This window comes from Tachysurus vachellii, chromosome 1, assembly GCF_030014155.1.
Source record: "Tachysurus vachellii isolate PV-2020 chromosome 1, HZAU_Pvac_v1, whole genome shotgun sequence".
In the NCBI taxonomy this organism is placed as follows: Eukaryota; Metazoa; Chordata; class Actinopteri; order Siluriformes; family Bagridae; genus Tachysurus; species Tachysurus vachellii.
Genome location: NC_083460.1, coordinates 14477802 through 15054517, shown reverse-complemented (window position 1 = coordinate 15054517; position 576716 = coordinate 14477802). Strand labels below are relative to the sequence as shown.

Below are 576716 nucleotides of genomic sequence, written 5' to 3'. Positions count from 1 at the left end.
AGCATCTGCTTTATAGGGACAAGGTTTGCACACACACACTCACACACACACACACTTTGAGGGAAGAGTGTAGAAGTGTATATTTTTTTAAACACTTGATTTAAATGATGGTAATAATGTTTCCATTTATAAAAACAGAAATGTTTAGCTTGTAAGATAAGAAACACAGGTATCTTCTGCTAGCTGCTGCTAGCACCAAACAGCAGCTTCATACCTTAATACCTAATTCACCTCAAATTAAACTAAACGTCCATGTTAGCTAGCTAATCTATTCTGCTAATTTACATATTCTAATGACAGAAAAAATTAATTAGTGAGCTAGTGTATATAAGTATCTTTTGCTAGCTTTTGCTATAGAACCTAACAGGAGCTTCATAATTTAACACCTTATTTGCGTAATATTAAACTCCCAAGTAAGCTAGCTCTTCGGATATATAAGTAGTGGATATCTTCTGCTCTCTACTGATAGCACCTAATAGCAGCTTAATACCTTAACACCTCAGTACCTTATAGGTTTAATGCTAAAATAAATACCAAGTTAGCTAGCTATTTAACTGCAGTGTAACACTTTCTAGCTATATTTAATATCTTGCTTTAATGATGGCTTAACTCTCTTATTTATATATTTAGCTAGCTATTTAGCTATTTATTTTAGGATTTATTTAATAAATACCTATTTTTCAAGGTTGAAAGCACATATCTGGCTAGCTACATAGCTGTGACAGAATTTAATATTTTAATTTATGTCACTTTTAGCTTGCTAAAATGTCTGTCTTATTGTTTTTAATAAGTAGGTTGACAGATTGTCATGTTAGCTAGTAATTTAGCTAGATATATTTATTTAAACTAATAACAGCCCCAAACTGCAACACTGGCTAGCTGCTTGATTATCTTATGTTATGGCAACATTAGCTCTTGCTAGATAATTATATTTTTAACTTTGTTATGTTTAATTTCTAGACAACTCCCACGCTATCTAGCTTATTAGCTATAAACTGGTGTGTTTGTGTGTGTTTGTTTGTAGGTATGTGAGTGTGTGTTTGTGTCTGTGTACAAATGTGTGCGTTTGTGTTGTGTGTGTGTGCTTGTATGTGTGTGTGCATAATAAAATAAATCTCAGTGTGAGCAGGATCTCTGATTTCTTCCTCTTTCCTGACAGAAAGTGTGTTCCTCCTGTAGATATGAACCATGACAAAGTGGCGAGAGATGACGCCCAAGCTGTGTGTGTGTAATTCAGTCTGCAGCCTAACACTGTTCTTTCAGCATCCTGTGTCACGGTGCGATAAATCCGCATGACAGTCAGCGTTACGCTCCTGTAACCAGCGACACAGCCTGATTTTCCGGCCTTGACAAGCCCGTCTATTGAGTATGATAACACTTACTTTGTCTTCATCCAGAGAGGGAGTATAATATCAATCCGTTTGATGATCCAGCAAAGCGAGGCAAGCACTTCTGTATCAATCTTCATACGGCCGCTGCCCGTTGTCTAAGAAAAAGGCCCAGGAATGGGATTGTTCAATCACGCCTCACTGGCCCTCTCACTCAACTCAAGTGGTTTGAGCTCTCTCTCTCTCTCTCTCTCTCTCTCTCTCTCTCTCTCTCTCTCTCTCTCATTCTTTTTCCTTCAGATGCCTCATACTGTCAGTGTGCAGAGGTTATATACCCATGCTTTTAAAAAACACCCTGTTATTAATATTTAATAAAATACTTCAGAGCGCCAGGCGATCGGACCAAATGTTTTTCACCATTTTCTATATGAATTCAGACAAACGTCTGAAAACAGCCGAAACAATCAGCAGCGAACACGGAAGAGGTGAACACAGTGTGACAGGAAACCAATGACATGACAGGGATTAAGATTAAGCCAAAATTAAAACAAAGAACAAAGCACAATCCTAAACGTGTATCAGATTACATATATACATAATAGCCCATGTAAAAACACACACACACACACACACACACATTGTTATTAAAATTGAATAAAATAACCCACAGTGGAGGTGATCAGACCAAGTATATATAACACTTCACATTTAAGAGATAATAATAATAATAATAATAATAATAATAATAATAATAATAATAATAATAATAATAATAATAAGGCTCACACCTCCAGGGTCGGGGTTCGATACCCGCCTCCGCCTTGTGTGTGTGGAGTTTGCATGTTCTCCCTGTGCCTCAGGGGTTTCCTCCGGGTACTCCGGTTTCCTCCCCCGGTCCAAAGACATGCATGGTAGGTTAATTGGCATCTCTGGAAAATTGTCCCTAGTGTGTGATTGCTTGAGTGAATGAGAGTGTGTGTGTGTGCCCTGTGATGGGTTGGCACTCCGTCCAGGGTGTATCCTGCCTTGATGAACGATGACGCCTGAGATAGGCACAGGCTCCCCGTGACCCGAGGTAGTTCGGATAAGTGGTAGAAGATGAATGAATGAATGAATGAATGAATAATAATAATAAACAGGTTAACTGATTGTGTTATTAATTAACAAAGAAAGTTAAAGTTTCATTTCAATTACTAATATTTCTGGAATGATCTCCATTTTTACATTTTGCTTTATATATTTAGATCTTTCTTGCTTGAAACAGTAAGCGATAACAGGAAGTCATTTGTGCTCGAACACATTAAATCTGATTATTAAAAAAGCATAACACTAGCAAATGTTTTATATTATTCAAACCGTTATATTCATATACATTTGAAGCATTTTGTGAACAAACCTTGTCTCTAAACAACAGAGTTAGTGTTGGAAGGCTGTATTTTAAAACCGTTGTCATGTCAATTGTTCAGAAATTGCGTTTGAAAGAAACTCCACAGAAGAAGACACGCAGTCGCTGATACGGGTGCGAGGCCGGAGATGAGGCTAGCTGTCCGGGTGAAATACGGCTCAATCAACAGGCGCTCAGCAATCAACTTTAACTTGTCAGATTTGATCTATCCGATCATTGCTGTAGGATGTTTGCAATTGTCTAATGTTCTGTGAAGATGGGCCTTTCATATTCTTTATTGTTTTTTTTCTTTTCACCCCCTCGTCCTCTCCTTGTCCTCCATCAAAACCAGGAGATGTTTGCTGAAAGTAAAAAAGCACGTTGAGGGGAATGAGGGGGAATAAAAAACGCCGATGAAGTTTAACCCTTTCGGACGTCATCATTGCAGAGCTGCGGGCTAAGAGAGCTCACACTTCTGAGCTGGTAATTGGTTCCTCTAAATCTGCTGAGTGCAGAGAAAGACGAGCGCCTCTTTTTCATCAGAGCTAAGAAAATAAAAAAGAAGAAAAGCTGTAATAGAGTGACCATCTATATCTCTCTCTCTGTATCTCTCTTTTCCTCTCTGTCCCACGCTCATGATGGATGCTTGGCTTGCCACCTCATCGCCTGCTAAGTGTTGCCTGCTGCTGATAACTTTTATTTTAGTTCGATTATTTCCGGGAAATATATTTACAGAACAATCGAGTGTCTGTTTCTTAACAGTTTTAGCAATTTCTTTCAATATAAAAAGTCGCTAAACAAAAAAGAGCTGAATAGCTAACTTGCTTGCTATTTAGCCCTGCGATTTTTAGCTATTTTTTCAGATATTTAATTTATCTAGCTTGTTTGATACCGAGGGAGTTGTCTTTAAAGTAGTAAAACACAAATAAGGCTAGAAATTGCTAACTAGCTTGTTTTTTTAGAAATATATTTTAGCATTTTTTTCTTGCTCTTTAAAATTTAGCTAGCAATTTTTACACTGACGGAGTTGTCTTTAAAGTAGGTAAACACAAAAATAGTTAAATACTGTAGCTAGCTTGGTATTCAGGAAATAATGTCAAATATAGCAAGGAATTGTTACAACAAGGGATCGACTTTAACATCGCTAAATGCAAAAGGAGCTAAACTAATTAGATTTTAGCTAATTGTTTTATAGCTAGTGTACAGCTATAGTGTTGCAGTGAGTGGGTTGTCTTTAAAGTAGCTAAACATAAAAATAGCTAAACAGCAAACTAGATTGATATTAAACTCTGCAGTTAATTAAAATTTTTTTTTGCTATTTTTTTGCTAGCATTACAGTCTGCTAGCATTAATCAAGCAACAGACTACTTGATTAAATCTTAGAGTTTAATGTAGCTAACAGGCTAATTTGGGAAATGAAATGCTTGAGATTTTACATATAAAGATAATTGTAGCAACATTTCTGTCACATTTTCAGTGAAAAAAGGATTTAAATCTTAGGCATTTTGTCACATACAACATTAGCAACACTTGTTTTTAATACAAGTGTGTCTTCATGCCCCGGTGCAGTATCACATTATAAATGACAACAGACTACGTAAAAGTTCCAACTTCTGACCTGGAAATGAGATGTTTACTAGCTGCGCTTGGGAAAAAACCTAACAAAACAATAGAAGCTATGACTGCTGGCTCGCTAGAACAGCGCCAATGTCTGAGAATCACTTTGACCAATTTGTCCGCACCGCTTGCTGAATATAAACAGTTGATCTACAGGGGAATTTTATATTCAGTTGTTTCATTATACAGCTCTGTTTTTTGGGGTTTTTTTCCAGGGTGGATTTGGAGGGTGGGTGTGTGTTAGCGGTGCTGGTGCTGGTGCATTTGGCTTTGAAACTCTCTGATTTAACTCTGTGGTATTGCCTCATTTTTCATATCCATTGTAGCCTTGTCAGGGTGTCATAGCTGCTCCACGGAGCCGTTAGATCAGTCCAAACGGATAAATCATCCTGCATCTGACACACTCACTTAATTTGCGTGGCTCCGCTGCTTATTAATTGAAAAATCTCTGCGCCCGTTTGCTGCGCGAGCGCATTTCAACTAGTTTTATTTTAGCTTTATTAATGTGGATATTCACTATGATTTCCCTCAGTAGCGCATCGACTAGCTCGTTGGCCACTTTGTCATTTATCATCATATGCCATATTTGTCAATCGGCTCACTTTTCCTTTTGAGCTCACGTTTTAAAAAAGTCCTCGGAAAAACTGCTTTGCATATAAAGCAAGTCTCTGGGAATTTGTGGGTATTTCGATAAAGGCTCGCGCCGGGGCCCCAACGTTATTGTTTTCCATCTGTGAAATAGAGTAACAGGTACTTAATGTACCAAAAACAATTTGTCTGGCTGTTATTTTCCCATTGAAGGCGTGCACGGCTGGCTGCGGCCTTCCTTTATCTCAGCGAGCCTAATACATTCTCACACTGTGCTCCGGTGCCTTCATTTTACAGCCGAGGAGCTCAGCGGCCCTCACGCTGCGCTCAAAATGGGACCCCAGTCACCGGGGCCCCGCCGAGTGGCCGTAGGTAAGTGTGCAGAACAAATGCTGAAAAAAGACTTTTAAAAAGTTTCTCGAGCCAACACTGATTTGTGTGTGTGTGTGTGTGTGTGTAGGGATTTGGACCTGAATGTCCCCATAAGAATAGGAATATCTGACGGTTTTGACCTTTTGGGGACATTTGTCTGCTTTTATTTATGGTTATTTATTTATTTTTCATTAGAGAAATTTAAGATCTTAAATTAAGTGAGACATAATGTTAACTTTGTGTTATTGACCTTAATGGTATAATTATTAATTAAATTCCTTCTGTGTGTGTGTGTGTGTGTATGTATTTGTTCGTCACCAGCCTTTGTGGAAGATAGTAATAATGATATGTGTTTGTCTGCATGCACAATCTGAACCTCTATAAATGTTTTGTGTTTGTGTGTTTGTGTGTGTGTGTGTGTGTGTGTGTGCATGTGTGTGTGTGTTGAGTGGTGGTCAGTAGGGGGTTATAGATTGGGGGATGGTTGTGAGGCCGGTACTGGGTGATTTCCTTTCCTCTTGGCTTCTGAAAAATCCAATTTGAGCCCCTCCCTCTTGGGAAGCATGACTACGATCAAAACAGAGCCAGAGACAAGCGTCAAAAAGCAGGAAGAAAGTGTGGAAAGTCCATTTTTCAACACAGAAAGGGCACAGACTGGATTTTCGGACCGTTTGGGTTGTTGAACATGAGATATGTGGCAGAGATAAAGATCAGTTACTTACCTCTATAAGCTCCATCAAGGCTATAATGTACATAATATAGACATATTATGTTTATATCTCATATAGGGTGCTGTTTTTTTCGCAGGCTTCCTAGAACCAGATACAGTACAGTATATGACTCATGTTGTGTGCATTAAGGAGATCTTAGTCCATAAATATGAGGAAATGCAAGCACTGAAACTGGAGACTCCTTCCAAGAATGCTAGCAGCACTGTACAACACTTTACTCTATGTGTGTTGGTTTTCCAAAAGCCTTGTTTCCCAACACACCTTTATGCATCGTTCATCATGTACATCTCTATTAAACTCCCTTGTTTTAGCGCTCATAAGAAACCCTGCACTATTCCTGACCCGCTGTTGGTGAAGCTCTGCTAACAAACGAGTTCCTCCAACACGGTGAATTTCCCTCAACCCAGGATCACTCTGCTACCGAGCCAGACAAGGTAACATGCATATCTGAAGAGCCATGGAGAATTCCCTTTATAGCTCTGGTTTAATTAGGCATACTGAGCACCGCTTTATGCTTCGTTTATTAAATTAAGCCTGTATAAGTGCCATCATTTAATTCTTGGTTGGAATTAATAGGGAGGGAAAAAAATTAGCTCGGATCACCTGCGGCAAATCAGAGGGTCGTCTACGAGCTCTAGGTAGATGTAAGCATGAACGTAATAAAGACTTCAGTGCCAGAACCTGTGTTTTGTCAGAATTTGCTACGTTTACCTGCAAATATGTGCAGATTAATTCATTAGCACGTGATCAATTACTGTAGCATTAATGTTACTGTAACTTCCTAATGCTAGTTCCTAAAAATGTGTAAAGATCCACTTTCATATGTTTAGGAAGGTTGAACGACTAACTTGACTAACATGACGGTGACATCATTTCATTTTTCATCAGTAACGATTAGTAGGAATTAAACATTAGCATAAATACTCACCGGTTTTGACTAGTGCCCTCGATTCTGAACAGATCACATACATCGCTTTTGAACTTAAAGCCACAAATAATCATATGTGTTTTTTAAAAAATGCATGTTTTGTTTTTTTTGTTATTACCATAAAAAAAAATGTATTTTTTTGGTTTAGTTTATAAGTTCTCTCTTCCGATTGCTTTGGCCTTGTTAATGTTTTTATGCCGTACACAGACACAAAGAATAAGGTGGTCAGTTTTAAAAAAGAAATAAATAAAAAATACCCGCCATGTTCTCCTGTGTCTCCGTGGAGATTTGATCTCTGCAGACGGGAGTTTCTGAGATCGGCAAGGTCTCGCCACTCTATTTTGCCCTCCTGTTAACTCGCTCCTGAATGGGTGATTTAGTTTGGAATGGAGCTCCCTTCGCCCATCATGTCAAGTCATTTATGGCATCTGTGTCCTTCCTCAGTGAAGTGGAGTGGTTTGTTAGCAGCTGTGTTTTCCACCGCGCCGGCCTGAAAGCCCCATCAGCCCCCTGCCGCGGAGCCACAGCAGCACCACAACACACACACACATGCACACACACTGGCCCTGGCTCTTAATCTCTAAATCTCTATCTCAACCTCACGCCTCACACATGCACTCACAGATGTACATATTCAATAAGCCAGCTTTCTGGAAATCCCAAATGCTGAGCATAACTACCACGTAAGGCTTAGTTCATCCCTGAAAATGTAATTAGCCGTGTTGAAGACACACCGTGTGTAAGAAGAACCGTCTCACACCGAACTGATCGCTTACCTGTACTGGTTTAAGCGCAGATGGTGATGTTAAAGAGTTTAACCAAACTATCCAGGTGTCTGGTTAAACTTATTGGATTATCTTTGATTTTTTTCATGCTCTAAATAAATAGGTTGAAAAGCTCTCTCTCTCTCTTTCTCTCTCTCTCTCTCTCTCTCTCTCTCTCTCTCTCTTTCTCTCACGCACACACATACACACAAACGCACACACACATTTACTCTGGTTTAATGCAGTTGACTGCAGGGGTGCTAAGAGGGTCATGTGCAGTTCAGACTGGGGTTAGAACAGAAATTCTTCTTTTCCCATCCTCCATATTCACTTCTTCTCCTTCTCCATTGTCGTCTTCTTCTTCTTCTCTGCTGAGAACATTGACAACCACACAGTTCTTTCTCACAAGCGTCACAAGCGTCACGTGTATGGAATAGAAATTTTTAATTAAAAAAAAGGACATCAGTAAAAACGTCTCTAGGTTACGACCATAACCCTAGTTCCCAGAGGAACGAGACGCTGCATCAAAACACTATGGGAACGCCCCTGCGTGACCGTGCTCTGAACCACGTGTGTAATCTGACCAATAGGCGTTGGGACGTGACGTCATCGGCGGGTGACGTCGCGTAAACAGGAAGCTACAAATGGCTGCGAGATGGACAAGACGCTAGCTCCTGAGAGAGAAGGTAAGCGCTGCAGGGATGCAGGGAGTGTGGCACGGAGACGCAGCGTCTCGTTCCTTGGGGACCTAGAGACGTTCCCCAAGGAACTCAAGCTGCGTCGAAACGCTATGGGAACGAGTGTCCAATCACGCCACACTGACCAGACCCTGCTTAGAGAGTGAGGGCCTCGGCACCTGCACGTAGGACAGAGGAGCCCGGGGTGGCTCTGAGGTCAAGGTCATAGAACCTGACGAAGGTCAGCGGGGTGGACCAACCCGCAGCATCACAGATGTCTTGGAGTGCCACTCCAGCGGACCAGGCCGTAGAGGCTGCCACACCCCGGGTGGAGTGAGCTCGGACCCCGAGCGGTGCGGGGAGGCCGGAGAACTCGTGAGCCGACAAAATCGCATCCACTACCCATCTGCTCAACGTCTGCTTAAACCTTTCCTGTTAGGGCTGTAGCAGCTGCTCCGACTTTCTCCACGGACTTGTCCTGCGGAGGTAAGTGACCAGTGCTCACACTGGACACAGTCAGTTCTGTCGCTCCTGTTCGGGGGCTGTAAATGGAGGAGGGCAGAATGCCTGCAACATGACAGGTCGTGAGGGGGCCGAAGGCACCTTGGGTACGTACCCAGGTTTCGGATAGAGAAACACTCTGGCCATGCCAGGGGCAAACTCCAGGCGAGACGGGGCCACGGACAGGGCCTGCAGTTCCCCGATCCTCTTCAGGGAGGAAATGGCCAAGAGGAAGGTGGTCTTAATAGACAGAAACCTAAGGGCCACTTCGGCCAATGGCTCGAAGGGGGGCTCTGATAGAGCCGCCAGCACAACTGCCAGATCTCAGACAGGAACTCTGGGTCGCGTCCCGGGCCTCAGTCTCTGGGCGCTGTGGAGGAAACGTGTCACCAGTGGGTGCCTACCCAGCGACTGCCCTGCCGGCGGGGTGCTATATGCCGCGATGGCGGACACGTACACCTTCAGGGTCAAGGGGGTTAACCCAGTGGCAAACTGTTCCTGTAAGAACTCCATAACTGAGCCGATCGGGCAGTTAACTGGTTCCAGGCCATGGTGCTCGTACCACGACGTGAACAGTCGCCATTGTGCGGCATACGACTTCCTCGTGAAGGAAGCTCTGGAGTGGAGAAGGGTCTCTACTACCTTGGTAGAGAGACCAGCCGCTATGAACTGTGCGTGCCCCCTTAGGGGCCACAGCCACAGCCTCCACAGCTCTGGGCGTTCCGCCCACCTGTGAGAGGAGATCCCTCCTGGGGGGAATTTCCCACGGAGGGCCCTCGAGTAGGGACATCAGATCCGCAAACAATGGCTCCATCCTGGCGAACTCTCTCCAGAACTCCAGGGAGCAGTGCGATTGGGGGAAAGGCGTACAGGCGTAGCCTCGGCCACGACTGTACCATGGCATCCAGACCTAACGGGGCTGGGTGAGAGAGAGAGAACCAGAGGGGACAGTGCGAGGTCTCCTGGGTCGCAAAAAGATCCACCTGGGCTCTGTAGAACCTCCGCCATATGAACTCCACCACCTCGGGGTGGAGACACCATTCTGTGCAGACAGAGAGTCTGTCCCGAGACCACAAGAGGACGGCTCGTGCTAGCTTGTACAAAGGGCGAGATCGGAGACCCCCTTGGTGGTTGATGTAGGAGACCACCGCAGTATTGTCCGTGCGGACCAATACATGGTGATCTCGTAGGTCCGGGGTGTTTTAACCCCAAAAACACTGCCATCATCTCCAGGCAATTTATGTGCCACGAGAGACGCGGGCGCTCCACAGACCCTGGGCGGAGTGGCCACTCATGACCGCTCCCCACCCCTTGAGGGAAGCGTCCGTCGTTAGCATCACATGACGACATGGAGTCCCCAACACGGGGCCTCAGGACAGAAACGTTCGGTCTTTCCAAACATCCAAGGCTCGAAGGGCATGCCGTGAGACTTTGATGGTACGATATGGGTTTCCCCTGAGAGACTCTGCCCCGGAGCCACCACTGGAGAGGCCTCATGTGCAGGAGGCCAAGCGGGATTATGCTGTTCGCCGCTGCCATGAGACCCAGCAGCCTCTGGAACTGCTTCACAGTGAGTCCCTGACCTTCCCACACTCTCCTGACAGAGGTGAGGATGACTTCGACCCGAGCAGGTCGACAACCGTGCCTGCATCCCGGCCAAGTCCCATACCATGCCCAAAAAGGTGGTTCTCTGCGCTGGAGAGAGCACGCTTTTGCTGGCGTTTAGTCGAAACCCAAGCACCTTCATGCAGGCGAGGACGACATCTCGATGACAAATTGCCTGGCGCTCCGACTGAGCCAGAATCAACCAATCGTCAAGGTAGTTTAAAATGCGGATGCCCTGGAGCCGCAGCGGGGTCAGTGCTGCGTCGACGCATTTCGTGAAGGTGCGGGGCGAGAGTGCTAGGCCGAACGGGAGGACCCCCAAAAACAAACCTCAGGAACCTCCTGTGTGCAGGGAGGATGGAAACGTGAAAGTACACGTCTTCCAGATCTATTGTGACGAACCAGTCCCCAGACCTGATCTGAGTCACGACCTACATTTACATTTACATTTACAGCATTTGGCAGACGCCCTTATCCAGAGCGACGTACATAAGTGCTTAAATCTCTAACATTGAATACATTAATGCTGGCTCACTAAGTTACATACTTAAGATACCATGAGTTTAAAACATTTGTTCAAAGTTACAATGAAAAAGTGTCAAAGGTGTGTTTTTTTTTTTTTTTTTGTTTGTTTTTGTTTTTTTTAAATGCAAAAGATAAGGAAAGAAGTGCTAGTTGAAGTGTTTCCTGAATAAGTAGGTCTTCAACCGCCGCTTGAAAATATCCAGTGACTCAGCTGTCCGGACCTCTAGGGGAAGTTCATTCCACCACCTTGGTGCCAGTACAGAGAAGAGTCTTGTAGTATACTTGCTTCTTACCCTAAGAGATGGTGGAACCAGTCGAGCAGTGCTGGTAGATCGGAGGGTGCGGGGTGCAGTGCGAGGAGTGATGAGGGCTTTGAGGTAAGAGGGAGCTGGTCCATTTTTAGCTTTGTAGGCCAGCATCAGTGTTTTGAATCTGATGCGTGCAGCTACCAGAAGCCAGTGGAGGGATCGCAGCAGCGGGGTGGTATGCGAGAACTTTGGCAGGTTGAAAACAAGCCGGGCAGCTGCATTTTGGATCATTTGCAGAGGACGGATTGCGTTCATAGGTAGACCTGCCAGCAGTGCATTGCAGCAATCCAGTCTAGAAATGTCAAGAGACTGAACAAGTACCTGAGCAGCCTGTGTGGACAGAAATGGCCGAATCCTTCTAATGTTGTAGAGAAGAAACCGACATGAGCGAGTCACATTAGCAACATGAGAGGAAAAGGACAGTTGATTGTCCATGGTTACCCCAAGGTTGCGAGGTGTGGCTGAAGGGGAGATCAGATCGTTGTGCAAGGATATAGCAAGATCATGACCTGGGGATGAATCACCTGGGATGAAGAGCAGCTCAGTTTTGCTAGGATTAAGCTTTAACTGATGAGCAGTCATCCATGATGAAATTTCTGCCAGACATGCAGAGATCCGGTCAGAAGCTGTGGCATCTGTGGGTGGGAAAGAGAAGATAAGTTGTGTATCATCAGCATAGCAGTGGTAAGAGAACCCATGTGAGGAAATAACTTCACCAAGAGAGTGAGTATACAGGGAGAAAAGAAGAGGACCAAGTACTGAGCCTTGTGGGACGCCAGTGGAGAGTCTGCGTGGAGCAGATGTCACTCCCCTCCATGTTACCTGATATGAGCGTCCTTCCAGGTAGGAAGCGAACCATTCCCAAGCTGATCCGCAAATCCCAAGACTCCTGAGGGTGGCTAAGAGAGTCTTATGGTTGACCGTATCAAACGCTGCTGAAAGGTCAAGGAGGATAAGGACTGATGAGAGATTGGCTGATCTAGCAGCATGTAGTTTCTCAGAGACATCTAAAAGGGCTGTCTCTGTGGAATGAGCTGCTTTAAAGCCAGACTGGTTGGGGTCTTGGAGGTTGTTCTGTGAGAGATAGACAGACAGTTGATTAAAGACAATGCGTTCAAGAATTTTTGAAAGAAACGAGAGAAGTGATACCGGTCTGTAGTTACTGATGTCTGATGGATCCAGAGCAGGTTTCTTCAGGATGGGAATAACCCTTGCTCTCTTGAAGGTAGTTGGTACCTGACCAGATGCTATGGATCTATTGGCGATAGTGGTAATGAAGGGGAAAAGGTCTTGCGAGATGGTCTGGAGCAAAGTGGAAGGGAGTGGATCCAATGGGCAGGTGGTAGGATTGCAAAACTGGATGAGTTTTAGAATCTCTTCTGCTGTTACAGTTGAGAAATGCGACAACAAAGGTGTCCATACTCTGAGATGTAAGTGCAGCCGGGGCTGAAGTGAAGGTCCGGCAGATTTCCTCAATCTTCTCCTGGTAGAAAGAAGCAAAGTCTTCTGCAGTCAGGGAGGATGAAGAAGGTGGAGCCGGGGGGTTGAGCAGAGAAGAGATGATGTTGTGGAATTTCCGAGGGTCATGTGAGGAAGCTTCAAGCTTTTCCTTGTAGAAGGAAGTCTTGGCAGAAGTCACATCTGAGGAGAACTTGGCCATGAGTGTTCAGTAAGAATCAAGATCTGCATCAAGTTGTGATTTCTTCCACTTTCTCTCTGATGATCTTAGCTCTCTTCGATTGTTGCGCAGCACATCTGAAAGCCAAGGAGCAGAACAAGAAGTTTTCTTGGGTTTAGTGGACATAGGGCAGAGGAAGTCCATAGTTGAGGAAAGAGATGAGAGGAAAGTATCTGTGGCCGAGTCCAAGGGCAGTGAGGAAAAAGACTCAGGATCAGGAAGGGAAGAAAGAGTGCCAGAAGCTACAGAAGAAGGGGAGACAGAGTAAAGGTTGCGGCGGGTAAGAGCGAGGGGGTGAGAGGTAGTTTTAGGTAGGGTAGGGAGAGTGATGGTGAAGGATACCAGGTGATGATCAGAGACGTGTAGTGGGGTAGCAGTTACGTCTGTAGCTGGAGAAGGACGGGTGAAAACCAGGTCCAGCACATTGCCTCCTTTGTGTGTGGGGATGTAGCTGTTGAGTGTGTGTCACCTTGACGGTGAGCATCCTGAACCTGAGCCTCCTGAGAGAGCGGTTCAAGAAGCGTAGATCTACAATGGGACACAACCCGCCGTCCTTCTTCGGAATGACGAACCGAGGGGGGAACCACCTCAATGGCTCCTTTCCTCAGGCGTGTGCGCACTTCTCGTTCCAGGACCAGAGCCTGCTCGGGTCCCACCAGGGTGGGACACATCCCATTGAAACGGGGAGGAGAGGATGCGAACTGAACCGTGTAGCCATCCTCTATGGTCCGCAGGACCCACCGGGAGACTCCTGGCGGCTCCTCCCAAGCTGTCAGAAAGTTCCTCAGGGGAACCAGCCCCTCGGGGCTGGCCTCTGACCCACTCAGAGCAGCTGGGGCCATGCCCTGCAACTGATGACGCCTCGCGAGAGGCAGCAGACCCTCTCCTCCCACAACAAACCTTCGGGTGGAAAGGTGGGGAGTGAACCGCTGGAGGGAAGCTGCGCCCTGAGGCACACCTTGTGGCAGGGCTGGCAGACCGGCCTCCATGACCCGAACGGCCGGAGCAACGTACTGTGGCCGTTGACACCTCCTGAGAGGCGGCGGGTCTCCCCCATCCGTACCGAGGCTTTGGACGGAAGTGGAGGGAGGTGCCCGCTGGAGGGGGGCCATGGTCTGGCGCACATCTTGTGGCAGAGCCGACGGCCTGGCACCCTGGTGGTGCAGGGGAGGGATGGTCACCGTAACATGAGGTGTGCCCCATCCCCCCAACCATAGACTGTCAGGGTCTACGCACCACTGCCCGTTTGTCAGAGGCGAGGGTGACCCTCAGGTCATCCTGCTCCTTCTTGGGCCTAGAGCGTCGCCTTGGGACCTTAGGCCCTGCCTGCGGAGATCGGGTGGCCACACTCTGTTTCTGGGCTTTGCGGTGCCCGGAAGGACCAGGCTGGGGCTGCTGCCAAACAGCCCCACGAGATCGCCGAGGGAGGTACTGCTGAAACGCAGCCGACTGCTCCTTAGACTCCTGGAACTTGTTCACGACCGCCGTCACAGCGTCGCCAAACAGTCCAGGAGGAGCCATCGGTGCGTTCAACAGCACAGCTCAATCCTTGTCCGGGAGGTCGGACAAGGTGAGCCCCAGATGCCTTTCTGTGGCCACCAGGGCCACCATGGACCGACCAACGGCCCGCGCCGTGTGTTTCGTGGCCCGAAGAGTCAAGTCGGCAGTGCGACACAACTCCTTAATATCAGCGGTCCCAGAGCTAAGTCCCTCATCCAAATCTCCTAGCAGGTCAGCCTGGTATGCCTGCAACACACCCATGGTGTGGAGGCAGCCCGCGGCCTGACCTGCTGCCACGTAAGCCTTCCCTACTAAGGCCGACGTAGCACGTAGCGGCTTAGTAGGGAACACCGGAGCCTTTAGCGATGATGCTACACTAGGGGAGAGATAGCTAGCCAGCGCTTACCTGAACGAGCAGAAGCTAGCATCTTGTCCATCTCGCAGCCATTTGTAGCTTCCTGTTTACGCAACGTCACCTGCCGATGACGTCACATCCCAACGCCTATTGGTCAGATTACACACGTGGTTCAGAGCGCAGTCACGCAGGGGCGTTCCCATAGCATTTCGACGCAGCTCGAGTTCCGAAGGGGAACTGCCACCTGAGTGTTCTCCAGACCAGTAGGTGGCGATAGTAGATGATCTGTTACGTCAAACACCTCAAGAATAACTAGCATATTGAGTGTTAGGTAGGACATCCAAAAGAAACAGTTATCCATTCCAGTTTAGTTCCATTCCATAGACTGAACATATGTGCAAACGAAGCTGAATACAGTTTGTATTGTTAGCAAGAAAACTCATGTCTATGAGCGTGAACTTTTACATATGGGAAACTTGGTGCCTGGAATTTCTACGCAGTGTTCAGAATAATTTCATGATTTTGTTAATTGTTTTTCAGAGAAACCATTTGTTGTTTTTTTAGTGAGAATTTTGGGTTTTCCAGATCCACGTGAAATTTCTCCAAGACTAAACACGTTTTTTGTGAAACCGATTCATATTTCTCGACAAGATAAATGAACGTACTCATGATTTTATATAACGGAGTCTCTTGAAGCGTTTACATCCCATCTGCACTCTTTTACACACCGTTCGAAGACGATTACAGGTTGTAATGAATGGCGCAGGCTCACTGGGGCCTCAGTGAGCGGCTCTAATCAAGTAATTGCGCTTTTCATAAACGTGATTTATGAACATCAGCATGAGTCGAGAGCCAGCGTAGATGAGCCGGTGCAGTGAGTAGGAGTTTGACCTGTGAAGACGTTCGGCGGAAGACGCCGGCGGGGGTTTATGAGCCGCTCGTGAGGATCTCTTAATGACAGATGGGACATGAGTCTCTCACAGGCAGATTAGTGTCATATTATATAAATCAGGCGCACAAATGGACATCACAGGTCTATTCATTTCTCTGTGAGGACGAGCGTTGGCTCTCTGACTCTCCGCGCTCGTTATATTCCATGCGGTTTTGTTTTGCAGTGATTTGATTAAATTGCACTGCTACTCAGACCTTCTCTGAGGAAAATCTTTTGATGCCTGAGCATCGATTAGCACTACACAACAAAAAAACACCAGGGCTCCCTGCTAGGAAAAGTGTGTCTAATGTCTTCATGTCTCCTTTTTTGTCACGAGTGGAAAGTTCCTTGATATCAGAGCAGGCTGCTACGGTCCTGAGACGCGTGACGAAAACAAGATCTGCACAAATTTAGAGTCTACAGTAGATTCAGCTAAAAATATCAGCTGAGAGGAAAAAGAAAAAACACACATACAAAATCTATATTCTTGCTCGGGGAAGTCATCAGTTATCTGTCGAGAACATCTGAGCAGGTGATGCTTTCTACAAAAATGTCATCAATGAAACTAGCCTTCTTTAATTCTTTTTTTTCCCCTCCTCTCTATCAAGCACAAATGCTGCTTGGCTTCCATAATGGAAAACTATCACCGGACCTTTTCTTCTGTCGGACCAGGTCAAAAGGTCACAGCTGATGTCACTCTTAAAGTAACCGCTGGCAAATAGGTCCTGACATGTGCTCGCTAATAGCAGAATGAGAGTAGAAGGATTGCCAGATTTCCCCGCTGATAAAGCTCGGGCTGAGAAGAGAGAACAAAAATACAAACAGAAGACATGTTTACTACTAGATTTAAGCTGCGAGGTTATTGTGTATTGTTATTGTTTGGGTCTTATTGTTTGGCCTAGAAACTGTGTCATATATCATGCGGATCATCACGTAGTCATGTTGTTACAGCATGTTATAACACGATCTGTATGATGCAAAGACAGGAAAAAAGATATTGCAGTTCCTAGAGGTTTTTTTAGATGTTATTATAAGCAGGAGATTAAGTACATTTGCAGTACAAAATGCAGTTCATGTCTCCCTGGTTGCCAGGTATTCATCACTAAATATTTATTTTGTCCATGTCGATCATTGAATGTCTTTGTCATGTCACATTCCACAGTGGTGTTAATATGAAGGTATAAGTAGAGACTCAGGACTTTGAGAATCTGTAGTGTTGCTACACTCAGGGAGATATTTTTATAGAAAAGTTTAAATAAAACAAAAAAAGACTATTATTTTTTCCACACAAATCTTTGTACTTTCAAAGTACATGTTGATATCAAACACATTTCTGCTCTCTGAGATTCCCCAAGTGTTTGTTCATCTAAAAATCAGCTGAAATATATCTTCGAACAGAGGGAAAAACGTGTCTCACACTGAAAGCCAACAGAATCCTGACTCATTTTAGATCAGACTCATATGAATCACCTGAAATGGCTTTTGTAGCTTTGTGTGTATTTATATTTGTGACTTTTAGAGGAAAATATAATATACCGTGGTCACAACAAAAGGGGGCCGAAACCCCACCCCTTTTTTGATTTTTCATTCAAAATCCAAAAATCTGAAAAAATTTCAGGTTTAACCCGTTGTTCTAATCTCATATAATGCACCAAAGTAAAGGCAATAATTTCCAAAAGTCATTCCGTTCTCAGTTCTTCTTCTCCTCCTCCTCATCCCTCTCTCGATTTCCTTTCTTACTACCATGAGCTGGGTGAAGAGCGACTTGTCCTGATAGAGTCCCGAGCTCCAAATCGAGTCAATCAAGAGTGGGCTGAAAAATTCATTTTCTGACAGGACTGTCAGCAAGATCAGCCAGGCCTGATGACAACAAATCTATAGCGGCATCTGAAAAAGAGCACAGGGAAAAAGAGGCAAGAAAAAAAGAGAGATGAAAGTGAACACACAGAGAGAGAGAGAGAGAGAGAGAGAGAGAGAGAGAGAGAGAGAGAGAGTCAGAAGTGCTTAGTGATCATTGCCTGGCCTTTCAGACAGTTATAACCCAGTTTCCTAGCTATGATCTGGCACAGTGAGATCTGAGCAGTTTGAGTCAGAAAAAATGACTCGCCAACACTGAGGCTGACTCGCATGTGAATCACATCTGACTCACATCTGAGTCTGAGTTCACTGAACATCCTCTGATTGTGTGTATTTTATATGTAGGATACGTGTGTATTTTCCCCTTATTTATGTCAATTGTAGATCTTGTAATTCTGTTCTTGCTCTATTTTTATTCTATTTGATTCTATTTTTATGACAGTAGAAAAAACAGCATTTCCCTACAATTGTGTATGTGAGCAGTAAACATTTTTTAACTGAAATGTGGTTTGAATCAAAAATTTTAAATGTTAAATTTACATTTATGGGATCGGCAGATGAGATTATACAACTGAGGATTCAGGGCCTTACTCCGGGGCCCAGCAGTGGCAGGTTGGTAAATCATTAGTCCATCACTTTTATCATTAGTCTACTACATTCATGTTTAGTGAAACAGAATTTTCTGGAATTTTATCTGAATTTGAATTTGAAATGTAAAATAAAAAAAAAGTTGGAATTTCATTTTCAAAATGTGAAATTTGATTTTGAAATCAAATTTGAGACTGTTGAGTGTGATTCATGATATATAATGATATATGATAAGTTTTCTGTAAGAAGTCGGTTTTACCATTTATGGAAGGAGTCTCCAGTGTCAGTGTTTGGTTTTGGTTCATGTCTTCTCTCCGCACCTGTGTTGTTACAATTGCGTCACTTGTTTTCGGTTTCCTTCCTGATGTGTGTCACTATTTAAACCCTTATGTGTCTTGTGTACGTACGCTGCGGAGTTTACGCTCAGTCTTACACTTTGTTCCTGACATAAAAAACCCTTTTGGATCGTGTTTGATTGCCTGGTTTCATCTTCTTTTTTACTTTGCTTTTCGCCTCACAGCTTGAAGCGGCTCACGATTTTATTCTTGTCTTTCTTTCACTTGCATCAGTACAACATTACTAAGAAAAAATTTGTAAGTGTCGTACAAATAAGAGGAACAAAACATTTCAGGATGTGCGATTGAAAAAAATATTCAGCTTTGGTGAAACACCATGTTTTTTCTTATATAATCTACCTTTTTTCTGTTTATTGGAACCATCACAGTGATGCACAGTAAAAGACGTGTAAACAACACAGTAGTTTATACATTTAAATATTAAAACATTCCTATACAGTATTCATGTGTTGCTGATTTCGAATAAACCCGAATACGCTACATGAAAAGAGATTAAGGGAAGCAAGCTCTTTTTTTTTTAATCATTCGTTCACACATTCATAAATTCAATAGTCGGTGTTTCCCAGTGTGTCAGTTACATCAAGCCTCATTAACTTCCTTTTTTTCCCTTTATTTCTGCTAATTAGCTCAGAGGTGGCCACAAATTAATTAACATCTCACGTCGCCTTTGTGCAATTTCATTCTGTTTATTTAGTTTCTCCTATTAACTTTTAATCTTTCCTCAAACACTAAAAAAAAGCAATTAGCATTTTTGATAAACAAACGACACCAGGACGCGGATAATCAACATCTCGGCATGGTGTCGCGATAGCATCGTTCCGCTAGCTCGGGTGACCTCTTGACCTGAGTCTACAGTGGTGGATACGATGCGATGCCCTGAAAACGTCCCTCCTGAGGACGGGGCGTCCAGGGCTTCTGGGTGTCCGAGAGGTAAATGGGGTAAATCACTCAGCTCTGCAGATGAGGGCAGTTCTGTTCTGTTAGAAGAGAAAGAAGAGAAAGAGAAAATAAAATTCATAAAGAATTGTGAATGTTCTAAATGCTCTGAGTTTGGAGTCCTGTTGTAATACATTTTGAATGGAGTTTTATCTCATGACATGATGAAATTATACAAAGAATAAAACAGTATACAAACATAAACATGTATAAGAATGAAAATAAAAGCAAAATCACAGGGAAAATTCATTTTATAACAATTCATCAAACACAATCTTTACCAAATTTTGATAAAATAAAGAGTGATATCGGGTAAATATTCAACTCACCAGAATTCTATTGGCATTTAATCTAATTTATTCTGAGTTTAATGACATTTCCAGGACCTTCTTCTGTCCTGTCTGTCTGCTTTCACTTATGTTAAACAGTTGCTCCTTCACCGGACATCCTTTTATTCTCTCTGTAAGATGAAAAAAGGGAAGAAAGAAGAAATTTCAAACTCTTGAAAATGTTTCGAAAAGCATAACATTATAGCCATGAAGCTCTAACGCTGACGATATAAATATGATATTCTCTTTTCTCACAGCTGCTGTTAGAAAAAGTTATTCCACACCTTCTGACCAATCAGAATAGAGAATGTAACGGTGCTGCGACGTAGCTGCGTTAACAAAAATGAGAGCGAGTGGGTCAGTAGAGGAAATCAGGAAGTGGCTCCTGCATATTTATTCCACTGTGCCTATATTTCAGTCCGGTGCAGCAGCCAAGGCTTCATTAGAGCATTGATCTGTTAATGCAGCTAACCTTTTTTAGCGTGTGTGTGTGTATGTATGTGTGTGTGTGTGTGTGTGTGTGTGTGTGTGTGTGTGTGTGTGTGTGTGTGTGTGATAGTAGTGCTCTGGTGCCTGTTAAAGTGCTGGAGGCCTCTCTGCTCTGATGAAGGAGCCCATTTATACAGTGTCTGGCACGAGAGGTCATCCCTCTCCATATTCCTCCTATTGACCCAGGTTGTTCCTTTTATTACGAGCAGCTTTTTTATTGAAGGATGATTACACTGAATGATGTCAAGCAAGGGGAGAAAAAAATCGACCAGAATAATGACATTCCACAAAGAGAGAGAGAGAGAGAGAGAGAGAGAGAGAGGCATCGACCCCTCCTTTCCTTTTTCCCTCTCTCCCTCTTTCTCTGCTCTGTGCTCACAAATTGAGTCACATCTTCCTCTCATCCATTATTTAGAGTTGATTGGCCTTTCTTGGCATCTATGGATTTGATAATCATTCCGATGTCCATATTAAATATGTGACATAAATTTCACCGCAGGGGCTTGTCAATACCAGACCACAAGAGAGTAACTAAACCAGCAACAGAGGAAGTAATGTATGGGGATGACAAGAGTGAGAGGAAAAACGTACGCCTCTGTATATATGTGCGCTGCATCTGTAAATGTTTTATGGAATATCTTAGTATGTGTGTTTGTGGATATGGATGTATAAGGAAAACAAAACCCTGTTCATGCATGAACGTTCATCCGATTCTAGTTGATGCAAAGTGTAGGTGTTTACAGGTGCGAAGGTGGCGCCTCTCCATGGAAATAAAAAAAAAATCAAGAGACGGATAATAAAGCGCTGCATCTGCTAGACAGACGGGTGGTGTGTGTGTGGGTGTGTGTGTTCTCGCAGTGCTGGACTCTTCCTCCTCAGTGATTTTCTGCAGCTGGCTGCCATGAATGCTGGCCTATGCACCCCAAGATTAGAGCAAAACAGCTGTTTCTCTGCAGGCTAACCAATATATCAACCCCCTGATAAGTAATGACAAATGTTCCTCTGCATTGTGTCAGACATGCAGGGCTCGGAGAGGGAGGAAGGAAAAATGTGTGTGTGTGTGTGTGTGTGTGTGTGTGTGTGTGTGTGTGTGTGTGTGTTTGCTGGCTTGGTTTGCTGGCTTAAATAATTTCATGAACGGTGTTGATTTGAAAATGCATTGAACATGCAGGATGCATAAGCTAGTTAGCAGTTAGTTAATATTCTTATATTTTATTTGTATGAAATAAAATAACTGTTGATCATGCCAGAATTGGATGATTTATGAGTTGGAGGCCACGCCTCCTTCTGAGAGATTGACAAATGAAGATGAGACAACTCCATCATAGGCAACGCCTCATTTTAAGAGACAGACAAGCACAAAGGCCACACCTCCTTCTGTGGGACTGATTGTAAAGGCCACACCTCCTTCTGTGGGACAGATTGTAAAGGTCACACCTCCTTCTGTGGGACAGATTGTAAAGGGAACAGCTCCTTCTGTGGGACAGATTGTAAAGGTCACACCTCCTTCTGTGGGACAGATTGTAAAGGCCACACCTCCTTCTGGGACTGATTGTAAAGACCACACCTCCTTCTATGGGATGGAGAAATGCAAAGGCCACAGCTCTTTCTGTGGGACTGATTGTAAAGGCCACAGCTCTTTCTGTGGGACTGATTGTAAAGGCCACACTTCCTTCTGTGGGACTGATTGTAAAGGCCACACCTCCTTCTGTGGGACAGATTGTAAAGGCCACACCTCCTTCTGTGGGACAGAGAAATGCAAAGGCCATGCCTCCTTCTGTGAGAGAGTTAAGGTTACGCCTCTTTTGGTAGGACTGACAAGGACAGATGACACACCTCCTTCACAGGACACATCTCTTTTAGCAGGATTGACTAGCACAGAGGCCACACCTCCTTCACAGACCACACCTTCTATTGTAAGGACTGACATTTACAAAGACCACACCTCCTCTTGTAAGACTGACAAGCACAGCGGCACACCTCTATTTGTGAGAGTGACAGGTGCAAATCCCATGCCTACAAAGGCTGATTCATTCATAAGCCATGTCTGCTTTTGTAGGACAACAACCACGTAGGTGATGCCTTCATCCATACAGCTAAGAAACCTCTGGCCACACCTCCTGGAGCTAGAACTTTATAGCGAATAGGCCACGCCTCCCTCTGTGAGATTGATAAGAATCCACACCTACTCTTTTGACTAATGAAAATTTTGCTAATGAGACATGAATACTGTGTTTATTCAAATTGCTGAACCCCTATTATGCGGTATGCATTTGGGACATGTCCTGACACACACATGACAAACACACATGTACTGTGTCCTTTATCGGGTATGCATATATAAGAACAAAAAGAGGAAGCGAACTGTCCAGAAGCTTACAGGGAATGCAGTCCTCGTATGAGCAGAGAACTGAATTACTGAGAAATGAGGAACAGAAGTATAGCCTGTGACCTTGAAATAATTAGATCATAGCCTATTATTTCCACCTTGTTCCTGAAGTGTATGAAGGAGGCTTTCATGAAGTTCACAATTGCTATAGGGCAATTTGTAGTTACAACAGGCACGTTGCAGCCCTGATTTACTAAAGCTTTGCATCTGTAAAAAACGTGTAATCTCAACGACACCCGCAAGAAACATAAAAGCTTATGTTCTAACTGGTTTACGAGTAATCATGAGTGTTGACTAATCATATTTAACATGTGGCAGCATTCACATAACATGATAATTATCTCAGCTAATACTGGGTTTTATGGATGTACAGTGCAGCAAAAAATACAACTTCTTAATGTTTCTTGTTTAAGTGTTTAATCAAATTACTTTTATCTTCTTTAACTGTTTTAAAAAGCGTAGCATTTCGCGCTATGAAAAGATTCACAAAACCAAATCTATTCACTTCCAGTTGGACTTGGCTTACTTCCCAAAATCACTCTCAACTAAAATAATCCCATAAAGCAAGTCCTCAGCTTTTATACACGTGGAGTGTGTGTGCATGTGTGTGTAGTCAACACGACATTTTTTGCAGGAGTGATGATATGAGCAGCAGGAATCTGCATCCTCAAGAATTTCCCTAAGGAACTCATGTGGTAGTAATTCAGCTTTCTGCCATTCCTGTTATTTGTAATAGCCATGTTACAAAAAGCCAAAACGGAGAGGTGTCACAGTTCCTTAGTCCTAGCATGTATTTATAATCAGGACTGAGTTTCATGTCTAATCTGACTGATTGTTGTCAGTTGGTCAATTAGGAAAGTTTTCAAAATACGGTGTTCCTCAAGGTTCAGTAGCGTGACTGTTTTTGTTTCAACTTCTACATTGAATACTAAATAAACAGACAGACGATATGAAATAAAAGTGATCCAGATGCATTTTACAATTCATGACACCAAACAAAGCAAACCTATGCTCAGAAAATATCAAAAGAACTCCAGCATCTTTATACAATAGAAGTAAGCTACTTAAACCACTTATAGTGTTAAAATAAACATGATCTTTTGGTGTGGACCAGTTTTAGCGAGTGTGGCCATTAAAAATGATCATATGATTTCATGAATTGCACATGAAAAGATATTTGCGAGTGTGAAGAACCTAAAATGGTGCTTTTTACTGCGAGCAGTTCAGTTCAGCGAGCACTAAGCACTGAGATTCTGTTAAAGCTACTGTTTAAAGGAAATAACATCTAGCAAAAAGCAACATCCAATCTAAACGCAGCTAAATAAAATGTGCCTTGATATTATCAGCTTCTGATTAGTTAATAATAACGGGTAATGACGCATGCCAAGACAATGTCCTCCTAATCGGGCTGAAAAAAATGTAAGCAATGCAGCTCTAATAAAAACATTAACAATGCTCCTCTATGCTGTTTATATTTAGACTGATTTCTTTTATATAAAGCTTCATTTTCACGGATGCTTCTGATTCATCCGGCGCAGGACTCGGCTATTTCAGCATCTATTCGAGCGCGATCCTCATAAGACTGGATGAAATTGGTCACACAGTGTCCAAACACCCTGAGGTTTTACCCAGGGAGCAGTCATTAATATCGGTTTATGGAAGTGATGCACAGCGTGTGAGATTGCAGAAAGTGGAGCATATAATTGAAACTCATGTTTAAATGGGAATACCCACTGTCAAGGCTTCCTTCCCAGCACCAGCAGAGCACTTAAACCAAATTCAACATTAATTAAAATGGGTCATCCGCTCGCCTGACACACCTCATCAAATCTGGATGGCACATCTCTTAAAGCTTTGATTTCACCCCATGTGACCTTCTTCCCCGAAGGGAAATGAGGGTTTTTCAGCTACTTGTAGGCCCAAAGATACCGTTTATATTTGTGTTTAATAAATGAAAATGTTTTTTTTTTGTATATTATATGGATTAGGAATATAACCAAGTACATACATCATGGTATGGTTGATAGATGTTTTCAAAATTAAAAAAAAAACTGTTTTAGGCCACACCCACTTCAGGCTTAAATCTGAATACAAATACAGATTTGAATATTTGAAGCTCTACACAGATACAGGTAATGTCATGCAAAGCAAAATTTGTAAATAGCTTTCCTTGTATCTGAGTTTGTAGGATAAAGGTTACAACTGTAGTATCTTTAATATCTGTAACTTAATCTGAAATTAAAACAATTATTTAAGATGCACAAACAGATTTATTGTAAATTTAAAAGGTGTTTCATTCTACTGTATATGCTCCTTTATATATAAAATCTTGGTACCGTACTATGAAATGTACTATGTAGGAATTCCGTATAAGGTCACGTGTCTCAAATGGTTTGTACATTTTCAGCTAAACCAACAAATTCAGCCACTGCATAAATCATAGTTTGTTTCCATGTTCCACAGGAGATATTTTTGTTCGTTTACAGCCAGGGTCAGGGCATCTGGTGCTGCTGTCAGGCAGACGTAAAGGTAATATCAGGTCTTCCTCCTTCGCTAGCAGGGCCAATCAGCCTCAGCCGCCCGCCTTGATTGGCCTGACATACTCCATCAAAGCCACAGTTGAGCGACTTTCAGATGGCCCACAACGTCCCAAATGCACACACACACAAACACACACACACAACACACTCATTCACCGGGGGCTCCTGCAGCTCTAACAGCTGAAATTCAACTGGAAATCTGATTCGTTTTTTTGCTTTTGATCCCTTTACTGGGAATTTGGAACTCAGATCTAGCACTTCAGGGTAACAGAGGTGAAGAAGGCAAGAGGGAAACTTTTAACTAGAAAACTGTAGCTGTAACATTCAAGCACAGGGGGCACTTGGTTTTTATAGTTTGTGCAAGAAACTGTTTCATGGTGCTCTCTTGTGGAGATCTGAATTGTCTCCAAAATAAGAGAGAGAGAGAGAGAGAGAGAGAGAGAGAGAGAGAGAGAGAGAGAGAGAGAGAGAGAAATTAGAAACAACAGGAAAAAAAAATGGATGATATCAGGACCATGGACAGATGCTTTTATACCTACATACAGATAGATAGATAGATAGATAGATAGATAGATAGATAGATAGATAGATAGATAGATAGATAGATAGATAGATAGAATCACACAAACTCACACACCCATTCACACACAAGGGACAATTTAGAGATGCCACTCAGCCTACAAGTCTGCATGTCTTTGGACCGAGGAAGGAAAACAGAGAACCCAAAGGAAACCCCTGAAGCACTAAGAGAACTCCACGCACACAGGACAAAGGCAGGAATCAAACCCCCAACTCTGGAGGTGTGAGGCAAACATACTTACCACTACATATGTGACGAACAGTAATTCTTTTACCTTAGAACTCCAGTACATTCGTACAATACAAGAAACCTGATCAGATCATGATGTTTTCACACTGAATACAAAGATAGCCATCGTGATTGAACTGAACACAAGTTGGCGTAAATTGTACACAGACATCGGTATTTGCGAGCGCTTCACTTCACTTCTGCTAGCACTGAGCACCTGGAGACCTGCACATCCTTTCCCTGTTTTCTCTAATATTTTAATATTAATGCTTCGTTGTTAACAACAGCAAGCAGCAACAAACATAAAGATTGAGAATCTGTTCTGTGATGCTCCCAATTGCTTCGTGGGTAATTTGGATTCAGGTTCACTGTCGGGTACAAAAAAAACATGTACTCTGTGTGAAAAAGTCGATATTGATGCATCCTTAGTAAATATCCTTAGTAAGCATGTGTGTTTGTGTGTCTCACTTATTCCTCTGGGCTGTTATGAAGTGTGGGTGGTGTTGCATGCGGGCGTGTGTGTGTTTTATACGCATCATATACCGTGTGCTATGTCCCACTAAAGGCCTCCCATACAGTAAATAAAACCATAAACAACGTGTACCTGTTTTAGAATGGAAACAATGATATAGTATGCAAAAAGCCCATTGTTTGTTGTGGCTTCTCTCCGGTTTTGTGTGAAAGCATAAAACATTCCAAACAGCTGGTGTTCGCAGCTATTCCACACGTTTCAAATTAAGAATGTTGCCGGTCTTAGGTAATTAAGTATTTGGTATAATTAGGGAAGCTTTAATCGTCTGTAATCGCCCAAATATAATCTAAAATTAAAACGTTTATGAGAACATGAGATTTCTGTGGGCATGATCATAACCCAGAAACCTTTGGACAAACATGTTCAACCTTTTAATTAGCTCTAACGCGGAGAAAAGGACCCACTGTGTGGGTGTCCGCATTCTCTGCCTTTTAACATCGCCAGAGCGTCAAGGCTAGAAGCAAGGAACCATCCTGTAACTGTCTCGTAGTTAAATTAAATAGCAAATTTTAAAAATGGTGCACAAATGGTAGCAATTAAAGCGGTTTCAATACAATTATGTTACTTTACCGAGTTGCTAGGACACGTTGTATTTCAAGATACGGCTGTGTTGACATTTTTGTAGTTCTGTTTATTTATTTATTTTGTGTATACGTGGTATCTACTTAAAAAAAGGAAAGAAAAGGGAGGGGGGAAAGCTTTTAGCACTTTTCTCCATATGTAATTGAAAATAATGGCCTGCCCTCAATCCAGTCTTTTGTGGTGACTGATATTGGCTTCATCACTCCATTCTCTCACCAAATCTGGAAGGCAAGTGCCAATCAAAACCTCTTTGTTTACAGAAAGAAAGAGAATAAAATGTGAAAGTGGCACTTAAGCGACAGCTACCTCTTGATTGTGCTGACGGCACGAGGCAATTTGCTTCCGAAGGGAGGGACAATCGGTCATAACTTTTTGACTGTAACAGCCGAAACAAATGTTTGACTCATTTGTTGGAAGAAGCTCTCCATTTCTCCCAGCAAGCGCTAATCACACTCCGCGGGGGGCGATGAGACGAGTCACAGCACAGTCAACCCTGCATGAGCTTCAAATTACCCATAATCCTCAGAGAGGCTACAGAGAGCCGAGGTAAAGTGGATTGTGTGAACATGCCAAACAAATCCGGCTCGGATCTAGGAATTAATAATCATAGCTAAGTTTTCCCCCGTTACTTTAGAAGTCATTATACCACAACGCTGTTGTGTCTGATTCGTCTAAAGGTGTTGATTCCTTTTATAGGTTTTAAAGTTTATATTAATGCATTTGTGGCCTTGTATGGATGAATGATTTCAGAACATGTTTAAACATAGATATGGTGAAGGTTACTTAGTTCGCTTAGCATTTTTGGAAGGAGTCTCCAGTGTCAATTTCATTAAATTCTAATTTATGGCATTTTTAAAAAAGCAGCTGTATTGAAATCTATACATTCAGTACATCCTTTTTTAAAAATTATTAATAATGAGCAAGTCAGAGGTGACAGAGGTGAGAAAAGAGTTTCATCAGTATTTTTGTTTTTCCCTAAACTAATATGGGCAAAATATTCATAGAAAAGTTCTAAAAAAAAACAAAAAATGGTTATGTTTTTTTCCACACAAATGTTTGTATCTTCAGGGAAATGTTGATATCAAACCCATTTCTGCTCTCTGAGACACCCCAAGTGTTTTTTCATCTAAAAAGCAGCTCAAATTTTATCTTCAACCACTACAGTTGTGTGTAAGGTTATCAACAGAGGGAAAAACACGTCTTACTCTGAAAGCCAGCAGAATCCTGACTCATTTAAAAAAAAATCACATTCCTTTGTTTCTACTGATTGAAAATGTCCAGTGAGTCTCCAGTGACTTGGTTGAAAAGTCACAAGTTATTTGATATAAAATGGTTAATTAATAACTAATACTGTAGCTATCATGTGAGAGAAAAAAAATCTCCATCAGACCACACTGTAGTTGATTAGTTTGCTATAACAGCACAACCCCAATATTTGACTCTATTCAACCCTGTGGGTCAGCGACTCCTCCTGGTCCTCACACGTCTCACAACAATGATTCGCATCACAAACGCCACTCCGAGCTCATATGAGTAATAGCACACACATTTATTTCACATCAGACCGGGGCCCGGAAGTGCCGACTGTCTTATTCATTATCGTTTGAATCCAGCTTTCGTGCAACATCAGCCGCAGCTGTTTTGCCAAAGCGGTCCGTTTGAGGCCTAAAGAAACGCTATCGACATTTTCATTGTCCAAATTTCAGCATATGGCAACCGATTCGCCGTGAGACTCCTCCGGTCTTCTCTGCATATCAGGGTAATAAAGTATAGAGTAAATGGAGTCCAGGTATTTAAAGAAACCGTAGCTAAGACATGTAGCGGAAGAAGAAAAGCAGGAATGGGTTTATGCTGACGGCTTTCCGGACATGCGACGCCGATCAGAGGCCTCATTCGCTTCTTTATTATATGGCAGAAAGGTAGGAGTTATAAAGACTTCAATTAGCGAGGAGTCATAAAGCAAAGACAATGTATACGCAATTTCATTTCATTGAGCCGCCATCTGTTTACTGCTGTTCCGCGCACTGTAATATTTAGCTGTTTCCTTTTATTGGTTTGTTTTTCCTCACTTCTGACAACAATGAGCTCACTCGATCTGCTCTCTCTCTCTCTCTCTCTCTCTTTCTCTCTCTCTCTTGCTTTCTTATGTTTTGCTGTGTTGTAACATTCTTAGGGTCTTGTGCGAGCACACGCTTCCCGTAAATGTGCCATATACATTTACAATCTCATCATATTTCCGCCACATTAACGCAATTGCAAAAACAACAGCAGGCCAAAAAAAAAAAAAAAAAAAAACGACTGCACATTCACTTCACAGAAGTACGAAGCTTAATTTTCCGTTAAAGTCAACGCAGCAGGTCTGGAAACTTCTAAAAAGACAGGACACGACAGCCAGAGACATTAGACAATCAGGACTCCCTTCTGTAATTGATTATAAAAATCAATTTATGTCCCCGATCCTTGCGAATAGTTCCCTGGTAAGTGCTCACGCAACAGCCTGGTGCGGTCAAACACTTTTAAAAAAGAAGTGGGCCATGGGGAGAGGAACAGAGGGGGAACACACACCCCTTACACACTCATCCGTCGCTCTCAAGGGTATCATCTCCGCGGTTTCCTGCCTCCGAGTTGCCATATGGGAACTTCAGCCGTCCTTTTTTTATCACTTCTATCCACACTTATTGTCATTGTTATAGTTGCTTAGGTTTTTTTTTTTTCTTTTTTTTCTTGAAGAATAATCAAATGTTGATGGCTCACTTCAAATGGACCATTAAATATAGAAGAGTGTTGGACTGGGACAGATTTGCGTGGAGCATTTCGTAGGCACAAGCGCGCCAGTCTGCTGCTCTCCTCGCGGCCCAGCCTCGCACCGCCGCCGCTAATTTGATTATAATATAGTCATCTCCGAAGATTACAGCTATTCAATTAAATATTCTAATTAACCCAAAGTATTAGGCAAATGACGCTAATTACAAATATTCTCTGGAGAGCGGCCGTGATGAAAGCCCGAGTCGGGAGAATGATGCTTCAACTCAGTCTCTCGGATCATGATGTCCTATATCATAGGCTCGGCTAATATCAAATTCCCGCTTAATTTGCCTAAACCTCATTTGTTTAATGGCATTAGCATTTTGTTTGAAATCGTAATAAACGCGCCAGCCTGATTTTCAGTGCACACTTGGGGTGGCTTAGTGCTTCTGTTTACTGAGCCTGTGATCTCACACACACACACACACACACACACACACACACACTCACACACACACACACACACACACACATTAAAAATGCTTTCCTCTATCCATTTAAAAGCCTACTCTGTCTCACTCTCTCTCTCACACACACACACACACACACAAACACACACACGTGCACACACTCAGATGAAGCTCTCAAACTATGAAGCTCGCAAATGGGACTGATGCTGGTTTAATTTTTTATTTAATGACCTAAAATAAAATTGTCTTTATTTCTTCATTATATTTGTGGTGATAACTGGCATGATGATATACTGACAATAATCTGAAGTCTTTATAAATATAGTTACAATATATATATATATATATATATATATATATATATATATATATATATATATATATATATATATATGAAATGTTTTAAATTAATGTAAGTGTGTATGTGTGTGTGTAAATGTAATTGCAATTATTTTAAATTAAATGCTGGTAAAAAAAAAAAACAACGTACATTTCTTTCTTCTGAAAGTTTCAGGCGTCACAGAGAGAAGTTATTCAGTTGTGTTTGTATGGTCTAGCTTTAAACAAAATACCGTTTGCAATTTCTAGCTTGCTGTGTTTTCCCCACAAACATTCACCAGCTGTGTTAGCTTTTTACATCAAATGTGAGCGAGTAATGACACTGATTCATGTTGAAAAATTTAAGTGTATAAGAAAAGGTGTATAAGAAAAGAGAGGTGAGATTCATGATAGTGAGTTTTTCTAATATTTTTAAATAAGTTTAAAAAATTAATTAGATTGTGATGCAAACAGTTTCTGTAGAAAATGTAAAATACTATTTATCTATCACAGTCTGTCTGTCTATCTATCTATCTATCACTTAGTCTGTCTGTCTGCCCGATTGTCTGTCTATCTATCAGTCTGTCTGTCTGTCTGTATATCTATCTATCTATCTATCTATCTATCTATCTATCTATCTATCTATCTATCTATCTATCTATCTATCTATCTATCTGTCTGTCTGTCTACCTGTCTGTCTCTTTGTCTATCTTTCTGTCTCTTTATCTTTCTGTCTGTCTATCTGTTTCTGTGTCTGTCTATCTGTCTTTCTGTGTGTCTGTCTGTCTATCTATCTGTCTGTCTGTCTCACACTAATGTTGACTTCTTAATTCTGGTCCAAAGGTGTTTAATCTAATCACAATCACATTTAAAAACATATTTATTCAGTGAAGACAACATATAATTGATTAAATAAAGTAAAAAGTAAAAACTGTTTATTACAGTCTTTCTCAGCTGCTTTCAGTCATGTCCCAGATCAGAATAAAAGTTTGCAGATCTCCAAGTGCATTTCTCAAAACAACACGTACAAACTGCACAACATAGTGGATAAAGGGAAAATACACGTCACCTGCTCAAAATGCTTTGTCTATCGTGCAAAAGCGTGTTTTTTTCATCAATCATTGTGTCGGAGGCAGCAGAATCCCATGTACTTTTTTCAACAATGTGAACGTGACAGGCAAAATTATTAGTCATGTTGTCAGTAGTACATCATACTCAGTTTTAGTTATTTAAATTATACTCAAGTCAGGTTTTGATAACTAGAAACCACTAAATTACCGTACTGGTGTGTGTCATAATTTACAGTGTCCCTCCAGTAAAAAAAGAAGTTACTCTTGCAAACCATTGTGCATCAACCAGGTATTACAGTAATTTGCATGGTATGAATAGATAATTGTTCTGATTGATTCCATCTAACCTCATCTAACCAATCAACATTGACCCACGTACAGTAACAGTATATAAAAGAGTCGAAACAAAAGATCATACTGTATTCACATTTTTACTGTACTGTCAATAGTGGGGGGGGCACGGTGGCTTAGTGGTTAGCACGTTCGCCTCACACCTCCAGGGTCGGGGTTCGATTCCCGCCTCCGCCTTGTGTGTGTGGAGTTTGCATGTTCTCCCTGTGCCTCGGGGGTTTCCTCCCCTGGTTCAAAGACATGCATGGTAGGTTGATTGGCATCTCTGGAAAATTGTCCATAGTGTGTGACTGCATGAGTGAATGAGAGTGTGTGTGTGCCCTGCGATGGGTTGGCACTCCGTCCAGGGTGTATCCTGCCTTGATGCCCGATGACACCTGAGATAGGCACAGGCTCCCCGTGACCCGAGGTAGTTCGGATAAGCGGTAGAAGATGAATGAATGAATGAATGAATGTCAATAGTGGTACTTACATACAGAAAACAAAGGAAACTACACATAGGCTATTTACCGACAAATGGAAACTTGAAAAAAACAAAGTGGGAAAAACTATACATGTACAAGTTGAAGGTAAAGGTGATATTACATGGCAGTTTTCTTATGCGTCATGTCGGTCCTGTGTGTTGGGCCACAGATTCTCATCCACATCACAACATATATTTTCCCTTGCTATGCAGGGTGGAAAGAATCTTCTTGAGTGCCTAATCCAGCCTCTACATGCATCTGCTAAGATGTCCTCACATGCTGCATCCATGGCAGCCAGCAGATGATCATAAACCTTCCACCTCCAAGCCAAGAAAAAATATTCAATTGGGATCAGGAACGGGGAGTAGGGTGGAAAGAATTCAATCAGCATCCTGCGGTGGTGGACAAACCACTGCCTGATGTTGTCAGAGTGATGGAAACTGACATTGTCACAAATTACTACATACTTTGGTAGATCATCTCGATTGAGGTCCCTCTCATCTTCAGGAATGACATTTCTATAGAGATTGTCTAAGAATGTAAGGAGATGCTGTGTGTTGTACGGTCCCATAATAGGAATATGAGCTAGCACACCTTGGTCTGAAATAGCAGCACACATAGTGATGTTTCCTCCACATTGGCCTGGGACATCAACAGTAGCTCTCTGGCCGATTAGATTTCTACCACACCTTCTGCCTTTGGCAAGGTTGAAGCCAGCCACATCCAAGTATATGAAGTTGTGAGGTGGTTCTCTTGATTCCATTTCCATTATGGGCGATATACCAGAAAGTGTGCATAAAATGTATCAAATGTGTAGAAATTACTCTTACAGTATAGTGGGTATACAACATACCTGTACAAACTGGAGTTGTAGCTCTTTCACTCTGTCAGCATTTCTTTCAAAGGGTACATTGTACAGCTGCTTCATGGTGATTACATGTCTTTTCAAGACCCTGTCTATATTTGAAATGCTCACAGATTGTATATTTTCAAAGATACAGTCGTCTTCAACAATAGCACTTTGTATCTCCCTTCGTCTTATGGCATTGTTAGACATAACCATGTTGCAAATAGCTTCCTCCTGCTGAGGTGTGAAAAGGGGCCCTCTGCCACCCCTGCGAGGTTGTCTTGCAGTCCTACATGAGAAAATATATTGTAAATTATAGTAGAATGAGGATCACAGGATTTTGATTCATACAGTAAATAACTAAGAATACTGTATGCATGGATAACCTAAGGTGTGTTACAGTATATGTAACAGTAAGTCTACAGTATTACTGTACTATACAGTACATTACATACCTGTTCTCTCTACGAAATGATTGAATTATTGATGACACAGTTGTTCTTCCAAAATTTGGCTGCAGAAATCTGTACAGACATACAATTCTGAGAACATGTTCACTCATTTTGATAGTACAGACTTCCAACCTGAGAAAAAGACTAATTGGTTTGGTGGTTGTGACATTTCAGCTGAGAACCAGGACAAGTTATTTTGCACAGCAGGACAAAAGCAACAAGAATTGTCAAAAGCAGCTGACAGATGTACAGAACCATTTGCATGTTGTCCAAAAGCAATTGCAATCTGATGAAAACAACAAGACATTGATGAAATGATGTGAAAAACTGACAACAGGATCTGACCGGTGGAACGAGTAGTTTTGAGAAATGCAGTTCTGTTGTGAGAAATGACTGAAAGCAGTTGAGAAAAACTGTAAGCATCTATGGAAAGAGTCTCCAGTTCCAGGTCTCCAGTTTTTGTGTTTTATTTGCACTGCAGGAGATGATGAAGGAAACGAGTGTTTATAGCTGCTATAAGCTTCCACGATTTAATATGTTAAATATAAATGGATATAAATACAACAAATTTCTGTGGTTTAATTGGAAACAAATGCTGTGGGATGTGTTGGCATATAACTATAATAAAAAACAGTTGATTTATTTATTTATTTTATGATGAACATTACACTCCCTAGTGAATTTCATTCAGTATTTCATAGCATCATATTTAATATTTGTTGCAGTTGATAAATCCAAGCTGCCTTTTTAAATACAAAACCGAACTAAACACATTTCACACATAACCCCGTCTTTCCTCAAAGGAAAAGTTTCCAACTCTGGAAAAATCAGAAAGCATCATATCTGAATTCCGAATGCCGCTGAGTCGATCCCACTCAGGGAACAGTGTGTGTGTGTGTGTATGTGTGTGTATGTGTGTGTTCCCTTCCTGATTACTTTATATTCATAGTTTTCTCACTGCCAGGTCCTGAATATGTCATGTGCATAATGCTGGCTCTGAACGTGGCATTGTAGTCAGTCGGGCAACGTGTTTCAATAAGGCAATTTTCTCACTGCCGAGGAACATCAGTGGGGCGCCACTCTGAACAAAGACAGAGTATGACATCTTATCCAAGCATGCATGTGCAGGACAAAACTATACTTTATTAAAGGAAAATAGGATTTCACAAATGTTTTGACAAGCAGCCGGAGACGGGGTGTGTGTGGTTTTGTCCTCTGACTGGCCGGACATCTGAGGAGGGACTGTGACATTGAGAGAGAGAGAGAGAGAGAGAGAGAGAGAGAGAGAGAGAGAGAGAGAGAGAGAAAGACAGAGGGAGAGAGAGAGAGAGAGAGAGCGTCAGACAGACCAGGAGAGAAAGGGAGACAGACAAATACAGATAGAGAGACAGTGAGAGAGAGACAAATGGAGCAAGGGAGAGACAGACAGACAGAAATTAAGAGAAAAAGACAGACAGGCAGAGAGACAGCATGAGAGAGAGACAGAGAGAGGGAGACACAGAGTGAGAGACAGACAGACAAAGAGACTGCATGCAAGACAGAGACAAATGGAGTAAGAGAGAGAGACAGACAGACAAAGAGACTGCATGCAAGACAGAGATAGTGAGTGAGAGACAGATGGACAGAGCAAAAAAGAGATAGGGACAGACAGAAAGAAAGAGAGGAAGAGAAAGATTTCAGAATGAAAAGCCTACATGTAAAAGAATTGTTAAATTGTTTAGTTCTCCTCAAAAAATAAAAGAGGAACATTATATTCACTAGTAAAAATAATAATGAGTAGAAATTGTTAAATAAAACAATTTAAATAAAATAAAATAATAAATAAAATAAAACAAAAAAGTTAGGGGTGGAGCTAACATTTGTACATATTTTGCATGAAATCAAGTAAAAGTAAACTTCATTTAAATATCAACATATTTTTCAGTAGGTTAGGTTTAGAGTCTTCAAAATGTTTAGACCTGAGACGTCGGTGATGGCTGGTGTAAAAAGTAACTCCAGTGTTAGCTCTTCTTTGCGTAAAGTTTACTCCAGAGCGACGGTATGTATATAAACGTCTGAGAACGAGAAGAAGCTGAGGAGGATGAAGGACGGGGGAGGAAGAGTCAGCAGCACACCCCTTGTGTCATTGTGCGCACAGAGCTCTGGATCATTACGAATTATCAATGTCATAGACGGCCAGAATAAAGTCTGATTTGGCTGGGGCGAGAAATCAAAGCCAATCACAAAGTCCTCTAGCTGCTTATCGACTCTTTTTTGTAAACATCAAGATGAGCAGATTGATTATCGAGGAAAAGCTAAAGCAACGCTGACTGCTTCCATTCTCGCCCTGCTGTCATGTTCGAACTGGTGTCCAGCGTCATGCGGCGCTCCTCCTCACGGACCTCACGGCCTTCTCGTAGGGAAGGTGACAAATAACATGCGTGAGGATTTACATATCGGGAAATAATGTTCTAACGCTGAGGACATCGAAACATTTACCTTAATCTCTCATGTAGTAGTTCCATACATTCATAAACCTCAAATTATGTGACTATAAAGAGCTTAAAAAATCTCAAAATGTTGGTAAATTGTTGAAAAAGAATAGCACACTTTGGATCATGCAGATAGTGAAAAATAATCATTTTCACCTCAGCATTTCTTTTACTTTAACAGATTTAATGTCTAATATTAATCTTGAGCATTTGTATACTTATCTTTTTATATTATATTTTTTATGTTCTGTAAAGTTGCTTTGAGACAATGTCAGTTGTTAAAAGTGCTACACAAATAAAATTGAATTGAACCGAATTGAATTGAATCAAATTTACTATCTGTTCATTTTCATGCTTTGTATTTCTGACACACAGTACAGTATTTCTGGATTTCAGGATATTACTAATTCATATAGAAATATGACCTTGGTGTGTGTGTGTATGTGTGTGTGTAGTGTTGTGTGGAGATGATCTTTAATGAATGTGTGTATGAAAGAGAGAAAAGGACTTATGTTGAAAGCTGATGTTTGGTGGAAGTGTGATACAAATGTCAAGTGGCACTCGAGATCTAATGAAAACGACCACGAAGGATCTGGGATTAACTAAACTGCAGCATGTCGGAGAATTCTCCTCACTCAATGTGTGTGTGTGTGTGTGTGTGTGTGTGTGTGTGAGAGAGAGAGAGAGAGAGAGAGAGAGAGAGAGAGAGAGAGAGAGAGAGAGAGAGAGAAAGAGAGCTTCCTTACTTTCATGATGTGACATTTGACCGTCATCTATTTTCTTATTCAGTCTATATTTTCTATCCCAGATTTTTTTCAAGATGAAAGCCTAGAATTTAAAGTCAGTGGTGTCCAAACTTTTCCAGGTGCAAGTGCAGGCTTTCATTCTAACCAATCGGAAACCACACCCGAGTCTTGAAAATTAAGATGTACTAATTGAATCAGGTGGGATCTGGTGGAATCTGGTGTCCTGCTACGTACACTGGAAGGTAACCTGCAGCCACGCCAGGTCTTAGATTAGACACCCACACAAGATTAGACACCTCTGGTCTAGACTCTATTGACTAACTCTGTTCTGAGGTGAAACTCTGTCCAACTTGGAGGTTTAAAATCATCATCTTTAGAAATGATTTTAGAAGAAGAAACAGAAAGCACAAGAACATTCACTTAATCAGCTGCACTCTGATTATGACTCTAGAAGACTAATGATGTCTAATTGCACTAGCAGGTGTTTAAGTAAAGGATTGTTTCATTAGAATTTCTATGATTATTCTATACAATAAATCCAAATTGAAATGAATTCTACTCTAGCTCCTTTTGTCACTTTGACAAACAGATCTGTTTTTGTGTATAACATGAAGAAAAAAATCTTCTAAAGTGCTTCGTTTGATTGGGTTTCAATGTTTAAAGCGCGCTCTGGGTGCAATCACGCCTGCATTTTGATGTCCCTGTTCTGTCCGAAAAAACATCCTGATACTTGAGATGCATGAAACATTCAGGTGTAGAGGTGTTGTAATAAAAAAAAAAAAAAAAAAAAAAAAAAGGTTTAAATTAGCTCACACACAACACAAAAAAAAGAGTTCATTTCGCAAACTGCCTAAATGCTAACATGACATTGTGCAATTGGCTTCTCCAATTTCTCCAATTTCTTTCAAGAAAGTCACCTTTTCCTTCGTCACTTAACCGAGCGGGAATTGGACAGGTGACTCATATGCGGCTCTTAACTCAGCCTCGGTTTACTGCTATTCACTGCAACTTAAGCGCTGAATTGTCTGTCATTAGTGTAACCCCAAGAGGTCAAATGAGAAGGTTTTGAGGAGGGAAAAAAACATTGATCCAAGCTTTAGCTATGGCATTCTCCAAACACGGCGATATAGAGGTCACAGGATTGCGCCATGTTTTCCTCTTTATTTCCTTCTTCCTTCTTTATCTCCTCCTCCTCCTCCCCCTACCTCAGACCCTACAACAACCCCCCACTCCCACCCCCTACACACACACACCACCTCAAAACAACCCCTGCTGTTGCAAATCTCCTCTGAAATGTAAAAAATTTAATTTGTCAACATGCTTCCATCATATCCTCAATCACTGTCCGGGCCGGTGGCAGGGGCCAGGGGCCGGAGCGGAGGGGGGGTCTGAGCAGACGGGAGGCTCTGATTAGAGCTTCACACTGGCTGGAATTGTCTCAGACAGCCTAGAAATCAGATTATTAACTCTGATAGCAGACACCAGGGCCTCCTCAGCGGGATTAGCATGAAAATTTTGATATGGATCGATAAGCAATCTCTCGCCCTTCTGCCGGATCTTAAGGGCCTTCATTAATCCGCGGCTTATGTTTACGTCAAGGAATTAAGACGTCTCGCTTTTCTCCGGGCCTCGACGTAGAAAATTACATTCTGGAGAGAAAGAGAGGGGAGAGAGAGAGCAAGAGAGCAAGAGAGAGAGAGAGAGAGAGAGAGAATGTAGATTGTAGCTGTATATCGTACAGATTACGGAACGACGTAGCCTGTGAGAACACTCCAAGACACTAGAAGGTTGTGAATTCGAATCCCACACTCTGAGTAGACGTATGAGATTGTTGTATAGAGTGTATACCTTTTGTAATTGTTTTATTAATGTTGTGAAATTGCAGTCTTTTTGGCTATATGATAGGTTTGCAATCCCATATTTGACCTCTGACACCCGAGACACGATACGATTCAACTTTATAGCCTCTGACAGCCTCATGTCACAATATGGAAAATACTTAATATATATATTTTTTGTAAACAATGATGAGGTCATTAGAATTACTTTATGTATCAGAATTAAACAGAAATGACCCAGGGGGATGTGGTAGCCTAGTTTTTAAGGGGTTGGGTGACCGATCTGAAGGTTGCAAGTTCGCATTCTGGATTCACAAAGCTGCCTCTGGTCCCTTAAGCAAGGTCCTTAACCCTCAATTGCTCAGCTGTATAAAGTAAGATAAAATGTAAGCCGCTGTAAATGTATGAATGTGATCTTACTCATGTTTTTAATTAATTACCCAACAGATTAAAAATCTTCTTTACACTCAAAATCTGTCTTTTTTTAAAATAACAATTGATTCATTAAGCGCATCGTAGTGCATAAAAGTATCTCTTTAACGGTTCTTTTGCATCATTTACTCCATTGGACACGGATCCCGTGAGGTGTGGTTCTTCGGGCAGGTGAGAAAACAACAGTCGCACTCGTCTCCGGCTGAAATACAACGAGTCCGAGAGCTTCTGATTCACTGAGTCAGATGAAATTGGTTCATGGTTGTGTTTGAGTTCACACTGCACATCATTTTAATTATGTAACAAACAAACAAAAAAGGATGTCTAAGGAGGCTGTAGAACTGGAAACACACTCATAATACTCGGAAACTTAAACACTCATCTCACTCGTTGGTTGGAAAAGGTAAACAAAGCTTTCACAAAAATTACCCGAGCATGAAGAACACAGAGCTGGAACGGAATAAATGACTAAATAATTAGATAAAGTACTTGATTCAAACATGTTGTGGAGTGCGTTCATTGTTTTCCTCAACATAATATCTGATAAAGGTATTTTTAAAATATAATAATAAAATGAAATTGTGAACCTGACAATTGTGAATTGTCATTTTTATTTGGAACTTTTTTACATCTCTGTCTCTGTTTCGTGACAATGTCTGATTTTAAAACAAATAAACTTGAATTGCGTTAATAAAACGTTCCTATGTCATAGACAAACTCCTCTCCTTACGTTCAATGATTTGAGTCTGAGATCTGAATATCGATCAGTCACTCTGCTACACCTGGATCCTTTAATAAAAATTTTGAGTTTTTGAGTCTGGTTCCTCTCAAGGCTCTTCAGGGAGTTTCCCTCTCAACACTGTCTTCACCATCTCTGTCTCCATCTCCACCATCTCCTATATGTCCTCCATTTTCTCTATCTCCTCCCTCTCTACCATCTCCTTTGTCTCCTCCGTCTCCATCATATAATCTGTGTCTTCATCTCCACCACCTCCTCCATCTTCTCTAGCTCCATCATCATCATCCTCTGTCTCCACAATCTCCTACACCATTGGCATCTCGTCAATATACTCCGTCTCTACTGTCTTCCTGTTGTAGGGTTTCACACATGCTTCAAACGACCCGAACGGCTCTGGATATCTCACTAGACTTCAATTCATGAGGTGTGTGTCCTGATTTCCCCAAAAGGAAATGAAAGGAAATATGTACATAAATGCATCCCAGATGAAACGTGCTGCTATCGATTCAGGAGCTGAGTGGAACAGGACGGAGATCGTATGTATAATTATGACTCGGGCGTGAGTATAATTAATCTAGCCCGTCATTATGGGAACTCGAGTCTAGGCACATCATTAGAACCCTTTTAGTCCATTTCCCCCACCCTCCCCCTCTTGCCCCATCCTCCCCCCACCCTTTCCTCTGATGATTGTCCTCTGGATGCCCTGGTGACTCTGACCTGGTTTCACTGAGACCAGAAGTCTCCAGAAGTACGCTAAGCAGTGAAGTGCTGCAACGCCAAAGATCAGCGCTTCATCATAAGAGTATAATCTGACAGTGATGGAATATTTCCTCCAAAGCCATTTCACGACTTGTTGAACTGTGCCGCTAACCTTCTAGCATACACTTTGAATTGAGGAGGGAAAAAAAGAGTAGGATTTCGTATATTTTAATACTGACACTTCTGCATTATTATTTCGTTTAAATAAAGGAGACAAGAAGTGATTATAAAATATATATATTTTTAATGAATTTTAATATTAAAAATGTGCTAAAGCATGTCATTTCCTATAAAGTTGCACTGCTGTGGTTAATTAGCATACTAATGCTAAAGCTATGAAGATATTCTTTACAAACACTTTCTGTAATTAATAATTTATTTTAAATGATAATTTGTGTAACAAATTATTGAGTGTTGTTTTATTTAGCTAGGTACCCAAGCTAATATTTAGTTAGAATTCAACCCAGCATATTATTTATCATATGTTTAGCTATATACAACTGACTATTTAGCTACCTAGCTACCATGACTGATATTTAATTAGAAAGCTACCATGACTGCCATAGTTAGTAAGCTCCACCAGCATGTTATTCACCCACCTAGCTATGCAGCCTGCTATTTAGTTGGCCTGTTATTTTATTAGTTATTTACTTAGTATGATTTTGCTATTTAGTTATCTAGCTATCATGTCTAGATACCATGCCTGAATTTTTGTTAGCTAGCTATCCAGTCAGTTATTCACTTTGCTAGCTACTATGCCTGAATTCTTGTTAGCTAACTATCCAGTCAGGTGTTTAGATAGCTAGCTACCATGCCTGAATATTTGTTAGCTATCTATCTGGTCAGGTAGTTAGTTAGTTAGTTAGGTACCTAGTCTGCTATTTAGTTAGGTTTTTACTCAGTCACTTATTTAGTTAGCTTTTTTTCACAGCCTGCTAATATTTAGCTAACTAAAAAGACAGCAATTATTAACTTAATAATAATATAATTAAAAATCCCCAAATAGATTGAACATTTATTGAACATTTATACATCAGACTGACTGTTGTGATAATAAATTAATTAATAAATTTCATTAAGGTATGGTCATCATTTCATCCCTTGAGCTCTCTCTCTCTCTCTCTCTCTCTCTCTCTCTCTCTCTCACTCCTGATGCTCACAGTGTCAGTATTAGAGATGTTAGCATCACTGAATCATCCTATAAGATGACATGAAGAAATTGCGGTACCTGTGCACTATCCTGAAACTTGAACCTTGCCAGCTTTCTTTCCCCAACGTAGACGGACCTGCGTATTTTTAGCCTGTGGTCCAGGCGATAGCGGCCGCAGCACTAGCCTTGTCAATCAGGCTGTAAACAGAGCCGGTGTCTCCAGCGCCTGTGGTTTGGAGGAGAGTGCCTTTATGTCTGTCTGTGTGCAAGTATTGGATTTTGGGTCAGGTTCAAATTAATTAAGGGCCATAATTGAAAGTGCTCACTAATGACTGCAATCTTAGCTACCCAATATTTAATATTTCATCATTAAACAGTAAAATGACCCAATATGATCCGTAATACAGTCCCAATTATGCAGCATTGATCAAAGTGACCTTTGCGTGGCAGAGAATGAGTAAAATCAATCAAACACCTCCTCCCTTTTTTTTTCAAGAGCTTGACGCATTGTTTGTTTTTCCTCTCTTTTTCAGCGTCTCGCTCTCCTCCATCTGAGAGACTGTCACCAGGCTGAAAGCGGCATATAATCTGTGACAATCAAAACATTACTCTCTTAGGTAAAATCACAACTGACCCCAGAGGCAAGCAATCTCCCAGCCTAGAGTAACGCTTTTGTTCTCTCGCTCTCTCTCTCTCTCTCTCTCTCTCTCTCTCTCTCTCTCTCTCTCTCTCTCTTCCTCAGTTGTTGTGTTGTTGTTATTGTGTGACTTTTTCCTCCAGTTTGCTTTCATCCTGAAGCCGTCCTGTTTGTTTATCCACGAAGGCCCCTGACAGAAGACGAGTGACAGTCCGACGTGTCCCTGTATCATTGCCGTGGCCTTTTTTTGCTTCTCGGGGAGGAGTGTACCATGTGAGGAGAAACAAAGTAACACACTTTAACACATTTACAAAGACTCTCGTATTTCAGCCTCAGAAAAGTGTTTTTCTCTTCAAACAAGGCTTTTCATTTCAAAGGCCTGAAAGTTCTGGGGAAAAAAATCATGCGGAACAAACATTTGTGTCACAAACCTAGTGAAAAAGGCTAAAACACATGGCTCAAAAGATTTAAATAAAAATCCCCAAAGCTATAAACAACCTTTGTCAGGAAGCGAAGAACGAACTTTCTTACTCAGCACATGGCTTGGTGTCAAGGGGTGTCCTAAAGGCAGAGTATTAAAACTGTCTAAATTTTTACAAACATTTCATGATTTTTAATGTAATTTCTGAAGCAAACAATGATGATTATATAATCAAAGTTTACAAAGGTAAAAAAAAGGGACGAGAAAAGCACTCGAATTCAAACAACACACACACGCGCACACACAACCACACACATACATACACAGAGAACAGCTTTAGAGTCACTATCATTTTCCACTTTTTAATCATACTGTATGTTTCCTTCTGCTCTACTTGTGCTTTAAAAATAAAATTACGGACACACCCACACACACACACCCTCTTCCTCCTGCCATGACTTAGCTATTAGTCCTCGAACCCCCCGTCCTAATCAAAGCGACACACATGAAAAGGTTTTATTAATAAAAGTTGCCCTTCAGCAGTATTGAGAAGTGATTATGGAAATGTTCCCACTTTCTCACAGACTCCGCCCCAAACACACCGGGCATCTGGGTGGGCGGAGTCACAGAACAAGCCAAGCGCATCTGGAAGCTGTTCCATCACGGGCGATTAGAAGACTACACACCAGCACACATGTTATTCATAGTATACTGTATTGTGTGTGTTTGTGTGTGTGCACCTTATCAGTAGTTTTCCTATAAGCTTTAGTGAAAAAAGTTTAGAAAGTCATTTTCGATGTATACTACAAAATGGCTTGGTACTAAAAACATTTCTGCGTTTGATTGTCACAATAAATTGTGTAGATTTTTTCCTAACAGAAGATAAACAGTCAAGTTTTCACACAAGACGCTGGACTTCTTAAAAGTTTAGTGTTGATATGAAAATACTTTGTTCACTTGGTGCAATGACAACAATAGATGTTTATGATTGGCTTAATTATAGCTAATGCGTATTGACTGCTTATATATTGTAAGTACTGTATTAGCTACATGGACATGGCAGGCTCATTAGCAAACCACCGACAGGTTTGAAATAAATAAAAAATATAAAACTACACAAATTAAATTTTTGGAATCCATATTAACACGATGAAATATATCTATATGTTACTTCTTTTTTTTTCCAACACAATGTCACATTAGTCATGATTAGAGGTATGAGCGCCACAGTCCGTGCCCTCAGGCTTGAGTAATTACATTTTTTCCCCCTCCTTCTTTTTTAATCAAACTCACAAACAATAAGCATGAGGTGCTGACAGGAAGTCAATGCTCTATGGACAGGCGTGTGGTCAAATACGACACGCTTGCTCTGTCACATCCGGCGCACATGACATCACACGAGGCCCGAGAAAAAGCCAGAAACAACGCGAGCCTGGAAGTAATCTCAGTCTCAGCCGGAAAGACAGAGGGAAGCCATGCCCGCTTCAGACAACAGCGCCACAATTACTGCCCTCTTCTAAAAGACTGATGTTATCAAAGAAAACCCCCTCTCCTTCCGTACAATCCTCTCTCTCTCTCTCTCACACACACACACACACACACACACACACACACACACATATATATATATATATACATATATATATATATATATATATATATATATATATACATATATACAGTACAGTAGATCACACAGCTTATATGGTCTGCTAAATATGCTGTTTTTGGAAGCTGTCATTGGAAGAAGGTCATGGTTTCCTCCATTTTTAGCAACACTATGACAGAATAAAACATATCCTCGCTAATGTACGATTACACAAGCCTGTAATCCAAACGCTTTCAAGCGCACTTTATCGTCGCACGAAAGAAGGCTACGAACCGCTCGAACTTTCTCTGATAACGTCTTCCTCTGAAATGTTGGCGATCCGGCAGCTTTTGACCGTTTCCGTAACTTTTTCGCAGCTGCGTAATGCAAGTGGACATTCCAGTTTCTCATGCTAAGGAGAATCATTTAAAAGCACATTAAAAGCAATTATAATGGAAATTGTGCAGAAACTGGGGGCATCAAGGAAGTCAGCGTAATTGGATGTAAGATAGTGCGAGTCCAAATGCTAACATATGCGCGTGTCACCGGCCGCATTGTGATGTTTGCTAATTTCACCCTCCCATTTTTTTTAAAATTCCATTTTATTTGTGCTTATCGATTTTTCCGGGTTGGGCAGGACGAGAGCAGGCGGCCATGGGAGGCCCATGAATAGAATGCCAGCGCCGACCTGTGCATAGATAATTTGCCATGAAAGGCGATCAATAAATAACAAACACTCCCTAATCAGCCTCGAACCTGACAGCATGACATTCCATTATCCCTGTCTCATCTGGTGAAGTCAGAACAACCAAACCTCAAAGGGCATGATTTCCAAATCGCGCACGCTAACATGCACGCACACACTTCTTTCAGCATGGAGAGACGTCCCGGTGGCACTATCAGCCGATACGACGCCTACAAGATCTTATAGTCATTATTGGTTCAGATTTTAATTACAACAGCTTTTTACACAATATTACAACGTCACGCCGTACAAGATGATCTCAGTAACAACAGACCCGTTGTGTCCATCTTCAGTATTGAGTGTCTTCGTCATGTCTCACTCCACAGTGGTGTTAATAAAAATTTTTCGTGTTAACAAACCTATTTCTGCTCTCTGAGACACTTCAAGTGCTTGTTCATCTAAAAAAGCAGCTCAAATCTGATCTTCAACTAATAAATTCAGTGTAAGGTTCGTAGTAGAGGGAAAAACACACATCTCACACTGAAAGCCATTTTAGATCAGACTCACGACTTGAGATAAAGTAATTTATTTGTTTACACTGACTGAAAACATGCCATACATTAACAGCATTTGGCAGATGCCCTTATACAGAGTAGCTTACATTTATCTCATTTATAGGGCCTTCATTAGGGGCCCAGCAGTGGCAGCTTGGCGGACATGAGATATGAGCTCATGACCTTCTGATGAGTAGTCCAACACTTTAACCACTGAGCTACCACATCCCACCGTAAACATCATTAAAGTGAAGTGAAGATAAAGTGAGGATATTTTTTCATGTTTGTTAACCAACACTATTTATTTATTCATTTATTTTTGTCTGTTTACGCATCATAATGTGCCCATACATTTGCTTACACACACACACACACACAAACACACACAAGCATTTGTCTTAATATCCTTGAAAGCCCCTTTCATTAGCATAATGATTAACACAACTAATTAAGTTTAATATCCAAAATGAACTTTTTGCTTTTTAGTTGTTTTTATTTGTTTGTTTGATTGTTTGTTTGTTTGTTTTGTTTCCTTAAAGGGACCAGCCAAATGTCTCCACAACGTCAAAAATGTGACATATTTCCCTCCTTCTGTCCCGACCAAGATATAAAAGCATGCCAACACAGATACGTACACACACACACACACACACACACACACACACACACACAGCACTTTAACTAGTTGACACTTGAATGGGTATAGAAGGAGGGTCTCGGTGCTTCCTCCCCCGTTCCAGAGTGGAATTACCCTGCATCTGTCTTACACTTCCCTCAATCGATATGTGCAGGACTCGGCTCTGGAATCAAAATTCATAAATCAAAAGCAGGTGCCATGAAATAAGCTATGTGATAAATTCATCATATCCAGTCAGAGAGCTGGCTATATGCCTGCTTATCTGCTGTCTGTCTATCTCTCTCTCGTTCTCTCTCTCTGTCTCTCTTTCACTCTCTCTCTGTCTCTCTCTCATTCTCTCTCTCTCACACACACACACTGAGCTGTATTCATCCTATGGTCCCGAGTCACACGGTTGACGGAGCACAACATTCTCGTGTAAAAAGTGACAAAAAGCTTTGCAGAAGCTGAAGTTACACACTGATGCTGTCTGTCGCAAAGACATTTATTGCTTATGTATTTGTGTTGGAGGTGTAAAAAAGCTGTGTAACTGCTTTAAAGTACATTGTCTCAAGCTTCAGTCTTAGACTTGTCTCCTTCTTTGCGGAGTTTGTATTATAGAGGACATCTACCTACCTGCATATATACAGACATACAGAGGGGTAACAACTAAAGTTGTTATACCATAGGGGGGTATTTATTTTTGCTTGGGCTGTCAAATAGGCTGTCTCTACCTCCTTCTATCACTGCAAGTTCCTCGCTGTTATTCTAGGATAAAATTTCCAAAGAAAATTCAAAATGTTTTGAAACAAAATATCCCGAAAGGGCGTGGCATTTTCCAGGGAGACTCCGCCCTATCTACAGAGGGTCAGTGATTGGTGAATGAAAATCATAGACTTCCTTCTCAAAAGCCTTATAAACAAAGGTGTAGATGGCGACTCTTGTTTCAACACAGTCTGCATCAAACCTTTACAAAAACCAGAGGATTCATAAAGTGCTAATATTTAACCTCCGTGATAGATAGAGGGTGAAAATGAGGCCCGTATTGACTGCGCACCATTAGAAGGGCGCCTCCTCTATTTAAAGTTGGAGACGGAAATGGGTGGCTATGACTCATGCACGGTTCGCGTGCTGCGTTGTAGGAATTAAACATCAGTAATTAATGTAATGGAACTAATGTAGCAGCACTTCCTGTAAGAGCGGCCGACAGCGAGCGTGTAACCGGAGAAAGGTTGAAAACACGAGTAGCAGTGAGGGGCGAATCCAGACACACTGCTGGGCATGGAAGTACTCAGTGAGGATGTGTGTGTGTGATGAGATCATGCCCTGGCTGTGAGGGGGGTTAAATGCAAGCAGAGGAATCTGATAGTATAGTCATCCAATGAAGACTAATCCACTATGCTAATTGCTTCAGCGCACTCTGAAAATAAACAACCATGCACCTGGAGACAAACTAGATGATTTTCAAGAGAAACGTTGTGTTGGGGAAAAATGCGGCTTAAATATTTAAGGACTCAGTTCCGATGTCATGAGGTCAGACAGGCCTCTGGAATGACGTCTGAGAAAGAAAGGAAAGAAGAAAGAGAAAAAGAAAGTGTGTGTGTGTTTGTGACAATGAGATCAGCTGTAGCACATCACCATATCCACAGACACCGTTGTACCAAGGCAACATGACAGAGATGTAAGCCGCAAAAGCAGTCGAGCGGAAAACTTATCAAATGTTCCATGTTGTGGCCCCGTGAAATCGACATCAGGCCCCCTGCTGCTCTCTACGGTTAAAAAAGAGACACTTAAAAAAAGAAAGGGGGAGGACACAAAGAGCAGGAGGCCAAGCAATGGGCACTCGTTGACTTAACCTCTGTCATCCTCCCCCTGCGCCTTCATGTCAGCGACGAATCAAATCAAGATGAATGAGCTTTACCGTGGCCCAGGGTCTGGCTTTTTGGGTCCGGTTCCATCAGACTGACTAACTGTTCATATAGCGAGATTAATAGTGCGGAGGGCAGGACGGCATACAAATAGCTTCCAGGCAGCAGCGGAGGGGACGGATTGTTGTGACACCGTCTATGGAATAAACGTATCACTCCTTTTGAAGATAATGAAGATACGTTAATCGATCCAAAGAGAAAAATTCATGCATCTGGTTCAAGTGGAGAAAACGTCCATCCTTTCCTTCCTACAGAGGATCACAAGGAATCTGGAGTCTATCCATAAGAACATAGGGCACACGTAAGGGGAAACTCTGGACAGGGTATACAGTATATCTATCATAAGGCACAATCAAAATCAGATAAGTTAGCAATCTTTAATCTTTAACAGATTTCCTTGGACTGTGAGAGGAAACCAGGGAACCCATAGAAAACCCGACACACAGAAGGAACATGCAAACTAGACAGAAAGCGGAGATAGGAACCGAACCCCAAACCCTTTGAGGTGCAAGGCAGACATGCTAATCAATAAGCCATCACGCTAACCAGCCAGGGAACATAATTAAATATTATGTACACTTTTACATCATATACCATATATCATCGTTTCATCTCCTACAGATTTGAACAAGGTAGTTCCTGTTATTACTGATGATATAATGAATAAAACAGTCATTACATTACCATCATTACCATTGCTATAGTTTTAAAGGTAATGAGAAGAAATGCAACTTGTCCTGATGAACCCTAGGGATACATTTCAAATACCTAATTTATCTAATACCTCATTTATTAAAGCTTCTTTGCAACCATTTTTGTTGTTAAAAGTGATAAAATAAAATAAAAATTTAATTATACAAATTGTATTGAAGTTCTGGAAAACCTTTGACTGTAACAAAAAAATAAATGCTGGAGTCTCTTTTTAAAAACATTTAAAGAAACACTCAAGTGCCCCTTCAAGCATCAAGCATTACAAAATTTATTCATCCTTTTAGAAATAATAACATTATAGAGTGCACATTAATATAATTCTACGATTTAAATTCAAGCTGGAACGACTGTCTGAGTCGCTGTTCTGGAAGATTAATCAGCAGCTTTGGACCAATCAAAATATAATATTCACACCACCATGCTAATCATTATAAATATCGTAAATTGCAGTTGTGATTGATATCGTAATTGTTGGAATATACTGTAGCAGCATGGAACAGTGAAGTACCATCAGATGCTGGATGCTGCTGTAAAAACAGAAGGTAGGAGAGTAAATACTAAGGCTTGTGCATATCCTCTGCTGCTACAGCGTGGCCCCTTGAGGGGGTTTAACATATTAAAGTGCTTCATCTTGGCCTCCTTCATGTCAATAAGAGCATCTGTAGCTACCCAGAGAACATGATGTCTTCGCATCTTCACCACAAAGTGAATCAAAGTTCATAGAATTACACGATATGGATGATCAGAGCTGGATAATTTAGAATTTCAAGAAAGATCTCATTGGGAAAAAAGTTTTTTCATTTGCACCAAACCTAGTTTCTACAATTTGAACGTAAAAAAAAAGGTAACACTGAGGTTTCATGTTTATATCATGATTCATGTTTGTTTCATCACTTTTCTTGTACAGTCTCCTCCCCCACGTCCTTCATTTGGCTCGTTACCTGACTGTGTTCACCTGTACTGTGCTAATCGCTTGTCTCTTTCTACCATGAATGTTTCAAGGTCTTATTACAAAGAGTTCAAATTGGTGTGGCGTCCAAGAGGATTGTTGAACATGGATTGTTTTTGGTCTTCTTCCACTACTGCTACCTTTGTCTTAATGTACCCTTATCACATGAGTAAGTCTGTGTAGAAGGGAGCAGTGGTGGGTAAAATGGTTAAGGCTTTGGGTTGTTGATTGAAAGATTAGGGTTGACGCCCAGCACTAGCACGGCCAAGCTGCCACTGTTGGGCCCTTGAGCAAGGCCCTTAACCCTCCTTGCTCCAGGGGCATTGTATCATGGCTGACCCTGCATTCTGACTCCAACCTCCAATGTTTGGATATGTAAAGAAGGAATTTCACTGTTCTATAACATATCGTCGCTGTCGGGCGGAATCCTCGTTTCTCCAAAACTGTTATTTTTCAGGAAATTAAAAAAACACCGTACCTTATCTGCAGTGCACAGGGTTTAGTCCACGTTGCAGTGGATTGTCTTGTGCTAAATTCCTGTCCTCAGACGAGCACCAGAACTAGCGGGGGTCAAGATTTTTTTTTCTTTGAGCCCTGTGTTTTGAAGACATTTACCTCAGAAGACGTGTTGATTTGTTGCGACTCTTCTTGAGGAGAAATATGCCGCGAATCTCTCCCGTGGAGTGAAGAAGAGGTGTACAGTTGAAGTGTCCAATGGAGTTATGAGATTTGCGCTCAAGCTATTTTCAAGACTTTAGACTGGTTAATAACTTGTAAAAATAACAGACCCACGTGGGGACTGACCAATAGCATCGATATGTGAAAAAATATGAAATTGACCAAATTTGGACATACAAGGTTTCTGCCCGGCAGCAACGATATATATGATATATGGAGATACATAAAGTCTATCTCAAGGGACTCTGGGCACAAGGCAGGCAGGGGAACACCCCAGATGAGGTTCCAACTCATCACAGGGCACAATCACACACACTAACACATGGGGAGAAATTGTCAATCAGCTGCATGACTTTGGACTTGGGAAGGAAACCGGAGAACACAGAAGAAACCCCTGACATGAAGCACAGGGAGAGCATTCAAACTACACACACACAGGACAGAGGCAGGAATTGAACCACCAACCCCGAGGTGTGAGGCAAACAGTAGTAATATCAGTAGTTAGTAACATTACCCTTGTAGGTGGAGTGTAATTTTGCTCCTCTAAAGGAAGTGTCACATTTACACTTCCTGTACAGGTTTCACAGTTCTTTTTACTATCTCACTTAAGAGTTATGAGAAAAGGTTCGAATCCAGAACTAAAGAACTAAACATTACTCGTAAGTCAGATCAAAATGAGCAAAGGGAAGAACAGTTGTGAAATCTGGTAACACGGAGCAGGAAACAATTTAGTACATTAGAGCTCCACAGAGACCGCTCTGGGTTTCCATCATGTCTTCAGCGTGTCTGTGATCTCCGACGCTGGTCTTGGTGATCTCACAACCCTGTGGAAAAACATACAGCAGCGTTCACATGCCTTCACATGCATCTACTCACTAGTGCCACCGTATGGGTGAATAGTGAACAGAACGTCAATCAAGATCAACTCCCTCTGCATTTCAAAACTCAGTTAATCACAATAAAATTATACCCTAGGGTCCAAAGGTCCAAGAGTACTCTAACAAGAACTACCTTTATTTTAACGTTTCTATCAAAATATTACAAAATTCTAAACTTATACATTAGTGTAAACGGGTTCTAAAAGTGATTAAATTTGGCTATGCGTTTAGATGGAAAAATAACAATAATAATAATTTGTAAATAGATTAATAAGATGCTTTTTTGTGAACAAAATCTACACTTACATCTTTGAATTATTATTATTATTATTGTTGTTGTTGTTGTTATTGTTGTTGTTGTTGTGATTATTATTATTATGATTATTTGAAGTTGTTGTTAATAATAATAATAAAAATAATGTGAAATGTTTATGATTTCTGTTATTATTATTGTTGATAATGTCATTTTTTGATATTTTTTCATTTGCTGTTGTTGATAATAAGATGAAGAAGATTGTGAGATGTTTGTAGTTTTGTTTATTATTATGATTATACTTATTACGTATGATTACTACAAACACTTTTCTTTTAATTCAATGCGATTTTATTTGTATATCCCTTTTAACAATATTTTATTTTTTTTAAATATAGCAAGCAGCTAAATATTAAAAATACACACACACAAACACAAACACACACACACACACACACACATATATATATATATGCGGTTTTTGTCCCGGTCGTGGAACACTGGACCATCTCTATACCCTCGCCAGGTTGGTGGAGGGTTCATGGTAGTTTGCCCAACCAGTCCACATGTGCTTTGTGGATCTGGAGAAGGAATTCGACTGTGTCCCTCATGGTGACCTGTGGGGGGGTGCTCTGGGAGTATGGGGTCCGGGGCCCTCTGCTAAGGGCTGTCCGGTCCCTATATGACCGGAGCAGGAGTTTGGTTCGCATTGCCGGCAGTAAGTCAGACTTGTTCTCGGTGCATGTTGGACTCCGGAAAGGCTGCCCTTTGCCACTGGTCCTGTTCATTATTTATACAGTATGGACAGGATTTCTAGGCGCAGTTGGGGCCCGGAGGGAGTCCGGTTTGGGGACCACAGGATTTCGTCTCTGCTTTTTGCAGATGATGTTGTCCTGTTGGCTTCATCAAATCAGGACCTTCAGCGTGCACTGGGACGGTTTGCAGCCAAGTGTGAAGCGGCGAGGATGAGAATCAGCACCTCCAAGTCTGAGGCCATGGCTCTCAGCCAGAAAAGGGTAGCTTGTCCCCTTCAGGTTGGTGGAGAGCTCCTGACTCAAGTGGAGGAGTTTAAGTATCTTGGGGTCTTTTTCACGAGTGAGGGAAGGATGGAGCGTGAGATCGACAGGCGGATCGGTGTATCCTCTGCAGTGATGCGGTCGATATACCGGTCCGTTGTGGTGAAGAAAGAGCTGAGCTGCAAGGCGAAGCTCTCTATTTACCAGTCGATCTACGTTCCTACCCTCACCTATGGTCATGAGCTTTGGGTCATGACCAAAATGACAAGATCCCGGATACAGGCGCCCGAAATGAGTTTTCTCCATAGGGTGGCTGGGCGCTCCCTTAGGAGCTCGGTCACTCAGAGTAGAGCCGCTGCTCCTCCACATCAAGAGGAGTCAGCTAAGGTGGCTCGGGCATCTATTCCGGATGCCTCCTGGACGCATCCCTGGGGAGGTGTTCCGGGCATGTCCGACCGGGAGGAGGCCTATGTCTCTCGGCTGGCATGGGAACGCCTCGGTATTCCCCCGGAAGCGCTGAAGGAAGTGTCAGGGGAGAGGGAAGACTGGGCGTCCCTGCTTAGACTGCTGCCCCCGCGACCCGGAACGGGTAAGCAGTAGAAGATGGATGGATGGATATATATATATGTATCCATGTAAATGTAAAATAGAAAAGCAGCTTTTATGAAAATTTAGAATAGAATTAAGCTTTTCATTACTCTCTCTCTCTCTCTCTCTCTCTCTCTCTCACACACACACACACACACACACACACACCCATTTCATTATTTTCTCTGTTCATGTGACTGGTTTCACATTTATTACTATAAGAATAACAGACAAGACTATTTATTTTTTCTGACAATGTCATGAAATATCATTTGAATGAATTCTTCATAGCTATGTGTGTGTGTGTGTGTGTGTGTGTGTGTGTGTGTGTGTGTGTGTGTGTGCACGTGTGTGTGTGTGTGTGTGTGAGAGAGAGAGAGAGAGATCTAAGCACTCTAACACCCCCTCCCCTTCCACTCCTGACGTCCCAAGGCCCTGCGCATTAATGAACCCAATAAATAAAGCAGCACGTCTGCTGCATTTACTGAGCGCGCTCATTTCAGAACGGAGCATTAATCAATTCAAATTTATGTACTAATGCAGGAGGGGGCAATCAATTTAAACTTCTTATGACAATTAACACAGCTTTAAGCACAAGTCCAAAATGCGCTGACCCATCAATTACTGTTTCCATCAAACTGGCACTAATGGAACCGCTGTTTAACTCTCTCTCTCTCTCTCTCTCTCTCTCTCTCTCTCTCTCTCTCTCTCTCTCTCTTTCCTGGCCCATCTGATGCTCAACAGCTTCATCGTACACCAATCGTCTCTGCTTCATTACCGTCTATGAAGCCGCAGTTGTTTTACTTCTCATGTCCATTATGGACATAACGGCTCCTCAGCCCTGATTCTTTCTCTCTCTCTCTCTCTCTCTCTCTCTCTCTCTCTCTCTCTCTCTCTCTCTCTCTCTCTCTCTCTGACATTTGACCTCACTCTCAGGTCAGTGTGATGTCCGTCTCCTTGCATATAATCGGCTCCCGAGCTTAATTCCGGCATGTCACGAATGCAGTGAGAGTTGACATGATGTCAGTAATTAAACCTGAAAAAGGGGCAGAAGAGGAAGATATAAAGCATGAGAAGAGAAAAGTACAAAGAAATAATGATGAAGATAAAAAAAGGGACTCAATATAAGGGTTTTGTAGAATATTTAATTTAAAAAAAATGACTGTAAGTTCATTTGAAGTGAATTATTAATAATAGAAAAGCTTCTCCCATTATTTAATAATAATTGGATAATAAATTGTTTTTTTTTGTTGTTGTTTTTGCAGAATAAATGCTCTCAAGGAGGAGGGAGATGGACAGGACATGAGGGAGCTAAGGAGCAGCAGGTGGAGGAGAATCAGTTAAAAGGTGAAGTATGAGACAAGCTTAGAATCAATAAAATATTTGAAATGTTAATAGAATAATTATTCATTGAATGTTAATAATATATTAAGAATAATATTAGAATAATTATTAATTGAATAATAATTGAATGTTTCATTTCAGACTATGGTCAGAAAGAAAACCCGTAAGAGTAAAGATGTAATAAATCATTTATTAGCATTTATAACAATGTAACTATCATCATAATATATCATTTATTATTTCATTAGGCTATATTATTTTTACAGAAGAAATTCTAAAATCTAAATTTGCTAATTTTGCTATAAATTTGCTTCTGTTAATTTACAAGTGTTTTAAAAAATGAACAAAATTAAAAAAATGAAATAAAAAAATTGTAGAAATTTAAAATAATAATAATTAAATAAAACAACACTTCAAATTACTGTGTCATTACTGTTGGTATTTAAATTATTTTTATCCATTTTTTTTATAAATCATTTGGAGGAACCGTAAACATTCTCTACAGAATAATAAAGTGTTCTGAACTGGATTTGTTGAATTTTGTTCACGTGATTAAACTTCACGTTTTCACATATTACAGGTATGCGCGTTTTCACATGATTTCTGACACCTTTCATTCATTTTCGCATCAAAATAAAGTGAACAGGCGACTGGTGAACGTTATCACACGATTTATTTACAGTATGTTCATTTGTCCGTTTTTTGAATGTAGTTCACGTGTTTTCTTTCATGTTATGTGATTTTTATTTGCCACAAGATTATTTTGATTTCATTTTTCCATGACTTTGTTCAAGTGTAATTTTTTCAGTCATATGTTTAATTTATTTTACATTTTGTTTTTTGAATGTAGTCATTTTACTTTTGTGCGCAATTTCAGGTCGCGTCATGTTCAAAAGCTCTTTTCCATTTATTAATATAAAAATGTATAAATATATTTCACCTAAACCATGTGGATAATAGTAACATTTATTCACAAAGTCACACGAGGGAAACGCACGATCATGTCAGATTTGCTTTGAAATATTTGAAATATTTGAATTTTGTTCCATGGTGTGAAGATAAGCAGCAGAACCTGGGCTACTTCTCTCTAGAGTTGTGGTGTGGAAGGAAGATCGGTGTGAGCCACGACTCAGCTCCATTAAAGTGCCGCCGCAAATGAGCTTGGGATCGTTGGAACGATGTAAACACTTTAGTGTGAGTCGGCGACTGCTTCTTTACACCATTACCTGTGTTTATTTACATGGCTGCAGTCCGGCGCTACACAATCACGTGTCCTAAATAGAATTTAGCTGTGTGATGGAGGGAAACTGCAGAGAATTATACTGCTGATAAGAGACTCCACATTTACATACACGCTTCCTGGGTGTCCTGTCACTACGTCTTAACCTCCGTGTCCCGTCGCCAGCAGGAAATGAACCTGTCTGAGGTCATTTTCCCTCCGCCTCCTTTTCTTCTCTTCTACTCTCCTGTCTCTCTCCCATATTCCTGCAACTCTGATGCAATTATGCCTCCTCGATTGGCCGGCTGAGGGAAAGAGTGAGAAAAAATAAAAACACCAGCTTTGTGTACGGTGAAAATAAAGAGTTGAAAATTGCCTCTCTCTCTCTCTCTCTCTCTCTCTCTCTCTCTTTTCTCTCGTTCTCTCTCTATATTTAATCCTCTTGGCCTGTCTGGCTCTCTCTTTCTTTCTCTCAATGTTTCTGTTTGTCTGTGTGTCTCTCTGTGTGTCTCTCTCTTTATTTTTGTCTGTTTTTGTGTCTCAATCTGTCTTGTTCTATTTCTCTCCCTCTTTCTGTCTCTCTACATGTATGTCTTTTTCTGGGTCTCTCTCATTCTTTCTCTCTCTCTCTCTCTCTCTCTCTCTCTCTCTCTCTCTCTCTCTCTCTCTCTTTTGATCTGTCTTTCTTTATCTCAGTTTTTTTCCATCTCTCACTCCCTTACTTGCTCTTTCTTTCTATCCCTCTCTCTCTATGCCTTTCTCTCTCTCTCTCTCTCTCTCTCTCTCTCTCTCTCTCTCTCTCTCTCTCTCTCTCTATCTCTATGCCTTTCTTGATCTCTCTCTCTCTCTCTCTCTCTCTCTCTCTCTCTCTCTCTCTCTCTATGACTTTCTTTATCTCTCTCTCTCGCCGCACACACACAGACTCTCATGTCAGACACACAGACAGCTTCTCTCTTTCCCGTGAGAGGACAGGATGAGACTCGACACTTTCTATTAACAATAACAAGACAAAACACGCCACTTCTTTATCTCTTAAAATGTAAATGTATAACCACATGCTCTCCTCCTGTGCTGTAAATATCAGAAGAAGGGCTCTTAAGAGCACACAACCAACCGATTGATTTTTTTTCTTCCTCTCGCAATGCCGACCAGCTTAAAAAAAGAAAAAAGAAAAAAGCTTGCATCCTGACATTACATCAATGGCAAAATTAAAAATCCTCTATTCCCGGCAAACCATGTGGGAGATGGACGATGTCCGGGCTGTGTGCTCTTTAAATTATATGATTGATTTCCTTTAAAGTTATTTGTTTATTTTAATGTTCATATGAGCTCCATTGGAGTCATTTTTCTCGTTTGTTCAATTGATCCCCCCCTCACACGCATTCTCTCTCTCTCTCTCTCTCTCTCTCTCTCTCTCTTTCTATTCTTCTCTCTCTATGTCTTTATCTCTCTCTCTCTCTGTCTCTCTCTCTATCTCTCTTCCTATTCTTCTCTCTCTATGTCTCTCTCTCTCTCTCTCTCTCTCTCTCTCACTCTCTCTCTCTCTCTCTCTCTCACCCTCCTTTAGCATACTGCAGAGAACTATTGGTGCTCGTTTACATTAATAAGCCCAAAGCCACTGAAACTGTATTGATTTCCCAGCATGCACTTTGGTGCCTGGTTCCTGGTTGCTGATGACTATCCTCACTCTTCTAGCGTATTAGTCTTGGAGGAGCAGATCTCGTTCGATTTGCGTTCACCGGGGACGCGAACACTTCAGAATATACACCGTGTTTATTCAGGTGGCGAGCAGCATCTCTAAATCTACAGGAATTTCAGTGGGGTTTTTTTATACTATATAATTTTACTAACACTTTAATTTCCTTAATTCTATAAATTAGCCCGGGAAGATCCCAAAGCCCGATCCCGAATGTTTAAAAGAGTTCAAACTCACCATGAAGACTGGATTTATTTGACCTAATAACATGGATTAACATTTAACATCTGAAACGATCTGAAAGGAAGTAGAACATTCTCAAAAGTTTGGATTCATTTGGATCGATAGCTTTAAAATATGGACTGAAGTGAACACATTTCATAAGAAACCATAAAGAACATATAAATTAGATAAATAATTGAAAGAAAGAAAGAAAGAAAGAAAGAAAGAAAGAAAGAAAGAAAGAAAGAAAGAACTCTTGACTGGCATCCTTGCCTGGACGCCTCATCAGACTGGCCCTGATAAAGACATCAAAATGCCCTGAAACTTTTGCCACACACACACACACACAAACACACACACCAACATATTAGCATGCCAAGACACACTCCCCTCTTGCTCGATAGCGACAGACCAAATTTACACTGTAACACAAAAATGGCCACACAATATCATGTACAATTTCTACATATAACCACTGACCCAAGAAAGGGTCCGATCAAAGCTCTCCACTTTATGCCCTAGTGTCTCGTTTTCTGTTTTTTTTTTCCTCTTTGATCCCAATGCAGCTTTTAGATAATGCTAATAGATCACCGGCCAACACGACGGGACAGGATAATGGAGCTTTCATTGCAGGCTGATTAACTTGGCTGTAGGGTTCCACCTCGCCCCTTTCGGCATGATGGCCCTAATTAATAACGATTGCTCCCCAAAATGTGCAAATGGAACGATAAACGAAAGGGCCGACTAATTAACTGCGACCATTTCTGCTAATCATTAGTTAACATCCCGTTTTGTCATCATTACACCGATGTGCACGCAAGGGCAGATAAAACCAGGTCAGGCTTTTTTTTCCTTGTGTCCCCACAACCCATAAAGGCTGACAGCCATATTTTCTTTCCAAGTTCAAAAAAAAAAAGAAGAAGACAAACAAGTAATTAAAGTGAGAGCTGAAGTAAGGAGCACTGCAAAGTTTCCATCACTTCGGTATTACGCCCGAGCCGTTTTTCAAAAGAACTTGCTGAATTCGTCCAGGCTGAAATGATTTGTTTCCTTCCTCAACGAGGTGAGGTGAGGAGATGAAGTAAAAGTCTATCGATGGAGGTAAAAAAAAAAAAGAGCATGCTCGCGCGTGAGAGGATTCAGAGCAACGCTGTCAGCATCACCCCTTTGCGCTGTGGACGTTCCAACTCATTTATTCACAGACCGCCTTTTTTTTCTCTTCTTTTTTTTTTTTGCCAGAGACAGAAAATCAGCATTGACTGTTTATCTTTATGGGGCTGCAGCGTGAGCTTAAGAGCGTGCTCGGAAGCTGCTGAACACTCTTGTTCATATCCACACCAGTATTTATGTGCAGCTTAGCGCAGCGAGGAATTGACAGCGGCCGCTGAAGGACAGACGATGTCAGCTGAAACGCCAGTCAAAAAGTTAATAGTCTGTCAGGAGAACGACGCTCTGGGCTCTGACTTAAAATCCTGCCCAAGCATTCAGGCGCTGATTTCTTCCTGAAAGAGAGCAGCTGGAATCTATATGGAGGACTGATGGATATTTAGATGTGTTAATCATCATTTCTTGTTTTTTTTATCTTCAGTAACTACAAACATAAAACCTATGATGATCTTCACAATGTTAAAAAACGAATTGTATAAAACTAATCGCTTCAGTTTTTCTACCCATGTAATTAACTAAGGGATAAAACACTCTGTGATGTGCTGTTATGTGAAACTAATCAAAAAACGGATAATGTGATTCAGAGCTGATTATTTCATAGCATCGATTGTTTTATTCTTCTTATACACTACCAAAGCAATCTGTCTGCACTAAAAGTAGTTTATTTAGTGAAAAATGTCACTTTGTACTTTTTATCCATTCACAGTTACATTAAGCCTGGTGGTTAAGGTGTTGGGCTACAAATCAGAAGGTTATGAGTTTGAACCCCAGGTCCATCAGGCTGCCACTGCTGGGTCCTTAAGCAAGGCCCTTAATCCTCAATTGCTCAGGTATATAAAAATGAGCTAAAATGTCAGTCTCTGGACAGTGGTGTCTGCCAAATACTGTAAATGGTAGTGATGGCCAGTTCGTGAACGAATCGTTCTTTTGAACGATTCGTGAACGAATCGTTCTTTTGAACAGGTTCTTTTTAGTGAACTGTATGAACCAGTTCACCAAATCGGACTGATTCGTTCTAAACAGTTTGCGTCTTGAGTCAGCACTGATCTACAAGTTACTAAAGTTACTCACTTTCAGTCATGCCTGACAGCCCCTTCGATTCTAAATAAACTAATATCCTGGAGTATATGTAACTCCTGTACACTGAACAGAGACATGCTGTGCTGAGAGAACTGTGAGCTCGAGCTGTTGATACTGCGCATGAATCACTGAACCGATACAGCGAATCATGGGTACAGAACTGAGAACTGTTTCTTTCGGACGCGTCCGAGAACCGATGAGCTGTTGATACTGCACGTGCTTGAATCACTGAACTGATACAGCGAATCATCAGTACACTGAACTAACTGTTTCTTTCGGACACGTCCGAGAACCGATGATAAAATTCTTTATTATTTGTCTTATATGCCTTATAAGATGTCGTCTCTGTGAATGAAGTGTTACTATGGAAACGATGGTGAACTTTTGGCCAATCAGAATAAAGAACTCAACAGTGTTTAAGTGTTTATGTTCCCTCTATCAGGCATTAGCTGAATTATTATTATTGCGCCATAGAAACTCTTATTGACTTGATGGTCACAAGGTTAACAGTCTGTCCTTAGAGTACAGCACAACAATCGTCACGCCTTAGACATAAAACCTTGGTTAAGTCTCAGATGCTTTTTTTCAAAACAAGGTGGTGGTAAAAATGCACATGATTAGAGGTCTATTGGATATTTAAGTGTATCAATCACAGACACTCATAATACTACAACATAAAGGAAAGCGAACGGTCGGTATTCCTTGTTAACCGGTGCAATGTGTGCAATGAAAGTGAGTCGAAATCCATCCCAAAAGACCAGATAAGCAGTCACTCGTAACAGGCCCTGTGAGCAGCAGATGTATTGCATGATTAAAACTTCCAAATGTTCCAAATGACCTATTATTTACAGCAAGGCCAAGGAGGCTCTTATTGCTGATAATCCAAACACTTTGCACAACACTAGGTATGGTAATGAAAACTCTGTCGATAGGGTCCTATTGAATGGCCTGATTTACTAAAACTTTTATGAAGACCGTAAATTCCACGTCTCATTTTCTGCATGCTGTAAAGGAGGAAGCAGAGAAATCAATAGCTCTTTGAGACCTGCCTGGATTTCATCAAACTCATCTAAGCATAAGGAAAGTCAGACATCTGACTTCTCCGGATTCCCAAATACCTAAAATATATATCATTTTGACTATATCTTGTTTTGTTTTTCTGTCAGAAGATAATATATTTTATCCAGCAGCTGCAAAATCACAGGATTTTAATATTAATGCGTTATTGTAACCATAGCAAAAAATTGCGTTCAGCGTACGCTCCATAATTAAAGTCTAGTAATATACAGATTTGAAATAATTTTGCTGTTTAAAAATTGTTGACATGGTAATGTTTTAACTGGGGAAAGGCTTTGGATTGAGGATTTTACGTTGTTTTTTTTTTTTGTCAAAGCTGCATGGATTGTATTTATCTTTGAACCTTTAAGAGCAAGAACATAAGAGAGAACAGAGAAGGAATAGTTTATAAATGCCAGAAAATCAAGAACATTCCATTTTAAATAGATATTAATGTTGTAGACAGTGCTCCGGTGCTGCAGGTGGAGCTGTTAAAATATCATGACAATTTCAATGACTCAGAAGGACGTACTCAGAACAGTATAAAATATCAATTTGTTGGAAGTACATAAATAAATAACAAAGGCTTGCATTGAATTGGGTGTCACTCATAACTCACACCAAAGGAATACAAGCAAACATTCTAAAAGTTTTGCCTCAAATGACATTTGTGAGGAAAATGTTGTTCGTTTTTTTTTTCTTTCGGTTGGTTTTAAATACATTTTCTGAAATGTGCTCTGTTCTCATTGCGAGATGATTTATTGTCAGCGAGTCAGTTCGCTGACCTTTTGCTATTGTACTGAAGTGAATGATTAGCATTTACCCGGCCCCGCACTATACATCTGCAAGACTCTATCATTCATAATTGGCAGCAGTGTGATTGCTCTGTATGCCGGCGAGTGGAAGGAATATGAGCAGCAAGCTACTTGTAAAACAATGAGAATTGGTTGTTTTTAAATTCATGAACATGTAACGTGTGTTAAAGATCGATGTCTACAGTTTTGTATACAGTGCATAGAAATCTTCAACGTGTGTGTGTGTGTGTGTGTGTGTGTGTGTGCATGTTTTATCAGTGGCCTCAATGGTCGTTCTTTGTGATAACAAAAAGAGCAGTACAGAAAAGAAAGAAAGTCCATAACCCTCTATTCAGCCCTATTGATATTTCAGCAGCTGCGTCATAAAGCTCAATAATCCCCTTTGACTGTGGGTTAAGTGATGGAATTCGTTCGAACGGCCCGGAGCTAATCATGCACAAAAACCTACATTATTTCTTCTTTATGAATTTCAAAAGCAACTCCTGATGACTGAAATGCAATTAAATCTGATCAATATGTAATTTAGCCTGTACGAAAAGGTGCTTGCCTTTTTTTTCTACACATATTCTTCACCGCTTCGATGCATAATTACTCCGAATACCATAGCCTTGCACTTTTACAGTTTTGTTAGCGCAGGTCAACTTTAATACTTTAATGATGAGCTCGGTGTGACATTTGACCCCTGGCTTTGGAGCGCATGACATAGTTAAGCAATTTGCTCATTTGTGTTTATCCTGTGTGGGAAAAGAATGATTCTGAGGGAGAAAATTTATCTCAGGGGTCATGACCGGTCAAAATGCGTTTTTTTTTTTTGTTTTTTTTAGCATAAAGTCAATATTTGTCAATATTAACACAATTTTGACTGCTAATGCTGCTTGACATATGCAAACCTGCTTTGGTTACATTACACACATTTTATTATGTTCCCAGATGACGCTAGCTATCTATGTAATATAAGCTAACCTGACAGGTTTGTGAGAGGATTTTTAAATTATTTAAGATGTAAGAAAGATGTAATATATTTTCAGGATATATACTGCTAATGCTGATTGACAAATCACAACTAACCTGACAGGAATTTTGAGAGGATTTAAAGTCATAGATATGTATACTCACGATATTTACTGCTAATGCTATATAGCTAGCTGCTTGACAGGATTTCTGAGATGATTTAAAGTCACACTTTTAAACATTAACCATGTTCGCAGATAATGCTAGTCAGCTAAGTGATTTAAACTAAGCTGTCAGGATTTCTAAGAGGTTTTAAAGTCAAATTGATAAAGGGAATTTTTAGAAGATTTGTAAGATACTTCAATAAATATTCACAATATGATATGTTTTTTGACATAATTTGAGAGAATTTCTGAGAATCTGCAATTCTGAACTCATTGGCCTAAGTGTTCACAGATAATGATTAGCTAACAAGCTAAATGATTTTAACTCGCCTGACAAGATTTCTCAGAATGTTTAAAGTCGTAGTCATAAACATTTACAGATATAGACTGATCTAAGATTACATGATAGATTTCTGAGAGGATTTTTAATTCTTATTAAAAAAAATTAATATTTGATAATGTTGCTTGACTTGTTTACTCGACAAAATGTCTGTGAATATCATTTCTGAAAACACCTCCACCTGTCAGGAGGTTAGCATAGAATAATGGTTTTCTGAGAGGATTTTAAAGTCATCTTTATGAATTTTGTCCATTGTTCACTTTAAATGTTAGCCGTGCAGGATAAAGTAACTAACTTAGCAGGTGTTATGACAGGATTTTATGTCAGAAACATAAAAGTTCAAAATATTACTTCTAAGGCTACACAGCTGCATATCATATGCTAAATTGTCAGGATTTCTGAGAGAATTTTTAACTTTTTATTAAACATTCCCAAACTTTATAGCTAAGACTTGAGTGTTAGCTGATATAAGCTAAGTTGACAGCTATATCTAAGCAAATCTCCTGTTCTCGCAGACAAAGAGGAAATGGAAAAGGATTATGGAAATATGAGAAGTGAATTGTTGAATGAAATGACACGACTGGAACACAGCCTTCCCGTTTATCATCATTTTACAGACACCCAAATGAAATTACACACTGCATGAATTTTTCCGTGGGGAACTCTTCGGATAGTGGCACGACCACAAAATCCGATCAAGCTGGAATTACTGTTCTCTCTCTCTCTCTCTCTCTCTCTCTCTCTCTCTCTCTCTCTCTCTCTCTCGCTCTCTGCATGTTTGCAAACAGTAGATTCGTTCGTAATGGATAGGTTAAGGGGATTATCCACTCTCTGTAGAGTAGCTGAATGAGAGGATGCAGCCCAGCACCTTGTGTGTGTGTGTGTGTGAGAGCAAAAGAGAGAGAGAGAGAGAGAGAGAGAGAGAGAGAGAGAGAGAGAGAGAGAGATTTGAAGTGTTCCAGCTTCCTCCCATAGGGTTTAGGTGACAGCGCCTGGCTTTAGCGTGTCACATTTGTCACAGCGGTTATAACGATGCCAGGTTAGCCTCCACCACGGCCACTCAAACAGAAATGACAAACTGCTCCAGCTGTCACTTCCTCAATATAATGCTCGATAACTGCAAGGAAATGGATGATGGAACTGATGTGTGAACTTTACAACATACAAAAACGGAAGAAAATAACAAAGCGTGAATTAGCTCGTCATTTTCATTATTTCTGGCTCAGGATCGTTTAAAACATCAAACAGAGGTTAAAGCGAGGGTATGAATCATATTCAACACATATTCAAGCATCTGAACTTATACACTGATAACCTTTTTTAAAGAGTTATAGAGTTAAGGATATAGACAGAATTCAATGGCAAGGCTTTTAATAGAACATGGCGGTGAATCCACAATGATCTCTGATCTGTGACACTGATGAGAATTGACACTGGCACAAGCTCACAATGGGGGTGTAATAGGGGAATTAGAAATGAATGATCCCTCCGGTATGTAAATGGCAATTAAAGGACGACCGGCACCCCAGGCTGTCTTCCTTTAACTCTTCTTTTTTGTTTAGATAGCGCTTCAGTTCGCTGACCTCTCTCTCTCTCTCTCTCTCTCTCTGTGCAGAGAAAAAAAATCCACAGTCCCATGGACCAGATCAAATCAATTCCACATAATGGCTGAGGTGATCATTATGCGCTGCTTTTGTTTGCGAGGATGAAGAGTGATTTTGACTGGGTATCGATGTTTAAATGGGAGGCATCATCAGGTCCACATATGAAGGTTTTACATGTATTTCTACGATCCACATCAAATAGATTTATAAATAGTGTTTTATTCCTTTCCACTGCTAACATTTTTAGCTACCGGATTTAGCATAGGAATGTAAACTCAATGTGCTAACAAAGTACTAACCAAATACCAACCACATTACCTTTATATTATACCTTTATAGCTTATGTTTGTAACTAGTGTAGCAAATCTAGCCACTAAATTAGCTCTACAGCCTATCTAGCTAAACAGACTACAGTTTCATAGCTAACTAAGAATGTTTTAGCTAGCTAATCCTGTTAGCAAGCTAATATGTTAGCAAGATAATGTTAGTTAGTATAACTGGATAGTTTCTGAATTTACTTTTTATATTTTCATTTGTATGTGTTAACATTTACGGTACCTTTTATCTGTTGAGTTGTTGAACATCATGTAAGTTATCATGTCAAAGCTGTAGTAGCTAGCTGAAAACTTTAGCGGTTGAGCTAGTTACCTATCTAACTCCTGAATTTTTTTTTACCTTTTTATTTTATGTCTGTTATTTATTTGCGCCAATCTTTATGTCACATTATATTTTTTATTAATTTAGAGTTATATTTAACGTCAGTGCTGTGGAACATCATCGACTTTCTAGATGCTATAAACAGGTGTTCCTCAACTAGCCTTTTTTGTCGATAACAGGAGAGAAAGAAATTCAGCTTGTGTTAAACTAAAACTAATATAAATATATTGCTATATAAAATGTGATTTAAACATCAGCATCTTCACATAGAAAAACAAGGGCATTAAAATAAACATGTGATTTGCCTTACAGCCAAATTGACCAATCAGTATTGAGAATTCAGCAGTGCTGTGGTACAAATTAATGTAAACAAATAAAATCAAATTCCAGGTGAAAGGCTTCAAAGCCCAGTGTTATGGCCTCCACGCTTGATTCATGATCCGTCTGATGTTTAGCTGACAGCTGTGAATTGCGTGTTAAACCACTGCACTGTGCATTACTTCGGTTCCTCATGCTTGGGCTTTGACATCTCTAGTTTAAGAACTAGATCACTACGGATTGAATTTGGACACATCAATCACACACACTGTGCTAGCTCCTGTACCGTTCAGCACTTCAGTGTGAGCCATCAGCCTCAGCCTTCATCGACGGGAACTCTGTGCTGTGCCGGAGCATGATTTCCTGTCATCTGATGAAGGATGGCGCAATCAGCATTTGATTTACATCACGTCCTGCGGTGTCCCACTAGGGTGTGTTTTCAGACCAAAAATGTTGACGTGTGGCAAGGGAGCAACAGTAATATTTCCTAAGAAATAGTAGGATTCTAGATAATTATTCAAAAAAGGGTCACATTCAGGTAAATACATTCTGACAGACCTACACTCTGTTTATTGCAGGCTAATAACCAAGATGGGGATTCAATTTACACCAAAACACACACAAAGAAAGAAGAAGTAGCAGCAGCATGGAACTAAATCATACGTGCCAGAGATTAGACCTACATCCTATAGGCTACGCTCGATATAATGAAGACAAACTGTGGAAATAAACTTGCTCAAGAAAAATGACTGGGTTGATAAACAAAGAAGTGGCGCTAATCATGTTTCAGCGAGGTAGAACAAAAGCAATAGGGGAAAAGAAACGTAATGCAAACACCGTCATCTAGGCTATGCTCTAATTTCCAGCTTCAAATAAGCTTGAGCACAACATCAACAATGACATCAAAGCCGATCAATTGTCAGCAAGTTAATTAGCATGTTAATTAGCATGAATCATCAATTGCTGCAGTATTAATACACCATCAGTAACAACAGGCAAATAACTAATATTTGTATTAATTGTTTTTAATTGTAAACCAAATAAACACCTGCATTAACCAAAGAATTACTTCAACAATAAACCATGCACATCATTTTGCAATAATGAACTACAATAAGAGTATAGTTTCTGGTTGTTCGGAGGGATGTGGGAGGTAACCTCTGCAAAAATCAAAACTAGAGATTACACCCTCAAATATTTATTCCATGATCAACTGATACATATGTAGAAGTAATTTATTTTGTAACATTATTAATGTTTTAAAATCAGTTGTGAGTATATCAGATAAAAAAATAATAAAATCCTAAAATACTAAAAATACTAAAAGCTTTATAGATGAAGAAAAACATTAGTCAGAGAGGAGAGAAAATATTTTTTTAAAGTGATACGACTCAGAAAAAGGTAGGACATTCCACATATATTGTAGTTAGCTAGCTAATTCACTGCAATTTAGCCATAACTATCAATATAGTGAGTCAAAATTAGTTTTACTGCCTAGCTAGCTAAACAAACTTCAAGGCTAAAGTAGCTAACGGACAATGTTTTCACAGTTGTCTAAAAGTTTTATATGTTAGTTAGTCAGTGATGTTGTTATTGTGGAACATCATCTATCTTATAGATATAATTTCAAAACTACAGTAGCAAGATATAAATCTTAGCTAAAACTGTCTTATGTTAGTGGCTGAGCTAGATAACTTACTGAATGTATTTGTTATTCTTTTTATATTTGTTGACCGTTATATTTGAACATTACTTGTGCCTATTCCCGAGGATCGGATTAGAAAGTCTCACAGTTCTTTGGCTCAATCAGAAGTAAAAAGCTAGTTCATTTTGTGATTATTTTGTTTGTATTGACGACATGCCTAGAGACTGTCGGTCCATTCGAAGGACTCTCCAAAACCACAGCAACAAGCACTGTGACTGTAGTCTGAGGCTACGTGCTAATGAAGACACGCTAAGCTGTTCCACAAGGCTAGCAGTGCTTAGCAACAGCTCTCCTTTTTTAATTAGACCCTCAGAATATTTCAAAATAGCAGAAAGTATCTCAGTTCTACACACATCAGTGCTTCTTCTGAGATTTTATCCTGTTTTCTAATCCACAAACATTGTAAATAATTATTTTTTTTATTCAAAGACTGAAACAGGATGCTGCTTGATTAAGTGGGGAATAAAACACTTTGGGGCATGTGGGTATTGGAAAATATTTCTGTTCATCATGGTGTGAGTTAAATTCTTCAACAGAAATGGATTCTTGTCCTTCAACAGCACACACTACAGTGTTTTTATTTTATATTTATATTAAGTTTTCAATATTATAAAAGAAAACCAGAAACTGACTGATGCGCTGATACTGGAGACTCCTTCCATAAATCTGAATAAAAACATTGTCACTGAAAATTTCTGGTATATTTCCAAATTTGATGTAATTCTACATAATTTGCTGTCATGGTTATGAATTTGCTGTGTTGTTTCCAAATTTGCTGTCATGTTTCTGAATTTAATTTCATGTTTCCGAATTTGCTGTGTTATTTCCAAATTTGCTCTCATTCATTCATTCATCTTCTACCGCTTATCCGAACTACCTCGGGTCACGGGGAGCCTGTGCCTATCTCAGGCGTCATCGGGCATCAAGGCAGGATACACCCTGGACGGAGTGCCAACCCATCGCAGGGCACACACACACCCATTCACTCACACAATCACACACTAGGGACAATTTTCCAGAGATGCCAATCAACCTATCATGCATGTCTTTGGACCGGGGGAGGAAACCGGAGTACCCGGAGGAAACCCCCAAGGCACGGGGAGAACATGCAAACTCCACACACACAAGGCGGAGGCGGGAATCGAACCCCGACCCTGGAGGTGTGAGGCGAACGTGCTAACCACTAAGCCACCGTGCCCCCCCAAATTTGCTCTCATGTTACCAAATTTTCTGTCATGTTTCCGAATTTGCTGTGTTTCCAGATTTGCTCTTATGTTTACTTTTTTTTGTAATTTCTCAAAATTCCCTATCATGTTTCTGGATTCTGTTTGTTTTCTATTTGTATAATTTTCTATTTGTTTTTAAGTTTGTCCCAGGGAATGAATTGTTAACATTACAATGTAATACTAATTCCAAATTACAGCCATGACAACTGTCAGGGCTGCTGTTCTAGACAACTAATCAAAGCTGCAATAATATCTGATATCTCCGAGAGCGACATGAAGCCGGATATTAATCACAGCACCCGGATGTTCTGTGTCACTTTAAACATGCTACTCAACGACATCATTCATTTACACGTTCTAGAATAGCCTGCATGTTAATGAATTCATCTCGGGCTTTAATTGAAGAGATATATGACACTCGTTTATTCTTTCGTCCGATCTGTATCCTATTAGTGAAATGTAACTAGCGCTAATTAGGACTTGAATGCTAACACTTTGGAAATGATTGACTGTAATTAAACTGTCAGAGGGATAAAAAATGAACAGCTTTGGCAGTTATGATGGATGACGGGGGTCAGGATCATTATCATGCCCCAGACAGATGGGATTGTGTGTGTCTGTGTGTGTGTGTGTGTGTGTGTGTGTGTGTGTGTGAGAGAGAGAGAGAGAGAGAGAGAGAGAGAGAGAGAGAGATGAAAAGTACACATGGTATACAGCCTTCTGTCTGTAGAGCATTTTGCTTTTTATTAGCATTTACAAACACATTTTTATGCCACTTTGCATTTTTTATGAATGAAAAATTCACGTTCATTCTGCACCTGCCATTCCTAGTGTATGTTTAACCCTGATGCAGATCTTTCAGCCATCCCTGTCTCAACCTCCTATCAGATCTTGTCTTGCCAGGTTGCCAAGGTAACCATGTCAAGTGATTGAGGTCAAGGGTCAAACTGACCAATAGCGAGTAAATTACATTTTGTCAAGTGATTCCCCCGAGCTGCTATAGAAATGGAGCGCCGGCTGCAGGCGGATGGGTCCTGTCATGAAAGATGAAAAGTACAAACAGGTACGTTAAAGAAAAGAAAGAAAGAAAGAAAGAAAGAAAGAAAGAAAGAAAGAAAGAAAGAAATATGTTTTAAACGTGTGCATTTTTCCAAAATAAATAAAATAATAATCATTTATAATGATGTTAAACCACAATATGCACTCTTCTATGTACTTTAGTAAGAACATCATGTTTAATCCAGAATGTGGCCTGTAAGACAGCAGGAATTAAAAAAAAAAAATTTTTAAATAAAAACTTCTGAATGAACATCCTGTGCTTGTTGTAGATCGGACACAACATATAGATATCACAAGGGAAAAATTACGCACTTATCTAGTGGGCTTGATTGAAATAAGTTACTGTGAAGATTACTTCTGAATTCACTGCTCTCTAAATGTGTTATTTCCAAATTTGTTTTCATGTTTCTGAAATTGGGATCGCATTTCCATTTTTTTCTGCTGTGTTATTAGTGTTGATTCCTAATTTGCAGTTCTGTGTCCGAACTTTCTGCTTTCTTTCCAAATGTGCTGTCCTGTTTTTTTTTTTTTTATGTTTGCTGTTGTGTTGATTTCTGTATGTGCTGTTCCTCCTTTTCTGGATTTTTTTTTCTGAATTTCTTTCTGATTTTTTGGGGGGTTTTGTTCATGTCTTTTGCATCTACAGGCCACCATATTCAACCCCCTGAAATCTGTCCTTTTTCTGCCCCTGTGTTCACCTCCATCTAAACCCGTGCTTGTTTGTCCTGCAATCACACACACCCACACAAAAAGATTGTGATTTATTGATGATTGTGTTCAAGAGACTCGGCGCAAACGGGAAAAAAGACAGCGAGAAATCCATTGCAAATTGAATTGCCTTTGTTTGAATCACCCGGCTCCAAAAATACAAATACTATCATAGAGCCCATAAATGACATTGGCGCAATAATCTACAGCGACCTGTCCCGCTTGCTGATAAGCCATCACTAAGAGGGAAACGGATCGATACTAACTATTCATTTCTGAAATTATCTCCACATTGATCCGAGGACAAGTGCCAGCGAGGCAGGGGCACATCGGCTTTAATACAATAATTATATAAAGGGTTACAAGCTCATCCTCCCGACCAATAAAGCCTGTCAGCGAGATCGGGCCATGCCGCAATCCCATAATCCATCAGCACACTGCACTTTGACCCCCGTGGGCTTGCGGGCTTTTCACAAGGCCTCCATAAAAGTCGCTTAGGAAAAAAGGACACAATGGCTGAGATACACTTGAGAAGAAATAAGCAGGAAAAACAGATCTAGGATTTTGTTACCTTACAGAAAATAAGGCTGAAGAGTGTGGAGCTAAAGCTGATGCCTGAAATCGCAGGAAAATAAATCAATCTTACTGAGTTTAACTTTTCTTCAGCAAGGTAAGAGCCAGTGCCATTAAAAGTCCTGTGAAAGATATTTAAACATATAACAATACATAAAGTAGATTATATTCTTAAATATGGAATAATCTAATATTCATCAAAGAAGTATATAAAAAAGTATAGACAAGAAATAAAAAAATGATAATAAATAATAAATATGTGCTAATTTGTTTTTAAAAATATATAAAAAATAACCCTTTTGTTCACTTTTATTTCATTTACATTTATTTATTTTGGGAAAAACAGATTTGTGATAGACAGCTAGAAAATGAACTACAAGTTTATTCGTTTATTATTACTTAAAGGTATTTGAATGATTTTATCATTTTTAGAATTAGATAAAAAAAATCCATAATAGTTACGAAATTGTACAGTTTTTGAGGAAATATTCTTGATTCGTTTTATTTAAAAATCGAAAGAAAACAACCTAATCGCCACCAAAGTAGCACTAATGTTTATTTCATCTGCATTATTGATAATATTGAAACTAATCAGGATGATTTATAACATTTATTACTGGATACTAAGCGCAGGCTAGAGGAGGTAATTATCTGATACTAAATAAGAGTGATAACGTTGCCATGGATACAAAGTGTGGCCGACTTGTATGTCATGTTTGCTATCTGCAGTCAGCATTTTTTTTTAAATTAGTACATCTTACAACACTTCCTGTAGTTCTGTCATGTGGTACAGCCTCAATAATCAGAACACAGTCACATCAATGAAAATAAGGCACTTAATGTTTGGTACATGAGTAATAATCCACTGAGGGAAGAACACCGTATCCTATAGGATCCACATCACCCAAGTCCTGTTAAGAAAGGTCATGTGGCTTGTGACGTACAGTACCCCAACACACACACCAGGAACACACACACGGCATACAGTTACAGTCATGCATGGTGGAGTAAAAGCAGGTAATGACCCAGGCCTTTTTAAATTTATGCCAAAGAACCTTGTCCCTGGTTATCTTAATAGACTAATTGATCTGCTATTGAGGAGGCACTTTTCTCTCTGCATCAGCGAGACAGACAGGCTCCAATCGCACAGCTGAGTGTTATCAAACAGGGAAGTCAATTAGAAGAGAGAGAGACAGAAAGAGAGAGTGAAGAGAGATGAGAGATGAGAGATGAAGGCTCCATGTTGCCTCCAGACCAGGACGGTCCCGAAGAGATCATCCAGACAGACTGGAGTCTCTGACAGGAGGAACTTCATCTCTCTCATCCTGCTTTACCCTTCATCCGAGGGTCAGCATGTCCCATAGGAATGCACATCTTTAACATAAAACTTTATGGAAACAATTTTTTTTTAATGCAGATTAAAAAGTCTTCTAGCAAAAAAATATGTTTTTAAGTATATCTGTTTTTTCACATTTTTATTTCACTACACCGTAAAGAACATAATGATGTACTGTAATCCTGCTCACACTCTTTTCCACTCTCTCTTCTCTTCTCTGTTTGCAGACCGAATACACCAAATGCTCTTTCGCCTTCTTAGTGAAAAATTTATTCCAGGCTGTTGACTAGACTATAAAGAAGCCCGCTCTCTTCAGATATCTGTTATCTCCTCTCCTCTTTTTTCTTTTTTTTTGTAAGGACCGAAGATTGCCACTAATGCGTATTCTAAATGCGGCTGTAATTGCATTAGAGATCATTTCGAATATTGCGGCTAAATGGCTCTTTGCGCAAGAGGACGTAATAAATATTGAAAGGACGCGGCGCAGGCCCCGATCGCGCACTATTTTACTTAATTGCTTGCGACTCGGTAACAATAGCGAGCCGCTGGACTGTGTCGGACAAGAATCCGAGTGCCAGAGAAACATGGGATGTATCTATTATCTGAGCGGCGCCGAGGTCGACGACCTATGACAGGCGTGGGAGGTGGGAACATTAGAAATCATGTGCAATTTAATCTTTACACAAATAAACGGGTGGGGGATGGGCTGGGGAGGGGGCAGCATTCGGCGGCATCTCGGACACGTCCGTCCCTGAAGGAAGTGTTTTTTTTTTGTTTTTTTCCTTTTTCGCTTGAGCCAGTCAAAGGCGTCGGTCGCTGTGGCCTTTTTCCACTCAAAGCACTGACACTTGTATTAATGGCATTTCAGCCCCAGGACTGTAGATGCCGAAAAGTGATTGTGGAGTGCAGCTGGGTCTCTCTTCTCTCTTACACACACACTTCTCTCCCTTTTTCACACCCTCGTGGTGTCTCTTTGTGTTTCGCTCTCTCTCTATCTCACTCGCTATGTGTTCCCTCGCTTTTATTCCATTCCCCTCTCCTCTCGTCTAGTCACTCCTGGTCAGTGTCAGCGACTGAAAACTATTGTGCTCACACAGACGGTGTCATCGCTGGCGGAATGAAGCGTTCACGGGTAGCTTGATTGCAAACACGGCACACACACACACACACACACACACACTCACACGGTCCGAGCTTCTGCTTTCATCCGCGCTGTAAGACATCACCGCCGTCCTCTGAAGATCGGACTAAACTGTGACATTTCATTACATAAGCAAAGAAATAAAATAAAATAAAACAGAGGAATAGAAGCCTTTGGAAGTTGGGGTCAGAGCACAGGGTCATACATGATACAGCACCACTGGAGGGTTAAGGGCCTTGCTCAAGGGCCCAACAGTGGCAGCTCAACAGTGCTGGGGCTTGATGTGGCTTTATGCTGCACTGTAGAGCTTCAAATTACAACAAACCCCATAGCATTGATTCAGTGTGTCGATTTTCTGTGTCTTTTGTTTTCAACTTTTGAGATCCTCTGAGTTAACCAGCAAGCAAACAGAAATAAAAACACAGTAATTCATCCATTTCTTTGTTCATCTCCAATAAGTAATTCATCCTGGATCAAAACTGATCATCCTTTTTCTTGTTTCATGCCCAGTATTCCAGGGATATTGGACAAACGAGGAAATCTATAGAGGAGAATCAAGGAAAATATGACAGGTTTAAAACCAGGAGGCATGGAACAGAACAACAAGCAACAGGTGATCACTAAAGGTAACAGATCAATAAAATAATTGGGGCGGAGTCAAGACTAAAGCCGTGGAAAACAAAATAAAGCTACAGGTTAACGACATGAACTTTTCCTTTTTAGTTACAAATTGCTTGAATATTTGAATTTTAACAATCGCAAAATACAATCGGGTACAAATTAACGACAAATTGTCATATATAGGTATCATATCAAATATAGATAAATATTAGGTTTCAGATTTGGATGCCCAGCCGTCCCAACTGCACCTTTAAACAGGTTAAACATAAACAGGTTGCCGTAGCGACCAGTCCGTGTGACCTCGTGTATCATTTTCGTTGTGTACTACTTACTCCTGTGAGATTATGCATGTAATTCCTTAGAGAGATGAAAAATAAATCATACGCAGTGGGATTAAATCTTGCATTTAATAACAGCTTTAAGACTCTGGGTAATCTGTAAGAGTCCTTCAAATATCCCACGTAATTCAGTTTTTCTCTGTTTTTCATCAGATTACACATTTATGCCATGAGATTTTTTTTTTAAAAAAAGTCTTAGAGGTCAAAGGGAGATGTTTAAGAAGCAATTACGACAGCATTGGATTTTAATTCAATTTGATCCCCTTTAATACAGAAAACGTCTGTACGGCCGAGTCCGGGCCTGATAAGAAAAAAAATCAAGCAGAATTACGAGGTCCCCCCGAGTTAATGTATCATCATCTGCAGGGGTTAGTGCTGGAGTTATTAGAGTATTTCACTTCATTGCATGACCTCCTGTTCCTCGGTAGATCATGAATCCTATTCATTACCCGCTCCTTCTGCGCCCAGCGCCTTTATAATATTACTCAATTTATATTCTGAAAACGGGCTCCTGGGAGGGAGATCAGTGCGGCGAAACAGCAGCCCCCCTCCATAACCCAATCACAATATTTAAAGGCCAGCAAAGAGCTTTTTAATGCACGTCGTAGATAACCATTTAAAGTGGATTGCTTTGGTTTAATATGACCTTAACAGACTTGCAGTCACATGTGAAGAATGAATAAGCTAATCTGAGAGAGGAGCGACGAGCACGGAGAGAAATAATGAAATAAAAGTCAAGGAAGGGTGCGAATATGAGCGAGGGAGCCGCAAGAGTGCGGTGGCGAGATGACAGGTAGCGAGAGAATTGCCACGTGAATCAGGCACCGCGGAATGAAAGAGGACAGCTGATGAATAAAGATACAAGTTGTATTTCTTTTCACGTTCTTTTTTTTCTTTCTTCTTCTTCTTTTTCTTCTTTTCTCATGGCTTACTCCTTTCACTCTATATAAAACCGATATCATGAAACAAGACAAGGGTGATACGAATGAAATATCTGCATAACGTAACACCAAGGGAGACGTATCACCGATCCGAGCCAGAGGAAGAAAAATGTTTTCCTTTCCAGGTGAGAATGATGGATGTCAGATGGCGCGCAGCAGCTGGTATCAGGAAGAAACATCTTGTTGGATTAGACTCATTCACAAATCTCACTGGGGAATCATATCGATAAGTGACACTGCTCATAAATAAAGTCAGCATCCGCAATCAGCATTCGCAGTTTATCCAAAGTGACTTGAGAGGGAAACTTTAAAAATGCTGTATGTAATTTCGGAAGTGTTTTTAGACCTGGGCTGATAATAAAAAACCTTAGAGGAGAAAAATGTAATACAGAATATTGTTATGATGTTTCTTTTATCTTTTTTTTTTTTTTAAGCCTTTTACTGAATTCTTTTCTGGCCCAGAAATGAGCTCTGCCCACCAATGGAACTGCTGGTCCTACTAAAGCTCTCTTGCTAAATCACTTAGAAAAACTTAGAAAGCACTTGTCCTATTCAGAAAGTTGATTCATAAGCGTTTATTTCTCGCTAGTATATTTAACGTAGCATTCGGCAATGCCGCAAGTGACATAAGCGCGTCATAAACGTATTGTTTAGCTTGAACGACTTCCAGAGGTGTCTCAATCAAAACAGTGGTTCACTGATCAAATCCTACAAACATCTCATCGGACTGAGAGGCCTGCATCACTATTCCGCTGAACATGAATCATATTTTATCCTCGCAGCATCTTCAGCAGCATTCTAAACTCAGCACGTCGCTATATTTAGATGAACCTCAGCGTCCTTGGGATCATATGCGTAAAAATGGAATCCATAACCAAATGCATCATTTAATTTCGGACCTGGCCGGGGAAGAGCCGTTGGATGAAATAGTGGAGCCCATGCAAGGTTCATTATAATAAAACGTGTTACGCATATACTCTTGTGAATTGACGCACCTCAAGACTGAAATACTCTGGCAAATTAACCCTGCATGTAATTTATAGAGAGTACAAATATAAAGTTTACGCTTTATTTTATCGACACCGTGTCCCGTTTTGTCCAGAGTCTTTCGACCAATCTGAATGATTGAATAGTTTTTATTTAGAGGAAAATTAAATCCATCATAAAAGAAATAAAATATGTAAAAAAAAAATAAAAATCCTAGGGGCCCGGACACGGTGCTTACGTGGCCTTCACTGCTCTCGGGCATCAGGTTGGCCATGACGGAGGTCAGACAGAAATCAGCATTAAATATTTAGAGCTTTGTCGATGCTGTCCTTTTTGAGATTTTAATTAGTAAATGAACCGCTGTTACGGATTAATGATCAATGTAACGATAATTCTCCGTGTCTGAGCATGAGAGAGTGAGGCGAAGAGACGGAGAGGCGGAGAGGTAAAGGGGTGGGGTGCGGAGGCTGTATGCTTCATGTTCACATGTAAAACATAAAGACATAAAACATGTTGACAACATGACCGGAGATTTCATTAATGCCCCTGAAAAAATAAATACATAAATAATCAGAAGGACCTGCCATGTAACCCACAAAGCCATTACGTTATTACTTCTGATTATTAAACAGATCCATTAAAGATCGCGTGCTTGTTATTAAGCTAATTAATAAGTGTCTTGGACGAAAGGGTCTCAAACGAGGTTTAGCTCATGCACTAAAGTGATTTCGATGTCAATCAAGGAAACAAATACTGGAATCCAAGCAGTCGTATATCATACAAGGACGTACTCAATAGTTTATTCAACAGTGCCGCTGCATTCTGGAATCTGATTGGTCGAGAGGCGCTGATTGTTGTCTGCTACACTACTGTAGCCTTTCAATAGTAAATGTGTATTTACATGTGGAAAATCTTCATGAAGACAACATTTACTTTATTTTCTTTGTTTTTCTGTAACAGGACATGCCGCCATGTTGTCATATTAACTGGAGAGAAAAAAAGAAATGACAAACTGTCTTGTTACACAGAAGTTCCTCAACATTATAGATGTATTCCTGACCTGTAATCATGCTCTGTATTAGCAAGACAGAGTCCTGATCCATTGTGACCCTGAGCAGGATAAAGCACTTCATTTATCCTGAATGAAAGATGAACGAAGGAATGACGTGCGAGACAAAATGCCAAAGTGTCTCTTATTTATGTCTCTGCTGTACTGAGATGTCTAGTTACGGAGCAATGTTTCTGGGTTCCTTAAGGAATTTCTGCAATGTTTTCTACTTAGAACCTTGAAATGTCAATTTTCTATTGCAGATTTCTACATAGTACTTTAAGTACTGTAGAACCCTTCAGGCTCGAATGATTCAGGCTCGAATGATTTCAGGATTTTTTTATGTCTGAAGTGAAGGTTAGTCTTAAATATAGATTATTTCAGACTTTTGGAAAAGTTTCAGAGTTTTAAAGGAACCTTAAAAACGGCAGTTTTGTCTGTATCTGTATCATCATCCCAAGAGAAGTCGAAAAGCAAAAGGAGCTGTAAGATCCTCCCTGGTTTGGGGACACTGCACGTGTGCCGTGGCTTAGCCTGGCTCCTGATTGGACGTTGGGCCAGTGAGCCGGCTATTATTGGGATTGATGTCCTCAAGCACTGCACAGACTCTCGGTATAAATCATCAGCTGGGAGCGTGAAGTTGATGTGCAAACTCCCTGATAGAAGTTGAATGGACTAAATGCTGAAAACAATTATTTGGCCATTTAACACGAGCGTCTGTGTGCAAATGAGACGGGGAAGCAGGAATGGTGACAAATAACGCTGATCGCTGCCAAAATGCTACCGTTCACACATTCCTGAGATTAGTGCCATTTGTATCAGTTTAGGCACCAGAGGGCCAAAGTGTGTGATGAAAGAGATCAGAATGTGCGGTGCTGTGGCCTGAGGAGAAGAGACGACGTGGCAGAGGAGGTGGAGTTTTCTCGGCGTGTTGAGAGCGTCAGGGGCCAAAGGTGACCCCAAAGCAACAGAATACCAGTGGCGTGATGCTCAACCTCTCACCAGCCCTTAAATAATGTCCGAAGGCCCAAGTTATTAACCTCTTAAAGCATAGGGAGGCAAGAAGAAGAGCGCTCAACAACCTCGGTCACGGTCTGAGGATAGATAGAGGGGCGGTAATAGAGGTGTACACGGGAGTGCTGCGCCTTTCCCCTACCCTGGGATGAGAGGAGGATGAAGGGAACAAATAAAGGAAGAAAAATAGCAAGTAATCAATGGCGTGATGAAGAGAGAGACAGAGTGAGAAAAGAGAGAGCAGCGATAGAGGGTGGAGGAGAGGAAAGAAGAGGATAGGAGAGGCGAGGAGGGGGGACGTGTGTGTTTCTCTCTCAGTTTTCCGATCGAGATCACCGTGATGTGTTTTTCAGAGGGAGCGATGGAGGATGCTGGTTCACGTAGGGTTCAGCCATTAGCCAGGCCCCGGAGCCAGCTGGGGGCCCTAAGCGGCCTGATCAGAGCGAACCGCGGCCCGCGCAGGCCCCAACGATTTTCACATCAAGGCGCCTGATGTACAGCCGCGCGAGCCACCAATCGCTCTGCAGCATCGATTTGCCCTTAAATGAGCTTTCCCTCGCTTTGTAGCATGAGCAATAATTAAAAAAGCAGCGCATTGATTCGTGCTAATATTATGAAAGATCAGGATGGGCACATGCTTACCAAACACACTGAGTTTTATACTGCATGCATATGGACAAGACAGAAACCGGGATGCAGTCATGGATGGATGGATGGATGGATGGATGGATGGATGGATGGATGGATGGATCGATCGATATAAACATGTGTGCTTCATCTTTTCCATCTGTTATATAAAATCCACCAAGGTTTCTATCATTTCTGTTAAAACAGCATAGTCAATACTGGAACTCAGGGTCCTTTATGTTCTGCATGGCAATTATAACATAAAGACAATAGAAAAGGTTCCTCAGGGATGGAGGGGTGGGAGAAGGGTATGTGGGAAGGGCATTTATTTATTTGTACATTTGTATTTGCCCAAATGAACTGCATTCTTAGACCAGAGGAGCGTTGGTGCTTCCTGTTACAAATGGCAGAAATCCTCATCATCCTCATGAAATCTTCTTATTCTTATTATTATTCTTGCAATTAAGTTAATTACATATTCATTTTTGTTGTTTCACATTTATGTGTCAGTGCATCGTAACCAAGTTTCGAGGGCCTCTGTATCAATTTTTAGAAACTTTATAGTCTTTTTAAAGTGTTTCATAGACGTTCATCAACATAACTTAGTCATTACATGATTTAAACTAGTTGGTAAGTTGCTACGATAGAAGAGGATAAAACACCTCAGGAGATATTTGACAGTGATCATCTTGGTGGTGTGAAGCGGAACTCGATGCACGACCTCACCTGTGGTTGAATGTTTTCCTGTAGCAGCATGATAAAGAGTATGTTTTAATTCTAACCTACAGCACAAATCAGGTTTTAGATGAAAACATTTTTAAGTGATGTAATGTTTACATCTCAGCGCAGCTGCATCCCTGAAGCCGAACTGGGCATCAATTGGAAAAATGAGGAGTGTGCAGCGAATTATGGCGAGTTTCAAATCCTGACATGTGCACAACACCGAACGGTTTAAAAACAGATTTGTTTAGGTTTATTTTTCACTTAAAACCATTAATATCCTTTGATCCGTTGATGGAACCAAGCAGCCTCGCTCAGACGGTTAATAACAGAGACGGCTTTTTTCTTGATCAAGCGCCGGCGTTAAATAGAAGGAGACAGACTCGGAATAGTTTGAGTTTTCAGACTAATGTCAGCGCTCACCATCACGATAACGGCTAACATAGACGTAACATTTATCCGCAAACTATGCAGAACAAAACCGGTTCGATTAACTTTTAACTTTTTTTTTTTTTTTTTAACCAAGCCCATATGCGGCTGTCCGTTTTAGTGCACTTCATCCTCCTGGTGCCTTTTGGAGTGAAAGATGTCCTCGATGTGTCATTCACTAAGAGCTGTTGCACAGATAAATTCTCATCTCTCCTCAGGCGTGAGAGCATCCCGCCGTTTGATGAATCCCTGGGCGTTCATTAGAAACGAAACTTCGGAACTAGTGTGGAGCTTGCACTCAGGAGTACCGTATCAGATCTCGTTAAAAGTGGGGGATTTGATGTTAGAGGGGGTCTTAACTCCCGGTTAACACAGCTCCAGTGGCCACTGTGTGACTGCATAAGCCCAAGTTCCACGTCGAGTCCTTCAGATCTGACCCACGAGCGCTTTACACCCCCGGTAACGCCCGGCATATGGACTATGAGTGTCGACAGGCATGAAATTACATCAAGGGCGTTTTTGATAACCGTCGTCTCTCTCTGAAAGACGCTTTGCCTTATTGACACCTCACTCTGAGGCTTTGTGTGTGTGTCTGTGTGTGTTAAGCAGCGAAGTGACAGTTGTCTGGGGAGCCGAGGTGCCTCTGCCTCAGCCTGTGCGAACAGGATGGATATTGATATCAGTAAATTGATATTGATATGGATTTGAATTGGTATGGATCAGAGGCGTAATAAAGAACTCCTCAAATGGGACTCACTTCATCAGGAAAGTTTGTGGTCATGTTGTGTGTGTGTGTGTGTGTGTGTGTGTGTGTGTGTGTGTGTGTGTGTGTGTGTGTGTGTGTGTGTGTGTGTGTGATACATTTCTCCTCACTCTGATGTCTTAATATCAGCAGACACCAAGTGCAATAAGTGTCATCGAGTAGAAAGTTTGAAATCTATCCTAATTTCATCCTATAGAGTTTATTAGACGTATTTTAAATGTTATTTTAATGTTAGAAGATAAATGCTTGACATTGCTATATTTCTCTCTCTGCACTTAACAGACTTCATTGTAGAATCTGATTTTTGTTGTGTTTTTTTTAACAGCTTAAAGATTAAAAAAAAAAAACAGAAATATTGAAAAATCTGTGCTTAAAGAAGAGCTTGAGGAAAAGAACGAACATTTCAGGAGCATTAGGTGTCACGTGTCGTCTGAGTTTTACCCAAAATTATTATTCCTATTTTGTATTGACGTAATATTTTAATGGACACTGTGGTGTAACAGGGTTAATAATAATGTAATGTGCTGTATGTAATAATAATAATAATAATAATAATAATAATAATAATAATAATAATAATAATAATAATATACTAATGTATCTATTAATATATGTGTTTCTTTTGGAGTAAATCCAGCTCACATTCTGAATTGAAGGACAAAGTGATCTGAAAGAGCGGGATGTGTGTGTGTGTGTGTGTGTGTGTGAGTGTGACTGTGTGTGTATGTATGTATGTGTGTGACAGAATCTGACCTGCACTGAATCTGGAGTAATGTAGTGCCATCTAGTGACTACAGGAAAGTCTTGTTCACTTCGGAAAGTTTCTCTGACATCCATCTGTGGAGGGTCAGATCTCCTTTACCTCATGCTTTCCTTTTCTTCTTTTTTCCTCTTTTTTATACAGTGATAACATTAATAATAATAATAATAATAATAATAATAATAATAATAATAATAATAATAATAATAATGCAACCACTGTGGGGTTAATAATAAAATATTAATAAGAAAGCCTTTAAAGATGTTGCATGTGCCTTATAATATGTTTAAAAAAAAAAGATGAAATCATATGTATTAACTATATTTTCTGCATTTAAACAAAAGGATCAATAAAATGCAATATTTAATGCATAAATAAAGGTTCGAGATATTTTCAGTAGCTACAATATTGTGCTGCATTGTTATCTTGATCACACAAACAGATTCAATAAATAAATGCTATATATAATAAGTGAGATAATAAATAATAAGCTCATTAATTTCTAGTTATTATTATTGTTGTTGTTGTTGTTGTTATGTTGAAAAAAAATCAGCTCTTCTTTATCTAATGCTGATCCTACTTTATGTCTTTTTTTGCCTCTGCAGTTGAACTGGAGCTCATTCGCCAGAAGATGACTCTTCGGTAATTAGGTGAGAGGGCGGTCCGGCGATGAAGAACTGACGAGACTAAGCCCGGCCACATCTCAGGTCAAATATAATCAGATTAATGGTCATAAAAATTAAGAAGGGAGTCTCAATTAAAGCTTTCAGAGAAATGCACGACGTGAATTTGGAGCCTCTTCGATTGGGCCGTAAAAGGGTTCGAACGGAAATGCAATCTTAATGTTCTTCAGCCATGAGACATCAGCGTGTCGTTGACTGAGCCATGAACTCCTGATGAAGAGAAATACTTTTATTGATCCGCTGATGACGGCAGACAAAAAGCCATATCTGGGCTTTAGAGAACGTCTTCAGAAAGTACATTACAGACAGAAAAACAAGCGCTTTTATCATCAGCCTTACTTTCACTTTGATGTTTTTGGATTGAAAATAATTTAGTAGCTCATTTACAGTAAAAGTATTCATTCAGTGCCTGATTTTAAAGCTACGTATTTTAAAGCTTTTAAATTCGATAACTATATAATGGAATAAAACTAATCAACAAACATCAGTTACAGTTACAGCAGAAGTTACATTTCTCAGACACAACTGGATTTTTTTATCCATTCATATAGATTTAATCACTGGGAACATCTGACAAAAATGTATTAATTACATCATTGTATCTATAAAGAGTCGATCCTCCATCCCGTCATTTTATTTTCCACTACTGAAGATATAAGGATTTAAAGGGTTTTTCAAAGGATCTTCATGTGTTCTTCATGGGTTCCGAGCTCTCCTATTGATTGAGGAACTCTTTATGGTACTGTAGGGTTGAACACAAAAACTTTTTGGGGGTTTATCCGGACAGGAACTAATTGAGAAACACTTCATGTTGCTAGATAGAACCTTTTTTTTTCTATAGTCGTGTGTTGCACTCGTCTCTTTTAAAAAAAAAAAGGTGGAAGAAAGAACCAGACAGAACCAAAATGGAATTTTCAACATTGATGCCATAGAAGAACCATTTAGGTTCCCCAAAGAACCTTTCAATAAATGGTTCTTTTATTGTCTTAAAAGAATATTTTATAGGTTCTTCCAGGTTCCTTTGGATAATTAAGGGTTCTTAACTTCTCAGTGAAGTTCTTCACACTTCCTACTGTATCTGAGGGAGTCCTTAAAGGTTCTGTCTGGAATATTACAACAGAAGTTTCACTAAGATATTTCTAGAAAGATCCGTTACAGCTTTCTAAAAGGATTTGACTTGTTTTAGGCTTCCGCAAAAAGACAAACTGAAGAACATGAATGGTCATAGATATTTTAGGGTTCTTTGAGGGTTCTGGGGATGTTTAACACTTCTTAGCTTCCGAAACAGGTTAAGCTTGGTTTTTTTTATGATAGGTCAAGGTCTCATGTTCCACATGCAACCTTTACAGATCTAAGGTTTCCCTTTATGATGGGATAGAAAAAACGTAAAGGAATGAGTTCTTCCGAGAGTTAGACGTTCTTAGGTGCCAAAAAGTCTTGTACTCAGAACTCTCCTGGGGTTCAGCGATTTGTCAAGGCAAACATTTCTCCTCTTTACTCAGCAAACAGCGAGTAATTGCATCTTAATTCAGACGTCACTCTGTATTTCTGCATGATTTTATTTCACATGTTTGATTGGAGAGTCTCTGAGGACGTGACTCTGTCAGCCAGCTCACGTGAACAGTGTACATCTTGGCAAAGTGAACAACATGGGGTTCCTGCCAAATGCCTAGTTCCTGCAGGATAGTGTGTGAGTGTGTGTGTGTGTGTGTGTGTGTGTGTGTGTGTGTGTGTGTGTGTGTGTGTGTGTGTGTGTACATGTGTGTTCGATTAAAAACTGGATTGTAGTTGAGTTTTTTTTTTGCTTCATTTCCTGCCTCCATTTCCTTATCAACAAATATTAACCTGCTTTCCTGGATCACGTCATATTTGCTCAAACCCAACAACCGTTTAACGAAATCAAAGCACAAAGACGTTTGTTTGTCTTCCACACCACACACACACACACCCACACACACACAGTCCAGAGGTGTGGACAATGCCGAGCCTCCACAGAATCACCATCCACCCCTCCATCCCTCAATTATACCCCCAGACGTTCAGCTCGTTCGCCGTTGCTATGAGCTGACGTCACTCTGAAGGGGATCATTACAAGCAAATCGCTCTTTCCTGTGTCACCATACTGAAGCGTTTTAACCCAGAGATCAACAGCATGAGAACATAAATAAGTTATGCGTATATGGGTTCTTCCTGTCACGTTCTTTCTCATGTAATCACAGCGACATAAAATGTCCAGGTTTGATTTGTATTTCTGTTTCCCTATTTGATCTGAATTTAAGGGAACTAGTACAAAAAATAATTTGAAAATATTTAAGGAATTATAATCTCTGAAAATGTTTTGGATCATTTTTAGGTACTTAATGTCCTAAAAAAGGTTCTCCTAGGAAGAAGTTTGTTGTTTACTCTCTTCTGCAGAGAAACAACCAAGATCTTGGTTCAGCTCCAAAAAGTATGTGTTTTGATTTTATACATCACCTACACTCTTAAAGAAAGGGTTCCACAAGGGTTCTTTGGACAGTTAAAGGTCCTCTCTTAAAACTTGTAACCCTCTTAGATACAAGAGTGTTGTACTGTGTCATCTATTTGGGTTGAAATGACAAATAAAAGCTTCTTGACTTGACTTGAGGACCTTCTGCACTGAACTTTTAATGGTTCATCCAGGCAGAAACCTGATGCTATAATGATCTAGACACTTGTCTGTACTAAAATGTTTCTACATTCATGTTTTACACTTCTAGAACTCTAGAGGTTCTTCAAGTGTTCTTAGTTTCCTAAAAGACTTGGGTGAAGAAACACAATATATTGATCAGGGCTTTCTGCTTGGAACCCTTTAAAGGTTTCAGAGAGAAACACATAAAGAACTCTTAAGGTTTCTATAATTAACCTGGTTTCTATAAATTTTTTTTTTTCAAAAGAATATATTCAAAGGGTTAAGGGTTCTAAGCTGTAAAAAGAGATTTTGTTTCCAATCTGTTCTGTTGTTGTCCCCAGAACGGACAAACTGAAGAACCTTCACCATGCTCGATATAACCATCTTGTTTTACTTTGTAAGTCACGTGTTATCAAAGGCATAATCGTTTTCTACCACATGTTCCTACAGCATTGTGTGTGTGTGTGTGTGTGTGTGTGTGTGTGTGTGTGTGTGTGTGTGTGTGTGTGTGTGCTTGCGTGTGTGTGAGAGAGTTCTTTCATGAGCTTTCTTGTGTCAGTTTTTTCCTCAGACTCAAAATCTGCTGAATAAACACACATTTATTAAACTCTTGAGAGGCGACATTACTTGAACTCTGGTGAAAAGTTTTCAATAGCTGCACACACAACACACACATACACAACACACTCACACAGTCTCAGTCTCCCTCTCTCACACACACATCCGTTTGTTCACAAACACATGCATACATTTGCTCCCCACCCCTACACACAAACAAACACATAAATGTTTGGCCACACACACACACACACACACACACACACACACACGTACACACACACAAAAACACACACACACAAAAACACACACACACACACGTTTATCTTGTTAGCATCTTCCACTGCCATAATAATTAATACAGATCATTCATGCTATGCTGCACCTAAAGCAGGTTCCAGGTTTCCTGAACACATTTGGTGTTCAGCAAGATACAAAAACATGTCCAAATACACACACACAGGCTGTACTTTCCAGATATCAGCCGTTATCCACATCTCGCATCGGTCCCCAGGCGCTATGCTAACAGCCTCCTCTACAAGCCAATTTACAAGGATCTGGTCATGTTTACATTAGCCCTCTCGCCGTGCATGAAAAGAGCAGGGCCGCACCGCTGCATAGAAATGAGCGAATATGAATAATTCAGCCTTCTTCTTTCCCCCGCGTCCTCCTCCTGATGGCCATTAACACGTTTGCCTTGAATAAAGTGATAATAGGTTATCATCTGTGAAATGGAAATTGCATAACAGAGACACTGAGAGAGAGAGAGAGAGAGAGAGAGAGAGAGAGAGAGGGTTAGAGAGAGAGAGAGTCTCCGGTTACACCAGAGGAAATTAATTTCACAGCACATCTGCTCGGCGAAAGCCCCGACTCCCGCATGCTAAGTATGAGAAAATGTAGTCGTTCAGCTCCGCTAGGTTTCTAATTAGATTAGCATGCCTGGGATCCTTTAGTCTAGTCAAAAGAATTAGTGTTCCCTATTACGAACACCTAATATTTATAATAATGAAATGACTGATCCAATTAGAGGGGAAGTTAAAAATGCATCGTCGCATTATTATATTAATCAGACACCAGTGCTGAACTCAGCACATTAGCGCAGGGCGCTAACTCCTGGCCTCCAGACACACGTCTCTCCCTTTTGCTGTTTTTTTTTTACCTGAGAAAGTAGTAAATAAAATGCATTGAAAAAAAACTTGGTGATAAAATAAAATCCGAGAGTTTCGTTAACTAAATCCCTGCAGGTTACAGAGTTATGATGGAGAGAATGCTGAGGTAAATAAGCGCAGCTAAGCGCTCTCCTCTCAATCATCCTCTCTTTTGTGTTACTTTTTGTTTAGTTGTTTACAGCCGGACAGCTGTAAATGATAAGCGGTGATGAGGCCATATCTGAAATAGGGATCAGTGCTCCCTGGGTGCACGGCCATGAGAGTACAGAGGAATTCTGGGAAGGCTAGATCGGTCACTGAATAACTCAGATTTCTCCGAATTTAACAGAACAGATTACAAAACATTGTGACTTTGTAAGTAGTGGCGATATGTGTAACGTATCGAGTAAAGGGGGAAAAACACTTTGGATGTGGGGTGTTCTGTTAAAGGAAAATAATCAACGATGATGTCTACGGCTGATTTTCCTGCAGTCTCCAGATGGCGTCCGAAATATTTTTTAGATTTTTATCCATTTATGGTTACATTTAGAGTCATCACTTACATTATAGCAGCTATAAACAGTAGTTCTTTCACTATCCGATTGTTCTCTCTCTTTTCTCTCTCTCTCTCGTTCTCTAAGACTCCTCTGTGACCCTTTCATGGTGCGTTATGTTCCCAGACATGCCTCATGTTCCGTTCCTGGTACACAGTGTGCTTCTGTTTATGTTTTGCCATGTGCCTTTGTTTTTTCGGCCCTGTCACCGCCCCGTCACGTGATTGGTCTGTTCTTCATAGTGTTCACCTGTTTTCTATTAGCCCTTGATTTTGTGATTTTGTCTATTTATAACCTTTCTTTGTTCCGTGCGAAGTCTCGTGTTTCTGTGTTTCTGATTCCTTCCTGACGCGGCCTTGCTGATCGTTGACCTACGGCAAGGGTCCCAAACTTCTGACACGTTGAACTCTGCGCTTTATTAGCGACTCGAAACGATTTAAACCAAAACTTGCTGTTTTCAGAGGGGGAAAGCTCAGAAGTCGTAATGCTTGTTCCACGCTGATACTAAAGCACTCCTTGCTGATTTAAAATCGATTCATATGTCGGTATTTACTCGAGGATTTATGCTGACAGCTAAATATTTGTGCAGGTTAAGCAGACAGACGTCGCAATGTCAGACAGAGCTTTGAGATTCACGCCCTGTTCTTCAGAGGAGCTCGGTGCTTGTTTGCTCCGGAGATTTTGGAGACATGTGCAGATACGTAATAATCACATACAATGATCGTACACACCTGATCAGACGTACAATTTTAACACATTTGACACATTTATCCATACCATCTGCTTGGCTATAAAATTAATTCCTACTTGCTTGGGTTCAAATTTTCAGCAAAATGTTGTCGTTGTAGTTTTATATATATGTATGTATGTATGTATATACATATATATATATATATATATATATATATATATATATATATATATATATATATCGTCGCTGTCAGGCGGAATCCTCGTATCTCCAAAACCGTTATTTTTCAGGAAATGAAAAAAACGCCGTACCTTATCTGCAGTGCACAGGATTTAGTCCGCGTTGCAGTGGATTGTCTTGCGCTAAATTCCTGTCCTCAGAGGAGCACCAGAACTAGCGGGGGTCAAGATTTTTTTCTTTGAGCCCTGTGTTTTGAAGACATTTACCTCAGAAGACGTGTTGATTCGTTGCGACTCTTCTTGAGGAGAAATATGCCGCGAAGCTCTCCCGTGGAGTGAGGAAGAGGTGGACAGTTGAAGTGTCCAATGGAGTTATGAGATTTGCGCTCAAGCTATTTTCAAGACTTTAGATTGGTTAATAACTTGTAAAAATAACAGACCCACGTGGGGACTGACCAATAGCATCGATATGAGAAAAAATATGAAATTGACAAAATTTGGACATACGAGGTTTCCGCCCGACAGCGACGATATGTACGTATATATAAAGAAAGCCCTCAGTCAGCGAACCTCACCAGGATATGATTTCCTTCCTCCTTCTTGGGGGTTTTTGTATCAGCAGGAGACATTAATGCTGTAGAGTAATAAATCATAACTTCTCTGTTCCTACAGGTTTATAGATAGAGGAGTTAGTGATCAAATCCATTTCGCTTTCTGTACACAAGTCCATCCCCCTGAGCACACAGCATACACGCTAACGTGAAGGCACCGTCGACCGACTCACACATGGCGAGATCAGACTGTGAGGAATTCTTTTTGTATTTGTCATGTCTTTGGACAGGAAGAACACAACGCAATCATTCACATGAAAATTCATTTTTAAACAGAGAGACAAAAAATAAGATAAAAAAGAAGGCCACAGCTTTAAGGTAAATGTAGTTATTGTTAACTTTTTATGGAACATTTTTTCTTAGATAGAACGTCAAGTTGAATCTAGAACCCTTCAAGTTACTTCAACCCATGATGGAGTATCTGCTTATTGGAAAGTGATCCGGTCTATAAAAATTCTTAAATGGTTCTTCAGCTGTTCCACTGTGCGACATTTTAAACGTTCTATGTACTACTCTCTTAAAAATAAAGGTGCCAGTAAGAAGCAAAAAAGGCACTGATGCCATAGAAGAACCATTTTTGGTTCCCCAAAAGAACCTTTCAGTAAATGGTGCCATCAAGAATCTTTTTATAGTCTCGAGAATCTATATTCAATTACAGAGAACATTTTGCTCATTGAAAACTTTTAATGGATGTAAAGGTTGATCCTAGACCTGGACCCATACATCTGACAAGGAACCGTTTAAGATCCTTTCTGTATTAGAACCTCTCCGTGTATAGACATGAATATAAGTGTATAGATGATTAAATATTTTTTTTTGAAAAAGCTAAGAACTTTTAACTTTTAAAAGTTTTTAACTTTTTAACGTTTAACTCTAAACCATTAGAGTGTATATATATAGAGTGGATATAGAGTGGATATACATACACACAAACACACACATACACAAAGAGCTGAGTGTTTTATGTTCTATTCCTTATTTATTTGTTTCCGTTCTTCAGTCTCTGGGTGGCAGAAAAATTACTTTATCCAAACTTCTGGTGGATCCTGCATGTGTTTCTGTGTTTGTGTGTGTGTGCACTCCAGGTCGACAGCCTATTCATCATCATGCTTTAAGTGTCAGCATTAAATTATCCCAGCTATTATGACAGGCGCATTATTCATCGGGATAAGACCGGCCAAACAGGCATCTCCGACGTCTTATCGATCCTTTGTTCCCTCCATTACCAAAAAAAGGGGATCTGCATGACACCCAACACACTGTGCATGTTGATCATGCTCCTGTCTGTCTGAGAGAGAGAGAGAGAGAGAGAGAGAGAGAGAGAGAGAGAGAGAGAGAGAGAGAGAGTAGGAGAAAGAGGGAGGGAGAAAGAAAGAGTGAGTGAGAGAGAAAGCGAGAGAGTGAGAGAGTGAGTAGAAGAGAGAGCGTGCGAGAGATTGGGAGAGAGAGAGAGAGTGGAGGAGAGAGAGAGAGAGAGTGTGGCAGATTGTACTGCCTTTCACTTGATCAAGTATCATAGTATTCAGGGCCTATCTTTTTTTTTTTTTTTTTAGTTTTATCTGATGCCTCTACACCTCGAAAAGCAGCCGACAAGGTCTGAGGGTTCCGCCGTTTCATTAAGTTGTTATTTCAGTGAATCTCCAGATAGTTGGAATAAACACTTTGTATTATAATCTAAAACAACTTGTTTTCATTGCAACCTTTTTGTTTTTGTTTTTTTAAACCGAAGGACGAGAGACGAGATAAACCCATGTGAACGGAAAAGCCGAAATCCTTCTCGTTTCACATTCCGGGTCTCATCCATGCGTCAAACGTGCCAGAAGACATTACTCGAACGGCACCTGAAGATGCCACACCACCGTTAGTGTCCCTCTCTCTTTTTCATTTGAAACGCATCAAATCCTCTCTAATTCCACAACTCGAGGCTTTAAATTGCCCTGCGCTCTGAAACGGAACCAAAGCCTAGAACTTATTCTTCTCTCTTTTATTCAATTTTAATTTAAACTTTGGACTGTTTCACTATTTGCCACAAAAAAAAAATGTCCACTGAAATCCCTCACCCTTCTGGCAAAGACGAACATCAGCACTGCTTAATGAGACAGTGCAGTTCACACACCCTATATCTAGAAGAACTTTATCTAGTACTTCATGAGTGTTTAACTCTTATTAGAAAGTGTTCCAAGTTTGAAGAACCCTTTAAAAGTAGAACTCTAATAAAGTGTTTTTCACAATCACAAACAGGACCACTTCAGAACACCAAGAACCAAGAAATCAAGCTAGATCATGCTTCGTGTTTTCATTCAAGACAAATCTAGAACCTTTAACATTTAAAATACACCATGTGTAGAATAAAAGCCTTTATTTTGTCAAATATACATTACGACACAATGAAAATCTTTCTTCACATTCCCAACTTTGGATGTTGGGGTCAGAGCTCAGGGTCAGACATGATACAGCACCACTGGAACAGTAAGGGTTAAGGGCCCAGCTCAAGGGCCCAACAGTGGCATCTTGGTAGTGCTGGGGCTTGAATCAACATCCCAGAGCCTTAAGCACTTGAGCAACACCTTTAATGACTATACACCTTTAAAATGTGTTGAATCTGCAGGACCATTTAAAGTTCTTTAAATGTAGAACTCGATAACTGAGTGTTAGAGCTGATTTCCCTGATAGAAAGAGAACAGAGATCCATTTTTGCAAACCTTTAACTACACAAAGAACCTATAAAGAACCATTGGAGCATTTTTTCCAATATGTTTGTGATTGTTTATCTAAAACCCTTTAAGGAAGCTAAGAACCTTCAACTATACCAGGACCTCAATACAGAAGCAGTTCTCTATAAGTTTAGGCTTGATTATAGCTAGTTAAATTATTTATTTTAAATAGCAAATTTCTCCTGAGAACCCTTATGTAGCACTATTAAGGGGTTTTAGTGCTTTTTTCTCCGTGGAACAGACTATTTCACCTTTTAGGAACCTTTTAAGGAGGGTAACTCTCAACTATTCGAAGATCTCATGAAGAACACAAAAAATCTATGAGTCTGTGCAAAATTATATTTTTCTATCTGGCACTATTAAGGGTTTTATTAATATCTTTGAGAACACTATATTCCAGCGTAGAAAAGAGATATCCTAGAGAATTACACCGAGATTGCATTTTGTCTCAAGCAAACCTCAGAAGTGAAAAAAAAGCGAGATTAGAGAAGCGGCTGGAAATCACCTGGAGCTGGAGTCTATCTTGCTGGAGGACACAGCAGCCAATGGAGCGAGGGCTAATATCAGTGTCATCTACGTGTTCAGCACACAGGCTGTGTGTAACAGTACACCGGGTCGATGTATGGATCCGGGAGCGTGAGGCCGTGTGAGAGTGTGATCCCTCATGAGACTCTACCAAAGCTTAGGCTTCTTCTGTGAGTTCTCAGCGCCCCACCAGAGAGACTCTGCAATCAAACACAATGCAGAGCAAGTGTTCCGGTGAGCACAGCACCGCGCTGCGTTCTGAAAAAAATGCAAACGCTGACGGGGCTCCAGAATGCTCCAGAAGGAAAGAAAGGTTTACCTTTCTGAAAATTTAATCTAGATCAGTTCATTAACAACATGGATGTGTGATCTGTATAGTCTGTCTGATGCATCTAATCTAATCTACTCTAAAAACTGCATAGTCCCTGGAATGATCTGGAAATTATCACAGATTATTAATTTAATTTTTCCTTTTCTGGCTTATGATTCAGCAGCAATAAAACACTCGTTTGTTCACTCAACAAACTCATTTGAAGTTTCCTCTGTTACAGCATTTAATATTCCAGGTGTTACACTGACACTTGAGACTCCTTTCAAACATCTCGTAGCAGAAAACTTCACCACATCCAGTCATATATAATGTAGTAGAAAAGTTTTCGCTGTTGAATTTCACCTGATGGGACAGCTAGCAATTTAGCAATAAACACTCTCTAAATTTTAGTAATCAAATAGATTAACTTATTACTAACTGTAGAAACATTGCACTGCTAGTGAGTAAAAACTATGATGCACCAAGTTATCTTAAGTTAACTTAAGTTTGAAAAATAGTAGATTTTCTGCTAAATTAAAGTGACCAAGTTTATTAGCAAGCTACTGTAGATAGCCAGTTCATTCATTACTACTTAGTTAGGAAGCTGGCTAAATGGTTAGTCTTAGTGTTGTGTAAAGTAATGTATTTTATTTCTTACTAGATATTGAAGATACTATTTACACATTAGTTTGAGGGTTAGCTTAAAATGATTGTATTTGTAACTAACATACTTAAAAAGAAAAAGAAAGCCGAATAGAGTTAGCTTTTGAATCATATACGTGGTTGACGTATTTGCATCAGCAAACGTTGTAGCAGAAGCTTAATGTTGTACATGATCTCAGTTGCATGCACTAAGTTTTGCCAAAATACAGCCACAGCAAAAGAAATATATCCTGTAGTATTATCACAAGTATTGTAGCAATTTGTTACTTTCCACCTCTGGAAACAGGGCTAACAATTTCTAAGATGTCTCACTTACTTTTTCTGTCCCACAGCAACAAAAACGAATAAACAAATGACCTGAATCCTGTGGCAAGTTTATCTTGTGTGTCTTTATACCGTCTCTCTTCTTATCGCAGCCATACAAATCTCCCCGGCGCGGCCACCATCATTTTTCACCCGCGTAGCTATCAAGTGCCTTTGCCCCCTGCATATTGAAGTACCTTCTGGATCAATACAGTGGCTATGCGTATAGAAGGCAAAATAAACTATAACTCAGTAAACAGGCCCAAACCTGCCATCTTCTGTTATACGGCATGACATTCTAACAATAACACGCATACTCTCCACATATCATTTTGAAATGTTCTTTAGGCTTCAGTAGGAATTCATTCCACACCAGAGGAACATTAGTTCACCGTCTCTGGGCCATACGCCCTTCTCCGTTTTTTAAACATAAAGCCGAACAGCTTTAAGTCAAACATTTCACTTTTCTTCATGTCAGGTCTCCTAATAGATTTCGCTCAGCTCAAGGTGCCTTTAAAGTACACAGCGAGCACTCTAAGCTGCTTCACTAAGTTTCAAACAACGTGATCCGACACCTCAGAAAGGTGGGGGAAAAAAATCAATTTCAACCAATCAGCAGGAAAAGATGAATTATATTCCCCCCATAAGAAGCAAGGGACGAAATAATAGAATCCCCCCCTTCCTTCCATTCCCTTCCCATACGCACACACACAAGTCCCACAATCAAAAGGTTGAGGAAAGGATAACAAACAAGTGGTCAAGATTTGCTGCCTTTCACCATCCCTCTTAAGTGGTAATAGGATAACCCCGGACACGTCGTAGGCCCTATCAGGCCGGCCCTCACACTCGACCCCTGGGTGAGACAGGAAAGGGCCGCTTTGTTTGCCTCAATCGGGCTTGGCGTGCCTCTCCGTAATGAAGTGACCCGGAGTAATGGAAAGCTCTCGGCCCCCGCTCAGATGATTTTCACCCGGATAAGAGCAGTGGATCCTGATTCGGAGTCACAGTTCATTTCATTTTTCGTCTCTGATGAGATCTTGTGCGCCATCTGATAAAATTGAACAGCCATTACCGGCGCAGGCTCTTGGCTCCTAACCGAAATCCTATACGCTCCACTTCGTCAGCAGTTTTTGAATTCCTCGTCACTAGGGGTCGAGCAGGATGATAGGAATAATCTGCCGCGACCGAGATTGACAGTCCATTTCAGAAATCAATATTTACAATTTACTCCTTTCAAAGTTCATTCTGGGAAGAAGATTCCATATTATCCCTCCCCAAATAAGCTGATCATATCGGGCCCCGGCTGCCGGAATGAGTTTTCCCAAAACGTGAATTTTTTGGTAAAAAAATCAATGTCGGCATTGTGCGCTTTAATCTGGCTCCTCTGATGACAGTAAATCTTTATCTTTTTATGGGCTAACAGCAGAGGGGGCCGCTGACACCATTTCCTCCCAGAACAAAAGCCCTCGGCCCGCTTTTTCGGACGTGGCGAGATACATGGAGGCCTAATGCAGCTGGACACGACTCCGACGGGTCATTAATCAGATACGGTGACAGCCACCTCTTTCCTCGGGGGTCCTCAGATGCAGAGAGAGAGAGAGAGAGAGAGAGAGAGAGAGAGAGAGAGAGAGAAAGAAAGAGAGAGGGAGGAATGCAGTGAAGGAAGAGAGGATGAGGAGGATGGCTGCTGAAGGTGTGTGAAGCCAAGCACATTTTGAAACGGAGGCTTGCTCGGGACTCCACCTCTCCTGACGCGCCATTAAAAGGCCCTCTCATTTTGTTTTAATTTTGGCTGATTGGCAACATCTAAAACTCATCTGTACAAATTGGCCCCGCTGGTTAAGTGGTACCCGGTTCTCTAGAGAGCGGTATCGTTTGTGTCCTTTCTGATTCCACTCTGTCATTCATGTTCGTTTGGACATAACACGAGCTGATTGTACTCTAATTTAAATCGCTCTTGTTTAGCGATAGTACCTCACTCCCTGCTAAAGGGAAGCGTGCGATCCTGATTAATGCCAATTTAAAGCCATTACAGGAGAAGTGTTTCCAGTGTTCCCATTTCCACCAATCAGCACATTAAATCATGCAAAGGCCACTCGATTTAGCTTAGCCCGCCTTCACACTTCTGGAGTCTATTTTGAGTTTCTCCATCTTCCATCTCATCTTTAGGCTTGATCTCTTCGTTACATATCTATCATCTTGTAAACATCCTCTTCAAAACAAAAAGCTACATATTTGCTAACAAATACTGTAGCAATTTCTTTAGTATCTTTGTATATTTCACACATCATAAAGTACATTTAACATTTCTTTATATCAGATGTCCTTATATCATACAGTATTATATCATAAATCTTCTGTCATCTAAATATAAATCTATATCTTTATTGCTAAACGTTACAAAGCCCTGACAAATGACACACCTTTTATTAATAAACATTTCATTACCAAACATTTCACCATAGCTTGTCTTTGCTAAATAAGGTCTTCTACAAGTCTTTGTGAATTAGATAATGATAAAATACATTAACAAAACAAATGTTGCTGTAAACCTTACAGCCAGAACTACAGTCAGAGCTGCATAATGTGGTCTAGATTCATTATCTAGATCTAATGTAATCTAGATAATGAATCAACATCCTTAGATTAAAGAATTCAACTATTCAGTTATACACTATAGAAGTGTTATGGATCTGACTAGCTTTTATTTGCAAGTAGGTCTATATTTACATATTCACAGCTCAGAATGTACTTCGCAGACAGCAAGTGACATACCGCTCCTTTAAAATTTTTATCTTTAACACAAATACAGAATGGGGAGCATGGTGGATTAGTGGTTAGCACGTTCGCCTCACACCTCCAGGGTTGGGGGTTCGATTCCCACCTCCGCCTTGTGTGTGTGGAGTTTGCATGTTCTCCCTGTGCCTCGGGGGTTTCCTCCGGGTACTCTGGTTTCCTCCTCCGGTCCAAAGACATGCATGGTAGGTTGATTGGCATCTCTGGAAAATTGTCCGTAGTGTGTGATTGCGTGAGTGAATGAGAGTGTGTGTGTGTGTGTGTGTGTGCCCTGCGATGGGTTGGCACTCCGTCCAGGGTGTATCCTGCCTTGATGCCCGATGACGCCTGAGATAGGCAAAGGCTCCCCGTGACCCGAGGTAGTTCAGATAAGCGGTAGAAAATAAGTGAGAGAGAGACAACTACAGAATGCTATCTATAGAATCTGCCAAACCTCAGCGGAAAGAAGGATGTGGTATGATTTTGGTGGGAAAGAGTGGAAGTCATATTAGCTAGCTTTTTTCTGATTTTTTTTTACAGATAACAATAACAAGCCAAATCCTTCACCTGTCCTTCTTTCTTATCTCTGTGAGGTGAAGTTTATACTAACTGTACGTAGTGTTGGAAGTGTGAGACAAAAACAACAAAACAGACTTCAAACATAAAGCTAGACATTTATGGGTTTTAATTTCCTTCAGACAAAACACGTTATTTGCATGTTATCTGTTGAGCTAAACTGATGAACACTACATGTATAATGAGTACTGTATGTTTCAGCAAATGGGACCTAGGGTTAGGGTTAGGGTTAGGGTTAGAAATGTATTCAAAATTTGTTGAAAATTTCAATGTTTCTATTTAAGATCTGCATTATATCTGACTGAATGGTCCGAACATAGATTAGTGCAGATCACAGGACCAAAGCCCCTCAAGACCCAGTCTGATGTCATTAGATAAGAAATAAGAAATTTGAGCCACTGCTCGAACATAAGCTTTAACCTGATTTTTAAGACATGTCTCTGGTTGGTGGGAGGAAACAAACGTTATCCAATTTCCAGTGTTCCCTGGAATTGAGGTGATGTTCCAAATCACCTTATAGGAACCAATAATTCAGTTTCGATTGATCGGCGTTTGAGGAAGAGCCTCACAGACCAAGGTCTGTCACATGCCTGAGGTTCAGTATGTAATGGTACAATAAGCGACGAGGTGATGAAGAAGAGCTGGGAAAGAAGTTAATCCATATGAATGCGGAAATTAAAGTGGTTTAAGGGTTTTTATTTCGAAGTTCTTCCATTGTCGCGGGGGGTATCAGAGTCTTCTTTGTGGTTCCTCCAAGGGCCCCGGCAGAGAAAATAAAATACTGCACTTCTCCTTATTGACTGGGCAAAATGAAATAATCTATGATGCATGAACAAGGCCTAAATGAAATAATAATATCCTAAGCAGTGAAAAACGGATTGCTAGTACAGTAATTGAGCAGATTTATTTTACCTCCACTGAACGAGAGAGAGAGAGAGAGAGAGAGAGAGAGCAGCCTGCTGAAAACAGCCCCAGCTATTTTATTTAATCTCATATTGGTGGAATTATTGGCTGGTAATCCATTGTTAAACATCATTTAGAGTGATGGATGGGAAGCGTCAGGCTTTTCCCCACATAATCAATTCATATCTCATTAGCTCGTATTATTTATGATTCTCATAATGGTCCCTGCAGGGCTCAACGAGGGCGAGGAGGGAGGGAGGAGAGTGAGCGGAGGTCTCAGCTGCCGCTGAAATGAAATGAGACATACTGTAGCTTATGAGTTCATAACTGCCTATATAAAACCGCTTTCCCCAGCACTATTGATTTGTTTCAGCCCATTTCAGAGATGAATAGAGAGGCACAAGCCGTAATTGGACGAGCCGGTCTTCGCTCACACACGGAAGGGTAATGACCGTGTGTGTACGAGGGGAGCTGTATGGAGGAGGTGGAGGAGGTGGGGAGGCGAAATACGATAAAGCAATATGGAGGAAAAAACATTCAATTACTCTGCAGAACAAGGGATCTGAGAATATGTAAAACTACAGGTGGAGAAGATAAGGCTGGGCTTTAACATGCTAGCGTGATGAAAAGTGGATGCATGGATTCGTCTAAGAAAGTTGCCTGATAGAGATCTGTGGTGTTATTATCATTTATAATGTTGGCTTATTAGTGATGTATTAGTGCTTTGGTTAGGATTTTTTTTTTAATAAATAAATTTAAGATTTTTAACTAAAAATATTTTTTAAATCCTAAAATGGAATTTCAAATATTTTTATTTCAATATTTTTATTTATGTCATTTTGGAAACATGATCGATTACTAATGGTCTTAGAGGCCACAAAAAAAAGCCTGCTTTTATACGTGTTCAGAATAAAACTCATTGTAAACCTAAATCTGAATCTAAATCAATCCAAATCAAATTACAATTGAACATATTTCATACACCACCATGATGCGAATGCTGTATAAACATGATATTTACAGAATTTCAATTCTGTATGAATATTTCACAAAACAATTTGAAAATATTGGGAAATTTGTATTATAGAGCATATAATATATGCTAAAATTCCCAGTAATTGTTCAGTAGTTATTAAAGTGAAGCAGGTAACAAATCTAATGAATCTAAGGTACATCCTAGATAATTTTTATTTTCTGTCTGTGGATCGTTTCTGTGTTTGTTTATTAAAAACAGGGCAGCTTGATGAGCTGCTTACTGAAGTTTGTTGTACTTTTACAACAGCTATTAATTACACCAAAGGAACTAGAGAGGAACATTCTGTCTGAGAGAGCGATAGAGAGAGAGAGACAGAGAGAGAGAAAGAGAGAGAGAGAACACACAGTTTTAACTTGGTGAAAAATGCCACCTGCTGGACACGTGGTACACTAAAACTCACCTTTCATTCCATACTATTGAGTTAGAAGGTATGTCTGTGATGCTTCTCTTACAGTGCATTGCTAAAATCTCTCTTGACTTCTGCTTTACATTCAGTTCTTCTGATTAGAGTCAACTACAGAGCACAGGAAGGGAAGACGATGCGGTTCTTTTTAAAAACAACGATCTCGCAGGAGAAAAAGTGATTATACAAGTATAAGATGGAGTGAATTTTCTCAGTTGGTCTGTTATAAAGCAAAGTGACCTAAGGATTGTTATATTTTCACTTAAATGTTTCTACAATCTAAGGATCCAGGCGCAATCTAATCACATCTCATGATTTTGATCAGGATCACGTCTAAAATCGTAACGAATTATGTTTGTTTCTTTTAAGAAATGTACTCTGACATAACGCATAAACAAATAATTAACACACATTAGCTAGCTAAAATGAAATTAGCTAACTTTCAAAAGGATCTAAATCATTAACCAAGATAGGTAGCTAGCTAATATTACTCTATTAGCTTCTCAGACTGGTCTAACAGATCTATCTTATGATGCTTTAAAACCTGGCTTTCTATTCTTTTATTATTTAAATGCAAATGCAAATGGTTTTAAATATTAGTGCAGGTATAACCTCAGACCTCTTAGATCTGACTTCACTTTAATCTGATTCACAATTAAACACTTATATAAGAATATTATATACTTATATAATATATTATATAAAAATAATATAAAATATAAGAATATAAACACTTATATAAGAATACGTTTTTTATTTTTATTTTTTTATTAGTCATGTACACCGTTATATACAGCACACAAAGTGCAGTGAGATGAAAGCCAGGGCTGTTCCTCCATCGTAGGCCATGCATATAAATAATTTTAATGAGATTTTATGAAGTTTAAAAAAGTATGGGTAGTAATAATAAGAAAAAAGAAAAAGTAATCGAAAGTGATGTGCAATCATGCTGCATGTGAACGTTTCAAAGTGTGCAGCATTGTGTGAATGATGTGTGTGAGGATCTCAGGATTTTTTACACTTTTAATTCACTATCATTTAGATGTCAAATGAATAAATTAATGCTGAGTTGACAGATCACTAGATACTATTAATATGAATATTAATACTTATTATTATTATTATTACTATTATTATTATTACTCTACATACTACAACCTTGCTGATTAAGCTAATAAAAGCCTCTCAGCTTTCTTTTTAATTTATTTAACACATGAGAGAGAATCCTTAAGAAGAATTAATCTTGCTCAAGCACAACCTCTTTCTGTACTGGTGAAACTCTGCATTAAGAGAAGAGCTTGGTGTTTCAGACATGCTTCCGTCAGGCTAATGAGGCTAATGCGAGTGCTTTGGTGGTGAAAGGTGATCGCTGTGAGACACGGTGAGAGAGAATCACGAACATATTCAAGAGAAACGATTGTTCAGTGGTAACGGCCGAGCGAGGCGTTCCTTTAATTGCACTTCCTGTCTGTCTCGTCTGGACAGGAAGCTGACAGCGTGAATCAATTATTTTGATTGATTGATTTGATGCAATGTTCAATCTGGTAGTTTTACTCTGTTCTTCTCTGTTTCATTTTTAATAAAAGACACCTGCCTGTGATCTAGTGTTAATTTCGTCAGACGAGACGAGACGAAATAAGTCCAACAAGCTTTTTTTCATGACTAAGACGAGACGATGACAAGACTGCACCACTGTCCAAAAATGCTGACTAAGACTAAATTAACATGCATTATTGTTGACGAAAAAAGACGAGACGAAAATGTTTTGTATAAAATAAAAACTAAGATAAAATCTCTCTTCATTTTCGTCTACAATTGTCTCTGCTTTTTCATCAGCTGTTACGCCTTTAAAATATTCATAACGAGTTTGCGGCTTCACGCTGTTTAGTGTGTGCGTAGAAACAATTCGTCCACACGCCGCTCAAAAAAAAAAAAAAGTCCTGAGCGCAAGTCCACCGTCTAGGCAGGCTTTTTGTGTTCAATTATATTTCCTGTCGCTGCGCAGCCTCTTTTATTGTACATGACAGCTTATGTCCCGATGACCGGTCTTTGCATTACGATTAAAAGCAGTATGAATAAAGTAAAAAATGTGATGTGCAGTCAAGTTCAAGTGTATGCACTGTTTAAACGAGTGTTCTCAACTTCTCACTGATACTTTTGTGATTCACGGAATGTAAATAGGTTGTATTTTAGGCCCACAGTAAAGTGGCCTATTCTTTTCAGTTTTTCTGAGTATATTTATTTTATTTCTGATTTGAACAGAAACATGAGACACAAGTCAACGAAAACAGTTTTAAAAACCTTTGTAACTTAAGTTGTCAGTCGGAGTCTGTTGGGCCCCAGCTTTTGAATTGTGTTGGTTAAAATAAAATACTTTTCAGAACAGGTTAATCATTTGTGAATGTGTCTCCTAAATCAGAAATTGAAAACCAGACACGTTTAAAATATGCATTCAACAAAAATCATTCAAGTGTATTTTGTCAGGTAATTATGACATTTAACCAATGTTTGAGATATGTGAAACACTTTTTTTACTGAAATGTTTATCAGTAATAATCTCAGTAATAATGTTATTTAAAAAAAGACTTTTTGACTAAAACTAGACTAAAATGACGAGACTTTTAGTCGACTAAAACTTGACTAACAAAAAAGATATGTGAATGACTAAATATGACTAAAACTAACAAGGACATTTGGCACAAGACTAAGACTAAGACAAATTAAAAATAGGTGATGAAATTAACACTACCGTGATCCAACTTTGAGTCAGACCTGTCAAAGATTAATAAATAAATAAACAAAACAAATAAAACAATAAAGAATTAATAACATATGGTTTAAAAACATGGCTGTTCTCAGACACAAGGCTAGCTCAGCGTTATATTGTGTAAATGACACAATAACAAGTGTTGCTAATGTGATAGCTAACATTAGGATAGCTATCTGTTATACTGTATACATCACAAGCCCTGCACTGTTAGCCAGATAGAACACCTAAGGCTAGCTGTTACATTGTGTAATTCAGTAGACAAGACTGCTTACTAGCATGAGGCTAACTAACTGTTATAGTGTGTACATAAGACAAATTTGCTATATTATACTAGCTAACTTTGCACAAACCAATAGGCAAGCCTGTGAGAAAGCTAACTAGCATGAGACTAGCTAACGGTTATATTGTGTATATTACTAGACACGTTTATTATACTACACTAGCTAACTGTTATATTGTGTAAATTAGTAAATGGGTCTGTTAGTAAACTAGCTAGCTAACATTAGACTACCTAGCTGTTATTGTAATGACACGGGACAGAAGCGGACCCAAATGCAGGATAGCTAAAACAAAAGGGATTTATTAACACGAACACAAAACAGGAACACGGACTCGAGACAGGACTAAACAAAACCAAGACCGCAGTAGATGCCGCGCTGCACGAGGCAACGCAGCACAATTAAATACAAAAGACAATGATGACACAATAAGGATCAGGTGTGACGACAGGGAGGAGCAGACGAAGGCGGGGCAGACACGTGACGAGAAACGTAAACAAATGCACGTGGCCAGAGTCCGGGCAGAGTCCTGACAGTTATATTGTATAAATCACAATCCTAGTCTTGTTAGTCAGCTAGCTAACATACGGTTTTGATAACTAATATATTGTGTAAATCAGTAGACAAATCTGTTATTAAGCTAGGTAGCATAAGGCTAACTAACTGTTATGTTGCGTAAATCACTAGAAGTAGGTGTTATTAAGCCAGCTAACATGAGGCTACTGAACTGTTATATTATGTAAATCTGTAGACAAGCATGAGGCTTGCTAACGGATATATAGTACATTACTAGACAAGTCTGTTATATTTTACAAGCTCTGTTACATTGTGTACATTACTAACCGAGGTTGCTAGCTAGATAATATTTTAGGCTATTAGCCTCTCAGACTGGTGTAACCAATCTTTCTCATGATATTGTAGCATGTGTCTATCGATTTTCATCCAATTGCAAAGAATTTTTAAATATCAACGCAGGCTACCACTTAGTTCAAGACTCAAAAAGAATTAAGCAGCTTTTATTTGCTAGCAAGAGTAAATTATTGTTTAAGTTTTAGCCCCTCGCTAAAATGCACGGTAGGGGAAGCAGCAGATAAAGGAAATGAAGCGAATGTGATTAAGATGAAGTCATCAGCTATAATCTGCCCCTGTGAAAGCTGGAGTGTAGAGGAGAAGAGACCGGGCGAGGAGAAACAGCCCGACTGTGATATTGGTGTGCGACAGCGCGTGACATCGGCGAGCCTTTGGGGACGAGCTCGGACGAGAGCGACAGCTCAGATGATGTCATCAAAACGAATGCTTGATGAAAAAAGAACAAAAAAAAGATGGTAAGCCGAAGGGACGGGTGATAAGAGGGGCATCTGAGCGTGGCCGCTGGTCTCGGGGCAAATAGTCGAATAATAAACAGCTTCATCTACGAGTGCAGGAAAAAGTCAAGGAACATCAACACGCTAAAAGAGATTTATTTCCAATGGGTCACTTTTGTCACTTTTGTCTCCTCTTTGTCTGATTTAAAACTTTACAGCTTTGTAATCAGATGCTACAGAAATGAAATAATTCAAGGTACTGAAGATATTTAAAAAATCATCTGGAGATAAATATGAGAAAGGCTCCAGGAAATGAAAGGGTCGGATCTTGTACTGTATCTCGTTTCAACTTCTATTATCTGTGTGTGTGTGTGTGTGTGTGTGTGTGTGTGTGTGTGTGTGTGTGTGTGTGTGTGTGTGTGTTTAAGACATTTATTTCTAAAACCAAACAAAAATCATCACCCAAATAGACAATTTCATCATTAAAATAAAAAATACCTGATTCTGTATGTAAAAAAAATTCAACAGCAAGTGTTTATATTTTGTGCATTACAGTAATTTGCACATAATTCTAACCATTTTTTAAGTTAAATATATAAACGACGGACTTTTTACCCATTTATAGAGTTTCTGTCTCCTGTTCTTTCCTCACACTTCCTCGTATTTTTCTCACTGCAATCATTAATGATAATGATCCATTATAATTTCATATGGATATTGACACCAGGCTCATATTCATTAGAAATCAAATAGAAAATCTATTTTAGATACATATTAAAAGGAATTGTAGTGACAGGAGCACATTAAAAAACTTAGTGTTACCTGGAAATGTTATCATTTTGGATATTGTTCTGATTAGTAAATAATTATGAATAACCTTTTGGACATTCCCTTTATTGCTTATTAACTAAGAAGCATAATTGTTGTGATTTAAGTGAGAGACAGATATGAGAGTAAGATTAACAGGTTTTTGGGCATTATCTGTTTTATAACTCTAGGAACATAAACTCCCATAAGAAGAAAGAAAGAGTTTCCTGATTTTCTGGTCTCTGTCCCCACCTGGTGGCCAAACCGATTATTACTCATCAACCTACAAACTTTATGAAACATTTCCATGGCATTCTCATGGATATCTCAAGAGATTCATTTGTCTTTCTGAGTTTCCTGCCACAAAACAAAACAAAACCAATTATGAGACTAATTATGTGTTTATTAAAAATTTGATCTCAAAAGCTGGAATTTAAATATGTACCAGCTCCTGTACGTCATTGAGGACGAAAACTTCCTAATCAGTACACAATTGTGGGAGTTTATCTGACTGTAGAAAGGACATATTCATAATAACACTCTCTGGTTTTTATAACAGCCCAATTTTTGAAAAAGTCCTTCAAGTAAAATGGATTTGAAAGCAAGTAGTAAAAGTCATTATTAATCATTCATTTCTTCATTTCAACTCTGATACTGAATACTGAGGAAATATTTATGTCTATATAGAGTAGCTTGGGTATGTTGATGAGGTTTAATTTACCCTATTGCAAAAAGTTTGGACACCCCGATATAAAGAAAGATTAAATTCATCTGTCATGAGAAATGTAGACGTTGTGTAACCAACAGATGGCAGCAAATGGTATTGAGGTTTGATGTTTTTACTATAAGACGTGCTTGATCAGATCACATTGATCTTTTAAATGTGTAAACCGTCCTATTATGATAGTTACATTAAAAGGTGTCTGAAAGAGAGAGAGAGAGAGAGAGAGAGAGAGAGAGAGAGGGAGAGAGAGCGAGAGAGAGAGAGAGAGAGATGCAGATGTTGCTAAGAATGCTGATGCTGATTATAATAACATTGATGATGATGATGATGATGATGATGATGATGATGATGATGATGATGAACGATGATGGCATATCCGGATGACATCATTCCCAGATCAGTGCGTTCCACTTGTCCGAAGGGAAATCTGGGAATCCCATGAGTGCTGCTCATGGCCTACTTCAACAGATGAGGTCTTAATATCACAATCACAACCATCAGATGCAAAACTATCACTACATACAGCAGAATCTTGCCTGGGACACACTTAAGGAAATAATCTGCAATATTTTGAGATAAATTCATCTGACATTGTTGTTTTTTCCCTTTATAGTCATAGTTAATTCTGGGAATGAGAATGTTCAGACCAGAGCGGGCATTTGTTCGAGATTTGTGCAAGATGACAGGCTCTGAGAGTTAAAATATTTGGCTGTGAGTTTTGATTGTGGAAATGAATCTAAAAGGAAATGGATTGGTGGTTCATTAATCTGAAGGGTAAAAACAGTGACATTGGTTGTATTAAAGAGAAACTGTACAATATAATTGAAAAACTGTAAAATATAACACAGATCTTCTAAAATCCATAGATCCAGTCTCTCAGGTTTAAGTCATATGAATAAAAACTTGAGGGTTTTTTTTGTAATGTTTGTGTAACTCTGTGTGTGTTGTTTATCATGGAGGACAAACAACAAAGGACGAAAGATAAAAATTTCCAGTCATACAGTCTCTCATCCTCCTGTGTAAACCTGCATAAACCTCCATCTATAGTATATCTCCCATCTGTTACAGCTTTCAAAGAAATATCACAAAGACTGCTGCTCATGTCAAAGCCACGATACATCTTGAACTGTTCTTAAGCGAGCAGTCGTGTCTAAATTTCATTCTGCAGCACAGACAGGCCAAGGCTGAGTGTGAACTCTGTAAAGCAGATACAGACTGATGAAAATGTCTGAGGTTTTATTCTTCTGTAAAACTCGCTTTCCACCACACAGTCCTTGAACCCGATCGTCATATAGAAACAAATACAAAGAAGTCTGGTTCACTGTGAATTTTCATTTGAAGCAGCTTTAAAGTTCTTACCTGGTTCCTTTATATTCGTTCTGTTTTTACAGAGAGTTCGAGAACATTTGTGTGACATTCCATTTGAAGATCTCAACTCCATGTGGTCTTTGGGGACAACAGCCTCCTAATCAATACACAATTTGTCTACAGACTGTATCTGACTGTAGAAAGGACATTATTCATAATAACACTCTATGGTGTTTATAACAGTTTATAATCACATCCTCCAGTGTCATCCAAATGAGGATGAGGTTCACTTATAAGAATATAAGAAAATAATCAGTAATACTCTGGAGCGATTAACCAGAATTATTGTTTCCACCCCCATATTTTTTCACCCTTTATTATTTTCCATTAACAGAATAATTTATCATTTTTTTCATTAAAGAATGACACGTTGTACTTTTTATCTGTTTTTTAAACGCATTTAATGGAAAGCAAAGCAAACTTGCTAACATTACTTCATCTATAAACCTCTTTTTTCCCCTTTGTGATTGTTAGAAAGTAAAAATAATGCGGTTTGTCACCAAGTAACCAGAAAGAGAATTTCTGGTGCATTAACACTGGAGACTCCTTCAAAAAAACTCCAACACCAAACATTATACGCTTTTCTATTACATTTTTTAATCTTACATGAAGTGTTCGCTTTACAAGACCTGGTATAAGTTGTTGCTATAGAAAAGATAGCATATTCGAATGGGATATTTATTTATCTTATAGAAAATGAGTCAAAACATCAAACCAATCAGATTGAAGAATTCAGCGCTTAAGTATAAGCCATTTAAAATTTCTATAAAAATTCTTCCTGAGATTTTTACATTAATGTGTAGCCCTTATCCTAATTCATAATCCAAATTATTACCCAAAAAAAAAACCGAAACACATCAAATAAGCATCTTTTTGTTTATGAAATGTCACCAAAGTTCTCTGTAATTACATAAGATTTTTAAATAAAAACAATGCCTTTGCTTCATTAAATGCTTTAGAAATATTGAAGTATATGGCTTTAAGTGGTCAGGTTTAACAGTGCTAAAGAATGATATCCGGTATATTACGATCCGGTTTTCATTTAGTTTCTAATCATGAAATGAATCTTATTCTAATTTCATTCCCAAATCATCCACATAACCAGTTTGGAGACAGTCACAGCACAGACTACAAGTTCCAGTGCAAAACCGAGTCCTGCTGCTCCGTTATCTTTCGAGCACAGTTGAAACAGACTTCCCCTGTAGTTCAGATTCCCAGATGGCACTTTGAGCTTTTCCCAAAGCTCCACTGCGTCGTCCTGGCATTCTGCTACCGCAGAAGAGGTGCATGACAGGAAATCACTCCAGTATCTGTGTAATAAAAAATGCAATACGATCAGTTCTTCCAACAAATCATTTACAATTAATATAAACGTGAGTTGTTTTAGAATTAGACTCCAGTGGAACATTGAGTCAGGTTCTATTTCTGCAGATTTGTCTATCACATGCCATATGTTATCTTAGAAAAGTATTCAAACCTCATTATTTTTTATAACTGAAATGTCATGAACCTACACATGACATCGGAGTGAGAGCTCAGATGAGAGACATTGTCATCTTTTGGTACAGAATCCCTACTCCTTGATGCTACCACCACCGTGATTCACTGGCATGTTGTTTGGAGGCTACTGGGAAACTATGGGTTTACACCAAAGGTAGCACATTGTACCAATTTTTTTAATAATGGCTTATGATAAAGACTCCCATATTGGAAACATGCCTGAAAGGGTTCTCTCCATTTCCAAGTGCTTCATTTGGTAGAAACCCAACCTTACTCATCACCCTAAGAACACCATCCCTGCTGTGAAACATGGTAGTGATAGCATCATGTTATTAGAGATTGTGGGATACAGCTAGAGCTGAAAAACTGTTCAGGGTTGAGGAACAGATAGATGCCACCAAAATACATGGCATTCTGAGGGGAATGCTTGTTATCGCATACAAACCTGAGATTTTGAGATTCACCTTTAAACAGGTCAAGTCTAATAAAAAAAAAAATTGTAAGTTTATTAAAAAAGAGTTTATTCTTCCATCCATCCATCTTCTACCGCTTATCCGGGGCCGGGTCGCGGGGGCAGCAGTCTAAGCAAGGACACCTAGACTTCCCTCTCCCCAGACACTTCCTCCAGCTCCTCCGGGGGAATACAGAGGCGTTCCCAGGCCAGCCGAGAGACATAGTCCCTCCAGCGTGTCCTAGGTCTTCCCCGGGGCCTCCTCCCGGTTGGCGTCCAGGAGGCATCCGGAACAGATGCCCGAGCCACCTCAGCTGACTCCTCTCAATGTGGAGGAGCAGCGGCTCTACTCTGAGCTCCTCCCGAGTGACCGAGCTCCTCACCCTATCTCTAAGGGAGCGCCCAGCCACCCTGCGGAGGAAACTAATTTCGGCCGCCTGTATCCGGGATCTTGTCCTTTCCGTTATGACCCAAAGCTCATGACCATAGGTGAGGGTAGGAACGTAGATCGACTGGTAAATAGAGAGCTTCGCCTTGCGGCTCAGCTCTTTCTTCACCACAACAGACCGGTATATCGACCGCATCACTGCAGAAGATACACTGATCCACCTGTCGATCTCCTGCTCCATCCTTCCCTCACTCGTGAACAAGACCCCAAGATACTTAAACTCCTCCACTTGAGGCAGGAGCTTTCCACCAACCTGAAGGGGACAAGCCACCCTTTTCCGACTGAGAACCATGGCCTCAGACTTGGAGGTGCTGATTCTCATCCCCGCCGCTTCACACTCGGCTGCAAACCATCCCAGTGCACGCTGGAGGTCCTGATTTGAAGAAGCCAACAGGACAACATCATCTGCAAAAAGCAGAGACGAAATCCCGTGGTCCCCAAACCGGACACCCTCCAGCCCCCAACTGCGCCTAGAAATCCTGTCCATATAAATAATGAACAGGACCGGTGACAAAGGGCAGCCCTGCCAGAGTCCAACATGCACCGGGAACAAGTCTGACTTACTGTCGGCAATGCAAACCAAACTCCTGCTCCGGTCATATAGGGACCGGACAGCCCTTAGCAGAGGGCCCAGGACCCCATACTCCCAGAGCACCCCCCACAGATCACCACGAGGGACACAGTTCTCCAGATCCACAGAGCACATGTGGACTGGTTGGGCAAACTCCCATGAACCCTCCAGCAACCTGGTGAGGGTGTAGAGATGGTCCAGTGTTCCACGACCGGGACGAAACCCGCATTGTTCCTCCTGAATCCGAGGTTCGACTATCGGCCGAATTCTCCTCTCCAGTACCCTGGCATAGACTTTTCCGGGGAGGCTGAGGAGTGTGATCCCCCTGTAGTTGGAACACACCCTCCGGTCCCCCTTCTTAAACAGAGGGACCACCATCCCAGTCTGCCAGTCCAGAGGCACTGTCCCCAGCCGCCACGCGATGTTGCAGAGGCGTGTCAACCAAGACAGCCCCACAACATCCAGAGACTTGAGGTACTCAGGGCGGATCTCACCCCCTTGCCACTGAGTAGCTTCTCAACCACCTCAGTGACCTCAGCTTGGGGGATCGATGAGTCCTCAACTGAGCCCTCTGCCTCTGCTTCCTCAGTGGAAGACATGTCGGTGGGGTTGAGGAGATCCTCGAAGTACTCCTTCCACCATCCGAGAATGTCCCCAGTCGAAGTCAGCAGATTCCCAATCCCACTGTAAACAGTGTGAGCAGGGCACTGCTTCCCCCTCCTGAGGCGCCGGACGGTTTGCCAGAATTTCTTCGAGGCCAACCGATAGTCCTTCTCCATGGCCTCACTGAACTCCTCCCAGACCCGAGTTTTTGCCTCTGCAACCACCCAGGCTGAAGCTCGCTTGGCCCTCCGGTACCTATCAGCTGCCTCCGGAGTCCCCCGAGCCAACCAGGCTCGATAGGACTCCTTCTTCAGCTTGACGGCATCCCTTACTTCCGGTGTCCACCACCGGGTTCGGGGATTGCCGCCACGACAGGCACCGGAGACCTTACGGCCACAGCTCCGCGCGGCCGCGTCGACAATGGAGGTGGAGAACATGGTCCACTCAGACTCAATGTCTCCAACCTCACTCGGGATCTGGTTGAAGCTCTGCCGGAGGTGGGAGTTGAAGATCTCTCTGACCGGAGACTCTGCCAAACGTTCCCAGCGGACCCTCACAGTACGTTTGGGTCTGCCAAGTCTGTCCAACTTCCTCCCCGGCCATCGGATCCAACCGCCCCTCTCTTTACCCGAGTGTCCAAGACATACACTCAGGTCAGATGAAACACCCACAAAGTCGATCATCGACCTCCGACCTAGGGTTTCCTGATGCCATGTGTACTGATGGACACCCTTATGCTTGAACATGGTGTTTGTTATGGACAAACTATGACTAGCACAGAAGTCCAATAACAGAACACCACTCGGGTTCAGGTCGGGGGGGCCGTTCCTCCCAATCACGCCCCTCCAGGTGTCACTGTCGCTGCCCACGTGAGCGTTGAAGTCCCCCAGTAGAACGACGGAGTCCCCGGTCGGAGCACTTTCCAGCACCCCTCCCAGAGACGCCAAGGTCGGGTACTCTACACTGCCATTTGGCCCGTAAGCACAAATAACAGTGAGAGACCTCTCCCCTCTCATTCAACGGGGTGAACTCCAACACATGGCTGCTGAGCTGGGGGGCTATGAGCAAGCCCACACCAGCCCGCTGCCTCTCACCGCGGGCAACTCCAGAGTAGTAGAGAGCCCAGCCTCTCTCGAGGAGTTGGGTTCCAGAGCCCAAGCCGTGCGTGGAGGCGAGCCCAACTATATCTAGTCGGTATCTCTCAACCTCCCGCACCAGCTCAGGCTCCTTCCCCCCCAGCGAGGTGACATTCCATGTCCCTAGAGCCAGATTCCATGTCCGGGGATTGGGTCGCCGAGGCTCCCGCCTTTGACTGCCACCCAATCCACATTGCACCAGCCCCTTACGGTTTCTCCTGCAGGTGGTGGGCCCACAGGAGATCGGCCCCACGTCGCTCCTTCGGGCTTACCCCATGGGGTAAGACCCGGCCACCAGGCGCTCGCATGCGAGCCCCAACCCCGGGCCTGGCTCCAGGGTGGGGCCCCGGTTGCGCCATACCTGGCGACGTCACGGACCTTGCTATATTTCTCTTCATAAAAGGGTTTTGAACCGCTCTTTGTCTGGCCCGTCACCCAGGACCTGTTCGCCTTGGGAGACCCTACCAGGGGCAAAAAGCCCCAGACAACATAGCTCCTAGGATCATTCAGGCACACAAACCCCTCCACCACAATAAGGTGGCGGTTCAAGGAGGGGAGTTTATTCTTCACTATAGAAAAATAAATTCTTTCAAATACAATTAATGTGACTGTAACTAAAATCTCATAAGTATTAAAATACTTTCTAGTGTAGTAATATAATGTAAGGCTAACTTGCGCTTACGAGCAGACAGTGTGCAGATTTTCCAAGTCATCCAGATCATGAGGATAGTTCACCATGTTTTCTCCAAGGCTGAGCAAGCAGGCAGAGAAACCCTTAAACACGCTCTCGCATGCCCCTGTAGAGCTCACTGCTCGAAGTAAAGATGCTGAAATAAAATACAGATACAGATTATTTCTAATGATACTTTAATCAGAAACCGAATGAATCCTATGAGAATGAATTGCATAATACGTTGAAAAAATTTCTATGTATTGACCATACTACATTCTTTAAAACATTATATTTTAGTTATAAACTGAATTTGTTTAGTCAGAAAATACATTCTTAGCATCCGTAGACATGAAAATTTCAAAAATGTCTGAATTATATATTTGTCATGAATGCTGACATAGAATTGTGTTTGAAAAGGAATTAAATCAATACACTGATAACTCACAGTATGTAAACTCTTCACACTGGCAAACAATTTAACTATAAAGTCATCTGTTATCATTTTGGATCAGATGAAATATCTTCATTCTTACCTAACTGCAGAAAACAGAGGATCCAGCTGTGTCTGTCAGTTAAAACAAACCCCATCCTAAGCTGTGTGAAAACATCAGAATAAAGAGAATCATCCACTCAGAGCTCCTACACAAGCTGAAAGAATCACTGTGATCAGAAGCTCCCTTTTTTCCATGTACTGTACAGAAGGGTGGTTGCCAGATTGGAGATAGTTCCTTTTACTGACATAGTAACTAAACAACTAAACAAATAAGTAAATAACTTGAGACTCCTTACATACATGTAATCATGAAAACATGACCATATCAGTTGTTTTACTATTTTAATTATATTATTAGACTTGTGTACCATATCATATTCAAATCCATGTGTAAGCTATTGCTATGGAAACAATATCATATTAAGTAAGCTACGTTCACACATACTGCAAATTTATGAAGTTGTTAGTAGGTGTTTCTACTACTTGTTGCCATAGTAACCATAGGTTTACCAATGAGTGGCTGAGCTAGAATTTCTAATCACTTTTTATGTCACTAAAATAAATAATTCTGGAAGGAGTTTGGGAGTTTGTGTATCAAGTTCAGCAGCGTATATCTGCATCATACAATATCATATGAGCTGAAGGAGAAGAAATGTGTGATCTTTGTCACGGATCGCGTGCGTTCTACTGTCTTTACTCCCATTAGTCGTTGCTGCATAGAGTGGCTCCATATTTGCATAAAATTTACATTTTTTACAACTGTGTTGCATCACTGATGTGGACACGCCTACATCTAATCCCCAAAAGTCAACTGGTGCTGTCAGAGTTTGGCAGATCTCACAGAGTTTCGGCTCAATAATACATACAATATCGTTTCTATAGGAACTTTAAAGGATTTGATTGTGGACATGCTACATAATCTGAGACTAATAATAAAATTTAAATAATTGATGGTCATCTTTTTTGTCAGGAAAATGTTTATTGTTTCTCATTTTGTCTCACTACCTTCCAGAGAGAGAACAAAAGATAAGCTGATGACAAAACGACTGTTTATAGCTGCTATAACATAAGTGAGATCAGAAACTAACATGTTTCATGAAATCCCACAACATTCAATGTAATTATTAAAGGATAAAAAATGTGTGATTTGGAATTTATTTGCAAATTGCTGTGTGTAGTTTTAACAGGAATTAAGACTTCAAGTCTACTTCTACTTTCGGCTTTTCCCGTTAGTGGTCACCACAGCGAATCATTTGTTTACACCTAACTCTATCCTCTGCATCCTCTACTCTTGCACCAAATACCTTCATGTCCTCTTTCTACACATCCATGTATCTCCTCTTTGGCCTTCGTCTTGACCTCTTACCTGGCAGCTCCATCTCCAACATCCTTCTACCAATATATCCATATCCCTCCTCTGTACATGTCCAAACCATCTCAATCTAACTTCTCTGACCTTGTCCTCAAAACAGCCAACCTGAGCGGTCCCTCTAATGTCCTCGTTTCTAATCCTGTCCATCCCCATCACTCCTAAAGAGAACCTCAAGATCCTCGTCTCTGCTACCTCCATTTCTGCTTCATATCTTTTCCTCACTGTTATAGTCTCTAACCCCCACAGCATCACTGGTCTCACTACTGACTTCTACACCTTTCCTTTGATAGAAATTACCACCTCAGTATAGGTTGTTATTGGGAAATACTGAACTTCATGGTGGTAACAGTAGCTAAGCTTCATCATTTTACTCTGTGGTTGATTATTTTCCCTTAACAGCACGCCATGGAGTATTTTATTCCTTACACCCTGGACTGGAAACAAAGGAAAGAACCTACATGCTGCAGTTTAACCAGCAGATGGCGCTGTAATGCAACAATTTAACCTCCACACTGCTGAATCATTGTCTCACTGCACACCGTGGACTTATACATATTTTAAATAAAGGGTATCACCATGCTTCGGTTCAGCTTGAATTTCGTCTAGAGAACATTTCAGTATGGTTATCAGCATCCACCACGTGGTCGTTTATTAGTATTCATCCATGTAGCTAGGATTTTGTGAAGAGTTTTTTTAAGCACTGAGTGTTTGATGATTTGGAGGTTTGGAGGCTGGATGAAAAACATTTTGTAGGCCAGAGGCAGTTATTCGGGTCACTGTAGGTCAGAGCCATTACTTAGTGTACAAATACAAGGTCGTGGTTATGTAAGGCAGCTGGTAGAGAGAGAGAGAGAGAGAGATAGTGCGCACTCTAGTGGACACATCACGCATACACCATTCACACATCATGGGGCCTGCTATAGGCTCATTGTTTCCATTAATTATTTATTTACTCTTCATTCACTATTCACTATGAGGAATGCCTGTAGATTTGTACATTTTTGTTAGTCAGTGTAAGTTTGTGTGAAATTGTGTGAAAGCAGAAAAATGTTGGGCCGTGTAAGTCTTGTGATCATTTTTATATTCCATCACTGCAACATAAATCATCTAGAGAACTGAGAAGTTCATCATAGTGTGTGAAAATGAAATGCCCCTGACTGAGAAGTTTGAGGCTACAAAGCTAATGTAGCTAACAATTAATGAAAGTTTGGAGCTTTACTGTAGCTATGTTCCATGTCTAAAACATCACATCCTTACCTCACACACACCCACACACACACACACATACACACACACACACATATTAGCTTAGTAGCATATGACCTGGTATCTAAAATTGCAGATTTATCTTAAATGCAATTTTTTTTATGAATACACATATCGAAGATTAACTATATCATCATCTGAACCACGTCTCCATTTTAAACTCTGACCTAATTTCTAAAGACAGAAATTCAGATTCAAATTGGATTCAAATCTGACTCTGTGACATCCTTGTAGTCTATTTTTACACATAACAGTGTATCATACAACATCAGAAACCACATCAACAAGTCTGTGTGAAAGCTTCATGTGGATGAAGGTGTGTGTGACGATTTAGTCAGGTAGTTTATACAATACAACTTCCTTAGCTGTTAGCAATGTTTACCATCCGGTAAACTATTTCCAGCTTTGCAATTACCTGACTAGATCAAGCAATGAATAAAAATCACTGATTTTACACATTGTAGTAGCATTAGTAAAAAAAAGTTTTAGCAAAAGATTAGCAAAGATAGGTAGCCTACCAGTTTGATCAGCCAGCCTGTCTTTTGGTAAACAAGAAGCTGGTTAGAGTAAGCTGGATTGTTTTGCAGGTAAGTAAAAGCCATTAGTTTCTTTTGTTTTGGCCGAAATGTTTCTTTAAAGGACCAGGTGCAGATAAATGGCTTAATTTTAATCTCATCAGATCGCATTAACAAATAATGGCAACATAAATAATTATGCAAAGATCCCTTGGAAACAGTCGTACTATCGCTGTGGTACATTTGGTTTAGATTTAGGAACTTAAAAGAGGCAGCAAAAACAAAATATTACTCTTGCTTCATGACAACTTGAGTAATCTACACTCTACTACAATTCTACAAGTCATACATTTCTTGGGTCACTTACTGTCCCTGGATTTTTGGAGCCTATCTTGAAAGCATGGGTATAAAGCAGGACAAATGGAAAGGGGTGGGATGGGGTGTGACAGGGTGTCAGTCCACTGCAAAGCATCACAGACTCCGAGTCACACCTAGGGGCAATTTAGAGCAGCAGTGCAATTTAGTGTTATATCATCAGGAAGTAAGGGGAGTCCCCACAGACATGGTGACAGACATTGGTGAATTTGCAAAGAAATGCTTCCTTCATTTTTGAACTCATAAGTTTTCAATGTTGTTGTACTTTCTGTGCTATCACCAGTCTGACCATTTTATAGTGTCTGACATTGTAGGAGATGGTGGTAATTATATTGTCAGTAAATCCTGTAACTGTGGACTGTGATGTATCTGTTATGTTCACCAGTGCTGCTAGTGAGATTATACAAACATGACTCGCTTGATAATCCCATGATGCAATAATATTATGGGTTTCTGGTATTGTAATTTGGGTTTAGAGATGATATGGTGTCACTGGAGTGAAGAAGGTTAAAGGTCTTGCTCATAGGCCTTATTTATTCATTTATTTATTTATTTTAGACAAGCAGCTAAACACATCATTTCTCGACATTGTTGGTTTTTTTTAAGGTTTATTGATTTTTTTTTTTATAGCCATTTTGGGAGTAGCAGCCTTTACTTTGAATCTTTTGCATTTTTGCTAAATGCTCAATAAAAGTGCATGTATTGTTGATGTTCTGTATGTTGTGTGCCTTTGTGCTGATTATCTTTCTATTCTGTACATTGGTGATTAAAAATTCAGCACAGTGTGACATGGCGGTACCACTGTTTTACAGCTCCAAGGTCCAAAGTGCGATCGGGTTACTGTTTGTACTGAATTGCACGTTCTCTCTCCGTGTCGGTGTGGGTTTCCTCCGGTTTCTGCTCACATCTGAGAAAACATGGCAGTAGGTGGATTGGCTACGCTTCAGTGTCCCCTCGGTGTGTATAACTCCTGAATGGAGTGTCCCCTGGGTGTGTATGACTCCTGGGATAGACTCAGAAGCCACCTGACCATGATAAAGTGGTTGTTAAAGATGAACAGCATACAGATGCAAGACGACTGTTAAATGAACAAATCTTGTCAAGTAACCTGAAATAAACTAGGAGGAGATTTGTTTATAGGGCACTCAGCGTTTACTGAAAATGAATGAATGAACGAATGAATATTAGTCAAATGAAAATGATGCAGTGTAAAAAAGTAAACAAGTAAACAACATAGGATACAGCCTTGGGGCTCACCAGTAACAGATTGGGGGTGGGGGCTTAACTTCCTCCTAAACATTCATTCATTCATTCATTCATCTTCTACCGCTTATCCGAACTACCTCGGGTCATGGGGAGCCTGTGCCTATCTCAGGCGTCATTGGGCATCAAGGCAGGATACACCCTGGACGGAGTGCCAACCCATCGCAGGGCTCCTCCTAAACAAAAAGCCTTTAATATCAGTTTTAATTCGAAAATGATTATGAACCAGGCAGAATGACAGGTTTGTTGATAAAGTCTTTGGGTTTGAACTTTACACCGTGCTGCTGTATGATTGAGGACTTGTTGCATTTTCAGGAAACAAAACTTCCTCTGTGTGAAAGCAAAGCAAAGTTGGCAAAGTAAAAAAATAAATAAATAAAAAATAATATAAATAAATACATAAATAATATTGTAAGGCGTGGTGATAGAATGGGTTTAACTTTTGCACCCCCCTCCCGTAGAGATGCTCGCAGCCTCCCCAGCACCGTCCCCTTGGAGACTGCACGAGCAACACGTGATGCAGCCGCTTATCAGCTTTAGGGAGCAGCGCTGCTTCGGAACGCGTGTGGAAGACGGACCCAAAAAAAAGAACAAAAAAAAAAACAGCTACAAAGTGACTTTTCTACTCGATCTTCGTCAGGAACGTCGACGGATTTCTGTCTTTTGAGCGTTTAAGGAGGAAAGCAATGCACCAGGGTTAATCGACGAACTTTGCACATCCTCTAAAAACGCCATTTTGGGCGCTGCTCTCCGGAACGAGTTTGCAGTGGGAGGTTTTTTTTCTCCCCCCTTTCGTTCTCTCCAAAGTCCATCATCTGCTTTTCACCATCATCACGGAGCGCAACAGGCTGGCCGGCCCGGAGCTACTCCGCCGTGAGTCTTTACCAACTTTACCAAACTTTTTTTTTCTTTTTCTCTCTCTCTCTCTTTCTTTCTCTCTTTCATTCTTTGCTTGGCATCTCGACGCCTCGTGCTTGCGTGTGCGCTTTGCTCGATGTGAACCACGTACTTTTATCCTGCGTAAAGTACAGTGTTTTTAAAGACCCTGTGTTTGTCGGTGGTGGAGTTAGAGAGAGAGAGAGAGAGAGAGAGAGAAAGAGGGACTGAGAGATCGCCAGGATGATGTTCGGAGTGTGTGAGGGTTTTTTTTTCCTCTCTTCCTGCTTTCACTCTCTCCTCCGAACGCGTGCAGGAATGCGACCGGGCGTTTAGAGCAACTTTACCTGCGTGGAAACTCGCCTACCTGAGCGACTAGACAGGAAAATACACCCCATACGTGGTTCTGGGAGCGACTTTCTTTTTTGCTCTTGGTTTATTTGATGTTAAAAGTTAATGATCCGTCGAGCATCTGAGTTACATCTCCGGACTTTGGTCGGAGCGGCCGCAGTAGGGGGGGGATCTACACGTTTCCCTACACGGTTTGACCTTGCCAGGACGTTTGCTTGCGCGTATTAGTGCGTTTTTGGACGTGTTTATTTAGTTATTTCCGCTTTTAGATTTCTCGCCTGGATATTTGAATACATCATGAGTTATATTTGTAAACACCCTCTTCTCTCCTCTACACACCACACCACACCACTGCACTCCTCTACACTCCTCTACACTCCACACCACACCACACCACTACACTCCTCTCCTCTACACTCCACTCCTAGGCTGATGTTGCTAGTTTATAGACTGGAAACGTGTTGAGCTTGAAAGAGGAAGTTGCTCTTTCTGTTAAGAGAAGAAGTTTAGAAACATCAACAACAACAACAAAAAAAACTAAGTTGTTGGTAAATACTTTCAGGTCCAAGTTTTTTTTTCCGGTTGTTTTGTCACAGTCTCTCTGTCTCCTTGATGTTTCCTTGATGGGTGCCCTGTGCGCCCTCCTCCTCCTCCTCCTCCTCCTCCTCCTCCACCACCTCTTCGTCATTCGCCTATCATGGTTCCTCTTTGGAGAGGCAGAGAAGTGCACATCCGCATGAGCTGCCTTTCGCACGTTCACACGTTCACATTCCGTCACGAAATTCTACACTAGAGGCCTGCAGATGCGAAGCCATCCACCACCACAGATTCACAGCCTTATCTGTTCATCTTACTTTACCGTCACCACCACCGCACACAGGTAACATACCAGCGACTTAACCCATCAATCTAATCTCTCTAGATGAGCGTTTAATGAATTCTCCATCCTTAAACACATAAAACATTTACATATATTAATGTGCTGTGTTGTGTATTTTGCTGGGTTGCTTTTGAATTGTCAGTCCTGAAGTAGACATTGTCCTGCAGTGATGTCACAGTGATGTCAATCGATTTCCAGCTGGAAATATATGGAGGGTTTAATGTCAATACTGACATTGATGCAAACATTGGACTCAACCTTGGTCCCAGAATGCAATGCAGCTCTATGACAAGTTACAGTAGAGACTTAACTTTGCTAGTCAGCCGAATCATGAGTCAACAAGTCCGTAGACTTTTTCAGAGGTGATAACACGATGCTCTGGTCTACAGATGAAGATGTGAGAGACTAAAGTGCCGCCGCATCACTTTTTTTAATTAAAAATAAAGCGAAGGCGAAGTCACACTGCCTGACTATCAACAGTATTGTAAGAACCTGTAAAGTAAAACATAATATAAATCATTTGCATGATTGATCAGATCTGCAATTTAAATTTTGATCTTTAAGTGGATTCATGGAATTTTTTTTTTCTTTAATACAGGATTTAATTTTGATCAATCACTTTGATTTGGCTTTGTGTCTTTTTTTTCCTGGTCTGTAATCGTTTCCATGACTCGTATATGACCACAGCAGTTGTTTCCATGCTTGAAAAGACACTCATTTCCGACTTTCATATTAAAAAGTTTGTTCTGTTGGTTTTACATATGCTAATGAGTTCTAATTTGAAACTTCTGTGTCCTAATATTAGTTTCAACATTCTATCTGCACTATGAAAGCTTTGTGATGCCATTAACACCCTGCTATTCTTTTAATTAAAAAGCCTATGCTTTGCAGCTTTAATAATTTGGTTTCCAAATGTATTTAACTCGTTTAAGGTCACCTTGTGAAATAAACCTCTACTTGTTCTCATTCCCTATGAATGACATGCTGCGTTATGCGTATTTTGTCCTTGAGTTTATTGTTCAGACCTGTTTGCATTGTTGGATTTCTTGCTTTTAGACAAAACCTGCAGGATGCAGTGTATAGGATGTAGTTTTGGAAAAGCTCCCAGGCCTACAAGCTTTTTAATCCCTGATGGAGGAGGTCAAATGGATAAAGAATCGTGTTTTGCATAATTACAAGTCTGACAGGCAAAACCAATGGATGGGGCGTCTTGAGAATCTCGTTTACGGCGCGGTTGAGCGGATAGCTACAGATGGAGTGCACATGAAGCACTTGTTTTAATGATTTCATGTATTTAGATTTGTTAGAGAGAGAAAAATTAGGTTGTTTGAGGGAACAGCCATTTTATAGAGGTTTTAACAAAAGCAGTAACAGGAATGAACTTGTTTCATAGACGATCCACAACATATGTGGATAAAAGTATGCCGTGTTGTTCTTTAATAATTAATTGTTTTGAAATTGGTGAGGCGTACGAGAAATAAGACATGTCCTGTATTAAAACCAGTAACTCTGCTTCACATCACCCAGTTGTTGATTCATTTCCTGTAACAGAAGTTCATCAGATGCTGAATTCAGACTTCTTTCAGTATTCTTGTGAATGTGGAATAGTTAATTGTATTTTGAATGCTAGATCTACATACATAGATGATGTAACACATTTCTAGAAGTTAATATTAGGGCTTCATCTAATGTGTAAGACTAAAATTATGCTGTATTACAGTAAAAAAAAAACATGATAAAAAGATTTATTTTCCCCAATGTAGCTCCACCCCTAATTGAGGAACTTCCCAGTTGTTGCTCCATTTGTTCAGAATGTTTCATTAAATAAGTCTCAAGGTGCAAAAGAGGAATCTTGGCAGTTTAAAGCACCGCATTTCACGCTGCACGGCCTGCCTCAGTGTCTCAAAGCTAGTGCTAAAAATTTCTAGTGTATTCTGAGGTTTGTTTAGCCTCAATTTTGTGTCATTGTCCAGAACAGTTCCCACTTCCTTCAGCGCTGGTGGGTAGACTGTAGTCATCATTTCGAAGCCTGTATAATTACTCTTCCACCAGAGCGCCTGGCTATGCAGAAGCATAACAAGGATCATTTGTACCTCATCCCTGCTCTTTTCCCACTCAGTTAATGTTTGTTCAGGATGAAGAGGAATCAGAACCAATTACTTTCCAGCTGTCATTATAATTCGGTGTTTACCAAAAAAAAAGCTGCAGTCAGGTGAATGATGGCAGAATTGCAGAATTGGCAGAGATGGGTGGCATTGGTCTCTCTCTCTCTCTCTCTCTCTCTCTCTCTCTCTCTCTTTCTGTCTCTTTACCCTTAGAGTGATACAAGCCAATCAGTGGTGGTCTCATTTCCTGCAGGTGTGACAAAGTATGAGCAGCGGTCTGAAAAGATTCAGTGGCATAGTATTATATAGTGGGGAGGATCTACAAGACATGAGAGCTAAAAAGCTATCGGTTGGGAATTCAAGTGAATTTTGAAAAAAAGATTGGATAGAAAAGTGTCTATGTGAATTTCAGTCACTTTGTCTGTATAGAAATACCAACATACTCCAAAAAGGTGTCCTTTAATTCTTATAATGTAGTAAACCATAGTAATGCAGAACTGTCATTAAAAAAGTAGTTATATTTTCTAAACAAATGGAAAAAGTGCAGTAATAAGAGACCCATGAGGGTGATTTATTGGTAGAGGGTGTGAATATTTTTTCAACACAAGTATGCAGCCTCATCAGCTGTCCTCTTCAATATAAACCTGCTTTTGTTTTCAATTTATTTATCACTCCTTATTTATTCTAGATTATTTCACCCACACATACAGTCTTTCTTTATGTTTAGGAATGCAATTATTCATATTCATCCGAACAAAATAGCAACACTTTATTACTTTAGTTAAAAACTCACTCCATGTGATCTGGTTTAAAAAAGTGGCCATATATTTTATTTAGTTCTTTATTTAATTTTTTTTTTTTTTAAAAAAGACCAGAACAATTTGTGCTTTTTTGGCATGTTAAGGATGTGGACCATCCAAAAATCCAGTAACAGTCAAATTCCAGCTTGCAATAAAATATTTAGAGCTTTTTGAATTAAAAAAAAAAGAAAGAAAAAAGGAATATTTTCATTACACACTGGTTGAGGAGAGTGTATCGGTAAGATGTTATCAATGTTATCACTTTAACCTTCACTAAAGCTACTATCATAAGAACAAGTATAAGCAGGTAACCACTACGATTACAAACATCTGCTCAAAGTAGTTCCTGGTAGACAAAGTTAGGACACAGGACTGGATGGAGAGGTGGAGATCGGTTCGGTTGGGCTGGTTATGTCCGTGCCTTCCCTGCTAGTGATGTTTGATTACTGGTTCAGAGGAGAGGTGGGCATCCTGTTTCACTCCTGTGCTATATTTAACCCATCTATTTTAGATAAGATTATGTTCCCTTGGCCTCGTTTAGCATTGGAGAGCTGGGTAGGTGCTGGGGTGTAGATTGATTTACTGTACCTGTGTGTGTAGGAGGTGAAGAGTGTTGCGTCCTCGGTGTAATATGGAATACTTACTTCAACTGTTCAAGTGCATTGAAGACAAAAATCAAACTGAGACTGAATTCTGAGATTGTGTGGGGGAAAAAAAATGTAGGAAAGCAGAATGAGTTGAGTCAGACTCCGTAAGATGGAAGAAGGATAACAGGAAATGAAGCAGCATGTTTAAATAAAGGAAGTAGAAAAGACAGTGGTTACAGTGTGCCATTGCCCATCTGTGAGCATTGAGGCAACATTGCTAGCTGTAATTCCCAACCTACAACCGATAAACCACTGAAAACACCCTTCAAACTGCCCTTTTAACTTGGGTTAGTCTTCTCAAATACCGTGTTTACAGAGCGATGACAAATCAACATGGCTGCTCACACTGTGAAAGTCTCCCTCTGTGAAAGTCTACTTTTTAAATGAGTACAGAGCAGTATTAACTTTTAGCTTTATCAGTTATTCAGCTAATACACGGGCACAGTACTTGCTTAAATCTATAACAGGGATCATACTAATCACTGTTTCGAGAAGTTTATCATTGACAATATTGTTGCTAACATTAGTGGTTTATTTGTTGCTATGTTTCTAACATTGTCTGCAGTTTACTTTAGTAGAATAGAACCAGTAAACAATGAGTCCTGAACCTGTAAAAGTGTGGTTAAAGTAGGTTTCTATGAGCTTTACTCTTTTTGCAGTGTCCATGTTTTTTCTTTTTCAGCTATGATGAATTTCATAGGTTTATGTTAATGCTCTAGATTGTTTCCATAATAGGATCTCTTCATAAATGTTGCTCTGGTCACGTTCTTTGTAATATTTGTTATTATTTATAAGAAGACTTTATTAAGTGTTGGTCTTTGTAACATTCAGATGTAAGACTATTCATTTCTGCAATTCATTGGAAGAATGACAAGTCTGCAGATATAGCTGCTATAACGTAAGTGTTAAGAGAAACTGTTTTTTTTATTTTAATGTAAGTATAAATGGATATGGTGTCTTGTAAACTATATAATTCATAATCGTGGACACTATGCTGACAAAGTCTGACAGTTTCTTATTTCATTTGAACCAAAGAAATGTCGAGGTAGTTAAAAAAAAGTGTTCTTTCAACTAAAGCCATTTATAATGTTGCCAGATTAGGCACAAATCTCCAGTTCATTGAACCAATATTATTGTTTTGGATGATGGGCCTCATTAATTAAAATATTTTAGTAGCATATACATTTTTCAAGGCCAAATTGTCCTGAAAATGATTCCATTCAGAGTTGGTAAGGTTTCGGTAACACTATTTTTTTTCATATGACAAAATGACCACTAAGCAGTAAAAGAGCACCTCCTGAAGGTGACGTGAAATTCTCATTATTACCAAATCCAATAAGGCAGCTCAGCCATTGCAGCTAAGCATCAGCTACCAAAGATATCCAATGACCCATCCTCAGTTTGTGGGGTGCTATTACTTCTGTTTAAATTTTATGTCTAGATATACTTGCCTTAATCCATGGATTTGTTTTGGCTGAATTTGTTTCAAGTCATTAAGTTTTCATTGTGTGAAAAACAATGACTTGAAAGATTGATGAACTAAAAGATTTTTGCATTAATTTGCAAAGATCCTGATATGCTGAAAAAAGTTCTTCTTTGCTGGTATTGTGTTTGGAGCTTGTCATAACAAGAAGGGCGGGAGGGTCTATTTGGGATGATTACGGTTGCTCCAGCATGAATAAAATGGCTCTTCAGGACCATTTTCAGGAAGTTCCTAAAAACAGTTGTTTTCCTGTGAGCTTTTGCAGGGCCTCCCTTGTGCTCTCTCTCTCTCTCTCTCTCTCTCTCTCTCTCTCTCTATCTTTCTCACTCTCCTCCTCCTCCCTCTCTCTCCTGAGCTCAGCTGCTGACTAAACGGTTTTGTCAGCTGGCAGCGACTCTCCATATGTGGATCTGTGATGGTTTTTAGGTCTCGGGCACAGACGAAGATGCTGCATCCTCGTGGTAGTTTATTAAATAGTTAATCAGTAGTGGGATTTCCATCAGACTGGATTTTCTGATGTGATCTTGTTGTTTGAACTTTTCTACTGGAAACGGATCATCATTTTCTGTTGCCTTTGCTCACTTTTTACGACGCTTAACTTAACAAGCAAGTAATTAAAAAAAAAATCAAGACATGAATTCAAGGGCTGTATGATAATTTGTTGAATTGTTAGAAAAAATAGATTTTATGATTTAGAACAGTAATTTTGAGTGGAAACAGTTTCAAATATCATACTGATACTAAACGTTCCTAACAGAATTTTATTCCTAATAATTAATTTATTTGATAATGAAGCTTAAAATAAAGTAGAGTATCATCACCAAAGACAGAATACCAAAAACATCATGTATTTATCAGGCTTCTTTCATCAATATAAAACAGCTAAATCATTGATTTGGACTAGCTTTTATTATTTGCTTTATTTTTTACAGTTAGATCAATATTTGCATATTTCTATCTTCTCTTTGTGTCTTACTTTTATCCATTGAAGCTGCTGAGTCCTTAAATGAACGTTTATTTTGTTGTGAGTATTGTGTGAGTGTACCTGTGAGCTCACAAGTGCTAGCCCTGACCTGATAAATCACGGGTGTTTTCCACCTGAAAGTACGTGGTTGGGTTAATAAAAATTAGTCATCAGCCCTGCATTTTGTCAATTGTTTAAGCCTGCTTCTAGGATTAGTGAGGAGCAGAGTGAGTGGAAGAGAAAAATGGAAGAGACTGAGGGGGAGGATAGCAGGCCTGAGGCAACACCGTGAAACCTGTTCCTCCTGAAGCGGCAGTCTGCGCAATTGAGCCATCTAACTAGTTCGCTTGAGGAAAAAATTTGGTATGAAAAGACGTTCTTTATCAGGTCACCCACTGGTCAGTGTTGTGCTCTTGTCAGTCTTGAGGTGGAGGAAACTAAAAATAGAAGTTGATGACCCAAGTTAGCATAAACCTCATCACAAGGCTCGCAATTGCAGGATGAGACAGTGATGTTCGTTTTGTCGATGGGTGTGGAGGAGGTGTTTTTAGTATAGAGTCATGCATGTTGAAATAGAAATTCCGTATTGCAGGGTTAAGCAGAGTTTCCCCTCTAGATGTTTAGATGTCCACAAGTTTGTGTCATTGTATCATCCATATTGGTCAGTGATTGGTCAGAGTGCATGTTTCTTTCTTTTCTTTTTTTTTTTTGGTGACGAGAAATAAGAGATAATAAGAGAGAAGAAAAGCTTGGCCATATCCTCCTCTGAGTCTCTGAGATGGGCAATGGGAAACAGATGTTTCTCTGTTTTGGCTCTCAGCTTCTAGCTAAGAGTCTGCCATCCTCCATTTCAATTACAAAAGCTTCAGACTTAATAATAAGACTGTCATAATTCTTACAGATTTCATTCAAAAGGTCACCACACTTAAAGGCTTATATTTAGCCTCTATTGCTTGTTTGCTAATGTAAAGTTAAGAATATATGTTTAACACTGGACCTTATCCCATGAAAATCTGTTGTTTGAAAATTATACATGAATCCATTAATTAAGTACATCTATTGTTGAAATGGTGGATAATGTCCTTTTATTTGGACACCTTTTCTGTAATAGGTGATGTTTAAAAGTAGCTGGAATCAAAAACATAATTTGGACAAAAATCAAAATCAAAAACATAATTTCTGTTTATTTTCATGTAGTTTGGTCTAATTTGTTACTATACAATGTGGAAAATGTACCTTTGTTTCTTTCAAAGTGTTAATTTCTTCAGTAGTTTTGGAGAAAAACCTAATTAGCTTAAAAATATTTCTGGAAAATGTGATTATACCATATGTGCTAAACTATTATTATTCAAAATATTACCTTGATGTAGTGTTTATGAATATCACAAAGGACATGATCTCTGGAAATACCTAAGCAAAGAACCTGCATCCTTAGCTAGCTAGCTAATGTTGGTGAACACAAATGTGATACTATGTTTGTTAAAGGAACAGCGATTACCTCAGTGAATCTGAGGAAGCAATTAGCTTGAAAATGTTTGGCTAGCTAATTTAGCCAGTGTTAGCAAAGAACACAAATGTTATTACACTTTATGTTTGAAAGTGTGATTAGTGTGACATCAATTCCTGAAAACATGATGAGGCAAATCAAAACTCACAGTGAAATTTGACCAACAGGAAATGTGAGCCAGTTTACTAGAGTTTAGCTAGTCAGATGGTAAATTTAGCTGATGTAAGGGGAAAACACCACCATTGTGGCTATTGTGCAGGATTTGTGCAAAACTGCTGTGGAAATCAATGTCTTTGAATATTCATTTGATCAAAACAAGACCCTGCCATCCAGGAAGTGACACAAAACAAGCTAGTATTCCTAGCATCGATCTGGCCTGCAAGCTAACACAGCTAATTTCAGTAACAATTTTAGAGTTGGTTTGAATCATAAAGGAAGTAACAAGACTTTGATGCTCCAGTGTCCAATAGTGACTAGGCTAATTTTCTAGAAGCTAAGGTTACATTAGACAAATATATTGTGGTATTGTGGCATCATTTTTGTTGCAGCCCTGGTTTCTTGTCCCGGTTTGTTCCCTTAGGCATCATAGATTTTTTTAAAATAGTTGTATAGGTCAAATTCAGGGCTTTTACAAAAGGTTTAGAGCAGGCGTTAATTTCAGTAATTTATTATTTACTTATTGTTATTCATCCCAAAGCATTGCTCTACCTGTCTACTCATATTCTTTTCACTTACATAGCTATTTGTGTGATTATATGGAAGGTATGCTGTTCCACCTGTATTTAGGTATTTGTTGATGTGTCCACTTCACAGAAGGCCTGTTTGCACTACACTACCTGCCTTTTCTCAAAGTCGTGACGCTACTGAATGTAGTGAAAATAGCGTATTCCTTTAACTGTGTACCTTCTTTTTAAAGAGGTCAATATAATTAGAGATGATGAACAAGCATGCTAGCTAAAGAATGCTAATACACATCCCAGGGGTTCATCTGACCTCAGCATCTCTTTTCGCAGGCTTTTTTTTTTTTTTTTTTAAATGCCTCGTGGCAACGAAGACAATAGACCAAAAACAGCGAGGTGAAAAGCAGATCGCTTCTGTCTCTCGCAACACGATACAGGAGAGTCAGTGTGCAGCTGCTGAACGGGGACGTGTACATCCTTTCCTGGTTGTCATCTTTTCTTGGCTGTATCACTATCTAAAGCTAAAGATAGGAAAAGTTTTGTTTTGGCTTTATTTTATTTTTTTAACCTGAGAAGTGGATATGTAAATGAAATGGATGATGAGAAACGCAAAGGTTTGAGCTGTTCAGACACACAGTGACCACATAGAGCAACACATTGTGCCATTTTGTTGTCCTACATTTCTGTTTACCTTCGCAGCATCTGAGCAGAAAGGATGACACTCGATCTAATAATTAGAGTGGCTCTGATGACACCTACGCCCACATGCGATTTAGCAGTTCTTCTGCACTTGTTCATCTTCTGTGCTTTAAGTACAACTTATCTGATCTTTGTTTCAGTCTTTTATTTTTTTGCTTGTTGTTTTTTAAATTAAATGTCTTGTAAAAAAAAAACAACAACAAAAGAAGCGAACGATCATGATGGAGGAGGAAAACATAAACGAGGCAAAGTTCACTGCTGCCTTCTCTCTGGCCTAGTTCAGCTCAGGGTTGCAGTAAATATTAACTCTCTTATCACAGGGCATAGGACATGCTCAGCTAGTCTGCATGGAAAGAGCAACCTTCTCAGTTTTCTCCTTTGTATTTTGGCAAATTTATCCCTGATTCAGTGTCATTCTGCGATCTAAAACATACTTTTACATCTTTAAGATAGTAAAAGTAACACTTATTGCTCTTTGTTGCATCTATTAAACCCGTTCATTCCGTAGCATTGTGGAATGTGGGTTAATGACAATGTTTAGTTTTATATGTGTTGATTTAAGTGTTGAGTCGTGATGTTACTTTATCTCATTTATAGTGTACTTTAATTTTCACAATTTTTCAAAAGGTTTGAAATTATCAGGCTAAATGCCACTGAAAAGGTATCTAAAATGTCTGTTATGCTCTCATTATTTAACCACAGACTAAATAAGTATTTCTGACTGAATTTATTCATGAACACTTGTGTGGTTGGTAGGTGCAAAAAGTAGCATCGGTTTCTGTTACTGCAAATATCTGCTTCACCCTTTGACCTGTCGTTGCCTGGCATAGCCGAGTAAACCATGCAGTGGAGGTCTTCTACACACACATACACACACTAAAAACACGAAACTATGAGAGAGAGATGTTCTTCTGATATTTAGAGGAGTTTAACAAGTCAAACAACTCATGCACCTTGATATAAATACAATTTAAACTGAGCTATAATGACATTTTCTATTAGGATGAAGAAAGTTTCATATTTGGTTTTCTTTTGTAGAGCTGTTAGGCTAGCAATGACTACTCCTAGTGCATCGTCAAAGTAATCACGATCACATTCCAGCACTGTGTGATGTGGCTGAAGCTGTGTGTCAAATAAATTGCTCTAAATCTCATCAGCATGTCGGACAGGACAAAGTGCACAAGATTAGGAAGGTCTGAAATTTTAAAGATTTCCTCCGGACTCTGGTCTCACAGAGCGGCTGTGGAAAGCTGCTGCCATCTATCAGTGCTTTGACCTGCTGAGATATGAGCATCTGCAAAAGCTGGCTTTTATTTCACATATTAGAATGTAAGAGTATGATGGGAATGAATTAAGCCATTCTTATTACAAGCCAGAGAAGCTAGAGACTGATGTTTACACTAAAGAACAGCACACACTTTATTAGAAAGCTAACAGTGTCTGGATGGAAGCTGTGGGTTTTTATACAGCGTGTGTGAGGGGGCTACAGATCTCTCACTCATTCCAGGCATTAGCTGTACACACACTCCTATAGGCCAGGAAGAGTCACCTGATCATTCAGGTTAAGTTCTACACACGGCATCTCCCATACTGACTGGTGGGCGGAGCTTCTTTTGATTCATTGAATTAAACTGTTTGGTCCCGTGTTAGTTTCTGATCAGCAACGTGGCGTGTACTTTGACCGAAAGCCGCCTCTGCTGCAGAGCTGAGCCGAGATGAAAAAGTCTGTTCTTTTCTCATACTGTATTACATGCTTGAGGCTGATGTGAAAGTTTCCCTCTTTCGGTGGGGGAAAAAGTCTTGCAAAAAAGTGAATGTTAACATTAAAGTTACTTGTGTATGTTAATATTAACGTTTATATTGTCAAGAAACTAAAATGTCTGGGAAAATCTTTATCAAAAAACATCTTTATCAAGAATCTATGTCTATGCATGATGTATGAATAAGCATCCCAAGCGCAGTAGCTATTCATGTAAAGCTATTCAAGTAGCTTAACTGTTCATGCACAAGCGTACATATCTAAAGATACATTTTTTAGCTCTGATTATATTTAGCCTTGATTTAAATATGTCTATATATTTTGTTTATCGTTGACTTGGTTAGCTAGCCTGATAGTTAACTGCTAGCAAACTAGCTAGCATCTGTTTTTTTTCCCCAAGAAGACATAAAAGGGGTTTCAGTTTCCTGGTTTTTATTTGTATTTTTGTTTTCTGAGAAGAATTTCTCTTAACTGTGATTTTTTTTTTTTTTTTTTAGCCAGTTAAGTTAGCTTGCAAGCTTAGCACCTAATGTCTTTGGCTAAATGTTACATTTTTAAAAACATTTTATTCTCTAATGATTTGCACATTGTTGAGATCATTTCAAGGGCACGGAAACAATCAATCATTAACTCACTTTTAGTGAGATCCTGGTAAATGTTATAGTGGATCTATCACAGGAACACTGTGAGGTGGCAATTCACCCCTCAAGAGACACCACTGATCCATCACACATACCCGTACACACATTTTCACACACTCATTCACACATGGGGACAATTTGGAGTCACCAATTCTCCTGCAAACAAAAACCTGGAGGAAATCGACACAGACAAATATATAGTATTTAGTTAAAGTTATTTCAGGATTCTCCAAACAACCGTTCCTGAGTTTACTAGTATGTTAAAGTCTCTCCCTCTCAATGTAGACACTCTACATGATGTACTGCAGATGCCCTTATTTAGTTTTTAATTATCTACATTTGGTGGTTCGTTTGATTTACAGGACAGTTTAACAAGTTCCTATCACCCTTTAAAATGCATTTGTTTCCCCTCTCAAGCAAATACTTTCAGTAATGATGCAATTGTCTGTCTGTCTGTCTGTCTGTCTGTTCAATTTAATTTGTATACAAGAGAGTCAGAAATGTATCGATGCTGTGTGTGTGTGTGAGAGAGAGAGAGACAGCAGCTAAATGGGACTGACAGAAGGTTTACCTCAGGAGATAAAGATAAAACAGTGAGATGGAGGGGCGGGGGAGGGAGCAAGAAGTGAAATAAGATCAACTGACAGAAAGGTGTGTGAGTGTGTGTGAGTAAGAGACTATGTTTCTGCTGAGTCTCTACTGTAGATCTCACACACTCAACTGTCAGAAGCACTTTCTGTCCTACTTCAGCTCTCTGCTTTCCTGAAGAACCTGAGGCAGTAGCTGGCTGTGATGCAAGCAGCAAATCGCTCCTCTCTATGGCCTTGTAGCGAGTCAAACTCTTGTCACTTGTGCACGCGTGGCCTTACTTTTTTTGACTAACAGAATTATAAAGAACAGTATGTTGAGCCTACAGTTTTTTCTACAATTTATCGAATGCCATTCTTTGTTTGATTTATCAGTTATATACTAAGCTTCGTTCTAACTAGCATGCTAGTTAGTTTGCTAGTTTTCAGTTAAATGAAGAGAGCTAACAGTACATGCTGTGTACACTCACCACATACACCAATGAGCTCTGCTACTTCCTGTCAAGCTTAATTTCTTTCCCACCATGTCTTTAAACGCGTTTAATCAGAGGTGACGTATGAAACCGTGGCTGTAAGTTGATTTTTGTGCTTCCAACTGGAAACGAGCTAATTATACTTGTGAGGAAGAAACATCAGCTCATGTGTGATTGCCACAGGATTGGGCAGAGGAAACGTTTGTATTTGTCACGTTAACGTGTCGTACAGCTGAGAATATTTCTGTTCAGATGTCGCTCGTCGGTTTGCAACTTCGGTTGCCTCTGTCGGTGAAATCGTGGGAATGGACAGTCACCTGTCACTTTTTGTCGCTTCCTGGCAGAGGGTCAAAATGTCTGTAATTCGATCTGAGTTTATGAAGAGAGAGATCCAGGGGTAATAACGATAAAATAATGATCAGGAGTGTATGCTGGGGAAAGCGTGTACCGGGCTTGTGTTTTAAATAGCCTGGAATGCGCAGTGCTGGAAATGGGTAGGAGTTCAGCAGGGGTTATGGTGCAACGTGAGGTTCTGTTCCGGACGGCAGCTGTGTGAAAGCAGTCAATTCAGCGTCTGTGTTAGTGTGTAGTGTTTACGTGTGTATGAGTGTGAGATTCAGGTGTATGCTTCTCAGTCGGTTTGCGGTTGTCTCTGCTTTGCGAGACGATTTAAGCCGATTAAAAGACACTTATCCTTCTGCTAGGCCACTTCTCAAAAGATGAAGGATGCTGACTGTCATTCATTCATCCATCTATCTATCCATCCTTCCACCCCTTCCCTTTAACCTGGAGCTTGCGGCAGTACTGCCTGAACCAACATGTATGCCGTATGCAAAAGAAAGCAAAGGTCGCGTCAAGGCCACCTGTTAGAAATGACAGCTGAGTGCTGCTTCTCTTTGCTACGCTCCCCCTCCTGTCTCTCTCTCTTCTTTCTCTCTCTTTCTCACACACACTCACTCACACACACACACACACATACTCCTCCTCCTCCTCTCCACCTCTGTTCTCTGTTAACCCCTTAGGGATGGTCCACCCAGTATGCAAACACACTTGCTCGTATTCACTCGCTCTCTTGCTTCTCGCTTCTCTATTTGGGTTTGTTTCCTTCTCTCTTTTTTTTTCTCCTTCTCTTTCTCCTTACCCTTGCATTTCTGTCCATTTAGTTCTAAATGAGTTCGGTGTATTTCTGTGAACTGTGGGTTTTATGTACATACACACTCTGATTAATGCAATAGAGCAGTCGACCCACGGCGTGTTTGTGTAGTCGAGGGGTTCAGAACACTGACTCACACATTTTACTCAATGAGGGGTTCAGTGCCGCTCGGGCAGGAAGCCGGGAGGCTGCAAAGTGCAGGAAATGAAAGGAAGACCACTTCAAGTGGTAAAGCACAAGATATAAGAGAAGGATGAAGCAGAACGGAGAACCAGGGATGTGTGACTTTCTTTAAAAAATATTGAGCCCTGGTTTTTTGATTTGGTGCTTATTAAAGGTGCAGTTTGTATTTTTCTTGAGGAATAAATTGACAAGCTTTCTTGTAACCCCAGCAATGTTTTGAAAGCTTTTCATGCCTTGTGTGTTACTTTCCAGAAAAAGGGGGCAGATTGCAACATGGGTGTGTGTGTAGCTATGTTTTTGGTTGGGGTAGAATCTATTTCAGGGCCAGAAATATAAACAAAAGGCTAAGACAAAGAAACTGTTGCACATAGTTCTCCAAAAAGTGATTGTTTTATGGTGTTTTAAAATTATGTTTATTAAACTAGAGGGATGATCATACACTCTGTGAATAGCTGTAGTAGGCTAGCATCTACAGTTTTCCTTATGAATGAAGCAACAGTTTTTATGTTATGTTTCTACAGAATAAATGCATTCTATCACTTAACGAGAAAGTACCAAAAGCAGGCGGAGGAGGGGAGATGGTATTAAATGGTAGGAGAGATAAGGTGAGGAGATTAGATGTAGGAGCTGTCAAACCAGTTCAGCCTGAATCCCCTTCCAAGGTTGTTCTTTCGGTGAATCCTTCCCTGCATGTGGTGCAGCAGCCCCCACCTTTAGCAAACCTCCACCTCTCACACTCACCACCCCTCCTTCCTCAACCGCACTGCACTGAAACTGATCCAGGAGCCGCATGGCCTGTGGAGCCAGCAGAACGTGATAGCCAGTCGTGCCAACACTTGCCCGTGCCACTCACTCTTGGATGCAGGAGCAGGTGATCCTGAGGCTTCTTGCAAGAGCCTGGTTTCAGCCAGAAGTGTATAAACAAGTTGTGAAATCGTGCAGGGTTTTTTCTTTCCCCTCCTTAAAAGTGCTTGGCCCCTTTTTTAATTGCCATCCGTTTGTTAACCAGAAGGGAAACATTTATTCTTCTGGCAGGTATGAAGTCAGGATTGACATCTTTTGCTCATTCCTAATCCTCTAATCCTTGTCCATCTGCTTTAGTGCACAGCTCTTTTCCCATCCGTCCATCCTTTCTTTATCCCTTTATCCCTCTGTATCACTTTGCTCATGTATATGGTGTTTATGACCGGTATGATTCTGTCGAACGCTATGTCATGGCGGTCCATCTGTGTATCCTTGTTGGTACTGGTGCTGGCTGGAAACCCACCTGGCCTTGATCGCTTGTGTTGTGGCAGGAAGTGTCAGTTTACCAGCTTAGCAAGCAGAATAAGAGCACACTCGTTCTCCTGTTACCACCAAACAAAACCCTGGTGCTCTGAGATGATGTCACTCTCTGTCTTGTAGCCTTGTCAGACGACCCTTCAGCCTCGTCTTCACTAGAGAGGACAAGATAGTAAACCTTTCCTTGTCACTGGAATGGTAAAATCAAGAGCCATCTTTTACCTGGGAAAGTGTGGTGTATCTGTATTTCGGAGTTTTCATATTATTACGTTCTTAAGGTCTTTATTATCGAACTGAAATTATTTTAAAGCTATTTATGTTTCCATTTGAAAAGATAAACACTAAAGGTACTGTCTAGCTGTTACCTGGTTACTGTGTCAATAAACCATTATTAACTTCAGTCACAGTCAAATAATTGGTGGATGATTTTAATAGTTATCAGTGATAACTTGTTCCAGTAGAGTGCTTCAGTGATGACGTGCATATTTTTGTAGGCCAACCCCGAAGTTAACATCAACCAGCTTCCCTCGACAAAAAGCTCCTAGGATTTTTTTGATTATAGCAGAAAATATTAAAAGCTCTGGGACCAACAAAAGTTTATGAATTTTACTCAGTTTTTATATATTTGTATGGAATTGTTCACCAAGACGATCTCCAGAAATGATCAGAACGCTATTTCTGAGTTTTTGAAGCCTTCAAAGTCACCACCACTAATCTTTCGACAAACTCTTTCCATAGTTCTGTCTTTAATTTTTTGTGCTCATATTGTGGATGAATCCAAATGAACGAAAAGCTGGAGCTGGAAGATTGCAAGAGCACAGAGGCTGCAGTAGATGTGGCCGTTCAACATCCCGGACCTCCGTAGTCCTGTTTAGCCACTTGTTCCCAACACGCCTTTTTCTAGACACATAAAACCTTAAAAATCCCCAGTGGGGTATTACTGATGTATTTTGATATACTGATGTGAAAATATCTTTAGCTTGTGCCAACCATAGACCTGATTTTCAAATTTCAGGCATTTTAACCAAAAACCCATTCAAAAAAGTTCTGACTTCAGCAAAAACTGAAGCAAACTGATGCGTTTTGCCACATCGCTTTCTACTCTGGTCCAGTATCATCCAGAAATGCTGATGATGATCGGATGAGCCATATTCTCATATCCAGTCTACTTCTATATTTTATGCTGATCATGTAAGTTTTCCATCAGTGCTGTGGGATGGATGACCAGGGCTGTACTTTTAGTGTAAAAATCAATCCAGGGATCATTATTTCAATTTGAGCTCATGATTAGCGCCATCCTCACACATATCTTCCAAAAGGTTTCCGCGCATATACAATGGAAAAGATCAAAAATGGTCATTGATTGGCAACTATCAGATTTTAGCAAATAGGCCTGGTTTTGTTATTGTATCAAAAATGGGAGCATTATTGGAATCTGTGCTTCTTCACACCCTCTAAAATCATACTGATTGATAGGCAGATTAGCTACTCCAAATTGTCCCTCTGTAACAGACTGTTGTCCAGGGTGTATTCCTATCTTGCACACAGTGTAACCCAGGATGGGCTCCAGATCCACTAGGCTGCTTACTAGGATAATGATGAAGAAAGAAAGATAAACGAGTTACTTTTCATCTATGACCTCTTCTCGTTGTTATTATTAGTAGTGTTGGTTGAGCTCGTGACTGCATTTCATTTCATTTCATAGGCGATGTTGCATGGCTGGTTTGAGAGTGTTTTCATTATTAATACAATGATGAGGATAATGAGTGTGTGTGTGTGTGTGTGTGTGTGTGTGGTTCTGAGGAGTCTGTCCCTGAGCTCAGAATAGGAGCGTGCCAAAAACATCTGACACTACAGCCTGAAGTGAGCTCGCTGACTTGGGTTTAAATAAAATATATCGCATGCACTGCTTTGGATCTCCTATCATCAAAAATTGCAATGGTACAGGGAATGATGTTGAAGAGGTGTTGCTCAATTTCTTGGTGATCTGTGTGTGTGTGTGTGTGTGTGTGTGTACACATACTTTGGCAGCTATGCATTCCAGACCACTCCCAGCTCTCAGCACTGCAAGCAAAGCTTCAGGCCTTTTGAATGGCATTCAGTTCTTCTGATGAAGGATGAAACACACAAGTAGCACGATCAGATGAGTCTGTGCGAGTTCACAACGCTCAACCATCATCCGTTCCTGTTGCCTTAAAGAAAGGCTGTCTGGTGTAAACGGTGTGGCGTGTGAGATAGAGGACGACCGGCAGGCCGAGATCACAACAGCGGTGATTGAGGGGGGTTTAGAGGAAAGGAAGGAGGAGAATGGCTCAGGCATTCCGCAGGCCTTCCCAGCCACCACACCAAACAGGAAATGCATGAGTTCCATACTCTACCGGGAAAGGGAAAGCAAGAGAGAGAGAGAAAGAGAGCTTTCCATTCCTTTGTGTTGCTGAAAAACATTTAGTTGTAAATGAAAGAGGCTTGGGAGGAACCATACAGGTATTGTGTGTGATATGCAGAGGTTTTTTTTTTTTTTTTTTTCTCGAGCTTCAAGGGAAGTTTCAAGAATTCTTTCCCCACCATCTTGCTGACTCACAGATGTGGGTGTGTATGTGTAGCAGCGTCCATTTACAACACTACAAGCCATCCTTTCCGAAACATGTAGCGTATCCTTCCGAACCTTTATCCGCCCTCTTTTTTCATCTTTTCATCATAAAACAAAAAAGAAGCCCAGTTCCTGTCTCGTATTCTCCATTATCTCTCCAGTGCATCCTGGGTAAACAGATTTGCTCTGCCGTACTTCCCTGTGTCTCTTGCTCTTGGTTGGGTTTACTAATTAATCTTTTTTTTTCTTTTCACTGCCAGAGCTAATAATGTTGCACTTTGATGGCTAATTCCATACATTCCATTCTTTTTGTGCAAAAACTCCTGAGATATAGGCTATATTTTTATTTGTAAGGCGCTCCATCTCCTCCTCTGACCATAGCAACACTTTCAACACCATCACCGTACTCGAAACAGGAAGTAGCATAACAAATCGAACCTATGACCTTACTCGGTAAACATACCCAAGAGTGCATAGTTTGTCATAAGTGAGTGTAAAAGGCTCGATAACAGTTTTCACACATCACTGAATGTCCGAAACATTCAAGACAGGTGGTTTGAGGGACAAACAAAGTATGAAAAAGATGCATGTATCCTTGTGAGTTTACTATTGGTTTACAATCCAGTTTTTTTGGGAAATGTTTTAATGATCGATTTATTAGTTCGGTTGTAGAGTCACTGCCTTGTGTGGCAACGTGTGTTTTTGTGTGTTTATGTGGAGTAATGGATACGGGTGGGGCAGCAGCAGCACATGTTAAAAAATAGCCATGTAGTGGCTTTGACTGTTTCTTTTCTTTTCTTTTAAATCGAGGATGATTGTCGGTGGGGAGGGGACTCGGAGATAATCATAGACTTCTGTAGCATGTGCACACAGGAGCAGAGAGAGAGAAGCAGCAGTCTTCCCTCAAACTGCTTTCTAAGCCACTTCCTGCTTTTGACTCTCAGCCCAACCCCCCAACTGTTCCTCTCTCCAGCCTGTGAGCCGATTTCACTCAGCGAGGCGCAGACGGCCCGGCCTCTCCATGTATTTGTGTCTCCTACGCCTCCTTTCCTGTCTATCCTCCAGTCTTCTCTGACGTAACCATTTCTGCGTTTTTCTCTCTCTCTCTCTTGCTCTCTGTCTCTCGCTCATTGTCACTCTATTTCTCAGGCTCTTTTTTCTCTCTCGGTCTCTTTAACTCTGTCTCTTTCCTCTGCTTCCCTCTTAGGAGTGCTTCATCTCACTAACGTCTCTCTCTCTCTCATTGGCGCCACCCTCCTCTCTCTGGGATGGGCCCCCATCTTTCTCTCGGTCTGGCTGTTCATATCAGTCTCCTGCAGCTGCTGCAGTCCTTTGCCTTTACTGTTATTCATTCTAGGCAACACGAAGCAGGCTGTCGATGGCTCTCCTCGAGATGCATCTACGCAACACGTTTTCTTTCTTTTTTTTTCCCCTTAGCAGAGCGTTTTCTCAAGCAGACTTCCTCAAATCTCAGAAAAGAAACCACCAAGCTCGAGATGAAGGGCAGCAAAGAAGCAGATCTGACAAAATAAATTTGAAAGAAGTTAGCTTATTGTTTCATTTATAATGATCAATCCACAGTGCTTAAGACCTTAGACTTTTTTTTTTTTTCCATTTTTAATTTTTTTTTTTTTCATTTAAACTTCACAGCCAGTTAGTGTGCACAGATCCTCGTACTGAATTAGTTCCTGTACTGTGATCAATCAAAAAAAAAAGTTTTTAAGACCTAAGAGACTAATCTCATCTCCATAGAAACATAATCTTAGGGAAATTGTACACATATATAAACGTTAGTCTTAAACCCGTCTTAGTTCGTCAAAATGCTTCAGCTGTGCAGTTTGGAGATTGTGCAAGATAATTAAAAGTAACGTCACATCTTTTGTAACAATTTCACAATTGAATCTGTTTAAAGAAAAGTTGTTGTTGATCATTCAGGTGAATAAGATCAGGCATTCTCTCACAATTACGTTAGAGCATTGAGCACATAGTGAAAGAAATGCTGAAGTTGTTTACTACAAAAAGACACGATCCAACTTTTTGTTTTAACCGATTTCTTCGACGGTTTGTACTTTTTTTATCATGCAGGAATTTGAATAATTTTTAAATTCACATAAAGCCATAAATCATATGACTTATGTGTATCCATGCAGTGCTAGTTAAGCAAGGTTTTTTTTTCTCCTCAAAACAAATACATTGTAAGTCGAGAAGCAGGTTCTACGTCTCAATGAAATTCACGCTGTCCTCCTTCGCTCTGTGTTGTGGATGTGCGGTCTGCTAGCGCCGATGCTATTTGGCAGCATGAACACTAACGCACGCACACACACACACACACACACATACATACTTTCATGGCGTGTGCTATAAGAGGAAGTTGAGAGATAAAAATGCTTTCCTGAGGTGCTCGGCTGCTGAGTTGGGCAAGTGCCTGTTAGGGGATCTCCTGATGCTTCTGTCTTTCAGACCATCACCTGCAGTATGCGTACATGCAAATGATTAACAAAACAGCCCATTTATATACTAGTCATAAATCTTGCCAAGATCAACACGGCTCTAACGGTCAGAAGGACGAATTCTGATGTTCCAGACTAAAAGATTTTCTTGTATCTTTACGCCGCTCTGTAGCTTCCATTCATACTCGCTTTCATCACACTCTACCTGTCGAGGACGGAAAAGCTCAGGCACTTTTGAAGCTCAGGATTTCTCCAAAATTGCATTCTGGCTGTTTATGGCTGTTTTTTTTTATTATTCATATAAAGCAAATGTAATTTAAACCATTTGAAATGAACAGCTGTTTCGTAGGCTATGTTCAGTAGTGATTTAAATGTAAATTCAATAAAACAATATTTAAAACTAGATTTAAATTCACATGGGTTTATTTATATATTTATTTAGTTATTTTTGTACCATCATAATGTACGTTAAAAAGTTGTTTAATAAATTACTACAAATTACTTGTCTTTTTTTTCATTTTTATAAACTCTGTTTTTTCCTCGCATACATGATCAACTCTGTATTAAAATTAGCAAAATATTATTTTACAAAATTGCAAATAATTAAAATAAACGAACATAAGCCCAAGTAATTCTTAAAAGAATAAATGAATAAACAGACAATTGTAAAGCCTTTTGTAAACAGAGGGGAAAAAAAGTATTTTCTCGTTAACACACCCAGAAGACGAAACCTGTAACCTGTGGAGCCGATTTCCAAATTTGGATAAAATTTTTCCCAGTTAGAAGGAACAGAAAAACTCTTATGAGAATATGTAATAAAAATTTTAAATGAAACTTTGGAAATTTCCAAGTGAATGATTTTGAAGTTTCTGCAACACACACTTACATGTAATAGAAGGGGAAGTATATTCTAAACTTTTTTGTATGTGCAGAAATGTCATTGGACCATGCCCTTTAGGCAGAAAGGTCAGAGGTCAAATTAAAATGGCATTGCAGACAAAAATGTGTCCTAGGTCATGAAGGATGTATCATCTGCTGTTGAAATAATGGGCACCATTACATTACCCAACCTATCTTTCTTTCTGTTTCTTTTTAACTGATGATAGATGTCTGTAGATGATAAGATGTATCATATTTTTGTCGTTTGTTCCTCTCAGCCATGGAGAGTGCCTTACCCACGAAGAGGTGTGTTGAAGATGGGAAAGCCTCTGAGGAGCAAGAGGAGCTTTCCACACCGATGGAAGGTACGACGTCATGGTGAAATCTCACTCGCCCTGTTTCATCAGTTAATACGACAAAGTGCTTTAAGACAATTCGATTCTGACGCTTAACATTCACAATTCACAGAGAAGCCGCAGGGTGACTCGGACAGTCCTGTAGCTGCGGGAAAAGAGAACGGAACTGAGGAAGAGCAAGAGAAGAATGGAGCCGAGCAGAAGGACGAAGATGATGGAGAGGAAGACAGAGAGTCCAGTGCCAACTCTACGACACATACTGAAACAAACACCGGCCAAATGAACGGCGACGCAGACGACGCTGCCTCGAATGCATCCTCTAAAACCCCTAGCAAATCTCCCTCTGCTAACCGCACCGGCAGGAGGAACCAGGTACGTCTGAGGTTTGATATATATTTATACTTACACTGTTCGAGTAATCCGTGCGTAAATCTGCCATGTCTTCAAAATCATCTACTGCACTTAACACTCACAAACAACAATGCATCAAGTAACCGGCAGCTCAGAACTGAAGGGAGAACTTGCTGCTGTCGCGTCTTTTTCTGGGTTTAATTACAAATTAAAAGAAAAAAAAAACGTTTTGTTTTATTTAAACCCTTTTCGTTGGTGGATTTTATTCATTTGTTTATTGTCTTCATTTCAGACACTTTCACACTTTTGTTTGCGTTTCATTTGTCGGTTTATTGTCTTATCTCAAACACTTTTGCTTGCTGATTTTTATTTGTTTGTATATTTCAATCTAAAATCTCTCTCTGTAGGTAAAAGCGATGTATTTATCAGCCAACATGTAACTATAGCCCAAATTATATTTTTTAAAGTTGTATGCAATAGTTTAGGCACCCTGAGTAAAAACGCATCTTTAAGTTGATCTTTGAAGTGAAAAAGGAAACCCAGGCTAAAAATCAACAAAATATGTTATGTGGTGTTACGTCCTCACCTAAACAAAAGACAAGTAATATCTGTGTAAATCAAACATTCAGTGAGAGATGATAAGACATAGTAAGAAACATGTATAGTGGCCCATATGGTTTCTTGGCATTAAGGCACCCCAGAGGTGCTGCTCAGGGCAGGAGTTTGCATGGCCGAAACGAAAGGCAGCAAATGGTGCCCTCTCAATTCCCCCTTTGTCAGCGGCATTGCGCGTCTTGTGCCTCCAATTAAAACACTGAAACACTCCTCTGTGGAGAAAAAAACAGGTGTTTCAACCCCCTCCAGGCTTCATTCAGCAGCGCTGAGTGGGTTTCCATGCCTTTAGCTGCCTGTCCCACATGTTCTTGATGCTCGCTGCCAGCTGGAGCTGCTGCCTTCCTCAGGACACATGCAGAGGCCACTTGTGGTGCACAAAGTGCTTCTATAAAACACAGCGGCTTTATCAGGACTGTCCTTTTTGCCTCATGTTGCTCGTCTGCCCGGCTGACTGTGTTTCACCTCTCACATTTCACACCAGGAGCTGAGCTGTGCTGAGTTCAGCTTTTACTCAACAATTTGCTTTAAGAGGAATGTTGTTGAAGATTTATTCTGAACTTCTGTGAAAACTGAAAGTCATTTAAGGCCCAATGTTTAGACGATTTTGCCATTCATCATCATCAGACATGGCTAGTAAGACAACAATGTTATCCAAATGTGTCTAGCATATCATCCACACCACTACAGCACCAAGAACATCCATTATCATTTATATTATAGTAGCTATAAACGGGCATTCTCTCTCTATAAAAGACAAATAAACACACACAAAGCTTGTCTCGTTGCCTGGATACCTTGTCTTTCTGTCCGGAAGACTTTCGCATGATTTAAGACGTTTTCAAGAATTCTGCAGTGCTGTGACGGACATTTAATAATGATTGCGTCAATATTGTTTCTTTTTTTAATACATAATTAAAGCACAGTTGTATTCATAGCCTTTTAAATCTGGCACTTTATATGAAAAGGAAACTGTAAAAAAAAAAGTATTGTGACGTTTTCTCTGTATATTGTGTTAGTTGTCTAAGCAGAGAAATATCAAGCAGTTACGGAACACGTAAAAATTCTGATTAAAAATACTTTTGAATTTCATGTAATGTATTTAAATATTATATTGCTCAGTTCTACATGAATATATAGACCGACGTGTAGTGCGCTGCTTTTTCACACATCAATCAGGTGTCATTTTAGCTCTGAAGGGTGTAACACAGAGACCTTTTGCTGTATCTCCCATCTTCTTCTCCCATCTCTGCTTCAAAGGCTTCTGACAGCCCGACGCTTCTGCTTACGTAAGAGCAGGTCAACTGATTGTTGTAATATCTGAGTCCTGTGTCTATAAGTCTTTCCTCTGTCTTCCAGGAAGTGAAAGATCGATCTTCCTTCATCTGCCCACTGTGTGATAAGAACTGCCAGACGCAGCACCACCTCACTATGCATATACGACAGGTACAGAACTAAAGTCTGATCAGTGTTTTTATTGATGACGTATCTCAGATCAGACAAACACGGAGCAGATATCAGGAGATTTTTACGATTTAGTGGATTGTAAACATATCACTGCATTCCAGTATAACTGTGGATGAGTCGTTTGACTTAAATTCTCTTGGTTTTCTCACTCTAAACTGTTCCATAAGAGTTCCTCCATTCATTTTCATCAGCATTACTGAGAATATTAAATCTCTACATAGCAAGCTAGGCTAGTTCAACTCTACATAGAAAGCTAGGCTAGTTCATTCGCATAGAACGTTGTTAGGATTATCACATTGGTGTTTTGTTTTTTATTAGCATGAACCATGACCGCTCTAGATTTTTCAAAAATTAAATCTGGAAAATTTGTAAAATAACTCCTGGCTCACCCTTTAGCATAACACAGAGATCGGAGGGAGCGACCACTCGTGTAGCATCTGCGGAAAGGCACTGAGCTCGGCCAGCTCTCTGGATCGCCACATGCTGGTCCACAGTGGAGAGAGACCCTACAAATGTTCAGTGTGTGGTCAGACCTTCACCACCAATGGAAACATGCACAGGTACAGACTTCAGGATGTTCAGAGCCAGAACAAATCCTAGATTTCTATAAAGAAAGGTTTATGTGGTGTTCTGTTTATTGCGGCAAAACACATTGGAGATTGTGATCAGAACGAGAGAATTTTTCGTGCTCAGCTCTGTGGTAGAAATAGATGTATTTAGATTCAAATCACATGCCAGTTTAATCACACAAAAAGGATTCATTTTAGCTAATTAGGCTGTAAAATGACTCCATATTTATCTATTCTGTAATGGACTCAGTGTGAAAGAAAGCGGTTACGCTGTAACATTACATAGAATACTGTATATAGAAATAGAAAGATTCTCAATAATATTTTACCTCAGTGTTTTCTAGACATTATTCCTTGTCATACAAGCACTAGCAGGGTAAAAATCTGCGCTGTTGTCTACATGCTAGCCTCTGAAAAGAAGCAAACAAGCTTCCAAACTGTCGAAAATATAATCATTTGGTAGTAAATTTGTCAGAAAAGAAATACAAAGCTAAAATCATAATGTAATTGCACTTGATTGCAAAACTAAGCATCTGTGACTTCTGTTATTTTGCCTGACAGCAGGAAAAACAAACAAAGAGTTGTAGAAGTTTCTAGAACTGTAACTTTCTTTTACCTTCCTGGTTTATATTTGTTATAACGTTAAACCATTGCTTGTTTATCTGTATCATTGACCAAAATGGATAGCTAATGTTATCTAATGCTAATACCAACTAGCTACCATGTGACAAATGGAACCTGTAAGATTTCTGGCTTCAGAAATATCTCTTTTCTCCAAATTGACAGCTTAATGTTACCTATGAGACTCTTGAGCACTGGTTTTGGTGTTATGGAAATGCATTTGCCAAAATCAGTGCGACAAAATGGCAAATATTTCGAAGTGCAACATTTTTTAGTATCCTCAACACGATATTGTGTAATATTTATTAGAGAATATTTCTGAAATGTCTGGGAAGTGTTTAATCTTACATTTGTTGTTAATATTAGAAACAAATCTAGCTAACTAGTTAGCTATAAGAAAAGAAAAGGATCAGGCCTTCCTTTAAATTCAGATCTGCTCATGAATTATGTCATAAAGGAATATATTGCTAAAACTACAGATAAAAACATTCTCTACAGATACTCTTAGCGTTAGCTCTTTTTATCTTTGCTCCTAATTTAGCTCTTTGCTCTTCTTTGCACAGCTCTTTGGTGTTTTGAGAAACAAAAATTTTAAAGATGTGATGCACAGCAAATGACATCATTAGAAATGTCAGAGAATAAGCTGGTAAATATAGCAGATAAGCAAAAAAAAAATCTTCACCGAGATGAAATCAAGCTTACAGTTCTAAAGTATCATGAGCATGGGTCTGGAAATCTCTCACTTCTATACTGAGCGAGAGACGGATGAGCAAAAGGTCTCTGTGAAGTCTGTGCTGATGTGCGAACTCCATTTAGCTGCTGCATCAGGGCCTTAAGATAGCGATGTATGCACAAGCTTCTGTGTGTGTGAGATAATTCTGTTTGTGTGCAGCACAAGTGTGTGTGTGTGTGTGTGCCCGTTTTCGTTTGTGGTGGCGCGGCTATGGGATGAGCATAGAGGCCCTCCTTGTGCAGTTGAGACATGCAGGCATTCCAGATGGGGGTGGGAGAAGAAAAGGAGTCTGAGAGAGTCAGAGAGAGAGACAGTGTGTGTGTGCGTGTGTGTGTGTGTGTGTGTGTGTGTGTTTGTGTGTGTGAACAGGCGAGAACGAGAATGAGAAGGAGGGGGGGCAGTAAAGAGGTGTACTGAGTTTTGCTTGGATGCTTAAGGCCAGGTTAAAGATGTTTACTTCCCAGATGTGAGAAGTTAGTGCCATGAAAGAGAGCATGTCTTTGCCTTTTGTGATCAATGACCTCATTGGTCAAATCAACTCCGGATAATCTGTTGTCATTGCAAAAAACATGGCTACACAAAGCCAAACCTTTGTTGTGCTCCACAGCACCCTCTGGCTGTAGAGTCCTGTTGTTGCAGGAGGAAAGTCATCAAGTCATCTGAAACCCATGAACACTTTTAACTCCACGCTCTTTTGGCGTACGTTCATTGTTTGCTCAGTGCATTTGCTGGCTTTCTTTGGTGATGAGTTTGTGAGTGAGGCCAGAGAGCTGAGATGTGAAATGGAACAGGATTCATGCTGCTGGGGTTGGGTCCACATATGGACGGCCTCTTGCTCCATCTACTCTGCTATTAATATCCATCCCTGGCTGCAGAATGTAAAACAAGCTTGTGAGCACTGCGCCTGCTGACATTTATCCTCTCTCTCCTGGTCAGGCATGTGTGCTCTCACAGAGGTAGACATGCATTAGGCCTGTCAGATGTCACCCAAAATGCCATTCGAATTTCCACTCCATAAAATGTGGGTCCATGCATTCCGTTTGTTATCCTGCATAGAAAGAGCTACATGTGCAAACAGTTTTTGTTGCATGCATTTTGTCAGCTTGGTTTTGAAGTGAAGTGATGATGTATGGAAATTCTTCAGTTAGACTAAGCATTAGCCTTTCAGGATGATGGAGTGGCCTTTATAGTTGAAATCAGTTATTTAGTCTAATTAACCATGTTTATTAACCTCTTTTTCTACTGATTTTCTTTTTTTCAATATTAGTAGTGAAAATGTGTCAGAATTCAGAGAACCGGAATTTTAATTTAATTTTAATTCAATTTAATGTCATTAAATGTATAAAAGTGTTGAATAAAAACCTCACAATTCAGTGGAATTCTTATTGAATTTATCTCAATAGTTCAGGAATGATGCAGAGATCTGGACTTTGCTAGCATATAACCTCATTTGCGTTCCGGAACCCCGCAGTCCAACATACACCCAAGTCAGGTTCCTTAGTAACTCAATGTTTAAATAAAAGCTTCAGCTCATGAAGCATCATGAGGCACATATCTGGTGGAACCTGTAAGGTGGGTTTGTTCCTGCCTCAAACTGCTGCAGGGAGGGGGCAGCACATGTAGCAGCACGTTGTAATGCGACTTTCCCTTGACTCACTTAGGTCTGACCCCTCTGAGAGAAAGCCCTCTGCTGTCAGCATTGAGATTGTACGTTTCCTCAAGCAGTCCTTATAACTTGACACTCACCAGTTCTTCAGTTATAAATCCCTCAAAGCCTTGAAGTAAATTTGCATTTAATATTTGATAATTGCGTAAGATCGAACACAAAGCTGCAAAAACGGCTCTACTTCTAATAAAACACTTGAATATTTCTCCAAAGCAGCAGTATGTCAGTTAGTAATAAGTCTAAATGGTTTCTTACAGCATTGCTCGCACACAAAGTATGTACCTATAATGAATATAACTATATTGACTGGTTAAAGTTTATTTATTTCATTCTTGAGAAGAGTGATCTTCTACCAGTCACCAAATAATCTAAATTTGATTGCTCATTACATTATATTACATTACATGATTACGTTACATGATTGCTCATCGTTATCATTGGATTGTTTTTCCAATGTTTCTGTCAAATCATGTAACCTGAAAAGAACACAAGTACAGTGTTTGTGGATACCAGTCATCTGAATTCAATAATTAATTTCATAGCTTTCGATTTCTATAGGCACATGAAAATTCATGACAAGGGCCCAAATGGTGTCCCAGCCTCGCGTCCTGTTTCCCCAAGCAAGCGCCGCAAACCCCCCAAGAGAAAACTAAGTATAGAGGATGATGGAGAGAAAACCAATGAACCACCCAATAAAAAGGTACGATGCCACAAATGGGCTTGTAGTCTATTTCCGGTGGCTTGGATATTACGTTTTAATCCAAAAGAAACCCTCAATCTTTTATGTTAGGTATTTGTAGTACACGAATCTGCGGAGCAAAGCCCTGCCAAGCGTGAAGAAGACCTGTTGCACTGTCCAATCTGCTTCAAGACATTCATCTGTAAATATGGTTTGGAGTCACATATGGAGACACATCCTGACACTGCACTCAAGTAAGTCCACAATAATCATTCACATACAGGCATGTATATACATAGAACAATGTTAACAATGTCCTCTTTTCTGTGCTAGGTGTAATCTGTGTTGTATCACTTTCCGTACGCATCGAGGACTCCTTCGTCATAATTCCGTTATTCATAAGCAGCTGCCCACAGATCCCAACGGACGGCCATTTATCCAGAGCAACCCTTCCATACCTCTGGGGTTCAGTGATCTGTCCTTCATTGACTTTTCTTGCAGCAAGTTCCCCCAAATCGCACAGGTATAGATTTGTGCAAAACATACACTGATTGAAATGATGACATATGGGTTTGGTTTTTGAAAAGTAATTTTAAATTTCTTTTGTGCAGGTCTGGTGTGAGACAAATTTGCGACGTTGCTCTAGCAAATTTCATAGGTTTATTTGCGAAGTATGCAACAAGGCCTTTCCTCTCCAAGTGTCTCTAGATCTCCACATAATCTCTCACAAAGATAATGTTGCCGAAGCCCAGAAACAGGAAAATGACACTATTTCAGATACATCCAAAGATTCTGGAGATTCCAAAGAGATAGGTGAATCAGTACCACAGGAGGTCAGCGTAACATTAAATGGGAAGAATGATTTCATGGAGTGCCTTGGTCTTCAGCATTCTTCACTTGCTAAGCCTAAACAAACTGAGGTGGAGAAACAGCAAGAAATTTTAGACAGCATTCGTTTTATTCGTGTTGAGCCCTCTGCAACAAATCTACCTCAGGAGACCAATAGTAGTCTTGGCCTCTGTCTTCTAGATCCTGTCTCTCTTCAAGGCTTGAATAAGGTCAATGGTCTCAGCCTCCTTTCACTTCAGGGTGGTTTGGTTGTCCAGCCTGTCAGTCAGACAGGAGTGGAACTTGCTGACATCCAGCAGATCCTGAAGATGGCTGCTGCTATGCCATCTCAGATGACTTTGCCACTGCTTCCAAAAGGTGCAGAAGGTCTTCTTCAGGCAGCACCCAAACAAGTTACTCCTCTCAAACCCAAACCACTGGTGACTCCACGATCTAGCATGGGAACTTCCACGCCACCTCCGCCAGTCATGAGTGCCCAGCAAGCCTCCTCGGGTTGTATCAGCCCCAGCTTGCCACCCCATGCAGTCCAAATTCTTACTTCCAAAGAGTCATCAAATACCCCATCTTCCTCAACGTCTTCCTCGCCTATAAATTGGGAGAATACACATCTAGTGGGAGATGGCACAGGACCAACAATAATAACTACTATGGAAATTAAGCAAGAAGATGTCCAAGGTAAAGAGAAAGATGTAAGAACCTCAGGTGGCAAAAAGATCCCAAAGACAGAATATCCGTGTCGATTCTGTACGCAAGTGTTCTCCTTCCCAGGAGGCCTCCAGGCTCATATGCGAGCTCATCATTATGGATCTTCTCCATACAAGTGTAGCATCTGCACCTATACTGCTCCAGACAATGCCACATTAATGCGGCATTTACGAACACACAGCGGAGAACGACCCTATGTCTGCCGCCTCTGTCACTACCCTTTTACAGTCAAGGCCAACTGTGAACGTCATTTGCGCAAGAAGCACATGAAAAACACTCGCAAGGAGATTGAGAAAAACATTGAGTACATTACCTCATCCTCAAGTTCAAGCAGTTTAGTTGGTGGTACCACACAGGACCTTGTGGATTCAAGTAATGTTGGTAACACGTCCTGTCGTTACTGTGGAGAAGATCTTAAGACCTACAGGGCTCTACAGATTCATCTCAGAACTCTCAATGGCTGTCAGAGGAAACCATTTGAATGTCGCCAGTGTGGCGCAGCCTTCCTTGCCAAAAGGAATTGTATTCATCACTTACTTAAGCAACACTCAGAAGTCCAAGAGAGGGAAATTGAAGATCATATAAATACTCTTGTTCCTGTCACAGCTCCTTCTTCTGCCCAGACCAACTCTGCTGCTCAGTCTCAGTCAGGAAATCAGAATATAACTACTTTCTCTGAAGCTGCAGTTCAAGACCAGCCCTTGGATTTTTCCAGCAAAACCTTGAAAACTATTCATTCTGATAAAAAACCAGAGGCAGCTTCTCCCTCTCTGACAAATGACTGCCCCATGGAGCCTATTGATCTGTCTATTCGCAAGTATCCAGAAGGAAAGAAAATAAAGACAGAACAAGTTGATACAACCTCCTTGTATCGCCAGGAGGTCAAGAAAGAGCTTCCTTCCCCAAGTACAGGCAAGTTATTAGGAAAGGTATCGGGTGTCCATGCATCCCTTCCAGCATCTATGTCTAGCCTTGCCTCTACACTGACAATTGACATGACCAAGCCACCCATACGCCTTAAGCCACTGCTGCCGAAACCAGTTGCTGCCCCCAACACTTCAGAAATGCCACCTCTTGCCTCCATTGCCCAAATCATCTCCTCCGTGTCAGCTACCCCAGTGCTTCTAAAAACAGGAATAAGCTCTGAGAAAAGTGATGGAGTGGTTGGTGGTGAAACACTAAATGATAAAAAGTGTTCCAATGGCACAACTAGTCCTGGCTCTTCTTTCAGTTGTCCGTCTATTGATGCATCAAAGAGGAGAGTCAAGAAGAGGCCATTCAAGGATGAGAGATGCGATTCTACTCTTGCATCAATTAGTGGGTTTGACTTGGAGTCTAGTGGAGAGTTACCAAGCGTGGAGAAAATGCTGGCCACTACTGATGCCAATAAATTTAGCTCTTACTTACAGCTGCGGCAAATGGAGCCAGAAAAAGAGAAACAGCCTGCAAGTGAAGAAGAGAAAGAAGGAAAGGAATACAAAGAGAAGGTTCGACCACGAAGCAAAGGGAAGAAGAATGCATACTCAAACTCTGTGCAGAAGATGAAATGTCCATACTGTCCTCGGGTGTTCCCTTGGACCAGTTCTTTACAGAGGCACATGCTAACACATACAGGTCAGTTGTGATTTGGTGTGACTCCTTGCTATAATAAACATTTTTTTGACCATATAGACCATTAAAAGCAGTAACAACAGATTGTAATGTTGGAACTGTGTTTTTCTTAGGCCAAAAGCCATTCCCTTGTCCACAGTGTGACGCATTGTTCTCCACCAAGTCCAACTGTGAGCGCCATCTTCTTCGTAAGCATGGCTTATCCAGTCGCAGCACACTGCAGAACCCTGGGTCACACTCAAAAACCAAGGCCGATGAGGGGTCACAGGAAAGTACAGGTATGACTGCCACAAACTTTAATAGATAAATAAAAACATATAAACTTTGTACTAACTAATTCTTAAGCTTTCATTTAACATTTTAATTTCTTTTGTAGACGGTGTTTCTGATGCTGAGCCTGCTGTCATGGTAGATGATGTTGATCCCAAAACAGAGGACAAAACCATAACTGATGACATGGACTTGACAGAGCAGGATAAAGACACAGACACCACAGAATCACCAGAGTTGAAGAAAGATCTAAAAAGGTCACAATCTGTTGAGAGCATTCACATAAACAACAATGAGAACAATGATGACTCTCAGAGCAACAAGAGCCTTGATATGAATGTTGCAGAAAACAAAATGTCAGAAACTGAGCAGGAGCAAACAGAGACTGCAGAACCTGCAGTGGAACCAGAGAGTCCACCATCAGAGGATTTTCCACACACATGCAGTACCTGTAAAAAGACCTTCCGGCATGCGGCTACCCTCAGCCGTCATCAGAAGATTCATTTGCAGGACAACCACAATGAAGATGGAGAACGGAAAGGAAGAAATCAACCTGCGGTATCCAGTCAGTCTACTGACACCAGCACTTTGCCAATAAAGGAAGGTGAGCAGGACATGAGTGAGGCTGAGAGGGAGGAGAGCAGCAGCGTTGTGGAAAGTGGTGCTGAGGAAGAGGAGAAGGAGGGACAGAAAGAGGAGAAAAACGATGAGGAAGACGGTGGCTCTTCCGAGCTTGAATCACCAGGAAGTAGACCTGACAAGAGGAAGAAGATCTGCAATGTGTGCAGCAAACGTTTTTGGAGCCTGCAAGACTTGACCAGACATATGCGTTCACATACTGGTAAGAAGAAGTAAGACTGAAAATATAATGTAGATTTTTATCGAGTGAGTTAGGGAATTTGACTTCATTTTATTTATTTATTTATTTATTTTAACTTTTTTTAAATGTTCAGGAGAAAGACCTTATCAGTGCCAAACATGTGACCGGACCTTCACTTTGAAACACAGCTTGGTGAGGCACCAGCGCATTCATCAGAAAACCCCAGATGACCGAGGAAAAGATGAGGCTGATGGAGCAAGAGACGATAGTGCTGCGGATGGGGAAGATCTACGGTGTTCTTCTGGAAGTGAGAGCGAGACTGCACCTGCTGAGTACAAGACATCCAAGACAAAGACCAGCAAACAAGCAGAGGAAGACATAGACAAGGTGGACGATAGTGAGGTTAAAGAAGAGGATGTTTCCGCAGCAGAGTCTTCCAAAAAACTTCAAAGAAAGGAGCTTGTTGAATCGGATAGTAAGGCCCCAGAACCAGAAGATGCAGCAGATCCCAGTCTTAAGGATAACCAGGGAGCTCTAGACAAGCCAGTTGTCTAAGACATGTTGATTCTGTTCATTCTGTGCCATACTTCCATGATTACAAACACTAAAAGACGATGAGTCTGACGTCTTTATGCAGACGTTATATAATGCGTGCAAAATGCAAAACTGGAAACTTTCTCTCAATGCCTTAATGATTCTTTTCTTCCCCCAGAGATTTGGATCCACTGCACAGTATCATTTTTAATCAAATGCATATGATTGTGTTGTGTGTGTGTTTTTTTCTTTTTGTTGTTTTTTCTTTTGTTGTTTTTGTTTTGTTTTTCAAATAATTCTATAATCTTTATATCAAAATAAGTTAGTGTTTTGTATGATAAGTCAATGATTTATATTAACACCGTCATATGTATTATTCTTAAGTCAATTCCACTTTGTTTTTAATCTTCTGGATGAGTTTTGCTCAAGTGCCTAAGAGCAAATCTCTCTGAACCTTTGTTCTGAATAGGATTCTTTAGGTTTTGGAGGTGTCCTCGGTTCACTCAGCGGCCTAGAATACTTTTGGTTATCAGTTTGGGTGATCATTAGTCAATGTTTCTTGGCAATATTTGCCAGTTTTTGTACATTTTCTTCTCTATCGAAGCTCATTGATAAATGATGCTCTTCGGCCTTGTGGTGTGTTTAACATAGAACGTAATTCGTGGTTGAGACAGCGCCCCCTGGTGGTTTGGGGTGTAAAGCCTGACATTCAGACACTGCCTTTAGGCAAAAGCTCGTATTAAGGACACTTGATTTAAGAATTTAAGAAAATGGATCCTCACGATCTGCTTCGATGCACTTGAAAGATCCATTGGACATTTTGGTCCGTTCTCTTTCAGACTTGAGCACAAATTGAAATCAAGCCAAGGTTTTACACACAATGCATCAGACAGCAGTGTGCTTTGCAGTACATATTGCATTTAATCCCAATATGAATCAGAGTCTATTATATGTTTTAGCGCAGTGATGTTTGTTCTGTGGGTTTTATACTTGAAATCGCCCTGCTGTTTGCCTCAACTTATACAACTGTGCTGTTCACACTGCCTCCTACTCTTAATATCCGTCTCTTTAGTACCTCTGCAGTTAGCCAATCTAACCTCATAAACCTCTAATTAGCTGAATGAAGTTTATCTTTAAGATCAACAATGGAATGCTGCATTTCAGAGCCAAAAACTATGCAACAAATGGATAATCGGTTACACAACGTATCGCAATATTGGTATGTGGGTAATTCCCTATGCTGCCTCAGAAAAAATTAGGCAGAGAATTTTTGCAGCAAATGTGCCTCTGTTTATAAAGGGCCATTTTATTTTTAACATAACTTATCATTACATGCCTTCTAAATGAACAACAACACAGTTCCAGAGTAATGTTCAATTTCTTTACATCTTAAACCCTTTGCAGGCCAAACTGTTCGGTTCCTTTGAAAAACGTTTCACAAACTGTGCTTCAACGAACAGGTTTGGTGAACTTGCGGAAAAACAAATCATTTTTTCTACTATGGTGTGTTTGAGAAATGTGTGCGCTTGCTTGTAGTGTATAGTGTGTATGCGCAGGTCTATCAAAGATAAGGAGAACACACTGAATATTTTATGTATTTATTGATACGAGTGCTCGGAGCTAACATGGACTCCCATATGAACGCCGAGGTGAATCAGAAACAATGACTGTAGCGCTGAACAATCTTGAAGTTCTTTATATTATCACTTATTTTATGGTTATGATTATGATGCCTTGAGCTATTTGCCATAGATTATTTTATTAATGTCTTTTTTGTTTGTTTGTTTGTTTGCATTAAATCAGTCAAATCAATCCCCACCAATACACACATGCATTAACTAAATATATTATTATTATTCAAGCCCGAGCTTGAATAGCAGTAGAGTAGTGATTTTTGCATGTCTGATTAAAATGGGTGGTTACCAATTCTTCTCTTTCTCAGGGTCTCTTCAAATTATGCATACTTAAATCAGCTGTTTTGTTGTAAAAAAAAATTCTCATTTCTGCAGCATGCTATAGCGATCACTACAGTTACATCATATGGATATGAATGTGAATTCACCTAAATGTTCACCATCATCATCCTCGTGCTCTGTAATTCTGCTTGTATTGCCGATTTGTTTTGATCACTGTAAAAACAAATGCATTTGTTAAAGGGATTGCTTACATTTGTCTCTCCTGTCCAGTTTTAGAAAAGTTCTTGTTGATTTTTGTTTTGTTTCTGTACACGAGTACTCAACCCTATTTGAATTCATTCAAGCAATAAATATACACTAAGAAAGAGTGAGAAATTAATCAGAGCTCTGTTTATTCATTCTTTAGGCTTAGTTTAGCTTGTAATAAGGATGTGTATTTTCGTCTATATGCACCAGAGTATGACCTTTATTTTTTTCTCTTTTTTTTTGCATTAAATGGAGTCATGATAATAAAGTGCTACAGAAAAGAACAGGAATTTGGTCTGGATGATAATTTTATGGAGAGAATGAATGGCAAAATCCACATATGCTAGATAAGCAAACATACCATTATTAAGGGTTTATTACAGTATAAAGTGTCTTATTGGTAACCTGTGACTTGTAAGTATTTGATGGCTGGATGGTATTTAAATGTGCCCCACAAGAGTCAAATGCCAGTTATTGTAGTAATAATCTGTGTTTTAAGTAAGGAAGAAAACACGAGGTCATGCTTTTATAGGAAAATATTCATTGATGTGGTTGTATGATGCAACCTGACATGAAAAGAAGTCCCTTTTACCACCAAAGAATTAATTATTTTCCCCTTTAACCTATTTATACCTGCATTTAATGTTGTGGAACATCCACAAAACAAGTCTGTTCATGTTATTACTTAAATTACCATCTCTATACAGTGCTGTTCACAAACCAGACACATTTTTTCTCTCTTGAAGTTAATAAAACTGAAGCTTCTCGTGTTCGAGAAAGTCTGATCGACTCTGACCTGAAGACTTGTGTTTATCTGTTTATAACATAAATGAACCTCGTTACCTCGAGTATAAAGCACAGACACTCCAGACCACTTCAGTACTGTACAATCTGTACACTACAGTACTGTATGTACACAATCTGTCCCACGTATCTAACTAGTCTCCTAACACGTTACAATCCTTCACGCTCTCTGAGACCACAAAACTCAGGACTTCTGGTAGTTTAAACTGTGGAATAGTCTTTCCTGAGTGTTCGGGGCTCAGACACACTTTCCCAGTTCAAAAGCAGATTAAAAACTCATCTCTTTAGTCATGCGTACACATAATACATCCCATAATCTTGTGCACTATTACATTTGACTTGCACATTTTTATGAACAGCAGATATGTTAATCCCTCTTCACTGCTTCTCTCTTTCTACCCATCCCGAGGCATCCAGACATTGTACCGGCTCCGATCGTCTTCCGTGCGATGGAGATCTCGGACCTCCACTGAGATGAGGCCGACTCTGTGAGAATCCTGAGACATCTACAGATCTACCAGCTCCAGTTGGACTCTGTGATACTAAGAGGAGATCTGAACTCCATGTGATCCTTACACCAATACAGCATTTGTTTGACTGTATATTTGTAATCACACCCTCTACTGTCACCCATGTGAGGATGGGATCCCCTTTGAGTCTGGTTTCTTTCAAGGTTTCTTCCTTACCAATTTAAGGGAGTTTTTCCTTGCCACTGCTGCCTGAGACACCTCAGACTTGCTCATTGGGGATAAATACATATACATATGTACATACATACATACATACTGTGAACTATATATATCTAGAATTTTTATTATATTAATTCTTTATACTTTTCCTTATGTTTACCTTCTGCTCTATGTTTATGTTCTGTAAAGCTGCATTGAGACAATGTCCATTGTAAAAAGTGCTATACAAATAAACTTGAATTGATAAACTATGTGCCCTGATGTTACAAAATCAACAATTCTAGACATTTTTTAAACAATTTGTCAGCTCTCTCTCTCTCTCTCTCTCTCTCTCTCTCTCTCTCTCTCTCTCTCTCTCTCTCTCTCTCTGAGTGTGTGTGTATATATATACACACACAAGACTTTGTGTAGGATAGTACAGTAACTGTGTCACTATGTAAACAAGGGTATGTCAGTGGTGTTGTACTAGTGATCAGAAGGGCATGGGTTCGAATCCCAGGTCCACTAAGCTGCCACTGCGGTGCCCCTGAGCAAGGCCTCTGTCGCTCAGTTGTATAAAATAAAAATATTAGTCACTCTGGATAAAGGGTGTCTGCTAAATCCCCCCCCCATGTAAAAGCAGGAACATTAATATCAGCTGTACATGCAATTTAATGGACTTTGTTTCAAGCTTTATAAAACTATGGATTATAATTACTACTGTAGATGACTGATATGAGATACTATTACGCAAACTGAGACGCATCATTTCAACTGAATGTTTGGAATAAACCCAACAAAGTGATGCCGAGAAGTTCTGAGCCATTTTCAGTTTGTGTTTTGTCTTTTGCTCTCTATGGACTATGAGCCTGCTCGGCTTCCGTAGTCACGTTTGCGGAAGTGCGTGTGTGTGGGGTTGAGGGTCCAGCGTGTGTTTTTGCTACCTGTTTTTGTGATCACTATAATTATTTTTGTGAAACTAAGGAGAAGACATCGCCATGTCGCAGATTGTCCTGGGACAGTTTGACGACGCAGAGGAATCGGGCAGGTGAGAAATAAACGCCTGATGGTTAGTTCACTTTTAATAAAAGGGACTGTGACAAATATCCTGAAATGGTGGTGTTTATTTTCTGCTGTAGTATAAAAGTGTGTATAAGACGAAACTGTAAAATCTGTCAGGAATATGGCGAAACTAACAACTGAGAAACATCAGATAAAACTTTGTGGAGAACACAGGTATGACGTCATGCTGTTAACATTTAGGCGTGACGTCATGTTGTTAACATTTAGGCGTGACGTCATGTTGTTAACATTTAGGCGTGACGTCATGTTGTTAACCTTGAGGTATGACGTCATGTTGTTAACGTTGCGGTATGACGTCATGTTAACATTGCGGTATGACGTCATGTTGTTAACATTGCGGTATGGCGTCATGTTGTTAACATTGAGGTATGACGTCATGTTGTTAACATTGAGGTGTGACGTCATGTTAACACCGAGGTATGACGTTATGCTGTTAACATTGAGGCGTAAGGTCATGTTGTTAACATTGAGGTATGACGTCATGTTAACATTTCGGTATGACGACATGTTGTTAACATTGAGGCGTAACGTCATGTTGTTAACATTGAGGTATGACGTCATGTTGTTAACATTGAGGTATATCGTCATGCTGTTAACGTTGAGGTGTGACATCATGCTGTTAACATTGAGGTGTGACATCATGCTGTTAACATTGAGGTATGACATCATGCTTTTAACATTGAGGTGTGACGTATGACGTCATGCTGTTAACATTGAGGTATGACATCATGTTAGCATTGAGGCGTGACGTCATGCTGTTAACATTGAGGTATGACGTCATGTTGTTAACATTGAGGTATAACGTCATGCTGTTAACGTTGAGGTGTGACATCATGCTGTTAACATTGAGGTGTGACATCATGCTGTTAACATTGAGGCGTGACGTCATGCTGTTAACATTGAGGCGTGACGTCATGCTGTTAACATTGAGGCGTGACGTCATGCTGTTAACATTGAGGCGTGACGTCATGCTGTTAACATTGAGGTATGACGTCATGCTGTTAACATTGAGGCGTGATGTCATGCTGTTAACATTGAGGCGTGACGTCATGTTGTTAACGTTGAGGTATGACATCACTCTGTTAACATTGAGGTATGACATCACTCTGTTAACATTGAGGTATGACATCATGCTGTTAACATTGAGGTGTGACGGTATGACGTCATGCTGTTAACATTGAGGTATGACATCATGTTAGCATTGAGGTGTGACGTCATGCTGTTAACATTGAGGTGTGATGTCATGCTGTTAACATTGAGGCGTGACGTCATGCTGTTAACATTGAGGTGTGACGTCATGCTGTTAACATTGAGGTGTGACGTCATGCTGTTAACATTGAGGTATGATGTCATGCTGTTAAAATTGAGGTGTGACGTCATGTTGTTAACATTGAGGTATGACATCATGTTGTTAACATTGAGGTATGACATCATGCTGTTAAAATTGAAGTGTGACGTCATGCTGTTAACTGTAACTATGTTAATTATTCAAAATTCTGTTCAAAAATTCAATTTTTTGACTCTTACTTAAAAGTGAAGAATAATAAGTACAGAAATAATTTCATTTTATTTAATTTTCTATCAGAATTTCATAAATTCATAGAATCTTGACAAGTCATATTCCAAGTGTCTTTCTCCTTGAGCCAACTTTATTTGAAGAATTTGCAGTTTGGTTTAATGAATATTCAAATACATTAATAACTAATTCCCTAATAATAAATCCTAAAACGATGTGTGTATTTTGTCCTGTCTGTTAAACTCCTCTGACTGACCCTCACATTCTCCAGTGACACAGAGTTCAGCTGCATTAAAGAGAAAGCGCAATCACTAGAGAACATTCTCAGTGGAGTGACATTGCAGGCAAATGATGAGAACAAGGATGATTATGAAGAGGATGACGATGATGATGATGATGATGATGATTGGGACTGGAAAAATTCACCCGCAGGAAACTTTACTAAACGCTACACTGCGATGCGGACGGGAAACAATCAGCAGGTATTTTCCAGAAATCTTTCGGAAGAGAGAATTTTTTTTTACTTATATGTTATCATTTGTAAAGTAATAACTTGTATGATAGTTGAAGTTTTTTTAAAAAATGATGTGTGTGTTTTGTTTATTTCATTTCCAGGCAAACCGACAAAACACCCAAAAGTCAGAAAAGCTCTTGACACCTTCAGACAAGGTGCTAATGAAGTTTGAACACAAGATAAACCTGGGTAAGATCTCTGTTGGGTGTGATGGAAGGTTCTAGAAAGATGCTGAACTTAAGTATGAAACATGTTTTCTTCATTTTCGATTTCCTTCAGATAAACTAAACTACGCAGATTCGGTCATCAACAAAGTCACCGCAATACAACGACAGAGAGAGGCCGACATGTACGTCACGTTTTTATATTTTCCCTATACACACGCTAGAACTTCATTGCTTCGAGTACTGAACTGTTTTAGGTCTGACATGTCAATCGTCTGTTTATGTGGCAGGTATCGAGTTAAAGACAAGTCTGATAGAGCGACGGTGGAACAGGTAAGTGTGTTAGGAACAATTCAAGCAAAAATCCATTTGCATAATTACACTCGGATTCAAAAGTAGTGGATCAAGTTTTTGTGTTGTTTCTGACATTAGTCTTGTACTAGAGCTCAGAGGCTAATGTAGATAAAAACACAAAAAAAAAGAGATCGAAGTGTTTTTTAGTGTTTATGCTCCCAAACAGGAGGTGGAACTAAATCTCAGAAGGATCTACATTTGGAAATTAAAAAATAAACATAAGTAAAAACAGCTTTCTTTTTTTCAGCTTATTCTTTCTAGTCTATTTTTATATTTGTTGAATCTTTTGACATTTTATTTGTTTATTTCAGTTATCATATATATATATAAACTGAAATAAACAAATAAAATGTCAAAAGATTATTTTCTAAACAAACATTACATTCAAATTTTTTATTGTTAAGAATGAAAAAAAAACAACAAAGTTGATTTTTGAAAGTTTATGCATGTCCAGTGTCGTCGCTCAGCGGAGTAACAGAAACACTTGAGTGGTAAAGTTATCTTTTTACAAAAGTCTAAGTTGCCAACAAAACAAGCTGTGTAGTTTTTTTTTGTTTGTTTGTTTTCTTTCTGTTTTTTATTTTGTTTTTCACCAGAGGCTGCTGAGAATGAAAGTATGGGGCATCTGCCTTTAATGAATCACTGTTAGAATGATTGGCTTATTGCTGTGTTATAAGAAGAATAAAACACTTTGACGTTTACATCTTGATATTGGAAGATTACCAACTTGAAGCTAGGCCATGTTACACCGACGTTGTTGAGTATTATGTAGTGAATTTTACTAATGATATTTTCAAAACTTGTAGGTTTTGGACCCCAGGACTCGAATGATTCTCTTCAAAATGCTAAGCAGAGGCGTCATTTCAGGGATTAACGGCTGCATCAGTACAGGAAAAGAGGTTCGAGCCAAACCCTCTTCATGTTTTCTATAGTTTTTTTTTTCCAGGTTGCTTGTATAGGTAATTCTATTTGTATTGTAGCTGTATTTGATGTATTTGATGTAGCTTTATTTGATGTTTTTTCTATGCTTTATGGCATACCGTTGTCCCGTTGTCTAATTTCAGGCCAATGTCTACCATGCGAGCACAGCTAAAGGAGAAAGCCGCGCTATTAAGATCTACAAGACCTCCATTCTGCTGTTTAAGGACAGGGATAAATACGTCAGTGGAGAGTTCAGGTGAGACACATTGACCCCTTTTGTGAATTTTTTGATGCCTTCACCACTGATTCTTATCAGTCTGATCTCTCAGGAACAATTGGCTGAATGTTTCCGTGTCCGTCATCCAGCCTTGTGTCTGTCTGAGATTTGAGATGATCTTCAATAAGATATCTCCGGATCTCTCATAATGATATTATTAGATTTTTTTAGATTATGCAGAATGGTCAAGGTTAAATGTTAGATAAGAACACCAGGATATTTGGTAGCGGAGGCATCAATGTTGAATTTAACTTGTGTGTTTGACTTATGTGTCCTTGCTGGCTGATTTTCCTGATGTATTGCTCGTCAGGTTTCGGCACGGTTACTGTAAAGGCAACCCGAGGAAGATGGTACGGACGTGGGCCGAGAAGGAGATGAGGAACCTGATCAGGTTTGTTTTCCATCTGCTTTGTTTAATAATTAAACACAATGGAATGATGAATGTAGCAATACAATATTGCTATTATTATTATCATCATCAGTAATAGGCAATGCATTGGGTGCATCCCAAATCACATACTTGTACACTATACTGTGCCATTGTCTAGTATAAATAGTGTGAGTTCTATTTTCCAATAAGAAAGGAATATGAAGAAGTGCACTTCAAGTTCTTTATTCAACCGCTAAAAAAACATGTGGAATCTTGGACATTGTATGTAAACAACGCTCCAAACCCTTGCTTATGTAATGGAAAAATGGTTGGGATTGGCTGTTGGGATTATATCGTTCACTCCTTGTTAACAAAAATCATTTTGTTTGTCAATTAATTAGTGTCTTCTTGTTTTTAGACTACAGACAGCAGGGATTCCCTGTCCTGAGCCCATCATGCTTCGGAGCCATGTCTTGGTCATGGGCTTTATTGGAAAAGATGGCATGTATGTAAACAGTCACATATGAAAGCTTTGTTGCCATTTTTTTGAAAATGCAACTTGAAGTGTGTTTCTGTCCTAGGCCTGCACCTTTACTGAAGAACGCTGCACTGTCTGAATCCAAAGCGTGTGAGCTTTACCTGCAGGTCATCCAGAACATGAGGCTGATGTATCAGGAGGCTCGGCTCGTGCACGCAGATCTCAGCGAGTTTAACATTCTGTGAGTCTTAGAGTCGTCTTCATTTATACTGAGGAATTCTAACTTGGGTTTTTCGTCCTCAGTTAAACACTGTTATGTGCTCTGGATGGCAGGTACCACGACGGAGATGCGTACATTATCGATGTCTCTCAATCGGTGGAGCACGATCATCCTCATGCTCTGGAGTTTCTCCGCAAAGACTGCAGCAATGTGAACGGTGAGTGTGATGAGAACATAGCCTGGCTTTTAGCATGTAAAAGCAAAACAACATTATTTTATTCTCTTTCATTTGCTTGCTTTATTTTGCTAGAAAATAATTAGCGCTGAATCATAGTAAAAGGTGATTCAGTATTAAATAAAAAGCTTAGTTTAATTCAAAAGAAATTGTTAGCTTTGAAAAGTGAGAAGCCACACCCCTCTTCCAATGGGACTGAGGTACAGAAACCATGCCTTTATTTAATGGGATTGACAAGGTGCAATGGCAACGCCTCCTTCACTGAGACTTACAGACACACAAGCCACGCCTCCTTCATTGTGACTTACAAACAAGCCACGCCTCCTTCATAGTGACTTACAGGCACACAAGCCGCACCTCCTTCACTGATACAGGCAGAAAGACTTAAATATGTTTAATTTGCTTGTTAAAATCTTAATCTCTTCCGTTAGACTTTTTCCAAAAACACAGTGTAGCTGTGATGACGGTTCGGGAGCTGTTTGAGTTTGTCACAGACCCGTCCATCACCACCACCAACATCAACCAGTACCTGGAGAAGGTCTGTCATGCCATCTTACCACTAATTTAAAACACACACTCATTCTTTCACACATTTCTTTCTGCTTTGGTTTCTAAATTTATTGTGTTTTTGTTTTTTACTTGTTGACATGTTATTATTTCAATTGATTCTTACATTACACAAATATGAAATCCAAAATACAAGCTCATAATAAGCGTCATGCCTTCATCTGTAACAAAACATACAAATATACATACATACATATATATGTATGTATGTATATTTGTATATTGAATATATATGTATATATATATCAGTTTTACCAGGGATGAACTACAGACTATTCGGCAGAACACACCACAAAATCTACCGGTTTTCAATTATTCGGACGTTCTGCTAAACATTGTAGTTGGCGGAGCAGCGACGCTGATCAAACATTTCAAGACACGCAGGCTGGGGAAGAGAGCCGGTACGCTTGTGAAGCTTAGACTGTGCGGATTTCGAATGACGCTGCCTAGCATCACCCTGGCAAACCGCCTCTCTCTACCCAAAAAAACGGACTAAAATAAGGATTTTTCACAATCCGCTGCACTGTGTTTCAAGGAAACCTGGTTGAACGACGCCACACCAGACAGCGCGTTACATCTGCCAAACTTTCAGCTGTTTACACAGAATCAACGGGAAAAATCGCTTCTACATCAATGAAAGGTGGTGTGCAGATATAACAGTGTTAAAGAAGATGAGCGCTCTTCATTAACTGCAAGCTGCGGGAGTTTCACTCTTGTGAGTGTTTGCATTACACCGCAAGCGTATGTGAGCCTGGCTTTACAAAAACGTGCTGATCAGATTACTCTGGTGGGATGGTAATATACTGGACCATTGTTACACCACAATAAAGAATGCATATCACACTTATCAGTGCCTGTTTCATCTTATCCCAACCTACATGCAAAAACTGTAGTAACTGGCTCAGCATCAAAAACAGACATCAGAAGACTACAGAGAACGGTTCAGACTTCTGACAGGATTATTGGTGTTCCCCTGCCCACCCTGATTTCTGTATATATCCAGAGTGAACTAAAGCGCTCAGAAAATCACTTTGGGTCCCTCACATCCACTTTTTGAACTTTTACCATCTGCCTGGTGGCACAGAGCCCCAAATACCAGCACAACCAGGCACAAGAACAGTTTCTTCCCCCAGGCAACCTACATCATGAACAGTTCCCCCATTACGCAAAAACCTGTTCTATGTGCAATGTGTTCTATTCTATAATATATTCTATAATCTATTCTATTCTATTCCATTCTACCACCTATAGCACAACTGTTCATGCAATTTATTTATTTTTCAGTTTAGTACTATTTTTTACATGTATATTTTTTTTTTGTATTCTCAACTTGTCTCTGTTTACTGGAAGCATACCACACTAAAACAAATTCCTTGTACGACCAAACATATTTGGCAATATAGCGCTTTCAGATTCTGATTCTGATTCTGATATCACCTGCATGTACCTAGATATTATTTTAGGCATTATATTGAATCTTCTACAGAACATTCAAATTCTTTTGAAAAAAATCCCAGATTCCCAGGGGATCTGCTGTAGTTACTTTTTTTAAAGCATATAGTTTCTAATAACAGCGGCTTGTATATATAACCTGCTTGTTGTGAGATTATTATCTGTAACATATTTGTGGTGTGGACCTGCAGGCGATGGAGATCGCATCAGACAGAACCGCAGAGGAGAGATCCAACCAAGACAGCGTGAACGATGAAGTAAAAACATCTTAAAGCATAAATAAAATATAATGCACATTTCTGTAGAGTGGGGTTTAATATACAGTGTCAATACGTCTGTAAGAAAACCTGAAATTAAATTCATTCATTCATTCATTCATTCATCTTGGCATCAAGGCAGGATACACCCTGGACGGAGTGCCAACCCATCGCAGGGCATGAAATTAAATTGTTTAGGATAATAATTAATTGCTTAATTGCCATTATTATTATTATTATTATTATTATTATTATTATTATTATTATTTGTAGTAGTAGTAGTAGTAAGTATTTCTAATAATAAATAATAAAAATATACAAATATTATTATTATTATAATTATTATTATAAAATTTTTATATTGTTTAATAATAATATAATTATTATATATATATATATATATATATATATATATATATATATATATATATATATATATATAATAATTATATTATTATTAAACAATATAAAAATTTTATTTCTAATAATAATAATAATATTTTTATATTTTTTAATTTTATATATATATATTTCTTTCTTTCTTTTTTTTAAGCACGTCCTACTTTTTATCCATTTATTGTTACATTTAGAGTGGGGACTTTCCAGACCAAAAAATTGGCATGTTACAGTGATACTTTGATCTGATGAAGAATTGCAGCTGCTGTTATGCAAAGCAGACGTTAAAGAAAACTAATCAGTGATGTAATACAGAATAATCTCCTGTTGTGAACACCGGCTTAAATAATTGTCTTGAAATTTTTCGAATTGTTTGATAGGAAACATCGAGTGACACGTTTTCTTTCCTTGTATGTGTCAGGTGTTTAAGAAGGCCTATATTCCTCGAACCCTGAATGAAGTGAGTCATTATGAACGAGACGTGGATGCCATGACTAAGGAGCAGGAGAACAAACAGAATGATAACGTGAGCACCAGGATTAAACCAGTAAATGACATGATTTCTACTGTACATGTGTGATAAGTTTGTACTTATGACCAGTTTCTGTTTTGTAATATTAGGTCCTGTACCAGACAGTGACGGGCATGAAAAAGGATCTTTCAGGCGTGCAGATGGTGAGACGCTTCAGATTGATCATTCTTGCGTAGTCCTTACTCCTTATTACTGCCTCGAGGGTTGAATGAAATCCTTAAATCATAATCCAGATACTTGTTAAGAGTTTCTTTTTGAAGTACGTAGAAAAATCATCCACTGTTATGTCACCAGTTTGCAATAAACTATGCAAATGATTAAGATTTCCATTTGACTAACCGTCATATATTATAGATATATTACGTGTGGAATATGGATGTGGGATGTGGTATGTGGGATGTGGTAGCTCAGTGGTTAAGGTGTTTGGCTACTGATCGGAAGGTCATGGGTTCGAACCCCAGATCCACCAAGCTGCCACTGCTGGGCCCCTGAGCAAGGCCCTTAACCCTCAGTTGCTCAGTTGTAAGTCACTCTGGATAAGGGTGTCTGCTAAATGCTGTAAATGTAAATGTAAATGAATATAAATGGTACATCAAAGGCACTCTTTTAAAGCAGATAAGCAAGGAAGAATGTTTAAAAAAAAAATGCAAGGAAGTCTCAGAATTGAGGAGAGGAGTTGGACAGAAAATATAGAAATATGTGAATTTTGAATATAATAATTAACAAATGTTTTTAATATGGTTAATTTTTTTCTTGCAATATTTTTTCTTAAAAATGCATCTGAAAATTGTATGACCTTGCAGTTTTGTACAGAATGTTATTTGTTTTTTATTTGTCATTTAATTTATTTTTCGAAATGTCAAAAATTTAAGTGACAGATAAATCACAAATGTTGTAGCTTTCCACAAAAAAAGCACAAAAAACTGCAAGTTGTGTTATTTGGAAATATTCTCCAACAGTATGATCTATTTTTTGTGATAACATCCACTCAGAATATATATTATATTATATTGTTTCCAGTTCTTATTGAACCGACCAGTCTGAAGAATTCTGCTAGCTGATATTAGCTAAAATCGCATCTAATTTCAAACGATCAAATGTTAAGCAGATCCATTAGTCGTAGTTAAACTGGACGTCAGTTTCATAATTTCCTCTGTGCATCTAAATGTTAAAACAATTCAGTGACGTGAACTTTCACAATGCTGAAGTTTTATGATAAGGTGTCTTTAATGAGGAAGTGTCTTCTCAAAAGCTTGAGTGAATAGCGCCCCCTAGCTACTGATCAGTTCTGTCTTGTTTAAAAAAAAGAGAGAGAGATCTAAGGGAAGATAAATTTTCAGCTTCATCTTATATCTCTGGAGAAGAAACTCTGGTACAACGTTAATGCTGACGCTCATGACGACCTGATCCTCGAGCCTTCAAACTTTAAAACATCGACCAGGATATTAAACAGAATTTAACGCAGGAAATTCATTGAACTTTTAAAACTCCCCGCTGCAGCATGACCTTTGACTTTTCTCCTACAATACAGGTTCCTTCCTTACTCGAGGGCTGTGCAGAAGACAGGAGCTCCAGCAGCGATGAAGATGAAGAGTTGGACGATGAAGATGAGCACGAATCTGAAGAAGACGACACACAAGAACACAGCGACCAGAACCAAGCGCAACCGCTGGATAAAAAAGTACCTTAATTTTTTTTCTCCCCACATCAGTGATCTAATGAGCCAGGAGTGAAAAACGGCTTTATATTATTATTTTCTTTTATTCCTCAGGAAAGAAAAAAGTTGGTAAAAGAAGCTCAGAGGGAAAAACGTAAAAATAAAGTACCAAAACATGTGAAGAAGCGCAAGGAGAAAGTGGCCAAGATGAAGAAAGGAAGATAGGAAGAGAATCGTTGTACTTGCGGTCCATGACCGATGGACAGAAGTCTTTATATAGTTACAATAAACCCAGATAAGTTTGCAGCCTCCTTTGGATCATTTGTTCTTTTTATTGTAAAACATGAAGGAAGGTGTGTGTGTGTGTATGTGGTGGCCTACTGGTTAAGGTGTTGGACTACATACCGGAAGGTCAAGAGTTCGAATCCCAGGTTCACAGAGCTGCCACTGCTGGGCCCCTGAGCGAGGCCCTTAACCCTCAATTGCTCAGTTGTATGAATTGAAATAAATTGTTACTCACTCTGTAAATGTGTGTGTGAGTGTGTGTGCGTAAAACAAAGTCTAAGCATAATAAGTTTGCAAAGAAGGGCTTAAACCTTAGGCTTTAAGGTTTATACGTACAGTTAAAGGAGAAATCCACCATGAAACAAATTAAATCGTTTTTTTATTATTTATTTAAATATTTTTAACGATTGCGGTCATAAATGGTTGGTTGAGGAGCTATTTCTGTTTGTTATTGCTAGCAAAGTTACAGTGTCATTTGATAGAAGAAAATAAATCACCGATCTCAAACATAAGGAACAACAGTCAGTTGTCTCTGTTATTCTGCGTTCATGAGTGGAAATGAGGAAAAAAAAATTTAAAGTACATTTGTAATTCCCAGTTTCCTGGTTGTCGTTTATTCAATACTTCTTTAAAACAAAAGAGCAAGAGCTTTTTTTCCCTTCACATAATATTTCCAGCGACGTTCAACATCAGGTTAATGTGAAAGTCGGAAAGAAATGGTGAAGACAGTAAACCCTGAACTCCACGTTTACATCCTGCGTCAGGATTTTTGTACGTTCAGCTAAAATTGTTATCTGCTAAATTCTTTTTTACATAAAGTCTGGAACGTTTGCAACGTTCAAGATAAAACTTCAGGAACTGACTTTCTATCACTCGCTTTCTTATCAGATCTTTTGAGTTTAGCCCTTTGTGAGGAAACCAAAATGTCCTCATAAAGGATAGGCTGGAAATCATAGTAATAATCCGTAATTTCCATAAAATGAAGCAATAATAATTCATATTATTATTATTTTATATGTATTTTTTTAAATAAAAACGTTTTTGTTTGGTTGCTCTGATTAAGGTTATAGTATTAATTAGAATCCAATGACATCAGTGGAGGTCCTCATAAATACAAAACCTGTGTGTGTTTGTATTTTTCTTATTTAAATCAAATTTGTGTAAAAAATAAATGTTTTTATGATATTTTTATAAAAGCATGAAATATTGCCTCTATCATGATTACCGAAAGCTACGGTTTCTTTTAACCGCAGCACAGTTGGAGCAAGGGAAAGTTTACACAACAATAAATTTCTTTTTAAGAGCATTAAGTCCTCTTTTTTTCTGGTTTAATAACATTTTAATGCCATGTGTGCATCAACATTTCCAAATTATTTATATTCAAACATTCAAGAGGTTACAAATACGGTACATGCTTTTAAAAGACTTTTTTTGTACTGCATCATTTTGGACAAAAAGTTTATTACAAAAATGTTTTTTCTTTTTTGACAATTCATTGCACAAAATGAAACAAAAATAGGAATGAAGAGATTATAGAAGTTGCCTCTGCAGGGCCCCTGAGCAAGGCCCTTAACCCTCAATAGCTCAGGTGTATAAACTGAAATATAAATGTAAGTCACTCTGGATAAGAGTGTCTGATAAATGCTGTAAATGTTATATAAAATAGGGATGTGTTTATATTAAATATGCCTGTTGCACTATTCTCTCTGGATGGGATTTTGTTGTTGTGTTTTTTTTTTTTTTTGTTATTCTTGATATTGATTGTTGAAAATGTTCTCAAAATTTGAGAACTTGCAAAGCACATGATTATCCTTTTAAATCCCTATCAATAAATACATGTGTAATTAGATTCTGATAGTCTATAGTACTCCTGTTCGAATGTGAATGGAAAAAGGCTTTTATTATGTTGTTTACTTGGTTTTGTGTTAATTTCTTCAATGTCGAAATCCTGGAGGGACTGAAATGCCTGAAGGGACATTTTTTAACCTCTTTTATTCGAAATGATTTATTTGCAGATCAGTGGGTGTGTCTTTAAGCCCATATATGGACTCTGAGACACACCCATGAGTTTTCTTATTGCTTTAATGCTTCAACTATTTCTTCAACTAAGTTGAAACCTTGTGTTTTCAGTCTACGTACAAAACCATGCATTCGTTCACTATCTAATATTAGACAGAGTAAGAAAATGAAACCTTACTATTAAAAACGTTAATCATTTACTGTACTACTAAAATAGAGGCCTACTTCTGTCTATGTACAGGTACTTGGTCCCAACAAATTCTGCAGTGAATAGATTTAATCTAAACCTCTGTAAGCTATCGCAGGTTAGCGGATGCCTTCCACGTAGTTAGCAGGCAACATGCCCGAGCGGCCTGTCCTCTGCACCGTACCAAACATCCAACCATCATCAATGGGGTGCACGTTGTGGATCAGATCGCCGTCCCGGAACGACACCTCGTCACAATCCTGAGCCGTGTAGTCGTACAAAGCCCTGTACACACTCTTAACATACAGAACAGAGAAAACCGTGAGTATGGCAGGACAAATATATCAAAATCCTAATATTTATTTTAGAATTAGCTTATGATACTTGAACGAGTGTGTAAATGAAATATGAATATGATCCAGTTACTGTTTTAATTAGCCAATCGTGGTTGCAGATAGCACAAATATGCAAATAAGATTAGCCCAGGGTTTAGGAATGTAGTGTGAAACATCAGATTATGAAGAGCTAGGATTATTTGTTAACCCCGGGTAAAAATGAAGCAGTGTGAAACCTCAAACATAACCCAGGATTCTGTTTACCCGGAGTTTACGATCACACAAGCGGGTGAAAAACCTTAATGAGTATTTTAAAAAAAAAATGCTTGCATCTCATTTCTTTCAGCATAACAATTTTAGCTACACTAAAATTGGGTTTAAAAAAAATTTGTAGCTAATGTAAGCAGATGACTAATTCTTAATGCTTTGTTTATAGCATCGACAAAACATTTGTACAGAAGTTCCTTGATAATTTACATTTACAGCATGCCCTTATCCAGAGCAACTTACATTATCTCATTTTTGTACATCCGAGCAATTGAGGGTTAAGGGCCTTGCTCAGGGGCCCAACAGTGGCAGCTTGGTGGACCTGGGATCGAACTCACAACCGTCTGATTGGTAGCCCAACACCTTAACCACTAGGCTACCACATGATAATCTTACATAACTAAAAGTAACACAGGCTTTACACAGTAAAATAAGATCTCACCATGGCTGCTGGATGCGACTGCAGCTGCATGGACCGGAGGGAGTGCATGCTGGTCTGATGCATGTAGCTGTGACCCTGATTATATCCGCTAGGGTAATAAGCTCCGGGAAGCACAGGCGCTGAAGGTGGCAGTGAAATAAATCAGAATAGGATTTATGTATCACTGAAAAGCAGCTGATGAAGTCCTTCGGGTGAGTTAAATGTTTTCGTCTGGTCAGTTTGCCTTACGATGACTTACTGCACATTTCTAATGACTTTAAACATCAACATCTAGAGCAAAACATCATACTGAAAGGGTGAAAAAGAGCGTGTTACTAAAAAGTCTAATTCATGTATTGGTTTTCTTTACATTGTCATTTTTACAGCACTCCAGAGCCAATCCGTTTTATTTTAATCAAGATGTTTGGTTTTCTTCAATCAATTCTTCATTCGTCGATCATGCAATATGCCAAAGGTTAGATATATAAAGTAAGATGAGATGTTATGGTTGAACTGAATATCAAGCTTCCAAATCATCTTTTTAAATTGCACATTTATAAGAATAGTTATTAGTATTTTATTTAGCATTGTCAAGCATTTAATGTCACCGTAGTCTGATTCAAACGTGTACCTTCTTGATGAAAAGCCTATATTCTGTTCATTTAAAACTGTTCACTCTAGATAGTTTTTTTTCAGTTGAAACTGAAAAGCTCATGCTATCCTTTTTTTTAAAAACTATGTTTATGCTTTTCACTTCTAAAGGTGCTTTAATAGACGTCCTCTTGTGAACTCACCCACAATGACTCCTGGCCTCCTATCCATTTCCATGGTGTACTGATTCACACCTCTGTGTGTGGCGTAGCTCCCCTGCAGTGTCTGATGCTCGGGTCTCGTCTGCGCTCGTACCAGATAAGTTCCTCTGATGCCCTGAGTGACAGCGTGTGACCCTGGCATGTCAAAATCCTTATGATATTTAACCTAAAGGAATGAAGGGAGTTTAAGTTCTTAACAGACAGTGTGGTATAAGTTATTGATATTGTGTATGTTTTTGTTTTTTTTTTTTTACATAAGACTGTACATATGTATAATCTTAGAATTTCTCACACGGGTCTTACGTTACTAATCTGCTCCTGGGCTGTCTTCAGTCTCTGCACTTCAGGTGTGTCTACAAGAAATCGGAGCCCACGGCCCTTGCTCTCTTCAAAATCCTTCCTGTACTTCACCTGCAGATCACAAGAAAGACGAGAAATCCATTTTTGCACAAAACAGAAAACTCAAGGAACACAAAAACCATTTAATACCAAAAAAGGAGGATTGTACACATTTTGTAGACATAAAAGCACTATAAACTTTACACATGAAGTCATACTGATTCAGCTAATCTTAGCCATAAACACACTAACCTCTTTTGTAGGGTGCCATTACTTTTGAAGTTGATACCTAGTCTTATTTGTCCTAATATAAGCAATTGGTTTGGAAGTTTTACAAAATGAAATAAACAACTTGTACATACTTGACTTTTAATCCTTATATAAAATCGTTTCAAATAGTTTTGATGGTGATCAAAATATATGCTTATGTTATTCAGGTAGTGAGTCTTAATATACGTAATCTTTGGAGTTCCATGGAATAGAAAGGAGTTAGTTAATTTGTTTCCTAAACTAACTATATGTTTCCGAATGCCTCGTTTCTTTCTATTCTTTCTATTTATGGATATGTTCCTTTGTATCTAGGCTGAACATCGAGGCCCATTGCTGGTATTTGGCTTGAATATTAAGTACATGTCTGAGAGCCAGGACAGCAGGGTCCTGGCAGCGAGTCCCTGGTTGCCAGGTGGTGACTCGTAGGGGACGTGCGAACCCACCACCGAGTGGACAGCTGCCCTGCTTTCCTCCATGCTGACCTGAGAGCACCACACCCAGGCACAGTCAGGCAAAACCGAGTGATGCCTTTCTTCTTTCTCTCTCTCTCTCTCTATCTGCAGGTATTGAACGAGCAATCCAGGCTGTAACCAAAGATAGTGTGTGTACCTGACTCTGCAGCTCAGACTGCTGCCTCAGCCTCAGGTTCTCCGGTGTATCTGTTACGATCGTGAACGTCTGCTTTGGGTAGTGCCTTCAGAGCAGAGATGGAGAAAGATTTTTGAAGTTAACAATTGATTTCCCCCCACACACACACATCTTCAGGAATGGGAAAAGTAGCACAATAAAGCATGCTGTTAAGTGATTTGTTCACCAAAGATGCACATACGAATTGCAGTAAGGTTTCTTCTCATATCCTTTGTAGTTGTTCATGTTCAGGGTCATTTTGCACACCTCACAGTGGAAGCATCCTTTGTGCCAGTACTAAACAAACAAACAAGCAAACAAACAAATAACAACACGTGCAGTGTTTATAACGAATTATTATTATATACTGAGCGATAGAGATGTCAGAACCCAGCTGGAGTGCAGGACAGAAAAGGACACGTTACCTTGTCCAGACAGTTCACTTTCTCAGTGGCGTAGACAATTTTCCCGCAGCGCGCGCAATGAGGATTCATGGTGAAAGCGTTCGGTTACATTGTTTATTAATCCAATTAGCGCAAAAACACGAAAAGTCAAGCGCGCAGTTTACACAAAATCATCCGTGGCGCAGTGGATTTACAACTGCGCAGACTGTCGTGCTGATTATTGGAGGTCAGCTTGGGAACGAGGAAATATGCCAGGGAGAGAGAGAGAGAGAGAGAGAGAGAGAGAGACTCTGAGAGAGAGAGAGAGAGAGAGAGAGAGAGAGAGAGAGAGAGAGAGAGAGAGAGAGACTCTGAGAGAGAGAGAGAGAGAGAGAGAGAGAGAGAGAGAGAGACTCTGAGAGAGAGAGAGAGACTCTGAGAGAGAGAGAGAGAGAGAGAGAGAGAGAGAGACTCTGAGAGAGAGAGAGAGAGAGAGAGAGAGAGAGAGAGAGAGAGAGAAACACAGAGAGAGAGAGAGATGGAATGAAATGAAAGAAAACATGGAATAAAATATGTAACATTTATTAGTATTTATTTTACATATTTTGCATTAGAATTTAAGTGATTACATTAAATTATTAAAAATGACACATTTACTATCTACAAATGTTACAAATGGAACAGCTTTTATTTTAGTAAGCATTATAATCTTATAAACATGGAAGGCAGTAAAAGTAAAGCCCTTGGCACTTATTCAAACGTCTGGACGTGTTAGAAGGACATGTTAGAGGATTAGAAGAGACGCAGAACTATTAATCAGCTTAAAGCTCATGTCACTCAGCTAAATCGATCACATCTCATGGAACCGACTCCGAAAAGGTTTTGAAGTCGACTCCTTAATGCACAAAGTCGTGTTTCGAAGAATCGACTCTTCTATGGCAGCCCTACCGCGTGCATCAGTAAGCCAATAGCGGTCCGTGAACTACAAGACTAACCGGAAGGCAAAGAGGGTTGCGGGACTGATGCTCTGCGCCTTCATCCAGCTGCAGCGTCCCAAAGCGCAGGGCATTAGCGATGGCGGAGATGCAGTTACACCGCTTCACGACACCGGTCTGCTTCGGTTTATCCATCGGAACAATTCTAACGCCGTGTACGCACGAGCGCGACCGTTAATATTCAAATCTGGGAACAGCTAGCACGCTAATAACGGTTTCTGACTAACCTCTGCGTTATTCTGAGGAAGGGTTAAACGTGTGGGTGTTTTGTCCCAATTTAGGATTTTCCTCGTGTTCTTGAATTTGGAAAAATAAAAAACAAACAAAAAACGACCCTTTTTTGGAATTCTTTACGCGTACGAGGAAAACCCGATAGCATTTTAGCTTCCAGGGGATTTTGGTAGTAAAGAAGCGCTCGTGCTCGTATCGCTCGTGCTCCTATTCAGCCTTGTAGTAACGCTATATAACCTTCAGGTTCTCGTCAATGACAGCTAATACAGCTAGCTCGGTGTGTTAGGCGATATTTACAACTGTTATTGATTGAATTAGTCTCATTTAACGGAGGGATGAGAGAGGAAATAAAGGAGGAAAGGACGAATTACAGGTACTTCTTAACATCCGGTGGGACGCGTTTGACTCTCATCAGTAGCTTCAGGTGTCGAGGTTTTGACAGTCGGTCGTTTTAGTACAGAGCTACTTATTCATTTATTTCTCCATTAAGCCAGGTTTTTAATCTTTCGGTTAGTAAATAAAATCATAAACATGGCCTCTGGAGCTGCCAGCATCGCCGCCGCCATCGCCAGCAAAACCAAAACGAAGAAAAAACACTTCATGCCGCAGAAGAAGAAGCTTTTCCGCTCCAGCGACCCTCTTCTCAGCGTGCTGATGTGGGGGGTCAACCACTCGGTAAGTCTGAACAAAGCTCAAATCTGTGTACTGGAAACAAATTCGTACCTAAAACACGTCTCAGTACATCACCGACTGCTTATTGACCTGCCCTTAGTGGTGATCCCTGCGCCTAGCAGTCATGTCAACATGATGGTGTGCAATGACAGGAGATTTACAGACATACTGTGTATATCTGACATGTGATGCTTCACAATTGTGATTGATTATGGACAGTGGTGTTGTAGGAAAATAACCCTCAACAGTGTGGTGTATTACAGTCACACACTGGTTCAGTTTTACAGTGACAATATTACCAAATTCTGAAGACTGCTCTTTTAATTACATTTTTATTTATTAATTTATTTTACAAGGGGGGCACGGTGGCTTAGTGGTTAGCACATTCGCCTCACACCTCCAGGGTTGGGGGTTCGATTCCCACCTCCTCCTTGTGTGTGAGGAGTTTGCAGTAGTGTGTGAATGAGAGTGTGTGTGTGCCCTGCGATGGGTGGGCACTCCGTCCAGGGTGCATCCTGCCTTGATGCCCGATGATGCCTGAGATAGGCACAGGCTCCCCGTGACCCGAGGTAGTTCGGATAAGCGGTAGAAAATAAGTGGGAATTTATTTTACATTAATATTATTTAATATAGATCATTGAAGTGCTTGAATTTTACTTTTTCAGCATTTGGCAGACTCCCTTATACAGAGCAGTTTATGGCAACTTGATGGTCCTGCAACTCAACCTCACAACCTTCCGATTGGTTGTTCAACTCCTTAACCTCTGAGCTACCTCACACATTGGATAAAGAAATTTAAAGTCTGGAATATCAGGGAAAATTGTGATTTTCTTTTTATTCAAAAAGTGCTTGAAATAAAAAAAAATAAATAAATAAAAGAAAGAGAGAAATAGAAGACGAGTATGAATTTTACAAGCCCTGTAAATAATATTAAGCACTCGGCAAACTTCAGCGTCAACACAATATGCAATATTTGTATCCGTTCTGATAACAACATTTATGAGCTAGCTATGTAATTACAGTCCATAACAATATCATCACTGTCAACCTGAGAGTCTGGCTACTTGTTTCTAATTTGTTGTTATATTAGAAATGTAACAACAAAGTATATATATATATATATTCAATAAACAGTAACGGTATATATATATATATATATATATATATATATATATATATATATATATATAATATATATATATATATATATATATATTATTTTATTTTTTCACACACATCGTTTATGTTTATTGTATAATGAAGAAACGTGAAATGTGCCTACTTTTCATATAACAGCACGGCTCAGACAGTAGTCCATCTGTAAACGGTTTATATTAATGCGCTTGTTGTAATATGTTATTGTTTTTACAGTACCAGCACATATACAGGGATTCATACCTACAACCTAAGACTTATGATGAATGGAAAAAGGTGTTTCAGTTAGTGATTAAAAGTAAACAGTAAAATCCTTGATGTGGTGACAATTTGTTAGATGATATTTATTTAGCATCTCTGGAGAGAGTTGGACCTTAGCTTTAAGAGATAGAGAGAGAGAATGTGTATTGTGGTTTAGAGGTTGTACTGCCTTAAACCGGCCCCTTTTCTCACCTCCACGTCTTGGGTCTATTTGTGATTGAGATCTGATCATGTAAGAAATGATCATTTTATATTTACAGAGAAATTTTCTGATTTCTGTCATCATATAGTCATGTTTTGTCTGCTTTTTAATTGAGGAGAACATTTCCCAGGTGTCCTGCAAACCGATAATTGGGCCCCTGGGACTCTGTCTGAGAGCTTCGTGCTAATTCTGAGATGAGATGCTTTTCAGGATGCTTGGTAGCCAGCCAGAATTATGGGGTCTGTGCAGATGTGTGTAGAAGCTGCATGTGTTGCGTTCTGTTTCTTTTACTCGAGCTGTGAAGCTTTTCACAAAAATTCTGAGGTGTTATGGAGGGAGCCACCGCTGACAATTGTTTGTGGGATTTTACATAAAGTGCAGATCAAGCTCTCAGTGAATGAAACAACTCCCAGATAGTTCAGAAGTGTTCTTAAAAATTACAGAATGGGTTTTTTTCTATTCAAATGAAAATATCGACAGGTGAGAACAGAAGTTTTGTTAGTTAATTAACATGTGATAATGTTAAGCAATTTATGAGCTAAAGGGTTCTTCAACTTTAAAATTCTATCCACTGCACATTAAAATGGTTATAGCTGTAGACCCAGAGTGCAGAAGAGTTCAATCACGTTTATGATATGAGAAATAACATTAGCTATATAAATGCATTCACAATACACAGTTCTTACTAGTCCAGCGTTTAGTGCTCTGAAACATGTAAACGTGTAAACAGCACTGTTGCATTCTCAAATCTGATAGGTCAGAAGGTGTTGATCTCTGCACTGGGTTTAGAATTCCTTGAGGTTTTATTTGTTAATAAACTGAAATTGGAATCCGTGACTCCAAGTGTCTTATACTTTAGATTGTTGCATGAATCACAGTATATGCTAATAATGAGTAAGTTTGAGCTGAAGTCCACCCATTTTTATTGGTGTTTAGAGCTCATCAAGATGTTAAATGCTATTTAAATCAGAAAACGCATTCAGGTGGGTTAGGGCTAGGGCCAGGGTTAGGCAACACTAATTTCTACTTGAAACACTGATCGTACCTTTAACGGGTCACGTCTCATTATGGTCCTGAGTACTTAATAGCAAAAAACATTTGTTTAATCTCCAGTAGGAGTAAACATAGATTTATTAAATGCTTGTGTTTTTTTTATTTTAATTAAATTACAGTAATTACAGTTTGATCAATAATCAATCTAATGGAAAAATAATTTTATCAAGCGTCCAATTTAGCCACCTTATCAAATAAAAGGTTTTATTTGAGGTTACTAACTAATGATCTAACAGCCACCCATATGAGTTGTTGTGTTATGCTGTCATGGTTTCATGGTTATTCATAGTTCCTTACCAAATAAAAAACAATTTAAAAAACATTGTGTGCTATATTTCCTGTCTGTGGCGTAGTTCCTGTCAGTTTCGATGTATTCACTGAGATTTCAAAGCACTATTGTATGTCCCGCTGGTCTGCCAAATGGCATAAATGTAAAAGCAAAACCCTGATAAAAAAATGTAAAAAAAAAAAAAAAAGTGTACAAACCTCACAGTTGACTTTTATGAAATACAAATTGCTAGCTTGGGTTATTTGTTGTACATGATGTCTATCAAGTGCCCAATATAACACAGCATTGTTGAGGAAACTAAATCAAATGATATTCTATTTTTGACTTGGCGCATTAAATTCTTCCCACCTGCTCTCTTTTTCAGCTTGTAACAGCAGTGTGATGAAAACTGACAGTAAATGAGATACTTTTTAAGTATCAAGGGTATTTTGAGCATTTTATATTTTAGAGCATTATTATTAGAACTTATAGATTACAGATGAATACATATTGGAAGATTGGCCAAGCTAGATTGCTGTGATCTATTCCTCTAACCACATAACGCACATCACAAATGAAATTTAACACCACATCCCACTTGTATGACCCAGCTAAAAGATGAACCATAGGGGCCATTAAGCATGGTTTTCCCATATTATCCATTTACAAACACAATGGCCCCAAGTGACATGTTCTACAGTAATGTTCCTTCCTGTCTGGTATCCATAACAAATGCATCGACATGGCCGCAGCATGAAAATTCTGCCCGAGTAAGAATAAGAAATTCATCGACTGTGCAGATATTAGTCCAAAGTCAATCGTAGATGCTAAAGTGCTGCTGTTTATTCATCTGAATGAAACACTAGATGAGATGACACAAGTGTGGGCATATGCAGACAACTTGTTTGTGTATGCACTTCACAAGGCTTTCAAACCCACGTCCTCATCTGGGGGAAGCTGTAGTTTTTGCTTAGATTCTCAGTTGGAGTGCCAGCTTTGGCCTTCCTGAGTCTGGTTTTTTCTCTCTCTCTCTCTCTCTCTCTCTCTCTCTCTCTCTCTCGCTCTCGCTCTCGCTCTCTCTCTCTCTCTCTCTCTCTCTCTCTCTCTCTCTCTCTCTCTCTCTAAAAAAATAACCTGGCATATGCAGAGCAACTGAAAGAGAGATGGCCAGGAGAAATGGCTGACTAATTCTCTCTCCAACCCTGGAGACTAAAGCCATAACTACCGCTTACGCTCCACTTCTGCCTTTCAGTGTAGAGAAAATAAATCTTTCCTTTACTCTTCAGCAGGCAGTCTGTTTTGGATGCTTTTCTAATTATGCTCCGGACACAAAGGCAATCTAATGGGAGATAGGAGTGAGACTGATGACCGAGTTCTGTCCCGATGAGAGGCAGTGGTTTTATAACCTGCTGTTGAGGCTTTGTTGTAATTACTGTCTTTTCTGCACAGCTTGATCAGTGCCATGTTTTGGTCTGATTAATGCTTTGCTCCTTTGCCCCTAGTGTGGGTATTAATTACGCCATTAGAACAGCACCCACTTATTACTCGTTCCTCCTCCTTGATCAGCACCCACTTATTGCTGTTTTTACTTTGTTTTACCATTTACTTTGGCTCCTTATTTCATGCCTTTTCACCTCTTCGTCAATCATTTGCTTCTGGCACATAACCCAATTCTCTTTTTTTTATTATTATTATTATTCCTCCCTCTAAAGCCAGTGAAGCTTTCATAGTCTCATTCCTAGTTTGACGCAGAGGAGTGTTTTTATTGCTGTGATTGCATGAGGGAGTATAAAGTGGAATCTGACTAGATAAAAAGGAGGAGCTCATATCCCAGATTTGATCCAGCAACTAGAATTCTATTGGAATTAGAATTATATTGGTTAATTCCCAAGAGGTAATTCGTGTCACATTTTGTCAAATGTCTTTCAGCAGTGTGAAAACAGTAAGCCTGTAATAAAAAAAAATGAATAATAATCATTAGAGATGACAAAATGTTCTATATTATATAAGAATGGTTTCACAACAATGTTGTATCCCATCGCTTGCTGCCCAAAATGAGCCACATTATATCTGATTATATCACAAAATTGGAATATTGGCAATGCATCATAAGCTTTCAATATTCACTATGACAAGACTCATTTTCTCCTCCATATTTGCTTTCCACATTTGACCCCAAATTGATTGGTCAGGAGAATAAAAATATCTTCACATCACTCAGTGTGAAACTATACATAATTATAGAAGCTCTGCTGTGATACTCAAAACCAATTCAAATAAGATTACATGTAAAATGTGAGCAAGCTGTTTAAAAAAAAAAACAACACATCTGAAATCATTGTAAGCCTAAGCCTGTATAACCATCAGGACGATTAGAGCCACTACACACTATAATGATTCACTTTAAAAAAATAAATTACACAGACCCGCTTCCTATTTCACACCAAGTATTCAAGTGTTTTTGTCACAGTGTTTTGTATTTTATTACGTGCAGGAGTTTTGATAGTAGGCAGCTTATCACCCACTGAGATAATTCCCCACACATGACAGCAGTGCTTCACGATTCAACCTTCATGCATATTAGATCTTTTTATATCACATGTATGTAAGAGGTATAAGCATTGCTTTTGTTTTGTTTTCATGACATTGACCTATTTTCTAAGTAAATATTCTTGTGCGAATACCTGGACGCAGAAGTGCGGCATATGAGCTGTAGGGCGTTCTGTAGGACAGTGAGAGGCACTGGACTGAATGTTAATGTTCATGACACATCACACACACACACTTAAAGCCTTTGAGCTCAACCGGCGTAGTTCTACCCCTTAGTGCTGAAGAGCTGAATGAAGAACAAAAACCATTCGGAACTCCATAGTTCCTAAGGAGATACTAATTTTGAAGGCAGTACATCAAAATGTTACTAATTTGTGAATTAGAGCACACCCTAGTGTTGAATCTCTTTCGGACATGATCTTTTACTCAAGTTTGGTATGAATAGAGCATGCCTCCACTTCCTGCATGCTATGAACAAACTGTGCCACATATCAAAACTCGTGTTTGTCTCACAATGCTGTTGTACAAACTTGGTGATTGGATAAAAAATGTTAGACAGAAGGAATTGAGGAATTTTTCATCTCTGCTAATTAGTGATATAAGGAAAGATTTAACAGATTTAGGTTGCTTGTTATCTAGCATGCCAAATTTACTTACCTACATATCTAATCATACATAGCTAGGTCACATTCTTGCCTGCAACGCAGACATTTTCTAACTTTGTTCAACTATTTTTACAATGCTGCAATCGTGCGACTTTAAACGTGCCCATAAACAGCAAAGTTGTAGCAGGGTTTCAGGGTTTCAGCCAACTAGCACTTCCTGTCTTTTAGTGTTAAAACACGATAATAAGCGGTTAATGTCAATCAGAATTGTAAATAAGGTCCTTGATAGATTCTCTAGTCAAATTATAACCAATTAGCATCAGTTGTAGCTAATGTAAGTAGTTTGTCATATTTAGTGCTTGGCCCCCTAATAAAAAGAATTCTATATTCTGAGAAGAGACATTAGTTAAAAATGTTTAAACACAGAAGTACACGATAACTTGGGATGGATATATTTTTGAGTGACTTATTGCAGTTACCAAGCGCTTAAGTTGTTTTCATTGTAGACAAAGCTCACTTTGGGCTAAAATATTTCTGGGAAACTGGAGCAGATATTTTTAGGAAATTATTGTGTCTTGTTCATAAGTGGGTATAGTTGCTAACTGGCTTGACATACTGGCATATTTATTTTGGTTTTTTTTTTTTTTTTGGAAAACATGTACAGTGTGCCCTTCTAAGATGAAGTGGAATGAACTTGTTGGCCTGTGCTGGCTAAGAGAAATCTCTCTCTCTCTCTCTCTCTCTCTAAGATAAGACACATCAAGAGTGTCAAAGGGGAAAGCAGGAAAACAGTTTACAGATTACTTGTGTTCTAATTCCAGCACAATATAAACACAGGATTTTAAGTACCCAAATTAAGTACCCGCTATACAGATTGATGACGGAGTTTGCTAACAGATAGAAGGCAAAACCCCCAATGCAGTCAGGACAGATGGAGAAACAGGGGAAGGTGCACCGATATAGCCTTCTGCGTCATACTGGTGTGTGTGTGTGTGTGTGTGTGTGTGTGTGTGTGTGTGTGTGTGTGTGTGTGTGTGTGTGTGTGTGTGTGTGTGTGTGTGTGTGTGTGTGTGTGTGTGTGTGTGTGTGTGTGTGTGTGTGTGTGTGTGTGTGTGTTTAGATGATGTAGGGAGTGTCATAAAAAGCAGGTAGGATTCCAGAGTAAAGGGCAGACAAAATATGCCCCCTGACAGGATACTAAAATAGAAATAGTGCATCTGCAGTCGACTGTGTACAGAAATCATCCCGTACAGAAATCATCCCGAATAGCAGGAAAGTAAAGAAAATGGATGCAGGTGAATATTAGTGAGTAAGTGTTGAGGAGGAAGGTGGCGTTTGGCCGTGAGCCACCGGTGCACCATTGTACTCAGTGAATTAGAGGTCAGTCCGATCGGATCTTTCGGAGCCGTTCCAGAAAGCTGCCTTGATGACAAGAGTTCAATAAAATGCACTGTGTTTGCTGTGTGAAAATGATGACTCTGTGTCTGAGCTCTCCTCTTCCTTCTGTTTGTGTGTCTCCAGATAAATAACCTCAGTCACATTCAGATCCCTGTAATGCTGATGCCTGATGATTTCAAAGCCAACTCCAAAATCAAAGTGGACAATCACCTCTTCAACAAGTACGAGTGGAAATACACAGCTTGAGAAGTCACAGCATTTTTTATGTCATTCTTTTGATTCTGTTGCTCTCAAATGATATATATATATATACGTATATACGTATATATATATATATATATCATTTGAGAGCAACAGAATCAAAAGAATGACATAAAAAATGCTATATATATATATATATATATATATATATATATATATATATATATATCCTATCTCTTCTCTTCTGTTCTATTCTATTCTGTTCTGTTCTCTTGTCTTTTTTTTTTTTCTTTTTTATTCCTCTTTGCTTTTCCTTCCTTCCTCCCTGTTTCTCTCTGTCTCTATTTTTTCTCTGCTGGTCTCTCTCTTTCATTTTTCTCTCTGCCTTTTCTCCCTCTCTCCTTATTTTATTTATTTTTTTTCTTCTTTTCTTGCTCTCCTTCCTGTCCTTTTCTCTCTTTTACCTTTTTCAATTTTTCTCTCATTATCCCTGCCTCCCCCCCCTCTCTCTCTCTCTCTGAACAGAGAGAATATGCCAAGCCATTTCAAGTTTAAAGAGTACTGCCCGCTTGTCTTCCGAAATCTGAGGGAAAGGTTTGCCATCGATGATCAGGAGTATCAGGTGCCGGAAATAATTTATTAATCTCATTAATTCATGACTGAATACAACAAATACATTTAATGTCCTCCCACATTAGATTACATTACACTCATTGAAGACACATGAAAATGTTCCCATTAAAGGTACATACCAGTAAAGTGAAAGAATATCAACAAACACTGTTAAGCTGTGTTGAGCGTACTATTCATGATAACACTACAATATGAAGCATTCGGGTTTGTGAGAAGCCACAACAGCCAACTGTGCAGACAGGTGATGTCATCAGCAGTCAAAATGTCAGTCTTTATCCTGGAAGAAAGATAAAGGTTGTTTACAAATGCAACAGAAATATAGAATTTGCCTCATTTTAATAAAATAAATGGTCCCAGTTTATTAAGATTGTCTAAATATTACACAAAATCACCAGTTAAGACTGTGCAGTTGCTACTGATTTATTGGGAAATTGTAAAAAAACAAAAAACTGTGGTGTGGTCAGGTTTTTATTTTTTGTTTAATTTAATGTCCATCACAGCACTTTTTTCCCTGAGCTGATTTTTTTCCAACAGTTTACACGGCAGTGTAAAGAGTATCGCATATTACTGTGCACTCGTCTTTCAAATCAATAGTTACAGCTTGTGTGATACGAATATGAATGTTGATCAGCAGTAACGTGTAACAGAAACAGAAAAAGAGTAATACACAAAGAATTGCATGCTATTAAATCAGAACGAGGTGTTTTTTTAATCTGAGTCGATTGTATGGATGTCAGTGCGATCTGTAACACACTCGTCCTCTCGCAGAACTCTCTGATACGAAGTGCGCCGATCCCAAGCGACGCTCAGGGCCGTAGCGGCGCACGGTTTCACACCTCTTACAACAAGAAGTACGTCATCAAGATTATCACCAGTGAAGATGTGGCTGAGATGCACAACATCCTGAAGAAATATCATCAGGTAAAATGACATCCTTCTTAGGCACTTTATAAACATTGCCTTATTATTATTATGGTAAATGGTGTAGCTTATCGTTAATTTCAAAATATTTTCATTCTCACAACATTCATTTGGTTAGATGTTTTGGCGTGGTCCCTCTGGTCCAATTACTTATCAATTACTTGCATTATTTTAAACGGTTTCCAGATAAAATATATACAAAAGAATAAAAAATCCCTCAGCCTATCATGTTGAGACTTGATTCCTTTTCTTCTGTGGCCAACGTGCTCTAGAAATCCAAGAAAACCAAACTGACCATACTGTCAATCACAGCTCATACATAAAACTTCACCAATAGGATGTTAGGTAAGGATGCCATGTGGTAAATACCCTGTTAGATAAGCAACACATCACAGGATTTTTTCTTCATGAAATGCTGTGTAGATTCAGGACTTGTTTAAGTGTTTAACGGAATTAATGGTAAAACATAAAGCACATATTGCAGTAAAACAGAACATGGCCATTAAACATCGTCAGAAATGGACCTGAACATTAAATGTTGCCATTTCCAATATTCTAAAAGCCTGCAGCCAAGCGTGTAAGAGAAGTGTGTAGGAGCTATGATTGGAACAAAGCTGTCATTGTGAAGCAGCTGAGTCACCCTCACGGTGAACTCTGGTGAGCTAGAGCCTCATTTGTATGTATTTTTTTTTTCCTGTTTGCAGTATATAGTGGAGTGTCATGGCAACACACTTCTGCCGCAGTTCTTGGGCATGTATCGCCTCACGGTGGATGGAGACGAGACATACATGATCGTCACGCGAAACGTGTTCAGTCCCCGTCTACCTGTGCACAAAAAATATGACCTGAAAGTAAGTTTGTTGTCTTAGTTTTTAATTGATTAGACCACGTAGTTAAACATTATAACAGCCATGTATATGGTACTTGCTAAATAAAATAAATGATAAACATTGTTTTTAATTGTTTTTAATACATTTCACAGGGGTCCACAGTGTCCAGAGAGGCTAGCGACAAAGAAAAGGTAAAAAATTCCATCACAATCGCTACGATTTTTAAAAAAAATATCTGAAATAATCCTGACGCTTACTGCACACATCAAACGTGTGAATTTACTCATGTGACTGCTGTTAAATAAGCATGCACTTGCACGCTCGGTACATTGCATGTATGTTTGTTACCGGTGTGAGAAATCTGAGATGGTCATGTTTGGAATGTTTCATTGGCTTCGCGTTTCTTTGTTAATCGTGTATCATGTATAAAATCTCCCCAAATAAATGCTGTAAACAATGTCTGAAGGAGAAAAGAAACGTTTGCCTTCCTCTTCAATGGCACTGAATTTTTGTTCCAGCTCGGTTGAGTGTCTTAATGATTTCTTTTGTTTTATCCCTCCTCTTTTCCTGACTGTGGAAATGTGAACTCTATGGTGCATAGTAGCATGCCGTACTCTCCGAAAAGCATGAAGCTGTGCTCTTAAAACAAGAAAAATTGAGTGTTTACTTCTCTTATTGAAATGACATCCTGTGATCACGAGTTATTATTACTATTATTATTATAAACCATTTCATTACTGTCACTTACTGTATAAACTCCACATATATTTAGTCCATAATCTTTTTATTTTGGTCGTATATGTGCTCAAGTACATGAACATGGTTGTTAATACGTAACTTTTTGTGCCTAGTTTGGGCTAAAACAGAAATGTACACATGCCCAAAATCCTTTGTCCAGCTTGATATTTATGCCTAAATAATGTTTTTGCCAGATTGTAAGCTCATATCACAGTAAATGCATTGAATCTAAAATATTATGAGTTTGGTTCAATCTGGTGAAGTAGGGATTCAGTAAGGGGCCGCTGGCTGCTTTGTGACGTCTCATGCATAATGTATAAATGAAGGCATGTGAATAATTTGCATGTGTATCTTTGTTCTCTGCCTCGTGGTGCATGTACTCCCTGTCGGCATGTACTTCCAGACAGATCTGGTGCTCTTTTAAGAATAAGGATATGAAATATTTCTGTAAATGATTGTAAATGTGTCATTATTATTTAAGCAGTAAAGTTGTCCATGACTTGTACAGTATAGTGAACAATGGCATTTGATTTCTTCCCTATTAATGCATGTACTCTGTGTAAAATTTGTACTAATCTTTACAAGCTGTAATACTAGCTGTAAAACCCGTCACTTCCTTGAAATGTATTCAGTGACGTGATTTTATTTTAAAGCTCGGCAGAATGACGTGTATTAAATGCGATCATGAGTGAAGCCTGCCCCTGTCACCTTCTTCTCCAACAGCTACGCCCACCTGAAGATGGAGCTCCAGCCAAATCTCGCATGAGCCAAAAGCTCCAAACTATTCGGATCGCCACACGCTTTTACTGCGCCATCAGACACGTAAGGACACACCCGCAAAGACGTCACACACATACGCTCTGTCCTGATTGGGTCCCCCGAAGGAGCGCAGGCTCAAAATCATGTCCAGAACTCATGTCGTGTTTTCTTCCACAGTGACTGCAGGGACATCCAAGAGAACATCAGACCAACTGTAGTGTGTTTATGGGGATATAATTACAACCTCCCTCAAGCAGAGGCAATGAATCATCAAGCTAGAGCCAGTTATTAAAAGTATAATTGAAGGGGCACTTTAGTGTAGCTCTTTTAAAACAAAGAAATCAAGGCTACTTGGAACTATGACATTTCAAATGTTTGCATGTTTCAGACAGTTTTTGTCCACAAATCAAGTCCTGATCGATTAAAAGGTGTTGATTCCTATTTCTATAATTAAGCTTTGATATTAATGCAGCTGAAGCACAAGGTATATAAAATAAAGTGCATTCTAATACAGTATGTGAGCATTTCTATAGTAACTGTAGCTTCACAGGGATTCTAAATGCAGCCACCATTTAAAAATGTTATTTATTATCCAAAAATATTATCTGTAAAGAAATGTTTTGTTTTTTTAACTTTTATGGTAAATAGACTTCAGGCCAGAGGCATATGCACTGCACTTTTTTTATTTATGCAACAAACTTCATTTTGTGTCTTTAAGAGAGAAAAAAGAAAAAGAAGAGAAGGATTAGATAGGGGATGATGGGTAAAGTGGTAATGTGGATAAAAGATGATGCACTTGTTCTTAAAAATTTTAATTTTTGCAAACTGCAATGGTTTAAAAGGAATAAAACACTACAGGATGTGCTGTTATGGGAAAATAATCAACTATGAGGTGGTAAGCGTAACTCTACTGTACTTCATCATCATCATCATCATCATGTTGATTGTTTTTTTATAATTGCACATCCACAAGTGTTTTATTTCTTGCTTAATTCATAGCTTGTTTGTTCTACAATTTATTATTTAAATTGATAGAATTTATTATTCTTGACAGTCACCTATTACCCGGACTTTTCTGGATTCTACTGTGTGTATATATACTGTATGTGTGTGTGAGAGAGAGAGAGAAATCGTTCAGGTTTAGCATCAGTTATTGTACAGAATCTGCGACTGATGTTTCATATCATGAAGCGTTTATGTCACGTCTATAAACTCACTCCCGTCACCTGTCCCATGTTGAACACTGTGTTTTGTGCTGTTCATAAACTCTAGCTCTTGTTTAATGGATCCACTGTAAAAACAAAGCGATTACAAATGTTTCCTTTTCTCTTTACAGTCTGTGCAAAAGTGTTGAATTTGTATTTCTATCTATTCGAAATGTTTTCATATATTGGGGATAAAACAAAAGAGACATTATGAATGACACTTAACTGGTGTATCAGACAGTAACGTGTGTGATGGCAAGTGCAATATCGGTGCTCAGACGCACCCACCTGAAGCTTAATCGTGCCTGAATTTAATAAAGCTCAGTGGCTGCCGTTTTAGGGCTCGTTTCATTTTCATTGTGTAGACAGGCACAGCATGAAAGTTGTCACTGAATTCTTCTAAAAAAAAAAACAGGAGCTGAGCATTTTGCTGAGAACGTTAGTATTATTATAGAAAGACATGACAGGCAAATGCTATTGCATCATTAAATATTCAAGCCCATGATCCACCAGTATGCAAATTGAGTGGATTTCTAATATGCATATTCATTGAGTCTGGATTTCTAGGCCCTTCTGAGCTGTTTTCCTGTTGTTTTTGTGCTCTTAAAAACCAGATTCAGGGTGACTTTATGCAAAATATGTTCACTGACAATGTAGAAGTGGAATATATCTACGGCAAACACTCACTTACTCTAAAGTCGCTTGTGACCTGAAGTTTTTCTTCTTAAGATTAATACCTTTTCCCCTACAATGTGAACTTCAGACTAAGGAGCTCCCAACATACAAAGACAATGACTTCATCAACGATGGACAGAAGATCTATATAGATGAGGAGAACAAGAAGATGTTCCTGGAGAAGCTAAAGAACGACGTGGAGGTTTGTGAGTCATTTAATTAAACATTAGTATCGGAGCATAACTTTGATTTGCGCTTCTTCATACGCTGCATTATTCTCCTTCTTGGTCACTCAGTGCTGAACTAAGCTGAGTGTTTGTGTTTGTGTTTGTGTGTGTGTGTGTGTGTGTGTGTGTGTGTGTGTGTGTGTGTGTGTGTGTGTGTGTGTGCTCACACAGTTTCTAGCCCAGCTGAAGCTAATGGACTATAGCCTGCTTGTTGGACTCCACGATGTGGAGCGTGGAGAACAGGAACAGCCAGAGGAGGAGATCGAGGAGAACGAAGGAGGAGAGGAGGAGGGAGCCGAGAGCGATGGAGGAGTGACCGGGTCTCCACCTGAGAGTCCCAGCAACACACTTGACAGCAACAAGCCACTGGGGCCTGGAGAGTTTGATCCCAGCGTGGATGTCTATGCCATACGCAGTCACGAGAGTGAGTGTATTAATACAGTCGGGTGTAGCAGTATGCATATAGACCATTTTTTAATCATGTGATGTTTAGTATCCCTGAGAGAAGTATATTTACGCTTCCTCTCAGATGCCCCTAAAAAAGAAGTGTACTTCATGGCAGTAATCGACATCCTCACACCATACGACGCTAAGAAAAAAGCAGCACATGCAGCCAAGACAGTGAAGCATGGGGTAAGACCTAATTCCTGTAACAGATTTTATTATCAGGCTTAGAGGTGTTAAATTTGTGAATGCTGATACGTTCAATAAAATAAATCAGCATTACAGTGAACAGTAATGCTGTTTTTCTGAGAAAATGTCGGTTGGAAAAAAGTGAGTATTTCAATTTTTCTGTTTCTGATATTTTCCCTCTTGGCTCTAGGCTGGAGCCGAAATCTCGACGGTTAATCCAGAGCAATATTCCAAAAGGTTGTACGACTTCGTCACCACCATTCTGTCCTAACCGTTGCCTGAGATCAGCATCAGGAGTTTAGGCCTCCAGCCTAACGTGAGGCTTTTAACTCGATCCTTGGACATTAACTAGAGCTGTCTGTTTACAGTTGTTTTTCTTTTCCTTTTTTTTATTTAATTGATACATGAATTAATAAATAGGTTTATGGCTGTGGATGGACAAACATATAGCTGTGCGTTATACTGTGCTGTACATCTGTATTAGATATCGTTGCCTGGGATGTTGAGTGATGTTTTTGTGTGTATATGTGGAAACCTCAAAGCTGCTTTTTACTTCTTAATTCTGTCTTTGTTTACTGCAGGAAGACATTAGACACGGCCACCTTTCTGCTTTTACACTTTAGCCACCCTGTAACCATAACAATGCTCCTAGCTTGTATCCTCTGGCTTGCTCGCTAGATTATTCTTTGATGACAAGGTTGTTCGACTTCAAGATATTTTGAGCTGTGACACATAATGTACTGGTGAACATCCGAAAAATAGACACAGTTATTTTTATTTGACAAAGAAGCATTTGCTAGTCAGCATGTCGTAATTCTCTTTATATATTCGCTCCGTGACCGCGTCCCGTAGGCTTACATATGAAATGTTGCACTGGTAATTTTACGACAAGTGTGAAAGCAGCCTGAAGAGGTTTTTTCAGTCAGGGATCTCACGCTGACAGCACAAATCATTACCTGTAACTGCAACTACTGCTTTTTGGTATCTAGAGATTGGTATAACCGCATTCAAAATTATAAATCCATTGTGGATTGTTTTTAATCTTCCCCTAAGCACTTGTGCCCTTTAGATAAAGAAATAATGAGATTTTGTAGTCTATTTAGATTCACCACTGGCGGCAGAGTTTATTCTAGAGAAGCTGAGTAGAAAACCTATAAAAGTCATTTGCACATGATCTACAGCAGCAGTTCTCATAAATTTGAAACCTCTTCGTTAGTTAGATCAGGAAGAGGAGAGCGTTCAGGGCTGGATTCGAGACCCGCTGATCTACTGCACCAAAATATTTATGCAAATCATGCCACTTTTACCAGTGACTCGAGAGTTATGCAATAGTACTGAGACTGTGGTGAGATCTTAGAGGGAAACTCCACCCTGAAGCACATCCTAAATATGTATAGAAGTAATTATTTGTCAGGTGTTTCGAGATCCTGGTGCTATTTGGTTAGCTGATGCCTTCTGAGATCTTGTTAAATACAAAGTTGCCAAAACAGATACTTTATTCTTTCAGTGTCATATTAATGTGGAGTCCAACAAAGAGGTAGCAAAGACTTTACAGTAAAAAAAAAATCAAAAATGCATTACGCATTACAGAAACCCAGCTCAGCTAATTAACGATCTGCGAGATGGCGAGATGACAAGGCGACGGCATGGACGGCAATTCTGACATGAAAGCTTATTTTAGAAACTGACCTGTTTGATGAGGAGGTGAGAGATCCGGACAGACTAAAGGATTAAAGTGTCACCACATTGCTCTCTGTAGAAAGAGGGCTAAGTCCCACTGGACACCTATTAGCATAGCATTGTGGGTAATATAGGAAACTATTCAACGACACCAACATAGAACAATGTGTCGATGGAAGAAATGTACAATTTAATTTATACACATTAATATGCAAAATATTCAGGGTGGATTTTTCTTTTAAGCTCTGTTTCACTGAATTAGACCATAGAAGGAATAGAGATTTTATTATTATTATTATTATTATTATTATTATTATTATTATTATTATTATATTTGCACATTAGCATTTTTTATTGTTTTGTGTTACTAATTGACAATTTATTTATGTTTTTTTTTTGCAGCAATGCATTTGTGCAGGTTTAAAATTTAACATGGACCGTTCTTTCAGTAGGAATGTTGTTATAATTGTTGTTTGGACATTTTTATGCTTAACTTTTAATCTGCACTGAAAAAAAGAAGAAGAAGAAGAAGAATTTTCTTACAGCTTTCCGTCTTGCCCTCTGCGTCCCTCAAAAGCCTGTAACTCAGTTAAACCTTAGTATTATATAAAAACGTAGATCTCGTTGTGTTTTCTTTCTTCCAGAATATCGTTATGACACTAAGACCATCTGCCCATATATCTCATCAATTTACACTGTGCAAGAGTGTGCCTTTTTTATCTCGGGATCTTTTCATTTTGTATTTAAATCTCCGGTTGTTTGCAGATGTTCTTTTCTATAACGGGACAATTAATTAGGGCGAATCCTGAGGCGCTTTTGCTCTTCCTGTGACGTGTAAATATATTAGTATAAAATATCTAATGACCGAAGGTCGTCGCGGACGACTTCAGAGTTAATCCAGCAGTTGTGTCTCAGTGTTTGATATTAAAGTGCGATGTTTCTTGTGCAGCTTTTGAAAGAGATATTTTGAAGGTATTCAATGTACAGTGCTGGTCTTTTTCCGTGTATATTACTGTCAGTGGATCTGATTTCTTTGCTACAGAACGAAAGACTATAAGCCATGCTGTACGATTTTTAAGGCAGAACTTTTTATCCATGAAAGTTACAGACCTCCGTGTGGACTTTGAACCGCTGCCTGATGTCTGTTTCTAACATTCAAACCACACTCACTCTACTGTACAAAGATATATTTTACCCCCCATGTGTTTTCCGATGCAAAAACCTCTCCTGAAAATGATCAGTTACACTTTGTCTCAGTCTCTGATCGTAATAAGTGTCAAAGGACAGATATATGGAAATGCTTCCAGTGTGAATGAAGAAAGGATAAAAGGACAAAACCCTTTAAGAGAACGCTGTGAAAGACACACGGTATGACACGACCAGCCGTCTGCCTGCTTGTCATCGCTGTTGTTAATCCTGTCATGACTGTGTGCAGTTTTTTCCATGTATGTGTACAGTGTTTTGAGACACTCGAACATCAGCATCGCTTAATAAAATGATGCTTTACTCAACTCGATTGTCTGGTTCAATCCTACATATTAAACTGCACGTATCTAATCTCAGAAAATAATCAATGTAATGTTACATCCTTGAAAAACGTTATTTACTCTTATCGCTTACGTTATAGCACCTATAACAGTCATTCACTCACTAGCCTTAGTCTCCTGTCTCAAAATGTAAATGCAGATTGTCATGGTACAGAGAAACGGAAAAGTTAGAAAACTTAGTGCTGACACTGGAGACTCCATCCAAAAAATGTGAAATAAAGACATCATAGAAAACTTCACCATATTACAGGTAAGTTGAACTAAATAAATAAAACCTCAATACATCCAAACAACATTCTGAGCTAATAAAACCAATTTTCTTTCTAATCTCTTTTTTCAAAGCTGTTTGTTTATTGCGATGAAGAAGAAAAACGTTTGAATGCGCTGTTTCTTATTTACGTGACATGAACGTGAACTTTTCTATTTCAGTCGCAAGACTTTTTCAGGTCTCATACAGTTTGCTACGGATTTTTTTTTTTTACCTTCATTTTCATCTTTGCCAACTTTTCCTCCCTGTTCGATGATCATCAAATCATTAAACGCTCTTTATCTTTTTTTTATCCGGCTCTGAGAAGTCGGCGTCAAGAGTTAACAAACTAAACACCTATTCACTCATTTGAGACATTATTAAGAGATTTATTTAAACATTTTAACTTGGGAAAAAAAGCATAACAGGTGGCTTGGAGTCAGGTGCTGCCATTATAATTGTGCCTGTAGAAACACTATAAACCAGATACTGTATTGTTGTGTTGTTAGATGACCAGCAGGGGGCGCAAAGAGGCACGCGTAAGGCCTTAAGTGTCTTTTTCCCTCAACAGCGTTAACGCGTAAACGCTGTTTGTTTTAATTGCACGAATATAATAGTTTATATAATATGTTTATTGTCTAATCATTCTGATATCCGGTGTGTAGAATTTACCCACTGGGTTTAATAAAGAGTTGTTTTTTGTGTGTGTTAATGTTAATGCGACCAAATGCGAAAGCAAATTACACTTTACTTACTTCTGGGTTTTTTATTTGTTTGTTTGTTTGTTTGTTTGCTTCTTTGTTTGAAAAGGACAAGTTAAGGCAAACTAATGCACGTGTTTTAAATAAGATTTCCTTTACATTTTAGGGTTCAGGTTTTGATTCATTATTGGGAAAGAATTTTTAGAAATACATGATTGTGGGTTTTTTTTAAGACCTAGATAAAAAGCCTTCTGTAAAAACTCCGTAGTGTCTCTAGGTCAAAACTTACAGCTCTAAACCCTTTCATTGGCTAAAGTACAGGAGGCTAAATGATCCACGTCCCCTACTTTACTCCTAAATATTCACCTGAAACAATCACCACTGTTTAAAGCACATGCCCAGGAGGCATGAGACTAGTCTCATACATGCATTTAATCTATTAAAGGCCTGTAAAAATAATTATATAAATAAATTAAAGAAAACTTTATTATCTGGCTTTGTTTACACCATTCTCTTAGTTTTTATTTGTTTGTTTGTTTGTTTGTTTTTATTGTTATTATTATTTTTGTTGTTAATATTATTATTAATAATATTAATATTGTTATTGTTATTATTATTATGCTTATTATTATTCTTTTTTAAACTCCTAGGTTTTAGCAGAGTTCCTGAAGCATTATAAAGAAAGAGTAAGACCTTCTATAATCATGAAGCTTTTGGAAAGATTTTACATCTGAACACATAATCAGCATTTATTTGTTTGTTTGTTTGTTTGTTTGTTTATGTGTTTGCTTATTTATTTATTTATTCAATCACACAACGCCGAATTATATCATTCTATACAATTAAAAGGGACATTATAGATGAATTCGTTCAAAATCAAATCAAATGTATTTTGCATTTTTTTCATCCTTTGCTAAAGTCATTTTCAATATATACTATATATATATATATATATATATATATATATATATATATATATATATATATATATATATATAATGTATGTGTGTATGTGTGTGTGTATGTATGTGTGTATGTGTGTGTATTTATATATATATATAAAATATTGCCTTTTAAAGCAGATAGCGTTAAATAATTTTATTATTTTTTTTAATTGTTTTTTTTAATTGATTTTTGTTTATAACCTATTATTTGGTTCATATTCGCAGATTCAACACTTTGTCTGCTCGTCTTTATAAAGAGACGTTAACCCGAAATAAGGACATAATTATAGGAGGTTAAATAAACGTCGTGGCTTTCAAACTTTGTGATTTTTTTATTATTATTATTTTTCTTCAGGAATGAGACGCTGGTTGTTTATTAAAATGTCGCTTAAGGATTTTTTTTTTTTATTATTTCTTTATTTTTTTACGGGTCGATTCGGACGCAACCAAATTAATAAACAGGGGATGAAGTGGAAACTTCCAAAAAGTCTAAAAAAAAAAAAAAAAAAAAAAAAAGGTGGGGGGGGGGCGGGTTTTGTTTGTTTTCTACGGAAGCCTCGCTGCTACTAAAATGACGGAAAGCACCGACTGGACTGTTAATACACCACACTCTTCTGATAATAATGTGGAACAAAGGGGAAGTACGTGTTTGTTCACGCTATAAAACTTCCGACAATATTTCCCCGAAAATTTTCTCGAATGTAATGTCGTTTTTTCCCCTTCAATAACAAGCTGTACACATGATGCAGTCCCTCAGTGACAATAGCTTAGTAGTCTGATGAAACCTGACAAACTACACATTGTTGTGTTTCTCTTCACTGATGAGGCTCAGAACAAAACCTGACATCTGTGTAATATAAACGTAAAATGTTTATTCAGATACAGGTTTATATTGTACAGCAGAAAAAAAAAAAGATACACAGGACTGAAAATGTCAGGAAAAAATAACTAAGGAAATTTAGACAGTCGTGGAGCACAAAAGACATCAACTGATATGTCCTGTTAGGCCAAAAATAATAATAATAATAATATAAACGCACAGACGTACGAAATAAGTCATGGGAAATCAATCGAATCTGGTCATTTCTAATGTCTGTTGATGTGAGAGGACAGATAGTGATTGTTCAAAGTTACTGAATGTTACTGAATGTTTTCTAGTAGGTTTTCTTTCAATGCTCTCACCAGCAGAACCATTCGAGCTTTTGGAAGCATGAACGGTTCCAAATGAACTGGGATTTTTTTAGAATTTCACCAAGAACATCCGAAAGTTTCTTATTGTTCATTCCCTGCTCACATATACGCATATATACGTTATACGTATATACTATACGTATGTGTATACACATTATGTACCTACATATACATAATCTAGAGCTTAATGTTTAAGTAAAATATGAGGAGATTCGAATAGTCGTTAAAAAGATTTCTATTAATCAATTCAGTGCACGATTCATTTTTAATCATCATTTAACACTGCTTCCTGTTTAAAGAAAAGAAAATCATTTTCTACACATCAAGGCCCTAACCTACGTGAATGATTTGGAGTTTATACAATAGTAGAATCCTGGCGTTCATCCTGGGCTCTTCATGCACAAAATATACTTCATGATCGTTATTCAAACAATGAAAGTTTAGTACTTAACAAAAACATAAGAAGTCATACTCAACATACGTACTTAAACATACATAATACAAAAGGAAAATGTGGTTCGGTAATGAAACTGCCTTCCGAAAACAGCTCCCGATTGCAAAAAGTCGTAAAAAGTTGCATGTGCTAACTCATAAGGGATAGAGTTTGCAGTCGTAGCTTTTCTTACGAAATCCAACGTAATCGCTTTCGCTCACTAAAGTTCCTACAAACTTCGCGTCCAAGTTTGCAGATCTCCGTTGACGACTTTTCGTGTCCATTAGTCCTTTTGTCACCCCAGAGAGTTGGAGCCATTGACTGAACCCTTGCTGGCTTTGTTGCTGAATGAGACTTGGCCATTGGGGCCAGATTTATTGGACACTCCGTTAACAGGTGAGAGGTGAGAGAAGCTTGAGTGTGAAGATTTGACTGGAGCACTTTGACTCTGATTGAGAGAGGAGGATGTGGATGGTGTAGGAGCGTGAAGAACTGGGCTACTGAGCTTTTCACTTCCTGAGTCGCTCTCAGTTTCAGGTTTTCGACTTGCAGTCTCACAGCTCGGACCACTGCTCAGCTTCAGCTTCTTACAGCCGGGACGAACCCTGTACTTCAGAGGCAGCGGACCATTCTGTAGAAAAAGAAAAGCAGATTGGTCGGATTTTTAAAACCGTTTTTAATAGCTTTTGCTCATTTGAAGCATCTGGATGGTAAAATAATGGCCCAGATTTACTATATTAGCCTCAAAATTGAAGTGATTCATGACTAATCTAATTCAAGCACAGATCTAGTCACTTGTTCAAAGAATTAAATATTGAAACTTCCCTCCATTGTTTCAAACTGTTCTCATTTTGTGTTTAGGGTGTTTTTTTTTTCTAAAAGTGAGTGAGCATAGAGCAGAGAAAGAAAGTAAAGAATTTCACTTACCCGCCTCCAGGTGTAGATATAGGCAATATCCATTAATGTGTAATAATCCTTCAGAGGCTCGTCTTCATACATGACCACGATCTGAAAGAGCAAAAAAGTCTGTCATGTTTAAAATGACTTTCATATTGTTCGAAGGCATCATATGTAATTTTAAGTAATTCTGGGTACAGTATCGTTAGCATTGCATTAAAGTGAGGCCTCAGGAAATCATTACAATAGCAAGAAGGTATAAAGTATATAAATAACAGTTTGCAAAGTACTTACCTGTAAATTACACGGAATATCCATTTTACTTCTGAGAAATTTTCTAAGATGCATCACTGTCATAGCAGCCGGGCATTGTAAATATCGCTTTACATTCGTCTGAGGAAATGAGATCATTTTGAATGGAATAACTCACAGGAGTGTGTATATTTTTTTAGTTGAATGTTCACATTGTTCCCTTATGTCATTTATAAAAGACTGAATAGAAAAAAATAGTAAATTAGTAAAAAGTAAAATAAACTGTTCAGTTATTTTTGTATGTTGGAAAGCAAATTTAAGAACTTGTTACCTCTTTTATGGGCTCTTTATGTTCCCCATCTCCACTTTCAAATCTGATAACAGTTAAGGAAATTACACATCATATGTGAAATTAGTGAATTGAAATAATGTTTTGCATGATTAATCTAAAACCTCACAGAAATGCTCTAAACATGTCACTGGCAGATCTGACACTTCTTCTTCTTCTTTTGGCTTTTCGATTCATGGGTTGCCAAGCGAATCATCTCTCTCTACCTATCCCTATCTTCTGCATCCTCAACACTTGCACCCACTAGCTTCACTGCTAAAGATAGTAAGAAGCCACAATGATGTTGATCTGGAGTTACCTGTTCTGATCAAAGAACTCGATTGACAGACTAATGAGCTCATCATCAGCAATGATTCTCTTGTCCTCATCAGATACTTCTCCCCGATCCTCATTCGATCCTTTTGTGGCTGTGAAAAAAACGATACATCTGTCACACTTTCCACTGACTCAAAAGGGGATTTTATTCTAATTTTATAGGATTTCTTTGTAAACTTTTTTTTACCATCAACAGATGGATGTGCTGCATAAAAATCTCTTCTTCGTTTCATTTCATCTGAGAGACAAACGTTAGATGAGTACATCAGAATAACAACACAGAAAAAATATACGAGCTCGGTGGTGGAACATGATAATAATAAATAATTATATGAAGTAATTCTTTAAATTGGTGCCATTTCCTACTGCACAGGTTCATAAACCTGATCCTGGTGAGCAGTGTGTCCTGCTCTCACACACCCATTTTAACTCAGGAAGGAAGGGCTGATTAGTTGAATCATGTGTTTGAAAGCAGTTAATGCACTAAACTGTGCTAGACAGCAGAGCCTCCAGGGACAGGGTTAGGAACCTGCGGCTTCATGCATATAATAACACTGCTGAGAAAACATACACTAACTAGAATGTATCTGCTAGGATATTACTCTTTAGCTTTAGCTTTTTTTATTATTATTATTATTATTAACATTAAACACTTACTTTTAAACAGACCAGGCACCAGCTTGTAAACAATGTCCTGAAGGGTCTTATCCGACCTGGAATTCACAGGCAAGGTCAATTACATGTAAATGTTTATTTAATATCCTTGTTGTAACATTAAGAGTATGTAACTTATTTATTTTTAAAGACACATAATTTAACATTACTATACTAGGATATAACAGGGTTTTTAGACTCTGACTGATGTTACTCCAAATCAATGACAGTGAATTAGCATGAGGAAAAGTTTTTGATAGCGAAGTCAACACACTTCTGCAAAGTTAATTACATTTATTCATGAAATTGTATGGATGGAATAATGTTTCTAAACTATGAGATCTATTTTGTCTCTGTACTGTATGTAGGCCAAGACTGCAGCCTCTGAGCATGCATAAAACACTCAGTATAAAGTCAAATATAAATACTACATATAAAATGGTCTATGATCAAATAAATTAAAGGTGGTACCTGATATTGAGCAGTGGTTTGGTTTTGTGCACTTGTACGTCACATATGGGACAGTATTTACTGGTCTCTAAATACCGCACAATGCACATTTTACAGACTGTGAAGAAAAATTAAGAAAAGGTGATCAGTGTACACGTGTGTGTGTGCGTGTGTGTATGTGTGTGTGTGTGAACTGTGAAGAAAAAGAGATCAGTATACACGTGTGTGTGTGTGTGCGTGTGCGTGTGTGAACTGAGAAGAAGAACTAAGAAAAAGCGATCAGTGTACGTGTGTGTGTGTGTGTGTTTGGTACTGTAGTAAATGTACATACACGAATGAAGACATTCAACGATGGTGGTCGCGTCGATAAAGTAGCCGCCGCATAACACGCACATCAGATGCGGGTTCAGCTCCGTGATCTTTATCCGCGTGGTTCGGTGCATCGTCATGAGGCTCGCGCACCTGTCCGACCAACACAAAAGACACGTGAAATAAAGTGTCACGTTTAAATAAATAAACGTATGGAATTTCGCGTTTATTTTTATTATTCTTTTGAGATTTTATTTTAACCCCCGCCAAAAAAACAGAACTTAACATAACATATCCTGGGTGTCTTTACTGTAATGGACTTCCCAAACATCCTAAAATGTTTATTAGTTTTATTCCCAAACCTATTCCTAGACTAAGCATGTTCTTAATCTGTATTTTTAAAATGAATAATCTACTCCAAAATTAGGCTTTACTTTAGAACCTCTCTGTCTTTGACCCTGACCCAAGATGGATGAGAGGCCCAGGAAGGCCTTATTTAACTATGTCTTTTATTTCATATGCAGAAGGTGTCAAACTATTAGACAGGAAAAACTGTGATTGTGGATGGTGCACTGGTTCAAGAGCAAATCAAAAAGAAAAAGAGTAAAGATAAAGTGAAAGACTACTGAGCATTAAGTATATACACACCACGTATGGTGACACTATCAGGGTTTTATTCCTAAACCAAATATATTTTTTATAATATATCTTCCTTCACAAATGCATGATTTCGTCTAAAAGCTGTATAGTTGAAACTGAAATAATCATTCATCAGTTATCTATTACAGATATATAGTTTTATTTTCATTTTATTTCTGCCCAAGTACCTAATCTCTGCACTGGAAATAAATAAATTTTGCGCATATTTTTAGGGCATTAAAAATAAACCTCGTTTGGAGACGTATGGCTAATTAAGATGCAGTAAAATTAGTTTTATACAGCATGTTGTGGAGGATTCTTTTGTTATCTGGCTCTAATATCCTATTCGTTTGGAAGAATTATCTTTATATAAGGTGTTTTGTGGTTGAACTGGTGGACCAGGCCATGTGGCCAAACGATGAGAGATAAATATATTTGATCCTGGGGTTTTTTAGAGTGTCCAAGTGTGAATTTATTGTCTAATGTTAATATAAAATCATGTAAATGTGATTTACCAAAAAAAATAAATAAATAACATGAACGACAGATTACTGACTATTTGGCCAGTGTGTGAATCTGGGATCTTATATAATTAAATAAATAAATCAAGTCTGTAGGATGAACACGTTTCTGCAAAACAATGTAGGTCAAGAATGAACTTGAGATGCTGAAAAAAATAACAGCTTGCAAATATCCTGTACCAGGTTCATTCTAAGACCTTTTTGCTGTGACCTGTCTTCTGTCTCTTTAGGACTGCACTTTACTTCACAGGATCTTCACAAGTCCTACGTCTATATATATATATATATATATATATATATATATATATATATATATATATATATATATATATTTATATATCAGATTTTTTTACATAAATGTATGGTCAGAAAAAGTTTACTGTTAAAAGCTCTATACAGTTAGTGTTATATAATTCGATTCTGATTATTCAGAGGCAGTAGATTCATTTGCAGTGCAGTTCTGGCTTCATATCATAGCCTTCATTTACGCTTTAGACAAACAAAGTTTTGTGTCATAAACTTCACAAGCAACAAAAAGAAAGGGTAGTAAAGAAACGACTGTTTATTACTGCTATAATGATATGGAGCGATAAATGCATGGATAAAATGGACAAATGGATAAAAAATCACGTTATTAAAAAAAAATAACTAAAAGAAATGTGTAATCGTTGGCAAATGACTGTGTATGATCTAAAGGAATAAAACACCACGTCTCAGGGTACCACACCACACCACCCTATTGTTGATTGTTTTCCCATAACAGCATGACCCTGCATGTTTTGTTTATTTTGTATATATCTTCCAGACATAAGGAAGATAAGTGGTCTGTTTGCTTGTTAGCATGGAGAACACCCTAAAGGACAGCTCGAACTGTACTGTGGTGAAAAGTCGGTATCAGGGATCAGGCATGTGTGTCACTAGGTCGACTAACCGCGCAAATCATTTGTTGGAATTAAATTTGGATGGTTTGGATGTGACACCGGCTTGGGGGCCGCGTCATTAACCACAAATTCGACACAGCTATAATATGGTCCGACATTAAGACCAGCTAAAGGCTGTAGGTCAGGGGAGAAACGGAGCTTCGTGATTTCTCCATGGATGAGGAAGACTACTGTACGTGGTTACCGAGACTCACTGTTGCTATGACAACCGCATAGCCGATAGTTGAGTTGGCACCTTGCCAGTGGGTAGAAAGCCGCGCGGACTCCTCGGTCCATCAGCTTATGGTGCATGACCATTAATAAGGCGCGGTGAACTACACCATGCTTCACTGCTCTCCTCTGATGCAGCATATGTTTCAGACTGGAAGGCGCTTCCTCGGCTGCCATTTTGCCACACGGTCTCGGCACGAGCGCCATTGTTTAGCTTCTATATTCCGATATAAACGCGTGTCGGTCTTTTTCCGCCCTTCATCCGCGTCTCTCCATACACCAGAGACACACTGGAATAGTTGTAGCAAGGGTTTAAAAAGGCAGCGCGCGTAAATAAGCACCCCGCCTTCCTTATCGTTTCCTAGTCAAAAGGAGGAAGCCCGAGAGCTTGCACCGCGATCACGCCGTCTTACACACACATATATATACATATACACACACATACACACCAGGGTCTGCACGCGCCAGAAATAATACCACATCCCGGATCTGTACATTCTATTCATTATGTGTGTAAAAAAAAAATTAAAAATCATGTGCCGTTAATTTAACCTGAACCTCGAGTCCCGTTAGACTCTTCATCAGGAAAGACAAAGCCGATAATGGTTTTAAGATATAAACAAATACAATTCAAATACTTAATATTCATTACAAATAATAATGACAACTTGTCAGGACTATAAGCTTTAAAAAGACATTTTGTCACCACTGTCTTTTATTGTGTTATATATATATATAAAAAAAAAAATAAAATAAAAATGATCCAAGTCCTAACATGAGAATGTCTTGTACTTTATACCCACTTTACAGCCTCAAATCTATTAACTGAAATCACAGACTAATCCCCATCTAACCCAATGACTTTCTCTGACCTCATGGCCTTATTATGCTCATCTTCACATCTGATGCTAATTGCTTGTCATTCATTCTGTCAGCTGGTACCATGAATTTATAACCAAACCCAAAGTGAAAAACCTTTTGGAAGCAAGAAGACAGAGATGAGGATTGTGACAGATTCCATATTGCATCCACCATATTACAGGTTACAGATCCATGTTTATCATTGTACTTGTCATGTTTTTAAGGGAAGTGAAGGATAATAAAGGGTATATAGCAACACCTGAGATTTGATACTGTGGCATTGAGATTGAGATTATGTATTAAGTAGATCTAATAATTAATCAACTGATGACTTCACTTTCACCTGACAAGGTCCCCAATTATGGACAGCTCTCAGAAAGAGGAGTTATTACTAGACTAATTCTACTTGATTAGAATTTATTTATTTATTTATTTTTGTTTGTTTTTGTATCCATTGTGTGTTGAATAACTTGTTTACAATCAAGTTTGATTCTGTTCCATTTTGTTGATATCTCTAAATGAACTTGTGAGTATCTGAACAATGCTTTTCTAAGGTTGTTGTTCCAAGCAGATCTGAACCATTTAGGAACTAAATCAAATACAATAATTTTGTATTACACCTACAATAAGTCGCAGGCCGCATCTTGTGTTCATCCTAAGAAGAAAACCAGTGAGAAGAAGAAGAAGAAGAAGAAGAAGTGGTGTAGAATAGAAGGACCACCTCGTGCGTTTAAGTTGATAACATGGGATTGTTATAACAGAACGTGGTGATGTCGATTTTCTGAAAATCTACACAGTCTAAACCACACGACTGTATAATAAGCTCAAACAAGAGTTGTTTCATATTTTTGCCAGGAACAAATGATAGAAATGATAGTTGCGGCTGCGTGACTCATGGTTCTTGTATCTTGTTTTTAACTTACAAAGTCGATGCAAGGCGCACAAAGCGCGTGAACAGCAACAAATATTATAGAAACACTCACTTCAGTTTGAAGCAAAAATCACCTACGACTGTTTTTTTTTTTTGTGCACGGAGGCTATGAGAGATCTAAGGACAGGACGCAACATTGTGACGGTGTGCAACAGAAAGCATACACAGCTTTAGAACGCGGTATAAAGTCCGTATTCACGCGCGATCACCCGCACAACACGTACCTTATGTGCTTGGCGAGAGTCGCTCGCTCACCAGGTTTTTTTTTTTAAATCACACGATGAAACTTGAGAGCGGATCAGCAAAAAAGCAGCGTTAAGCACCAAGCGGCCATCTTGGAGTGAAGTGCACACACTGCCTGTCAGTTGCAGCGGTTCTAACGTAGCAGAGCCGCCGCGCTCATCGCAGTCTGGGCGAGAGAACGCCTTTTCACACGCAGACAAAAAAAATGACACCGCAAACCAACGCGCAAATATCCGATCCGATCCACGAGCCGTGAAAAATCCAGAGATCTGAGAACAATAAGAATAACAAAAAAGGGTTGATGGTAAAATCCCGGTAAAGATCGCTATTCTGTTCCCGTTCCGCGCTGGTTAAGGAAGGTGCTGCTTCGGAAACTGACACCACCGTCCCCAAAATGGCTTTAGTTCGACCGCCCCGCACGCCGTCACGTGGTCTCATTCCTTACGGGCGGTCTGGGAATTAGAAAGGGGTGGGGGGTATTATCAATAGACCCCCATTTATCCACCCAGCGGTATACACTCTTTGTGTCAGACTGCCGACTATATACTGTAATATATAAATACACACACACACACACACACACACACACACACACACACACACACATATATACATGGATCAAAAACAACAGCTTTATAATTTTACAAAAAAAAAAAACCCACACCATTTCCGATAAGGATACTGAAGCCACTTGGTGTACAAAAAAAAAGGTTATTAATTTGTAGCTCTCCTTGTCACTCGTGTGGTACCATGCATCAAGGATATGCAAATATTTTTTCTTTTCTATCTTTATTACCTTTACTGTGTCTCTTTTACATGGTAATATAAATGCAATCTGGATCTAATATGATTTTTTTAAAAGAAAAAAATTATTGGATCATTTTTGTACCCTGAAGTAGCCTTTAGATTAGACAAATGTATTTAAAAAAAAATTCGACAGCTGTATATAAGATAAACACCAAAATGTGGCCCCTAAAAATGGTCCAGGGGACAAGTACAGTTACCTGAAAAGAAAGAAACCTGACAATTCACAATCTAGGGATCTGGTTGAAAGAAGGTTTGCAATGAAGGTTTAAAGTTCTCAAATAAGCTACATACCTAGAAAGACTATAAAAAGGGGGAAAAACACTGCTGGAAGCTTTTTGCAGAACTCTAAAAACTCTGGTGCCTACTGATTTTTTTAGTGAGATCTTCTAAAAGGCCTTAAAGGATCAATTAGATTTGAGTGTTGAAGTCGCAGCCAATGGACTTGAAATAAATATGCACCAAACTAATCATAGTAAAAATGACTAAAATCAAATAACTTTTAAAGAACTGTTTAAATATGTTTTGTTCTGAATATTTTTTTTTATCTATCTATCTATCTATCTATCTATCTATCTATCTATCTATCTATCTATTTATTTATTTATTTATTTATTTATTCATTCATTCATTCAGTCATTATTTTAGCCTCAAAGGTTCTCCAGAACCTCCAGAAACTTGCTTTGCAGTTTTTACGCATTAAGTTTCAGGAACACAACAGAAGTCTCTGGGTATCTTTTCCGAAAAGTGCACATACTAAAACAAGAACATATCAACATCTTGACTACCTGAAGTCTTTTTCAGTCTTCTTTTTTTTTTGACCCCGCAAATATTATGTACAATATTTAATCATTATCTCGGTTGTCGGTAACTTTCCCCGACATGACAGATCGCTTTCAGAACGCATGACCTTGTGTGTAGGGATAATTGTATTTTTTATTTAGGGGTAAATGGACCGACGTGCCCTTCACTACAGTATGTGTCACTCGGTTTCGTCCTCAATCACAGAGAAAGTGTGTGGGAATAGTACACTAGAACAATATGTCACCATGACCGCGCAAATAGAAGTACAAGTCGGAAGAGGCGTAGTTTAGGGGACACAGGCTTTTTTATGCGTTTTTGTATAAAGCTGCCAGACACAGAAAATAAAAAGTACATTTGTGGGATTGTTAATAATAATTAATTGAATGAAATACTTAAATACACCATATGTAGCATGCACGAGGAAACTGAAGAGACAGAGTTCAAGTGAAAGATCTTAAATTGCACAGAATAAAGCTACAAGTTTACTGCGTCTTTAATCCCAGCATCACAGTATTACAGTATTACGTTGTTTGTATCCACTGAACCAAAAAAACCTTGCATAATAATGTCCATGCTTATAGCATGATGCCTTAAAAAAACTACATTTTAATAATATAGTCGCTTTGGATACCATTTATTTAGACTTTAATTCACTTTTGGGAAAATTCAGTATCTCTCTTTCATACAAAGTATAAATAGAAGATACATTTATAATGATAGATAGATAGATAGATAGATAGATAGATAGATAGATAGATAGATAGATAGAATGTTGTCGTCTTTATATTCTAGAGAGAGAGAGAGAGAGAGAGAGAGAGAGAGAGAGAGAGAGAGAGAGAGAGAGCGTTTCAGAGAGAGAGTTTCAGAGAGAGTTTCAGAGCCACAGCTTACGATTCGGACTGAAGTTTTGTCTGTTAATTTATAATAATAATAATAATTAAAATTCAGTAGGAATAAGGAATATTTAGGAAATTAGTTTGGTACTAAATCAATGTCTCTAGTAATGAATTAAGAATAAACAGACCTGATCAGACTTATTTCTTAACATAAAAGGAAGGAAGAGTCTCGGATCATTCTGTTTCAGTGCAAGTTGGAGGTTTTCAACTGAAAGTACAATCGGATTCGGGGTCCCTACGACATGGCAGAGACTGCAGTGTGCACGCCAGAGAACACGGCAGCAACTCATGAACCACTCTGACGTCGCACGTGTTGCCAGATATCTCCTGTTTCCACGCCGACTGCTTTTCATTGCCTCGTGATTAACATATAAATAAATAAGTGCGTAATAAAAAAAATACAGCGATCCAAAATAACATTGCATAAACATTATTGTCTATTTTCCTGATTGCATTAAGTATGTCATATTCATTTCAAATTATAGGCTATAATATTATATGTATATAATTTATTTAGCTTTTTTTTATTTTATCATTTTGTTTTTTCCTCACTTGGTCAGTGTGCAGATAAATTAACGAAACTTTTATGAGTGTTTTAAGCGTTTGGGGGAAAAATGCTTAAGATATTAAATGTAAGGTAGTTAATCAATCTGGCAACACCGAACCTTAAGACGCTAGAGGTGCGAACAAAGAAAGAAGGCACACTAAAGGAAAGTACGTACTTGTGTCGCCGTTGTTAATTTTTCCGTATTTACTTGATCATGAGCTGTCGTGATGATGTGAATAATCTAACCAGTGTGGTAATTTCCCTTTACATTTCTCAGTTGTCTATGATCAAATCACCCAAAGACAGAAACCAAAAGACTTTCCCTACATTCACATTCACAGATGCAACTCACCGATTGCACCAAAAACTACAGCTTTATATAAAAACAAAGATTATATCATAATACCGCGAATATTCTTATAACCAGTATGGATAAACACTCTGCATTTGTGCCTACATTCTGTTCTATAAGCTACTGAATTAAATATACAGCCTAAAAATTCAGGAGACGCAAAAAAAAAAAAAAAAGCTTTTATTGGCGTTTCGATAAGGTCTTAATTAAGGGGGGAAATAATTCGTCTTAATTTGAGTGACTAAATAGCAAATAAATTCACAACAGTGTGAAAACAGAGCTTTTAAGATCGAAATGGTCCTAGATAAAAAAAAGAAATCAATTAAAAATCAATTAAAAAGCTTATTTTCTATATTTCAAGTCATTTTTCCCCCAATAATAAACATCGCGGTATTCTGCAGGGATACAATCTAGAAATATTGTTGAAATAACACGCGTGAGCAATTATTGAAATAAAATGACAATCATTCTAATCAAGTCTAATTCAAGTACATGCACATTTTAATCCGTTAGTTTGGTGTCTTTTAGGCTCTTTGTTTATCTTTTTTTTTTTGCTATTGATTGACTGGTTGATCTATTGATCAATTGATTTGTGCCTGAAGTGATAGATGGAGGTCACGAGTTGTGCAGCTGATTTTGTATATCTCATGACCATCACTCACATATCTGAGACAATATAATGTAGAATATAGAAACAAGTTTATGCTCCTTATCGGTAACTAAATATGATTTTTTCACCAGCGGCTGTAAATTCTACAGTTGTCCTTGTTGTTACTGAGTCCTAGGACTTCCACACGCTTAGACAGTGGCATTTAACAAGAGATCTGGTCTTCTTTCTAATAAAAAAAAAAAAGAAAAGAAATCATAACGTAGACATAGACACATACATAAATATTTTAACCTTTTCTAACAATTATGTAACTTATTTGCTTCCTTGCAACAACAACAACAACAACAATAATAATAATGATAACAATAACAACAATAATAGTAATAACAATAATAACAACAACATTATTATTATTATTATTGTTATTATTATTATTACTGTTATTATTATTATTATTATTATTATTATTATTATTATTATTATTATTATAAGTGGTGGTGGTAATGTTCTTCTTTTACAGTGTATTTTGCCCTTGTATTCTCAATATTATTAATTTATTTAAAATGCACAAACTTCCTTTCTCGTGAATAAGAGTTTAATAATAAAGTGATAACTATTATTATTATAACTATTACTTTCATGATGTAGGTGCATGTCATTTTATCTCAAAATCTAACATTTCTTTTACGAATTCATTTCAAACTGGCGATTTACTTTAAGTCTTATATTCTAACAGGAGTTTAGTAAAATAAGCAATCATAGAGAAAGAAAGAAAGAAAGAAAGAAAGAAAGAAAGAAAGAAAGAAAGAAAGAAAGAAAGGAAGAAAGGAAGGAAAGAAGTCGGTTTTCTAAACTAACTTGTGAATGTAGTGGAGCACAAAAGTTTCCTATAGGTAATATTTGATATTCATTAGAATTAATATCGATCTGTAAAATACATTTATGTTTAAGAAAAGAGAATGACGGCACATTGGAAAAGCAAGATTTTTAAAAAAAAAAAAAGCTTAAAAAGATAAGCACAATGTGTTTTAGGATACTGATGGACTCATCTGGTGTAATGCCATTTGTTCATGATTAACGTATTCAATATATAAACACATGGGAAAACTGATTGTTTTAAGTTTCCATGACAACTGTGTCCTTTTAAAGACCTGTATTTTTTTTCCACAAGAAAAATTGCTGTCAGAAATCTTATACTTATTTCGTAAATACATATTTTTCCATAATTTAAGAGATCCCCATGTAAAGATCCGACTTAATAATATTTGCTTTCTGCGTTCAGTATAATGAAAGCATCAGTTCTTTTTTCTGTGAAAGGAGAAAACACCACTATGCTGAAAACATCACTCCGTGACTATACACACACACACACACACAAACGCGAATGAATGAATGAACAAATGCATGCATGAATGAATGAATAACTGAATGAATGAATGAATGAATGAATGAATGAATGAATGAAGGAAGGAATTAATGAATAACTGAATGAATGCATCAATGAATGAATGGATGAATAAATGCATGAATAAATGGATGAATAAATGAATTCACGAATAAATGCATGAATGCATGAATTAGTCATGGTTAGAATGGCTAAGAACTTTGGGACAAGATCCATGGAATTCTTGGGCTTATCTCAAATCCCGTCGTAATGCATCAGCAGTCAAGTCTATTGTGTATATCGTTTCCCTTCAGATGTAGGACACATATATAGGGGGGGAGACAGATATTTAGCATGCGGCCTTTTTTCCTCCCGAAAAATTTGAACGTTCTCTCAGTCAGCGACGTGTCCGAGCAACTCAACCCTGATTGGTCGCTCTTGTGGCGGCTGCGTGTGAAACTTACTGCCGAGGAGCTTTTCCACGTCGCCGAAGTGGCCACGTTTTATTCTGCTATAAGGGCAGCCATGCCAAGCTGTGAATAGATACCGACTGTCAGGAATGGACCACCGAAATTAACGTTAACACGTTTTTAGAGCGTTCACAATGGCTTTTCCGGATGTCCTGAGATATGTGTTGTTGATCACCGGCTTTTTATTCATCCACACCGAGCCAAGTGCCGCCTGGGACGCGGATTTAGAGCTGTTCGACCTGGTAGAAGAAATCCCACAAACATTTTACGAGTTCTTGTCCGTGAACCAGGTAAAGCGCCTTTCTTATTTAGCTAAATAATCATCATAGTGTTTAATTGTAGCTTGTAAATGAAGCCTTTAGCATCCGGTGTGCTTCTGTTTTCAGTATTACTGCTTATTTCGCTTGTAAATCAAGACTCCGACATATAAAACAGGTCAACCTGGATTAACACATATACTTACCTAAAATAAACATTCACATAACCTTTACTTAAGTCTCGTGTTTGTTTGTTTGTTTTTTCAGCTCAGATTGTTTAGTTCTTAAGAATAACGCATCAGCGGTGTTTAAGGTTTCCTTGCCCGATACAGCGCATGTGTAGCGGCAGAAGTCTGCAGGAAACGCCGAGGCTTTAGGCCTAGCAGCGCAAACCAAAACAAGTCTGATCTATGATATAATTTATTAATTTGCATTTATTTTAAAGCTTCCAGCGTCCAAATAACCACAGCATAGTACAGTTTCGGCTGCTTTAAATATAACTTTGAATGTGTTTGGAAATGGGATGAGTCATGCAAACATAAAGCTAATTATTCTCTTTATTTCAGTGAGACACTCATTTTTATGCTAAAGATGCTATTATGCTAATTTTCCTAATGTTGTCATTTCAATAACATTATATTATGTGTTAGAAACCTGAACGTTTAAGTTTGTTGTATTATGTATATACAGAATATTGTGACATTAAACAGGCCTCAATGAAATAATGATCATGGGAATATCAGGGAACTGCACTTGAGTCAAGATACTAAAGAGTGTTGTCAGAAAAGTTACTGATTTTATATGACTCCTGTTGTGCAGTTGTTCTGTATTTAGTAAATCGATGTTCCTTAACAGGATGCGCCGTCGTCCGAGATCAAAAAGGCATACAGGAGGCTTTCCCTTGTCCTTCATCCTGATAAAAACAAAGATGAGAACGCTGAAACCCAGTTCCGGCAGGTAAGACGAGCGCACAATGAAATCCGTCTGGGATTTCTCGGTTATGGTTTTGGCATCTGTTAGAGAATTTGTGTCTTCTTCCAGCTTGTGGCCATCTATGAAGTTCTTAAGGATGAGGAAAGGAGAAAAAGGTAGGAGGATATTTGATTATTTTTATAAACGTAACTCGTACGTAACATGCTTTCAGTGATGTTTGTGAAGAGCAGCGGTTACGTGTCAGATTCTAATTCAATTAACATGGTTTTATGGCATAAGCCGGCAGTTAATGTTAGGATATGAGCTGAGGTTTGCGGTCAGGGCTTTCTTTTATTTATTTAATATTTTTTATATATACATCTATATTGTTAAACACTTCACAGTGAACGCTTCCATCATCATCTGTCACGCAGGTATGATGACATCCTGGTTAATGGGCTTCCTGACTGGAGACAGCCCGTGTTCTACTACCGTCGTGTCAGGAAGATGAGCAACGGAGAGCTGGGTTTCCTTCTCTTTCTCATCCTCACTGTGGGCCATTATGCAGTGATCTGGTCCATTTATTTGGAGAAACAGTTGGTGAATATTGCATTATGTTAATAGGTGGCACCATTTTCAACTTTGAGAAAAGTGTAGCGTCAGGAAGGTCGGACTGGTCACTGATAACACGTGACACGATACGTCTGTCTGTTTTACTCAGGACGATCTCCTTAGCAAGAAGAAAAGAGAGAAGAAGAAAAAGCAGAGCAGCAAGTTAGCCGAGGAGCCGAAGACCACAGGGCAAGAGAAAAATGAGAAGTGAGCTACTTTGGTGGATTGGTACATCAAAGGAAATGTTCTCATACATCAGTAATTGTTATTTGAGAAGCCTAACTGTAGTACAGCCCCCACGGCTGGTTTTTAAAAAGCGGTTCCTAATCTTGGTGACACTTCTCCTCCTCTTTTTCTAAATTGATCTTACATAATCCTTTAATTCGACTTGCTTTGAACACGTTCCAACATTGTTCTTTAATTTTATTTCCTCGTTAGATCAGAAAAACCTCACTGGCATGATATTCTGCCACTTAAGCTGAGCATCTGGCTTTACTACTCTCTGAAGTCTCTTCCTCATGTCATACAGGTTGGTGCCTACCACAAGGCATGGGTGCCATTACTTACTAAATTACTAATCGTGTACCACGGCCCATGTTTGACGATGTTGCAATGATCTTTTTGGTCTCAGGACGTGAAGCAGTACTACAAAGACTACAAAGAAATGAAACAGAAAGAAAAAGAGCAAGCGGAAGCACAAGCTGAGCAAGAAATGCAGCAAAGTAAAACCATTACAGCACAATTGTGTAGATATATTTATGGATAAGCATAAAGAACAGGTGGTGAACTGCCTCAATTCACACAGCGTGAACAAATGCTTACGATTTGGACACGTTTGGGTCATTTGTGCAGTGGAAATATAGCAGAACTTACTTTGTAGTGTATATAAAGTGTCACCTTTGTTGACCTGCAGGAGAGAAGCGGCCGAAGGTGAAGAAACCCAAAATGGAGTTTCCGGTTTATAAGCCCATTGAGACGGCGTACATGCCTACATACGACCAGGGAGCCTCCATCGAAGACATTGAGGATCAAATGGACGACTGGCTGGAAGATCGAAAAACACAAAAAAAGAAAGTTAGTTCTTAACTTGTCAAATTTGAATGGATGGCTAGCAATCTCTAGATGGCTTTTCTTGGTGGCACTAAAGTTTTTAAACGAAGTCATGTGATGATTTCAGAGTCCAGGTTGGGCAGATGAGGATCTCAGTCTGCTGACTCGCTGCATGGCGAAGTTTCCTGGAGGAACACCGGGGCGGTGGGAGAAGATCGCTCATGAGCTGGGCAGATCGGTCACTGATGTGGGTGTTGGAGCAGTGTGTGACTTTATGATGATGTACATTTAATACGTTTTTGCACTTTTTAAAAAATGGTTTATTTTGTTTTAGGTGACTACAAAAGTAAAACAAGTCAAAGACAGTGTCACCAACACATCCGGTCAGTATTTAATGTTTTGCTCTTAAAATCTATTACTTAAAGGACCTCATAAAAATAGCTCTACTCCCCCCCCCCCCCCCCCCCAACCTCAGGTTTGGTGAAGCTCTCTGAGCTAAAATGTAGTGCCGTGGTAGGAAAAAGTGCAGTTCCAGATAGCCTCATGACCCAGCGAGAGGAGATCAGGCTTTCCGAAGAGCCACTGGAGCCTGACGCACCAGAGGAAACGGACAGCAAAACCCTGAGGAGACGAGGCAAAAAATCCACAACAGGGACAGGGGATGCTGGGGAGGAAAAGGATAAAGCGAAAGGGCGCAGACAGAGGGACTTTGACCCGACGGCCATGGATGAGGACAGTGAAGAGGAGAAAAAGCAACCGAAAGAAAAGTCAAGCACTGCTGATGAGGTCTGGACCCAAAACCAGCAGAGACTGTTGGAACTGGCGCTGCAGCAATACCCACGAGGCACCACAGAGCGATGGGATAGGATCGCCAAAGTGGTGCCTGGAAAAAGCAAGGTGAGCTGTTACACTGGAATGCGTATTCCAGTGTATTTGGAAGGAGATAATTATTGCAATTTTGTACAAGAAATCTTCAGTTTCAGTGCCATGTTACATGTGACTTATTTATTTAGTGGTCATTATTTTGCTATAGCAGCACTCCACAAACTGACTGTGTGTGAGAGACTAAACTAATTGCGATCTCTGTGTTCCTCCACAGGAGGAGTGTATGATCCGGTACAAGCTGCTCGCTGAACTGGTGCAGAAAAAGAAACAGGCGAAAAGCTGACAAATCGATCCTCTTCTCTTCTGCCTGTTCCTACGTCTCGCTCCTTGTCACGTGCCTTAGATTTGCCAAAAATCATGCTGTATATCAGCTCGGTCACTTCTTCTACAGCTGTGTGGTTGATGCTTCTGCACGAACTGACCGACTCTTATGCAGTTCTCCAAAAGGACGAGCTTATTTACCGTTCACCATTTTCGTGCTCGTATTTTGTGGAGAAAATCTCAAACGGTTCCCAACCTGAATCACTTGTATACACAATTATGTTGAATTTATTTAGAAAGCAGTGATCCTCAGTGTTATCTCCTCATCTCCAACATCATCCTACTGCTGCTCCTCTTTTTTTTTTTCTTTTTTTTTTTTTAAATAGTTTTTCCTTTTCTTTTTCTCTAAAGGACAGGTTCACATCCATGCGTGAGCATTTTACACGTGATCAAAAATCCACCAATACAGAAGTATAAATCAATCCTCCAGTATTGGACAAACCCATCTTTGATCTGTATTATGTACAGCTACAAACGTGCATAAATCAGTTTTATTATTTATTAAAACTTTCTTTGCTGCCTCGGCCTTCATTTCTTTGTCATTTAATACACGAGGAACAGAACTAAGCTAAGCTTCTTATGATGTCTGTTGACTTTCTGAACATATCGCATCCAACTCAGATTTCAAAGAGGTGAAATGGCATTTTTTTTATCTGTTAAAGAAACGATTTATAAATGTTTTATGCTGGCTTATTGTGTCTCGGTGTACATTTGCTAACAATGGAGCCTGTTGAATAGGTTTAGTTGACACCATAAGAAAACAAAACCATACGAGTTTATTGGATAGATAGTAATTCTGGCTTTTGGCTCTTGATGTTACCTTTTCACTAATGGTGTATACAGCAGCCTTTACCCTTTAATATATTATATATTACACCTTTATTATACAATTGCTCATTCATGGAGGATGTGGTAGCTTACCGTTTATGGTGCTGGACAACTGATCAGAAAATTGTGGGTTTGTATCCCAGGTCTACCAACCTGCCACTGCTGGGCTCCTGAACAAGGCCCTTAACTCTCAATTGCTCAGTTGTATAAATGCCCTTATTGCTCTTGGTAAAAGTGTCTACCAAATGCTGTAAATATATTTCATGCAATTATCTAAGCAGTCAGTCAAGTGTCAGCAGTACACTACAGGATAAAATCATATACGTGATCATAGTGTGACAGGTTGTTACACCGGACAGGTCTGAGCCAGAAAAACAGAAACCCAGTTAACCACACATTACACTTGTAGTGAGCAGAGAAGCATCTGCAACCATGTGGTGATCTGCTTTAGAACATCTGCCTCATCAGATTCCACTCTTTCAGCCAGGAACCGAAATCTGAGGTTACACGGGTGACTGATTCACCCAAACAGGACCGTCTCAGATTTCTTTTCCAACTCTCAAGTATGTTCGGAGAAGAATCCGGTTCATTCAGCAGTTTATGTGTTGAGTATTCCATGTGATTTATCCTACTGAGACTTTTAACCATAAAATATCAAGAAAGGATAAGTGACAACCTTTAAACTGATTTGCAATTCTGTTTATTCTATAGTCACAGTTCAGGATTCACATCTCAAATAATTTGATATGTTTTTATTATAAGAATCATTCAAATATACAGGTATCATAAGGTAAGTTTATTACTTTTTTTACTTTGCATGTAATGTGTATTTACAGTAACTATATTTACGTATATCTATATCTGTACACATTAACTACATGGCTTATAACACTTTCTTATTTTGTGCTATTTGGACTAAATAAAAGTTGAACAGAAAGCACAGAAAGCTGACAAAAAAGCTGTACTATAAATATAATATATAAATTCTATAAATATTTCTTTGTTACTAAAATTTTTTTATAGAATTTCTATATTATATTTATAGAAATATATTTATGTATCTTTCCAGTTTTTTCAGAAAGATAATGTATTTATTTTTCCTAAATATGCAGTTGAAACTGCAGTCTAACTGACGTTAGAGAAACGATATAATATGGAGTGTATTTTAATACACTCCATAAATTCCTTTAGTATTGTTATTAAAAAGTACATTTTAAATGATAAGTATAAATGTATACATTCTAAATTATATTTGAATTAGTTTTTATATTTCAATAATAATTGATTTTTACTTTTCCTTTCTTTTATTAATTCTTTCTTTTTATACATTCATGAATCATAAATACAAATTATTTGATCAAATTCTTATTTTAAAGAAGACGTCGTAAATCTTTATAAATAAATAAAAAAAATTTCTTCCTTTCATTTTTTTTAAATCAATTTATTTATTGATTTATTTATTTTTTTCCTTTCTTTCATCTTTTTTGCTTGTGAGTTATTTCATCTCTCAGAATCCCAGTATTTTTTGTCAGCTTTTGCACCTTCAAAAAACCTCTTAATGTTTTTCCTGTGTTTTTTAATCCCTTTGAATACCAGTATTTTTTATATAAGTTTTGTTCATTATACTCTCCAGCCAGTAGGTGGCAGCATAACACCCTGACTCACTCAGTCCTGCTCTATAAATAGCATACGAAGTGGAGAAGTTATGAAACTTCCACATGTCCAGAGCAGCTGAAAGTAAACAGTGTTGCGTTGGAGGATGTTAAAGTTAATGTAGCTCAATTTACACTAAATAAAAGAGATCATTTATATCAGCTGATGTTTATATACAGCGTGTTAATAGCAGACTAAATACACTTTAATAGGAATTTGGAGGAAAATCAGTCAGGTTTTAAAAGAAGACACGTTTTTATCTGGAGCTCAGACATGGAGGAACATAACATGGGACGGATCTTGGTTCTTCTTCTATCTTTGTTGGTTTATATCACTGCTTTGACCATCAACGCCTTGGCTGGATCAGGAAAAGGTGGGTAAAAGCTGCAGGGAGTTTTTTTTCCCTACCTGCTTTCTGGGAAACCCCGCCCACTCTGATCACGTGAGATGTGGTAGCCTAGTGGTTAAGGTGTTGGGCTACCAATTGGAAAGTTGTGAGTTCGATTCCTACATCCACCAAAACTGCCACTGCTGGGCCCCTGAGCAAGGCCCTTAACCATTAATTGCTCAGTTGTATAAAATATGAGATAAAAAATGTAAGTCGCTCTGGATAAGGGCGTCTGCTAAATGCTGTAAATGTAAATGTAAAAATGTCTTTGGCATGTAGCTGTAAGCTTAAGTCCGTACGTTGATTGAATGAAATCTTTTAATCATCCAACTTTGTGTGTGTGTTTGTATGTGTGTGTTTTTGTGTTTGTGTGTTTGTGTTTGTGTGTTTCTTTACTTTAAAACCAGCTTGGAAATCTATACTTAACTACTCACCTTTTTCTCTACCTTGCTCCGATATTTACTTCATTTTGATATATTTTTTTTACTTTTTTTTTACATTTTGACCTTCAAAATGCTCATTACAAGTCTAAAAGCCATGAGAAATTTCTTTTTGCATCCTTGTTGATTTATTAATCTTTTTTTTAATACATCCATGAAATTCATATCACTGTCAGTTCAACTGCTCACTGCTTTAGTGATATGTTCTTATTGATGGTCTTATTAGGATGGATACAGGATGATTTTATTTTCCTCCCACGTAAAAACATTTAAAAGGTTTTCCATGTAGTTTAAAGAAGCAGGCAGCAGAGGTAGAGATAGCGTAAAATCCATCCATCCATCCATCCATCCATCCATCCAATGATTTTCCATCCATCCATCCATCCATCCATCCAATGTTTTTTCATCCCTCCAATGATTTTCCATCCATCCATCCATCCATCCAATGTTTTTCCATCCATCCATCCATCCATCCATCCATCCATCCATCCATCCATCCAATGTTTTTCCATCCATCCATCCATCCATCCATCCAATGTTTTTCCATCCATCCATCCATCCATCCATCTATCCATACATCCAATGTTTTTCCATCCATCCATCCATCCATCTATCCAATGTTTTTCCATCCATCCATCCATCCATCCATCCATCCAATGTTTTTCCATACAGTTACAATGAATCTGTGAAAGTGTCAGATGCATACTGTAGCTGGGAATTAAACGTGTTACATGCATTGTGTGTTTGTGTTTCAGGACCGTTTTTACACAAGACAGGAAACGTGTCCGCTTTGTATGAGACAGAAATCACTCCAGCTGGCTGGACTTTCTCCATATGGGGGATTATTTACTCCTGGCTTCTGTTGATGAACGTGTATTTTTTGAGCTGCATCTGCAGACGGTATTCACAAACACACAACTGATCAATTCATACACTACAATCTTTCCTCTAAACTGACGCACTGCAGTGATACGAAAGGAACAGTCTACTGTAAATTTTCTAATTTTACGCTGTAATCCGAACACGAGTACTGATACCATCTGAGACGTGTTCGGTGACTGACGTTTTTTTTTGGTTTGTGCTGAAGCTCTGTGGTTATTGTTACTTACTTGTCTCACTCACTCAAAAGTCATCTCTAACCACATTCAGATCTCCACAGATATTAAACACTCTTGCTGATGTATAATAGTGTTGGGCCTTTATTTTCAACAAAATCGTTATTTCAGACTGAACTGTTTAAGATGTATTGCTTTTATAGGAAAATAATCAACCAGCAGGCGTAATTAGTCCGTATTATTCAGCTAATATTCCAATGAAGACTTTTATCACAGCAATTTGATGAAGATAATTCCTTATTTCCTTAAGAATGACGTCTTGTTTTTAAATCTAACGTTATAGCTTAGAAAATGACAAGAGTTCCTGGTTTAAACTTCTGTTTGTTTCGCATGAAGGACTACCAATGGATGGATGTATTCTAGTCCTGCTGTCCTTCCTTACGGCTTTTTCCTGTCCTGGATCATTAACATGCTCCTGAACATAACCTGGCTCCTGTTATGGGACAGAGAGTAAGTACAAGGCCGTGTTGTGAACCTCAGAACCGTTAATACACTCAGCGGGACATGTTCTTAAGGTCTGCACAGCAGTTTAAAATGGAGATGCTGTTATTTGTTAGCTCTGTTAGCATTGTTGCTAAAGTGTTGCGTTGGACAGGAGCCAGGATGTATGTCCAGCTTTGACTTGCATCTTAGATAGATTTTTTTTGTGTTATGGTGTATTGTTGAAATATAACGTAAATATCTGATTTTTTGAGAATTTTTTTACCTTAGCACCAACAACAAAGCAGCCAGATAAAAAAGATACAAGTAAGATATAAGGTGTATTGTGGGCAATAGATTGTACAAATATATTAAAGGTGTGTACAATTAACAATGTATTAACAATAGGACCGTGCTTGTAGTGTGTCTGTGAATAGGTTTACGCATTCTCAAGTATTTATGTCAACATCTCTAATCAAACGAGGCACTTAAAGAACTCTGAGAAAGAGCGGTTTAGTAAGCAATATGGTTTTATATTACGTTGTAGATAACAGTACAGTAATGTAAATAGCTGCAGATGTTCTGTCTGAAGTGTGATCTGATATGTGTGTGTGTGTGTGTGTGTGTGTGTCATTTCCTTTTCTGCAGGTTGATGATTCCAGCACTAATATGTTTAGCGCTGATTGCGTTCACTAGTTACCTCCTGATCTTCTTCTCCTGTGTTGGTTTGCGAGCTCACGGAGCCTGGCTCAAACAGAACCATCCCACAGATCTCTGCTGCATCTATGTGCTGGTGTGTGTGTACGTGCGTGTGTACGTGCACGTGTGTGTACGTGCACGTGTGTGTACGTGCACGTGTGTGTACGTGCACGTGTGTGTACGTGCACGTGTGTGTGTGTGCACGTGTAGCATTGCACGTCTATAAATAACCTTAGTACTAGCGGTGGAGTGATTAGAAAAAATTAATGGTACAATAACACTGCAGCTACTGATAATGGATACTTTCAGTTTTGGGCTAAAAAAAATGAAAATGTAAATCAAAATGATTCTGATTTCTAAAATATATATGTAAATATCATACAGTATGGAAATAGAGTCTGACAGACGAACAAACACATTGTACATTAATATTAATATTTAATTATTAATATGCATTATGAGCTCAGTGTTGTAGAGTAAAATATCTTTTTTTTAAATTATTGTGCAGTTAAATTAGGCATTAATAGAGTAATACATTAGAAATCTATTAAGGACAAAAAGTGAAATAGGGATAATAATAAAAGTAATAATAATAATAATAATAATAATAATAATAATAATAATAATAATAATAATTTATTTCTTGCTTGTAATTTTTCATTATTTTCCAATATGTTTTTTGTTTCCATTTCAGCCAAAGCTGTTCATTTTACTATATTATAGAGACTTCACATTTTCACAAAAGAAAATGATTTTATTCAGTGCCCTTATTATATATTACACTTTAGTCGTTTTTTTTAGTAATGTATCGTTATCATTAATATACACTCCTGTCAACAAGCATTGTAGCAACGGATTCACATACCTGTGGAAATAATATTTTCTATAATAATTATATAAACTGTGGGGCACGGGTTGGCACTCCGTCCAGGGTGTATCCTGCCTTGATGCCCGATGACGCCTGAGATAGGCACAGGCTCCCCGTGACCCGAGGTAGTTCGGATAAGCGGTAGAAAATGAACGAATGAATGAATTATATAACCTAATTCTAACTGAATATGTGTGTATTTTAGGTTCAGAATGGTATCGCCACTTACGCAACATGGACGACTATAGCTACGCTCCTCAACTTAACTGTGGTGCTGGATATCAAATCCGTCTGCCCCACGAACGCGGCCACTGTTTCTCTGTGCCTTCTGCTTTTAGAAGTTATCATATGGTTGGTCCTCAAACACTACCAAAAAATATATCTAAACTGTCAGAACATTAGATATCGTTTCCATTTTGCTTTTGACACTAAGATTTTTGCATGTGCAGGTTTGCTGTTGAGAACTTTGTCATCGAGAAGCACGTTCGCTACGTTCTGACCATCTACCCCGTCATCATGTTCGCTCTGAGTGGAAGCCTGAGCAAACACTATGATGCAGAAGATCCAGGCAGAAATGCTGTGTTTTCAGGTGAGTATGTGACAGGCCAACGCTTCCTTCTCTAGGACTGACAGGAACAGGGCCACACCTCCTTCTGTAAAAATGACAAACAAGCCACACCTCTACACTGAAGCTAATATGTAGATGCCACACCTTGTGTAATAGGACTGACAGACACACAAGCCACGCCTACTTCACTATTTATGAAAAGTCTTACTCATTGGAATCAACAGAAACAGAAGCCACACCCCATTTCATTAAGCCTGACAGGCATACAAGCCACGCCTACTTAATTGAGACTGATAGGCCAAGAGGTCATTTCCCTGTCACTTTTTTTTTTTTTTAATATACATGGATTTCACAAAGCTTTGTAGTTTTAAGAATTAGGGTGCAAGTCACATGGAAGCAGTTTTATGGGCTCTCAAAATTGTAGCCGGTTTAATTTAAGTTGATAAAAGTCTTAAAATAAGTCTTATAATAATAATTGATTAATCACACAACCCTGGTTTTTTTCATCTCTTTTTTCCCCCCTTTGTTTTACTTTCTGTAAAAGGCTTAAATTCTTTAGCTGTGTTGATCTGAGGAGATGTAGAGACATGTTCAGTGAGATGTTCAGAGCGTGTCAACCGTTTCTCGGTTTCATTTTTAGATGTTCTGAATGCTCTTCTTTGTTTACTTTCTTACCGCAGCTGTTCTCTTGGCGTTGGCCTGCGTTTTCTTTGTGATCCGACTTTTTCTGGTGGTTTGGAGGAACCGTACTCGTCCTCTCTTCCAAGATGGGAGCGCTGAAGGGCTAATGACTCCTGAACACACTATAGAGAAGTAGCAATATGGCTTTAAATTAAATCCACCAAAGCCTTTAAACTGTTTCCGTTCCACTGTAAAGAAACACAGCCTTTAACACTAATACATGATTCACCATGATGATGATGATGATGATGATGATTATGATGATATGCGTGACTTATTCATGTGCACTAACCATATAAACCTGAATCCGCTTTGATACACGGCCAAAACATACATTCATACACTGGCATGAGAAAATATTTGCTCAGACTTTTTTTTTTTTAGACATTTTTTACTCACTTTCCCACACCGAATATGCCCGGATCATTTGGCTCGTGATGGTGAGAAGAAGAGTAATGAAAAGGCCGTATTTATAGCGTTGGATAAGTCGATGTGAAATCTAGTAGACAAAACTAGCAATTCTATTCGTTTGAATAGTATCATTAGTCGAACTGATTAATTGTAAATCTTATCGAGCGCTGAAAGGTTTCTATTTTTTTCTCTTGGCAGGACATGCATGTGTCCAGTCCAAAACAATAATCTAAGCACAAAGCGTAACGGGCTTTAATTAAGAGTCCAACCACTGCTCTTTGGCAATGAGTGGCTTCTTAATAAGTGTGGAAACAGTGAACATTCATCACGATTGTTTTCCCTAAAGAGATTGTTTTCCTTACTGATATCTAAAGGAGTGTCACAATGGTTTATGAAGCATCCACTGAATGGAAAGAATAATTCATTCTCATGAAAGAAAAAAAAAAAATGTATGTACACACATTGTGCATGGTGGCTTTGTGTTTAGAATGTTTGAATTCACACCATGATTTATACCTTCCTCTTGCTATGTGGTTTTCCTCTGGGTTCTTCAGTTTCCTCTCCAGTCTCATGGCACGTGTTGATTGTGCCTTGTGATGGTTTGGCACCCCGTAGTACATATTAACGGAAAATCTAAGCATTGCGATTCCTTACATTAATTCCATCTTTTAATTTAACATCTATTATACATCTACATCTTATTTTTACTTACATTATTTTTCATTTTCATGTTAAATGGGATCCTCACTTCACTAATACCAGCTGATCATGTTAACTCAAATCGGTTCACTATTAAACTATATTTGTTTATAGAAACTTAAGTATGAAAAATGATAGTTACACTTTGTTACAAAGCGCCTGACATTGGAGGCACATTGCATTAAATGTCTTGTTACAGAAAGCATTATATTATTAACAGTTACACATTTAGAAAAGCTGCATCAACCTGTTTTTACTAGAGAATCTACTATATATGTTATGAGAACATGCATATTAATGTAAACCTCAGACTTGACTTGAAGCCAGAACTTAATATTATACATTTTTTTGTAGTAACATTACTAAACTCATTAATGTTTGGATGTTTTCCTTTAATACATATTCGTGATACTGTCTGAATAATATGTTGAATAATAAATGAATGGACTAAGTTTCATGGATACTTGTTAGTGAGTTTTATGGATAAATCTGATATTCATGTTAACTAGTGAACTAACATAAATCACACTGATATCAAAAGAGATATATTTAGAAGCATTGGCACATTTTTTCACTTGGCAGAAACTGAAACAGGTTTACATTAGAGACATAATTTAAGCTTGAAATTATTTAAATATAGGGCAGCTGTCAAGTTCCTTAGAGCTGATGGCGCCTCGGTGACCCATCGGTTAAAAAAACACTTACTTTGCTCTCTGAAGGAAAAGTAAAGCTCTGTATTCACTATCAGCATAAAGAGTAAAGAGGTAAGTGCTCTCCTTCATGCATGTTTAGCTTAACTTTAATATTACCTGAGCAGCAGCATGCATCTCAGATAAAGAACATGTAAAGTTATAACACCATCTACAGCAAACGCATATCTTTCATATCTTGATCACCTCACCGTACTTAAATCGGAGCTGACATATGCATGGAGTTCAGCTCAAAGTCTCTGAAGTTTCGTGTTTGGAATCACTTACGAGTGCTCCAGTACTGCAAGTTGTGAGATTAAAAAATAAAGAACAGAAGAAAAAAAAAAACAAGAACAGGAAGGAGTTTCAGACATTGCATTCACTTAAATGTTAGCTGCATGTTGTCTTCACATAAAGAATGCTTTGGTCTTCATCAGGACACTATTTTGAATAGCGTTACTCGATCTGCTTTCCAGAATAATATATAATCGCTGGATTCTGGATTCAATTTTCATAGTAATACATATGGGATACTTGGTCAATACAATATAGAATAGAATAGAATGTGCAATATACAATATACTTAAACAGCATCTTCCTGTGTGTAAATGTATAGCTCGTGGGTATGTGATTGACTAAAGCCAAGAAATAGCCATTTCTATCCTCGGATGTTCTGCCCACAAACTGTATATTATATTCTTAAATGCCTAACTATCAGAGTTTTGCCAATTCCACTCTTAATATTTATGTTTGTGCGTTCATCCTTTTTCTTGCACTTGATTTGGAAAAAAAAGGTGGTTGGTGGTTAGTCATTTGCATTGCAAGTAAAGGAAAACTAATCCAGCTTGCTATGCTAGTGTCACTTCTCCAAAGTATTGGTAGATGGTAGGTGGTATGATGGCTTAGTATTTAGTGCTTTGCCTTGTACCTCCAGAAGTGGGGGCTTGATTCCTGCCTCCTCCCTGTGTGTGTAGTAGAGATGAGCCGGATACTCGGCTGAAACGAGTATCCGGTACGGATAAAGCACTTCTGCCGAGTACGAGTATTATACGAGCAATACGAGTCAATATCTGTGCTCGGATTGAATGAAAATCATCATTGGGTAGCTGATTGTGTCAGCGTTCTGTGATAGGCTAGTCAGCGCCCCTCCCCTACAGTGATAGGCTAGTCAGCACCCCTCCCCTACAGTGATAGGCTAGTCACAGCGCCCCTCCCCTACACACATACAGATGTATTGTGTTGCTGTGTCTCGCTCTGCTCACTCACAGTCACACACAGAACAGCTCTCTGTCTCTCCCTCAGTCACTCGGGTTCGCGGGTCTTTTCCGTTAACGTTTAGGGTTTCTTCAGCTTTTTACTTCGGGTTGTAACGTTAATAATACGTACTTACTAACCAGTAGAGTTCTGGTAAACGTGGGTTCGTTCAGACGCGGTGCTTGCTTGGTAGAATGCGACTCGCATTGCGTCTCTGCCTGTCGGAGATTTTTTTTCTTTTTTAAACCTTCAGCTGTCTCTAACCAGTAACCAGACACTGAGTGTCTGACACGTTTTTGCTGTATTTCATAAAAACATAAAGGTAGTAAGCTTGTGTTATAAATATTACAAATTAATTATTAAGCTACACACACACACACCTGGTGTGGAAATAAAAAAATAAAAAAGAACCAAAAAAAGAAAAAAAAATCACACTGTATGATCAGTGTGATTTTTTTTTTCTTTCTTTTTTTGGTTCTTTTTTATTTTTTTATATAAAAAATTTTTTCTGTAAAAAAAATTAAAAGTTAAAAAGAAAGTTATGTTGTTCATTACATTTTACTTCATAATTGCACTGCATTGTTTTGTTTTCATTGTTGCAAAACTTGTTCTGTAATATAGTTCGTTTGCTATCGTGATCAAAACCATTGATCTGAAGCTCAATCCTGATGCTGTCCTGTAAATATTTTTCTAATCAGCAATAAATATAACAATTTCTGATCAACCTATATCAATTGCATGCTTAAAATAACATACCGGTTAAAGCCCCGCCCATTTCAAGACAAGCCCCTACTTCCGGGTTAGGCCCCACCCACTCCGAGTACAGATACAGATACAGATAATTCATATGGTTAACAGATACAGATAATGCTGTACTCGCTCATCCCTAGTGTGTAGTGTTTCCAAGTTCTCTCTGTGCTTTTAGAGGTTACCTCCAGGGACTAAGGTTTCAACCCCAATTCTAAAGACACGTGCTGTAGTTTGATTGGCATCTCTAAATTAAAAAATACATAGTATGTGAATGGGTGTGTGGTGGGTTGGTACTCCATTTAGGGTTTCCCCTGTCTTGTGCCCTGTAGACTCCATGGTCCCAGCAACCCCATGTAGGATTAATGCTACAGAAAATAGATGAATGTTAGGTGGTTAATTTGTTCAAACACAGTCTCGCACAAAAGGAAGCACTTTACTAGATTCCTAAATAAATTTACTTTGATCAAAGATGACCCTGAATAATGTCCTTTACTCAAATATGTATGTGATGCTTACATAAAATCTCTGTTTTCATTAATTCTGTGCTTTTATTCTTAAGCGAGGCGTCTCGTCAAGCCTCGGGAATGTTATTGTGCCCACAGTGGACACGTCGCTGCCTCTGCTCGGTGCGTTTAGCTGTTTTCTCATTTGTTAACAGAAAACAGGTCTAATCTCCTGACGTCTGATGTCTTTGCTGAAGAATGTGAACACATTTGTTGTCCTGACATGATTTATTATAATGACTCCTGCTTAAGGTCTGTACTTCTCAAAGATAAGAGGCATGTGGCTGTTTTCACCGATGAGATGAAAAAAAGTGTTTCCCGATCCGGATGACAGAAAATTGTAAAAAGCCAAAAGCACATGACTAATATTAACCTGTATGATGGATTTTTGTTTTGTTTTGTAAGGCAATTCAGGATTTTCCGTTAAAGCTTCATTTTCCAGATGTGACAAGAGAAGCAGGAACCACTCAGGAACACATATGGTGATCTTTGGCTGGACAAGAGCCTACAATCTGATCTCGCTTTTGCGTTCACTGTTGAGTGCAAAACTTTGTACACCCTTAGGATGAACATCATAAACTTTTAAATGTAGTTTTTTTTTTGTTTTTTTTTTAAATGTGTTAATTGTCAAATTGCCACATCAACTATCTGACTGTCTGCTCAGATGATGATCTAAGACAAAATGAAACCTCAGTAGCAGTCATCACAGTATAAAATGCAACCCTGTGAAGTCTAATTTAGTGACTAATGGATGTCAGTGTGTTGATTTGGCCTTGGCATTAACCACAGGATGCGATCTGGGCCTGGAGAAATCAACACCTGTTTCAAAGTAAATAGTGTGATTGTGTATTTTGGAGCCCTGTTATCGACAGGCTCTATGAGGTGTGTGTGTGTGTGTGCATGCTTTGTTAGCCAACTTTCGTTAGAGCCTTACTCATTTGCTCACTACAGAACATTTCCTGTAAAGTGGTTTCCTTTCCTCAGTGGTTAATGTGTTAGACTACTGATCAGAAGGTTGTCAGTTTGAATCTCAAGTCCACCAAGCTGCCACTGCTGGGCCGCTGAGCAAGGCCCTTAACCCTCAATTGCTCAGTTGTATAATAACGAGATAAATGTAAGTTGCTCTGAATAAGGACGTCTGCCAAAATGCTGTAAATGTAAATTTCCTGAAGGATCTCCTGAAAATTTCCTGAGCATTGTACATATATACTGTATAAACTCTAAAGACTTTACCTTATTCACAGTGATTTTATTTTTTAGTAATTCTGTACAGGTTCAGCTTTATTAAGGTTCCAGTGCAGCAGCAGACAAAATAAGGGAAAATACAATAATGTATTCAATAGACAGAAAAAAATAATCAAACTAAGTATTCAAACAAAAAGAGATTCAAAGGAACAAGAATTTCATTACATGTCATATCATTGTGGTGAAGTTTCTAGGTTGTTTAATGCCTATGGATTCTCCCAAATGATGTTTGTATCCGCGGCATTTTGAGAGAGATAGAAATTTCTGATTCTCCACTTCAGCTTCATTTCCAGGTATGTTACAATCCAAATCATTGCAATCAGAAAAGTCCAGATGGAGAACAAGAAGTAACGAAACCAGTCAGTATAAAAAGCTATATATCAGAAAAGAAAGAGGGGAAAAAAGATTTATTCGCATAAATCCCAGATCACCCCAGCTAACCTATCAAACTGTACACGAGTGATAAAAAGAATCTGGTAAATGAACTGGGAAATTTAAGCAATGTCATGTCTTCATGTGTAAACCTATTTTTATTACTGATCTACAGCTGTTATTAGCAATGATCTTCTGCCTCATTCAGTAATCAGTAAAACATCAGTCAGTAATTTAGCTGGTCAGATGCATGACTAGCACTAGATTGCTTGCTAATTTATTAATAAATTCACAAGTTAAATATCCTGTAAATAACCCATCTTAACTAAAATGTCACTTGCTACCTAGCCTACGTTAGCAACAAGAGTTGATGCTAGTCTAATCTGGCACTGGCAAATAAAACAGGCTATCTTGGTCATATAGGACTGCTTAGTGTTAGCAAATTAGCAAAATGCTTTTTCAACAACTTTCAACACTGCAGTCTGGTGGATTGTTTATTTTCCATCAAACAGATATGGATAGCTCTACTGCTAAATATTGTGTAGCATGAGAATGTCATTGCAGATGACAAATTAGCATTATGTTTAATGTGTTGTGTGCTGGATAAGTGAAGTATAAATAAACCAAAAATACAAAAATATTGTAACAAAGAACAATTACTCGTGTATTTTCCACCTCTGGCCGGGACTGTAGGTCAGGTAAAGCAAATATTTAGGCGAATACACTTTAGACAAAATAGCCTTCAGAGCTGTATTTAAAAAGGCAAATACTCCAGCAGGCAATTTAATGTCCGAAGCTTTTTTTTGTATTTTCTTTATAATTTATAATCTTAAAAGAAATATGTGACTCACTTACTAGTATCATACTTATTGTTCATTTCTTTGCAGTTCTACAAAAAAAAAAAGAAAATCGATCAAAGCCATTTAATAAAGTTCATCTTTTGTTTATTAACATTTGATGAACTTCAATTTTCTGTAGGTACATTTTAGCCTTTTGGTGCAATCAAATAATTTATTACTGATGAGGATCATTGAGGTCTTACCCTTAACTCACTCTCAAAATTCTGGAATGTGAGACCTGCTGTGTGCTGAAACGTAAAAGGATGTTATGATCACATCTCAGACCTTTAGGATTACAATATGGATTCAATCAATCAAATATATCCACACAGTATAGCACGTTGAAAAGCATCATTTAGAAGCAAAGTTGACAGAGCAATAATATGTATGAAGTAATAAAAGCACAATTATTAACTATTACCGATGTGGTCAAATTACTGTGACCCACTAAATAAATGTTTTACTTTCTAAATAAACTCCTTATGCTATTTTGCTATTAAACACTGTGACTTTACTATAAATTATTTTACTTGAATTGATTATATTCACCATCATCCAACACATTAATGTTCAGTAACATTTTTAAAAAGATCTTATAGAGGTTTTATTAAACTTACTGTTTGCTTGATTCAGTGTGGCGTTTTCTGCTGCTGATATTTCCTGTGGCTTCATATATTAAAACCGGTGAAGTCACAAGATGGAAGTGACATAGTTGTCGTTTGTTATTTGTGTGTTGTGCAGTGGCTGTCACAGTTGTGTTATTCACATGAAAATATCGTCTAGACAACAACAAAAAAAACTTGTTTTATCTGTCCTAAATAAACAAGGTAATCAGACAAAATAATCGCTTTTTTCAGGAGAAAAAACCCACAATTGATTAAGTTTGCTTTGACCTGATGCACTTCCTTCCTTGTTTATAAGGTGCTGATATTTTGCATGTTTTCATGACAGCCCTCCCGTTACTGTCAAAAATGTGATTGTTAAGCAGTAAATATACAGTAGAATACTATTAAAATTTCTTAAGAACGAGGTTAGTGTTCTGATGGACAGGAACCTTTAAATCAATTGGGTTTAAGTCCATTGTTACTCCTGGTATCCAATAGTATCAACTCTATGCTATCTTTATATTTATGCTCTTTAATATCTTGTTGCATCAGGTGTTTTATCAGGTTTGTCCCCAAAATCTCTCTATTCTTGTCCCCAGGCCCTGAAGATCTCTGTAACAGTATGCTTCCACCACCATGCTTCACAGTTGTCAGTGTTTGTAACAGTGGTGGTGTTTTTAGCTTTAGCTTTAGTTTTCATACAAAGTTCTAATTTGTTAAACTATTTTTTATTTTTATAGGGGGAACATGGATGCTCCACACACACAGGGTGGAGGCAAGAGTCGAGTGTTTGTTAAATTTGTTTAATTAGTTTGCTGTTTTGTTGGATCCCTTAGAGGAACCATTCTGAGAAGTTCCTTTCCTCTTGCCAACCTACCATACAGACTACATATGTAACCTGTTTTTGATATAGTAAAGTGCATGTGCATGTTTATGTTCTGTTCCCCATAATGTCCTGTATCGCTTTCTTTAAGGTCTTTTCAAGGTCGTTTCATTCAGGGTTGCCTCTCTGACCAAATGTCTTCTTTCCCAGTGATCTAGTTTATCAGATGTCCACATTTTGTGTGACTTAATTTCTTTTCTAGTTCTAATTTCTTTTTTAATTCTAGTAAACCCTACATTACAGCAATTATACGTGCATCATTATGAATTAGAGGTGTTATTTTTGGGTATTTTTATTATTATCGTGTTGGCTTACATGCTTATTATGCATTATATATAGTTCTTCACAAACAGCTCATTCATTTCCTCATTATCTGTCCTTGTCATAACTCTTAAGTAAGATGTTTTTAGTGAGGTCCTGCTTTAGTAGAGCTGTTTGTGAAGGTAAGTGCCTGGGAAAATGGCCTGCTGTGACGCCTCATCTCTCAGCATTGCTCTTCACTAAATCACCCCCAGCTGCCAGCCGGAGGATGGAGCTGTATTTCTCTCCGTGATGCAGCTATAAATATCTTTATACTTTAAATGAAAACCTCCAAAGTTGGGTTATGTGAAGAAAGAAATTCACTGTGCTGTAACATATGTTATTTTAACACATAAAATAAAGTTTGGACACATAGTTCTTTCAATGCATATCAGTTCTCTTCTCATACAGTACATGCATTTTGTCCTCTTGGTCTTTGCAGAGAAAGGAAATTTGATTGCTTCTACAGCTTGTACGAGTTGTGGTTAATTTTATGATCTTTCATCTAGATCTGCTTTTCCGTTCACAGTCGTGTCACTCTGTCTCAGGGTATGCTTTTGACACTCTCGAACACCATAAATGTTGTACCATTTTGAACAATTTTAAACAGTCGTATGCAAAAGTTTAGGAACCCCTGACAATTTCCATGATTTTCATTTATAAATATTTGGGTGTTTGGATCATTTTGATCCATCAAATAACTGAAGGACACAGTAATATTTCAGTAGTGAAATGATGTTTATTGGATTAACAGAAAATGTGCAATATGCATCAAAACAAAATTAGACAGGTGCATAAATTTAGGCACCCCATCAGAAAAATCACATCAATATTTAGTAGAGCCTTTAGTAGAGCCATTCCTCCTTACAAAACATCTCCAGTTCAGTTAGGTTTGATGGTTGCCGAGCATGGACCCCATGAAAATAAGATCCAAAATGAAGCTGGCCTGTCCAAATATGCGTTTGCATCTCTCAAGCCACTCCGTTTGTGGTGAGTGTGCAGAAAAGTCTTCTTTCGCATCACTCTCTCGTACAGCTTCACCTTGTGCAAAGTGCAGTGATGTTGCTGGTCTTTGGAGGACGTCTGTGGGCTGTTTTTGACCGTTCTCACCATCCTTCCCCTTTGCCTCTCCTATATTTTACGCGGCCTGCCACCTCTGGCCTTGACAAGAACTGTACATGTGGTCTTACATTTCCTCACCATGTTCCTCCCAGTGGACACTGACAGCTTATATCTCTGCGATAACTTTTTGTAGCATTCCCCTAAACCATAATGCTAAACAATCTTCGTTTTCAGGTCATATGAGAGTTGTTTTGTGGCCTCCATGTTGCCACTCTTCAGAGGAGAGTCAAAGAGAACAACAACTTGCGATTGGCCACCTTAAATACCTTTTCTCATGATTGGATGCACCTATCTATGAAGTTCAAGGCTTAATGAGCCACCAAAACAATTGTGTTCCAGTTAATCAGTGCTAAGTAGTTACAGGTATTCAAATCAACAAAATGGCAAGGGTGCCCAATTTTATGCACCTGTCTAATTTAGTTTTGTTGCACATTGCACATTAATCCAATAAACTTCATTTCACTACTGAAATATTACTGTGTCCTTCAGTTATTTGATAGATCAAAATTAAATTGCTGATCCAAACACCCAAATATTTATAAATGAAAATTATGGAAATTGTCAGGGGTTCCTAAACTTTTGCATATGACTAAAATCTACACCGATGGCCACCATCCCCAAGACAGTTTAGTGTGTATATATTTGATTTCAAAGCATTTAGATATCAATATATTTTCTTATATAACTATTATTTTATTTGATATATAGTTTACCTGCAGCTGAGAGGATATAATATATAATGGTTTAATGAATCACATTAATACTAGACTGACTGATTATAAAAACTCATAATTCAAGCTAATGAGTAACTAAATATTTTTTGTAAACCAGACAAAAGTTTATTTGAAATTTGACTAATCACATATTCCCTCGCTCCTTTGATTCCTACCTCTGCTATGTGTGTGGAGTTTACATGTTCTTGTGCTTTGGGGCTTTCCTCCGAGTTCTCAGGTTTCCTCCCATCAGTCTAAAGACATGTGGCTGATTGTCATCTTTAAATTGTCCCTAGTGTGTGAATGGGTGTGTGACAGTGTCCTGTGATGGGTTGTCCCCATGTCCAGGGTGTCCTCTGAGTCCCCTGAGAGTCCAAACACCGTGCAATGCAGTGTAGGATAATGTGGTTGTTGTTAATAATAATAATAATAATAATAATAATGGGGGTGGGGGCATGGTGGCTTAGTGGTTAGCACGTTTGGCTCACACCTCCAGGGTTGGGGGTTCGATTCCCGTCTCCGCCTTGTGTGTGTGGAGTTTGCATGTTCTCCCTGTATCTCGGGGGTTTCCTCCGGGTACTCCGGTTTCCTCCCCCGGTCCAAAGACATGCATGGTAGGTTAATTGGCATCTCTGGAAAATTGTCCGTAGTGTGTGATTGTGATTGATAGTGTGTGCCCTGTGATGGGTTGGCACTCCGTCCAGGGTTTATCCTGCCTTGATGCCCGATGACGCCTGAGATAGGCACAGGCTCCCCGTGACCCGAAGGTAGTTTGGATAAGCGGTAGAAAATGAATGAATGAATGAATAATAATAATAATTCACATGTAAAATTCTGTGCTGTTACTTATGAAAGAGTTTTGGGAAATGCTCCTTAATTAAAAACTAGACACACAATTAATCTGTGTGTGTCTAGCTTCCACCAGAAAAAAATGTACTATAAAAACATTTATGATGCAACACTTTCCGGCCAATAAGAAAAGAGAAATAAATGGTGGTTTAAGTGAGTTTTAATGGTGTTCTCTGGAGGTGACTTGTGTGATATACACATAAAAACTGTTATATTGTGTTATCGCACTGTGAGATTTCAAATTTGGAATCTGTCCTGAACAGTAATTTCAGTTTCCTGCTCAGATGTAAAGTCAACAATTTGTACCAGGATGTGTGTGTGAGTGTGTGTGTGTGTTTCTGACCCTTTCCCTTTCTTAAACAGGGTCAGATTATAAAGCTCTGCTCCTTTTCCGAGCAAGAGAAAAAGATTTGTTTACTTATTAGCCTTACCTAGAACACTCTGTAACTCTACGCCAGGACTTTTGTCCCCAACCTTCCCTTCAGTTTTGCTGGAATTGAGATTTAACCAGATGTAATGTTTGCTTCAGTGTGTTCAGAAAGGTGAGTGAGGTAAGCTATTTGGTCACTGAGGTGGCTTAGCGACCCTGCAGCATCGAATAAGCAGAGCTTTAGTGCTTCAATAGAATTTCTCAGCGCTCAATTACGTCACCTCACCATTCAATTATCCTCCTCCACAAAAGCATCTTTAATGATGCATTCTTTCTTGCAGAGCACAGTTCTGGTGGCTGCTTGGGAACAATTTGTTCGTCTTGAAGAGATTTATTCCTAAAATGTATCATTCATTACACTGTTGAATATCGCAGCGCTTCAGAATTAGACATTTAGAAAATAAGGTGTTTATTCATTTTCAATAGCAGAAAATAATTGCGCTCGTTCTAATGCATCATCGTTTCTATAGTAACCGCTAAACCGGAGTCAGATGGACCACATACACTGATCGTTGAAGCGATAGTAAGTTTTCTGTAAGGAGAGATTTATCATTTATGGAAGGAGTCTCTAGTGTCAGCTTTTTGTAAGTTAGAAGTAAAGCAGTAACTTAAAGTTTTCACTCTCACTCACTCACTCATTTTCTACCGCTTATCCGAATTACCTTGGGTCACGGGGAGCCTGTGCCTATCTCAGGCTTCATCGGGCATCAAGGCAGGATACACCCTGGACGGAGTGCCAACCCATCGCAGGGCACACACACTCTCATTCACTCACGCAATCACACACTACGGACAATTTTCCAGAGATGCCAATCAACCTACCATGCATGTCTTTGGACCAGGGGAGGAAACCGGAGTACCCGGAGGAAACCCCCGAGGCACGTGGAGAACATGCAAACTCCACACATACAAGGTGGAGGCGGGAATCGAACCCCCAACCCTGGAGGTGTGAGGCGAACGTGCTAACCACTAAGCCACCGTGCCCCCCTTAAAGTTTTCAGACAGGAGGAATTTTTTTGTGAAAATAGGAACTACAAATTTAAACAACTAATTTCATGGAGATTCCACTGCGTCATTACTAAATTTACATTTTACATACTGCATAAATATAAACGGAATGCTGTGCTCCTGTACTTGGTGACCTGCTTCAGCAGCAGTGAATTTAACACAGCTGTGTATTTCTCTTTTGCTTTGAATCTGTGTAGTGACTTTATGACTGTCCATAGATGCACAACAACCACGACGATAAGTTTTATTTGTCGCTTGATAAATCTGATGCTAAATCTACCTTAAACTGGTTTGTTTAGACAACAGCATATCTTTGTGCTGAGGAAGCTTCCTCAATAGACTGGATGTGTGTATGGAATATGGAAGATAGATATGTCTCACTGTTACTTGACCAATCAGGAGCTGAGGTTGGGTTTTTGTAATTATTTAAAGTTCATGCTCAGATCCTCACACTTTCTGAAACGCCACTGATATAACTAACACCAGAAGTGATTTTTGAGATCAAGTGACATCATCCAGGGTAATAATCAGTGGTGAAAGGAGTACTGATCATTTCCACTGAGGGCTGTGATGAGAAGGGAACATGTTTGTGTCTGAGGTAAATTTTGAGGACTTGTATTCTGAAGAGACAGATCTCTTATTGTAGATACTTATAGAGACTGACAATACTGACAGATTAGACATGCAGATATGTTTGATATTTAGATTTCCGACTGCATGGGGAAACTTGGCCTGGAGTCCAAGGTAAGGATTCAGAGACAGAGTTTAAACTAAGGAACTGGGAGGAATCTGATCCCAAATGAAAGAGTTTGTACTTTGCTGTGATATTTACTAACAATATTGTGTTAAATTTCCTAAAATATCTCTCAGGAAACAGCACCTGCTCCTCAGATTAGTATTTATTTCTGTTTTGAACACTTGGTTTAGAATATAATATGTTTCTTGGGTTACATCCCTAATTAAGGATCACGGATAGATGTCTCTTTAACCCTTTAAAATCATTATTCAGTTGCTCATTTTATTCATTATTAAACTGCTAGGAATTATTTAGTGACTAAAAATGGAAAAGTATCCAGGTAACACTGGTGCATGAACTTACTAATAAACACATAGCGTTTTAAATTCTTTTACAGTTTTTTTTATATTTACAATTAGAACATTTACTTTTTTCTGGATGATTATGTGGACCTGTCTGGTAGACATTCCATGTAATTTAAATAAATAAATAAATGGGCTGTTATTTAAAAAAAAACAAAACATTAAAAAACCAACAACAATATAATCATCGATGTGTCACGTAGCTGTAGTTTTCCATCATGGGAAAGTATTCAGAATGTTGTGTTTCTCAGTTGCAAGGTGCATTGTGGGCTCTTAAAGGCACTGCTGTTATTATACTTGTTCTGTACTGTATAACTTGTGGTATAAGAGGAATAAAGCACTTCGGAATAACAAGTCTGCTTCATTACATCGCCATGGTTCATGACCTCTGTGTTCCTTTGAAGGAACATTTTAGTTCTTTCAAAATAGTGATTCTTGGTGTTTTTATTAATCAGGAGCTTATTTGTATAATCACAAAGTAATAACTTAAGAATTTAAGAAAAAGACAAAGGACATGCCATAAAGATCAAATTGAGTTTAATGGTTAAATTACAGAGAAAATGTGCTGTGGAAAATAGCCTTTAGATTGAAATGATGAAAAAACATATCTGAAGTTTGTCTGAAGTTTATTTCAAGCCTTTTGTTCACACAGGAAGGAAAATGTCTTGCATGGTTATCATGCGAAAGGCATGGCTTTAAAGCTTTTGTAGCTTGTTTCTTAAAACCTAGCAACATTTATCAGTAGGATATGGTTCGAACAGCTCGTTAGCTCCATATCAAATATATAGCGGTGAAATGAGGAAGAGGATTTTTTGCGCAATGAGACAGAGCGTCATCATTTGGATAATAACAATAAATTTGACAGTGGAGTCTATAACCTTCGTACGTCACAGCTGTTGTCATTGCTAATTGATGAAATATTCTTGAACAAAGCATTTTAATAACTCAGAACCAGGATTTGTGTCAGGGTGTTTTTTAACTATTAGAAGCAGAAAATAACTGAGTGAAAAGTACGTTCTGTCTCAAATTATAAGAAGAGGAAGTGCTCATTGTATAGTATCTTGTATCCTGATGATTTATTATAACTGCCTCCAAGCCCTGACGCAACCACTGACATGTTGGTAATAAAAAACAGGTATTATGCAGACACATTTAAGTCTTTTCATACAAATAATTTTATTCTGCTACTAATGACGCCAGCCCTGGATGTGCTTGTAAAATGAAACGAATAAGCATCACACACACACACACACACACACACACACACACACACACACACACAGGGCTAAATGGGTTAGAGAAAAAACCTCAGTAAGAATTTAGCAGGCTTTAAAATAAAAAGCTCATATTTCAGCTGCTAAACAAAATGATTCTGGGATCTTCAAGGATTCTTTAGGGATCTTTAGTGTTATTGTGTTAAACTTATAATGGGTAAACACACACACACACACATCTCAAGGTTTTCATACAAGAAAAAGGTCCAGTAAAAGGTAATATGCATGTCCACATGTCCTTGATGTACGCACACTTGTATAAATCATCACAAACTGATTTTAAATCAAAACACGTTCCATTTTTTCATTAAAACTTCAACAAATACCGGAATGTAAACTTCATAATCCACCAATCATTAAAATTGACCTGCACACGAATTCATATAAAGAACTATATGGATTTATTTTCCTACATAGTAATGTTGATTCTAAAGCAATGGAAACCTCAACATTAGGAACCACCAAAAATTTTGATTTTATTCCTAAATGCATGTTGGATTAGCAGATTCGGTATGCTAGCACTTTTACTTCTCTATAGCTCAACAACCAGAGAATGTAAATAAATGTATTAGGTTTGTATATTTAAACAAAATGTGATGCTACTCATTCTGAATCTCTTCATTAAATCGAATAAATCGATTCAGAATAAGAAACGACTGCTGTTTGTGGAAACTGTGTGCAAAGCGTGCAAAATAAAGTGCGTTCTGTTTAAAATAGGGAAATGTGGGAAAATCCCATATGAAGAGAAGAGCTGGCAGTAAGGAAGGTTTCAGGAGTGTTTCGTGATGAAGTGTTTGCTTTGGCGTGTTGGTTCACGTACAGTACTACTTTGCGTTTTGTATGATATCTTTCAGAGCATGTTATTTTTAATCACGATAACCGGACAGTCAAATTGCAAAATTAGGCTTGCTTTGTCCAAAATAGATCACAAAAGTGAGCGTAGTTTGGCCAAAGGTGGAATTGGATCCCGTAAGAGGACGAATTGATTTATACAGGGAGAAGTCGGAGTTTTGTTTTTATGACATTACATGACATGACTTTCTGACCTTTAGCTGGAGCTCTCCACGGATAATGACATCCCAGGGCAACATGGCTGTTGTTAGCACTGTTCCAATAACATTAAGCAAATTTTTCAGGCATTTGTTTAAAGTGATATATACTTCAATATGTTAATGAGGAACACTTGACTCAAAGTGTCAGAATCATACAAGCATGAAAGTGTCACAAGCATTATAACCAGCATGACATTGTGGGTAACGGAGGAAACTGTTAAAGTGAAAATATAACAACATGCTGATGGAAGTAGTTTAAACTAAAAACTCTGAATTTAATAATGAATTAAATGTTTTATATTGAACTGAAGATCACATAGATATTGTAACTACTGATATTGAGTCATTCAGGCTGGATTTTTCCTTTATCCTAATCACAGGGATGATATTTTTGGGTGCAGTAATTAAATTTTCTACATAGCAGACATACTGGCTTCATGCCACATTTTTAAAAGTAAAAGTCCAGTACATATCTCATGAAATCTTTTAATTTGACTTCCCAGAGGACTTTTTTTAGTAGTTTCCTCAACGCTTATGTTGCACATGTTTTGTCCCTGGTCCACTTACCTTAATGCTTGTTTTTGTGACAGACCAATGCATTCAGACTCTCACTGCGAAACGTTTTTAAGCTTTATAGAAAGTCTACAACTGAAAGGGTTGCACTTTGTGCTTAATTGTACATTGACTTGTGAGAAACTCTCTCTCTCTCTCTGTCTGTGTGCGTGTGTGAGAGATAACCGAGATGTTGCTCTGCTGTGGATGTATTTTAATAAACAGGATCTGTAAGTTTGTCCAAATGCAACAGTAATGGTTTGAGTTCAGTCAAAATGCTGGATAATGGAAGATGATGAAAGGACGTCTTGTAGGCGTTATTTCAAGAAAATAAATGTAAACACTGCCTCGGTGTCAGTAAATCCCACTGCAACCTAATTTCTGTCTTATAGGACTTCAGAAGTATAGTCTTCTTGCATTTTTTTTTTACTTTGGATGTTTGTCTGTCTGTATGGTGAAAATATACTGAATATAATCAACTGTATCTTTGTTTCCTTTGAGTTTTGCAATTAAAATGATCTATCTATCTATCTATCTATCTATCTATCTATCTATCTATCTATCTATCTATCTATCTATCTATCTATCTATCTATCTATCTATCTATCTATCTATCTATCTATCTATCTATCTATCTATCTATCTCAATAACACTGGTACCCTGTTTATATAAATTCCTGGAGAAACTGAATAGAGAAGCCACATGAGTTACATTGTAAACAGGACACTGTTTGACCCTGTGGTCAGATTTCGAAAAGCCCTGACTCAACTGGAACAGACTCCAGCATGTAGATTGCCAGCCATTTCCTTGTAGGTCCAGGTGTTGATTCACCCTAGAAACACAAATTATTAACCTCGTCTGGAGCCGTAACTAGAACTGGAGGCATCTCAAGGGCTGGAACACTCTCCTCTGATGGTGTTGTCTCTAAGGCTGGGACAGTTTCCTCTGATAGAATGTTCTCAACATTTGGGACACTGTCCACAGCTGGATGTTGCTCAACAAATGCTACTGGAGCAGTTTCTATAGAGAAGGTGTGATGGTCCCAAACTAAGAGAAGTCTGCGTGCAGACAGTCATCATCAACATTGCATTCGAGGTTCTTGATGTAGAGTTTCAGACCCTGGAGCAGAGAAAGCAGAGTCAGCATCCTTTGTGTGTGTTCTGTTCTTACTTTTGAGTCCTTGTCCAGCTTCACTTTGTCTACTGATGGCACAGTCGTGTCGGGGAAGTCTTGTGAAGCTGGAACTTCTGCTGAAGCCATAACTACAGCTGGAAGTGTCTCGAGGGCTGGAACACTCTCCTCTGATGGTGTTGTCTCATGGGCTGCGACATCCACTGCTGGATGTTGTGCCACAGATTCTACAGGAGCATTGTCTACAGATTTGTGTGTATGTTTGTGTTTACTGGCTTAGTTTTCTTTCTGAGCTTAGTCTGTCTCTTTACATTAGCCTGTGCTTGTCCTTGTGCTGTTCCTTCTCCTTCTTACACACCTCTGCCTCACACTGTTCATGAGTCTCAAAGTGGTCAGTGGTGCTGTAACACAATAGAGACACTGCTCTTAGATTCTTGTCTTGCCAGCAAAATTACACCCTGATATTGATTGAAAGACCCTCACAGACGCAATCACAACCTCTGTTTCCACAATATAAGAAGTTAAATAAACTTCAAATACAGTTAGTTAAAGAAAAATGTTAAAAAAAGAATAAGACCTAACATTTAAACCCTAGCTGGTTAAAACATACAAAAATCCACTCAGCTGAGGAAAGGAAAATAAGCGATCATTCATTTTAATAAAAAATACAGTATATCAACTCAGAATTACTCAGAATTATTGGCACCCTTTCTAAAAATTAGTAGAAAGGCTATGAAAAAATATAGAGGCTTTTATTTATTCTCAGACAATAAACAACTTTTATAAAAAACATCTGTCTACTTTTTAAAGGCCCAGAACTTTACCACATCTATGAAATAAAGTAGTAAAATACTAGATAAAGGACACATGTAGGCTTATGTGAGCTATAAAGTGGGTTCAAACAAAACGCTGCTAAAATCGCTGATATCGCTGTACAATGTTGCTAGCTATCAAAGTTCTGAAGCGATTTCTCTATTTTCTAAGTAAACATTCATTAAATATGAATCAAGCTCAGCTTTAAATCATGCTTGGAAGAATATTCTGATTAATTTTACTGAGTTGATATACGTAGCCAGCTGATAGCATGTAATTATAAGCTTAAGTACAAGATGCCTCTTTCAGGGCTATGTTTTTGTCATACAGTATAAAGCAAATTGAAATTATTGTGGGTATCTTTTGTAAATCATGAATATAGAAAAACAATTTCATTTTTGTTTGGAAAAACTTTGAAAAAAGTTGCATCACACTTCAATTTTTTTTTAAAGATTGTGAAGCTTTTTTATCTGGTACCATGTTGATGTAGCATCTTAACAGCATGGATTTTACTTTGCACTTGTATAAGAGTTTTACTAACAATAACAAGACATTAGCATTACATATGATCCAAGAATATTTTTGCACCACCAGGAAAATAGCTTTTGCTGAAAAGGTTAAAATTATCTTTGGTAATTCTTATTTTTGCACTGTTACAAATTTAAAGGCAGGGTCTCCGATTTTTGAAAGCCAGTGTTGACATTAAATCACCAAAACAAACACGCCCCTAACCCAAATTGGTCCCACCCCTGTATTGATAGCTCCGCCCACACATACATACGTAACCCAGGCAACTACTGGAAATAAATGTGTCTTTATCATAACTGAAGGGAAGAACAATACGATTGCAGATAAACAAACAAGCAAAAATGACACACAAGCATAATCATGCAAAGGACGGCATATATTAGTTCTGTGAAACAAAGCAAAACCAACATTACTCACCTATCGAGAAGGAAAAAACTTTACTTTTAAGTAAAGTTGGCCGCGGGGGGCACGGTGGCTTAGTGGTTAGCACGTTCGCCTCACACTTCCAGGATTGGGGGTTCGATTCCCACCTGCACCTTGTGTGTGTGGAGTTTGCATGTTCTCCCCGTGCCTCGGGGGTTTCCTCCAGGTACACCGGTTTCCTCCCCCGGTCCAAAGACATGCATGGTAGGTTGATTGGCGTCTCTGGAAAATTGTCCGTAGTGTGTGAGTGCGTGAGTGAATGAGAGTGTGTGTGTGCCCTGCGATGGGTTGGCACTCCGTCCAGGGTGTATCCTGCCTTGATGCCCGATGACGCCTGAGATAGGCACAGGTTCCCCGTGACCCAAGGTAGTTCGGATAAGTGGTAGAAAATGAGTGAGAGAGTGAGAGTAAAGTTGGCCGCATATTCACAGATTGGAGTTTCCCGAGTCAATAACTCCTGAGCTAAACGCTGTTACTAGCAAAATGCAGTTGTAGCTGCCTCTCTACATTACTACAATAGAAAAGAGGTGTTATTTGTGTAGTAACAGCGTTTAGCTCAGGAGTTATTGACTCGGGAAACTCCAATCTGTGAATATGCGGCCAACTTCCTGCTCCTTCAGTTCTCTCCAGCACTGGAAAGCTGATCCTATATTAACACGGGTCCTACGTCTTGCCATATCGTAAGCCTTTCTTTGCTTTCTTTCTTTGTTTTTATTCTCCATGTTAATGTTAAAACCGCTTTCTGCTAATGTCACACATGCGCACTGAACACTCTCTCCGCCCATATTGACAAGACCCGCCCCTTTCTGCTCATTGGCTACAAGTTTGTTTTATAACCTACCTATAAGTGTCACAGCACGAACTAGTAACAGAGCAGCACTTTGAGCAGTTTGGATTTTTAAATGGTACACACACACAAACACTTGAATGTATTTTGATATTGTTTTTCTTTTTTCTTAGTATTAGTCCACATTGAAGGCCAATGATACTGCAATTATTTTGGAGGGTGTCATAGCCATGTTCCACATGCCATATTCCACATGCCATGTGTTTAGTTTTGTGTTTGTGGTGGCAGGAACAAGACCATGTTACTGTATGTCTGTTGCATTTTGTGCGTTTTAATCAGTCACCTGTCAACAAGTAAACACAACATGCAGTTTTCAAATGAAGGTTTTTATTATTAAGGGGAAACAAAATCCAAATCTACATGGCCCTATGTGAAAAAGTGTTTGCCCCCTAAACCTTAGCAGCAAGCGCTGCAATCAAGCATTTGCAATAAATTGCAATGAGTCTGTTACAGCATTGTGGAGGAATTTTGGAATTTTTCGAGGAATTTTCCACTCATCTTTGCAGAATTGTTGTAATTCAGCCACATTGTCTTTTTATGGACATGCTGGTGTGTTTTGGATCAAGTTTGCGTTTCATTAATCACAGTCTTTTGTGACATCTTAGATGAGTCGTCACTGTGCTCTTGGGGTAAATTTGGTCGGACGGCCACTCCTGGGAAGGTTCACCACTGTTCCATGTTTTTACCATTTGTGGATAATGGCTCTCACTGTGGTTTGCTGGCTCTCACTGTGGTTTCACTTATATTTTAAGAGAATTATTTATTTGCACTACACATTTTGATTTGTTTGGGACAACTGTGTGAACACAAAGCCACAGAAAGTGTGCTATGTTGTTAATATTTGTCAGGACATCAGGGATGTCATGGTTCTGCTGATAGCGGTTTTCTGTAGTGTTCCCATCATCCTTAAAGAAACTACTTGTTAGTTTAGTTTACTTTAAAATGTAACGCAATCAATTTCCTAATATTTATTAGTAAAGTAGAAGTTATGATATAGTTACACAGAGATATGAGTCGGTTCATCAGTGTATGTGTATCAGGTTAGTCTGAATTTCTGCTGATTTGTCTCTCTCTCTCTCTCTCTCTCTCTCCCTTTATTTCTCTCTCTATCTTAGTCTCTCTCTCTCTCCCTTTATTTCTCTCTCTTTCCCTTTATTTCTCTCTCTCTCTCTCTCTCTCTCTCTCTCTCTCTCTCTCTCTCTCTCTCTCTCTCTCTCTCATTATAGAATATAAAGCCAACATTCTATCTATCTATCTATCTAATCTCGAGGTCTGATTGGCTGTTGCCTGAACACATGACCGAACGTTGTCGTCGTTGTGAAACGGAGGCGTTTAAATAGCTCGCGCTCTCCCGCAGCGGCACCGAGTGTGAAGGCTGCGCGCGTGCGGACGATTCGGTTTGTTTATACTGTGGGCCTCCGGTGCGGGACTGCAGTTTATATTTTAACACAGAAAACGGAAAAGCTAAATCTGAACGAGACAATGGAGGTGTTGAGGAGAATGATCGTTCTGAGTTTAACCTGCTCACTCGGACCGGTGAGTTTCACAAACACACAATAGTTACAGTGTTAAACATCTCCTGCACACACACAGGATTTAATGTGCACTGAATAAAGTGGGTAAAATGTGAGCAAATATAGTAACAACAAGAAGAAAAAGAGTTTGAGATGAAATTCTAACTTTTGCAAATGTCTTGTGATCTTATAATAAAATGATTATTAAATTATATTGTAGAACTGTATATCATTTGTTCATCTTCAGATGATCAGGATCATGATGAAACCATAGTTTATCCCAGGAACACTCTATCACACACACACACTCACACTCACACACACACACACACACACACACACACACACACACACACACACACACACACACACACACGGTCTGAATACACTCTAGAAAGGAATAAAATCCTACACAGAGTTGTAAAGACCACGTTAAACCCCAAGCGCTCAGGATCGAACCCTGGAGCTGTGAGGATGCACCATGGAAAATGCCATACACTTAAACACAGCATTACAATCTAAATACATGACCTCAGCATTTATTGCACACCACCGTAAGAAGCATAAGAAACACCTTGTAGAAAGAGTTCAGGTTTTTTCCATGCACAGTCCATGTTAATCGTTAACGTTCATCAGTCAGTTTATTCTAAGATCACAGCTGAGAGAATTTTTTTAGGTGGTCTTTTTTTCAGCTTATTTTCACTTCATTTCACACCATGGATCTAATGACCAGTGATCTAAAGACTTTAAATGAACTCTGACAGTGTTGTGTTCACTAAAGTGTTTGTCTGCATCCAGCTGGTTTTACACTCCAAGTGCTTCTTAAAATCTGTGAATTTATCTATATTCTGTCTACTGGATAAATGTTTTGTGTAGAAACAAGAAAGTTTTTAGTTTGTAAGTCTTTTAAACATTTCTGGGTACAAATGAACACGGTAGGCATTTAATTCCTATTCGTTTTGCTTTAGATGGGGAATAATATGTGGCTTCGTCTTGTCCTGAATAGGTAGATAAAGAGTTCTCAAACCTTTTGCATTCATGGAACAGTTATGATTTAATGATTTTATGAGCTTTAATTTGTGAATAAATATAAGGGTGTCAAATGAAAATCTTAATTTTCTTAACATTTGCTTAGTTTCTTGCAAGTAGGTATCAGGAATATATTCAATTCTAATTTATAAAGCACTTTTAAGTTTTATTTGACTTAAAAATAAAAAAATTATAATTTATTTACAAATTCTTAGTTTGATTAGTGCAGCTTTTTCACATCTTTTGCACATAACGAACCCTTTCACTACATATAAAAAAATCTATAAACAAACAGACAAATTAATTAATTAATTAATTAATTAATTTACTGGTTAATTAATAAAGTAAAACAATAACAAAAAACAGTCAGACAAGTACAGATTTTTATTATTTAGATTTTTAATTTGACCTTAGTTACATTTGATTTACTTCAAGGTTTCAATTCAAACCATTTAATCCAATGTGATTTCTACTACTGTGATAAAATAAAATAAAATAAAATAAATGAATAAACAATTAGGAAGCCCTGGCTATGCTTTAATGAACACACATTATGAGAGCTTTTTATTCCTGAATTTTCTGCTCAGAGATCGCAAACCAGTTACACGGTCTTAAAATATTTCTTGTAGTACTTTTTTTTTCGATTGAGCATTTCTCAGTTTGATATTAATTACGCTATTTGTTTTATTTACTGTAGCATTTTTGACCCTGGCCATCAAGCTGTGCTTTACTTTGCTTTACCTTCTGATTGTCAGTGGCATTTTATAAGTATTATGTTACTGTAGAGGAATTTCCAGTCACATCCACGATATATGGTGAGCGTTTGATCTTTAGGGGAATGCTTAATTCGGAATAGCAATGCCTTAGTTTTCTTTGCGAGATAAAACACCATGGCAACCACTTTCATTATTGATTGGTTATGTGCAAAGTTGGCAACGACGACCTTGATTTAAAAAAAATAAAAGCTGTGTTGTGTTCCTTGCCTTGAATGAATGGCACCTTTAATCGATGCTACATTAATTGAGCCAGCTGTCCACATCTGTATACGTTGCTGCCAATATTTGACCAGGTCTATTAGAACCAAAATATTCCCTTACCAAAGGTGTTGACACATGGAGAGAAGCTGTATGCATGTATGTAACCGAGACTAGATGAAGTAAGCCTGTAAGCCAGTGAGTCATCATTTGTCTTGTGGGCTCTATGTAGTCCAGCTGTGTAGCTCCTATCAAAGGTTTGGACTCGGAGGAGTAGACACATGATTCTCCTTTGAGGCTAACAATAGCTGGAAAAACGATTTATGTCAATATGGAGAGCCTCCAAGTATCCATGCTAAATCTCATCAACCTTGGGTGTGTCGTGAAGAAATCCAACGATATGGAGAGAACCTTTAATCAGATTAAACACGATATGTGCGGTCACGTGGTTTCCTGAACCCTGTGTTGCTACACTTGAAATCGCAATTATCATCCTGAACTAAAAAAAATGAGGGTTTCATAATATTACCAGCTGTTTTAGTCATGAGCTGCTTGCTGGCAGTGGCAAGTGTGAAAACCTCAGCTGGATGGTGGAGGTAATTAGACGATTCTGCAGCAACGTACCATAAAAAACTGTACGCCAGTGCGTTTCCTATACAATCACATTACAAATGATGTCCTCACATTCTCACTCTTCTGTTCTTAGTATCTTCAAACACGAATGCAACGTCCACTTCTAATTATCAGCATTAACAATATATGTAGAGAGATAGATTTGTTAATCCGTCAAGTTGAAGGTCGTTTTCTTTTACCATTTTCAGCAGCATCCCTAATGAATCTAATGTTTACTTGTGTAATGTTTGCTAACTTGAACGATCGAAAGATTTTAGTTCACATTAACAAACCTAAATGAAATAGTGACTCAAAGCAAGAGCACCGAGGGAGTCGAGAGCGTGTTGGATGGAGATGCTGGGAATTTTAGAAGTGTTAGCTTAATGCAGGAGAGTTATTTCACTTTTACTGAGGAGAAACTTGTGTATTTTTGAGAGATAACCCAAGACAGTGTTAAAATGCAAACCTCCTACACAAAATAGGCAAAGATCGTCAGGTCTGGTATATAATGTAATTGAAATAGATGTCAGTGAATATCATATATGTGTAAATTCATACAGGGACAATAATATCGTTATATCTAGTCCCGGGAGTAATTAATGTGAACAAGGTGGGTTATTTACTCTATTATACTTTTTCCCATAATGCTTTGGGAAGAGAAGAGAAACTAAAAATCGACAGACTAATCACAAATTGTACAAAAGGGAAAGAGAGGAGGATGGGCAGCATGAAGACACCTTTATGATAAATGTGAATAAATAATTTTGGAAAACTGTGTGTGTAATAGTTTCTTTGTCAAGCTGTTGATAGGTTCTGGAATAAACGACTAATAATACTTATTATTTTTCTTGGTGTTATTCAGTAAAGAGAAAGCAGCGGCGGTGCTAGAACTTTCTAGAAGCGCCCCCTAGTCCTGCAGGGAATTAATGCTGTACGTCGCCCAAAATGATGTCATCAGTAACCTTTTCTGCGAATGTCAATGAAAATGCAAAACTCTGAAATACGTGCAAAATACCGCAACCTTCATTCCTTATCTGTTTGACCAGATGTTATCAGTGGAGATGTGTGACATCAGGATAGACCTGGAGATGGAGAGAGATGAGTGCTTGGCCAAGCTGCAAAATGTCACATCAGGTTGGTTATCTCTTTCACATTATAATAGCGTTCGTGTTTGGGAATATTTATTAGCTGTTTGCATGGGGTTATTTGTAATACACAATATTTAATATAGTTAAATATATATTCAATTATTCTGTGTGCGTAAAAGGAATTCTTATTTTTATGTGTTATTCTGGGTTTTCTCTGGTTTCTCCGGTTTCCTCTTCCTGTCCTCCTCCTCCTCCTCCTTACATAACTGCTATAACATAAGAAATAACAAGCCGTAACCTGACATTCCACAACAGGAAATGGAACCATAAATAGATAAAAAGTGCATGTTATTCTTTTAAGAACTGAATGTTGTACTTGTACAATAACAAGAAAGGAATTGGAATGGTAAATAACCGTTTCAAACAGCATACTTTTTGGAAATGAATCAACATTGCCATGGTAACAGTATCTCCATACTTAGTATTTATTGTTATCGTGACATAAATAAGAGAATGTTATGGCGCTTTTTAGTTCACGTTTCCAGTGTACAACCAGTCTGTCATTCTCTTCTTTCTGAATAGATTTCCCTTCTTTCGTTTGTAGAAAGTATTCTGCCCAATATCTACACTGAGACTGTCCAGAAGTTCTTTAAATATCTCTCATCCTTTGACACAACCCCAAATATTACTGCACCACATACCGCTCTTTTACCCAGGCTTGTTGTTTGTAAATGCGAAGTAGACATGAGGATCGGAAGCAGCAGTGAGTTATATGCACATCTGGGTTTGTTGACTATTTAATAGAAGATGTCCTGTCGGTCTCTTGGCTGCAGTTAATCAGACTGAAGTGGAGTTCATTCTCCTGGCCAGACGTAACTAATCTACTGATTACATTTTTAATAGCTGAAGCAATGACAAGTGGAGGCAGACGAAAGTTTAGCGTTTATTAAGTGGAATGCTACTTTAATCTAAAAAAGCCCAGAATTCCCCCAGGGCAACGTGCAAGAAATCGTTCTGGCGTCCCTTCAGGTACAGGGTATGTGAGTAAGCTTTGATATAATTGCTTTGGGTTTGGCATGAGCTCCAGATACTGTTCTTAAAACAAGAGTGGCGTGTAAGTAAGGAAGAGAACAAAGTGAGATGTCGTGTTCTAGGAACACAACATAAAGTTGCTTATTTTCCAATAAATACATGTTGCGAGGTGTTTTATTCCACTTATGCCACATTTAACTCAAAAGTCCATTCTTTTTAGCGCGTAGCTAAAGTACTGTGGGTACTGTAGTACTGGGACAAACTGACACGGTATGTAACTGAAGACAACGCTGTTGCCCAGTTACCCACACTGTCATTAATAAACTCATCCTTGCATTTCAGCTTTTCTTCATTCATTATTCCGTATATAAGTTATACTATAGAATTGATCATTGAGTTCTTTTTTAACATTTCATTCACACCTCTCCAAAATGTGCCACACATGTGGGTAATATAATATAATATAATATAATATAATATAATATAATATAATATAAGCTGAAAAAGATCCACACTACAAAATCTCATCCCATTTTGTTTATTTAAGAATAAACAAAAGGAATAAACAAAAACCTCTTTGAGGTTAAAAAAAGGTTTAGTTGCTTATAAACTTACTGATATTGGAGACTCCTTTTATAAATTTTAAAGAAATATCTCCTTAAAAAAATGGTATTAGCTTTTTTTCTTTTATTATTATTATTATTATTATTATTATTATTATTATTATTATTATTATTATTATTATTCATTTATAATTATTACCAAACTTTTATCATTTATTTTTTGATTATTGGTAACATTCCACCTTACAAATTACCTTGTGAATGAGAGCATTAAAATGAATATTAATGTAAACAAAATATATATTGTAGAAAACTTCTGACAAATCAGAATGGAGAATGAACCGTTGTTATGGATCAACATTGTGGGCTGATCTAATTTTCTACACCTTTTCCCCCTTTCCTATCTGTACAGTTACCTTTTATTTTTATTGTGATTATATTCTTATTCTATTTGATCCTAGTTTTATGAAACAAACAGTTCTTTGAGTTATGTGTGAATATAGTATCAAATACATGATACATTTTTAATTGAGTCACATTTTTTATTTGTATTTATTTGTATTTATTTATTTATTTATTTATTTATTTACTTTATTTACTCAGGCTGCAGTGGCGAGTGGGATTTTGCGTGTTGGCCGTCAGCGTCTGTTGGACAACTGGTCACCATCCCCTGCCCCAAATACTTTACTCATGTCAGTGACCGGGAAGGTAACATCATTACTGTAATAGATTAAAAAAAAAGATTCCAAAAAAGAAAAAAAAAGAATTGAAGAATCACAATTGCTTGTGTGAATATTTTGGAAACTGTAGTAGAGAATTAAGCAGAAGCACATTAGTAAGATTGTAGTATTTAAAAAAAGGCAAAAAGCTCAAGGAAAGATGAGCAGACAGTTTGAATGAATTGAAAGTGAATCAAATTGAATCGAAAACATCCGTATAAACTTTTCAGAAATCTCAGGACATAATCTGCGATTTTGGATGCACCATTGATTTCCTTAAATGAATAGGTTACTTTTAGCCTATAATTTGGGTCCTAGTATTTTGACCTTGAAAAAACAACGAGAGAATGTTGCTTTCTTCTTCATGTTATCTTCAGAAATGATACAATTTCCTGCTAAATATCAGCCTTGTTTGGAATGTTCCAAATATTCGATGGGGTGAACGTGTTAAGAGACTTGATTGAACGAACTAAACCGTAGTTTCATAACCTGTACCGGACGATTTGTGGAAATAAAAACAGATCATGAGACGTCTAAGTGCTGCCGATTTTAGACCAATGTTTAATGATTTAAGAAATCACACATAACACCAACAATTTGTTGAAGCAGCTATCCATCGCTCCAAAATTATTTAGGTGCTGATTTTTATCTAGAAATCGCTATTACATGTCATTGTCCTTACTCAGCTTTATACAGAATAAGGAAGCTGTAGGGTTTATAATAAACGTATGTTTGATCAGATTCTGTTCAGTATTCACATGGAAGCCCTGTACTCTGGTGCACTCGTATCACTCCCAAGAAAGCATCGTTACGTGGTACGGGTTAATAAATCGTATATACAAGTCTGACCTCGGACCTCCCAGTGGAAAGGTCGTTTTTCCAAAGGGGTAAGATTTATGACACAACGCAGTTGCAGCTGCTTACTTTAAATTCACCTCAAGTTCTTCTGCTTTTGGAAGTAAAATGTCAGGATTTCTTTCGCAGGAATCTGCACAGATGCTCAGTTGTTTATCTGTAGAGATTAACCCAAAAGCAAGCCAACGGCAAGATATTTCGAGGAGCTTATCATGTTTCAGATTTTCAGCAGATATAAACCGAGACGCATCACGTGAAGTCATCACAACACACATAAAGTGCTCTATCATTCACATGTGTGGAACATGGGTGCAGCTAACATACAAAGTCTTTACATATGTGTCTTGCATGGAGAAGAATCCTTTGTTTCTTCTTTCAGCAGTTCAGGTAGTTTTCTACAAAAGGAAATCATGCAAAATCAAGAATTTCTTGTCTAGAACAAACAGAAAAAACCCTACAAACTCCAGGAGGTACTGGGACACATCCTTGTGCAAGTTGTTACTATGGAAACACGCCCCTGTGTAACTACTTAGTATGGAAACATGTCCCTGTGTAAGATGTTACTATGGAAACACACTCCTGTGTAAGTTGTTACTATGGAAACACATCCCTGTGTAACTTCTTTTTATGGTAACGCATCTCTGAGTAAGTTGTTACTCTGGAAACACGTCCCTGTGTAAGTTGTTATTACGGAAACACGTCCCTGTGCAAGTTGTTACTATGGAAACATGACCCTATGTGAGTTATTACTATGGAAATATTTTTCTGTGTAAGTTGTTACTTGGAAACACATCCCTGTGTAACTTCTTTTTATGGTAACGCATCTCTGAGTAAGTTGTTACTATGAAAATACTTTCCTGTGTAATTTGTTACTATGGAAACACGTCACATGTAAGTTGTTATTATGATAATAACGCATTTGAATGAGCGCATTAGTATATAAATCTGCGATTTCTTTTCATTACTAGCATGACACTTTTGTACACATTGTCCCTGTCCGATTCTAGCTTTAACCTTTCTCTACAAACCCAGTCCAGAGACAGTTAATGCCTAGCAGGTCACGGCTTCTTCTCGATGAAAGTGACAAGCTTTGCCTGTAAACCGGGCCTCAGAGAGAGTTCTTTTCAAAGCTTATTTCAAACAGGGTTTGAGGGATTTAGGTGCTTCAAGGCGAAAGTGGAAAGGATTTATGGCCATAATGTCGAAAGCCTCTGGAGATCGGCGATACTGTGCAGATGTGATGGGGAGAAGCTTGTTGCAGACATGGGAGCAGGATGAGCTGACAATACAACCAGCCCCCCTTCAGGGTAACTATAGAAGGAGCAGATGAAGAATCGATGGAATGTCATGCTGCACTCTACAGAGGATGAAGCCGTATATATTATTGAGCGATTGACGCTCTTTGTGTCGTCAACAAAAAGGAACAAAGCGAATCTGTGCAGGAAAATTTATAACAAACAGACTGAGAGATTAATATTTGGCTTTACTTTGCTTTTGACCTTTCACAAATGTCTTTTTGAAAATCCAGCTTCACAGTCAGCGCATAAAACATTAAACATCACAATACTTTTTTTTGACATGGAAGCTTTTAGGAATTTACAACATCTGCTGATAAGAAGCTCAGGTAAGAGCCTAAAGCGTACATGGAAATATTTCTGTTTGGCTTCATTTTGAATAATTGTGAGGTGCTCTCTAACCAGCTCTATTATTCCTTTCTCTAACCAGCTTTATTATTCCTTTCTCTAACCAGCTCTATTATTCCGTTCTCTAACCAGCTCAATCATATGTTTTCAATTTTCTAGTTACATTAAAATTATAACGAGTCCGCAAAATGGGTAAAACGATCGCCCAAGACAAGAGAGCACAAAACTCAGTAATCTGAGTAAATTTAATAAATTGAGCTCATGTATGCAGAATCTGGCAGATAGCACTTTCCTTAGCCCAAGGCTGGTGTTAAGTATCTTTAAGGAAGCACATGCTAGTGTTAGTTAGCTAGCTAATGGGTGAAAATTGAAAAAAAAAATCTTTGCCTAATTGAAAATCAGATGGAAATCAGATGATGAAAGAGCTAGTGAAATGTGTAGCTACATGTAGGTATAAGTTTAGCACTATCTAATAAAGAAAAAGTCTTTGAAAGAGTCAATCTGAACTTTTTTAGTGATCAAAGCTAGTTAAGTGGCTTAGCTGTTCTTGCTAACTCTCTGCTTTTGCTGAGTAAGTAAAATAGAAAGAAAGTCCAGATCAAATAAAATTAAACCTAATCTGATAACTCTGAGCTTTGATAAATGAATAAATGAAAATGTAATTTCCACTGAAACATCAGTCCGTGTTTTAAATGTCATTGTTTTCAACCACCGTAATTAGCATTGTGACTATTCAGAATACGTCAGACTATCTACTTGCTTTATTGAAAATGATGTGAAATACAGGGCAAATGTTTACTCACTTCACTATTTTTTGCAGTGTTTTTTTACATCAGTATGTACATGTTGTGTTTCAGCTGACATTATCTAGCAAGCTACTTTGGTTTGTTAGTAAGCTAGTCTGTAGTGCATTTTTTTGTTTGTCTGATCAGTTTTATTTGAGTTGAGTCTGCAAAAGCTAAATTACCATCTGCAGTGTTAATTTAATACCTTGTCTAATAAATTAATTGTTTAGTGCCCAACACCTTTGATGTTGAATCGCCTTTAACAGTGTTCAGTCACCTCAAGCTGAAGGCAAATAAAGTCAGAACAGAGCAGTAAAACAAATGAACTGGAAAATACGTGTTACGAAATCTTTAGCCACTTGAATCCAGGAACATGTCATAAATTCATGGAGGCCGAGCCCTCACGTGTACTGACACATCTGAACTTTTTCCCAGAAGCTTTACAGTAGACGGCAGTTTATTTTATGAACAAAGTGCTTTCTTCGGTCATAACTTAGCTTTGGGAAAACAGTGGGCTTTCTCACACTACTGCCACGCTGGCAGCGTTAGCATGAAGGATCCGTCAGAGTAGATCAGTAAAGATGGCTGTTTAGGGGATTAATAACTATTTTTATTTTGACAAGCTATTTCTGCCTGTCATTTTCATAAACGTATATATTTATTTCATCCTTATATCTATTTGTAAGATTAGGTTTCCTTCTAGTTCATGGAAACATGGGAATTTGTGTCTTCGGCCATTGTAATTAACCACTTGTATTAGCAATTTGATGGAGTTACTCTTCAGGAATTACTCTTATAAATTTCAGATGCTACATAAACCCTCTAAAGGGCAAATATAAAGGCCTGAAATATAAAGGTTCTTTTTAAAAAATGTTTCTTTCATTACACAGTGAAAAAAGAATCATTTTCCACTACAAGGGACCATTCAGGTAGCATAAGAAGTGTTTCTTTAGTTCTTTATAGCACCAGCAAACATGATTTAAGAACCATTAAAATGTTACATAAACAAGCTTTTTTGTTTTGTGCTGCAAAATGCAGTAAATAAGCATCATACTCCAAAGCACAGAGCCATGAATGTAGGAAACAGGTGAGGGTCAAAATCAGGAAATGACAAAAAATTTATAAAAATAGTCTGAGGCTCAGACATAGAACATAACAGAATGGCTAGCTGGTTGATTGATGACACAAATAATCACACTGTACAGCTGTGGTCAGCAGAAAAGCATATCAGGACACAAGATATTTCACATTTGGACATATCATGGTCTACAGCGGCAGAAGATCGCTTAGCTTTCCAGTCCTGTCCTGAGAATCTGAAGCGACACTTGGCATGGGATCAGCTTAACTAGACAGTTTAAGAAAAGTTAGTATTGTTGAGCAGATTTCTGTTCTTGGTGACATAAAAGTTACTCGATGTAGTCTAACTCACTGCACATCAGGGTTTACTATGATCTGTGAACAGACAGCGTTCTCATGTGTACTTCCAGATCTTTGTTCTTCTCGTAGATTCCCATTCTGTCATCACTTTCAGGCAACTCCTAAACACTCAGATCTTCCAAGAAACACTTTCAGGACTCAGCTTGAGTGTGTATGAAGTGATTGATGACTCTGCTTACGATATGATTTTGGAATTCTATTAGCGTCCTTGCACTTTTGAGCTTGTAGAACCTTCAAGCATGTGCACAATTCTGTGTTTATCTAAGGCTCTTAACTACAACAACATAACACGCCCAACTTCTTATTCCTGCTCCTCAGACTGATGAAATCCTTCCTCTGGCCAGGCCTTAATTCAGAATTCCTGTCAACAGCATGAACCATGAGAGCGACAGATTCTCCGTGTAGCTCATCTGTCTGGTCCCACATGTTGTAAATTGGATTTTAGTTTACATTTCTGTAAGTCTGGGCTATATGATCATATAATATTGATAGTGTGGACTAGTTGTTTAATTTTAGTTTCTTTGTTTTTCCTAAATCTTCTATAGGTATTCAACAAATCTCTGTCCCTTAGAAAATGACATAAATTTATATAATACTGATATCATGTGATTTTTTTTTTTGCCCATATCACTATACTCCATACATTAAGGTAAGACACTCTTATTAAACAAATTCGAAATGATCTCTCCATGACCCGAATACTTTTAGAGCCTGTAACACTTTTCTCGCTATTCAAACGTGAGTTGAAATTCCAGACAACACGATACCATCATCAATTACACCCGTTCCTCTGGGAGAACGATTCAGCTGCTCAACTGACGAATTCCAGCGATATCTATTCCAGCATCAGACTTTTCCAAGCACTTGCAGCACATTCCCTACAGAGCTATTAACCAGCTTCCTTATTCATAAGGAAAATTGGCTGCCTTGAACAGATGACCATTAATCATTTATTCAGTGGCTTTAATATTCATGCAGCTTTAGTTGATAGGTGATGATTTGCTTTAAATATGGGCAACCTTAATACACTGAGCAGCTATCAGTGCATCTCCAAAACAGCAGGTCTTGTTGGGTGTTTTTAGGATGCAGTGGTTAGAACCTACCAGACGTGGTCTGTAGTAGGACAGTATCATGGGCTCCAGTGGAGGAGACTAAGAGAAATAGAGGAGGCAGTGTGATGCTCTGAAAAACGGTTCTGATGGAAAACTTTGGATTCTGGCGTTCATGTGGATGTTACTTTGACACGTACCACCTACATAAACATTCCTACAAACCAAGTACACTCCTCCATGGCAACAGTATACCTGAATGGTAATGTCCTCTTTCGGCAGGATAATGATAATGTACCCTGACACACTGCAAAGCTTGTTCAGAACGGTTTGAGGAACATAACAAGTCTACAAAGTGTTGACTCGGACTACAAATTTCCCAGATCCCAATCCAATCAAGCCTCTGTGTGGAAGTGCCTTTGGTGGTCTTGTGGAGTCTGTGACTTAAGTTGTTTTATTTGCACAAGGAGGACCAATGGTTATAATGTAACCATAATGTAACATAACAATAATGTTAAACGGGAGGTTATAATGTTTTGGCTGATAGGTTTATATCTCATTTCGCAGTCCATAATGTGGTATTATGATTATTATTGAAGTCTCTGTAATTATTATATATAAGGAATAAAAACACAGGTTATGCTGTTATAAGAAAACAATCCAGAGAAACAGACTTCCGTCAGAAGTCAGAAAAAGCTACTTCGGTCTTAGACATCCCTGTCATGGATAGTGTCTGACACTGGGGACTCCTTCTAACTAGTACAAGGAGGTAACTCCTTCATACTAGTACTTGGAGGTGTGATGTGTAACTTCCTTCCAGCTTTAGTTTTTAGTGTTTCCGGATCATGATGCTACCTTGTTTCTCCATTAAGGATGCGCTCAACTGACATATAGCCTGCATTTCTTTTAAACTTTTGAAGCTTCTCTTGAAGACATAACTTCATCTTGGTCACAATATATACATACAATACACAGGGTGTTGTAGTTTAATGAATAATTGTAAATGTCTCCAAATTGTTGTAGTGCAAGCAGAATAAATGCTTTGTGAAATAGAGGAAAAATATGTGAATGTGTGAAATCAACATTCGATAAACCACATTACACCATGACAATAAACAGCATGTTTTTATGTCAAGTGTCTCATATAAAAGTGCCTGTAAATGTTTTTACAGAGTAGAACAAGCAAACTTCTGTTTAGAGCTGCTGTTGTAGAAAAGAAATATAGAAAAAGGCGCTGCAGTTATTTGCATGCTGTTCTGAATAATTTCCAAATATATAATAGCAGAATGTCAAAATTTGAATAAATACAAATCATCACGAGAGTTTCGTTCATGAGTTCTGCTTTGTTTTTATATGGTTTGTGTTTTCTGTTTTTGTTTCCTTCTTGCTTAGTAAGTAATGATTAATGATTAATGATTCTCACCTGATGCTCATTATCCCTGATTACACCGATTTTTTTGTTCCACACTAATAATAATGTAGCTGCTTTTTAAGCCAGATTTAGTAGAAGGGTGATGCTGATAAGATTAGCATGAATTCTCTGAAGTCGATGTTAGATATCTAAGAATTATGGGGTCAAAACACAGCTCAACAGAGCTAATCTTCAAGAAGATATATTGTAAATGGGGAAGTGGTTAAAACCAGAATGGTTTAGAAAACCATATATAACGCAATATGCAAATGGGGAATACGGTGGAGTAATAGCAAAACCGCCTTGTCAGGTTATCAAGTTATCATGTCATTATATCACCCAGGCTTCCAAATAATTAGTGCGAGTACTACTAGGAAAAAAGAAAATGAGATAGTTACACAGTAGGTATGTATACGAAGGAAATATGAAAAATAACTAGACTAATCACCAGGTAAAGATGTTAGATTCAGAGTGTTGGCATCTCGTGAAATTTACCTAAAGCTCTAGGCCTTGATTCTTGTCTTCCTTATGAGTAAATAGAGCTCTAATTAGAGGAAAATTTTCTAGAAAATGAGATGATGTTTTATTCATCTTATTTCATTTATGTCTCTGATTGCGGTGAATAATATTGCACTTCACATGCAAAGTAACAAATTAACTCAACTTTAATTAGAAAAGCTTTCACTGAACGGGAAAAATTACATTTCATCTTGCCGGTTTTTCGAGGTGACTTTTTAAAAATTCGTCGCAAATCCAATTAAGCCATCGAAAAAAAGTTCTCAAGATAAATTGCATTAGTCATGAAGTTATAAAGTTAGTGCTCCGGTCAAAAGTGAGAAAAATGAGGCAGAAGTGTCCAGAACTCACTCTCAGCACCTGGGTCTCTCTGTCACTTTCCTGCAGGTGGAAATGAAACTTTTTTCTGGTCTTTCTTTACCTACAGATGAACATCTTACTCTGGAGATCTTACTCTTGGAATTTTCTCATCTTCTTATAGTCTGCAGAACATCAGACCTCGTTCGAAAGAGCGAAAGTTGTCATCAGCCCCCAAAAATGAAACCTCAGAGAAACTCTAGAAGGATTGCAAAGGATTATCAGAATTTATCTACAGGCTGTTTTCAGCTTCTATTCTGCAGACTGTGGTTCCTTCTGCTGCTAGAGATATTAATCCATTGATTCATCTTTTTCCTTGCTAATTCATATCTTCTTTTGTAGGTAACATATCAAGGTTATGTACAGAGGAGGGATGGATGAGCATCGACTCTACCGTGAGCGCTCAGAACTGCGGCTACAGCCTCAACGTCACCGAGGTGGAGGTGATCAAGAATTAATTTAATGTGGATAAATAATTATCTGTCAAGTTCAAGATTTTAATTACTTTCATAGTGGCTTGAAAAATCCTCGCTATACTGTACGCACGCCTAAAACTCAATCACAACAATCTGTATTAATGCAGCAGTATTTTAACCAAGAAACCCATTAATCATAAGCCATCTTCCATTAAATTACTCATATTTTGTGTATTTTGTACATTGTGTGGCAGAATATTATTTGTGACTATTATTAATATGAAATATTTATAGTATACTGGATGTCACTGTTTTTGTCGCCACCCCAAAAAAACAAAGAAAGCTCATGTTTTGAATTACACAAATTACACCACGAATGTCAAAACACGAATCTTTTCATATACAGTGCCTTGCAAAAGTACTTAACCCCATTAAAAGTCATAACATTCTTCTGGATCAGAAAGGATTTCCTTCCAATAACACAGATTAATTCTAATATTCCAGATTAAGTAAAGTCAAAAACTGTGTGCATAAGTATTCATCCAATTCATACTAGTACTTGGAGGTCTGATGTGTAGTTTACTGCTAGCTTTAGTTTTTGGTATTTTTTTTCCTCCAGACTAAAAAGTGTCTCCGGATCATGATGCTACCACCACCATGTTTCCCTATAGTATATTTTTTAATTTGTGGAAAAAAATGTAATGTTATATAAAATTTTGTTATTTATCACTGCATACCTATTTGTAAATGAAACCTGTATCTGGTTATACGAACGTGTTGTCTGTGCAGGATTTCTCTCACGGTGAATTCCTGCGATCGGTAATGATCGGATACACCATCGGCCACTCCGTGTCTCTGGCATCCCTCGTCATCGCCATCTTTATTTTGTGCTTTTTCAGGTAAGTCAGAGATGTTGTACCGGTTCAAACCGGTTATAGCCTGCAGTCGCTTTTTTCACCGAATTGCACATCTTTATTGTCCATTAAATCGTAGATAATACAATTAGCGGGAACACTGTTATCACTTACAAAATAAGCAGCACAGCTTCCCTTTCCCATCACATAGACGTGTATCTGCTAACACACCTCCGTTTGCTGGCCACATCTTAAGTAGCTTCCTTTTTTGTGCCTTTTAAAGCATTATACAGTCAATTAAACAGGAAAACAGCCTCACGCATGCCGCCCCCCTGAATGAAAACAACACCTAACAGATGGCCTCTAGGTCCATATGCTCTGTAGCTAATACCCGTACGTGTCACAAAAATGAAAGCAAGTTGTGTATATATGACAGATATATAGTGATGAGATAACTGATGATTTTATGGTGTTTCATGTCCAGGAAACTCCATTGTACGAGGAACTACATCCACATTCACCTCTTCCTGTCATTCATCCTGAAGGCCATTGCGGTGATAATGAAGGACGTGGCGCTCTACGAGGTTGATCTGGAAGAGTGCATTCCTAGTTCTGTAAGCGGTTTCACTACGTTGTTCTTAAATAATAAAAAAATAAGAGTCACAATGGCTCTGACTAAAACACAAATAATGTTTTCAGTATTGAAATCCCAATTATTTCACATGACTATTTATTACTGTTCTGTTCTGTACTGTTTATAACTAAATTTGCAATATCAAGTGTAAACAAATCTAAACTGTAAATGACTCCCGATGTTGGACCTCTGCCTTTGATTTTAGAAGAAACATCCGACATGCAGCTTCACCTCCATGCTCCTTCGGGAGCTGGAAGCGATAGTGACTTACGCTTTATCTCAGCATTTACAGTCAGCGCTTGATTGGGTTATTGTGCTTCATATCAAGACTGCTGATCTGCTAGGGCTCTAATGGAGAGCCTGTCATGGGTTAATGGTGATAGCATGAGGCTAAATCACTGCTTAGTGCTGTTAAACCTTCTGTGAGGAATTCAGATGCTACTTGCTACCTCAGAAAGCTAAACAGCACTAATAATAACCCCCCCATTCTCTCTCTCTCTCTCTTGCTTTTTCTCTTACAGCTAGTCAAGATTACAGCTAACGAACGACTTAAGTTTATAGCATGTTTATACACTTGTTTTGTTCATCATTGTTATTTTAACAAAAAAATAGCAAATATTCATATTCAAAAAATAACTTCAGAAAGGAAATCTATTATTATCCATATTAATTATGATAGAATACGTCCTAAATGATACAGGTTATCCTGTTGTTCAGCTCATTTTTTGTTCCTGTTTGTAGATTTCAATACATACGTGTCCTGATATCACTTCTAGGAGTCTTTTAGAAGTGATTTGACTGAAGAGCTGGATGTTGCCTGAGGAATATTTTTATCGTGATTACTTTCCTGAGTTATTTATTCCTTACATATATATTACCCCTAGATCATTTTTATTTATTTATTTTAGATTTTTTTTTTTTTTTTAGATTTTTCTTAGTCCTGAGTCAAGCCGACGGCTTTACACCTTGCTAATGTGTTGAAATTTTCTAGCGCGAGACAGTTTTATATCATTTGAGACCGGTGGTGTAGCCTTAAGGGTTCGCACTCGCACCATTCACAGTCCCATTTCTCATCTGGGATCAATGATCGGGGGCTTTTAGAGCTTTTTTCGCTGGTGTTCTCTCAGGAGCCCTTTTCCAAATTCGACAAAAAGATGACACCTAATGAAAAGAAATCCGCCTGCGGGTTACAAACTCCAGCTGCAGAGATCCACAGCACAGCATGGGGGGATTTTTCTCCTGCTTTTAATCCACTGGGTGACTTTTAATACCTCTTTTTATACATGCTGTTACAGTGCTTTTTAAATTCAAACTTTTGTGGCTTTTCTTTAAAAAGTTTGAATCCTTTCCCATCACTCATATATTGTTTCTTATTAAATGTTTGTGGAAATATTATTAAAAAAGAGATAAAGCTTAGGAGAAAGTAGTAGTGGGATTGGTGCTTGTTTCATGGCTGCCAACTCTCACGCATTCAGCGTGAGACTCACGCAATTGACCCGATTATCACGCTCTCACGCCACACCCCCATATTCTCACGCAGACTCGTGCAGCAGTGAGGAAAAAAAAAAATCGCGCCGCGTGATCTCGCAAAGCAACGTGCAGAGAGACCAGACAGACATTGTAGTGAGTTTTTTGTGACAATTGTGAGGGAAATACACAATTTATTCCCATAAACTGTGTAGTCAGCCGTTCTCCCTCCCATCTGCACCGTGTGAATTGTGAACGCAGGCAGGTCAGTGAGTTACAGGGCGTCTCCGTGTCTCCGTCCAGTTTAGACTAAAGTTGGCCGCATATACAGTGTATTACAGTGAAGTTATTGACTGTTTTTTAGTATTCGCTAAATTTTGCATATAATTATTATTTTGCACTTTGCAGACGGTCCCTTGGAATCTGTCTCTCAGTCGTCTGCACATAGAGACTTATGTATTTTGTCCACCAAGGAGGAAAGTAGATTTTGAGGAAAATTGGGTTGTAGCTGCCTCTCGACATTTTACTACGATAGAAAAGAGGTGTTATTTGTGTAATAAGTGCGTTTAGCTCAGGAGTTATTGACTCGGGGAAACTCCAATCTGTGAATATGAGGCCAACTTTACTTAAGTCCAGTTTAGGCTAGTAACTAATAGGCCTATGCTGTTATATAGTTTATATAGAATTAAGTTAGCATTAGCAGAGTTGTTTGTTTTGCAGCACTGAGCAGTTATTTTACATAACTATCATAAAAAAACAGTACAAAAGCATTTCCAGATGACAAATATCCGGACATGCCTAGTAGTTAATGTTAATTATTGTTTTCTAAGAACAGAATGTCAAGTCAACAACATCCCAATCAATGATTAAGTCTGCAAAATCAGCCACCAGCACTTACAATAGCGCACATGTTAATCTGTGAACATGTTAATCACATGTTAATCCTATTTCTGTAAAATGTTTGTGAAAATTAAATGTAATGTAAATCTCCCAAGAAATTCTGTACAGATACCAAATACTTCGACAATCAGTATATAGCTACTTAATATACTTCTGCTAATGCAAAGATTTTGTGTTTGTATTTTTTTCCACACCAAGCCACGCCCCTCCATAAACCCCTCCCCATAACCAAAGCTCCGCCCCTAGAATCTCACTCTAAGCTGAACTCAAAAGTTGGCAGCCATGCTTGTTTTTAGTGTACGTAGCTAGCAAAGGTAGCTTGCTTTGCTAATCTGAGAATAGAGTGAACCCTAGCATGTCCAAACAAGTAAACAAACAACTAATTTTCAAAAAATTATTTTTATTTTTGGGCTTTAGATACCATCTAGACACTGGACAATACTCACCAATAAGTGCTTATTTTTAGTGTACATAACTAGAAAAGGTAGCTTGCTTTGCTAATCTGAGAACAGAGTGAAGCCTAGCATGTCCAAACAAGTAAACAACCAATTTTTTTTAAACATTTTTATTTATTTGTTGGCTTTAGATACCGTCTAGACACGACAATACTCACCCATAAGTGTTAGCAGTAGCATGTGCTACATGCTAACACTGCAGACTAAAACAACTTGCTGTGACAAATTATCTACAGATTCTTTCATGTAGAAAGTTTGGGATTAATTGGAAAATATTTAAATCATATGAATGCACAAAAAATTTCAGTCCCATGCTTTTTTTTTCTGTCTGAGGTGAGCAGTGACATCTGTCGAGCACGAGAAAACTTTACCATAGTGTTGAATTAGATCCTGGGCTTTTTTGCTGGGTTTAATGTGAGGCATGTTGCTTGTCAGATCTTTCAGAGCATTTGGAGAGGTTGCTAATAGTCTGCTTAAACAGGGTGTGTAATGAGCCCATGTTTGCTTTTGGTTATTCCGGCTGATCCTGAGTGTTGTAGAATACTTGATACTGATTGGTCAGAAAGGGTTGATTGATTTTCTATAACAGTACTGTAGCTCTGAGACCTTTTCTGGCTGCAAGGCAAGTAACAGGTTGATATGAATGTGGAACATCTGAGGTCACGTTTTGTGTTTTGCTAGTTACAAGCTAGATGGCTAACATGATTGGCTGTAGAATTACTGACTTAGAAGAGGAACAAAATGCTTCAGGATGTGTTTTTATAGGTAAATTATTGACTTCAGGTTGGTAAGAGTAACTCTGCCTTGCATGGAGCCGCATCACACCAGCCGGTTGTTAATTCTTTTCCTTTTTATATAAAAGCACACACCCTGAGTGTTTTATTCTTTACTTTAGGCTTGTAAAACTCCACAAAGTGCTCAAATACACAAAGTGCTTCTCTTCAGCTTTGTCCGCTACAAAACATTTGTAGACCTCTGTGTCTTCTTGTGTGTTTGTGTGTGTGTGTGTGTGTGTGTGTGTGTGTGTGTGTGTGTGTGTGTGTGTGTGTGTGGTATGGAGTAGTTTAAGTCAATAATCTATTGAATAAACACTCCATGTGTCTCTGGGCCAGAAGGATACGTCACGTCTGTCACAGTGGCGATGTGCAAACACTCCAGTTCTTCCAGCTCACCCACTCATCCAGCGCTGGTCAACACACCACACCTGATTAAAGAGCTCTAGAAATGTTCCATGCAGCGCTCGGGCTTTATGGCACTATTTCTGATATGGAAAGCCACAATGATAATGCCTGATAACTGTAATCAAACTGACAGAGCTGATCCCATATCAATCATCATTACTGTAAACACAGAGAATAAATATGGGGCAGTATTTGATGTGCTTATTTCAACAGCACAAACGGTTCACATTTGTGAAGTGGAATATAAACTCCTGTCACCATGAATATCCGTGAACAACTTGTGATATCCTGTTGATGGTGGTTAACAAACTGTAATTTCATTTCCCAGAAGCTGATATCATACTCCTCAGCTAATTTAGCTAACTTGTTTATTTTCACCTCAGCAGCTATTAACTACAGTTGACATTTCAGCTAGCATAAAACTTGTATTATAAGTAGTAGTATAGATTTTGAAGATGTGTGTTGTTTTGGTTCAGCTTGCTTTTTGGCCAAGCTAACGTTTGCTAGGTATGCTAGAAGAAGAATGGGGGGGGGGGCATAGAAGCCTTTATTATCGCCTCATGTACATTACATCAGAATACTTTTCTTCACATATCCCAACTGAGGAGGTTTGGGTTGGAGTGTAGGGGCGGCTATGATACAGCACCGCTGGAGCAGGGAGGGTTGAGGGCCTTGCTCAAGGGCCCAACAGTGGAAGCTTGGCAGTGCTGGGGTTTGAACCCCGATCCTCCAATCAACAACCCAGAGCCTTAACCACTTGAGCCACCTCTACCCGTGCCTCTATATATTTACTAGTTTTGCTGATTAATATTTTTTATTATGATTGTTATGGTGTTATGTTTGTTAGGGTATTGAGGTTGTTATGGTTACAGTGTTGTGGCTGTTATGGTGTTAAGGTTGTTATGGTTACAGTTTAACCAATTCTTTAGAAGATACAGTAGACGGTTTCATTTGGTTAAGTAAACTACTAGAATCTTTCTTTATATTTTTGAAGAAATCAGTCTTTCTCCCTCCTTTTTTACTCATGTAACATTTCAAAGTCTGTTCATCTTTTTTTGTAATGTCAGAATCAGTCAAACAGCCCAATCTTAATAACCCTGACACTGTTCTTTTCCTCACAAGCAACTTGCACTTGTAACAACATCCTCTGTAGTTAAACATGTTGCAGTAATGTGATGCTCTTTACACACAACAATAGTAAACATGGGCTTTATTTCTTACAGGTGGGCTGCAAGGCTGCCATGGTGTTCTTCCAGTACGGCGTCATGGCCAGCTTCTTTTGGCTCCTGGTGGAGGGCCTCTACTTACACGCACTCCTCGCCGTCTCCTTCTTCTCCCACAGGAAGTACTTCTGGTGGTACATCCTGATTGGCTGGGGTGAGTAAGTGAGCAGATTTACGGTTGTTGTGATGACTGTATCAACAGTATCAACTTACGACAAAGCTGGATTGAGATGGTTCTAGCAAGAGTTGCGTGTTGGAAATTCAGCTTGAAGTCAGAATATAGCAGAGAAAAAATGTAAACGAAGGTTTATTAGGAAGATAAATTGCTTTTATTAGGAAGATAAAAATGGCCTAAAGTTGAAGAAATAAGAAACACTTTGTGTTGTGTTGTTATCAGAATATAATCAACCATGGGGTCACATTCTAAAGTGTTTTCTTCTTATACCTCAGCAATTTGCCAAATGTTAACTTTTTTAAATTGTTTTTGAACAAAATTGATTTTTTTATCTGTTTATAGTTACATTTAATACTTATACTATAGCAGATGCTATCAACTATTTCGTTCTTTTATATTCTCTTAAAGGGAATCAGACAAAACTTATAATTTGCTACTACAGAGCTGCTGTTATAGAAAATGCATCAGAAAATGCTTCTGACCAATCAGAATCGAGAATTTCACAGTTTATTACAGTTACAAATAAATATTAGTGCACTTGAAAGTATGATAGATACCCCATTATAAATGAGAGTAATCAGGAGTGCTGGGTAGATTAATGCTGTACTAGCATTAAAGTCTAGTACTAGCTGATCTCCTTCACGTTTTTTTTAAATATCAAAGGGCTTTGAGTCTCGGTCTTGCACATGATCTGGTTTTAAACGGCCCAAAAATCAGCCTGATGTAACAGTTGAGAAACTAATAAAAACTGTTTAACCTCTGACATTCGAGTGCTTCTGTAGGCTGACCAAAGATCTGATATCTGAAAAAAAAAGCACTGAGTAGCGAGAACATCGAGTCAGTCCCATGAGAAAAAAGCAGTATACACCGACTCATACCTCTGGATTGCAGGGTCATAACATTTTCATATCACCATTTTCATATCATATCTAACACATACTGTACACACACGCAGAGTTTAAAATAGCACCATGTGATAGAACTGATAAACTCTGGTGAAATATCTTCAGGATGAATATGCAAGTCCAGTTATCTCCACTCCTCAACACAAAACCTCTTCAAATCCAATTTATCAACTGAAATATTTTCTTTTGCAACCAGTTATTTGTGCTAAGAAAATTCAACCAACTCAGCCAAATGACCTTTCTGCTGTCTCTCTTACAGGAGTTCCAGCTCTCTTCATCACCACATGGAGCATTACTAAAGCCTACTTGCATGATGTTGGGTAAGTGCTTCTTTAGTGCTTGTCTTGATTTCCCAACGCCCTTTAAAAAACCCCACACAGATTTTTTTTTTTTACATATACAACCCTTTATTTTTGAAGAGGGCTTGCGTGCAGATGTTTGACGAGAAGCTTACTCAACCTCGACGCCGTACACTATCAGGGTTTGGTGTACACAAAAGAAATGTCGCATTAAAACACATTCCTTCGAATATAGAACTGAGTGGGCTGAAAGGCTGTGTTTATGAGCAGGACGAAGGCGGCGTCACCTACAACGCAAGCTAAACATCCAGATTTTGCATTAAAGTGTTTACTAAGGGTTTACTTAGTTTTTTATATATATATATATATATTATAAACACGGCTGGGAAGAAAAAAAATTATGACTTAATGATACAGTGCTTTGTTTTTATCTTGGAAATAATAAAGATAATACTTCATCTAAAAGGTCAGCAACTATTTCTTTATTTATAGAACAGAGCCTACAAATGAGTCAGAGTTTAATCCAGTCACGGATTAAGAGCCTTGCACTATCATATAACCACGTCGCTCACAATCGCAAGATTATCACTCATGCAAACTACAGTTACACAACTTACATTCTTTTATTCAATTATTTTTGCTCAATTATTTATAGTGATGAGGACAAGATTGTGTGTTATTTAGTTTAAAAAGTAGAAAGTTTCATCATCGCACACAATAAAACTACACTTTATTTATGTTAGGCCTAGCGAGATTTTGCTGTAGCTTTAACTCTGAGTGTAAATTTCTTCTTAATTACTCAGGTTATTAGATTATTATTAGGTTATTTATTTGCAAGAAATGGCATCATTACATCCACGCTTCTCGCTGTAGTCTCAGTCAGTGTAAACCGGCTAATAAACACAACAGGAATGACAGAGATACATCTAAAAGCTATAACTAAAAACACAAGCGTACGCAATGTTAACTGGAATCCAGCTTTATTCAAACCTTTACTCAGGAACAGCTTTAAAAATGCAGTTTCTTCATCTGACGGAGTGGAAAGTTCTGGAATAAAAAAGCTCTAATGGCTTGAGTTAATGGTGCATGTTTGGAGCATGTGGTAAAAATTTGCCTTGTTGTTCATCAAATAAAGTCTGTGCTGTGGTCAGGAGTTTGTCAACTGCAGCGTTATTATTCATTATTATGTTTGATTAGAACAAAATAATAAAAGATTTTTTTATGTCTGCGTGAAGGGCATCATACTTTATGTATGACGGTGCTAAAATAATAATAATAATAATAATAATCATCATCAATCATAAGTTAGCATTCAGTACACTTAGTTACATGACGTCTGCCTTCCTGTGTGTGTATGTGTGTGTGCATGTAAATAAATCCGGATATATAGCCCTGTCATTACTGTAACGATCACAGCAAGCACTGTAGTCTTCAGAGTAAACAGACAGATTCTTAACGTCAATTAACACTGTCCAGACGTAGACGTTTCACCTGGACCAGCAGAAATACAAGCCAGCCTCAAAAATATATCAAAAACAGGATTAACTGCCCTCAGTAAATCTTGTAGACATAACGTTCAGTCCAGGTTTCAGTTTATGAATCACGCTGCCTGGAAGTGAACGGAGATCAGCCAAGATCGCTAGATAATAAGTGATGGCTGCTTGTAAGCACTACTTTAACACTGTCCAAAAATTCCCTCATCAAAAAACTTACTCAGCAGACTTCCTCATGTGATATCTGAAACTGGTTTCTGTAAAAACAAAGTGACGACTCTGAATTTGATCTAGTGTCGAGTACACGGACCAAAAAACACCTAAACTGTACCTTCCCTTGTTTTAACTTTAATGTGTATCAGTCGTCAGTGCTGTATATAATGTGTATGCAGTGTAAAAAAATCTATTCTAATGATCCAAATGTTCATCTAAAGAGCGGAAACTACTTTAGGTAGTTTTTTGGCTATATGCTGTAAATATACTGGATGTAATGTGTATATAGAGTGTCTTTAAAAGGGATTTAAAAGTTATAAAATACACAACAAAAACCTTTCTATCCAGAAGACACATACTAATGGTACAAAAGGTGTACGCTTGAGCTCACCACTTCAGCGACAAGGACTAGTGCAGGTTAGTTTAATTGTTCTGAGAGTGTAGAAGACGAGTGTGATTTAAACTATTTTTTTTTTAAATGTGCAGTTTTATTTTTATTTTAAATTCATTATTTAAGGTTATTTTATTGTTTTTTTTATTTATTAAATCGTTTGTGTATATTTCTTCCTTATTTATTTATTTATTTATTTATTTATTTATTATTGATTTATTTATAAAGATTTTATTTCTTAAAATCTTTTTAAATAAAATCTTTTTTAATTTTGCATGTTTATTTTATTTTTCATTAATGTATTTATTTAAAAAAAAAAAATAATAATATGTGTAAAAAAAGTGTATGTCATTTGAATAATGATATAGTTCCAGAGTCATTTAGAATTATTTTTCATGGCTATTTTATTTTATTTACTTTTTAATAATTGATTACCTTATTCTTTATAGGTAAATAATTATTCTCTATAATTATTGATTACCTATTATTATTTTCTACATATTTTTATATTATTCATTTCACTTATTATTATATTAATATATTATGTTACTGAATTATCATGCTAAATTCATTGATTTTTTTTTTTCATGATTTATTTATTTTTTATTTATTTTAATGTGTTTCTCAAGCTGTAAAACACACCAAACTGAAGTTGTCTTTTTTTCTTTGCAGATGTTGGGATTTTATTGACGACAATCTGTGGTGGATTATAAAAACCCCCATTTTGCTCATAATCCTGGTGAGTTGCTTAGTCTTTTACTGCAGCCTGGAATCTTGGCTGAAGATGTGTCCTAATTGATGAGTGTCCATATTCGCAGCTGAATTTCATCCTCTTCGTATGCATCATCCGGATTCTTCGGCAGAAAATCAAGTGCAGGGACATCGGCAGAAACGAATCAAACCAGTACTCGTGAGTTTGTGGCACATGACGTAAATCCGAGAAGGTTTACAGTAAAAGGATTTAGAAACTGTTTATTCCTTGGTGAAAAGCAAAAGAACGCAATCTGCTTCCTCAATCTGCCTTTTTTCATCCGAATTTCTTTTTGCAGCCACTTATGTTTAAACCCGACGGTTTAGATGTTTCTTTTAGATGAATTTTCCTCCCCGTCAACACTGACGTAACGTTTAAACTTAAGGTTGTGGCTCTATGCATTATTCTTTATGATAATAAGTAGTAAATGTTCAGCGCTTGTTCTACTCAACTTTGCAGGAGGTTGGCGAAATCCACTTTGCTTTTGATTCCTCTGTTTGGAATAAACTATATCATTTTTGCCTTCATGCCTCATCGCGTGCAGTCTTACATGCGGCTCGTGGTTGACCTTATCCTGGGCTCTTTTCAGGTATGCAGTTGAAGCTTTCTCTCTCTCTCTCTCTCTCTCACACACACACACACACTCACACACACACACTCACACACACACACACATGCAATTAATTTAGTCTTTATTTGACTCATAGTTGTTTATCTGGTTCAGATTCCTGAAATGCCAGGAATATCCATAATGTGGCAGCAGCAGTGATGAATATGTCCTGGGATCTTCAGTTCCCCCTCCCTTTTATCCAGACTTGTTTGTTTTTAAGCCAAAAATGGCTGTCTGGGGAAAGAAGCACCATCTCCATCTCATCGCTTTTGCTCCAGAGTCTAATAAAATATGTAGAGAGTGAAATACGACCGTGTCTTTAAATAGTAAATATAGCTCTACTGAATCTGTTAAATTGACTCGAATAAGCAGAAATTCCCCAAAGCATTATGAAAGCTTACGAGTCTAACTGCAGAACATAGAGAACACACAGTGTCTGTGATCACATGGGACCTTTTAGAGTGCATTCAGTAGGACAGCTGCTGTGGATAGCTGTGGAGACGTAATATTTGCTCTATTACAATTTCACAAGTACCCTAAAAAAAAGGAACTTTTTCTGCATGTGCAATGACAATCTTAAGAATCCAGGACTATTCTCAACCTATATTTATCATTTTTCCTCCCTTAGGGCTTCTGTGTTGCCATCCTGTACTGTTTCCTAAACGGAGAGGTAATACTAACATCAATTCTCATTTTAATCCAATATTTATCTAACCATTGTGGTTTAGGAAAAAGTATAACAAATTAAAGGTGGCATTTGTAAATTTAAGAAAGCTACGTCTCACAGTACAGCCATGGAGCAGAGCTCGTTAGTGTTCATTTGGTTAAAACATCATCGCCACCCACTGGATTTTGTACGAGCATACAGAGGATATTTCAAGTGATGGACATTTTGACTTATTGAACTCACCTGGAGTTCTAGAGGCAACAAATAAAGGCATCATATGTATAAAAAATATACATATTGTTGTATAAAGGCAACAAAACAACAAAGCTCTGGTGAATAATTCCAATAGCAATGCGCATTGTGTTGTAAATAGGCTCATAAATTCAGTTGACGTAATACACTGCGTCAGCCAATCAGCATTAGAAAACCAAGCATCGGTGTTTGAATGAACTTACCATCTTGATTCCTATTTGCATGGGCAGACCCATCAGGCTCTACCCAGAAACACCCCTACAACTAACAAATCATGGCATTTTCTAATGGACCTCAAAGAAGTCTATGTGAATGGTGGATTAAATGACGTCCCAACCTGCCTGTGATCACCACTATTTCTAATTTACTCACTTAAGTATCTCGTAACAATAGATTTTTTTTTTTATCAAATTGCGCTTCAGGTGCAGTCTGAAATCAAGCGGAAATGGAGGCGGTGGCACATGCAGAGGTTTCTGGGCACCAACACCAAATACCAGCAGCCTTCTCTGGCCAGCAACGGCAGCACCTCCAACACCCAGATCACCATGCTGACCAAGTGCAGCCCCACCTCACACCACGTCTCAAGCTGCATGGACGAGTTCTCCTCCATTTGAGATGATGTAATGAATGAGATACTATCCAGACATCCTGACCTCTCCTACAATTTTGGGTCAAGCTCAATTCTGAACCGGTTTACATCATTGCAACGAGAACGGCATGGCAGTGGAATGCAGCGGGGTTTAGATCCTCTGTGTTGCGGTCTAGCACATCCATGATGCGAATGCTGATGTTCTTAGTCATTCTACTCACTAGCCTGTAGAGAGGGAGATTCTGTGTGACATGCAAATAATATTAATCAGCATCAGTGAGCAAAGAACAGAGTCAGAAGAAGCACTCTGTGAAGCACTTAAGTGTGGAGTATGTCCTGTTCTGTCCTGTTCACACACACACACACACGTCCCACGTTTGGAGGGAAAGATTTGCGAGCTGACATTTAATGCTGCCATCTCTTTTCATCTCTGCCTCATTAACATGCACTAAATGGATTCATTTGTAAATTTTCAAACCCTTAATTCTCAGTAAGATGACCTCAGAGGTGTGTATTAGGCCTGTTTCATTTCATATTAGTGCTCTCATTATTACTTGGATGCGACCAGCTTGAACACTCTGTCTCCTTGTCTGCTTTTCCTGTTTGTTAGAATTCCTTGTTTATTGTAATTGCAGACTAAAAAGTCTGTTCCACTGACAGTCATAAAGAATGTTTCATTTTAATTCCTGTTTATTTATCATGTACGTCCATATGTATGTATACATTCAGGGTGTTTTGTGCCTGTAATGCTTGTTTTTGTTTTTTAGATCTCTCTGTAAATGTCGGTTGGTATTGTACGTTTTGTAAAAACCGCATTATGTATGAAGTGTTTTATTGTGCTATATTAGTTCAGACAGTTCAGAATACTCAATTTTTATATTTGTAAATGTAGGGACCAGAATGTCTGTGGCTGACTGATCAAAAATCATATTTTCTGTGGATTGGTAAAAGTGTCATGAATGTTTACACGCATGCTCCGAATACTTGTGTAGAAGAGAGCACTTATTTATGTACACACGTGTATGTATGTATGCAAATACCGGTAAATTAAATAGTTTTGCAGATATTTTCAATTGTTTGATTTTATGTCTAATGTGTAACGATGGTAGTCGGTTCTGTTAGACATGAACACAGCCATTGAGAATGAAATATACGCCGGTGGTGAGTGTAAGAGAGAGATAACATCTTTGTTTAGGCGTACTTTAAAATACATTCCATCTGTTATTTATCCTCTAAATCCCTTGTTAAATTTACCCACCCACCCCCTTTCAGCAACAGTCATCCGGGGTGCGGCGCTTCCCAGCATGCGGTACTCAACCCCACCCGATGCACAAGCAAGATTAAGCACTCAGACTCAACCTCTAACTTGATAAGGAATCCTGAACATCCCATCATTAATAAACTGGATGATCCAACAGTAGACACTAGACCAGCCTAACTGAATGTCTCAGTCTTCCTATGGTGTAAAAAGGTACAGCTACAAAACATTTGACACTGGAGACTCCTTCATTAAACGCTAAATAAACATCATATCAATGATTGGATGCTTTCTTTATTCAATGATTTACATTTGGACGTGTTTTTATTACTTTTAAAGCATAGATTGAGTTGTCAATACAGAAATGTTAATTATATAGTTAATTATTATATAATAACAACCACATGCAATTGTAACTTTTAGCCAAACACTCAACTTGTTTTCAGATTTGTTTTTTTCGCACGACTGTCTCGTTGTTTGCGGTTTGGTTAATAATAAATGGTATTATGTGTATTACATAATAAAACAATGCAATCAGTGGAGATTTCAGTCTAATCTGCCATGTATTAGCCTGAATTAATCACCAATTCTGTAGACGGAGGAGTGAAAGGTTATTATAACAGCACGGGGAGACTAAATCTGGAATGGGATGCTAACAAAGCACATATCGATGTTATTGTCAGATGTCCACATATTTTTAGCTGTACAGGGTAGTATTACATACCGAATTATGGTAGCAGCAAACTGTGTTATTAAATATCAGGTATATAATCATCAGTTTATATTAATTATATCTATCTACCTAAATATCTATCTTTTGAACCTAGCGACCTGTTTGATTATCTGTATGTCTCTTTTTTGGTTGTGCCTCAAACCCATCTCTGTACTCAATTCCTACTGTCACAGACGCTCTCGTCTACAGAGCAGAGGTCACAATCCCAGTAACCTCATCTACCCTCCTCTGTTGTGTAAGTCTCAAACAGTGGTGGTAGGTGGGCTAAGGAATTGCCAGTCTGCTGTAAAGAAAGCTGATTTTATCTCTTGATTTAACTTCCCATTACTCCTTTGATTTTCTTACGCTAACAGAAACCTGGATATCCCCACAGAACACTGCTACACCAGCTGCTTTATCCTCTGCCTATGCTTTCTCTCACTCACCATGAGAAACAGGCAGGGGTGGTGGTACAGGTTTATTGTTGTCAAAGAAATGGTGCTTTACACCTCTCCTCTTGTCTCATTTAACCATCTCAGCATGTCTGGCAGAAATTTCATCATGGATGACTGCTCATCAGTTAAAGCTCAATCCTAGCAACACTGAACTGCTGTTCATCCCACGTGATTCATCCCCAGGTCATGACCTTGCTATATCCTTGCACAACGATCTGATCTCCCCTTCAGCCACAGCTCGCAACCTTGGGGTAACCATGGACAATCAACTGTCCTTTTCCTCTCATGTTGCTAATGTGACTCGCTCATGTCGGTTTCTTCTCTACAACATTAGAAGGATTCGGCCATTTTTGTCCTCACAGGCTGCTCAGGTACTTGTTCAGTCTCTTGTCATTTCTAGACTGGATTACTGCAACGCACTGCTGGCAGGTCTACCTATGAACGCAATCCGTCCTCTGCAAATGATCCAAAATGCAGCTGCACAGCTTGTTTTCAACCTGCCAAAGTTCTCACATACCACCCCGCTGCTGCGATCCCTCCACTGGCTTCTGGTAGCTGCACGCATCAGATTCAAAACACTGATGCTGGCCTACAAAGCCAAAAATGGACCAGCTCCCTCTTACCTCAAAGCCCTCATCACTCCTCGCACTGCACCCCGCACCCTCCGATCTACCAGCACTGCTCGACTGGTTCCACCATCTCTCAGGGTAAGAGGCAAGTATACTACAAGACTCTTCTCTGTTCTGGCACCAAGGTGGTGGAACGAACTTCCCCTAGAGGTCCGGACAGCTGAGTCACTGGCTATTTTCAAGCGGCGGTTGAAGACATACTTATTCAGGAAACACTTCAACTAGCACTTCTTTCCTTAACTTTTGCATTTTAAAAAAAAAACATAAACAAAAAAAAAAAACACAACCTTTGACACTTTTTCATTGTAACGTTGAACAAAAAACGTTGTTTTAAACTCATGGTATCTTAAGTATGTGACCTAGTGAGCCAGCATTAATGATTCAACGTTAGAGATTTAAGCACTTATGTACGTTGCTCTGAATAAGGGCGTCTGCCAAATGCTGTAAATGTAAATGTAAACCTCGATTCATTTAAATCATGTCATCTTTATACCCTTCTGTACACTGGCACTCTGTGATGACGATTCATCAAACGTCCAGCTTCAGCTCTGGAAAACATATCCAACCCAAGTGGCAACTCTTGAAGGCACCGCTGGGATTTACATGAATTGCATTGTTACTTGGTGTAATCATACTGGGATTATATAATGTGGGATTATATAACAATGCAGCAACAATGCAAGGTCTGCACCTGGTTAAAGCACCTGTCTAGTAAACAGGACATCCTGTTTGAAGAGTTGCCACTTGGGTTGGATAAGTTTTCCAAAGCTGAAGCAGGACGTTTGAGGAAGCATTTACATTTATATCATTTGGCAGATGCTCTTATCCAGAGCGACTTACATTATCTCATTTTTTTATACAGCTGAGCAATTGAGGGTTAAGGGCCTTGCTCAGGGGCATTCCGATTGGTAGCCCAACAAGTTAACCGCTAGGCTACCACATGCCCCATGAATTGTCATCGCAGAGCACCAGTGTACAGAAGGGTGTAAGGGTGCACAGAAAGATGAAGTGGTTAAGGCGCTGTACAACCAATCATAAGGTTGTGAGTTCGATTCCCACGTCCACCAAGCTGGACCCCTGAGTGAGGTCCTTAACACTCAATTACAGTTTCGTCATAAAAATGAGATAAAATGTATGTCACTCTGGATAAAGGTGTCTGCTATAAATGCTGGAAACGTGATGCGTCACCTGTTTAAAATAAAAGGAAGTCATTTCTTTAGAGCCAGCAGTTGTTTTTGCGGTGTTCTCGCGCCCCCCAGTGGCCAGTGCTGTGCTGTGTATGTTAGAGACCGAACTCGGTTCACTCGGTTGTGTTGAACTCGTTCAACTCTGCCACGAACTCGCTGAACCCGGCAGTCGCACGCGCGTGCACGGCCCTGGCGAACGGGGTGGAGGAGGCGAGCGCGATCGCGCGCCTGTGTGTGTGCGTGCGTGCGTGCGTGCGTGCGTGCGTGCGTGTGTGTGAGAGAGAGAAAGAGAGAGAGAGAGAGAGAGAGAGAAAGAGAAACTTTTTATTTTTTTTTATCACAAACTAATTTTAATGTTATGTAAAGCACAAACGTGACGCGCGTCTTCGGATTTGACTTGTAGCCTAAATCTAGGGTTTGAAATAATAAAATAACAACAATAACAAATACTAAGTGGACTAAAATGCGCGCGCGCGATGGGAAATCACACCGCTGTCGCTTTAACTGCACCGGACCGGAGCGCCCCATATGATTTTCGAGCTCCAATCACCACATCCCTCATTCCGCACGCGAACATGGCGAGGAAAAGGGCAGTCGTGTGAATGGAAAGGACGCCGCGCAGATGTGAAGCGGAAAAAAATCGGTTCTTTCATGGAGAGGGACAGCGCGCATCCAGGGGAGGAGAATCGGAGCTGGTTTGCACCAAAGCGCAGTGGACTACAATGGTCTGATCTTCTGTTCTGGATCGCTCTCAACAGCTCAGGGCCTTCTTTTGCGCACGCTTACCACCTTTCATGATATTTATGGCTCTAGGCCTGACCAGCTCATAGCACTACTCCTCTCTTAGTCAATCATTTCCAACCAGGTCTTTCAAGTTCATGCCTTACTTTGTCTTCTTAGATAAGCCTGTGTGTGTAAACAGGTCTCAGCATCGTTTCCTTTCTGTCCTGCACAATTTGAATGTGCACATTTTCCCTGCACCTAACACACCTACTTCAACCTAACAGGTTTGATTGCGGTGTATTATAGCAGAGAAAGAACCCAAATGTGCAGGACAGAAGGTTGGAAACCTGTGGAAACACATCCCTTACCTGTCTCTTTATAGGTGCATCTTGTCATCCTTAATTTTTAATTTTATTTATTTATTTATTTTAGAACTCTGAAAGTATTCACTTTTTAAAGAAGCTTTAGGAACGCTGTTATTCAGAATATCTCCTTGCATCGATTATGCATCATTTCTTCAAATTATGCCTCTGTTTACAGTTTCATCAGCCTGGAATTTTTCTCCGCTGCCCAGAAGGAAAACTGATCAGAGCCCATTTTCATTAAACCTCTTAGTGAAGGAAATCTCGAAAGTATAAAGTACTGAAAGCAAATCAGTTGTGTTTAAAATCGTATGCTTACACAACAACAAATTCTAATTTCATATACAGGCATTACACTAATTCTCAAATATGACAAATCTACACTTTGTTACATCTTGTCAATTTTATTGGCTTTCATATTAATGCATGTTAAAAATATGTAACTGTATAAAGTGTCTATTCGAAACTGTGTGTAGAATGTCAGCAAAACCGCTCAGGTTTGTTATCGTGTAAAAATACAGAAGGACGTTTGTTCTTAAATGCCGTTCCTGCTTTTTTAAAATCAAGTTTAAGTGGTTTGCTTATGTATCTCAGAAGGCCTACTCTTGTAATTTCACTAAGAAAAGCACTTTTCGCACCTTTCACCCACTAAAAGCCAGCCTACTAGGACAGAGTGGAAGTCTTGTACATTTTCTCTCCGTAGTTGCAGAGAGCGGTGACCTCTAAAATTACAAACCGATGCTTTTTAACGCTTGAAAGCGAGGCGTCAGAGAGGAGAGTGGATAAAATCGTATAGCTCACACATCACTCTTAATATGAGTCATCTGTGGAAGTGTTAATGGAAAAGAACAAACAAACAAACAAAAAAGCGAACAAAATACGAACATTCTTTCTCCTGGATGTATTTTAAAGGTGCAGACTGCGATGTCCAAGTCAGAACTTTGTTTGGGAGAATTTTTTTAAATATTACATTCAGGCATCTTTAAATGAGTAATTCATAAAAAAAAATATCTGCTGAAGATCTGATATCTTGCCCTAGTGTTGTGGTCATAACTTAAAGACAGAAGCCACCTTAGCAGGTTATGATTTAGTTAAATGTCTTTTAATCATCGTTATTCTCTTGCTTGATACCGCATTATATGCAGAATAGTAAATAGTTCAGGATGCACGGGTTTCTTATTTTTAGACAGAAGCAGATTACGTTTTGAATCACAGGCTTGATGTGGACTAGATTTATGAATAAAAAGTTACTGGGGATTTCATGGCATGCTTGATGTTCGTTTGTTTGCTGATTGCAAATTTTGTGTTGACTGTTTATATGCCTGCTTCATATAACATCGTTGTGCTATTTGATTATAGAGAAGAATTTTACTTAGCCACATCATTTCAAATCAATTTCTAGTAAAAGGTTTGATAGAAAGGTTTGAATGAGATATAAATGTGTAAGGAAAAAACCCCAGAGGAAAATATTTATTGTATATCTTACTAAATAATTGTTGCGCAAAATCCAGTTTGTCATGCGGTTATATAAGTGATATATTGTCATGTCACAGTCCTGTGTCGTTACTCATATATTGTCCTGTTTCCATGCAGCTGATAGTGGAGAAGACCGCTGAGCACCCGTCAGGGGAGTACTCCGTGGTGGAGGACATGGCCCTGCATTGCACTTTTCTGATGGAGCGTCTAAATGAGCAGCGCTTGCTGCAGCCAGACCTGTGTGATGTGGATATTGTGCTTCTGCGCCACAAGGCCACATTCCAGGCACACAAGGGCGTGTTGGCTGCATACAGCCCCTTCTTTCACTCGCTCTTCGCCTCTAGTAAAGAGCTGCAGCGCGTGGAGCTTTCTCTAGAGGCACTGCGACCACAGGGATTCGTGCAGATCCTTGACTTCATCTACACATCTAGGCTGCTTGTGAACAGTGGAAATGCACGTGATGTGCTGCGCGCCGCCACCGTGCTTCAGATGGCCAATGTGGCATCGTCATGCCGCGAACTGCTCTCACGTGGCTCGCTGCAGGATGAGCAGTCAGGGAGGGACATCCACGCTTGGAGCAACAGCAACGGAAATGGAGGAGGCAGTGACTCTAACTTCTCAATGGAGATCAAGCAGGAACAGGACGCATCCAGCGCCAAGATCTTTGGCACGAAGAGCGAAAGGAGCTCGTATGTCGCACACATTGGAGAAAGACAGCATTTGGGGACAGGAAAGGAGGAGTGTAATATGGAGGTATCGAGAGACTCGGAAGATTCCTTTAACAGGAAGCAGATAATTGTTGAGCTCAATCTCAACAACCAGACCCTAAATCTGTCCAAAGGACTAGAAGGAAGATGTTCCTCAACGGCATCACTCAGCTTTGAGGCAGAGAAGCACAACGCCGACTCTGAGGAAAACGGAGAGCAAAGCAACTGTGAGGATGAGGTACACGGTGGAACGAGCGAGGACGAAGCAGGAGAAGCAGCGCATCTGGATTACAGCGTTCCCAAATTCCTGCCTCAGAGGTCTCGCAGACAAACCAGATCCTCGGTGAATGCCATGGCCACAGTTACGATGAGAACAAGTATGAGGGTGAGACGTGGCACACGTGGGGGTGCACGAGGAGAGGAGGAAGGAGAGGAAGGGCTTGGACATGATGCGAGGTTGCAGGAGAGACGGAGCTTCCCGTGCGTCAGGTGCCCGCAGGTCTTTAGCAACAGCTGGGACATGGAGATGCACGCAAACCTTGAACACAATTACATGCAGGGTTGTGACAAATGTGGCACCCGCTTCCTTCTGGATAGTGAGCTGCTCCTGCATCAGCAGACTGACTGTGAGAAAAATTTACAGGTACAGGTACACACACACACACACACACACACACAATGACATCAACTTATACACAGGTTCTTATTTACTGAGGTGATAATAAAGCACAACTCTCCTAATTTCTGTTGTAGGTTACTATATATAATGCTCAGTCATTTTCAGTCATTTATTTATTTATTTATTTATTTTTCTCTGCAGTGTCTCACCTGTGGCAAAGACTTCAAGAAGCTTTGGTCCTTGCACGAGCACAATAAAATCATCCACGGTTATGCTGAGAAAAAGTTCACTTGTGAGATATGTGGAAAGAAATTCTTTACCATGGCTCATGTTCGCAAGCACATGGTTGGTGAGTTATCTGCCTTTTGACAATAATCTGGACCTACTCCGAAGTCACTGTGTTTTTCCTGAACAGTTCCTTGTGTTTTTAGCTCACACGAAGGAAATGCCATTCACCTGCGAGACGTGTGGCAAGTCTTTCAAACGTAGCATGTCTCTCAAAGTCCACTTTCTCCAGCATTCAGGAGAGAAGCCATTCACGTGTGAGGTAAATGTTTATTTAATAGTTATAGACGTGGACGTTAGTCGAACAGCCTCTGTTTAATATGTGACTACGTGTTTGGCAGAATTGTAGCGAACGTTTCCAGTACAAGTACCAGCTGAGATCGCATATGAGCATCCACATCGGCCACAAGCAGTTCATGTGTCAGTGGTGCGGCAAAGACTTCAACATGAAGCAGTACTTTGACGAGCACATGAAAACTCACACAGGTGACATTTACACACTGATTCAAGTTTTTACTCGTTTGTATTTATGCCGTTATGCTCCGTTCTTAGAACATAGCAGAAAACGTAGACTTAGAGCTGGTGTTGATCCAATTAATGGTCAATTTACTGTTGAAAACAAAAAGGTCACAGGTGGGACGGTGATCAGATACAATCCTGACCTCATCATTGCCCCTTTTCCACCGAGGCAGTTGGAGTGCTGGTTCGGAGCCAGAGCCTAATTTAGAACCAGTTCTTTCTTTTTTGACACCCAAACCACCGGCTCTGAACCAGGAAAAGTGGTTCTTAAGTAGCACCAAAACGTTACTGGTCTAGACTTAAGAACCGCTTGTGTCAGGTTGCTGGGGGCGGAGCTACTGTTAGCGCATTTGATAATTTACCTTAAGCATACCAATGTTTAATACACTTTTACTTTACCGCGATATGATCAATTATAAGCACACATGATAGTAGGTAGCTACATGCTAAGGCTAACTTTTTTCTGTGTTAATGATAAAATAACGTTATGTAATTTCTCTATTACAACCTCCGTTTATACAAATTACATGGAGCTGTTCGTACACGTTGGATTCGCTGTGTTTGGATGCCAATGTAGGTTCACAAAGCCATGAGCATTAACAGTAAAGCAACATCCGCCATTGTTGATGTGTTTGTGTTTGCCGCTGCTGCATTAAAGTTGCTGGGACACGTGACACGTATACAGAGACATCAGACTCGTCTCTGTGATGGCTCTCTAACCGATGGAAAGGCAAACCGGTTCTAAGGATCGCCAGCGGAACCAACTTTGAACCAGCATCAGCACTAGCTCTGAACCAGCACCCGGTTCTTTTTGGTGGAAAAGGGGTACTAGTGTACTTTCACACACCTCCAAGAACATTCCTGTTCCCAAGGGTCACATGACTTCTTGGAGGCCTCAAGTGAACAAGCCCTTTATTGCGATGCATAATTTTTTAGTTCCTGTTTCTGAGGAACACGAGAACGGCGGAACTGCAAAAAAAGTGACGAAAAAAAGTTATTTGTTTTTTTACCACTTATAGGCAAAAAACTGTTTGTCTGGAGTTCTGCCTGTTTTCTCGGAGTCTATTTACTATTCCTCTTGGTTTTCCAGTTTTCTTCCTGCATTTTAAAAACATTGGTGACAGATTGGTGACTCTAAATTGCTCCTAGGTGTGAGCGAGTGTTTATACGGTACCTTGCAATGAACTGTGGCACTTTCGGGTTTCCCGTTCCCGCCTTACACCAAGCATTCCCAAGAAAGACTCTAGAATCACCATGACCCTAATCAGATAAAGTGGTTAGTAAAGAAGGAGGAATACACGATTGAATCGTCACTAACATAGTGAAGGCTTAATCAGTGAAGTGTTTCAGAAGACTTCTTGGAAGTTCAAAATGATGGATCAAGTGAACAATTTCTTAATTAATTAATTGTGCTTCCTTGTTTGCTTTCCTTTCACTACACAATTAGAGAGGACTTGCCACCAAAAATACTAGTTTATATTTGTTTATAACATCAATCTTGTTGAACATCTCAGATGTTTACTAAGCCTCTGCATTTACACGTTTCACGTTACACGTCCTAGGTGAAAAGCCGTACATATGCGAAATCTGCGGCAAGAGCTTCACCAGTCGTCCCAACATGAAGAGGCACCGGCGCACACACACCGGTGAGAAGCCGTACCCGTGCGAGACCTGTGGCCAGCGTTTCCGCTTCTCCAACATGTTGAAAGCTCATCGCGAGAAGTGCTTTCAGGTCAGGAACCCTACCACAGAGGCTCCGTCCATAGAGTTTGACCCTACCCCTGACGATACCCCGCCGTATGTGACTGATCAGAGATCTTCAGATCCGAAGGAAGTCGGAACATGTTCTGTGTTCCCAAGTGCACGGACTCGCTCAGGAGATGCGTAATATCCGAACCGTTCCTGTTTAGCTTTTACGTGTAAACCAAGTATCTAAAGCTCCTCAGCGTGAAACAAGTTTCCTGTTACCTTGAGAGGTAAAGACATAGTGTGCCATATTTGGTATTACAGTATAATAGCCTTCAGATGTAGCTGCCACTAATATTAAAATCAAAGTATCTATGTATATATACAGTATATAAATAGAATTATAGCTAAATTTAAGTTTCTTACTCATCATATAATAGCATAGCATTTGTCTTACCATTCCATACGAATCCAGAAGGATTAAAATACAGTTTCTGTTCTCGATTAAAGCAATCAAATGCCTACTCCAGAAAACCTGCAGTGATAGGAAACCGAAGGTGATGACATTACTAGAGATGAATATCAATCAAAGACAAATAGGATAAAAGTTACATGACTGTTCATCAAATTCGCAGGTGTCAAAGGTAAATTTCCTTTTTTTTTGGTAGCCGTTCATTTACTAGGCCCCGTCTACTTAAACTTAAAGCTGGAATTGTACCACATTTAAGGATCATTATCTATGCTGTTGTGCAAAAATTGTTTGCTGAGAAAATTAAGAATGTACGTCAAGAATTGGACTTCAAGTTAATCGATGTTAACGTATGCCTTTTCCCATTTACTCAGTAGACAGAAGACCTGAAGAATAGTGTGGAAAATGGTAATTTTTCTTCTTCTTCTTCTTCTTCTTCTTCTTCTTCTTCCTCGATCTTTCTAGTGAATCTCCGTAATCCTCTCTAAACTGTTTAAATTGTGTTATTCTAGATATCGAGAGCTTTCTTTTGGGAATTTTCTCATTATCTTGGTTTGATGGGGTCACAACAAAAGCCATGTGATTTCCAATCTGATGTCATAATATACTTTAATGTGTGTTAATGCCTGAGGCATACTGCACCTTATAATTAGAATTTAAAGCACTTCCTTGTTGTTTGAGCGAGATCTTTGTCCAAGACAATCCAAATCAGAGCCAAGGCATTTCTCCACCATGCTCAAAGCAGACTGGAGATCATATATTCTATATTATAGGCCTTATTTAGAATTTTCTTAGGTTGGATGTAGCATTATACAGTACATGATGTATTGAGACAAACTGTTGTGATCAGTTAAACACTTTTGTTCATTCCTGATGCTCTGAATCAGGTCGATCTTGTGTGTAGCACGAAAAACTGACCGTGTGAACTGAAATAAAATAATATACATGTACATCAATAGACATTAAATACTAATAGATACGTTTAGTTCAGATGTACCTAAATATGGATTCCCAGCTTTGTTCAACTTACACTCACTTAAGAAGATAAAGTAACTTACAATCAAATGAATAAAAAACCAAAAGTAAAAAGTAAAATTTGTCATCAAATAAAAATAGTAGCAATGGGCAAATAAAACGAACAGAAATCTGTGCCGAATTTTAGAATTTTAAATGATGCCTGATTAACACGTACGTTATTTCGTAAGGTACTGTGCAAAAGTATTAACATACAGTATATTTTCTATAGACATTTTTCCCTTAAATGCAGATTTTTATTTTATGTCTTTTTTAATTTAGCCAGTAGGAAAAAACAGGAATATGATTTGATATGAAAAATGTATTATTATGTTTTAGCAGTGGGTTTAGGGGGAAAAATGTAGTTCTCAAAGAATCCTGGAACAACCTTCCAGCCAATTTTTTATTGTCCTTCAACACCTTGCTCTTTGACTTGCCTTTAACTCATCCCAAATTATTTTTGTACTCAGTGTTGAATTTTCCGAGTCTCTTTACAACATACTTTCTTTAAAACCTTTGCACAATACTGTGTATTAAATACAATATTGTGATGACACTCTAAACTGTAATGAAACATTGATTATTATAATCCAGTACTATATCAGCGCAGGTCTAAATGAAGCACCTTAATATGACAACGTCAAGCTTTTAATCTTTATCAATATTCTTTCTAATATAATTTGATTGCAAATGATGTATAAGGTAAAGATTTATTCGGCACTTTACCGCTGCACCTCCTCGCGTACTAGTTTAGCACGGTGTTAAATATGTTGTACTGAGTGCAGCCATTTTTCCGGCCAAATATTCCCTAAAGTTCTTGTCTTAGTAGGAAGAGTTTAAGAGTTTAATGTGTTGAATATGATGTTTAATCGTATAAGCCTACCAGCTCTTGCTGCAAAAATTTCTATTCTACAATGAGTGCCATGCTTTCTGGACTTGAGGCCAATTTAGGCCAATTCTACGGAGAAACCCAGTTTAACAGAAAAAAAAACTCCTGGGTTGTTTAAATGTGAACTAATGCAGGAAGTACTGTTAATGAATGGAGTGTTAATGTCCTAGATATGAAAATGAAAGCGTTTGGGAGAACAGTGTGGCAGAAATCATTAGAAAGTTGCTGAATTTAAAGGACATTACAGTAAGTTTCCATTAATGAACAGTACATATTGATAAGATATATAGATAACATGAGAAACATGAGAGAGAGACAGATGCATAAGCATTAATGTGGTGAATAAAATAATTATGTGATAAACACTGGAGACTCCTTCCATAGATGGATGTAACAATGGAGTGCCCAATGTAACAGTCAGAGATAAAACCATGTCTTTAAGTTTTCCAATATATTCAGCAGACGTTTTGTCTCGTTAAATTTCAGAGAGAGATTAGAAGGAAAATCAGTGCTGCTGTACAGTGCTGCTGTAATGTTAAGTGAACACAGGAACTAACATGTTAAACATTACAATGTTATGGTTATAGTCCAGAAACTACAATCCTCACTCCTTCCTGTGGTATTGTGATTTGGCATTATATGATTTATAATCGCAAATTGAAAGGATTTCAGTGTCTGTAGTGATACCAGCGTGTCTCATATACTGTTTGTACGTGTCGTGCGTTTAAAGAGGACCTTTTATAGAGTGTAATTAATCCTGATCTGTATTTTCTCATTCTCTCTGCTGTACTGTTATATCTTTAAAAGCCAAAAGAGAGTTACTTGTTCATACTTCTGTGTTTTCATTGAACGCGCTGTCATCATTCTGTCCTGTTTTGTTAGTTTTCTTTGTTTAAACATGTTATAATGACGTCAATGGCGTCCATGTTACCTCATAAGTTTTATGGATGACATGGCAGTTTTGCGATGTTGGAAATTACAAAGCATATACTACTCAAATCCAGACCAGTATAATTCTCTAATAAAGATGTCTTTAATTCAAATGTGTAGAAATCACATCACAACTTTCTGCAACTCACATATTGAATGAAAAATGGTCCGTTCTTTGTCGCCACCTGCTGTCCAGTTTCTACACTCGTACGTCTTCCGGGGGACTGCATGCAGGTATAGTCGATTGTGTAAATAATCGTTTAAAGAGTCTATATAATATAATAGTCCAATAATCTAATAGTTCCAGTGCTCGTCACACACTAAACTTCATGGTGTTGTGTGATTGACAATTACATCTTAGTGAGTTGTAAAGAGTTCAGTCGCGCTCCCAACACGGAGGCCCCTGAAGCGTAGCGAATCTCCCTCAGCATCCCAGACCAGCAGTTTTCCTCCTCATCAAACCTGTGAGATTTGAGAGATCAGGATAAATATCATCTGCCAAGCTTCATACATTCATTTATTCTTTTCACACCACCATGTTGTGCAGCTGACTGTTTTCACCAAAAGATACTAAAGTGGATATTTATTTAAAAAAAAACAAAGAGACCCCTTTTGGACCAGGTGTCCTAAGCGACCACTAAAACCACTTGTAATACACCACTTGCCTCCAGATATCGTTCATCTCAGTGGGTTCCAGCTTCTCTGTGGTGTCGTTTGGCATAACGGCGAAGCCTCCCACAGCGTACAAACAGCCGGCTAGCGAGATCAGGTTCAGAGAGCTTCTCTCCTGAGGGAAGTCCACAAACTCAGACCACCTGGATTACAGAACAGCTTCTTTAGGTTTTTATTATATTTAAACCTTTTAAATGTTTCATTCTACACACATTCAAGAATATCATGAGGCCTAGCAAGGGAACTAGCTAGCTCTAGCTCTAGCTAGCTTTTTTCTATAGAATAATTATAATTTTTAAATAGTGTATTTCATGAAAAAAAGTAGGTCTGAATTTTAGTGTAACAGAGTAACATTTTAGAAAACTGTGATGCTGAGGATTTAAGTATATAAACTAATTACAACTGCAAAGTGTTTTTAGAAACATCTTGTTTTTCTGTCTGGTTCTAGAATAATATATTAGGGCTTTTAGTTTCTTGGTAATTCCCTGAAACCTAACCTGCACCTCCACCCCAACCCATTAGATGGCAGTGATGGCATCAGCTACATCTCCCTATTTACACTTCAGATAAGTTCTCTAAAAAAAAGGGAAGTCTTACAGATGGGTTCAACATCTACCCATTTGCTTCAGACTTGAGAAGATTGAGAAGAACAGGAAGTTACCTGCAATATGTATGAGGTCAAGGAAAAAAGTGAGGTTTGAGATGAGTCACTCACGTGTTTTTAGCTATGTCATAAACCTCAGCTTTGCTGGTTAGACCATCATCAGTGACTCCTGTCACCACGTAGATTTTCTCCTTGTGGACGGCGACACCAAACAGAGAACGAGCGGATTTCATGGGCGCCAGCTCCATCCACTGAAACTTCATGGGGTTGTAGACGCACATTCTCCTCAAGCACTTCCTGTTAAATAATGTAGACCCAGAATCTGTAGTCATTTAATTGGCTAAAATAATTTCTAGCAAAATTTCATTGTCGATCCTTAGCTAGTTTATAACAATCATACTTGCTCTCTGATTTTCCACCCAGGATGTAAACGAGGCCGTTATGTGAGACAGTCCCATGTCCGTAGACTGAATAGGGAAGCGGGTCTGACTCGCCCCATTTGAAAGATCTACGTGAAGAAAAACAAACACAGTGAAGTCCTAATTGCAGCTGAAGAGTAAACATCTACAGTAAGATCCAAATATCCTGGCACATGAACTGGTTTTAATTCAGTTGTAGGAAATTGAAATATCTGTATTTTTTGTTCACAGGCCTCTTAATGTTTTCTTAATACCTGATATTAAATGCATAGTGTTAATACTTATAAGAATTAATAATATATAAATAATAATTAAAAATCATCATGTGCACCATTTGGCGCCCACAAAGTGGACACTACTCGCAATAGAACATGACTGGGCATGCTGTTATAGGAAAATAATCAGCCATGCACAGGGTGCTGTGCTGTCACCTATAACTCTACATTCTGAAGTTTATTGCCATTAACTACAATTTAATTGCATAATCTGGTGGCACATACACAAAAAACAAGCTAGTTCCTCTACAGTTCCATCTCAGGTCATCGATGTTTAAAACATTAGAACGAATCACCGGCTGTACTCACTGTCTGTCGTAGATCATGACAGTGTCTAAAGCATGCTCCCCCTCTTTCAGCTCTTTTCCACCTACGACATAGATGGAGTTCTGGGCATCAGCCAGCCCGAAGAGGCAGCGGGGGGTTGGCAGTGAGGGCATCCCGAGCCATTCAGTGCTTTTGGGGTCAAACTGGCAGAGAGAGAAGTGGAAGAATGTGCAGCATACAAATGAGCTAGCGCTATTCTTTTCTTAAATTGTTCCCAAGATGTACATTTTAAGCTAAATCACTGAGGTGAGGAAAAGAGTTAAGCCTCACAAAGTTCATAATTTTATAATAGGATCAAAGATTATGGTGTATAAAGTAGGAAAAATGATTCATCAGTATTGTAGCATGAACAGCTGTTTTGATGAGTCACAATGAATCACTGGCTTCATATATTGAGCAAGTGACACGTGACATACTGCATGCATTTGTAATGCAGATGAATATAGTGTTGATTCAATGCAACAAAGCAAACAAATAACACCAATATGAGATCATAGCAATGATAGATTTTCTGAAATGTTACCTGTAGGAAGTAAGAACTGAAAGGTTCCTCTGTGTTTTGCTCGTTATATATGAGTCCTCCAGCCACAAATATCTGATTTTCTTTGGTCACCAAGCTGCAGTGATTTTTTGGTATCTCAGTAGATGAAGAGGCTAAGTAGCATTCATTTTCAACAGGGTCATAGGCAACCGTCCCCGTGTCGCTAATCAGTATTATAAAGTCTGTTAGAAACATTCCAAAGCGTAGGTTGTTATTTAGGATCCCAGGAAGAAGACCTTCGTCATTTTCATCCTCATCTTCATCGCCCTTTGTAGCTCCTGCTCTCTTGTCTGATGGCCTCCTGATTTTGGGCAGCAGTCCTTTTTGTGCTTTCTTGATAAGCTGCAGATCTTTCTTGATCTCCTGGTTGAATTTGATCAATCGGTGCCCTTCCACTTTTTCCTCAAAATAAGCCGTTGGCATCAGACGAAATCGTATGCAATGCAGAAGTTCTGGTAGATCCTTCAGCCTTTCAACCTGATCATACTCGACCCATTCCATTAGAGCTTCAAACACCTTCTCTTCCTTTCCCACATTAAGGGAATCACATGTGATAATGGCAGCCAGTTCTCCAGCTCCCAGTTGGTGGAAGTCCTGGTCACGGATGATGACCTCAAAACGTTCGCAGATGTAGTCCCGAGCCTTTGCTGCCAGTCTTGGACACTCCAGCAGAAGTCCTAGCCTGAAGATGGCTAGACAGTTGCTCAGGACCATCTTATGCTCCAGGTAGGATACACATACGCTAAAGATGGAAGGGATCTGGTACATGTTTGCCGCCATGAAGATATCCTGGACGTTCTGCTCAGTCAGGTCAATGTTACAGGTATAGATGTACCTCAGGATCATCGCCATAGTTCCTGGTTCCACATCCTTCAGGACCACTTCTCTTTTTTTGCTCTCCTCCATGTCAGAAAGAAACATGGCCTTAAAATAAGGGCTGCTGGCAGCAAGCACCAACTTGTGGCAAGGGAAATCCTGGTCCTTAATCTTCAGGACACAGTCCACAAACTTATCATTCTCAAGAAGTTCACAGAGGCCACCTAGAAGAAGTGACTGCTGGTACATACGTGGCTCTGTCTCGGGATCCACTGGCACGGCGGCCATCTTGTCAAGGTTTCGTGGGCACCGTTAGCGTGGTGTTTATGTAGGAGGGTGTCCAGCTCCTGGAATGGTCGGATTAACAGTGTGACTCTGTGTGAGAGAAATGGAGACTGGTGTAGTGTAGCTTTGCCACTCAGCTGCCACTGGCTATCAGCTTTGTTTAATTTTAGAACTGAGTAAAGCCACAGGACTCACATATGGAGGGCCTGACATTTGAGACACCGTTATCTTCCCTCCCCCCTTTACTGCCACCATCTTGACCAGAATGCTCTTTCCAACAGCTGACATGCTGGCAAAGACGACCATACCAAGGATAAGATTGTGAAGAAACCAGTTAAGAACACTTATTGATCAAAGAAGCAGAGTAAAATGTGCTTTAAATGCTAAAAGCCGTTCAGGGACATTAATTTGAAGAAAAATCACTTACAGTACATACTGGAACATATTAACGTGTATATGTCCTGCCTGATTTAAATAATAGGAAGGATGTTCCCAAATTCATTTTTTTCTTTCCATTCTACCTCCCATAATGCTAATAATCTTAACAACAGCTTGCCATTTACCAGCTGTGTAACTTCATTCTTTTTTCTGTCCTCCTCTTCATGATATGGTGCATTTTCCCAATTAGACTACTCATTCATTCATCTTTAGTAAGAGCTTTATCACAGTCAGGGTCATGATAGTTATGGAAACCATCACAGGAACACTGCCTATGAGGCAGGAGTACATCTTGGATGGGACTCCAGTACGCCACCTAACGCTGCTAGGGCAGGAAAATTACCAAGCTGGATTGGACATCAGAACATGAATTGTGGAACCTTGTTATACAATCCTAAAAGGGTTTCCTTATACAATCCTCCTCAAGGGTTTCCTAAAAGGAATTTTAATGGAGACCCTCTCCAAAAAGAAAATTCTTTGATGAAGTTTTCTACAGAAATTTTATTAAGGGTTTATCCACTTTTTAGCACTTTTGGTTAAATGAATAACATAAAAGTGAACTGAATACCAGATATAGAATATTTACATGCAATTGGCTTATAAATAACACACACACACACACACACACACACAAAAACAGTAACTAGTCAAAAGGCCCAGGATTATGTATGATTATGGTCTGGACATGGTTCTTATGGAGGAATTTGGGTGAATATATAATGTGATGTACAAAAATGTCATCTAATCTTCTCATTAAGGATATGAAATATGGTCAAGGCAACAGATTTAAAGAGATTATAAGAAACTGATTTTAGAAACAGATGTCCAGACAAATCCAGTCATATTTCATGGTCAGAACAACAGACACCAAACACAAACTCATAAAGACTTTGTCATCTTTAATCGTTCAATATATTAAATCTGCATAAAATATTTGGCAAGCCCATTCTTCTTAAAATCCATGATAGATTTAAATGAAGTTAATAAAAAAATGCACTTGGTTCATATGCAGCAGTCTCTTAGAAAGGAGTTAGAACTTGTACAACAAGTGCACTTAAGGCCTATTCACAGTTTTAAAAAAAAACACCCTGTGCTTATTAAACAGGTTTGTCTTGAGCAGTGACCATGGTGATGGAAGCTGCTTGGGTTTGGTATGAGGAGCTTGGATACGGCAAAACGGTGCTGTCTGTTCATCTAATCAATTTTGGGTTTAATCGGCTCGGTTTCTTCGAGCAGGGCCAGTTTTCGCTCGCGCTCCTTCACCAGCTGAATTCCACAGTAGGTCACTAAAAACACTGAGAGAGTGGACACTGGGAAGCCTGGGAGAAGAAACAACGGCAAACAGAGCAGATTTTAGTAAAGGATCCTCATGTTTTGATCACTACTTTGCAACGGATCTACCATTTACCTATTCATGAAGGAATTTTATTTTTTCACTGTTTATAACAATTGTTATTACACAGTTGTAAAATTGTAAATACGTACAATCGACATGTTCTGAATACAACTGATTAGATAAGACATGTATGGTGAAATCCATTTCACCCTTAAAATAAAAACAACTCATCTTCCAGTCAACACTATTTGGAGAATGAAGTACATTACTTTATTTTGGGCTAAAGGTACAGTATTGGCTCAGTATGGCATATGTACTATACAGGACTATACAAGAAATAATTCTGCATTGTTATAATACTATGTTAAAATGTGACTTACCCTTAAACAATAGTCTCTTAGCCACCAGCTTGGCAAAATCCAGGCTGTTCAATGCGAGGACGTTATACAGGACAATTTGCCAGAAGTTAACAGCGTTGAACAGTCCTCTGATACGCCGTGACATTGCCTCAGACATAAGACCCTGTAAAAAAATAACATGCTGTCTGACCTTTATTGTAACACAATTTACACACACAATGCCGCTGAATTCTGTATTGTGATTGGTCAGAATAATTTAAAAACAGCAGTTCTTGTTCTAATCTTTTATCTATCTGTTATCTAATAAATTACATTAATTGGCCTTAAACAGCAGGTACTACACTCTGTGCCTATCTCAGGCGTCATCGGGCATCAAGGCAGGATACACCCTGGACAGAGTGCCAACCCATCGCAGGGCACACACACACTCTCATTCACTCATGCAGTCACACACTACGGACAATTTTCCAGAGATGCCAATCAACCTACCATGCATGTCTTTGGGCCGGGGGAGGAAACCGGAGTACCCGGAGGAAACCCCCGAGGCACGGGGAAAACATGCAAACTCCACACACACAAGGCGGAGGCGGGAATCGAACCCCCAACCCTGTAGGTGTGAGGCGAACGTGCTAACCACTAAGCCACCATGCCCCCCGCCGGTACTACATTTAAACAAAATTTAAAAATGTGTCATTGTTGATATTGCGAGGTTTCCCATGAGGTGAGGTTTATTTTAGCATTTTTTAATGGATTCTTCTTTTTCACACTTTGTAATTTAGGGTTTTCTACCGTGGGAAAGTCTTCATTTATTTTTTGAACTTCAAAAGAAAAAAAAAGAGATGCTGTTGAGGGAATATTTATGACGCTATACAGTGATAAAAAATACATAACATGTATAAGCAAAAAAAAAAACACTTTAAGAATAACCTATTTTTGGAGCCATCACACTGTCCTGCCTTTGATTAAGTTCTTATAAGTGCATTTCCTAGTATTTATGTCTAATAATGCTCCTAATGTGCCTCAAAATTGTGTAAAGAACCGAAATTTGATTGACAGGCGATTGGCATTCATACCTCAATGGTAGACAAAGGAGGCAGGGAAAAGAGCTTAGCCACCCACAGCTCAAAGTTCAGGCCAAAGCAGTTGAAGAAAGACCAAATGTACACCAGTTCGCAAGGTCCGAGCCACAGAGTAGTGATGCCGAATGTGCAGATTGTAGCGACCAGCTCCTTGAAGATTCCATCATGATTTCCGCCAATGTAATCATACACATACCTTGACGGTAAACAAAAGAAAGACTTACAGCACGTCATCATATATACAGTATGTGTGTGTGCATGACATTTCACACTAATGGGAGTTTTGCTCACTTGCATAGCCAGTCGTTGATGCCTCTGTCAAAGTGCCTATAAATTTGAAACATATTTTCATGAGTTAAATGGAATTTTTTAAAAATCTACATGATTTTAGAAAAAAGTACATGTAGTTTAGAAAAAAGTACATGCACTTACGTTTCGGCGAAGACGTACAGCATGGTGATACACTTAGGTGGTTGAGGAGGATCCAGGTGGTCTAGCCGAGACACTGTGTTGATAACGCCAAACATGACGGCTGACTTCACCCAGTCATACACCAGGTTTGAGTACGCCAAGCCAGCTGGAAAAGAGACAAAACACGATCTATGTTGATGCGTAAAAGTTCTGAAATCTCTGACTACTCAAAAGAAATTTCATTTGCAGTGTATAGATAGGTTTTCGGGTCTCTGGACTAATCTGGCTCAGTTTTGTCGCATGCATCTCTCTTTTCTAATGAGTTACATTATTTTAGGAAGACGAAACTGACCCAATGACCAATCAGACAAGTCTTTCACCAGCTTCATGTCACTCGGGATTGTCAAAATATACAGGTAATGGAAGAACACGTCCACTACCAAAATGGCTCCAAGGTGCACCAAAGCATGGATGGTGATGTTCCACATCTCTCGATCTTTACGAATCAGGTTAGGGTTGCTGGCCTGAAGATGAAACAATATCCCGTTACACGGCTCAAAGTCTTTACTCCAGTATTTTCTACTTAAGCTTTTACCTACTGTACGTGTAGCATATATGTGACAGATATATCACAGACAGCCATCTTGTCTGAATTTATGGTTTTGTGGATCTGTGGCTGCATGGATACAAGATCCACTTCAGGAAAAGTGACAGTGTCTGGAACTATTTTTTACAGGAAATTTGAAAATAAACCAACAGATGACTTTGCCATGGTATGTTGGAAAGTTAAAGATCCATAAAAAGAGCTTTGGTGATATTTTCTCTCCTGTCTGCCATCCTAAAAGCTTTGTTTAGCAGTTTAGCGCTCGATATTAGTAAGAAATCTAATACCGAGGTGTCGGCAGTGAGATATAAGGGACTTGCCTGCACGTGGAATCGATCAAACGTCATGATGGGTCCGAAGAAGAAGAAAGGGAGGTAGAAGTTGTACTTGACCAAATCCAAAAAGCTGTAGTGGCCATCCTTCTTTTCGCAGTTCTCCAAAGCGAAGCTCATGCAGCGCATGATGGAGAACCCACAGCCTCCATAGAACAGGATATCCTGAAGATCGAAGGTGCCGGTCACAAAGCCAGCCTAAAAAACAGAGAACGTTAATAGAATCAGACATAAAATGTTCAATCAAAGATTTGTTTAGTTACTATGGAGATTTTTAAATAGCGTAAAATAAAATGCTGGCATACATGATGATAGATGTTAGATTTAGCCACCCACCTGCCAGGAGTTGAAGGGCTCCATCTTGAAGGTGGCCAGGCTGGTGAGTCCAGCCAGAAAGCACAGCCACTTCCTCTTAATGAGGGCTATGCTGTACAGGAGGATGCAGTGAGACAGGATGAGAGAGACATATGTCCAGCCCATGATGACGAGCGTCGTCACAAAGCCGTACAGCATGTAGATCAGAGACCTTTGCTGTGGATCAGGATAAAGAACGCATTAGAAAAGCAAAAGAATCTATTATGAGCACGCTGAGCATTGCTATTAAATGTGAGAAAAGGTTTTGTTTTAAAAGTTAATGAGCATTGTAATATAACTATTCTAAATCAAAATAGTAGAGTTTTATTTTATCTTATACCACAGCAAGTTGACAATGCTAAGAAACTTTATTTATTAAAGAAATAACAAATCATGCTTTTTTATCCATTTAGAGTTACATTAATAATTGTGGAACATCTAAGAAAAGTTCATTTCTGTTATCACTAAAAAGATGAAGATATACAGAATGGAAAGAACTGTCCTCTGTCCTGAAGAATTGAAAGTTTTGGAAAGCTTAAAGCTTTATTTCTGACCGTTATTCGGGATTCCTTCAGTAACTAGTCAAAATTTGTTTCCATGCATTAACAATTATGTATTTTATTTAATCAATTTTTCACCATACTAATCCCTGTTACTATAGAAACAGTGGCATGCTAGCACGAGCGAACATCCTCTGATCAGAATCGATATTTGAACCATGCTGCGGTGTAAAATGTAATAAGCATGCAGATAAGTTATATTAAGACGAGTTAAAGGTGGGGTGCACGTTGTTTGAGAAATGCTTCAAAAAACTGAGTCGGGCCGTCAAACAAAACAAACGTGTAGCCAATGAGCAGAAAGGGCCGTGTCTTGTCAGTATGGGCGGAGAGAGTGTTCAGTGCGCATGTGTGACATTAGTGAAAGCGATTGAAACATTGACATGGCGGATAAAAACAAAAAGTGAAAAAAGGCTTACGATAAGGCAAGAAGCAGGACCCGTGTTAATATAGGATCAGCTTTCCAGCGCTGGAGAGAACTGAAGGAGCGGGAAGGCCTGCGATGGGACGCCGAGGTTGCTTTTTTCCTGCTCGATAGGTGAGTAACGTTGGTTTTGCTTTGTTTCACAGAACTAATATATGCCGTCCTTTGCATGATTATGCTTGTGTGTCATTTTTGCTTGTTTGTTTATCTGCAATCGTATTGTTCCTCCCTTCAGCTATGATAAAGACACATTTCTTTCCATTAGTTGCCTGGGTTACGTATGTATGTGTGGGTGGAGCTATCAATACAGGGGTGGGACCCATTTGGGTTAGAGGCGTGTTTGTTTTGGTGATTTCAAATGTCAACATTGGCTTTCAAACAACGGAGACCCTGCCTTTAACAGTAATGAAATGAAAATATGCACATGTTAAAGCATTTAAAAATTGTCATTACCTTATATCCATTTATACCAATCTTCATAGGAAGCAGCAAAAAAAATCACAATGCATTTGCAATTTATTACAATACACTGAAAATATAATGCAGCTTTATAGTGCTTTTAATCAAAGAGAATTTCTTATGTACAAAACACTCACAAGTCATAAACACACAGGTGCCAGGTTATTAAGTACACTTTACTTACAAAATAAGGTGACAACTATTAATATATCGACCCATGCAGTCTGTAAATGCACATGCAGAAATAGTTTTAATAGTTATGGCGAAACATGCAACTGGGAAACAACCTGACCCACCTTAGGAGAAATCATGGAGCAGATTTTGGCGAAGATCACATGACCAGAGAGGGCGAACAAGATGTGGTTGCAGAAGGTGGTGAACCACATCGCCCACTCAAAGTCAGCCACGTCCTTATTCAGTAGAGAAAATCTATTAGTACATGAGTCTTAGAAATCTAAGTGTATCAGCAAGAGCTGATACTATTTAATAATAATAATAATAATAATAATAATAATAATAATAATAATAACAATAATAATGATAATAATAATAATGTCTTATAGCTAAAATAATATATAACGATTCTAAGAATAAAGCACATGAATATTTAATAAATGTTGATTAATAGTATAATGATTATATGCATATTTTAATAACATAACCAATTTTAAAATCATGCATCTGATTGGTTAGAGCGTGCTAATTAATTATCTATAACAGCAGCTATGATAGCAGTTCTGGTCATTTTCATTCAAATAATTAATATATTGTGTGTATATCACGTACACATTTCTGTGCATTTTCAGTAACGTTTCAGAATCAAAAACAAAAAAGTATAAAAAATAATCACAGACAAACTGATGTGGTATAAGAGAAATAAGACACTTAAGGATGTGCTGTTATAGAAAAATAATAAACTTTGGGACTGAATAATAAAAGTTTTATTCCTGACACAATTGAATTGTATCAAGAATAAAAATGGTTTCAAAAAAGTTTTCATAAATACTGTATTGAATAATTTATGCCAGCAATCCCAGTTTATTATGGGTTTTTTTTTTGGCAAATAATAAGCCCCTATTTGATAATAAAGTCTGGCATATTCACCATTTTTCTGCCAAAGTAGTGCCATCCTGGTTTCACACTTCCTTTAAAAGCCTTCCTGTTAACATTCTCTGGAAATAAAAAAATAAAACAATCATTTAAAGCATGCACTTTGCAGAGAAAGTACTGAGTTTGGGATTCAGATCTGATCCAGCTGATGACTGGATGATTCCTGAGCTAAACTGTACCTAGATATCTTGCCAATATATTTATTAAGCTGTAATCTCCTTCTCTATTTTAATAAAAATCTGACTGTGTTTTTTGGAAAATTAATAATTAATGGATATTACATAATATGTGAGAGGATGGTGGGCGTTACAAACCCCTTGTGGTATTTATGTCATTCAGAGATGACACTGATTCATGAATCAGTATGAATAATTCTTACAAGAGGTCAATCTGATGCTTGGCATGTCCTGGTGTATATCACAGAAAAATAAAAATGGCTGAAGTTCAAATACAAATTCATGGGTGCTGCCTGCTCTCAAGTTCTCATCTATCCTTTTGGCAAGTGACCTACAAACTGAGCTCTTCATTTCAACTTTCAACAACTGGGCTAAAATTATACTGAACTTCATTCCTTTTTAATATTCTGTAATGTTGAAAATAGCACAAAATCCCTGGGGTTGCGTTAATTAGATCATGTTAATTAGACCTCCTTCTGTGTGTGATATATTCCTCTGACCCTCTTAGTAGTGCACAATATAGTGTCAGCCTTCACAAAACAGTCTAAATTAAACACACTTCCATTACTTTTTCCAGAAATGTGGTATAACTTACCACTGGATGCCTCGATGATCCAGCTTCCTGCCCACAGGACAGCCAGAGAGAGGACAGCAGTGTAGAGGTAGAGCTCAGCCTTAGGTAGGGCCGCCTTGATCCCCATGATTCAAATCTAGCACCAAAATCCAAAATTAAAACTACAGGAAAAAAGATAAATGAAACCATTAGACAAACAGATGTATTTAAATGTACTCATTTTAATACATACAGTGCTACATCATTGTGATATATATATACTATTCCGTATGACTATTTCAATCCCATGCCCTGCAAGCGATTTGAATGCTGATTGGCTTAAAGTTTTCACCTCCTCACGCTTCTGTAATCGTTTCTATGGTTACCAAAATTGCCTATTATTTACAATACGTTGAGCTTGCACGATCTTTCGTGAGTCATTAAGCTTGTATCATGTATTTTAAATACATGTAAATCTTATCAGGACATTTTGTAATTTTTTTAATTTCTATATTTCTAAATTTCTAATATTTAAAGCTGTGTCGGTTTAAACAGCTTCATTTTTTTCAATTCATTTATATGAAGAACTAGATAGAAAAGGCGTCTCCACTGTAGCTTAGCACGTATTGCTTTGTTTTTACCATGTTTCATGTTATTATAGCCTATTATTTTGTTATTATTTATTATTTTGTAAACATAATTTTATATTATTGTGTGAAATTGATTTTAATACAACTAATCGGCTAATTAATATGATCATTGGTGTAGTAGGTATGTTCAGCACTTCTTTAACTAAGGATTCAAACTAAGGAATTAGTTCTTTTTAAAACAACTCGGATCAAATCGATCAAGCGAATCAATACAAGCCATAGAAAATATTGTTGTTTTTTTTAAGTGTATAAAGTAATTGTGATTCTGATTATATTCCCCCTCTGAGTGGTGAGCTACATGAATTAAATCTCGCAGAATTCTATTCACTTAAACCTGTTTGTTCGAAAGAGTCGATTCAGTAATTTGATTCATAATGGGCATCTGTCTTCTGGACTATATTGCAGAGGACTTACTGGGAATGGGTGGGAGTAATGATCTGATTCACCATCTTTCTCTCCAGTCAGAATAATTGCACGTCAGTGTCCCTTAAAGAGGCAATTTCTCACAAAAATAACTTTAAATATATATAGTTATATGTTTATTTTAGCATTGTAAATAAGATACACAATTATGCACCATCTAACACTTAATCAGAATAAACAACAGTTTCTTAATGTGTCATGCACAACTTAAAAGACTTATTAAATCTTATTAAGAGGCAAAATAATTCAATTAATGTAAGCGCAACCATTTGCCTGTCAAATTCACAGAGGAACTTGAAGGCTGTGGAGCGACTTTAATGGGAGTGTCCATTTCACAGCTCCTCGGAAACCGCACCGTCAGCTGCTCAGAGCAGCCTCTTCCTATTATAGCTCAAGCAGTTGCCCATTGCTACAGGGCTTTTAGTCCACTACAGGGGTCTTTATAATAGTGACCAATAAATAACAGATAATGAAGCTTTATAGCACTCAGCTGATTCTGGTTTCTTCATTTCAAGCAGTTGACAACTACTTATTTTTACTTAAAAGTAATCATGATGAGCATGCACACACATTTCTTCTTTTCATTTAATGATGTTCTGCATGAGAAATGTCCTAGTAATTCAGTAATTCTGCAGTGAAAGCATGTGTAGATTAAAGAAAGATGATCAGTAAGTAAGTACTAACCTCAGGTCCACTCTTGTGGGAAGCCCAGATATTAGAACTGATATCAACCTATCAACAAAATAATAAAAAAAAAAAGAAAAGAAAAGAAAAAGGAAAGGTTGAAAGTGCAGTTTGTCTTAATGCATCCGTACTGATTTGAGAGTGCCGATGTTCCGGCAGTGCGGCTGGTGGTGGATATTGAGGCAGGAGGGGGGGTTGTGGGGTATATTTAGCTCTAACTTACTCCAGCACTGCAGTGGATGGCTGTGCTGTGCTGCGCTGTGTAAGATAAGCCTGCTGTAGGCTACAAGAGGAGCTCGGCATGCCATTTTACACACTAAAGTTGTTGTCATGGGTGCATGTTTGTGTAGATGAGGAAGTTTAGTTTCCAACTCAGTTGTCCATCTGAAAAAATGGCTTAAAAACAATACACCTGGAGTTTGGGGGGGGATTAAGGGTCATAAATATGTAAGAAAAAAACACTCTCACTTTGACAAGCTGTTATATGCAATGACAGGATAATGTACTCTCACAATACATCTCAAATGGTTTCCTCTTATATCTATAGGATCCTCATGTTTTTCTTTTTTTCTTGAAGTTATTAAGACATCCTACAGAGAAAATGGAAAGCTGACACTGGAGACTTCTTCCATAATTGCTAAATAAACCAACATAAGCGAAGCTGAAGTAATGAGTTCAAAGTAAAAGAACTTCAAAAGATCAAAAGTGTAAAAGTAGAGTTGTGTGTGTATGTAGAACTAAAGAGTGAATATTTAAGCTGTTGTGATGTTCCACAGTGACGTGTTAAAAGGTGATAGGACATCATTGAAGGGATTCAGATGTAAATGAGTCTAAATCTACATTCTGTACATGGTGTCCTGAGATGGATTTGTTCTAAAAGATATGTGGACACCTGATTATAGCACTCATATGTGCTTGTTAAACACCCAGTTTCAGATATGTTCTCCTGGTGCTGTTATAATAACTTGATTTTGGAGCGTGACTGTGGGGATTTGTATATGATTAGTATGGACTATATGTGGGATAAAGAGCTGATGTATGCAGTACAATGCTGTGTGACTTTGAACAGCATTGTACTTTGGGGGTGTGGGTGCAAACAAATGTCTATAGACAAGGTCTATTCCTAGGTGTTGTCCTGGTTCATGGACCGGACGTCCTGTGGGAAGAAGCTCCTCCTCATTCTCTTTGTGCTTGCCTTCAAGGAGAGCTTACTTGAACAGGAACAGCATGAAGAATCCATTGTTTGCATGTAATTCAAATATATTTTATGTGTAATAAATATATTTTAAACTCTCCCTAGTTGATGTTAGTAATAGATATTAAGTAAATATACTCAGGATTTCAACTATCACAGCTAATAGACGTTAAGGGTATACTGAATTACACACTATAGGTTATACTGATTTTCACTAGAGGGTATACTGAATTTCACACTATGGAGTATACTGATTTTCACACTGTAGGGTATACTGATTTTCACACTATAGGGTATAATGATTTTCACTAGAGGGTATCAGAGCCGATCCTGACCTCCCTGGGGCCCTAAGCAAAATTCTGCTAAGGGGCCCTCCTACCTGACCCGTGAGCCATGTAAACCATTTGCCACACATTCACCCTTGCACTGGCAGCACTGCACAGCTAATTTAGCTAGTCAGATAGAGACTAGAGACAGAATCACATCAACTTAACTTTACTGTTATTTGCTCTTGCTGACATCAAACTTGAAAAGAATACAAGTTTACCTGATTGCTGTTCTCGCATTTCACTTTCATTTTGTTTCTTTTTTCTCTTTTCATGGCCAGATGGATAGCTCCGCTTCATATTGTCATCTACACAGTAAACATTAACACGCGCTGTAAAATGAGGCAGGGGGAGGCAGGGCCTTGCGTAATTTGCTGGGCCATACGCAACTTGCGTAAAGAGCGTATATTGCCGACCGGCTCTGGAGGGTATAATGAATTTAACAGTTATAAGGTATACTGATTTTCACACTATAGGATATACTGATTTTCAATAGAGGGTATACTGATTTTCACACTATAGGCCCTATAGTGTGAAAATCAGTATACCCTCTAGTGAAAATCAGTATACACTATAGTGTGAAATTCAGTATACCTATAGTGAAAATCAGTATACACTAAAGTGTGAAATTCAGTATACCCTATAGTGTGTAATTTAGTATACCCTCTAGTGAAATTCAACATACCCTATAGTGAAATTCAGTATACCCTATAGTGAAAATCAGAATACCTTATAGTGTTAAATTCATTATACCCTATTGTGAAAATCAGTATACTCTATAGTGTGAAATTCATTATACCCTATAGTATATTTTCACTAGAGCGTACTATGAATTTCACACTATAGGGTATACTCATTTTCACTATAGGGTATAATGAATTTCACTATAGGGTATACTAAATTTCACTAGAGGGTATACTAAATTACACACTATAGGGTATACTGAATTTCACTAGAGGGTATACTAAATTACACACTATAGGGTATACTGATTTTCACTTTAGGGTATACTGAATTTCACACTATAGTGTATACTGATTTTCACTACAGGGTATACTGAATTTCACACTATAGTGTATACTGATTTTCACTATAGGGTATACTGAATTTCACACTATAGTGTATACTGATTTTCACTATAGGGTATACTGAATTTCACACTAGAGGGTATAATGATTTTTACACTATTCCCGCATAGAGTGTGTGGTTTAAGACGCACGCGTAGTACGCCGAAGGGACACACTTGCTATAACTCATTTTAAACACTAGAGGGCTGTATTTGTACATAACAGAATTTTTTTTAGGAAATCCCCGTCGAATAAAATATATATATATATATATATATATATATATATATATATATATATATATATATATATATATATATATATATATACACCATATATTCGGTACTTTCTGAGCATTTAAACTCGTTTTCACACCTATTACTTTTACACAAATATTCTGTAACGTTTACCATAATCAAATTGTGTGTAATTTTTTTTTATCGTGCTTGAACTGATATTTGGATGAAAACGCCGAGACACTGAGAGAGTAACACTAACCATTACTGCAAATCTTTTATTAAATCGTTCCATGACTATCTTTAAAAAAAAATGAACTAACGCTTATTGACGGGGTGTCGTAAAAGCCTTAGGAGGCGGTGGCTGTTATGTTATGTTACGCTCGGCATGCTTTTATTTTTACTCCGAGGGGAGGGGGGTTCCTAGAAACTCCCACCTCCTCCTGCTGTGTCTGCGATGTAGCTGATGAATTTTAAACACTCACCGCCACCATATTGGAACTAGAATACTGAAAACACGGACATTGCAATAACAGCTTTAGATGATAACTCGATTTATTATTTCGTTCATGGTCACCGGAATCCCCCATTTTTTAATTCTTTTTGGACCGGTCCATGTTTATGGGCATTGAGGTAAATAGTAAACTCGCAGTTTGTCAACTATCTTGTAGCGAAGATTTAACTAGTCAGATAACTAAAGCAACAGGGCGCTTATTTATTTATATATATGTACACACATGTGTATATATATAGAAAACGTAGACGAATATTTTTATGTGGACACTTTTTTGCTCAGTCTAGTAACACAGGTTTTGAGAGATAGCTAATCTAAGCTAAGCTAATCCTGCGCGCGCGCTACTTCGAGTCAAGTTAGCACAATAAAAAACAACCACGCAGCTAGCCGGTTAGCTAATCAATGCATGTAATGGTTAGTGGACTAGAGACATGATTTATTAGGAACCGCTGCCGCCAGTCCGCGTTTACTTTCGCGATTAACCTTTTCTAGCTACGTCTACGCACTCGGGGTGGAGAACATAACGTTATAACTAGCTTAGCTTAGCAAACAGGAAGAACCTGTCGTTTCCATGGACAACACGTCCATCATAACGCAAGTTACAAATCCAAAAGAGGAGGAGAGCCTATCGTCAAATCCTGAAAAAGGTAAGATTTGAGTTTTGTTGTTGTTATGGTGTATGGGTGGGCGCGTGCGTGCGTGCGTGGGCGCGCAATGCTACGCTAACCATGTTAGCTCGCTGGTGTGCACGCGCGCGCTTGAGATTATTTACAGACTGGATTTATTCCTTATACTTCGCTGCTGTCTTGTTAATTATTTGCTAGTTTGTTATTTAAAAATATCACTACGTTTAGTGCAAACGTGATTTTAAAGGTGTACGTACTCACTCAAAGGTTTTCTTAGAAAAAGAATAAAGTACAAAAGGAATTAATGAACACAAACTTTACAGATGTTAGTCTGGATTTTATTTACAATATAATATTATTCTTTAGGGATAAAATGCTTTTCAAACGCATCAAACACTTCAGGTCCAGGTTGTGATGTTGGTGAGATGTGTGTGTTGTGTGTTTTGGTACCATTCTATTAAAAAATGTTAAAACTACTGACACTAAAGCATCACTTCAGTATCAGCTGATACTTTAATATGTATCTTATTCTCTGGGAAATATATGAGATCAGAGCTGCATTAGTTTAAAGTTGTTTTTAACAACTATGTTGATATGCTGAAAATATAGTATTAAAAACAAACACAAGAAGATGGTGAAAATTGTGTGTGTGAAACAAACAGAATGATCGACTACTTTAATTGTTCCTCATACTTAATGTTTTTTTAATCTCTTTCATTTTCAGTATTTATGATTTATGGTGTCCTAATAAGCTGAAAGAGAACGATTGCTGGGAGGAAGAGTGACATGTTTAAGACAGAAATAGAACGTTGTTTGGTTTAGATGTAGTCAACCATGCCGTGTTGTTCTAAGAGTTTGGTAGCTGGTGTGCATTGAAAAATTATAAGGCACAACGAGTGACAGAAGAGAAAGGGGCGTAATGTGTAGTGGATTAAATACAGATGATGCAGTGTGGTTCATATACAGAGAATATAACAGAATGGTATATATCACATGTCGTGGCCAGTACAAAGCGAGTGGGCTGTGAGATTTTGGGGCACAACAGCCGAGTGCAAAAGGTATAACAAACCCACACAGAACACAAGCAGGTTAAAATACGGAAATTTGTTTTAATCAGAGTCAGTGGTGAGGTAACGGTGCAGAATAGGAATCCTAGATTAGTGCAATTTTCTGTGCTTTGGAGCTCACATAAATTTGTATTACATTTTTTCTCTCTCTCCTTTTCAGTTACATGTTAACCGTGTAAGTGTAACCCTGCATTTTGAGGTTTTCTCAGATCCTCTGTAATGACCAGTCTGCACCTTACAGAAAGCCAGACGTGTTTACACTGAACTGTACGTGGTGAAAAGTAACAGAGCTAATGGCATTTTTTGTCTCGTTCATCTGACTTGGAACTGGGTGTCAGATCCCTCTGACAAATTGAGCAGGGAACACTTCAAGGCTTTTACCTTTGACCTCTCGGACAGCTGCTGTTTCATTCAGGCAGAGAGCAGAGGTCAGGATTCGGCATGCTGACATTTTTGGAGTTGTGTATAACATATCCGTGTTCACGCTGACCGTAGTAAACATGTTGGTAATGAGTTATTCCATATACTCTAGTCTTCAACGTGTAGTCCTTTATGTAAGTGGGTTCAGCATTTTTGTTAATGAGATAATGTTTTTCTTATCAGGAATGATGTAAAGATGTAAAGTCTTTTATGGTTTTGTGTTTTAGACAAATTGTTTTAGCAATTAATTTTTTTAATTGTTTAGGAAGATGGAATCCATTTGTGTAAAAATTTAATAAAAGGCTGAACCAGTGATGCAGAGTGCTTTGAGAATATAATTTAGAGCAGTAACTGTAGTAAGTGGTTTCTAAATTACCATTGGTGCTTTTGGAAATAGTAAATATTTTAATAGATTACTATTTAACAGTAAAAGTAAAACAACTTTTTTGTGAAATGAAGATCTCGAACCGCTGAAAGTACCTAATTTTCATATGAAGAAACCCCCTTACTGTACAGGATTTAATAACAGAACAATTCAAATCAAGTCATCCAAAGAGTAAAGCGTGTCATATGTAAAAGACAAACTTGTGCGAAGAGTTCATTTGTGACAGTGTTCGATAAAATGTCATCATTTCTGTCACCGTTGTGAATCGTGTCGTCTGGTGAGGTAGTTAGTTGACTCTAGGATAACTGGCACCTTTCAGGAGAGAGCGGGCAAAAAATGATTGTAGTACAGAAACATTACACACAGGCGTTGGAATTTAGAGAAACCGCTTTTCTCTAATACATCATTCTTACACAAAGTTCTTGTGTTTCCAAAACATGTGGCGCTGTTATCCCTTAAAATATTTCAAAACATTTGCCATTAAATCCTCCTTGGGGGAAAAACAAATATGAGAACTATGTTTGGAAATATGGTGTGTTGTGGTTTGATGAGCTCAGAATTGAACAATTTTTTCAGGAAGACTGTTGCTTTTATTAATTTTATTATAATTATTTAAATTTCTCATACTTCTTGTAGTACATTTTTCAGAGCTTATTGAAAACCTTTGGTCTGAAATTGTAGTGAACGTTCACGTGCATAATCATAAGAAAAGGAAAAATCTTTACAGAGGAACATTTATGATCCTCTACAAAGATCTCCGACCTTGATGTATATTACAGGATTAGGATTAATGATGCTGGTTTTTCTCTCTAGGGTGGAGTAGCAATAATTTTAACAGCAGTGTTTTGCAAGAGGAAAATTCTATATACTGCATTGTCATAGGTTTATGCATGCAAATAGCACTCATGGTTTATGAAGGGTGCCAATAATTTTGCATTTAGATCAAAAAGATTAAACTATTAGGATATAGGGTTGATTAAATTTGAGCAGTTCTGTTGTGTGTGTGTCTCTGTGTGTGTCTCTGTGTGTGTCTCTGTGTGTGTCTCTGTGTGTGTGTCTGTGTCTCTGTGTGTGTGTCTGTCTCTGTGTGTCTCTGTGTGTGTGTCTCTGTGTGTGTCTCTGTGTGTGTCTCTGTGTGTGTCTCTGTGTGTGTGTCTCTGTGTGTGTGTCTGTGTGTGTGTGTCTGTGTGTGTGTGTCTGTGTGTGTGTCTCTGTGTGTGTGTCTGTGTCTCTGTGTGTGTCTCTGTGTGTGTGTCTGTGTGTGTGTCTGTGTCTGTGTCTCTGTGTGTGTCTCTGTGTGTGTGTCTGTGTCTCTGTGTGTGTCTCTGTGTGTGTCTGTGTCTGTGTCTCTGTGTGTGTGTCTGTGTCTCTGTGTGTGTGTCTGTGTCTCTGTGTGTGTCTGTGTGTGTGTGTGTGTGTGTGTGTGTCAACAAACCCATAAGGCCGAACACTTACCAAAGGAAATATAATATATGCTGCAAAAGAGATCTTGGGTTCGAATCCCGACGATGGGACAACTATTTACGGCTGGGAGAAAGATCGGTCGTGCTCTCTGTATAGGAGGAGGGGCGTGCTTTCTTTTTTCTGTATGTCACAGTTACGCTGACCAAAGATAGCCAATAGCACCTTCCTTGGTGTGCACGAGTAAGGATGAGGAGAACTGGCTGACCAAATCAGGGAGAAAAAACAAGAACCGTCTTTTTGTTATTTTGGATAAATCTGAACGCACAAGTCCTTTCTGAAAGGAATTCAGACGTCAGCATAAGATTGGGATAACGTAAACAACATTTAAAGGCTATTTAATAAGAATTTAAATATAGAAATATACAAGAAAGGTTGTTTATAATAAAAATATATATTGTACAGATTTGTGATTTTTTTTTTCTTATTTATTTAACTATACTATTAAATGTGCGTTTGTGGTAATTAAGTAATAAGGTAAATAAGATTTGATTGCATCCTAGTTTGGAAGCCTTTCAACACATTGCTCTTAATATTTTTGTCTCTGAGTTTTTTTCCACCAAATGGGCAGGAGAGGAATCCAGCCTTTTTATTGGTTGTGTGATCCTTTTGACCCCTCCCTCATTTGGTGCTGCCTCTTTCTCTCTCTTTCCTCTCTCGCTTGCTCTTCTCACACACACCGTAGCCTTCTCTCTTCCGTCTGAAAAAGAAGCGAAACACCAGCACGCCCTTAAAATGGAGCAGGAGGAACATCGACGATAGGGTGGAGTCAGGAAGAGAGGGTCTCTCATTTCATTTTCTACTTCTTTTTTTTTCCCGCTGACCCCCTTCACTCTCCTGTCCCTATTTTTAAAAGGGCATTCTCTCGTTGGTGACCTCAGTGTCGGTGTTCGGAGCGCTCGCCGAGGCTCTGGTATGCACCAGATTATTATTAGTGCTAGATAGAGAGCTGCGAGTGACTCTGACGGCATCTCACCACACCGGAGCGTGAATCCATTCTTAGTCCAAGGGAAAGAAAAGTGTGGGACAGTAGCTTTCATATCAACAAGCACCACTTAGCTGTTACATTTTTTTTTTTTATATTCATAGCACACCATCTCTCTTGATGCGATGCCAGTACAGAGTGTGCAACTCGCATGCTGTTGAAAAGAAAGCCATGTTCATTATTAGGTGATGTACAGCTTCTGCTGTAATGCATCACCTGTTTCCTGTAGTTATTATATCCTGTCTTAATAAAGCACAGCGAACTGTAAAGTCTTTTTTGCGGCCGTGTTCATCAGTTAAACCTTTTAAATATGTTATTAAAGGATATTTGTTCTAAAATCAGATTACTGTTGACTTTTAGTGAGCTGAACTGAGGAAGTCCTGTGTGACTGACTGAAGCGGTGTCATTACTCTCTGTAAGACTAATTGGAGAAGATGATCATTTAATATTTCTAAAAGGTGTTAGCATTATGTATCGAGTTTGTGCTTCGCGATTTCTGATTTTTTATTTCTTATTTTTGGTCTAATTAACATTCACTGTGAAAAATTGCTAACAGTACCTGTGCTTCATCACATCAGTCCTTTACCTTTTTTTTCTTTAACAGCATGGACCCAAGTGCTTTTTTTTTTTTTTTTTGGTACTTGATGTTCTCTCTCTCTCTCTCTCGCTCTCTCTTTTTTCTTTCCCCCACAAATTCTAACCCATAGCGCATTTTTTGCGGTGCTTTTTTTCCCCCGGTCCAGTTTCGCTGTCCAGCAGCAGCTTGAAGAAGAAAACTCACCGCAGTTTATTCAGCTCCTTCTTCTGCTGCCTGCGGAGTTATGAAGCCGATCCTCCTGCCAGCACCAACAACAACACCAGCAGCCCTCTGCCTCCGCCAGTGGAGGAGAACGGAGCGCCACCGAAGGTGAGGAAGAGGAGCGCATGCACACACACCGCGATACAGGGGTTCAGTCTGAATTCAAATGAACACGTTTTCCCCATTGATCCAGACATAAGGAGAAGTTCTCAGCTGTTTAATTGAATATTATACAACAGTTGTGTCTAAATTATTACTACTAATAATTACTGTGTATTTATTAAAGTTTCCGTTATTCAGTTATAAATTAGTTTTGAGGCTAGCACGATTGTAATACTAATTGAAATTAGGCGGAAAATGATTTCAGTGACAGAAATCAGCTAAGAGAGCGAGCTCGTGATTACTCCACACATTTACAGGCAGTGTGTGTGTGAAGATGGTGGCTTCTTCTCATGTTAGCCGATTTCAACTCGGCGCTCCAACCCAATCGTTCTAAACCTACAGACAGGTCGGCCGAAGGACCGCGAGCGGAGCCAAATTTTAAATACATGCTACTTTCATCTCTGCTAATCTACAAGTGAAGTTGACTAGTAGAACACATCTGTGAGATCATTGTTGCCTTGTTAGGTAAATGTTGTATTAACTCAATCTATCGCTGGTGCTTTTCTGGTCTGAAATGAGATGACATGAAGGTAAAGGTAGACTAAACCCCCAACCATCCAGTGCCTTTTTTTCACCTTTAGTTCTGCTCGGCATTTCACATTTCAGTCTCATTGTAATCTCTGTGCACTGGAACATGTGTTTGTTGTAGCCCCTCACTCCTGTCCCGTGTTTGTGTATTCTCTCTGTTTTCATCTCTCCCGGTGTGTCGTGGCCCAGTGTGAGCAGGCTGAGGTCATCCCTGTGCCTGGTGTATGTATTACCCCTTTTCTGTTTTTCATGCTTGTATGTTTTTTTTTTTGTTTTTGTTAATTTATTCTTTGCATGCTGAGGGATCGAAGCGTTCCAGGTTTTTTCTCTGTTCTGGCTCTGGTGCTCAGTTCCTTTCACCAATCTACTTCTTCCTGTTTGCTTTGGACTATGCACATTTCTAAAATCACTGCACTAACTGGAATGTTTGACAACACTTCCTGGGTCAAGGTTGTTGTTTTTTTTTTTTTTTCTTTTAGAGCAGGCGTAGGCCGTCCCGAGGCTTTACGTTCTCACAAACCAGCCGTTTATGTTATACGACACAGAAAGAAAACCACGTTAACACAGTAGCGTAGTGTTCGTCTTGTGTGCATTAGGTCTTTTAATGGAATAATATCAGTATTTTATATTATAAGCACACTGTAAATATTTTGCGATATAGCCGGTATTGTGATATCCATTTTTTTGCCAAGTGACTTGAATTAGTTAAACTAAATTTAAATTGTAATTATTTTAAAATGTTAACACGTTAAAAAAAACCAGACGCGGTTATGTTAATGTTTTGCAAATAAAAACTTTTTTTTGTAAACACTGATCATTTAAAACTAATTATTTGTTTAACATTTAGTCTTTAAAACGTAAAATTTTTTGCTGATTATTTTTTCTGTTTTGTTTTTTTCGTTTATAATTGAGTGTGTAAATAATTGTTTACCCCCCCCAGCGTGTACTGTTTCACTGGCGATGATTTTACAGCAAGGTCACACGGTCCATTTCGAATAAAAGAGTGATTTCTTTTCATAAATCACTTAATAGTTTCTCATGGTTGCGGCACTTATGTCTTTCGCAAGGGTTTGGTTTTCCAGAGCATGGACATGTGCATTGGTGCTTATTTTCTGACACAGTGAAGCATAAGATCACTGTTTGACGATGGCACTGCATCCGTTCGAGTGTGCGACCTCTTCCCTTTGTCCACGGATTTTGTCACGTAGAGCCGGAACGTTGTTGCCGACCGCGTTAACATTTTAACGTCTACCTCAAGCTACTGCGGTTTCACAAGGTTGTCTTTTAACACCCTTTCCCCTTCTCATCCTCATCCTGTGTTCTGTCTCTCCAGCCTCCAGAGAAATACCTCCTCCCTGAGGTCAACATCAACGACTACGGAAAGAAGTGTGTGGTGATAGACCTGGACGAGACTCTGGTGCACAGTTCCTTTAAGGTAGTTTCATACGGTATTCGTGTCATCAGGGCCGTGCAAAATCGTACATTTGTTATCTGGCCGTCTTGTGTTTTGGTTGCATAGGAACAAACAGGCTAATGAAATTTAACCTTGAGATAGTTATCTAGTTATCTATTTGAATGCATCAATGCATAGTAATGAAAATAAGCGAACGCTCTGCTCCCTGGGACCGGGGAGATTGTCTGTTCCTGAAGTCTTTATCTACACCTGATGATCTCTTTCATCATGCTCTTTATTTTATTCTGCATGTGCTTAATGGTTTTGCACCTTAGTTGTTGTTTTTTTTTTTTTATATATATATATATATATATATATAAATATTCCTGATTTTTGGAGTCTTCCAGTTTAAACACTTCATTCTCTGCTCAGTGGATAAGAGAATGAATAGCTAGGAAAAAAATAAATAAAAACAGCTACAAATCATTCAGCCTCCCTGGCAATTAGAAGTAAAACTCTAATAAGACACAGATGTGAAAACTCGGCTTGTCTCAGGCGCCTGGGCTACCGATCTGTTCACCTCATCTTCATCACACACGTTCTCCGTGTGTGCGGTGTGTGTATGATGAAAATAAGTGAATGGTTCAGACCAGGTGGGATTCAGCAAGGCGAGTGGTTCATGATTCCAAATTTTAAAAGGAAAGTAATAGTTGAAATGAAATGATGTTATATCGATCCCATGAAGTGAAAGACAACGCTTAAAATTTCTTGCTCTGTAGTAACGGTTCAGTTTATGTTCTGAATGTAAAGGTTTGCACAAATAGTCAGGAATTTGTCGAGTCAATATGGCAGTCCGGACATCCCCAAAAACACGATAGGGAGGCAGAAAAAAGTGTAGAGTGAAGGATGAACGTCTTAAACGTTTACTGTATACAAACAGAAGGTCTGTAGCTTTGCTCTCTTTAGTTTCTGACTTTTTAAACACTTGTTTTGCAGTAAACAGCTAAGAGCAGAACATGTCGGGGCTGTTTGGCCTTTGTTTCATCTCTCAATCATCTCTCAAAGGAATCCGAGAAAATGTGTTTCCTATGTGTCATTTTTCGTCGCCGTATTTCTGGAAGTCTGTGTTTTCAGCTCAGATTTTGTTTCAGTTTAGTTCAGAGTTTATTTTTCAATAATTATTTTTCCATCCCCTCTCAATCAGAACACCATACGGACTTTATAATGTCACGTTCTTTCGGAGCTTTAAACCCACTGCTGCGAGAGTGACGGAGAGGGGAAAAAAGGAAGGAAAGAAGGAAGAGGAAACAAAAATAGACGAGGAGAAAATAGTATGCACATGCGTGTACATATTTGGATTATTATTACAGCTGGCTAAACTCGGGTTAGTGTTTGAGTTTGTCAAACGGAAATCTTAATTTTGAAATAAATAAATAAATCAGATGTTTATTTAAAAGCGTATACATCTCTCTTCTGTGTAAAACTGTCCTTAAGTATATGTAGTGTCTGGAATAAAAAAAATTGAATTCATTCTATTTTGTTGTAATTTTAAGATTTTTTTTTTCGTCTTTAAACAGCACCAATATTTTGGACGACGAAAGAGAATCTGTTTTTGTTCGATCGTCCGAGCAAACAATAGTTTCTGCTTTTAAAGTCAGCTGAAGTGGGGTTTATATTAAATGCAGGCCATCGATCCTTCTGTCGTCACCGCCGGCCCGAGTGAGATCTAAAACGTTTCAATCCGCTCTCTCTGTGCCTGAACTCTGCGCTCCAGTGTTTGAGTACAGCAAGAGGTCAGCGAATGATTCTGAACAAATCACTGACCTTAGCTCCATTTGTCCAGATTAAATTTGTCTGGGCTTTTAATCCTCCTTAGTCGTCTTGTTAATCCTGTTTAAAAGAACATTTAGGAGAGGCTGATGGTAGCGGTGACTAAACACATATTTTAGGAAGGGAGATTCCTCGTCTCGGCTGATCGTTTAAGACGAAAGTCAAAACTGTCCAGGAGGCAAATAGTTACAGGGCATGTACAGTCTTGAATTCTGCTTTAAATAATCCAGCGTTCTGAGAAGTCTTACTGTGTAACGTAGACCTCATGCGTATCGTTTCCAGCAAGATAATGTTGATATGCTGTATAATTTATTGTATAACATCAGTTATTACACACTTTGTACTATTTTATTCCTATTTATTCTATATCGTTGGGCGTTGTAAGCACACGGGCGCCCCCTGCTGTTCGTTAAAGTAACTACCACAGTATTTACCGTGTACAGCATGTCACCCACTTTCCAAGTGTCAGTTTTACAAAATCCTTTTGGTGTGTGTGTGAATGAGTAATGATATATTCCACCCTTTTCTTTTCTCTTCTCTCAGCCTATTAGTAATGCCGATTTCATCGTTCCTGTGGAGATCGACGGCACGGTGCATCAGGTACTGTAATCCAAAGTTGTTGGTTTATCCAAAATCCTTACAGTACTTTGCACGGATATTCACCGTCCTCGCATTTCATTTATTTAGCAGTGTTGTAGTGTTATCTGAAAATAAAATGCCCTTCAATGGAAATATCTGTAATAAATCTACACAAAGTAGTCGGTAAAGTGGAAGCAACGGGAATATCGGTATAGTTTCTGAAGTGATTTGTTTATCATTCATTAATAATGACGCTGTATAATGATATGCATTGTTGTCCTGCTGCAACAGAAGTCATATCAATCAAGAGGAAAGTGTCTCAGTGTAAATACACCTGTTCCTGGAAGAACATGGACGTGAAGAAACAAAGCAAGACCAAAGCAAGAAGCGAGAATATAGAAGAATCAATATAAAAATGTTCCAGATGGATCTCTTAGAAGAATCCCTCCGACTCTTTAAGATGGCTGCTACCTTGTTCAAGTAATCCAGGATAGGCTTGTCTGTCCTGGTTGGCCTATTCACGATTACTTGCACTGGGTGGCAGCTTTACATCTACAATGAAGCGCTCCTACTGTACCACTATTATTGTTTGTGTTTGCATAGTCAGGTCTGTCTCCATCTCTCTGCACAATGCACATCCTGAGCGGATTTGAGTGTGTGTTTGCTCGGCGTCGCAGTAAAGGGCACGTCTGCATTTCAGGTGTACGTCCTGAAGCGACCGCACGTGGACGAGTTCCTGCAGAAGATGGGAGAATTGTTCGAATGCGTGCTCTTCACAGCCAGCCTTGCCAAGGTTTGATCGCCTCACCACATCCAATAATACCCCTTAATAATACATTTTTAGTTTCATACACACCGCACAGGTGCTCGTGCTAAGATCATTTTAACCCCCGCGGGCGTTTTTCCGCCCCGCATTCAAAGACAAAAAGTCGACGGATGCCAGAGGCTCCTTTTCAACAACCGGCACAGTAAATATTAACCAGCTCATACCGGCTGCAACGTAATTGTGTAAAAAAAAGTTTATTTTTATTGTGGAATTTGATTTGGTTTCAAATCTTAGACAAAACGATACAAAACCTGCAGTTTGAGGAAAAGTCTGAACACACTGTAAATAAACCAGACTTTTTGTGATCACTTACACTTTAAAAACCGTTCTTGCAATGAAGATAGCCTCAGTAGCTGACATGGCAGTAAATTATAGCATCTAACCTCTAACCCTTACACTTTAAAAAGACAAAAAAATAAAAACAAAGCATATTAACAGACCAAAAAAAATATATAACCATTCATTGATGGTGCTGCTTTTTGCATCCCCAGTACCTTAAGAAAGTACCAAGATTCATCCAGCTGGATTTTTATTATTTTTTTGGTCATGGTCCAGCTGACCGGTTCCACAATAGAGAGTTTTTGGTGCAAGTCTCTGTCCTTTTGCATTATGCAGTGGAAAATGGCCCTTATATGAAGTTCAGTTTATGAAAAAAATTTTCCTTTTTTTTTATTTTTTTCTTTTAAAGGTGTATTCCTGATTTAGCATTTGTAACCCTTTTGAAGTTTTTCATTGTACGCCAAAGCTTCTCGATGTTGTGCCGTTCGATCTGAAGCATGTCGGACAGCTTGTGAATGAGTTGTGAACTCTTCTGCTTTTTTTCCTCCTGATATCTGACCCCTTCCCCCCCTTTTCTGTCTTTGTGTGGCCAGCATTTGTTTTAGCTGCTAATGCATGGGTAAGTGTCCCTCCAGCCTCCACGACTCGTACAGAATGTGCGCTGGTAGTGTTTGTGTGTTAGCCCACAGAGCCTAGAGCCTACATCAGCTTTCACGTCTCGTTCTTTTCAGTCCGGATGCTTCGCGAAGCTTTCTTTTGTTGCCGTGATCGTATCCGATGTCCCAGACGCTGCTTTTCGTTTGTCTTGTTTAGTTGTATAAGGCGCAGTAGTTGTTAAGAAGCAAAGGCTGGCGCTTTTAGATTAGCGCTTTGTTTGCTAGGACGCTCTAGCCTGCCTTTAGAACGTCCAGTTAGGCTGAGAGTCAAACGGCTGTATGCTTATTAGCTGAGCTTTTCTGATCTAAACGCTTTCGTTTGACTTTATTTATCTGATTTAAATAAAGCAGGTAAGTCCCCTGAGGCTAAAACCACTATGGTGCCCAGGATTTGCATGTCACTTTGTGGTTCTTCCTAGAAACTAGCAGATGAACCAGTTTTATGTGCTCTGTTCTTACTGAGGAGAAATTAGCAGTATGACAGCTTTTAGCCGTACAGCGCTAACTTGCTACTCTGTTAACTATGAGCCTTTGACCTTGGACTTCTGTTGTGCAGTACGCTGACCCCGTGGCTGACCTGCTGGACCAGTGGGGTGTATTTCGGGCGCGACTCTTCCGCGAATCCTGCGTGTTCCACAGAGGAAACTACGTCAAAGACCTGAGTCGGCTCGGCAGAGAGCTGCACAACGTCATCATTGTGGACAACTCACCAGCCTCCTACATCTTCCACCCTGAGAACGCTGTGAGCCTCATCACTCTTACCGATCTGATCCAGACCCTCAGTTTATCAGTTCATTAGTTAGTTTGCACATTTTGTGGTAGTCTTTGTGATGTCTCAGCCTTAGCTACTCTGCTGGTTGCAATCTGCTTGTCCATTTCTCTGATGTTAGCTCTATCAGAGCGTTTAACTCTTGTGTGTTTTGTCTTGCTCTGTAGGTTCCCGTGCAGTCGTGGTTCGATGACATGACCGACTCCGAGCTGCTGGACCTGCTTCCGTTCTTTGAAGGACTGAGCAAGGAAGAGGACGTGTATGGAGTTCTGCAGAACCTCAGAGGCAGGTAGCAAGCTGCAACCTTCCTGCCTTACATGGGCAAAGCAAAGAGGTCGGAGGGCAAAGGGCATCCCTGCTCTCATGGACTTCACCTCCCAGCAGCCCACTGCTCACTACACAGGAAGCGCCGACGCCTCCGAACACCGACTCCGAACGCCCACTACGGACCTTTTACAGCTCACGAGAGACCCACAATGCTTAAGTGCTTAATAATAAACCAAAAAAACGCCAAACCCCTTCTTTTCCCTTAAGGATAGAAAGAGAATCCAGATATTTGGGTTGATTCTATGCAGGCGTTAAAGGACTGTGGGTTTTCTTTCCTCTTCGCTGACCCAACAAAGTGCCTTTTTTGAATGTCATTTTTACTGGGAAAACATTTTTGTACATGAAAATATTTCCAGAGATTTTCAGAATTCTACTCTTTAAAAACAGAGACAGGTTATTATTTTTTGTTAAAGGCAGTGTTATCGAAGGCTGGAAGTTCTTTTGTCTTTCCTTTAATCGCCTCCATCAGTGTTTTTGTTTCTCTTTCACTCGCGCCATTATATATTGACCGTTTATAGACGTGCGGACGTTTTGTCTCGTAAAAGCAAAGGAACGAATTTGCACTCGTTCACCGTACACACTGCTACGGCTCCTTCGGTTTGGTTCGTGAGATGAGGAATAATCGGAGACGGCAGGAAAACATTATTTCACGCCGAGGCTTGTTTTGTTTTTACCGGGTTGTTGAATTTTAGCTGCGATGCTACAAAACATGCTGACAATCATGTCTGGCTGTTTCAGGCTCGTCCGGTGAACATTTGCGCGCTTGTTATGGATCAGCTGACTTTTAGTTTGTGTTTTTACGTTGCGTTTTAAAGCTGGTGTAACGTAGCCACCGTGCACATCCACTTCATTTTACATGTGTATATAACAATAAAGAGCGGTCGGGAGAATCGCATCCGGGTCGTGACAGGATGCAACAATTTGCCAACGTGTCCCTCAGGTGTTTGCTGATATTTTCTTTCCCGTCGTCGCATCAGTCTATAATCTAATCTTTTTAGGCCGAGACCGCGGTTCTTTCTAGAGCTTTATTGTTTGCCCAGCAGCATCCCTTTTTTAATAAGCGGAATAAGATTTTGCGCTCTATACCTTAGCAAACATGCCTGCTGTTTAGTTCCATCAGTTTCTTTGCTTTATTTTGTATTTTTCATCACTTGAGCGTTCAAACTCTCTTTCTGAGCTGCACCCTGCTGCTGCTATGGCACACCGGACTTCAGTACCTCACACACACAGCGCCCCATCTCACTGCTCTGGTGTGTGTGTGAGAGAGAAAGAGAACGACCGAGAGCAGTGAAGGTCCAACCGCTGATTAGTTTGGAGCAGTGTAGAGGTGCTTCTTGGCTCTCTCTCTCTGTGTGTGTGTGTGTGTGTGTGTGTGTGTGTTAAGCCTCTCTCACCATGGTGCCTAGGAGAGGAGCAGCGGTGTATCAGAGCTGCAAAACACGCAATAACACCTCTGTATTTTTTGTTGTTGTTTTGTTTTCTTGTACACACTACACCACGACCAGTTCGCATTAATTTCCCATTTTTACACAATTTTTATTTTGTTGTGCTAATGCCCCTCCCTCCTCCTCCCAACTTCTTCCTCCTCTTTCTCTGTTTTTCAGTTTGCTAAATTGTCATTACAATGACAAAGTATTTCATTACAATCAGGCACCTTTTTAATGACCCTGCTGCTGCTGCTGTTTTTTTTTTTTTTTCTTCTTCTTTCCTGATTTGAACCCTGTGTGTGGTTTCTGCTTTTCAGAACCAGTGTCAGATTTAGTTTCCCCTTCACATAAAACAAGGAGGAGCACTTTCGGTGTCGGTCAACAATGTTTTATTATTATTGTTGTTCTTTCAGCTTTTGTTTTCTTTTTTTCCCTCACTAATATTTAAAGGCACAACTAGTTATCGTGTCAAGATTACGTTTAGACTTGTTAAGCATTACATCCACTTGGGGTTCCATTTTTGTTTTTGTTTATTTTACATTTCTTTCTTTTTTTTTCTTTTTTTTTTGGAAAGCCATGTAGACATTCAGTGCAGCTCTGAAAATCAGTGACAAGATTCTGCACAATGCCACGTTTGCAGTCTGTTTCAAGGTGATGTGATCCATGGTTTGTTGCAAATTTTCTTCCAAACTATGATGTTATATTAAAGCACCTTTTTAGAAAAGAAAAAAAAAACGAAACGTCTCCTGTTTGTTTATAATTCAACTTCAGTTCCCTGTTCTCTGTATGCCAAGTCTTTGTTTTGGCTCAGAAGCTCACACAGGTGCTCCGCTATCCTTTCTGCCTATTTTTAGGATCAGTTTCTTGCTCATACTGTTTTTTAAATATAGCTGGAGGTGAAAAAAAAAAGCTGTCGGAGGAACAAATCCGCTGCAGGCTTCATCATTCGTTAACCGACCGCTGACAACGGGAACGTTTCAAACGACGCTAGAGTGTTGCGCAAGTCTCATGACAGCGTGGGTGGTGTTTGTCACTGCCCTTCTTCTAAATTTCACCAGTTTTTGCTATACTGGGCTGCTGTGCTCAAAATCCAGACGTCCAGATTTTGATTTTTGACATGAAATTACAATGAAACAAACCTGTATACCGAAATATGTGGACTGAGGCTCATCTTACTTTCCAGCAGGTCTGTGAATCTTCCAGACCAATCCAGTGTGCAGCTAAATATATGATCAGTGTGTTAGGAATATCATTCAATTATCATCAGTGTTTATGTGCCATTTAATGATGCCACTTTATAGTTATACACTCACTATAGGTTAGGCAGTGGGGGGCATTTATTTATGCTCACATGGCTGGTTACCTCTTAGACTTTGTCTGAGTTGCTTTGTGGTGGCATATTAAAGTTTCTCATACTAAATCAGTTGCTTTCCTTTGCACTCACCAGATTTTAGCAGAGATTTTTTTTCTCCTCCTTTTTTCCAGGAGCAATGTGTTCGATAGCGACGGCGTTCTCCGCCTCCATCTAAAGCACTAACCCGAGAGCAGCGTCTCTGGGATGAACGCTAGTACAGTTCAAAGCTGTGGTGCCTTGTCGTTCTGGTCGCTTGTGGATTTAAACATGGGATTAAACAGAATCATTGGTTTTTACTTCCTAGCACCAAATTGATGCAATCATGTCCATGCTGGCTTTCTTCTGCATCTCTCTATCTCTGATCGTTCAACACGAAACACCTGGCTGCCTTTATAAAACCGTATGCTTTCTGCATGCCGTCATCCTCTTGGCACGGCTGGTGTTTACAGCCTTTCCGCCCTGGCAGCTTATGAAAGAAGCAGGAATGACTTACAGTAAACTGAAACCTTTAGCAGTAGCAGCTTGTAGTCTTCACTACAGCTGGCTATTTTATTCTTTTTCAGTTCACACATTTGTACACGCACGAGGAGGTAAAATCTTAAATAGTGGAATGTATTAAAAGTCAAGTTGCACTCTTTAAAAACATCTAAAAACATCTATAAGAAAATATCCATCTAGTTCATTAACTGCTCAGTGTATCATACTACAGCTACATGTTTAATGTTGACCGTGATGGAGGTTACGTGACGTCCTGCAGTGTCTCGCTGGCTCCCAATCCAGCACCAAACTTGAGTCTTTCTCTGACTTGAGCCTGGACGGGAAGCGCTGGAATAAAAACTGGGTCTTCAGACTTATTCTGCCTCCACAACCATGATGTGGACAAAAAGTTGAGCTGAAAAGAGGAGGTCTCCGTTCTGGTTGTACAGCGGCACCTGGCGATATCCTGCAGAGGAAAAGGAGGTCAGAATGAGGTTTGTTTTAAGAAGTTTCCTTGATTTATTTTTTGTTGACATTTAGTGCAATAAGAGAATGGATTTTAATCTGTTTATTATTAGTCTGGGTGCCATGTCTACTGTCCCACTGAGCAAGTCATCGCTATGGAAATGATACCATATTAGTTTGTAAGAGGTTGTGTGACTAGACGGCTCCAGACCCCTAAGTTCTGTATTCAGTCATCATTTTATATGCCTCGTCCTTTTGTGTTCAGTACGATCTGGATCGTATACAGTCTCGGGCGTTAATGATCACTGACCGTTCTGTAGGCTGGTGAAGGGTGCTGTGTACTGGCCGATGAAGTCGTTACTGGTCACACAATCGTAATCCTCCACAACGAAGCGCACCAGAGCAAGTTCAGGCACGTAAAGGTCAAACTGGAAATTCTCGTTCCACATGGGATTGAAACCTTTAATAGAGAATCAGAGAGAGAGAGAGAGAGAACCAGAGTGAGAGAGAGAGTCTGTTTTCTTTGTGCTCTATATAATTATGGAGTACTATCAAGGCTAAAACATCCTGGTTTGCCCTTGAGCTAAGGATTTCAGACCTCTTCATTTTATAAACTACAGCGTCACTCAAGATTTATCAGAAGACAAACACGCATTAACTCAGGAACAGAGGATTGTTAGGGTGCATTAGTTTCTAATAAAGTTGTTGTTTGTTCTTTAAGGAAAGGCTTTAGGCCGGTTTCCGTTTCTAAGTGGAATCTAGGTGTCACAGGCAAACTTTCCTGATGACTCGGCGAATGCTTGAATTATATTGCAGAGCTAGATATAATGCATCAAAACAGGGCTGAGTGCTTTCATTTTTCCTTCACTGAAGATCTCGAAACTAATTACACGAAAAAAAAATTAACGACTGTTGACGGCTTGATGGATTCGGCCTTATAATTTCAGTATAAAAAAAATAACCACTGTTGTGTGGTGTCTTGTGAAAGGACGTAATTGCGACAGTACCGTTGTTATGAACGGGCTTCGTCTCATTTTTGGATGTGTCTGCAGGAACGCCGTGGATCTCCACTCGCACCAGGGGATCTACAATGGATAGTGACTTCTCACTCAGTTTGGGTAACTGCTGTGCTGAGATCACCTGATCCACCAGATGAGTGAGTGAGTGAGAGAGAGAGAGAACAAATCTTTCAAACATGGTCCAGATACAGTGATTATAGCATCATGAATGTGATTCATGATCAAAGTGAATGTGATGTTTTTGGTATCAATCCAGAAACCACCTCAAAATCCAGGTGTGAATCTTTTACTATTAAATCACATGTTAGTTTAGGATGGAAATCGAGTGCTGACCATCAAATGGAACTCGACGTGTTTGAGCCACGGTCCTCTGACGAGCGTGATGGGGTCGAACTCGGACTCTTTGTCTCGTAGGTAGGCTGGCTTCAGGACATAACCGCTCTGTCCGTTTTGGCTGAACAGGCCGTGGTTCAGATCCATCTCTGCGCTAGGTGTCTGGAAGTTCAGGGCCACTGGAGAAGAGACAAAAGACGACAAACACCACACCAGGCATAAGCCAGTATACAGATAAAGGCCTGTCTGCTCAAAGTGGTCCATATATTTTGTCCAACACAATATAGATAATATTTTCTTCACTGTTTTTAAACACATGAGTTTTTTGCATCGTTTTGCATTGACCACATGTTCCTGTTAACATGGACATCGAGTGTATGTACAAAGCCTGTAGTTGAAAATGGCTACTTTCTTCTAGCTAACAATACACTGACTGTCTATAGCTGCTGTAGCATGAGGAACTTGTTTAACATTTTGTTCCACAAATTGTACCGCTTTTTATTCATACACCTTCGTCTTACCGATTTGGCAGCCAGAGTTCCACAGAGGCACGGGGGTGTAGTTGGAGGAATTTGTCCTTATTGCCCCTGAGGGGTAAATCCTACTCAGCTTGGCCGCATTATGATGAATGTATTCATTTGCTGCAAAAATAAATAAATGAATGTAATTTACATGGTACAGATACTACAGCCAGACGTCTGTATATAAAGGACCTTTAAGGTCATGATGTACAGCTCTGGTCTTACCCGACTTGTCTGCAAAGTTCAGTGCGTCCCCTTCTTTAAAAGAGGATATCTCGTAAAAGGAATGGTGAGTCCTCGCATGCTCGAATCCATGGAACTTGACGCTTCTGCAATAGATGGCGAGGTCGGAAAGCTCTTTAGCGAGATGCAGCGTCTTTGACTTCTGAGACCAGAGAAGAAGAAAAAAAAAACAACCATATGTTACCATAAAAAGAGTTTTTAGTGGACTCTGTAGAAGACCACCAGAGTTTCAGCAAACCTTTTTGTTTTCAGAATGATCCAGCTCTTCATCATCACGACTATCTTCTTCTTCGGTCACACACTCTTCTTCTGCTGTAGCGACCTGGTCCGAGAAGTAATCCTCCAGTTTCTTCAGGCTTTTGCCTTTGATCAGAAACCGACCCTTCAGCTCCTGATGATCAGCAAAAACTCCAGTTATTCATGTCCTAATATGTTAACGTTTCTATAGTAACACATCGTCCGTATAATAAACGTTCCACCATCTGAACCTGATCAGAATAAATGAAACAAAAAACAAAGGGAAAATTTAGGAGACCTGGTGAGATTTAGCTAGCGGTTATAGGAGACTCGAGTGTCAGCACTTGTTTCGGTGTTTCTTGGTAACAAGCTGAATGATTGATTGTCTTATTAACTTCAATAGAGATTATTATTGTATTATTTTCCCTTTAACAGAACATGTTTCTCACCCGAACTCCAAACATTTCTGGTTTTTAATCATTAATACAAGGTGCAATTTGGTGTTAAACCAATGAGAACCATCATCACGTGTTTTCTGTACGTTGCACGAGGGTGAAATATTACCGTGGCCTTTTGCGAGAGTTTCAGCAGCTATGAAACAGAGCCACACCTTGCCTGAGGTGAACAGAGCCAAACAAAAGCCAGGTTACAACTAAGCATTCCTCCTGCCATCAAAACATCTCCTCTGTCATTATCTCTTCATGTGTCTTCAAATAAAGATCCTGACCACCTCACTGCCAGGAAGTAATTCTAGTTTTCAGACTGTTGGCATTTCTCACGTGCCACAGTGATGTTTGGAATGAAAACGCACTTCTGTTCTTCGCTCGCCAGAACTACACACACGACACTCGTTATTACTGCTGTCAGCTTTAATTCTACAACCTTCCTTTTCTTTACTTATAAAGATATAGGACTCGTTTCTGATGCTCAAAAAACAACCACAAACACTCAAAGGGGTTTTTAAGTGATTAGCATGTATGCTAATCGAGCAGCCGCCATCTGAACTGATATTTGAATACTTGGGTTTGGTTTGTGTTCTCAGTCAGAAGAAACTAAACTAAACTTAGTCTACTACACGGTTGAAAGAAAAGGAAAAAAAAAAGAAAAAAAAAAAAAAAAAAAAAGCCCTTTGAGAGGTGAAATTCCACACCTGTATTTAAAGCAATGCTGCATTGTCACATCTTTTTGAGAGTGGGATGTAAACACATATCAGCAAAGTGGTTTTTCCTGAATAGCTCCAGTTTACTTGGATGTCCTCTGGATTCTCGGTTTCTTCCCACCTCTCAAAAATAGGCCGGTCAGTTTAATGGTGGTTCTAAACCGCCCCTTAGATGTGAATATATTTCTCCGCTGTGACCCAAACCAGGTGAATCAGTTACGAAACTAGTGTTAGAAAAAAATTCACTCGAATAAATAATCGCAATCGCTTCAAGTGAATTTAAGAGTACAAATGAATCTATAATGTTTTTGCATCATCATTGAACCATCTTAGTGACGTAAAGACAACCATTTTCTGCTCTAGCAAGACATTTCCATTATTACCAACTGAGGGTTAAGCCCTTGGTCAGTTGGACCTGGGATTGGAGATCGGTAGTCTTAACCACCAGACATCCACCAGACACCTCAGCAAGGTGTCTATAAAGTTAGGTGTGAAAACACTGGTCTGAGAACTGTACTTCTGACTGACAGAATTTGGGACACACACGCACGTGTGTCAGAAAGGGTGAAATTCCTCATGTTCTGAGCAGGTTCTCACCTCTGGAGAGGGCAGCGCTGTGGGCATGTGTTCTCCCAGAGGTTTGGTGATCAGAGCACTACCCAGGATAGAGCACATGTGCGTTGCCATCATCTTCTGCTGTTCGATGCTGCAGTGGTTCTCCAGGGACAGGATCACTGGATACTCTGACGTCTGAGGAGAAATATTGTGTTTACTTTGCGTAGTCCTGGATATCAGAAAAGAGGAGCATTATTTCCAAACAAACCACAGGAACCGGTCAGACGAGCGGCATGGATCCGACCACAAGAAAACGGTCACTAGGACCGCAGACATGGTGAAGATGATCAATTTTAAACATACGGGATAGAAAGAAACCACAAAGGAGCTGAGTAAACACAAACAAAATCTAATGTGGGCTACACACGCGCATTGTGTAAAAAAGTTAACAGTCAAAAAAACATAAGTAACGTTTTAGCAGCTTACCGCCATCCAGGAAAAAAACATCGTATTCAACTGACTGTGTGCTGGAAAGAGGGGGAACAAAGGTGTTTGCCTGAAGTGGCTTTAATAATTCCTGCCATTACCTTAAAGGCGTAGTCTTTAATGGCTTGGATAACGTCCTTAAAGAGGATCTTGGAGGTCAAGGTGTAGCCATGATAGATGACCGGCTCCCCGTCCGAGCCGTCCCAGATGTCCAGCTCCACACAGCGGCAGCCTTTCATTAGCGCTCTGTCAGGAGGTTAGAACAGTGTCATGTGTAATAGCAGAGACCACCGCAGGGGTTCCAGGCATGAACTGTACACTCAGCGACTATATTAAGGAAAAGCTGAGTACAAATGTTCTTGTATTCATGTACAAATTATTGTATTTTATAAATCACAATACAAAAGTTATTTTGTTCCCGGACACTAAGAGCTGAAATGTGAAGCAGTACAACAATTTGTCTGTTGTAAACAAAAACGAGTCTGTTGTGTGTCACTTGTGTCAACTGTTATTTACAGCACAATACGGGGTGTATTCGCATAAATAGTGTTTCTATTACAAATACACGAGGTGACGAAGACATCCTGAGTGGTTTGTGTACTAACTGTAGCACTAGATGGCCATGGAAGAGTAAAAGGATGTAAGGAAGAGTTGTGTGTGTACAAACCGAGCTGCACGTACCGTATGTAGCCCTCGGTGCTGCTCGGCCCTTTGAGTTGGTCCTTCAGAAGGTACGTGTTGTGTGAGGAGGAGATGAAATAGTGGTTTAACGGCTGGTTCATGTCCTGGTACACGCTCTTACGCGCCGGGCTCATGATCAGTGCTTCGGGTTGGTGCAGGTACATCAGAAAGCCATCTTTGGTCATCAGCTGCTTTGCTTTGGCTGTCAAGGTGAAGGCACGACAAGCAAATGTATGCAAAAGTGCAGATGTGCATGATGAGCCAAAGCAAATATTTCGAAATCCTTTCTGACAAAAGGTGCCATTTGAATGAAGATGCTTTGTTAAATGTGATGTCCGGGTTTATAGCTACGTCTTTGTCAAGAGATTTAATAGTGATTAAAAGAGATTTAATAATGCTAATGATTTGTTTTTTTTTTGGGTCAATTTGGGTTTTTGTATTTTTTTTTAATTGGTTGTGTTACATTACTTAGCAAAACTGTTAAGTATTATCATTACACAATTAAAATTATATACGATCAATTCATTTCAGCTTCTAACGCTGTAGGCATCTTTTTTAATGCTTCTTAAGCGTGTGTATTTTGGTGAAGTTTTTCCCCCCGTGATAATAACGAGCAGAAAGGAACACGCTGCAGGACACACCCACTGACGTGCAGAGATTTGCTTGCAGTGCATCATGCAAAACAATTGAAAAACATCTGAACTTTAGACAACCTTGATTATGGACTTCTGTGTTTCTGCAGTCAACAAGGCATTTTTCATTTAAAGTGCAGCGGTGTATTTTATTTGAAATGTTCTTCCAGTCACTGCATATGATGTCCGTTAAAGAAATTTGCTCCTGTGCAAGCTGTTACTATAGAAACGTCGTGATTAAACTCCAAATCTGATCAGTTCAGATGATTGTTAAATCTTGTGGATATTTTAACACCCTCATGTTAATGTGTAATCTACTTCATCCGAGGTGTGTGTGTGTGTTTACCCGTTTCATCTACTTCATACTTCTCGATGAGCTGAGTGGCTTGAATGAGATCCACCTTCTCCCTCTGCTCCGTTATAAGGAAGTCTAGCAGGTTGACGGCACTCATTAATCCTTCGGTTTTTGCGTACGTTTTGTAGATCACGTCGATCTCTTCCCTGTCGGTCAGGATCTCGTACAAGGACTTAACTTCTTTACCCTCCAGTAGTCCGGTTTTAGACTGATCGCATTTCTGCAAATAGAACGAGAGATACGCATGTTCAAGAACACTAAATCAGCAAGGTGTGTACAGAATAGAAGGAGTGTCGTCATTTAAAAAAATAAAAATCACCTCAAATAGCATCTTGAAGTATTCTTCGTTCACGTCTACGTTGATGTCGTGCAGGAAGCTCTTCACCTCTGCTGGACTCATCTTCCTGTCACAGTTCATGTCAGCCTTACGCAGACAGTTGAAGATCCAGCTGATGCACTCATGTAGGGCTAACAACACCTCACACATCACTGTATTAATAGAACAAGCTTCTAAAGAATTTTCCAACACTGACAAATCGATAGTAAGCTACATAAATGGGAGAAAAAAACAAAACAAAAAAAAGGATACTGTTCGATCCTTTGCTGTTGGCTAAGCTTGCTCATGTTGGAGATGATCTTCTCCAGGCCTGACACCCAGTGCTTGGCCTCCTCCTCGGAGGTGGCAATCAGGTCGAGGTTTTTGTGGTGTCCCTTGAACAGAATGGAGAATGCCCGCAATTCCATCAACTCCTCCGTGTACTTCCTGAGACCCTCTGTGTGCCGGCCGGCGCGAACACACTCTACGTCCTCAATGGAGACTGCGTGAGGAAGCAGAAAGATCCAGTTAGGGCTAACTAAAAACATTATGCCATGCAGGAATGTGCTGGTATAGGAAAATGGGCATGAAGGGGTGGCCAAATGAGTATTTCAATGAAAGAAAAAAAAGTTTTCCCTGTTTATTGCTGCATTTAAATGTGAAATATGCAAGTTCCTGTTATACTTCATATTATAGCAGCTATAAATGGTCATTCCATCACCAGCCTTTTTTTCCCTCTATTAAAACAATAATAAAACAGTTCTGGGTTTATAAACTTTTACAATGGAGACTATTTCTATTTTCTCAGAGAAACGTTCAATAATTTTTTTTAATTCATTTATGTACAGCATCGACCCTACAGTCAAGTTAAACATTTCTATAGAAAATAAAACATTAATTAAAATGTGCACATTAACATAAACCTTCATCCCAAACCACTGTTATAGAAATATTAATTCAACAACTTTTGACCAATCAGCAGCTGCGAAACTGAGGTACAACACTAGCATACGTCTTGTTAATATCATTTTACAGACTTGTTATTAATCTGATGTGTTTGACATTTAACGTCTTGTACGTGATATCTTGTCACACGCTAGATCAATGCTAGGTTAAGCAGTGAACATGATCAGGATGGTGGAATGAATGGTACATGTGTTGGGTAACAGAAACAGATGGCAACCTGCAGCACTGTTAAACCTGATTGTGAACTTTGCTCTCACACAATACACAACAAATCATCTCACAGGAGTTCGGTCTCACCTCATAAACAGCACTGTACATAGTCTGTGCTTTGAAGCGTGATCAGAGCTATTAAAAAAACTGCAAAACACCTGTATAAAGCAATCAACCGGCCGACCTTAATGATTCATCACACCCCGGAGCAATAAATTGACATCGCTATGGCAACTACGGTGTATGAAAAGTCTATAAAACACAGAACAAGTAATTAAGTCCTAAAAGTAGAAAGTCCTTTCCTCATTCATTTAAAATGCATGTCTCAGTAGTGAGTGTGAATTATTTTGATCATTTTAATAGGAAAGGTATGTTTTTAAGAGTGAGGTGTTATAAGACCGTACAGTACTTAGATAAATCTTGGCTTCAGCTATATGATTTATATATGAATTTGTATATATTTTTTCCAGGATGCTTAAAAAAGGTCTTTCCAGTCAGAAATGAAGAGTTGTGTCCTCAAATAATGTCAGCTTCAGGAGCATGACCTCTTTACATGTCAGTCTTGGGGAAGGGGGCGTGGCCTCATGGCTTGTCAGTCATTTTAATGCGAAAAGATCTAGACACACCCTACAATAACTAGTCAAAATGTTCCACAGTTCAAAACATCAACATTCGTTCATTTGTTATATGGCAAAAAGCAATGCATTCAACACTAACTCATACAGGTTTCATTTGGCTCCAGCTGGACTTATACAAACACAGTGTTATTTGAACACTGGCTATTGTGCTGTGTACACGAGTGTGGGACGGACTCACAGGTGTGCTTTGGTCGCAGGGTTTTTTTGGACTCATGCCACACAGTCTTGCAGTCCTCCTGCAGCTTGTAGAAGCGCACCTTTCTCCACGAGCCCGAACGAACCTTCACAAGCTCTGCGCCTTTCAGAAGAAAATTCAAATCAGGATCTCCATCCATGCCTGCAAATGAAACACAAACAGATGTTTGAGCAACAGCTGCACAAAATCACGTCCTGCGGCTACTTATAATAGGGAACACTGAAATCTCGACATGGACCTGCTTTAATTAAGACTAACTTCCATTTCCTGGCTCGTGCAATTTACCCATGGACACATTTGTTTGCAGGGTATGAAGGTCAGAATAATCACAGCACTTAAATATTCATTTAAAACATTTGCATATTTCAGGATGCATTTAAATACATCAGTCCAACATCACTGCTATGATGCAAGAACAATTATTCTACACAACATCGTATCCAGTTTGATTTTGGTTTTCCACATGAACACCACAAAGTAAGCCAGGAAGTGAAACTTTGCATTATGAAAGAACAAGCACATAAAAAGAGGTTTCATTTTCAAACCCAATGCTTTTCATTGACAGGAACACAAACACAGAGCACAATGTACAAGTAGTGACTTGCACTGAATGCTCTTTTCCTCGGGAGTCTGTTCGGGTTATTTAATCCTGTCTTTATCTTCTGGCATAAAAGAAGTTTTCAGGATGTTTAACTCCAGGGGAAACGGAGTTTGAACCATTGAACCATTTCACAGACTTCAGCAGATTTCAGAGCAAAAAATAAGTGAGTAAACATAAAATGGTATCAATACCAAAACAGTAAAAAGTAAGAAGTACAATATATGTAAATATAATAGAATAGAATAGAATATAAAGCATCCCATGTGTGAAGAGGAATAAAGCCGATCCTACCCAGGAGCCTCAGGTTAACGCTGGTTATATTCGGGCTTTGCTCATGATGAAGTAATTCCAGCGACTTGCTCCTTTTCGGCTGCTTCCTTACGCACTGCATATCTGCCCTTTTTTTCCTGCCAGGATCCCCACTGAATAAGACCCAGCCAGGAGAAGTGCTGAGCTCATATCTCACTCCCTGGGCGTGGACCATGCAAAGATCACTCCCAGAATTACAAAGCAAAACAACCTGGAAGGCGCGAGACGCTTTAGTGAGCGCTGATCACAAATAACAACGTAGCGCACTGAGTAGGGAACAGCGCTCCAGTTGGAGAGGTCGTTATGTAGTGCACTTATGTAGGGGGTGAGAGACGTATTCAGGATGGGAAAGAGACGAGCAGCCTAACTAAATAAACCTGCACTAATATACAACTTTCTGTGTTGTTCGGTTTTAAGTACATCCTATAATGTTAATGATTTGCACTATTTAACCTGCCTTTAGTCTGAAACGCTTCAATACCAAAAGGTTTTTCTTCAGTACATTATTTTCCTCCAAAAGCAGCACAAACTTGTAAACTCATTGACATTATAAACTGATAGTGAAAGGTGTATTTTACAGGGCTGTCAAGTATCACGCATTGAGCGTGACAGTCACTCATGTCGGTCTTTTGTCACGCAGAAAAACTTTTTGACTATTTATCATATATTTAATATGCCGCAGCGCCCAAAATGTATCAGTTCGCACCGCTGTCTCTATGGAACCGGGCAGGAATCAAGCGCGTCTCCCCTGGAGTTCTTAGTCGAGCCTGACACTTATCAGCCAATCAAAAAAAAGAGGCTACACAATAGCCAATCAGAAAATAGCTCTATTGTATCTAGGTAATCAGCATCAGTTTTTCATGAGTGTCTGTAACTTAGCCAACAGTTTTACAGCCTGTTCACTGACAACACCTGCTCTGACAAGTAGTCTAGGCCAGTGGTCCTCAAACTGGGGGCCCTGAGATGGTACCAGGGGGCCCCAGCTTTGACATTTTATAAAATAATGAATTGATCATAAATTAATAAACCACTAGCACTGCATTGTATAATTTAATATGTTTTGTTTAATTCAAATATTAAGTTTTGGAATGTTTTATGTCATGGGGTGGGGTGGGGATAGACATATTCAAATATGTCACTCTTGCCTGTCTTCAAAACTTGAGAGCAATGTCTTTTACAGCAAAAAGACAGAATAAAAGACTAAAACGGTGTGTTCAAGCTTTTTGCACACGAGTGTTTAGTGAACATTTGTGTTTAGTGAACAGTGAGAGGAGGAGGAACAGTTTAGCGTTATAGAGGATGTGCAGGATCCTTCAGTTTGATTCCTCTTTTCATATAATTTACATTCACTTTTTATATAATTTAAAACAATGTAAACGATAACGTTCAGTAAACAGGAGATTCTATATTCAGAAAGTTTTACTGGGGGCCTATATATATCTATATATATATATATAAAATGCATCAGTACTACTAGTAGTAACTCTAGCATGTTCAATTAACAACCTAAATAGTAAATCATTCCATGTGATCACAAAGATCTAAATTTAAGTTTACATAAAGTGCACCAGTGCAACCTGTTGGTCATACTGTGTAAAACAGAACACACAAATTCACGTTGGGATTCATCCTGCAGGTCTTCTTGCTTATTCTCATTTTATGCATCCTCTTAAATGTTGTACATGTTATATTATGCTGCATGTTATATTATGCTGCATATCCTATAGAATTGTGCATGCTTTATAATTAAAGTCCATCTTTCGTATTGCTTTGTAGAATATATACACGTTATACTTTCACATACAATTATATTTTTCTAGTTTTCTAATAAGTTACAAATTATGATCTTCCTGTAGCCTGTTTAACACATTAACACCTCTGAAAATAAAACAGAGGTTTACTTCACTGTATTTATCAGTCCAGCATGCAGTTAGGATGCTACAGATTGCTGATGGTCATGAATAGCACCAGGGTTGGAACACACTTTAGCAACAATCACTCTTCTTGGTTGAGCATTACAGAAATCGAACACTTACCTTATTACATTTCCTCAATACTTGTACGTCTGGCATTTTTATTTAGACCTTCAAAAACTGCTCGATACAAATGACAAAAAAGTCTTTGCTTCACACATACAGCTGTACATCAACAGGTGGGCTCGGTTTAGAATTGAATCAAGTTCATCCTGCAGTTATAAATAGAGTGCTTTAGAGGTCAGGGTGCATTGGAATATGGGTCTTCAGAGCTAGACTAAAAGGTTGAGCACCGGAGCCCTTCCTCAGGAAAATGTTTCAATGTAGAAACCATCTAAATGTACTAATACAGTGACTGAATAATTTTTTCAGGCAACATGGCATAGTTCCTTAAAAAAAAATCTTAAGAGGTGTAATAAAAGTTCTTATATCCAAACAATACTTTAATATTTTCATTTGAACCGTCTACATTTATTCTACCCCTGATCATTTAGGGAAACAACAGCAGGTTTTACTGCTTATCAGTCCAAATGATCCATTACTAATACATCCGAAAATTTGAAGGTTAAAGTCAAGTGGCTTCCTGTCAGTACTGGGACTTGAACTCACATCCTTCTGTTTACTAGTACAGGATACAGCTGAGCTACTCCTCTGCTCACACACGGCTCAAAATTTAGATAAAAATTTAAAACTTGCTAGTTTTACTTTCCATAGTTAGTTTAAAGCTAGTCTTTTGACAGTTCACAGGCTTGGAAGACTTTTTTGTTCTTTCTAGAAGCAGTACCCAAAAGCTTGCTCTCAAAACCACACAAAAAACAAACATGATTTAAGTATGTTTGTTACTGCAGTTCCAAATATATCCACTACACAGCAATAATGTTAGTGTACATTCAATCATGGAACAAGTGAATCAACCCTAGCTAAGAGAATTAAATAATACCAGGAGTGATTTCTGCAACTGCTTTTTTCGTTGCACAAACAGAAAGGCAGTAACACGAGACTAAACTAATAATACATAAATATATACACATGCTGTGGTACAATACAAAAAAAATTGTGCAACAATGACCAAAGTGAAAGAAGTGAATTCTTAAATAAGGTGTGTTTCTAACTTATAGCTCACATCATTGTGCATTTGTGTTTTTTCTTGTGTTCTTATATTGTTTATTTGGTGTAAATTTGTGTGTGTGTGTGTGTGTGTGTGTGTGTGTGTTAGATTATGAAATTCAGCATTTTACTGAGATTGCCATCTTTTTGGAAGTTATCTCCGTTTGCATAAATCCGAAATGACTCACAATTTGATTATACAGTGCATTACAGAGGACAAACACAGTGTTATTTCACTGCCTACAGTGTGCAGTAATATAGAGAGAATGAAGGAAAGACAGCACTGTGTTTTAGGTCTAACTCATTCAGTGTCAGACATAATCCATCTAAATAAGCTCACGTGTTACTTCATGCAGCATGAAGTGTGTCATAACTTCACAATTCATCACTAGGGGGTTTGTCTCATTCTGCGGTGACGCAGAAATTCGACTTGGAGTTCCAGCATGCAATTAGGATATGGCACATTCCAGACTGTAATTTAGGAATTAGCGTGGTTTAAGGAATGAATATGGCTGCTCAGCATATTCCTCTGGTTTGAGTAACATGTTCTTGGTGATCTGCTCATAATTACACAAAAAAAAGGGGGAAAAAATAAAAATCAGTGCAATGTGTGTGCACCAGGCTAGCACTGAGGTGTGAAGTGTGTCCACACATGGATATGTGGACATAGATTTCCTTTTCATATATGATTTGGCATGTCTTGAGGGCCACCGGTGTGGTAACACCATACACAGACTCCATACTTATTTTTTAGCAAAACATGACTTGTTTCTCATGTTAGCTACACTCTTTTATATTTGGATACATAGAAAATAAGGGACTGCATGCAAACAAATGAATATGATCAAAGGTTTTTGGATGGGAAAAAAAAAATTCAAAACCATAATCAGCCTTTAGAGACATTTATATAAAATCTGCTAGATGGAGATGGCCTTAATTCTGAATTAGTTTCTGGGGGGAAAAAGGGATAAATAAACTAATTAGCTAATTAAAATATTATAATAATGACAGTCAGTCTCAGTATTTAATCTTACAACTTTCCATGCCTGTGCACAGAATCTCAACACTGCCCACACAGAGTACTGAGCAAAACATTTCAGAAGTTCTGAAGAAGTCAAGTCAGCAATAGCCTGAGGTGAGCAGTGGTAGTGTGGCTCTCAAACCTGTAATATGTACAGTTAAACCAGTTCAGCATCATCCTAGTTAATAACAGTGTTTCATATTAAACCTTCCGGTAACGCATGCCTTTTTCTAATAACCATGTCTTAACCGCTGACAAATAAGTGTTTAAGAAGAAACGCTCTCCACAAGCTGGTTATTATTACAACACACTTGAGCACCTGTGCCCATTCGAACCAAGAGCTCCACACAAACAGGTGCTGTCTCTGTGGTCTGGTAGCTGGTTATTATCTGTGGCACAAAAGCAGAGTCATCCAGGTGTGACATGAGAGAGGAGAGACGGAGGAATGTCCAGGAAGATGGAGGAACAGGAACTTCTAGAAAAGTGCAATACGTTCTCGCATCATTTCCGAGTGAACTTGAACGCAATCCGAAAAAGCGATCAGACTCTGAATCGACTCATACGGTGGCTGAGAAGTGCAAAACACATTAACAAATCCAAAAACAAAACCGAATACACATTAACAAATCCGAATACACATTAACAAATCCGAATACACATTAACAAATCCGAATACACATTAACAAATCCGAATACACAACGAAAATTCAGACAACCAACGGAAAAGGTAGGTATAGTTTGTGATTGGACACATTTGCACTTCTCAGCTACCGTAGACTCGACTGCAAGACTGCAGTTAGTCAACCACTCTCTTCTGTGGCATATATATAAGTAAATAAAACCTGAATGCTGGGTGGGAGAATTATACAAGATTAATTTAGGGAAATTGGAGAAAAGCAAGATTTGTTGAATTGTAGGATCCCAGTCACATTTGTGGCCAATTCACTAAACCAAATAAGTGCAATACAACATGGAGGATGACTTAAAACATTTAACAGGTCATTGTTTACTCTTTGATGCACACACACACACACACACACACTAGTGGTTTTAACACTAAATAAAAGTGCATACAACAAAACAAACTCACAACAGGTTTTCTCTGAGAGTTTAATACAACTGAATCACTTCAATGATTTAATAAAAAAATAAAGAAAGATTCACACGTACTAGCAAGGAAAGTTTACTGTGTAAGCAGTTTTTGATTATGTTATGCACTTTTAAACCTTGTTACACACGAAGTTTGTAGTTCGGAGTTAACAAATTGCAAACAAGAAGTCAAACTAAATAGTAAATAAACTTTTCCACTGTGTTGAAGACGCACCTGTTATAATAAGGTTAGTGGAAGACGCTCGAAGTATAAACTCTCAATAACAATAACACATTGTTTTATTTAAAAAAATTTAACTTTTAAAAACGTTACCTTCTGTTGCTGTGCCGTTGGATCCCACAATGTCAGAAATACCGCAGGAAAATAACACAAACAGGAACGAACGCGACGCCGTTGAACGCGGCACCGATGACCTCCGAGCTGCTACCTGAAGCTTCCACAACTCAAACAACGCAGATTGCTTGATAAGATTCAAAAGAAACAAAGACTAAGAGTGCATAAGTTTGTGCTCTGAGACTTTGTTCACAAGTACTACAAAAAAACGACCTTGTAAACAGAGCTGTGTTTAAACATGATGAAAACCCGCACCGCCCTCTGGAGTCACCTGTTTGTGTTGCAATAGTGGTCCAGGTGAAGGGGGCAATTAGGGTAATTAACCGACACACCTACAGTTCAAACAGCGACTCTGAAGGTGTCGTCACGGGCTGATTTGCATATATATATATATATATATATATATATATATATATATATATATATATATATATATATATATATATATATAAATATTATATTATTTATATATTTACACACACACATATATATGTAAATATATAAATTATATATATATATATATATATATATATATATATATATATATATATATATATATATATATATATATATATATATGATCATTTTGCTAATCAAAAAAAAAGAGTACAAAATAATCGACTCTATTTACAGAAAGTATTTGTTTTGGGTCATGGCACCATGATGCGTTTACAACATAATTATTTATGTTCTTTGTTAATGTTCTTTATGTTAATCTTTGCAGGGGAAAAAAGAAGCAGTGGTAATAATTAGCTGTGGTATTAGCAAAGGAAACTTATCGATGGAGAAACTCATTTTAATTACTTGTGAATTCCCAAAAGTAAGAGGAAAGGACAAACTGTGACCAGTGATTGGTCCATTTGAATTTTGGTCAATTACTGGTTGATGGGAACAGAGCACGTGGCAAGGGGTTTATAGGATATATTCAGAGTATATCAATAGAATATACTTGTTGTTTAGTATTTTTTAGGTACAATTAAAGGTGCAATGGTCAATTTTTGTTGAATCAATGGTGATTGTTTAATCAATGATTTCAGCACAAGTCTGTTACATACTTTGGAAACCAGAATGTTTGTAAACGGATTAGCGTCTTGTCAGTAATTTTACAAAAAAACATCACCCACACCCTCATAAATCATTACAGGGTGAAGTATGAATGTTTACAGAGTTGTGAATTTACTGTCGGAGGAATGGAACCAGTATAGGTCCTGGGGCAGAGTTCTGTGTGCATTGGTCGGAATAGGGATGGGCTGGAGAATGAAAAGAAAATCAAGAATGAATGAATAATAAAAGTACAAAAAATTCCTCTTCCTTTAATGTAAATGTGTATGTCGGCTATGTAGTATATAAGCCCAGCTAACATTTGCTTTAATATTGCATGTGTAATTTCAAAAAAATTTTTTTTGTTCGTTTGTTTTTCTTTTCTTTTCCTTTCCTGTTGCTGTTTCCTGACTGGACTGTGTGATTTCAAGACTTTAGGTGTTCTCAAGTCACCAGTGTCCCATCACATGAATTGGAAAGCAAGTTGCCTTGTTAGGATGGATCGACCGATCACATAAAAACGTGCAAAATTTTGTATGTTCTCCTTGCGTTTGTGTGGGTTTCTAGTTTCTCTACTTTCCTCCCGCTTCCCGAAGAACAAGCAGGTAGTTGGATTGACTACAATAAATACCCACTAGGTATGAAACAGTGTGTCAAGTGTAGTGAAGGTGTTGAACTGCTTCACACATATTCATTCATAATGATCCTGTGATAAAGCATTTACTGAAAATGAATAAATGAATGACTGAATGAATGAATGCATGAGTGAATGAATGAGTGAATTAATAAACATTTTGTGAATATTTTCATGCACCTAAATAATTTTCATTCTTTCTTTACAGATGGTCAGAAGGCCTGAATACGAGTGGATATTTTATTCCAAACCTGTGCAAGAAACTTATTAAAAAACAGTACTGTACAGTATTTAGGTATGAAACTCTTATTCGCCTTCAGCCAGATAGCAATTGAAGGTAGCATTGTGGAAGGTAAACCCAAAAAATAAAAAAAGACTAATTTAATTTAATAATTATTATTAGGATAATTAATGGGAATGATTATATAATAGACACTCTCAATAAAACTGAAAACCTTGGGCGCCGTTGAAGGTAGCATGGTGGAGCATGAACTCCAAACGCGCTCCCTAGTGTCAACCATAGATATATACATTAGATGTCACCTTGTATAGGGCAGAACATTGGAGCGAATGCGTCAACTGAGCCGCCATCTTGGTACGGGGGACCCCCTCCTCTTAATGCATTAGCGTCAATGAAGGAATAAGAAATAAAATCACCATAAATCGTCATGAATGAGATTTCTAGTTTTTTTTTGGTTCGTTCCAAAGGTCAGACATGTATTTATCATTAAGTCCAGAGAAAATTTAAGGTTTTGATATTAAGATAATCTACTTTTTCACAATATAATACATAGTGCTAATAGGTGTAAGTTTATTAGTTACATTCTTCCACTTGAGTAAACTTCAAATGAACGATCACTACTTACCTTATATCCTACTGCATGTAACACTGCTACAATGGTGTGACTATACATGTTCATTTAAACATTTAAATTGTATTGGTTTATTAAATATGATACACAAAGCAATTTGCAGGTGGAAGCAAATCACAAATTTGAGAACATAATGTGAAAGTTAGATAGCTGAGGTGCCAAAGACTGTTCAATCTTTTATTTATTCTTTTCCTGCAATACTTTTGCCACATTAAATAAGTATGTACTAAAGTCACATAAACCAAAAAAAAAAAAAAAAAAAAAAAACTCGTCTCTGTTTATCACTTGGGAATCTACAAACAGATTCAGATTCAGATCATTTTATTTAATGCTATATCAGCAATTAAAAGCTATTTTCATGGCAAAATTCAATTACAAAAACACAAATATCATATAAATGCAATAAAAGCAAAACAAATATAAACAGCAAGTCGTATTATACAATTTTTTTATTTTAATTAACATACGATAAAAAAAAATCCAAAACCTTTTCAGGCATAATGTCATTAAATGTCCTTAAGTGAAGTAACTTGATAAAAGAACATTCTACTTGTGTTAAGTCCAGGACAATCTAATAACATATGTTTGACAGATAAGGGAATCTTACAGAACATACATAAAGTTGGGTCTTTTCACCTTTAAGCAAAAAAGCATGGCTCAATTTTTAATGTCCTTATTAAGAGCTTCGGAATCTACAAACATTGTCTGTTTTCCTAACTGTCAAAAACTAAAGGGTAACTAGCATGGATTAGCTGCGGTCATTAACCAAGGACTAAAACAAACCAACAGAACAAGAAATATAATTTCCTAGCATTCAATATCATAAAACACATTCTCACTTGTGAAAAGTAATCCCTTGCTGTCTGGTTTTTTAGATTTCTTTCGTTTGAACAACCAAACGCAGCACGTCCGGCATCGTCCATGCATTTGAGGTAAAGGAGCACCGTACAAAGATGGCGGCGGTTTTGACGCATTTTTTAGGACCCCAATGCGACATCTAGTGTATAGATATCTATGGTGTCAACTCGAACACGAACCGGAAGTGCAATGCGTTGTAACCGAATGTGTTGTAGGATGGCGACATAGGTTCCTCTATAAAATCTATTTTTGTTTATTTTAGCTCTGTGCGCTCAGTACTGACATGGCACACAGATATCTCCACCTCTACAGAGGCTGCAGGAATCTGTACAGAGTTGTTCAGCCTGATTTAAGGTCACTAAAGGCAGCGCGACTGGTAAGGTGCAAAAATCAGTGACATGGGACGCGTCTCAAACGCCTTCCTGTTTAATACCTAGTGCTCTAGATAGGCTGCCTACTCTGTTACAGTCATAACCCATGTAGTGTGTTTATATAGGGGACATTGGGTGGTTTCGCCTCAGATTTGCACTTACTAGCAAGTATTTGCTACAACTTTAATAGTACACTTAAAACATCAGCATTCATATCATTTACCTATGGGTTTTGTTCTCGTGATTGTTGCTTAATATGCCATATAAAGCGTTTAGGTTAAACGACATTGCTGCTTTTGGGTTAAAAGGGTGTTAGCCGGTTGCTAGCAATGCTAGATGTCATTTCTATTTTTTCCCCCACCCATATATCGAGAAATACGTCCTGTTAAGCGGGGATTGGTCAATAACATAGCATCAAGCTTTCAGATTCGTCGTTTTGCCTGACTGTCTCGGTCAGTATAGAAGTTGATCCAATGAATGCACAGGAGGCGTGGTTAGTGCGAATACGGGTGGGACATTTCGTGCAGTTATGATATTGCAGTTTATCAGAATCGGTTTTATTCGCCAAGTTTGTGCAGTAAAACAAGGGATTAATTTGTTTTGGTTTTTAAGGTGCTCTTGGTACATACGTACATAGAAGACAGGGCAAACAAAAATAGTACAAGTCATATTGTTTATTACTCATTTGTGTGTTACGTTTGCTCAAAAAAGTGTTGGTTAAAATACTTATTGTTTATTGCTCAGGCATTTTTGAGTATTTCCACTAATTATTCTTTATATATTAACACCTCATTCAGATAAAAAATTCAATTCATTTTTCAGATATTAAATATTAAAATTCTACATATTTACCTTTTGTGACTAATATATACATAGTCGTTTTTTTGTCCATAATTAATAATTAAATAAATAAATAAACGAATTTATCTCATTTATCATTCAAACAAATGTATGTGTAAATCTTTCGTAACGTCCCCATCAGCCGTTCAGGTTTTACTCTGATTGTTCATTTCAGCTTCTAGCTCTCTGCTCTCATGACCTTTTATGGAGTTTTGTGGGCGTCACTAAATGTAAATGAGCTGCGTCAGGAACAGTTTGCACGTTACACAATTAGGGAGAAAATGAGCATTTATGAAAGTTTTGCAAATCCTGTGGAACACTTTAGTGAAAGATGAACAAGGTCCGTATATTTGCATTTTTTCCCACTCAGGTATCTACACAGACTGAGGCCCTGCAGAATCGAGCGCTGCTTTCTCGGGTTTTGGACACGTACAGAAGGTTATGCTCAAAGCCTCCGAAAGGTGTGTTCTATACATTAAAATTAAACATGTAGATGTTCTTATTAGGGACAGGGAAAGTTCAGAGATTAATGCTGGCTGGAAACCTTAAATTCTAGGCCTTATATACATGCTTATTTATTTATTTATTTATTTATTTATTCATTCATTCATTCATTCATTCAAGAAAAAGTGTCTATTCAATTTATAAATGGGAAAGTTTCTCACATGCCTGGGTTTGGTCTTTTGTTTTCCCCTTGTATCATATTTTCTGAAAGGATTTGAAAAATACTTCCCGAAAAATGGCGAGTCCAAACCTCCCAACGCAGAAGCCCAAGGTGACGTGTCCTTTTTTTTTTTTTTTTTTTTTTTAAACCGGAGCAGAAATATTTCCATCTAGGTATGAAATTGTATGTGCAGTTTAGTCACATATTTTGTTTCTCGGCTTAAATCTAGAGGCCAAGCCGAACAATGCGCAGAAGAACTCTGGGAAGTCAGAAGGTGGAGGAGGTGCTGGTGGGGGAGGAGGTAAAAAGGGAGGAAAGAAGGATGAAAACAACTGGTTCAATCGTGCCCAAAAGGTGTGTTCGTATAGTAAATGTTAAATTATCACCATCATACCTTCTCAAAAAACTTCACCACATCTGTAAATGAGCATAAGCGTAACGTCAAAGCTGCTGTTATAGGACATCAATCATCCCTTTCTGACCAATCAGATTTGAGCACAGGTTAACTGACCATGTGTTATACTGTATGTCATCACACCATCCACCTTTTTCACTCTTCATCCTCATACTGTTCTGCTATAGGGGGATATTCCATGGGACGACAAGGACTTCCGGATGTACGTACTTATTTCTGCGGCTTTTTGGGCAGCAGTGGCTTATTACTATTTCTGGGATACAGGAAAAGAAGTCACCTGGAAGGACTTTGTTAATAGCTACCTGGCTAAAGGAGTCGTGAGTTTGTATTGCATATTTTCTTTCCTACTCCTCGTAATGTTACTGCTTTACATGACGGATAAAGTCGTGTAATCTAATTTTCTGATTCGGGCTCCTGCAGGTCGACAGGTTAGAGGTTGTGAACAAGCGCTTTGTGAAAGTTATACTCACTCCAGGACAAGCGGAAACTGCTGGGGTGAGTTTTTATTCAGAGGAGAAAAAAATTCAAAGACTTGTTTGTCATAGAGTTTAGAAATGTCTTCAGAATTATTTTTGGATGTTTTGTTTCTTTCTTGAAATAAGATGCTTTACTGGATTTTTTAAATGTTGTGGCCTTTTTAAAAACAAATCTAATAGATTAATAAATACTATGTAATATCTATACCAACATTTTTTTTCCCCTGACAAATACCAACTCTAATGTTATGTTGAAAATAGTGATGTACTTTGTTTTTAGAGTTTCTTTTGTTTTGGTGTAACAGTTTATTTCAGTATATTAAAGTATCTTTAAACCTCAGTAAATTGTTTAATTTATTTAATTTTTGTAAAACTTTTAGAAATCATTCTGTCTTGCAAATCACAAAGCTTAAGTTTAAAAGCTTAACATTGTGGACAGTGAAAGTTTACAGTGTTGTGAATGAAGCTTAGTTTATTGGCACGGTTTAATCTGCATTATATGATTAAACAATAGTCAATTGATGCAGCAAAAATAAATAAAAATCTTTCTTTCTTTAAGAAATATGTGTGGTTAAACATCGGCAGCGTGGACACGTTTGAGCGGAACCTAGAGACGGCTCAGATGGAGCTGGGTATCGAAGGGGAGAAAAGACTGCCTGTGGTTTACTCCACTGAGAGCGATGGGTAACCTTGTGACTTTAACACAGTTGATTTTATATTTATACATTATGTCAGGAATAAAGCACAATCTTCTTAAAACTGCAGAAAGTGAACGAACACATATTGACCAGTCAGAATGGAAAATTTCTCAACACTGTGGGATAATAATTAGTTATGATAGCGTCATGTTATTACAGAAGTATGTGAATATAAAGGTGAAAAGTTACATTTTTTTCTCTCCAGATCCTTCCTGCTCAGCCTGCTTCCCACCGTGCTCATCATCGGATTCCTGCTCTTCATGCTACGGCGAGGGCCTGCGGGCACTGGGCGGCCTGGCAGGGGCATGGGTGGCCTGTTTAGTGTCAGCGAGACCACCGCAAAAGTGCTGCGTGATGAGATCGACATCAAATTCAAGGACGTGGCTGGGTGCGAGGAGGCCAAGCTGGAGATCATGGAGTTTGTTAACTTCCTAAAGAACCCCAAGCAGTACCAGGACCTTGGTGCCAAAATCCCTAAGGTACCAAACTGACCTTGGGTTGAATTCTCTTTTGTACCTTAGATAATCATGTCATTATAAAAAAATAAAAATAAAAATAAATAAAAAATAAAAATATCTAAATCAATGTACAGTGCTGTTACATAGTAGTGACTAGTTAACACAGAGGTCCCATAACACCTACTGTAGGGTTCAGCCGTATTCTTTATCATTTTTGACTTCTTTGGGTCATCAGACTGAACCTGAATAAAATAATAAAGCAAAAAAAAAAGGAGAAATACATTTGCATTTGCTTCTGGTCTATTTTCCCGTTAGCGCGTTTTGGCGTCTCTGTAGCCAAGTTAACGTATTCCTTTAACGACTATCTGAGTAAAAGTCACTGTGTTTTGTTTTAGGGTGCCATTCTGACCGGACCTCCCGGTACCGGGAAGACCCTGTTAGCGAAGGCAACTGCAGGCGAAGCAAACGTCCCTTTTATCACCGTTAATGGCTCCGAATTCCTAGAGATGTTCGTGGGTGTCGGTCCAGCCAGGGTAAGTGACCTCACACTGACATGATATCTATTTTAATATCTGTGCTCATTGTAATTGGTGTAAGAGAAGCTTTTATGTATTTAAAAAGTCTTTTGACGTTATAGGAAGTTTTCCAAAATCAAAATGAGTTTTTAAAAATATATTTTCGTGTATCGTTCTATTTTACTTTGTATTTATTGTGTGTCAGGTTCGAGACCTTTTCGTTCTGGCACGCAAGAATGCTCCCTGCATCCTCTTCATAGACGAAATCGACGCGGTGGGGAGAAAAAGAGGCAGGGGCAGTTTCGGAGGGCAGAGCGAGCAGGAGAACACACTCAACCAGCTACTCGTGGAGATGGACGGTGCGTGTCTGATGCTCGTTATTAACAAGATCATCTGTGAACACTGTGCTTACTCAGTCAGATATTCTTTCACTTTCAGGTTTTAACACTGCAACCAACGTTGTGGTTCTGGCTGGTACGAACAGACCAGACATCCTGGATCCAGCACTGATGAGACCTGGCCGCTTCGACAGGCAGATTTATATCGGTGTATAATTCAGTTCAGACTCCTCTGTTATATTTGTGATATTTTTGTCATATCAGTAAAACAACACCTTAATAACCACGTTTTGTTTTTCCACTGTTATATGCAGGCCCTCCAGATATCAAAGGCAGAGCATCGATATTTAAAGTCCATCTAAGACCGCTGAAGCTGAACGCAGAATTAAACAAGGACAATCTAGCGAGGAAGATGGCTGCCCTTACACCTGGCTTCTCAGGTAGCCTTGTGTCCAAGTGTATGACCAGTGCATGGGTGTAAATTTCATTTCATTTTTATTCATTCATAAATTAGTTGTGGCAAAAATGCTGATTACCGATGTAATTTTCCATAAATCTGCTATTTTAGTGATTAAAATATTACTTATCTAGTTAACATTAGCTTGTTTACAATAGCTTGTTGCATAGTGCACTGCAACTAACACTCCAAAGCCGTTTCCCATGCATTGTTTTATTTGGGACGACTTGGCATAATGTTAACTTAACATTAACGGCCACAATTAGCATATTATTAATATGCTACATATAATATAAAACAATAAATATAAAATTTCTCATGAGCAACTTTTGAAGGGGACACAAATAATACAGTCAATAATAGAGTCAATGGTAATTTCAAAAGAAAGTAAAACACTATCATAAAAAAATAATCACAACAATAAAAACAAGGAATTAAAAAAGAAGGTTTAAAATTTATTTAAATTAAGACACTTAAGAACAGAATAGAAATTGATTATACAAAAAAATACAGTGGGGTCAGTTCGGACGTAGCACAGTGCTCATTTAGTAAATGCACTGCTAAATAATATGCTAATTGTGGCCATTAATGTTAAGTTAACATTATGCCAAGTCGTCCCAAATAAAACAATGCATGGGAAACGGCTTTGGAGTGTTAGTTGCAGTGCACTATGCAACAAGCTATTGTAAACAAGCTAATGTTAACTAGATAAGTAATATTTTAATCACTAAAATAGCAGATTTATGGAAAATTACATCGGTAATCAGCATTTTTACCGCAACTAATTTATGAATGAGTCTGCATCAACTACATTAAAGAGAATCGCTTTATTGAAAGTGAATAAAATACCCTACTTAATGGAGTTCAACGTTAATTGAGCCGCAGCCACACACCTGACTCGTGTGTGGAGAGTAGGTGAGATGAACTGGGAAAGCAGGCAGTGGGTCAAAACCATGTGAGGAAGGGGAGGGGGAACTCAACTGTTTCTAAATGCATTTTTTGCGTTTTATTTTTGTACTTGTACAATTATTTAGGTTTACATACTTTTTATATATACATATTTTTTACGATAGAGTGCGATTTTTTTTTAAATAATTTTTTTGGGGGGACAATCCTCGGATGGGGGGACATGTCCCCTCCATCCCCCCCGGGATTTACACCCATGGACCAGGGTATAAAAAAAGTTTCAGTAAGCATGCTAAGCAAGAGGGCACATGGTATTTTTTATTTATGTATTTATTTTTCCTGTTGCTAGGTGCTGATATTGCTAACGTGTGTAACGAGGCGGCGTTGATCGCAGCTCGACACCTCTCTGACGACATCACAGAGAAACATTTTGAGCAGGCTATCGAGCGTGTGATCGGAGGTGAGCGTGTAAACATAACCAAACGCAGTCCGAAGGCCTGTCATGTAATGTAACGTAACATAACAATACACTAGGAATAAAATTGGTATCCTTGGTACTGAGTCTTCACATGCTGTTTTGTGTGTTTAGGCTTAGAAAAGAAGACACAGGTGTTACAGCCTGAGGAGAAAAAGACCGTAGCATACCATGAGGCAGGACACGCCGTAGCTGGGTGGTACCTGGAGCATGCAGACCCTCTGTTAAAGGTACCAATAAATATCCTTCTCACCCCCTGTCCTCTTCTTCTAGTAAAAAGCCTTTTAGGATTTATACTGAGTGTTTACTGAGCCAATCATGATCCTTTGCAAATGCTGATGTCTTTTCAGGTGTCCATTATCCCACGAGGTAAAGGTTTGGGCTACGCTCAGTACCTCCCAAAAGAGCAGTACCTCTACACCAAGGAGCAGCTGTTGGACCGGATGTGCATGACGCTCGGGGGCCGAATCGCTGAGGAGATATTCTTTGGTCGCATCACCACTGGAGCACAGGACGACCTGAGGAAGGTGACGCAGAGCGCGTACGCACAGGTGGGCGGCTTTTATCATGTTAGGACTAAATTTCTAGTAAAGGATTTCTCTCTTTTTTCTCTCATTTAAGAGCATTTCTTTCTTGTGGAAATGCCAAGTGTATAAATATACGATGCAATTATTAATTTCTTGTTTCTGAGACGTTCAACATCTTTACTTTCCCAAGGACAGTTTTGGGTCTGCTCTATTACATCATTTTGATCCTCATGTAGATGAAACAACCCAAGATTGATCGAGAGAGTATTTATATCGTTTCAAATTTACATGTATATTCCTTCTGTTGGCAGACTCTTTTTATCCAAAATGGTGACACAATCCAGTCAATTCAATTATCTATTACAAGACAAGCTAATAGTATCTGATGTGCACTTTCCTCCACAGATAGTGCAGTTTGGGATGAGTGAGAAGGTGGGTCAGGTGTCGTTCGATCTTCCTCGGCAGGGAGATCTGGTTCTGGATAAGCCGTACAGCGAGGCGACGGCACGTCTGATAGATTCTGAGGTGCGGGATCTCATTAATAGCGCCTACGAGCGCACAAAGGTGCTGCTAACAGAGAAGAAGGCAGATGTGGAGAAGGTACAAGGCTTGTTCTGTAACTTTCAGTTCTTTTCATTTTTATTTTCAGTGTGATATGTACAGGACATCCATTGTCCAATTTCTTTGACAGATCCAACACTGAAATATTCACAGTAATCAGACTCGAATAAAATATACAGTACTACATATACACATTTTTTTCTATTTCAATGTGATTTTTTTAGGGGATCCAAAAGTATACAGTTAGCATCAGTTGAATATATTTCATAGAGGGATCTTACTGAAAACTAGTCAGAAATTAAAAAAAAAAAAAAAAGCTAAGAATTTACAAAACATTTTATTGATGAGAAAGTGATCAAAAACATTTTCATGTAACATGTAAAAACATCATGGTCAGACAGATGGTGTGTGTGTGTACAGGGTTTACAGTAAAACCAGGCACTTGGGAGAGAAAAAAAAGGTCTCTGTTTTAGTCCAAATTTAGACACTAGAAAAAAATACCTGCATACTTTCTTATTAATTGCTGTACATAACATCCTAAATGTGTTATCCACCAGGTGGCGCTGCGCCTTCTGGAAAAGGAGGTGTTGAATAAGAGCGACATGGTGGAACTTCTGGGCCAGCGGCCGTTCGTTGAGAAGTCAACGTACGAGGCATTTGTGGAGGGCACAGGAGGACTGGACGAGGACACGTCACTCCCTGAGGGACTAAAGGACTGGAATAAAGAACGAGGGAGCGAGAAAGAGGAGAGTACAGAGGAGCAGGTGGCACGTTACATCGGAGGTGGCATGCCGTTCTAAACGTAATCCACCACCAGAGGGTGACATTTACAGAACTGAGCGAGAAGGAAATATAATGAGGTCTGGTTTAGTTTGGGTCGGGTCGGATCGGGGCTGGTCATGTGACCTTCCCTCTGTATCTCAGGTTGTTGTGTGCTGCATAGATAGAGAGATTAAAGAGGTGTTGTTTTTTTTCTGTTTTTTTGTGGGATGTGGTAGCTCAGTGGATCACTGATTGGAAGATCCTGAGTTCGAATCCCAGGTCCACCAAGCTGCAACCTCTGGGCCCCTGAGCAAGACCCTTGTAAATGTTCTTTTTTAACGGAGAGGGAAGTTGCTAGCTGTTGCTCAGTTCAAATTTGAAGGTGGGTTTTTGGATTACGCAGCTAACGATCCATATTTTTGAATTTTGCTGACTGAAATGAGCAGAATTAATATATAGAATATGATGAATATCCTTAGGGAAAATGTATATAAAGGATGAATGAAAAACATGTTAATTTAAATAGAAACATCCCTGCTCATAGTTGCTTCTGTCAAATACCACACAGTGGATCGCTCATTAGAAAAGCAAGACAGCTATTGTGTTTTCACTAGATCTGGAAAAAAATGCATGATATCATCTGACATCTTAACACTGTTGTTGAGCACTTGGTTACCGCATTCTCTGTGGGTTTTTTTTTTTTTTTTTTTTTCATCTACAGTTTATGTGCAATTACAAGAAAAATAAATAAATTTCCACCTACTGAGAAATGAACTGATTTTATATAGTTGTCCTCGACTTTGACTCTGTACATAAAGCACGAAGACTTTCACAGAATGCTTTTATGAGTCTTTTGCTTAAATGTATTTGCAAATTAAGCCCAAAGGTTGTATAATGAGTTAATGTAGTTTGAAGTAAATTAATCTATTTTTTTCTCTTGCATTACTCCTTCTTGCTTTAAAACTTCATTCTCAAGAATTTGTGACGATCACATTTCAAGCATTTATCGACCGAATTAAACAACTGTCTCGTTTTCTCAGTACAAATGAATCCACAGATCTAGTGAACGGATATTAGTTTAAAATAATGCCATGAAGAAGCGGGTGCATCTGTGTGCTTTCTATAAGCGACTATATGTAAATATGTAAAACACTTTTTATAGCTGCTGAAACATAAGTGACATTACAAGTATAATATACTTGTTTCATCCGTTACTATAAATAGATCAAAATATGCCATTTAATACTTAATTTTGAAAATGCACTTGAGTGGAATAACAGTTCAGGACGTGCTGTGAAAGTAATCAAAGTGCTTATTGCAATCATTCATTGCTTATTAATTGTAGTTGTATTTTGTGCAGTTTTCAGTGTTTAAATAAATATAGATAAATATGTGGCTATGGTATTGGAAGTGATTTGAGTCTCCCACACAGAGTCTCTCCATCATTAAATCTGTTAAATCCATTAAATTCATAAGAACTGTGTCTGCAAGACACTTATAAACTACCTGCAAAGCTACAGTACTGTAAAAGGTTTTAGACACTTGTTTAATGTAAATTAGTGTGTTTGAGCTGTGTGTGTGTGTCTCGGTGGTTGTGTGTGTATATGTATGTATATCTATAGAAATCTGTGTAATACTGCAGTATTGCACTTATCTTACATGAGCTTGAATGGTAAGTGCAATATGTGGAACATAGAAATGTTAATCTTAGAAAATGATTTTTTATTTAAGAGATTTGAACAAATATACTGATATAATGAGGTCCAATGGGGAGTATAATCTCTGTTTAACTTGATTAAAACGCATCAAATGTTTATGGATTTTATCAATAAGACAAAGTTCACTTTAGCTTGTAGTTTACATGTAAAACACAAGACGGTTTGTTTTTGACACAGATGCCGTTTGCTAATAACGGATGTTTGTGCTAATTAGCAAACTAACGTTATATTAACAGTTAACTCGTTAAGCAATAAGGACGACAGACAGCTTCACAGCTCTATGCGTTTCTAAAAACATAACGAAATTGACCAATAAACAAATATTTCATGACTTACAGTGTAAAAAAAATCACTTCATTCTTCAAAAAAGATTTTCGAAAATTTTACGTTGCTTGTCTCTGCATGCCACTTCGGGACAAAGAGCGCATGCGCAAAGATTACCTGACCTCGTGGAGTAAGTTTTACTATTTTTTTGCATTAGTTCATTAGATGACAAACAACTATGTAAATATTACTAGAACAGTTCCATTTATTTAAGCACAATAAATTAAAATGAAACCTCAAGTAGATTATTGAATTAAACATGACGTTTTGAAGTAAAAACACAAAATAGGATTTGTTTGTAAAATTTACTTAAATTATTAATTAAATATTAAATAATTATTCAATTATTTAATGCTGTTCTTAACGCAATCCACCACCAGATGGAGACATTTACAGAAGTGAGCGAGAGGGAAACAAGTTTATTTAAAGGATTACTTCAGTGTTGTTTAATCTAATGTCTGCCTTCTACATCTATAGTTTATGTGCATTTACAAGAAATACATTTCCACCTACTGAGAAATGAACTGATTTGATTTAACTGTCCTTGAAGTACATGAAGCACAAAGACTTTCAATTCTGTGTTTGAATAAATATAGATAAATATGTGGCTATGGTGTTGGAAGAGATTTGAGATTATTTATGAAAATGTTTTTTTATCTTAAGTATTTTGATGGATGGAGAGATTCGGTTTTCTGTTTTAAAAAGTATTTATAGGAATGACATAAAACATACAATAATTCGGAATAGGCCAGGTTAAAGAAGTAATCTGGATTGTAATATGCCATCTAGAGTTATTATGATATAATAAACCATCTGTAATTTTCTTTATCCGAGGAACAAGAGATCATAAGGAATTCTCTGTGATCAAATTTATGAAAGTGTTAACTGTTAAAAAATCAATTCACTTTTGCACACTTTATCCTTTGGCAGTACAAGTTGAACTTATTACTGCTTTAAAAAAAAGAAAGAAAAGAAATGTCTGATCTGACAGCACGATCAGCTCGAGCGCACATGTCGAGCTGTCATGAAAACACGCAGCAATCAGAAATAGCTACCATGTGCCGTGTGATTCAGTAGCCGAAGGAGGTTGTTCACGTTTAGTCACGGCAGTCATGGAGAGGGTTCCCTCACTCCCGCCTCTGACTCTGAGCGCTCTGAGAGGGAGTGATTCCCCACCAGCTGACGACGACATCGTCATACGCAGATCGTCTGAGAGTTAGCGATTAGCTAAGTTCTGTATCAGCTTAGTCATCGTCTGTGTTTAGTTTGCGTTTTATTTATTTTTCGATGAAGCTAAATTAGTCATTACTGTAGATCAGAGATGAGACTGAGACTAACACGGCACGCGTTTGAGATGCTGAAGTCGATGAGCGAGTTTAGTGAAGCCATTACTCATGTTGTTGTCGATGACGGAGAAGTTGCGAGCGCAGATGAGGATGTCGCTCCCACGAGAGATGCAGAGGCAGGGCCGAGGTGGAAGGACACAAACGTGACTTGAGGATGAGTCAGACGTGGCGATCAAGGAGCTTCTGAGCTGCATGTGTGAAGAAACAGGTAGAGAGGGTGAGAGAGAGCGAGAGAGAGAATGCGTTGGAGTGAGGAGAGGGATAGATAGAGAGATAGAGAGTGATGGAGGGATCCCGCCTACCCAAATTTCTCCCAGGCTCTGAATCAGAGCACAGTAGCAGTGGGTGAGGACTATCCTGCCAAAACTCACACCTCGCCACCTCGTTACTGCTTTTTACATCATCATGAACATCATCATCACACACACACACACATCAGTTGCGTCTCATCATAACGTGAGTAAAACACACCCCACCACAGGAACTGTGTATGTAAATATGCAAAACCATGTGATTGGTTCAACTTTCAAAGTCTGATTTTCACACTTCCTTGTATCACAGCAGGTGAGTTTTTTTCCTTCAGTGACCACTGAGGTCTAAATAAAGCTATGAGCAGTGATTATTGGTGCCAAGCACCTTGGTAGAGTGGCGTGTTTGCGCAGTGGGTTTCGTTGTCACCTCACAACTCTGGGTACCCAGGTTTGATCCTGAGCTCGGGTTACTGTCAGCGTGGTGTTTTCTCAAGTTCTTCATGCCTCTCTGTTGGATCCTCCGGATTCTCTAGGTTCATCCTACCTCCGAAAAAGTACCTTCTAAACAGTGGCGTTCTATCCAGGGTGTATTGCTAGTGTTACTGAATATTGTACAGTTGAATTATGCTGAATTATGATGACACAGCCTCTATGGGAAGGATGAATAGCCTTCACCTATCAATCAAAGGGTCTCTAACCAATTACAAGCAAAGATTCCTTCAGAATTCTCTATCCCACCTCTGCTTGCTGGATCCAAGGTGTTCCCAAGGCAACTGTGATATATAATCTCACTAGCAGCTCCTGGGGCCTTAGGGGTTTCTATACAGCTTGTCAACCAGGTGGAACACTCATTCAGTAATTATATCTTATCAGATCTCAATTCGTATTGGTCAGAAGATGATTCATTTCATATAAGAGCAGCAGCTCTACCAGTAGTTCCAGCTTCAAAGCAAATCACAGGTTTCTATGCTAACAACATTAATATAGATTTGCTATGGAAGTTGTTTCTTTAGCAATTATAGAGAGTCTCCAGTGTCAGATGTCAGTTTTCCTCCATGGGAAAGGCTTCGGGATAGAGGAGGTTGTTGGAACATGATGGTTGTATTATTAATCATCTTTGATAGACAAAAAAACAGACAACTATGAACAGATGGAAAGTACGATATGTCGTTCTGTAATTAATACAATTGACCTATACGATAGGAGGTTTTTTTAATGGGACCTTGAAGTGTTTAAATCTTTATTTAATGCAAAGTGAAGTGAAAGTTTCATATCAGTTACATATCAGTAAAACATGAAGTTTATAAATGACAAGGACATCATTACTCACACCTGCACACACACACACGCACACACACACACATCGTAGTGAGAGTGTGTCAGCTTCAGAGAGGAGCTACTGCAGTCAGTGGGATGTGTGATGGCACCTTATGGGCAGTTTTCAGAAATAGCATGCTCACCACACACACATGCGCACAAAGACACAGTCAGTCATACACACTGCCCAGGCAAACATGTGGCTGTGCTAAGAATATGATTTTAAGGAGTTATATACTTGTTTGCTTACGAACAACATGCTCAGAATAGATGTGATGATGCTGGAGGTTAGAGAGGAGGGATGCCCGTGTGCTCTGCCCACATCACTGACAGATCAGCTGCTGTATTTTAAAGTTAGAAAGTATAGCAGCATAGGAAAGTTACAAAGTTTGAGAGTTTCCCAAAGCTAAACAGGATCACAAGATGTGGAAAATATGCATCTCTGGTCCTGACTAAATATCTTGACAGTTACAACTTTTTTTCTCCACATCATATAATGATCACCATAATCTGCTACAGAAAGAGAGAACATTCCCGAGTATATGTGGAAAAATTAAATCTTTGCCAGAGCAGAGTGAAAGTTCTGAAATCTAGAATTCATTTTTTTCATCTAGATCAAATGATTTATTCTGGTTATCGTTGTGGCAGAGCCAGAATCTGGCGGGTGTGGTGGGTGACTCTGGGTAAACACATGTACCAGGGTCAAAGTAGACAATGTTTTCCCTACTGGCAATCTACTGCCATGTTTTTGGAGGTAGCTGGAGAACATGGCGAAACTTCATACAGACTGTAACCAAAGCTCTGGACCAAGAAGCCAGAGATCTTGGAGCTGTGAAACAGAAACACCTCCCGAGGTTGAATACAAGTGGTCCAATATGAGGCCTGTCCCAAATTCTTGAGTGTTCTGAGTACATTAGGCGGCTGCACCATGATTATGTCAAGAACTTGCGGCAAGATTTACGGTGGCATTTCAGATACGGCCTTAATATCGACCAAAGATTATTTTGGTATATTTTTTTGGATTTGATTTTGAGTTCTTGGCAACAGCACTCTGAAAACACTAACTGTTCCAAATACGTCTATACCTCGATGATGTCACCGACATCCTGGCTTGAATTAAAACCACAGGGTTTAGGGTGCCATTTGGGACAGAGCCTTACGATGGACCATGTTTTTCCACTTAAGGTCAATAAAGGCTTCAGTGCAAATCCATTCACCTTGGTTTTCTAGAACTTTCTGACAATTTACAAAGAGAACACATCCAAACACTGCAGCCTAAAAGACACATTAAAGATCTTAAAAACCCCTCAAACCTGAATAATGGTAATATATTCATACATTCTTCTTAATCACGCTGTTTTTTGAATGCATATTGTAGAGTCTTCTAAGTAGGGATCCACCCATTCTGATTCTGGTATAAATGTATCCCTAGTGAGCAATCCAGAGGTGATAGAGGTGAGGAAAAACTCTCTGAGAAGATATGAGGAAGGAAGCATGAGAGATACCAGGCTCAGAAGTGAACCCATCTTCATCTGGATGACACCAGTGCACTTATAAATCACTAAATCTTTGTTAGTCATTATAAATCTCTTCTACATCCGTGTATTATATGGTCAAAAAAGTATTGTGATTGTGTAACCAGGAACGAGGAAAGGAGCATCCAGCTTATTTCTAGATCTTATCATGGAGTCTATTCTGTTCTGTGGAAGTAATTTAGTGTTCACCGAGACATGTGAGTGAAAATCTGTTCATAACAATTGAAATCTTTGGTTTTACGGTTTCTAAGCGGTACCATCCACCGTAATCTCATGGATCTTTATGCTGTCCATGTGGCACCATTCCCAACAGCAGCAAGTGGTGTTCAGTTGATGAAATCCAGCTAAAAGTGAGGCATCAGGTAGAGAGAGAGAGAGAGAGAGAGAGAGAGAGAGAGAGAGAGAGAGAGAGAGGTAATTATTAGCTCAATCAATTTAGAACCAAATAGCATTTACAAGGTGCAAACATCTTAGTTTATCTCTGCTTCTGGTTTTGCACGTGGTGTGGTGTGTTTTCTCACTCTCAGTCTATCTCATGTTCGCAGGCCGTGACCGAGCAATTGTTTTCTTCACATCTGGTCTGAGCACATCTGGAAGTTTTGTTATCTGGCATAGTCTTGAAGGAAAGTAAGATGGAGAGATCAGGATGGATTGATGCATGTTTTGTCTTTATTTTTGTATAGGGAGAGTTTTATAGAAAATAAACAGCACAGCATTAACGAACAGTCTTAGTCATGATGATATTCACGTCTTATCGATTATTTTATGATTTTTATGATTGAGAAACTGACCTATTGTGAATGTGGACATCTTCTATTAGTGAGAGACAGAGCTTTCTAAAATTGTTTCACGTCTTTTGGGAACTTTTTCCACCGAATGATATGGTGTTACAGGGGATGTACCACAAGAGGGAGTCATGTGGTGTCACTCTCACGCCTCCTGTCGAGAGCAAAGCTGCATTTGGCACAGGTGGAACCTGTCACAGGTGTCATGTTTCTGCTCTGTTCCAGCATCATCTCATCACATAGACCTGTATTTATTTCGGGCCTTTTGAAAATAATAAACAAGTTCATGTTCAGTACGTTTTCATTTCTGCTTGTGAGCAAAGGGCTGGGATAAATAGTAGTGCTATTTTTAACAAAGTCCAACAGGTGACATGACATATGTTTGCATCACTCCTGCGAGCAGTCAGACTCTCGGTTTAATGATTAAATGTTAAATATGTAGCAAACTGGAGGTTTGGGCCATGTGGCCTATGATAATGTCCTGCAGAGTAGTTAATTCGGTGCAGAGAACACCCCCAGCGGTAGAGGAAATGCCCAAGCTGTGCTTGTGTGTGCATACGAGAGAGACAGAGAGACACGGCACTTGAATGAGTCTGTGTGTGTTGAGATAGCTATGTCGAGCCTTCGCCTCTCCAAAACACTGCATCCCGGGACGGAGTTAAAACACCAAGCAGGACAGCAGCAATAGATCAGAGCTGGAGAAAAAGAGATGTACAGGCATGAGGAAAGTGTGACAGAGAAAGCATGCGTGAGTGAGTGTTAGGATCTTTCTGCCAGGGAAGAAAAAAAAAACTGTTACACATATTACTGGGGGAGTTGCAGTGAGAGAGAGAGAGAGAGAGAGAGAGAGAGAGAGAGAGCAAAAAAAGGAAAGTAGAAGTTAGTGACTCAGAAGTAGTGAGGAAGATAGTAATAAACTGAGAGGGAGGAAAGAAGGGGGAGGAAGGTATAATTACAGAGAGAGAGAAAGCGAGAGGGTACACACATTGGAGACACAGGGAAAGAGGGAGAGAGACAGAGAGAGAGAAAGAGTCAGAGAACTGTCTAACCCTGCCCACTTTCTACAAAGCCATTCAGCTCCGGTGTAACGAGCTGCACTCTGTCAGGTTTCTCCTCTCCAGAGCTCTGCCATCTCTGGTCTCTACAAGCTCTCTGGACCAAACTGTAACCAGGACCAGGACTAAAAACACAGAAGCTCCAGGACTGTGACGACAGATTATTGTTCTCCAGCATGTTCACACCTTTTGGATCAGGATTAATTTAGCTTTCTATCCACGTTCACTTTTTTCCCTGAGGGTGGCTGGGCGCTCGTCCCCTCTAGCTGGCATCTGATCGCGAGAAGCGGCGGTGCCCACAATGCCCTCTCTCACCCTGCTGATGGCTCTGGCACTGCTCCTCTCAGGCTGCCTGTCCGGGCGCTGTTCCCCAACACCCTCAGGAACGCAAGACACGACTCCTTTAGAGAGTGACAGACAGACAGGTTCTCGGGGATCTGAGCGGCAGGAGGAGGGTGGTCTGTGTCCATCCTGCGCCCTTGCCCAGTTAGACAGGGATTCAGAGCCTGGCATGGTTGAGGCGGTGAAGAGGCACATCTTGAACATGCTGCACCTGAGTGCACCGCCCAACATTAGTCATCCGGTGCCCCGCGCTGCCCTGCTGAATGCCCTGCGCAAGCTTCATGTGGGCCATGTCACAGAGGATGGCACGGTGGAGATCGAAAATGATGCAGAAGAGTTTGGAGGACATGGTGCTCCAGGTGATGAGTCGCCATCTGAAATCATTACCTTTGCAGAGCCAGGTGAGTAAAAAAAAGTGGGGTTTGGGGGAAATAGCTATCTAGTGGTCTGTTATCTAGAGAAGTAGTCCTGTTTCTTATGAGGTATGAAAGTCTCTCATCAAGCAATGCAGGCGCGAGTGTGAGAGAGATAGCTACCAGCCAGAATGCTACAGAAATAAACACATGCTATCCAGCTGTGGAACTTCCAGCTAGGAAACTGTAACGATCTGCTGTGCTTCTGACAGAACTGTCTTCTGGGCAGCTCTTAATCTTGGGCTTTGTTTGAAGTTGCACTTGTAAATCCGCTATTTGTGTTAGACGTACATCATGGAGATTTACATCCAGGGATTAGTTCTAATTAAACAAAATCACACTTGTAGATTGAGAAACCCCACCTGCTTTAAAAAACCAAAAGGTTGCAACTTAGTCATCACTGGTAAGACAAGCAGCATTTGTCGTTGAGGATTAGAGTGAGCTTGTAACTATATTTATGCCCAAGTTTAAAGCACCATTTGACTGCTTTCTCATGCAGACCTGTAGTTAAGATTTCTCCAAGGCTGTCTCTACCTGCTGTGGAGCTGCCGCTTTGCTCGCTCGAGGCGTTCTCTGATTTGTGACATTGCTCCTGTAATCACAGCGTAGCTCTCAGACAGGAGGATGTCATCGCTGCCTTCAGCACAGCAAGGGGAACCGGTCATTAAAGAAAAGTGTGCAGGCTTGCAGAATACATTGCGGGAATCATTAATAGCCTCAGCGGCTCCGGTACAGTTAGTGTGGGATGACCGTAGCTGCAAAGGCATTCTGTTTTTAATTGGTTCCTCATGACTTATTTATAACAATGTCACCAAGCCACAAATCAGTATGGCTCCTTTACAGAAAGGGGGGTTATGCCGTTTTTTTTTGCCCTTAAAGTTTGCCCACCAACCTGACGGAATCCTTTTTTTGGGAGCGAAGAGGTAACATTTCTCTGGTAGATTGTTTCTAGAAATAACGAGTAGGATCTATTTTTAGTGCACAAAGCTCCATTGTGTACAATTTGCCCTCTTTGCGTGCCTAATAGTGTTCCTATGCATTGATTAATTGCAGATTAGTGTACACGAACGCAAGCAAGCTTACATAAGAGCCTGTAGCTATAAATAGCCCCCTTTCAACGGACCTGTGGTTGAAAAAAAGGGACCCTTCTACATCTTTATGAGATCAGAGGGCGATAACGATACTCCCGGCAATAGGGCACAGAGGGTGGCCACTTTGCATCCATACAAACATGCAAGGTTGTTAACTGTACATAATTATTCCATTCATCAAAATATGTGTCCCGATAATTGCTCGGGGATCAGCCGAGCCTGGGGGAGTGGCAGAGGGAATTCTTTCAGTACTTACTGAAAGAAAAAGGAAAGAGCGCGAGAGAGAGAGAGAAAGAGGCTCATCCTTAGTCCTCCCAAATGAGCTGGAGGCATCATTAACGTGATTGTGGCATTCCCAACTCAGGAAATCTGAAGCAGCTTCTTTGTGTGTAGGGAGCTTTATTTACAACTGTTGTGATTATTTGCAGCACCCTACAATACCTCTCCAATCAAACTAGTTCCATTCAAGCCGCCAGCTCATTCATGAAGAAGATGATAGACAAACTGAGAGAGAGAGAGAGAGAGAGAGAGAGAGAGAGAGAGAGAGAGAGAGCATTTTAAGCCAATGCTCAGTCATTTTCCCTCTTGCCCTCTTGCCCATCAAAACTGGCCATGCAGAGATGGTACAAACCACTCATCCTGAGTCTGTGTAAACTTTATCAAAGAGAGAAGACCAGGAATTTCAGATGAAAACAAAGTGCTGAAGCAATTCCTGTGAGGGATGAAAGCTTCATTCATTTATATTCAGTAAACTCTCTATCCTGGACAGGGTTGAGATTAATCTGGAGTCCATCTCGGATACACTGGTTGTGAGGTGGGAATACACCTTGAATGGGAAGTTCAGCTTTTAGTCTGACCCTCCAAATTTGCTGTCTGATTTGCTTTAAATAGAGTTTACTTTAAATTAGAGTTTAAATAAGCGTTTTGAACCCATAAGCACTTTTATTTGTGATTGACTGTTTAATAAAGATCTCACATTGCTTTTAAGTGCAGCAGCACAGCAGGATGATGTGCTCCACAGAAAAAATGGGCACAGGAAGGCAGCCTCATGATAACCCTAAGATGACCACTGGAGCTCTGTGTGTTCAGTGGACGTTTCAGGGGGTGTGACCCTGTGTTTACGTGCTGAGACTCACACGTGACCTCTGTCACTACCAATGAAAGGTTATACCAGAGTCCACAAAGAGGAGAGAACGGATGTGAGTGCAAGTGCCAAAATTTGTCACAGCAAACAGAACCCTGTAGTTGAAGAAATAAAGTCCAGCTTGCTTGCAGTTCTGACTGTCAAATCTTGTTCAAACAGGAACCAATGTCGATAAACCTGAGTTGATAACGGTGCCGTAGTATCCCTCTGCTATCGTTAACTCATTATATAACAGATAAAGTGTGTCATTGACCTTAAATCAAAATGACAAAATGCTTACCTGTGTTGCTTAATGCCATAAGGGATAGGAAAGTTAAAAATTTCAAATTCAAAACTAGCCCCTGCTTTTCTCTCTTTTTAAGTTATTTAGGCAAAACTACAGACCCACTAGAGACTGTATTTATGCCCTACATTCAATTTCCTAAGTGTTTTTGGATTTAATTAAATCTCAGCTCATTTCTGTCATGCTTATATATAAAAAGCTGTAATGTTTTATTTAATTAGTGGTTAGCACATTTGCCTCATACCTCCTGAGTTAGGGGTTGGATTTCCAACTCTACCCTTTGTGGGTTTCTTCTATGTACTCCAGTTTTTGCCCCCAGATCAAAAGCATGTGTCCCAATTTATGAAGCTTAGGATGAAGAATAAAAATGTAAGGTTATGCTCAGAGTGAACTGGCTGACGTTTATATAATGTTACTGAGCCCTGTTTCTTGCCAACACTTCTGAGAGTAAAATCAAAAGAAGGCCACTCCATCAGTCATGCAGAGTGAGAAGGAAATTCAAAGCTTAGTAAAGTCGGCCCTCCATCATCGTGACATTCGATCTTTCACTAAGCAGTGTGTTTGACATTGTTATCCACCATGGATAGGAAAGGTATCACTGCTCTGCTTTGTTTTAAAAAAAAAACTGCTTCTGATGTCAGATCTGAAGAGCCTTCTAAGATTTCAGCCCTAGTGTGAACATTTGGTGAGAGATTTTATGGAAGATACAGGTCAGCTCCACTCTGCAACCTGGGGAGAGCAAGCACAAAGTCACGAATGTAATCAGTGGGTTATAGAGCCAGATTTTCTCAGGGGAATAGCATCATTGCTGCTACATTGTTAAGCAATGCCTGGATAACCTGTAGCAACTGAATTAAAAAAAAGGTCGAGAAATTCTTTATATATATATATATATATATAAACCATAGTATAGGCCAAAACTTTGTGAAGTTTTGATATTTTGTGTGCTTTCCTTACCAATATCAGGTAACACATCATATATCTTAAGCAGACATGTTGACTAAATAGTTGGAATGTACACTAACTCATTGCTGTTGATGAGAGTGAGCTGTATCTCAAATCAATAAATCATGTGCTGTAACTGAATCAGAGCAGGCTTACAAACTTACACAGTCATGTGCAAGTTATTGGGAAGGCCCTTGTCATAACACGACACTCTTTATGTACACAAACGGAGTGCCAGGATTTTAGCAGCAGGAAATGTTTTTATGGAGAAGTACTAGGTGTTGACGAAGGATTGCAGATGGTGGGGAACAGCTCTGACACTCTCAGAGAGTGTTTGGGTTCCGTTAGTGGTGTTAAGATTGGACTGGGATCATGATTCCATGCAGCTGTTGCTAGAATGCCAATACAACAAACTAACACCAAATTATTCCGCTCATTTACCTGTAAATCAGCTTTTTAAATCTTGGGAATAGAAACTTGAGTGAGGCTCATGGGCATTTTTGTAAAACAATATCATACTGTGAATCATGAGAAAAGGTTACGTTATTTGACTCTACTTAGTACATCAAGTTCTCCTAGTTCTGGATAATGAAATACCAGTTTTACAGCTCTAAAGTCTGACCTAATTTCTTCCCTTTATGTCTTTGGCAGTTGATGTTCCAGATACGGTAAAGTTTGACATCTCGAAGGAGAGTGCCCCACAGTCTGTGGTGGAGCAGGCCAATGTGTGGATCTTCCTAAAACTGTCAAAGGGAAGCCACACCAAGGGTAAAGTTTCCCTTCAGCTCCTACAGACCCCGAGTGTGAGCACAAAGTCAAATCCAGACTCCCAGAATGAGGTGTTGGTCTCTCAGAAGATGGTGGATTCCCGGCGTAGTGGCTGGCACACCCTGTCTGTCGGAGCCAGCGTGCAGGCACTGCTGGACAGGGGTGGCGGAGAGCTGCGTCTTCGCGTGTCGTGCCCGTTGTGTGCTGACATGGGTGCAGTGCCAATCCTCGGTGAAGGAAAAGGAAATGAAAACTCACAATCTCACCGCCCTTTTTTGATGCTGGTGCTACGCCTGGCTGAGGAACGGCAACACCGTCGCAGCAAGCGTGGCCTTGAGTGTGAAAGCAACATGCGAGCATGCTGCAAACGCCACTTCTACGTTAACTTCAAGGACATCGGATGGAGCGATTGGATCATCGCGCCCTCAGGTTACCATGCCAACTACTGCGAGGGTGAGTGCCCAGGCCATGCTGCTAACATGGCAGGTACGGCACTTTCCTTCCACTCCACCGTCATCAACCACTACCGCATGCGTGGCTACAGCCCATTTGCAGGGATCCGGTCGTGCTGCGTTCCCACTCGTCTCCGTGCCATGTCTATGTTATACTACAATGAAGAGCAAAAGATCATCAAAAAGGACATCCAGAACATGATCGTAGAAGAATGTGGCTGCTCATAAAATTAATACAAATAAAAACTTAACCACAAATCTTGTGGAACTGTTCAAAACTGCTTAGCCAAGGTCAAAGCACATATGTGGATTAGCAGCCTAGGCTGGCCCACAAGCATTTCTCGAACTGTTATTGTTTTTGACTTGAACACTCTCTGTTCATGAACTGTTCTATTCAGGACTCTTGATTTGAGTGATTTCTGTGGCACTTTCATATAAATGTAAAAAAAAAAATGAAAAAGAGGCGTAATATATTTTTGTTATTTGAAGGGAAAGCGGAAATATGAGGGAACAGATGCATGGTCAGGATAAAAATGTTGTTCCGTGTTCTCTGCGCTGCAATAAAAAGAAGCATCTCGGAAATATGAACCCGAGGGGAAAAAAAACGAACTATGCAACTGGTGTTATTGGATGTTCATTTTGTCATTCATGTTTTATGGTTTTTTATTTTTAAATTTTCCAACAAAAAATAGTTGGTTGTATTTCTGGAAAAAAAAAAATACTTGAAGAAAAGTAGTTGGACCAACTACTGGAGCCAAACTTATTATTTTTCCTTATCATTACCTAGAAATTATGAATGTTGACAAAAAGTGATCAAGATTTGCACTAAAACAACATTCTTATATGAACCACACAAGAATACGATGTACATTTGGAACTTTATATATAGAATACCAAAGATCCTACATATTAGCTTTCAGAATAATTCCTCACAACGCCCAGCTCGACTGTGGTATTCGCCCGATTAGCAACAATACAAATACACAGCCAACTAAAAATATCATTGTCAAATCCAGTTTTCAGTTTTTCTTAGTGTTTCCTAAATGTACAGTTTTCATGCAAATTTATAGTCCAGGTGATGATCCAATGCCATGATCATACAAACCCACATCATGACACCATGCACCAAGATAAAATATGAACTTTCCATGAACGAAGATGACTGAGAAATAAACCACGATATGTTGAAGGAAGGTTTTGGATGTTGAACATGTTGACTTTTTAATGTATAGATCTCTAATGAGGTGACACGATGCATTGTTGTATAAAATGTGCTTGTTATGTTTTATATCTAATTTATTTTGCAGCATACTCTTTGCTTCACTATTAAAGCTGAACTGTAAAGGTAATCTTCTTGTGCTGATCTTTTGTTTATTGATAAATTTAGAGATTTAGCCAGTTGGGGATAATTTAAGGATTTGCAGCTCTATCCCTTGAGGTTCATGAAGCTGGAGTTGATTTGTTCGTTAGAGGGTTTGATGCTTAGCAGATGGAGTGGAAGTACTAAAAACATTTTCTGACTAGGAAAATGGAGAATGTATTGAATTTCCAATGAATTTTTTAATTTTTGACAACCGTGCATGGCAAACTTGAAATTCAACTTCTCAACCCAATATTATTTAGAGTTATGTAGCTCTATATCATCATAGATATATTCAGTGGAGTGAAATAGTGCAACTATCTAACCCATTTTATGTGAGTCTAAAAACACCTTTGCTTGTAGATCTCTTTTTGAGCTGACTTTCTGTTTAAGGATAAGAGTGGCAGAGCCGAGGTGCAGAGGTAATTACTGCTCAGCAAATTATCACTCAGCAAATGAAAGCTATCTAGTTCTCTTTGGGACTTTTCAAAAAAGCTTTTCTTGCCACATTAGCGATGTGCACTGGGACTGAAATCCACTCACTCACTCATTTTCTACCGCTTATCCGAACTACCTCGGGTCACGGGGAGCCTGTGCGTCTCAGGCGTCATTGAGCATCAAGGCAGGATACACCCTGGACGGAGTGCCAACCCATCGCAGGGCACACACACACGCTCTCATTCACTCACGCAATCACACACTACGGACAATTTTCCAGAGATGCCAATCAACCTACCATGCATGTCTTTGGACCGGGGGAGGAAACCGGAGTACCCGGAGGAAACCCCCGAGGCATGTGGAGAACATGCAAACTCCACACATACAAGGTGGAGGCGGGAATCGAACCCCCAACCCTGGAGGTGTGAGGCGAACGTGCTAACCACTAAGCCACCGTGCCCCCGGACTGAAATCCAGTGTGACATAACAAAAAAGTGGCAGGAGTGAGAGTTTTTTAACTTCCATGTGGGCTCTCAGATATGAAACAAACCCTGTTCATTACCATGGGAACTTACTGAGCCTAAAACATTACTTTTTCTATATTTTAGGAACTATAATGCCACTAGGCAATATCATAGACAAGTTCAAACAAAAATATAAAGTGTGCACACAGACACAATACAGGTAATCAGCTATTCCTGGAAATAGTCATCCGAAATCCTTTGGGATCGAGTAGGACTGGTCAGAAATGCTTTAGGATTGAGTAGGACTGGTCAGAAATGCTTTGGGATTGAGTAGGACTGGACAGAAATACAGTACTTTGGGATTGAGTAGGACTGGTCAGAAATGCTTTGGGATTGAGTAGGACTGGACAGAAATACAGTACTTTGGGATTGAGTAGGACTGGTCAGAAATGCTTTGGGATTGAGTAGGACTGGACAGAAATACAGTACTTTGGGATTGAGTAGGACTGGTCAGAAATGCTTTGGGATTGAGTAGGACTGGACAGAAATACAGTACTTTGGGATTGAGTAGGACTGGTCAGAAATGCTTTGGGATTGAGTAGGACTGGTCAAAATCATTTGGGATTGGGTAGGACTGGGCTGAAATGCTTTGGGATTTATTATGACTGAAATGCTTTGGGATTGGGTAGGACTGGTCAAAAATCATTTGGGATTGGGTAGGACTGGTCAGAAATGCTTTGGGATTGAGTAGGACTGGACAGAAATACTTTGGGATTGAGTAGGACTGGTCAGAAATGCTTTGGGATTGAGTAGGACTGGTCAAAAACATTTGGGATTGGGTAGGACTGGGCTGAAATGCTTTTGGATTTGGTATGACTGAAATGCTTTGGGATTGGGTAGGACTGGTCAAAAATCATTTGGGATTGGGTAGGACTGGTCAAAAATCATTTGGGATAAGGTAGGACTGGTCAGAAATGCTTTGGGATTGAGTAGAGCTGGACAGAAATGCTTTGGGATTGAGTAGGACTGGTCAAAAATCATTTGGGATTGGTTAGGACTGGTCAAAAATCATCTGGGATAGGGTAGGACTGGGCTGAAATGCTTTGGGATTTGGTATGACTGAAATCCTTTGGGATTGGGTAGGACTGGTCAAAAATCATTTGGGATAGGGTAGGACTGGCTGAAATGCTTTGGGATTGGGTAGGTTTGGTCAGAAATCATTTGGGATTGGGTGGATGAGATTTCCTCGAATTCCTTCGAACGTGGGCAGGAGTGGTCAGATTTCCTTTGGAAGGCAGCAGTTTTGTCAAAGATTTTATTGGATTTCATAATTCTTTAAAGTGCAAGCAGGATAGTTCAGAAATGTTTTGGGAGTAAACAAGAGTCCTCAGAGTTCCTTTGGGAATAAGTGATATTGGTCAGAATTCCTTGGCGAATGGGCAGGATTCCTTTGGGAGCGGTGGGATTGTTAAACATTTGTTCTGGACCAGAAGGAATCGGTCAGTTTTTGTTTGGGCACAAGAATTATGTAGCTATTTATTCAGTTATTTCTCTATTATTAAAATGATTAAACCCTCTCTTCTAACTGGACCTGGATTTCACAGCATGAGCACATTACCATTGTGCAACTGAGCGAAAAAAACAAAAAGCTATGCCAGATCTCCACCTAAATAAGTTGAGACGTCTGAGCTGAAACTTTTCAACACATGCTCATCCTGGGTGCTTCTTCAGCAGGATATAAACCTTACATGCACTCTGGCTAATCCACAGAGTGCATATATGCAAGGTGTTGACATACCGTAAAAACAGTTGTTGCGAAAGAACCTGTGCTGACATGTCGGTCTTGTATTTGCAGCAATCATATAGAAAAATGTGTCAAAAAAATAAAAAAGTATCATGGCCATATTTACTTAATGGAATGCAGTAAATGTGTTGTGTAAGGTCATTCTAATAATCAAACCTGACTACCTACAATACTGACTAGACAGAGAAATAAAAAAAAAGCAAGAAAGCAAAAAAAAAAAAAAAACACATGATCCCGAGAAATTCCTCTTCTTTCAAGGGCACAGGCCATGTGTTTGCAGTGCCTGCTTTTTACCCTAAAGGTATAAGAAGAAGCAGCTTTGAAACAGTAGACATTCCAATTAAAACACACACACACTCACACACACACACACACACACAGGTTTTCAGCTGTTTGTATCTTATTCTAACTTGAGCCTTCTATTTATCTGTTGATGGACAGTATGACACAGTTCAGAGTGAGAGCAGAGCAAAGCATTTTTCCTACCCTGGACACAACCTGAAGGTAAAATCAATATTTACCTTGTCTGTTAAATCCAATTTCTGTAAACTGATAATAAATATAATCAAATATTTTACAGAACACTTTTCACACTTGTGGTAGAGAGTAAAGTAAACAGTAATTTATAAAAAAAAAAAAAATAAAAAAAAGATTTGATGCACAGGATACAATAAAAGTGAAAGTATCAGTAAATAAAAAAATAAATATAAGGAAATAAAAAAAGATGTAAATCTAGAATTAAACATATGCAACAAAATAATACAGTAAAAATGTTTAGAGATTATTTAGTTAAATATAATTAAAATTATATTTACTACAAATACACAAACAAAGGAAGTACAAGTGGCATTAAATTTTAGTACAATACTTAAATGTTTGTTTCAGAATTTTCTTTTCATTTTTGCACCATTAAATACTGTAAAGAACAAATATTAATTATGCCTAACTTAAATTTCAAAAATAGTAAACTTGAATGCAAACCACATTATTTATTTCCATTCATATGTGACATTTTATATACTTCACTTGATTTTTACACATTTTAATGCAAACAAGTGGTTTATTATTTTCAGACAGGATAGATTCAGACAAGATAACCATATGATCATATGGGAAACGTGTGTGCAATTACCTATTTAATATTTGGAATTGAACTGCAAGGCTTTTTTATTTTAATTGCAAGCTGCTTAAAGATTATGACTAATAAAAAATATGGAATAATTTTTTGACTAATATGGACTAATATGGAAAAAATAACCAGTTCTTATCAGTTCTTGTTTTCTTTTATACAAGACCTATCATAAATCTTGTACGACATTTCATTTCAGAATAATGATTATTACTGTATTGCTCTAGATCCTCCTGCTACATACTACCATGATATTTTGTCACCCAAAAAGGCCTAGCACACATCCTGGTCCCACCTGAGACAGCAGCTTCTCTGCCCTGACAGCGCCTCAGTATTGAACGTTATCTCAAGGCTGCCGAGGGCTTCATGTCATGCCAACCTCAACAGTTTTCAGGCGACGAAAGGGAAGAAAGGTCGTAAAGAAAGGCAACTGGTTCTGAAGTTGGCCTTGCTGCACTGACCTGTGGCAGAACCCAACACAAGGTGGTCTATTGTTTTCAAGGCTGAGAACAAATGGTGTATCATGTCCGCCGGCCTGGTCAGCTTTCTCACTTCCACAATAGGAGTGAGAGTGACTGGGAAATCTAACACTCACCTCTTTGTTGTGGGGGAAAAATTAGAACAGCAACGTTCAGACTGCACGGCTCCTGTGTTATCACGACGAACTCTTGTCTTCGCTCTCTGCTGAGACATGAACTCCTTTATGGTGCGCTGTATACCGACTTGCACTCGGACGACAGGAATGCAATACCTGCTGTGGGCACAGAAAGTGCATTCAGGACAAGAGAAAGGACCCAGATAAGACACAGCCTGGCATCACAGAGCAAGACCTACACAACCCGGTCAGTCTGTGCACTGACCTGTAAATCTCATCAATGTACTGTTTTTGTCATGTGACACGTATGTGAAAAAGTGTTCCTAAGCTCCAGATGTTCTTCGGGAGTAAGTTTATTTGCACTAAAAGTAACTATTTATTACATACATTAATAGTGTTTTATTAACACAAGTGAAGGTAGAACATCAAAAGAAAATAACTGAATATAATAGCAATATGTGTATTCGTTCATTTTATTTATTTATTTATTTATTTAATGGCCTTGTGGTTTGGGCACTAGGTCAGACCCCGAGCCACATCAAATTTCATATATTCATTATATTTGCTTAACTCTAATTAACCTTATAAGTGTTTTATTCCTCTTTTTCCACAGCATTCTGGCAGCATTGTTTATTTATTTAAGAACATTATGTACTTTTAAATAATTTTTTATATCAATGATCACATAAGTTTTAAATCCATTTATGTGAAGCATCTGCTGTAGATTTTACAAAAAAGAAAATCCATTAAAATAAAACAAATGAAAAGTAGCTCAGTCGATTAATTTAAACACCTTATATTTTGTAGAAATGATATTTTTTTATCAACCTACATATGAGACCAAAAGCTTAATATAGAAAATCATGTATTGTGTAATGTAAATGGGTTCAATAATGCAAATATGATCATTCTGTCATATCTCCAGCTCCTGTTCCCGAAGGCAGGTATCAAAAAGGTCACAATTAATGCTGAGTCATTGTTTGAACTCTGTTATGAAATCCACACACTACTTAAACACTCAGTACCTGTAAAATTAAAACGCAGATGCTTTTGATATAACAGATCATGACTCTTAATATAACTACAGCATGAATCAAATGCCCTGAAGTAAACCAAAGCTTTAAAAAAAAAAAAAAAAAAATGGCTAAAGTTCATTAATGTATCTCTCTCAGCCAGGGTCACCATGTGCAAACTGGAGCTGGACTGATAACGATGGCGCTGGTGCAAAGATGGTGTGCAAAGCCAGCTAAAATGGCCATCAAAATGAGGATTATATTCAGCGAGCCAAAAGAGTGTATTGACTGTCTTGGTCAGCGGCCAACGGCGGTGTCAGAAGTTTGTATGTAAAGCAAAGCATACTGCAGTGCTGTTTAAAACTGCCTTCCGGGTAGCAAGATGATACCATTTGTAATACTGTGTTTAATCTCTTTCCAAGTACTTTTATCCACTTGCATGGTAATGTTTGTGAACCTTTTAGATTTCTTTATTAATTTCTCATAAAATATGCTATTATCTTCTACCAAGTCTTACAAATAGACAACAAGCTTTTTTATTGAAACTTCTCTTATATAGCATTGTACCATTAAAATGTTCAAATGTTTCTCCCACAGAAAACCTGTCCCTGAAGCATTGTTGAACTTCGAAGAAGACTTTGCACACTATTGAAAACAGTGGTGTTATCTATTACCAACTCTTTGTTCCAGCTGTGAAGCATGGTCTCAGTGGCATTATGGTTTTAGGACATTAGTCCTTTTAGTGATTAAATACCAGGTTTTGTTTCACTTTTATTCTTCCTAAAATAAACCTATGATGTACAGTATTATAAGCTAAGGAAGGCAGATTCAGATGAAGATATAACCAAATTTAAAGGTAATTATTGCAGAAATGCATGATAAATATATGTCCAGATAAATTTCCAAGGAAAGTTGAATTACGCTTTCTGAATGGTGATCACGTACTGAACTCTTGTCTCCAGGTGTAAATAGTAAAACTCTTTTCAATTTAATTTAGTTTTTTTCAATTTTGCCACAATCTCATTGTTGAATGTTGCGAACATTGGACATAGATTGGACACACTCGCTCACTCACTACCTCAGGTCACGGGGAGCCTGTGCCTATCTCAGGTGTCATCGGGCATCAAGGCAGGATACACCCTGGACGGAGTGCCAACCCATCGCAGGGCACACACACACTCTTATTCACTCACGCAATCACACACTACGGACAATTTTCCAGAGATGCCAATCAAACTAACATGCATGTCTTTGGACCGGGGGAGGAAACCGGAGTACCCGGAGGAAACCCCCGAGGCACGGGGAGAACATGCAAACTCCACACACACAAGGAGGAGGCGTGAATCGAACCCCCAACCCTGGAGGTGTGAGGCGAACGTGCTAACCACTAAGCCACCGTGCCCCCTGACATTGATACAGTTCTGCTCAGAATTATTCATACCCCTTCAAATCAATAATTTTTTTTTTCCATTTATTAAACTACTTTGGCAAAGCTTTAATTATTCTCAGTCACTTTCACCATGGCCAAAAAGAAAGAACTCTGGCATGATCTTTGTACGTGTGTTGTCAATGCCCATAGTAGAGGCAAAGGCTACAAGGCTACAGAGTATCATCAAGAAGTTCAAGATTTTTAATACTGTCAAAAACCTGAATGGGCATGGCAGGAAGCGCTAGAAAGATGTGCCATGATGCAAACAACAATTCCCGTGTCAGTATCAAGATCCAACATTCAGCAAATTCTGCATCGAGGTGATGCATCTGCATGGACATAGCCCCAAAAAGACAACACTCCTTGTCCAGAGACACCGGGATGCACGCCTGACTTTTTGCAAAGGTTTACCTAGATAGATATCCGAACCTCTGGTCATCCATCCTCTGGTCAGATGAGACTAATCTGGGGCTCTTTTGACTTATGGATGATGTATATGTTTGGCGTAAGAAAGGAGAAGCCTTCAATCCTAAGAATACCATCCCAAAGGTTAAGCACGGCAGTGGTCAACTCATGCTGTGGGGATGCTTGTCCACCAGTGGTACAGGTAACCTTGTTGTCACAACCTGGAATGGAGACAGACCCGTACGCAGGATAGCTTCAAACGAAGGGGAATTAATAAATAAAGAAGACATAGACAAAATGACGATAACTAAAACAATACAAATGACGACATTTAACAATGACTAGACATGACGAGGGGTAAACGTAACTAATTAATGATTCACTTAAATACAATGAAGACAATGACATAATAAGGAACAGGTGTTGAAACAGGGAGGAGCAGACGAAGGCGGGGCAGACACGTGACAACAACAATAGCACATGGCCAAAAGTCCGGGCTGAATCATGACACTTGTTAAGATAGATGGTGTCATGAAAAAGATTCTCAAGATTCTTGATGAAAACCTAGTGGCGTCAGCACACAAGCTCAACTTGCCAGAGAAATGACCCAAAGCATACAGCGCGAGTGGTCAAGCAATGTTTCAGGGACAATAAAATAAGTGTTTTGGAGTGTCCAAGTCAGAGCCCTGACTTGAACCCAATTGAGAATTTGTGGAGGGAGTTGAAGATCCGGGTCAGGGCTAAGAAGCCTGGAGGAAGACTGGGGAAACATTTCTCAACAGACCTGTAGAAATTTTGTGATCTACAAGAAGCGATTGCAGGCCATCATTAAGAACAAAGGCTTTTCTATTGATTATTGAAACATTGTAATAAAAAGGGTATTAATAATTCTGAACATGATTTTTGAATATTTGTCAATAAAAGCCCATAAAATGTCATATTTGTCAGGACTCAGCCCGGATTTTTGGCCATGTGCCTTTGTTTACGTTCCTCGTCATGTGTCTGCCCCGCCTTCGTCTGCTCCTCCCTGTCTCCACACCTGTTCCTAATCGTGTCTCATTGTCTTTTGTATTTAACTGTGCCGCGTTGCCTTGTGCAGCGTGGAATCTACTGTTGTCTTGTCCTGTCTCTAGTCCGTATCATGTTTCGTGTTTTCCGTTATTAAACCCTGTTTATTTTGCTATCCTGCGTTTGGGTCCCTTTTATCCTGCGTTCATGACAATATTTCTTGAAATATCAAGTTATTCTCTCAGTTGTTTGTCACATATTAAATATATGAAAGTATTATAAAACTCAGTCATCACAGAAGACAATTTAAAACCACTATAAAAATACCAAGGGTAAGAATAATTAACTTACATTAATGTAAGTGTTGATTATTTGATTTATTTAGCATATGATTTTATAAAAACTTTTACAGACATAGTAGTTACTCTGGTAATGTTACACATAGTGGGTCAATGCTGCAGTTTATGATTTGTTCATGCTGTGTAATGTGTTAAATGATTCCAGTTTAGAGAAACAAATGTAAAGTATTACCATAACATTATAATGACGTTCATTTGAATTCCAAATAAATAATGCTGGCTTGGGTTGGACTGCCACATGCATGGATATTTCATTACATAACATTTCAATAAGCTTAATAACTAACTAGATTCTGCTTCTGTCTTTCTTGATGCTTGTCATCTTTCCTAATAAAAAAACAAAAGTTACAGCTCTAAGGTCACAGACGTCATAGAGATACCGCTAAGTTACTGGACAAATTTTGTACTTGGTCCAATTTGTAGAGTAGGTACCCACTGAAAATAAGAAGCAATCTACATATGCCTAAGCTTCATCAACCGGCAGGTTTAACCCCTCTATCAGTGACATGAAAACATATCAGTATTACTGTATGTATGATTTGTAAACCGCTAGTGGTTCTCAAAATGCTTAGCCTGAACTCTCTCACCACACTTTGGCTGGACATGAGAGCAGTTAAAAGTGTTCCCTATCTATGGCCTGTGGTTTTTCTCTTTTCCAATCTTGACAGTGCTAGCATTACTTGTTGATTTAGTCTTATTGGTTTTCAGTGAGAAGTAATGCATTAGCATGTCTATCTTCAGGACAAGCGTGGAAAATATAAATGTAAACAATGAAGTACAAATGAACGATTCAAACAATATAATGTGAAACAAATCAGTTCAATTATCTAAAAAACAAAAACAAATGATCATGTCCGAAAACATTACAACATGTTACAACATTTATCTATGCCATAGTAATTTATTCATGGTTAATTGTATATTCAATAAAGCTAATTCTGTGTATAGTTACATTTAAAGTTGTTTGTTTTTCGTGCATGCCTTTGTGTTTTCTAAGTATTTTTGTTTTTTCAATGGATTTTCTAGAACATCCCTGGCACCAAACAACAAGTCAATGTGAAAAAACAGAAGTTAGCCACAAGTTGAGTCAATTTGTAATTTGTAAGGATGCGTGCAAATCTCAGAGAATTGTGCCAGTCCCATGTTAGAAGTATGCTTTGGCCAAAACCATAACAAATGTACGTACAGTGTTTGTAATGTCCTGGAAGGTTGAGGTTTTGGAAATGAAGTTTAGTCATGACCACAGTAGGGACACATGGCTTTAAAAAGCTGTACTCAGGCGTTCATGCTCGAGTTGTACTGTACTGTTGGGATAGCAGCCAGGTCTGAAGACACGCTATGATGTGTGCTTCATCTATCCTGTTATTCTGGGCCCAGGAGAAGGGAAGCAAGAGAGGTAAGCTGCCAGTGTCTCATTGACATGCACAGTGTGTCCAAATGATATTTTATCACTAAAATATTATCTGTTTAAAGCTTTTCTCATTTGGTTTGGGGTCGGAGTAGGATGTGTCGAAATGTTTATGATCAGGTGTAAGCATTGTGTTAACAGTTTGCAAGGCAATGTTATGGCAAATTTACAGGATTAAACAGATCTACTTCACTGTTTTTGTCGTTCCCACAAAATGGCCACCCAGGAACAAATCCCAGATATCCACTGGACTAGAGGTAAGTACACAACCTCAGAAAATGTTTACTAAACTTCTCAAAAAAAAGTCAGTTTACTCCATAATAGATGAGCGTGTGATTTAAACAGAACTCATATGGCAAATTATGTGATTACAGCATGGTTTTCACTTGTAGAACATAAAACTTCATGTTAAACGCCTGTGTCTGCTTAATCGCTTTGTATGGCTTTGGCACATGTGCTGCTTCCATCTTGATTTTTGGCTTTCCTGTGTCTTGTGGTCTCGGGTCATTCGAAAATGCCCTATTTATAGACGGGAATTATCCAGTTAGAGGAAATGGTTTGGGGAGAAAAAAAAAATCGGTACAGATTTTTCACTTACCTCAAGTGTGTAAAATTTGCTTCTTCAGTTTTCCACTGGAGCTCTAAGTTTATAACACCTAGCTAATGAAAACTGCTGAAAATGTAACTTATGCCTTTGTAGAACAGGTTGACTTAATAAGTAATCTAAAATGGACTTGCCTTTGTGCTGACTCACTACAACAATATAACATCACTATGGAACAAAACTGTTTAACAGCTAGCATGCAGATGATTTTAACATGTGCTTCATTTAGCATAGTAGATTTCATTAGTCTAATTTGTTAGCCTCATAGCTTTAGACCAGAAATAAAGGAGCACAAGCATATTTTATTGCATTAAACATTATAGAGATTAGATTTGTAAAATTGTGGATTCATGCCCATTATCTACAGTTTAACCATCAGAAATAGACGAGTGAACACTAGATGATCTGTTGACTCTTTGTAGGCTTTTGGGCTAGCAGGCTTTTAGGCTAGCTTTCTTTTTTCTTTCTTTCTTTTTTTTTAATACACTGAAATTAATTTTAGGGCATCATGGCATCTCTACAGTTTTATTTTCTTTAAATAACATTTAATCCACTGAATATGTGTTTAACAGTTTAGTAGCTTAGAGTAACAGTTTATTAGCTTAGTAACTTAACTTAGTTAACTAAACTTAACTAGTTTGTGTGGATTTAACAAGACCTTTAGTTATTTTTGTTCTTGTTCAAGGGCTTGAAGAAAATAGCTTACATCCTGAGCAAGTTACTAATATTAAAACACTCATATTTTACCTCAGAGAAAATACTTAGGTTGGTTAGCAATGAATGCAATGCAAAGGTAAAATATGAGTATCATCCACTGAATATTTGTTTACCTTTTAGACCGCTCACCTCACTGACTAGGTATCTTTTTCTTTGTAGCAAGACTTTTCTTGGTTAACAAAAATAAATTGATTATAGATAATTTTGTCCTTTTTTTTAAATTTTTTTTTAAAGATTTTGTAAAGCAGTATTGTATCTCCAGAGCAACATCTGTTTAACAAACTTTGCTAGCCAGTCTGGCTATTTTTCCTGAGGCAAAATAAAGTATTAATAGAGCTATTATAAATGAAATAATACAATAAAATTAATGCAGCTTTTCCCCCAAACTGTTTGATTTTAATATACCACCTTTAAGTGACTGTTTATACTGAATGTGTTAATTTTTTTCTCTCTCAGATCCCTACAAGTGAAAGACACACAACTGTCTATATAGCTTAATGTCTGGTTTGTGTACCATTATGATAATGATAATTTAAGCAAATGTTCATTAGTAGGCTTTAGCATGCCATCTTAACTGGGTGTATCTACATTGTGCAGTTCCTGCATTACGAAACATACAAGATGAAATTAAAGTACCTTCTATGACCATATCTTGCTCCTTAATATTTGATGTATTTTTGTCGTTTTTTTTTTTGATGATTACATCAGAAATATAATAAATCAATGAATTCAGAGCACAAAAAGACTGAATGGCAGTGAATAAGGGAAAGAGTAAAGTGATTATGGTGAGTTGCACATGGTGTATTGGCCTCACATGCATTTTTCCTCTGATCGTCCTGGAGATGCTGACTCACTCGCACAGCAATTGTGGGTGATTAAAGTGTAAATGCCATGTGTGCCACCTCCACATACTATGCAACACACACACACACACATACGCGCACACACACACGCACACACACACATGTGCCAGGCCAGGAAGCACGCACTCGTTCATACATACAAGAATGCATATCCTCTAGATGAGCACGTATACAGTGTGCACGTCATGCATTACACTCTGTGTCTGTCATATTCCTGTAAACGCATTGCCATTTTTATAGGACAGATAAATCAAAGTACGCTGATGTGCATCACACTTTTCTCTACGTGGCAAATTACACCCAGCCATTAGCATGGAGCACGTGGTGTGTGGGAGCTCATTAATAATGGCTAAAGTGTTATTGAGAGTGTGTTTGTAGTTTAGACTTGCTCTGTTTAAGGATGTGTCAGATGAGTAATGAGAATAACTGGAATAGTAATTCCAAACACAAATCCCAAATAACACAGGATATAGTTTGTAAGTGAATAATGCATTTATGTATGTACATGTATGTTTTTTAACAAGCAGTTAATGCTTTAAGGGCAAATGCCCTCTTTTTGCAGAATGTAAAAACCGTTGTAGAAGCCTGGTGCCTAGTGAACATGGTGTTCTTACTGAATCTTGGTGTTTATTACATACTCGAGTACATGCCAAGTTGAAGAGTTACAATTCATCCTTTGCTATTTTTTGCCTAGTTTTATTGGGCTGGTGCATGAATCTTATATTTATGAGGCTGAAGCTTAAACATGTACATATTCTCACAAAGAGTTCTAATGAGAAGAGTCAACCTTTGATTTTGCTATATTATAAATTCTGAACTTTTTGCAGTGCCTTAAAGGAGATATTTACTTGTTGAAGAGGCTGACAATGAGTGCAGTCTTGCCATTGGCTGAGGTGATGATGACACATCTATCACGAGGCAGCAACATGCCTCTCCTCGTCCTCGCTGTCCCTATGGTGCTGCCCTAACCCCCACATACACACCCTCAAGTCAACCCACTTAAAGCCCGGCCTCTCTCTCACTCACTCTTGGTCTCTCTCTCTCTCTCTCTCTCTCTCTCTCTCTCTCTCTCTCTCTCTCTCTCTCTCTCTCTCTCTCTCTCTCTCTCTCTCTCTCTCTCTCTCTCGCTCTCTCTCTCACTCTCTCTCTCTCTCACTCTCTCTCTCTGTCAGTTCTGCCCACTATGCTCCTAAGAGAGAGGAAAAATAATAACATCATTACAGATCTGCCCTTGGAAGCTTGCCCTCGGCTCCCCTCCACCTATTACCCCTCCCACACTTCCAGCTGGGTGTATTATGTGCTGGTGCTTCTTGCTCATAGTCATACACGAGCGACTGAAGGGTTGGACCTACTGTCAGTAAAATGATTCGAGTCTATTACTCCACTTAAAAATGGCTGAGCGTGGGAGGCTTCGGCATTTCAGTCATCTCTGAATGACCGGAAGAAAAGAATGTCACGGATGTGGAAGCCTGGATTGTTTTTAGAGGCATTGTGACGTTCAACCATACTCCAAAAATTCTTTATACCACAGCACTGTCTTGATTGGTCAGGATACATTAATTACTTTTCTTCAACAACAGCTCGAACTGTAGTTTCTGGAACATGAATCACATGTCCATATTAATCTATTCTCTAATGCACTCGTTATCATTTCTATACTAAGGACTTGTGTGATGGTCTTCCTAGGCTTCTGTTTATTCAACATTTATGGAAGGAGACTCCAGTGTCAGTGCTTTGTAACAATCTACACTAAAGGTGCTACTTTGTTCCCATATATTTTCTACTATAGGAAAGCCTTTAGGGTGTAGTTGTGTGTGGTCTCTGTGTAACAAGTGGCATATTTTTGAGATAAAAGCCAATTTGTGTTTAATGTCTCTAGGTTTCACACAAGCAAACAAATCTTTTGTTTTATCTCTGCATTTGTGTACTTCTTAGAAAAATACACACTGGTCCAGTGTTGCTTTGACTAGCTCTTTGACAGATAGTGATGGATTGCTCTGAGCCAATCTCCTAAGGCCTTTTGGTACACATATTGTTGCCGGATCATTGCAAATAACTCTCGGTTGTCTTGATTTGTTGACAGTTTAATAAGGAGATTTTGCGTGAAGGTATTCAGACTCACGGCTATGTGAAAGACCTCTAGAGGAACAGACCACAGAGTGGATTCACAGATAAAAAATGTCTTAGGTAAGACATTTTTTTAATTTTGGATGTGTCGATAGGTACACAATGTTCAGAATTTTCCTCAAATTTTCTCTTCGAAGTTTCAGATGAAGAAGATCAGGGAGCACAAGCAAGCAGCTCTTATAGTGGAGGATCATTTAATAAGCTTATTTGATTTATGTGAGTGCATTTGACTTTGAGAAGAACATCTATTGGAACCACTGACAAACCTTTTGACCACTCACAGTGGTCACAGACAAATCAAAAACAACTCACAGACAATTTTCTTGTCTTGTCTTTTCTTTCTTTTTTTTTTTCGACCACGTCATTGAGCTGCCAGTGTACTACCCCTCACTACAGCAGCATGACTTAGAACAAGAAGTGATTTGTTCTTGGATTTGGAATTGGCCATTTTTCTGTATGTTTGAGTATGTTTCCTGGTTTCTATAGTAAACGAAAGGTTGGCTTGAAAAATATCCACCAAAGAACTGCAAAACAGATTATGTGGTCGAGGTGATGAACATTGAAGTTGTTTTACCATGCAGACTTCCAGACACATGTTTTCCCTTCAAAAGACAAACTGTTCCAATAGCATTTTCACGTAATATTGAGGAAAGTCTTTGAGGACATCCTGTGTAGTATGTATCATTGCAGCTAATTGTTTTTCCTGATGCTTTGAGTCAAGGCTTACTTGTTCTTGGACAGAAAAAAGTCAGGTACTTATTTAAAAAATGAGCAATGTGTTGATGGGTAGCAAAAAAATTTATTTGATTAAACATGTTATTAAGCTGTGGGGCACGGTGGCTTAGTGGTTAGCACGTTCGCCTCACATCTCCAGGGTCGGGGTTCGATTCCCGCCTCCGCCTTGTGTGTGTGGAGTTTGCATGCTCTCCCTGTGCCACGGGGGTTTCCTCCGGGTACTCCGGTTTCCTCCCCCGGTCCAAAGACATGCATGGTAGGTTGATTGGCATCTCTGGAAAATTGTCCCTAGTGTGTGATTGTGTGAGTGAATGAGAGTGTGTGTGTGCCCTGCGATGGGTTGGCACTCCGTCCAGGGTGTATCCTGCCTTGATGCCCGATGACGCCTGAGATAGGCACAGGCTCCCCGTGACCCGAGGTAGTTTGGATAAGTGGTAGAAGATGAATGAATGAATGTTATTACGCTATTTTCTTTGTTTTTCTCATTTGCACATGCAGCTGAGACCTGATTGGCAGAAGCATTCCTCCTAATTTTGGTTCTTTTCTGACTGCATGTAAAACACGAACATCATTACGGTTGCTGATGGATGCAAAAAAAAAAACAAGCCTGTGCGATCTTGGCGTAACTGAAAATTAGGGTAGAGAAAGGGTTATGACAACACAATGGGAAAATCTTTATTACTGTCGAATAGAAAATCAATTCTTTGGAATGATAAAAGGATGAAAGAAAAGAACAACAGGATTCAATAGCCAATTATCTCATACAACTCAAGCATGTATCGGTCTGTCGGATATGGCAGTTGCAGTTTCTCAGTGGTTTTTAAGGGATTATGTGGGGATTAAAAAGAAGAGAATAATAGGAAAGGGAAAAAAAGAAGTCGTAAATGGCCTGGAGCTGTTTTTCCTTCTGAAATCTTTGCTAATTAGGGACTATCACGCACTTCTGACATCTCTGCTGTGGCATCTGGGTAGAGTGGTTTTGGCTATTTCTGAACGATGATGTGATAATAGCCACATCAGAGTAACTGCTGCCCAACTAGAGGGACGCCATCCAGTATCCAGTATTCAATAAGTGCTAGACAGAAATAAACGGGTGGACTTTGGATGAAACTTGGAGTTAAATTTAACGAAGAAGCCCATGGTATATTGATATAGGATTATAATACAACCAATCTTGCTAACCCTGTTGAGGAATAATTGCTCTGATTATTTACCTAAAATACATACTTTTGAGCATGTAGCAAAAGAGGATCTTCCATACAATACTTTTAGAAGCCTATATTTTACATATATTTTCAGACATGGGTCAGACATGGGGTCGGTATAACTTTTCTTCAAGTCCAAAAAGTGAAGTCCTGCTTTGTTTGTGTTCATCTTCAGAACTGAGTGTCTTTTCATGTCTCACTCCACAGCGGTGTTAATACGAAGCTCATATGAAGTAGACACTCAGGATTTTAAGAATTTGTAGTGTTTTATAAGTATTTCTGTTTTTATCTAGCTTACTATGGGCAAAATATTCATAGAAATGTTATAGAAAAACATAGAAAAAAAAAGTTATTTTTTCTTCCACAAAAATCTTTTCAAACTCATTTCTGCTCTCTGAGATGCCCCAAGTGCTTGTTCTTCTGAAAAGCAGATAAAATTTTGAGCTACAAACATTAAAATTCTGTGTAAGGTTTTCAACATAGGGGAAAAACGCAAACAGAACTCATTTTATATCAGACTCACAGGCAGAAAATCATTCGTTAATACTGATTGAAAATGTCTGGTAAAAAAAAGGAGGTTAAAATGATAATTGGCAATGATTTCAAACTCATATAATGATGGCCTCATGTGACATTTATATTTAGTGGCCATATTTTTGAGTGCTAACTCGTACTACAGCGTACTGTCGATATTAAACTCCGTACTCCGGAGCACCAACACAAAATGTCTCAAATTTTTAACATTTTTTGATTTCTTTTTGATTTTCTTTTGGAATTTTTATATTTTTTTAGATTCAACATTTTAGATTTAACTTTTGATCTGTTTTCTATATTAGATAATCAAGCCACCAGACTAGAAGAAACTATAATACTGGGCTTCTATACAATAAGCTTCCTTCCTTCTTTTCACTTGAAATGAAGTTAAAAAGTAAAGGTTAATGGAAAAATATAGATACAGAGTTGAGTCAGAGTCGGTGTTAAATACACTCCTACATAGTTCACTGAGATCACAGAGTGGGCTCTAGAGGAGATCATTCATTACTTAGTGCTGCAAAATTAGTCGTCTGCTTTATACATTCAATGCACAGTACATGTCTATAATAAGAATATATGGCGCATGACATCAGTTCCATTCGTGGGCCATAACCACGCATTGCACATATGATCTCAACATCCTGTTGAAGATATTTGAGACACAAAATGAACGATAATATTGTGTGTTATTGTGTCGATTGTTTCCTGGAGTTTTTATAGTGTATAGTGTGAGAAAGATTTAGCGCGATATAAGCTGGTGTCAGTGGTTTTGTGGCTGAGGTTTTCGTTGTGTTCGAGGACGCTGACGTGACGCAGTGTCTAGTGTATAGCCAGGTAAGCCTGATTGTGATTCTGGTGTCTCATGGCGTCTAAGTGTTTGTTGTTGGTATATGAGTCACTGGCTTATTTTCATTTAAGTAACGCCTCAGAAAGAAGAGAACAATTCCTGCCCTTAGTCCCTGCATTAAGACACACATGCTCACTTGGCAAAGTGGATATAGCTAATCAGGAATTCTTTTGATCTTTGGGACTTGTTTATGGGCTGGTTTACAGCTGCAGATGACACACTTTTAGTCTTCCTTGGAATGCTGAAAAAACATCATGTGTTAGATAACATGTTGTTACCTTGGTTGGTGAAAGAAACAAATTATGTTGTTTTTCTTTTTTTGTTGATGAAACCTTATATTGATGTCTTCTTTGAAAGGTAGTCGGGGATTAACCCAGCTAGGTCTCTTATTATATAAATTATATACCTTAAGGAATTTCCTCACAGGTATGAATCCTAACTATAATTACACTGAGCTGCTACATTAGAAATAAAATGACAGGCAGTGCTCTTATAGAGAAACAATCACAGACCGGGAACAAAATGAATGTTACTAACCCAAAGTATATAATAGCAGGTCCTGTTTAGCCTCATTCCTCCTTAAATAATTATTAGCTTTTTTTTATTCAAGAAAGAATGACAAAGTATTTTATATATGTTTCTAGTTACAATTGTTTTCTCATCAGCTTGCCTTACTTTATTTAAGAGTTTTTATAGTTATATATTATGTAATTAAATAAAATACACAAATCTCACTATTTTACCAAGAAACCGCAAACCACAAACCACAAATTATCTGACGTCCAAAAACTGGATGTCGGACTTTACCTCTGACTGGTGAGCTGACACTGGAGGCTCATTCCAAAATGGTTAAATAAACATCTCATAGAAAACCTCAGGATATAAACGATTTAGTTTCAACCAGACCAATATTGCTCAGGCTGGTTTCTCATAGAAAGAGGTTTTAGCCATACGGTATGGCTTATTATTAACATTGTTTGTTTTAGTGTTTTAGAGCAGATTTCTGGAAAATGGTCCAGCCGCTTAAATGTGGTTTATTTCCCAGCTTCCTGAGATTTTATGATATTTTCTTTATGACCTTTCTCATCGTATTACTTTCTTAAAAATGATTAGTATCTGAAGTTCTAAAACGGTTTTCTTTCTCAAACATGGTCTCGACCTGTGTTTTGCAGTCAAGGCAGTCCAAGCTGGATTTTTCTGCAGGGTGAGTGAATGAAAATTCCCTGAGCGAGAATTCTTGGCAGAAATCTCAAAAACCGAACCAAACCACCATTTTAAGTGTTTAATGCAGTATCCGCATTAAAGTTCTTCTGCTGTTAAGCCTCATTTGCTCAGTGAGTGTCAATCCTGTGGGCGTGTCCTCAACATGACCTCCAAGGCACGCCTTTCAAATAATTCTAGCACCCAGCCCTCAAAAGTGATTTAATTGATGATGGAGTCGGATAAAAGGTAAGGTTTCCGCTCAACTAGCTCGTGTTAAGAATGAGAATAATGAACATTTATGAATATGTCTTTCAAAGGATTCTTGAAATTCTAGTTGTTTATCTAGTGATGATGATTGCAAATCCTGTTCGATTAGTTTATCCCTGCTGAAAAATGCAGCTCATCTGACCAGCTGCCAAAAACACAGGCCGAGCTGGTCAAGCTGGTAGACCAGCTGGTAAGAAAAAGAAAACAATTTCTGAAGGAAGAAGAAAACAAGTTTTTTTAAGTGACAGTAAGAGATATTTATTGATCAATTTATTGATCGTCTTTACAGGTTTACTTGAGGAAGTGTAACCTATGATTACTTGTCTCGTCCTAATCCATGATTTAGGTAAGACTTTATGGTCTGCAAGTAAACATGGATGATTCTCCTCTTAGAAATAACCCCAGGTAATATACGTTGAACATCCACTTTTATAGGAACACCTGTGTACCTGCTGGGTTATACAGTTATCCAATCACAGTAATGATAGCAGTGCAACACATCAACTCATGAGAACGTATATATAAATGTGATCTCAATACTTGGAATAGTTGTTTAATATTTCTGGGAATTTCATGCACAACAGTCTCTCGTGCGTTCAGTCTGGTTTCAGCTGACAGGATATTACACCACTCTTTACAACCGTGTGGAGCAGAAAAGCATCTCAACACACCAAGGAGAATGTTCTACAACAAAAGTACCTCTGATAGCAAGAAGATAGGAAAAAGACCAGACCATTTTTTTCCAGTTTCAGTGATCTGAATACCCCATGTAAATAGATTTTAAGATAAACCTCAGGGCTTCACTTATAAGAAACTGGAAATGCAGATTCCTTTTGAGGATGTGGTTCCTCTGTGAGCCAGAGTGTGTGTATGTGTGGTTCAGGGAACAGATGAATCACTAGAAACAGAGACTTGGTCCTCAAAAAGGCCACCAGGGCTTTGGAAAGATGTGGGCAGCAAATCTGAGGGGGAACATGTTCGTTAATTAAAATGTGTCTCAGGCGAATCATTACTATTTCTGTCTGTATTTACTGATTTACTGTGTTTTATTTATTTCTTTTTTTCAGCTTTATGACCAATCTTCCCAGTGTGACGTGTGAAAAACGGTGGTGTTCTCCATCAACACCTTCATTACTTCGCCTGCGTGATGCGTCCGCCCACCTGCCAGGCCTCGGTGAGTGACTCTGATTGGTGAGGAACAGGCCATGTGTGGGCGCAGAGGTGTCATTCTCATATTAGTGGCTCTCACACTGTGTGTACCTACACCCTGTGGTCTATTCCATCACTCAGAGAGGATGATGATGATTATGATGATGATGATGATGATGATGATGATGATGATGATGATGATGATGATGATGATGATGATGATGATGGTGCCCACTTAGAGTGGTGAGGAATATTATATGCATAACATTAAATAGGGATAGAAGTGACTTGCAGTTTTTTCTGACATACTCTGTCACACACATACACACACACAAACACACAAACACACACACACACACACACACACACACTTTAACTCTAACTGTCATTAAAGAGGAAGTAAAGAGCAGTATGTAAGAATTCCTCTTCTTTTTATTACATCTTTGATCCACACTTCTCTTCACACGGTCAGAATATTAACCAGGTTCTTGTTGTTCCAGTTCGATGTGATAAATGATTTATCATTGTACAGCATTTTAACAGAAAATACACAAGCTCAAAGTAGTGTTTATTTTATTTTAACTGGTACTAGTCCTTGAAATTGGCAACTTTACATGGCATTGTGCCAGGGGTGGCAACAGCACATCATGTTCCTGATGAAAATTGTGCTGAAATTGCAGTGTGTCCTGAAAATTTTTTTTTTGTTGTTGTTGTTGTTGTTGTTGTTGTTGTTGTTTGGTTGCCACTTTCCAATTTCAGGTCCATATCCAAAATCTATGGGGCTTTTTTTTTTTTTATGGATGGAAGCCATCAGTTTAGAAATGTTCTTCTACAAATTTTATTTTGCTTGACAGATCCTTGAGGGGTGAAAATAATTACGAGGTTGCAATTAGTTCTCATAATTATGCCTATTATTTAATTATGAAGAAAAAGCAACCTTTATGTGTCACTTATATATTACAGCACAGTAAAATTCCTTAGATTCTTACAATCAATATCAATATAACTGTATATTAATATACTGAGATCAATTATTTTATAAATTTTCCTTCTTCCTAAAAAATAAATGCAGTAAATTGAAATGAGCCAAATTCATAATCATTAATATTAATATATTAATAATATGAATACGTATATTCAGTAACAATTTCACAAAAATTACTACGTCATACTGTGTGATGGTGTATGTGATAAATAAAATTTGAATTTGAATTTTTAATCCTATACAGAATTGATATTATGAATAAAATAATATTAATATTAAAAACCCATATTATAAATAATATTATAGTATTCTTTCCATCTCCTACATCTACAGACCACAACATACCTTTTCCCAAAAACATGTAACAGGATGTTAAGTGACACGTCCATCTAATCATGCCTTGGAGGTCAATCGCTCTTGCAGATGGAGCTGTCGACATCAACGTTTATTTAAAGTAAAACCCAGAAAAGCGTGCTGAGTGGACCAGACACTGGCTCTCTGTACTGCAAAGCCTGGTTTGAAAACTCACGCTTACCAAAACATACTGAATCTGGATAAAAACTTCTCCAGATGGTCGACATTTCTGTGGTCATTCAGCGCCTAACGTACCTGTATCAGGTATTCAGAGTTCCTGAGTGCTTGCCTTGCTTGGGAAAGAACAGACATTCTTGAGCTCACAAAGACAGGTTTAGGAAGAACTTAACTACACACAGGTTAGGGTTGTCAGTGTGTACCATGGAGGTCAGAACCAGCTTTGTAGGTTATACTGATCCTTTAGATAGATTTATTCAGCAAAATACTGGAATTGACAGAACACTGTCTAGCAAGATTGTGCTTGTTTACTGGAGAACCTCATTGTCATGGTCTGGAGACCACTACAGAAAGGAGAGAAAGTTTTTTAATAACTTAAGATGTCTAAATGACATGGGTATTTGATTTGTTTATTTCTTCATTGCATCCAGAAATAATAATAAAATAATTCACTCTGATCACATCTCATGCTTAGAAATGATATATCCTCTTCCTTATGTGCTATGAAACTGTGGAAGTCATCTCATGTCCACCTGTTATCCATAAATTTTTCAACCGACTCATCAATTTCATGATGATGTAGCAATCATCTATATAACCTAATCTGATTTGAGCAACATCTGGGAGGGTCTGATGTGGACCCTGGCTACGTTATAAAAATATGTACCATTAGAACGCACACTAATCATGTGCACATTCTTTAAAAGTGCACATCATTTGTTCATTTCAAAAGCTTCTTTCCACAACACAAATTTCTCTTTCTCATCTTTAACCGGTGAACACAACAATTGTTTCATTGTCCAGTGAGCTCCAAAAGTGTCCAGGTGCCTTGATTGATCACAAACATCAGCCAGTTTAGGGCTGTATCCCACAATGCATCTGGGAGCTGTATTCACTCCATGAACATAGTTCTTTAATAATTCCCTGAAGCCCATCTGGAACTGTTGGCAGGAGCGTTTCACTCTTCAAGATGTGGTAAATGTTGACCAAAAGTGTGATAGATGCAGAGCTTTTAAAGACATGCTGCCTTCCTATTGTTCTTGATGTTGTTTAGTGTTCAACACTTCATAATCAAGTTCATAACAGTGTTCCTAATGAGGACTGCCAACTCAAACTAAGAGCAAAAATAATCTCAATAATTTATATAATTTAATTTTACACAACCTTAGAAAACCTGTTCGATGTTGCTGTATATATACGTATATATATATATATACACGTATATATATATATATATATATATATATATATATATATATATATATATATATATATATATATATATATATATATATAAAACGTACATGGCATTAAATAATTTTCGTTAGTCTGCTTTTCACCCATTCCATTCTGAGTGTAAACATCTTGTTGTGTAATAAACACAGGTGTAAAATTTTTCAGTCTAAATAAATACTTTTGAATATCTATCATTAAAAAAGTCACCAAAACACAGACGAGAGCTTTAATACTGTATAGACGACAACAAGCAAAGTTGTAAAATGTTTCAGTGACTCAGTAAAGATGTTAGTAACAAAAATAAATAACTGAATCACACATAGAGATGATGATGATGATGATGATGATGATGATGATGATGATGATGGAGCTCATGCTGAAGTGATTTTTTTCCCTCAGGCGACGAGACAAAAGCTAATGTGGATCAAAGTTTGACCTCATTTGACCTTTGGAAACTGTTTACAAATTTGGCAGTAACATTGTGTTTCCACAAGTAGGTTAGAACAAGTATGAAGGCAGGGCATTATTGTCTGATTGCTATAATATTAAATCAGGTTAAGATAATTCTGATAATAACAGGGTGATTAAGCGTTATTAAGCGGTCTTACACTTCTTTTTTTCGCACAACACTTCTCTTTAATTACACTGATTTCTGATCATTTAAATCATTTGCCTCTTTATATAAAATAAAATATTACCAAACACACAGTGACAGTTGGATGGGCGGAGCATTTGCAATATCCTGTCAGTCTGTAGGCTATGAATAAAGGGTACTAATAAATAAAATGTTATTGTTATGTTATATATTATCTTATTTATTAAATATTTGATGAAATGCAAATTTATTCAGTAAATAGCAGAGCATTTTTTTCCACAGTGTGTTGCATCAAATGCCCTTTAAATCCTTTTTTTTAAATATAGCGTTCGGCGTCAGTTCAGGCAGGCCACATAGTCAAGCTCGGCTATCAGCTGATGTCAATTTTCTAACCCTGCCCATCAGCTGATCTGATTCCTAAGCGCGCTATTAGTCCCTTTCAAACAGGGCACCCTATTTAAATGCTTTTTTCAGTCTGTCTGCTTGACTGTTTCCTCTGCATTGCTGCAACTGTGATTTAAACTCGGTGGTTATTGGGAGTTTAAACCGCAAGCTATCTTCTTTTGTGAGGCTGCTGCCTCTGCTTTGCTGCTGCTGCGATTAGACTCGGTGGCTAATTAGTTACACCGCAAGCTATCTCCTTTTGTGTTTGCAATGTGGAACTATAAAGCCACGTTCACACTGCAAGTCTTAATGCTCAATTCGGATATTTTGCTCAGATCTGATTTTTTTGTTTAAGAGGTCGTGATTACTATTAGTATACTCGAGCCGAAGGGGAAGTTTTGAAGACGCTTTTAACTTACGGTAAATCGATACGGTGCGCATGTTCGTGTATAATGGTGCGTTTTTTGAGCCGGAAGCGACCTTAGGGCTGGCGTGTTGTACAGTCTGTTATGCTACGCTACGTTAGGCTATGCTTCGCTATGCTATGTATGTTATGCTAGGTTATATTGTATGTTACGCTATGTTATAAGATAAGGTTATGCTATGCTTTTGCATTGCTCGTCATGATGGGTTATGCGATGCTTGCTATACTAGGCTAGATTACCATAACTACTGCTAAGATAGGTTAGGTTACGTTATGCTATGGTTACGTTATGCTATGCCCTGTTCAGCGATGTTGGGTTACGTTATGCTATGGTTACGTTATGCTATGCCCTGCTAAGCTAGGTTAGGTTACGTTATGCTATGGTTATGATGAGCTATGCCCTGCTAGCTATGCTAGGTTACGTTATGCTATGCCCTGCTCAGCTAGGTTAGGTTACGTTATGCTATGCCCTGCTCAGCTAGGTTAGGTTACGTTATGCTATGCCCTGCTAAGCTAGGTTAGGTTACGTTATGCTATGGTTACGTTATGCTATGCCCTGCTAAGCTATGTTAGGTTACGTTGTGCTATGTCTTGTTAGGCTATGTTGGGTTACGTTATGCTATGCCCTGCTAAGCTACGTTAGGTTACATCATGCTATGCCCTGCTAAGCCATGTTAGGTACGTTATGCTATGCCTCACTAGGCCATGTTACGTTACGCCATGTTAGGCCTCGTTGACTGTTATGATACATTATGCTATGCCCTGCTAAGCCATGTTAGGTACGTTATGCTATGCCTCGCTAGGCCATGTTACGTTACGCCATGTTAGGCCTCGTTGACTGTTATGATACATTATGCTATGCCTCGCTAGGCTGTGTTATGGTGCTTGGTGGTGTGCCTTGCTGGGCTATGTTGTTGCGTTGCATTGTGCTGCGCCTTGCTAGGCCGTATTAGGTTACGTTACGCTATGTTGTGCCTCGCTAGGCTGTTGTGATGCGTCGTTCTGTGCCTCGATAGGCTGTTGTGATACGTTGTGCTGTGCCCTGCTAGGCTATGTTGTGTTGCATTATGCTATGCCTTGCTAGGCCATGGTAGGTTACGTTGCACTATGTTATGCCTTGCTAGGCTGTGTTGGGCTGTGCCTTGCTGGGCTATGCTGTGTTGCGTTGGGCTGTGCCTTGCTAGGCTGTGTAGATTACATTGCACTATGTTGTACCTCGCTGGGCTGTTGTGATGCATCGTGCTGTGCCTCGCTAGGCTGTTAAGATACGTTAGGCCATGCCTGCTAGGCGTTACGTTGAGCCTTGCTGGGCTGTGTTGGGTTACGTTGTGCTGCGCCTTGCTGGGCTGTGTTGGGTTACGTTGTGCTGCGCCTTGCTGGGCTGTGTTGGGTTATGTTGTGCTATGCCTTGCTGGGCTGTGTTGGGTTACGTTGTGCTGTGCTTCGCTGGGCTGTGTTGGGTTACTTTGTGCTATGCCTTGCTGGGCTGTGTTGGGTTACATTGTGCTGTGCTTCGCTGGACTGTGTTGTGATGCGTGGTGCTGTGCCTCGCTGGGCTGTAGTGATATGTTATGCGGTGCCTTGCTAAGCGTGATTTTGCGTTGTGCTGTGCCCTGCTGGGCTGTGTTGCTTTATGCTATGCGATGCCTTGCTGGGCTGTTGTGATGTGTCGTGCTATGCCTCGCTAGGCTGTTGTGATACGTTGGGCTGTGCCTCGCTAGGCTGTTGTGATACGTTGGGCTGTGCCTTGCTGGGCTGTTGTGATACGTTATGCCATGCCTTGCTGGGCATTGTTGCGTTGTGTTAGGACTTTCTGGTTATGCTTTGCCCTGCTAGGCGGTTATGTTATGCCATGCCTTGCTAGGCGTTATGATACGTTATGTTAGGACTCGCTAGGCTGTTATGATACGTTATGCAGGAAATATTTACTGACAAATGGTTTAACCTCTTAACTTGACAATGGTTAAATGCTAGCCAGCAATGAAATGAAAAGCTTCTCTCCTCCTTGTAGAAGCTCTGGAGCAGTGTCCAGCGAAGGATAGTGACCTGGTGGACTGATAATCGATGGCTACTGGCTCTGCTTGTATTGTGTTTCTGTTCAAAAAAAAAAAAAAAAAGTAATGTTCCAAAGCTGGGAAAGGCACTGTGAATCCTAACCTGTGAATCTCATCCTAACCGCTGCTTCTTCAATTATTTAATAGCTGGACGAGGTTTTCGCAGGAGTGTCTTGGTTGCATACTCATTAGTTTGCCTATAATAATTTGCTTTCTGCTGTAAAAGAACCTGAAATTGTCGATTCTTTGTTGGGAAAGGAAGTTAAGACTGGATTTCTTGTTGGGCCTTTTGGAAATCTCCTTTCTCGGGTTGTTGGATGGATCCTAGAGGGATGGCTACTCGGGAGATATTCAGGGAGGAGGCGCTTGGTTTCTCATGTTCTGTTTGTTATTGAGATAGCTCTACTGCTGCTAGCTCTCCTCCTCCTCTGCTGCTGCTAGCTCTCCTCCTCCTCTGCTGTTGCTAGCTCTCCTCTTCTGCTGCTGCTAGCTCTCCTCCTCGAATCTTCTGAGGCCTTGAATCGTATACAGACGCTGCGCCTTCCATTGGTTTTGGGGGGTTTTTAATGGTCAGTGGTTGCTAGTAAATGGCAAAAGAACTGCTTTCCGCTCTGTTGGTGTTTTACTAATACGTTTGGCTAGTGAAATGCTCGCTTTAATCCTCTGCTAGCTCTTCAGTTAGCAGGAAGAGCCAGGGAGGATTGCCTGGTATGGTCTGTTTGGGGGGGATTTAGTCTTGCTGCTTTCCCAGTTAAATGGGAGATTGTCCCCCCACAAAGCTGCTGCTGTTCCCTGACTAGCTTTCATGGAGCTCATGAAAAGGATGGGGAATTCAGAACAGAGCCATACCGCCAAATGTAAATTTTATAAGCTTGCAAATCAAAAATTTAAATGTCAAAGAATTGTCTTTATTTTGACCACTCAAGTGGTCCTGACTGAAAGCTCATTTATATCACTGCGCTGTTGAATTCTCTAACCTGATTGGTCAGATGGTGCTGATTATTTTTTTTTTTAATATATTTTTAAAACAGCAGCTCTGACAGCAGTGCATCAGCCAATCAGAGGTTTATAGTGATGCACTTAATCAAATATGTTATCGTTTCTATAGTAACAGAGCGTACACAGGGGCGCTCTACATGTTTTAATGTAAACTGCCATGGTAAATGATTAATAAAACAATTTTGGAAAATAGTTAAGTTTGGTATATTAATGGTATCTGTGTTGTTAATAAATGTGTTATTCCTTACATGGTGTTCCTTGTGTTTTATATGGTTAGAAGACTTCAATTTCACTTTAAGAAAGTCTGTAGTTTTCAGAATATATTAGAAAATGGCAACATTTCAAGATACAAAGGGTTTTCCTTGACCACTGCATAACTTTATTCTCAACTTGTCTTACTAATATATATTTATATATATTATAAAATCCAGTTTAATCTCAATGCACTCACTCTTTGGGCTCTCTGTACCCCAGGTTTTGTCATATGTAGGAAATATAGAGCACACCACACAGCTGGAATCAATTTTATACTTTTTAATTATGAACCTGTAAATGATTTACTTGATGTAGTTTCCTCCTGTCTAGCTTTTGTTGCTTAGTGCCACTTTAACGGTGTATCGGAAGTGCCTGATTGGGCTTCCACAACTAAAGACAGCCCCATGGCCATTGGTTTGATGGCTTGTTTGTATTCTCCTTGATCTGGTGTGGCTCCTGTTGCTCTCCTCCTCATTGGAGTGAGTCAGAGAGGCATCAGAGGAAGCTCTTTGGGTTAAGGGGCTTTTTCATGTTGTGAAATGCTGACGTCCGACGGGTGACATGCTGACTGTGACATCAAGGTGACCTCTAGGGAAAGAACCTCTTGTTCCTCGGTGCTCTCATCATGTTCACTATTGCATGGTTGAATTCATGCTCACGTTCAACAAATTACAGGAATGTACAGCAAGAATTTGTTTTAAATTCAGTTTCATCCCTTGTTTTAGGACCAGTAGTAAAACGCTACCTTCATGGTGTTATATACAGGTTTGAACAAGCCTCTGTAAATAAGCATCTATTAAGACAAAATATTACTGTCTAAATAAAAATGCAGAACATATTCTTTTTTTCTTGTGTGGAATATTTGATTGATGATAAAACTGTTAGAAAATGTGTAAATCTGTTAAAGTTAATATAAGATTAATATGTGAATATTAATCTTATATTAACATTTATAAAGTAAATAAAGTTAGGTGTAAAAAACATAAGAACATAAATGAATTATGTATAAAAATCTATAGATCTAAGGAAATAGTGAATGTTGAAATTCTCAAGAAAGTAAACGAGTTTTGAAAAGAATTTGAAAATGAATGTGTGAATATTACACAAGGAAATAAACGAATCATCTTTAAAGATCACATATGAAGATAAATGAATCACTTATACATATCACATGTGAAAATCAATGATTCATGTTTGAATTTGACAAAATCAATGAATCATTTGTAAAGATCAGATGGTGAAATAAATGAATCTTGTAGAAAAGTCATATGCTAAAAATAAAAACACTTAAAACAAATGAAAAAATGTGAAACATAAACATGTGAAGTTCCTGAAATGCAGTGGGTTCTGTAAGGAATTTTTATGCTTTTTATTAACAATCTAAGAGCAGAAACGCATTTAAAGATCAGAGCTTGCAATTTTAACAGAGACTCTAGACCATGGATTCTGTCATTTCTTCTCAGATGCAAATCTTTATCAATGTGATAATTAACCATCCAAAATAAAGCTCAAGATCTGCTTTCTTCTGCTGTAAACAGGTTCCTCTTTTTGTGTTTATGACTTCACCTGGAAACTGGAGTGGACGCTAACTTTCTCTGGCCTTCGCTGTGTAGCACATGTAAAAACAGCTGAATCTGACCATGAGACATGTGGTTTCAGTCAGGCCAAAGTATGTGCATTGTCCTGAGCATATTTGTTACTCAGGAAATGTCATTTCCATCCCAAATCCATCCACCATTCATCTTCCACAGGACAATAAAATTCTTTAGCTTGCATGATTCAATATCCCATATCGAGCGAAATACCTTAACATGCTTTGATTTTTTTCAAGCTTAAAGGTGCAGTCTGCGATTTTATAGTGAGTGTAATGTAAATGTAGTGCCTGGACATATCATTTACTATTTAACCGTACACTTAAATTGCCCCTCCGAGCAGTCCATAATCAAAAGGAAACATGTTTTTAAGTGTTAACTACTTTGTTTGTACAGTAATAATAGCTGTCAGGTGTGAGCCAACATGGCCCTTCATTAAGAAACCTGAAATGTCTGCGTACACAAACTGAGTTTCTAACACAGTGACTAAAGAGGTACATTTCACTTTAGAAAAGGAGAAAATTCCTACATTGTTGATTTTTAAATGTTTAGTATGAAAAAACACAGACAGCATGTGAACATGTGAAAAGAATTATTGATGTAGGAAAATCACATGCGAAAAATAAATTCATGTAACCTTAACAGGAAAAGTATATAATGTAAATGTTCGATGTATGGGAAAAGAATTTTTATTTAAAAAAAAATCACATTTTAAAAATAAAAGCATGGGAAAAATAGATTTCATGAAAATGTGAAAAGTGTGTGTAAAAATTAATTATCAGATACATATGAAAATTGTGTAAAACATGTCAAGTGTGTACATTATACGATTATTCATATGTGAAATTCATGACTTCTCGGTAAACCAGGCGGAGGGCTAACGTCTTGTTTCCTGAAGAGCACAGCGATGTCTCTGAACCTTAAAAGAACCTTAAATGCATCTGAACATCTGCACGCACAAACAAATCGGCATTTATGACTGGTGAGCATCAGCCTCTCTGAGCTTTCTGACAACAAAATATTTTCCAGTGAATCACTATAGAAAACGTGGTTTGTGTTGGAAAATAAAGCATGTGGGGGTTTTAAAAAAAATAAGAATGCCATCTTGTGGTTAAAACAAAGCACTGGTTTTAAGGTTGAAGCTTTTGTCGGGATAATAAGATGGTATTTCATCTGAAATCCTAAGCAAAATGAGAATCATGTGTATTTGTAAAGTTTATCATGACTAGCTAGCTTGCTAAAACATCAATCTTGGATTTTTTAGTTTTCTAATGCTTATTTATCTTTTTGGAAAAATGCTAAAGCACCTTAAAAAAGATCAAACTTTTCTAGCTATCTGATTTAAAAAACTAATTTTCAAAGCTAGCCAGCTATCATTATGAAATAACCTACACAATGTAACTAGCATAATGTAAAAATAATTATAAAAATAACATTTAAAACTTAAATAGCTAGCTAATTTAAAAAAACATTACTACCTACTTTGCTGACTAGCTAATCTAGCTAATGGTGTACCAATCTGTGCTATTGAACCGATTCACAAAATGTAACTAGCTAGCTAACTTAGAAAAGCTAAATCACTAAATATAACCAGCTATCTAATTTTATAAAATAATTTACAAAATTTTACTAGCTAGTTATTTTATTGAGATAATTTACCAGACAAGCTAGCTAATTTTATGAGGTAAAACTTAACAAAGTAGTTGTCTTCCACATCATAACTATTTTGGACCTTCAGTGAGAAAAGGACAACGCTGTAAGGATCCTGAGACATCTAGAGCTGTTGGATTTCGCTTCATGAAGATTTCAAACAATCAAAGTGAATATGCCAACTCCATGTGGTCTTTGAGGACAACAACCTCCTAATCACTACACAATTGTGGGACTGTATCTGACTGTAGAAAGGACATTATTCTCAATAACACTCCCTGGTGTTTATAACAGTTTATAATCACACCCTCCAGTGTCACCCATATGAGGATGAGGATCCCTTTATGTCTGGTTAATCTCAAGGTTTCTTCCTCTTCCATCTAAGGGAGTTTTTCCTCACCACAGTCACCTCAGTCACCTCAGACTTGTTCATTAGGAATAAATACAAACACATATAAACATAAGTCGAATATTAATCTTGATCTTTTTGTAAATATATTTCGTATGTTCTGTAAAGCTTCTTTGAGACGATGTCCATTGGTAAAAGCGCTACACTAATAAAAAGAAATTGAATTATATTGAATATTTAATAAAACAAACTGATTTGCAAAACTTAGCTAGTAGAACATTTTACTAAGAAATAAGATCAAATGCATGGTATAAGGAATAAATAGTGTGGTTGTATATTTTAGTATTTAATTTCAATAATACTCAAAGCAAATCCTCTTAAGTACTCCAGCATAATATGAACGTTTACATTTACAGCATTTAGCAGATGCCCTTATCAAGAGCTACATTTTTATCACATTTTAATACAACTGAGGGTTAAGGGCCTTGCTCAGGGGCCCAGCAGTAGCAGCTTGGTGGAAGTAGGAATTGAACTCACTACCTTCCGATTGGTAGCCCAACACCTTAACCTTAACTGTAACTTTATTAAATATTAAACTAACCTTGAACTAATTGTAAACTTTTAAGTAAATAAATAATAAGTTCTTTTGTACAAAAGCTAATTAACCTGTTAGCTGACAAATGTGCTGCATTGTTTATTACTACTTTTTGATGCAGTTTAAATATAAAATTTCAAACCTTAGTGTTATGAATCATAGAAAAGAGAAAAGCAAACAGGAGTTTACTCTAACACCATCTGTAAGTTTGGTTTCATCCTCAACCTGAAAGAGCACTAGAAATAAAGTACTACAGGGAGTCACAGATGAGAGAAAACTCCAGAGCTTGCAGTGCAGCTGTCATGAGAGTGAAGATATCTGCCATTAAAGTACTCCGGTGTGCGATTAATTTCCTGCTTGACAGGAAATTACAGGTCCATTTGGAATGTCACTGGTATATCAGCATTTGTTTTATTTTTCAAGAAGTCTTTCTCAAACAGTGCGGCTAAGGATGATGATGATGAAGACGGCTGTAGAGATTCAGGGGTTTATGTGAACCCATTGATTTTATCTCATGATTGATTTAAAACATATTCAACATTTTGCACAGTATTTAGTGAATCTAAATTAATGCTTTTATTTGTGATGAACAGTGCAGTCGCAATTTCTAAAACAATAAAAATGTTTTCTACACTAAAGCTGGGATTTTTTATATACATATTTAAAACTGCAAACAGAATTTTATTTTAACATTTTGTGAACTTTGAAGCTTTGATGCTCTGGATATTAAATATTTAATATTCTAGATTCTACACATTTCTATGTCATTATTTACATTTAAGCAAATTTGTCACTTTGATGTCAAATTAACTTTGTTTTGTGCAAATGATCCGATTTGACTCGAGTCAAATCTCTGACGGATTTGGTCTAACGCAGTTTGACAGTTTTCTTTTCACAAACTTGTTGAGTTTACACCAACTTGAATTCAAACTGTCCTTAAAATAAAACTCGAAACACTCTGAAATTCAAAAATTTGTGCCAAATATTTCTAATATTCTACATTTCACTCACTTTGTAGCTGAATCATTTTTAATTAGCGATTTCAGACTTGTGGACCGTAATGTACTTGACACTTTGACGTTCATTCTCTTTGGAGCTTTCTGTCTGTCTGAACTTCAGCTGTTCACCTACAAGCTGAAACTTTTTAACTTAAAAGAAAATCATATTAGAAATATTACTATCCATATTACTAAAAATGAATAATTTCGTAAAGACCTGATATGTCTGAAAATGCTCCTTTAGTCGCTTGCTCACATTGACCGGTGTAAAAATATTTTAAAAAATCTTATGGAGAGGTCTCAGAGGCATAGCTGTGACTAATTTATTTTATGTAACTCTGAATGAATAAAAGAATATTATACTTTTATTCAAAATGAAATCTTTGACAAACTGCTGTAAGGCAAAAAAAAACACTTCAGAAAATTCTGTTATTGAAAAAAAATCAACTTCAGGGTGGCTTCAATAACTCGGCTTCATCACATAACCCCAGTGTTTATTATTTTCCCCTAATAGCACACCCTGTCGTGTTTCATTTCTCACTCGTTAAACAGAACTGGTTTGGAAATAGAAAGTGACAAATGCTTTTAATTTATCATAACTGCTAAAACTAAAACAGCTTGTAGCTCTGGATTAGAGAGGTTATTAAATCTTCAGTGTGCAGGCCAAGCACTGGGGGAGGACGGAAAACATTGTCTGATCCGACAACGGAATAATATGTGTGTGTGTGTATGTGTTTGTCTGTGTGTGTGTCTGGAATATGACACACAGGTTTCTGATCCAAGATGTCTGAAGCTTCACGAAAGGCAGTTGGATGAATTTTGAGGGTTTGTCATATCCCAAACATCTGCTGAAAATCTAGCACAGACACCAGACTGCTAAATTTTTACCAATAATACAGCCTGAAATATCAGTAGACCAGTAAAAGGTTGTTTAGATTTTTTAATTCCATCCATTTCAGAAAAGAAATATTGATAGTTTGGATAGAAAAATATGTATTACTTTATTTATTATAGATACATTAACCATATTTCACGTTCCTTTGGGATAATTTGGGTCAAAGCTACACCACAGTTACACCCCCAGCCATGCTGTGTTTTCCAGTGACCAGCCTCTGCATCCGAGTAACACAAACCAGCCATCACCGTGGCGTATTAGCCGATCCACTACCTTGTTATACTGCTTGAACAGATGACCTTCTTGTAAAATAATGAGCACCATCAGTGCCAGCGAAGTGGTCATGATGGAAAAGTCAGAGCTGACAGGATGTAAGGATGTGAGAGGGGGATTTCTCCTTCCTCACTAAAGCCAAACCCAGATTCATGGAAAACCAAATCCCCTCCACAGAGAACATGAAGAAAGGAGGGAAAAAAACATAAAGGAAGACTTTCCGCCCAGCTCTGAGCTTCGCTGAGTCACTCGCTTTCATCCAGATAACAAATAAATAGTTCTGAAACGTGAAAGACAAAGTTATCAACGTTTTTCTTTGTCACTATACCAGGTACAAAAATATAACGTTCATGTAACGTAACACTATTGTCTGTCTGTATTCAGATTTAATTAAAAAGTGGGTGTGGTTTACTCTGAAGACTTATTCAACTGTTAAACTTCTACAGTTCTTCAATCTCAGCTACATCGTTTGAGTTTATAACCGGTCTCAGCCAGATGCCCCGTGGAACTTTCTGGAAAGCTTTCTTTCTAATATGACTGAGAAAGCTAGAGAACTTAATGTAGTCTCAAGTAAAACATTTGAAGGCTATAGAAATGTCGCAATTATTAAAAATTGAAGTATCTTACAGTTAAATTATTAAATAAAATATTTTAATGGAAAATAATGAAATTGTAATGAAATGGGTCTTAAAGGACGGCGTTCTCCTTTTCATTTTACTTTAGATGATCACCTGCTAATTCCCAGACATCATCCAGGACAACAGATTTACACTCCTCTTTTTCACAATTACACACATTAACTAACTATAATCTCACTGTTGTTGCTGAATATTATTAAAAAAAGGTTTTCTAGACAACCAGGACAGTCAAATCTCCCAAATATTGTTTACTGGATATCTAAGAGACAAGGTTAAAATTAGTGGTCCCTAATGTACAAAGATTAACGGAGATAAGTAACAGAGATAAGTTTGCTCTCCAGATACCAAATTACGCTTTGTTATATTTGGGCTAACAGTAAATATAAGTAAATTTTATTTGTTGACTATAATCATTACTGCATTCACTGAAACTTTCTAGCTTCAGCTCAGCTTCTACTGATTTAGTCCTGACTGAAAACCATTTGACAAAAGCGTTTGTTATTGGCCTTTTGAACTGTGCTGGATAACGTGCATTATTATTAGGTCTTCTAATCCTTGCCTCATTTTCCTCCTCACAGATCCCACACCTGCGAGGCAAGGATAAGAACAAAAGCAGTTCCCATTACTTCATGGCCAGATCTATAAATCTCCATCTCTGGCTCTCGTCCTGACTTCTCTGGTTCAACAGTGCAGGTATGGCAGCTTGGATACGCTTTTTTGTGCTCCTCTACAAAAAGGTCTTGTGTTGTCCAAAAATCCTCATCCCTAGAAACGCTAAAAAGGAAAACTTGACATTATAACCACCATGGGACAAGCAGAGACCTGGTATATTACAAGAACACAGCTTTAATATTGTATATGGGTTCTGCATCATTTGGAAAGTTCTCTGTAGATTGACAGGTTCCTATTTTCAGGATAAATGCCTTGCTCTGGATAACAGCTGGAGGTAAAGATGGGCTTAGTGCAGAGGTAAGTTTAAGGTTATAGTTGAGGTGAATGTTACCACTTAGTATTTAAATGATGACTAGAAATAAACCAGATAAATGCAACAGAAGAACATAGAAAGGTTTATTTGACATAAATCAGCGTCAATAATAGTAATAATATTGCTGTTTAAAGAATAAACACAAGCGTTATTATTGGACAATAAAGTGGGGTTACTTCAACTACCCAGAAGTGTTTTAACCCTAAAGTTTCCCAAAGTATTGAATTTCTCTTACGCCACATTTATTTGGTGAAACTGACACCTTTTTAAAAAACTTTACTGTCCATGTCATGACACTTTTTATCTACTTATAGCTGCATATCAAGATGAGTAAATTCTTTGAAACAGTGAAACGCAGTTTGTCTCGAAATTTTTCAACGATACTGGAGACTCCTTCCGTTAAGCTTAACCAAACACTTCCTGAAAGCAATCTTCAAAAATTATACATTGTTCTTTTTTAAAGTAATAATATGATTTATGCACCACTTGTCCTTCGGATTAGATTATATCAAATTTCTACTCATTGTGAAGTATGTCTTTTCTTTGGAGCACACACTAATTGTTTGAGTTCCTGGATGTTTTTCTTCAGTTGACTTGCTCTTTGGATTCCCTTACCAAAGAACCTGCATTTGTATTCAAGCTGTTGCCTGTAACTTTGATTAAGTGTCACATTATTATAGTTATTACATTATTACGTTATTAAAATGAATAAAATCCTGATCTCTAGTCTAGCATCAATAAGCTGAGGTGAACAAAAAGTTCCTGCCAAGCCTAACCTATTTCCACCCATTTCTCTCTCTCTCTCTCTCTCTCTCTCTCTCTCTCTCTCTCTCTCTCTCTCTCCATGCTCTTTGTTCTAAGAGTCAGTTTCATCGATCTTCCTTTGAAAGGAAAGCTCCCAAAATGGAAGCGCTGGAATTCAGTAACTCAGACGAGCCTCATTTATGGTATAAATAGGCAGGATAATGATGAGGACTGAGGAGAAGCAGATATGGTGAAGGGTCTGGGGTCTGAAGATCCATAACAGGACTGTGTTGTCTCTTCTCTCCAGCATCACTAGAGTGTCAGTTTATGACTTGCTTTTCTTCTGGGTTTGTTTGTGAAATATTAAAAAAGGGAACACTTAGCCTTTGAATATAGAAACAAAGGAGCAGATGGTGGGGAAAATCAGGGTTCACACACTATGACCCGAGCTCACATAGTGGAGATGTGGCAGAATTGGGCCGTTATGACTTGGTCAATTAGAGCTGGAACGGTCTGAGCGGCTCAGACTTTATTGTTGTGTTCTGAATTCTTTCTATAATTGTTGTTTTGGTGAGTGTAAGTGTGTGTGCTTGGTTGGGTTGGGGGTCTATTGATTTATTTTTTGTAGCTTTGAATGGAAGCACTTGATGCCTACAATGCCTACATGAAAATGCCCAAAGAAAAGGAAATTTTTCAATATTATGTAGTAGTAAAGCATTTTAAAAGTATTAATAAAATAACACACTTACAAACAGAAATACAACTCAATCACAATTCTGAAGAATGTTTTGTTTTGTTTTGATTGTTTTTATCCTAACAGCAATTTATCTTATCATTGGAACCATTACATACTGTATTAATTACAGACTTAAAATGATTTCCATACAAATAAGTCAGCAAAATTACTCTAACGCTACAGTATAGTAAAATTATATAATGGTTTATATTAAACATATATTGAAATTAGAATGCTATGCTAATACCTTGGGAGAATTTGCAAGATGTGTAGCATTTTTTTAGAAAACATGAGTGAAAGGGCAAGAGAAATTTATTTTATTTCCTATTGGACTCAAGTTAATATGTATGGCATAACAGAATAGAAAAATCATCAAACAAAACATATGAAAAAAGAAAATAATGAAATAATCTCTGTTCAAAAGCTTGCATAGCTTTAGTTCTTAATATCGTGTATTGTCCTCTTTAGCATCAATGATGGCATGCAGTCTTTTGTAATAATTGTGCATGAGGTCCTTAATTCTCTCAGGTGATATAGCTTCCCTTTCCTCTTGGCAAAATGCCTCCAGTTCTTGTAATTTGGTTTTGGTTGTCTTGCAAAAGCTGCACGTTTGAGATCCCCCCAAAATGGCTGAATAAGACTGAGGTCAGGAGACTGTGATGGCCTCTAGAACCTTCAACTTTTTCTGCTGTAGCCACTGGAGGTTCAACCTTGCCTTGTGCTTTGAATTATTGTCATGTTGGAACATCCAAGAGCGTCCCATCTGCAACTTTCATGCTGTAGAATTCAAATTGTCTGCCAGTGTTTTCTGATAACATGCTGCATTTATCTTGTGATCAATTTTAACTAACTTCCCTGTACCACTGGAGCTTACACAGCCTCAAAACATAAGAGATCCAACACCATGCTTTACAGTGGGCATGGTGAACTTTTAACCCTAGGCCTTGTTGACTAATCTCCAAACATAGCATTTATGGTTGTGACTATAAAGTTTAATTTTGGTCTCATCAATCCAAATGACTCTGCTCCAGAAGCTGTTAGGGTTTTATATGTGTTGTCTGGTGCACTGAAGGCAGGCCTTTTTGTGGCATGGGCGCAGTAACGGCTTTCTCCTGGCAACTCGTCCATTGTGCTTCTTGAAACAACACCATTTTTTCCAGAGCAGCCTGTATTTCTCTCCAGGTTGTTTGTGGGTATTTCTTTGCACCTTGAACAATTCTTCTAGCAGTAGTGGGTGAAATCTTTCTTGGGGTATGTGACCGTGGCTTAGTATCAACAGAACCTCTTATTTGCCACCTCTTTATCAGAGTTTGAACAGTACTGTCTGGCATTTCAAAGTGTTGAGATATCTTTTTATATTCTTTCCTATTTATAAAGCTGAACTACCTTAGGTCCAGCTCTTTTGTCTTCCCCATGGTGGAGTATTCAGCCAAGTCAGTGCATCACCTCATGAGCTGAGAAACTCATTGACTATTTATGTACAGACACTAATTGCAATTACAATGAGTCACAGGTGTGGAAACTTCCCTTTAAAAGCCATTTAAACCTCTGTGTGTCAACCTGTGGGTTTATAATATGGCCAATGAATTAATTTTACCACAGCAGTTCTCAAATATGATTGGTCAGAAGCAGGGGCGATTCTAGAATTTTCATTTTAGGGGGGCTCAGCCCCCAGGGTAGGGTTGTATACTACTAACCTTATTGCAATCAGGGAATACTATTCCATAGTATTCCCTGTATTTCACTGTAAAAAATAATTAAAAATTTAGATGTGACCAGTCACAAATTTTGAGTTGTGAATGTAGTTTTACAATGAAGATTTTTTTGTGGGAAGAAAAAACAATTATCACACTGTGATAAGGGCTGAAGTTGAACGCAGCGAAGACGCATTGGAAGAGAAACCGAACTGTGTATTGGTCCAGTAAACTGCAATTACAAGAACTGCACCGATGCAGATGTCATATCATAGCAATCCATCAATAAAAGCACACACACCTTGTACTCTCTGATGTTCGCTCTGCTCGGCATCCATGCGGATTGAAAAACGTGCTGAATCCACGCAGACTCAGTTCAGGGGAGGAGCCGAAACATAACGCAGCTTGTCGCCGTTTCAAATGCGTTTTTAAAGGGGACTGAAGCGATCAAAAAATAATTAATCAAATAATTTTTTAGGGGGGCTGGGTAGAAGTTTAGGGCACTTTATTGAAGTTTATTGTTTACCGGCACGTCTTACACTACATTTCCAAACAAAATGACCTTACAACTGCTGCTGCTGCGAAGAAACAAATTTCACAAGCAAATTTATTTTGAAAAGTTACAAATTGAGGACAGCATGTCAGAGTATCTCCTAGGGCTGAACGCAGAACGGCCAATAAAACCGCCGTCAGTCATTAAAATCACACTGAGGTCTTTGTGAGGTCAGGTCACACACACGGACAGACTGAATCAAACTGCCGCAGCCAACGAAAGAAAATTGGAAAAGTGGATGCTATGGGGATGTTTTGATCCCTGCTCATGTGCTGAACAGTCTTCCCATTTATCATCTGAATAATAATAAATAAGAGGAGACTGCATTTCTGTCTTTTACTTCGATGAAGTACATTGTTTAAAAAGTCAAAACATCTTAACAGATACAAGAGGAAAAAGGCAGATGAGTATAGAGTGTGATTATCCAAGACACAAAGCAATGTGAACAGCTTTATTATCTCCTGACCAATCAGGTTAGGAGGTGAAAAAATATAAAACAACAACAACAAAAACAACAACAAAAACATCACCATGCATTAGTAAAAATATTCTGGAAAATCTTTGGGTACACTGTATGAAAAATTATTTTCCAGAACAACAGAAATAATCGGTATAATAATGTGTACTATAATAATAATATTAAGAAGAATTAAAATAAAGAAAGAAAATAAATTCTTGAGTAGCTACTGAAGCAGCAACCGAATCTTATCTGTCCATTTTTTTTATTATTGTATTAACCCGATTTTTGTCATATCACAGATCTTATGAAATTTTGTCTCGTTCCTTTAATAACTATTTCAAATACACCGAGGTTCCAACAGAATTATGTGGCATGTAGCAGTTGCGTTCATTTGTGCAAAGCATTATGGGTGATGTGATTCTCATGCCCCATCCACACACTCCTGCAGGAAAAGCAGACGCCCCGTTTTCGTCTATCAGATAACTCCCACAAGACGTGTCCAAGGTAAACAGGGTGTGTGAGTATAAACTTCCACATGAGGTGTGTTTCTGTCATGTCCATGAAAAAAACCCTTCTAATTACTGTCCAACAGAAACAGCCTCGGACTGTCCGAGCGGGTATTGAGGAAGGTGAAAACGTACATATGGGATAAACCCAGAGTCTGTAACCCTGATGTAATCTCCACCCTGTCTAATACGACAGGAAGTTCGCATCCAAGACGCTAATGCTGCTTTGGAGATGGAGGAAGGAAAATAAAAGCTTTGGGTGATCATGTATTAAATGGGATGTTTTGCACAGGTTGTATTATCATGAAGACAAGTCATCAAATCAGAGTCAGATAAGGACTGGAGTTGCTCCGGCTGTTACGAGAGACGTGCTGAACCTCTGAACCTGGGGATTCCTGGAGGTCCATCCTTCTGGGTGTAGGTCTAAGTCTTATCCAGCACTCTAAACTTTTCCGACTCAGCAGCTTTCCAGAACATAAGAAATATAGTACCTTGAGAAAAACCTTGAGAGGAACCAGACTCAAAAGGGAACCTCATCCTCATTTGGGTGACACTATAGGGTGTGATTATAAACTGTTATAAACACTGGAAAGTGTTATTAAGAATACTGTCCTTTCTACAGTCAGATACAGTCAGACAATTGTGTATTGATTAGGAGGTTTTTGTCCACAAAGACCACATGGAGTTGGCATCTTCTCTTGGAATGTCTGAAATCTTCATGAAGCGGAACACAACTGGAGCTGGAACAATCTCTGGGTGCCTCGGGATGGGTAGAAAGAGAGAAGCAAGTGGAGAGGAATTAGAGGAGCTGCTATTCATAATATTAACCAGCACTAGATTTGAAGTGATTAGATGTGCAGTTGGTCAGATCTACAGGAGCACAAAATTATGGGATGTATTATGTATTATGTGTATGCCTGGCTAAAGAGATATGTCTTTAATCTACACTTAAACTGGGAGAGTGTGTCTGAGCCCCGAACACAGTTAAGAATGCTATTCCAAAGCTTTAAAATTAAAATGATTTTGTGCACTAGAGAAATTGGTGAGAAGTTTTATTTTCATTGGATAAATGCATCATTCATCTTAACCTGAAATGTCTTGTTTACAGAAGGACTTCATATACAACCAATAAGCGGTGCACCGTTGTTCACTGCTGATTCTGCAAGCCAAAGGTCAGTTTCCACACTATAAGTATAAGAGTACACAAGATTTTGACATCTTTGACTTATTTGTTGATATACACTGTTCACATGGATAGAAACAAATAGTAAAAGTCTGTGTAATGAAATCCCAAAGTAAACAGTGGGGGCAGTGTGGCAAAACCTGATTCTATGTTAACAAACGAGTCACAAGCACCTTGTTTCTCAAATCTCATATTTCTGCAAGATTCTAGGGGCACTGTGGCATAGTGGGTAGTACATATTAGCCATCCAAAGACATGTGAAGTAGATCTGAAAAGGATGGATGGATTGAATGGATGGATGAATGGATGGATGGATGGATGGATGGATGGATGGATGGACAAATGGATGGATGGATGGATTGATTGATTGGAAGATTAGATAGATGGATAGATAGACTGGATGGAAAAATGGATGGATGGATGGACGGATGGAGGGATGGATGGATGGATGGATAGATAGACTGGATGGATGGATGGATGGATGGATAGATAGACTGGATGGATGGATTGATTGGATGGATGGATGGATGGATGGATGGATGGATGGATAGACTGGATGGATGGATGGACAATCCTGTACAGTTTTTTTTTTTTAGAACCCATTTGATTCTAAATAATTATTGAGTACTAACAGGAACTGATTTTCCTATTTTGGTTAGTGTGTGAATTTTTCCAGATTAGTAAATAATTTTAGTAAATACTTTTGAAAAGATCAAAGTTTTTGACTCATGACAACAATCATGACGATAGAAGAACCTTTAGGCTCTGACATGGAGGCTAGTGGATGCTTTAATTCCCACAGATGTACTGTACATAAGGTTGCGACTCTGTCCAGGGTACAGCTCTTACTGATTAATAATGAATGAACGAATGATTAACTCTCTTTTCATCTGTATAAAAGACTGTCATAACTATCACTATAACCCTTACTAGTTTTTAGTCTTACTAGTTTGTGTTTTTAACTAAAATATTTAATAGTATGAAACTAGTTATTACTGTGAGGCATATAAATTTGACCAGCTGCATGGATTCTGAGAACATAAAGGGTTACAAAATCTGCTTCTCCTCCATTTTATGCAAGAATGAGGTTTATTTTTGGAAAGGACTTGTCGTATTTTAGTGCACCGACGCATTAATCATCCATCCATATGCAACCGTGCAAAAGCGGCCGACTTACTCAAGAGCAATAAAAAACAATTACCAACCCACAGGGTTTTCTGTGTGTAAAAAAACAGTGTGCCCTTTGTTTTGTTGTCATCAGCATGTAATTAACTAAAATATGAGCTGCTGTTGGTTGATGGGCAAAAAGAGATGAAATGTTGGACATAATATCATTCCAGTGAGTTATTATGTACTGTAATTATATGAAGGAATGACAGTCATATTAAGAACGACATAAATGCTTGTTATGCAATAGTTTTTTTTGTTCGTTTTAGAATCTGAGGATTTCTAGCCATTTCATGTTGTTTTGTGGCTTTATTTGGCCAAACTTTCTCCCCTAGTGCTCACACTGAAGACAAAAGATGTGTCAAAATCAATAGATACAACTATTTATCTCGCATCCGCATGCATTTCTTTGTGTTTTATTATTCTGTGTATGAGTCTCAGAGATCATGAGGTCTTTATTTGTCTGTTTTTCAAATTCTTTCATAATACTTGGAGGTCAGTGAGGTTTAAATATTTGTTGACTACGTATCCTCAGAAATGGGGGACACCCAGAACATTAACCACAGTGCTCAGGACTCTGATCGGTCACAAGACGTTGACTCATTTTCCGTTACAGCGTTTATAATATGTTACTTACCATATAAACAACTTAAATAGAAGATTGATATATACAAAGGATGATACATATAAACAGCTGATTTATACTTCTGTGTGAAGTATTTCTTTAGGTGACGCTGTGACAGAACAAACACAGGAGAATAATACCTCAAAGAAAATTCTGAACTATGTTAATTCTAAGCACTGAAGTGATTGAACTCGTCTTTACTCAGTACGAGCGACAGCTAGCTAGTGTTTCTTGTCCTGTTTTTGTTGCAAGCTCTCTTAAGGTTGTTAACAGACTACACAAAGCAGTTTTGTAGAAAGATCATGTCACGAGAAGACAAAGAACTGGACAAGAAGAAATTAGATTGGTTAAACATTATCATTTAGCATTTTATTGTTTCTATTTTAGAAATTCTGAAAGAAATGTCATGTCTTATTAAACACTTATTCACGCATGCTACCCAGTCTGAAAAATAGCGCTGAGATTATTAGGAAGTGTAGCATGTTTCTGCACATCATGTTCACCCATAATCCCCCGGATGTAAAAATCCCTTATTTATCTCATTAATTATGGACGGAGTCTCCATTGTCAGCACTTTGGTATGCTGCAATCAATAACATGACAATTTCACTTTTTTTTCATATTTATTACAGTTTCTGATTCATAATTTTTGTCTTATTTACTTCTAGAGAGAGAAAAAAGGTGGCTGCAGAGGGAAGGACTCTTTTTTAAATTTTTTATTATTATAACCTTAGATGTTCCACATTAACTTTTACAAGAGAAATAAAATACTTTGGGGTGTGCTTCGAGACGGGTTGTTGGAATCTAATCAGCTTTAGGGTGGTTAGCATCACTGCTTCATCAAACCAGCCAGTGGTGGATTATCTTCCTGTAATAACATGACATGGAGTGATTTATTCTTTACTTAAAGCGTCCAGTCCAACTCCTAGTCAACTGTCAGATGTCAGAACTGATCATACAGTAAAAAGCTACTCTGATTTACTGAAATCTAATATAATTTTCAAACAATCGTGTTGTGTAGCTTTAGACCATGACCTAAAAATCTTCAGAAAAGGTCAATGATGAGGCAGATCGAAGATGAATATACATGTTATGACAGTTGCACTGTTTTCCTGAGTTGAAGAGTTGAGCGACTCATCTTTAAGGTCGTTTGGATCACACAGTCATTTTTCTGTTTTGCTTTTCCACTGTGAAAAAAGCTTTAAGTCTTCACATTCCCGAGGTATCGATTTGAATCACAATAGAGCCATAAGTTCAACTTCAGCTGAAGTGTGAACGTCCGACTTCCTCCTCGGCTTGGCGAAACGATGCGTGGATGAAAAATATTTAGCATCTTGAGAGGACTTATATCCAGAGCTGTCTCATGTTCGCTTCACACATCCGTGATAGTTTTGTATAATAGCTGCATCCATCAACTCACTTTACGTCCGTCTCGTCCATCAGGGAACCGTCTCGGGATGAACACCTGAAGTCCTCGGCTGGATCGGTGTCATCATCTGTCCGATTAAGATGAATATTTTGTTACAATGAGATTACGACATTCCTCTGTCTGAGCCCCAAACAGATGGTTATTCACTGTGCCAGACATATGGAGAAGAGATACACACCTTTGGAGTTTTAAAAGGAGTGAAAGTGAAGTGTCCTTAATCAGTTTTCTCTACACAGCTTGAGAAGTTCAGCAGAAAGCCATTGGAGTCCTTAATGAGATAATTACTGAGTAATTACGCAATTATTAACGTTAAATATGGAATAAAAAAGGGGTGTTGTGTTATAGGACAGAAACAAATGAGAGTGGTGTGATGAAGAGTTATTCTTCATCATATCAGCATGCCCTGAACTGTGTTATTACAATTATACTACACACATACACCAGCCATTACATTTTTTTTTCACTAAATAATGAATTTAATGTTGCAGAAATCTGTGGAATATGTTCCTGTAATCACAGCTAGAAGCTAGAAAAGATACAGCTTTACCTGCTGACAATGGAGACTCCTTCCAACAGAGATAAATAAAATAAATGTTTCCTGACAAATTTTATCATGTCGTGAAATATCAGCCCTGCAGGTTTTCATTTAAGAAATCAACAAAAGTGTGTTTGCAACAAGGAATGAGTAATTCTCACTTCAAACTGCCCAGAAGAGAAAAGCGTGAAACACCACAGCGCCGAGTGTGAATAGCATGAGAGCAGCAATGCATGAAGCTTGGTCACAAGATCTGATTTATTATTTATTAGAGCATGACACACACACAAACAAACACACACACATTGTTTTACTGATGAGACACTGGCTCAGGTTCATTAGAGGTTTGTGTTCTTTTAAAAAGAAGTGACAAAAAGCACAGTGTGAATAACAGAGTGAGAAACAGAACGACAGAGAAATGAGACGTTCTGTTAAAATACAGAAAGTACAAAATTTGTTCAGATCCGATTTACGATGTGAGTCGTGATAGTCGGGTCACACTCAAGTGCTCAAGGCCCTAACATACTGACTCATTGTGGTGCATAATTCAGAATTCCCAACTTTTAAGTTGTCCTTGCAAATCAGGATGGCTTATGGTTTTCTAACAAAAAAGATCTTCTGTAACATTGACCACATTAGTCTACATCTTGAAAGATTAACCTTAAGGTCATCTGGATCTGGAGCCTATTCCAGGAACTCTGGGAGTGGGGCAGGAGTACACCCTGGATACACCTACAGTATACACCTAAAGGAAATGTAGACTTAACATGGAGGAAATGTTCACAAGAACACTGGCAGCACTGAAAGATATAAATACCTAACACTAAATTGACAGCTTTAAAGCATACTTAAGAACATAATTAAGGTAAAACAGAGGTTACTCTGTCATGATTAGAGCGTTTGATTTGGCTGAACGTGCCTGCACAGAAGAAAGGGAAGTCCTTCTGTATGATCACCTTTACCCTCTGATGAAACATTTCCATCCTTATGGATGTGGTCCGTTCCAGCATGACCCTGCCCTCATCCAATGGACACAAGATCTCACGGAAGGGTTTGATCAGGATGGAAATGATGTAAGTCATATCCTATGACCTTCAGACTCACCATATCTCAACTGAGGGATTTTATTGCGAGTAAGTGTATTATGTGTCATTATTGTGTTCGACAAATTCTGATTATCTGAAACCCAAAAGAAACAGGTAAGAGTTCATTTTCTGGAACAGTGATGAGACAGTACAGCCTGTCCATGCCGTTCATTGGTCAGACAATCAGTCCATGACTTCACTCCTTCTTTTCTGCCCCATAAACCTCTCAGTCACATCCACATCAAGGCCATGACGAAGCACAAATCCAGGCTGAACTGTGTCAGTGTTTTGTTGTTGGGTGCACTTACTTTAGCCGTGCCTTTGTGGCGTCGGTCACGGTCGTGATTAATCCGTTCTCTGTTAATGGGAACAGTGATGTGAGAGCTGCTCACCCTCATATGAGTAAGAATGAAATTTAATTGGGTCACTTGGAGAGAGAATTGCTCACATTGCTGTGAGACTAGAGTAATGTTTTTGGTGCAGATTTATAACATACATAAAACAAATCAATCATGGGTCATCATTGGTAATCAAACAGACAGGATAGATTTGTGTTTGTGTTGGAAAATACCATAATGTACTGAATAGGGTTTGGCTTTTTTTTGTTAAAGGATACACATGGCACCCTTACAGGATATAAAAGTGAAAGCTCCATGGTCTGGGTTTCCATCGTGCCATCATGTTTCTGTCTGTATTGAAATTTACGTGTTCTTATTGTGTCTGTGTGGGTTTCCTCCATCTTCCCTAAAATCAGCAGTAGGTGGACTGCCAACACCTGAGGCCCTGTAACAGACTAGCATGGTGGTAGCTAGCCTAACCAGGATAAAACAGCTATTGTAGAAGAATGACTGAAAGTAAACAGTAAACCTTAACTGGGTAATTCTACAGTTGTGGTATATTTGTAACTGTTTTAACATGTACTTTATGATATTTAAAACAATTTTCAAAACATCAAAAAAATGTTTTGAGGTTTTTCTCAGACATATTTTGCTCTCAAATGAGAAACAGGATTGTGCTTAGAACTAAATTAGAAAAATGTGGTGACTTAGCCTCAATGCTAACGACATGAGGGCGATTTGTGTATGTGATTTTTTCATACGAAGGTTGAGTAAGATATCATGACATAATAAACAACCACATTTAGGCAGGACATAATAATTCCATAGGAACAAATACTGATTATAATTTAGCAAAATTTTGTGCGGGTTAAAATAAAAATGCAGTGAACCGATTGTGAGATGAAAGAATCAACTCTTATTGGTGAGCTGAATCGAATGATTTGACTCACTGAAAAGAATCAGAATTCTTAAACGGCCAACAGCGGCCTCTAATGGTAAATGTCTGGTATTACATTAATGTGTACGACTAGCCTATTTTGTAATAGAATAAAGCACTTCTCTTGAAAAAAAAAAAAACCAAAAAAAAAAAAAAAACAACCAAAAAAAAAAAACAACTGGTACATATTTTGCTTAGATAATTCCTGTTGTATTGACATAAATCAGTGCATGTTTGATTCAATTACACTCAGTTTCAGTGAAACACTAAGGTGTGAATGAGTTGAGTTAAGGATAAAGGATAACAGCTGTGGTGTTCCTCTTCTCTTGTCCTCCTCCTTTCTCACTCCCCACAGGCGTGAGGTGTTAATTGGCCTGTTAACTGATAATTATCTGATAGCTTTCTTCAACAATTAATTCAGATTTTCTGTGTGGTACAGAAACTGTCTTGTTTTCTTAACTGCTGTAACATTTGTCATTCAGTTATTTCAGAATTTCAGAAACAGAATCAGGTTTTTTGCCATTTGGTTTCATCTGTTTGTGACTCTCAAAAGTACAGACATAAATAACATTATACTATACAAGACAACACAATACAGACGGTGAGATGCAATATAGACAGTATGAGTATTAAATATGAATAGAGAATATATGACAGATCAGTTATGTACATAAAGTGTGAAAAGTGCATGGTAGTGCAAATAATAGTATTGTGCAATATTATGCTTTTTGTACAATATACAGCAGCACTAGTGTGTGTAACATACAAATGATGTGGTGACTGACAGTTCTGATAATGCAGTACCTATAGATATGAAGCAGGGAATAATTAATTATATATAATATAATATTTACGTTGTACATTAAAATGAAAAAATGGCAATTACATTTATTTTACTTTTTATTAAAGTTAGTAGATTATAGATATTTCTAATGATTGACATATTTGTTAATTATTTGGTTTAGCTGTTTTACATTACTTTTGTACATTAGCTGTTGCACAGCACTAAACTATCAAACATACATCTTTTGTGCATTTTGTGATTATAAACACACGTTTATAATCACGTGTGATTACGTGATTGGGAGGCATTTGCACACTTGGGCTAATTAACTGTAAAATGAAGTGTATACTTAAAATAATAAGATAAAACATAACATTCTATTATATGAGGGACACAATATGGATCCAATATTATTACATGCAACATGTATGTAAACAAATCCTCCATTACCCACAATGCTGCGCGCTTTGTTGTTGTCGTTTAAATGCATTAACTGCTGCGCGAGCGCAGATGATTTTTGTTGCTCGTTTGTTCAGGACGGTGATCTGAACTGAAATACTTCTTCGATTGGAATCGCTTTAAGAGCTAAATAATCGTAGGAGATTAAAAGAAGAAGAAGAAGAAGAAGAAGAGGATTGCGGAACTGTTTTGCACTTGGACTGAGTTTAGGTCGGACTTTTTTGATGTAACATCAAGGACCAGCTCTCTACAAATCCATTTTGTGATACGTGCTAACGTGGAATAGAGTTAAAATATATTGAATTATACACTAGACTCCTAAATTTGCCGAATTTAACGTAGAAAAATTAGATAAACGTACTGATTAGAAATATTTAAGGTTTATATCGTCAAACAAATCTGCCTATTTTTTAACTTCCGGTTCCGGCTTTGTGTTTCTAGGGTGTTTTGGTTTCTATGCTGAAACTGCGTGTGTTTAAATAACGGATTACTGAAACTTTTTAAGCTAAACCGTTTTAAGGTAGATCTATAGACAAAATGCAGCGACCACATTTCCGAGCTCCGTATCCAGCAGCTGGTTCGAGAGGCGGAGGATTCCGGACTCCTCCGGCCGCTTTGGACAGGGCAGGAGGCGGCAGGTTCCCTTCGCCTCCGTGGGCTTTTCCGAACGGGCCGTATGGACCCAGATTCGGGTCGTATGGCGGTTCTCCGGTGTCACACACCTCACCAAGGGAGTTTAGCAGTAATAGAGGCGGGATATATCACACCAAATCCGCAGGACACACACCGTACAGACCGAACAGTAGTCCTACATCCAGACACTCGCCTTACCAGAGTCCTGGAGCTCACAGCGGATATCAGGTAGAGACCCAAATACTCACAAGCCTATTATACACTCACAGAGAAAAAGGGGTACTAAGCTGAGTCTCAGGGCTACTAAATATCAGTCTTACATCCGTTTCAGGCTGTTTTTTTTTTAATCGTTTGTTAATTCCAGTTTCATTGTTTGTTTAGTCTTTGGTTTACAAGATACAACATACTGAACATACAGCACAACATACTGAAGGAGCGAAGAGTAACAGGAAGTTTTTGTTTTTTGTAGAAAGTGTTGAAAACTAAAACTACAGAGTCAATGTTCAGTTAATGCCGCCCCACCCCCACCACCTTTTGTGTAGATATTACATATAGCTTGATTTGATTCATGGTTTGTTGTTTACAACAGTATAATGTGCCACAGGTGCAACAGATTTTTGTTGTATTTTTTTTTACATGAAGTAAATTGTCTCCTAAAGGGTTCTCCAAGGACATCCACGCCACACGACAGGGACAGAGGCACAAACAATATGGATAAGTATTACAAAGCGTCCATGCTCCAGGACCCATGGGCTAATCTTCAGCCCGTGTCAGTGACCCAGACTCAGTCCAAATGCAGCTCCCAGCAGGCTACACACACAGGCAGCACAGGAAGGTACTACAACAAAAACTAAATTGCTTAAGCAAAGACTTTTTGTTGCCAGCTCTGCAGTTGCTTAGAGTTTGGACACAAAAACCCAGACTTGGATTCACCAGCAGCAGTAACACTTCCCATGCTCATTGTTTACAGCATTTTCTTTTTAGATTTTATATCCCGGGTATCGCTACCCTATTGTACTTTTTTTTTGTACGTTTTAATTTAAGTATAGGATCCGAACATGCACAAGAGCGGTTGTGCTTTACCTCCTCAAACACATTCATTTCATCAGCTTCTAAACCAGATTTATTAGCTTCTTAATGCAGTGCTTTCACTTCACACTAAAATGTGTGTTGAATCAGGAAAAAAAAAAAAACACAACATGCATCCGAGCTTCCTTTTTAGGGAATTATTCTGGATAAATAATTATTGCCTGTGTGTGTACACAGCATTAAGAGGTCTAATCTACCTCTGACCCGATGCTGTTAACAAACTCAACCAGCATAACCTTTTTCTAGACATTATATTCAAATTTTGTACATTTGTCAAATTTTCTTGACTTTTTATCTTTAATTTTAGTTCTGACCTGTTAATTTTTTTTGTTTTGTTTTTTAACACATTCTCAGGATTTCCTAAATGCTTTGGTACCTCAATTGAGATACTCTTAACTAAGTTTGAAACGAGAATATTTGGTGAAAAAATATATTTAAACCCTTTGATGTTTTTCCTCTGTGATGTGATTTACCGATTCGGAGGCATCTTTTATGTTCCAGTCAAAAACGACAAATGAATCATAAAATTTTATATCTTAAAATAATTTTTTAAAATGAGACTTGATTTCTTTCTGTAAATTCTTTCACCGGTTGTAAATATATTTCATGATGTCATGCAAAACATCTGACTCTTGTTAAACTCTTTCGGATATGCAAGAACGATAACATCCACATAAAGTTATTAAAAAATCTTGTGTATTTTTTAATTTTTTTTTTTGGCTCTGGATTAGACAGATACATTAATTACACAACATTTCAGAACAAAAAGTACTCAAGGGCTTCAGCAGAGCACAGTGTGTTTCAGCGTCATTACTCCTGTGTACTAGAAAACAAAAAGCGATCAGTTATTACGCTAGAAAAAAGATCAAGCCACAGGTTAGAGGAATAATCCGCACTGGCGTGCCAACAGCACTTACGGTACAGGACACGAGCATCCGAATCGTTCGAAGAAAGACCGGGCTGTACATAGCGTGACGCATATCATCATATGTTACACAGATAAACTTTCTTATAAAACCAGAGCGGTTTGCTGAGCATAGCATCAGATGAGGATGTTCTGAGCTTGTCCTTTCTTTCTTTAATTTGTAAGAAGCTAAAGTGATGCTACTTTGAAAGCTTGCACACAATTTTGGAGTAGAAGAAAAGAAAACAGCCCTTTATATTACAGAAGTAAAAGAAACAAAATCACATACACTTTAAGAAAATGAGTTCATGGAAATGGCTAATAAATAAAAAAAGACAAAAATATCAGTCACTGTGTGTTTCCTCTTTTAGTGAGCATCAGTGTATATTATTTAAATTACTGTAAGCATGTTGGACTGATATGTCTGATGGATCATTCAGCACTGTGCAAAACTCACTATTTATAGATCTCAGTTTAGTCTTAGATGGTTATTTTATGACTTTGAGTCAGTACAAGTTTTTTGTTTACTACAGAAATATTTAGTGTGTTAGTAAAGGAAGTAACATTATATAAAACACTTCAAGACTAAAATAAAATGAATAATGTGAAAGCTGTTAGGATTCTCTGCAAAAACGGAGGCGAGTGGGACACGCAGAGTCTCTCAGGTACTCAGAGAACCTCAGCATAAGAAATGCTAATTATTTCCGAAGGACCCTTTGCTTTACGGAATTTCTTTGCATGTGACCAAGTCTTTTGCACGTTACTGTATATACTGTACACCATTATTTATTTATCTTGAAGGCTATTGACCCTCTTGGTAAAGTTTAAACCAAAAAAACAAAAAAAAACAATCCAGCTTTCTAAAATAAATGCTATTTGTTTTTGAGTCAGTGAGGTTTGAATTAAAATGATTTAATTAAACAGACTGATAGCTGTAAAAACTGTGATTTCCACCACTGCCACTTTGAGACCAGCAAACATTTATCATTTCCAGAGGATCTATTCAATTTAATAAAGTTATTTGTAGTTAGATTTGTTTTCTCTCTCTCTCTCTCTCTCTCTCTCTCTCTCTCTCACACACACACACACACACACACACACACACACACTTGAGGCACTCCTACCTCATTAATCTTGCTCATTGTGCTGAGGTAAATAAGGTTTATAAAAGCTTGGTGCTGAATATAGAGCTTGAGCTCCTAAATTAGTGTGAGATAAACTTGCCTGAAACTTTCATGTCACATTAAAAACTTCCTTTATTTTAGTGCTTTAGAGATTTTGTTAAGTCAAGGCACTTGTTTTACTTTACTAATCTTCATATTTCACACAGAACAATGACCTCACTACAGATCAAAGTTTGACCAGTTTTGGAGAAAGTATCTCTTCATTTAATATCTGCTTTTTAAAAGCTTGTGTAAGGAGGATTCTTGTGTTTGCTCTATACCATTCTGTAAAGTACACACTTTAAATAGTAAAGTGTTCACACTTGGTGTTTTTTTATGCCTCCAGCGCATGAACTGATTTGACTTTGGTATTGAGCCGAGCAGCTTCAAGGTCAAACAGTTTTACTTCCATAGCGTCTTTCCTGTTGGTCACGCAGAGATGTTACATAAACCTTCATGATCAGGAACTTAAAGCCTTTTTTTTTTTTTGCCTGTCTAGGATTTCTCTGTCTCACTCAGTCCTTTGTTGGGAAAGTCTCATCAGACTATTACCTCAAAATGAGTCCTTAAATGTAGGTTTGTATATTTACTTTTATGTGACGAACTGATTACATTTTGTTGTTGATCCATACAAGGTCATGGGATATTTTAAGTTCCACTCCTTTGTACCCAAAAAAGCAGACAGTCACACCGGTCCTAGCTAGTATCAGCTGTTTAGATTAAATTTACTATAATTAATAATGCAGATGATTTAAAGACTGGCATAACTCTGCTGATGAGGAGGTTGTTTACTTTTGTTGTACCGTTGGAGGCAGAAACTTAAGTGTGAGAAGTCACACTGCATACTGGTGAACATCCGAAAAAGAGAGTACTTAATATTCATCACAGAAGTTTTTTCTCCTGCACGGTTCTCAACGTTTGATTTTCTATTTCTCTGATTTGGTCAAGTCGTCACAACGCCTGTTTGCCTCACGCTGCAATTTTCTATTAGGTATCTTCAACAATATAAGTGCTCAGCTATAACCAAGAAACATTCAGAACTCAACTGCTTTTTTGAGGTGTCAACATTCTGACTGGTTTGCTTCCACTTCCTGTAGGAGTATGCGTAATATATGAGCTGACGGTTTAAAAAAACATTCCAAGTGTGAAAATCGCCTAAGTGATATTTTCATGGAAGTACTGGGTGCTCAGTGTGCTTGAAAAAAATAAATAAATAAAACAAAAAGACCCACAGTAGTGTCATATGACCTATGTACATTTAAATAATGAAATGAAACAGCTTCATATCTGAAATATCTGATGGCCATCAAGACTTGTTCCAAGTCCCAAGTACACGTATACATACCGTCAAATAATATAAGCTGTAATTAGACACACATTATAAATGGGAGAAAGTGACATCACTGCACAGTCAAGTCAGTCATTATAAAATACAACATCTCTCACGAATCCTCTTCATTAAACTCTTCCTTTTATTTTTCCCGTTCTCCTTGCCTTCCTCCATTTTCCTGGCTCTGATTCCTCGCATGAGGTCAAAAAACACCTAAAAGGAAGCATTAAAAGATGATTAAAATCCAGACAGAATCTACAGCACAACACAGGCGATGAGTGAAATGTATTTTTGGGAACCTTGTCTACGTTGGCCCGGGTTTTGGCCGACGTCTCCACGCAGCTGACACCCCACTGTTCAGCTCGGGCTTTGGCTTCCTCTGCTCCCACCTGCCTCCGGTCCTCCAGGTCAGACTTATTTCCGACCAGCAGGAAGGGCACGTTTTCGTCCTCCTTAACTCGTAGGATCTGCTCTCTACAACATACAATCATACACCAAATTACAAAGTATATGGAATTTTAAAAAAAAGTGACCAAGCACATTTTTCATGTTAGTTCCTAAACTCAGGTAGTTTTCTAACCTGAAGTCAGCAGTGGCAGCAAAAGACTCGGATTCTGTGATGGAGAACACACAGAGGAAGCCCTCTCCACTGCGGAAGTAGTTATCCCGAATGGCAGCGTAGTCTTCCTGCCCTGCTGTGTCCAGAATATCAATCTGCACCTCCTCTCCATCCAAAACCACTTTCTTCCTGTAGCTGTCAGCTTTAGTGGGCTCGTAGTCCTCCACAAACTGAGAGAAAGCCACACACCATGACCAAGTGTTTAAACAAGCGAAACATTCTACTAATTTCAGAAACCATATAACAGAAATGATCTCTCTTAGATTAGATCGATATCCTACAAGAATAAAAATTCTATTCCTATTTAATACCCTATATGACCAAAGGTTTGTGCTCATCGAGCATAACACCTATGTGTACATGCTGAAACATCCCTTAATATACATTTATTACCCCCTTTAATGTTAATAAGCTCTTCTGTGAAGACTTTCCACTAGGGCATGGCAGTGGGGATGTTTTACAAGAGCATTAATCAGATCAGACACAGACATTGGATGAGGAAACCTGGGGTGCAGTTCATCTAAAAAGTTTTCATTGGGGTTGAGTGAGAGTCAGGGCTCTCAACTTCTTCCACTCTAACAGTAACACAGCAGCATTGTCAGCTGGAACAGGTTTGAACCTCTTAATTCCAGTGAAGGGAAATTGTAACACTACAGCATACAAAGATGTGCTTCCAACCTTGTGGTAACCGTTTGAGGAAGAACCACACATGCTGTTGTTCAGGTGTCAACATGCTATTGTCCTTATAGTGTAACTTCTTGGTTTTTTTTTCAGCCAAACATTTGCAGAAATTTGAGCCTTCGTACCGTAACAAAATTGCATCTTACTTCACTAAAGGTTCTACTGTTTTGTGACCATTCTGTGAGTAAGGTTGTTTTTATTCATCGTTGAACACATCTGACTTTACTGCAATATTGTACAAAAAAAATATCGTTAGTTATCTTCGAGACTGAAGTCCTACCTCGTCGTACATGAACTGGAGTGTGAGTGCGGATTTGCCCACTCCACCACTGCCCACCATTATCACTTTGTGCAGGGCCAGAGAGTTCGGTGCTTTGGGTTTATTAGCTGCCATCTTTCCAAAAACCAGTCACAGGAGGTAATTCGGTCAGGAGGCAGGGTTTACTCAGCGTAGGGAAGGAAATCTGAGGAAAGAAGAAATCACAAGTTTACTTTAATGCAGCAAGTGTTTAATGCACCGAATTCACATTGATCACAATGCATTGTGGGAACATGATGACGTGTCACTCTTGATGTGTCAGGCACTAAACAACAGCACTTTTTATTCACTTACTGACTCTGACATCATGCAGTAAAATCCAGCCACATGGCAGATTCAGGGAAAAACACTGCACTCATTAACACTAATGGCTGGGTAATGAAAAAAACCCCAGGGACTTGTATTGTGTTATTTATTTTAGTACCAAATTTATATAAACACTGGATGTTCTTTATCTCTAGAATTCATGCTGAGGGCTTGAAATACAGAAAAAACATCCTGATAAAACCGGACATTTTTACTGTCTGACTATAATTTTATTTAACATCAAAATTTGACATCACTTGTCAAAGGAAGGGTCTTACATGCTACTCAATAACCTTTCTGTTTTTGAGAGTTTTTTTTTAAATGAACTGTTCCTCTAATTTTTATTGCTATTTTTTTATGCACCCTTGTATTGTCATATTAGTAAACCCTACATTAAATCTAATAAACAATGGGATAACAGTTTGAGGAAGAACCACACATGCTGTTGTTCAGGTGTCAAAATGCTTTTGTCCTTATAGTGTAACTTCTTGTTTTATCAGCAATTAAATATGGCAATTAAAGCAGCACTGCAGTGTCACGTAGAGGGAGTGTCACAAATTATAAATGGCCCCTTATTATGTAACCTTCATTTATGCCCTATAGAGGCTGCATCGCCACACCATAACTGCGTCACAACAGGAGAAAAAAACAAAAACAAATTAGTCACCAGCGAACTTTGTTTCAAGTCACTTCTATGTCTTGTATAATTCTTTCACTGATCCACAGCAGGGCAGTTAAACACACCTACAGCAACGAATCAAAGACTAAAAACTGGTTTGGAGACGAGACCGGTGGCTTAAAAGCAGGCCTTTCTGATCCTCCATAAACACACATAGGTTAGAGGACACGCCAGGGTGAGCGAGGAAGTCCTGTCTAAACATTAACCCCAGCATGCTCTCTATATGCAAAACTTATGCACAACAAAGTCACAGAAGGACGAAACATAAACCGCTTAACCTCCTGGTATGGTTTATTTACCTGCAGCGGTTTAATTTCATTTCTTGCTCTTTCCTAATGAACCTTTAAAAAGTAGCTTCTGAGGAGTGTTTCAGGCAGTGCTTTGTGAAACATGATCAAACCTCTTCCCAAGAACACCACTTTGCATGTAAGGTCATTTAGTGAGACCCGCCGTTTGCCAAAATACTCCATCTACATTCAGAGGTTAAAGACGATTATGTTTATTCCAGCTGTTCCATCACTTGCCATTTTCTCCAGCTGCCGGATGCTGGTTGGGCGTGTTGTGAAAAGTAAATCTGCCCGGAAAACTTCTGTCCATTTCATTAGGACACGATGTTCAGTTTTCAGCTGCAACAGAATATCTGTACGGTTGTACAGAACATTGTGTGTTTTTGGCAATCAACAGCAGCCCTTTTTCTCAGCCTGCATGTCTCTGTGTTTGCATTGTTTATTTAAACTGCTGAAAATCTGTAATTTGAGTGCAATACCAGCATCACAACCATGTGACACTGGGTACTGTAATCAGCACAAGATATCTGGAGAAGTACTAAATCACACATATTCAGTTTCTAAATTTACATCAATAATCTACGAACCGAGTCGGAAACACCACAAACCAAACCAACACTATCATTTTGAGCCAGAAGGAACTTGGATATGTGATCTGTAATTCACACTTAGAGTCTAATAGGGCAGTCACCTTTTTTTTTTTATAAAAAAAATCAAGTTTGAACGAATTCCAAATGTCATGCAATGCAGTTTGAATATGTTTGAGAACCAAACTGACCCAAATCCATTCTTCATCAGCTTCATTTACTGATGGGTCAAGAGGACATTCAAAACTTTGAGGGTGCCCACTGCTGGATTAGATGGTAAACAAAGCCAAAATCTGTCTAATGCTCTTTGGCTGTGCATTAAAATTCATATGGGCAAATTAGAAGTAGAATACGAATTGTACAAATGTACGTTCAAACATCGGTTAAAATGTGACAGCCCTAGAGTCTGAACGCTGAAAAGTTAGAAAAATGCTAGACTTGTTAGAGGAACATTTTGAGACTTACAAGTGAGACTCGCACTTTACCAAAGCTGTTAAAGTTCTGTTCGCACCTGAATCCAGCCAACCTGCTGTTCATACTGTATCACAAGGCAAACACACCTTCTTCCCTCTTTCACATACACATACAAGCAGCTTAACAGGAACTTAGTGTAACTAATAAAGGACAAAATGATCAGTTAGTATTAAAATGAGGCACAGATATGACACGCATCTCTACACAGATCCCTTCTATACGAATCAGGCAATCATTACAGAAGTCCTACTACAACATTACTGACTATAACAGTAACTCCTAAATGATGCGAGGAATAAAAGAAACCATTAGTGTATGTAAAATAGTACTAGAACTGGGTTTATGTGACTGAATCAAATCTGATATTACAGCAGGTATAAAATGGCGTCTGCCAAATAGCAAGTGATATGATTATCTACCAGCTGTGTGTACAGTTTGCCTTGGAATCTAGTAAAGGAAGCATGTGTGTGTGTGTGTGTGTGTGTGTGTGTGTGTGTCCACTCTGTGGTTTGGGTGTGGTGCTGATATCGTATTCACTGCTTTGCTAATCTAAACCTACAGCCATTGACCAAGACATACGTGACTGTTTCACACTTATATTTAGCTACAGTAGCAACCTAAAGGAAATTCCCACCTATAAACGGAAGCATTATGTTTCTCAGCTTTTACCAGACCGTCAGCTAACTATTAGCTAATTAGCATTTGCAATCAAAAACAAAACAAGACGCACAAACCGTACCTTAAACATTATTATTATTTGGCTAGCTTGAATTGATTAACCGACTAACCAGACAGTTATTACGTGTACATATAAACGTAAATAACTCACATGCCTAACACTCAAATGTAAAGTTTAATCCATTTGTATATACTAACATTAGTTAGCGTGTCGTGTGTGTGTGTGTAAAAGTAAACAGTTAGCATCGGCGTTAGCTTACCAAGAGTCACGCGCAGATGATGTCCGTTCAGTACCGATGCTGTCGTCGGTAAATTTCTTCTTTTACGTGAGAAAAAGATGTCTCAGTAAAAGCCCAGTGCTGGTTACTCACAGTGCTTAATGTTTCATCCGTCAGCAGAAGCCGTCCCTGCTCGTACCATGAGCTAATACGCTAAAATAAGCGTGTTTTTAAAAGCGCCAAGCTAACCGTTGCGTAAAAAAAAACAAGAAGTTACACTATAATAACCGTAATTATTCCTGTGTAAACTTAGCTAGAATGCTAACTAAATATTTTAAGAGTCCCGATATTTGATAAAACCGTATCAAAAAGATTTATCTGATGATAATGTCTTCTAGTTTTCCTGTCCCTTCGCTATGAAACAAGTTTGACATCTTTGTTTTGTACCATCTTGCGTGACGTGACGTACAGTACTGGGAGTTGATCCTAAATAAAGAGTCGATTCTCTTATTCTCAAGCATTGGGAAACAAGAGTCGAGTGAAATTCTGGAATCGACTCAGACCAAATCGATTTTTCGCTGCTAAAGATCTAAGTACAAAATAAAATGAACAGTCTGTTCTTTGGAAATATTAAATGCACAAATGCACCTTAAAAAAAAAAAAAAAGCCGTCGTAAAAAGTGTAGATTTTTTTTTTTTTTTTACAATTTTAAAGCTCTAAGAATTTCCACGTGAATCGATTCCATAACAATGGAATCAGAATCGGCTCCAACAATGCCAGGATACAGTCAGTGACCTCACATGGTCTTGATGTTCACAAGTTCTGCAGAAGTACAGTGAAGTAGGTGCTCCCTCTAGGACGACCCAAGGCTGGAAAACGTTCTCCACAATTTTCATAATCATATTTACCGCTTTATTTGTGTTTAAAGACATTACACAATACCTGAACCTTCCCTCAAGTATTTCAGTGTACAAATATTCCCAATATTCTAGCATGATAACAAAGAGGTAATGAGATGACTGTTGGTTTGTGACAAACTTCCATACTTGCTCCTCATGAATATTTACTTCATTGATAAACAAAGGCCAAGACATTTTTATGGCTGTTTATTTGAATTTAGTGCAAAACAAAAATGTGTGATTTCTATGATGCACATCTATACATACAGATTGCAAAACAAATAACGTTTCATTATTTTTCTCAGTCAGAAACGGAGTGTATAATAACTGTGGTTCTATGTTTGATGATACGTTTCCAACAAAGCAGTGTCATTTGGTTTGTTTCAGGCTTTGCAGGCTGAGATTGAGGCACTGAATTCAGAAAAAAAATCATGCTGCAAGAGATAAAAAAATAATAATAAATGCAGCACAGATGCTGTCTGTATTAGCAGCCCAGCTGTGTAACTTGTGCACAGCTGAATGAAAACTGAAAATGCCTCTTGAAAGTGTTTGGAATAAATCAGGCATTGTTTAAAGTGCTATTGTAGCTCCACAGATTTCATGTTAGGATTTCGCTCTGCACTTTCAGGTCCATCATATGGGAGTGGCTCTCCATTCTTTGCCCTCTGTCAGTGCTCGAGGTTGATGGATAAACACGCTGTAGCGCATGCCTTGGTTAGCAGCAGCACGCACAAACCCACTGTTTGCGGTCATAGTGACAGCACGGAGAGCATCACCAGTCCCAAAGATCATAAGTGACCTATGGTTGACCTTGGAGCTAATTACCAGACGCTGCGTGCGCTCCGAAGGCTGATCGGGGACTACAGTGACTCTGGTGAGGAGCTTCTCGGCTCGTTCTCTTTCGCCAGGGCCACCGAGTGTGTCGAGGATGGTACGAAAGTCCTGCACAGCCGACTGGCATGCGAAAAGCTCCTTCCCCTCCATGAAGGCGTCGAGCTTGGGAAGCACCTTCTCCTGACGCTCCTGAGCGGCCTGCTCGGTCAGTACATACTCCCTGAAGGTGAAGTGGCAGTTCCCGTGACTCAGAGAAGACACATATGTGATGAGCGTGGTGATGTCGAGGTTTACTCGTGGACACTCGGCTACCTTGACATCAGTGGGGAACGCCAGGCTTGCTACAATAGTGTCTCGGTCCACACGGGTATGCATGAGTTGCAATTCTTCATCATCCTCTTCATTGTTGTCCTCAACGTCCTGCTCGTCCTGGGTGAAGTCGCTGTCCTCTTCATCCTCATCATCGTCCTCATATGATTCAACCACCGTGTTCACAGCGACAATGTCACCTTTAACAGAGATGCCCATCTCTTTGAGTCTGTCAGCCATCGGACTAGAGACGCCATTATAGAAGGCAAAGATGATGTGCGGGTTGCTGTACTGAATGAGCTGTTGGCGACTGGCCTCCAGGTAATCTTCCGCTTGCCTGATCACGCTTTTGTCACCGTACTGCCCTCGGCCCTGCCATATATTGTGTAACGCCTCCGCTTTGCGCCCGATGGCCTTTATCCACGTGTGACCTTGGTTCGCCACCACATCCACAACCAGTGTCTGCTTCCGCCCATCTAGACCTTCATACGCAAACACGTGCAAAACGCTGATGACATTCTCTAGGCTCTCAGCTGACTCGACGACGGCTTTCAGGTGAGTCAGGTTGGTGCTCTGCAGGTGAGACTCTTTAATGGCCACATGCCCGGCTTTCACCTTCTGCAAGAATTTGAGCTCTGCGCGGAGTTTGCTGCACAGTTTGGCGCGTCCCTCTACTTCCTGGTCCTGGCGGCTGCACAGTAGATCAACTCGCTTCAGCAGGTCCTCAGCTGTTTCGATGCATTCCTGGAGCAATGGGCTGGTGGCCATTGCTGTGACTTTACTCCTAAAGCAAGGAGAGTAAACAAAACAAAAAATTCTGTAGATTATCCTCACGCAACTTTTTGTGAACTGATTTTTTATATTTTTTTATATTAGATTTTTTTTTAAATGAAAATACTCTAGCAATGATTTTATATAACAACCTATGTTGTGTTTTTTTTATAAGGCTAAGAGGTCAATTTTGTCTCATTTTTTGAGAAAATGAGAAACTGGTTAAGTGGCCCGTCTGTTTATGGCTGCTATAACATAATTTGTACGTTCCAAAACATTAATAAAACACTTTGCGGTATAAAACACTTCATGGTGAGCTTTAAATAGTTTAAAAACACGTCAATAACAACAGAGTGCTTCCTCTTCTATACACAATCCATCCCTGCTCCTCATTTTAATCCTCCTATAACAGCACGACTTACTTATTATCACGTTAAATCTTCCACTGTACCCTTAACTCTAATCAGCATTAGTATTTCAACAGATTAAGGAACTACAAAACACGTCATTAAACTAACAGGCTAACAATTAAATAAGTAGTAAGGCGTCAATTAGCCACGTGAGCAAACTACCTAAAGAAAACTAACTAATGCTAACTAAAATAAGTCCCAGTCATAACGACAGACATTAGACGATTAGAGTTCGAAGGGAATAATCAATATAATGATTTGTCTCCATATGAAGCACTTACAGAGAGCAAATTTGTCTCCGTTCTGTAGCTATTAGCAAGTCAACTTCTTCTTACGTCGAAGCAATTTCTTCTTCGTCATCGGTAGAACTGTGCTTATTATGTTATTAAACTGCCCCCTGTGTTTGGGAAAGAACATTACAACACAACAGAACAGCATTCTAAAACATTCAGAACAGAATTTTAAAAGAAAGCAATCAAAAGTGAAACAGAGATCCAGCAACTGTTTAAACCAGCATCAGATTTAGAATAAGAATAAAGTTTTTTGGCCAAGTGTGTTTACACACACACACACACACACACACACACACACACACACACACAAGGAATTTGGTTCCAGCTGTTTGTGACTCTCAAAGGTAGAGACATAAATAACACTATACTATACATTTAGCTTGGACTATACAAGACAAGACAAGACAAAACCGACTATACAAGACAATACAAAACCGACTATACAAGACAAAACAGACTATACAACACAAGACAAAACCGATTATACAAGACAAAACTGACTATACAAGACAAAACAGACTATACAAGACAAGAGAAAACAGACTATACAAGACAAAACCGACTATACAAGACAAGACAAAACAGACTATACAAGACAAGACAAAACAGACTATACAAGACAAAACAGACTATACAAGACAAGACAAAACAGACTATACAAGACAAGACAAAACAGACTATACAAGACAAGACAAATCCAACTATACAAGACAAAACAGACTATACAAGACAAGACAAGACAAAACAGACTATACAAGACAAAACAGACTATACAAGACAAGACAAAACAGACTATACAAGACAAGACAAAACAGACTATACAAGACAAAACAGACTATACAAGACAAAACAGACTATACAAGACAAAACAGACTATACAACACAAGACAAAACCGACTATACAAGACAAAACTGACTATATAAGACAAAACCGACTATACAAGACAAGACAAAACAGACTATACAAGACAAAACCGACTATACAAGACAAGACGAAACAGACTATACAAGACAAGACAAAACAGACTATACAAGACAAGACAAAACAGACTATACAAGACCAGACAAATCCAACTATACAAGACAAAACAGACTATACAAGACAAGACAAATCCAACTATACAAGACAAAACAGACTATACAAGACAAGACAAGACAAAACAGACTATACAAGACAAGACAAAACAGACTATACAAGACAAGACAAAACAGACTATACAAGACAAGACAAAACAGACTATACAAGACAAAACAGACTATACAAGACAAAACAGACTATACAAGACAAAACAGACTATACAACACAAGACAAAACCGACTATACAAGACAAAACTGACTATATAAGACAAAACAGACTATACAAGACAAGACAAAACAGACTATACAAGACAAAACCGACTATACAAGACAAGACGAAACAGACTATACAAGACAAGACAAAACAGACTATACAAGACAAGACAAATCCAACTATACAAGACAAAACAGACTATACAAGACAAGACAAGACAAAACCGACTATACAAGACAAAACAGACTATACAAGACAAGACGAAACAGACTATACAAGACAAAACAGACTATACAAGACAAGACAAAACAGACTATACAAGACAAGACAAAACAGACTATACAAGACAAGACAAAACAGACTATACAAGACAAGACAAAACAGACTATACAAGACAAAACAGACTATACAAGACAAAACAGACTATACAAGGCAAGACAAAACCGACTATACAAGACAAAACAGACTATACAAGACAAGACAAAACAGACTATACAAGACAAGACAAAACAGACTATACAAGACAAGACAAAACAGACTATACAAGACAAAACAGACTATACAAGACAAGACAAAACAGACTATACAAGACAAGACAAAACCGACTATACAAGACAAAACAGACTATACAAGACAAGACAAAACAGACTATACAAGACAAGACAAAACCGACTATACAAGACAAAACAGACTATACAAGACAAGACAAAACAGACTATACAAGACAAAACCGACTATACAAGACAAAACAGACTATACAAGACAAGACAAAACAGACTATACAAGACAAAACAGACTATACAAGACAAGACAAAACCGACTATACAAGACAAAACAGACTATACAAGACAAAACAGACTATACAAGACAAGACAAAACCGACTATACAAGACAAAACAGACTATACAAGACAAGACAAAACAGACTATACAAGACAAAACCGACTATACAAGACAAGACAAAACCGACTATACAAGACAATACAGACGATGAGATACAATATAGACAGAATGAGTATTAAATATGAATACAGAATATATGACTGATCAGTTATGTACATAAAGTGTGAGAAATGCATGGTAGTGCAAATAACAGTATTGTACAATATTATGCTTTTTGTACTATATCACAGCAGCAGTAGTGTGTGTAACCTATACGGATGATGTGATGACTGACAGTTCTGATAATGCAGTACTTATAGATATGAAGCAGGGAATATAATTATGGTGAGTTGTTAATCAGGGTGATTGTCTGGGGAAAGAAACTGTTCCTGTGTCTGGCAGTTTTGGTAAACAAAGTTCTTTAGTGCCTGTTACTTGTACACCCACATGATCTATTTTGATATATTGCTATATTTATTATATTTATTCTTTACTTTTAAAATGATTCATTTCTTATTTAATGATTATTTAAGAAATATTTAATGAAACAGCGTGACAAGAAACTTCACAATGAACCTAGAATAACAATAATAATGCAGTCCATATTATCTATGCTAATAATAAAAAAAAATATTGTATATTATTTCAGAATATAATGCAAACTCAAGCCAAGTATTCCAACTGTTTATGTGTGGTATTTTCTCCATTATTTCTTTCATTTTTCCAAATAATCTCAAGAAACACTTTGTTTTTTTGCCATCTGCTGAAGCTCTGAAAAAAATGAGTTGTTTTGTAGTCTCCATCAAAAAAATACAGTAGAACTGTTTAGAGAGACATGAGTAGACAGTAAAACATCAGAATTCCACATTTTATTAATTTATTATTTTTTTAAAAAGTCATCAGCTACAACAACAAAATGTGCATGTGTAAAAGGAGGCGGTGGATGATGGTCTTGTTGGCTCTCCACTGACCTGGAGATTGGTTTTTGTTTGGCTCTGCCGTGCTGCTCTGAGTCCAACATGCCAGCAGAGGGCCCAATTGAGAACATTCTCCAATTTACACACACACACCACACCACACACACACACACACCTTTTTCCTGGTCATTTCTACTCAGATTTGACATTTTATTTGGGTAGATAATACATTTCTGTGACTCATATTTCCACATCTCAAAGCGAAAGCGTACTAACCGGGGTCTTCTGAAATTTTAATGTGTATCTTTTACCTATAAAGGTGCATGTAATGTTTAACCTTAAATGAATCACTCTGATAGCTCTATAATGTGTAGCTCTATAATGTGTAGCTCTATAATGTGTATCTTTGTCCTGGAAAGGTGAATGTAATGTGAACACTTTAAATGGATCACTCTGGTAGCTCTTCAATGTGTAGCTCTATAATGTGTAGCTCTACAATGTGTAGCTTTGTAATGTGCAGCTCTATAATGTGTAGCTTTGTAATGTGTAGCTCTATAATGTGTAGCTTTGTAATGTGTGGCTCTATAATGTGCAGCTCTATAATGTGTAGCTCTACAATGTGTAGCTCTATAATGTGCAGCTCTACAATGTGTAGCTTTGTGATGTGCAGCTCTACAATGTGCAGCTCTATAATGGGTAACCCTATAATGTGCAGCTCTATAATGTGTATCTCTATAATGTGCAGCTCTATAATGTGTATCTCTATAATGTACATTTTAAAGTTTACATGTAAAATATACACCAAAAGGTACCACCTATTAAGGGTACCACAGATAAAGGTACAGTTCAATATTCTTTTTGTCTAAGATTGTACGACTATGTGTCCCAGATTTACACCAGCGCCATTTATGCTCGAGTCTAAGCACGTTATTAAAGCTAAAATAACAAATATGGCGGATAAGAGCGGTACATATTCAATTGAGGGCGAATGCGCGTTCCCTTTCGTGCACGCGCCTCAGTTTAGACAGGAGCGAGTGCGCGCTCCCGGTTCAACAAGTATCTTCCATTTACAGTTCTTCTTTCTTTCTTTCTTTCTTTCTTTCTCTCTTGTGTTTTTTTTGCACGCGCGTATTCGATCGTTAAAAAGTTACGGAATTCATTCCAACATGAATAGCAAGCGAGGATAAGTGTTAAACCTGATTGTTTTAGGGATAAAAACGCAACAAAGCAAAAGAAACGCCGAGTTTGGAGGACCGTTATGTCCCGTTAGGAGATTTATTAACGCGCGAGCCGAAGAAAACTCTGGAGTTTGGAGTTTATTTCTTCTTCACGGAATTTCCTTTTATCTCTATTTTTTTGGTCCATCTTGTGGTGTGCATGGGCTGTCGGTAAGCTCGTGCGCTCCGCGGGATGGGAGCGAGCCAGGGCAAGCAGAGCGGGAGTGAAGGTGAGTGGCGTCGGTGGAGGCGGCAGCGCGAGCGCCTCGGCGCCGGTGGTGTTCCGTTCTTTACTTTTTCTTCTTATTCTTCTCCTTTTTTTTTTTTTATCAGAGGCGCGCGCCGCGGCCATGCACGGGTCAGCCTCCTATTATTCTTTCTTAGTCTCTCGCGCGTGCGTTCTGCATTGAGGTTTTAACGCGACGTGTCCTGTCCTTAACGCATGCATCATCACGCTCACTCATCAGAAACTTTGCATGTGATCTGAAGCGAAATGCATGCTCAAACGCATCACAAATTGCGTTTTCTCTACATCTCTAACCAACAACGCCAGAAAGCAAAACTTGTGCAACCTTCATGGTTCCACATAGAGGTGGATTCAATATAAAAACGCTCGTGCATCAAAATTCTGAAAACATGAGCACAGTGACAATAGTTCACATCAAGGTCAACCAAAAAAAATGGTGCTAAACTGTATACTTTGTTGTTCATGGCATCAATATTACATCTTTGGTATCTTTCATGTGCATCTTCTACATGCAATGGTGCATGAAGTTCTCTTCAAAGATAAGAACCCTTAACTGAATGGTTCTCCAATTGGTGTCATTTGTATTTTTTTTATTTGATTTGAGTTCACATAGTTTTAAAGTGGAGAACATTGATGCCTCTCAGCCCCAGAGTTTTACATTGACCTCAGGTTGCTGTATGATCTTCTACCTGTGTTTTTGTGGGATTCCTTCAGGTTCTCTAGTTTCTGGGGTCCCATATTTCCTGGATGGAGGTTTTAATGTTCTAGGAGTCACTGAACTTGTAGCCTGTGGAGCAGGTACAGAGGAATGAACTAAAGTCAGCCAGTACATATTTTTTGTTTCAGCTCTTAACATGAAGAGAGATGAGTGATGAATAAATCTGTTGCTTGCTTGAAAAGCTGTAACCTCAGACTAACACCATCACGAAGCTCCGTATATTTCATACTTCAGCATTTAGTTGCTGATATGTGCAAATGTCCCCATTTCTTTCTAAATTAAAGGACAGACCCCGCAGCGCTGGGTAAGCAGGACGACTGACTCACTTGTTTACATGCTTGACTCAAAACTCAGGCTTTTTTCCCCACAGGAACCCACTTGTCCAAATGCACTGGTATAGAGTCAGAATATGAGGGTAAAATACAATTTATTCACACACACACACACACTCACACACACACAGAAAAGACACGTCTTGTGCAATTTATATATAACACCAATATAACACCATAAATAATTCCTGTCAGAGTTGCTGTGCACATGATTAATGATCCTAATGATTAACGAAAAAACATTTACAATTATTTATATCTTTAGCTTTATTTAGGATTGTTTTTACTTTTCAAGTTTAAGCTTTTCACATGGAACCAAGGAATAGAAAGAAACATTACATGACACGAAAACAAACACATTGATTTCATTGAATGTAACTGGAAAAAAAATTAAATCATGAATGAAAATGAAATCAATTGTTTCAGAGATAAATCCTTATTTTTGACAGATTTCGAAAGATTTTTTTGCAGGTCCCACATCCTAACACATCCTAAACATTTTTGTAATGGATCAAAAAATACCCTGAATTTGTTGCTACTTGCAAACTTACAGGATGCAACAACATTACCCAGTTTTTAGAGGAAAAAAATTGGTGTAGAAAGTATTTTTCAAATGTTTCCGCACACAGTGGATCACATTGCAAACCAGAAGGATGCCCTGAAGATATTTCTGATTAAATGCAGTGCTTGGTTTTATTTCTATGCTTCTTCGTTTCTATGTCAAAAACGTTATTAACCAACCTTTTATTTTGTAAAGCTATCACTTTGGTTTAAAATCAACTGGATCACCTAGAACTTTTAAAGCCTCCCGAAGAGGAACAACCTTAAAACCCTGTAAGGAATCCTGTAGAGCACTGATTTACCTGAAAACAGGTGTGTTAAAATCTCAAATTAAGGAAATCCAGGCCCTCCATTACTAGGTGAAGTGTAAATCTGATCTATGCTCATGTTTAGTTCAGTAAGCACAGCCAGGCTCTGACTCATTAAACACTAACGTACTGATGACTGGCATTTTGGCTGAGCTGGTGTTCGGACCGTTTCATAATCATCAGTGCCGGTGCCAGAGACCTCTCGTCCGCTGAATGAGATGTTGGCCGAGTCAGAGACTTGTGGTGTGCCCAAGCACGCCATAATTCTTGGGACGTTTCAAGGGTTGGCTTGCCTTTAAAACTGGCACTCCAATAAATTTCCAGCGAGATGGTAGCATGGCTCTGGAATTTTCTCTATTCTCATCTATCTTTCCATAATTTGCGTTGCCCGAGCAGATGTGCTGCAGTTTTAAGTTTTAAACACATCAGGATGGGTGGGAGTACTTTTTCATTTTATTCATCTGGCAGATTTTATCCTGAGCAATTTGGAATTGAGGATACAGCTCAAGGGTTCAGCTCAATTCATAACCTTAAAGGAGAAGTCCGTCATGAAACACATTGGTGCTAATTGGTCTAGTAGCTATAATTATTGTAGAGAGAATTTTGTGGTTGCTGTCTAATGTGATAATCAGGAATAGATATACCGGAGACGTCGGTGCAAATACTGTATTAAAAGTCCCAGAATTCATGCTGCACACCTGAGATTCACAGAGTGTGTCTAGCGTTAAAGTTTTGGAAGCAGATCCGATTGAGCAGAGTACACAGATGAGGAGGTGAGAGAGCTGGAAAGATGACAGGACTAAAGCGCTGCTGCATCACTGTCTTTTAGGAGAGATGAAGCGTAGAGAACGGCATTGTGAGTAATGAAGGATGTCATTAACCAGAGTCAAAGTAAACATAAAACATCAGGTCGTTACAAAATCATCGACATCTTTGGTGGATTTTCTACTTTCCAGATCATTTGATTAATCTTATTCTTTTATTCAAAGAGAAAATTAGGTCACATGCTCAATCACAGTCCTGCTATTTAAACCCACAACCGTCCGGGCATTTGTTCGGAACTTTATCCGCATAGCATGGATTTTTCCCCAGCCGATCAGTCCTCTCTGTTGCAGCTTCCTTTTAGAAACGGCAGCTGCATCCGAAGCGCGCTTGCCTTCCGTAATCCGTTAAGAGGAAAGCGAGCCTTCCAGCTGATTTCCCTGATGACAGGTGGAGACTGAAGCAATTCACCTCTCCGACCATATGGACGACTCGCTTTGCTTTTCTTCTGCTAATGTGCCACGCTGAAGAGAGAACAAAGTTTCGTGAGCTATGAACGGAACATTCTGGAGACAAGAAAAGTTCTTTGAAAGTTTTTCACCCCAAAAGTACTAACAGCTTAGTTCTGGTATCGAAACGCTTTGCACTATTGATCAGAAAAGCATTGCATGAAAATAAAGTACGAATAAGAATAAATAAGGCTCAAATAAGATCTTTGCTCTATTTCTAATAATGTCTTCTGTTATGCTGTTTTCTTAACCTTTTAGTGCTGTGACCCAAATCTGGACCTGACCATGAACTCTGCTTGTATCTCAAGAATGGGAATGAACTCTGTGATGATGATCCAGAATCCATCATCACAATGTGTTTAGACAATTAATCTCACTTCCATTTACTTGAAGCCCTCATTCTTCTCAGACAATAGACAATAAACAACAGCACAGTGATACAACCAGACGTTATATTAAAGGAGTTGTGCTGAAACTCTGCTTCATGCTATACACCACCTCCTCAAATTGATATCAGTGCAAAACTATTTACTTGAAAAACAAGCTGGTTTACACAGAACAGCGCACCAGAGCGGCCTTGTATGGGAAAATTAAACGCTCGACTTGTGTTTGCACTTGTAGGAAATGTTGTAAACACTTCTTGATCTGCGTGCTGCTCGAGAACGCCAGTTAATCATCAGTAACACCGAACGCCATACAAACACCGGTGAAACTTTAGAGGTTTTGTTTCACAGCCGGGAAACTTTAAGCACCATGACAATTGAGGATGATGAATCAGTTCCTGCTCACGTGGCACTTCCAGAGTTTTCAGTCAGTCTGAGTCAGACTTTAAGAGTTTAGTAAAAAGATATGGATTATTATCTAAGTTTTTGAAAATGTACACAGAACACTTATTACTAAATGTCGTTGAGGGAAGTGATAACATTCTAGGCTACTGTTTGTCCAAACCACAACCTCTCTTTCTCTCACTCTCTTTCTCTCTTTCTTTCTTTGTCTCATTTATTATGATGACTTAACACGTGCAGATCCATTTTCCGAGCTTGCCGTGCCCTCACGTGTTCCTCTGATTGCAGGGAAGGGCAGTTCCAGCATTTCCTCCGACCTGAGTTCAAGTACGGATCAGACGTCGACCAAAGCTCCGAAGAATGTGGCTACCAGTGAAGGTAGGGCATCTGGTCCTCATTAGCTGTCACTGGCCTGCTTTTCCTTCTCTCCCTCAACTCACCCACCCCTCCTTTTTTGCCTTATTGACTATTTTTGGAAGAAAAAAAAAAACAAGGCCTTTTTCCAAGCTGCTTTGTGATGAGAACAAAGTGAGCGGTGGTCAGAAAGTTTTTTAGGGACTCAGTGGATAGGTTTATGTTTGCTGTTGTGATTTCTGGAAATCTGGATTTCTTATCACAAAAATGGCTTGAGTTTATAGAATTCTAGGTTCAAATCCAATCAGTATGGTAGACACGTTATTGCCACACTCAATTTGTCATCATTAGAGACTTTTATTTTGCCCTCTTTGAGACAGTATGTGGACACGACGCTGGGAGGCTAAAGAGAGAGAGAGAGAGGAGAGTGGTGTGTGTGTGAGGACTGTGGAAGGTTTGTTCTCCAGGGAGGCCCAGCTCCGAGCCAGCCTGCGGTGTGTTTATGTGTGTGTGGTTGCAGGCCCGTCCTAGTCTCTCCGCAGTAATGGCAGACTAGCTCTATAGCCACGAAGACGCGCCGACCCGTCCCTGTGCTTTCTTGCGTCAGCGAGAAGGAAGAGATCTTGCGTCCTGTGGCATTGTGTGATCCGGATACACTGGGATGTTACCATAACACAGTCATCATGCGTCAGTCATCGAAGTTTGATGATTTCAAGTGAATCAGCTAAAATGGAGCATGATTTAAAAATTGGATTGAACTCATCATCATAGTCTAAAAATAATCATTGTTTCAAGGTATCATTCAATAAAAACAATACATACCATCAACTGGTAGTACGATACAGAACAGAAAACAAGCAACGTGATATTAAAATGGAGAGATTTATTTGATATTTGTTAAGGTTTAGTACAAACAACCCTTTGCATATGTTTCAATATATAACAAAATTCTCAATTTTCATACACATCATATTCTGTAAGTAATTCTGTAAGAGGATTGTTTAGCTCGGGATAAATCTCAGAAATGGGCGGAGCTTCAGGACGGTCATTGGCATACAAATTGCCCTCTTTTATAAGCACTTACTGTATGATTTGAGGTCAAAGTTGACCCACAGTAGGTCATATGATTTGAAACACCAATAACCTAAACACCAATTGACCTCCTTTCCTTTAATGTAATGGATATATATGTAAATATGAGCATAAATACATCTCCCCACTAGAAGGACGAAAGAGCTTGGTCGAGGAAAAGTAGCGTGACTACGATGAGGCAAAAAATCCGTAAAAACTGTGTCGCTGTGTAAGAGCCCTACTTAATGACTCAGTACATTACACAATCAACTGTCCCAATAAGTAATGATTAGCTCAGCTAGTAATCCTAGTTATGCTGAGCTTTCCAGATTCAAGGTCATAGGTTTCATGTACAGCTCACATCTCAGTCCAAGTACACACACACACACACACACACACACAGCACTTACATATTCCAAGTTCATGGACCTGGTGGGATTCACAACCTGCCAGAGGGGCAAATACTTCAACTCCGCTGCCTCATGAAACACACGTATAAAGCATCTGTTTCTCCTCATGTGACTTTACCGGATTGTAGCTTGCTGCTCGTGCATCTGTGTGAAGAAACACAAAGAGAATTAAAATTCGAGTGACGAGCAGACAAGCGGCTGAAATCCAGGCCACTCAGATAACTGATCCAGATTCTCAAAAATTTTTTATTGATTTTTAAAAAAAAAAAAAAAAAAGATTAGGCGGTAACATTAGATATTTCATTGTTTTTCAAGATGCATGCGCAGATATTCCTAGTTAATGGTGTTGAATGTTGAAAGGTGTTGAAAAAAAAGGCAACATATCTGCTTTAGGAAGGAATAACATGCATGAATATTGGTGAAATATGAAATGTTGAGTGACTTCACAAGTTCACACAAATTATTCTTTTCGTACAATTGTTAATGAATGTCTACAAGAATATTTACGACTATGCTATAGTAGCTTAATAAATACAGTTTATTTCTCACTTTTTTCATTCTTCTGACGTTAAAGTCCCAGTGAAGTGCCTTGAGACATACAGCGTTATTTGATGTGTGATGTAATTTTCACTGAAAACAGGAAATCAAATTCTGGGCATTTCGAGTGGCCCCTCTACCCTTTTAAATAGCCAATAGTTTTTCGTTTACCTTGCAAGCTGGGATAAGCCGTACTTGTACTATGGACACGAGTCTGATGTCTAACAGCTAACAACTCTCTCGCTCAATGACGGCTACTACAGCAAGGTGAATTGATGACTTTATAGACACTTCAGAGTCTAGACAGCATTTTATTGGACTACAGAGATGCTGAAGTGCAGAATGATGTCATCAAAATAGCTGATCCACATTGGTGGTACAGAACGGATGCAAATTTTGAATGCATAGATCTACTAAATGTGAATTTTGTTATTGGTTTAGAGCAAAATGGATAGCTTATAGATGACCCTAACCCTTTAACTGACCTACTAACTTCAGTTAAAGTTACGTTTATGATTAAAAAACCTCAAACTGTACTGAAAAATGTAAAGCAAGATTTACATTGAGCAGGCATTACAATTGTATGGTAGAGTTTTATATCTTCTAAATAAAAACTAATTTTGGGAGAAAAATATTATTGAATATAAAGAAATAAAATGAATAAATTCTTGATATATTGCTGATTGAGAGAAGAAACAAGGGATTATATGGAGTGGATAATGTACGTTGTAGGTGACCAGAAATGCCTGTTCATCACAACTTGCTTCTTATTCAAAGAGCAAAGAAATTTGTAGATACTTTTCTAAAACCTGGCAACCCATGCTTACAGAAATCCCTCCAGGAGACGGGAATTTATACCCGACAGCCAGCCGTGTTTGGCTATTGCAGCGCGTTCGTGCTGGTCAGTACCAATCTGTTTCTGCTCCACTCCACTCCTGCCTTCAATCAAGAAAAACTCCCGTCCAATCCCTCAGTCTCTGCAGAGAGAAATGTTGCTTTTTAAGCACCAGCACTGCTACCCAAACAGCTCTGGTGCCAATGAGTGTAAAATGAGAAACACTTGTTCATGCTTTCAATCGCCTGGAAGCCACCTCTTCCTGTTCAGACAGATGACATCTGATATCTTGACGAGTTGTAAATAAAATGGACGCAGCTTAGTGCAATGAGGAAAACAAACAACATGGAAAATGTGGAGCTTGTGTGTGCGAAGACAGACTGGGGAAACCTTCTGTTTATTAATACAAAGAGAGAGAGAGAAAGAGGTTTAAAGTGCATCTGCTGCTGCTGAAAAATCCAGAGTGCTTGTTCGATTTGGGGATGACTCATCTGGCGTTACTCAGTATGAAGAATCCCGCTACTGTGGGGAGACATTTTTGGTTATACAATACAATAGTTTGTATAGTTATACAATAGTTAGAAGTAAATAATCCTCGACAGGACAGGTTAGTGTGAATAAACAGAGGTACTGTTACCTCACGTCTTCTTTAAAACCACATTAATTTAGCTATTTTTGGTTTGGAGTAGTGTATAACGTTGTGGAATGCCCGTGTTCTTGCTTTCACTTACTTTACAGCAGCTTTAAAAACGTCCTTCCCTCAATTCACCACCCTCTTTTTTTCCTTTGTTTTTTCCATAGATGACAAAAAAAATAAAGAACCAGGTTAAGGAAGACCTGTTACAAACAGCTGACACTGGAGACTCCTTCCTTAAATAACCATTTCCTTATAGAACGCATCATATCGAGTTCCTGTGCATGTTGTTGCTATAGAAACGGTACCATATTAAGAACCGTATTAACCAACACCTTCCTTCTGACCAATCAGATTATGGATACCAGCATCATCATGGTGTAATACAGTTTAACAAACCAGAAGAAGACAAACAGCAAGACAAGGGTTTGTTCTGCTGGTATAACTGTGTCATTATTGTGCCACAAGTTCCCACATTAATTTTTTGTGGTAAATTATTATGTAGCTCAAGCAACAAATGTGAAATGAAACTTGAAACCATTAGGCAGTTGTGCCTCTCAGAGCGTGGGACAGTTTAGCTTTAAGCGTTTGAAGATAGCATTGTTCTAAGTTTGAGACCTTTCCCACAATTTCCTTAGAGATAACCTTCTGAGGATGTTGTGAAAGTGATTCTGATGCATTGGGAGAGTTTTACACCCCACACGAGCCCCTGGCATACAGTACAGAGACTTTTGAATGTTCAATTTTCAAAAAAAAAAAACAACAACAAAAAACAGACTTTAGCAGTGTGGTTGAAGCGCAAGAAATTTACTAAATATTTATTAATTACTTAATTTCATATTTTAATCATTATTTTTTATTTATTTGTTTGATCGTTTTTTGGGATTTGTTTTGATTTGTTTTACTTCTTTTCAGTTTTCATGCACAGTAAACTAAATTAAACTAATTACTTTAATATTTATTTTTTAAAAATTAAGTGCTACTATTTTGATGGCACTTTGTTTATCATGTGTATGAGAAATGTCCTGAAGTGTCATGAGGATTTTCTTTTTGTCCTAGGGTTGAAATCCAGATCCAGATGATTTGGCTACTAGCATTTTCTTTCCTGCTGGTGTGTTTGTGTGGTCTGTTTTTTTTCTCTCCACATTTCACACAGTGTATCTCCATTAAAGGAGCAGTTTCAACCCTATAAATCGCTAATATACTAGCGAGAGAGTTACAAATGATCATAGCAGCCTTCAGTACTTAATATTAAAAGTATCCACGTTAGAGCAGAATAATCAGCAGATACACAGCATTTGGTGTGTGTGTGTTTTGAGACATGACAGGTTCTTGTTTGTCTGTGTTGTGTGTTTATTCACTCTTATTTGCCTATTCTCTGCCAGGCTTCTTTCAAGAGCGCATTGAAACGTAATACCAGAGCTGTGTGATTTTATCAGATGCGGTTAGCTCAGTGCTGGAAGCAATCATTACCTCCGTACTAGCTACATCTTTAAGCAATATGTAACTGTAAAAGGACACTCTTAAACAACGAGCCTGGATCCTCAAAAACCGTTTGTTTCCGAATCTTGATAAACGAGATAGTGAAGTGGTAGAGACGCCAAAAAAAGGACTGTCTCTTTTAGCGTTAGCAGATAAAACTTATGGTGCTGGTTTGCAATCTGAACGTATGTTTGTATGCTAACGCAATGACACTCTTTGTTTGTATCTGTTTCGAGTTCTGAATATCTGCATTTGATTTTAAACTAGAAGAAGTGGGCGTGGCTTCCTCAATCTCAGCTACATCGCTCCAGTTCATAATCAGCCTCACTTTTACAGTTATTAATTTTGTTCATTCTTGCTTGAGATATTTCTGAACAATTTCTTTCGGTTCTTTCTCCCAGAATATAAACAGAATTTGACGCAAACATTTACGCAAATTTGTGTTAATTTGAGTGACAACACTAACATGTTTCCTCACAGGATGGCCAAACTTTCTGCCAACATTTAGTGTGCCTCCTATGCATATTTGGGCTATATTTGGAACACATTCTGTATAATGTTGCTTTGATTGACAGGATACAGAAAGAGTATGCCACACCCCACAGAGAGCATGGTCAATTTTGCCATCTTCTGACTGCTTGTTACAGACGGCTGTGATAAATCTGTTTATTTTCTGACACGTACTATTACATACACAGTACCACTGAGAATCAAGTAACCAATTACAGTTTACACTTCATTTAGAAAAAACTCCCAGTTTAACACTTTTCTGCTCTATACTTGTAACGTAAGACTAATCGCTATACTTGTTTAGCCGTTTTTATAACCCGAGAAGCTGGATTTTAGCTGATTTTTATTAGTCGGTTAATTTCGATCTGTTGTGGATTAAGGAAATTTTTCAGGTTGGTCCTCAGGGTAGGAAGTTATTTTTTAATGATATACGCATCTACTCAGTGGTAAATGTGATCAAACTGGATTGAAGTCCTTGGGCTCTGTGCGAAGATTCTGGGCCTCTCAGTCAGCTCATGGTGATTGAACTGGTGTGCGTGCGTCAGGCGAGTGGAATTCACTCTCCCTATCCGAACAGATTTAAAGGGAACACAAGCCTCCTCCCAACCAGAGAAGCACTCATTACAGGCCTTTATTAGATTTGAGAAGAGCTCAGAACGGATTGGAGCACAAGCGCAGATACAGGTTAAGTTTGTATGCATTTCCAGCTGTGGGTTGGTTGCATGCTTCTCGAAAAGTGGCCAGATCTAGAGTTGTGTTGTGTTGTGATGTGTTGTGTTTCTCTCTGAGCTTCCTAATGGAAATCTGAGCTCCATGTCTGAAGCTTGCTGGAGAGGGGGAGTCAGGGTTGAACTGCAGTTCACTCAAACACACATAGTTGCATGCCGCAAGACATAGCAAGGGGTTTCAGACACACACACACACACACAAATGCATTGTAGTTTTCACAAGTATCTGTGCATATTATTTCATTGTTTTTAATTCAAGGACATGTTAATGCAAAGCAAAAAAATATATGTATGCCATATGTTGAAAAAGATGAGAACTTTTCCATCATGATATCTTTGCTTTCTTCCTCATGTCAGGTTTAATGCTACAGATTTATGGACAAAGCCTTTCATTTGCCTCTTTGGAGGTCGTTTTACCCAAACATCCTATAGTGTTATTGGAAGTTAGATGAGGATTTTAAAAGGCTTTTTCCAAACCCCTTGTTCCATTAAAAGAGCAAAAGTATTATTTGCCACACTGCAAGGATGATTCTGTTTATATGAAGAACTAGCCAGCTCCATGGAGCATAATCTCATTTTTGTGAGCTTTGGAGGTTACGCAATTCATGGTGTAATAGTTTTTGGAATAAGTCATGAACTTCCTGAAGAGGGGCACAGACCAAAATAAAGCAATACATTTCCTTTATGCATTCTTTTATGGTTTATTGCAGATTATTCTGCAATAAATGCACACTTTGTTTTTTTTAGCTTTTATGACCAGATTTCTGAGTTCTGTACATAAACAAAGATGTAGTTGCAAATTAGTTTAGGTGATAAAACTATGCAGAGAAAAAAAGGTTAAAGAAAAAAAATACACTGTATGTGTTGGGGATGTTATTTGGATTTATGTAAACCTGAAAGCAAAAGCATCATTAATGGCAGCTTCAAGAAATGAAGAAAAAAGCAAAACATTAAATTTAGGCATCTCTATTTGGCGTTGCGTAAGAATAGCTGTCCTTCAGATGTTCCTTATCTTGGAAAATTTTTAATCCAGGATTGCATGGATCCTTCTCATTGAGAGAATTTTGTCTGTCAAATGAATATAATATAACGTAAGTTTATCTACAACATAACCTACATTCCCCCCCTATACTTCAGCACACTTTACAGCAAGCAGCCATTTTAAGTGCTGCTGATGTATTTCTTCCAAAACATTTTTCTTTACGGACCACCCCCTTTTTTTTACCTGTGAACCAATCAGATTGCAAGTTGTGGGTCAAGCAAGAAATACAAACTTGGAGGTCTAAGTGCCGAGTGTTGTTTCTGAGTGAATTTGAGAAAGGTTGAAAAATACAAGCTTTTTACATTGTAGTGTAAAAAGGCTATACTTGAGATGCTAACTGGTATGTGACGTGATGTTCCTTATTAACTGTGGCATCATGCAGTCAAGCTGCACAATCGTTTAAATTCTTTCCTTTAAAGTTACAGTGAAGTCAAATAAACTCCTCGTCATCTCAGTGAGATTCACCAATCTTTCTTTCATCTGCACATGAAATCCAGAGAACAAGTTGAGATAGTTAACTAGATACTGATTTTTCTGAAAGGTATAGTCCCTAATGAACCCTGTGGCAACATATATGATGAAAAAAACAGTTGCTGTTCAAGCATTATGTAAATTATGGCTGGTACAATGCTTATTTATTTCCCCTTTTAAGCAGTCACAAACTACCGTAGGGGTGAGAAGGTCCTGAACACAACTATCAGACCATGATGGTCATAGTTTCCAAACCAATTCCCCGCCTCCTCTCCAGATGACCTGTGTACCCGATTAAACCCAAATGATGAACTTCAGTGTCCACCTTCTTTTCTCAGTCCTTAATTCTCTCTCTCTGCATAAAAGATTTAGCTTCATTTTCTTCTGCATATGGAAAACCTGGCCTAATCTCAGGCAGACTCTGAGCATGCCGGCTCTACTTCAATATTCTGTGGGTTCTGAAAAGGCCGAACTGGTTTTATATTATCTGGCCTCTGGAAAGTCAGGTCTGGGCAAATTTTTTTTGGCTCCACGTGCCATTTGTTTTGGAAAAGAATCACGGGTAAAGAGGTATGCAGCGCAATTCGATAGGCTTTGTGAGGTTCTGCCCAGAACACTGGCTCAACAGCATGTGCTGAATGGAACTCATATGTCTTCTGTTTGAAAACTCTGCATTGTGAACTCATCCGTGTCATGTTCAGAAAAAAGTTAGAGTCAGACGTCTGATCTCAAGACCTCGGCTTTGTAAGTTTTCAGAAAACAAGCACTGAGACAGAGAGAAGCTTAAAACCATAGTTAGGATGGTTAACTCTCCACCAAAACCCAGTAAGATTCATGCGTGTAGCTGGATGGTCTCTGTGCACCATCAAAGTCCAGAATTCATGATGCAGGTCCATGCAAACTGTACTGGATTGACCTGAGCAGGATCTGAAAATGATCCCCAAGCATGAAACCTAGCTGTACTCAAATTCCTGCTGATGTTTTCTTTTTATTTTTCTGTCTCCTGGGTCTTGTTTTCCAAGAGGTACAGTGTTTTACCAATTACAGTTGAGCCTTATGGTTTCTTGATAGAAGTATGACAGCTATTGCTCATACGAGGAGATTTCCTTTGCACGGCTACTCAGTCCGTTTTCCACGGGTGTTGAAAGCCGTCCAACTGCAGAAGGAAACCACCATATTTTCAAAGGGAAACATTCACATGTTCAAGTGTTGGTGTTCCAGCAACTTCTAACTATCGGCTTGCTTATCCAAACACTTTGGACTCTCTCCAGTGGTGTGGTTTCAGGTAAAAGCGGTCCTGTTCTAGCGCAACATGCTAACAAGTTGTTGATGCTTCCTGTAGGAAACAGGTGGAAGGAAGAGACCAATAAATTGCTACTGCAGGGGTGAGAAGATCCTGAACACCAACAGAGCGAATCACCTGTTAACATTAATGCTCTCTCAAGATAGATTGATGAGATTCACCAATGGGAAGTGTGCAGCATTGACAGCACACTAGTGGCCACTTTCAGCACAATGTGCAGTGACAACAAATGGACAACTATAATGCATTTTAGAAATTTCTTTCAAACAATATGCAGACTCTTGCTTGTTTTGCTAGTTAGCAGAATGAAGTCAGGTTTGAAAAGGAAACAGCAAAATATATACAGAGGTAAAAGAGGACTAACAGAAAATTCAATTCAATTTTATTGATAAAAAATGGACATTGTCTCAAAGCGGCTTTACAGAAAATATCGTTTTTATGTAAATCTATTTGCATTTATCCCTATTAATCCCTAATGATCAAGCCTGAGGTGATTGTGGCAAGGAAAAACTCCCTTAGATGGTATGAGGAAGAAACCTTGAGAGGAACCAGATGCAAAAAAGATATTAGCCAAAATGTATAGCCAAAGATGACATATTTATCTCGCCTTCATGCTAGCTCTGTTGGGAGATTAGCAAAGAAAAACTACACGTCTCACCAGAGAAAAAATGGTATTTAAAAGTTTCTGAAATGTGAACCAATTAAAGTTACGAATGTGGAACTGAAGAAACATCGGATCAAACGTGATACAGGATTGGTCCAAGGAATCATTCAAGCCAATTTTTGTTGTTTGTCACTTGTCTCTTGTTGCTATGCTGCACACATTCATAGAGACAAAAATGAAGTCTCTTGTGGATTTGTTGCGTGCTAGTGTGAAAGTAGAGCTAGGAGTTTTACATAATATGGACTTAAGAAGTCCAAAGCTACATACTGCCTGAATTGTTGGTGTATTAGTGCAAGCCAACTGTGTTTCCATAATGATGTTTCAAACGAGAAAGATGCCTAGAGAATTATAATTAAATTTTGTTTTATAGACAATAAGTCCATAAAGAAGATGCATCGAAACAGCAAGAATCTCAAAGCCAGATTTAGCGAGGAAGCAACATTTGCTTTCTGTGTGAAACTTGGGAAGCATGGTACAATGAGTACATTATAAAGTACATATTATTCCTGGAACATTTAGGAACAAGACTCAGTGGAATTTTGGAACACAGCAATTTATAGATATATTTTTTTTATTTGTTTGTCATTTTTATTGAGCTATTTAGTGTGGTTTCTCTGGCACTTTGTCTGCTCTATTCAGAATGGAGAGATATTTTCCTTCTGAGAACGAGAGCTGAAGTCTGTCATTGTGCATTGTGCTGTGGAAAAGTACTTTCTGTGCACTTTTACATCATGTGAGCGAGTGTGAGAATCTAAATCCTGAAAAATAATTCAACACAGTGACTCATTCAGTCCTATTTAAAAAATGTATTGGATGAATATTAAATCATTGAACCGCTGACACACCTAATATACTGTGACGCATTGTAAAAAAAATTTGAGAATCCATATTATATAACCGCTTAAGGAAAAAGAGGCCCAGTTAGGTCACATCAGACTGGGTGTTGGACCTAGTGGGGACAAAGAAATGGCTTCCCAGCATGCACTTCTTCTGGAATGACCTGGACATGTGCCATCCGTCCATTCAGCCTAAAGCTGGGCTCTTGAGAGATTTTATCAGACCTGTAAAGACTCTGAGGCTCAGGAGCTTTTGAGGTTGGAAAGTGTATTAGCTGTGTGGTCAGGATTCGGTCCTTGGTGTGGTTGGAGATTGACTTTTCCGTAATTTATTGACAGAATGATTTAGCATTTTATACTACAAAAGTGGACACTACAAGCAGTGAAGTGACTTTTAAAGGGGAAATAGTTTTGTTTGGAATACTGCTCCATTAGGATTGCATTTACATAACTTGTTTTGGTATATAACGCTGTTCCATCTCATGTTTTATGAAATAAAGCCAAATAAAAGTGTTCATATTTGCACGACTGAGTTTGCAATAGATCCTGTTACCATAGATGTAGAATTGTTCCTATTGGTGACCTTTTAGCGGCTTGTCATTTTGGTTTGTCGCTAGGCACGAGGAGAACATGCAAACTCCACACACACAAGGTGGAGGCGGGAATCGAACCTCCAACCCTGGAGGTGTGAGGCAACGTGCTAACCACTAAGCCACCGTGCCCCCCACATTGCTACCTAAGAATGCAATTTTTTTTATTTAAAAAAATCTCAAAACTAGGAAAGTTGTTGGTTATGTTATATATATAACATTTATATAATATTTAACACATATATTTGGTATCAAAATCTGACAACAAAAAAAGCAGATTGCCAGTAAGTAGACAAATAGATAGCTAAAGTTGTTATGGTAACAAGCTTACACACAAATGTCTAATCTGCCTTCTAGAGTGAACTCTTTAATACAGCCTGTTGTGTTTTAGTTGTGAAATTCCATATTTGCTTTAATATTTGGGTCGTTCTCCTCTTCCACTATGATAAACATCCTAGTTTTAAAGCATTTCCTGAGACGTTCACAAGCTTCTCTTCAGTTCAGAATTCTTACTGCTGCTGTCATCTCTACTCACTTCATCAATACAGACGAACGATCCAGTTTCACTGGCAGCGGCACATGTCCATGTTCTGCAGACGTGGTGGTTTGCTTTGGAGGCTGAGCGGTTCTTTCTTTTCCGTCCATACTTTCCGCTTTCCATCACTCTGGTAATGGTTAATCTTAATCTCAGCTGTAAGACTTTGTTCAAGACCTGGGCCAGATTTTAGATGTGACACCCCACATGAGCTCTGCCCTTTAGCAGTTTACTGGATCTTACGTATGGATTCCCAATAAAATGTGGCAGAACTTCCAAAAAATAACTTCTTGCCTGTATCTGGGTGTAAATTGGGTAATAACACATGAAATGCCCCTTAAATCAAAGTGAGTGTTTCAGAGATTTCATATCTCTATATCTCAGTACACTCTGATTAGACACTGATACATTGGTATATTTGGGAAAAAATACACAAAATGGTTAGCATGGTGATCTAATGGTTAGCACATTTGCCACACATCTCCAGGGTTCTGGGGGTTTGATTCCCGTCTCCTCCCTGTGTTTGGAATTTGCATGTTCTCCTTGTGCTTTGAAGGTTTCCTCCGGCTTCTCCGGTTTCTTGCCTCAGTTCAAAGAAATTTGCTTTAAGCTGATCTCTAAATTGTCCATAGTGTGATTGTGCCCTCGGATGGATTGGTACCCTATCCAAGGTGTTCACCAGCCTTGTACCCCAAAGTCCACTGGATAGACTTCAGGTTCCCTGTGACCCTATGTAGGATAAGCACTACAAAAACTGGACGGCTGGACGGCTCCAGACATATATTTTCATCTGTGCTACACTACAAAATCAAATTCTGACCCTTAATCCACTTGGGGACTAATTTTGGGGACTAACTGTTTTAACAAGTGTTTTGTTTGACTATAAGCTAAACTGTTTTACATAGCGAGAATAGCTGGGGTAGTTTTACGAAGTGTTTCATTTCTTTAATTGCTTGTTTCTCACTCATTATAGGATGTACAGATTTATTTCCAAAACCACTTGAGATGAAAGATTTGGAAGAGTGAAGAAAAAGTGACCTATTGACTAACTGCTAGCATAAGAACATCACTGCTAGATCCTGGACACTGTTTTATATGTTATAAAGAGAGCATATGGTTAGATTACCTCCCAATGATACGTTGAGTTCCCATATCCAACAAAATCACTGGCCTTGAACATATTAGCTTGTGGTAAACCCTCTTGAGGTTATGCCGGTGTATTTTCTGTTTGGTACATCTACACCACATCCTGGGGAGTGTTTAGGATTTGTTCACCAGTTTTCTTTTGTTCTTTGATTGAAATTATTCTTCCGTCATTCGTATTCTGTGGTCTTTTGTGTGCTTCTGTGGTCTTTGCTGAAATGAATGATTTCACCATTGCATTCCTACTTCTTAAGAATGCACCATTTTGCTGCCATTTACACTTTTTAGGGTCTCATGTTGACAGATGACAGCAGCAGACTTTAACAGCAAAATGCCAGAAAATGCCACATCTGGAGCCGACCGGAGATATTTTGTTCCCGTTCTTGCGCATGGAGTAACGATGCAGGAACACACAGCTGGTGAATGAAGCAAGTGACCACACAAGTGTCCACTTACATCACCTTGGTCTCTTGAATATTCTGATGAATTCAAACAGGCAAGGTTGATGCAGCTGGATTTTGTAAGAGTCCTTATGACTGTCGTAGGATGTTATATGAAATGATTTCAAACAACAAATCTGATCCAAGTATAACTAGTAGTCAGGGGAAAGATCAGGGGTGAAAACATGCAGTAGAACTTTCACAAATCTTGTGAAAATGTGAATGTAGAGACTGTAAAATTTCCCCATTGATTTCCCCTTTGGTTTATCTTTCTTTGGTGGAAACCATTTGTGTTGTTTCTTTGCATTGCTAATAAATTGCATACATGATGCTAACCATATACCCATCTAATGTTAGCTAACTTAATCATAGAAACTTACAGCTTTTTTTTACTTGGAGATACGAAGGCAAGGCCATTGTGGGAAATTTTCAAGCAGGAAAACTAGGTCAAGATGACAGCACCTTTCAAATCGCTTGCTCTGTGCAATCAGTGGTCGGGGCTTTCACAAGGTGTTGAGTAATACACCTACAAAACCGTATTCTGGATCGTTATATATTTCATGGCTCAACTGCAATTGTTTTGGTGTATATATTATTTGTGGTGATAACTTCAATCAGCATGCTATGCAAAATGTATAAAGGTTGGCGCAGCACAAGGACGTACTTGGACCATTTGAAGGTTCTTCAAAAGTGTATATAGAGTTCCATCAGAATATAACTCCCAGAACACTTGGACACTCCTGTGGTCAACATGAGTGCCTTTTGTGTCTGGTTTCCTGTATGGTAAAACAGAGAGGAAAGAACAGGAAGTTGGTGGGCAGCTTGTTCCATTGTGCCCAAACGGATCCTATGACGTAGTCGTTTTCCTCGAGGAGGCCACCTCTCCCTGTGCTGCATCACAAGCTGCTCGTTAACTTTGATGCAAGATTGTTTTGTGCAGATGTGACATAAAACGCAGCTGGGAGTCACTTTATCACGATCTCCAGTGATCACTGAAATGACAGCTAAATATTGGCCACCAAGGGATAGCTAGTGGGTGGGCTTTATATGGAATTCAGTGAAACTATAGAAGAAGTAGGCTGTGGGTGCTCCAGTGAAGGGGGCTTAGCGTGTAACTTGTAGCTCTAAACCATGTTGAATTTGATAAGATGACCTGAGAGCTCTCACTTTTTGGCGTTATACTCTAATGTTGTCCAGGTTTGTAGATTGTTGTGCTGATGTAAGCAAGGTTTAAAAGATGTGGTTGGCTTGAAACAAAAAAATTCCCACGCACATGTCTAGTGGAGAACAGTTACGAACTTTGTATGATGTAGGTGGGCCTGAATAGTCAGTCAGAGCCAGAACAAAGGCCATGCCCATTTCAGACATAAATTTAAATATTTGTAGCACTGAACAAATCCAGATCTAATCTCAGTGCGTAACACTGCTCCAGTAATCACCTCTTGTGAATACCAAGAGTGGCTTGAACATCAACATCCTGGATGTTTTCCTTATTAGACACTTGTCGAGAGACTTGATGGTATTGTTGCAGAGGTGGAATGAATATTAAAACCACATGAGCTTCATGCTTTTTTTAATCTGATTTCGATTTTCTTAATTTTCTTAACGTGTTCAGTTAAATGGAGTGCACAGAGGCTCAGACCGGGACACTCTGAGCGATCAGGCTTCAGACTGTTTCTCCAGATCCGTTCTGCTTTACACATTATGAGCAAGGCTCCCCTGAACCCTGAGAGAGGTGGGGGGATATAGAGGGGGCAAAGCAGGCTGGATAGGGACATGGAAACCCCTTTCTTTGCCTCCTTTACTGTGGCAAAGCCCCACTTTATGGACCAGATGTTTGAATATTTCCTTTATGATGTTCTTGATTTAATAAAACGAATCCTGGTCTCGAAGGAATGAGTCATTGAACAGTCAGGGGGAACACTGACATTTATAGTGACACCACTGTTAAAGCTATTTTTTTTTGCCATAATTAGCTGGAACACGGAAACTTCAAGGATTAGGCAGGGGAGGGAATTCTGACCTTTGAGTATGCTGTAACGATCTAATGCAGTTAGAAAATAAAATGAACAAACGAGTGCTTGCTTTTCTATACCCTGTTGATGGTGAATCAACTCAACTTTGTATTCTGTCATAAAATGTTTATTTTTTTTGGACCAGAAATGATACTCTAGCTAAAAATATGCACACACTTTAAGTTAGCAGAACTTTTCCATAACATCTAGTCAAAGCACTGGTAATTAAAGTAAAAAAAATATGTGAATGGTAAAAATGAAATGTTTTTAACAACAGGACAATGTGTTTAGTCAAGTTTACAATCCTTAGTGTTTGTCACTTGCTAGAAACTGATAATTGGTAACTAGCTTAGCTTGTTAGAAAGCACTATTGGAAAGATTTAATCAAAATCTGGGTAACTCATGAACTAGCCATAATATTTTAAATTCAAATACAAAGTTGAAAAAAAGCAGAATAGAATCAAAAGTGGCCTTTCTCATGTGCTAGTTAGTGATAATTAACTATTTTGTCTATCCTAACCTGTTCAGAGAGCTAATGATAGTCACAGGCTATAAGTTAGTTAGCATGACTTTTTTATAACATCAGCTAGTCATACTACTGATAAATAAAGTAAGGAAAAAAGTTTGTTAAAAATGTAATGTTTAAAGAACAGAGAAGTCAGAGAAGTAGTGCTAGTCAAAAATGCTGTGTTTATTACTTGCTAGCATCAACAATTGTAATATAGCTTAGCTTGCTAGAAGAGCTAATGTTTAAAGATAACCTTAAATCAAATATCTTGTTAGCTCATGTCCATGATTAGTTGTTCCTGTTTGACCAGAAATTACACTGTAGCTAAAGTTTACTGTTAGCTACAGTGTAGGTAAGCTTGTTTTATATAATATGAACTATCCACCATACAATGAATAGAAAAAAGAGGGAAGTACATGTTTAAAGTTCAGAATTGGTGATTGTAACTTGCTAGTTCTTTGCTTGTCAGAATGTTGGCTAATTAAAGACAAATTTAACAACTTTTTTCCAATTTTAGGTTCCTTCTGTTTACCCAGAAACGATACTGATGCTAATAATGATCGAACGCATGAGTTAGCGTGACTTTTCCACAATATGAACTAACCACACTAGGATTTATTTACTGTTAGAAGTTGCAGTGTTATATTCCGAAACTATTCCTTCTTTTTTTTACTTGAAGAACAATCTAAGCTACTGTGCCTGCAAGGATTTACTGCAGTGTTACCAGAGAATATAACGAGTTCTTGATTTGTTTTGATGCATTCCCCTGTGTGATGATTGACTTTTAAATTTTCAAGTGCTTAACAAAGCCTGTAATAAACACATCTGACATGGCGAGCGTTTGTTCGGCTGGCGTTGTCGGCGCAGAGATGTCTGTGAGCAATTTTTCCATGTGGGCTCATCGACGGCTGGTCGATCGCAGCTGCTCCCAAACGCATTAGCGCAAACTGCTGCACAGCTCGAAAACTTTCGCATGAGCAGCACTGAAGGTATTTTAATCAAAGCAAGATGCACGGTGAAACTGCACAGGGAAAAACAGTGCAGGACTAGCGTGTTTATCAGCCCCGAGCAGGTCTGTCAACAGCTCCATATGCTGCCCCCATGCAAAACTTTCACCTTGGAGTCGGTGGATTTTGGGTCAGCTTTACTTCCCCTGCACAGTAGCGTTTGGATCCTGCTGAATTCTTCAATGGCTCTGCAACAGGACGTTGGGATGGAGTTCATCAGAAAGCAGGGGTCTTGTGCTTTGGCCCCTAGCAGTGAAATGTGACAAGACTTCAGGTCTCGGAGGGAGATCGGGTTACTGTCTGCTGCCGGAGGTCAGAGCCAGGGTCAGAACCGCAGAGTGTCTTCATGACATCGCATCCTGCTTATTTAAATTGAGGGAAAGAGGGATGATAAATAACAGAGCACTTTCACAAGAGTTCACTGATGTGTAGAGAAGCAGATTTTTGTCTTTCCTCAAAATTGGTCATGTGACATTATCATTAGCCTTTAGTTTATCCCACTTTGAGATTAATATAATGTTGAGTCAGTTTACTAGTTGCTACTTGCTACCTGCCTACAATATAATTTATAATGTTTGCTTAATTCCTTGCAAACTATGCCACTGATTTAGATTACACATTACAATAGATAATGTAGGTAAATTTGCTAGAAAATGTGTCTACAATGTGAAATAGACAATATAACATTCGATACAAAGTTAATTAGCCTGCTAGAAAACATAGGTATTAATTTAGATTACACTATATAACATATCTTAAGTAAGCTTGCTAGCAAACTTGGCTACTGGTGTTAAACAGATATTAAAATCATTTAGGTAACATTACCCATTTTGCTAGAAAATGAGGTACTATTTTAGATTGTAATAGATTATTAGCTTGTTGTTAGCTAGAAGGTTTGCTAGAAAATGTAGGTACTGGTGTTAATCACATAATAAGACAATTAATTTAACATAAAAAGCTGCTTACAAGCTTCTCTAAAATTAATTAAACAATAAGTAGGTTATAGAAAAATGTCTAGCTAGCCTGGAAAGAAGTTACTGCAGGAGCAGTTAAGAAGCTGACTAGCTTTGCTAATGTTGCTAAACTGTTGCTAAAACCTGTGCTGTATGCTAGGTGGTAGATTAACATGAAAAAATCCAAATGAAGAACAGCTAGTGCAGACATCAAGAATCTTGCAATTAACTATGGTGGTAGCCAGAATGCAAGCAAACGTAGGTACTGGTGTTAAAATTGCTTAGCTTGTTAGAGAACTTGGTTACTGGGTTTATACACAAATAATTTAGCAAAGTTTAGCTAGCTTGTTTACTTTTCAGCTACCGCTGGGGACATTTTAGCTAAATTTTTGCTAAAAAATTGTGACCCTCTGATGCTGTATCAGAGAAAAATAAACAAGATGGGGGAATGTGTGCGTGTATGGGTGTTTGTGTGTTTGACCTCTATTTCACCTGCAATTCAAGCATTCAGAAGTTGGCTGAAAACATAGAGACTTACTCTGGGCTCCAGTCGTCTCACTTGTGTCTTTCAAAAGAGAGATTTTCTGCTCAGATTGTGTCTAAGAGTCCGAATTAAAGATAAGCGCTGATGTGCGTTTTTCAGACCAATTATCCCTGAAACTCTCCTGAGATGAAACTACTTAAAATGTCTTGTGTTTTCCTCTTTTCTCTAGTAGATGATGAATCTGTGTTACATCAATGTTGTTAGCAGGAGACTATTCGGGAACTGGACACTTTATCGGCGTAGCTGCTGGAGGTGCTCAGCCTGTCAAATGAAAAAGGCTAATCTGCTAAATGGCATTCCATACATTCCCTCCTTCCATGTGAAGAAGTCTTTGGGTTTAATCACTTATCTTAATGACAGTTTAGCTGGAAAGAGTTACTCTGATATCCACTGGTTCATACTAGGTCTGTACCGATGTTCAGCTAGACCATATTCAGTCATGAAATTAAGGTGACCAAGAACAAACAATGACCAAAGACACACAATGACCAAGGACACATAATTAACAAAGACGAGCAATTGCCAAGGGCACAGACATGACCAAGGACACAAAATAATCAAGTATGCACAATGACCAAGAGCACACAATGACCAAGGACACACAATAACTAAGAACACACAGTGACTAAGGACACACAATGACCAAAAACATACAAAGAGCAAGGACACACAATCAACAATGACACAAAATGACCAAGAACAGACAACAACCAAAGACAAGCAATGACCAAGGACACACAATAATCAAGAATGCACAATGACCAAGGACACACAATAACCAAAAAAATACACTGAGCAAGGACAGGCAATAAAAAAAATCATACAATGAGCAATTACACATAATGACTAAAGACAAACAATAACAAAGAACAAAAAGACTAAGGATACACAATGAACAAAAACACACAATGATGAACTAATTAATCTTAAAGATATCCAGTAGAAGTAGGTCATATTCGGTAAATTAAACTGTGTAATGATTCAGAGAACTGATTTTTTTAAGTCCTGGATCATCTTAATCCCAAAGAACGTATGGGAGAGTGTATTAAAGAGGATAATGATGGACTGTGTGGTAAATCTTATAACACCCCAGAATCCTTCTCTGTTATATGAGATGGGAAATCCCCTGGCATAAACGCTTAAATGTCACTTAAAGTTTATATTGCAGTACTTCTGAATTCTTGAATCTGATTGGAGCTTCATATTAACCACCACTTTGGAGTGCGACATGAGAAAGACATTCAATGGTCAACATGAACACAACCAAACAGGAGCAAACTCCATATTTTGGAAAAAGAGTTAATGATGAGGTGGTAGCTAGGGTTGCCACCCGTCCCGTGAAATACAGAATCGTCCCGTATTTACAGGCAAAATGACGCGTCCCGTATCAAATCAATACGGGACGTGATTTGTCCCTTATTTTACATAGGTCCACATTATACAGCATCCCATGCAAATCACCCCACCCGCATTGTGTGGAGACGCGTCCTATTCTGCCCCTGATCGGGTAATACTCGTTGCCATCGTTGGTTTGATTGGTTTGTTTTAGGGTTACAGGCCATGAATCACGGCCAATCAGAGTCAGAGGAGGGCGGGACGCCGCCTCGCCGGTTCTTTTGACAGAGTCAGAGTGACAGAAAATTAGGAGTTAGGAGTGAGCTCTTGATCACTTTTAACTTTGAGCAGTCCTGTTCAGAGTTTTACTGTAGCTGTTTGAAAGACAAACAGCTTCTCAGTGCTGCACGGAGTGACAAGAAGTACACTTATAAAAGAAAGTAGGCCTGACATGCTCCAATACTGCACACTACTACTTCTGGTCCGCTGATATTCACTGATACACTGATATACATCCACTGATGTTATTATGTTCATGATGTTCATGGAAGATCTTTTGCAAGTTTGAAAGTTATAATTACTAAGTTATGGATCTGTTAATTTAATAATAAGTTAATAAAAGATGGTTCACATCTCACAAGTTCCTCCAAAAGCTTATTTTTTGTGTTCTCAGTCACACTTTGTTGGCGTATATTTATTATTGTCATAGCTGTGTATTCAATATGACCACTTAAGTTGTGATAGTGAGAGACTGAGTGCATCTGTTCACACTGATTTCAATAGCAGATATCTTATTATAATGTCCATTGGTATCAATCTTAATATTTTTATGAATACGTGTTTTAAGTTATGATATACCACCACTGGCACGCCATCGGGACTGTGGTCATCGTGGCCCCGAGGGGTGTGGCCCCCGCTGCGGCAGGCGTCCCTTATTTTTCTGTATTGAAGGTGGCAACCCTAGTGGTAGCACAAGATAGACAAGTGCACATAAGTGTACAGTATGTCTTATAATTCTAGTTTCAAAGTTTTAATTTCCCCGCAGTGCTGGTATTGTGTTGTGAGCCAGAGAGCAAAGAGGTCGATCCAGTGAGCCAAGCCAGAATGACATCACACAGGATTTTGCATGAGCTATGTCGAGCTGGGAATGTGAAACTTCATTTGTGCATGACAGATTAAGTGTGCTGCTACAAAAACGCAGCTTATCGTAGGTTTACGCCTCTGAGAGGATTGAGTGATGAGAGGTTTTTAAGAAGAAAAAAAAAACGCTTCCTTTCTCCACCCTGCAGTAGATTGGAAATCACATGGAAGGGTTAACGTTCAGGCGGAATGGGATCCAAAGACTGGTGGTGTGTCTGAATTCTTCATCATACCTGTCTGGAATACTAATTTATAGCCCATAATGCACTGCAGACAGGCTTAGAGGAGGACGATAAAACCAGAGGCTTAATGAGAAGTCTTTAAGCTGGAGTACTCTTTTTTTGGTAGTTGTGGTTGTTAGAGTTAGTTTAGAATCCAGTTGTGATCTCAGAAGATAAATTGAAAAGTAGTTATTTTATGGCTATTTTTTGAGACTAGAGCTAAACTTGAGCACAATGAGAAAGTGATTTGATGTTGAATTGACTCAAGTACAAGAAGTCAAAGATTTGTGTTTTGGGTTGCAGCATGTTTTATTTTGTAGGAGCTTATAAATTGAGCCAAAGGACAAAGCTGTCGATATGTAATCAGATTATGTACACAGAGGAACAAAATAAACCCAGGATTAAACTCAGGAAAAGGTATAAAGTAGATATTTGTATTTAATTATGCATGGACTTAAATGTTTGTAATTTCTACAAGAAACTGGTAAAGGTTTGCAAATCATTTTCCACCACCGTATTTTTTATGAGGATGTTTTCAGCCCTGCGTGCCACCATTGCTTGCTTTCTGATTCGTTTACTTGTTACAAATGTTTTGAAAGCACCATTAATCTTCTCAGTTATTAGCTTTGTTCTTTAAAGCCCAGAGGCTTCCAGTTTTCTTTGTCAGCTGAAACCCTTCAGCCTGCATTATTTATCTTAATTAGTCCAAGAGACATTACGTAGGCTAACATTAAGTGGAACTATTGCAATGAATGGATTTGTTTCATTGCAGTTTGTGACTAATTTTTATGACAATTTTCATTTTAATGTGATTTAGACTTCTTGCACATCTTATGACTGCTTCAGTGGCATCACAAATACCTGTTTCAGAAAACCTTCATTAATCATAAAAAATACTGTTTCTTTTTGAAAAAAAAAAAACTAAATAAAAGGAAAGCTTCTATTGAATACACAAATTAGAAATTAGCCGCTCCACCAAGCATACACAATGGAGTTACATGACCTGTATTTGGGACACATTGAAGATGTGGTGCAATAACACTTCTGTCACAAACTCAGATTTTCCACCATTCCATGTCATTCAGCTTCTCCTAAAAAAACAAAAACAAAAAAAACCCAGTTAAGATGTCTTTGAGTACTATCAATATGCTCAAACAGCATTAAATGAGGCTCTTGTATGAGACATGGTGCTCATTTCCTGTATCGAGCTCTCTGTAGGAAACGAGTTAACAGCTCAGAACTCTTTGTGTGTAAAAGGTCATTAGGGGCCCGTCAGTAGCCTTGTGGACGTTTGAACCAATGAAATGGGATTAGCAGAATCTTAATTAACAGATTCATCTTTATTCTTGTCAGAATTTATTCAACAAAGTGAATTAAGGTCATCCCTTAGTGAGAACCCCAACATAGTGTGTTTTGTTTTTGCCCTGAAAGGGGTTCCAGGCAACAAACAATATATTCACCATAATGTTACGCTTTGATTCTCCAGCCTCGCTTTGTTTTTAACTTGTTATTGTTCCCAAGATGCCAGGGTGGACTAGCATGCTGAAAATAAAGGCGCCTGCACGCTCCCTTGGGGTCAAAAAACCTCGCAGTAATTGCTTTTCAGGAGTTGCTTTAGAAGCTGCGGCCTGGTCGAGCTTATAGTAAAAGTTGGATTGTAGCGTGTGAGGCTGAAGTAACGGCCTCCACATCCACTCTCCTTCAGCATCAGCGGTGGTGAAAGTTTACGATTCAGTTGTCAGTATTCACATCAGCATGTCGTCCCACACACTGGATACAATACACACCTCTTTGAATTGCAGCGCTGTGCTTCCTTACACCCAAAACTATAGGTTATGTCTGTTCCCTTTAACATTTCTAAAGCTGTGTGGTTTTGGCTGCTGCCTTTTTGACAGGCACCATAATGCACTTGTATATCTGTATTTAACATTTCTGGTCATGTTCTGGCTTTTACATTTTGACTTCACATGCTTGTTTCTTATCTCTGGTCCCCTTTAAAATGTATTAAACAGTCTACCGGAGTGGGATTGCCTAGCGTGACTGCTGTTTTTATAGCGATGTGGTTTCCATATGGGGACGCTCGGTGGCACTGAACTGAAAAACCCAGCCACCAACATGCTAGCATGCCACATGATGGGAAACACTACTTACTGGGACAAAACAAGCTTCCTCTCTAAATCTGAATGCTTTCCGCTTTTATTATAATAACTGTTGGGGATAAAAAACATCTGCCGCAGAAAACAATATTGTGGCTATGTGCATGGAAATAGCAGTTTAGCTTTCTGAGATCCAGCTGAAGTACTGTATAAGTCAAAAGTCTGACTTAAATAAATGTTTTATTTAATTAATAAGCCATTAATTAGCCATTACCTCATTTAAAAGTATTTTGTCCAGATTTGTTATGTTTAGCTGTTCAAAGATAAAATATATCTGAGTATCCTATTCTATTAGCACACCACTTGCTTAATTTATTTAAAGTTGTTGTCATACTTTTAGTACCATGTCAACACTGCATTTCTTATCTATTAAACATGAATGTTTTATGTATAAAACTTGCTGGCGACTCCTTCCAGATAATAATCTAGTTTAAGATGTAGAATTTGAACATTACAACGTCGGTATGGCCAGATGAGGAGACGTGAATGGTGTGGACAGGGTTGGCAGGCTCATGAAACATAGCGCCAGTCTTTGTAGATTAACGTCGGCATGTATGGCTTCCGTAATAGCCCACGGTGAACTGGTGGCATTTCCTGAAACTATTAGTACACGACAAAGACCAGCAAGTAAGTGGCGAGGACAGCTCGTAGATTTACTGAGGAAATGACTCAAGAAGACAAGAGCCAACTTTGGCTTGAATAATTTCAACAACTTGTCTCTTGTACATAATGGATTTCAGAGAGGTGAAAGTCCTGATCCTGCTCTTTTACTCCATCTCAATGGTATTTAGGCCTTTTGTTTTGGGGAGTAACTGGATGTTGAGGAGCCTGACAGACTGAGGAAAGAAGATGTTACACAAAAGCATCAGATGCTCCAGTACCTTCTGCCAGATGGCAAAGGAGTAAGATTTCTGTAAGAGATGCGGAAAAGGTCATCCACAATGCTGTTAGCCATACTACAAACACCACCTTACGGCCGAAGTGTCTGTGGTGAATGTGTTTGATGAAGTAGAAAGAGGCAAGGATGATATTCTCATTATCCAAACCATGCTTTTCCGGTCTGACCTGTTCAATAAAGTTCTCTAAAGTACATGTAGAAACAGCTTCTAAAACAGAAGGGCCAGACAGCCCTTGAGGAAACATTTGTACCTTATGTAGGGGAAATGCTTTGAAGTAAATGGGCACTCGTGAGTCATGAGGTTAGTAAATTGGTGTTACACAATGTGCACATGAAACAAACGTTTTTGTTGGAACTATTGATATAGAATAGTATGTACATTTCTTATTTTTAGGTGGAGTTTTCCCCTGATTTTTCTCCTTAAAATAGTCATGGTCAATTCCCACCTATCTCTCACCCATCACATGACAGCTACCTTTCAGGGAGAATGAAGGCTATCATGTGCTTCTTTCACATCAAACCATCCACATTTGGGGCAAGTAGTGTTTGATTACAGCCAAGTTTGGTGCAGGTGTCATTTTTTTCTCTCTAGGATGAGAACTGTTGTCTAGTCTTTACAACTGTTTTAATGTCTATAATGAAAAGACAAAGTACCTGGTCATTGTAAATAGGGGAGGGGTTGTTAAGTCTGGAATTTATCTTTGATATCTTCCAAGTAATCAGGTTGCTTTGCCTTTATAAGTATGTGAGGTACCATGGTTCTTGCTGTCCTTAAGTTTCCCTTTGAGCTGTATCATGCAGCTTTGTGATCATCCATGGCTTTGCTTAGCCGTATGAGATGATAGTCATGGAGACCATCACTTGATGATATAAGTGTGTTCATGCAAGTAGCTCTCTTAGGGATCATAATACATCGTATCCGCCTTTACTCCCTGTTAATCTCTTCCCCTTCATTTTTCTCTCTCCTCAGACTCGGACGTGAGTATGCGCACTTTGAGCACGCCCAGTCCTGCTCTCATCCTTCCTCGCTCTTCACCTGCCTTCTTCAATGGCTCCTCTTTGTCTTTTGCTCCTGAGACTGTTGGTCTCACTTACCCTCAGCGTGGCATGTGCCAATCCAAAGACCACCATCAGGGGGCACCTATCGACATGCTGCCTGACCATGCCTTTCTGCAGATCTTCGCCCACCTGCCCACCAACCAGCTCTGCCGTTGTGCCCGTGTATGCAGACGATGGTATAACCTGGCATGGGACCCCCGGCTCTGGAGGACAGTGCGTCTGACTGGCGATGTGGCACATGTGGACCGGGCGTTGCGAGTTCTTACGCGTCGTCTATGTCAGGATACACCAAATGTATGTTTAACTGTGGAGATGGTGGTGTTGAATGGCTGTCGCAGACTTACAGACCGTGGCCTTTACACAGTAGCACAGTGCTGCCCCGAGCTGCGGCGCCTCGATCTGGCCGGCTGCTACAACGTGTCCAATGAAGCTGTGTTCGAGGTGGTCTCACGATGCCCAAATCTGGAGCACCTGGATGTCTCAGGTAATTATTTCATTATTTTTTTTTTTTTGTGCTTTTTTGTCTTAGATTATTGTCCGATTATGTTGTCCTTGTATTACCTATGAAGTAAGTTCCCCCGGTCTTGAAATGAAAATAAACTGCTAGGTCCTTCTCTTCCCCAACGTTCGCCATTGTGTCTGCTTGTAGGAGTGAATGAATCCATCAAACACACATCACACACACTCATGGGACTCATTTAATGTCTCTATAGTCCTTGATGTCTTTCTGTGGCAAGAAATTACATGTTCTAAGAGTTTGGGGATTTACAGATGTCTTTGAGTGAAAACCTAGAGGAAAGTTACTTACACAAAAAAAAGCAGGGCATGTGGATAATCAGCTTCCCACAGAGACAGAACAAAACAACCAAAAAAATGTCTGCTTTAGCTGTCTAGGATGATAGAAGGCTGTGTTTATATGCTTGATCCTCACATAAATCTTTGTAATTAAATAGAATAACATTTATTAATAAATTGTTTTCAAGTTCCTTTTAACTCAGTTTGAAATTCCTTGAAGCTGATAAGGCAGGAATGCAGCATATAAAATCAGTAATATTTTACAAACTTACTGACCTTTACCAACCCTGTATGTATGTGTGCTTACTCGACTGTCTGTGTGAGTCACCCAAACACAGAGAGACCCAAACACAGTCAGGCCTAAACACTGACTGAATAACGGTAATCATAACACATCCTCAGCATCACCACTAGACCCTTCATACAGGTTTGTCTTTTGGGCCAAACTGGGCCAAATATAGTACATGTCAAATACTATCTAGCCCAAATATAGCCTGAGTCAAATACTAATTGGGCCAAATTTAGTCTGTTAAATTATACCTGGTTTAAAGGTAGTCCATGTCATATAACTAACTAGTTCAAACAGAGCCTGAGTTAATTACTAGCTTGGCTGAATATAGTCCATGTCAAATCCTACCTGAGCCAAATATAGCCTGAGTCAAATGGTATCTGGGCTAAATATAATCCGAGTCAAGTACAGTACAACCAGGCCCAAATGTAGTCCATGTCAAATATTACTTTGGCCAAATGTAGTCTATATCACATACTACCTGGCCCAAATATAGTCAGAGAAAATACTACCTGTACTACCTGGGTCTAATTATGGCCTGACTCAAATGATACCTGGCCTAATTATGGCCTGACTCAAATGATACCTGGCCTAATTATGGCCTGACTCAAATGATACCTGGCCTAATTATGGCCTGACTCAAATGATACCTGGCCTAATTATGGCCTGACTCAAATGCTACCTGGCCTAATTATGGCCTGACTCAAATGCTACCTGGCCTAATTATGGCCTGACTCAAATGCTACCTGGCCTAATTATGGCCTGACTCAAATGCTACCTGGCCTAATTATGGCCTGACTCAAATGCTACCTGGCCTAATTATGGCCTGACTCAAATGCTACCTGGCCTAATTATGGCCTGACTCAAATGCTACCTGGCCTAATTATGGCCTGACTCAAATGATACCTGGCCTAATTATGGCCTGACTCAAATGCTACCTGGCCTAATTATGGCCTGACTCAAATGATACCTGGCCTAATTATGGCCTGACTCAAATGATACCTGGCCTAATTATGGCCTGACTCAAATGATACCTGGCCTAATTATGGCCTGACTCAAATGCTACCTGGCCTAATTATGGCCTGACTCAAATGATACCTGGCCTAATTATGGCCTGACTCAAATGATACCTGGCCTAATTATGGCCTGACTCAAATGCTACCTGGCCTAATTATGGCCTGACTCAAATGCTACCTGGCCTAATTATGGCCTGACTCAAATGATACCTGGCCTAATTATGGCCTGACTCAAATGCTACCTGGCCTAATTATGGCCTGACTCAAATGATACCTGGCCTAATTATGGCCTGACTCAAATGCTACCTGGCCTAATTATGGCCTGACTCAAATGCTACCTGGCCTAATTATGGCCTGACTCAAATGCTACCTGGCCTAATTATGGCCTGACTCAAATGCTACCTGGCCTAATTATGGCCTGACTCAAATGCTACCTGGCCTAATTATGGCCTGACTCAAATGCTACCTGGCCTAATTATGGCCTGACTCAAATGCTACCTGGCCTAATTATGGCCTGACTCAAATGCTACCTGGCCTAATTATGGCCTGACTCAAATGCTACCTGGCCTAATTATGGCCTGACTCAAATGCTACCTGGCCTAATTATGGCCTGACTCAAATGCTACCTGGCCTAATTATGGCCTGACTCAAATGCTACCTGGCCTAATTATGGCCTGACTCAAATGCTACCTGGCCTAATTATGGCCTGACTCAAATGCTACCTGGCCTAATTATGGCCTGACTCAAATGCTACCTGGCCTAATTATGGCCTGACTCAAATGCTACCTGGCCTAATTATGGCCTGACTCAAATGATACCTGGCCTAATTATGGCCTGACTCAAATGATACCTGGCCTAATTATGGCCTGACTCAAATGATACCTGGCCTAATTATGGCCTGACTCAAATGCTACCTGGCCTAATTATGGCCTGACTCAAATGATACCTGGCCTAATTATGGCCTGACTCAAATGCTACCTGGCCTAATTATGGCCTGACTCAAATGCTACCTGGCCTAATTATGGCCTGACTCAAATGCTACCTGGCCTAATTATGGCCTGACTCAAATGATACCTGGCCTAATTATGGCCTGACTCAAATGCTACCTGGCCTAATTATGGCCTGACTCAAATGCTACCTGGCCTAATTATGGCCTGACTCAAATGCTACCTGGCCTAATTATGGCCTGACTCAAATGCTACCTGGCCTAATTATGGCCTGACTCAAATGCTACCTGGACCAAACACAGCAAGATTAAAATATAATGTGGACCACATACAGAACATATCAAAAACGGGTTCACATATAACCCAAGTCAAGCACTTTCCACAGCTTTACTGTCTCTAGCATATAATGAACACTAAACAAAATTTAGCTTGACCTAAACACATCCTGACCAAACGCTGCTTCACCCAAACAGAATCTGGTTACACATGCAAAATAGGTTACACACAGCCAAAAAGAATCTGCTCCAAACAAATCAGTTTTTCTGCTCCATTTCCTGCTCATCATGTACGACAGCTGCAGGCGTCCTTCTTACTGATAGATTATTCTGAAATATCCGTGACTTCCTCTTGGACCTGGGAAATATATTAATAGCTCTTTCCGTCCGGCATGCTCTATTCTCCGAGAGGAAAATAAGCCCATGCACGACTGTGACCTCTGACCTCAAGGTGCTTTGGGATGGTCTGCTCTGCTCATTAAGTGAAATGACTAATTTAAAATTTCTCACATGAATGATTTTGTGATGAAGAGATATTAAATCCAGCTTGACTTGCTTCCGTTCTTTTTTATTGGCTGCAGTATTCAGCAGAACAACTGTCAGCTTTATCTTTTCTTATTTATTATATTTTGTTACAGTCATGGTTCGGGTAAATCCCCCAGGCCATCCATCTTTCATTTGCAGACTTGCAACAATATCCAATGACTCTAAAGATGGAGTTATAATCTTTGTACAGTCAGAAATTTAGAAAATCTTCTTCCTCCTCCTCCTCCTCCTCCTCTGTCAAACCCTTTCCTGGTGTTTTATTTCAGACTTCCTGCACTTCCTGTTGGAGTGCGAGGATCAAGTGGCGTCATTTCCACTAGTTATGTTCTCCCTGAGAACAAACACGGCACAGCGCCCTCTATTGAATAACACCATGTCTGCATTTTAACCCTCTTCCACCATGTGCCCTTCACCCCCTCATCCCAACCTACAAAACTCCTTTCAGATGTTTCTCTTCTCCAACTCAAACTCTTCTTTAAGGCCGTTTTTTTAAACACAGGGTTAACCCTTGTTGGGATTTGCATAATCCACCCCTGATGAACTTTTTTACTCAGACAGATTTCATATGGTGCATTAAAACTGAAACGATGCAGAGGTGGCCGCTGTCTCAGAACGCATGTATTACATTATGGCTTTCCAACAATAGCCTTCGGTGATTTGTGTCCGCAATGAAAGACTCAAGTTGAAACATCTGGAATATTCCGACCTGATTATGAAAGTTAATTCAACCTTGAATGAACCCAGATTGCAGAAGAGGTGGGATCTATGGTTTCATTCCTAACAAACCTCGTCTGACACAAAAAGTCTGTGAGCAGGGTGAAGTTTTCCTTTCAGTTGCTTCAATAAGCCGTTACGGTGACTATACAAATCATAGATCACAAATGACACCCTGTTCTCAATACGTGTAACAGTTATTTGCTGTAGTTAGAAGTTTTTGGTTGAAGTGCTTTCGATGCTTATCATATTATTTAAACTCGTAGAATATTTAGATTTGATAAATATAACAATTTATCAATGAATGATACATTTACTATAATGTACTGATTCAGTAAAAGGTACACAATCTTTAGACCAAATACCAGTTATGTTCAGCTATGATATACTAATTTGCTAATTGTTTGCCATCATGTCTCTGTATATTGTACCATGTGGAGTCTGAAGGATAGACGTGTGTGCTTTGTTAGCGCAAAGATAATAACAGTAGTCATAGTCCCTTAGGCAACATGTAGGCAACAATAAACTGGAATTTATAACCAGAGAGGAAACTGCATGAGACTTGACAATGAAACACAGACACAGCAGGGAATACATAAACAAACGAACTGAGAGCTAAACACAGAACAGGTGCACACATTCAAGTAACAAATTACTGACAAGACAGAAGCAGAGAGTGAACAAAGGAACTTATAGAACAGCCACGCTGTACACCCAGAGGGGAAATTCTTCAACTTCTTCCTGTCTAATTCATTTCTTACCAACTATGTTCATGTGCTCACAATTAATTTGTTAATCAAGATTCCTAATGATCTTTTCTCTGTGCAGGATGTTCGAAGGTGACGTGCATCAGTCTGACACGTGAAGCGTCCATCAAACTCTCTCCTCTTCATGGCCAACAGATCTCTATCCGCTACCTGGACATGAGCGATTGCTTTGCTCTGGAGGACGAGGGTCTGCACATCATCGCGGCTCACTGCACACAGCTCTCGCACCTGTACCTGCGCCGCTGTGTGCGCCTGACCGACGAGGGTCTGCGTTTCCTCGTCATCTACTGCCCGGCAGTGCGTGAGCTGAGCGTTAGTGACTGCCGCTTCATCAGTGACTTCGGGCTGCGCGAAATCGCCAAGCTGGAGGGTCACCTGCGCTACCTGAGCATAGCACACTGCGTCCGCATCACTGACGTCGGAATACGCTATATCGCAAAGTACTGCTCCAGGCTACGTTACCTGAACGCCCGAGGCTGCGAGGGCCTCACGGACCATGGCATCGAGCATCTGGCCAAGAGCTGTCCCAAGCTTAAGAGCCTGGACATCGGGAAGTGCCCGCTGGTGTCGGACGCCGGGCTGGAAGTACTCGCGCTCAACTGCTTCAATCTGAAGCGCCTGAGCCTGAAGGCATGCGAGAGCATCACGGGCCGTGGGCTACAGGTAGTGGCGGCCAACTGTTTTGACCTGCAGCTTCTCAACGTGCAGGACTGTGACGTGTCGCTCGACGCGCTGCGTTTTGTCAAGCGCCACTGCAAGCGCTGCATCATCGAACACACCAACCCCGCCTTCTTCTAAATGCTACAAGAAACAGTTTTTTTTATTTTTTTTAAATTTTTTTATGAAATGTCCATTCGGCTGCAGCTATGATGACAATCTCATTTACATCATGCTAACAAGCTCTTTCTATTCAGTTAGCAATTCTAGCACTTTGGGGTTCCAGGAGGTAAGGTCTGTATACACTAAGACGACATATTTGCATCTAAATGCCAAAGATTGATCTGATCATCTTGATTACTGTCACTACAGATCACTTGATTTAATATAAATTGAAATATCTTAATGTATGCAGACCTTAAGTCTGATTTTGACAGTTTGATTTTTTTTTTTACACTTTCAACGCATTTTAGAATATGGCTGTTTTTTATGTTTGAATTTTTTTTTTTAAACAAGGACTCGTTTTTTTATGCGTTTAACCCATATTTATGCTTGGTTTGTATTTTCTCATACCTTCATCCCCCTACATTTTACGTTAATTATATTACAGAGATCATGTACAGAAGATCATGTTTGTTTGTTTGTTTTTTTTTATTTTGGAAAAGGGAATGAATTTTCAAGCAAATAACGTCATACTTTCATACTTGATGTCATTCATCAAGCAAACACACCGTTCACACACATTAGGGCTGAAAAAACGAATCAAAACATTTGATCAGTTGCTTCATGACATCTCAGTACGACTACGATGAACTTCATCACAGCGCCATTTTCACCACATAAAAAGGTGCAAACACAATAGTGATAATAAAGATATCAAAGCCATATTAAAAACTAAATAAAACAATCATGTTTCCTTGTGTCTTTTATGTCTCTATTTTCCATATACATCCATATCCATAAATGTTTGGACTTTGACAAAGTTTTTGTTACTTTTAGCTAAACAGGAGATGATAAATAATTTTTAATGGTTTTAATTATTGATCATTTGCACTTTGACGTCCACATCAGCAAAGTGCAAACGTACACAGCGCCCCCTAGCGGCAGATTCCGCTACATACATACAGTTTCTCTTTTTATATTTATATTTTTCTTGCTGTGTGTAACTATATGTATATTGTATTGTATGTATATTAATACTGCGAATTAAGTGTACTGTGTGTGTGGAGTGGTTTTTGTTGAAAAGATATTTTTTTCAACAAAAGAAAGAAAAAAATAAAGAAAGAAAGATAAAGAAATGGGGAAATTGCGAATTGTAGTACCACATTTATCCACGGGATGGCGAGCGTTTACCATCATGCGTCTTGTGCGGTCTTTCATTTCACCACCGAAGAAGAGCTTCAGTTTTCCTGTAGGTGTTTTATATAGCAGGTTAGTAATTTTTCTAATGATTATCAATTTTCTTATATTTTATCGGACAATATTGTCACTTTGTGTTCGGAAAGTCTATAACAATCTGAATTAGTAATCGTTTAATTCTATTTCTGGGCTGGAAATTGAATTATAATTATATAAAAATAGAAAGTTTACAGAGAGAGAAGCAGAAATCAGGATAATGAATAAAATAAGATTACAGTGAAGATCTTCAGTCATTTGGATCTCTGTGTTTTCCTTAAAAAAAACAGCCTTGATCATGGACACTGTACATAAAAAAGGGTTTAATGTTAAGACATTTGGTTGAACGACGCTAACACTGATTTATCTTCTCCAGCAGGGGGCGCTGTGGTCAGTGCAGTGTTCTGATTCTGTGCATCACGTGATCTAGGTGTGTTTCATTTACATTGAGGAGAGGAGAAATGCCGGACCTCTGGCAGGAAGCAATGGACCACGCTGTGGCTGTGGCCAGAAAATCAGGAGAGGTGTGTGTGTGTGTGTGTGTGTGTGTGTGTGTGTGTGTGTGTGTGTGTGTGTGTGTGTGTGTGTGTGTGTGTGTGTGTGTGTCTGTGTCTGTGTCTGTGTCTGTGTGTCTGTCTGTGTGTGTGTGTCTGTCTGTGTGTCTGTCTGTGTGTGTGTCTGTGTGTGTCTGTCTGTCTGTGTCTGTGTGTGTCTGTCTGTCTGTCTCTCTGTCTGTCTGTCTTCACCGAATTTCAAACATCTGAATGGTACGGGGGGCTCTGTAAAGTGTGTGTGCGTGTGTGTGTGTGTGTGTTACAGATAGTACGGGGGGCCCTGCAGAATGAAAGGAAGGTGATGTGTAAAAGCACGTCCGTGGACCTGGTGACTAAAACGGACCAGAAAGTGGAGCAGCTCATTATCTCTTCAGTCAGAGAGAAGTTTCCGACACACAGGTGTCAACATTAACACTTAATAAAACACACATAATAAATAAGTAAAGTAAGGAGTTACATTTGGTATAAAATCTGTTTGTGTGTTCAGTTTTATCGGTGAAGAGTCAGTAGCTGAGGGTCAGCCCTGTGTTCTGTCTGATAATCCTACCTGGATCATCGACCCTGTGGACGGAACCACCAACTTCGTACATGGGTCAGTTCATCATGTGTTCAGTGCAAATCCCAGACCTGTGCTGTGTTAGGACTGGATTCACTCCAAAATCATTCAGAATGCATGAAGCTGATCTTTAAATTGCTGCAGAGGAATAACGATGGCGTTAACTGTCAGTGTTAATGTTTTTATCCAGATATCCGTTCGTCGCCGTGTGTATCGGGTTTGCAGTGGAAAAGACGGTGAGAGACTTCACTTCACTTCCTGTAGTCTGCAATCTTTTTTCTTTCTTCTCCTTCCTTCAGCTTTAACAGTGTGTGTGTGTGTGTGTGTGTGTTGCAGTTAGAGTTTGGTGTGGTGTACAGTTGTATAGAGGATAAGATGTACACTGCACGCAGGGGGAAAGGAGCGTTCTGTAATGGACAACCTCTACAAGTCTCCCATCAGAAAGGTTACACACTTCATCTCGTCATCATCCTTTCATCTGTTTACTATTTATCTGAAGAATTAAGCAATATTAGTTTTGATTTGTCTTGATTTAAATTGTTTTAGTTTGTTTATTTATTTTATTGCTGATGAGGAAAAACATAAGTGATGTAGATGTTTCCCACTTTGTCCCTGCTTTCTGTATCCTGTTATAGACATTAATCAGTCCCTCATCGCCACAGAGTTCGGCTCAAACCGAGATCCTGAAGTCGTCGACAAGATTTTCTCCAACATGAGGAAGATCCTCTGTCTGCCAGTGCACGGGTACACACACACACACACACACACACACACACACACACACACACACACACACACCTGCTCTTACCAACTTTCATTTTGGAAAAAGCAACATGAAAGGAACTGGATCTCTCTCTTCATTCTCCTGTCATTCTCTGTCTCTCTGCTCTCTCTCTCATGCCTGTCTCTCTGCTCTCTCTCTCATGCCTGTCTCTCTGCTCTCCTCTTTCTCTCCCTTCCCCTCCTGTCTCTTTCTCTCTGCCATCTCTCTCTCTCGTGTGTCTCTCTCGTGTGTCTCTCTTGTGTGTCTCTCTCTCTCGTGTGTCTCTCTCTGTCGCATCTATCTGCTCTCCTTAATCTGCTCTCTCTCATGTCTCTTTGCTCTCCTTAATCTGCTCTCTCTCTCCCTTTCCCCTGTGTCTCTGCTCTCTCTCTTGTGTGTCTCTCTCTCTCGTGTCTCTCTCTCTCCCGCTCTCCTTAATCTGCTCTCTCTCCCTCTCCCCTGTGTCTCTGCGCTCTCTCTCTCTCTCTCGTGTCTCTCTCTCTTGTGTCTCTCTCCCTCTCCCCTGTGTCTCTGCTCTCTCTCTCTCGTGTGTCTCTCTCTCTCCCTCTCTAATTAATCTGCTCTCTCTCTCTCCCCTGTGTCTCTGCTCTCTCTCTCTCTTTCTCTGCTCTCCTGTCTCTCTGTAAGGATGCGTGGTGCAGGTTCTGCCGCGTTGAACATGTGTCTGGTGGCGTCGGGTTGCGTGGAGGCGTATTATGAGATCGGGATCCACTGCTGGGACGTGGCGGCCGCTGCGGTCGTCGTGCAGGAGGCAGGAGGAGTTCTCATGGACTTAGAGGGTAAGAGAAGTGGATCTGTGTTTTGATTGGCCATAAATCGGACCTCAGTGCTCATGCTAGCGTTCATTCAATGCACAGGTGGACCAATGGACCTGATGTCCAGAAGAATCGTCGCAGCGAATAGCCAAACCATTGCTGAGAAGATTATTAAAGAGGTGGAGGCGTTTCCTGCGGACCGGGACGACGCCCCTTTAGAGAATAAACAATGACGAGTTTGTGTTTCGTTTATTTACGATGTTCTTTTTTCCTTTTAAGAATTTATACGTCCTTTTATTACAACCAGTCTTAATAAGTGTACAGATTTGAGCGACATTAAACAGAGATTAAAATATCTCCAAGGAATCTCAAATGCTGTGGATAAACGTAAATATTGGCACCTCGGCCTTTACTGTTGATTTTGCTCTTCGACGTTATAACGATGTTTGTTTTGCTCTTATGTACTGTGTTTTGGTTTAGATATTTATTCTACCAGGTTATAAATGCTTTATATTAGATACTATATAGATCCTGTATAATGAAAACTCAAACAAGGGCATGATAGAAAAATATTTTATAGCAGTTATTCACAATGTCTTCACGGCTGTGTTTAATGTTCACATCACAATCATTAAAAACTGCATTTCTGTGCTCTTTAAATCAAATCAGAACAGTGTCACGTGACGGTTAATCACACAAACATTCTATTTGTTAATGAACATACTGTGGAGAAGAAGGAGAAGGCGACGAAGAGACGATGTTAGTGTAGCACAGAAGCTGCACACTTACAGCAAAAAAAAACAAACAAAAAAACAAGTGAGAACACGACCTCGAGGGAAATACAGTGTCATGTGTTAGTGTTTGTTTTGGCTCTGCACTCCAACACACTTTAGTTTTCGGAAAATATTTCCCAGGTATTATGTCGAAATGCCGTTCCGAAAACAGTAACGTGAGGAAACGACGATCGAGGTTCCTCTTTTCTGAAGTAAACCTTTTCCCCTATAACCTTTTATTTCTCTTCTACCATAGCGAGTGCTTACAGTTATTATTGTGGTCTGTGGTATATTATTATATATACGTCGTGCTTTTTTTAGTCATTTTTAGTTAGGTTTAATGCTGTTGTCTGTCTTAAAGACTTTGGGAAAGTTATACCAAACGACTAAGGGGAAAAAAAATGAAACTTCAAAAAGAAAACCATAATTTCTTCATATGAAAACAAAAACGACGCATTTTAAGCTTTAAACTCCTTGGAAATAATCAAAAAAATAATAATAAAAATAAAACAATTGACAGTGACTATTACTTTGTAGTCTTACTGTACTTCCTGTTTGTGTCAATGAGAGAGAAAATGTGATTAAGATTTGTAAAGCTAAAGAAAAAAAAACAACCGTCAAAAACAATAAATAAATAATAATAATAAAACATTAATAAGAATTAAATACAAATAATAACAACAGCAAGCTGTAGCTGTTACCTCCTGTTCTTGGAGTCAGAGGTGGATTTCCTACTGGATTATAAAGTGCTGTGAAACATTGTGCTGTGTTACAGAGCCAAAAACAAAACGGCGTAAACGCCGTGGAAATACTTAGACTTCATTGTGTATGACTGCATAAAGAGTGAGCTCTACCAGAGCGGAAGAAGTTTTCAGGAGGTGTTGAAGCTCCAGTTAAACAGCAACTCCTGATACTCAAAGAGTTCATGTTTGTGTTTTGGTACCTGCTGTTGGATCAGGTGTGTTACTCTGGATGCATATTACACCTGTGGGCACAGTGGACACTGACATGATGGAGGTCTCTAGGAACTTCCTCAGTGTGTAAGTATGATTTAAAGTCTCTGGTCACTCGTTAATCGTTAAGCATCAGCAGCAGTTGTGAGTCTTCCGCTTTGGCTCTGCCTGGGTTTAGTGCCGTGTACCAGGGAGCAGCAGCGAGCATCGGGGAGGTGGGAGAAGGCGACGGTGTGGGCAGAGCCACCGGGTTTGATCTCGAAGGGACACCTGCGGTTAAACCGACCCTCTCGACCAACATCTGAGTAAAACAGGAGACACTTTAATAACTCGGTTCACTCAGACTGTATTGTTAATGCTGTAAACAGCCACTCGGGTTAAGGACACCTTTCTGAGACAAAGGATCCTGAGTTTTCTCTCATTTTTCTAAGAAAAGCTGAATAACGGCCAGTATGTGACCTGAACAACCTTTAATAATAAATCCATTTATGCAAAGGAGTTTTAAAATCTTTTTTTTTTTTTTATAAAAATCTTACATCACCAAATTTTTAAAATGAATAAAAATATTCCCATTAAAAATCGGCTGTAAAAAGTAACTACAAAGTTTTTTACTGTGTGTATTTATAGGGACCTACAAACACACTGTTTCACATGACAACTGATTCACTGCTGTGTTTTTGTTAGTTCTTTGAACCTGTGTCACTGTTGCTCACCAAGTCACAACCATGTTGTTTTTTTTTCTTAATAATACGGGTTGCCAGAGACGTTCAAACGACACTCAATGCCAAAATCGTAAACCAGCTCTAAACAGATAGATACAGCTCCCTTGTCATTGCAGAGTACAGACACAGAGCAACGAAATGCCAAATTAACTGATGGATGCAGAGATCCTGTCTCACCTGTCTGAGGCGCTCCTTGTAGAGCTTCTCTGACTCTAGGGCTTGTTTCTCCGGGACGCGGATCCTCCAGCGGTCCAGTTCGGCACGCAGTTCGGGTACCTCGAGCATCACCACCGGATCGAGGCGGTTCTGGTTAATCAGCTCCACCAGGCACTCTTTATAATGAAGCCTTGAGCAAAGAGCCATAAACAAGAGATGATTAATTAGAGATGCTTGATTCTGATTGGCCAGAAAGTGTTGATTAATTTGCAATCACACCACTTTTGATAGTAGTTTCAACTGGTCCAAATGACACTTTATACTAATGTTCTACTGCAGAATGAATTATTAATACGTTTCTATGGTAACGGTGGAAGTACAACTTGGTGTTTAATCGCTGATATGGTGATATTTCAGTAAGGAGAAGGTCTGTTTAACGTTTAGGGAAGGAGTCTCCAGTGCCGGTGCTTTGTGACAGAGTAAAAGTGCAGCTTTATGTTTGCTGACATCTTAAGGACAGACGAGTTTAAAGTGTTTAGAGTTGCTGTAACATTAGTGATTATAGGAACTAACTTGCCTGTGGATGTGCCACAATACTAGTGTAACTATAAACTGATAAAAAGTACGACTATTCATTTATTAACAAACAGAAAGGTGTAAATGTCAGGAAATTGCCATGATTTAAGCAGCAGGCAGTCACTGCTGGAACGGAACATGTATCAATTTCCTGTTTACGGGTTAAACACAGGAAGCTAAATGAAGAGGTGAAGGTTCGCCATACGTGCAATAACCGCTGTATTCATGGAATGCCGGACGCCCGCACGGCTCTTCTTTCACACTGCCTGTCTCTTTGTGCTCCATAACTCCACACACACCTACGAGAGACAGTAAACACACTCTTCTCACATGATCAATATGGACACGCTTCATGTAATATAAGCATGGCTAATCACTTGGTCGTCCCACACAGATTTGATCAAAACTGTGTGAGGTTTCTGAGCAGAAGAAAAACTAATAGGTTTAGTCTAAAGTGATAATTATATTACCATACAATTACTCCTAATTATACAAATTATAGGATCATAATAAATTACACCATCATCTCTGATACACAGTTGTGTGTTATAACATTTTTGAACAAAGCTGCAAATTTTTTTACCTTTTTCTTTTTTTTTTTTTTTTTTAACGTCAACTGTTCTCGTGTGCAATGCTCCATTGGTGTTGTAGAAACTTTTAAATTGATAAATGTATAATTTGGGTCATGAATTTACATATATATCTATAAAGCTTTGTTACTTTGTCCATTGTTTAAACTGTTATACAAATAAAACTGCATTGAATTGAAATAAACACTCAGTGGTGATACCTTTCAGAACCTTTTGCCCGCTGTCATCCCTCCATCTGGACACGAACGGGTGCGACACGCCATGGTGCTGAGAATAGAAGATGCGGGGGAACGAATCACAGCGGGATCGAGCACGGCATGTAGGCAGGAGCCGTATAATGAGGAAATGATAGAACATAACTAAACATGAGGAATGCTGTTTATTTCAAAATTCCAGGACGGTTCATCCCACCACCCTGTTTAACCGATCCCTTAATTAATCTGTCGTTATAAGTTGTGCACCATGAGCAAGTTTATTACTGTTTATTATTCTGATATCAACAACAGCAACAACACCAAGACACCACCAAAGCAAAGTTTCACACTGTGGTTACTGTGACATCACTACTTGTGCTTGTTAACATACGATAATGTGTAAGAGATGTCTCACTTGCAACAGACTACGTAGTCTGGACACGCTCCAGTCTCTGAGGTGGTACAGACAGTCCCTTGGGTGGTGAGCGTGTAAACCTTTAGCAGCACATTCAGCAGAAAAATGGCATGCCTGCACAGTCGAGAGAGAGAGAGAGAGAGAGAGAGAGAGAGAGAGAGAGAGAGAGAGAGAGAGAGAGAGAGAGAGAGAGAGAGAGAAAGAGAGAGACAGAGAGAGAGAGAGAGAGAGAGAGAGAGAGAGAGAGAGAGAGAGAGAGACAGAGAGAGAGAGACAGAGAGAGAGAGAGAGAACAGATCAGGAAGCTTCACATTTATCCAATTTATACTATAACATCAGTGAACATAAGTAAGTGACTTTTAAAGGACGACTGGGGTGAAGGACACAGAGAGACTCACTGCGCCCATCCTGAATGGCCGGCTGCATCCTCCACAGAATTCGTGCCGGCATTGAGTGCACTTAAAATGTAAACAGCCCCCTTTAGACAGAAAGAACCGGAACTTACATTTGGGGCAATCTGCAAAACAAGAAATAAAACTATTTAAATAGTCAGAGGTGTGTCTAGAAATAAGGCTTTTATAAAACTAGATTTTGTGAGGAATGTAGATGAACTGGTACGTTATCAGCTTTGGGTATCAAACCTATCTTGTTCCTGCTGAGGAGGAGCTCCAGACGTGAGTTTTGGAACTCGGGACTGTTGAGCTGTAGCCACTCCTTAAACTTCTCGCAGGAAAGTCCTTCATGCTGGGAAGCCCACTGACAACAGATGGAGGAGAAAACAGTTAACAAGTAATATAAAATCACTGAAGGAAGCTTCAAAGTTCTTTTGTACATCGCTTTGGATAACCCCGTCTGCCGAAGGCCATAAATGTAAAGCCGTGTTCACACTGCAAGTCTTAATGATCAATTCGGATATTTTGCTCAGATCTGATTTTTTTGTTTGGCTGTTCACCTTACCTTTTAAAATGTGCCCTATATCAGATACCAGTGTGAACTGTTTGCTGTTTCGAACTGACCCGCATGCGCAAACGAACAATAACAGTTCCAGTTGGCGAGGTTATGGAGGAAGTAAGCATTTTCGCATTTCTTTCTAAATGTTAGTGTAATGGCAGCACAGAGTGTTCAGTGTTTTGAAAATTTTCGGATGTCGAGGGCAACTTTTGATTATTTGATCCATTTTGTAGGCGTAGTCACGTTTGTGTGCGTACTCGCCGGCACATAATTGTGACGAATGTCGATGTAGATTGACGTAAAAGTCGCATCAAATCCGCCTTGGTTGTTCACACTGCGGCCACATTGGAAAAAATCAGATTTGGGTCCGATTCAGGACTACATATGGAAGTGGTCTGAATCTGATTTGAAAAAATCAGATCTGGGCTAGATTTGAGTGTTCACACTACTCTTGAAGAAGTCTGACCTGGTCACTTGACCCCAAAAAAATCAGATTTGGCCCACTTTTACCTGCAGTGTGAACGTGGCCTAAATGTAATATGTTTTTCATCTCACGTTAAATATTAAACTTCCTCAAACCACATCCAATTCTTAAGTGTTGTTTCAACTCGCTGTTTAATTCTCGATTCTGATTGGTCGGTGTATAATTTGTTGAAGCTTTACATACAGGGCTTTTGCATTTAAAGCATGTGCTCTTCTTGCAGCTGGGGCAGTCCATCCTGAGTCTGTCTGCTTCGTGGAGAAGTCCGAAAGAACACTGCAGAGAGAAAAGAGAGATACGCTTTACCAAAATGCATGGCCCTGAACAGTTTTAGGTTGTATTCATTGATAGAGACATAAAATCAATATTGTATGTCACTCTGGATAAGGCAGTCACCAAATGCCATACATGTAAATGTAAATGTTGAATCTCCTCCCTGCTAAGTACATGTTGAATACATCAGCATGTGAAACTGAAACACATGCGAGTTCTTACATGGGCACACCAGCGGAAGTTAGGCATCTCCTGCAAAGCCCGGTCCCTCAGCTTCCTCTGAAACAGCTCATGGGTCTGTGTGTCCAGATAGTGCCTGATCTGTGTGTGCAGAATATGAAGCGTTGGTAATAAATGTGCATGTTATTAATTATTCCTTTAAACAATTTAAACAATAAATCATTATTTATTCATAACGTTAGCTAGTATAACAGTATAAACTAGTATAGTATAGTATATATATATAGCTAGTATAATCTAAAGGATATGACATGGCATGGCTCTGACCTGCGTGTCGAGCAGGCTGAAGTACTCCATGGACTCCTCCCTACGTCCCACTGTGCGCATGTCAGGCTCATTACACAGGGGACACACAGCGTAGTTGATGCTCTTCTCTTTGATGACAGACGAGAAGTAGGCCTTGAAGCAGCTTTCGCAGAACGTACACGAGCAGTGAGTCATGGTGATCATCTGAGGATGGCACACGCATTCAGAATTCATCATGAAATACAGTGTGAGGAGACCGTTTGCTTTTAGAGCATGTTTTGAAATAACCATGCTGAGTGTTTTCCCTGCTTTAGAGGTGTTCATCTGGGCTGCGAATAAGAAAAACCACTCAAACAGAAAATTTTTTTGACTGATCAGCACTGTGTTCCTTGGAGAACTGAATTCAGACCAGATGTGGTGAAGAAAAGGAGGAGGCAGTGTTCTCTGACCTTACTGAAGGACACCTGCTCCTGGCAGATGGGGCAGACATGAGACAGGTATTTGAGAGCAGAAGGAATGTCTCGGCACGCCTGAACGGCCTCCAGCACATCTGTGGGGGTGAAAGTGCAGCCCTCCTGGCTCAGAATGATGCTGAACATCTCGGCTTTCTCGACCTGGATGCCTTCCGGGACGTGGATCTGCGGGAGAAGAGCTCAGGGCTTGGAGGAAACACGTGGGGAGAATCTGAGAGCGTTTGTTATCAGTTTACATCCACTTACTCGTGAGCTATTGAAGTTCTGGAGCTGGATGAGAATTTGATGTTCATCTACCGTGATGATCCTGTTCGGCTCTTGCAGGATATGCGCTGCATCTGCATTAAACGTTCAGGAAAATAACACAAAACAGCAAGTGTATAAGTGTTTCCTACATTTCTGTATACATTTTACAACAACAACAAGAACAACAAGCTAAAGATATGGAACGGCCAAAGTCATCATCATCTTATTATTATTATTTTGTCTAACCCTAACACATTCCCTCTGTTTTACACTTAATTCTCAAAGCAGTGTTATTCATGATAATAACTATTATAATTATTGTTTTTATTTTATAATTTAGAAACTGTACTTTTCCTGTGTTTGTTTAATTATAATTCTTCTTTTCACATCACAACATGAATTTTTTTTATACTAGTTTTCATTTTTACAATATCTAATGTTATAATTTATGGTATTATTTAATGTGACTTTTTTTATCACATTTGCATTGTCAGGGAAAACTAATTATTAACGTTTAATTATTAATCGATAAATTATTCAAATGATTTACAGACTCAAATTTTTATCAACTGTTCTCTTTGCATTTTGTTTCTATTTGTCTATAATCTATTTCTAGATTTTACAAATATAAATGATTCAATTAAATAGTTATATAATAATAATAATAATAATAATAATAATAATAATAATAATAATCATTATTATTCTTATTCTTATTATTATTCTTATTATTCTTCTTCTTCTTCTTATTATTATTATTAAGCAGTTTTAGAGGTTTCCTTGTATGGCTGTGTGGTTGCTACAGTAATGGAAACTGGACCGGCCGTGTTTTGTTTATTCAAAGCTCCATTTTTGAATGCGTCATTATAACTCATAGGAGCAGTGCAGTAGTTTTACCTCTGTAGTTCCTGAAGGTGATCACCGCCTGGTCCAGCTGAGCTGAAGGGTACGTGACGGCCACAACCTCGCCTCCTCCGTTCTGCTTCCTCTGAAAGTAAATGGTAAGTTTGTTCTTCATCTTCTGAGGAGAGACACCCACGGGCAGGTGGCTTACCAGGATTCGGTGTCTGTCGTCGAGTAATCTCGGCTGGGGCAAAGATCCCTGCTCATGCTCCTGACTCTGCCTCCAAGCCTGAGGAATGTCTGGAAGCAAGCCGACCAGAGGAATTTACTAACATATTACTTATAATAATGTATGTTACAATCAATATAAACTTGAAACAGCTCACTCAGACATTTTAATAATAAATAAAGGAAATAAAACTAAAACAAAGAATTTAATTGATCTGCTGAGTCCTTGAAAGTGTGACTGGCTGTGCTGTTTGACTGGGATGGATGGATTTACACTCTCTCTCTTTCTTTCTCTCTCACCTGTCAATCACAGAGAAAATAAGCCAATCACAGATGCCTGTGAGGCCATGTACGCTGAAGAGGACAGATAGCAATTTCCTTTCGTCCCTGATTGTGTTAGTTGTTGTGCGATAATGGAGAGCTAGCTGCTGGCTGCGACTGAACAAATGACCAAGTTTGGAGGAAACAGATTTAAAAGCTGTAATGTGAAGAGACCGGTGTCAAGAGAATCCGCTTCGTACCCTTGTCTTTGAAGTCAAGCTGGTACTTGTTGACGATTCTTTCCAGCTGAAGACTCTTAAACAGGTTGCTGATATCATCTGGGTCGGTGGGGTTCATATTTGGGGCTGAGTAGGATAACAGATGGCAGAAATAACAGATGATGTTTAAAAAAATGCAGTATTTAATGCTGAAACTTACTTCGTAACTAGCTGCTGATTGTTACGTTGCCTTATAGTTTATTAGACTAAGATTAAAGGATCATCGCTTTTTTGTTTGTTTGTTTGTTTTTTACCAGTGATGAATGGGTTAGTCGAGACTCCCTGGAGGTTCGGTGCTCCGAACGAAATCCCAAAATCCAGCAGCTCCTGCGTGTATGACCTCCTCACGCTGCTCAGCTCTCCAACATCGTCCTGAGACTGACTCGCCTTCACACACTTAGCTAAATCAGGTTACAGGGAAAATAAAAGCACCACATGGCTGCAGAATGCCATAAACCGATAAAGGAATAAACAACGTCTCAAAGGTCAGACAGCAGAGAGCCTAAGACCATACAGAATAATGATATCTTACAGCTGCTGGCTGACTGGGTCATAGACGATGAGGACATTTCCGGGTGAGAGAACTTCCTGTGCACGGCATTCTCACTGCAGAAAAAACAGAAGAGCTGATATGGGAAATTTCAAAACCTATGATTCACGACAAAATGCTGTTCAAGCTGGGAGGTTTTGTAATAATACAAGAAGAATAAATAATTCTAAGTAAATTATTATTTTAACAATAAATTAAAAAAATCCCTTTCCTTAATTGCTTAATATCAGATAATAAAAGCCCACAGAAGCTCATTAGAGCAAAGTATTAGAGCTATTAGTGTTAACATTATGGAGAACAGCTGGCAGAAGTGATGTCTGGGGGAAAAAAAGGTTTAAATAATGCAGCTTCCGTTAAAAAATGGATCCTAGGCTACCTACAGTGATAAAAGTAAGTGTAAGTTTTAAGTATCTACGAGTAGATAGCAGCTTCCTCCTGAGTGTGTTAGGCTATTTGTAATTATGTGGTGTGTAGCTTCATGTGTTTCTAAGAAAGCATGAGTTAGCCTTCGATCTCATTTACATTTACGCCATTTGACAGACTCTTTTATCCAGAGCGATGTACAAACCTGCTTTTACCGCTATAGTGATGAATACATTAACACTAGTTCGCTAAGTTACAAAAGTCTGTTCAGTTTTTTTTACATAAACAAACAGGGAAAGAAGTGCTAGTTTAAGTGTTTCAGGAAGTGGTAGGTCTTCACCCGTCGTTTGATGTCAGTAAGTGAAACGGATGTTCAGACATCCAGAGGAAGTTCATTCCACCACCTCGGTGCCAGAACAGAAAAGAGTCTTGCTGTATACCTGCCTCTAACCCTGAGAGTTAATGGGACCGGTCAAACAGTGCTGGTAGCTCTTTTTGGAGAAATTTTGCTTTGCTGCATTACATCTAAGCTCAGTGTCTGTAACGTGATGGTATGCTTGATGCTCGGCGCTAAAATTTTTAACTTGTTTTTGTTCTACTGACCTTCTGGATGTCAAATGAGGTCTGCGATGATCGAGCTGCTCCACCCCATGCTGCTTCGTGCTACAGGCCAGTGGAGATCTCTTTGGTTGAGTGGAGAAAAGAGGCGGCTCACGTTGAAACGCAGCCACCATCTCCTCCAGGACGATGGATAGGTTGGACCAACCCTGTAAATCAGATCATATGGAGTTTGATATACAGCTTGATAAAGAGATTTAAATACAAAATACAGAATTTACAATCAATGTATAAGTCTCAATTAATAATAATAATAATAATAATAATTATAATAATAATAATAATAATAATAATAATAATAATAATAATAATAATAATATTTTTTAAATGAGATATTTATGAAGAATTTATTTAATATAAAGGTGCTTCTGTTTAATTATTCTGTTTTAATAATGAAATATTATAATTAAAACAAATAGATATTTATTTATTTTAGAAATGGATATGGAGAGAGAAAGATATATAATCAATACAATCAATATATAATCAATACCACATTAAACAAAAAGGCACAATTTTAAAGATATCTTTTTAAACGTAACATTTTTAATACACAATTTACATATCTATCTCTCTCTCTCTCTCTCTCTCTCTATATATATACGTATATATATATATATATATATATATATATATATATATATATATATATATATATACGTGTATATATATATATATATATATATATATATATATATATATATATATATATATATATATATATATTTATATATATATATATATATATATATATAGCGTTTTTTTGGTTCTTAATTACACACTATGATGAGTGATGCTTCTCCTTGTACAAATTCCATACTGGCATTTAAAAACTTTTTTGTTATTTCTGTTATTTTTACAACTTTGTAAATTTCACATAAAATTTTTAAATTGTGATTTTTTTTAAAAGATTTTTTTTACAGTTAAAAAATATCCAATTTGTTCAGTGTATAAACTTTTTTTTTTATGGCATTAAATTAATGCATCACCAAACTCAAATATTGTGATAAGATTTTCTTGCATACCGTTCATCAACCATGCAGCATTTATTGCAAATCGTTGATATTTTCATGCTCCTTTATTGCTTTAAGCTACTTTAAGCAATATAGATATTTTACAGTGCAAATGTAGATGTGTCCCTGATCGTGCCGTGTGATAATAAAAGTCTGACTCACGTGCTTCCAGTTGCTGAGGCAGTGCAGGTGGACGTGACCCTGATTGTTCACGCTACTGCTCCTGCTGTTGATCACCATGCTGCCTAATGGGCACACCAGGCAGCGTGGAGGGTTCTGGGGGTGTGTCTCATGGAGCCAGATGCACACCGGGATGTTGTACTGTACACCTTTGTCACCAACATTCGCACACACACATACACACACACACACACGTGTTCTGTGCTGCTTTGCGTTTTACTCTCTGGATAATTTGTCCGATAGACACTGAGTTTACCTTCGTAAAGCACAGGGACGGTGCCACGCAAATGGACCAGCTTCTTCCTGTCATTATTGGGGTAATCTTTATTTAAAAAAAAAACAAGAGAATAAAATTTGCATATGTGTAATAACCCATCAGAAACACAATGCAATGTGATGTTCTTTAATATATGATTAAAAGTTGAACTCATGGCTTGGTGTAAGAGAAATAATACACAGAAATAAAAAATCCTTACAGTAATAATCCACATGGAGGTGCAGGTCGGGGAACGCTGCTGTGACCTCTCGGACCTCGGTCAGGACTTCTGCTGGGAAACAGTAGTTACACTGTCCACAAAAACAAGAAACAAAGCTCTAATAATTATAAACTCTACCTTTATTTATTTATTCATTCATTCGCTAATAATGAAGATATCTCATGAATTACAAACTTCAATTAATGAAGTACATGCAACTGTAAACTTTAGTGTTCCAAGCAGTGCTCACTGAGTGTAAACTTTCCAAACAATACTTACTGACTACAAATTCAACAACTGTAAACTTTACAAATAGTGTTTAACGTGTGAACATTGTAAAAAAAAAAAGACTATGAAGTTAATGACTAAACTGTACAGACAGTGATTGGAAATTGGCAAATGAAAATTTGCGAATAATATTGACTAACAAAAAAATTACAGACCATAAACTTTACAGTTATTGCTTTAGGAATACACATTTAGTGAGTCTTAACTTTACAGATTAACAACTGTAAACATCATGAAAATAAATACTGACTACAAAAAAAAGTTTTTTTTTAAACTTTCCAAATAATGAATGAATGAATGAATGAATGAATGAGTGAGTGAATTAGGGCATGGAAGCCTTTATTATCGGCAAATATACATTACAGCAAAGTGAAATTCTTTTCTTTGCATATTCCAACTGAGGAGGTTGGGGTCGGATAGTAGAAGCAGCTATGAAGCAGCGCCCCTGGAGCAGGGAGGGTTAAGGGCCTTGCTCAAGGGCCCAACAGTGGCAGCTTGGCAGTGCTGGGGCCTGAACCAAGATCCTCCAATCAATGACACAGAGCCTTAAACACTTGAGCCATTAGTACCCACAATGCTAAGAACTTTAAAAATAGTGAACTGTAAACTTTAAAAAAAAAAAAATGCTTACCAGAAATAAATGTAAGTTTTGACAGTACTGAACTATCATACATTTTGCAAACAGGGCTGGTTCATATTAATATATCTATTAATTGATAACTTTTTTATAGATGACTATATGGCTCGTCCTGTAGATTCTTACGTGCTTTCCTGCTAGATTTGGAGTCTAATGTCTTAGAGTTATTTATTCCAGTTTGAACAGGATTACTCATCAACAGAGTGTAAACCGGAAAATCTTGCTTCTGGAGACAAGGTTTCACCGCTGTGGGACATTAGTATTCATGTTTACAAAAAAATGCATCAATGCAAGCTGAGATTTTTACAAAAATGGCTGGATGGACGGATTTACCAAAAAGTTCCTTTGTTGTTATTAACAGAATAGTCATATAGTGTACGTTTTAGTCATATAAAATATATCAGTTACTTACCCACCTTTGTGGGTAAACATGTGGTCAATAAACATGATTCTGATTTATCAGAACATACAGAACAATGAGGGGAACCGTGTCATAGGTATTCGGGTGACGTCACATGCTCGTTTTCACTCGCCCCCAAAAGTATTGACACACCAGCATACCGGGGAAGTCGTGGCCTAAAGGTTAGAGAGTCTGACTCCTAACCCTAAGTTTGTGGGTTCGCCCTTGAGCAAGGCACCAAACCCCCCCAACTGCTCCCCGAGCACCACAGCATAAATGGCTGCCCACTGCTCCGGGTGTGTGTCCACGGTGTGTGTGTGTTCACTGCTGTGTGTGCACTTTGGATGGGTTAAACGCAGAGAACAAATTCTGCATATGGGTCACCAAACTTACCATATGTCACGTCACTTTCACTTTCTTTGGGAATACTTGCTCCGACAAGCCAACATCAAAGTTTGTCACGACAAACTTTACAAATCTAGATTAATTTTTCATTTTACAGTTCAATATAAGTACAAGTAGAAACGAGGTGTAAACTTTTGCACTCACTTTGGTGAACGTAAAATAAATTAGCGCATGATTACATTAATTTACATAAAATATGTCTAAGAATACATTAAAATTTATTAATTAATTGTATATTTAATTATTAAATAAAAATTGTATATCACAATTATTTAATTGTATTTATTAAATAATTGTATTCTTAGACATATTTTATATAAAGTAATTATTTCTATAATAATTAACAACAACAACAATAATAATAATATTCATTGTTTTTATTATTATTATTATGGTTATAATTATAATAATAACCATAACCATAATAACCATAATAATAATAATAATAATAATAATAATTGTTTTTCTTATTTTTTAATTAAAGTTATTATTATTATTTTATAATAACACTAATAATAATAATATTCTTTGTTTTTATTATTATTGTTATTATTATTGTTGTTATGATAATAACAACAACAATAATAATAAAAATAATAATTGTTTTTATTATTGTTATTAATGTTATTATTTGTACAATAATAATAATAATAATAATAATAATAATAATAATAATAATAATAATAATAATAATAATCACTGTTATTATTATTAAAGCTCAGAGACACATTTATTTTTAGGGGCAGCTGCCACCCATTAGGCCACGCCCACTGAAACGCCATTCTATTAGTAAACACAAACTCCTACACATACAAAGCCTAAATTATCTTTTACATTAAATGACCTTCATTACAAAATCATTTGGTCAACCACATTATTGTGTCACGTTTATTCAGTGTGTACTGTTGAATAAACGAATAAGATACCGCTACGATGCTAAGTATGGCGTTTGTATTGTAGCTAGATGCTAATAAACTGTTACCTCTGCTAGCGTTTTAAACTCCGAATCAGAAGTCACACGGGTCATTCTGAAACTTCTGTATCTTCTTAAACTACGTGCAGAGGTTTGCACCGCTGGCCGGTTCTGTCCCAATGAAACTCCATATCCACAAGTTCCCACACAACGCCAAGTTGACAGCTAAAGTCAGAGTTTCTGTTTTTCCGTCACCGGAGCTCTAAAGCGAAAAGTAGCCTTACTAGCGTACTAGATAGTACGTGACTACGTAACGCTGCGTACTACTGATGCGCACTAAACTAGTACGGAAGTCTGCGTAATCTCATGCTTAAAGCGTGAATACGTACGGTGACGCAGGGCGTAGATATATATATCATACGCGAGTTAGATACACAGCTTTACTTCCGGGTACGTATAACGTGAGAGTCTGAGCAACGGCGACATAAACCCCGCCCACTGTTGGTATGAAAGCTGGGGATTTGTTTATTATTATTATTATTATTATTAATAATTATAATAATAATAATAATAATAATTCTATAGCAGATTTCATCATACATAAAACATGCAATTAAAATCTAATGTAAAACAATAATAAAATTAATAATAACTCCAATTATTATTATTCATTATTATAATTAGTATTGTTATTAATACCACTACTACTACTACTGCTCCTACTAATAGTAATAATAATAATGTTCATTCATTCTTTACAATAAGTGTAAAGTAAATTCATATTATTACGTTATATTAATTATATAGATTAACATTGTTGTTATGTATAAAATTTCATTTTAAATCCATAAGAATAAAACATCTAAATTAATTACTAGTTAATTATTGTTTAATTTTGTATAATAACTATTAAGCGCTTCTTCTTCCTCCTCTTCTTCTTCTTCTTACTATTATTATTACTTTATATAATAGTAATTAAACCACAGGAATATTTATGACATACTATATAGTTTAAGCGTCTAAAATATTTCCTTTTACACTAAAATTTTAGGGTGACTGTAAAAAAAAACAGACCGCAGGGGGCAGTATAGCTCCTAAAATCAATCTGCTGTTTATTACCCTGCGGTCCAAGGCAACCAGGTCTTTATTGGCATAGTTGATGGCACATAAAGTTGATGGGGGTTAAATGTGGCGTGGAGGCCATCAGACACGTCCAGGCCTTGTGTATAATTCAAAGCATTCCATCTTTTCATTCTGGCAACCCTGAACAAAACCCGAGGCTCAGAAAGAAACAGGAACAAGTCATTGTTAAAAAAAAAGAAAGAAAAAAGAAAGAAAGCAAGGAGAAAGACAAAGAAAAAAAAGGCCTAAATTCTTATATACTTCACCTATAGTTTTTCACAGAGAGCAAATAAGATCAGATAGAAGGGAAAAGGAGACTTTACATTCTTTTATTTAATCCTGTATCCTGGAGCTCAAGTCTGAGTAATCTTACACATGTGTGGTCTTCTTGAGTTTCAGCAGACATATTAGGAGGGAAGAGACACAGTGTGCTGCCAAGATAATGATTCTCAAGTTTATCTGCAAAAGACAGAGCGCTTAAACATGTCTTACCCTAGATGAGATAGGATTCTCAATGATGATATGAATTACTGTTATAATTATTATCCAGATCATATCAGTGCTCTGGATCAACAGATCTCATCTCTTTCTTTAATCACGACCAAGACGTCCTTCACAAAATACGATACCTAAATGAAACACGAGTCTCCTGAGGATTTAAATATATACCGGTTAACAATAGAATTGGCAAAATGATACGACTCCTTAATTGTTAACTTGATATTTGACGATATGCAATACAATTCAGTTTAGTCAGTTCAAATCCCTATGTGACCTGCTTTGCTCAGAACTTGTAGTGGATCTGCTGTTAATTCACAAACATGATGATGATGATGATGTTGTGATGAAGAATATTTAAAAGTATCAGAGTTAGAGCAGATTAGCTGGCTAACCATACTAACAATGACATGGAAGTATGGATTACGAGGAAATATATGGGTTTGAGGGTCAGTGATGATTGTTTTGACTTTTAAGGAAATATTTCTGCCTATGAGCCCTTCAGCTGCTAAAAAAAACACACTTTTATTTGGTTTTCAGTTCATTGCTGTAGGTTGAAATCTTAGGGTGCTTTCAGTAAAATCTTACAGAAAAAATGTGTCAAAGAGTTTTTTTTTTTTTAAATCAAAACAAAACAAAACAAAACAAAAACCTATGCATATGTACAGTATCCATGCTCTCATCAGTCTAGCTAGTTGGCTTAGCTTGCTAACTAGCTCACAATTATTACTCTCGGTTACACAAATAAAATAATGATTGGTGTAAATCTGATAGTTACATATTACTGCAATATTATTAAGAAAATATTTTTAAATAAATGTTTAGAAAATCTTTATTTTCTAAATTCGCTCACTAATCAGACTGGCAGCTTTTGTTTTACTATAGCACTTTGTCCTCCGTGATTGTTTTTCACGCTTGTCCAAACCTTCACCCCCTCCAAATCTGAGATTTGAGATTCTAAAAAAAAAAACCAAACAAACAAATTAATTAATTAATAAATACTCAGAATATGGTGTGTTCTGCTAACTGTCTGTACTCACACTTTCATGCACTGTTAGCCAAATTGGTGTTTTAGTAACTTTCAACAAACACAGAAAATGTTGAGTTCGACGGCATGGCTCGGCTCAGCTCTGCTCATCCGCGCTTCCCGTAACAAAGTAAAGTTTCTTGTCATGTTTTATAGCTGGTCACGTAAATCCTACACTGCATTTCATAATTAAATACTTTATTTCTAATGTTTACACACCATCCATCATTCTCTTGCTGCTTTGAAAAGCATATTGCATCAGATTGCAGAAGCCTTAAGTCTAAGTTCCATTCCTTAAGTCTATGTTCGTGTTAGCCTGGTCTCTTGGGCATCTAAGGTCTCATCTAATAAGTTTCATACAACTAATAAAGCAGTCGAGCGGCCCTTAAGATGCCAACACAGATAAGAAAACCAGACTTGCTTGTGGCTTTATTGTGCTTAGTGTTCTCTTCTGAGTGTGTTGAGGCTCGAGGCATTTTGGCTTGTACTGAATTGTTGGTGAAAAAAAAAGCCTGTAGATCTGGTACAGGAGAAGTGTGCTGGACTTAAACCTCCCTGATGTTATATTTGTAAGTATTGACACTGTTTTGTGGAGTACAAGGTGCTTCATGCAATCTGTCAGAGTAAACTCAAAACGGCTGGAAGACGAGATGATGCAACTAAACAGAAACCCTACACCGGCGCTAGTGTAGTCCTGAGGATGTTTTAGATCGTTTCAGACGTGTATTTTTTAATCTGTAACAAACAGAAGAATCTAAAGACACATCTGATGACATTTACAGATGCAGAGGCAAATGTTAGAAAGGACTCTGAAGTGCAGTGAAATCGATTTCGGTATGGATTTAGATTAGCAAGAGCAAAAAGCTTTGTGATGTGCTCAAAACCTAGGAGAAACCAGACAAATAAGAAACTTTAATGTTTAAATCGTTTTCCTTGATTTTTCCTGAGTGGCTTCTCTTTCTTTCCATTTTTCTATTGAAGACTGGCAAGCGTAAGTTAATACAAGTTAATACATTGTCATATACAGTAGATTAATGCATTACTACAAGATGCTTTAACCTTTCTGACATTCCCAGCACTAAAAACTGTATGTGCTTATTGTGCAGCTTATGTAATGTCGCAAATTGGAGCTATAATAACACACATTACAGATAGCACCAAGTGAACAAGCCAAGAACAAGAGAGAGAAACTCCTGGCAGGATGGGAAACGCAGCAGGGACGGCCGTGTCTCCTCTGGCACACACTGGAAATGAGTTTGTGATTAGAAACATGAACAATTTACAGGAATATTCATTACAATATCATTATTACTGCCACAATCCTGGTGTGTTATGTGTGTGTGTGTGTGTGTGTGTGTGTGTGTGTGTGTGTGTTTGTGTGTGTAATGGGATTGTTTCCTAAAACTGATTGATTGAATGACTGATTGTTTAGCTAAAAAGAGTTTCCTGCTATTTATTTATTTATTTATTTAATTATTTAGCTGAAAAGAATATTCCCTGCTATTTATTTATTTATTTATTTATTTATTCGGAAATTATATAGCTGAAAATAAGGTTTCCTGATATTTATTTATCTTTTTGTTTGTAAATTATAAAGCTGAAAAAGATATTACCTGCTATTTATTTATTTGTTTGTTTGTTTCTTTATTTGTTTATTATTTATTTAATACCCAAAAAGCTTGTTTCCTGTTACATATGCTACTTTATCCAACATTATGACATATGTGGCATTTTGCTCTGGAAACTTCACAACCCACAGCTACTAGTCTGCAAAAAAAAAATAATACTGCGTTAATTTTAAGAGATTTGTCTCTAAATATTTCAGACCTAATATGTGTCTTATTTCCCATTCTGTATATATTTGTTTGTAGATTAATTGTTCTAAAAATGTAAACAAACTAAAATTTAACATAGCTGCTAGCAAAGCCATCAGAGGTGCTGCAACAATTCTGACCAATCAGATTCGATATTTCAACATTTCACATGTCACTATTCTGTATCTGTTTTGGGATTTGAAGGGGCGTGGCCAAAATAGGATATTTTCAAATAGTAGCATATTTTTAATCTCTGACCAGGCTGTTAATAAGGATGAATGAATAAACGCATGATAGTAAATGCACAACACAACAAGAACTGGTTGTTAGATCTCATGGGTCTCGATTTGCACATCTGGTTTCGACAAGGCAGTCTTTGAAAGATTTTGGCAAAACAAACAAACAAACAAACAAACGTAAATTCAAGTAAATGAATCAGTAATGAATAGTATTTGGATCAGTTTAAAACACAATCTGTTCAGTTACTTCATATCAGCTTACATCCCTATTCCAGTCAGGACAGTTGAAATTTAAACAATATCCCATGCTGGAAATTTGCCCGAGTCTATTTAGTCTTAAAAGCATGAGCACATACTTTCCTTTCCATGTGTGCTCCAGTACATGTGGGGGTGGAAGGGAATGAGATGGCACATAAGGAGGAGAAACAATGACTAAGAAGGCCAGAGGTTGAATTGCCAGTAACTATCAGCGAGGAAGAGGCTAGGATCATTATAGTGCACAATATACGAGCACTGTGGCAAAATATAGAGGAGAACCAACACCGGGGTCAATGTCTTTCTGTACGACAGAGACAGGTTGGGTCAGTGGAGGTTGGAGGGACCAGCACAAGACAAGAAACACGGAAGAAGTGTTTGAGTCACTTGAGTGCACTTAATAAAGAAACATCACAGGGATTTGCAGAGCTGATAGCGTCAGTGTAGGGAGATAGGAGGACGTAGACTACTGCACCCTGGAGGGAAGATTTAACACTGAAAGGTATACCCACATACTGGTATAGAATGCATGCAGCTAATACAAATAGCTTTTAAATGTTTTTTCTTTTAAGATATTTTATAATTTAATAATTTTATTCCTTTATTTTATGAGTGAATATATTATAAATTCATTAGCTAGACCAGTCCTGTGTGAAATCTAACAGTCCAGGCTAGAAAGTGGTAGTTAGCATGATTATAAAAAGCTAGTTAGCTAATTATATGCAAACTAGCTCAAGTCCCATTGTTATAATATCCTCTTGTGTTGCATGTTTCAGTGATGAGCTACAATGTGATCTTATCAAAGATATCATTTGTAGACAAAATTAAGATTTCAGAAAACAAACAAAATGGATAAGGATGGTATCGTATTTTATTACAATAAATATCACAAAAATAGTTTAAAATGTAGAATCTAGAGCTGAACACGTGGTGATCAGTGATTGGTCGTTTGGAACAATAGCATTCATTCATTCATTTATTCATTCATTTTCTACCGCTTATCTGAACTACCTCGGGTCACGCGGAGCCTGTGCCTATCTCAGGCGTCATCGGGCATCAAGGCAGGATACACCCTGGACGGAGTGCCAACCCATCGCAGGTCACACACACTCTAATTCACTCACGCACTCACACACTACAGACAATTTTCCAGAGATGCCAATCAACCTACCATGCATGTCTTTGGACCAGGGGAGGAAACCGGAGTACAATAGCATTCAGTGATTGGTTATTAGGAACAAGTAGATCAGTCATTAGTCATTGGAAACAATGGTTCATGAAATTAATCAGACTTTACACACTAGTTTTCACTACACTCTTAAAAATTAAGTCACTTTAGGGAAATACATCAAATCTAGTGACAAAGTTGGTTAGTTGAAGCCACTGAACCCACTGGAAATTCTAAAAGTGAAAGAATTTTTCAACAAAGTCCTAAAAAAGCCAGTTTTGCCCATCACCTGAACTTTAACTGTTCTCTATTCTTGCAGTTGTGACAACGTGTTGATGATTACTTAAAAACACACTTTACAGTATCTCAGGTGGCTCTTTTCTTTTCTCTTTTCTGAATCACAGTTATTGGAATTTTCTTTTCCATTTCTTCTGCAAGAAAGCTTTCTGAAGTCTCTCAGGGTGAAGTGTGCATCACCTGGCTGGAGTATAATAGCTCACGCTATCGATGGCGTGCAAGTGTGTCTAACACACATTGTGCCACTGCCCTAGTTCCAGACAATAGAAGCACACTTCATTACCCTGGCGCTCGGTGCACTTTACTCTGGAGGCGGTGCAGAATCACCAGGCTCACAAAAATGGAGAGCAATTGCCCCAGCTGCGTTTTAAGACCGCAGAGAGAGTTCGACATAAGAGGCACCGCAGTTTTTCCTATGCTGCTTGTTGGTCTGGCAGCACAACCCTGATGGCGAGTTCAAAGCGACCATCGTTGCCTGACAGCCCATTTAAAAACCTCAGTGAGGCTTAGCGGTGGAGACATTAATAGTAGCTAAGTGCCTTTGTCAAATACACACACATGCATGCTTCTCCACATGAAAGTGGAAGCATGATGCACACTCTGCCTGAAAGGATATGAATGTCCTGTGGACCTTTAAATTAGTGGGAACATAAGTCTTAGACTGAAGTGCAAAGTGAAGCTAATGGTCTCGACCAAAGAAATGTAATTAAAACCTGATATTGGGTGGAGGGCTTTTGGCAGTCAGGGTGGAACCGGCATGTCGGAGCTTACCAGATGGGGAAAAAAAGGAAAACCCAAACTAATAAAGAGCAGAAAAAGAAGACCCACATAAAAAACTGTTGTTGCCTGTTCATTGCTGTTGCATGAAGCATATTTAACCGAGAATTCACCCCGATATTTATTGTTTCCTCCAGTTTTCTCCAGAGGACCATGGAATTACAAATAAGCAGAGAATAAATCAAACCCCGTGCCCAGAGAAGGGAATTCAATGGTGTGCATCCAGCTCTGACTCTGTGCACGTTTTGTGTGTTTATCCAACAAGAGTGTGTTTTATTGTGGCTTTGATCCAAAAGAGGACTTGTCAGATCCACTCAAGTCCAGCACAGGGGTCTGTGTAATGGGGTTTGTCATCTGCTAATGATTGCGCCCAGTGGTGATCCGCCAGAGGTTCAGAAGAACCACGCGGACAGAGAAGAGATCCATAATGATTTGCAGTCTCGTAATGAGCACTGGTGGGCAGCCCTGGTCTGTGCTCGCTGCTTTCACCGTGGGGTGGATGGAGGAGCGGAGACGCCCTGGTGAAACTCCGGACTGCCGCAGCGCATTTAGCATCAGCCCCTCAGCAGCAGTCCATCTTCAGCCATCCATTAACTCTTCCTGTACTGTTTCTCTAAAAGCACATAGTTGTAACATAAAGCCCTGAAGCATGCCATCGTTTTGAGTTGACCTGCTTTCCTTAATACTAACTTCCTGTTTCCTTGTACTTGCATATCTCTTTGGATTAGTACCATAAACCTGTCATCTCCATATCTTATTCTTTGTCTCAAATAACATGAGGTACATATTTGATGAGATGCATGAACTTGTTCCAGATTCTTGGAGTTCCTCTAGTTCTCTGATTTCTGGAGGTGTTACAAATTTGTGATTTATTCATTCAGGCGGAATATTTGGCTCTAAACAACCTTGGTAATAAGTTAGCGAGTATAAATGAGTGATAATTAAGGAAGAACACTAAACTCTGCAGCTCTGTAATGCTGCTTGACTTGTTGAGCTGCTAGATAACAAAGCTCTGAACAAACAAAGCACCCTGAAGAAATCTGGGAACAAAAATATATTTAAATAAATAAACCATTTATTCATGTTTTTTTCTGTAAGAATTTTATCCTGTTAAGTTCAGTAAAAGGTTTTTTTAAGGACTCTTAATAACCCCTGGTCTTGGAGCTCCCGCTAGTTCTTGTTTCTTCTAGTTCTTAGCTCTATCTCAACTAGTTCTTGTTCCACTACCATTATATTACAATATATTTTTATCTGGCACCTTAAAGGATTTCTTAATTTTCTCCTCTGTTGGAAGCTTTGAAAATGTTCTGTTAAACCATTGGTGTTTTATAAAATAACAAGCATAAATATTCAGCCGATATTCAATTCCTTTGTAATCAACTTTTACATTGGAAAATTTTCACAATAAATAAATAAATAAATAAATAAATAAATAAATAAATAAAAAAATAAAAAAGGTGCAGAATGGAACAAAACACCAGAAAGCTAATTTTGTGACAAAGATATTTAGTTGTCAGAAAACTTAAAAAAAAGTTACAGCATGACCTCAGAAAGATACAGAATTGAGCACTGAACAAAGCTTAATGTCATATTACAAACCAGGACCGTAAAATCTTATCAGCAATGGATCGACGTGGGTGCAACATCTCATTTCAGTTGAGCAGGAGCTATACCTAGCGTCCGATAGATTCAGATGTGGCTTCTGATTGGTTGGAATAAAAACCTGCACCCACCCTGATTCTTTCTGGATAAGATTGGACACTCTATTTCTAAAGAATTGGGTTGTTTGTGTATAAAAATAAAGATGTCATGATGATCTAGTGTAGAGGGTGCAGTCAGTGCATATTCACCTTTTAGTACTGAAACAAACTAAAATAAGAAAACATGCAGCATACGATTACACAATTGATATCCAACTCTCTGTGAGATGTTGAACTGAGAAACAGGAACAAACTGAACTTTTGCAAAAAATGGTATGTTTGTTATTTGTATGATTTCAGTGTTTTTTTTCTTTTTTGTTATCACCGTTATTAACTTCAGAAAAAAGCCTGATTTTTTCACAGCCCTTCTAGCGATTTACTCTGAAAGGTTTGAGATGCGTTGTAAATCCTGTGCGCTCACCGTTAAAGTGACGCAAAATGCTTTATTTAAAAGAAAATGGTTACACTTCATGAATTCCCCTGTGGCCTATAAATTCTAAAACCATAATGGACATCGATTGGAACCATTTAAGCATTTTATCACCTCATTGTTTTTGCACATCTATTGCATGGCAGAAATCCCCTCGGTTCAGCTCTCTATAGGTCTGCTTAATCCATTCTCCTTGTGCAGAGTGAGAAGGGTGGATTGATTTTGTAATCCATTTTAATTGGAGATGCTTTAGCTCCTTAGGCTTTGCGCCTGTGTCTCCATCACACGTCTCCCTCTTCACTTAGGGGCCGAGAAGGAAAAGGTTAAGCAGACGAATTCGTGGAGGAGGTGGTTGCGTTTTGAATACGTAATGTCAAAGTCACACGTGGACGTAACAGGGACCGGGCGGAAACGGTGGAAGCTATCGATTAAACTTCAGGAAGTCTGATTGTGTCTGATAATTTGTCTGAGGTATAACGAAGCAGGCTCAGCACTCTTGTTTAGAATCAGATTTATCTTGTATATTTGCTTGTTCTCGGGTCAGCGTTGAATGGCTTGTGTCCAAGTGCTAAAACAACCAGGCAGTGATCAGTATATTGGAAAATATTTGTCTAGGCAAATATCAACCAGGGCACAATATGATATGAAGGGCGGCTCGATCGACCGGTTTATTGATTCATTTATTTATTTAGACTTTTCTAGTCATTTAGAAATGGCTCTGCATATCAAGGTGACATTTGTCGAGGGAAAAAACAAAACAAATAGAGAAGTAAATCCAAACCTGCTGTCAAGTCAATGACCCCCTCATAGAGATCAGTGGCTCATGGGATTTGATTACAGCTGGGCCTTCTGTTTGGATTTTATTCTCATTTTACTTTGAATTAATACACCCACAAATCAGAACGTAACAAGCTCGAGTCTGCATCGCCCACACCAAATTTCATTCCACTGGGAGGTCAGTCAGTTGATATAATTCAATTTATTATTCAACGTACAACAATAGACGTTGTCAGAAAGAAGTTTCATGGAAATTCAGACGTAAAAGTAGATCCCTAATGAGGAAAAACGTGCTGAGACGACAAGAAACGATGAAAGGAACCCGAATCATTGGGGAAGGCATCCTCTTCTGGGTGACATCGGATAGCGGGATTATAAATCATTACATTGTAAAGGTGTAGAAGAATAAAGACAAACAGTATGTGTGAGGAAAACACGAGTGTACTCCCTATAACGGTCTTGGGATGAACAGAGAAGTTATGCAAAGCACCGTGCAGCAAAAGATGAGTCCTTCTGTTTTTGGATTTTAACGGAGTCATGAATTCATCACGAAGGCGTATTGAGTTCAAATATATGTATATGTATGAACAAGCGCAGCGCAAGCGTTAAGCTGTGATTAATGGCCGAAAACTACAATACCACTTTAAATTCAAGGGGTTAAGGTAAGTGGAGGGAAATATATCATTAGATCTGCTCCGTTAAAATGCATCGAATGTTCACATTATGATGAAATGTTATCAGATGAAAGAGATACGATTATTAGCATGGACAAGACAACGGCTAAGTCCCTGTATTAATGCCAAGAAGGTTATAAGTACAAATCTTAGAACTGATTTTGGATGAAACAGACCACAAAAAGAATACGCTATTTTTATTAAACAAGTAAAACCCAGTGTGATCAGAGCGCTCCAGGATTGGACGGGATCAGAGGAACTGAGAACATGTTGCAGCCTCTCTTATGTTCGAAAAAAACCCAGGGTAGAAATCCAGTCACGTATACTAAAAAAAAACCTGTGTACATTCGCCAAGCTTGTAGAGCATGCTCAGTATTACAACTGACATAAAAAGAAGCAGAAAAGGAAATGTACTCCCAACACAAAGGTCCAGATGTTTTACATGTGCCAGCTTCTGATGTGGTTTAGACAAGATCAGTCGAAACGAGGAGTGAGATTCATATTGCAAATTGATGATCAAAGATGTTCATCACATGTGGAGGAATCCTGCAAATGCTTAATGCTCGCTTGGGAAAAGGATTCTGAGTCTTTAGTACTCAGTAGATCTGTGCTGTGAATTTTCACTTCACAGTCTGAGCTCCTAATTGGTCAGCATGTCTGGAGAGGTCTTCATGACATGAAGGACATGTCACACTCACTTTTACACTCTGTGTTCAAACAAATGTTTAAATTTTCAGTTTTGGGGTGGCATACCAACATGATCTCACAGCAAAGTTGTTCATTTAAAATTAAATTTCTGAACTGTTACAATTAAACGGCTGAATAATGATCACAGTGAACTCGCTCTGTAGAGACGCTTCAAGTTAAGACGTTTAACTAGCACTGTAGACCCTGAACAAATTAAAAAAAGAACAATGAAGAATAAAATAAAATAAGAAAATCCATAAAAATATGAGAAATATCTCCTCTTAATGATGTACCATCTCTAGCCATGTAGCTAGTCTCTGGTCTGATGAGCTGCCTTGAGCAAATGCATGTGACTGGATTGACCTCAGAAGAAACTCTGCTTTAGAAGCCGATGCCATACAGATGGAGTCACTGAACTATGGACAGTTAAAAAAAAATATTATGTTTTAGGATCTGAAACAAATCCATGGTCCACTACTTGGCAACCCCTGCTTTAAATTCTACAAAAAAGAGATATAATGGTACTCCATATAATTCACGTTAGAATTCAATCAAAGCAACCATTCTGACATGAAGAACTCATCCAAGTCGTTATATATTCCTTTTTGATTCCTGTTTATTCTGAACTTCCAAGCAGAAACAAACTTTATATCTTGATATAACGACACAATATGAAATGATGGTCAAAAATCAATACTAATCCAATCAATAATAACTTAACAACACTTCAATATCTATATGAGATATTTCCACTATACATTATGTATTATGGCTCTATGTTTTCCGTGGATTTCAGTCAGCTCTGACAACGAACCATGAACCCTGACCCCTAATATTAACTATCTGCAATGTTCATAAGACAAGTTATAATGAATTTACATCTTGAGACCATGTTGATTACACTCTTACAGCTTGAGAAAGAAAGCTTGTGTGTGAGCAAGCGTGAGATCACATAGTCACACATTTGTCCTCTGAGAGCATACGGATATATTTAAAGTTCTAAGCTCGACATGTGTCGGGGAAAAATGAAACGCTTTGCTTTGGTAAATTCCTCTGCCCTCCTGCAGGATCATATGGTGTTTCCCCCCACAAATGGAACGAAAAGTTAAAAAGCTTTCCCTTCAATTATCATTAATGACTGTGGTCTGTAGAGGCTGGAGCAGGAATGAAGTACAGATGCTATTTTATGTTTCTTACTCAGGGCTGCTTTCTTTCTTTCTTTTTTCTTTCTTTATATTTTTCATGTTTAATGATGTTGAGTTATGCATGAATTAAATGGAATGATGCCGAATATATGAGCGCAATAAACTATAGATGCATATGATGGTGCTCGATGATCTATGATGCAATTTGTACAGTTTACAATTTATTTTAGTTTCCTGTTTATCCTGACACACAGTGAAAGTGTAAACTTTTATCATGTGCTTTAGACGACAGGCGTTTCTCCACAGCGATACTTTGAGATTTGTAAAGCATTTAAAGTCACCTACTATAATTTAGAGTTATTTGATGGACAAAGGCCAGGCCTGCACTGAGACTGACAAGTACAAAGGCCACACCTACACCTACTGACAAGTAATAGTAATCGTAATAGTTCCCTAACACTAACACGCCTCCTTCACTAACACTGATATGTACAGAGGCCACACCTCCTTCACTAACATGTACAGAGGCCACAACTCCTTTACTAACTCTGATATGTACAGAGTCCACGCCTCCTTCACTAACACTGACATGTACAGTACATAGGCCGCAGCTCCTTCACTAACACTGACATGTACAGAGGCCACACCTCCTTTACTAGCACTGATGTGTACAGTAGCCACACCCCCTTCACTAACACTGACGTGTACAGAGGCCATGCCTCCTTCACTAACACTGATATGTACAGATGCCACACCTCCTTCACTAACATGTACAGAGGCCACACCTCCTTTACTAACTTTGATATGTACAGAGGCCACACCTCCTTCACTAACACTGACATGTACAGAGGCCACACCTCCTTTACTAGCACTGATGTGTACAGTAGCCACACCCCTTCACTAACACTGAGATGTACATAGGCCATGCCTCCTTCACTAACACTGACATGTACAGAGGCCACACCTCCTTTACTGTGACTGAGAAGTAGAAAAAACACACCTTCTTCACTAACACTGATATGTAAAGATGCCACACCTCCTTCACTAACACTGATATGTACAGAGGCCACGCCTCCTTCACTTACACTGATATGTACAGAAGCCACACCTCCTTCACTAACACTGATATGTACAGAGGCCACGCCTTCTTCACTAACACTGATATGTATAGAGGCCACACCTCCTTTACTGTGACTGAGAAGTAGAAAAAACACACCTTCTTCACTAACACTGATATGTAAAGATGCCACACCTCCTTCACTAACACTGATATGTACAGAGGCCACGCCTCCTTCACTTACACTGATATGTACAGAAGTCACACCTCCTTCACTAACACTGATATGTATAGAGGCCACACCTCCTTCAGTAACACTGATATGTACAGAAGCCACGCCTCCTTCACTAACACTGATATGTACAGAGGCCACACCTCCTTCAGTAACACTGATATGTACAGAGGCCACACCTCCTTCACTAACATGTACATAGGCCACACCTCCTTCACTAACACTGACATGTACAGAGGCCACACCTCCTTTACTAGCACTGATGTGTACAGTAGCCACACCCCTTTCACTAACACTGATATGTACAGATGCCACACTTCCTTCACTAACACTGATATGTACAGAGTCCACACCTCCTTCACTAACACTGATATGTACAGAGGCAACACTTCCTTCACTAACACTGATATGTACAGAGGCCACGCCTCCTTCACTTACACTGATATGTACAGAAGCCACACCTCCTTCACTAACACTGATATGTACAGAGGCCACACCTCCTTCACTAACACTAATGCGTACAGAGGCCACACCTCCTTTACTTTGACTGACATATACAGAGGCCACACCTCCTTCACTAACACTGGGGCCACTCCATCTTCACTGAATCTGAAAGAGATAAAAACATCATCATCAATCACATCTCCTTCTTTGTGACTGACATGTCCAATGGCCACGCCCTCTCCACCTCATACTAAAACAGCTGCAATGGAATAACAATACCTGATTGTTATTTACCTGTCCAGTTTACCTGAAATGCTTCCATGCTCTTAGCATCATCATGTCTTTGAACATTTTGTGTCCCACACTCTCTTTTCTTTCCTCCTAATGCCCTACATCTTTTCTGTCAAATAATAAACACGTATGAATGGGATAAATATGAACTCCCCCTTCACCGGGGTTGTAATCTGCTGAGTGTTGTATTAATTTAATAAATCTGTCCACGACTCCCCCGTGCACCCCGGCTGTGCTGACTCAGTCGAGCGATCTCTTGCTCTCTTTGCATTCTCATCCTGCGTGACCTGGCGTTGAGGAGATTTAGGACCTCGTGACTTTGAGCGAGTGCAGGCCACGTTTCAATAACACACTGCAGGCTCAGCAAGGCCTCGCTCTCTTTTCCTCCCTGCAGGCGGGATTCCGTATCGCTGCGTAGCGGATTTCGAGCTTGCAGATGATGGGAGTGTGTGAGCGAACACGAGGCAGTACAGATGAATATGTTTCCATTTTTATTTCTCTCCACCATCCAGAGGGATGATTTAGCATTTCTTTAACAGACGGGGCTGAGGACACTGCATTTATTCGTGTGTGATGAATCATCGAAGTTTTTAAAAAAAAAATGTAGCTTATTTACTATTTACACCCCAAAACAGCTTTGAATTCAGCCACTGAACTGCACTGAAGTCAAATAAATATTTATAAGCTCCACAGTGGAGTACTGACAGAGGTTAGCAAGAACGAGCTAACCGCTAAGAAGAACTGTTTGTTGATTTGACCCTCAATGTGAAACTCTGGCATTGATGCTAATCAGCTGCATAGCACAAAGACGAAATGCAAATGGTGGACACAGCTGCACAGCCACTTAAATCGGTAGTTGTCCATCAAGCTAGCATACATGCTTAGCAGTAATTAATAATTAAATTAGTAATTACGCTCCATGTGCACATTAGCACTTTCATTCATTATTTCCTAGTCGTACAGTAAATACTATTTCTGTAATTCTAATCTTACTATATTGTTATTCTTATTGATTTTTGATGCAGATAATAAAATGTGACCAATTAGAATTAAAATGTGAATAAAAACATAAACAATTTACTTAAGAGATAAGTAGAATCAAATAGAAATCTAGTCAAAAGCAAAAAAAAAATTAGCACTTGATCTAGCACATCTTCGTTCTGTACCTCAATCTTAACACGGAAGTGTTTTTTTGTTGTTGTTGATCATATTGAGTATTAGGAAATGCCCGATGACACCTGAGAGGCACAGGCTCCCCGTGACCCGAGGTAGTTCGGATAAGCGGTAGAAAATGAATGAATGAATGAATTAAACCCCCAATGAAAGCTTTACTGAAATGCTGTGGATGACTAGTGTTAGTAGACGAATGGTTTTACAGTGTGACAGTTTTTATACTGTTATGGTGATATGATCCACTTATGATGTGAGGAAATAACAACGGATATAAATCAGTGGGTGACTTGTTTATATTTCCTGTCAGATCAGAAATGTCTTGCTTTTATTACATCTGTAATAAAAACAACTTTCTGAGCTGTGGAAGATTCTGGCTCACGGTAAACAAGGCTAATTATTTTGCCACTCTAAGCCAAGATGCAGTTTTCTTTCTAACTTTAATTCCAAACAAGAAACCTACTCAGCTCCAGCGTTTTATTTTCTGTTGTGTAAGGTGTTATATTGTATATGCTTTATGACACGCTATTCATTACGAATGCCAGATGTATCCCAGGTGTTCCTGAAATTTATGCTAATTCACTCACATTTGCACGAATGCCTAAACAGCTTCCAGTAGTCACCATCAACTATATTCAAATGAAGACTAACAGGTTGGAAGTGTCTATTTTTCGGATATTTTAGCAGATAAGGTGGGTTCTTACTGTATACACAACAAAGCCTTCGGTTTCTTTCAAAAACACAAAAAACAAATGGCAAACAGAATCAGCAGGTCAAATCGCCTTTCGCAACCGGAAACATCGAACGGATTTTAGTGACAATCTGAATAAAAATGGCCTCCGGATATTCCTTGGGTTTTTCAGGTTAAATCTCAAGAGGCACAGCAGCTCATCCTGTCTCTGACGAAACCTCCTGCTGAGAGTGAATACAGAGTTCAGCTCCGGCAAAGAGCCACTCTGGATGCAGCTGCAGCTTTTTTTTTAAAAACCCAAACAACCAGAAACATAAATCACGAACAGGTACAGCATAAAGAACTAAGCAAACAAATTGCTTATTTGGCTTTTATTTCTCTTTCGCTCTTTCTCTTTCTCTCTCGGCGCATAATACAAATCTTATTCTTATTCATGCTTGTCAGGTTTTTATGTTAGCGCTTCTACAGTAGATATTCTTTTGCCGTCTTGACACCAAGAGAGAGTCTGAAACTAAGTGAGAAGATAAAGAAATTTTAAAAGCCAACATATTGCAAATGCAGTGTGCTTTTTTTTGTTAAATGGACTAAATATTAACAGCTGTATGTTGTCAAATTATTATTAACACTATTAACACATCAAATAGACTTAAAACGTTATTAACCTTAAATCAATGGGCGAATGAACAGGTGTGACAAAATAGTTGTGCTGAGCAGATAGACAACCTAAGTCCCTAGTGAGATAGCAGGTTAAGTCTAGTTAACTGGTTAACTCATCAGGTTTTACAGTTTAAATTTGAAAACCCAATCTATCAAGATTGTAAACATAGCACAACATCATTTAAACATGTTAGAAGAGGAAGCCTTTATTTTGTAACTTATACATTACAGCACACTGAAATTCTTTCCTTCACACATCTTAACTTTGGAGGTTGGGGTCAGAACCATGATTCCAGCACCCCTGGAGTTAAGGGCCTTGCTTTATAAATAGCCCAACAGTGGCAGCATTGATGCTTGAACCCTGATCCTCCAATCATCAACACAGAGCCTTATCCACTTGAGCCACTACTGCCCCTGTCGGAGAATCAAACCCCGCTCTTCCGCGTGATAGGCCGAGATACTGTCTACTGTACTCATAAGGAACACCCTAGCAACTAGTTAGTAGCTGTTGCACCGTTTGGAGCTTGTAATGCTAATTATTTAGCTAGCTTCTTTACTAGCTTGAACTTTTGATGTTTTATGAAGCGTTTAAACGTTTACTAGATGTGTTCTATTATCGCCTGCATGACCTAGTGATGATTTATCTAATTAGAATGCTGGACCTAGCTGTCTATCTATCTCTCACACGTGATTAATGCCAACACTTTCAGTCAGTTATCCTGTGACTCACGGTAGCTTATTGACAGAAAATTAGATTTATTTTGAATTATCATTTTGTACGTTTGTAAATCTGAACCAATATACAAGACTCAGTTATGAGAAAGATTCAAAGCACATTGTTAAACTTTAGATGGGGTTAATCGTTAGGGGCAGGGTTAGCATCGGTGACCTTTTTCTGCTCGATTCGTGTGAAATCGAATCAAATCCGGTCATCTCTCATTTTGAATTCAGAGTATGCTTGACAAGATTAGAGATGAGATAAAATAAAAGACAGCTCAGCTGAATTTAAGCTTCACTTGAACTTAAGTGACCTCTCCAACCTCCCTGAAAGCTCCCAGCATTCAAATGCCTCTATTTTTATGAATGTGTATTTTTTTTTTCATTTTCAGTCCATCACAGGTGTATATACTTCAAAGAAAGACTGAGGTGAAAACAAGAGGCCCTCTGCTGTAAATCCATCATTCAGAGTTATAACCTATATGGAAATGGACTATATTGTGATATGTGGTTAATATATTCCTATGTATAAATAGAATGTAGAAGAGGAGGAGTGTGCTCACTTCAAACAGTCTGTGTGTGTGCGTGTGTGTGTGTACATGTGTGTGTGTAACCCTTGCACGCTTCAAACGCACAGAGACTCTTTATAATGCATATATTAACATCTGAAAATACGTGGCACACCGCGAATGAAATAAAACAGGGCACTAAAAAAAAGAAAGAAAATAAGAAAAGAAAGAAAAAATACAGTGACACACCAAGTTTGTTGAGAATGTGATCTCACAATATAAAGACCTAGGTTTATTTGATTTGATTTTCCTCAGAAATATATAAACTCTCTCTCTCTCTCTCTCTCTCTCTCTCTCTCTCTCTCTCTCTCTCTCTCTCTCTCTGTCTCTCCCTCTCTTAATTCCACGTTATATTTTTGAACCCTTCTATTTCTGACACAGCAGCAGCACTTCGAGGCGTTGACTTGAAAAGAAGACACGCTCCCAGGTCACAGCAGGCGTTTAAGCAGTTCGGAAAAATCACACGCTGGTACCGAGGAAAAGCGCGCTCCAGAGAAGAGCACTAAAGGTGACGAAGAGACGAATCTCCTGAGGGGGGTAAAACACACACATACACACATACACACACACACAAAATATCATTTGTACAATAAATAAATAAAAATAAAACCGCATGTGAGGCTCGTGTTCAGTGGGTGTCTGACTCAACGCTGCCAGAATAAAGATAAAGATTAGGCCTGTGTGTGTGTTTTTTTTTTCAACTTCAAGTCGACGAGGAAGAAAAATGAAGGGTGGAGAGGAATAATCAGGGAACGAGAGCGGGTTGAGTGATGATTGTTTAAAATTAGATTATAGGCAATAAATCTACGCTTTCTTTTCTTCTCTTTAACTTGGACCACGTGACCCAGACTTTTTTAAAAAATCTTTTTAAGCAGCAGTCTTAAAAGAGGATCCTCATATGGAAATGTCACATTTCACTCTTGTTTTTGTTGGCAGATGAGATGCGTGACCTGCGCAGATGTTTAATTAGTGCGCCATCTTCGCTTGAAGGCGGTGATGAATACACGACGAGGTCGGAATTTATATCTTTTCTTCATTAATCTCAAGTTTCAGCTGATTCATGAGAAGCTCAAAGTTACTTCATGAACTTTTCACCTTATCCATCTCCGGTGGCTCTCGGGATCGTTTGACGAAATAAAAGCGATGGTGGTTATTGATTCCTGAAGCTTGGCCCCCGCTTCCTCCTTTGCTCCCCCTTTGAAGAACATCTTCGACACCTTATGATTTTGTAGTGATAAACGAGCGATATGGAGCATAATTTTCCATTTGCACTTGGCATAGGAAACTGCTTGGCGTGGAGTGAAAGCCTAATTGCCAAGACAAATTTTGCAATAAAGTACTTACATTAAATCTGACAATCTGTTACAGTGTTTGTCGTCGCAGTAAAACATCACCATCGAGCAACTCATAATGAAAGCAGCCAAATTTGGATTGATTGAGTAAAGGAAGTGACTTGTCTGAGTCTTTATGGCTACCGGCTTGAAATGAAAATCCACCCAGAATTTACTTTACAGATTTCTAATTTCATATAAGAGGAGGAATTAAGTGAGATTTGTCAATATTGTGTAAGCTTGCATAGCTAAAGCTTAAATTAGATGAAGTTTTTGTACTCATTAGGGAAGATGAGTTACAGCTAGCATGCTACACGGTCATGATGATTTAGGAGAATGTTCGCTGAATGTTACGCTATGGTATTAGCATTGTTAGTTTCATAACACACACAACAGTCCAATTAGCTGCATGGAAAATCAGTTGCAATGCTATAAAACACATAAAATTTGTCTCATAGTGACTCAACAGAATGGCCAAGAGTGCCTTCATTGTCATGTTTTTTCTTTTTAAACAAGATTTAGAGCTTTTAAGCTCCAGTATTAGCATTATTAGCATGTTAGCATTGTTCACGACAAAACAAAAGCATCAAATGTAACGAGAGAGATTTTTATAATAATGTTAATCTACTTGAATGAAAAATATTTTATTAACTGTAAATAGGTTCTCAAATGTAATCTGAGAAGTTTTTTTAATTTTTTGAATGTCTTTATTGCTTAGAAGATTCCTCTCTTTACAAAGTCACAATAAAAATAAAAAGCTGATGCATACAGATAATTAATTAGGCTTGGAAAGATGTCTGCATCTCCCTAAACACATTTTGTCTCCAAAGACGTTTACATCACAAACACGCTTCATGCTAATCTCCGCGATTATTGCGCTTTGTTCACTGATCTCTTGGAGGACGTCCGCAGGTGACACATCTGTTCACTTCACCTCGAAGAAACGGAAAAATTTCTCAAAAGAAGACTTGAAAATGAAATCCCTGTGTTCTGTTTTGCGTCAGTGAGTTATTAAAGTCAGGTTGCTGGACGCAGATGTTAATGCAGATGTGCGATAAAGTGGAAAAGAACATAAAGGGTTGAAGAACATAAGAGTTCTCACATACACCCACATAGAGAAGGTAACACACACACACACACACACACACACATATGCAAATCACATGATCTATCTGAGACACTGAAGCAAGTTCACAGCAGGAGGAGTTCACTCTAATCCATCACAGCTCAAAGATCAGAATTAAGGAGTAGAGAAAGAAAAAAGAAACAGATTGTACTTGTTTTTTATTTGGCCAAAATATTCTTACGACATTCCACCACAAAACCACATTTATTTTCTATAACAATGGCTCTGAAAGTAGTTCTGTCTTTAGTGCAAAACCGACACAGGTTTAAGAAACATTATGAAACGTGTGATAATCTCTAATTAAATAATAAGAATAATATATCAGGGATAAACGCTGTATACATATAAATGCTGTTATGCTGGATATAAAAAAAGAATATTCAAATGTGTAACTATGTGTATATATATATATATATATATATATATATATATATATATATATATATATATATATATATATATATTTATTATTTTTCCCTGGAGCATTATGTCTGCTTTAATTAGCCATATTGTTGTCTTGGTGATGTTGCCTGGATCACAAGCTCTTCAGATCAACCTGCACAGAGGAAAGTTTCTTTTTTAGCTTAGGGAAAAGGGAAGAGAAGGTTAGCCTGAGAGAGTTCATCGCCGTGAGAGCCGTGACTAACAGGCACCAATCCCTCAAGGTGAAAGTCACAGGCCAGGCTGTGGAGTGAAAGTGACAGCAGCGAGCACACCCGTAAATCTGCTTTTCACTTTAATTAGCCTCAAAAGACTCACCAGGGCATCAGAGATTCAACCCAAACAAGGTTGAACCTCCTTCCTGCAGGTTCACATCCAGCAGTCAGGCGCGAGGCTCTGACATAAGCACGCAATGCTAGGGCTAACAGGTCACCTTTTGTTTTGTATTGTTTTCTCTTACTGATGGGAATAACGGAAAATATCTTTGATCAAAATGCTAATAAGTTCCTTATCGCTTTAGGTAGACAGCTTTGATTGGAAAATGTTATACTTCTGTTCTAAAAACTAATAACAGCATGCTAACCTGGCTAATGATGAATGACCGCTCACAGTGAACTCAGCCACTTAACGCTAATTGATATCTACTAGCTTTCAGGTGTTGTTAGCGTCGGTCTGTTCATTTCGGCAACATATTAGCTTTTTATCTTCTGCGTCTCTCGTTTTTGATTAGTGTCACGTGCTTACAGAATGACGCATAGCATTATAACATGGAAGATTCAGTCTTAAAATTCAGTGCACGTATTCACTTCATGGATGAATTAATACAGATGGATTTTGTTGATGCTAGTCATTTTGGAAAATAAAAATCAGACAGGGCTTGATGGGATGAAAAATGACTACCGATGCAGTTGCTCCAGATTTTATACTTCTTTACACCTGCATTTCTATTATATAACATTTTGAGATTACTTAAGATTTTTATTAATGCCAACTTTTGTAAATGGAGATGTATCACTTCAAGATCTGTTAGAGGATTAGCAAGTTGGGTACCAGCTAACTCATTCTGTGTTCATGATGTATTTCTGGTGTATACCAAAAACATATAGTAAACGCACTAAAGTACCAGTTTCTAAACCAATTACTAAACCAAGTACTAAACCATTTTCTAGACAGCTACTGAACTATTTTCTAAAACTGTTCTCAACCAGTTACTGAAATGAATTTCTAAATCAGATTTTAAAAGAGTAACTAAAGCAGTTTCTAAACCAGTTAGTAAAATAAACTTCTAAACCAGTTCTTAAGCAGTTACTAAAATCTAATTTTTAACCAGTTCTAAAGCAGTTACTAAAATGAATTTCAAACCAATCGCTAAAGGTTTCTAAAACAGCAACTAAGCAAGTTACTAAGCCAGTTACCAAACCAATTTCTAAAACAGTTACTAAAATGATTTTCTAAAGCAGATTTTAAAACAGTAACTAAACCAGTTTCTAAAAAAGTTACTAAAATGAATTTCTAAAGCAGTTATTAAACGATTTATTAAAACTAATTTCTAAACCAGTTACTAAACCAGTCACTAAAATGAATTTCTAAACCAACTGGTAAACCAGTTTCTAAACCAGTAACTAAACCATTTTTCTTGTTGTCTGAAGCCTGAAACATTCGGCTAATTAGACCATGCTGCAGACTTCACGAGTTCTATATTTTCCCTCCACGTTTCCTTGCTAACGCGGTCAGGGGCCAAGTAGGTTTTCTCTAGCTCTTCTCACAAGCAGGAGGTGTAGAAGGAGTGTGTTAGATCACCTCTGGTTTTCACAGCTGCAGAGGAAAGAAGTGAGCCTGCTGAGGTGCTGGAGCACTAGGGTAGCACTGACCTGATAATCTTACCGGTGCCCCTGGGGTCTGGTTGCCTGGTAACCCAGAAAGCATAGAGGCATGGCGGCGTCTAATTAGCCATTAGAGCAAATCACATGAGTGACAAGTAGATGCCAAGCTAACACATCCCAATTGCCTTTCGATCTTTGTGTAAAGTGCACACGTCCACTCTGTGCTGCATAAGTGACGCAGGTTAATTATGTCCCACTGTACTATACACTACATTTAATTCAGCTATCATGTTTTTATGTTAAAATAAGCAGCACTGCTCACCCCTGAGCTCATCACAATATATACGCTACTATACAAGCTTTTTCTAGCTTTATGTACATGATTTCACCTTTCACTTTTTTTTTGTAAAGATTTCTTCTTCATTTCCTCACTTGAATCCTTCACGAAGTTCTTGGATTAAGAGCTACAGCATGGAATGGAAAGTAGGTCAGAAGAGCTGCAAACACTCGTCTCAAGACATCCCAGAAAATTCTTTCATTTTTCTGCAGGATTGTATTTTCACAGAACAAAAGACACTGTAGCTGCGTCTCAAATGACGTACATGATAAGTACACTACACACTATGCACTATGTACTCTAACATCTAGTGTATGAATGTTCAAATGGAAAATTAACTTTATTTTTTTCTTAAATGGAAAAATAGCTGTTTCTCTGTCGATACCAAATAATGATGATGCCAAACACGCAATGTTACAAATATATATTCTGAAAAATAAATCACACAACGTGTGTGCGCTTTCTTAAAAGCCATTTGTAATGCAGATGCCCTGTTGTCGGCCATCTTGGAAATGTTTTCTCATCCACCATCAGCTCCTGGTAATACAGTTCTTTCCTTCAAAACCTGTTAAGCAAAATATACAGAAACCTTAGATTAATTCCTAATTATTGTTGCTGAACTTTTATTAATTTTATTTATAAACAAGCCTCTGTATGTTAGCCAGATACTTTTTAGTTCATAGCTACTGAACCTATAGCTTTTTTTTTAACTTAAACTACCTTCTTTATTTTTTTATGTTAACCCAAAAAGATGATAAATTAAAAAAGATTTTTTAAGTAAAAAAGAACAGGGATTGTTTTAAATGACACACTATTGTTTGAGGATGTTTGCTCAAGCATGCGACTGATCCCACCCTGTTATTTCAATATCATACCATGGTTTTCACATCATGTAGACACACACATACACAAAAACACACACAGACAAACTCTCTCTCTCTCTCTCTCTCTCTCTCTCTCTCTCTCTCTCTCTCTCTCTCTGTCTGACAGGGATTGATTCAGTGAAAATTTAAGATCTCTCTCTCTCTCTCTCTCTCGTTTTCTCTCTTTCTCTCTCTCTCTTTCACTGAATATTTGTTAAATTACCTAGATACAAATAGAAATTCAATTCTACATAAAACACCATATCACTGAAATGATGACTCACCATGTCAGAAGTTTTCCTCATATTTAATGAGCTGCTTATATTCAGGCTCTACAGATCAGCTCCACGCAGATATTTCAGCGGTGTCCCTCAAGGCTCGCTGTTCTTTTCTCTTCACTTCTCTCTCTCTCTCTCTCTCTCTCTCTCTCTCTCTCTCTCTCTCTCTCTCTCTGTCTCTCTCTCTCTTTCTCCCCGTACCCCATTTCTAAGGCATGTGTCACGTCTTGACTTGGCTTCTTCTTCAGTTCCAATGTTGTGTGTGCCACCCAAATCATCTTCTCCTCTCCACCATGAAGGAAACTGAAGTTTTTTTTTCACAGATCTCAGCACGACTGCCAGACATCTCATCCTGGAGACATCAGACATCTCATTTCAGAACCTGGAGCTAAATCTAAACAAAAAGCTGAGGTGCTACATGTTTCTGTTCTTTTCCCGAAATCACAAAAATTTGATCGTCTTGAGTCTTAAAAAGAATTCCGACTTTCATCACTTATATCGCTATCACATAATCATGATTAAATTCTTTGAGTTGACTTTTTTCAACTTGTCTTTGTTACTATTTATCAGTTTCCTACATTATCCACAATGACATTCCACCTGCTGACAGTGGTACACTGGGATTAGCCAGTGCCCTGGCTATATGATTAAAATAATAATGCGATGCAGTAGAACTTTAGTCCTTTAGTCTGTCCAGGTCTATCACCTACTCATCTAACTTTCATGCTAATTCCTGCATCAACAACATTGCACTCTTCGTCTTGTAGCCTGCTAACTACAGTAGAGTCCGGCATATAGCTGCATCGCATTCTGGGACTTTCAGTCTGGCATTTTTAATATATCTTCACTCCTTGGTTGTTACAAGAAAACATCATGTATATTGGGAAACTGGACTAGCAATAATAATGAGCTAAACAAACCAGAAATTTAGCACCAGAATCGCCAAACACACCAGAAATTCAACCAGAAATATATTTATTGGTTTTCAGGATGGGAAAATGTGGTGCCTAAGTGGTTAGAGCTTTTTCCTTGTACCGCTAGGGTTGGTGGTTTGATTCCTGCCTCCAACCTGTGTGTGGAGTTTGCATGTTCTTCCTGTGCTTGGAGATTTGCTCAGGGTTCTCTGGTTTCCTCCTTGAGTCCATAGACATGTTCTGTAGACTGATTCACATCCCTAAATTGTCCATATATTCAACACCCACTTTGTGTTCCAAGTCCCCTGGGATAGACTCCAGTCTCCCTGCAACTCTGTGTATCTAGAGAAGAAGGATAGATAGGTGGAGGGATTTCAGGATGGTCCTTAAAGCTGATAAGGAATTCCCCAAATTCCCTATAAAAGTGCAGCTTGGCTTGACCTGGAAACCTTCAAGAAACAAAAAAGCTCTTTACTGAGTCCAAAGTTTGCAACAAACTTCTCTAGTTTAGTCATACACACATTCGAAGAATGTATTTCTCTCGAATATATTATTTACTAATTTCCATATTATAGCTGACCGATGGCCGATCTGAGGATGCAAAGCACTTTGTTTTGAACACAGGAATAAAATATCCTTAAGGTTTCCAGAGATTATAAATGCGCATGAGAATAGTCTGGCCTGCGGACGGCAGGCTGTATAATACAGAGAAGTGAAGGAACAAAAAGGAAATTTTATGTCGACCTCTTGCTCAATCACAAGAAAGGGATGATAGATATGCAAAAGAGGCAGAGAGGAGGAAGCATAATGAAGCCGCAGGAGGAGTCTAGGGAACGAGTGTCGACGCGGAAATGACAGGTGGACCTCCCATCCTCACTGAGGAGGAGCAGGTAAGGCCGTGTGGGTGGGTGCGGCGTACACTGGGGATGTCCCAGCGTTTCATCCAAGCTGACGTTTTGAGCCCACATGAACAGCGTTAACACACAGAGCGACGTTTGAAAGGACAGGGAATTAGCAGCAGAAACGTTGCCTTTGAACAGCGTGCATGGCAAATGCTTCCAGCACTGCATGATAAACATGTTATTATAACTGCATAATATCAGATGCAAAGTACAGGTGAATTCAGCTGTGTCGGGGTTCATTAAAAAAGTTCAGTTACCAAAGTACCAGGGATGTCTCTGATTCCAAAACATGTTGTTTCTTGAGAAGTTTGCCGCAATTAGCTCTCGCTATTGTCAGTCTGGAGTATGGGAGCTGCCATGCTAATGAAGGTCACAGAGTTGTAGTAGAACGCCACGTTCCCAGCATTTCTGGAAAGCCGCTGTTGCTTTGATGAATGGTGCTTATTATAATTGCGACATTTGATATGTCTGCGCCAGAGTGCACTTTGTGCGCCGCTCGATTGGTCTGAGGTATCTTTTAAGGGACTAGAAGCCTGCCTTTGTTCTCAAAAAATAAAAAAATAAATAAAATTTGGCCATCATGCCAGAAGGCACCAGTGCTGCTATTCTGCAGTCCTCGCAATTTAATGGTTTGGTGAACACAGCTTGCTCTTTTTCTTGTACCTGCCTGACAACTCGACTCCTTTATCGAGATAGAGACCTAGGTTTGCATGCAAAGCTTTCAGGGCTTGACAGAAAATTCTCATTTCGAGAAAAACCCTCCTCTGCGAGACTTGCGCTATTGGGTGCAAGTTTTTCGGGCGCCTAATAATGATTGAAGGCGTCTGAAAAACGACGGCTCGTTAGAGTACCTCGGTAAAAGGGGTGCGTTTCAGAGAAAGGGCACACGTCGAGGCGGGCAAAGGTGGCACACTGTAAAGCTAAAAATTTAGGCTGCTGAAAAACACACAGCGTGAAACACGGCATCAAAGCAGCACTGAGAGAGAGGATATCTCTCTCTCGCACCGTCTTCCATTAAACCCACAGCACTTAACCCATTTCTCCTTAGCTCCTCTCCAGCCGTCGCTCCATCACGAGCTCTGCTTATTGGAGCTGAACGTGATTCAATCAGCGCCACTGATGAACAAAAAGTCTTGTTCACTCGAATGGAGCTGAAGTAAAAAACAAAAGGATGAATGAAGTAAAAGCGAGGCAAGGTTTCTGTTCGTCTGAGTGACATTTCTGGTCTAAATATTTAAACGTTTTGTTGATATCTGAAGTAAAATGTAGGAAAAAAGGGACCAGAATCAGACACATACAGTATAGTCAAACATAAATGCGGGATTAATCGCAGGATTTACCTACTTGGGGTGGAATTAGGTATAAAATAGAGGTGTCTTAGATCATGCGGAAATCTTTTGTGATATAACACAATTTAAATAATTGTGTTATGGTATAATTGGATTAAAATCCATTTTTTCATACATGGAGGAGGAGATACAGCTCAGTCTCAGGACTGGAGATGGAGGCTGATGTAATAGCAGATACGGTTTAAACGGTGTGAGGCAACACACACACAGAGTACACAAAGACCAGACAACAGAAACACAACTTAAGTACCCATGCACGTTAGACATGAGCTCAGGTGTGTGTGATATGGTGAGGTACAGGGGCTGATTCGAAGGGCAGATGAGTAACTGTAAAATAATTGAATGTGATGGATCAAGTGCTATTCTATGAACTGGTCAATAATGAAGTCATTTGTGCTCACCATGTTCTTATCCCACACACACACAGACATATATTAGTCATTTTCATATTTAAATTAATTTCCCTGCATTCGAGTGGAACAATAGAAATGCTGTTTGCTTCTTTAATCAGCATTTTCTATCACTGATTGTTTTAGGGGTGTAAAGTCAAGTCCTTCTTCTTCGTCGAGTTCTGCTTAAAAAAAACTGCCAACTTTGTAGGTGTGAACTGATACCAGAAAGTGTTAATGTTCTAAACGCAGAGCTCAGACTCAAGCAAGTGCATATCCTGACTGTGAATACGAGGAACTTTCACTGTTGTAACACACACACAGTCCCATTCAGAAATTTCAGAACCTCAAACCTCACCACATTTTACCTCGCCTCATTGCCCGGCTGGCTGCGTGCCTTGGGAGCGACGCTTTTACGAGCGTATATTCATGGCACTGTCTTCTCTTCCATGTAACTCAATCAATATGGGCCACGTACAGCATGCATTCTTAAAACTACAATCAGCATGCTGTTACAAGCTCGATTGAATGTGAATCCTACAGCATTAAATGTTTAGCCAATAAAACATTACGGCAAGCATGGAGAAAAATCAATCCCTAGATGAATAACAGCCGTAATAAGAGAAGAGCAAGGGACTCGGGTAGATGAAATAAAGCTAAAAAATGGTCCAGGATGAAATGGCATGTGGGTAAATCAGAGTCTGGCACACAAGAGTGCAATCAGGCTGAGATCACCAGCCTTTTCAGACAAGTCTTCACTCAAAATCCTCCAATCATGAGTCTGGTAGACCTTCTAGAAAAGTGGAGTCATGTGTTAGATGATGAGGCACATTTATCTGAACGTCCAATCAATACATTTCCTGTCCAATCAGTAAATTTTTTGTGTGTGGTATGAAGTGGAATGAGAGAAAGGAAGATATTTACTTTATATAATCTTATATATTATTACAATATTCAATAACAATCTTGGAATAGTCAATTTTCCATTTTAAAAGACACTATGTTAGAAATAAAACACTGTCTTGTGCTCTCAGAGGAAACAAATCAACAGCAGTGTGGTGCATTGTGATGAAGCAGACATGAAGTTCAATATTTTTCTCTAACTGCACAACCTAAGAAATTTTTACTTCCTTTTGTATAAATTTTCCAATGAGTGATTTTTAAACAATAACTATATAACAGTTTGTAGTGTTTTTTGTCTGCTTATAGTTGCATTTATTCCATGCTGTGAAACAGTTCGACTTAATAAAATAGTCCGACTTCATTTAGTTTGTTAATTAGTTCATTTGATTTTTTAAACTTGTAACGACCTGAATAAAAACCGTTTCCAAATAAATCAATAAAGCAAGACAAATTAGACTAGCCAGTCGATCAGAGCTAAAGTAATGGCACCCTAGAAAAGGAGGAAGAGTTATCGTGTGTCTGTGGTAGAAGACTCGTTGCAGCTGGATTGTTGGATGATTTAGTTTAATGCAACTCCTTAAAATCTTTTTGTACTTACAGCATGAAGGAACATCTAAACGTAAAGAAGTCAGTAAACATGCACAGTTGTTTTTGGCTAGTATCAATATATGCAATATATTCATTCAATTCCACCGGAAACATTAATACACAACTGTAGTGAAAAATAAACTGAAGATAAACGAGATACAATGTTCCTTCTGCCAGTGATGAGTGTTGAGATATTCTTTTTCTGCTACACTTTTCTGCTATTGTGCTACAAGTGGCCACTTCTGAGGAGCAAAGGAATACCCATTAGAGCTTGTCTCTTTTTTTTTTTTACAGAATACATATCACACATCTTTCCAAAGTTTTTTCAGGATTACACACTACGAAGCAGATGGAGGAAAAAAACAAGACAGAGCTTGCAAATGGCTTCCACACAGTACAGTAGGGACTGTTCGCTATCGGCTACTCTGTAGTCTAAAGTCTGATAATGAGACACGCTAACAAATGAAGGGAAGCGGTCCTGTTGCATGACATGAGCATGATCGAGCTAGCTGACGTTTCACTTCTGAAATACTGAACACCCGCTAAATCAGTCCTGATCTCAAGGCAGCTTGTTAAAAGTGCAGCAGTCCACCTTGCTCACGCTCCTAACAACAGAGTGCCGGGATTGAGAACTGATCGGAAATAAAACCGATCAAATACAGCCGGAGGTAATTAAAGCTCTGTGCGATGCCGCTGCAGACTGCAGGGAAATCAAAATTTTTCTATAAAAACCATCAGTCAGAAGAATCCATGCGAGCGCCTTCGGATGTATATAGGCATCAGAGATTTGCGAGATCGCTGCAGGGTGCTGGATTGGCTAATCAAACAAGCACACCAGTAAATTGTGGGTTGCTGTGCCAGTTTTTATTCCAGGTATTTTTTTCCACTATTTTTCTTGAGAAATAATGAAAAGTTGTTGGTTTTTTCCGAGGCTGTCAGCTTGGTTGGTTGACCGCCTTGTGTCTTGCTGGGTGCAAAAATCCACCGTTTGTTAAAAATCCTCCTGTTGTTCCAGAGACACTGGAACGAAAAAAAACCTACTGTTGATCCTTTTCATTTTTCAGAATGGGTAAACACAACAGTTTACAAGATAAGTCTTTTCCGCTCTTTGTGGAATATCAGCTGTTCTGGGGTTAAATGAGAGGAAGTTTAGTCATTTGCCCTTTTTCAAATACATGCATATGATTGGATAGTATTGCTGTGATTAACAGGAGAGCCACCTGGACATCACAGTCAATTTTTCTTACTTCAAAAAGTCCTTCAACTTTTCATGTTAGCATAAACTCAGCAGGCTAGTCTGCGTTATAGACTTTCCCGTAGTGCTGAACCCGGAGACTCCATTCAAAAATGTAAAATCTTTTTATGGAAAAACATCACACTTTTAGTAGACAATTTATTAGCCTTACATTGTCCAAGCAACTGTAAATGATCTGTTGCTATAGATATGATAACATATTAGACCAATTGTTGTGATGAAGTGCAGCTGCCTTACTGTCCGTCACAGATCAATATCAATTAACATTTGGATTTTATCTGGGAAATTAAAACTGTTGCACGTCATCACCGAGATCTTGTCAGTGGAGTCGAGTTCTCTGTGCCGATTCTGGTGTAGATGATGCCGTCGAACCCTCAGGTGTACCATGAGGGAGTTGCTGCAATTAATTAAGATAGGAATGGTGTGTGTGAGTGTGTGTCTGAGAGAGAGAGAGAGAGAGAGAGAGAGAGAGAGAGAGAGAGAGAGAGAGAGAAAGAGAGAGAGAGAGGACACAGTGGAGTAACTTAATTAATTAAGTCATGGATTTGTGCAGAGGGTAATAAGATGACTTTATTGCATATGCACGGTTTGTGTTTACAGTCAAACACGAGCTCCAGCATTGCAGCCGAGCTGTGGGAGTGAAAAAAAAAAACAACATTATAGAGAACCGTTGGTGTGTGAGCCCACAGACCGAGTGTGTGTGCAAGTGTGTGTTTGATAGGTAGTGGGGTCTGCTGAAACGAGACCATATGTTATCTAGGCTACAGTGCACAACCTCTTGCGGCTCGGTAATTATTATGATTACACCACAGCCGGCAGTGTGTTAGTCAACATTATACTTTGTGTGTGTGTGTGTGTTCTCGTTTTATTTTTTTATGGAAAAAATATTCAGTGAGTGAACAATGTAGAGACCTGCACTACAACTACTTATTTTCACAGTTAAGTAGCTAATGCATGCCCAAAATGTCTCTAGATAACATTATGGGCTAATTTGCATATTCATTAAATCTATATATCCGTTTTCTGCAGCGTTTATCCTACACAGAGTCTCAGGGAATCTGGAGTCTATCTAAAGGGTTCACAGGTAACATGTGCCAACTCATCACAAGGCACTAGGGACAATTTAGATTCAAATCAACATACTATACAATGCATGTCTTTGGACAAAGGGAAGAAACAGGAGAACTTAGAAGAAACCTCCAAGGCACAGGGAGAAAATACACACTCGACACACAGAGCGTAGGAAGAAATAGAACCCTCAACCCAGTAGATGCTACGTGGTAGAGCAAGATGCTAATCAGAGATAGCATGCTATTAGCCTGATAAGGAGGAATAACCTGAGGTAAAATTTAATTTTATAATCAGAGTAGCAAAGATCGGCTTTGTTAATTTTGCGAAACATTTCTACTCATTATATATTTATATTTAACACACTATATTTCTACTAGTTTATTTTGTTTAGAAATAAAAAAAAAATACAAAAACAACCGCTCTCACTCTACCAATCACATTTTTGTCATTGAAGTAGAAAAGTTATGCTACTTCCAGCCAAGCAAAAAAAAAACAAACTAACAAAATAAATAAATAAATAAATAATACAGGAAGTGTAAACAGAACCTGGCTAAGCATACTAGCCTTCTTAGATAACAAAAAATGAATAAAGCAAACAACACAGTAATAGTAAAAAAAATATTTAAAAAAATACAGTACAGATAGGTATGTCCTTTTTTTAGATGAAATGACTGTTAAGAAAAAGATGAAGGGAATCACAGCAGTGCTGAAAAAAATAACAACAACAAAAACTTATCTGCTGAGGGTCAGACAGGAGCGTTAGCATAGCATAGCTTTCTGGTGCTTTTCTCTCAGATGTTTAATTGGACTTTTTGTGAAGATTACATTGTTAGGAAAATACAGCTATGGAGAACGTGTTTAAACCAGTGAGGGGGTGTAGAAAATAAAGGAAAAAAGATATCTGTAAAATTTTATTGATCAATGTGCTTGTTTTTTGTTTGAAAGGTGGATGTTTAGGTAATCAGGATGTTCTGTATGTCTGATCATCTAATTCCAAAAGTATCACACACACACACAGACACACAAACTCTCTCTCTCTCTCTCTCTCTCTCTCTCTCTCTCTCTCTCTCTCTCTCTATCACACACATACACACTCTCTCCCTTCCTCTTACACACACAAACACACAATCTGTCTTATACACAAACACGCTCTCTCCTGCTCTCTCTCACACACACTCTCTCTCACATACACACAGACACACTACCTCTGTGTTATACTGTACACAAACACACTCCATCCCTCTCTCTCTCACACACACTAGCTCTGTGTTAGACACAAACACGTTCTATCCCTCTCTCTCTCTCTCTCACACACACACTATCTCTGTCCTTTACTCTCTCTCTCTCTCTCTCTCTCTCTCTCTCTCTCTCTCACACACACACACACACAAAGAGAGAGGGAGAGAGAAGCTGGCAGAACCCTTTTCATTTTATTTATAAAAAGGCTTTCCTGAGCCACCCCACTTTTTTGTCAGCAATTTATCATTCCTTCTTGTAATTCACTCGCACATCTCGACGCTCACCAATAGAAGCCTTTACTACAAAGCTGTGCCCGCTGCAGATCCCACGCAGAAGGTGAACAATTGATATTGCAATCCACAATTTTTTTTAATCCAAAACACAATTATATTATATACATCCTTCAAGGCAGGAGCCAAGAATAAGAATGAAAATTTCTGAAATATTTTTCCTTGTGCTATAACACTACAGCATTTCTCCTTTTCATATCGTCTACATCAGACAGACCTCATCAGAAAATATCCTTAATGTGGACAAAGTGTTGAAGTAAATGCAAGGAATAAAAACCTGATATAAAGAAAACAAATTGGAGGTTTTATCTGCTTATTGTTATGCTTAATCTTGTATAACATTTATGTCTACGCTTATTTGTTTATTCAGAGTATGGATGCTAATCTGGTATCTTCTCAGCTGAATTTCACCTCTTCAGAACAGTCAGCATATATTCTTTCAGCTACGTTGATGTGGAGATTCTGACAAACGTTGTTTCTCTGTAGGTCTAATTTAACCGCTTATCTCCTCACAAAGCAGCTCACAGTCCTAAACATCCCCCATGAGAGTATTAAAGTAGAGTATTAGAGTATTATGTCTCCTTCAAAAAGCCACTCTGGATAACACTCCGTTTGAAAAGATGACGGCTTCAAAATGATGGCTTTCTGTGCCTTTGTGTCCCACACCCTCAAAAATGGGTGGATCTGTCGCTGCAATATGAACGATGTTAGCATCTGTGCTTTTGTATTCCGCTAGCAGAAACGTCGCCCATAAATCTGGCAGGCTAATATCTGTAGAAAGACACTTTCACAAGATGAAGTACTTAGCAGAAGAGCAAAGACCTGAATCTGAAGTGGGGAAAGTCGTAGCACTCAGATGCAGTTCTGCTATAATTTGGGCTGCTGTTTAACTTCTGTGACATTTTAAAATTTTATTGGACATCATTTTTCATCAAGCTTGTTTTCACACACTTTCAGAAAGAAAAAAATCCAGTTAGATAATCCAGTTCAGGCTTTAATTTCATTTTCTTTAAGTGTGTTTGGTTGGTTAATGAATAGCAGGGCTGTTTTTTGAACAGAATAATTAGCAAATAAGCTAAATTCCTTTAACTAGCATCCTACCATGCTAATGCAATGAGAAAGGTTTGAAAATGCATAAAACGTTTAAGTTTATTCACAAATAAAATGGAATTCTGACGATGCCACTTCCCATTGACTTGTGGATTATTATAAAGACTCTATTTCATGTTTCAGCATGTTCAAACATGATCATAAAATTGGATTAATCCTAAAACAATATGATTTTTACATACATACATATATAATGCAAAAACACACTTATTTACATTAATTCCTGCTCCTAACAAGACAAAGCTGCAGCTTATGCTTCACTGCTAATACCTTGTTAACGCAAGAAAAAAAAAAACCTGAAACAAACCCAAAATTCTTTCTCACACAAAGACTGAACGTTGGGTCATAATTACAGCGTGACATTTTGTCATCACCGACTCCAGGATAAACTGATGCTTCATGCTAATATCCTCGGCACACTCTATGCCACGCTTTAATTAAAAACAAAGCCTTCATTTAAAAGAGATTTTTTTTCTTTGTCTTAGCGTTCTGAAAGCTTTACAACACAAACAGAAATGCAGCCTCTAATCGGGCATGTAACGTGACTCCACTGCTTGCATTTAGGAGAAGATCTGAATATCATCAATTAAATTACGTCAACTTGGTAGATTAGCTGAATATTTTTGGGAATTTTTTTTTACAAGATTCCTTAATTAATAATAACGGATAAAAAATTACTCACACTTCTTTTTTTTCCTTCATGATTTGGTGTTTGGTTTGGTAAGTTGGCTTCTAGCTAACAACAAATCAAGATTTCCAGACTCCATGTGCACACAATTAAACTTTTATCTATGCTAAAATTTCACATGTTGGGATTTAAAAACTAATCACTAATGCTCATTTTCGCTGATTTACATTTAGCCACACCCACACAGCTCCACATACAGCTAAACCGTATAAAGCCAAAACCGACAAAATGGCAGAAAGTTGAAATCTTCCAGTAATTCAGTACAGCCACTGCAGCGTTGCAGCTATAAATATCTCTTCCTCCTTTTAAAGGGTGCCATTACATTTGTTCTGGTTCAATATCTAGTCTAATTTGTCGCTGTTTATGGATTTACTCTGCATCAATTTCTTAAAATTCATTAGTTACGTTTAAAAATTGCAGGAAATTTCCGTTAACTTGGTAACTTTGTAAATAAAAAAATATTGAAAAATAAAAAATAAACCCGAGCTTCATGTTAGTTCGTTATGAAGGTCTGACACTGGAGTCTCCTTCCATGAATGTTAAATAAACACCTCCTTTCAGAAAATGTCACCATTGGCTACTATATTTACAAACGCTACTGGATTCCAACGAGCACGTTAAATAAACACGTGTTACGAATCCTTTTATAGAATGAGATTATAGGCTTTTATAGAAAATAAATCAACACCTTCTGACCAATCCAGAATTCAGTATATGAGTTGTTTCTAAAAACGAAATAAAACCGAGTCTAATATTGAGGTTTATATTCAGTGTGGTAGTTTAGATCCGAGGCTGAACCGGTGATAGAGATGCCCTAGACAGTTTACTGCAATTACAGATTATACCGTAAGAGAAATGTGTGAACACACACACATATGGCACATTGTATTAGTAGGGATAAGAGTGCGTGTAGCAAGGACACCAGCAGAACAGATAAGGCAGAGGGATATTATACCCTCAGCTCTGTCCTGATACCCAGCTTCAGGTTATCAGCCTCGATTCAGCGTCCACCTCACCGCCGGTTTTAATTCACTGCTGCTGCAGAAAAAGAAAAAAAGACGACAAAAGCTTAAATGCCACCCCGCCGAGGTCACGAAAATCCTGCCTCGCAGTCATCACGATGACATTTCACACACCGGAACACACTTTCCACACAGCCGAGGAAGCTAATCCCACTTCAATATGCACACGCCGTAGTTTCTAATTTACACACCAGTGATTAGAAGACTCGCTGCAGCGCAGATCGAGCCAAGAACGCAATCTGATGACATTTCATACAGATTATGTCTCTGCATCTGCCTGCACAGGGGTTCAAGTAGGAGGTTGAACAGCATGTAAGAGTTCCTTACTGTTGATGAAGGAACACATCCTGATTCCCCAAGGTCTTATGTCTCAAACAATATTATTTAATTCACTGTTATAAAAGTTATCTTCGGGATTATTAGGCATAATGCCGTTTATTGTCAGATTTAGTTTTTGTCCTGTTCATGTTGCTACAGACCAGCTCTCGGTCATCTTGGGGGAAAAAATGTGCATCCTTTTAAATAAATGTTATATGTTTAATGCCGTAGCTTTGCAATACACATTAGAAGTCCCTTATACAACGGCTGGAGAAGTCAAATGAAATAAGAAAAAAACACTCCATGTCTGTACTGGCTGGAAAAAATATATTAATACACTGATTGAAATATATAAAAAAACATAAAAAGCTGAACCGCTGCATTATAGAGAAAACACTATGGGCAAAATTGAGAATTTTAAAAGTGTGTGTGTGTGTGTGTGTGTGTGTGTGTGTGTGTGTGTGTGTGTGTGTGTGTGTGTGTGTGTGTGTGTGTAAAATCATAGCAGAACATTTTTAAAAGTTTTAAAGAAGGAAAGAAAGAAAGGAAGGTCAGGAGACACAGGCCAATCACCAAAGAAGCCAACAACAAAAAAAAAAATGGTGGTTGATTTTGATGGAGACAATATTTGATGCTCAAAACAAAGATTTAAAGAATTTAAAAAGAATTCAATTTCAATTCAAAGAACTGAATGTGACATGACCAGTATATAATTCGTACACTTTCCTAAGCTAACAAGCTCCATCCGGTTCTGCCTCCTGTTTCCTTTCCTAGATCTTCTCAGTCAAAAGCTTTGGAACGCTTTCCGTTAAAGTATTTAGGATTAAATGACACTTAATGAATTTATTAATATATTATTATGAATGAAAATTTATTAATTCTGTTGGAAGTATCTAGAACCAGTAATAAAAGAACCAGTAAGAGGTTTTTTTGGACTCTATATCGAACCCTGGGTTTTTCTACTTGTCCAATAGAACCTTTTCCAATAGAAAAGGTTTAATATAAAGCTTCATGGAAAATGATGAATATTTTATATAAAACTGCTTTGAGGTTTGTAGAGTGAAATGAGTGCCATTACTTTTGGAGTTTTATCTCAGTGTAGATGTTTGGAAGTGCAGTGTATTATAAAGGTTATGGTATCTGTATGTAATATTCAGCGTATTTTCTGTACGATTTTCTGATGTTTATTGAATTAGACTCTACCGTCATGGCTCAAAACTCAAACCTCAACTAGCAGCACAGAGTTTGTGTTGACAGACGATAAATAAACTCATAGGAAAAAAAAATCAGACGCTTCCTCCAAACAGCTGGCTGTAGACAAAACTAGGCACTGTTTGTTTAAATAATCCACAGGAATAATAGATCCCAGACACAACTCTGCAGCTTTATTTGATTCCACTGAGCTTGTGGAAATATGCTATCAGGCAGGTAAATGAGTTTATTCTAAAATGAGGATTGGTAAATTTGTCCCAAAAATGAGTCCCAAAAAAAAAAAAGTTTAAAAATTGTGAAAACTGCCTTTAAAAAAATCAACATCAGAAATTTTAAATACAATTTTTTTTTTACATGTTTTTCACTGTCAGGACAGAGAAGCATTGTGGTTGCTGCTCTTTTTAACATATTCAAGAGAGAGGGGAAAAAGAGAGACTGGTGAGGGAACGAATGTTTATAGCTGCTATGAGCAAAAAAGTGCTGAACAGTCAAAGAAAAAAACGTAAGAGCAAAACATGGAAAAAAGAAGGTCAAAAACACAGAGGTACAAATCATGTAAATTGGCAGAAATCATGTTATTCTTGTAAATAAGGTGAATGGTGGAGGCTGTGCATGAGAAAATTAGTGTTTCTAATATTTCATCATGACACTGATTCTTTTTTTTGTTAGTATGTTTACTGGTACACATTAAAATATCTCAGAGGACAAAATCATTGAAACGATCAGAAAATAAGATGAATGGTGAGATGATGATTCTTTATAGATGCTAAACAATAAGCAATAACTCTGTTCACTAAACATATCACGTGTTGTTTTAGTTATTAAACGTTCTTGTTGCTGGAAACTCATTCTTCAACAATTTTTTTGTTTTTATGCTAAAAACACAACACAAAGTCATTATTTGTTGAAATCACATGAATGCACCAATGCAGCTTAAAAGTATGCTCATCTTTGTACTTTGTTCTCAGAAGTCAAGGAAAGGTTTTGGAAAAAAAAAAGGAAAAAGAAAAGAAAAGATTCGAAAAAAGAATAAAGGCACAAACCCGTTTCCTTAGGTAATTCTTCAGAACCTAGCCTTTAGGTTGGGAATGATACGGTGCAGCCGAGTGTTAGTGCAGACTTCACACACCGAGCCCGCAGTCGAAGCCTCCTGTGAAGTTCTCCTGAAACAAAAGTCCGTCCTTCCACTCACTCACTCGACCTTTCACCCCAACGGCACTTCATGTCCTTCACGCTCGTCACTGCTCCGCACTGTCATGACCGCGCTAATTAAAAGTTAACGACGTATCTGAGAGCTAATTGCTGGTGAGGAAGGTGTAAAAACACGAGGGCTGGGATAATGAGGGGTTTGGGGACTGCGGGGCTCGTTTTAATCAGGGGAACTTTCACAGCTAATTAAAGATGAGCTGAACTTGCTCGACCGGCGGACCTCGCTCCACAAACGGACCACAAGGTGCTCGGGACCTTGTGGGACGTCACCACCTTTCTGCCCTTCCTTTTGGATTAGTTGGAGTATTAGATTTGATTGTTGTTTTTTTTATTTCTTTCTAAAAGAAGGATATTTTTCCTCTGAACATAGTGAAAGGGGAGGTGAGGGGGACCTCAAGCTCACATTTGGAGTCGATTAGTGCTAATGACATGGCCGATCAGGATAATGAACCAAACTCTGTAATGCTAACAATTGCAGAAGCCCCGAGACAATTAGCCATGAATGAACGAATCTAGATTTTAATTGAAAAGAAAATATATTACTTTTTCAAATAGATTTAAAGAAATGTGCATGCATGAGGAATAAAACACAACTGTGCGCATGCTGATGTAGGAAAATCATCAAGAAATCATCACTCTGCAAGTGTAATGTTTGGACAACATTATTTTCAAAGGGGAGCGTGTGGCGGTTATAAAAAAAGGATAAACCAGATTAAGTTTAAATTGGGTATCCTTTCTTTGATGGTAGATTTTGAAGACTTAATGTCTTGGATCAGCGGATCATTTGACTAGTTATGCCTTGCACTGTGAGGGTTCACCTACAGTATGGGGAGAGGGAAGCACACTGCTCAATTAATACAAGGCTTCTGAAGAAGACGCAGCAGCTCCGTCTCCTGTGTTTTTTACCCCTAACTGTTTATTTCCCCTCATTAGGTGGCGAGGGTTTTACACTTGCAAACTGAAGGTGATTATTACTCTACTTAAAAGATATGTTTTATTCCTCTTACACCACAGCAATTTGAACTAAATTTTCATTTTTAGTCCATTAAAGAACATTTGACATTATTCCTGCCAGCCTCTCTTTTTGCATCTATCAAAAGGCCACAAAGACGCAAAAAAAATATATAAATAATAATAATAATATACATCACAAAAAATGTAAGGCTCTTCTGTCCTGAAATCTTTACTAGGGTAGGAAAACTGCAAAAACTGGAGACTCCTTCCATAAATCTATACGTCTTTTTAGTTTATTTATTTGTTAATAAATTGCTTTTATTATAAGGCTTGGATTATGGTGTCAAACAAGTCCACAGGAACGAGCTGTTACCAAAGATAGCAGAGAAACGATAACCTAGTAATAAACTAACCCATTAACGCATTGATACACCTGCGACTTTTACTTTCGCAATATAATCGAAACCTTCTGACCAGTCAGAATCCAAGTATTCAACAGCACTGTGGTGGATTATAATGATTAGGATGTTTTATAAGCTTCATTCACGTCTGCATGAGAATTTTACTTTCCGTAAAATCGGTACTGGGAAAAGTTTTTTAGGTGCAGGACCAGAAAATATCTCTTTCTGTACCATGAACACGTTCAGATTTTATTTGCATGTGTTTTCTTTATTCATGCAATTTTTTCCAGCTCCTGCAGCATTCAGAGATCCTCGGCAGGCTGCCAGGCGCGAACTCTAATGATCTTTCAGTGCCTCACCTTGCCTGGGGAATGACAAATAAACGTCATTCTTATTATCCTGACAAATGTCTTTTGTCACCCGGCTGACAGACATGGCTCGTGCGGCCTGGCGAGCGACAGACTGTGTTTGAATAACAGCCGTCCGGCTCTCTGCACGTCATAGCGGTCGGTTAGCAGCGACACGGCGGATCGACATGGAGCGATAATAATGTCGACTAAAAGAGGGAAAAGAAAACTGACATGCTGACAGAGCAACGGTCACGCCAATCACGTGTCACTGATAACCGCTATAGAAATATTCCCACGTGAATGCTTCAGACCCTTCAGAATGTTTTCACACGTGATATGTCTACTTTTATCCCATTTGATTTATTTATCTTTAGGGTAAATCTTTTGCCCTGCTTTTTCCCTGAGAATGCATCACGTGATTCATTACAACATTAATCATCACATGTTAACTTTTCACTAGCAATTTTATTAGGTTGTTCATACAGATATATGTGTTCGTATAACCAGAATATCAACCAGGTCCAAATTAACCTGAGACTGAATAATGTTTTTTTCCATCTGAAAAATGTATCACTTAATTTAGATTAATATATTCTAAAGTGTTCACGTGTTTATGTTTCACATGTGATTTTATATGTGATCAGGTGAGTCATGTATTTTCATATTTGTTGTTTACATAATTTTTATTGTTTTGTGATTTCATCACGTGCTCAATATATTTTCACGTTTATTTTTTACCCAATTGTTATTGTGTCCATTTGGCACAATATGTGGAATAAAAACTATTCACACTGATGTCACTTTAGGTTTTTACTCTGATTGAGAGCATTTTTGTGCACAATATGATCAAATGCACCTTTGAGGTTTTGTTTACATGTGATAATATATTTGTGTGACTTTTCCCATTAAGAACTTGGTCTGCTTTGTGTCCAGAACGTGAATTTTACGTTTATTTTAATTAAAATACTACTAAGTTTTGCAGCAGTAAATGCAAGTTTAATTATTTAGATGAAAGATCTGCTTATTTGTAGATTCTGTTTACACTCCAAGCCTGTTGAACCTGTGATGCTGCATCAATGTTTAATTTCCTCTCATCAGAAGTGTTTGGATGCGACAGAAGCTTTCCTTCTGACTGCAGGCCGTAGTAAGGAAGATCGTCTTGTCAGAACTTGCTGTTCATTAGCAAATAAACAATTTGCGACGCCACTTAAAATGCAACCGTTTAAAGCGGCTTTGTCGGAAGGCGTGAATGGGTTTCTGATGGCGTGCTTCCAGCAGACACCCTGGAAAAAGAACTGAATGACTTCCTTTAATCACGACTAGCTTCAGTGTGAAAGCAATCAGATTAACACACATGCAAACACTGGTGATTAAAATAAACAAACTGAGGAGGAAAGACGTGAGGTTACAGGAAGAGGAAGCTGAAAGCTCACGGATCAGGCTTTGGACTTGTAAGAAATAAAACACTCAGTGGTTAAGGAGATTATTAGGGGTTCAAGCGCGAAGCGCTGGAAACCTATTGTTTTTGTTAGTGTAGCAGAGTGAATGAGAGAAATTGCTTGTCCAGTCACGTGATAAGTAAATAAATTATATAAAGGCAGGGTTCGGGTTACCTGCCTATGCGTCATTGCTGGCACCGCTCTTTTGTGGGACCCTATTCATGGTTTCCCCAGGTATGAGCGTGTGTAATCGCGTGGTAACCCGGCAAACTTTATATGCGTCCTTACTCAGGTGCTCTGTTTAACCTTATAGGATAATATTGTCCCGCTGTTGTTGGCGTGGGCAGTCTGCTATCTCAGTGTGTGTTGGCATCCAGTTTGTGAACCAGAAAAGTCCATCTAGTGAAGATTGCGTTTAGTGTGAGTTAAAACTGCTAATCGCTGGTACGTATTATTTTGGTCCCTGTTTGTTGCGGTTTATTTATTGATTTTTAATAACATACTGTTACATGCTCAGCAGGGTGATCTGGTTGTCCGACCACATTCTGAGGGATGAGAGGGTTAAGTCCATGGGTATGACTGCGCTGCTGTTTTGCCTCTGAGAATACTGTCGTGGGTCGTTCTGACTCCAACCCGGCACAACAAGGCTTCACGCCGTGTACCGGTATTTTAGTCGGCATCTTCGGTCGTTCTGACTCCAACCCGGCACAACAAGGCTTCACGCCGTGTACCGGTATTTTAGTCGGCATCTTCGGTCGTTCTGACTCCAACCCGGTACAACAAGGCTTCACGCCGTGTACCAGTATTTTAGTCGGCATCTCTGTTTGTTTTATGTTCACTCTTCCCTCTGCTGAGGCGTTGAACGGCGAGTCACTTTGTCGATGTCTTAGTTTTGTTTCTTTATTTACTTAATGTAGTTATTTGTCTTAATAATCCTCTCTGTGTATTTTGTTTGGTTATTTGATGGATGTGATTTAATATTAGTTTGCCCTTGGTCCTGGCTGAATGGAAGTATGCTCCATTAACTCTACATGTACAAAATTTGTATTAGTGATAGCAACTCTGTATGTATTAACTATCGTTAATTGACACCAGCTCATATTGCTAATCAGTATGTCTTTTGCTCTCTCTGAATCTCTCTCTCTCTTGCTGTGGACCTTTCACACGTGAGTGGTGTGGCTTGACACTGTGCTGTAGCTGGGTTGGGTATTTTCTTCTTCCCCCTGAGAGGCCTAGTCATTACAAGAATGTTTTTTTTTTTTTTGTTTTGTTTTGTTTTTGTATAAGTGACGGAAGATTTTATATTCATTTTGAAAATCTTAATCTTGCACAACTGTTATAATAAAGCTTCATTTTGTTATTCTCTTGCCCTCGTCTCCTGTTCAGTCTTATTGGGTAACGAACCTGTGTCCTTGTGGGACTGTTCCCCTTATAAGGGGTGGCGTAGTCGAATTTGGTGCCCTTACGGGCCTTTTTGCAGTGTTGTGTAAACTTTTTTATCAGTGTACACACGCGCATTTCTTTTTTTTTTTCCCCCGACCGCTCTGCTACATTAGGATTTTTATTATTATTATTTATTATTATTATTATTATTATTATTATTATTATTATTATTATTATTATTGTTACGCCCTATAAATGATCTTGCAGCCCAAACTGTAAGGCCTAGAGAGCTCAAACTTGGTCAGATGGTAGTAATGGTCACAGTTACTCAGGCCCAAAGACTCAGCGGAATCGGCCAATAGGGGGCGCTTCAGCGCCCCTCAACGCGTTTGTGCCCATAACTCCTAAACCGCATGTCCAAATACACAATATTGATATCATTTGATAGGTCTCCAATGCTGTCAATCAAATTGTTCATTAATTATTCTTGATCAGGTGAAAAACCTACTTTTGCGAACTAGTCCTAGGTTTTTCGCCTGATCGAGACCAATCCAGTGCAGTAATATTCTCTGGAGTCTCAATGTCAATAATTATTGAAAAAAAGTCTAAATTTTGATTCAGGGTCCTTAAGGGGCCCCAAAATGTTCGAACTGGGAGGATCCAGTTTTACTAAAATGGCAAAACTCAAGAACTAAATGAGCTATCAACACCAAACTTGGGACACATGTGAAAGAGGTCAAACTGAGGTCACAGTTCAAACTGCGGCGATTGGCCACTTGGTGGCGCTATGACAGAAAAATCATTAAAAACAGCTCTAACTATGCAAGTGTTGGTCCGATTGACTTCAAACGTGGTGTGCAGTGTCTTTGTCCAAGGTGCCTTGAGTGTATGTAAGGACATTGGTATGTATCAAAAAACATGGCCGCTATCGGCCAATGAAGTTTGAGCACCAATTAGACAAGGTTAATGGAGGCCTATCGGAATGAAACTCGGTGGGCATGTTCGATACGTGGTCCTAGAGGTCTGTAAGAAAATTGAAAGAAATCGGCCACTAGTTGGCGGTAAAGAGATTTTACGCCACTGTAATCACGTAGTGCTTAATAAATACACACAATATTGTTATCATTTGATAGGTCTCCACATACTGAACAACTTTGCCTCTTGGACCAATGCTGTCAATCAAATTGTTCATTAATTATTCTTGATCAGGTGAAAAACCTATTGCGAACTAGTCCTAGGTTTTTTGCCTGATTGAGACCAATCCAGTGCAGTAATATTCTCTGGAGTCTTAATGTCAATAATTATTGAAAAAAGTGGAACTTTATCCTTTGGCTTGCCATTAAAGGATTATTTATGAAATGGGCATGGCAAAAAAATAATTCAAAGCCTATAACTCATAAACGAAAAGTCTAATTTATACGACACGAATTGAGCACATGTACCATATGACCTTTAACTATCATGCCAAGTTTTATCTTGATTGGACAATAGGTGGCGCTGTAATTGGCAAAAAGCTGCACACCATGTATTTTCAATGGACTGCGTTGGCTGTAAATGGGCTTTTCCATTACTGATGTAATTGCATATAGGTTACAAATAATGGAGTGAGTAATGTGTGTTAATTGAGTAATGTGACATAAGTGAGTAGTGTGATGCAAGTGTGCAGTGTGACGCAAGTGAGCAGTGTGATGCAAGTGTGATGCAAGTGTGCTGTGTGAGGCAAGTGAGCTGTGTGATGCAAGTAAGCTGTGTGATTTAAGTGTGCTGTGTGATGTAATGTGGTCAGTGTAATTGAGCAGTGTGTTGTAAGTCAGCTGTGTCATGCAAGTCAGGTGTGTGATGTAAGTGAGATGTGTAATATAAGGGAGCTGTATCATATAAGTGAATAATGTGATGTGCACTATAATTGTTGAAAAGATATATAAACCATATATTTCCAATGGATTGCATTAGCTATAAATGGTCTTTTTCATAATTGATCTAGATGCGTAAAGTCTAGAAAACATCAAATCTGTTTCCACATGTCTTTAAAAGCCTGAAAGGCCCTAAAGTCTTGAAAGGCCCTAAAGTCTTGAAAGGCTTTAAAGTTTTGAAAATCCTTTAAGGCCTTAAACTCCCTAAAGGCCTTAAACGCTTGAACCCCTGGGAAATGCTGCTTGCAGCTTTAATTATTATTATTATTATTATTATTATTATTATTATTATTATTATTATTATTATTATTATTATTATTTATAAGATGAATTGTTTTCATATAATATCAAATCCTTGCACCCCAGCATTTTTTTCCAAAGATTTCCAGTCTTGTTTTTTTTTTATCCATTTATAGTTACATGTAATGTTGTGAAAGTCTGTGAAGCAGTTTAACACATTATAATGAATGGCCTAATATAAATCTGAGCTACTGTAGAAGTCCAATCAACACTTCCCGACCAATCAAAACTGAGAATTGTATGCGTTGTAATACACATGAATTCAAATGATCGCCTCCACTTATTCTCCTGTCTGAACTTTTTTACCACACATATTTGAAATAAAGTTTCCTTCCATCCAAACCAATGCCTGAAACGTTATTGTCACTGTAATTGTGTCACACTAACTTTCATCCATTGTTAGCAATGTAAGTGTATTATGTTGTTAGATAAAGCTTGGCTTTAAACCTGGCAGCAATATTTCTTTCCTGCTTCCTTCTTTTGAACCTCACAGAGTTTTAACAGAGTTTCGTTTAGAGCACAGAAAAAAGATGCTAGAGACAATCAAGCAAATTTTAATTAAAAAATATAGATCCACTGTCCTCTTATATAATCGTGCGATTATGTGGCGGCAGCACACTCCATCAAATCAAGTAGAAACAAGGCAAGAGCTTGACTTAATGTTCACATCAAACTCAAACATCAGAATGAAGAAAAAGTCTGATCTATGTGAGTTTTGCTGTGGCACGCATGGCTAATTTGGGTATTTCAAAACCAAAGATGCTGAGCTTCTGAGATTTTCACTCAATAAAGTCACTAGGGTTTACATAGAATGGTGTGGCGGAAAACTCTATACAACTGTGTTAGACAGAAAAGCATCTCACAACACATCAATTTCCTCTCCTTTCAGTCATAAAGAGGTATCTGATGATGTATAAGAGTTCAGAGGTTACAAAAAATTTAATCTAAACAGCTCAAAACGTGGAAAACTTTATTTAAAGGAACGACGTCCTGCAAGTGAGAAGTTGTTTCACGAATGTTCCAGAACATTAAATGTAATTATAAATGGATTAAAAATTAAATAAATAAATAATAATATATATATATATATATATATATATATATATATATATATATATATATATATATATATATATATATATATCCATACTCTGGTTTAATTATTGAAACCTGGTAAACAAAGGTAAAAATGTTATTTTCCTATAAAAGCACATTCCGAGTGATTTATTCTTTGCTGATTAAGCCGGTTTTAATGCTGCTAGTGTATCGAAATTATAGAATAATTAATATTAAAAAAAAGTATTTCTTTCAAAAATATGAATACTAACTTATTATTTAAACTGTTAAGTCTCCCTTTTGGTACCTGAACCTCATTTGTAAAATACAAGCAGGACAGAATGGTAGTTGTAGACTGACGTTTCCTCTCTTGTCTGCAGATTCAGCTTATCTTTGATCGGATTTACTGAGGAGGAAAAATCAGATTGCATCCTGAGTTAACAAGTCGTCCCCTGGAGCTCTCCATTAAAGCTTGGAAACTTGGGGAAAAGTTGCAGACGGATTAAATCAGCACTGAGTGAATTCCTCCTGTCAGTCAGGAGCCTGTGATTTACAGCACAGTGATCTCTGCTCCGTGAAACTCCTTCACTTTATTACACTGTAACCAACAGACCACACTTTACACTTCAGCAGCTGTACCACGTCCTACACCAGAACAATGAGGAACTTTCCAGAAATCCACTAATAAACACAGCTGATAAAAAGATCTCCATCCATCCGTCCATCCATCCATCCATCCATCCATCCATCCATCCATCCATCCATCCTTCAACTCCCTATCTATCTATCTATCTATCTATCTATCTATCTATCTATCTATCTATCTATCTATCTATCTATCTATCTATCTCATCCATCGACTCCCTCTTCATCCCTCTATCTACAGTATCTATAGCCATCCATCCATCCATCCATCCATCCATCCATCCAACAACTCCATCTTCATTCCTCTATCTATCTCCATCCATCCATCCATCCATCCATCCATCCATCAACTCCCTCTTCATCTATCTATCTATCTATCTATCTATCTATCTATCTATCTATCTATCTATCTATCTATCTATCTATCTATCTATCTATCCCTCTCTTTCATGCTTCATCTCCTGTAGTTTGAAACATTTTCAGACAAACGCTGCAAAAAATCACATTGCAAGTGTAAAGATCATGAATCTTTGTGAATGTATGGTATGTGTCAGTTCATATGATGAGATGATTATGACACTAATGTAAGATTATTTCACCAGTTTTTCTCAGCTCTTATCCTACTGCCAGATCCTCTTGCTTCTAAAATAAAAAGCTGTAACTGAGATAAATCACCCGGCAGTGTTTTTTCAACCATCCCTACTAACCTAAATCCCTACAACGTGACCAGTAAAAGTGATAATGGACTGGTCTTTGCTGTCACTTGCTCAATGATGGAATTAATAAACGAATCTAAAAATGCTTCAGGTCTGCACTGACTGAGCTGGACTTCTCCATTCAGCCCAGAAGAACGGATGTAGTTAACATGGTTAGCATAGTGATGTTAATTGTACAGCAAAAGACCCTCTCCCCGCCACCTCTTCATTCCTTCCCCCCACTCACCCACCCTTTCCCTCCATCGGATGCCCGTCTGTGCCGTGAGCCGGATGGGAAGGTGGACGGCTGCCACACCTGATTATCCTGTTAGCAAACAATCACATAGGCTAATCTCACCACATGGCAATTGCTTTGAAATGCAAAGAAGCCTCGTTAAGTTCAGGATGGTGTAACTGCGCTGAAATCTAATAGAAGGATGCAGGAATTAAGTGTCACGTTAGCTTTGTGAGAAAGCTTCCACCTACTTCAAAGTTTTCAGAAAGTACTTTTGTAGAGGTTGCTTTTTAACATTAGCATGATGCAGAGCTTTAAGGGAAGATAAGCTACACTGATTACAACAAATATATTTTTATTATTATTATTATTATTATTATTATTATTATTATTATTATTATTATTATTATTATTATTATTATTAAAAAAAACTTATTTTCAGAGTCTTTCTAATATCAAGCCTGAAATTACTAAAGCGTCTCATTCTATTGGCTGATAAAAACATTAGTTTTGTAAGACGCATAATTATTCGCCAGTAAAACCACTCACGCTTGAAATTAGTTTTGAAAAAAAAAGTTTAAAAATAAGGTTAATAATCTTATTGTTTGTTTTGTTTGTTATTAGAAAACACTTATTCAAATATTCTTTTTATTTATTCTTATTTTCATAATGATTAAAAATTCTATATTATAATTATTTCCCCAGCTCATTCTTTGTCTTTACTTGATTCTGATTGTGTCTTTAATTGTCTGTTAAATTTCCTTAACACCAAAAGTATACAAATGATTGGTATAGGATCAGATCAGATATTAGATGCCAAACAAAAACGACAAATTATGTCTGATCCCTTAATAGATGGAAACGATAGGATCTGGATTGGGCAAAAAAAAATAAAATAATCGAAAACATTTTAAAGCTTTACAATAAAGTTTATTAATAAATGATTAAATATATATTCATTTGTCAGTAAGTTATAGGTGTACAATGGGCAGTACAGAACAAACAAAACAGAGCAGAACAAAACAGGACAGAACAAAGCAGGACAAAACAAAAACAAAACACAACAGTACAAAACAAAATAAAACAGAACAAAACAGAACAAACCAAAACAGAACAAAACAGGACAGATTAGCAAAGCAAAATAAAACAACAGAACAAAACAGTACAGAGCAAACCAAAACGGAACAAAACAAAACGAACAAAACAAAAACAGAACAGAAAAGAACACAACAAAACAAATCAGGACAAAACAAAACAGAACAAATCAAAATGGACAAATCAAATCAAAACAGACATCTAATGATTAAAATTAGACACCTGACTACAAGAGTATATAGATAGCTATATAGCCAGTTATGGTTTTCTAGAATTACCCACAAAGAGATCAGACACATGATGCTACGATTACAGTCGTTTCTATGATTCAGTGATTTGCAGAAGCTTTTTTACAGAAACAAATCTCTTTCTTTCTTTCTTTCTTTCTTTCTTTCTTTCTTTCTTTCTTTCTTTCTTTCTTTCTTTCTTTCTTTCTCTTTTTTAACTAAAAATCTCTAAAGCACAGTTATGGGTTGGCACTCCGTCCAGGGTGTATCCTGCCTTGATGCCCGATGACGCCTGAGATAGGCACAGGCTCCCCGTGACCCGAGGAAGTTCGGATAAGCGATAGAAGATGAATGAATGAATGAATGAATGAATGAATGAATAAAGCACAGTTGGGAAAATATACACTGCATGCTAAAACAGAGGGTCAGAAGTGCATTCACGTATCACCTCTGGAATTAATAAAAAAAAATTTCATTATTCCTTCTCATAACCACATGACATGTGTTAATATCTTATTCAGAGCGACTTCGGTCCGCCTGAAAGACAGGAAGTAATCCACATCCGCTGGTTCGTGTCGTGAGGTGAATTAGATAAGTTGATGATTAATTTACGATCATTCCACATGGACAGAAGAGTCATTATTCTACAGGTAACTAAACATCCCATCGCTTGCAAATGGAATAATGAATTTTTCATAAACTTGCACTGGGAAGTTTCCAGAAGCCTTTTTATTCGCGTCTGTGTGATCTGGATGTAGACTTGTGGATGGACAGAATGTGCGTTTTAGCATTAATATTGATCGGCTTATAGACTCAGTGGCATCTCAGTTATTAGCGTAATATGGCAGGTGGTCCTGATCTTTGCACAGGCTTATTAAACTTTCAGGACATTGCTGCAAATAAACCTCACTGCCATCAGGTCTGATCTCTTTCTAATGGCCTCTATAGAAAATCTAGCTTTTTGATTTTATTTACGTATTTATTTATTTACTTATTTATTTATTGGATTGTCAATTTTTAGCCAGATGAAAACAACATTGATCATACTGAAGGTGCTTTTAGCTCTGTGATTGGGTGAAGGTAATTGGATAGAATAATATAGTGGACACACTCATGCTCTTTGATTGGATGAAGGTGTTTAGAGCTCTCAAATTGGATGAAGGTGTTTTGATTGGATAAAGATGTTTAGAGCTTTCTGATTCGATGAGGATGTTTTGGCTGGATAAAGATATTTTAATTGGAAGAAGGTGTTTAGAGCTCTCTGATTGGATGAAGGTGTTTTGATTGGATAAAGATGTTTAGAGCTTTCTGATTCGATGATGTTTTGGTTGGATAAAGATATTTTGATTGGAAGAAGGTGTTTAGAGCTCTCTGATTGGATGAAGGTGTTTTGATTGGATGAAGGTGTTTAGAGCTCTTTGATTGGATGAAGGTGTTTAGAGCTCTCTGACTGGAAGGTGTTTTGATTGGATGAAGGTGTTTAGAGCTCTCTGACTGGATGAAGGTGTTTTGATTGGATGAAGGTGTTTAGAGCTCTGTGAATGGATGAAGGTGTTTTGGTTGGATAAAGATAGTTTTATTGGATGAAGGTGTTTAGAGCTCTCTGATTGGATAAAGATGTTTTGATTAGATGAAAGTAAAGGCGATTAAGGGTCAGTGATTGAACCTGATGAGATTATGGGCACCTAATGCTCTGTGATTGGATAAAATCTAATTTTGTAGTGCTCTGTGACCGAATGAAAGGCACTTGTGTCTGTGTGATAGCAAGAAATCTTGGATGAAGTGTGTTGGATAAAGGTGAAGGCACTTCCGGCTCTGTAGGTGAATCATAACTGGAGGCACTTCCTGGTCTATGATTGGATGAAATCGCAAGTAGTGCTTTGTGATTGGATGATATTAAAACAACATCTGGTGCTCTGTGAAGGATAAATATGAAGGCATGTTGAAAATATTGATACAGAAGACACAAGATACAGATACAATATTTAATGCTCAATTACTGGATGGTATTAAAGCTGCATAGTGCCCAATGCACCCATTGATTATAGAACTTTTACTTTCCCAAAAACTTGTGTGTTACTCATGGAGTCACATAGTGAACATACATATAAAATAATACATAAAATGTTGCAGCAGCAAGAAAGGAGAAAAATAAGTGGACTACGATTCAAATGGGTCTCAACCTAAAATGCACACATTTTGTGTTCTTTGGAACAGAATGTACTTTTGTAGCAGCATGACAAGCTGAAAGTGCGCTGCAGGAACACTATAATTCACACCTTCTGACTCAGAGAAAAAAAACGAGATCTGGTCCGAGATCAGTGCGGGTTCAATCCACTTTCCTTCTGGTCACGAGCAGCAAACATGCTTCCATCCCATCTGTGCTTTTATTAATGTGATGTAAAATAAATACTCTTTCTGCTATTTCTGGCCTCGGAGCAGGCTGAAGAATTGTTTGGAAATATATCATCATCCTGCTAAAGTTGTTTTATTGAAGGAATGAGCATGATTGCTATTTTAATTTCCTTATCAGAACTGCAGGAGATCATACTTCTTTTCATTTGTGAAAGAAAAGTAAATCACAGCTGATTGTTGAGCACGTTCTTCATTGTATTGTGCAATCAGCGACTCTGCGATCAAAAACAGTGAACTTTAGGTTCTGCTAAATAAAAATACTCAAATAATAAAAAGCTGGCCATTTTATACAATGAACACTGATTAAATGAACTGCTGAGCTGGAGAAACGCAGCTGGTCTCATACACACACACACACACACACACACACACACTCACACACACACACACACACACACACTCACACACAAACGAGTGGTTTATTATTTAGACCAGGTTCGTTTGGGAACGCAGAAAATGAACCTTCATTAAATAAACACACCCATAAAACATAAATGAAATGAGTGAAGAATAATAAACAAAAACATGAAATTGTTTACTGCTTCGTGATTGGATGAAGATAATTGTGTTTACTGCTCAGCGATTGGATGAAGATAATTGTGTTTACTGCTCTGTGATTGGATGAAGGTGTTTACTGCTCTGTGATTGGATGAAGGTAAAAGTGTTTACTGCTCTGTGACTGGATGAAGGTAAATGTGTTTACTGCTCTGTGACTGGATGAAGGTAAATGTGTTTACTGCTCTATGATTGGATGAAGGTGAAGGAGTTTACTGCTCTGTGATTGGATGAAGGTGAAGGAGTTTACTGCTCTGTGAGTGGATGAAGGTGTTTACTGCTCTGTGATTGGATGAAGGTAAATGTGTTTACTGCCCTGTGACTGGATGAAGTTGAAGGCGTTTACTGCTCTGTGATTGGATGAAGGTGTTTACTGCTCTGTGATTGGATGAAGGTGTTTACTGCTCTGTGATTGGATGAAGGTCAAGGTGTTTACTGCTCTGTAATTGGACGAAGGTGTTTATCATTCATTCATTCATTCATCTTCTACCGCTTATCCGAACTACCTCGGGTCACGGGAAGCCTGTGCCTATCTCAGGCGTCATTGGGCATCAAGGCAGGATACACCCTGGACGGAGTGCCAACCCATCGCAGGGCACACACACACACTCTCATTCACTCACGCAATCACACACTACGGACAATTTTCCAGAGATGCCAATCAACCTACCATGCATGTCTTTGGACCGGGGGAGAACATGCAAACTCCACACACACAAGGCGGAGGCGGGAATTGAACCCCCAACCCTGGAGGTGTGAGGTGAATGTGCTAACCACTAAGCCACCGTGGCCCCCCCAGAACACAAACATGAACATTGTAAATCATGAAATCCTGAGAGAATAATTATAAACAACATTTTGTTGTCCCCAGAAATCTACTTTAATTCTTAGTTCCATCAAAAAATCCCTCAGATCACCAGATATTTTTCTGGTTTTAACTACATTTATTTTTTATAAAATACTAAACAGATGCCTCTATTTTCTTGGCGTACTTGTAACACGAGTTGCATTTAGAGGAAGAAAAGTAATATCTCCCGAGAGATTCGCTGAATGCCACCAGGTGCATCCTCCAGATTGCGGATGGAGGAACGACCTTCTGGAGATCTACAGTATATGACGAGCAGATGAACAAGCAGTCATGAAAAAAAGCGAATGAACAGAGTGCAGTGGGTACGTGGCTACACACCAAGCGTCCTGTTAAATGCCACGTAAGCTTGATGCTGCTGCTGCTACAACATGGCGAGCGTTGTTCTGGCAGAGAAAAGAGACTTGCTTGATAGCAGCCAGGTTGAGAATCATAAAACTGTGGAAATATGAAATACACAGAACAAATGTTCGGACGTCTGTCAAAATGTGGATTTGCATCTGGCTGGAAATGATTTCTCAAAGTAGCAAAGTATAAACCGATTCCGGGCCTGATTTGGGTCTGGGAGTCTGGGTCTGTTTTCCGGATCTGTTCTGAATTTTTGGGTCCATTTATTGCAGAATTGTTGTGTTATCTGTGCACAACATGAATGGTGTAGGTGGTAACACACACACTTAAACACACAGACACACACACTCTGTAATTACAGCCTTAATTACAGCCTTCCCCCTGTTCTCCTCTCTCTCTCTCTCTCTCTCTCTCTCTCTCACACACACACACACGTGCACACACACATTTATAAAGAATAAACAGAATTTTCTCTCTTATTGATCCTGTTTCTCTGGCATTGTGCTCTTTTGTGTGGGTTTACAGTCAACTCCAGAATTATTGGCACCCTTCCAGGGAATTGTCAGAAACGCTTGAATAAGATAATCTCTCTCTCTCTCTGTGCCTCACAAACACACACACACACACACACACACACACACACACACACACACACACACACACACACACACACACACACACACACAGATAGTAAATTCAGGTATCTGGTTAGAGATTGTCCAAGTTTGGGCAGGATGGTTCAAGCCAGATGTTTAGGCAGATGTTTCAGAATAAAGCACAGGGTGGAGAATAGACATTGCACTATTGTCACTGTTTATCTGTTTATCCATCAATCCATCCATCCATCCATTCATCTATTCATTCATCCATCCATGTTTCATGAGGTTTAAGTTATATGTTTAATTCTGCACAATGTTCAGGACTATGTTGTCTAACTGATGCTACTTATTTGTTCACAATTTTTGATAACAGGACCAACTAAAAGAAAATTTTTATTCTGTAAAGAAACTTTTTCCACTTTATAGAACCTTTTATAAAAGAGAACCTTTTAAATACATATAACTACAAAGAAATGTATCAGAAGCAGGAGGTTTTATTTCTATGCTAAATGTTGCACAATGCATTTTACCCTATATATATATAGGGGGCACGGTGGCTTAGTGGTTAGCACGTTTGCCTCACACCTCCAGGGTTGGGGATTCGATTCCCGCCTCCTCCTTGTGTGTGTGGAGTTTGCATGTTCTCCCCGCACGTCGGGTGTTTCCTCCGGGTACTCCGGTTTCCTCCCCCGGTCTAAAGACGTGCATGGTAGGTTGATTGGCATCTCTGGAAAATTGTCTGCAGTGTGTGATTGCGTGAGTGAATGAGAGTGTGTGTGTGCCCTGTGATGGGTTGGCACTCTGTCCAGGGTGTATCCTGCCTTGATGCCCGATGACGCCTGAGATAGGCACAGGCTCCCCGAGACCCGAGGTAGTTCGGATAAGCGGTAGAAAATGAGTGAGTGAGTGAGATATATATATATCTGCAATCTAATCAGATTTTTTCTACTCAAAACAATAATTCACATGACAAAAAAGCATCATGGGTTAAATGCAGCTGGATTTGTTTTTAAGCTCAGATTTAAGTTTGTGTTTACTATCATACTCTATGTTTTAACGCTATTCTTCATTTCATTGCTTTCTGGAATTCCACCATTCAGTCTGGACTTTTATTGTATAATAAATTCAAAGCTAAAATGAGTGGGGGAAAAAAATGAGAATGAAAGTCATCCTGTGAAAAATGTAGCATCTTTTTCTAAGTCCCACTTAAATATTTGCAGTCAGAAAGAAAACAAAAGAAGCGACAAAAGAAGTGAAAGTCACAGAAGTCAGGTGGAGATATGGGAAATGAGCGTTAATTGCACGTCTGAAGTCTGAACGTTTCCCAGCAGGCCTTTTGTTTTGCGTCCGAGTATAATCACCTGTCTGTCAATCAGTCAGCTAACAGCGTAGCTCTCTATCGGTCACTAATGAAAATGACTTTTCCTTTTACAATAGAATGAAATTGCACTAAGTGCCACAGGATATGTTCTCTCGTTCTCTCTCTTTCTCTCGTCCATGACAGGTTTTTTTTTTCTGATGTTGTAATTTGAGTGCTGTCGTGATTTGAATCATTTATCACAATCATTTTTAATAATGTATCATTTAGTTCGCTGTTACTATATTCAACACATCGTATTAACATTATTATCAAGTCGATCTTTAGCTCTTTATTATTCAAAAGACAATGATCAAGAATTCTGTTGATTATTTAATTACATACTGTATGTTCTAAAATAAACCAGAAAAACACAATTAATAATAATAATAATAATAAGGGCAGCATGTTTCTCATACCTCCAAGGTTTGGGGTTCAGATTTGGTGTGTGTGTGTATGTATTCTCTTTGTTCTCTAGTTTCTAAAAAGGGATTTTCGCGATGTGTTATGCATTTTTTCTTCCACAAACAACTATCTTAGTAAATGGTTCTTAAAAGAACCTTTTTTTCTGTCTGCCATACAACCATTTTTCCTTAAAAAGTTTCTATTCGTTTTTTTTCCCCCACTTGGCATCTTACACACATATTTTTACGCCTGACGTTTTAATTGTCACGCTATTTGTCGTACAGCCCAACTCCTTTATCTTCGGATGCAACTCTTCATCCCCCGAGAGTGTCTGACTTTAATATATATATATATATATATATATATATATATATATATATATATATATATATATATATATATATATATATATACAGGTGAGGTGAGCGAATCAAAACACCTTTACCATAAATCCTCAGGTCGTATGGCGAAAGTCAAAACGCTGGGTAATTATCCCGGATAAAATGTGTGAAAATATGACAAGCCAGTTAGCTCATTAATTCAGTAAATGCATTCTGGGTGCATGCTACAGGAAATACTCGACAGAGGAAAAGAGTAATTACTGAAATCCCAGCGGAGAGGATGACTTTCTGCAGTCATAGTGCTTATCCTCTACTGATTAGAGCTCTGATGTTGCGTAGCGTGTTTGTGTCCATGACAAAGAACGGTGATGAGCATTATTCAAATCTGGGAGCGTCATTAGCTTCGCTCGAGTCGTATTAGTTGCTTTTATTAGCTGTGTATTTCAGCTCAGTTTAGATTGATCCAAAAAAAAACAAACAAACAAACAAAAACAAATAAAAACTTCTGTTATGTTATCCATGGAATGCTAATCAGTTTGTTCTGAAGCGGTTTATTCCCCTTATATGACAGCGGCCAGCTAACATTTGCATTGTTACATTGTTTAGTTATCAAAAACATACCTGTCATATGTTATATTCTGTTTATATACCGTATTTTCCGCACCATAAAGCGCACCTAATTATAAGGTGCAGTCTCAATTACGGGGTCTATTTCTGTACTTAACCCATACATAAGGCGCACCGTATAATAAGGCGCATGCTAAAACATATGGTCTACAAAAAAGGTAACGGAAGCAAAACAGTGAGTTTAGTTGAACTTTATTCTACTATTTAACAATACACACATTAATTTTTAATCAATCTTCTCCCACAAATCCATCAAAGTCCTCATCTACTGTGTCTTCTTAATTTGGCGCAGTTCATTTTCTTGCTTCTTCCACTTCCGAACCATAGATTCATTGATGTTGAATTCTTTCGCAGCTGCTCTATTCCCATTTACAACTGCGTACTGTAACTGATAGTCTGTAGTTTGAATTGTGCCTTGTAAGCATGTCTCTTCACCATTTTCGTGCCATTTTCGGCAGTCCTTCGACAAACAAATGTTGTCTTCTTCTTCTGATTGTTATTGGTGGATGGCAAACCTACTTAAGGTTCATTTACCGCCACCTACTTAACTGGAGTGTGGAGCGCATAATGGTTAGGAAGAAACAAATGTTGTTTTGCAACATACTGGAAGTATACCTACCGGAGGCGTGGCGGAGGTAAGCGTACATACTGTACGTATTACGTAATGTTCTCTGATTGGTTTATCGCTGCCAGCGTACGTAGTGTATGTATTACGTCCCTGTATGATCCGACAGTCAATCAAGCGGAGTGCTTACCAAAGTCGCACAACAACATGTTTACAGATTTTTGGAACTCACATAAGGCGCACCGGATTATTAGGCGCACGGCCGAATTTTGAGAAAATTTAAGGCTCTTAGGTGCGCCTTATAGTGCGGAAAATACGGTACTTATTTATGCTTATAATTTATACTACCCCCACACCCCCTCACCCTCACATATACACTGTCTCACATTGTAGAGACAATTTGTAGCTTTAAGTCTAAAGTGCTGACACTGGCGACTCACCCCAACCAATCACATTTTTATTTGTTAAATATCAACACTGATGTTTAGTTTGTTATTGAGCAGCGTGTCAGCTTTTCTTTCTTCTTAAATGACATTATAGTATAAATTCTCTTCCATATTTTAGATTACAGCAAAACAACGTCGCAAATGAACGAGTCCAGTCTACAGGCAGCCATTAAAATCCACGGTTTTGTATAAAAAATGCGCCGGGTTTATAGCGGAACCATTTTATTTGGGCTCATTTAAGAAAGGCCAGTTCCCTTTGACCATAAATTTAGCATGCATCTCTCTCATTAAGGAGAAAAACAAGCCCCTAGATGAGTGCCTGTGAGCCTTATTAATGTGGAGAATAAGCTGGTGTACACAGGACCAATTCCAAAGCTGGAAACTCATCTCATTTTTCTATCAACTCTTGTAAGAGAAAGAAAGCACATGCAGATTACAGCTTCATATAATAATCTGGACAAAAGGAGGAAAATATCTGACGGTTGCTTGGGAACAATTGGGAAAGGTCGAGCATTTCAGAAAAATCCCACAGAATGGCTGAAAGACCAAAATGGTAATCGCTGATTATTTTCCTCTAATGTATATGCTGTATATCAAAACCTCGCTTTTCTCCACAGTCCTGTCTCTCACACATGGTATATGACACACAGGAAAGTTATATCTCAAAAATATTTTGACAAGAATTTTTTTCCATCTGGTATTGCTAAATAAATAAATAAATAAATAAATAAAATAAATAAAAAACCCTAAAATCAATACACTACAAATCCGAGTCTTATGAAAAATCCTGCTGGTCTGATGAGAAATAGAGAAACAAGTCTCCAGCATCGACTCCTTGCCCTCATTGACGTCGCTAATAAGGAAACGTGAGTTTTCACCTGGAGTGTGGATGTGATACGACACGTGACCGTTTCTTTTTTACTTCTGCTATGTTCTGAAGCAGTAGGTATGAGATAAACCTCCCAGATAAACCTGCACAACAGTAGAGGGAAATTTTCAGAGCTTTACTATTCAAGAGATTAGCGGCAAGATTGATAAGAAGTGATGCTCTCTTTGAAAAGGCTTGATCTCTGGGTGCTTTATTACTTTCCTCACACATTGTCAAAGATTGCTTTGAAGGTAAAATGCGTCTTTCAGTCACGGTATCCTTTACAGTCACAGTGAATTCTAAATTCATCTAAATCCCCAGTCTTCCTGTTCTCTCCTGTTTTCTGCTTTTATTCTTAGCATTTTGCCTAAACTAATTTTTTTGTGTATGTACATATCTAATGTGTAGTTGGTGAGAAACTGGGCATTAAAATCCACATTATTAGATCAATACATGAACATCCCTGTCAGGCAACCGGGGTTAAATGCAGGATAGTAAAAAAAAACGGTTTATTAATAAAACAAACAAAACCAAACACAGACAAAACAAACAGCACGACAAAAAACAAAACAAAAGACAAGGATTCTGCCCTGGAATGGCTAAATACTAATGACAGTTAGACACATAAGGGACAGGTGTCTCACATGGAATAAGTCCGGGCTAGATCCTGACATCCCGGGAGAACGGCTTAAGCTAACAGGAACAGGAAGGTGATGGTGACTCTAGTAATCACTCCTTATAGACATTGTGAGCTGAAAAGCATCTCACAACACGTGAGTCCTCGAGACGAATAAACTATAATACAAGACCAAACTGGGATCCACTTCGAAGAGGAATTCCAGTAGAACTTGGAAAAAGATCCATTGGAGAAATCTTTCCTGGCATGATGTAATTTTGGGTAGAGCTTTCATGTGTTTGAGCAGATAAAAGTGCTGAAGGTCATAAGCAGATCTCCTATAGATTAAATTTTATTCATCTATAACACATTACCCTAAACCTCGCCCCCATGCTGAACAAAACGCGTTGTTAATATTAACCTTTTGCGTTTATTTTTCCCTGAAGTCTCCCACTGAAGCTGAATTTCGTAAACCCCATGCACCTTACTCCGTGTAATCAGATGTGTCTGTCCGTGTTAGAGGACACATGGTCACCTTGTTCCTCTGTTCCAAGGCTTCATTAGCATGCTGATTACACACCCTGTGGCGCTTAAAGCAGCAACTGAGCCATAATGAAGTGTGGGCTGAGGATGAAGGTGCGCAACAGTCCAGACTAGTGACCCCCCATGATCCTAATCAGAGCCAGCGACACGAGTTGCACATTTCTCCATCATCCCTGTAATTATAGTTCACATACTGTTCCACACACACACACACACACACACACACACAGAAACACAAACACACAAAACCTCACCTAGTGGTTCAGCTGTACCGTTCAGATGTTTCAACCTAAACATAGATATTTGAGCCTGGAGGAATAAATATCTATGTGTGGCGGGGCGGTGGAGGGCCAGAATTGACACTAATACAACTAAAAATTAGAGCAGACTACGCCACCCTGTTTCTGTAAACACGGAAATTTATACCCAAAAATATAGCACACAGGTTCGTTACCACTGAACACAAGAGACGTGGATATAAATACAAAAATACTTTATTGCACAATAATTAATTAAAATGTAGAAAACTGTTGACCAAAACAACGAAAAGAAGTAAAGAAAACAAAAAAACTTTGCAGCTGAGGCTTACCAGTAGGGAGCTAGCTGAACAGTGAGTATCCTAAGACACACCACTGAAAACACTCACGCTCACACCACACTCACTCTAAGTGAGGGAGACGCAGATATCATATAGCAAAACACTCTGTGAGAGAAACACCACCACCACAGGGCCAAGGCAGCTAGCTTCCCTCACTGGGGCCTTCAGCTCCTGAAATAAACAAAAAAAGAAAAGGAAAAATAACAATTAGTTCAACTCGCGTACAATCCAACAACTTGAATTAGAATAAGTTCAAACCATAAAGGGGAACAATGGACAATTTACTGGCCACAAGGGTCAGGCAGAGAGATGTAAAGACTCAACTAGGTTCATGCTAAAAGCTCATGAACCTAGACATGCCATGGAGCAGCAAGAGGTGAAGGAGAAGAACAAAACCAGGAAAAAAAAGAAATAAAACCAACAATACAAAAGAAGACAACAGGCTTCAAATTAAATCACATAAAATACAAAAAAAACAAAAACTTAAAGCTGAAAAGAGCTTTCAGCCAAAAGACTCAAATCAACAGTAAACAAAACAAATAGGAACTAAATCTTCCCAGGTACGAGATATTACCCGATTCTTCCACGCCGTCCTTAGGAAGAGCGCAGAGCCAACAAAAAAACAACCAAATAGATAAACAAAACAAACACGCTGCTGGTGGCAATTTAACAGCCGGTGGCGCTAAGCAAGCACCGTCAACGGTACAGCTCGCTTTAAATGACAACTCGGACTAGCCACTCTTCACCTAACCCACCAGCATGAGCGTGAAAAACAAACAAAACCAAAAAATAATAATAAAATGCAAATAGTCACAATCGTAAAAGTAGCAGCAGAACAAACAGTGCAGTCTTAACGCTGTCTAAAGAGCGTTGGCCCTGCAGTCCACAGTGACGAAGGTCTCACGAGCAAGGTCAAAGGACTAGATATACCTACCCGTCTCAAAGGACTAGATATACCTACCCGGAAGTAGATCGCTAAACCCACGGGCTCAGTTTATCCATAAGCGGCAAACAGCAAATATGCAGGTGATCTAGAGCACACACAAACTGGAGGGAAGGACAGCCTGTACCCAACAGCAACGTCGTCCCAATCGCGACCATAACCTGGCTATAAACAAATATACACACTTAAATAATGCACAGACACTAGCAGCAATGTTAGCCAAACAGCTAGCTACATACCTCCCGCAAACTGTGCGCACACACCCACACACAATAATGGCTGTACGATGCGTAGCCAGATGACGTAAACTACGCCTTAAATATACCCGGAGCAGCAGCCAATAGGCTGTCGCACCTGTCATTCAGGTGAAAACCATGTTTAATAGGGCGGTACCTAGACTGCCCTACTACAATCTACCCCTAGATCTTGCATCATCGCCCCGACGATGGACGAAACCCCACAATGGCCAGAGAATGACTTAGTGCCAGGGCCTGAAAAGAGCAGAAACAGCATTAGATGCAGGAGCTACCATGGAAACACCCCCCCTCCATACTTCTACTGCCTGAGGGAGGTGGTGGCGATTAGAATGATAACCGGCGTTAGCTCGGGTCCAAGCTGGGTCCCTTGGTGTTAGCCCACCAACACCCTGTGGAGTTTCAGGTACCAAAACCCACAGATCGACCTCCTTAAATGGGGAGCCCTCCGATGCTGGTACCTCGACTACAACAGGATCCTCTGCAGGAGTAACAGCAGGCGAATCTCTTCGTATACGGTCTTCAACAAAGAGCGGTGAACCCGTTTTACCTTACTCAAATCATCTACGGGTGCAATTGTGTACACTGACCCACCTGCCAAAGGCGCTCTCACTACCTGATACACCACTGGGCTCCACAGGTCCTGGATTTTATGGTGCCCTCTCACGCCATAATCACGGAGGTAAACCAACTGACCCTCCCCCTATGGTGCATCACGTACTTGCAGGTCTTGCTGCTTCTTGCGATGCTCAGCCGACACCTTCAAATGTTCTCGAGCCCCTTCAAAGGCCACCTGTAACCTGGTTTGGTGCTCCAACACCTACTCATTCACACCACCAGACAACATCTCCTGGCTTTTACCCAACAAGAAATCTATAGGGAGTCTTGGCTCTTGCCCAAACATCAGGAAATAAGGTGACTCACCAGTCGCTTGATGGGGGGTAGTATTATAGCAGAAGAGTACCTGAGGGAGAGCAGAGGCCCAATCTGCCTTTCGAGAAAGTGGTAAAGTGCGCAGAAGATTATGCAACGTCCTGTTAAAACATTCGCACTGTCCATTACCTGCTAGATGGTATGGGGTAGTGCGGGACTTCTCAATCTGATAGAGACTACAGAGCTGTTGTATTAAAGAGGACTCAGAACTGCGGCCCTGATCAGAATGAATGCGTCCAGGGACACCAAACTTATAGAACCACTCCACCACCAACGTGCGAGCCACTGTCTCAGCACGCTGATCCCGAGTAGGGACCGCCAGGGTGTATTTTGTGAAGACATCGGTCATCACCAAAACATTTTCCAATCCTGAGCGAGATGGTTCCAGCAGTGTAAAATCAATAGCCAAGATCTCATTTGGCCTAGAGGCTAACAGATGACCCATGAAACTGCGGGCTACCGGCTCCGTATCCTTGGCGACCTGACACCTTTCGCACTCCCGACACCACTGGGCTACATCGGACGTCAGTCCTGGCCAATAGTAACGCTGTTGCACTAGCTCGGTAGTCCGTTCAACCCCTTGGTGTCCATGTCCCTGGTGCACTTGAGTCAAAACTTACTTGTGCAAGACAGCTGGCAGAACTACCTGAAGAATCTCTTCACCACCGTTAGAGCGAAATACACGGCGATGCAGAACCCCTTCTTTATCCAGCAACCGATCCCACTGACGCAGTAGGACTAGGGCAGCTTTGGACAACTGGCGTCGCTCTTCAAAACTGGGGAGTTTTTAACAGAACAGGGTCCTTACCTGACCCTGTTCTGCTTCTGACAACACAGACAAGTCGAGTGCATCAATTTGTGCTTTAACACCGGAGATCACTTCGCAATCTGGGGAGCCCACGGTGGCCGCTACAGACCGGACCTCACTAACTCCTGATGGCAAGCTAACCACACAAACATGATTCAGTGTACCAAGAACAGTGTTAGCATAAAGCAACACATCAGTGGTCCCCACATTTATTACAGGTAAATAGACAGTACCTCGTATAACCTGCACTAGTACAGGAGAAGCCAACAGACCAGCTGGCAACCCGGACTCTGGGGGTTCAATAAGTACAGTACTCTTGGCATATTGTTCTGAACAAGTTGCTGCCACAAACTTCATCATGCCACCTGGGATGCGACATGGTATCCGCCCTCGCACTCTAACTCTTCCTGAACGTACCCCAGGAGACTGATTATCAACGCTACTGACGTCGACTGAGGACATTCATTCTCAGAACACCTGGGACCCTTGTACACAAGCCACCAGGAGGATCCCGTACAACAAGCACGCCACATCCGGTAATCACTTGACCACACAGTTCAATGCTCAATTCCATATAACCAATATAGGGGATGGAAAGACCATTAGCAGCTCTAAGCTGCAACCACTGGCACGATTTAAGTCGATCCTGCCCCCAGGGTTCGAAATGTTTCAGAAAACAACTCTCAGTAATTGTAGTTACCATGGAACAAGTATCGACCAGACAGGGCACTTGAACTCGGCAACAAGGTGAACAACAAGGTGTGGGCATGATGACATTAAATGCGACATATTTGAGACGGTTGAGCCAGTTACCTTCCCACCCGTGCTATGGCCCTGAAGGACGGTGGGGGCTAGTTTTCCGTCGTTGCCGATAGGCCAGGCTGTCTACCTCCAGTTCTTCGCGGGATGGAGTGTGAGGGGAGCTGAGGACGAGAAGGGACACATTCCTCGTCACAATCTCTGGCAAAATGACCAGGCTTTTGACACCTTCTACAAATAACTGGTCCCTGTCGGGAAGATTGACCCCGCAATGGAGAAGCCTGCAAACGGGCAAAACTTTGTGTAAGTTTAGTCAACTGTGCTTGTTGGGCTTTAAGCATATCCCTCAACTCGGCCAACTCCGAATTCCCAGATGACCTACTCACCCCAACAAATGGGTCCCCTGAGCTGATGGAACAGAATAACTTCGGGCCCTTGTGCTTCCTGGCATACCCTCTCACTCCCATCTAAGGGCTTCGCTACGCACCTCCAACAAAGTTAACGTAGGTTGACGTCGTATCAACTGCTTTAATTCACGACGGAGGGCACCATCAAAAACATGTTCAACGAATTGGTCCCGTAGTAAAACATTTTTTTTAATTTGGCATACCATGAGGTGATCATTGTTTCACTTTCTCAAGGAGACTCATCAGGACAAGGGAGAACTCCAACAGGCTCTCACCCTTTCTCGAGAAAAAGGCCTCCTGCAAAGAAACATACGACTGCGAGCAACCATACAATTCCCGCAAAGCCGAAATAATTTTATCTGGGTCTTTACGTTCTACTTCTGGGCGGTACTTTATCTCTTCCCTTGCCTCCCCTTCTAAGTGGTCAAATAAATAAAACGCCTTATCGGTATCAGAAAGGTGACGAATGCGCATACAAGCCTGCGCCTCCTCAACCCACTCCTCAATACTAAGCCCAACCCTGCCATTAAATTTTGGACACTTTCTGTCTCGTGGTACAAAAACAAATCGTTCTGGTCTAGCAACCTCAACATTACTGGGTTGTGATGGAACGGAAGGCCCAGGAACAGGAGCAGAGGAGTCACTGGGACCTGGGGGCACAAAAATACGCTCCTGACGCAAGCTATCATTATCTGCTCTTAACTGGGCAATCATATTCCTTAATTCTTGTAATTCCTCTTCCATACTCCAACTGCAGAAGCACTTACCAGTACAAGGTGAAAATAGGCCCACAATAAGGGCTGGGTTTAATACAAGACGTGCACTGCTGTTCTGCTGCCACTACTCACAAAGGGGAATCACTCCTGCAATACTCAAAAATAAGAGAATAGAGAAAAAAAACAACAACAAACAACTGTATGTACACCCACTTCTCTGTCAAATGTGGTATCCTGCCATTAAATGGCTTTTGTTAAACTGTCATGTCTAATCATCAGTCTGTCAGTCAGTCACAATAAACAATTGTTATTTCCAATAAAGAAGAATCAGGTTACAATAAAATCAATTTGTACTCACATAGCCAAAGGATAAATTGATGTAAGATTGCGGGAGTTATCAAGTGATTGGACTCAGTGGGTGTAACAGTGGGTGTAAATATCACAGAGTTCTTGGACCCCTAATAATAATTGGGGGAGTAAGCATTACCAAGTGTTTGGACCCCAATGATAACAGTAGGAGTAAACATCACAGAGTGCTTGGACCCCTACTAATATCTATGGGAGTAAACATTATCACGTGTTTGGACCCAAATAATAACACTGGGAGTAAACATTATTAAGTGCTTGGACTCCTAATAATAACTGGGGGAGTATGCATTATCAAGTTTGTGTATTCCTAATAATAACAGTAGAACTTAACATTATCAAGTGCTTGGACCACTAATAATCACAAGGGGTGTAAACATGACATAATAATGGGAGGAAACATCTTACTATAAGTAATGTTAGCTAAAGTAACTTTAATGCAAGATCCCATTTTGTCAGAGTTCACTGTAATTATCCGTTTAAGCTATATCCATCTAATAGTGCACATATTCACGGTCATTCATTCATCCTCATGGATCATGGTTTGGACCTCGTGGTTTGATACTAATTTTCCAAGCACATGCTGCATGTCAGACCACACAACGTCTAGCGTTTAATAAACGCAAAGTTCTCAGTTTCACACTCAGCGTGTATTACTGAAATATCTGCACATGGCATCACCAAGGAGACTATGATATATTCATTTAGCAGCAGTTTGGCAAAAAATATCAGCAGAATATTGGTTTCTTCTGCCCTGTCAAGTCATAACTGGCGTTTACTTACTGCTTTCTGTTTTATGTGATGTTACTGATAAATTCTTATCTCTTATCTTGACTTCAATTAACACCATGTGAATAAATGCAGAGGAATATTATCAGCGACTTTTTTTCCTAATACAGAGCTGGGTTTAAAATAGGGAATAATAACAGAGAATGTCAACTGGGGTCAAGAGAAATTAATCGCCATCCATAAGTGCTATTTTTAACAATGCTAGAGGATCGTAACTCAATTCTTTTAATAAAGGAAAGGCAGAAATTTCTAATAACATAACAACAAGAACTAAAAAAACGTGCATTGACAGTGGGCAAGACTTTGTGACAAGACAATATTACATGAGTGCAAATGGAGCCAAACATAAAAGGACTGACACAGAACAGGTGCACACATTAGGTAACAAACCAGTGACATGAATGGACTAAAACATAGGGATGTTATAATATACACAATAACATATGGAAACCATTCATTCATTTATTAATCTACTGCTTATCCGAACTATCTCGGGTCACAGAGAGCCTGTGCCTATCTCAGGCGTCATCGGGCATCAAGGCAGGATACACCCTGAACGGAGTGCCAACCCATCGCAGGGCACACACTCTCATTCACTAACACAATCACACACTACGGACAGTTTTCCAGAGATGCCAATCAACCTACCATGCATGTCTTTGTACCCGGAGGAAACCCCCGAGGCATGGTAAGAACATGCAAACTCCACACACACAAGGCGGAGGCAGGAATCAAACCCCCAACCCTGGAGGTGTGAGGCAAACGTGCTAACCACTAAGCCACCGTGCCCCCCATATGGAAACCAAAAATGATTAATCATGGTGTGAACTTTGGGGAAGGAGCCTGAGCTGGTGCGGAAGGTTGAGAGATACTGACTAGATATAGTTGGGCTCGCCTCCACGCACAGCTTGGGCTCTGGAACCCAACTCCTCGAGAGAGGCTGGGCTCTCTACTACTCTGGAGTTGCCCACGGTGAGAGGCGGCGGGCTGGTGTGGGCTTGCTCATAGCCCCCCAGCTCAGCAGCCATGTGTTGGAGTTCACCCCGGTGAACGAGTTGGTCGTTTCCCTCCGCCTTCGGGTCAGGGAGAGGACTCTCACTGTTATTTGTGCTTATGGGCCAAATGGCAGTGTAGAGTACCCGACCTTCTTGACGTCTCTGGGAGGGGTGCTGGAAAGCGTGGAGGGGCGTGATTAGGAGGAACGGCCCCCCCGACCTGAACCCGAGTGGTGTTCTGTTATTGGACTTCTGTGCTAGTCACAGTTTGTCCATAACGAACACCATGTTCAAGCATAAGGGTGCCCATCAGTACACATGGCATAAGGACACCCTAGGTCGGAGGTCGATGATCGACTTTGTGGTTGTTTCATCTGACCTCCGGCCGTATGTCTTGGACACTCGGGTAAAGAGAGGGGCTGAGCTGTCAACTGATCACCACCTGGTGGTGAGTTGGATCCGATGGCTGGGGAGGAAGTTGGACAGACTGGGCAGACCCAAACGTACTGTGAGGGTCCGCTGGGAACATTTGGCAGAGTCTCCGGTCAGAGAGATCTTCAACTCCCACCTCCGGCAGAGCTTCAACCAGATCCCGAGGGAGGTTGGAGACATTGAGTCTGAGTGGACCATGTTCTCCACCTCCATTGTCGACGCGGCCGAGCGGAGCTGTGGCCGTAAGGTCTCCGGTGCCTGTCGTGGCGGCAATCCCCGAACCTGGTGGTGGACACCGGAAGTAACTACTATCGAGCCTGGTTGGCTTGGGGGACTCCGGAGGCAGCTGATAGGTACCGGTGGGCCAAGTGAGCTTCAGCATGGGTGGTTGCAGAGGCAAAAACTCGGGTCTGGGAGGAGTTTGGTGAGGCCATGGAGAAGGACTATCGGTTGGCCTTGAAGAAATTCTGGCAAACCGTCCGGCGCCTCAGGAGGGGGAAGCAGTGCCCTGCTCACACTGTTTACAGTGGGAGTGGGAATCTGCTGACTTTGACTGGGGACATTCTCGGACGGTGGAAGGAGAACCCCACCGACATGTCTTCCACTGAGGAAGCAGAGGCAGAGGGCTCAGTTGAGGACTCATCGATCCCCCAAGCTGAGGTCACTGATGTGGTTGGGAAGCTCCTCAGTGGCAAGGCATCGGTGGATGAGATCCGCCCTGAGTACCTCAAGTCTCTGGATGTTGTGGGGCTGTCTTGGTTGACACGCCTCTGCAACATCGCGTGGCGGCTGGGGACAGTGCCTCTGGACTGGCAGACTGGGGTGGTGGTCCCTCTGTTTAAGAAGGGGGACCGGAGGGTGTGTTCCAAGTACAGGGCGATCACACTGCTCAGCCTCCCCGGAAAAGTCTATGCCAGGGAGAATTCGGCCAATAGTCGAACCTCGGATTCAGGAGGAACAATGCGGGTTTTGTCCTGGTCGTGGAACACTGGACCATCTCTATACCCTCACCAGGTTGCTGGAGGGTTCATGGGAGTTTGCCCAACCTGTCCACATGTGCTTTGTGGATCTGGAGAAGGCATTCAACTGTGTCCCTCATGGTGATCTGTGGGGGGTGCTCTGGGAGTATGGGGTCCGGGGCCCTCTGCTAAGGGCTGTCCGGTCCCTATATGCCCGGAGCAGGAGTTTGGGTCGCATTGCCGGCAGTCAGCCAGACTTGTTCCCGGTGCATGTTGGACTCAGGCAGGGCTGCCCTTTGTCACCGGTCCTGTTCATTATTTATATGGACAGGGTTTCTAGGCGCAGTCGGGGGCCGGAGGGAGTCCGGTTTGGGGACCACAGGATTTCGTCTCTGCTTTTTGCAGATGATGTTGTCCTGCTGGCTTCTTCAAATCAGGATCTTCAGCGTGCACTGGGACGGTTTGCAGCCGAGTGTGAAGCGGCGGGGATGAGAATCAGCACCTCCAAGTCCGAGGCCATGGTTCTCAGCCGGAAAAGGGTGGCTTGTCCCCTTCAGGTTGGTGGAGAGCTCCTGCCTCAAGTGGAGGAGTTTAAGTATCTTGGGGTCTTGTTTACGAGTGAGGGAAGGATGGAGCGGGAGATCGACAGGCGGATCGGTGTATCTTCTGCAGTGATGCGGTCGATATACTGGTCTGTTGTGGTGAAGAAAGAGCTGAGCCGCAAGGCGAAGCTCTCTATTTACCAGTCGATCTACGTTCCTACCCTCACCTATGGTCATGAGCTTTGGGTCATGACCGAAAGGACAAGATCCCGGATACAGGCGGCCGAAATGAGTTTCCTCCGCAGGGAGGCTGGGCGCTCCCTTAGAGATAGGGTGAGGAGCTCGGTCACTCGGGAGGAGCTCAGAGTAGAGCCGCTGCTCCTCCACATTGAGAGGAGTCAGCTGAGGTGGCTCGGGCATCTGTTCCGCATGCCTCCTGTTCCGGGCATGTCCAACCGGGAGGAGGCCCCGGGGAAGATCTAGGACACGCTGGAGGGACTATGTCTCTCGGCTGGCCTGGGAACGCCTCTGTATTCCCCCGGAGGAGCTGGAGGAAGTGTCTGGGGAGAGGGAAGTCTGGGTGTCCCTGCTCAGACTGCTGCCCCCGTGACCTGGCCCCGGATAAGTGGTAGAAGATGAATGGATGGATGGATGGATGGTGAGAACTTTGACAAGGGGAATTCATGCTAATCATAAAAAAAAACAATAAACAAAACAACAAATCACCTCTTGAAAAGTTTTGGAAAACAATGTACAAATTTTTAACATCATACAGAATTTCATTACTTTCATTGTTATTAAAAATAAAAAGATTATAGCACCACTAAGGCTAAGCTCAACTCTCATGATGATGCTCCCACTACCGTACTTCACTGTGTGGAATAGATAACAAGCAACAGAAAAAAAAATAATTTTTATTTGTGTAAATTCTCTCTACTTGTATCACTAAGAAAAGGGGTGTGTAAATGATTCAAACTGTCAAAATGGCAGGATTGTACTTCATTAGCACCCCTACAGGTTATATTAATAATCGCAAAGCTACCATTTTTACTAAACCGGATTAAAGGCAGAAAAAATGGCTGAATATAATCAGAACTAAATCTATCATGCAGCGAAGGACACACTCTTTGTGGATTCACACCACGCAAACCTGCAAATGAAACAATTCTATGCATAAAAGCATGTTTACGCACACAATCCTGCAGGGAGAAAAATGGTGATAAATGCCTTCCTCTGCATCATGCCATGCTTCTCCTGCATTACCGGGGGCAGGTCCCCATGAGATACGTTACCTGAGTCAAATTCATTATGACTATCGTGCCGCATGTCCTTTCTCTTGTACTTTGCCTGATCCTTGGCCCGTGTTTGCATTGCTAATACGCTGCTCATCTCTCTCTGGGCTTCTGATAAATCAGCCCCAGCAGATGGTCTTTAGCAACACTTTTGCACATGTCTGCATATAGCATTTAGGGGCCCTTTATCGCTCGGGCCCTCTTGTTTTTAAATTTGCTCTGGTGCTCCTGAGCTAATTTTAGAGCATTTTTTTTATCTTTAGTCTGATTAAACATTACTGAATACCGCTGGAGATGAATAGCAGCTACTTCTGAGAGAAAAAAATGAACATCACAACGTTAACTGGTAAACATCTTATTCTCTCAGACATAAGGTCAGGACGGAAAAGCATATGTCTTTTCATGAGTTTTCAACCTTGGATGCAAATATCAGTGCACTGTATAGACAGGAGAGGACATCTAATAAAAGAAGATAATAAAGTACAGAAGTAAATGCACCCTCATAATTTTAAATTAATTTTCTTGTCCAAGATGAAAACCTGTAAGCTTAAGCTTTGTGACAGAATTGAAGCGGTTTTGTTTTCACACATGATTCTTTTTAGTATGTCATATTCCATTAAAAAAGGAAAAATTCAAATATTGTAAAAAGTCAGTAATATCTCTATATGTGTATATATAAAGTAGTGACTACTATGTTCTCACAAATTGCTTTCATTTACTTATGATTAAAGAAGCTAATCTAGGAAGTTATATCCAGGGAAAATAAAGCTAGCTAACTTATCTGTAGATTAGCTTGCAAACTTGTCAATCTAATGATTATTTAGTTAACTCCACACAACACAATACAATCCATGCTAATTGGAGTAGCTAGTAACATATAAAGGTACAGCCAACTGAAAACCCTTTGGTCGAAGCTAACAAGCTAACTGATAAGGCTTACAGGGAAAACTGGCTTGTTAGTTAACTTATTTGCCTTGTGTAGCGACATCCCTGATTGATTCAAGCAACACTAGTTTAATAATTTTGGTATCATTATCAGTATAAATATAGACGAGCAACAGAAATCATGTACTTGTGTTCATCCACGGTCTTAAACAAATGCTAGCGAGAATGATATTAACGATCTATATCTCTAATACTGACATTTTTTAACTTCCAGGTCCACAGACCTGCAGGATAAAAACCCAGAATAAGAGGATGAACTGTAGAAACGAGTGAAATGCAGTCATGAATTCTGGAACAAAAGCAGAGAATGTAACAGCAGATTGAGCATGTGAGGTAAAGATGCTGAAAAAAAAATACAACTCTGAGGCATTAGCTTAAGAACAAAATTAAACACTCAAGTTAAAGTAAAAAAAAAGAGTGCTTCTTAAACAAAATGTTGGTGTAACTGAGTTCAGTGTTCAGGCGGGATTTTGACCTGCTAAGAAAAGACATGAGAGAGAGAGAGAGAGAGAGAGAGAGAGAGAGATGAATTTGAGAAACATTGAAGAAAGTGAGAAGATTTATGTTGACATCGAGGGAGAGGCACAAAGCAAAGACGGAAGAGCTCGGCGTTTTCCACGCATCAAAGGCCAGAAGTCGGAGCGGGGCCTGGGGAGACGACTGGATTAGCGTCTCTGGCATTGTTGTGACGCCTTATCACTCTGACACATTCTCTCAGAGCGTTTGCTGTGCCAGACTCGCGCCACACTTCCCCAACTTGTAGCATGTGTAATTGCAGAACACGTTCCCTGAAGCCAGAACAACACTCTGACTAGCGCTTCCTTTCGTCTTCAAGTTCACATCATTCGCTCGCAGTCTCTGGCTTCTCCAGATGGCAGACATGAGTGAGCGTGTGACTCATACGCTGAGTCGTAGCATAGCCTAGCAAAGTGTCTACGCTGCTTAACGTGGCTGTGTGACAGAGCCTGATTTCCTGCGACAGCGCCACTTTCTGAAGCAGGACAGATGTGGGCCAGTGGGTCAGACAGGGACAGTGTGTGACATCCAGCATGTTCACAGGGTGAGGGTTTCAAAAATCGCACTAAGGTTTACTTTTTCTGACAACACTTTCTATCATATAGTACATAAATAACATGCTATAATGCATTCATAAGGCGTTATTCATAAACATGAACATACAGACATCAGAAGACATTTTTTCAGGTTTTTTTGTTGTTGTTTCAAATATGTCTTCAATTACAGCTCAAAAATACATTTATTTTATTTCATTTAAATTATATTATAAATAGTTGTAATGCTTATCAATAATATAAACATACAGTATATATGCACGCAGTTAGTAATAAAATAAATAAATCACATCATGTCTTATGGACAAATACTCAGTTTTGATGACGTCTTATGTACACCATTCATAATCATTTCCCACCTGTCTTACAGTATGAACACTAAATACACACGTTCTTGTTAGCAAGTGTTAGAAATGTCTTATGAACGCTATGTAATTTTGTTATGAACAGCTTCGAAAATGTAATATAAACCAACTTTTTTCTTTAAAATGAGTCGTGCTGTATTCATGAGTAGAGTTTAAAAGAAGAATCCCATGATTGTAGTAATTTTCCTCAAAAAAAAAAAAAGAAAAAGAAAAAACGTAACATCTGCAATTTTGAAAAACACCACCAAGTTTAGCATTTTAGCATTTTCTGTTCAAACATATAAAATCATAAAAAAAAATCTGTGAAACTTGAAGAGACTGGGATTAAGGTTAACGTCAGTAATGATTTTCATTCCTTTGTACATATGATTTTAATAATGAATACAGAATTGTCAGGGGATCAGGAGCATCTTCATGCTGAAGCTTGTCTAGATTGCTAATAATAATAACAATAATAATAATAAGGTGATGATGTGAACAGACCGTAAAGCTTACGGGAGGATACAATGACAGTATAGAGAGAGAGAGAGAGAGAGAGAGAGAGAGAGAGAGAGAGAGAGAGAGAGAGAGAGAGAGAGGTATTCTGGGAAATGTTCACAGTGTAAGATATTTTGCATGAAAAGCAAAGCCACAAGAGAACTCTTGGCAAGCCATCAAACTGAATACAGAAGACTCTGTCTTGTACTTTTCCTCTCGTGCCGTTATTGAATCTCATGCAGTAATTCACAGCCGTTTGAGTTCAGCTCGTCCCTGCGGATCAGCTTTTGACGGAATGTTCTAGGTCTCAGAAGCTGAGTGACTGTTTGAGGTAACGCGTTGCTCTCCGTCACGCCGTAGTACCTGTTTGCTGCTGCAGCCCGAAAATACCCAGCGACACTCCGGCGGATCCGTCACGTCTCTTCAGCATCAAGGGAGTGATGCGGCCTCCTTCGGGGCTACAGAACGAAGCTGCCGTATTTTCCTCTTACGCAGATATCGAGTGTGTTTTATTGGCTCAGAGGCCTGGTATTTCCTTGCAATGTCGAGCTTCTTTGTGAAACACTCTCAGAAATGAAGGAGATTTATTTTCAGATGCAGTACACTCCGGCCTTTTACAACTGAAGGACCTTCATTCATATTAAAAAAAGAGAGGAAAAAAAAACATGAATTTATTTTACGGTCCACATGAGTAGGCACCCAAAGGCATATTAATAATTCATGTTTCGTTCTTTGTTTTCCGTGTGACATAGAAGACGTGTTAAAATTCCTATTATTTCTCTTATTTACCATTTACAGCAGGTGAATATGTACGGTTCGAGCCTGAGGAATTTCTGTCATTTTAATTAAAGCAAAAAAAAAAAGAAAAAGCACCGCACAATTCTGGTCGGCATTAAATATTAATCTGGTTTTAAAGCAGGAACAAAAGAATAAGGGTGGAAGTGTTTGATCCAGTGAGTGTGGAAAAAAAGTGTTGTGTGTGCTGAAGATGGAGGCCACCATGATCTGGAGTAATGGAAGTCTGCTATTGAGGCCAGTGGTTGAAGATATGAAATTTTAATCCATCTCTCTCTAAACTTCTCGTCAGTGCAGGTCAGGCTATTACCTACAGGTCACGCACACAGACAAAGCAGGTCACGTTGAGGGTGATGGAAAAATCAACCCCGACCTTCTCTGTGTTGTTCGGGCCGTGTGCTGCTCTGAGATCTGAGATACGGCTGGTTTGAAATTGACGTCCGTTTAGAAAAACAGAAAAAAGAAATGAAAAGGTGTACGAACAGCGAGAGTCGAGTCGATCGCCTGGGTGTACAGTGCACACACAACTCAAAAAAGAAAAAAAAAGCTATTTTTCTGTCAGTCAACTCATATGGGTTTTTGAGTCATGACTTTTATATCAGAAACAAAACAAGCTGGGACGGATGTGCTGTTAAAGGAAAATAATCAGCGATAAGATGGTGTGATGATCGTTCAGTTACACAACAGTAATTTGCTAATGACTACAGTTTCCTATTACAAGATGGAACGTTTTTATCCATTTGTAGTTGCGTTAAATCCCTGTCCTCACTCCCGCTGGTGCTAACGAGCTATAACAAGACACAGGTGTGAGTGATTAATGAGGCATTATGTACTATTTTCCACATAGGTTATTTCCATTCCCTGCTATTGTATCTGCCTCCTCTACTGTTTCATGACGAAACAATTTTTTCTGACCAATTGTATAGCATGTGTAGAAGCAGCTCATGCCATCAGTATCTCAACGCTGGCTTTATTTTCTTTAATAATCTCCCAAACGTTTGGTTCCAACATGTTTTCTGACCAATCGCACAGCGTCTCAGGTCCGCCTTTGCTTCAGTTCTCCGCTCACAACTTCCTACCTGCAATTAGCTCCCATTTGCCATGCATTCGAGATACTTACAAATCACTTACAAGCTTGCGTACAAGCCCCAGGTTGTCCTCTTCACTTTGGACAAATCTGTACAGATCCTTCTGCTGATATAATACAGAAACTATCCTGAGGACAGGAGGAATTCTTGTTGTCCTGAACCACACCAAGGTTGCATGTGTTGTTGGATGGCGTGAACCGAGAGTTCTCCAGGGAGTTGACAAGCCCGTGACATGAGGATGCATCTCGAGGGAGATACGGTACAGCGGCTTGGTCTTGCTAGGATTTCGGTTTCAGGTGATGAGCTGCCATCTGTGACGAGATGCCTGACAGACATGCAGAGATGCATGAGGCGGGAAACGAGAGGATGAGGTGAGTGTCATCAGCATGGCAGTGACATGAAAAAGCCTGTGAGGACGTGACCTCGTGCCAGATAGGGGTATATATGCTAATGTTGCTATATGAGCTGGATAACAGGCCATGTTTCAAACATATACTCCATTTAAAATGCTGCTAAGTTTGCTATGATTAGCTTAAGATAAGTGTTGGTGCAAGAACAGGTTCAAGAATTAGCACAGGTTTAATTAGCATGAGCTAAGAGATGTTTTATTCTTTAAAAAATTACATTTAATTCAGTCACTGTCAACTTTAATCCTATCTTAAGCTTGATAACATAATAGTTATATGTCATACACGCATTAGCATTAGCCCACAGGATGAATGTCATCATCTTTAAGAAAAATTATTATTTTTAAAAATTAAACATTATTAAAATGCAAAAGTTCAAGATAACTGCAGATAAAATGCTAATAACCCTATTAATGCTAATCAGCTAGCTGCTAGCCAGGAATTAAACTGATACATTAGCCAGAAATACTTGAGGTCAAGCTAACTGGTGATGTTAGAATCGAATATCCATTAGAATACATGCTATATATTTAACTGTATATATTTGTGGGCTGGATCCAGGAAAAACATGCTAATATTACTCTCACAGCTCGCTAAGTGTTTGTGTGAACAGGAAATTCACAAAAAATTGAACAGGATCTTCAGGTACATCTCAGTCAAACCACTAATATTGCTACAGCTAGGCTACATTTAAATATATTTTAGTTTAATTAAACCAAATGCTAATATATGCTAATATCTTACCGTCATCTCACTTAAATTTGTGTGTAAACGCTTAGCACAGATAATCCAAAAAAAATGGTCATGATGTAGGTCACAACACAGTAGCATACCCTAGCAAAAACAGTATTACCATTGTGTGATTATACATGTTAAATAAAGCATTGTTAGCTTTTCTGACCGAAATACATTAGAATAACTGATGGTTTCTTAGCAGGTCATCCATCCGGTCATACACCTAGCATGGATAAGCTGTGTCAGATAATCAGATCCGGTTCAGTCAATCATGTTAATAAAATGCTAATAAACGCTAGCTGATCCCTGTGCTTACCAGCTGTCATTCTCATGTGGATCACGTTAGCTTTTCTGGGCCAAGGTTCTGCTTTAAGTGCGAAGAGAAATTTCAAGTTGACGTACAGAGTCAATCCCAGCACTTTTGGCATGCTTCACAGATGCTTAAGACTCTCGTGGTGGAGAATAAATGCTGTCTTTATCCATGCTTTGGAGCGCCTCGGGCTGAAGGGCAGCTCTTGCGCAAGCTATCAATAGCGAGTCCATCCCGGGAGAGCCAAACAGATTGAGGTCTTATTGGCCGGACTCAGTCAGGTAATGTCCTCCAGGAGTTATTGCTAACTGCCCCTCTTTTCTTTCATTTTAAAGACTCTCAGGGAGCATGACTCGAACTCTCTGAATAACCGCGAGAAATCAATGTCGGATGCGGACCTGCCTGCCGATCGTGCTCGTATGTCAACATGCTCGCTTAGCATGGTTTTCTCTCTTCGAAAATATTGACCAGATCTAATGTTTAAAGATCTTCCTATGTGTTTTCAGTTTACACAAATTTGTCCTCAAAGATGATTCACGTCAAAGCAGCCATAAGCAAACTTTACCTCACCAGTGTGTTTTTTTTCCTTGAACTCTTTCTTGCAAAGACAAAAAAACTATCACAAGAAGGAAGAAAGCAGGTGTTTCCATTCGAATTGCCTGTTTTTGCCTATAATTAGCTGCATTTTCTTTCACTCATGTTTCTGTCAAGCTTTCACGTCCAAGCTGCTAATCGTCGACTAATAACTCCTGTTGTAAGACTCTGCTGCGACCACTCTACGCTCTTCACACGTTTTTCAGCTGTGATTGACAGATCTCGCCGTCCCTCTGGAGAGTTTCAGAACTGCACCACAACTACATTTGCTTGTGAGCGATCCATTCTCGCTGCTGATTAGGATCCTCAGAGGAAGTGTTTAAAATACAGTAGTAGTTATTCATGGCGTGTTGCACGCCTCACTAAACACCGTAATTAAGAGTCTATTTTCTTAGCCTGACCTCGGTGCTATTTAGCACTAGGCTGTTACCTGCGTTTCTTTTTATTCCCTGCTGCTCGGCCTCTCTGAAAGAAGCTCTCAATTACTGCATTATCTACATGTTAATGGGGCATTATGTATGCCACTGGGGGTGTGAAATGCTCGCATAAAGCTGGGGTTTGATAACAGATATCCTGAATAATGAGATAGAATCAAAGATTTCTGTGCTAAGCTATAATTTAGCTTAGACACTGAGCTGCCATTTTGTTAGCCTTATAGCTTAGACTCATTAGCAGCTTAATCATATACACTGTCATAAAGGCCAGTAAGTGGGTGTAAAAATAACTTGCATTTATCGTGTAATTGTTTGTATTTCTCCACCTATTCAAACGTTCTCCACTTGACAGGAAGCAAAACACTGAAAGTGTGAAATTATGGTAAGGGGCGGAGCCTCTGGTTTGTACATTTGTGTTGCGTTTGACTTGGAAGGAGGAAGTCAGTAAATGATGTCACGAAATGATGTCATTTTCAACCTCTGTGCGTTTGAGCGACAAAGTCTAGGGTTTAACAGTAATTAACTAGCTAACTAGCTGGTTAAAACTCGTTCAAAGTTCTGCTCTGTTTTCTGTCCAGTGCTGTGAGCATGTTGACATGTCGATATGATGTCACTCTCTGAACTCAGGGTTCAGTAAACCATCCTGTATTCTGGAGTTTTTTTTCTTCTCTTTAGTGTGAACACTTCAACCTTAAAGTCACTGCTACAAAGAGACAATATTGTTTAATAAGATGAGCTATAAACCTTTAACTCTCCATTGAGCCCCATAAATAAAGATCTCTATGAAAAGTCTAAGCATCATTTTCACACTAATTAACGGCCCCCTTTTGAATGTAACACGATATGACTTTCCCTCTGCCCTACATAGGGTGCCTATAGAGTGTACTCCTTCGAGCATGCATTTAAATAGAAACCCAATGTAGCTTATAATAAACGGTCAAACTTTTATGATCAGCCTTTTAGAATGACATATGGTGGTGACACATGACGTCTCGCCTCAGGCTGTGCTAATGTTTTTGAAAACACACACATACACACACACACACATCCACCCACACCAACACACACACGGGCAAACAATTGACTTTCTGCCAGCGTGTTTTGCTGCCGCTGCAGGACCTGACATTTAATGATCTTTAGACAGAGTGATGTCACATTTATCACTCTTCATCAGAGCGAACATCCCAATTGTCCAAGTGTAAACACAGACTTGCTCTTCTCTCTCTCACACATACACACACATTCTCTCACCCTTTTCTTCACTCTCTCACTCTCTTATCTCTCTTGCTTTCACTTATACACTCAATCAAGGCAATTAACCAGCACAGACGTTTACGGCCCAGATGGCACTGCGCTAATCCTTATCCTTCTAACGCCAGCCAAGTCGCTGGAGTTCGGCCAGTTCAGCGATTTCTTTAGTGACGCGCTCGTAGCCTGGAAGTGTGGATTTCGCTTCTTTAAGACGGACGAGCGTAAGCCTTTTTGCTGATATCTCTGCTTCAAAGTGAGCAGCGCTAAGTGGAATTATAGGGTGGTTTTAGCACTCTTTTATTTATTAATCATTTACCAGCACCTCTGAGGGAAACCTCAATATTTTTGACAGTCTTGTCTTCTTTTTTTAAACTTTTCTGCTTGCTAGCTCTCATTAGCTACAGTAGTTTACACACAATTCTCATCCGCATAAATGCGTGTAGTTGCCTAGCAATGGTGGGTAATCATTCCAGGCATATGCATAACTCGTTTGCACGAGCATTAACATGAGAAAAGTTTCTTTGGATTTTGACATGTTATTTTGTAAACTTAGTAAACATTGTGTGAAAGATTGCAAACCTAAACAAATGTGTATGCTAATAAGACTTAGCACAAAGGTATTGGCACCCCTAGAAAATAAGGAAGAGCCATCATGTTTCAATGACATTCTGCAGTAGCCGAGCTGCATTATTGGAAAAAGGAGCGCAATCCACACTTTGGACGTGTTCCTTCACTGTTTAGTCATCATATTGTCCTTTTCAGTGTTTTGTATGTATCACAGAATGTAAGAACATGCATGGTGATCTGCAGATAATTGGTGTATATAAACATAAAGAAAATTAACAATTAAATTAAAAACTTTTTGCTTTATTTGGGCTCCAAAGACATTCACACACAAAACTGATACAATCGTTGTTTTTGGTTTTCTCACAGCTTAAACAGTGCTGTTTAATTTCTCACAAATTTTGAGATTTTGAATGCACCAAAATGACAAGATGTTTTTCATTTTTAGCATTTCTCCCAGATGCATGTGTTGAGATTTTTGAAATCACTGTTGTTCCTGTGCTTCATTGTTGATCCACACCTTCCATGTTGTCATTTCTTTGGCACATATCAGAAAAACCTCCACTACCTTGTTATAAGATTTACATCTTTCTGTCCCCCTCCTCTCCTCCGAGGACATATATACGATAACGGTTTAAATTGTTATGACTCTCCCTACGTTGAGCTCTAAGCGCCGTCGCTCGCCCATTCTCCACTTTATTAGTCGCACCGATCCTGCAAGGAATGAAGTGCCAGTGCGGTGCAGGATGCCGGTATGATTGGAAGCAGATGCTCCTTTAATGATGTTTGAGTAAAACATTGAATGCCTTCATCTCCCTGAGTAACTGGTGTATTATAAAAACAGCCGTAAAGCAAGCGTCTGTCATGAACATCCTGCCATGGGCATTACGCTCAGAATGGATTGGACTGATGAGAGCAGATTTCTACAGTCCTAACGCTCCCAGCTCTGGGCTCTAGCGGCTTCCGCTGCAGATTTATGGGACAATAATGCACCTTGGCCCGACTTCCTCTTGCCCCCCACATCATATCCTATTAACCTTGGCAATGTTTAGCAATGTAAGTACAGCCGCTGGGGTAATACTGCTGAAATAACGTTTTTGAAACGTCAACCCCTTTGGGTGTGACCCTGAGGGCTGGGATGTGATTGAAGTATGGGGGGGGGTCAAGACGAGGCCGAGGGGAGCAGAGGACATTCACAACATTGACTTTCAATCCAAGAATCCTCTTTTTTTGTTTTGGTCACTCGTTATAGCCGTAGATAAAGGATCTGATGGAAGCGGGCCATGTTTTCCACTGGACCTCAGTTGGTTCTGGTCGATTGTGTTGAAATTACTCCTGCAGTGTTAATTTGAGTCCAGTTTAATCCTGCATGGAGGGAAAAAATCAATATTTATAGAGTTAAATAAATGTGTTTTTTTTTTCTTTTTAAACTGAGACGAGCTTTGACGGGGAAGAAGCAGGCCATTACAAGGACATTGTTTTCATGCAGACTATATACAGGGGGCAGGATATAAATAGGAGGATATGATGATTAATTAGCATCATCTCAGCCAATCACATTAATTGTGTTATACATTTGGAGAAAAGCTTGCTAAGCACAATAGAGCAGCCTGTAAAAAATGGCTGACGTCGTGAGCCAGCGCCCGGAGCGCTCAGCTCAGAGGACACGGAGGGGATGAACCTGACATGAGCAAATATTTGGAATAATGTCCTCCATTACTCGGTTAAACAGACGCAAATTAGATGAGGGCTAAGTGAAACGAGAAGCCACTGGGAAGTGTGCTGTGAACAGAAGACGTATAGCTCCTGGATGGAATACGCAACACAAAACACGCATAAGAGGTTTATGAGATTGGAGTGTTTAACATTTTTAGCCTCTCTTCTTACAGCTATCTAGAGCTCGTTGCCTTTGAGGATGTACCGAGGTATAAGGAGACAGTAGAGGTTTTGCTTAGCTACCTCATCTCTTGATGGAGTAATAATGGAGCTATCTATTATAGATTGATAATCAGATTAGGTGTATTTTGTCTTATCTTATTAGCAAACAAACTAATCTCGCTAATAGGAACTCGCTAATAGAAACTCCAGCTGTAAGTGGGGAACTGAATCAAGTCCTGTCCAATTTGCATAGAAATAAGACAGTTTCAGGTGAAATGCAGCTTGTTGCTTTGTAATGTGTCACTTGTCACTGGATGAGTTTTTCAAAATGTTTTAATTTCTGATCTGATGTATTGAAAGAGGTTTTGATTATAATTAAATGTCCAATGGCATAACGCACTGGAAGGGCTTTGGGTAATGATGTAATGGGTTGGAAAGGGTTTTGTCCATGCCAGTGTTTACTGGTAATAATGTAATGCACTGTAAAAGGGGTTTGGTGATGACATAAGAGCAGCTTTTTGTTTGAGATGTGAAGCTTTGGGGATTGATGTAATGTAGGATGTTAAGCGTTGGCAAGATAGGGAAAAGGGGAAAAGAGAGAAGATGGGATCAATAGTGGGAAAGAAATCCCTTCATTCTTTTTCCTGCCTTCTGTCTTTATCTCTAGATCTAGATCCTCTAGAGCTTATTATGTCAGTAATCACAATCACTCACTCTCTCGATATATATATATATATCACATCAAGAACATCTCTATTTCAACCTGTCAGTGCTAGAGTTGCTGTACATTTTGTTTGCGTCTGCTCAAGAAATTATAAAAATATTATAAAATATTGAGGTTAGATATAGTGCTTAGGTAAGGCATGGTCATTTGGGTTAATCTCTCTCTCTCTCTCTCAGTATGAAATGAGAAGAACAAACGTTTCAAGATATAAATCTTAACTTGATGAATTCATGATAAAGTTTTGAGTCACTAACACTCTAACATAAACTTCTGAATATGGAGACCTCGGAATTATACAATGATATCAGACTTTATCAGATTTATTAGATAGGACATTATAATTCTTGCTAGATGGGCAATTTTTTAAGCCTGTTAGACAGGACAGTCGGAAAGGATGAAGAAATGAATAAAAAAATTAAGCAAACAAATAAACAAACAGAAATTTTGAGATTCTAAATGGGTAAAAAAAAAATTGTTTTAACACTAAAAGAATTTTTCAAATATCGGTAAATGTGAAAAACACTATTGTTTTGTAATTTTGTCATTTGTTTAGCATATTGTTCAAACCAGGTTTTAGTGTCTTATTATTTAAATCATTTTCATCACAAAGTATATTATACAACTAAAGAAAATTAAAAATAATAAATAAATAAATTAATGATTTAAAAATAGAATAAGGAAAGGAGAGGTAAGTTTTTATCCAAATAAGTGTTACGATGCAGGACAAAGGCAAGTGAGGATCCAAATGCAGATTTTTGAGTTTTAATCATTCAAAACACAAATGCAGCTGAACAGACAGGCAGACAGAACAAGGCAGCTAACAGGAAACGGGAACAGGCACACCAACATCCAACATGCAATAACGACCAACACCAGGGAAGTGAACAAACAGAGTATAAATAACAGACAGGAAGCAATCACAGCGCCGAAACAATCAGAGACAAAGACAACACACCTGAAGGAGAGAAGGAGTACAATTAATGTCCATGGAAACCAAAGAGTGGGCGGAGCAAACAATTAACAACCGGGAAAGACAGCAGACAGAAACAGGACAGAAACACAGACAGACTCATTACAGAGCCAGGGGGCAGGGGGCGGGAACAGGGGGCGGGAAGGCGGGCCAGGTCCATGTGGCGGCAGAGGGCAGGGCAGAGCCGGCAGAGCAGGAGGCCAGGGCGGACCCGGCAGAGCAGGAGGCCAGGGCGGAGCCGGCAGAGCCAGCGACCAGAGCGGGACTGGAGACCAGGGTGGCGCCGCAGGCAGAGTCAGCGACCAGAGCAGGACTGGAGACCAGGGTGGCGCCGCAGGCAGAGCCAGCGACCAGAGCAGGACTGGAGACCAGGGTGGCGCCGCAGGTAGAGCCAGCGACCAGAGCAGGACTGGAGACCAGGGTGGCGCCGCAGGCAGAGCCAGCGACCAGAGCAGGACTGGAGACCAGGGTGGTGCCGCAGGCAGAGCCAGCGACCAGAGCAGGACTGGAGACCCGGTCGGTCCGGCTGGTTCTGTTGACCCGGTCGGTCCGGCTGGTTCTGTTGACCCGGTCAGTTCCGTTGACCCGGTCGGTCTGGCTGGCTCAGTTGACCCAGTCCGTTCGGTCAGCCCAGTCGGATCCGGTGTCTCAGCGGGTTCGGCGGGTTCGGGCGCTTCAGCAGGTTCGGGCGCTTCAGCAGGTTCGGGTGCGTCGGCGGGTTCGGGTGCTTCAGGTGCCTTAGGTGCTCCAGCCGGGGCCGTAGGGATGCCGGCCGCCCGAACCTTGGCGATCAGCCGGTTCCCCTGGGCCTCGCCCGAGCTCTCCGGTCTGGCACCCATGTGGACGGGTTCGGTCACCAGCGTACACAGGCCTGGGTCGGGCCGAGGTACCGTAGGGGCCTCGGGCGTCCGTGGCTGGCCTGGCTCCGCAGCCCACAGACCCCGATGCCTACTGCCCACCCCAAAAAATATTTAGGGCCGGTGTCCGACTCTGTCCTGTGCACGGTTAGGGAGGACCCGCCCAGGAGCAATGCTACGTTGGCCAGGTCCGTGAAAGGCCCCAACTCTCGGCCCAATGGCACTAGGTAGCGCAGCCTGTCCTCCAAACCATGCCGGAACAGGTCCTTGAGGGCCCTCTCCCCAAAATCCACCTGATTGCACAGGTCCAGGAACACCTCTGTATATTCCTCAATTGGGGAATCCCCCTGACATAAGCAAAACAAGATTTCTGCTGGATCCATGTGGTTGGTCGTTCTGTTACGATGCAGGACAAAGGCGAGTGAGGATCCAAATGCAGATTTTTGAGTTTTAATCATTCAAAACACAAATGCAGCTGAACAGACAGGCAGACAGACAGACAGACAGAACAAGGCAACGAACAGGGCTAACAGGAAACGGGAACAGGCACACCAACATCCAACATGCAATAACGACCAACACCAGGGAAGTGAACAAACAGAGTATAAATAACAGACAGGAACCAATCACAGCGCAGAAACAATCAGAGACAAAGACAACACACCTGAAGGAGAGAAGGAGTACAATTAATGTCCATGGAAACCAAAGAGTGGGCGGAGCAAACAATTAACAACCGGGAAAGACAGCAGACAGAAACAGGACAGAAACACAGACAGACTCATTACAATAAGTAGTATTAATTTTAAGACAAAAAATATATATTTTATATATAAAAAATATATATATACGTATATATATACGTGTATATATATACGTATATATATATATATATATACATATATATATATATACGTATATATATATATATACGTATATATATATATATATATATATACGTATATATATATATACGTATATATATATATATATATATATATATATATATATATATATATATATATATATATAAGTAAGAAATAAAAGTCTTACTTATAAGAGAAAATAAATAAATATGATAGAAACAGATCAGCTGCTGGGATGTAGCTAGTTTTCTGAATGTTTTTGCTTCTCTCTTACCTCGTGATAGTTCCATGTAATATAGTAACCTCGTAATTGTATATTAATAACAGAGTGAAATGTTTTTCTAGATGAACTAAGTGCCAACACACAAACGCACACAAACCCTGTAACACAAAAAAAAGAGAAATAAAAAAAGCTGCGTCTCCTGATCACATGAGCAGAGCAATAACCCGAGCGTGATGAGAGTCACAAGCGTCTCATCATCTGTCCTTGTATCCCGTCCTAATCCAGCCCATCTCCTCTCAGCGAGACATTCAGGATCAGCGGTCCAGCCGCAGGTATGTCTCAGCTGCGACATCACTTCATAACTCGATGAACTGGAAGACAAGGAAATGGGTCAGATGAGACAACGTGCTCTTCCTGTCATTATTCAGAAATGCTAAAACGCCATTGACGACTGATCCACAGCTGGGACGTCTTGCTCTCATTTATTCATTGGCTCTGATTTATGTCGGTGGCTCTGCCTTCCTGTATCCCGCAGCTGAATTCATCAAAATGTGCACCGATTGGGGCAGACGGGCTATTCGTGAATCCCTGAATACTCAGACTTATATAAATTTAAAGCTATGTAGGAGATTTAAAGGAATGCTTTTGTAGTCAGTTTTTTCTTGCTAGTTTGATCTTATCCAGCACTTGTGTAGAAGTTGTGTGATTTCCACTAGCCACAGGTTTGACCAATGCCCCAAAACGGATTTTCTTCCAGGTTTACTCCAGACTTAACTTTTAATTAAAGTTTAAATGAGGTCGATGGAATAAAAATAGCACAATATGGCCACTTAGAAAAACTGAAGTGGAAGTGTCACAGATTTAATCAACAAACCATATGTAATTTGGAGAAGCATGGTGGTGGGAGCATCATGTTCAGAGCTACTTTGTACAGTAGGCTGTAGAAAGTGAGTGCTGACTAGGGTCTATCTATACCATGTCAATAACCTGGCATTTTTTTGTGTTTTGGCACTTAGGGTCATTATGTAAAAGACGTTTTTTGAACTCAACGAAATAAAAAAACTAACTGCTAATCAGAGCAGATCTCAATCTTTATTGTTTTCCTAGTAGAGCTATTGCTGTTATTTTGTAATGACGTAACAGATTGCGCTACTCCATCGCCTCCTACTGGATAGAGTGTGTTCCAGTCTGGATGGAGATGTCTTTGAAAACAACGCGTACGGACGGGAATTTCGAGAGAAAAAAACGTTGCCTCGGGTCATCCTAATCAGAAAACAAATATTCTGCAAGGTTGTGTAAAGCAGACCAGAGTAAACAAGAGAGCTCAGAAGATGACAAGTCAGAACATTATGTTTTTTGAACGGCTCTCAACATCGTTAGCACAATTATAGGTGGCAGGGTCTGTGTTGGCTCAGACGCAGCTGTCACCCAACAGTTTGTTTTCCATGCTGCAGCCTCGTATAAGCTGACAGTGCGAGGGTGAGAAGTGGCCTGTGTTTAATGTCTGGTGGGTGTACGCCAAATCCCCCAAGGCCAGGCACAGCCGATAGACGGGGATGTGTGTGTTTTGACAGGAAACATGCTGAGCAATCAGGAATCAGTGTCGTTTATGCTATAATAGACTGACACGAGGTTTGGAGAAAATACGCCGACTCTAACAGATGCTGCACAGTCATAACAAAAAAGTATTTTTTCTGCACGTCATTAGGCTACAATATTATACATAATTTTTTTGTTAAAATCTTAAATTCATAGATGATATGTGCCTTTATTAATCACTCGAATACTCAAAAATGTAACAGTGCATTATGGAATCATTAAATAATATGTGCTAATATATTCAGCCGGTCTTCATTATGATTGGTCGAAAGGTGTTGATTCAGAAAATCGAATTACTACAAATGGATAAAAATGCGTTCTTTAACAATGCACGTATTTGTTATTATGTTGGTGTTTGTTGTTTTCCAACAACAACATGACACAAAGTGTTTTATTCTTTACACAGTATATTCCATTTGATTTTTTACTTTATCTTTCTTTAGTTTATTCAATTTTACTTTCCATTCTTATCTTGTTGGATGCAGCCAAACCTTAGTGAGAAATTTACAGACATTTTTTTCCAGATTTTTAAACCATTCAATGAGATCTCACCATCTCAGATTTGCCTGCACCACTTGGCTGAAAGGTTTCATCATCAGTACAGGTGTACAAGAAAGGAAAAGTGCACACGTGATTACAGAGTAACGTGGTGAAGGATCACGCCAAGGTGTCAGGTAGACAGAGGCCAAGTGATGGGAAGTGAGTCCGGAAATTGTTGTGAAGAACTTTCTCCTGCTGTACTGAACAGTGGAGGAGAGGAAAAAGCCATCAGCTCATCCACAGGCAGCCGTTTGGAGCCGAGCCAAAAACAAGTGTATCTCCTAACTGATCATCAGCACAGACACCAATAACGCAGAGTGACGGAAATGAGCAGGCGAGATGAGGATGGATGATACGCTCACTGTGTGTGTGTGTGTGTGTGTGTGTGTGTGTGTGTGTGTGTGTGTGTGTGTGTGATATCACTATTGCTGTAACTCAATCCATTTACTGCCTCAAATATCAAACTATAAAACAAATTTAAATAAAAACAATTATTTTACAAAATAAAAAAAATTATAATTTTAAGTTCATGGAACTGCTAAAAAATTATTATTATTATTATTATTATTATTATTATTATTATTATTATTATTATTATTATTATTATTATTATTACTATTAATGCAGTCATTTATATTTTATTTAGTCATTGTTTTATTGTTTTTTTATACTTTATTATTTTTTTGTTTTCTCTGTATTTAACCATTTTGTTGATTTAAATACCATAAAGATGAAAAAAAAACTTTATCTGTATTCAGATGTAAACCCAAAGTGAACATTTTCATGAAATTTGTTGATTTTTGTATCCAGCTGTTATTTTCTTATATTTAATGTAAATAAAATGATTCTATTCGATTACCCCTATTCGATTTAAAAAAAAAAAAAAAACAAAAAAAAAACATAAACAAATCAGTTGTCTAGTTCAAACACAACTCACACTGGACACTTTGGGTTCATTCATTTATGTATGTTTATTTTTCATATTTTATTGATAAAAATTTGAGTCTTGAATGCGTAGCTAACATTAATAAACGTGTGTGTGTTTATCTTGTGAGCTTTATGTTTGATCTAAGGTAGGTTTTAATCACACTAGAGTAGTATACAGTATCTCTATATGAGCTTTTCTTTCCTGAGTGTGTTCACACAGACAGGAAGTGATGACGTGTAGCTCTAACATGTAGCATTAACACATTACAGTAAATCCATGCAGGTCCTCATAAGGACAGAAATGTAAACCCACACGCTCATCCAATTTCTTCTTTTCTTTCCGCAGCTGCTCTCGTCTGCGAGGTCCTGAGGTATAAAAAGTGTAAATCGTTTCAAACGAACCGACGGTTTATTCCTCACTGTGTTGCTGCGTGCTGTTTAGATCGTTCTGAAAGTGAGCAGCATTCGCTAATAAATAAGATGATTCTACCACTATGTTGCTTCCATCCGGTTTTCTCTTTAAACTCAACTCGCTTCTTCCACTTTGCCGGATTCTTCCTCTCTTCAACGCTGTTGTTTTTGCCTCCCGGAGAAATGTGTAAACCTGTAAAGTGCTCAGAAATCAAAATACAAACCTGGATTCTTCCAACTTATAAAAGTAAAGGCAGGTTTTTCTGCCAGGAGACGTTTATGTAACTCTGATGGAAGGAGTCTCCAGTGTCAGAGAAAGAGAGGAGGTTGATTAAGAGAAAGTGAAAGAGAGTGAAGGAAAGAGAAAGTGAAAGAGGAAGCAAGGGAAAGAGAAAGTGAAAAGATAGGGAAAGAGAAGGCGTGAAAAAGAGAAAATAAGAGAGAGAAAGAGAAAGAAAGAAAGCAGATGAGAGTCTATGAGATGTTCCACAGCTTAAGTGAAAGTGAAAATGACGTGACATACGGCTAAGTATGGTGACCCATACTCAGAATTCGTTCTCTGCGTTTAACCCATCCAAAGTGCACACACACAGCAGTGAACACACACACCATGAACACACACCCGGAGCAGTGGGCAGCCATTTATGCTGCGGCGCCCGGGGAGCAGTTGGTGGGTTCGGTGCCTTGCTCAAGGGCACCTCAGTCGTGGCCGACCCGAGACTTGAACCCACAACCTTAAGGTTAGGAGTCAGACTCTCTAACCATTAGTCCACGACTTCCCCCCTATTTTTAGTTAATTATGTAAATAGAAGTGGATAAAAATTAATGAAAAGGTAATTCATAAAAAAAAAAAATTAAAAAAAGTTGATAAAAACATCATTCTTGATTATTTGGATTTGCTTTGAGTCCTAATTGATGGACGAATCAATCAAACGAACAAATATGTATCACTCTTTCCAGAAAGTTCTCAGCAGTAGCAGCTTTATTAAATAGCCGCATCAGATAAGCAAGCGCTCACTGAGTTGTGTGGTCAGAACAGATTTTCTTGTTTTCTATGCAGAGGAGCAGACATGGTGCAAGTCTCTTCCTCTCGGCTGGAGGGAGATGTCTAAAGTAATGGAGCGCGGTCAGAAGCGTGGAGCAGCATCCTGATCTCCGAGAGGAACGGCAGGACGCCGAGGCGAGGTTCTACTTCCGTAGCGCTCTCTCAGAGAGGGGCTGACATTTGCTGTGTATCCTCTCGCTGCGGGAACTCTGCGGATTGATAGAAAAGAAAGCGCAGACTGGAACGTCCCACTGAGTCTCGGAGAGCAGTTTTACATTCCTTAGTTCTCACAGCGAGGAGGATGCTATCAGCTCGCTCTTACATAAACATTTCAGCTGGAATCATCGAGACCAGGAGAAGCAACGCTGTTCAGGAAAATAACACGAGAGCGATTCATACCTTAGAAACAGTCACGCTGATTTATGTATATTACATCACAGTGCTGTCGGATTCTCGAAACTGATTGGTTAACCACGATTTAGCAGTTTATATGTTACCGTTGCTATAGTAACAGTTTGTTGACAGAGGCAAACAATCTGACTAAGCAATAAGGAAAATTTTAACTGTTGGCAAAGTTTCTGTAGTATGATGTAAAAGGAATAAAGCACAAAATATTGTAAACCGTACTAAACCCAAATATATATAATACCAATAACATTCATTCATTCATTCATCTTCTACCGCTTATCCGAACTACCTCGGGTCACGGGGAGCCTGTGCCTATCTCAGGCGTCATTGGGCATCAAGGCAGGATACACCCTGGACGGAGTGCCACAACCCATTGCAGGGCACACACACTCATTCACTCACGCAATCACACACTAGGGACGTTACTACTACGTTACTAGGGACAATTTTTCCAGAGATGCCAATCAACCTACCATGCATGTCTTTGGACCGGGGGAGGAAACCGGAGTACCCAGAGGAAACCCCCGAGGCACGGGGAGAACATGCAAACTCCACACACAAGGCGGAGGCGGGAATCGAACCCCGACCCTGGAGGTGTGAGGCGAACGTGCTAACCACTAAGCCACCGTGCCCCCATACCAATAACAAAATTTAAGTAATTCATGTCACAAACATTCAACAAAATGTTAAACAAAAATATTCATTGAATAATTCCAGTTTAAAAGATAAAAAAAATAAACAAAAATAAAGTATAATTGTCAGCACTCAGCCCGGACTTTTGGCCATGTGCCTGTGTTTACATTCCTCGTCACGTGTCTGCCCCGCCTTCGTCTGCTCCTCCCTGTCATCACACCTGATCCATATTGTGTCATTATTGTGTTTTATATTTAAGTGAGCCACGTTGCCAATGGGGGCGCGGAATCATTAGTTACGTTTACCCCTCGTCATGTCTAGTCATTGTTAAGTGTCGTCATCTGTTTTGTTTTAGTTATCGTCTTTTACTGTCTTTGCCTTCCTCATTTATTAAACCCCTTTCTTTTGAAGCTATCCTGCGTACGGGTCTGTCTCCCTCCATCCCAGGTTGTGACAATAATAAAGTATTGTTAATAAAGTAAGTCCTGTAAAATACGTTAAACAAATGATTCAACATAAATATTCATTACATACATTCAAAATAGGTTTATTTTTATCTAGTCACAGTCGGTCAAGTACAGAACAACAAACAGTTTTTAAAAATCAAATCAAACAAAATTAAATTTAGGCTTAATTTTGTACATTTTCAATTTTCCATGTTGTGAATTAAATTTCAGCATTATTTCTTTACTAAAATCTAGCCATGGGGGTCACAGTCCAGTGACTTCTGTGCCGGTCCCAAGCCCGGATAAATAGAGAGGGTTGCATCAGGAAGGGCATCCGGCATAAAACATTGCCAAATCTAACCATGCGAGTTGTCAGTAAGAATTTCATACCGGATCGGTCGAGGCCCGGGTTAACAACGACCGCCATCGGCGCCGTTGACCTACAGGGCGCCGGTGGAAATTGGGCTACTGTTGGTCGAAGAAGTAGAGGAGGGAGGAGAGTGCACAGACAGAGAGAGAAGAGGAAAGGTAAGAGTGTAGGACTGAGAATAGGGACTCTGAATGTTGGTACTATGACAGGGAAAGGTAGAGAGCTGGCTGATATGATGGAGAGAAGGAAGGTGGATATACTGTGTGTACAGGAGACCAAGTGGAAGGGTAGCAAGGCTCGTAGTATAGGAGCAGGATTCAAGCTGTTTTATTATGGTGTGGATAGTAAGAGAAATGGGGTAGGTGTGGTCCTGAAGGAGGAGTTTGTGAGGAATGTTCTGGAGGTGAAGAGAGTGTCAGACAGGGTGATGAGTCTGAAGTTAGAGATTGAAGGGGTGATGTTGAATGTGGTTAGTGGTTATGCCCCGCAGGTAGGTTGTGAGTTAGAGGAGAAAGAGAGATTCTGGTGTGAATTCGATGAGGTGATTGAGAGTATTCCCAAGGGTGAGAGAGTGGTGATAGGAGCGGATTTTAATGGACATGTTGGTGAGGGGAACACAGGTGATGAGGAGGTGATGGGCAAGTTTGGAGTTAAGGAAAGGAACCTTGAAGGACAGATGGTAGTAGACTTTGCTAAGAGGATGGACATGGCTGTGGTTAACACGTATTTTCAGAAGAGGGAGGAACATAGAGTGACTTACAAGAGTGGAGGTAGGAGAACACAGGTAGACTACATCCTTTGTAGAAGAGGCAATCTGAAAGAGATTAGTGACTGTAAAGTGGTAGTGGGAGAGAGTGTAGCCAGACAGCATAGGATGGTGGTGTGTAGGATGACTCTGATGGTCTGTAAGAGGAAGAGGTCAAAGATAGAGAAGAAAACTAAGTGGTGGAAGCTGAAAAAGGAGGAATGTTGTGAGGAATTTAGACAGAAGTTGAGACAGGCTCTGGGTGGTCAGGTAGTGCTGCCGGATGACTGGGAAACTACAGCAGAAGTGATCAGGGAGACAGGGAGAAAGGTGCTGGGTGTGTCATCTGGAAGGAGGAAAGAAGATAAGGAGACTTGGTGGTGGAATGAGGAAGTTCAGGATAGTATACAGAGGAAGAGATTAGCCAAGAAGAAGTGGGATATGGACAGGACTGAAGAGAATAGACAGGAATACAAGGAGTTACAGCGCAGAGTGAAGAGGGAGGTGTCTAAGGCCAAGCAGAAGGCATATGATGAGTTGTACACTAGGTTAGACACTAGAGAAGGAGAGAAGGACTTGTACAGGTTAGCTAGACAGAGGGATCGAGATGGGAAGGATGTGCAGCAAGTTAGAATTATTAAGGATAGAGATGGAAGGGTGCTCACAAGTGAGGAGAGTGTACAGAGGAGATGGAAGGAATACTTTGAGGAGCTGATGAATGAGGAAAATCAGAGGGAAAAAAGAGTAGAAGGGGTGAACTCTGTGGAACAGGAAGTAGATAAGATTAGAAAGGATGAAGTCAGGAAGGCCTTGAAGAGGATGAAAAGTGGAAAGGCAGTTGGTCCTGACGACATCCCGGTAGAGGTCTGGAAGTGTCTAGGAGAGGCAGCAGTGGAATTTTTAACTAGTTTGTTCAACAGGGTATTAGAAAGTGAGAGGATGCCTGAGGAATGGAGAAGGAGTGTGTTAGTGCCGATCTTTAAGAATAAGGGTGACGTGCAGAGTTGCAGCAACTATAGGGGGATAAAGTTGATGAGCCATACAATGAAGTTGTGGGAAAGAGTAGTGGAAGCTAGGTTAAGGAAGGTGGTGGAAATTTGTGAGCAGCAGTATGGCTTCATGCCGAGAAAGAGCACAACAGATGCAATTTTTGCTCTGAGAATGTTGATGGAGAAGTATAGGGATGGTCAGAGGGAGTTGCACTGTGTGTTTGTAGACTTAGAGAAAGCGTATGACAGGGTGCCAAGAGAAGAGCTGTGGTACTGTATGAGGAAGTCAGGAGTAGCAGAGAAGTATGTCAGAGTGGTGCAGGACATGTATGAGAGGAGCAGGACAGTGGTGAGGTGTGCTGTAGGTCAGACAGAGGAGTTCACAGTGGAGGTGGGACTGCATCAGGGATCGGCTCTGAGCCCCTTCCTGTTTGCTATAGTGATGGACCAGTTGTCAGAGGAGGTCAGACAGGAGTCTCCTTGGACGATGATATTTGCAGATGACATTGTGATCTGTAGTGAGAGCAGGGAGCAGGTGGAGGAAAACCTGGAGAGGTGGAGGTTTGCGCTGGAGAGAAGAGGAATGAAAGTCAGTCGTAGTAAAACTGAGTACATGTGTGTGAATGAAAGGGAGGGAAGTGGAATAGTAAGGTTACAGGGTGAAGAGGTGAAGAAGGTACAGGAGTTTAAGTACTTGGGGTCAACAGTCCAGAGTAATGGAGAGAGTGGGAAAGAAGTAAAGAAGCGAGTGCAGACAGGTTGGAGTGGGTGGAGAAAGGTGTCAGGAGTTCTGTGTGATAGGAAAATATCAGCAAGAATCAAGGGGAAGGTGTACAGGACAGTGGTGAGACCGGCCGTGCTGTATGGTTTAGAGACAGTGTCACTGAAGAAGAGACAGGAGTCAGAGCTTGAGGTAGCCGAACTGAAGATGTTGAGGTTCTCTTTGGGTGTGACAAGATTGGACAGGATTAGGAACGAGTACATCAGAGGGACAGCCCATGTTGGACGTTTGGGGGACAAAGTTAGGGAGGCGAGATTAAGATGGTTTGGACATGTTCAGAGGAGGGAGAGTGAGTATATTGGTAGGAGAATGTTGGACATGGAGCTGCCAGGCAGGAGGCAAAGAGGAAGGCCAAAGAGGAGGTATATGGATGTAATTAATGAGGATTTGAAGCTAGTGGGTGCAAGTGTTGAGGATGCAGAAGATAGGGTTAGGTGGAGAGAGATGATTCGCTGTGGCGACCCCTGAAGGGAAAAGCCGAAAGAAGAAGAAGAAGAAGATTTCTTTACTAAATCTTTGGAAATTAAATGAAATCCCACTGACTGCTCTATCCTTGCTGTAGTCTAGCAAGCTGCTAAAACCAGCTAATTAGCTTCTGTATTATCCTATTTGCTAGTATCTGCACACTATACTTGACTTGACTTGAATTGACTAT

The 576716-nt window shown here is 39.1% G+C and overlaps 22 protein-coding genes and 2 long non-coding RNA genes across 32 annotated transcripts; 14 read left to right on the top strand and 10 right to left on the bottom strand.

Moving 5' to 3' along the window:
• The first annotated feature begins 71372 nt into the window (after nucleotides 1-71372).
• Nucleotides 71373-83779, top strand: LOC132839377 (uncharacterized). The gene is made up of 3 exons (XR_009647728.1): nucleotides 71373-71553; nucleotides 74444-74559; nucleotides 82787-83779. It is a non-coding gene; the product is annotated as an uncharacterized LOC132839377 (long non-coding RNA).
• Nucleotides 83780-107661: 23882 nt separating this feature from the next.
• On the bottom strand, nucleotides 107662-115813 carry nrn1b (neuritin 1b). Its single transcript, XM_060860239.1, has 4 exons — nucleotides 115746-115813; nucleotides 112630-112690; nucleotides 112106-112250; nucleotides 107662-108024 (listed from the first exon to the last, which is right to left on the bottom strand). The coding sequence occupies exons 2-4, from the start codon at nucleotides 112682-112684 to the stop codon at nucleotides 107793-107795; spliced, it is 432 nt and encodes a 143-aa protein (XP_060716222.1). The 5' UTR covers nucleotides 112685-112690; nucleotides 115746-115813; the 3' UTR covers nucleotides 107662-107792.
• Nucleotides 115814-117900: 2087 nt separating this feature from the next.
• Nucleotides 117901-154506, top strand: rreb1b (ras responsive element binding protein 1b). 3 transcript variants are annotated; one of them, XM_060874044.1, is made up of 12 exons: nucleotides 117901-118253; nucleotides 140647-140733; nucleotides 140837-141096; nucleotides 143047-143133; nucleotides 143551-143714; nucleotides 147302-147443; nucleotides 147534-147676; nucleotides 147756-147945; nucleotides 148034-150590; nucleotides 150701-150865; nucleotides 150964-151708; nucleotides 151811-151987. In XM_060874044.1, exons 2-12 carry the CDS (start codon nucleotides 140649-140651, stop codon nucleotides 151839-151841), a joined length of 4569 nt encoding a protein of 1522 aa, XP_060730027.1. In that variant the 5' UTR covers nucleotides 117901-118253; nucleotides 140647-140648; the 3' UTR covers nucleotides 151842-151987. The 3 variants fall into 3 exon arrangements, with proteins under 3 accessions (XP_060730027.1, XP_060730018.1, XP_060730036.1); XM_060874035.1 differs by having other exon boundaries at nucleotides 117902-118253; nucleotides 150964-151698; nucleotides 151811-154506; XM_060874053.1 differs by lacking the exons at nucleotides 117901-118253; nucleotides 140647-140733; nucleotides 140837-141096; nucleotides 147302-147443 and having other exon boundaries at nucleotides 150964-151698; nucleotides 151811-154506.
• Nucleotides 154507-156720: 2214 nt separating this feature from the next.
• Nucleotides 156721-167366, top strand: riok1 (RIO kinase 1 (yeast)). Its single transcript, XM_060873984.1, has 17 exons — nucleotides 156721-156893; nucleotides 158716-158926; nucleotides 159060-159147; nucleotides 159238-159307; nucleotides 159413-159455; nucleotides 160283-160375; nucleotides 160541-160653; nucleotides 160985-161065; nucleotides 161463-161549; nucleotides 161626-161763; nucleotides 161856-161959; nucleotides 162409-162515; nucleotides 164188-164253; nucleotides 165071-165175; nucleotides 165271-165324; nucleotides 166713-166862; nucleotides 166953-167366. Exons 1-17 carry the CDS (start codon nucleotides 156844-156846, stop codon nucleotides 167061-167063), a joined length of 1671 nt encoding a protein of 556 aa, XP_060729967.1. The 5' UTR covers nucleotides 156721-156843; the 3' UTR covers nucleotides 167064-167366.
• A 1298-nt stretch (nucleotides 167367-168664) lies between these two features.
• On the bottom strand, nucleotides 168665-173029 carry nebl (nebulette). Of its 2 annotated transcripts, none has more exons than XM_060874014.1 (7): nucleotides 172826-173029; nucleotides 172588-172697; nucleotides 172383-172467; nucleotides 171468-171575; nucleotides 171147-171330; nucleotides 170374-170492; nucleotides 168665-169625 (listed from the first exon to the last, which is right to left on the bottom strand). In XM_060874014.1, exons 1-7 carry the CDS (start codon nucleotides 172892-172894, stop codon nucleotides 169449-169451), a joined length of 852 nt encoding a protein of 283 aa, XP_060729997.1. In that variant the 5' UTR covers nucleotides 172895-173029; the 3' UTR covers nucleotides 168665-169448. The 2 variants fall into 2 exon arrangements, with proteins under 2 accessions (XP_060729997.1, XP_060730007.1); XM_060874024.1 differs by having other exon boundaries at nucleotides 172603-172697.
• A 763-nt stretch (nucleotides 173030-173792) lies between these two features.
• Nucleotides 173793-192186, top strand: pip4k2ab (phosphatidylinositol-5-phosphate 4-kinase, type II, alpha b). Of its 2 annotated transcripts, XM_060873993.1 has the most exons (11): nucleotides 173793-174684; nucleotides 182297-182394; nucleotides 182900-182996; nucleotides 183776-183928; nucleotides 184633-184779; nucleotides 184911-184949; nucleotides 186220-186318; nucleotides 188224-188337; nucleotides 188534-188786; nucleotides 188892-188995; nucleotides 189186-192186. In XM_060873993.1, the coding sequence occupies exons 1-11, from the start codon at nucleotides 174541-174543 to the stop codon at nucleotides 189264-189266; spliced, it is 1329 nt and encodes a 442-aa protein (XP_060729976.1). In that variant the 5' UTR covers nucleotides 173793-174540; the 3' UTR covers nucleotides 189267-192186. The 2 variants fall into 2 exon arrangements, with proteins under 2 accessions (XP_060729976.1, XP_060729984.1); XM_060874001.1 differs by lacking the exon at nucleotides 186220-186318.
• A 2818-nt stretch (nucleotides 192187-195004) lies between these two features.
• Nucleotides 195005-203832, bottom strand: bmi1b (bmi1 polycomb ring finger oncogene 1b). The gene is made up of 10 exons (XM_060873977.1): nucleotides 203292-203832; nucleotides 198987-199117; nucleotides 198677-198773; nucleotides 198209-198264; nucleotides 197739-197789; nucleotides 197535-197643; nucleotides 197219-197261; nucleotides 196930-197028; nucleotides 196666-196746; nucleotides 195005-196369 (listed from the first exon to the last, which is right to left on the bottom strand). Exons 2-10 carry the CDS (start codon nucleotides 199102-199104, stop codon nucleotides 196034-196036), a joined length of 990 nt encoding a protein of 329 aa, XP_060729960.1. The 5' UTR covers nucleotides 199105-199117; nucleotides 203292-203832; the 3' UTR covers nucleotides 195005-196033.
• Nucleotides 203833-209017: 5185 nt separating this feature from the next.
• Nucleotides 209018-213737, top strand: dnajc1 (DnaJ (Hsp40) homolog, subfamily C, member 1). Its single transcript, XM_060873964.1, has 12 exons — nucleotides 209018-209467; nucleotides 210290-210391; nucleotides 210476-210522; nucleotides 210781-210946; nucleotides 211068-211165; nucleotides 211397-211487; nucleotides 211590-211680; nucleotides 211872-212032; nucleotides 212136-212255; nucleotides 212343-212391; nucleotides 212484-212905; nucleotides 213108-213737. The coding sequence occupies exons 1-12, from the start codon at nucleotides 209312-209314 to the stop codon at nucleotides 213174-213176; spliced, it is 1572 nt and encodes a 523-aa protein (XP_060729947.1). The 5' UTR covers nucleotides 209018-209311; the 3' UTR covers nucleotides 213177-213737.
• A 2010-nt stretch (nucleotides 213738-215747) lies between these two features.
• On the top strand, nucleotides 215748-222406 carry si:dkey-29d8.3 (uncharacterized protein LOC556220 homolog). Its single transcript, XM_060860117.1, has 7 exons — nucleotides 215748-216068; nucleotides 217279-217423; nucleotides 217975-218088; nucleotides 218707-218851; nucleotides 219831-219976; nucleotides 220075-220214; nucleotides 220874-222406. Exons 1-7 carry the CDS (start codon nucleotides 215969-215971, stop codon nucleotides 221008-221010), a joined length of 927 nt encoding a protein of 308 aa, XP_060716100.1. The 5' UTR covers nucleotides 215748-215968; the 3' UTR covers nucleotides 221011-222406.
• A 4075-nt stretch (nucleotides 222407-226481) lies between these two features.
• LOC132839169 (uncharacterized) lies at nucleotides 226482-228454 on the bottom strand. Its single transcript, XR_009647710.1, has 4 exons — nucleotides 228254-228454; nucleotides 227840-227884; nucleotides 227653-227686; nucleotides 226482-226798 (listed from the first exon to the last, which is right to left on the bottom strand). It is a non-coding gene; the product is annotated as an uncharacterized LOC132839169 (long non-coding RNA).
• A 14166-nt stretch (nucleotides 228455-242620) lies between these two features.
• On the top strand, nucleotides 242621-271863 carry vipr1a (vasoactive intestinal peptide receptor 1a). 2 transcript variants are annotated; one of them, XM_060873952.1, is made up of 13 exons: nucleotides 242621-242801; nucleotides 246441-246528; nucleotides 248681-248785; nucleotides 257192-257286; nucleotides 258055-258164; nucleotides 258604-258733; nucleotides 263980-264133; nucleotides 265319-265379; nucleotides 268128-268194; nucleotides 268274-268365; nucleotides 268666-268795; nucleotides 269445-269486; nucleotides 270158-271863. In XM_060873952.1, exons 1-13 carry the CDS (start codon nucleotides 242748-242750, stop codon nucleotides 270347-270349), a joined length of 1320 nt encoding a protein of 439 aa, XP_060729935.1. In that variant the 5' UTR covers nucleotides 242621-242747; the 3' UTR covers nucleotides 270350-271863. The 2 variants fall into 2 exon arrangements, with proteins under 2 accessions (XP_060729935.1, XP_060729925.1); XM_060873942.1 differs by having other exon boundaries at nucleotides 257192-257292.
• A 2996-nt stretch (nucleotides 271864-274859) lies between these two features.
• Nucleotides 274860-284357, top strand: zbtb47a (zinc finger and BTB domain containing 47a). Its single transcript, XM_060873923.1, has 6 exons — nucleotides 274860-275290; nucleotides 277244-278476; nucleotides 278654-278801; nucleotides 278884-278999; nucleotides 279079-279223; nucleotides 280819-284357. The coding sequence occupies exons 1-6, from the start codon at nucleotides 275168-275170 to the stop codon at nucleotides 281142-281144; spliced, it is 2091 nt and encodes a 696-aa protein (XP_060729906.1). The 5' UTR covers nucleotides 274860-275167; the 3' UTR covers nucleotides 281145-284357.
• Nucleotides 284326-288278, bottom strand: klhl40a (kelch-like family member 40a). Its single transcript, XM_060873924.1, has 6 exons — nucleotides 287065-288278; nucleotides 286524-286684; nucleotides 285921-286028; nucleotides 285632-285817; nucleotides 284910-285059; nucleotides 284326-284706 (listed from the first exon to the last, which is right to left on the bottom strand). Exons 1-6 carry the CDS (start codon nucleotides 288184-288186, stop codon nucleotides 284595-284597), a joined length of 1839 nt encoding a protein of 612 aa, XP_060729907.1. The 5' UTR covers nucleotides 288187-288278; the 3' UTR covers nucleotides 284326-284594.
• A 947-nt stretch (nucleotides 288279-289225) lies between these two features.
• On the bottom strand, nucleotides 289226-298257 carry hhatla (hedgehog acyltransferase like, a). Its single transcript, XM_060873935.1, has 12 exons — nucleotides 298133-298257; nucleotides 296418-296557; nucleotides 295641-295708; nucleotides 294833-294946; nucleotides 293079-293273; nucleotides 292731-292940; nucleotides 292159-292330; nucleotides 291828-291972; nucleotides 291687-291722; nucleotides 291390-291591; nucleotides 290338-290479; nucleotides 289226-289940 (listed from the first exon to the last, which is right to left on the bottom strand). Exons 2-12 carry the CDS (start codon nucleotides 296521-296523, stop codon nucleotides 289816-289818), a joined length of 1515 nt encoding a protein of 504 aa, XP_060729918.1. The 5' UTR covers nucleotides 296524-296557; nucleotides 298133-298257; the 3' UTR covers nucleotides 289226-289815.
• A 3138-nt stretch (nucleotides 298258-301395) lies between these two features.
• On the top strand, nucleotides 301396-316718 carry ctdsplb (CTD (carboxy-terminal domain, RNA polymerase II, polypeptide A) small phosphatase-like b). 2 transcript variants are annotated; one of them, XM_060873910.1, is made up of 8 exons: nucleotides 301396-302117; nucleotides 307158-307321; nucleotides 308093-308125; nucleotides 309237-309338; nucleotides 311670-311726; nucleotides 312406-312498; nucleotides 314023-314208; nucleotides 314403-316718. In XM_060873910.1, exons 1-8 carry the CDS (start codon nucleotides 302042-302044, stop codon nucleotides 314526-314528), a joined length of 837 nt encoding a protein of 278 aa, XP_060729893.1. In that variant the 5' UTR covers nucleotides 301396-302041; the 3' UTR covers nucleotides 314529-316718. The 2 variants fall into 2 exon arrangements, with proteins under 2 accessions (XP_060729893.1, XP_060729900.1); XM_060873917.1 differs by lacking the exon at nucleotides 308093-308125 and having other exon boundaries at nucleotides 301397-302117.
• Nucleotides 316719-317848: 1130 nt separating this feature from the next.
• On the bottom strand, nucleotides 317849-327932 carry plcd1b (phospholipase C, delta 1b). The gene is made up of 15 exons (XM_060873907.1): nucleotides 327725-327932; nucleotides 326815-326973; nucleotides 325096-325324; nucleotides 324826-324955; nucleotides 324498-324726; nucleotides 323520-323721; nucleotides 322940-323084; nucleotides 322395-322547; nucleotides 320640-320792; nucleotides 320384-320543; nucleotides 320159-320278; nucleotides 319638-319816; nucleotides 319293-319425; nucleotides 318596-318745; nucleotides 317849-318286 (listed from the first exon to the last, which is right to left on the bottom strand). The coding sequence occupies exons 1-15, from the start codon at nucleotides 327915-327917 to the stop codon at nucleotides 318195-318197; spliced, it is 2427 nt and encodes an 808-aa protein (XP_060729890.1). The 5' UTR covers nucleotides 327918-327932; the 3' UTR covers nucleotides 317849-318194.
• An 8941-nt stretch (nucleotides 327933-336873) lies between these two features.
• On the top strand, nucleotides 336874-346391 carry afg3l2 (AFG3-like AAA ATPase 2). Its single transcript, XM_060873895.1, has 17 exons — nucleotides 336874-337068; nucleotides 338274-338364; nucleotides 338619-338678; nucleotides 338797-338921; nucleotides 339150-339299; nucleotides 339403-339477; nucleotides 340018-340142; nucleotides 340362-340635; nucleotides 341010-341147; nucleotides 341335-341488; nucleotides 341568-341675; nucleotides 341782-341907; nucleotides 343180-343290; nucleotides 343420-343535; nucleotides 343656-343856; nucleotides 344238-344432; nucleotides 344951-346391. Exons 1-17 carry the CDS (start codon nucleotides 336976-336978, stop codon nucleotides 345191-345193), a joined length of 2385 nt encoding a protein of 794 aa, XP_060729878.1. The 5' UTR covers nucleotides 336874-336975; the 3' UTR covers nucleotides 345194-346391.
• Nucleotides 346392-352986: 6595 nt separating this feature from the next.
• On the top strand, nucleotides 352987-360273 carry inhbab (inhibin subunit beta Ab). Its single transcript, XM_060873881.1, has 2 exons — nucleotides 352987-354229; nucleotides 358356-360273. Exons 1-2 carry the CDS (start codon nucleotides 353788-353790, stop codon nucleotides 359150-359152), a joined length of 1239 nt encoding a protein of 412 aa, XP_060729864.1. The 5' UTR covers nucleotides 352987-353787; the 3' UTR covers nucleotides 359153-360273.
• Nucleotides 360274-409356: 49083 nt separating this feature from the next.
• mplkip (M-phase specific PLK1 interacting protein) lies at nucleotides 409357-411677 on the top strand. Its single transcript, XM_060873868.1, has 2 exons — nucleotides 409357-410121; nucleotides 410553-411677. Exons 1-2 carry the CDS (start codon nucleotides 409798-409800, stop codon nucleotides 410745-410747), a joined length of 519 nt encoding a protein of 172 aa, XP_060729851.1. The 5' UTR covers nucleotides 409357-409797; the 3' UTR covers nucleotides 410748-411677.
• A 1256-nt stretch (nucleotides 411678-412933) lies between these two features.
• Nucleotides 412934-419716, bottom strand: ralab (v-ral simian leukemia viral oncogene homolog Ab (ras related)). The gene is made up of 5 exons (XM_060873856.1): nucleotides 419270-419716; nucleotides 415960-416143; nucleotides 414960-415168; nucleotides 414679-414853; nucleotides 412934-414592 (listed from the first exon to the last, which is right to left on the bottom strand). Exons 2-5 carry the CDS (start codon nucleotides 416071-416073, stop codon nucleotides 414473-414475), a joined length of 618 nt encoding a protein of 205 aa, XP_060729839.1. The 5' UTR covers nucleotides 416074-416143; nucleotides 419270-419716; the 3' UTR covers nucleotides 412934-414472.
• A 602-nt stretch (nucleotides 419717-420318) lies between these two features.
• c1h7orf25 (chromosome 1 C7orf25 homolog) lies at nucleotides 420319-422828 on the bottom strand. Its single transcript, XM_060873844.1, has 2 exons — nucleotides 422732-422828; nucleotides 420319-422053 (listed from the first exon to the last, which is right to left on the bottom strand). The coding sequence occupies exon 2, from the start codon at nucleotides 422035-422037 to the stop codon at nucleotides 420760-420762; it is 1278 nt and encodes a 425-aa protein (XP_060729827.1). The 5' UTR covers nucleotides 422038-422053; nucleotides 422732-422828; the 3' UTR covers nucleotides 420319-420759.
• A 4026-nt stretch (nucleotides 422829-426854) lies between these two features.
• fbxl7 (F-box and leucine-rich repeat protein 7) lies at nucleotides 426855-463606 on the top strand. Its single transcript, XM_060873831.1, has 4 exons — nucleotides 426855-427280; nucleotides 431561-431650; nucleotides 456605-457177; nucleotides 462104-463606. Exons 1-4 carry the CDS (start codon nucleotides 427244-427246, stop codon nucleotides 462838-462840), a joined length of 1437 nt encoding a protein of 478 aa, XP_060729814.1. The 5' UTR covers nucleotides 426855-427243; the 3' UTR covers nucleotides 462841-463606.
• Nucleotides 463607-464049: 443 nt separating this feature from the next.
• Nucleotides 464050-467408, top strand: impa1 (inositol monophosphatase 1). 2 transcript variants are annotated; one of them, XM_060873811.1, is made up of 9 exons: nucleotides 464050-464130; nucleotides 464471-464618; nucleotides 464914-465047; nucleotides 465136-465240; nucleotides 465395-465440; nucleotides 465541-465649; nucleotides 465840-465948; nucleotides 466616-466767; nucleotides 466846-467408. In XM_060873811.1, the coding sequence occupies exons 2-9, from the start codon at nucleotides 464556-464558 to the stop codon at nucleotides 466974-466976; spliced, it is 849 nt and encodes a 282-aa protein (XP_060729794.1). In that variant the 5' UTR covers nucleotides 464050-464130; nucleotides 464471-464555; the 3' UTR covers nucleotides 466977-467408. The 2 variants fall into 2 exon arrangements, with proteins under 2 accessions (XP_060729794.1, XP_060729802.1); XM_060873819.1 differs by having other exon boundaries at nucleotides 464088-464130; nucleotides 464474-464618.
• si:dkey-181m9.8 (uncharacterized) lies at nucleotides 467303-481778 on the bottom strand. Of its 2 annotated transcripts, XM_060873800.1 has the most exons (22): nucleotides 481555-481778; nucleotides 478843-478933; nucleotides 478623-478688; nucleotides 478349-478515; nucleotides 477159-477322; nucleotides 476175-476248; nucleotides 475897-476043; nucleotides 475625-475729; nucleotides 475087-475175; nucleotides 474930-475020; nucleotides 474033-474124; nucleotides 473763-473951; nucleotides 473335-473517; nucleotides 473050-473148; nucleotides 472741-472830; nucleotides 471764-471878; nucleotides 471521-471639; nucleotides 471123-471236; nucleotides 470714-470780; nucleotides 470129-470222; nucleotides 469369-469537; nucleotides 467303-468770 (listed from the first exon to the last, which is right to left on the bottom strand). In XM_060873800.1, the coding sequence occupies exons 1-22, from the start codon at nucleotides 481597-481599 to the stop codon at nucleotides 468588-468590; spliced, it is 2553 nt and encodes an 850-aa protein (XP_060729783.1). In that variant the 5' UTR covers nucleotides 481600-481778; the 3' UTR covers nucleotides 467303-468587. The 2 variants fall into 2 exon arrangements, with proteins under 2 accessions (XP_060729783.1, XP_060729774.1); XM_060873791.1 differs by having other exon boundaries at nucleotides 474930-475175; nucleotides 481555-481776.
• Between the last annotated feature and the right edge of the window lie 94938 nt (nucleotides 481779-576716).

Bases quoted from the DNA above. Each gene is read 5' to 3' on its own strand.
- nebl (XM_060874014.1), bottom strand. From the start codon at position 172,894: ATGAATCCTCATTGCGCGCGCTGCGGGAAAATTGTCTACGCCACTGAG. The intron at 172,698-172,825 runs GTAACGTGTCCT...TTGTTTGTTTAG, and splicing joins AAGTGAACTGTCTGGACAAG to TACTGGCACAAAGGATGCTT. The intron at 169,626-170,373 runs GTGAGATCTTAT...CTGTATGTTAAG, and splicing joins AGTCGCATCCAGCAGCCATG to AGTGTGTACAGGGCTTTGTA.
- nrn1b (XM_060860239.1), bottom strand. From the start codon at position 112,684: ATGGGGTTTGTTTTAACTGACAGACACAGCTGGATCCTCTGTTTTCTG. The intron at 112,251-112,629 runs GTAAGAATGAAG...ATTTTATTTCAG, and splicing joins CCTCTGTTTTCTGCAGTTAG to CATCTTTACTTCGAGCAGTG. The intron at 108,025-112,105 runs GTAAGCGCAAGT...TTTATTACACAG, and splicing joins AATCTGCACACTGTCTGCTC to ATACTGGAGTGATTTCCTGT.
- fbxl7 (XM_060873831.1), top strand. From the start codon at position 427,244: ATGGGAGCGAGCCAGGGCAAGCAGAGCGGGAGTGAAG. The intron at 427,281-431,560 runs GTGAGTGGCGTC...CTCTGATTGCAG, and splicing joins CAAGCAGAGCGGGAGTGAAG to GGAAGGGCAGTTCCAGCATT. The intron at 457,178-462,103 runs GTAATTATTTCA...TTCTCTGTGCAG, and splicing joins GGAGCACCTGGATGTCTCAG to GATGTTCGAAGGTGACGTGC.
- mplkip (XM_060873868.1), top strand. From the start codon at position 409,798: ATGCAGCGACCACATTTCCGAGCTCCGTATCCAGCAGCTGGTTCGAGA. The intron at 410,122-410,552 runs GTAGAGACCCAA...TGTCTCCTAAAG, and splicing joins GAGCTCACAGCGGATATCAG to GGTTCTCCAAGGACATCCAC.
- hhatla (XM_060873935.1), bottom strand. From the start codon at position 296,523: ATGGGGATCAAGGCGGCCCTACCTAAGGCTGAGCTCTACCTCTACACT. The intron at 293,274-294,832 runs GTGGGTCAGGTT...CCTGATCCACAG, and splicing joins GCTCCATGATTTCTCCTAAG to CAAAGGTCTCTGATCTACAT. The intron at 292,331-292,730 runs GCAAGTCCCTTA...TTTCATCTTCAG, and splicing joins TTGATCGATTCCACGTGCAG to GCCAGCAACCCTAACCTGAT.
- zbtb47a (XM_060873923.1), top strand. From the start codon at position 275,168: ATGGAAAGGACGCCGCGCAGATGTGAAGCGGAAAAAAATCGGTTCTTT. The intron at 278,802-278,883 runs GTGAGTTATCTG...TTGTGTTTTTAG, and splicing joins TGTTCGCAAGCACATGGTTG to CTCACACGAAGGAAATGCCA. The intron at 279,224-280,818 runs GTGACATTTACA...TACACGTCCTAG, and splicing joins GCACATGAAAACTCACACAG to GTGAAAAGCCGTACATATGC.
- rreb1b (XM_060874035.1), top strand. From the start codon at position 140,649: ATGGAGAGTGCCTTACCCACGAAGAGGTGTGTTGAAGATGGGAAAGCC. The intron at 140,734-140,836 runs GTACGACGTCAT...CACAATTCACAG, and splicing joins GCTTTCCACACCGATGGAAG to AGAAGCCGCAGGGTGACTCG. The intron at 141,097-143,046 runs GTACGTCTGAGG...TCTGTCTTCCAG, and splicing joins GCACCGGCAGGAGGAACCAG to GAAGTGAAAGATCGATCTTC.
- ralab (XM_060873856.1), bottom strand. From the start codon at position 416,073: ATGGCAGCTAATAAACCCAAAGCACCGAACTCTCTGGCCCTGCACAAA. The intron at 415,169-415,959 runs GTAGGACTTCAG...GCTTTCTCTCAG, and splicing joins TCCAGTTCATGTACGACGAG to TTTGTGGAGGACTACGAGCC. The intron at 414,593-414,678 runs GTTCCCAAAAAT...GCTTCCTTTTAG, and splicing joins CCCGGGCCAACGTAGACAAG to GTGTTTTTTGACCTCATGCG.
- c1h7orf25 (XM_060873844.1), bottom strand. From the start codon at position 422,037: ATGGCCACCAGCCCATTGCTCCAGGAATGCATCGAAACAGCTGAGGAC.
- bmi1b (XM_060873977.1), bottom strand. From the start codon at position 199,104: ATGACGATGCACCGAACCACGCGGATAAAGATCACGGAGCTGAACCCG. The intron at 197,644-197,738 runs GTAAAAAAAAGT...TTTTTTTCACAG, and splicing joins AGCACATCCATCTGTTGATG to CCACAAAAGGATCGAATGAG. The intron at 196,370-196,665 runs GTAAGTGAAATT...CTTTTTCTACAG, and splicing joins ATATCTACACCTGGAGGCGG to AATGGTCCGCTGCCTCTGAA.
- inhbab (XM_060873881.1), top strand. From the start codon at position 353,788: ATGCCCTCTCTCACCCTGCTGATGGCTCTGGCACTGCTCCTCTCAGGC. The intron at 354,230-358,355 runs GTGAGTAAAAAA...TGTCTTTGGCAG, and splicing joins CATTACCTTTGCAGAGCCAG to TTGATGTTCCAGATACGGTA.
- ctdsplb (XM_060873910.1), top strand. From the start codon at position 302,042: ATGGACAACACGTCCATCATAACGCAAGTTACAAATCCAAAAGAGGAG. The intron at 308,126-309,236 runs GTATGTATTACC...CTGTCTCTCCAG, and splicing joins AGGTCATCCCTGTGCCTGGT to CCTCCAGAGAAATACCTCCT. The intron at 309,339-311,669 runs GTAGTTTCATAC...CTCTTCTCTCAG, and splicing joins TGGTGCACAGTTCCTTTAAG to CCTATTAGTAATGCCGATTT.
- si:dkey-181m9.8 (XM_060873791.1), bottom strand. From the start codon at position 481,599: ATGACCCGTGTGACTTCTGATTCGGAGTTTAAAACGCTAGCAGAG. The intron at 473,518-473,762 runs GTCAGAGAACAC...TGCCATCCTCAG, and splicing joins AGCAGGTGTCCTTCAGTAAG to ATGATCACCATGACTCACTG. The intron at 471,640-471,763 runs GTTTGATACCCA...CTTGTTTTGCAG, and splicing joins CCTCAGCAGGAACAAGATAG to ATTGCCCCAAATGTAAGTTC.
- si:dkey-29d8.3 (XM_060860117.1), top strand. From the start codon at position 215,969: ATGGAGGAACATAACATGGGACGGATCTTGGTTCTTCTTCTATCTTTG. The intron at 216,069-217,278 runs GTGGGTAAAAGC...TTTGTGTTTCAG, and splicing joins CTTGGCTGGATCAGGAAAAG to GACCGTTTTTACACAAGACA. The intron at 217,424-217,974 runs GTATTCACAAAC...TTTCGCATGAAG, and splicing joins TTGAGCTGCATCTGCAGACG to GACTACCAATGGATGGATGT.
- plcd1b (XM_060873907.1), bottom strand. From the start codon at position 327,917: ATGGTCCACGCCCAGGGAGTGAGATATGAGCTCAGCACTTCTCCTGGC. The intron at 323,085-323,519 runs GTACGTGCAGCT...ACCTCCTGACAG, and splicing joins AGCACCGAGGGCTACATACG to AGCGCTAATGAAAGGCTGCC. The intron at 320,544-320,639 runs GTTTGCTGAAAC...CTCTGGTCTCAG, and splicing joins ATCATTCTGAAAACAAAAAG to AAGTCAAAGACGCTGCATCT.
- riok1 (XM_060873984.1), top strand. From the start codon at position 156,844: ATGTCGCAGATTGTCCTGGGACAGTTTGACGACGCAGAGGAATCGGGC. The intron at 158,927-159,059 runs GTATTTTCCAGA...TTTCATTTCCAG, and splicing joins GGACGGGAAACAATCAGCAG to GCAAACCGACAAAACACCCA. The intron at 159,148-159,237 runs GTAAGATCTCTG...GATTTCCTTCAG, and splicing joins TGAACACAAGATAAACCTGG to ATAAACTAAACTACGCAGAT.
- vipr1a (XM_060873942.1), top strand. From the start codon at position 242,748: ATGGAGGTGTTGAGGAGAATGATCGTTCTGAGTTTAACCTGCTCACTC. The intron at 248,786-257,191 runs GTAACATCATTA...CTTCTTTTGTAG, and splicing joins TCATGTCAGTGACCGGGAAG to GTAACATATCAAGGTTATGT. The intron at 269,487-270,157 runs GTAATACTAACA...ATTGCGCTTCAG, and splicing joins ACTGTTTCCTAAACGGAGAG to GTGCAGTCTGAAATCAAGCG.
- impa1 (XM_060873811.1), top strand. From the start codon at position 464,556: ATGCCGGACCTCTGGCAGGAAGCAATGGACCACGCTGTGGCTGTGGCC. The intron at 465,048-465,135 runs GTGTCAACATTA...TTGTGTGTTCAG, and splicing joins GAGAAGTTTCCGACACACAG to TTTTATCGGTGAAGAGTCAG. The intron at 465,650-465,839 runs GTTACACACTTC...ATCCTGTTATAG, and splicing joins ACAAGTCTCCCATCAGAAAG to ACATTAATCAGTCCCTCATC.
- afg3l2 (XM_060873895.1), top strand. From the start codon at position 336,976: ATGGCACACAGATATCTCCACCTCTACAGAGGCTGCAGGAATCTGTAC. The intron at 339,478-340,017 runs GTGAGTTTTTAT...TCTTTCTTTAAG, and splicing joins GACAAGCGGAAACTGCTGGG to AAATATGTGTGGTTAAACAT. The intron at 343,291-343,419 runs GTGAGCGTGTAA...TTGTGTGTTTAG, and splicing joins TATCGAGCGTGTGATCGGAG to GCTTAGAAAAGAAGACACAG.
- dnajc1 (XM_060873964.1), top strand. From the start codon at position 209,312: ATGGCTTTTCCGGATGTCCTGAGATATGTGTTGTTGATCACCGGCTTT. The intron at 211,166-211,396 runs GTGAGCTACTTT...TTTCCTCGTTAG, and splicing joins GGGCAAGAGAAAAATGAGAA to ATCAGAAAAACCTCACTGGC. The intron at 211,488-211,589 runs GTTGGTGCCTAC...TTTTGGTCTCAG, and splicing joins CTCTTCCTCATGTCATACAG to GACGTGAAGCAGTACTACAA.
- pip4k2ab (XM_060873993.1), top strand. From the start codon at position 174,541: ATGGCCTCTGGAGCTGCCAGCATCGCCGCCGCCATCGCCAGCAAAACC. The intron at 184,780-184,910 runs GTAAGTTTGTTG...TACATTTCACAG, and splicing joins ACAAAAAATATGACCTGAAA to GGGTCCACAGTGTCCAGAGA. The intron at 188,787-188,891 runs GTGAGTGTATTA...GCTTCCTCTCAG, and splicing joins TGCCATACGCAGTCACGAGA to ATGCCCCTAAAAAAGAAGTG.
- klhl40a (XM_060873924.1), bottom strand. From the start codon at position 288,186: ATGGCCGCCGTGCCAGTGGATCCCGAGACAGAGCCACGTATGTACCAG. The intron at 286,685-287,064 runs GTAACATTTCAG...TCTCTCTGCCAG, and splicing joins TCAGTTCTTACTTCCTACAG to TTTGACCCCAAAAGCACTGA. The intron at 285,818-285,920 runs GTATGATTGTTA...ATTATTTAACAG, and splicing joins GGTGGAAAATCAGAGAGCAA to GAAGTGCTTGAGGAGAATGT.